Source organism: Pristis pectinata, chromosome 9 (assembly GCF_009764475.1).
Source record: "Pristis pectinata isolate sPriPec2 chromosome 9, sPriPec2.1.pri, whole genome shotgun sequence".
NCBI classification, from domain to species: domain Eukaryota; kingdom Metazoa; phylum Chordata; class Chondrichthyes; order Rhinopristiformes; family Pristidae; genus Pristis; species Pristis pectinata.
The window spans coordinates 80,920,152-81,474,356 of record NC_067413.1 but is presented as its reverse complement, the minus strand read 5'-3'; the positions used below and the strand labels follow the sequence as shown (position 1 = coordinate 81,474,356).

The following is a 554,205-nucleotide window of genomic DNA, read 5'->3' as shown; positions in this document are numbered from 1 at the left end:
ATTAAAACATTTTTGAAGAAGAAATATCCCTTTGTTCCGACTCAAAGTCGCGGGTTGTTTCAGTGAATAATCTACACGAGTGAACCATTAGCGTCAAGGTAAACATAAGAAACAGAAGCCCCCAGCGAGATCGTTGATTGGCTTCCCTTTGCAATGTTTCCCGCTTCCATCAGTACTGATCTTTTGTTTGTTTATTTAAAATTAGATTTATCCTTCGATTTTTAATATCCGAATCAATGCGTTTAGTTTTGACAAAGTGTTTGATAAATCCTATGGAATGTTTCTACATTATGTCAAGGAGCATGGCTTGGAATCCTTTGACCAATTGTTCTGGTTGTGGTGAACAATAAGGCTGTTTCTAACAACATTGAGTGAGCCAGTTTAATTTTTTAAAAATCTAAATAAGAAACAGCCTGGACTGTAACAATTTCAGTCCTATTTGCATAGATAGCTGGAATGAATTATGTTAGTACTGGAGGCATTTCATAACTCCGCTGTAAGTCTAATAGTTTGTTTTGTAAAAACTCAAAACAATTTCAAATTTGCTGTGTTTTTCAGCAACTTTGGCCAATGTGCTGTTAGAATTTGTTAAGACTGCCAAATGCTTGAGGAATCTTTCAAATTTTAATCAGAACAAGGTGAAACTTTTATTACGGTACAAATAAAATGTTTAGGTGATAGGTCTCTGCAGACAAATTTACTGTTGCAGTTGTAAGCCTGTGAGTTCACAATTTATTCATGTAATTGTAATCACAACTTTGTGGGATAATCACATTTTCAGCTGAGATCTAAGCGACTGGAAGGAGCAAGCCGCCACGCTGGATTTCACTGTATGTAGTTAAGGCCTTTATAAGTACCTTTACTTTATCGGAAAAACAGAGAATGCCATCCTTATATTTGCAGGCTTCCCTCCAACCAGGTCACTGCCAGTTTTTCCTCTGAAGGGTACAACAGAATAGGGTCTAGGAACCAACTGGTTGTTTTTATTCTCTCACTGGAAAGGGCAGATTGGTATGTTGATGAAAAAAGTAAATATAGGTTGTTCTAACAAATGCTGGCAGTGTTCTTGAGCCCAAGGGCCTTTGTTGTCTTCCTTATTCAGTGGCAGTTGGGCAGCATGCGGAGAGTATTCTGTTGCACTCTTGTAAGTGGAGAAAAAGCTTTGGAGAACCAGGAGTCAGTCATTGCCACCTGAATTCCCAGTTTCCAACTTGCTTTTGCAGCCTTAGTATTTTTAAGTCTGTTCCAGTTAAAGTTGCGGTCACTGGTGGCCTCAGAAAACTGATAGCGGGGAATTCAATATTAAAAATGCTGTTGAAGGTCAAGGGAAGGTGGCCAGACTCTGTCTTGTGTGGAACAAATGTTATTTGCCACTTACCAGTCCAAGCTGAATGTTCTTCAAAAAATTCAATAAGGTTGTTCAAGCACGACCTTGCCTTTTGAAATCCATGCTGAATATTCCTTACTATCTTTTCAGTTTCTAGAGGTTCTTCTATGACATCTTTGAGTAGATTTCCATTATCTTCCCTGCTACCGACATTAAGTTAATTGGTATTTAGTTCCCTGAATTTTCTATTACCCTTTTTAAATGCAAGAATCACATCAGCCAGCAACTAGACTTCTGGCATTGTTCGTTTTATGTGTGTGTGTGTGTGTGTGTGTGTGTGTGTGTGTGTGTGTGTGTGTGTGTGTGTGTGTGTGTGTGTGTGTGTGTCTCTCTCTCTCTCTCTCTCTCTCTCTCTCTCTCTCTCTCTCTCTCTCTCTCTCTCTCTCTCTCTCTATATATATATATATATATATAGTCTCTGCTCTCTCTTCCATATTTTTTAAGATGCACAAATACAATCCATCAGAGTTCTATGATTGATGAGGGTGTCCATCTGTAGGGTATCGCTAAAGCTTAAACACTTTGATTTCTTCTTCCAGTGTGATGTGCAGCATTTTGCTGTCCTTTGTAAATGCAACTGCAGAGCAATTCATTTAATATTGATGTGATTTCAGTGTTAATTCCTGTGAATTTATTATACTCATTCACGGACACCACCCTCCCTACCATCAAGAACATCGTCAAGAGGCGGTGCCTCAAGAAGGTGGTATCCATCATTAAGGACCCTCACCACCCGGGACATGCCCTCTTCACGTTATTACCATCAGAGAGAGGGTACAGGAGGCTGAGACTTTTCTCAACAATTCAGGAACAGCTTCTTCCCCTCCGCCATCAGATTTTTGAACGGTCCATGAACCCATGAACACCACCTCGTTATTCCTCTTTTTTTGCACTATTTATTTTGTAATCTGTAGCAATTTTATGTCTTTGCACTGTACTGCTGCCGCAAAACAACAAATTTCACATCATATAAGATGGTGATAATAAACCTGATTCTGGTGCTCTATCACTACCCTGAGTTCACTTTTCTTATGACACATTTTTAGGTATCTGTGAACCAACATTTGTAGATTTTTTTCTGACTTGCACTTCTTTGTATCATACTTTTGTATTCCCTTTCTGTGTTTACTCATTTCTACTGTATGTATACAGTGTCTGCCGTTTTCCTTAAGTTTTAGTGTTTCCTTTTTTTTTCATTCATCCTTGGCCCATTGTTCTTGCTCATTAGTGGGAGAAACGTCTCCTAATTAATAAGCTTGCAGACAACGCAAAAATTGGAGGAGTTGTGTATAGTGAGGAAGGTTGGCAAAAGATACAGCAGGATATAGAGCAGTTAGATATTTGGGCATAAAACTGGCAGATGCAATGTAAATGACAGGACCTTGGGAGCATTGACATACAGAGGGATCATGGGGGTGCAAGTCCATAACTCCCTGAAAGTGGCAACGCTATCAGACAGGGTAGTAAAGAAGACATATGGCATGTTTTCCTTCATCAATCCGGACCTTGAGTATAAAAATCGAGAAGTCATGTTGTGACAGTATAAAACTTTGGTTGGGCCACATTTGGAGTATTTTGTGCAGTTCTGGTCGCTGCATTACAGGAAGGATGTGGAAGCTTTGGAAAGGATGCAGGAGAAGTTAACCAGAGTATTGCCTGGATTAGAGAGTATTAGCTATAAGGAGAGGCTGGACACACTTGGATTGTTTTCTCTGGAATGTCAAAGGATGAGGGGTGACCTGATAGATGTATATAAAATTATGAGAGGCATAGCGAGGGTAGATAGTCAGGGTCTTTTTCCTGGGGTGGAAATGTCAAATACCAGAGGACATAGGCTTAAGGTGACAGGGGGACAGTTTAAAGGAGATTTGAGTCAAGTTTTGTCCACAGAGAGTGGTAGATGCCTGGAACGCACTGCCAGTGGAAGTGCCATACAATAGCACCATTGGAGAGGCATTTGGATGGGCACATGAACAGGCAGGGAATTGAGGGACTTGGACCACGTGCAAGCAAATGGGATGAGTTTAATTTGGCATCATGGTCAGCACAGACATCGTGGGCTGAAGGGCCTGTTCCTGTGCTGTTCTATTCTGTGTTCTGTCCAGGATTTTATCGATCAATTAGTTTTATATGTTTTTCATCGTTGTTTTATTTCTTGCTTCTTTACCAGTTTGTATCTGCTTATCCCAGTCTCATTCCTTTAAAAATTCTTTTTACAGTTAGGCTCTTTGGTCTTTGCCTTATATTCTTCTCAGTCTGTATCATAAACCTTATGTTGTGTTCACTATCATTTAGTTGTTCCTCCACATTTATTACTCTTTTTTTAATCTGGTTTACAACCCATGACTAGATCCAACAGTGCTCTCTCTCTTATTGGGATCTTTACTTACGAGGTGACAGATGAGCTTGCCATACGTTGTAAAGTCTCCACTCTTTGTACCTTTTTCACTGCCTCTTAATAGATTATTTCAAGTTAGTTAAAATCCCATGGCCATTATTCAATGTTTTCAACTCACTTCATCATACTTGGTTACATATTTTGTCATCCCCTTCTTTCCAGCACTAGATGGTCTGTCGTTTGCCCCCATTAGTGTGATCGATCCCTTGCTGTCTTTTATGTCAATCAATATGGATTATGTTTCTAACCTTCTATTAGTTCTGTTCCTTTTTCCTTCAACCGTTACATTGTCTTTAATTTGTACAGCTACTCCAAGCATTTCTTCCTTCCTCCAGTCCTGTATTTTATGCAACCATGCTTCAATAATTCCTGCAACGTCTGTTTTTTCCCTGTGATTCCCTGATTTTAATTTGTATGCTATTTTTATTGCTGAACAATCATCATTCCTTTAACACTTTTTAACCATACTTTATAAGGCTCCAGTTTTAAAACTGCAATAGTTCCCCAATAAATAGTTTTATCTTAGTCTGAAGTGTAATCTTATTTCTGCCTTCAAAGTTACGTTATTTTGACTCAATCTCTATGCCCACGACCATCTTCCCAACCTCTCCATATATCCCCACCATCCTATTAGCTTTGAGTTGTCTGATGGCCCTATTTACCCTTTCCTGATGAATACTGGTCCCATTCTGCTTGAGCTGCGGGCAGCCCAGCACTGCAGCTGCACTTAGAGCAGCAATGGTTGGCTCTGTTGTCAAGGCAGTTTCTTTTGCCTGTACATCCAGTTGCATTTGCTTAGTTGCAATATTTTGTTACGAAAGCTTCATCTTTCCACTAATTATGTATCTACCCCACAAATTGTTGTACATCATATAAAATAGCTAATAGTGAACGTGTTAATACTATTTCATGCTGAACAATGAAAGGATTTTTAGATTTATTTTGTGAAGTGTGTGAGGCAAAAAATTTGTAATGGAGAATGAAAAATTGTACTTGGCTCTGAATTACAAATTGAGCTCCACTACGGATCACCAAAATTTCCACAAGAGCAGCCAGTAAAACACTCAAAGTTACATGAATAATATATGTGAAAGTCATCACGTAATGGGACAGGAGGAGAGGAGAGCTTCTCTGGATCCCATGGAAAGTCTGGACGAATGATGTGTTAAGCCTACAACCACTGTCACCACCCCACCCCTACCCCCAGGGGGGTGCTGGGAGCAGCCTTCCTCCCCCACACTGAACCTCCATGCAACTGACTGTCTTCTATTGATGCTGGTGGGTGACCTGTTGCCTGCCTAATATTCAGCTCCTTTGGCTGTCCTCCACCTTCTCATCTTCCCACCAATCAGCTGTCATTTTCCATCTGAAATGAGTGCCCAACTGATGAGCACCATTCAACTGAAATGCAGCAGTGCAATTCCACCAGGCTCTGCAGTAACCCCTCGCAGGGATACCAGCTCCATTTGGCTCCAGGCAGGAGTTAAAGCAGTTCTCTCTGACACTGGATGCAAATACACAGCTCAAAACTGACTCTACCTTTGACAGCCAGGATACGTTTAGACCTCACAACTTAGCAAGCCCTAAAGCAGGAACTGTGTGCCAAGGCTGGTTGAGGAATTGGACTTTCAAGGTGAAGCTGAATGCCCAAATGTGATGAAGTGGAACCTCATTCTGGCTCTAGGCTAGATTGAAGCCTATTTGCATTGTCACATTAAAGCCAATCAATCTTTTGCCAATTTTAGTCGATGTGATGAATGCAGCTGAATGCAGTGGCAGGGGTTGACAGTCTTGGCTTGAGTAATGGAAATGTCACATTGTACACTGATACACCTTTAAAGCTGTTGTACAGGCACAACCTATTACACATTTGAAATTGGTGCACTGTTGTCAGATTTCAAATAGGATCACGAAAAGCTTTTATTAGACCGAGCATCAGAGCAGCCTTAATAAACTACACATTTTCATGGTAGATCTGTGGTATGGTACACTATGGATATTATTTAATGGATGTAAGCAAACACTCAGTTTTGGAGTTGTCTTTTTTGTTTTTATAGAATCTGGTTTTCCTTGAATAAATCTGCTGATAAATAAAACTGCCTGCTGCGTTTCTTTACATTACAACAGATTATACCTTCAAATTGGCTGTGAAGTGCTTTGGGACATCCAGACACACTTTATAAATGCTTGTTTTTTCATTCATTCACACTGCAAAAAGGACCTTGCCAATAAAGTTTAATATCTTGTTTAAATAGCTATTCTCATTATGTAGACATGTTAGAACATTTATTGCTCATCTTTAGTTGGCAAAGAAGCTGCTTGTCTGCCGGTCTGAACCCAACAATCCTTTATGTGGTTTCATATTACTTGCCAGGCACTCTGGAAAGTGGTTACGAGTCAACCACACTGGCATGGGATTGGAAGCACAGATGAACAGTCTGAAGGATATTAGTGAAATAGGTGGCTTTTTTCTACAATTGCAGCTAGATTTTTTAATCAAACTAAATGCAGATTCTCAAACTTGAATTCAAATTCAATGGATTATTAATTCAAGCTTCCAGAGTACTGGTTCAACAATGTGACTACCATACACTACTGCATTTCTTTAGTAAACCATGAAGGTATATTTCTCCTGTCCTGAATGCGGAAGAACTTTCAGAGCCAAGATTGGACTCATAAGCCACTTGAGAGCCCATAAATAGATCAACGGAACGAAGACCATCATCCTCGACCTCAAGGGATAGCCACGATGATGATTTCTGAAATCTCAATTAAAGACGTTGTATAAATGTCCTTCACAATGATTTAATTGCCTAGAAATTGGCAGGTGCAAGTTGAACTATTGATTTGCAGTAAGTCAAGAAATGTTTTATTCAAAGGAGCTAATACTGAGAAACTCACAAGGTCCAGGACGTCGTACACCTTCTGAGCAGGCGTTAGGCCAGGAACAGGCTTGCCTTTGCGTGCTGTACCATGGTGGAGCGCACAAAAGAAGTTAAGCACATTTGCAGGAAGAGCATTCTGTATGGCCTTCACTTGGAGCTGAAACATTGATGAGGTGTTTCTGGAAGCCGTTTACAGGCAATAATCACAATTAGAACTGCAGATGAAAGCATTCTGAAGACAATGTGGTCAGCCCTAGGTATTGCAAGAAATTCAAACAATTGGATGAGTTGCTTGTTCACCTTATGCTGAGTACACAACTTGAGACTTTCATTTAACTTATAGGGCAGCTCTTCATTTTGGTGTCAGGGACTTTTTAGTATCCACAGCAGAATTTATACTTTATTTATCATTCTAATTTTAGTCTATTTATTCTAATTTCACACTGCAGCATTCTAATCACAGCACTGTTGAGAAAATTTAAGTGTGTCAGTTACTGTGTGGAAATGAGAGAGCTTCAGCCATCTCTTTGTCTGCAGGAATTTTAAGGCAGGTCTCTAAATAGGCAAGCAGTGCCTGGTGGAAAGGTGTTCAAATATGTACGGCAGTTTGTAGAACCTCGTTTATAGGTGTCAGCTATAAATAGGCAGTGTGTACAAGCTCACCCCTTTTACAATAGGTGTTGAGACAAGCTGATCAGAGGTATGCAAGATCAGTAGAGAACTGCTTATGCTTCTAGTTTGCCATTCTTGTTAATGGGTATATGGATGCCCTTCTACTCAAACTTCATCCTCTGCAATGCAGTTGAGATCTTAACTCTACTATGCACTAATCATTAGTGTCATGCACTTGTTTTCTATTGTACATTTTTAAATAATAAGAGTTCCACAAATTAATAATAATATTTTCTGTATTACATGTAACTACCTTTTAATTTGTGTTTTCTTGCAGTTTCATCCCAGCCAACAACTTCAGAATCAGATTTATTATCACTGACTTATATGTCATGAAATTTGTTGCTTTGTGGCTGCAGTACAGTGCAAAGACATAAAGATTATTACAAATTACAAAAATAAATAAATGACTAGTGCAGAATAAACAAAAGGAATAATGAGGTAGTGTTCATGGATTCACAGACTGTTCAGAAATCTGATGGCAGAGGGGAAGAACTTTGTTTCTGAATTATTGGGTCCTCAGGCTTCTGTACCTCCTCCCTGATGGTACTAACGAGAAGAGGGCATGTTCTGGATAGTGAGGGTCCTTAGTGATGGATGCCACCTTCTTGAGACACCCCCTCTCGAAGATGTCCTCGATGGTGGGGGAGTTGTGCCTGTGATGGAGCTTGCTGAGACTACAATCCTCTGCAGCCTCTTGTGATCCTGTGCATTGGAGCCTCCATACCAGGCTGTGATGAAACGAGTCAGGATGCTCTCCATAGATTTCTCACTGCTCACTTCATCTACTCAGTATTCATTTACTCAGAATGCTCATTGTAATTATGTCAAGAGATTAACCCATAGAGGTAACAGGAACTGCCCCATCATAATATAAAATTGAAAGGCACAAGGACTACATAAAATCTTTCACACCATGTGGTAAAATACAATACTGTGCTTTGATGCTTTCTGGAAAACAGCAAAATATGTAGTCTGCTGTTTTTCTGAAAGTAACATTCTTTTCTTTAAATAATGTACTGCATTCCATTAATAGGTTAGAAATAATTGCTGTTTTCCAAAGTTTGAGAAAATAAACATTTTTGGGAAAAAATCTGGTCATTAATTTCCTTCTAAGGTAGAAGCTCAGTTAATAAGAGCTGTGAGTTCTGGTGTTTAAGGGAAACAATCAAGAACTTTGGATTCAGTGGTGGCGTTTGTTAACTGCTAAGTGCGCAAAAATTGATTTTACCTTGAGTAGATTGCAGTGGTGATTATTTCCTGCTGAGATTCCACCAATCATAAAATTGGACCCAGCACTTCCTTACGTGATCCATGTCAGTGCACCTGACCTTTTCCCAGTTTCAGATGCGTGGCTAATGCCTTCATTACTTGAGTAATCACCACATCTGCCTGGACCAACATGAAATACAGCTCAAAGCTCCACACTACAACCATCATGGAACAGCCTCAATGGTTCATTGCCTTTGCCATCATTTAAATGGACACTTTGTTAGCATCAGGAAACCTGATTGGACAGCTTCACAATTCACTGCAGGCTGCTCAGACATCTTCCAAAGCCCAAAATGCTTAAAGTGACAGAGATACTTTCTCCATCTAGTTGTTGTAGACTCATACAGCATGGAAACAGGCCCTTCAGCCCAACTCATCCATGCCAAAAAATATGCCCATCTACCCCCATCTGCCCACATTTGGCCCATTTCCCTCTAAATCTTTCCTATCTATGAACCTGTCAATATGTCTTTTAAACATTGCAATTGTACCCTTTTGAGTTACTCTAGTTAATGGATATCTCAGTGGTAACAATGTAACCAGCATTCCATTACTGGACCCTTCAGTATGGCAATAACCAGCCACTCAGGGTGGGTCAGGGACCTCAGCGGAGGAGGCAAAGACATTCCCCCCAATGAAGAGCCTATTCATCTGTGAGTTTTTAGAGACACCACATCATGCTTGGACCCCCAGATGACTAGGCTGAGATTTTCCAAGGCTGTCATCGCCAAAGTATGTGGCATTCTGCAGGAAGTCATTCACCCATGTTCTTTTGACCAGGCCACTCTCTGTCAAGGCTAAGGCCACATTTATGCTGAACTCCCTCACCTAGAGATGTTTCTGAGCAGCCACTGCAGGTCTCTGCCATGTCTTCCAATTTGCTGTTCACCACTGCATCAGAAAGGTTACCCAGAACTTGGTATTCACGAAGAAACAATATCATCGGCTCCAGTGAGATACAGGTGGGATCTCAGGTGCTAGGCTTAACCAACATGGCTGGTTTCCTTTAAATGCAGACAGTCAATGACTGCACTCATTTCCCAGTAGGCATCCTGTTGATAAACTGGATCTTTTCACAGAATCATGGAACATTTACACATAAAAGGAGGCCATTTAGCCCATTGTGAACATACTAGTTAATCGCCTCGAGTCCTTTTATACTTACTTTAAATCTATGCCCACTGGTTTAGGGAAAAAGATTCTTCCTATTTACTCTATTTAGGCCCCTCAAGATCTTATTCCTTTTGCTTCCACTGCTCCAGAGAAAAACAGCACTGTTTTATCCAATCTTTCCTCAAAGGTATAATTTCTCAGGCCTGCTAATGTATTTGTAAATCTCCTCTGCTCCCTCTCCAAAGCAAGCACCTCTTCCTTGTAATGTGTTGATCAAAACTGCATGCAGTACTCAAGCTGTAGCCTAACTAGCTTTGGGTACAGTTCTAGCATAACTTACTTTCTCTTACAGTCCATGCCACAGCGAATGAAAGAAACCATCCCAACCATTATATTTAGTCAGAATCACTGCCAACAACAAGGGGCCAAGTAGAGTCAGGGAGTTCTACAGCACAGAAAGAGGCCCTTCAGCCCATCTAGTCCATGCTGACCTGATCTTCTGCTTGGTCCCATCTACCTGTACCTGGACCATATCCCTCCAAACCCCTCCCATCCATGGACCGATCCAAACTTCTCTTAAATGATACAATGGAACCTGCATCCACTACTTCCACTGGCAGCGCATTCCACACTCATACCACCCTCTGAGTAAAGAAGCTTCCCCTCAGATTCCCCTTAAATATTTCACCCTTCACCCTAAACCTATGTCCTCTAGTTCTAGTCTCACCAAACCTGAGGGGAAAAAGCCTGCGTGCATTCACCCTATCTATACCCCTCATAATTTTGTATACCTCGATAAGAGCTTTCCTCATTCTCCTGCGTTCCAGGGAATAAAGTCCTAACCTATTCAACCTTTCCCTATAACTCAAGTCCCAGCAACATCCTTGTAAATTTTCTCTGCACTCTTTCAAGCTTATTGATATCTTTCCTGTAGGTAGGTGACCAGAACTGCACACAATACTCTAAATTCACCCTCACCAATGTCTTGTACAACTTCAACATAACATCCCAACTCCTGTACTCAATGCCCTGATTTATGGAGGCCAAAGTGCCAAAAGCTCTCTTTCCGACCCTATCTACATGTGATGCTACTTTCAAGGAATTATGGATCTGTATTCCCAGGTCCCTTTGTTCTACCAGACGTCTCAGTGCCCTACCATTCACTGTGTAAGTCTCACCCTGGTTTGTCCTCCCAAAGTGCAACCCCACACACTTGTCTGCATTAAATTCCATCTGCCATTTTTCAGCCCATTTTCCTAGCTGGTCAAGACCACGCTGCAAACTTTGATAGCTTTTCTCGCTATCCACTATGCCCCCAATCTTGATGTCATCTGCAAATTTGCTGATCCAGTTTACCACATTATCATCTAAATCATTAATATAGATGATAAACGACAATGGACCCAGCACCTATCCCTGCGGCACACCACTAGTCACAGGCCTCCAATCAGAGAGACAAACTTCTACTACCACTCTCTGGCTTCTCCTGCTAAGCCAATGTTGAATTCAATTCACTACTTCATCCTGAATGCCAAGCAACTTAACCTTCTGGAGCAGCCTCCCATGCAGGACTTTGTCAAAAGCCTTGCTAAAGTCCATGTAGGCAACATCCACTGCCTTTCCGTCATCAACCTTCTCGTTAATCTCCTCGAAAAACTCTTATAAGATTGGTTAGACATGACCTACCATGCACAAAGCCATGTTGACTATCCCCTATCAGGCCCTGTCTATCCTAATACTTATATATCCTGTCCCTTAGAATACCTTCCAATAATTTACCCACAATTTATGTCAGGCCACCGACCTATAATTTCATGGCTTATTCTTAGAGATTTTCTTGAACAATGGAACAACATTAGCTATCCTCCAGTCCTCTGGCACCTCACCTGTGGCTAAGGTCGTTCTAAATATCTCTGCCAGGGCCCCTACAATTTCTGCACTAGCCTCTCACAAGGTCCAAGGTGACACCTTGTCAGGCTCTGGGGATTTATCCACCTTAATTCGTCTCAAGACAACCAGCACCTCCTCCTCCGTAATCCAGATACAGTCCATGACCTCACTACTCTTTTGCCTCAGTTCTGTAGTCTTTGTGTCTGACTCCGGAGTAAATACAGATGCAAAAGATTCATTTAAGATCTCCCCCATCTCTTCTGGCTCCATGCAAAGATAACCACGTTGATCTTCAAGAGGACCAATTTTGTCCCTTGCTACCCTTTTGCTCTTAATATAGCTGTAGAAACCCTTGGGATTCTCTTTCACCTTCTCTGCCAGAGCAACTTCATATCCTCTTTTTGCCCTCCTGATTTCTTTTCTAAGTGTTCTCTTGCATTTCTTATAATTCTCAAGCACCTCATTTGATCCTAACGGCCTAGACCTGATATGTGCCACCTTCTTTTTCTTTACTCAATACACCTCAATATCCCTCAATAACCAAGGTTCCCAAAACCTGTTAGCCTTGCCTTTTATTCTAGCAGGAACATACAGATTCTGTACTACCAATATTTCACTTTTGAAAGCCTCCCACTTACCAAGCATCTCTTTGCTGGAAAACAACCTATCCCAATCCATGCCTGCCAGATCCCTCCTGATGCCATCAAAATTGACCATACTCCAATTTAGAATCTCAACCCGAGGACCAGTCCTGTGCTCTGTGGAGCCCAATAATAACAGCCTTCCAGTTACATAATCACTTATCAACAAACATCACCTGCTTCCTGCCATGGGGAAAGTTTTGGAGCCAATTTGCCACTCTCCCACAGATCCCATGGACTTTTCTTTTTAACCAGCCTGCCACAAGCAACCATGTCAAAAAACATGGCAAAATTCATGTTGATGACATCAAACATTTTGCCCTCATTGATTTTCCTTGTTACCTGCTCAAAATATTCATTTGTCAGCCTGAACCTTTCCTTTGGTATTGATTCCAATAACAAGTCTGTAATTCCTCACTTTATCCTTTCCTCCCACTTTAATCAATGGTGCAATGTTAGCAGTCCTTCTGTAGTCAAGGAGGGATGTAAAACAACTTTTTTTCCTGTTTGTTTTAATATACTGAGATACATTTCATCTGGTCCTGGTAATTTATCCACTTTCACAGATACATTCTTTCTTACTACATATATCCCAACAATACACATTACCTCATACTACAACATCAAAATCATCATCTTTTTCAGAAGGCAGCTGCAAATTACTCCTTAACATTTGCATGCAGCACATCAACCTTTTTCTTATCAATGTAGCTGCCACCAAAATAGACCACAACCTCTGGCTTTTCACTTTCCCTCTGCAGAATGTTCTTCTGCTGATCTTTGATATCCTTGACCCTGGGACCAGGAAGCCAAATTACAATCCTGGAATCAAATCTACAATGGCAGATAAACCTGTCTGCTCTCCTAACTGAAGACTGCCCTGGAATTTTGATCTCTTGACTTTTGTCGTCCCTCTCTACATGGCTGTGGTGTGGAATGGTTATGGCTCTTACTGCAGTCTCAGGGAAATGGTAACCAAGGCAACCAGTAAGGTTCTGCTAAGGTAAAGGCATGCCATCCTCTCTACTACAGTAACAGTCCCTTCAAAAACTGCCGTAAGTTCTGCAAAAACACTAAGTGTTATTTTACTCCAACCAATGTAAGATATTGCCAATCCCTTTAACTAGAAAAGTTGTCCTGCTGCACACATCCTCCATGTGTATTGAGCACATGGTATTGGTTACACTGTTGAGGTCCAATATTCCAGTACTGGCAACAAATCAACACATCGATTGACATTTGATCTTCCTATTCTAAGTAGTTCTGGCAAGCAAGAGTGTGTCACAGATTAATATTCTTCCACTACACTGACTGATGCAGTTTATGTTCCAAATGTGTGCATGTGCATCAAGCATCATTCTGGAATAAAACTGAAAATTGTAGCAACCAAACAATAGGCTCCATGTGGACAAATTTCATGTCTGATGCCTGTGACACTTTACCTATTAAAAATTATTGATTGCAGAATGCAATAATGGGAGAAACTTTGCCATAAATCTGCAGTAGTCCAAGCAGGCAGCCACAAACAAACTTCTCAAGGGTGGTTATGTTTGGCTTTTAAATTCTGGCCTTGCCAGTGATCCATGTATCCTGTTAATGTATTAAAGTTCAGGTGCAAGTCACGATCATTTCTTTTTGTGTTACTTCGCTGTGCCTTCCATATTGGAGCTACCACACCAGTGGGCAAGCTGGTTAAGGTGATGTAAGGATGGGCTGCACAAAAGTACAGATTCTTTACTCAGTTTATGTCAAAGCAGCTGATCTTAGGAGCTCCACGAATGGTTCAAGGTAGCTGGAGAAGGGGTAGGCTTTTGCTAATCAGCCAGAGCTGCTGCTGTGGTTGCCATCCGGTGAGACTTACTAGAAAGTTATTTATGTGATCAGATTTGCAAATAATAGCTTTAAACAGTTTTCTATATGGTTACAAAGGCAAATTAAAGTTCCATTAGATGTGTGCTTTGCAATTTATGCTGTTGTGGAGTCGTCAATGTTTAGCCAACTCGTGATCGCATCCCTTCTCAGAACTGAAAATCTTATTCTATCAAGGTTTCCTTGGCTAGAAGCTGTGCACTTACAGTCCAGTGTTCTCCACGTTTGGCTGAATTGGTCTGGATTCAGCTTGTTGTCCAGAATCAATGCCCAGCATGCACTTACGCTAGCCAGATGCAAGTAACTGATATCACCGAACCTCCACAACCAGGAGGCATTGGCAATGTGCAGCTAGGCCTCATATGGCACTGTTCTGTGGCCCCACAACCAGAAAGCCCAACCTCAGGGGACAGAGCATTGCTGCCTGTCAAAGCTGGGAGGCTTTTCTTACAGTTTTTAAACACAAGAACTTAAGAAATATTAGCAGGAGTGAGCTTTGTCCTTCATCATGGTCATGGCTAATCTTCTACCTCAGCATCGTTTTGCAGCACTATCATGTTTGGTTCCCTGAATATTCAGAAATCTATGGATCTCTGTCTCAATGACTGAGCCTCCACAGCCCTCTGAAGTAGAAAGTTCCAAAATTTCGCTACTCTCTAAGTGAAGAAATATTACCTCTACTCAGTCCTAAATACCCTACCACTTATTCTCATACTGTGCCCCCTGGTCCTAGACTCCTCAGTCAAGTAATCATCCTCCCTGCAGTTAATCTGCCAAGACAAATGTGTAAGCTTTGTGAGGTCTCTCATTCTTCTAACCTTGAGGGGAAGCAGTCCCAGTTTACTCAATCTCTCCTCACACAGCTAACCCGTCTATGTTTGGAACCAGTCAAGAGAATCTTCACTGCACTTCCTCAATGGCAAGTACATCTTTTCTCAGGTAAGGAGACCAAAACTGTCTACAATGTTCCAGATATGATTGCACCAAAGCCCTTTACAACTGCAACGAGACTTCCTCATTGCAATCAAATCCTCTTGTTATAAAGAATGTCACACTATTTATCCTCCTAATCACCTGCTGCACCTGCATGTTGGCCTTCAGTGGCTTGTATCCGAGCACACCCAGGTCTCTTTGAACATCAGCACCACCCATTCTCATACCACTTAACAAATACTTTTGCCTCTCCGTTATGGTCATCAAATTGGATCTCATGTTTTTCTCTGATTCTACTAAACTTGCTGTAAACAGCTACAATTTTTTAATTCTTTGAAACATTTATAAACAATAAAAATACATTAAAGCAAAAAACTAACTAAAACATTTAAGTAAACTAAAATAAATTTTAAAAAACTTCCCAGTCAGCCCAACCATTCCCATTTAAATAAATGGCAATTCAGATCCAATGCCAGACCTGACTGCCATGGGCTCACAGAGGCCCTGATCTATTGCTGGGGAATCCCAGCAATACAGGTTCCGTAAATGGACTCCAGAGTAGTGAAGCGGATGATAGGTGTGCTGGCTCCATCACCAAGCTCATTTGAAGCCAGGACTTATACATGGGAGTGACTGAACACCAGCAGTTGCTTTTTAAATGGCTGGCTACAAACAACAAAATTCTGCCCACTATAATCACCTTAGCCACATTTTTATCTGATGTGATCATGTGATTCTATATATTCAAGGTACATAACCATCTGCAAATTAACATGATATGTCAGATGACTGATAGAGGAAAGTTAATGCTGCAACAGCAATGCATTAACCTTTCTTCATGTCCCTTCTTTCTCTGTTGAAATAAGTGATGTTTCATATGACTGCAAAATGGACATGTTTGAGTGCTGTCAAGTGAGCTGTAGCCATCTCAAATATCTCAAAAGATTCTGATTTGGTATCATGACTTTACAAAAAGTTTTGCATCTATGCTTTAGATTAACTTTAGAAAATAAAAAAAACAACAAACCTATCTCTCTTTGCTGCAAGATTTTCAGTACATATTACAATAACATTTATTTGGTTTCTAAATTAACTAATTGTTCTTATGGGAACAATTAGAACAATTCACATTAAAGCAGTTCTAATTTACTACACTCTTCCTTATGAGCTTACGGAATGAACAATGAAAGTGATACTGTTGCTTCAGCTATCATTTGATCTGCAATTGTGGTTACATTCAAGCTTGGCTACTTTTTGATAAATGGCGAGTTGATTAATCACACAGCTATGGCACTCTGCATGCTTTGGTTCATCTTTAGTGTGTAGTACTGATGAATCACCACTGGAACACCAACATCTATTAACCACCAGCACTCTTGTCAATAGCACAAGAAGTATAAGCAAAACAAACAGTGTACAAAGTATTAGTAAATTCGGTATCTGTGCAGGGTTTGTTCAAGCTACCAGCAGAATTAGGTAATTGCTATAAGGATGTGTCAAGCTTTTGTGTTGCAGTTGGATTGTGAAGGAGGCTCCTAGTCAAACAAATCGTCCACAAAATTGCATCGCTGCCCAACCTGTCCCAGTAGAATGTTGCTCACATCATACACGCATTGGGGCAAGTACTCATAACGCTGGTAAATGTCTTGCCACTTATTTCTGACCTGGGTCTGGTAGAAAGAGTACCTCAGCAATTATAAAGATTTTAAATGATTGTGAGAGTGGAAACAGCAATTTAATTAGTTATTAAGTGATTGTCAAATTACTTTGCAGAAGTAATATACTTACATATATTGTATATAAATATATATTATATACTTATATACACTAATATTTCAAATGGTTGTGTTGCTGACACTATTTATATAAGGTATCGCTTATCAGCTTGCTTCATTCTATGACTAAAACAGCTCCAAGAAATTCAATGCTTCTTTGACCAGTTGTTTTAAAAGTTTACAAATCATGACAATGGAACAGATCCTCATATCACAGTAATAATGTTACTCAGTTTTCAGTAGATTTATTTCTGTAATATTACCCCTACACATCCTAGTGGTGCTCCTTCTAACTATATTAAATAGAACCTATTTCTCTGATTCCTTTTGTTCTATATTCACATGGAGTTGTTAGAGCATAGACTATTTTTGCCAGAGAGCATCTGAAGCAAAAATTATTGGATCTTTTAAGAAAAAGTTGTACAAACATTTGAAGCAATGAAATATATGAGGCCACTTAAGAGTGTAAAACTGCACAATTTGTTTCTCCGTGCTCTATCAAAGAACCACCCTGACACAATAGGACAAATTAATACTGTATAATAAACCTGTTCTGAGTACAATATGGGGTATTGATGAGTATGAGATTGATTTTACATTGACATTGGCTACTGATTTGCAATTTCCCAGTTAGTGTGATTGCTACTTTCACCTCTGTTAGAGCACCGAACTAGGGGAATAAATTAAAGGGAGTGCTAGATGTTTTTGAGATGATAAGAATTTCCTAAATACATCACTGACCAATGATGGTCGTCATAGTACATCTTCCACACATGCATTGGATCATCTGACTGGTGCGCAGAGCTGGCAAACAAACACAGTAAGAAGTATGTGGAAGTACAGAGAACGGACTATTAAGGAGGTGGAACAAATGCCTGAGGGACAGCAATGCTTATCAGTGAAATATCCAAAGAAACATCCTTCCAGTCTTTCCAAATATTCCAGGTCTTCATAGCTCCTATGACAATTCAATTTTTGATAACTTCCTAACATAAGTAACATTGTTAAACTAAGAAACTTTCAATGACTGAAAGAAAGAATTGGACATATTTTCTTGTTCACAATGCAAAATAACAGTTTATATTGGAGACAATGTGTAAATTAACTAATTTAATTTCACTAGCTAACTATATCATTAGGTTGCCTGGAGGATAAAAAGTAGCACAAGGACAAACAGCTATACACAAAATCTCACGACATGAACTATAAGAGTTAAAAGTATAAAATCGAATAAATGCACACAAGGAGTATAAATGAACCATATATGTTTGCAAATGTACAGATGCATAATGAAAGCATCTGGATGGCAGAAACATTGACACTCTGCTTTTAGATCACAAATTCTTTAAATTGATCCTTTGGACTTAATTCTTCTATTTTTATGTTAAAGTATTTTGAATTCATGATTTTAAAGTTAAACACTAGGTTTATTTTTTTCTCCTTAAGATGAAAGCTTCATAATATAATTTTACTCAAACATGTACATTATATGTAGATTGGGCTTTTTTATTGCAGTGAATGTAGGGACAGTGTGTATCAGTCAGAAAGAAAATGAGCTGACGTTTCTGGCTTGGGAATATTGTAATCACCACTGTGGCTATCGGCCAAATCCTCTCATATGCTGAAAATGCTAAAAGCTTCAGTGAGTGTAAACAAACTCTGTATTCTGAGAAGCAGAGTCTTTAGGGACAGATCTGTTAACCATCAGTGGGTATGTTTCATCTCACCGCTTATTTCATGAGAGTAAAAAGAAGCTTTGTGTACCTGGCTGCAGACTAGCGCTGGGAATTTGTGGTACAGGAAACCATTGCCTCCCCTTTAGGCCTTTAAACAGACAATATACAGTATGCTATTCTTCACACACCTTCCCTTAGGCAATTATTAAACAGCGCACACACACAGAACAGCCAGAAAAGGCCATTTTAAGAAGTTTTTATATATAAAAGTGGACAAAAAAGTCTGGGCCCAGCATCAATCACCTCCATGCATCTACTTGAAGCTCAGCACTTTTTAATGATTGGCCCTGGTATTTATTTTTACTTCCATTATGAAATTCCATTAAAATTATATTAGTCTTACTGAACCCCCAAAACTGCCAATTTGCAAAAAACAAAGTTAATAATGTTGTTCAGTACTGTGGACCTGATCAATGTATTTGTAGTAATCCATACCATTTCTCTTCATATATTTCTAGTCTCTGTTCTTTGATCTTAATGAGTTAATGTATTTCCATTAGGTCTCAAAAGCTATAGTACGATTGCAGCTGCTTTTGTTTAATAACCTGCTACTGGAGGAAAAGTCAAAACTTCAGGTTTGGGTAACATTTTAACCTTTGGAATTTCCTTCATTAACCTGTCCAACCTGCCAGCCTATCTGCAACTCAGTGTTATTTTTGTTTCTCGAGTGCAAAATGTTCATTAGGATGAGATACTGCAAGAGAAGGCTGTAACAGATGGAACATTGTTACCTGTGAAGAGTGCACAACAAAAGCTTGGGGTCAGTGAGTGATGTCAAAAGTTTGTCATACAGCATTGGGCTTTTACTTACCTTCAGCATTTTGGACAGCACAGAGGCGCAGCCAGAGTTGCCACTGCCCAACAGTGCTGGAGACCCAGGTTCGATCCTGACCTCAGTTGTTGACTGTGTGGAGTTTGCATGTTCTCCCTGTGACTGCATGGGTTTCCTCTGGGTGCTCCTGTTTTCTCCCACACCCCAAAGATTTGCAGGTTGGTAGGTTAATTGGCCACCGTAAATTATTGGTATTGGTATTGGTTTATTTTTGTTGCTTGTACCGAGGTACAGTGAAAAACTTGTCTTGCTTACCGTTCATACAGATCAATTCATTACACAGTGCAGATACATTGAGTTAGTACAGTGTGCATTGAGGTAGTGCAGGTAAAAAAAGCAATAACAGAGTACAGAGTAAGGTGTACAGCTACAGGGAAGTACATTGCAGGTAGACAATAAGTTGCAAGGTCACAACAAGGTAGATTGTGAGGTCAAGAGTCCATCTCATCGTATAAGGGAACCATTCAATAGTCTTATCACAGTGGGATAGAAGCTGTCCTTGAGCCTGGTGGTACATGCCCTCAGGCTCCTGTATCTTCTGCCTGATGGAAGAGTAGAGAAGAGAGAATGACGCAGGTGGGTGGGGTCTTTGATTATGTTGGCTGCTTCACCAAGCAAGTGAGAGGTATAGCCAGAGTCCATTGGAGGGGAGGCTGGTTTCCGTGATGCACTGGGCTGTGTCCACGACTCACTGCAGTTTCTTGTGGTCCCGTGCAGAGCAGTTGCCATACCAAACTGTGATGCATCCAGATAGGATGCTTTCTGTGGTGCATCGATAAAAGCTGGTGATAAAAGAAACTGGAGGGAGTTGATTAGAATGTGGAGAGTATTAAAAAAATGGGATTAATGTAGGATTACTGTGAGTGGGTGGTTGATGGTCAACATATCCTTGATGGGCCGAAAGGGCTTGTTTCTGTGCTGTATCTCCCTATGACTCTATGAACGTCAGAATTTTGATTTATTGTTTGTACATAGGATGTGGGTGAGACTGGCAATATTGCCTGAGCTAGCCCGAGGCAGTGACGGAGGACTTCCTCCTGAACTGCTGCAATCCATCTGGGCTAAGGATCCAATGCTAATGTAAGACTTACAGTTCCAGATACTGAGCCAGTGATCATGAAGAGGTAAATATCAAAAAAACTGCAGATGATGGAAATCTGAAACAAAAACAGAATCTGTGGAAGAAGGAACAGAGTTAACATTTCTGGTCAGAGACCTTCATCCCAACTGGGAAAAAGAATACGATGAAGGATTGGGGGGCTTGTCCAATCTAGTACAGCTGACACCTTTAAGGGGATCTTCAGGTGATGTTTTCCCAGGACAATGCAAACTTCTGGCCATAGAATTTGCAGGATTGGGACAAGATATTTGTTTTGGTTTGTGGAGTTGCTGTCATGAACCCTGTACACTGTACATTTTGCAGCCACAATGGCGGAGAGACTGAGCTCAGTGGCAAAAGCAGCAGGCCAAGAACACAATTTGTTCTGGACATGTTCAAAGGTACGTCAATATCCTTTGCCCCAAAAGGTACAGCAAAAGGTACACACATTCATAGAACAGTACAGCAAGGCACAGGCCCTTTGGCCCACAATGTCTGTGCCAAACATGATGCCAAATTAAACAAAATGTCTTCTACTTGGACACGATCCATATCTCACCATTCTCTGCATATTTGCGTGTCTATCTAAAAGCTGTAGGGTACGACCACTCACAACTTGATGTGAAAGGAGAGCAGAGCTTGGATTCATAGAAATTAGCAGCAGTAAAAAGCCATTCATTGCTTCAAGGCTGCTCCATCATTCAATATAATCATAGCCGATCAATCTCAGTACCATATTTTCCAGTCTCACCCCTTACTCCTTGACGCCTTTTACACCAAGAAATTTATCTATCTCCTTCTTAAGTATATTCAACGACTTGACCCCTTTCACTCTCTCTAGTAGTGAATTCCATGGGTTCACCATCCTCTGAGTGAAGAGATTTCTCCTCATCTTAGTTCTACGCCTCTTGCCCTTGTAACCTGAGACTATGACCTGTTGTTTTAGACACTCTAACCAGGGGAAACCTGTTCTTACATTCAATCTGTTGAGCCTTGCCAAAATTTTGTAAGTTTTAATGATCTGAGCTCTAGTGAATATAAACTAAATTCACCTAATCCCTTCTCATACAGCTGTCCAGCCCTTCCAGGGATCAGTCTGGTGATCTGTTGATTGCAGGATCACTTATTCATTGCACACCGTTCTTGCTATTTATCACACATGTAGTCCTGTCTTGATGTTTCATTAGGTTGACATTTGATTTTTAAGTATATCTGGTGTTGTTCCTGATATGCCCTTTTGCACTTTTCACTGAACCAGGATTGATGCTCTGGCTCTATTGTAATGGTTCATTGAGGAATATATCAGACCAGGACTCCCAAGGGTAATTCCTCCCTCCTGTATACCACTGTAGTGTCACCTTGGTTGGGTCTGTCCTGCTGGTGAGGCAGGATGTACCCAAGAATAGTGATGGAGGAGTCAGGCACATTGTAAGCAAGTTAAAATTCTGTGTGTCTGACCACATCAGGCTGCTGTTTGACCAGTGTGTGGGTCAGCTCTCCTGATTTAGACACCAGTCCCCAGGTGTCTCTGTGGAGGACTTTTCAAGGTCACCTGGCATGGGAGCAACCATGAATTCTATGCCTGGGTCAATGCTGGGTGGCAGCCTAGTGTTTATCCTTTGCCCGTTTTTATGTAGCAGCCACGATCGAACTGAATAGCCATTTCAGAAGGCAACTGAGAGTCAACCCCACTGCTGTACGTTTGGAGTCACACATATTCTGGTATAGGTAGGAGTCGCAGAAATTTTACACCCAGAGAGGCCATGAGTGAACCAGAAGGGTTTTTACAATAATCCTAGTGGTTTTTTTATAAATTTCCTATTATTTACTGGATTTAAATGCCACAGCTACTATGGTGGGATGTGAACTCACATATCTGGATTGTTAGTGCAGGCTTCTGAGTTACTGCTTGGGTAACCTAATCACTGTGCCAACAATCGTATTCACCTTGGAGTGAGCAAGGTGGAGTGAATATCTTGGCAGGAGACCATGGAGTGCAAGATGGAGTATATTTCACAGTAAGGGAGAGTGGCTCAGGAATATGGAGAATTTCATCCATCAGGCAATAGCAAGGAGTGCATCTCGCAGCAGGAGATAATGGGATGTGTCAAGTGGGATGTATCCCTCAGCTGGAAATCGTGGGATGTTCAAAGTGGGGTACGGTGGGGTGCTCAGTGTGGGTTATGTTTCCAAGCTAGTGGGGGAATTGGTCCATGCCTATTTACGTGCACATTTTATATGCTGACAAAATTGGCCATTGCACCATCTGAATTTTTTTAAAAATCCATCTTAATCGTTCAGGCAAGTTGATGGAGTCTATTGTCCTTTCAAAGGAGGTCACCACTCAGGTAAATGCTGACCTTGCCGACAAAGGCAGAACCCACAAGGGAATCAATTTTTATTAAAATTTCCCTTTCTCCTGCAGCATTGCCCTTTTCAGTGATCATCTCAGCAATCTGCTTAACCATATTTGATGAATCAAAGACAAAACCACAGCAACATTCCAGACCACGTTGATAGATGCAGTCAAGTCGAAAATGCAGTAACATCAACCAATCGCTCTTGTGGATTCCTTTAGCACCTTTCTTCTGCATGCCTGTCCTACTGCTCCTGGGAGTATAAAAATAGCTGCTTGCAGAGAAACAGGTGGCATCTCAGGCTAACCTCTAACACCTCTCAGTCTTAAAGACCAAGCTTCAAACTGCACCATCACATCAAAAGCACCAACATTTGTAGCTAATGTTGTTCCTTTGTTCAAGAAGGGAAATAGGGATAATCCTGGGAATTATAGACCACTGAGTCTCACATCAATGGTAGGGAAGCTATTGGAGAGGACTTTTAGGGATAGGATTTATGAGCGTTTGGTGTGGCTTAATTAGAGGCAGCCAACATGGCTTTGTGTGGGGCAGATCATGTCTTACTAACTTGATTGAGTTTTTCGAGGAGATGACAAAGGTGATTGATGAAGGTAGACCCTACAATGAGGGACCTTGTCGAATACCTTACTAAAATCCATGGATTTTAGTAAGGCATTCAACAAGGTCCTTCATGGTAGGCTCATCCACAAGATTAAGGTGCGTGGGATCCATTGTGAGTTGGCCTCCGGATTCAAAATTGGCTTGCCCATAAGAGACAGAGGGCAGTGGTCGATGGGTCTTATTCTGGTTGGACATCTGTGACTGGCGGTGTTCGCAGGGACTTCTGCTGTTTGTGATATATATAAATGACTTGGATGAAAACATGGATGGGTGAGTTAGTAAATTTGCAGATTAGACAAAGGCTGGTGGTGTTGTGGATAGTGCAGCAGATTGCCAAGGGAAACAGCAGTTGCAGATATGGGAAGAAAAATGGCAGATGGAGTTTAACTTGGGCAAGTGTGAGGTATTGCACTTTGGGAGATTAAATGTAAAGGGAAAGTACATAGTTAATGGCAGGACCCTTAACAGCATTGATGTACAGAAGGATCTTGGGGTCCACGTCCATAGCTCCCTGAAAGTAGCCGCACAAGTTGATAGGGTGGTAAAGAAGGCATATGGCATATTTGCCTATATTAGTTGAGGCACTGAGTTCAAGAGTCAGGAAGTTATGCTGCAGCTTTATAAAACTCTGGTTAGGCTGCATCTGAAGTATTGCATTCAATTCTGGTTGCCCCATTATAGGAAGGATGTAGAGGATTTGGAGAGGGTGCAGAAGAGACTTACCAGGATGCTGCCTAGATTAGAGGGCATATGCTATAAGTAGAGGTTGGACAAACTAAGGTTGTTTTGTCTAGAGCGACAAAGGCTGAGGGGAGATCTGATAGAAGTTTATAAAATTACGAGAGACATTGATAGAGTAGACAGCCAGTATCTTTGCCTCAGGTCAAAATGTCTAACACTAGAGGGCATGCATTTAAGGTGAGAGGGGTAAGTTCAAAGGAGATGTGCAGGGAATGGTGGCTGCCTGGAATGCATTGCTGGGATAGTTGTGAAGGCAGATACGATAGGGGTGTTTAAGAGGCTCTTAGATAGGCACATGAATATGCAGAGAATGGAGGGATATGGACCATGTGCAGGCAGAAGGAATTAGTGTAATTAGGCATCATTAGCTTAATTAGTTTGGCACAACATCGTGGGCTGAAGGGCCTGTTCCTGTGCTGTACTGTCCGATGTTCTATGTTCTAACAATCTGGAAGGGCTGGCTGTAAGGATGCTGGCAGAGTGGCAGTGGTGGGATCAATGAGCAAGGAGAGAGGAGGGCAGACTGTGCAGAGCTCAGGTTCCAATATAGCACCTTGAACACTTCACTGGAGGGCAAATTACTGAAGTGCCGTGAATCTCCTCCAGCTCCTGCGAACGATGGTACAGTGTCCGCTGCCTGAGGTAACCTGGCAGACATCTGACCTTGCACTGAAGCTGCCAGACAGTGGGTAGGTTCTGCTTGATTTGCAATGGAAGCTGAGACATGGGCCATCAGATACTATGGGACACTGGATGTGCAGATGTTGAAGTGGAGCTGGCCACCACTTCCATGCTCGGACAAGTAGGCCGCAGGCTTCCAAGAGCACTGAGCGCAAGGTTAGAGGGGAGCTCTCCAGGCTACTTGGCATCACAGGCAGGGTCTTGGAGAGGCCTGCCAGTTTCATTGCACAAACACCTCAAGCTTCTTCCACGGTTTCCCCATGGAAATCCTCCCCCAAGTCCTCTGCAGCAGAGCTCATGCAACCTTCCACTCTAGGGAGGAGGCAAATGAGACCTGACCCCTGTTTCAGGCCACTCACTCACGGTGATTCACCATGTTTTGCTCCTTCCTCTAGGCTACTAAGTGTCTTATTATAAGAAAAAACACCTGTATTTGCATTGTGCCTGATCACCTATGAAATGTGTCAAGGCACTTCACACAGACTATTGAACGGTTCCCTTATACGATGAGAAAGACTCCTGACCTCACAATCTACCTTGTTAGGACCTTGCACCTTATTGTCTACCTGCAATGCACTTCCCTGTAGCTGTGACACTTTACTCTGTATTCTGTTATTGTTTTACCCTGTACTACCTCAATGCACCGTGCAATGAATTGATCTGTATGAACGGTATGCAAGACAAATTTTTCTCTGTACCTCGGTACAAGTGACAATAATAAACCAATACCAATACCAAACCAATACCAATACAGCAGATTTGTTGAGTTATTATTGCAGAACAGAGGGACCAAGGATTACAAGCACCTAATTCGCTGAAAGCAGTGTCACAGGTAGACAGGGTGGTGAAGAAGGAGTCTGGCACACTGGCCTTCATCAGTCAAGGCATTGAGGATAGGAGTTGGGATGTTGTGGTTGTACCAGACATTGGTGAGACTACACTTAGAGTATTGTGTATGGTTTTGGTCACCCTGTTACAGGAGAGACATCATTAAACTGAAAGAGTGCAGAAAATATTTACAAGGATGCTGCCAGGACTTGAGGGCCTGAGTTACAGGGAGAGATTGGACATGCTGGGACTTCATTCCTCGGAACATCGGAGATTGAGGGGTGACCTTATAGAGGTGTATAAAATCATGAGGGGCACTGATAGGGTGAATACACACAGTCTTTTTCCCAGGAAAGGGGAACTAAAAACTAGAGGGCATAGGTTGAAGGTGAGAGGTGAAATACTTAAAAGAGACCTGAGGGGTAACTTCTTCACGCAGATGGTGGTGCATACGTATTTGGAATGATATGCCAGAGAAAGTGCTTGAGGCAGGTACAATAACAACATCCAAAAGACATTTGGATAAGTACATGGATAGGAGGGGTTTAGAGGGATATGGGCCAAATGTGGGCAAATGGGACTAGATTGGTGGGAACCATGATCAGCATGGACAAGTTGGGCCGAAAGGCCTGTTTCCATGCTGTAATACTGTACAATTCCATTGACTATTATAATAAAGGTAGAACTGTCAGATATTTTTAGCATTGGCTCGGTTCTGAAAATGGGAATGAGTTAAATGACCAGCTAATCACTGATTTTAAGAAACTAATGCAGCCTCCTGATGTTTGACAGATTGAGTTTAATATATTTTTTGCCAGCTGATGAACTGACTTTTCTCAGATTATTTATGGGAATGAATAGGTATTTATCCACTTGCTCCCAGGGTGTCAGCCTGCCTCACCTGTTTGATTCGCACATCCACTGCCCTTTCTTCTCTTCCTCTCCTGCTGACATCTTACCATCACACGGATTTTACTTTTCCTTTTGTAGCAAGGCTCTCAACTTTCTGATTGATTTCCTCCTCTTACTAGGGGCCTGTCCACACCTCTTTAATGAGTCTAATCCACTTCCCCTCAGCTTCTCCCACAAGCCACTGGCAGGAAGCTGAGGCCTGATGTTGAATACACTGGTTTATAACCCTCTCAGTGGACATCAAACTGTTGTGCTTGTCACTCTTTCACCTCCAGCAGTACCCCCTGACCACGCGGTACGACACAGGAGCTATCATCATTACCCTGATCCATTTATTTTCTTACCTTCAGTCAACACAATTGTGCAAATGAGAGCTATTCCTTGTTTCCAGGGGGTTTCTCTGCCCAAATTGTTTTTTTATTTAATAACTTCCCAAAAGAAATTCCAATGTCACTTTTAAACAAAATGCTGGTGTTTTGAAGTTTATTTCTGATGTCCTTTGTAGCTCTTACAAACTGTTGCATTGGGCCCACTTCCCCCCGTATTTGACTGCAGCCCTGTATCTGCTGACATGGCCTTGAGCTGGCCTGCGACACAGGCTAGCTTGTGCTGGCAGCTCAGCAGGCGACTGCATCAGATTTTCCAACAGAGGTCCTTCCATTAATTTGAATAGACAACTGGAATGTGAAATGTTTCCCCAGAGAGCTTGGTCTGCAGCACAATTAACTGGAGAGTGGAAACTCTCATGAGGCAGCTGCTTTTAAAAGGCCAACCATGAATCCAAAAGTGTGGACGGGCCTTCGAGGAAGGAAGCCTTCAAACTTGAAAGAAAGAAAATATCTGCATTCTCATAGCATCGTCTGAGGCCTCAGAATGTCCTGAAGTGCTCCATATACAATGAGGCACTTTTGTTGAAGACTTGTCTCAGTTTTAATGCCAGGAAATGTGGGAGGCAATCTGTGGACTGAAAGATCCCACACTTTAGAGGAGGGCACTGACTTTTGGGACAATATGTTTGCAGATTTCCCATAGCTATTGCCCATACTGAGTTAAATGTTATGGTCTGTCAGTCGTTGGTGGTGGGGGTGGTGGGGGGGAGGATATTTGAATGTGGAGTGCAACATTTAGAAAGAAAAGTTTATAAGGAGTTTTCCCAGAGACAGCAAAATATTTTGTGGTAGCTTTCTCAAAATCAAAGAAGGGCTGATTCCATGAAATGCTTGCTACCAGTGGGATCTTGTAAACTTATCCTGATGTCAAAATATCCTGGTGGATATTTTGTCTGTTAAAATTGATGGAGAGAAAATCACAGTGAGCACCATTGCAGCTTCCAGATGTGTGAACGGTGAGTGGAGTGTGTGTTTGTAAAATTGGCCGTACAATATTTTTCTTATCCTGCAGCTGCATAACTAAATGTGTTTATATTCGCTGTGTGAGGATTAGTAAATACCGGCAGAGCTGGTTAAATAAATAAAGCAACATACAAACATGAAAGAAAACCATAGATCACAAGCAAACACTCACTCAGATTTTTTTATTTAATGGTTTGGTATATAAAAAGTTTAACAATTAAATCTTGCTATTTGTTCAGCTGCTTGTCATTTATAAACTTTGGCTCCTGGCTAATAGCACACTCCATCTACAGCAATCATAACTGCATAATTAAATCATTTCATAAAGATTAAATTTGGCCAGTGGTACCAATCAGGTGGCATCAAATCAAAAACCTGTCATATATCCTGCATGATTTTCTCTTCACTGAATTCAAAGAAAAGAAAACTCTGGCAGTATATACAACAAGGAGCTGTATTAACAATCCCCATCTTACACCCTGTACTTAGAATGAAAGTTCCAGAGATTGTCTTTGAGTTCTCCATATTAAGAGAAAAAAAACCGTCTTCCTCAGGTTTTTGCTCCTTCTCTGACGGTGTGTTAATGATACAAAAATATGAGCAGTTGGCAGAAATTTTGAAGTGCAAGTTCATCTTCCAATTTATTTTCCAAATATTTGGATTGGAACTGGAAGGGAGAAAGGAAGCGGAGGAGGGAGCAGAGAAAAAATGGGGAAGGCGGTAGGGAGGCAGAAATGATGCCACATATATAGAAGCATACCATTATATGCTCTATAAAAATAGGCCTGAATTTAAAATGCGGGGTTCATACTGGATCTTCTGTTGCCCTTGGCAACTTTAAGGAAGTGTTGATTGTCTGAAATATAAACAGAAAGTGCCGGAAACACTCAACAGCTCAATGATCTGTTGGTTGGATAGTGCAAAAGGCAGTGTTTCTGTTTACCACGGGTCCCACAATGATGCAGCTGATAGAGCTACTGCTTCACAGGTCCGGTGACCAAAGCTCAATTCTGACCTGCAGTGTGTCTGTGTGAAGTTTGTAAATCCTCCCATGCTCAAAATGCACTAGGTTAATTGACCACTGTAAATTGCTCCAGTGCAGGTGGAAGGTGGAACGATGGGCAGATTAGGTTAGGAGGAAAATTAGTGGTGGAATGGGATTTTTTCTTTGAGGCAGCATAGACTTTATGTCTAGGTCATAAGGAAATATGAAATATGAAATGATATCATATTTCTGAACGGTCCATGAGCACTACCTCGTTATTCCTCTTTTGCACTATTTATTTATTTTTGTAATTTATAGTAATTTTTATGGCTTTATGTCTTGCACTGTACTGCTGCCGCAAAACAACAAATTTCACGACAAATGTCAGTGATAATAAACCTGATTCTGATTCTGATTCTGATAAAGGATTCAGCGCGTGATGTAGAGACATTGCCAGATTTCCATAAAGCTATAAGTCAAAGTCCTGAATATCTTTAATGTACATCTCTTTTCCCTTTCTCTTAATCCAAAACTTCTTTCCCTTTCATTTCATATGGTACTCAGTTTTACACAAGTATTCATTTTAATCTCTTATCCCTTTAAATCCGTGAATGAATAGCAAGGTGGTAGGCAATGTGGATGAAGAAATTAACATTTAGCAGTACTGTAGAGATGAGCGATAAGATTTAGGTTAAGTCTCTCAAAACCCATCAGTGAGATGTTTTGCCGATTCCTCTGACAAGATTCATTACTTCCTCCATGGCCTGTTTCTATAGTCTAAAAATAATGCAATAATACGAGCAATGTCAGTAACAACTCCACAGGCATCCAAGGAGCAGTCCCCATGGATATAGATACCGTGCACTATCCCTCAGAAGCACAGACTGCGGGTAATGAAAATCGAGGCTCTCATTTTCAGGAGTCAGTCCCTCTTAGTTTGGAAAGACTGAAAGAAACCTCAGAGGTGCCCAGTGGTTTGTTGCTCCACAGACCCCTGGTTATCTGCATGGGCACCTGGCATCTTGGGCACATTAGAAGGTAGAAATCCAGCTCACCCATCCCCTGAGAGGACGGAAATAACTGCAGTGAGACCTGTGCTGGTTGGTGTTGCAACATCAACCCACACCACAAAGATAAATAACACCATAACAGTCCTGGGACTTCCATTGAGGACCAGCAGGTTACTGATTGATCTAACTCTCTCCCTCAGGTTGCATCTGGAAGGAATTCACATTTGGTCAACAAGCATCACTTCATAAACTCTCCAAAGATAATAACTATGAAAGCAAACAGTAAGGGCACATAAACAAAACAGTAGTAGGGAAATAAGTTGATTCCAACCTCTTTTGACTCCACAGTGAAGTATTATTTTCAATAGGGACGTATTAAGGTATAAACTGATGAGTTGATAAGTATGGACAACAATTAGGTGTTGTTTATTCGAAAGTATATGTTGGTAGTGAAAGCAAGTTGTGTGCCCTTGCTTTAGGGCTTCTTATCAGGAATACATTAACAGTAAAAGTTCCGTCAATAAACCAGTCTTACCCTCTGTTCATCACCACCTCCATCAATCCTCTTAGTTGTATAATTACCTGTCTCTTGATTGCAAAATACAGCTGCTGCAAAGATTTATGAACAATTTGTCAGAGCTCACCTATCTAAACATGAGAATATTTACTTGAGTATGATAATTATATTTTACTCCACAATTTGTAAAATAAAATTCCACAAATATTTAAAAACTGGAATGAGTGGTTTTGACAATTGATGCTATTTATTATATATTCATTCAGTATTCCAAGGTCCTGAAAAATCCTGAAATGGTCATTATATATGCAGCCCACAGAAAATATCAGGGGGTCTGGTAGTATTTGGGGGTCTCTGGTGGTTTATATTTTATTTTGGGGAGGGGTGGCAGGATTAAGCACTGGGATTCAAAAAAAGATGAAGCTTATATTTATGTCGGCCTTCGCAGGATGTTTGGAGCAGTTAACAATTTAAACACAGCCTTTGGATTACACAGTTTTATACACAATTCACCAATTTTCAAAAGAACATTACATTCTATGACAGCTCTCCCTTTTCTCCAACCTGTCTGCAAGAGGATTTATTAGTATTGAGGAGCTCCTATTCATGCACTATGTCTGAAAGTGAAACATTTAGCTCAAACCACCACTCCTCAACTCTACTCTCTTTCAAATACTCATCAAGATGCAGTGATCAGAACCAGCCATCCACTGCTGCTCATTGGGAAAAGGAATTTTCCAGTCAGCAAGAGGAAAATTGTAGAGGACAGGCCTGACTGGGAGGTCCCTGCTGATAGTTATTAGCAGGAGAGGTTAAAAGGAAGTTGAGAAGCAATGCTTCTGTTTAATCAATGCTCACTGAGCTCTGGTGGAATGTGAGGCTGCATGGTTGTTCCTTGAAGAGAGGGATCTCGTGTGACTGTAATAATCCTGTCAGCTGAATAGTCAGAGGACACTCAGACTGAATTTAAGTGTTACCTTACAACAGCATGCTGTGGACCACAAACTGGCCTGGGTCCCATTTCCACCATCTTTATCCAGCAGAGTAATTTCCAATCCCGTTTGCATAAATTTTTGTCAGTGATGTTGGCATTAGATGTGCTTTTTAAAATTTCCACAGGACGCACTGGTTCAGCCCTAATCGAAGTATTTAAGCCTGGGGCTGATTTGTTTCCTGTCTGCAGTTTGCAGCCATGACGAGCTGATTGGGCTTATAACTGGATTTAGAAGTACTGGGCAATAATGAGTGAATCTGACAGCATATGTCTCTATGTGCTATTGTGTCTTCCATTTTTTAGTATTATTGTGAGGCAAGCTACTGAGGTAAAGGTTAATGACAGGACAGTGAGGGGAACTAAATGAATAGGAGAAACAAATGGGTGTCTCCTTAACCAATTAGATTGTAGGAATGTGTCCTGAGCAGCATAAGGACTGAGAAGGAAGTACAAATTAGAATTTGTGGAGTCAACATCAAATTAGGTTGATAAAGTAAAATGAAAGGGAAAGAAGTTTTGGATTAAGTGAAAGAGGAACAAGCAATAGAAAGGAGGAACAAAAGGAGCCAAAGTCGATAACCAGCAAGGTTAATGAAATGGGATGAATCTGCATCCTCTTGTTTGTATCAGCATGTCAACTTGGTATGCCCATAGTGGTTGCATGAAGCCAGTGTTAACCAATCCGCAAGGGGCTGTAGACTTCAGGATGGGGGTTGGGGTGTGAGAAGGCAGTCGACTTCATGAACACACCACTTAAAGGGAGAAGCACTGTGAGTACGTAATATGGTTGAAGTTTTGACATGAGAAAAGATATAAGAAAGGCACAGCATAAGCAAGTGGGAGTTCACCTGTTCTTCCCTGGCAAGAGAAAATGGGATGTACTCACCACTTACTGAATAGAAATCTCAGTGAACTCTGCGATTCCCATCTCTGGAAGGAGCCTGACACATAAATATCCTTTGCTGTAGTGAGGTTGCACCCTCTGGGAATATGGTCCTTGCCCTGGTTGAGGTTGGAATAAGTGGTGTGTTTCAGTGAGGATGTTTGAGCAGCTTTTCTGGTACTACCTTTTTGCTCTACCTTTCCCGAGGAAGAGGGACATCCTTACTCTTGCACCAGTGCCCACTAAGAACAATCAGATGCCATGTTTTTACCAAGCATATTTCCCCTTGGCCATGGAATCAGGACTGGTGTGTGAGAGTGAGAACCTAGCTGATCTTGAGCACAATATTGGGTGATGGGAAGGGTGGTCACAGTAAATCAGAGGAACATGTGCAACAAAGGTGTGTAGTAAGAAGGAGTTTACTGAACCCAAAGAGAATAAGGTAGTTTTGTCAGCTTTCTATCTATCTATCTATCTGCGACGGGGGAATTGCTGTTTCTGTATCCTTGTAGCCTACACCGTATCAATGATCTCACCATGTCTCAGTGCCACATATAAAGGGGAAGGGAATAAAAAACTAGAGGGCATAGATTTAAGGTGAGAGGGGAAAGATTTAAAAGGAACCTGGGGGGGCAACTTCTTCACACAGAGGGTGGTGCAGTTACAGAACGAGCTGCTAGAGCAAGTGGTTGAGGCAGGTACAATAACAACATTTAAAAGTCACTTGGACAGGTACATGGATAGGAAAATTTTAGAGGGATATGGGTCAAGCACGGGCAAATGGGATCATAGACTGGCATCTTAGTTGGCATTGACGAGTTGGGCCAAAAGGCCTGTTTCCATGCTATATTACTCTATGACTTTTATGTCTCTATGACTCTAATTTCCATATTTCAGCTAAGAAATCCCTGCAACTTTTTAAAGCCTACTTAAATAACCACTTGAAGTGCAATAACCTGCCAGGTAATGGACCAACACCTGGCAGATAGAAATAGACTTAAAATCTCTCTTCTTTTGCCCAGCAAAGGCACAACGGGAGGGATAGCCTCCTTCTATACCATGCATTGCCAGGACTTTATTAGGGCAGAATCATATTGTCCTTGCCTAATCCCCTTTGTGAAATTACAGTGAAAAGCTTTCATGAACCACAGCAGTTCTTCTGGTGAAGGTACTCCCACATTAATGTTGGATGAAGAGTTCCAGCATTAATGTACAGTAACAATGAAGAAAATGCTAGTGTATTTCCAAGCCATGGTGGTGTGTGACTATGAGAGCAGCTTGCAGGTAAAGACAGTCCCATATGCCAGCCTTCCAGGTAGTACAAGTTTCTGGTTTAAAAATGCTCTCAATGAAGCCTTAGTGAACTGCTGCAAACAAGCTATCTTCCTTTAAGTGAGATATAAATCCAACTAATGAAGTCTTCTTCCACTGGATTCCCATTCTATTTTGCCCTAGCTTTTGGTCCCACAATCAGTCAAATGTTGCTCACCTCATCTCCAGAATTTTGCTCTTTGGTCCATATGTGTTCCATCCTGGAGCAGAGTGGCTTGTCAAAGCCCAAAGTGGACATCAGGAATTGAATTATATGTGAGTAAGTACCACTGATTCCATTGTCGAGCTCTTATTTTTTACCTTCATCCAGTTTTAGTGTCTCGTCAAGAGTTTAGTGGACTGCTTCTTGTATTTCTCATATTTCCTTGTGATAGAAGAAGTCATCTGGCACATCGAGTCTATGGTGGCTGTTAGACCATTCTCATTAGTCCTATTCTCCTACATTTCCCTGTAGCCTATTCCCTCTCACACACCCATAAACTCCCCCACATTCTCCTGCCATCCACCTACACCAGGGGCTGTTTACCATGGCCAGTTAACCAACCGACATGTCAATTGGATGTGGAAGGGAACCAGAGCAATTAGAGGAAACCCATACAGTCACAGGGAGGTCAGGATTGAACCCGGCTTACTGAAGCTGTGAGGCAGCAGCACTACCTGCTGCATTACTGTGCCGTCCTTGGATAACATTGGCTCTTTCTTGCCAGGAATGCTGCCTCAGTCAACAACAGTGACATTCTGAATTTATATGGATTTTACTACAATGAACTTCCCAGAATGCTTCATAAGAGTATTATCAGGCAAGATCTGGTGCCAAGCCTTATAAGGAGAGAATAAGGAAATAATATGGCAGAAGATTAAAATTCAGGTCAAAGTGGTGGATGCTGAAACGTGTTTTAAAGAAATCAAAACCCTTACAGAATTCCAGGTCTAGGCAGCTGAAGGTTATGCCGCCAATGGATGTGTAAGAGGCCAGAACTTAATAGTGCACAGACCTCAGTAAGTTCTAGGGCTGGAGGAAGGTATACATTGAAGGGAATGGCAGTGAACAGGCAATGGCTAACATTTGAAGAAATAATGCATAAATTTCAGAAAATATCTTCTTTTAATAAACAAAAACCCAACAGGAAATTTGGTCCATCCATGGCTGACAGGATAAATTAAAGATAGTAAGAAATTCAAGGCTCACAATTTGCCAGAAATATCAGTAGTTGCCTGAGGATCTAAGAAGAGGAGGACTAAGAAATTGTAAAAGAAAAGCAAGATAGGGCGAGAGAGGAAACTGGACTTTCAGGTCTCAGTGTAACGCTATTACATTGCCAGCAACCCGGGTTCAATTCCAGCCACTGTCTGTAAGGAGTTTATACATTCTCCCCGTGTCTGCGTGGGTTTCCTCCTGGTGCTCCGGTTTCCTCCCACATTCCAAAGACGTACGAGTTAGGAGCTGTGGGCATGCTATGTTGGCGCTGGGTGTGTGGCGACACTTGCGGGCTGCCCCCAGAACGCTCTATGCGAAGATGCATTTCACTGTGTGTTTCGATGTACATGCGACTAATAAAGAAATCTTATCTTAAATATGTAAAAGGGAAAAGAATAGTGAGGGCAAACATGGGTCTCTCACAGTCAGAGAGGGGAGAATTTATAATGGAAAATCAGGGAATGTCAGAGGAATTAAGCAATTACTTTGCGTCTGAAGAACTTCTGGAAGAAGCCGCAAAAAGCCCGTGAGAGATGCCAGAAAAGCAAGGGTATAGTGAGACCAAGGAACTGATGGAAAAATTAGTGGAAACATGGTACTAGAGAAGTGAATGAGACTAAAAGCCTGTAAATTCCAAGGACAAAATGATCTGCGTCCCTGAGTTTTGAAAGAGGTGTCTGTGGAGAAAGTGTACTCTCTGGTCATCATCTTCCAAAATTCTGTAAATTCCGGAATTGTTCTTATGGATAGGAGGATAATGTAGATGTCACAACAACTTAAGAAAGAAGGAAGAGGGAAAACAGGGGCCTACTAACCTGTTAAGCTAATGTAGGCAGTAAAGCTAATGCAGAAACCTATACTGGAGAATGCTGTACCAGAGCACCAAGAAAAGAATACGATAGTGCAGAGTCAGCATGGATTTAAGAAAGGGGAATCATGTTTTATTAATCTTCTGTAGCTCTTTGAGGTTGTGACAAGTAGAATAGATGAGGGAGAACCAATGGATGTATTTGGATTTGGATTTTCAGAAGGCTTTCACTAAAGTTCCACACAGGCTAGTTAACAAGGTTAGAGCACATGGAGCTGGATGTAACATACTGACATGGATATAATTGGGCAGAAATCAAAGAGTGAACAAACAATCTTACTCAGATTTGTAGGTAATGACCAGTAGTGTCAGAATCAGAATCAGATATATTATCACTGACTTATATGATGTGAAATTTGTCATTTTGCTGCAGCAGTAAAGCAGTGCAAAGACATAAAATTACTATAAATTACAAAACTAAATAAATAGTGAAAAAAAGGAATAACAAGGTAGTGTTCATGGACTGTTCAGAAATCTGATGGCGGAGGGGAAGAAGCTGTTCCTGAATCATTGAGTGTGGGTCTTCAGGCTCCTGTACCTCCTCCCTGCTGGTAGTAATGAAAAGAGGCCATGTCCTGGATGGTGAAGGTCCTTAGTGAAGGATACCACCTTCTTGAGGCACCGCCTCTTGAAGATGTCCTCGGTGGTGGGGAGGGTTGTGCCCGTGATGGAGCTGGCTGAATCCATAACCCCCTGCAGCTTCTTGTGACCCTGTGTATTGGAGCCACCAGACCAGGCAGTGATGCAACCAGTCAGAATGCTCTCCACCATACATCTATAGAAATTTGTAAGAGACTTTGGTGGCATACTGAATCTCCTCAAACTCCTAATGAAGATTAGAAGTCTTGGAGAGATTGGTGCTTGGGCCCCAGCTATTTATGATCTATAGCAACAGTTAGAATGAAAGGACCAAATGTCATATTTTCCAAGTTTGCAGATGATACTAAACTAAGCGGGGTTTCAAGTAGGGAGTCACTGAAAGCTAACAGGCAGGTGCAACATGATTAGGAAGGCCAACAGCATGTTGGCCTTTGTAACAAAACAATGTGAGTACAGGGCCCACAGTCTCAGAAAAAGGGGGAGCCCATTTAAGGACTGAGATGAGGAGAAATTTCTTCATGCATAAGGCAGTGAATCCTTGAAATTCTCTACCTCAGAGGACTTGGAGACTCACTTATTGTGTTAATTAAAAACAGAGATTAATAGATTTCTGAATTTTGAGGGAATCAAATGATATAAGGATAATGCAATAAAATGGTGTTGAGATGGAGGATCAGCCATGATCTCGAATGGTGGGGCAGGCTGGAAGGCCCAACTGAACTATTCCTACTCTGATTTCTTATGTTCTTTTGAAGTTACAGTGATAGGAAGGGGCTTTGAAAGGATTTGAAAATAAGGGTAAGAACTTTAAGATTAAGGTTACATTGGACCTGAAACTAAAGGAGATCAGTGAGCACTGAGCCAATGGGTGAATGGAATTTGGTGCAAGCTGGGATGTAAGTACAGAGTCTTGAATGAAGTCAAGTCTTCCTGTAATGGAAGCTGGGAAGCTGTCAAAGAGATCAGCAGCTACTGACTCCTGCAATTTAATTAATTCTGTTAGGTGAGGGTTAGCAAGTACAGGATATCTCAGTTGATATCAGGGAACTGATATTATTGATTATCTGTTAGAACTCCATTAAAACAGATGAATGATTTTAAGACTCTTCCTGCAAGTAATACTCTCCTGCCATGATATCACCATCAGTCTTTCTTTTCTTATTGGCATCATGACCAGAAGGAATTTGAAAGTCAGATTCATCACGAGCCCTTGTTTGCTTTCAGTAGACTGTTTGGTTCCTTTGAACATTGAAACATTGAAACCATCCTTATAAAATCATGGAACTTCTCAGTAAATCTGATGTGCTTGCTGGATCCGATGGAGCCGTTGGTACCTACACATTATGGAAGGTTTGGCACTGCAGTCTTCACCAAGTGGATTTCCTGGGACTGCAGTGCAGGAATAGAACAAAGTCTTGCTGATTTTTGAGCTTTCCCTATCTGCAGTCACATGTGAAGAATGATGACTTCAGTTAAGTCTCAGGAGTGCCACGTGAGGTCGCACGCACAGGGGTGTGAATTAAGTTTGGATGGGGGCTGGGAGAAAATGGAAAAACATAAATAAAGAAAAAGGGTGCATTTGGAGCTTCAGGGAGAAGCAATGTCCAGAAGAATTCCATCTGAACAAATTTCACATCATATAAGACAGTGATAATAAATCTGATTCTGATTCATCAATCAATCTGCTAAAATGTGGCCCCTTCAGACTCTCAGGCAGTGAAAGCAGCTCTATTACAAACATGCAAATTACTCAAGTACACCAGAGTAATGTAGCAATTGTCAAACTCAAATAAAATTTAAAAAGAGGTAGTCAACATGCATGGAGTCACATACTGTCATCAGTCAAATATCACACTTCTAGAGCAAAGTAAATAATCACTGTATGGCAACCACATTAAATGTTATTAAAAAAGCAATTTCTCCTGGCAAAAGTTTCCTTCTCTTTTGGGCACAATAGAACACAAAGATCAGTAATTGTTCAATCTGCACACTCTTTCCTATTAGTAGACAGACAGTATGTTTCTTATATTTGCAAATGGGATCCTGCCAAAGTGATGTTTTAATTGGACGAGAGCATTGGTTTGGGCTTGGGTTTGAGTAGGTACTTAGCCTTCTAATTCACTGTAGAGTTTAACTACGAACGAAGAATTTCTGGCCCAACCCTTCTCCCACATGAAAATTCTAGACAACTTGTTTTAACAGAAAAAAAATCTCAAATACCATGGAGGATTACACAGAAAGTGAGTGACGTAGTGACTAATATTTTGCAAATACCAACTGAAATGCAAAGAAAAAAGTATCCTAGCTTGCCCATCAAGTTGAACATATCATCAGACATTTATATGCAGGCTTTGTGCTTCCAACTGAAGATAGAAACAGCTGAAGTTGGAAATAGCCAAAAAATTGCCTTAGACAATGACATTTTCAGTTTCATATTATGGCCAGGTTCAACAACTGACCAAAGAGAGAAGGATATTTGTCTGGTGGAGTACTAAGTCCCGGTGTAACCAAGTGCACTTCAGGAATTCAGGCAGGGAAGTATTCCACTTCAGCCTTCTGAAAGGTGCAGAACTTTTCACTGGAATTGGGCAGTGGGTAAATGAACCCCATCAAAAACAGGCTAGCCTATTCAAATTGTACACTCCAAAATGACATGTTCTGTCATTGAAATCCTAATGACTCCAAGTGGTAGGAATGTCAGTGCATTTCTATTATTCAGGAAAACTATGGTAGGTGAAGTTGGATTTAAGATTCAAATTTCTAAAAGAGTTACAGGAAGCCAACAGAAGTATGATTTTTTTAAATTGTTGTGCCCATGAAGTTATTCCTATCTGATTTATCAACTGAGCCTATGTTTGTCTCCCCATAGAAATGGCTCTAAAAGAATCTAATAAGGCTCGCTTGGCAAATCACTGGGGTTGGCAAAGTGTTTTTCCCACCAAAGTTATGCAGATGTCATCTCTGAGAAAAAATAAACAAACATTTGACTTGCAGTTTTATTTCATGTAAAATTGCCAGACTTGGCAATAACTTTTGTTTTCTTGGCATTGACTGGGTTGAATGACAAGCCTACATTTGAGGAAATTCTCCTTAGATTAAGCTTCTCTTCCTTACCAACACAAGTAGCAAGTGGTTTTGCTGTTTCTTTCAGAAGCATTGGCACTTGACTTCGACATGAAAGTTTGGATTATTGTCCCAAACTAATTATTTTCCTATAGGTACTGCATTACTCTAATTCTGGCCTCCTGTTGCACATTCCCAAATTTAATTACCCCACCTGTACTTTCAGCTGCCAAGACTCGAAGCTTTGGAATTCACTCCATAAAACTTTCTACCTTGCTATCTCTGTTTCCTTCTTTATCCTGAAGAATAATGTATTCATTCTCCTCCATCCTAAAAACTACCACTCAGCTAGATTTTGGTCACCTTCCCTAAAATATGGCTTAATATCAATCTCCTGTTTGATGACACCCTCATTAAAATTTCCTTTGATGACTTTGTTAACATTAACAATGTCATATAAATGAAAATTGTTTATATATATATATGTTAGGAGAGATAAAATTTCTCTATATTACATATGACCACAGTTTCATTCGGTAAAGATTGCTCATTCCATTCTCTGCAATGGTGGTTCACAATGTATCTGTTTAAGAGTTGAATTTATCAACAACTTAAAGCTCATCTTCACCTGATTAATACCTATTTTCCCCAGCATTATTTATTTTATTTACATAAAAATGAGCTTTCTCAGATTTCTTGTAATTGTTGCTATTTATTCACTTGCATTTCCTTTTTTAAAAGAATTTAACATAAAGGAGCAGGACTAGATCATGTGGCTTCTCGAGTCATTCAGTAAGATTATGACTGATCAGATCCTTGGTCTCAATTCCATTTTTTTGTCCAATTCTCTTAGCTCTTAATTTCCCCGTAGTCCAAAAATCTATCTCATCCTTGAAGATCCATAATAATTCACCATCCACAGCTTTCTGCAGTAGAGGATTCCAAGGGTCCACAACATCTGAGGAAAGAAATTCCTCTTCAGGCTGAATTGGCCTGCCCTTATTATGTAGCTTCAGTTTGTTATGAACTTATTTTGCTATTGTGATTCAGGCTTTGCTGTGTTTTCCCCTTTTTGCAGAGTGATCCAAGTCTACTTTGGTGGTTGGCACACAATCTTACTTTCCTACATAAATCCTCTGCATTAGGAGCGGCTCTCCAGTTACAAGTAGGGAAATAGTAATCAGTGTCAAGAAATAAAACTCAAAAATGTAATTCCATTTATCATAATTAATGTGTAATTAGAAATTACCTTTGGAAAATAGAGAAAATTCAAACTTTTGTGTACATGTTGCCCAGCTTGAGACTTTAAAACAAAGACAAATTCAGCAGTGCCTTACCAAATTTGTGACTGATAACTAGCTGAAGTTTTTATTTAGTGTTCTGGTAATTAAACTTGCAAATAACCACATTAACAATCATGCCGGTAGAATTAAGTGGCTTCCAATGTGCTATTTCTTAGGTAGAAAGGTTTTATTTTGCTGTGTGAGCTTTGAATAAATTGCATATGATTATTATATCACATTTTTACCATTAACTCTGCCAAGGCGGCTAATCAGCTACGTGTAGACATTCATTTGCTGGAGGCAAGTCCTTGTATCAAAGCAGAGCCCTTTGGGTTGTAATGTATCCAACTGCAAAATCTAGCCAGCTTTTCTTTCCAGGAGACTAGGTTTGCCATCATACAACGCAGTTCATATGTAAAATAAAATCTGAAAATCTTGAACTCATTTAATCTAGTGACAAGAATTTAAGAGACATTTTGCAACAATATTTATCAGGTTTCTCTCAATTTCATGCAATTGAACCAAATTAAGCAATTCTTCATAAATTTTGTAGAAGTAACTGTGTCTGTGGATAAGTTGATAGAACCAATTTGATGAAAAATATCTTCCTACAATTTTTTGATGAACATAATATTCATAACCAAAATTTTTAATCGAGGCAATTGTGATCAATATTATAGTGCAATATTTATATTTATTTCACCAGGGATCACATAGGACATGACGGAGAAACAGGTCATTCAGCCTAATCAGTTTACATTCCATTTGAGGCCTCATCTTTTCTTTCCTCAACCACATCCAACAGCATAACCCTCTACTCCTATATCTGTGTGTCCTGCTTCTGCTTATACTAGATATGCTCTTCCTCATAAGTGGAAACATTCTCTCCGTATCCACTGTATCAATGCCCTTCATGACTTTATAGACATCTATTAAGTTGCCCTTTGGCTTTATTTTCTTAAGAGCAAAAAGGCACAGTCTGTTCATCTCTCCCTAATACACACACCCTAATTTTTCTAGTATCATCCTTGTAAATCCTCACTACACCCTCTCCAGTGCCTCTAAATTATTTTCATAGTATGCCACTGCACAGGTACGAATAAAAGTAAACAGCAAATGTTGGAAAAATAAAATTAAAGCAAGAACTTTGGAATGCATAATGAGCCGATCAGTAATGGAATTAAATTTTTGGTTTCTTTTTCCTTTATAAAGACATTATACGGTGCTCAATAAGATGTATCCCAACCTGGAGTGATGAGAATCCTACGCTGCGCTTAATTTGTAAAAAAAATACAAGAACTAGCATTGCAATTTCTTAGGGCGACTACTAAATCTCCTTCCCATTCAGAAATAAGTGAATCAGCAGCAAGCATTTTAAAAATGACATTGAAATATTGGAAGGATGGGCACTGTTCTTTCAACAATTTATATGAGTGCTTGAAATAGCATAATACTTAATCATAATCAGTAAACTGGAAAATAGAAATTTTTATCTTGTTGAAGGGGGCAATTGAAGCAAATAACAAAGAAGGGAGATGTAAAGCAGACTGCCAATCATTATCTTCTATTCAGCTTCATCAAGAGCTCCTCCTCTCAACTCATCGACTCTGGTCTTATTGGAATTTGAATTGGTATTGGTTTATTATTGTCACATGTACTGAGGTACAGTGAAAAACTTTTCTTGTATACCGTTCATACAGATCAATTCATTACAACAGTGCATTGAGGTAGTACATGGTAAAACAATAACAGAATGGAGAATAAAATGTAACAGCTACAGAGAAAGTGCAGTGCAGAGAGACAATAAGGTTCAAGGTCATAATGAGGTAAATTGTAAGGTCAAGAGTCTACCTTATCATATTAGGGAACTATTCAGCAGTACAGAAGCTGGTGGTACATGTTTTCAGGCTTTTGTATCTTCTGCCTGATGGGAGAGGGGAGAAGAGAGAATGTCCAGGGTAGGTGGGGTCTTTGATTATGTTGGCTGCTTTACTGAGGCAGCGAGAATTGTAGACAGAGTCCATGAAGAGGAGGCTGGTTTCCGTGATGTGCTGAGCTATGTCCACAACTCTCTGCAGTTTCTTGCAGTCACGGGCAGAGCAGTTGCCATACCAAGCCATGATGCATCCAGATATGATGTCTTCTATGGTGCATCGATAAAAGTTGGTGAGTATCAAAGGGGACATGCCAAATTTCTTTAGCCTCCTGAGGAAGTAGGGATGCTGGTGAGCTTCTTGGCCATGGTTTCTGTGTGGTTGGACCAGGACAGGCTATTGGTGATGTTCACTCCTAGGAACTTGAAGCTCTCAACTCTCTCGACCTCAGCACCATTGAGGAGCATGTGCACCTCCCTCCTGAAGTCAATGACCAGCTCTTTTGTTTTGCTGATATTGAGGGAAAGGTTGTTGTCATGACACCATGTTACTAAGCTCGCTATCTCCTTCCTGTACTCCGACTCATCATTATTTGAGATACGATTCACTACAGAGGTATCATCCGCAACCTTGTAGATGGAGCTAGAGCAGAATCTGGCCACGCAGTCGTGAGTGTCTAGGCAGTAGAATAGGGGGCTGAGGACGCAGCCTCATGAAAACTTTACCCACTGCCTTTCAGAATTGGAGGGAAATTACTTGGAAAATCACTGAGCAATAGAAGGAAGTGTAAAGCAGTTTGCCCATCTCTTACCTCCCTTTGAAAATGACCATGGACCTAACCAGAAGAATAGGGGAAAATGCATTGTTAAAGTAACTGAAAACAGGAGTGATGCTTTTAGTTACAACTCATTTTCAAACTCTCTCTCTTCCCATTTTTACCATGTGGTAGGAGGCACTCAGGTAAAGGTTACAATTCAAGGCAGCAATTGCTTGAGGGCACTCCGACAAACCAAGCGTAAGACAATTCCAACTGTTCTTTTAATGATAACATATGTGCCACATGTACATAAATTTTAATATGTCAGCAGAACATCGGCTATATTCTGGATGATTTCTCTTGGTGGATTTGAAACTTCAGTCCTCCCCCATGATTTTCAGAAAAGCCATAATACTGAAAACCAGTAGTTTATAAAAATAAATCATCATAACTGAGCACTACAAACAAAGCCTTACATTACTAATAGTCCAATGTTTCCACATAGTTTTGTTTTACTAACGATATAGGCATCTCTGGCAAGGTTGACATTTAATGCACATTCCTAGTTGTCGTTGATGAGGTGATGATTTGTCTTCTCCTTGAATGTCCACAGATCTTATGATAAGGTACTCTCACAGTGCTGTCGGGTGTTGAATTCCAGGATTTAGACACAACATCAATGAAAGAATGCTGATTAATGTCCAGGTTGAGGTGACAGAATGGTATGTGGCTTTGGAGAGAACTTGAAGGTGATGGTATTACAGTCCATTTTGATGTGTTTTATTTCCAGAAGACAGGTTTCCAGAGGTACTGTTGGAAGAGTTAAAGAAACCTTGATGTGTTGCCGCAGTGCACACAATGTTGTCATGGTATGCCAGGGACAGAATGAGTGCAGGTTTAGGCTAAATCAACACACACAAAATGCTGGAGGAACTTTCTCCAGCATTTATTTTGTGTTTCTCCAGATTTCCAGCATCTGCAGTCTCGCTTGTGTCTCCATTTAGGCTAAATCACTTGGATTGGTAGTTAGGATCAGTGCATCCCCATCATCACAAATATAATGGAATCATACCTGGGCTTCACCAGGCTGGTCCCAAGTGTCCAAGGCTCAGGTTTGGTTTAATGTAGAATGAGTCCCTGTTATCTGAGACTCAGATCTGATTTATTCCATACTTAGCCTTCATGTCCAGGACTCAGACCTAAGCTATTCTGTGCCTTCTGATCAGAGAACAATCCTCAGCTGTGTCAGCATGTTATTATGTGCATGGATTTCAGTAACAAGAAGGTGTTCTGCTCCTTGCACTGTATTATGAACTGGGACAACTAGGATAACATTTGCTATCTTATTTCACTTGGGGCTCTAAGCAGTCTACACTGGAAGACCTTTGTTGAATACAGTGAGCTTCATTATATTTCAAGTTTTCAGCCAGGACATTGTAAGCCAGGACACTGCATGTCCAAATAACTTACACAGACAGACACATACACAGTCACACACAGACACACATACACGCATGTGCAAGTGCACACAAACAGCCACATGCATTGCTTGGACCACCAACATCATTCAATGTACAGATAAACAGCCTCCATATTAAAGCATCATATAATTATACTGGTATTACTTTACTGGTAGCACTCTCTATCTTGATACTGCTTAAAGTGTAACAGTAACATTCCAATCCATTCAAAAAGTAAACATGTTCCTGGACTTCACTTTAAATCAGGTTACCACAACAGTATTGTTTTCTGTCAACTTTCTTTGCAATAGACCTTACTAAAATGTTTCAGAATTCCAAATGTACATTTCTCTAATAGACTGATTTTATTTAATAACAATTTATTTTACCATGTTCGCCTTGACTAAACTAAAGCTGACATACTCCTGGAGAAAGTTTCATTTCTAGCAGTCAGCTAACTTGAGGAAGAGGCTCACCAACTGCCAGCACCACTCAAAGTTGGGTCAACCACTTAAAACTGGAAAGGCTTTACATTGCACAGGGCCTCAATAAGGATCAGCTTCCCTTTGGAAGATTGTGCTCTGGAGCACACTGGAAGAACAGTGCGATCACAATGGGGTGCAACCACGGTACTCACTGGTCATCAGAAGACCAGGCCACACATGGCATTCATTTAATGGGAAAAGCATGTACTCTTTCCTTCCTAACCAGTCCTCACAAAACCCTACCCCTGTCCCTTCCTCCTTTAAAGTATCCAAGAATTGCAATCTGTTGAAGTAATTGTAGAAGAGGAAGAGGAGGCTTCATCACTGGGAGTGGTCCCTTTGTGCTGAAGTCTGACTGAATACCTAAGCCCCTCGCAATGGCCCTATTAAACAACAGAGGAGGAAAAGAGTAATGTGAGTTAATTTTCCTTCCGAAATCTTTATTCATTATTTTATTGTTATGGTCAACTTACTCATTATTAATATTTTCATGACCAAGATATTATTCACATCATATTAACATGACTTACCAAAATAGCACACCTTACTACTGAAACAAAAATGGCAAATTTACCAATGTTTTTAGGAAAGGTGATAGCAATGTTCAATTTGTCACCGTGGCAAAAAATAGTTCAGTGACCCATTTTAGAAATTACCTCATTTGGATTCCTTTAAGAAGGAAATGATAACAAGATAATTAAGTGGCTTCTTAACTGGGTGCTTAGTACAGCAGTGGGGTGAGAGCGACTACCCTTGACATCAAGGCAGCATTTGATTTACTGCATCAAAGTGCCCTGGTAAAACAGGAATCAGTAGGATCTAGAGGAAAGCTGCAATCACTTGCATCATACCTAGTGTAATGGGAAAATGGTTCTAGATGTTGGGGGCTGATCACCTCACAGGCAACATCACTTCAAGAGGATCTCAGGGCCACACCATAGATTCAACCATCTTCAGCTGCTTCATCAATAACTTTCCCTCTGTCATTATGCCATAAGTGGGGTGTTTTTCTGGTTATTGCATGGTTCACCTACACCAACAGCTCCTCAGGTTATGAAGCAGTGCATCCTCACACAAATAAGCACTGATTAACTTCCAGGTTTGGGTTGATAAATGATAGTTAACATCCACAACATGACAAGAGTCATGCAATAAGTCCTAACATGACAGAGTCCACAGGAACTTCTAGGGGTGTTACCCCTGCCCAATTTTCTAACATCAGCATCTTCTGGGTTACCAGTGAATAGAAACTTAGCAGAACAACTCACATTAATGCTGTGGCTACAAGATCAAGTCTGAGGCTGTGCATCCTATGGTGAGTGTTTCACCTCTTGACTCTCCAAAGCCTCTCTACCACTTGCAAACACATTTAGCATTTAGATGGAAAACACTTCATTACCCTGGATGGGTGAGTAACAAGAAATCTCAAGCAGCTTGACACTTTCCACAGCAAAGCATCCTGCTTGATCAACTGATTATCCACCACTTTAAAGGATTCTCTCCAAGAACCACAGTGTACATTTTCATGAAATACACTGCATCAAGCTGCAAAGTCTTCATTAACAGAATGCTCTGCACCGAGAACTTCCATTACCCACTGGGGAAGATTCGAGTCCCCTTGATTTAGGTGGAAAAGAAGAAGGCAAGTTATTTTTATAAATTATTTTGCTTTAGTTTAATGTTTTGATTACTTATAAGTGCTTCAGGTAACTTTATTTTTCTAAATTAAGATTTTTATTGGTCTTTCTATTTACCTCAGTGCTAATATTTTTAATGTCTGATGCCAGGAACTGATGAGTTCTGCCTATTTTTACACTGAATTTGAAAACACCTGGACCTAGAGCAAGATGGGTGCATTCAACTGCATTCTCATTAAATAGTTTCTGACCATGTAATTCTGAACCAGTTCTTTAAAGCACTGCCCTCTTTTTAAACATTACAAACCCTAATGAACAGAGCAAATCTATCACCTTTAACACAGGGATGACTGGAATGATTTGGTCTTTTGTGTTTGTGAAAATTAAATGATCATATTAATTCCCTTCTAAAAAGATATGGCTGCCATTGTTGTGTACCATGTATTATTAATGGTTAAATCAATTCCTGTGTTGAAACTTAATATATGCAAGTACCATGGACCCTCCTGTTGTCTCTAGACAAAGAATGTTAATATTTAATGTCCACAGTGCTTATTCCTCACTCCTTTCAATTAAAACAATGACATTAAAGGGAATTTCATTTGAACTGCTTTATGGCTTGGCTATGTATAATGGAATTAAAGTTGCTGTGTTTTTACTTCCATGTCATTTAACTTTATATAAAATGTACATGCTCATGTACAGATGACATCAAGTAAAGAATAAAGAAAATAATAGTTAGCGAGGGGAATATGATCATTGACAAAGTAATTGGATTATGCTGAAATTTATGTCAGATATGGATTCATAATCACTGTTCAATGTACGTTCAATAGCACATCAAATTTCAGAAACTTCAACATTTCTGGACCATTTATCTTTTAGAGTGGGAGGTCAGATAAATTGTCTTTTCCTTGTGTTTGGGTCTGGTCCATGCAATGGTGATTCAGAGTGCTGCAGGACTAATTACTACCTTAAAATTCAAGATGTTAAAGATGGAAATATTTCATATTATTAGAGCAGGCACAAAGTCTTTGTTGGCAATGGGTCAGTTCACAGATGCATGTCTTACATTGTGCAAGGCTACAGAACTGAAGCAATTTCCTTGTACAGATTTGCTGGGGATCTGATTGCACGATGTGCCTTAAATAATCTGAGCTAACACCAGATGAAATGAGCCATTGATATAACTTCCTTTCAGCACATTGTTTCCATTGATTCATTCCAATTATGAGGCAGATCAGAGGTTAAATATCAAATGATTCCAGTTTGGATCTGCTGTACAGTATAACATAACACAAAAATTTACAAATTGCATTGCACAATTGAAGGAGAATTAATTAATGGAACTAAAATTAGAGAAAGCCAACATCTATTCATTATTGAGTTGATCACATAACTGTGATCTAAATGATAGATGCACACTTGAATTGTGATAGATTCTGCCTTTAACAATGCTGAAGGCTCAAAGTGAATGTAATTTGAAGAATCAGGAACATGTCTCCTGCCATCAAAGGCAGAGAGCTGCAAAACAAGCCTCAAGCTTGTTTTGTTGCTTGTTACCACACAGCCCAGACTGTGTCAGTAGATTCACCCTCAATATCAAAACCAAAAAACTTCAGATGTTGGAAATCCAAAACCAAAAGAGAAAGTGCTGGAAATACTCAGCAGGTCAGGCAGCAACCATGGGAAGAGAAGCCAAGCTGTCAATTCAAGTTTTCAGTTTTTGCTTCACCCAAAAAATTAAATGAACAATAATTCCAGAACAAATGCTATGGAAACAGACACAGTCCCTTGTTCATCAGATCACAAGTGAGTGAAACACAAAAAGACATCTGACCAAAGAGATGGCACTCATGGCAGGAACTTGCCAGGGTAGTGTCTGTAAGGGTATGAGTGCTCTCTGTGAATGCCAGCTTTTTGGGGACCCCTGCACTGAAGACAAATGGTCCTTCTAGGTGTCAATAGAAGGATCACCCCTTTTTCTTAAGAAGCAATTCTTGACTTCTGCAACACAGCAGTGAGTAGCAAGGTGTCTTGTTTGACATCTCTCAGCAGATCCAGCTTGCAAAGATGCTGAGTAAATGCTCCTGAGATTGAGGGTGAGCCCAACTTTGACTTGGAGAGCAGCACAAACATTTTGAGTTTGTTTTTGATTTGAGCTAACAAATTTACACAAATTCCTGCACTGCTCTCAAAACCTCAGGGTTTTTATTGGTTGACCCTGTTGCAGTAAGCTACACAAGGCACTGCTGCTCCCTGCTGCATTGCAGGTCAAGGACCACTTTACCAGCAAAATGGGGAACCTACCATTGCTGATAATGCCACTTTAGCATTCTTACCTAGAGGGGCATTTGGTTGCAAGGCTCCCAGAAGTGTCAGCCATTCAGAGGGCACATGCTCTTACAGTCACTTCTCTAGCAATCTCCTGCCTCATTTTCGCTTTTACAAGGAGGCTGCCTATAGTGTGCACTGCACTCCAGAAGCCTTGCGGTTCCTCTGTCCTTGCAAGGACTGTGTCACACCTCTTGCATCATTGAGGCATTTACTCACTGCTTCCCAACAACCCTCAGTGACTGAGAGACTGTTGGTTGTACTTTGGTTTAACTCTTTAGGAACTAATTTCTGAGATCAAGGAAAGATGTCACTAACAAGGGAAATTCAATCCCTAAATTGTGTTGTTGTTGAAACAGAATAGTATGATACAAGAGCATCAACAAGCACTGTTTTGGAACTGGTGTCAGCAAATGTTGCACTTTTTACAGATTTTTGAAACAATGTTGGAGAGATTTCTGTAACTTTGGAGCCAAATTTCTAGGCCGCACTTATTTTACGGATGGTGCTATGAGTGCAGCCTTATAGTCCTTCTATTTTAGTTACAGTTTTGTGGCATTGAGTGTGAATCTTTACAGAACAAAGAACTATGATATCATTTTCTGACTGTACTACCAGCAGCGAATTTCTTTTTCCTATATCACACACCAGATTAAGGTTTGCATGACACATGATTCTCCAACACTTACATGTTAGTGGTCAAAACAATCATGGATGACACAAGAGATTCTGCATATGCTGGAATCTGGAGCAACACACACAAAAATGCTGGAAGAACTCAGCAGGTCAGGCAGCATTTATGGAGGGAAATAAACAATCAATGTTTCGGGACGAGACCCTTCATCAGGATTGTGGATGACTTCTCCTTTTCAGCATATAGACCCTTTATTGGAGAGAACCAAGGCAAATGATTATCCTCCATTTTGTTATGGGTCTAATAACGATCTCCATTCCTCTCCCTCAGTAGTATTCCACTGTTAAGTGTATATTTTGGCTTCTTCATCTATGAAGGGAAGATTACTTTATTCCACAGTACAGTTGTTCAGAAAGGAGAAAGGAAAAACACCTTTTTTCCAATCAATAAAAGGTCAAACCCCCTGTTGTTCACATCACAAGCAGAGAGAAGGATCCCAACTAAATTGAATGAGTGACTGAAATGTCTCCATAGCTGGGAGCAAATAGAAGCATCGGAGAATGGCTCCAGCACAGATGGAGGGATTATGATCTGTGCCAGCTCTATAAGAGCAATTCATCGAATCCCACTCCCTCACTCTCTTCCCATGGTCCTACAAATTCTTTTCTTTAATATTAGTACCATCTCCAGCAAGTCTCTGAAGGGATTGCCCTTGGTGAATTATGAAATAATAGAAGGGAACATCACCACTACATGGTGACATAGACAACGTTTCTGTTCTTCATTACAGAAAGTGTTGCCTGAAGCAAGACCAAATATCATCCTAACGCTAATGTGAATAAGTTTGCAGAATGTATTTGGACTATTTCTGCACTTCCGCCTCCCACAAACTCTTCCTCACTAGCCAATCTCTAAAATTGATATAAATTCTTTAATTCTTAAACCAAGGATTCACTTTGAACAATTTGGTGTAACCAGTAAAATAAAAAGTCTTGTCATCTCCTCTGTATAAAGGACAGAAAATCCCAAATGAGATTATCTACTTGAAAGGAAATAAAGAGAGGATTAAAGACCATCAAAAGTAACCCCAGAGGGAAGGTAAAAATTGAAAAATATTTGACAGAAAACACCCAAAATAATTTATATCATCTTATTAAAAGAAATTAAACTGCATATAATTTTGAAGTGAACAGAATGATTTAATTTCCCATTCCCAGTACCTGCTAATTAACTTTCCTACACTGTTTCAGTATGTTTATCAGTAAAAGGATACTTGCAGAACTTTTTCTCAGCAAACAAATTAAGATACTCAGAAATTTATTTTGCTAATGACTAATGAATAATACACATATCTGTTTTAAAAATATTTTAATATTTTGCCAATGAGTCTGCATCTCAACAGGACTTGACTTTAAGTTTGTGATTATGTCTGACCAGCAAAGCAAGGTTTGTGTTGAAGCAAAATAAAATGAAACTGGGAATCTGAAATAAAAACAGAAAAGGCTGGTAATGCTCAATGGGTCATACAGCATTTGTAGAAAAAGAAACAAAGCTAAAGTTTCAATAGTCTTTCATCAAAACAAAAACTGTAACAATTTCTAAGCAATATTTAATGAAAATGATTAAATAAGGATGTTTCTTATTCCATTTAACCGATGACTATAATTTCATTACAGTATTGTAGCACTACATAGAATTTACAGCATACAAACTGAAAGTTCAGTCCACTCTGGTTCAGTTCAGAATGCTGGTATGTTCCACTTAAATCTCCTCCCAGCCTTCTTCAGACATTTTTAACCTCTCCCTGCTTCAATGTGAGGTTCCCACCTGCTTTAAGAAGACCACTGTCATCCAGTACCTAAGAAAAACAAAGTAACATGTATTTACAACTACCACCCAGTGGCTCTGACATCCACCATCATGAAGTGTTTCGAGAGACTGGTCATGGCACGCATTAACTCCAGCCTCTCAGGCAACCTGGACTCACTGCAAGCACGCTGAAACTGGTCTATGGCGGATGCCATCTCCCTGGCCCTACACTCATCCCTGGAGCATCTGGACAGTAAAGACACCTACATTAGACTATTGTTTATTGACTACAGCTCCACCTTCAGTACTATAATTCCAAGCAAACTCATCCCAAACTCCTGGACTTGGGACTCAACACCTACCTAAGTAATTGGATCCTTGACTTCCTGACCAACAGACCTCAATCAGTAAGGATAGGCAGCAACACCTCCACCACAATTATTCTTAACACCAGTGCCTTAAAAGGCTGCATCCTCAGCCGCCCACTCTACTCCCTACACACTCATGACTGTATGGCCAGATTCTGCTCTAACTCCACCTACAAGTTTGCAGATGACACCACCATAGTGGGCCAAACCTCAAATAACAATGAATTGAAGTACAGGCAGGAGATAGAGAGCTTAGTGGCATGGTGTCATGTCAACAACCTTTCCCTCAATGTCAGCAGAACAAAAGACAGGTCATTGACTTCAGGAAGGGGGGCGGTGCACATGCTCCTGTCTACATCATGATGCTGAGGTCAAGAGGGTTGAAAGTTTCAAGTTCCCAGGAGTGAACATCACCAATAACTTGTCCTAGTCCAACCGCATAGATGCTACGGCCAAGAAAGTTCATAGGTGCCTCTACTTCCTCAGGAGGCTAAAGAAATTTGGCATATCACCTTTGACCCTCACCAATCTCTATAGATGCCTAATAGAAAGCATCCTATCTGGATGCATCGGGGCTTGGTATGGCAACCGCTCCGCCTGTGACTGCAAGAAACTGTAGAGATTTGTGGACACAGCTCAGCATATCATGGAAACCAGTCTCCCTTCCATGGACTCTGTCTACACTTCTCACTGCCTTAGTAAAGCAGCCAACATAATCAAAGACCACACCCACCCTGGATGTTCTCTCTTCTCCCCCCTCCCATTGGGCAGAAGATACAAAAGCCTGAAGGTACATACCACCAGGCTCAAGGACAGTTTCTACCCCACTGTTATAAGACTATTGAACGGACCACTATTATGATAAGATGGACTCTTGACCTTAGAATCTACTTCATTACGACCTTACACCTTATTGTCTACCTGAACTGCACTTTCTCCGTAACTGTAACACTTTATTCTACATTCTGTTATTGTTTTACCTTGTTCTACCTCAATGCACTGTTGTAATTAATTGATCTGTAGCAACAGTATGCAAGACAAGTTTTTCACTGCACCTCAGTACATGTGACAATAATAAACCAATTTACCAATTTAATTTACCAATTTAATCCCAGTAACATGCCTTTCTATTCCTTTCTCCCTCAGATGTTTATTTAGGTTTGCAACAATAACTTGTGTTACCTGACACCATTCTAACCAATCTCTTGGTGAAGAAGTTTCTCCTAAATTTGCACTAGATTTATTAGCAGCTATCTCATATCTATGGGTCCTAGTTCTGCTTTCTTCTGCAACATGAAATGTCTCAGCTTCTTTCTTCTAAACAATAAACTCCTTCAGAGTGTACCAATGACTCATGGGTCCTGCAGCTGTGCATTACCATTGGCACTTTTGTTGAGATTTGCCTCCTCTTTGACTCCAGAAGTACTGCAGTCTGAAACAGAGAAGAAATCGTTTCAAATACCTTTCAAAGCGTGCAGTTGAAATTGTTATTCATCTTAACCGCATATGTTTCAGAATGGCATTTGTCTGCACAAACACTGCTGTCAAACAAACAATCTACACAGGGTGAATTGTTGACTTATTCATCAGTACAAAAAACTTTGAGTGACCAATACATGAAAGCCTGCCAAGGACTGTGGCAATAATCAACTCACACATACTAACCAGATTCAAATATACAGTTTCTGCAGTCAACAGAAAGAGCTAGCAGTAGCTGGTTTAAGCTGAGTGTTGTGATCAGCCAGAATTGATCCAATAAATGAAATACCTTAATTTTGTTTAGAGGAAGTATTATTACTTGTGAGATATAGTATGTTAATGTTATTGTGATGTTGCTTAAATATTAAATGACCATTACATGGAACTAGGTAAAGCCTACTGTAGCCTTGCATGTAAACAACAGGGAAACTGTTGGGTAGTTATGGCAATTCTACATTTGAATCATTTTGTGTTTAATCTCTGCAGTACAAACTGTTTTATCATTCCTTTGAGAACGTCCTGTCTCAGATGTGTTTTGCAAAATCCTTTGTTTTTCTTTCATGCCATTCCTGTCTGTGCCCAGGAGGGTACGTATTTGTGCCAGCAAAGTAAAAGGAGTCAAAATCTGATTGCCATCTTGTTTATTGCACATATATATGGCTTGCAGACAATATTAATATCTTTGGGGAAAGGACGACTTTTTAGTTTCTTGCCATATTTTGGAATTTTTTGGCATTCTGGCTTTTATTGCTCTTTAGTGGTTTCCTCATAGTTCAATCACTTTGGAAGAAATTTCATAACAAAATATGATATGTCAAGGGGAGCAGGGAACCACCAAAGTCACTGCTCTCTCAAACAGATACATATAACTTGACGCAAACACACACGTGCACACATATACACACATGGCACACTCATGCACATACACATAAACACAAAAAAAAACTGCTGGAGAAACTCAGTGGGTCAAACAGCATCTGTGGAGACAAAGGTTTAGTCTGAAGCTGCCCTGTGATGTTTCACAAGGTCAGCACCATGCCCATTTAGGTCATAAGTAAGAATCTTCTTCTTCTTCTCTCCTTCTGAGGCAGACCATTGTGGTCAAGGATGACTTGCTTCTTTTCAGTTTTGTGAGTTTGAAGTTGGCTGATGAGGCTAATTTGTGACCTGCTGACCACAGGTGGGACAGGTGATACTCAAGGGGCACGTCGTGGGTAGCTTGGGAGGTGGTACAATGCTTCAGCTGTTCATGCTGGGCTTCTTGCTCCTCTTGATGAATGGGCTCGATATTTGTCATGGGTTTCTTCTCCCTTTTGAATGGCCTTGGGCCAGGGATTGTGGGTTGACGGGGATGATGTACTTTTTCAATAAGGCTTTGAGAAAATCCTTGAATCATTTTCTCTCTCCACTTGGTAAACCTTTGCCATGTTGGAGCTTGGAATAAAGTGTCCCAACCTCGGGTGCTGTCTACATGGAGTTTGCACCTTCCCCCAGTAACTGAGTGGGTTTCCTCTGGATGCCCTGGTTTCCTCGCACATTCCAAAGACATGCAGGTTGGTAGGTTAATGGGCCACTATAAATTGCTCCTCGTGTGTACCTGAGTGGTAGAATCTGGGGGGAGTTGACAGCGATGTGAGAAGAATAGATAAATGGAACTAGTGCAGGGTTAGTGAAAATAGGTGTTTAATAGTCGGCACAACTTCAGTGGGCCAAAGGGTCATTTTCTCTGCTGTATGATTTTTACTGACAATATGATTGGAATTCTTAGCTTTTAGTTGCTGATAAATTCAAATCAATTGAAAGCACAAATCAGGCACAATCTCTTCAAAGTTGACTGTATGTGGTGACAGATGCAAACTGAATATTTTTCATGTGTCCACCACTTGTAAAATAGTGCTCTTGATATTCAATCCACATTCTGATGCATCTACTGAGCCTCATTAATCCATCACAACCACAAAGGTGTGCGACTATATGAAAGATAGTTCATTTTAACTGTTCTTTTTAATAGTTCATTTTAACTTAAAAGGATATGTATTAGGGCAGCTGAAGCAAATTGTGCTGCAAGAATATCTGCACACAGCATAATTGAATACTCCAACATTCATTCTGTATAAAATTAATTCTGTGAGAAAAATTTTAAATTCATTTTTACATCATGACTACCATTTTGCAACATTTTCAACATATTGTTTCTGACCTTTAAGATGCTTAATTTATTTCTGATTCTGCTGTTTATGAAGTAATAGCAGCTTGCATCTCAAGAGTGAAGAAATACTTTGAATAGACCTTGAATAAATGGTTATTTATGCCCAACAGTGAGTCAGTGAGATTCAGACCATTCTCACCTCAAACACAGGATACATACCCTTTTTTCAGGGAAGGAATTGTGAAATTAATTGTAATTTATAGAAATCAAAACAATTTTTTGTATCAATGTACTCATTCTGCATCTAACATGTATGTGAGAACAAATCTCTACCCAGTAACCTTAAGGCTGATAGATTCCTGTATCAAATCTTCGGTAAAAAGTTAGTCAAAAAATCTTGCTGGCATGATTATTAAAATTAAGCATACTCCATTTTCCAATTCACAATAGGCTAATTGGTCGTTGTTGGTAAGTTAAGACATCAGTCAGATGTCAACTGAAATAATATATATTTTGAACAATACAGATGATAAAATGTAAGAAAGAGGAACAAACATAATATGTTCATTGTTCTCCAACTCCTATATTGTCCAAACAATATATACTGAAAATATTTTCAGTAACACTAATTTTCCATTACCAATCATGGAAGGTTTAGACTATCTGAATGGATATGAGTTTCAGAATTCCACAGGATATCGAAGATTTCCATCAATGACTTCCAAAGAATAGCTAGTATAAATTGCAGGCAATATTCAATAGCCCATATCACAACTAAAATGTAAGAAATCCACTTAAAAGCTTTTCACTGAATTGAAGTTTACATACATTTCAAATAACTTGGCAAAATATGGCATCAGAGTCTGAAGTGTGAAATAGATTTTTGCACTCAGACACTGGGCTCTGCAGTAAAAGTTGCTTAAGGGGACAATGTATAATCCCTTAATCCAAGAATCGTATTGCATTGTTCTAAAGATCCTTGTGAATTAGAATAGATTTTCCTTTCTGCCATCTATATCTTTCTGTATTAGTAATGTTCTTTCAATCCAAAATGATTGTGCAACTTTCCACAGAAAAGCTGTTTCATTCAGCAATGATGAATCTAGCCATAATACAACTTGAAGTTGATGAAAAAATACAGGCTATTGACTCCTGCAGCACGTCACACAGGGTACTCCCAATAGGGAATTAGCCTTATCATTCCACCCATCCCACTCAAACAATCCAAACTGTGCTAGAAAGATTGCAGACCTTGAGAGATAATGCAGGGAATACAAGACGTTGTGGTATGGGAGGGTGAAAAAGCAATAGTCCTAAAGGAGATTGGCTCAGAAGCACATGGTGTGATGACAAATTTCATGTCACAAAAAGCAAAGGACGTTATATAGAAAAGGGAAGATTACTTTAATCTGAAGCCATCTGAAATAGCTGAGACCCCTAAGAAGCTGAGTTAGACAATTAGTGACTTCATTGCTTTATTAAAGCATTTCTCTTTACATGAGAATTTTGGTTCCTTTTCATTTGGAGTCATAGAGAGTCATAGAGTCATACAGTACGGAATATGCCCTTCAGTCCAACTGGTCCATGCCAACCAAGATGCCCACCCAGGCTAGTCCCATTTGCCAGTGTTTGGCCCATAACCTCCGAAACATTTCCTATCCATGTATCTGTCCAACTGTCTTTGAAAAGTTGTTATTGTACCTGCTTCAACCATATCCTCTGCCAACTCATTCCATAGATATACTCTATCACCCTTTGTGTAAAAAAGTTGCCCCTCAAGTTCTTATTAAATCTTTCCCTTCTCACCTTAAACCTTTGCCTGCTAGTTCTTGATTCCCCAACCCTGGGAAAAAGACTGAGTGCACTCACTCTATCTATGCCCCTCATGATTTTATAAGTTCACTTCTCACTGTCCTATGCTCCAAGGAATAAGGTCTAGCCTGTCCATCCTCTCCATATAGCTCAGTCCCTCAAGTCCTGGTGATATCTTTGTAAATCTTTTCTGCAGTCTTTCCAGTTTAATAACATCTTTCATACAGCAGGGTGAACAAAACTGAACATAATAGTCCAAGTGCAGCTTCACCAGTGTCTTGTACAACCACACCAGGACCTCCCAAGTCTTATACTCAATGCCCTGACTGATGAAGGCCAGCGAGAAGAAGGCTTTTCCACTGCCCTGACTACCTGTGACTCCACTTTCAGGGAACCATGTACTTCAAGGTCCCTCTGTTATACAGCACTCCCCAGGGCCCTACCTTTCACTGTGAAAGTCCTACCTTGATTTGACTTTCCAAAATGTAACACCACACACTTAACTGAATTAAACTTCATTTGCCATTTCTCAGCCCACTTACTCAGCTGATCAAGATCCCCCTATAATTTTTGATAACCTATAGTTATCAGATATAGTTAGTTCATAACTTATGCAATGGATTCGTGTGTGGACTGGTAGAAGAACAAATTCAGTCAAAGCAGTTGAACATGAATGTAAAATTGCTGTTGATGGAAATGGCATCCAAGAACTCAATTGAAACTTATCCACTACAAGTGACTAGTATAGCAGCAGTCTATTATCAGTGAATCACAGCAAAGTTCAGGACAATGAAGCCAAATCTGAAATGTGCCATGGAGATCAGTTCAGCCTATTTCTATCAATGCAATAGCCATCACTCTTTGCATTCCTGTCAACTTAGAACATCCAAGTATTTCATTTACTCAAGGAAAGGTCACATTTGTTCAGTCTGCAGGCAAAGTTAAAATGACAACAGCAAAGACGACTTCAACGATTGGAAGTTATTTCAGATACAACTGGGATCATACAGTATCCATGACACACATGGTGATGGCAGCAAACATACTTTCAAGTGAAGGTAGACCACTTCTATTCACAATGTGGTTTCCTCTATATTGGAGAAACCAAATACTGATAGAGTGACCACTCTGCAGAGCACCTGAGTTCACTCTGCCAGGGCATTCTTGAGCTTCCCATTGCCTGCCACTTTAATTCTCCATCCCACTCTCACTCTGATCTTTCAGTCTGTGGCTTCCTGTACTGTTTCAATGAGGCCTAACACAAGCTTGAGGAACAGCACCTTATCTTCTGTCTGGGTGAGTTGCAGTTTTCTGGACACGACACTGAATTCTACAATTAACACCAGGGGCAATTTACAGTGGCTGATTAACCTACCAATCTGCACATGGGAGGAAACCTTGCTGTAGCAAGTTCAGCCAGATACCATCAAACTGAAAACCTACTCTGGTGAGCACCTAACAAATTCTGCCACAACCTAACCTCTGGCATGAAGGAAATTCCAGTCAATATTTGGAAAATTAAAGTCTTCCATATTTGTTCCTCCATCTCCTGCTGGCTATTGGGAAGCCTATAGTATAAACCCATCATAATAATTGCACCTTTCTTACTTCAGAACTCTGCCCATATTGCCTCACTAGTTGAGCCCTCCAGGATGCAATTCCTTCTAGTTCTTGTGGCAGTACTCAGACCATTGCAGCTCATGTTGAAAAGGGATATGAAGTGGATGTCGAGCAGGGAATGACAAAATGCATATGATGTATGCAAGTTTTGCTTAGAAAATGAAATTCTCCTCCTTCACTGCAATACTCCATGTGGTTTGAAGTTGACATGTGACTCATCGGTTCATGGTGTAGCTGTAAAAAAAGTCACATTGAATGATGGTCGGGAGAAATCCCCCACTTTCACTTCCTGCCTTCATGTAAGGACTGAGCACAATTATACACAAATTGAGAAAGAAACACCTAGAAGAGAAATTCTAACAGATTTTGATAGGCAGATTCTTTACTCTAGTGATAGATGATTTGCTACTGCTGGTGAAAGTGGGTCTCAGATCAGTGATACCAGCTATGGTAACATCAAGAATGCAAAGATGAACAATGCCTGTATCATGGTAAGCCTGTGTAATTGAGTTACTTTTTTAAATAAAAAACTCCCAGGGAGTCACGAATGGCAGTGGTGCTATGGTTTCAAAGAAAAGTTAATACTACTGAATGTATTGGCTATGAATGTAAAAATGTTGCACTATGTTTTTTTTTGTATTTTTTTATTATGAATAAGATTTATTTTTGAAATTAAAAAATTAAGTACGGGAGTGCTAAGCAGAATGCCCTTGCGGAAGCTCTGTCTGTTGCCTCCTGCCTGAGAACTCTAATGTGAACCGTTAATTGCAGTAGATGTGGACCTACCAGTGACTGGGTCTAAAATCGCAGAAAAACCCAGTGATGAAGAGGATCCATGAAAAGACATTAAAAGGATGAACTAAGTTCAACCAGTGTACACATGATGAACCTTAACCATACTACAATCATCACAATGAATTGGCGTGTGTGTGGGATGCATGAAGGGTCATAGAGTGAGAATACATAATACTTTGAGAGGTAAGGTTTTGATTGAACTCCATACTGAACACACAGGAATATTCAGCAAGAAAGCAAATTGCAAGAATTTTTGTTTACCAGCCCAGTTTGGACAGAAACTTTGAATCATTGGTTTGCAAATATATTTGTCAATGTTATAGGAACAAGCCACCAAAAACGCCTTTGAAGTGATGGTCATGGCCTATTAGATCTTTCCAGAGACTACAAAGAGACTATTGACACTGATAAATGGTCACTCAAAGTGGATTGAAGTGAAACTTATTGGTTCATGTATCATTACCAAACGTACAATGGGTGAGTTAAGGTCTATACACGCATGTCGTGGCTGAGCTGGAGAGCTTCCTTCTGCCAATAGCCCCCGGTTCGACCTACTCAATTTGCAAACTCCATGAAATGAATGGTATCAAATATACTCTCATAGCTTCATATTTTTCAATTTAATTTTAGCAGCCAAAAGGTCAGTCAGAATAGTTAAAGAAGCTCTCAAGCAGCACGTGTTACAGGGATATTTAAAACTCGGCATGAAATATCTCTCAGCCAATTTCTTGCTGAAGTGCTGAACATCTCCGTACACTACCTCAGGGTGTACACCTGCAAAGCTCTTCATGAGGAGTGACAGAGAATTCCCTTCAGCCTTGTTCACTAAAGTTTGCTTCTAGACTTGAACAAAAGTAGTTGATTCAAAAGCATCACTTTAATACTATTCAGAAAGAATATAATTTCAAGCAAAACAATGGCATTTGTGTTCTTAGCGTACCAAAGTGAGCTGACACAGGTGGGAAGTAGGAACCACAGCAGAGATTTTAGGAACCAAAAAATATTTGGTTGAAACTGCTGAAAAATTTTGAAGTGTTCATATTGACCAAATGCTTTCTGCCAGAGATGAACCAAATCTGGATGGTATACCACTTGATCATAAAGTTGCATCCTAGTTGAATCCAACGGAGAGTTCAGGCAGTGAAGAATCAATTCCAAGTAAATCTGACAAAGAAACAAAGCCTTCTTTGAATTCAAATCCAGGACCAAACAGTCCAAAAGTTGTTTGAGCTTGAACACTCAGAATATGTATATGTCTTCTGCCTTATAAATAAAGCCCAACATCTTTGGAAGTGTTTCTATATAGTTTGTCTTCACATTTATGTAGATATCACCATTAGTCCACCATTTTCTTTGCCTGACCGCCGTGTAAACAGCAGTCTAAATTTTTTACCACCATAATTCAAATTAAGTCAAAGAGCAATAAAGAGTGATGTCAAGAATGTTAAATAAATGCACAGTTCACTGGTACGTTGGATTAATATTTTCACCAATAATTCCTCCACAAACAATCTGATATCATTCTCAGCTCTTTAAGGTATGGCTGGGCCTCCTTATATACTTCCTGAGAATGGCAGTTAATGCGGCCTCACCTGTCAAACTGTCACATTTCAGCAGAGCTTTACCTGGGGCTCCCAGCCTGTCCAACTGGGAGCCAAAAAGAGATGTCAGTTCACACAGCCTTGTCAACTTCATGCGGGGGCACATAATCTGTACTTTGACTCAGCCCACCTTTCATGTCCTTGAGAAGTGCTCTGGGGTACTAGAATATGAAAACCTTTCTGTTGAATTTGCTTTTGTCACAGTGCCAGTGCCAAAGTGTGCTAAGTTCTGTCACAATACAAAACTTTGATATATATTTTTCCCAGAGCTTCAAAAGAATAAGCAAACAATGGAGGAGTGACTTCAGGATAAGCAGAAGTAGCCAACATGCTATTAGTTAAATCATCCTCTTTATGTAGTTGGCACTGGGTAAAGGCTGCACAGCACGGAAGTGAATGTTTGGGAAGGAACTGCACAGTCTAGTCATTTATCAGGTGGCAGGTTTCATGCCTTAGGAGAATTCTGACCATCACAGACCAACCTCAATGATAGTAAAAATAGAGCACCTTATAAATAAAGCAAATCTCAAAGAATACACATGATCGTGTGCAGAGAAAATGTATCTTAACTTAAAATTAAATATTGCCTAGAAAATGGATTGCAGAGCACCACATTCATGTGAGTAATTTAATTCAAACTCCATGCAAAATAGAAGCTTACCCTCACTGAGACATGCCCTCTTCCCCTTACTACCATCGGGGTGGAGGTACAGGAGCCTGAAGACTCACACTTAATGATTCAGGAACAGCTTCTTCCCCTCTGCCATCAGATTGCTGAACGGTCCATCAATACATGAACACTACCACATTATTCCTTTTTATTTTAATAGCACAGTGGTTAGCGTAACGCTAATACAGTGCCAGCAACCTGGGTTCAATTCCAGCCACTGTCTGTAAGGAGTTTGTATGTTCTCCCCGTGTCTGCATGGGGTTCCTCCAAGTGCTCCGGTTTTCTCCCACATTCCAAAGACGTACAGGTTAGGAAGTTGTGGGCATGCAACGTTGTCGCTGGAAGCGTGGCGACACTTGCGGGCTGCTTCTAGAACACTCTACACAAAAGATGTATTTCACTGTGTGTTTCGATGTACATGTGACTAATAAAGAAATCTTATCTATTTATTTATTTTTGTAGTTTATAGTAATTTTTATGTCTTTGCACTGTACTACTGCCGTGAAACAACACATTTCACATCATATGTCAGTGATAATAAACCTGATTCTGATTCTCACCCCTACTTTTGAAAAACCCACTGATTTTATAGTTGGCCCAAATCCCTGACCTTCCACCCAGCCCTCCCTCCCACCATCCCCTGGGCCTCTGTCTTCTGTGAGCCCCAAGGTCTGGTTCAGACCTGGACTCCTAACCTCTCTTTCAGACTTAGGCTTTTGATCGCCTGCCTTACATGGCTCAGTGTCAAATTTTGTTTGATAATACTGCTGTGCAGTGTAGGAAATCTTGCTGTATTAAAGCTACCACAGTGTATTTCAATAGCATAAGACAGGACTTGGCAGAAGTAGATTGGGAGCAGCTCCTGGAGGGGAAAACAATCCAACAAGTGAGAAAAGGTGAAAAGCAAGAAAGCAAGAGTTCAGAGTTACTGTGTCCTTGTAAAGTAAGAAGCAGAGATGATATGTCTAGGGAACCTTGGTTAACAAAGGTTTGATCAGGGAAAAAAGGAAGTGTATGTCAGGTGTAGGAAATTAGACATTGGTATCAAACAACTTTGAGGTTTATAGAGGATATAGGAGAGAACATTAGAAAGAAATTGAGGCAAAAAAGGGCCATAAAATGTCCTTCACAAACAGGATTAAGGAGAATCCTAAAACCATTTATGTATATTAGAAGCTAGCTAAGGAAAGAATAGGTCCAAAGGGGTAATCTATGTGTGGAGCCAGGGGATATGAGTAAGATCCTAAATGAATACTTCTCATTGGTATTCACCAGGGAGAAGCACGTGGAGACTGAAGGGTTAGGGGAGGGGTACGCCGATATCCTGGACCATGTCTGTATCAGGAAGGAGGAAGTGTTAGAAATATTAATCCACCTCAATGTGTGTCAATTCTCGGGGCCTGATGGGATCTATCCCAGGATACCAAGGGAAGCAAGGAAGTAAATTGCTGGGGCTCCTCAGAGATCTTTGCATCTTTATTAGCCACGGGTAAGGTACCAGAAGACTGAAGGATAGCTCATGTTGTCCCTTGTCCTTCCACCCAAGCTCTCTCTCCCACCATCCCTTGTCTCCCATGACCCCCAAGGTCTGGCTCAGACCTGGACTTCTTTTAACCTCTTTCAGACTTAAGCTTTTGATCACCTGCCTTACACGGCTGGGTGTCAAACTTTGTTTGATAATACTGCTGTGTTGTGTCAGAAATCTTGCTGCATTAAAGCTACCACAGTGTACTTTACTTGTGTAAGACAGGACGTGGTGGAAGTAGATTGGGAACAGCTGCTAGAGGGGAAGACAATGTGACAAGTGAGAAACTTTGGGCAGTAGGGATAAACCTGGTAACTACAGGCCAGTGAGCCTTACATCAGTGGCAGGGAAGTAATTGGAGAAGATTCTGAGGGACAGAATGTATGTTCACTTGGAAAGGCAGGAACATTAGGAGATGGTATGGTTTTCTGCAAGGGAGATCGTGTCCTGCAAACCTGACTGAGCTTTTTGAGGAGGTAACTGAGAAAATGATGAAGGTAGAGTAGTAGACATGGTTTATGTGGACTTAGAATGGTTTTTGTAGGTCCCACATGGTAGGCTGGTCCAGAAGGTTAATGCACAAGGGATCTGAAGCATGTTGGCAAATTGGATCTAAAAGGAAGCAGAAGGTAGGGGTGGTTGGATGTTTTTCTGACTGGAAGTCTATAACAAGTGGTGTACTGCATGGATCAGTGTTGGGACCGACGTTGTTGGATGAGAATGTAGGTGCTGTGATTAGTAGTCTAAAGGAAATGCGAAAATTGGTGGAGTCATAGATAGCAAGAAAGGTTGCCTAAGGATACAGAGGGACAAAGAACAAATGGAAAGTTGGGCAGAGCAGTGGCGGATGGAATTTAATCCATCTGAGGTAATGTACTTTGGGAAGTCAGTTTCTGGTGGGACATAGAGAGGCAGGGACTTACAAAGTGTTGCTCTACTGAGGGACCTTTGGTGCAAGTTTGTAGCTCACAAAGTGGCAACACAGGTGGATAGGATACTGAAGAAGACATTTGGTATGCTTGCCTTCACCGGCTGAAGTATTGAGTACAAGAGTTGGGACATGTTGCTGCTGTACCAAACATTGATTCAACAGTACTTGGAGTATTGTGTACAATTCTGATTTCCACAGGAAGGATAGAGAGTGTGTGCAGAAAAGATTCACCAAGATGTTGCCTGGAATGCAGAGTCATAGTTATAAGGAAAGGTTGGATTTAGTCTTATTGGAATGTAGGAGGCTGAGGGGTGACCTCATAATTATGAGGGGCATAGATAGAATAGACAGAGTCTTTTTCCAAGGGCAGGTGCGTCTAGAACAAGAGGGCACAGGTTTAAAGTGAGAGAGGGAAGAAATTCAAAGGAGATCTGAGGGGTAAGTTTTTCATCAGAGACCAATGAATACCTGGACTGAGTTGCAGATGCAATTACAGCATTTGAAAGGCATTTGGACAAATACTTGGATAGGAAAAGCATAGGGGGATATGGGCCTAATGCAGGCAAATATGATTAGTGTAGAAAGGCGTCACAGTCAGCATGGATGAGGGCCCTTTTCTGTGCTGTACATTTCTATGATGTAACTATCCACTGCTGCTATTCCATGACCTCAGGACATCCCAGAACACTTTAAAGCATAGAAATACTTTGAAGAAAAGTCTCTGCTACAATGCTGAATTTATGCCATTGAATGCAACTTGTGATATCTATTAACTAACTAATTTGGAATCAATAATTATTGTTAATGATTATATATGAATATTAATAGTTCATAAACTTCTGACATGTAGTACTACAGACATGAGGTTTGAAAAATTTGCCATTCAGGAGACTTACTTGGAGGTGTGACAGACTCTGCTACACTGTTGTAGAACATTATAAAAACCTCAACATTTCTTCACGAAAGGATACTGACTTGAACTGCTGAACCTATTCTCCACAAAGTGATTTTGTGCAACAAGTAGTGGGTTTGGAAGTTCCCAATCTATTCTCCATGTTGGAGGTCTTTTCATAACCTGGGAATGTACATCCTACAAACAAAGAACAAGGGGGGGTGAATTATTTGTGCTTGTTCCATGAAAACCTAATGTTTCTGCTTCCCTGTTAAATGGATTTTGGTACTGATTTTTTCCCAAATTACCTAGCTATGTTGCACAGAAATCTTCCTCTCAGAACAAACCTTAGAAGGAAGACAATGTCATAAATTAATCAAAAACTTTGTAAACTGGTCTGCATGATACTTTGTAATTTATTCCTATGCATACTACACTTCGAAAATTAGTGAGATATATAGAAACAGGAACAAAGTACCTATAATCTAGAAAGCTAATTCCCAGGTTTTGTTGCAGGTTGATTCATCAAAGCCCAAGTTATATCTAAGGTCTTGTGGTTACTCAGTGAGAGCCTGCAGTCAGGACCTTAACCATCTCAGTGAGTTAATTGTGTAGTTTGAAAATGAGTCAAACATCATTAGCCTTTCAGTTCAACTTTGCTCTTAGGTATTTTCGTGCATGCCACCAATTAATATTTACCTTTGTCAATTCAATAGCTGAATCAGTATCTGCATTTAGAAAAGAAGAGCTCCAAACTGTTAAAGCAGCCTGTTTAATACATTTGAACTTTGATCTTTAAATTCTGAATTCCTTTCATCTTTCTACAGGACTAGAATTGTCTTCTCTGGTTGAACATATTCCTAGAAATGTTATCCGATGATTGCTTGCCTCCAACCAATCCTTTCCCTTCAGCAAATTTGGTATTTTTGTTTAAAGCAAATAAACAAAAGTTTTCAAGGAAATTTAAAATAAAAATTTTTTTGAGTGCCCTACTGAATTTTTTCTTGAGTTGCTTATAGCATGAAATAAGATTAACCTTTAAGTCTAGGGCACTCCAGGATAATCCTGGAGAGCTGGTTAACCCTAGCCAGTCATAGCTGTTCATCTGCCTTGAAGAAATGGACAGTTGAAAGTATGCGTTATAAAAGGCAATGCATTATTAAGCCAGCCCCATAAAAAGATTTCAAATGTGCTTTGTGCAAAACTGAAACACAAGATGTTTTGTTTTTACACTAGCCGAGACATTAAATATAAAAACAGGGAATTTACATAGAAGTGCATATGTAACAGTAGTTAGGCTGCATCTGGAGTACTGATTTCAGGTCCGGACATTACATTATAAGAACAATGTCATTACATTGGAGTAGGCCAGAGGAGATCTACAAATATATTTCCTGGACTGGAAAATTGCAGCTATCAGGAAAGACAGGATAAACTGGGATTGTTTTCATTGAAACAAAAGAGACTGGAGGGAGACTTAATTGACGTGTGTAATATTATGTTGGGCCTAGATGGAGGAAATCCTTTTGCAGAGGGATCAAAAAGCAAGATTCATAGATTTCAAGTAGTTGGTAGAAAGATTAAAGGAAAAAGGAGGAAACATTTTTTAAACCCAGTGGGAGTTAGAAACCTGGAAATCACTGGCCACAGAAGTACTTGGATGTGCACTTGGTAAGCCGAAGGCTACAGACCTAGTTCTAGACAGTGGGATTAGGCTCTTTCTTAATCAATGCAGACACAGTGGACTGACTGCCTCGTACATTTTCTTTGATTCTATGATTAACTCTAAATATAAGAGTTAAAATTTGAAAATTGGATACAAGCATTGTTTAAACAGTCTTAAAAGAATATATGGGACAACCAAATGTATCCAGAAATTAAATGCATCCAATGTACTGATGAAGAGTCATCAACCTGAAGTGTTAACTCTTTTTCTCTCTCCATTGATGCTGCCTGTCCTGCTGAGTATTTCCAGCATTCTCAGTTTATAGTGCAGCTCTATGATAAGTGCTGATCGATTCATGGCTGTAACCGTCAACAATGGGATATATACAAGTTGATGCAACACACAAAGCGCTGGAGGAACTCAGCAGGTCAGGCAGCATCTACAGGGGGAAATGAACAATCAACATTTTGGGTTGAGACCCTTCATCAGGACTCGTAAGAAAGGGGAGATAGCCAAAATATAAAGGTGGAGGAAAGAGGTGGAGCAAGAGCTGGCAGTTGATAGGTGGGTCCAGGTGAGGGGGGGGGGTGGGTGATAGACAAGTAAGGGAGGGGGGAGAGTGGGAATGATGTGAGAGCTGGGAGGTGATAGGTGGAAGTGACAAAGGGCTGAAGAAAATGGAATCTGATAGAAGAGGACGGTGGACAATGGAATAAAGGGAAGGAGGTGGGGAGGGAACTGGATGGAGGAATGTGTGGGTGACGTGGGTGGGGAGAGGAAAGAGATAGGGTGATGGGGGCCGGCGGGATAAGGGAAAAAAAAGGAAGGGACAGAGGGGAGTGGTTACCAGAATTAGAGAAATCAATGTTGATGTCGTCAGGTTGGAGACTACCAAGGTGGAAAATATGGTGCTGTTCCTCTAATCTGAGTTCCTCTATGCAAATTGATGACAGAATAGATTTAAATTTTAATACATGACCTCTAGGTCTCTATGGTGTGTACTTATACAGGGATACAAGGTTTGGGTAGCTAAGGCGACTTTAACAGTGATTTATGATGTGGAAGTATGAGTAAGTACTGACTATTTATACATACATTGGGGCTCATTTTCTCCCTTGCCCTGAGCAAGCAGATTCTCTCAGATTTTTAAGTGTACATTATTTAGTTTAGGCAGCAGATGTGTTGTATAAAACTACAGATGGAATGTATTAATATTTTCCAAGGTTGCTTTTACCAGAACCACCACAGAATTTTGTAAAAATCCAGTTACTACTAATTTCAATAAAATAGCTGGGTACATATTTTCCTGCATTTGCTAATCTTGGCAAAAAACTAGATGGGGATGTAAAATGGTGTAAAGTGAAGCGTATTTTATCATTAAAATTACAAAGTAGAATCTAACTTAACCAAACACTTAACTAAATTTCAAGCTATCATCGCTTTATAAATGCATCATGACAATTGCAAAGCTGGTTTCATTAAGATGCAGGACTTTATATTTGTGCTCATGTACTAAGAAAGGGCAACCCAGCCTGTTGATATAAAACAATGCATTTTACCAGCGCAATGACATCCACATGTGTGCAATGTATGGGACTTGACGGCCTTGGAAAGCCTATTGCTCTGAAAAAGCCAGAAGCCCACATGTTGAGAAGCTGGAAAGAAAATATATGGGTAACTTGAGTCATAAGTGTTTGGTGCTTCTAGATGTTTCTGGAATCAGCAAAAGGTGGTATATGAAGGGACTGAAGAAATTGGTGCTGTCTCAAGGCTTTGCTTAAACCAGCTGCTCTGAGATATGGTGCATTGTGAGCCACTGCCCTGGGAGTGCAGCATCACAGGAACAATGAGCAGGGAGCATGCAGGCCAAGGCAAGGTCTGAGGAAAGAGAGGTGGTGGAGGAAGTGAGCTAACAGCAGGAGGCCATGGTGTCCAGAGATGCTTCTCCAAGCTAAATTTCTGCAGTAAAAATGTATCAGGCATGCACTCTTTGGTAAGGATGTCCTTAGTGCAACACACCAGCTATGCCAGGTACAAAGCCAATCAGAGAGCCAGGTAAGCTTATCTTTATCAGTGAGATTTAATGTTTGTGTCAGGTTGTTTTCAGGCTGGCGCTGGGGATACCTAAAGCATACACCATTGAGTATCGTTATTGGTATTGGTTTATTACTGTCACTTGTACCAAGGTACAGTGAAAAACTTGTCTTGCATACTGATCATGCAGGTCAATTCATTACACAGTGCAGTTACATTGAGTTAGTACAGTGTGCATTGAGGCAGTACAGGTAAAAACAATAACAGTACAGAGTAAAGTATCACAGCTACAGAGAAAGTGCAGTGCAGGTAGACAATAAGGTGCAAGGTCACAACAAGGTAGAATGTGAGGTCAGAGTCCATCTCATCGTATAAGGGAACTGTTCAATAGTCTTATCACAGTGGGATAGAAGCTATCCTTAAGCCTGGTGGTATGTGCCCTCAGGCTCCTGTAAGGTCCCAGTCACAGATCTCCATTCCAAAAGGCCCAAACACACAACCCTCACCTTTGCCAGAGAGCAGCAGGTGGAGTGGGGCAAACAACAGAGGCTGTGGTGTGGGGCTGTTGGACCCCAGACCTCAAATCGTAGCCAAAGGATAACCCACATACAAAATCCATCTCATGTGTGACCATATTCAGCATAACTTGCAGGTTAATACCCAGCATTCCAGAAGCAGTCATGGTGAATTTTTTCTTCAGGAGTCTTCTGTGCTATTTCTATTTGATCCCGTATAAAAATCATAAGGACCGCTATGGGAGACAAGTAACTATTAACCCATGCCTCAAGGCTGGTGTACACGAGGCCAATGTGCTCACATTGAACACCACAGGTCAATAGCAGATTTAACCACTAAAAATGCTGCCAGGACTGCTCCAAATGCAGCCTGCAGTGGCATCTTGGACAATATGCAGCAGCTTCTGTGACAAGCCATAGGGCAAGCAGCTTTTGGAGCAAGAGAGGAGGAGGGGGAGGAGAAAAAGGACGAGGATGGAGAGAAGGAAGAAGACTGTATCCCTTTCCAGCCAGGCTATCTTTGCCCAACTCATCACACTGGAATACCAATACGAACAACCACAATATTCTAATTGCACATGATTTCTAACATCTTTCTACATGTCAGAAATGTGATGGGTAAACACAGTTGCCTTTGGGCCATTCTTGATGCATTTCCATATTTCCCTGAGTTTGTAGAATCATTATAGCACAGCTCTTCTTGCTCTTTGAAGAGCAATTTAGTCATTCCCATTCCCCCATTCTTTTCCACTACTTAGAAATTCTCTTTATAGAGTCAAATATTTATCCAAGTCCTTTTTGACAACCCCAGTTGAACTTGCACCCACCATACAGATTCAACAATGGCTTTCAAAAAGAAATTGAATTGCACTCTAACATTGTGAAATAATTTACGATTGTAACACCCTGGATCTTTTATCACTTACATTAATGCTATTTCCTTTGGTCCATGACATTTTGGCAACAGATTCCTTCTATTTTCCTTATCTAAATCCATCATGATTTGGTACACCTCTATCAAATCTCCTCTCAGTCTACTCTGCTCCCAGAAGAACAATCCCAAATTATTGAATCTATTCTTACAAATTAAATCCCGCAACCATTCTAGTAAACCTTTTCTGCATCCTATCTAAGGACTTCACACCCTTCCTAAAGTGTTTTGACCAGAAAAGAATGATATTCCAGTAACAGGTCAAGTATTTTATCCTATACCTCTATTTATGAGGTATTGGAATGCATCTCCTTTGCTAATGATACTCTACATATACTGTCACTTTCAAAGATCTCTACACACGTCAAACCATAGTCCTTTTGTTTCTGTAAACCTTTGAGTCAATGTTGCTTCTACTCTTTCTTTCTGCCAACATATATCACTTCACACTTTGCTGCACTAAACTTCATCTGCCATACATCTGCCCATTTCATGACCCTATCTACATCGTCTTCATATTCTACTACACAGCTCACTCTTTATCATACTTCCAAGCTCTGTGTCACGCACACATTTTGAAATTGTACTTTGCAAACCCATGTCTTAGTAATTAATAAATATGTATAAAAAAGTTGCAGTGCTTCCTGCACCAAACCCTGGGAGCAGCAATGTCTACCTTCTTATATAAAACCCTCACACTTTAATATGAAATGGCCAAGATCAAAAAATATCCTTAAATTATTGTGCTGACACTTTGGTTCATGAGGGATATCCATTCTGCTCCCTTGACGACTTTGAATGAATGAAAACATTGAAGTACATTTACAGCATGCAATTAAAAAACTTACAATTTTAATAATGTACAGGAGTAGGTATACACAGCAAAGTAACAAGCATAGCATGTAAAAGAGCAGCAGGGGCTAAAATAAGCAACAAGGAATTAAAATATCTTTCTCAAGATATTATAATACTTGATAAAAACCAGGACGTCTACTTGAAACAATGGTGTCATGTATTTGATTCTATTGAAGATTGGTGGGACTGTGTACACGATGTATCCAGCTGCTGTGATTTTATGAGGAAGCAATCAAAGTAAATCAAAACCCAAATAGAGAACAAAATATGGAAGTTTCATCTCCCATTTCTCTAGGTAAATGCAACTAGTCTTGTAGACCATATCAGATAAGTTCATTTCCTTTTTCTCAGGGAGTCCCTGAACAGACTGGTGATTCACAGGGAGTCGGTTGAAGTTAGAGGACAGCAACACAAGAGAGTTAGCAGTTTTTGAAGTATTATTCTTGCCTTGAGATATGTCTTACATTGACTGAGATCCCAACTGGGGTATCCCATTGAGGAACAGTAGCCAGTTTTCATAATTCCTAGCCAAAATTCTTCCTTTAACTAGAGCCACAAAGAGGCAGGCTGTCATTCACTTGCTATTTGCAGGACATGCTACATTCAAGTTGCCTGCTGTGGTTCCTAAAATGCAAGAATGACTGCACTTTTTAAACAGATCCATTTGTTATAAAGCAATTTAGGATGTCCTGATGTCCTGATGTCCTGAGTCCACACTGGTGCTGTTCTACATCTATTTTATTATCAGCTGAGTGCTAAATTTTGTTAATCCATATTAAATTTTCTTTTCAGCATATTGCCTACCTCAGATATATTTGAAATGAAAACAGAAAATGCAGGAGATGCTCAGCAATTCAGGCAGCATCTGTGGAGAGAGAAATAGAGTTAGCATTTCAGGCCAAAGATCTTCTGCCAGACCCTCAGATATTTTTCTACATTCTCTCCAAACATATAGTAAAAATATTAAAATGAAACAATTTCTCCATCAGAATCTAGTCATACTGCCATTTAGTTAAATAGTTAAAGCCTGTGGCTTCTGACAGTCTTTGTAAACATTAAGTAGATTTTATGGTACACCACGGATCCAGCCATTAGACAGTCTACGAATTACTTAGGGTCAATCTCATTGACTAATCCCAGTGGCTTCAAATAAAACTGCTGGTATTTATCCATTTAAGTGGAAATGTCTGGGACTTCTGCATGTGACACAGACTCACTGATGAACTCAGAGCCTTGTGGATCCTCCATCTAATTGGTGCAGGATCTGAGGTTGCATGGGGACTGTAGGGATGTAGATCAGGAGGTAAAAGGGAAGGTTGATGTTTAATTATTTCACTTCAGTTTAATGTGGTTTTTTAATCTATTGATCACTCCAGGTCTCTTTGGTTAATGTTCTGATATATTTAATAATCTTTAATTTTAAGTTATTTGTTTTAATTGTCTTTGTGTGTCAGAGATACTGAAAAGTTTTCTCGCAGACAGTGGTGATTTTGATATCCTCTGTCCCAGAGGATAGATCACTAGTGGTATTTGAAGAGGAGGTAGATACATTTTTGAAAGATCAGGGAACTGATACAGAAGAGCAATGAGGGAGATCAGCCATGATCGTATTGAATGGCAGGGCAGGCTTGAGAAGCCAAGTCCTTGTGTTTTCCTATTAAATATCATTCCCTACTTTTATAAACTGCAAAAATAGTTTTGGGGCATTTCGGGGCAGGGTTTCTTTATTGTGTCACTAGTGTCCCTGCTACCTTCTAGACCATGCTACTGAGACACTTCAGGCCAGTGAAATTGACCCTTCACATCCGGACCAGCTAAGCAAAGGCATGGACAGTAATTCCAAGCAGTGAGATGGGTCAACAAGATCTGGACCAAAGTTGAAGCTGATGCAGTGACAAGGCAGCAGAAATGCTAATAATGCCAGATGGTTTTTAATTGTTTTCTTTGCACTCACTTGAAACGGAAGCAGACACATACAGTCTTAATATTCAGTTTGGCCAAAAGTATGACACTTTTGTTTTGTTCTGGTGCCTGAATGGCTTTGCAATTGTCGGCCCTTGCCTGCCACAGATGTAGATGTACTCCTACCAACCACCCCCCATCTCCAGGGCCAGGTTTTATGGTGGAAACTGATACAACCTCATGATAGGGTTTCTGTATAAATTATTCACGCATGGCATGTTTTCTACATACAGGGCTCTGAAAGCTTTTCAATCGTGCAGGGGCTTTATATTTTAAAGATGTTTCTTATCTTCTTCACATTATAGAATTTTGACAAATGTTTTAGGTGGGTGGCTATCTATATCAGTGTTATTATTGTAGAAACCTTAGATTTTGGGTGGGGTACACTTAATGACCGATGGGTAACTTGCAATTTTTGCCATATTTCATAGCTAATGTGCAATTAGGTTGCCCAGACACTGTGATGAAACTGATACATCACAGCAACAATAAAACAGATGGACTAAAATCGCATCTGCTACCACTTTCTGCATTGAAATACTGCAGACCATTACATGCATAATGATTTATAGGTTAATTCCTGAAATATCTTAATTTTTGTTGCTGCAGACAGAATGGACCCACACTAATGCCAACAACATCTGTTAGAATGAGCATTTAATTGAAAAGAATTTTAGAGCTGATTCTAAAGAGTCAGAAATGAGTGTCAAATGACCTCATGTTCTCTTGAGACAGTAGTAATGAAAATAAAATATTTCTGTGTAGTGCCGTTAAATATGCAATAAAATTAAACTGGTAACTTTATAATGCACAATGAATGCTTAAAATGTTGCTGTGCAAAAGCAAAGTCTGCTCCCAACTTAGGGAGTAACTGCTACTGGATCCTGAGAAACACAACAAAAAGTTCTGCTTTCTCAAATCATGTCAAACAATATTTTGTATATAATTAGGTTAAAGATTAGCAGAATTGTATGAAATCTCGATAGAACATAGAACAGTACAGCACCGTACGGGCCCTTCAGCCCACAATATTGTGCTGACCTATATAAACACCTACTCCCTGATCCATCTAACCCTTCCCTCCAACACAGCCCATAACTCTCCATTTTACTTACTTCCATGTGCCTATCTAAGAGTCTTTTGCGTCCCTATTGTATGAACCTCTACGACCGCCCCCAGCAGTGCATTCCAGGCACCCACCACACTCTGTGTAAAAAACCTACCTCTAACATCTCCCGTAAAATTTCCTCCTCTGACCTTAAGCTGACGTCCTCTGGTATTGGCCATTGCCACCCTGGGGAGAAGGTGCTGATATATGATATAATAATAAAAGTTTCATACACAAAATCATAAAAATGGATATGTTAACACTTGGGAAGTAGTTGAAGGTGGTGGGAAGGTGCAGGGTTAATTATTTAATCATTCGATTTCTCTGGCTTGGACCTTTTCCTTAGATTGTTCACTCCTTTGCATTATACAGACCTCAAAAAGAGACATACAAGGATACAACTATTATATATATTGTACAATGCATCAACATGCAGTAAACTTTTCAGCTTTCCCACACTTTTAGTCATCCAGGGAACTCTGACTTCGGTTGTTCTCTCTTTCCCCCACCCCCTTGTGGGATTCTATTTAAACTAATTGAATCACCTCCTCTTTGAAGACCTCTGATTGCTCCATTACAGTCCTGCCTGCCAGTTTTTGATTTCAATTTACCCAGGTCAGGTCCTCCCTTACTTCACTGAAATTAGCTCTCCTCCAGTAACCGAGAGTGTCTTTTGTCCTTCCCCATAAATAACCTAAACTGTGCAATATTAGCATGATTTTCAAATACTCTCTGACCATAAGGTTCTTTACCTGATCCACCTCATTCTCAGATCCAGCAACGTTCGTCCCCTGGAGGGCAGAGAATATACCCATCAGGAAGTTCTCCTGATTACACCTCAGAAATTTCTTCTGTTCTCTGCCTTTTTCCCACCTCTTTAACATCGTCCTATACCAGCCTTCTTTCTGCTCATCCCTTGCTAATTCCTTCATCTATGTCTTTATTGCTTCCAGATTTGATTATTCCAATGCATCCCTGGCCAGCGACCCTCCAAAAACTTGAGGTTACCCAAAACTCTGCAGTCCATGTACTGAATCACACTCACCCAATCACCCTTGTGCTTGTTAATCTACGCTGGATCCTTGTTAAGCAATATCCTGATTTTAAAATTCTCATCCTTGCTTTCAGATCTTCCCTCCTCCATATTCTCATCCTGTCCTGTAAACTCCCAAGGTATCTGCATTCCTCCATTTCTGGACTCTTCATTGCTGTCAGCAAGTATCACTTGTTTTGCTCTGCTGATGTAACATCTAGAAATTTACAGCTCCCACTCCATTACATAGACTTAGCATCAGACTGCACGATCTCACCATGAGCATCAGCAGTCTTTACTGTCTGGGTGATGTCACTGGTCAGGGGTGAAGCATGAACACTGTCATCCTGACAGAGGATTTGTGCACCAGGGAACCACTGCCTCTCCCCCAGCTCAGTGCCTTAACCTGATGATCTGCTGGTGAACAGACTGATGGGATGCCACAACATCCTCAAAGTTTTTGTTTGTGCTCTAGAATGCAAAGACCTGACCCCAGGGATTCAAGCTTTTGCTGCAGCATTCAGACACTAAGAACATGAGAAACAGAAAGAGGAGTAAGTCATTCAGCTGCTCAGGCCTGCTTTCCCATTCGATAAGATTATATCTGATTGTTTACTTCAGCACCTCTTTTCTGCACTGCCTTAAATCTGCTGAAACTCTTAATATCTAAAAATCTATCAATCAGTGCCTTAAATATAATCAGTAACCAAACCACAGTACTCTTAGACAGAGAATTTCAAAGATTCACTAACCTCTGGGTGAAGAAATTTCTCCTCACCTCAATCCTGAGCAGCTGACCTTGCATTTTAAGTCTATTATCCCATATGCACAGACCAGCGGAAATACCTTTCAATCACATGAAAACCTAACCATCTTTTTCAATCACATGCAAACCTAACCATCATTTCGGATATCCAACATCCCAGCTTTCCTTCATGTTGGATGCAATAAAAGCTGAGACATTGGATATCCGAAATGATGGTTAGGTTTGCATGTGATTAAAAAAGAGTTTTCAACTGGAAAGGACTGGCATTATACACAAAGATATATCCACTATTGATGCTGGCTATCCCCATGCTCATTGACATTTTATACTTGCTAAGTGGTAGGCTTCCAAATGAACCAAGCATTTTATTGTTCACCCCCATAATAGTTGTTCCAATGAGGAACTTCTTGGCGTTCTGATGAAAGTCCACTAACCCTAAACATTGGTCCAGAATTTGCCTTCAAGGAAGTTCACATTTACCTTGCGAACATCTCCCAGGGTCAACTTGCTGAAAAGTGTCAACTCCATAGCTTTTACCTCTTCATCAGTGAAATTTTCTGCTTGTAAATCCCATCATTTGTGGAATCTGAGGTCAAAAACATCAGATGATGTGTGAGGGTTCGGTTTACAAGTGTTGAAACAGAGTAAGCCACCACTTCCAATTAATGAACACAATATTGCTGAACAAACTTGGACAGCTGGTTAAGCCACACCTCCTGGCTTAACTAGCTGTCAAAAGTATCAAAGCACATTAAGTGTTTCTGAATGTTTCCAACATTTGGAAATCTTCAAAGGAATTCTATAACAAAAAAAATTAATCGAATTATTAATTTTTTGTTAGAAACTAAAGCGATTGAAACTGCTTAAAAACCCCAAATATAATTTAAAAGACTTAAGCAAACTCAATCAATTAAAAAACATCAAAAAATATTAAAATTAATCTCTCACAGCTGTTCTCCTCCACTTAAATCAGTGCAGCGTAGCAGATGGTACCTGATCTAATTTGGTGCAGGTTCTTCAAACAGATTCCTAAAGGTAATTGCTGGGGAACAGCTACAACTCGTGGAACTCCCCACTGAACTCCATGAGAAGCCCACATCAGAAGGCAGCTGAGAAAATGCCAGCAAACAGCTATGAACCAGTTGGTGCTTCCATATTCAGACACACATGCACAGAAAACACAAACATTTTGCCACTTTTGCAGGTAAATTCCCTCCAAATCCAGCCTGGTATGATGCCTGAGCTGAAAAGCATTTCAAGCACTTTCAGGTTTTATTTCCTCCTTGGAGTCTTCTCGAACTGAACTGTTTTTGATCTCCCCCTCTGGGCAGTTCGTAGTTGGGCTACTGTTTCTCCTTGTCCTGGTTGCATGGCCAATGACATATTATATGAGATCCTACCTCCCCCATTGAGAAGTCTTGGTATTTGAACTGGTGGCTGCAGGTGTCAAATAGGATGACAGGATGCTTCCAGTCCCCTTTGACAATCAAATCACCAATTAGTTACTAGGGGCTGCTATGTTTAACAGTATAATGCTTCAGGTCAAGATGCCAGACGAAGGACTCTACTCCTTCAAGGACCTACCACAACATGATATGCTATGTTGAATATCTGTTTGAGTACACCATGTGCCCAGAGGATTCCTGTATAGTCTACCTTTTTGACTCCTCCTATGTGGCCACCCAGTTGCTAAAATGAAATTTAGCTGGCTGTGATGTGGCTTCAAACCTGCATTCCAATAAAACAATCAGCCAACCACCTGTCCTGCAGGGACCTCAGCCACCTGTCAAGCTCAGAAACTCTCAATGAGAATCAAGCAACTGGATCAAAGCTTCCACATGTTGCAGGAAACATAGGCAACAGTTTGTAGTTATACAAGAGATTCTGCAGATGCTGGAATCTGAAGCAACACACACAAAATGCTGGAGGAACTCAGCAGGTCAGGCAGCGTCTATGGAGGGTCCTGATGAAAGGTCTCGACCCCAAACATTGACTGTTTATTTGCCTCCATAGGTGCTGCCTCACCTGCTGTGTTTGTAGTTATACCTCCTTTCTTTTTAGGAAATTAGGTTATACTTTATGATTTCTATAACTGCTGATAACCATTTCTAACCAATATTTTCCTTTCATGCAACATCATTGATATGAAGCATTAACACTGCTTCTTTCTCCACAGATGCTGCTTGACCTGTTAAGTATCTGGAACATTTTTTGTTTTCATTACACTTCTTCTAAGCAAACTACACAAAGACTAAATTACTCAAGATTAACAAGAACCATCAAGTTAGTAACATAAGGAACCCAAATATTAGGTATCTAAATGGTTAACATCGAAACTTTTCCTTCAATACTCAGGTTTTGAAGCTCTACTCCTCTTTCATTTGGTTTCATAAACTACCTTCACCCTCTCTGCCAAGCTTCTACAATCACCAAATTCTCAGCTTTTGCTTCATTTGTGATCCAATCCAATTGTGATTCAGCCAGCTCTGACTTATTGGCTAAGAGCTGTACTTTTAAGCAAGAACTGCTTAAATACTGTGGTATCTTGAGATCATGTATGGTGTGATAATACATGTGCAAATCCTTTCCCTGAACTTACAACATACAATCCTGGAAATAGAACACATCCTGGGATCAATCACCATCAACTTCCTGTATCTGGGAAAGGTCTTCTGTAGATGGGCCTATGCTAATGAAACTGGTTCCTACTCAAAGAAACCAACAGGAAATGACTGGCTTTCTTCCTTGTTGTTTAAAAAAGTGTAGCATGTAAATTTGCATGCACAAAATTGTGAGACAGATAATTTTCAAAACTCCAACTGATGAGTAATTTTGTACACAAACTTTCTGACTATAATGGACGGTTTAAACATTATAATCCTTGCTACCTTCTATATTTCCCTTTTTCTTCTCCTTTTCATGTCCACCAGTTAAAAGCCATTGCAGTAATAGCAAATGCAAAATGGGTTTCTGTAATCAACTTGAGTTGGAACCGTAGATGAAAAGAATGCAGCCATATGGTTCTAATTGAGAAATAGACAAAATAATTTACCACACGGGAAGCTATGGACTAGGTTTCTAGTCAATAATAAAAAAGGAGGACGCTGCCCAATAGATGGACAAAGGGATCAGTATTATTGGTACCTCCGAACCTGTATTTGAATTGTTGGAAATATTACTGCTAAGAAAGCAAGAAAGGGAAAGGTCAACACTGGTAAAAGTTGTAAAATTCTCATGGTCATGAATATATCAAGGACACTTGCTATATTATGTAGCAAGTGTTTGCCTTTGATATAAAGTATATAATTACAAGTACCTTTAAACTTGCATTAAACCACTACAAACAAGCTTGCAAATAAGCTAAAGTAACAGAACATTAAAATTTTCCTTAAACATTGTATCTTGACATTTTTAGCTCTAAACTCTGTTTGTGTAATAAAAAAATAAAAAGGCTACTAAAGGTAACTGAAATGATATGGATATCACTGTTCATTCAAACCTGAACATTATAAACAGGTACACCTCAATGTTATTGCCATCAAATGATATCATGAACGGAGATAATTTATCATAAGTACAAAGACACAATTTATTTGTGTTCTAAACAAACTCTTTGTGGTTTTAAAGTACAAAGTGGGTTAAACAAGGATGAACGAGGAACTTATTATTCGAATATCTTGTTTGCAATGTTTAAGATGATAAGTGAATTTAACAAAACGTGCATTTACATTTAGCAATAATAAATATGGAGTAAAATGTTTTAAACTATGTAATAGGTGGGCTGACATTCAACTATTAGGTAATTTTACTGCTACAGGGCAGGTGATAAATGTAATAGTAGCAAGCTCTTTACCTGTATTTGAATCAAGAAACAGAAGTCCTTTGATTATAAACATATTGGTTATGACATAGCTTCACGTGCAGTTTTTTGCCTTCGGACAGGAAGTTCTCATTTCCTAATTCCAGTCTCAGATCCATTTATTTGACATGACAAGGGTATATGTTGCACTTGGATTCTGTCAAACAATTACCAGAAAAGCTACCGAATTTTCTGATTGATAGTAATATAAACAAAACTAAGGAACGTAACCATTCGATTAAACAAACTACGACAAAGTCTGTGAAAACTTTCTGTACCAGAAGTTCTGTAAGCATCTTTAACTATCAGAGGAATTACACTTTTTTAAAATTTATGTAGTATTTCACGTGAAAGCTCTGACTGAAGTAGGGTTTTCTGCTATTGATGGCTATTTTCCATCATGTTAAACAATTGATCTGACATTTGTTGCATGTATTTTAATTTGGATATTTTGTGTGCTCACCAAAGCAGCATCTGACATACAGGATAGAAATGTGACCAAAATCTACTTGTAATGCTTATGTGTTAGTGTAATAACTATGCAAAAAGTTTCAATCTCACTTGCAACTGACACCATTAAAAATATTGTGTGTTTACCAGTATTACATTATTCTCATTACACACTACAAGAAGCTCCCACTTGAAGCCTAGAATTGGTACCTTGTCCTGCTGGGATTCCTCAACATTACAATCTGGGTTCCCCATCTCCAATCCAGTGCCAGGTCAGACAAAGTGTAAGAATGGAGATCCCATTCCGTTGAATGGGGTTTCTCACCTTGAAGCCTATGAGGAAAAAACATAAATAATTTTTATAACATAAAATATTTATTTTACTTTAATGCTTCTATACATTTCTTGGTACTTTGATGTATTTGCAATTGATACAATTTTTTTATTTTTAAACATTTTAATAATTATTTAATCATTTATATCTTGTGCAATGACTTTTAAATGTCTATGATTGTTAGAAGCATTGGAAAATTGTGACAAGATCCTGACAGCTTTGACAGGAGTAGACCCTCTGCCCCCAGCATTACCTCTTGTGAAAGGCTGCCAGAGAATTACAGGGGCAGGGCCACTGGACCATGTCTCCTGATGCCTCACCACACCTCGCTGGATTCCTCTTGAGTGCTGAGAGTCAGCTTATTTCAATCCTCTGCCAGATAAGTAAGGACGGGCGGTCCAGCAAGATCTGGCCCCTAAGATAATCACACAAAAGGTAAAAATAAATCCTGGCTTCTGCCACAGGGTAGAAATATTGTATTCAATTCCACAGCCATAAGTCTGTTAGGATATCATGCTTAATTATGATTTTGGATACCATGAAACTATCTTCCCACTCGTCTCCTGTGAGTCGCCTTGGGACATACTACTTCATTAAAGGCACAGAGGCCATAATTTGATAGGCCTGACAATGGGCGCAGGAATTAACCTGCATATATTGCTTCCAACATGGGGCGTAGGCCAGCCTGAGGAGCCTGCTTATTTGCATGATTGCAGCCTGCAGCCAGCACTAACCAGACTGTTTAGTGGTTGCTGGCTCAGCGGGAGGCCAATAGTGTGAGCTGCCAACACCAGTTAAAGCCAGCCCCTACAACTTAAAGGCAGCAGGGTGGCTGCAGCAAGTACTCATCCTGCCTTGGAGCATGCAAGAACAGCACAATGTTGGGGGAGAGCAGGCTGTACGATGTTCCAGCGCTGCACTGGAGAGACAGGTGGAGAGAGAGAAAGAGAGAGAGAGAGAGCAAGAGAAAGAGAGAGAGAGAGAGAGTGTGCAAGCCAGAACGCCAGTGGAGCAAATAGTGTGCTCAATGCCAGTAGTTGATGCCAGAAGAAATTTGATGACCTTTCACATTGGTTGAGTCAGTGAGCCCTTTTTCAGATGCCACATCTCCCAATCTGCACCATTGCTCTTGGGCTCTTCCCACTGAATCTCTCCCAGGACTCACCCAAAGTCTCATTGCACCCTCAAAGCTCAGCACTACCGTCTCCCCTACCTTGCAGGTTAAACACATCCGCAGCTATTCAGCCACGAGAGCCACGTTACTCATGTTGTGCAGCACTCACTAAAACAGTTAGTGAGTGTTACAAAATAAGGTGATGCATAAAACTACAGGCAGCAGCAGCCAACCACCAGGGGACAGGTATGGGCATATTGACCTTACACCATGGCGGAGACAGCACTAACCAAAACATTAGGGACATTTAAGAGACTCTTAGATAGACACATGAATGATAGAGAAATGGAAGGCTATATGGGAGGGAAGGGTTAGATAGATCTTAGAGCAGGATAAAATGTCAGCACAACATTGCGGGCCAAAGGGCCTGTACTCTGCTGTAGTGTTCTATGTAAAACTTGGAGATGTTGCTAAGGCCATCGCCAGTGAAGGAGCAGGAACCAATGAAGATGAAGGAGTCCTTATAACATCCTGATTCTCACAGTGCATTTCCCCTCATTCCACTTTCTCTGTGGATTATGCACTGGAGGTGGTCCATGCATTCCTAACCTTCCTCACCTACCTCCCTGTGACTGCACACTTCAGCCCTTCCACTGTCAAATAGCCAAACACCACAAACCTGCTCTACCACTGCAAGCAGAAGTGGGAGAGTACGAGGACAAAGGAGAACATCTAATTCCATGCTGAGACACAGATATTGCCTGCAGTTCAGATTGTTTCATGGAGGAAACTGCTCAGAACTGAGCACACACAGGCTGGACCCAGGCTTGGGGAAAGTCTCGTGTAGGGTTCTGACTCCCTATGCCATGAGCATACGAATGAGTTCTGCTGTAGAAGGCTGAAGTTCAAAGGCACAGCCTGCAGAAGGATTCTGATAAGTAAGCACAGTGAGAGGTGTGTTGCATTGGAAAGGCTCATAAAGGAATCAGAATCAGGTTTATTGTCACTGACACATGAAGGGTCCAGCACCAAACTGCACTGAACTTTGCTCAGAATGTGGACACCATCCTTTCCAGCATGGAAATGACAAGCAACTCCATCAGCCCAATTTCGGACTGATTTTGATAGCTCAGCTTCCACTGCCTTACAATCCCAGGACAGCGTGAAGGTCCCTGGAGCATAAACCTGCTTTCCTCTCTGATCATGCCCTCCAGATACTGCTGCTCCACCAGTGATTTTACTGCAACCTGTCAGCCAGACAGCCCTGAATGATAAGGCCACACCAAAATAACCCAGATCTGTTTGAGATTGTATTCCGAGATCATCAGCAGTCTCCCCTACTGAACATCACCAGCCTTCCTCAGCCATGCTATACCCTAGGGGGAAGAACCAAGTAGAAGCACTGAGACACATAGAATGCAACTACTATGGAAATGTGTGAGGGTGATTGTTCAATGTGCTATGGCATGCTTTAATTTTGAATCTGGTGTAAACTCTTTATTTTTTGTTGGCTACATTTAATAATTGTGATTAAAAAGACAATGTAATAGTAAAAAAGGCAGAGGGTGTGATGAGTAAGGCGTGTGAATGTTGGATTGGGGTTGCATCCACTGGTGCTGCAGTCAGATGGTTTGTTCACAACCAGCCTCCAAGGATCTACCCAGCTTGCCTCCTTTCTTCTTCCTGCTCCCGTTCTTCCTGCTCTTCCCAATCTGCTTCCTGTTCTCAAATGCCCACCATACAGATAGCAGCAGGGGCTGCAAACTCATGACGACAAAGCTGTGTAATGGACCACCTCAGATCTTAACAGCTGCTCTGCTGGACACACTGGGGCTTATCCAGAGCAATCCTGGCAGGGGGATCATTATTTTCTCACACCAGTGGTCTGCTTTATCACAGTTAGTGTTCTCGCAAGCTTTCTGTATCCACATGTTGCCCAATAGAGCCACAAACCATGCCAAAGATAATTGGTACCCAGTCAATACCTTTAGGTCTGTTGTATCAGCTCAAATATGGATGGCACAGCAAACTGCCAGAGAATAACGGCATCATGACTGCATCCAGGGTACTGGACTTTGATCTATTAATGGGAGAACAAAATATAATCGGCTGTCTTTGAATAGAGAGTGTTGGTGACTCCCCTCAAAATGAAAGAAATAAAAAGCAAAAAAGCTGACAACACCTACTGAGTTACTCAGCATCTGTGGAGAGAGAAACAGAGCTAATATTTCAGTTCAACACACATGATGCTGGAGGAACTCAGTGAGTCAGGCAGCACCTATGGACGGAAATAGACAGTCAATGTTTCAGGTTGAGACCCTTCATCTTGATTCCAGATCAAGATGAAGGGTCTCAACCCAAAACGTCGACCGTCGATTTCCATCCATAGGTGCTGCCTGACTTATTGCGTTGCTCCAGTATCTTCAGTGTTGCTCCAGATTCCAGCATCTGGAGTCTCTTGTGTCTCCTGTTAACATTTCAGTTCAATGGTCAGAACTAGCAAAGTTGGAAATGAATTATATTTTAAGATACGGAGAAGGGCAAGGGGTGGAGAGAACAAAAGATAATCTGTGATAAGTTGCTTTGTGAGATGAAAGAGGTGAAACTGGCAGCTCCTCGCAATGCAGTCCTAACCCTGCTCTCATCCTGCTGCCGTGTGTGGCTCTGGTGGCAGACTGATATTGGAACTGGTTTATTATTGTCACTTGTACCGAGGTACAGTGAAAAACTTGTCCTGCATACTGTTCATACAGATCAATTCATTACACAGTGCATTGAGGTAGTACAGACAGCATTGTGGTAGTACAGGGTAAAAAGAATAACAGAATACAGAGTAAAGTGTCACAGCTACAGGGAAGTGCATTGCAGGTAGGCAGTAAGGTGCAAGGTCATAACAAGGTCAATTGTGAGGTCAAGGTTCCATCTCATCGTATAAGGGAACCATTCAATAGTCTTACCACTGTGGGATAGAAGCTGTCCTTGAGCCTGGTGGTATGTGTGTCTCTTAGCCTGGGGCTACTGAATGCATGCATCTCATGCACTGTTCCTCGTCATGGTCCAAGTGGGAGAACTGCTCCACGGATACCATAAAATGATATTGCCTCTCCAGTCCTTTGTAGCAATTTGTCCTGTTCTGAATTCTTTCTGCTCGTTCTTCTAATGCCAAGCTCCAAGGGGAAAGCCTACAAATGCCCTCATGTGTGGGATCAATTAGTTTGACAGAGTCTTGGTCAGGGTTAAAGATTTTAAGCACCTGCCACGACACTTCCTGTGGACTTCAGCAATGTCAGTGCAGAATCATAGCAGCAGTCAATAGAAATCAATCAGCAACCAACATGAAAATGACTTTTAAATGGTGCTCACGGAGTTCCTTTCTATTGCTGAGCACATGTTCGGTTATGCCAGTTGAAGTGGAGTGTTGAGTTCCAATCTGGAAAAGCTGGCTGATTTGCCACCACAATCTGCCTTCTCTACAAATAACCAGGAGGTGTCAGTTGTGCATGTGCTAATGGCCTCACTAATGCAGTCTCCAGCCACACTTGGATGCCATAAGAGTGCGTCCATTCTTCAGCTGGCACTTTGGAACTTAGTCAGTACTCAGCCATATCTTGTACTCACCAGGGCATCAGTGAGCAGGTTAATGGTGAGAAAGTGACATGTGATAATACTGTCAACAACACCTTGTTTATGGTTGAGAGTGGATGGATCAGCAAGTAATTAGCCGGATTGCATTTACATAGAACATCGAACATCGAACAGAACAGCACAGTACAGGCCCTTCGGCCCACGATGTTGTGCTGACCTATAAAAACATTCCCATTCAATCTATCCCCTCTCTTCTTCACCTCCCATAACCCTCTGTTTTTCTTTCATCCACATGCCTATCTAAGATCCTCTTAAATGACCCTATCGTATTAGCCCCTTCCACTCCCACCCCTGGCAGTGCATTCCAGGCACCCACCACTCTCTGTGTAAAACACCTACATCTGACATCTCCCCTGAACTTTCCTCCACGCACCTTAAATGGGTGATCTTTAGTATTGGCCATTACCGCCCTGGGGAAAAGATGCTGGCTGTCCACTCTGTCTATGCCTCTCATAAACTTATATACCTCTATCAAGTCTCCTCTCATCCTCCATCTCTCCAAGGAGAAAAGACCTAACTTACTCAGCCTCTCCTCAAAAGATGTGTTCTCAAATCCAGGCAGTATTCTTGTAAGTCTTTTCTGCACCTTCTCCAAAGCTTCCACATTCTTCCTATAATGTGGCAACCAGAACTGAACACAATATTCTAGATGTGGTCTAACCAGGGTCTTCTAAAGTTGCAACATTACCTCTTTGCTCTTGAACTCAATCCCTCGGCTAATGAAGGCCAGCACATCATATGCCTTTTTAACCACCCTATCAACTTGCATGGCAACTTTGAGGGATCTATGTACTAGAACCCCAAGATCTCTCTGTTCTTCCTGTCATTAACCATGTACTCTGCCTTCAAGTTAGATCTTCCAAAGTGTATCACTTCACACTTCTCCGGGTTGAACTCCATCTACCACTTCTCTGCCCAGGTCTGCATCCTGTCTAAATCCCATTGCAACCTACAACAACCTTCTGCACTATCTACTACACCACCACCCTTCATGTCATCTGCAAACTTACCAACTCAACCTACCACTTCTTCATCCAAGTCATTTGTAAAAATCACAAAGAACAAGAGTCCCAGAACAGATCCCTGTGGAACACTACTAGTCACTGACCTCTAGGTCGAATACTCCCCTTCATCAACCACCCTCTGCCTTCTGTGGGCAAGCCAATTCTGAATCCACTCAGCCAATTTCTATGGATCCCATACCTCATGACCTTCTGGATGAGCCTACCATGGGGAACCTTGTCAAATGCTTTGCTAAAATCCATATATACCACATCCACCGCTCTACCTTCATCAATCTGTCTTGTCACTTCCTTGAAAAACTCTATTAGACCTGCCTTTCACAAATCCATGTTGACTATCTCTTATAAGATTATGCATCTCCAAATGCTCATTAAATCTTGTCCCTAAGTATCCTCCCCAATAGCTTGCACACCACTGACATAAGACTAACTGATCTATAATTCCCAGGATTATCCCTTTTACCTTTCTTGAACAGTGGAATAACATTTGCCATCCTCCAATCCTCCGGTACTGCTTTGTTCTGCTTTCTTTGAACAGGACATACCTGAGCAATTTTCCACATTGTTGGGTCGAAGCCAGTGTTGCATTTGTACTGGAACAGCTTGGCTGGAGGCATTGCTAGCTCTAGAGCATTGGTCTTCAGTAGCACAGCCAGGATATTGTCTGATTCAACATCTGTTACTGTGTCCAATGCTCTCAGCCACTCCTTGATATCACATGATCACCTACTGGAGGCATCCAAGTCTTTGCTGTGTCTGCATCCTCTTTGCTGCTCCATGGAAAAGCTTAACTGCAATGATCTCAAGTGGCTTGTGATGGCTGTGCACATGACACATTTCCCATATGTGTGCTAGTGAAAATTCCTCGTCTCATCTTGTGCATCACACATCTCCATACCCATCAGTCATTGTTCTGCTTGATCACTTGACTGATCCTCCTACAAGATCATTACTCTAACAACCTTTTCTGCAAAGTCTGCCTGGTGCTCTGCTCCTTCTTTTCAAAGAATGGCAACACAGGTTTCGATGTTATTGTCTCCTTGATCTGTATAACTGCCTGCTGATGTGACCAGGCAGTCCTGACCCGAAACGCTGACCGCCTGCTTTTCTCAATGGATGCTGCTTGGCCTGCTGAGTTCCTCCAGCATCATCGTGTTTTTCATCTGGATTCCAGCATCTGCAGTCTTTTGTTTCTCTACCATTCCACATCCTTCCTGATCAACTGTCTGAGCGTCTCACACAACTTACTCCACTGGAGCAGGAGTTGGCTCAGACAGTTGGCAATTGCCAGAAACTCCACAATATCTGTTGGTCTTGGAATCTCCTTTACTGCCTTGTCTTTGGCTAGGTCTGACTTCAAACTGTCTCCAGTGATCAAGTAACCCATAAAGGAGACTGCCTTCATTTTGGGACTTCAATTCTTGTTAGTTCAACTTTAGTTGCTTCCCCTACAACTGCTTATCAGGGCTTTCACCATTCAGTCATGACACAACTCTATTTCTTCCACCATTCCTCTGCTCCAAGAGGCCAATCATCTGCTTTGTCCCAGTGAGACCCTCAAGTGCAGCAACCAATCTAAATTGAAATTCCTTTTTCTGTGTTGTTTCTGAATGGCATTCCTCTCCAAGGATATCCACCAAGCAATATGTTGAAAAGCATTAAATATAAACTTTACTCATCCAGTTCTACATGTTAGAGCCCATTCTTTGCATAAACCACATTGAATAATTTTGCTCTACTCCAGTCTAACAGAATATTTTCTATCATCTTCATCGTTTAGTGGCTCCTCTTCAGTCCATTAAAGCCTTCTGGTTTCAATAGGTTCACAGCTTGCTGCTTAATCTCCCAATTATTAATATCTTAATAAAGCACTGGTTTATTACAACATGGTTCTAATCCAATCAATACATTCAAGAAAATTGGTTGATTACACAACTAATAACAAGAACAAATAATTTACACTATTAAGTAAACACAGTTCTCATATCCCTTCTCCTGTTCCTGGCCACAGCAAATCCAAAAGTATTCAATAGCCCTTGACACCACTCAGCCACAACTACTGTTTAAAAGTAAAGTCTGCTCAATCAATCCAGGAAACAAACAGTTCTCAAGAGAAACAAAACAGTTCTCTTACACCCCTTCTGCTGTTGCAAAGCACTGGCAACAGCAAATGTAGTCATATCTTCTCTGTTATGTTTTTAGCATCACTCACAAAGTTTTGTCCATCAATGGCAAAATCTCCTCTTATACACGATTAAACAACCTCTTGTCATATGACAAGTATTTCTAGTCACATGACACATTGCTATAACAACCAATTTTAATCATGCTGTTTACCACATTCTTGTCACATCAACCATTGCCACACTACTGGTTTTCTAACAAGGTTAGCTGCACATCACAATGTTTTGATAAACAAAGTTGAATGCATAGTATCACTATTCTAAGCCAATTACAAAGTTCTCACTGTCTTCTGCATCATACTATACTCTCATGGACACCAAGCTGGACATGCAGGGGTAGACAATGTCTACCGAGTCTACTAACCCATTATGGACAGTCTCTCAAGTCAGTTTTAAGTTTCGCCTTGACAGCTCCTGGAGCAAACTTCAGTGTGCCCATTGCGAGCTGGTGGTATTTGCCTTCTACTTCCCTGTTCTGTGCTAATCTGTGAGTTGTTTGTCTGTAGTGATTGATGCATTGAAGCTATCCATCTAATTCTAATATGCTGTACCTACACCAGTCACATTTACTGTACTGTACTACTTCCAGGTATACCTATGACAACGTTCTGCTCTATTACAATAACATTTACATGCTGGTTCTCTTAATTCTTTGGGCTCAGCACTTTTAGAGAGCATTACTCAGCAGGTTTCACTGTACTCTTATCATACATTGATAATATACAGTTCTTTGGCTTCAACTGCACGGCTTTGAGATTGATGGCTTGCTACAACATATTGTTCCTCTGCCTTCGAAGCTGCTCCCAAGTCAAGATGAACTGCCATGTCGCCCTTACACCAACATTATACATATAGTAGATACATCGAGCAGGTGTTCCCTCCACAGAACTGACCTCATCTGGCACCAGGTACATATTGTTCAACTGGTACTTTGAATCTGACTTTGTCTCTGTCACCAATGGCTCATCTTGTAGCTTGGACATGCAATAACCTCTTTATCATGGACTGTTTGCTGAAATTATTTTCCAGTCCACATTGTGCACACTTTTCCCCAGTGACAGGATATTTCTTTCCCAGCAGCTCATGTTGCTGTCCACAATATTAACAATATTTAAGCCACCTAGGCTGTAGTTTCCCTGTTCTTTCTTTGGTCTTGAACCTTACTGCAGGCTGTTCCTGCTGTTGCCATCCAACATTTCCAGCTTCATTTTGGATAGTTCCAGAGCTAGGCACATCTGTGGATGGTCCTGGAGCAAGCACACTGCATGCACTGATCTAGCATTAACTCTGCCTCATATTCCTCAGGCTGAATCCCTAGATTCCTTGTAAAAACAATCTCTAATGAGTGAGTCCTTCAAGCCTATAACACTGCAATTATCCACCAACAGTTGTCTTTTCACCTATTTCACTTTTCAGGATCTGGGCATCGCTGAGAGGGCCAGCGTTTATTGCTCATCCCTAATTGTCCCCGAGAAGGTAGTGTTGGTGATTCACATTCTTGAACTGCTGCCATCTTTCCGGTGAAGGTACTCCTGCAGCGCTGCTGGGAAGGGATTGCCAGAATTAGAGCCAGCGACGATGAGGTATTGGATATCTATTTCCAAATCAGAATGACGTGTGATTTGTAAGGGAACCTGCAGGCATGTGTTCCCATACACCTGGTGCTCTTGTTCCTCTTGGTGCTAACGTCTATAGGTTGGGGAGGTACTATTGAGGTAGCATAAGTGAGTAACAACAGGGTAAATTGTCAATGGTGCACACTGCAGCCAGTACACTAAAGGTGGAGGGAATGAATATCAATGAAAGTTTACGAGAGAGAGCTGGGAAGAGTGAGAGTGTTGGGGAAAGGAGAGTAAGACAGTAGGTGAAGAGAATGGTGGGAAAGGACAGAGGGGTAGGGAAGACAGAGGGCAAGGAGGAGGAGCAGAACAAGGGGACTCGGTTCCTTTGATTGCAAGCAGGGGCTCTGTTTGATTCCATACATTCCTCCCTCTAGACCTGCCTCCAGTGCAGTGCTGGAACATTCTGGAACCTGCTCTCCCCCACATTGTGTCATCCTTGCACATCCTTTGCCCATAGACTTGGGCCAGATGTCCAACCCCACATTCTTTCTTTCTCTCCTAATTTTCAATCCTGACTTCCACTCATCCTCTCTCGCAATCTGTTCAGGTCCTCTCCCTTCCGCTCCCTTTTGCAATTAAGTGTTGAATGCAGCCAACATTTCTAATTATTGATAACACTTTTAGTGCAATGAAAGGTCATTGTCATTGTCACAACCAGTTGGGTCACCAGCAACAGGATTGAGAAACCTTGTCATTGTCACATATAAGATAGATCTTCATGTCAATGAGCCGTTGTTTTTGGACCTCAGTACAAGGAAGTCTTGCTTTAGAAAAACTACCTGCCAGGAAATCTGGCAGCTCAGGCTTCTTCATTTGTTCCAATGTGTGCAATCTCAATTGAATCAGACGGATCATTATCTCTTGGTGCACGCCCATGTTTTCTCAGTTGGGAGGGATCGGTTGCACTCAGTATTTATTGTTTCATCAGTCAATGCTTCTGACACCATGTCTCAATATCCCTCTGTCAGATAATGGAAAGTTGTGGGTAGTTTAAACTAACAAATGTGGGTATTTTATCGAACAAAAGAAAAGCTTACGATTTCAGGATAATGTGGATTATTTTTCCAGAGAAAGGATTTCTGGCAAGTTTCATGCTGAACATTATTAGAAAAGAAAGAGAGCAGATAGTGTGATTCTTAAAGTGGTACAGCCTTAAAAAACAATGATAGCTAACAATAAGCATCATATTCAACATGTATATTCTGTGAATTTACCTAATTTCTTTCACATTCTTCACAATGGTATGGCATACAGTTGGGTATAAGTTGGTATAAGGCCTTGTGTGTAGCACATGAGGCCTCATGAAAAGTGAATTTTCCAGTGACAGGCACTTTCAGTGGCCCACCATACTGAGGAGAATTATCTTTTCTTGATTGCCCGTGTTCAGTCCTGTCGTCTCATTACCAATTGGGCCTTGACCATTGGAAAATTCTAACACCCTGGCAAAAATCCCATAATTCCATGTAATAAAAGTGAAATTTGCCTTACTGTTCACTGGTAGCCCTAATTATACAGAGACAGAATAACATAATGCAATTCCCAAAGTACTGGTTAAAAAAGGAATCTTGCATGCTAAAACCAGAAGAGGACTTACTCAATTATCATAAACCAGAGCCTTATCCATGGTGCACACGATTGAAGCCTAGATTTGTGGGGTCCCCGACCAATGTGCTGATGGCGAACTGCTGAAATATATTTTTAAAGATACTCTTTAATCCATTGTCATTATTGGAGCCACTTGTCCCACAACATTTCACTCCTCCTTTGTCTCAGCAAGAAGCATGCTACCTGATTAGCATACAAAAGTGTTTTTGGATATTAATGTGTAGATTTTCAGCAGACACGATACAGAAGAAATCAAAGAATGTTTCATTTGCATTACTTTACTCCATGATTTGCTGCTAAAACAAAACAGGACCCAATTAATTCAGTCAGAGAGCTGGCAATTCCATTATTTCCACTGATTGTTTAGTCCATTTTATAGGTGCAAAATCGGCTCCAGTGGGGCCACTTTTAGTGAATGATGTTTTGCATCCAGTGAAGACCTCAAAGATGTCTGGCCTCATTCTAAGCAATTTGCAGATATCCCTGGCAAACACTTAAAACCTGCTTTTGTCTTCTTGTATATAAAAGCAAGAGGCCTAACATTTATTTAGCACCTCAATTATACAGAATACAGCTAAGCAGAGCATGAAGTGGGCTTGTTCCACTCAGAACTATTGTGATCACTGCAGACTAAGAATTGTAAATGAGGCCTGAGGCCTTAGGACTCCCATCTGGAGCACATGCCATTTGTGTCGCTTTGCAGTTCTCAAATCCAAACCATTGGTAATTTCTTGACCATTATTGGTAGGGCTTCAGCACAGATTGCCAGTATTTTGAGGAAGGTTGGCTGACTGAATGCTGAGACGTCATTTCCCTCCCTGCCCAGAACCAGGGAGCACAGTCTCCTCTGGCCATGTAAAGCAGAGCAAGGGGAAAGGCCTTCACATTTAGACAGTTCTGAGTGTTTGGAATTGTTTTACTACAGAAGACAAGGGGTGCTCTGTACTCAAGTATGTTCAAGGTTGAGTTCCTTAGATTTTGGGGCTCTAAGGAAATCAAGGGGGAAAGGATCAGGTATAAAGAGGTCAATGATCAGCCACAGTCTCAATGAATGGCAAGGTAGGATCAAGGAGCCATATTGCCTATTCCTGCTACTACATTGTATATACATGCAGGAGTAATTCTAAATATCATGTATTTTCCTGAACATAAACATTATTGTAGTTAGGTAAAAATGATTCTGATACTGAAATGTGGTATTGCTACAATTTTGATAACAAGATATGTTAAGGAAGATAGGGAAAAACATTATAAGGAGTTGGACAAAGGATTAGCCACAATCTAATTAAATGACCAAATGCCTACTCTTGCCTCCTCCTGTATTAGCACTGAGGAGGAACTACATGTATATTCCGTATGTAAAGCAATGCACATTGAAACCATTCCAATGAATATTAATCTATGACTTAATGAACTATATATTCTAGTTCAGCAGAACCTCATTAAGACATTTTTTTGGAACCAGTTGTTTTTAATAATGATGTTGTATTTCTATGAATTGGTTAAGTTGCTACATGGAGAGGATGCTTGCATTAGCAGGAGAGTGTAGGATCCAAGGAACCAGACTCAGAATAAAGAGATGTCCCTTTAAATGGAGATGAGGAGGAATTTCTTCAGCTACATGGTGGTGAATCTGTAGAATTTGTTGCCACAGAGGGCTGTGCAGGTCAAGTCATTGGTGTATTTAATACAGAGATTGATAGGTTCATGGGTTGTAAAGGGGTTAAGGGTTATGGGGAGAAGGCAGGAGAATGGGGTTGAAAAAAGTCAGCCATTATTGAATGGCAGAGCAGACTCAATGGGCTGAATGGCCTAATTCTGCTCCTAGATCTTATGGTCTTATGGAGTTCTTGTAGTGTTGATCTTAATCATAGGATATGCTATTTCCCAATAAATGGATATGATGCCTTGTATTACTTTCAAGGTCACTGATTAGTGGTAACTGAAAAATTGAAACTACATTTTTATTGCAATAGTAACTGGAACTTTTTAATTAATGTCCTACAGCTTCACCGAAAATGATGTTCTATTTTTATATGTAAAAAAGTGTGGATGAACTTAATTATCACTATATATGTTCCTACAACTCTGCACTCCAATTATATTATTTACTTTTTATTAAAGTCCGGGATATAAACGTTTGCTACTCTGGATGAATGCAAACTGGCACTTAGCAGCACTAGCAGGAAGAGTTGTGGATTTCAGAGACACTGCACTAAAACCCTGATCTTTGGTAGTCATGGAAATGATCCTGGGTGTTGGAAGAATTGGAGTAGTTCTCCACAATAGGACAGGTCTGTGTTAGGGTAAAAGGCAGGAGAGATTAGATGACTCAAGGGGTGATAATGCAATATTTAATGTACCATTGGAGTTAAATTCTGTAGGGCGTTTGGGAAATACATTCCAGGTGTCACCAAATTCAACCACCAACCTACCCCCCCTCCCCCCATGCCCCCCCCCCCACACACACACCCATCCCAACCTCATTCAGTACATGGCTTCCTTTGTTCTCTCTGCAGTAGCTACCCCAACCTGCAAAATATTTCTGTAGGAAGTGTTTCATGTGAAACATCAAAATGTATCAAAACCCTTTAAAATATATTCCTGATAAATTTTCAATCAGTGAAATGAAGATACTCAGAATAAGAACCTAAGTTGAAGAACCTAAAGGTTCTTCTTTAGCAAAGGTGTCATCAACAAATGGCATGATAAATCTGAGAAGAATATCAAATATGTATCTCAATATTCTGGACTGTTTGAGGTTTCTCCAAGTAGAAGTATTGATGAAATTCTGAAATTCATAAAAAAGCAAAAACTTTATTTCCAATTCAGAACATTTGAGCTTTGGCAAAAGAGAAGTTGTTGACAGGAATTTTTAAAAAATACTTAAGAAGGAAAAAAAGCAGAAACATAATCATTTTGTGCAGGTTTCTCATTATTTGGAGCCAGCAATCTGTAAGCCTCCCAACAATTGGCAGCAGAACAATCCACAGTGATGTACGTGACTTCAGACATTATAAAACAGTGTATCATCTAATTCTAATGAGCACACCACAGGAAATTTGCAAGATCAGGCATTCATTTTCTGGATCAAGAGAAACCTTTTCCCTATAAAGTACAGAATTAGTTTCAAGTTTGAATTCATATTTGGGATTTAAAGGAACCACTGTGCAGCAGTTTCTCAAACATGCCTGTACTAGTCTGTATCGCTTGGCATGTTCTGGTGCCCTACATTGCTCACAGGTGCGATTACATTAATATTTCTGCAGAGTTGTAGTGGTAAATGTGCTTTCTTGCTTAAACAGGACCTTTTTTCTTCAATATATTGAAAATGCAGATGTGTGTATAAAGATTGTTCCTTCATACTGTATGTTGGAATAGCAATATACTCAAGTAGATGCTTTCTGGAGGAGGCCCTGTCCATGAGTCCAAAGTAGCCCACGAGGAAAGAGTGGGGAATTAGCAGGCCCATTCGTAACCACAGGGCATTCTAATGATATAGAAATTTCAACGCTGAAGAGGGCCATTGGGACTAATGCTGATTTGGGAGACATTCAAGAATGACACATAATTGGCGAGAAAGTACTGGAGCCTGAAGGGAAAGTCTGATGGCTGTGCACAATAAAATCCGAGGTGCATAGAGAGGGCAACCAGGCAGTCTGCCTGTATAAGAAGCATTAAACGATCCAACATCAACCTTGTGTGGGGCTTCTGCAGGTTTCCACAAACTGATCATATGGCTGTGGCCAGGGTACTGGGCATTCAACTGCATGACGTGCTGCATTTGGTTAAATACCAGAGGAATATTAAGGGAGTGGACTGCCATTCAGTCACAGTACATCACAGTGCAAACATGTTTGACCTCAATTCAATTCATAGAAATAGATTCACAGAGTTGTACAGCACGGAAACAGGCCCTTTGGCCCAACTCATCTACATTGACCAAGATGTCAATCAAAGCTAATCCTATTTGCCTGTTTTTGGCCCATATCCCTCTAAACCTTTCCTTTCCATGTACCTGTCCAAATGCTTTTTTAAACATTGTAACCTCCTCTGGCAGCACATTCCAATATACCCACCACCCTCTGTGTGGAAAAACTTGCCCCTCAGAACCCCTTTAAATCTTTCCCCTCTCACCTTGAACCCATCCCCTCTTGTTTTAGACTCCCTTATCCTGACTCTGACTATCTATCCTATTTATGCCCCACATAATTTGATAAAACTTTCACCTATTCCTCTGTCACCTCCTTCACTCGTGGGAAAACAGTCTCAGCCTATCCAATCTCTCCTTATAACTCAAGCCTGCAATCCTCCCTAGCTATGCCGCAGTTGATGACAAATCGCTAGATGTTGCAAATGTTTCCAAGGTTCAGCATGGAAAGATCCTGAAATATAAATGCTCAGGGTAACTCTAACTTTGACTACCATTGGCAATGCAGTCCTTGCCCTGCTCCGGGGTTAGAGTTGCTGCTGGAACTGTTGGTAGAATTCAATGTGGACATCCTTACTGAAGTCCAGGCCTCTCACACAATTTTCCTTGTGTGAATCCATATACTGACACTGCCTCCTGATATGTCTCGGTGTCTATGCCCTGCTGGTGGAACCACCTCCATCTCCTCCTGCTCCCTTTAATAGCTTGTCCGGTTCTGCTCGCCATTACCTCTTCTCCAAGTCATTCAGTACCCAAAAGGGAATTTGCCAAATCTGAAAGCAACTGGTTTACCTAGAGCCTTGAAAGTAGGACAAATTCCTTTAGTAATTGGTACACCATTCCCTGTCTCCATCAGCAATTTTAGAGGCCTCTGCAAAGCATCAATCACCTGGATGATGACAGTACTTGCCTGTAAAAATCAATCAGCAACTTACCATCAAGTAGTTAATAAATCTATTAGATAGTGCTGGGACTCCTTCTTGCTGCTGACCACTTGTTCAGTTTTGTGAGGTTAAGAGAGGGCATTGGCTAGGGTGTTCAACATCTCTAGTATTAAGAGTGAACTCTTGACTGATATGAGCTCTGCACTCACTAACACTGTCACCAGTTTGGCAGCTGGCATGAATTGCACACAACAAATGACACGTTGGGATTAATCTGGTATGCTTAGTGCCCAAACAATGGGTCTCAATCCCCTTCTTGTAACGTGGAACCCAAGGCTGCATTGTACCTCAGCTATGGCCTTCCAAGGTCTTTGTACCGATTCACCATTATTGGACCTCCAATTTTGCCATAAAATCAGCTATTCCACTGGGCCAGAAGTTGCTGTAGCTGGTCATCTGACCACATCTTCACCTAATTAGATCTGACCCTACGCTGCTTCAGCTCAAAGAAGTACACCCATAAAATGACTGAAAATGCAAAACAATTTAAGTGCGGCTGAAGAAAAAAGACATCTGGAAACTGGGTGAACCAGAAAACCTGCTGTGTGTCTCCTGCAACAAGTAGATTGAGGATTGGTTAATAAACAGCAGAAAGACTAAGGAGGCTGAATTCAATGTTTAATCAAGCACAAAAAATGAAACAAAGAAAGGAAAAGTGAAGTTGCCTTAAGAAAGAGGGTTAGAAATTTAATAAATAAAAGTTAAGATTTGATATTTTTAAATCCCTTTGAATAGTTCAAAACCAGAAAGTATGAGACTCTGCACTTGAAAAAATGCTGTTCCAGTAACATTGATTGGCAGTAATTAACAATTATCACATCACTACATAGGGTGATTAGTTGTTTAATGACAAGATTATTTGTATAATTTGTTTAATGACAAGATGAAACTTATGGCCCAGTTTAGTTCCCATCTGCTGTGTACATCCAACAAATTCATGACAACCCCATCTTTCCTTACCACATAGGAGGAGGCCATTCTGCCAATCAGGTCTATGCCAGCTCTCACAACAATCCCATCAATCCTACCCCCCCACCTAATTTCCTGTAGCCTATTCTCTCTCACATGTCCATCAATTTCCCCCGATTCTCCTACCACTCATGTAGGTCATCTTTGGGATGTGGAGGAAACCAGAGAACAGGGTATATGTGCAAACTCCACAAAGGATTGAACCTGGACCACTGGAGCTGTAAAATAGCAGTACTACCCACTGCTCCACTCCATGTGAATGGGGAAGCTTTGGACACTGGCATTTAGCCACCCACCTATTCCTCACCTGAAGTTATTTTAGCGTTTACTCCTAAATAACAGTGAATGCCAGTAGCATCATCATTATTCTAGCAGCGCAGGTGAAAAATTGCATTTTTAAGACCTTATCTGTTTGAGCACTCTTGAGGTGCTGCTTTTACTGCAGCGTGAACCTGTTTTTCCACTTAACCTAGCTTTACAAATTACTACCACCACACTCTCACATCCATTGAATTCCTTTCTACCATGTTAATAAAATTCCCTCTCATTGTTTTGTCCTCAGAATGCTTTAAATGCCTTTTATTTTAGCTGCATATTAGTGACCAGATAAGGTGAGCATCATTAGGCAATTCCATTATTAGACATAGTGATCTCATTGCTGAAGTGACTGAGATTGAAGTGAAACAAATAATTCCCATGTACTTATCCTCCATTCCCCAAATTTCTGTTTAGATTGGGAGGTGTCATAGTTCCTCCCTTCAGCTTTTTTTCCTCTTTAAGTAGACAGTTTCCTGAATAAATTGTTAGCAGTACAACCAACTGTGTGTTGTAAGGTAGATGCACACCCAACCTTGCATCCTAGTCAATGGCTGGCATTGTGTCGTCATTGGATACTGTGTCCTGTTTCAACATCTCAGGCAAGTTTGGATATGACACCTTATAGCCCTGCATCTAAAACACCAGTAAACACAATAAATAAAAGTGATCTCAGAACATTACACTTTGACCACTCTCCACACTGAGAATCTTTCTTCTAACTAGTTTTTAAAATCAGATTTGCTTTCTTCCACATAGTTGCACACCACTAAGATTTTCCAGCTATCTTGCCTGATCTGGACCAATAATATTATCCTCGTCCTTGAAGTGGACTCATTAGCCCTGCCCTCAGAAATAGATACCACGGGGATCATGGCAAAATGAAGAAGGAAATGAACACATAAAATTGGAATACAGGTGCAACTGAAATTCCCAATCTATTTTTAAACAGGATTACAGAATCTTGACTGATGCTGTTCCATTTATGCTAAAATCTAAAGATTTAATAACTCTAGCATCCAAAACTCCATAGAAAAATTTATTCCTCACTCTTTCTGGAAGAAATTCTTCCTATTATGAACCTAAATTTGTTTGACTTACATAATGCAGTTTATTCTTGCAATTTAAAGTACCTTCCTAGATTTACCTTTTCTGTACCATTTGCAATATTATGTATCTCTGTAAGGTCAAATTTCTGACATCTCCCTTCATTACAAACAGCCCAGCTCTGCTCCTTTTTCAAGGGAGAAACCTATAAGACCAGAGATCTGATTGATGCATGGACCTGAAGATGGATTCTAATCTGCTCTTCCTTGTAATCTATGTTTTAGTACAATCTGTAGTGCTCTTTTGTGCAATGCAAGTGGTGATTCTCTTTACTTATGAAAATGGAAAGGTAAGAAGTCAGTTCCACTGCTGACAGCAACATTTCTCTTAAGAACTATTTGATATTGTAAAACCGCACACATTTTGGGTTTTAGGTTACCTGGCAAAAGCTGCCGAGAATCACATTAAATTAACTACTGTTATCTAGCAGTTTTTATTTGTTGTAAACTAGAAATGCTCAAATTGGTCTGAATTTTCTATGAGAATTGAAAACAAAACAATGGCCTTTGCTCAGATAGCACTCGTTAATGCTTGATCACAGTAAAACGTTGATGCAAGAGCAAGAATCCATGGTAGAAAGCAATCCTGCAAAGAAAAAAAAGGGAGGAAATAAAAGTTTAAAAGTTTGCGTTCTATACATCTTTGAAAGACAAATAGGATGCCATAAAAAGAAAGAATGCTTTGCTGGAGCAGTTGGCACCAGTATAAATAAATCAGTAGTTTGATTAAAGTCTAATCTGGAATTCTGAATCCAGACATTTTACACATGAAAGATTCAACTAACCACTTCAAGCAACATTGGAAATAAACAAGGGATCAAAACAGGAATAATTCAGCAGAATATCCCACATGTCTCCAGCTTGGAAAACTTTCAAGCAAGCTACTTTATATCTGCACTGATTTTTTAGTTTTTCAGACATGTACATATTAAATGCAGCAATAATGAGTTTTGCAACCATTGTATGATTTTTTTAATCCACATCCATATATGTATATTGTATCAAAGTAGGAATAAACCGTACACTGTGAGAACTCATTTTCTTGATAAATAACAGCAAAGATTATTTGAGTGGATCTGCACATCTGCATTTAAAATATATTTTGTGGCTCACCACTGAGGATAGCATGTTATAATCATTAATCCAATGTTGAATATCATGTACCAAATGACTGAGGTAGGAACTGAGTCCATTGAAATACAACCCAGAACACATTAATGACTTATAAAGCGTAGTGTTCTAAATTAATGGTAGCTGATCCAATCTTTTATTTGGCCACACCTTTTCCAAATGAAAGGACAATGGGAGCAATGCCAACTTTCTAGCATTGGTAAATAATGCGATCTGGCTACTCCAAAAGCATAACAAACTCCTTGAAAGAGAAGGAAACCTAACAAGTCCACAGTATGAACTGGAACAAATGTACACAAAGGATCATGGTGAAAAGAGGCTTCTGCACAATGTTTTATTACCTATTGAGTAGTTTAAAATATACACCATATTTATACAAGGTAGAGTTTTGTGGACACTTCTTATTCATTTAATTCGTGGAAACATCATACAATTCTTTTAAACCTTTGCCACTTGTACATCATGTCCTTCCAAAGGAATTAAATCCCATTATACAGCAAGAAAAATGTTTTAAATATTATATTTTGATTCTTTAACATAATAAGCCATGATAAAAAAAATCAGAGAATCGAAAAGACTTACAGCACAAGTGCCCATTCAGCCCACTGTGTTGGTGCTAGCTCTTTGAAAAAAAGTCATATTTAGAATCTCCTTCATTTTGAAATTACTTACTGAATCAGCTTCCACCATTTACTCAAGCAGACCATTCTTGATCCCGACACTCTCTGAATGAATAAAATTGCCCAAATCTCTCTTCTAAATCTACTGCTGGGGTTTTGATTCAATGATCTCTGAAAGTTGACTCACTCACCTAAGGGATAATTTTCCCTGATCTATTTGATCAAAAGATCATATCAATGCAAAGACCTCTTTTTGGCCATCCCCTATTCTTTTCTGTTTCTGGGAAAACAGTCCCAACTTCCATTCTAGCTCAATAGATTAAAAGCTACAATAATAAGCATATGTAATACATGCATTGAGGATAATTTTAACTCCCTGAAATGCTTGGATTTGATGTGAAATTAAAATTTCAAACCCAAGTACACCTCAAACTCACTCACAACTAATTTCAAAGTTTGAATGTTCGGGATGTAGGTGACCAATCCACTTCCGTTGGGGGGGGGGGGGGGGGTGCGTGGCTGGTTGGGGGAAAGTGGTGGAAGCAGATCGATAGCAATGTTTAAGAGGCATTTAGAGAGACACATGAACAGACAGGGAATAGAGGGATAAAGTCCGTGTGCAGATAGATGGGGTTAGTTACTTTGTTAGTTTGGCATCATGGTCGGCACAGACATGGTGGGCTGAAGGGCCTGTTCCTATGCTGAACTGTTTTATATTCTGTGTTCTGTGAATATCATTATAGAAACATTTCCATTCATTTACCAGTGCTTTAATGGAAGGAGTGGCCTAAATATTTTATCATAGTAGAAACAGTCACATAAATGTTTCAGACAATTTCAGGTATTCCAAGTTGTAATGTTTGGTGGTCAATCATCTCAGCCACAAAACATCTCTGCAGGAATTCCTCAGGGTTGTGGTCCTGGGCCCAATAACCTTTCATTGTTTAATCATGACCTTCCTTCAGTTGTAAGGTCAGAAGTAGTGATGTTCACTTATAATTGCACAATGTTCAGCACCAGCCACAACACCCCAGGTAATGAAGCAGTCTACATCCAAATGCAGCAAGAACTGGACAATATCCAGGCCTGACCTGATAGATGGCAAGTAACCTACACACTACACAAGTGCCAGGCAATGATAATATCCACAAGAGAAAACCCAACTATCACCCCCTCATATTCAATGGCATTACTATCACTCTATCCCCCACTATCAATATACTGGAGGTAACTACTCTCCAGAAACTGAATTGGACTATCTATATACACAATATGGCTACCAGAGCAGGTTAGAGGCTAGGAATCCTGCAGCAAGTAACTCACTTCCTAACTCCCCAAAGCCTGTCCACCATCTACAAGGCTCAAGCCAGAAGTGTGATGGAATATTCTTCATTTGACCGAATGAGTGTAGCTTTAACAACATTCAAGAAGCTTAATACCATACAGGACAAAGCACCCCATCCACTATCATTCACTCACTCCACCATCGACGCACAGTGGCAGAGTTTGTACCATCTACAGGATGTGATTATTTTTTTCAAATACTCATCTACTTGTGCTATTAAACACAGTAGTTATCTGTCATTCTTAATGTGGTAACATGCCTTCTGTATACATTTTGTGCACTGATTTTGATTTTTTAAATATTTAAAAAATCACATCACAAGAAACATTTATAAGTCCTTACAGATCACCTTTGTGACCATCAAAATCAAGCCATGGCAGATATCATAAAACTGTTGTTTATTTAAGTAAGACAAGGATATATATCTAACCAGAAACTATTGGAAATCTTCCCCAAGGGTGTGATCAGATGATATAAATGTGCCTCTATGGTGACTTCTTGGGCCCATTTATCTTCTGAATTTACACAAATTCCCTGAACCTGGTTTCTGCGAGGCCAACATACACCTCAGGGGTAAATTGTACATCATCCATGCCTTCAGTTCCAGCAATAGCCCTCCAGCTTTGGACTTCCTCAGCATCCTTTATCCACAGGCTGCTGGAAATCCTGGGAAATTGATTAGGAATCAGTTTGCAGAAACTGGAGTCCAAATGCCTTTAAAGTCACAATGGTAACACTCAATTGTGCTTAGGAATATTGCCTTGGAGAAAATACCAGTCCCAGGATGGGCCAGCTATTTGATACAGATAAGCAAAAGAATGTTATCCTTCCATAATAACAGCCATACTTTGCAGTCTTCTTTGCACCTCTTCAAATCTACTCACTCAGTCTGCTGACAATCCCGGGAAAACAATTATTTTACCTGCTGATCCTGGGGATGAGATCCTTCAGACTCATATTTCTCTTCTCCTATCTCCTGTAGCTGCTCCTCCTCATGCATTCTATATGACACATACACATACGTTAAAACACCTATGTTAGACTATTGTTTATTGACTACAGCTCTGCCTTCAATACAATAATCCCAAGCAAGCTTGTCACCAAACTCCGAGACCTAGGACTCAACACCTCCCTCTGTAACTGGATCCTTGACTTTCTAACAAACAGAACGCAATAAGTGAGGATAAGCAGCAATACCTCCGGCACGATTATTCTCAACACTGGTGCCCCACAAGGCTGCGTCCTCAGCCCTCTACACTACTCCCTATACACTCACGACTGTGTGGCCGGATTCTGCTCTAACTCCATCTACAAATTTGCAGATGATACCACCGTTGTAGGCCATATCTCAAACAGCGATGAGTCGGAGGAGATAGAGAGCTTAGTGGAATGGTGTCATGACAACAACCTTTCCCTCAATGTCAACAAGAGAGCTGGTCATTGACTTCAGGAAAGGGGGCAGTGTACATGCACCTGTCTACATCAATGGTGCTGAGGTTGAGAGGGTTCAGAGCTTCAAGTTCCTGGGAATGAACATCACCAACAGCCTGTCCTGGTCAAATCGCGTAGATGCCACGGCCAAGAAAGCTCACAAGTGCCTCTACTTCCTCAGGAGGTTAAAGAAATTTGGTTTGTCCCCTTTGACTCTCACCAACTTTTACCGATGCACCATAGAAAGCATCCTATCTGGATGTATCACGGCTTGGTATGGCAACTGCTCTGTCCAGGACCACAAGAAGCTGCAGAGAGTTGTGGATACAGCCCAGCGCATCACGGACACCAGCCTCCCCTCCTTGGACTCTGTCTTTACCTCTCATTGTCTTGGTGTAGCAGCCAGCATAATCAAAGACCCCACCCACCCAGGACATTCTGTCTTCTCTCCTCTTCCATCAGGTAGAAGATACAGGGGCCTGAGGGCATGTATCACCAGACTTAAGGACAGCTTCTACCCCACTGTGATAAGACTATTGAACGGTTCCCTTATACAATGAGATGGACTATGACCTCACGATCTACCTTGTTGTGACCTTGCACCTTATTGCACTGCACTTTCTCTGTAGCTGTGACACTTTACTCTGTACTGTTATTGTTTTTCCCTGTACTACATCAATGCACTTTGTACTAACTCAATGTAATTGCTCTGTGTAATGAATTGCCCTGTACGATCAGTTTGTGAGACAAGCTTTTCACTGTACCTCAGTACAAGTGACAATAATAAACCAATACCAATACCAATGCTTCACTTGAAGACAGCTGCTTTAATTCCATGTTTATATCAAATTGGTAATTGGTTTATTATTGTCACATTTAATTTCCTTAGCCTTCTGAGGAAGTAGAGATGATGGTGTACTTTCTTGGTCATAGTGTTTACATGGTTGGACCAGGACAAATTGTATGGTGATATTTACACCCAGGAACTCAACCATCTCCACTTCAACACCATTGGTACAAATTGATACAACACCATTGATCTGTCCTGCTTCTTGGTGGTACGTGCCCTCAGGCTCCTGTATCTTCTGCCTGATGGGAGAAGAGAGAAAAGAGAATGACCCGGGTGGGTGGGGTCTTTGATTATGTTGGCTGCTTCACCAAGGTAGCGAGAGGTAAAGACAGAGTCCATGGAGGGGAGGCTGGTTTCCGTGATGCGCTGGGCTGTGTCCACAGCTCTCTGCAGTTTCTCACGGTCCTGGGCAAAGCAGCTGCCAAACCAAGCTGTGATGCATCCAGATAGGATACATTCTATGGTACATCAATAAAAGTTGGTGAGTGTCAAAGGGGACATACCGAATTTCTTTAACCTCCTGAGGAAGTAGAGGTGCTGGTGAGCTTTCTTGGCTGTGGCATCTATGTGATTTGACTAGGATACGCTATTGGTGATGGTCAGTCCTAGGAACTTGAAGCTTTCAACCCTCTCAACCTCAGCACCTCAGTGCATGGGAAGTCATGTCTCACAAATTTGATTACATTTTTTGAAGAGGTGATGAAGAGGATTGACAAGGGAAAGACAATGGATGTTACCTACCTGGACTCTGGCAAGGCCTTTGACAAGGTCCCGCATGGTAGGCTAGTCCAGAAGATTAGACCACATCGGATCCAGCATGAGCTAGCCAACTGGATATAAAATCGGCTTGGTGGATGGAGTCAGAGTGAGGGTTGTTTATCAGATGCAGGCCTGTGACCAGAGGTGTGCCACTGGGATTGGTGCTTGTTCCACTGTTGTCTGTCATCTATATTAATGATTTGAATGAGAATGTCGTTGGCATGGTTAGTAAGTTTGCAGATGACACCAAAATTGTTGGTATAGTGGAGAGTAAGGAAGGTTATCTTAGATTACAATGGGATCTAGATCAAATGGGGAAGTGGGCCAAAGAATAGCAGACGATATTTAACTTGGACAAGCGTGAGGTGTTGTACTTTGGTAACTTAAACCAAGGCAGGGCTTACACAGTAAATGATATGGCCCTGGAGAGTGTGGTAAAACGGAGAGACCAAGGGGTGCAGGTACATAGTTCCCTGAAGGTGGAGACACAGGTAGAAAGGATGGTGAAGAAGACATTTGGCATGCTTGCCTTCATCAATCAGGGCATTGAGTACAGGAGTTGTTACGACTGTACCAGTCATTGGTGAGACCACACTTGGAGTATTATGTGCAGTCCTGGTCACCCACCTAGAGGAAGGATGTCATTCAGCTGGAAAGGGTGCAGAAATGATTCACAAGGATGTTACCGGAGCTTGAGTTATAAGGAGAGCTGGATCAGCTGTGTTTTTTTCCCCTGCAGCATAGGAGGCTGAGTAGTGACCTAAAAGAGGTATATAAAATCATGAGGGGCATAGATAAGATGAAGAGTCACAATCTTTTTCCCAGGATAGGGGAGTCTAAAACTAGAGGGCATAGTTTTAAGGTGAGAGGGGAAAGATTTAAAAAGGACCCGGGGGGGGGCAACTTTTTGACACAGAGGGTGCTGGGTCTATGGAACGAGCTGCCAGAGGAAGATATGGAGGCAGATACAATTACAACCTTTAGAAGACATTTAGGCAGGTGCATGGATAGGAAGGGTTTAGAGGGACATGGGCCAAAGGCAGTCAAATGGAACTAGCTTAGGTTGACAACTTGATCAGCATAGACGAGTTGAGTCACAGGGCCTGTTTCTGTGCTGTATAACTCTATGACCTCTATGACGTCTATTTGATACAGCTGCTTCTAAACTTGCAATTCCACTTGCATTGGTCATCAGTTTGCAAAGGTATGGAAATGGCTAGATATTGACGTAAATTCCTGAAACAATTTATTGACAAACAAGTTCTCCAGAAGTGCTGAATAAATAGCCTCACCGATGTTTACTTGGTTCAGTCACAGATGAACTAATATTTTTTCACTCTGAGCTGCAAACAAAACCCACATTTCCAATATTCCAATAATATGTTGTGAAGGGGGTTTAAGTATTTGTTAAATATTCATTTAATCTATGTGAATCCAGCATAAATGTCAACTCAAGTGGGGAAATGCTTGTTGTCAAACTGGAGCATGGAATTAATTTTGCATTTGCAATTAAATTTATGGTGGAGGAAAGTTAGTGCCAAATTAGTTACCTTGTTTTAGTTGAATCCTACCCTGAAGTGGTTGAATTATTAATCCTGGTGCTAAAGTTAGTAGTTGATTACCTCCAGTTTCAGTTGTTTATTGCCTGTAAATTGTACATTATTTGATTTGTAATATTTTCAACATATTTAAGCTAGCAATATCATGTCTGGATCACCTGCTTCCTGCTTAAGCAAGTCTGGATCAATGACCCAGATATTGCTAAATTGGTAAATTAGTTTAATGTTGTCACATGTACTGAGGTACAGTGAAAAACCAGTCTTGTATACTGTCCATACAGATCAACTCATTACAACAGCGCATTGAGGGAATACAAGGTTAAGCAGAGTGCAGACTAAAGCGTTACAGTACAGATAAAGTGCAGTGCAGGTAGACAGTAAGGTGCCAGGTCACAATGAGGTAGATTGTGAGGTCAAGAGTCCATCTTATCTTTCTAGGGGACTATTCAATAGTCTTATAACAGCAGGATAGAAGCTGTCCTTGAGTCTGGTGGTACGTGCTTTCAGGCTTTTGTATCTTCTGCCCAATGGGAGTGGGGAGGAGAGAGAATGTCTGGGGTGGGTGGGATCTTTGATTATACTGGCTGCTTTACCGAGGCAGCGAGAAGTGTAGACATAGTCCATGGAGGGGAGGTTGTGATATTGCACAACCATATTCACTCAGGCATTCCCCATATAAAGCAACAATTAAATATTTTTTAACTGATGCATGCAGTGAACCACCACCGTATTTAAACATCTCCAAACTAAACTATGATGAAATCTATTTAAGTGTGGGCCCTATTTACTTAAATAGAGAACCCTTAAAGACATTTATTGGCCTGGAATTTGGCCAAGCGGTGTCCATTCTTTAAGTGTTAGATAACTTCCTAAGCCTTTACTATGGGGTTGGGGGGGGGGGGGCTAGACACTCACTGTGAATAGTATGTGACCTTTCCACATTTGCAAAGGACAAATGATAAGGACAAACCTTGCATGCAGGAGTTCTTCAACAGTGTAGCCAGCAAAAATCTTGGAGCTTCCTAATATCCGAAGATGGCAAATTTCCTGCTACTTGTCTGGTTAGCAACAACCATTCCTTATGCACAGCCTTAACAGAGTTCTCTGAAGGTGAGTGAGCAAAAAAGAAATCAGGCCTGGGTAACATATCTACAATTCTAGTCCGATTAATAATGCAGGCTGACTGGTCAATCAGTAACAATGCCCTTGAGTACCATGAAACTGACTGGGTAAAGGTTGAAACTGACAGGTTCACTGCCTCGTAAATCTGGCTCAGTTCCAACTGCCCATCAGCAAGCACATCATGGAGCCAACTGATCTAAAGGGGACCTTACTTTCCTCCTTGCCAATGCTAGTTGGATAAGTATTTTATATCCAAATAGACTGCAAATATTGTGCAGTATACTTTTAAATACTTGCAAATATTTTAATTTAAATTATGTTACATAGTTGACATACTTTCTGAAGCAGCCAAATCACAGCAAAAGCAGACCAAAAACAGCTGCTTGATGGTAAGTCAGTGTCAGAGCACAAAGACTATGGATAGATTCCCAGCTATGCCTCAAAGGAAGCATACATCCACTCCTTGAGCTGTGTTAGCATGCAAGTATATATATAGACAGGACATTCACTGAAATAAGGGAAGAATGAGTGATAAAGTTCAAATAATTCCTTTCACTTCTGGAGCATTCAAAACTGTTGTACTGAGGGCCAAGGTCTGCGTTAACGTAAGGCCTGTAAGGAGGAGGACCCTTTCCTTCAGCCAAGGAGCTGCAATGTTTGAAGAATATCACCTCCTCTTTGCTGCTGAAGACATTTATTTTATTAAACTTTAATCCAAAAGAGAAAGGGGTGAAGGATTGTCCTGGTTGATTGATGTGTGTGTGTGTGTGTGTGTGTGTGTGTGTGTGTGTGTGTGTGTGTGTGTGTGTGTGTGTGTGTGTGTGTGTGTGTGTGTGTGTGTGTGTGTGTGTGTGTTCATGTGGGCACAAGTGTTGCCGAGAAGGGGTCATGGAGGAACAGCTGCCATAGTGGAGCAGGTATCTATGTGTGTGTCGGTGGAGGTTCGAGGGGTGCATTTGTGAGCCCATTGAGTTATCGGCAACAGAAGTGAAACACAGTTCTGGTGCTGAAGACTCAAATTCACAAACTGTGTCTGATCATGGAAAATCTTACAGTATTGCTCCCAGCAAAGTCCAAGAGTGAACGTGATTTCAATTTTTCACTGATACAGTTGAATCACTAACATTGCCATTTTAACCCATATGCCCTGATTGTGTTGGCTACTTTCTTACCAATATACCACACGGCCCATACTGGTTTACTTTCACCTCTGGGTGTATCGCTTTGGGGAGTTAGCTCTGCAACTATCTCCTGCCACCACATCTGCTCTGTGGGAAGGAGAAGCCACAGAGTACGTGCCTTCCCTTTCACAGAAAGATGATGTCTATGAAATGGGAAGTATGCTGCCGCCCCCCCCCCCACCCCACCCCCCAGTTCATCTCTTACAGCCATTTATTATCTGGCAGAAACAGCACATGAAGCACATATGCTACCAGTGTGTGTGGCTTTTGTGGAGTCTGCCAAATTAGGAATGGATCCCTGATATCAGTAAGTGCAGAAATGGGCTCTCAGTGGTACTGATAATTATCAGAACCTGCACAGATTACCAGTTCGGGTAGCACTGGGTACTTCAAACATGTAGAGATATTTATACTGGGATTGCGATAGAATCTCACAATTTAAGTTGCACCCATACGATGAGACAGGGGTTAACTACACAACATGGAATTAGCCCCATTTAGGAGCAATCCAATTTCTAGGCAATATTTGTTGTTACTTCAAAATATTTCAGCAAATGTCACAATGAATTACTTTTGGGTGTTGAAGCAGCTACAAAACTGTAGTGCATAAGAAAGTTTAATACATTAAAGGAAATCTAGATGAGTAATGAGGGGGAAAGGAATAGGGACCCTGCATAAGATGAAGACAATTAGGAAAATCCGTATGTTGAGTTTAAAGTCTAAAGTAGTTCTGAATCAATGGTGTATAGCTTATTTCTGTGCTGCATACTCCATGCAATAAGGCTTCAGAAAAGAACTAATTCAACAGTATAAATGCCCGATGACTTCCACTGTTTATTTTTGAAAGAAAGAACCTGGGAGAATGATAAATTGTTTACCTTTGGGGTTAAGTGTGTGCATAAAGTATCTCAGATTTAATTATTGTTGAAGTAAAAAGCCTCCTTAATAATGATGAGAGATAGTGATTGGGAACATAACAATATGAAAAATTATAATGGGTTTGGTTTCAGTATGAAATATTGAGTAATCAAATCAGGTTTATTCAAATTACGATATTGTGCCTGAAAGTGATATTGTACTCTTTCACTTACCTTTATGTTTTAAAATAACACATATAAAAATCATGAGATTGTCAAATTACCTTAAATCAGTGCAGTAATCATTGTCCTTGGGCTCACTCCTTGCAGCTCCACTCTTATTGTGTTCCTGAATCCAACTATTCAGAAATACTTATTCTACATGCCATGATTGATTTCAGTATTGAAATGTATTCAAACCATGGTGAATATTAATAGTTCTCAAAAATGGGTAGCCCAAAATGGGTTACCATACATTGAACAAGAACATACGATATTTTGGAAATAAAAGAGAAGGAAAGAAGTGACTCTCTGTTCTTTGGTTATCTTTTCCCTTTTTTTTGTTCTGCTCCTAGATATTAAAACACATATTTAAAACTACCATTGATTTCAGCAGCAGCATTGTGGGAAATGGATGGCAGTATTCAGAATGTCACACTTAACAGCCAAAAGTAGTAGAAAAGAAAAATGGTTGAATATTTGTAAATCGGATCCAAATGTGACCTTCAATTTCTCAGCCGTTTGTCTCAATACTGACAGCTGAAGAGCACTAATGGCAGTGCTGTGGAGGTTTTCACATTTTTCACATCTCCCACTGATTCTCAATTAAAGGCAATCTTTGTGCCAAATTCTTGGGTAATTTAATTTCTGTGGATTCATATCCATTGTGATTGTGCTGAAACTGCTAGGACTAATTCAATTTGGAATCCTTAATAGCCATTAGGAAAAAAGGAGAGAAGGTCCTCATACATCTGGTTGGACTGGATTTAAAGTCCCAGAAGTGAATTGTATTCTAATTCACTGCACCAGTTAATCACCTCTCATACATCATAATTTGCACAGCCTCTAATACACACAAACACAATCAGTGCCCTAAGTTCAATTTCTCTGCAGACATAACATGCGATGGAAAATGCTGATGGGATCAGTTAAGATTATGCTGTAATTTCACTTCACTCACACTTAATGAAGAAAAGCCGGCTACTTGCATCTGCTTTTGAGCAAAGTATCGTGGCAAGATAGCACTCATGCTTTTTGATGTGATAACTGATTATCAGCCAGAAGTCTTTCCACTTGGAAATTTATAGAAATTCATGCAAATCCAACATTTGATCACATTCTCACAAGTAAGATATTCATTTTATTAACAGGCAAGAGGATAATAGTCCAAAATTTTATTTTTAAAAAACACCATTTTGTATATTGTATCATCAAGCATCATGTTTAGTGATGCATTCAGTCCTAAACTACACTCTGCCAAACGAAATTATTGTGTAACATATTTAATGTTCTAGGAGGGGCAAGAAGATGGATGTCTCCTCAGAACCCTTCCAAGGGTGATATTGCTTCCTTTACAACAAATAATACCTCTGTATCCATCATACTAACATGAAAATGTTCAATATGTTTTAAATCCTGCCTGTTCTCTGTTCAACCGTACTATTCCAGCATCTGTTCATAAAAAGTATTGTAACAATTTTGAATTTTTATTTGAACCTTTAGCTTTAGACCACATCCCCAATGAATCATTTGCCGAACACAGGAATTTTCTGATTTCTCCACATCTTTGAAATATTACATAAGAACATAAGAAATAGGAGCAGGAGTAAGCTGTCTGGCCCGTTGAACCTGTTCCGCCACGCAATAAGATCACGGCTGATATGGCTGTGGACTCAGCTCCACCTACCTGCCTTTTCCCCATAACCCTTAACTCCCCTACTATGCAAAAATCTATCTGACTATGTCTTAAATATATATAATGAGGTAGCCTCTATTGCTTCCCTGGGCAGAGAATTCCATAGATTCATTACTCTCTGAGAAAAGCAGTTCCTCCTTATCTCTGTCCTAAATCTACTTCCCCGAATCTTGAGGCCATGTCCCCTAGTTCTAGTCTCACCTACCAGTGGAAATAACTTACTTATCCCTTTCATAATTTTATGTCTCTATTAGATCCCCTCTCATTCTGCTGAATTCCAGCGAGTATAGTCCCAGGCGACTCAATCTCTCCTCACAGGCTAACCCCCTCATCTCCGGAATCAACCTGGTGAACCTCCTCTGCACCGCCTCCAAAGCCAGTATATCTTCCCTCAAGTAAGGAGACCAGAACTGCACACTGTCCTCCAGGTGTGGCCTCACCAGTACCCTGTACAGTTGCAACATAACCTCCCTCTCTTAAATTTAATCCCTCTAGCAATGAAGGCCAACATTCCATTTGCCTTCTTGATAACCTGTTGCACCTGCAAACCAATCTTTTGCGATTCATGCACAAGCACTCCCAAGTTCCTCTGCACAACAACATACTGTAATCTTTCACCATTTAAATAATAAGCTGATCTTCTATTTTTCCTTCCAAAGTGGACGACTTCACATTTACCAACATTGTACTCCATCTGCCAGATCCTTGCCCACTCACTTGACCTATCTATATCTCTCTGCAGACTCTCTGCATCCTCTGCACAATTTGTTTTTCCACTGAATTTAGTGTCAGCAGCAAACTCAGATATTTTACACTCGGTGTCCTCTTCCAAATCATTAATGCACTGTATATCGTGAACAGTGGCGGGCCCAGCACCAACCCCTGCGGCACCCCACTCACCACTGATTGCCAACCAGAGAAACACCCATTTATCCTAACTCTCTGCCTTCTATTGGTTAACCAATCCTCCATCCATGCTAATATATTACCCCCAACTCCAAGCATCCTTATCTTATGGATAAGTCTTTTACGCGGCACCTTATCAAACGCCTTCTGGAAGTCCAAGTATACAACACCCACCTGTTCCCCTCTATCCACTGTGCTCATTATATCCTCAAAGAACTCCAGTAAGTTTGTCAAACAGGACTTGCCCTTCCTGAATCCATGCTGTGTCTGCCTGATGGAACCACTTCCATCCAGATATCTCACTATTTCTTCCTTGATGATAGCTTCAAGCATTTTGTCAACTGCAGACGTTAAGTTAACCTGCCTTCTGCCAACATCCTTCTTTAAACAGTGATGTGACAGTCGCTGTCCTCCAGTCCACCTGGACCTGCCCAGAGTCCAGAGAATTTTGGTAAATGATCACAAACACCTCTACTATAACTTCTGCCATTTATTTCAGTACCCTGGGATGCATCCCATCAGGACCAGGGGACTTGTCTACCTTTAGGCCCACGAATTTGCTCATCACTACCTCTTTAGTGACAGTGATTGTATTGAGGTCCTCACCTCCCATCACATCCATAGCGTCTCTCTTTGGCATGTTAGACATGTCCTCCACCATGAAGACCAACACAAAATAGTTGTTCAAGGCCTCAGCCATTTCCACATTACCCAATATCAATTCCCCCTTCTCATCTTCCAAGGGACCTACATTCACCTTACCCACCCTTTTTTGCTTAATATAATTATAAAAGCTTTTACTATCTGTTTTTATATTTTGTGCTGATTTACTTTCATGATCTATTTTCCCTTTCCTTATTGCTTGCTTAGTGGTTCTTTGTTGCTTTCTAAAATTTTCCCAATTTCCAGTTTCCCACTAATCTTGGTGACTTTGTATGCATGAGCTCTTAGCTTGATGCCTTCTTTTATTTCCTTCATTATCCAAGGATGGCTCTCCCCACCCTTATTGTCCTTGCTTTTAACTGGAATATACTTTTGTTGAGCACTATGAAAAATCACTTTGAAAGTCTTCCACTGTTCCTCAACTGTCCCACCATATAGCTTTTGTTTCCAGTCTACGCTAGCCAACTCCCCCCTCATCGCATTGTAGTCTCCCTTGTTTAGGCATAATACACTGGTTTTAGATCAAACTATTGCACCCTCCATTTCTATGAGAAATTCAATCATACTATGATCACTCTTTCCAAGAGGATCCCCAACTACAAGATCGTTAACTTTACCTGTCTCATTGCACAAGACCAGATCTAAAATAACATTTTCCCTTGTAGGTTCATTAACATGCTGTTCAAGAAAGCCATCACGGATGCATTCTGTGAAGTCCTCCTCAAGACTGCCTCGAGCAACTTGATTCACCCAATTTACGTGAAAGTTAAAGTCCCCCACGACAACTGCCTTTCCATTCTTACATGCATCAAATATTTCTTGGTTTATTGCCTGTGCCACTGTAATGTTATTATTCAGTGGCCAATAGACAACTCCCACCAGTGATATTTTCCCTTTACTATTTCTAATCTCCACCCAGATGGACTCAACATTCTGCTCCCTAGATCTTGTATCGTCTCTCACTATTGCACTGATCTCATCCTTAATTAAGAGCACTACCCCACCTCCCTTATCTTCCTGCCTATCCTTCTGTATTACCTGATACCCTTGGATATTTAATTCCCACTCATCTCCACCCTGCAACCATGTTTCTGTAATCGCCACTAAATCATACCCCTTTGTACTGATTGGTGCCACAAGCTCACTGACCTTGTTTCAAATACTCCAGGCATTCAGATAAAGTGCACTTACACTCATTGCCCTTTTGGAATCTAGTAACCTTTGTGTACTTTGCATTTGACTTTTCAGTACCTCCACTCTTACTTTCTCTTTCCTAACTTTTGCTCTGGTCTCTGCTTTGCTTCCCTCTGTCTTTCTGCATGGATTCCCATCCCCCTGTCATATTAGTTTAAACCCTCCCCTTCAAAATTCTCACCCCACCTTGCTCCCATGCACACTCACAGATGTTTAAAAACCTGGTTAAAGAAATAAGTTTTAACTAACGTTACAAAGGAGGAGAAAGAGCTGGAGAGATTAAGAAAATTCAGGAGTACATGCCGTTAATGATGGAGTGACTAAAATCAGAGATAGTGAAGTAACCAGCATTAAACTTCGGAGGATTGTAGGAGTGGAGGAGAGTGCTAACACGTGAAGAGACAAAGCCATGGAGGAACCTCAAAACAAGTATTAGAGTTTTAAAATAGAAGAATTGTCAAACTGGAAACTGTCGTGGGTCTGCAAACACAGGGCAATAGCTAAATAGTACCAACTGCAGGTAAGGATATGAGCAACAGAACAGTCATAAGCCTTCAGATATCAACTTCCAAATGGCACAAAATGTTTACTGTTCTTCACTTGGCTTTGACATAGTTAAAGAATTAGTTTTGTCTTTAATTTTTCCCACAAGAGTTAAAATAAGATATCTTTATTAGTCACATATACATCGAAACACACAGTGAAATGCATGTTTTGTGTAGAATGTTCTGGGGGCAGCCCGCAAGTGTCGCCACACTTCCTGTGCCAACATAGCATGCCCACAACTTCCTAATCCGTATGTCTTTGGAATGTGGGAGGAAACTGGAGCACCCGGAGGAAACCCACGCAGACACAAGAAGAACGTACAAACTCCTTACAGACAGCGGCTGGAATTGAACCCAGGTCGCTGGCACTGTAATAACATTACGCTAACCGCTACAATACTGTACCTGCCTATCCTCCTATATCCTATTATTGGAAATAAGATTCCAGGACTTCCTGCACAATGTCCCTGCCTTGTATCATGTATAATTTTCTGTACCTTTCCTTCCTCAATACTCCCATCACTTTCCTGTGCATCCTTATCAATTTGATCCTAGTGCTTTCTGGTATAAACTGCTTGTGAAAGGTAAAAAATATCCTCTTAAAGTATCCCTCCCTGGACCAATTTCTAATCCTAGCCTCTGATCAAAATATAAACCCACTTCTGATGAGCAGTGCGTACTCTGCTCCTTCCCTTTCTTCTCTATCCTCACTGATTTGTTTTAGACTTGTGGATTTGTTCCCCGATTCAGATTAATATTTAGTTGTTAAAGTCTTTGACAAATCTGTAGAGTTTTTTTGAGGCCGTAACTAGCAAAATAGAAAATGCCAGAGCAGTTACTGAGCATTTTGACTTTTAGAAGACCTTCAATGAGATGACACACAAGAGATTATTGAACAAAATAGAACACACGTTATTGGAGGTAGTATAGTGGTATTGCTTGAGGATTAGTTAACAAACCAAAAACAAAGATTATGAATAAACAGGTCACTATGAGGTTGTGAGAGATTGATTAAAGGTGTGCCATGGGGATTTTTGCTGGGGCCCCAGCTGTTAACAGCTGTTAACGTTGTGGATCAAGTGTAAGGTATCGAAGTTTGCTGATAATACTAAGCTATTGTATGGTTATGGAGAAGAAAGGCAAGAAGCAAAGTATACTTTAGTTATTTATGTTTTTCTTTATGTTGCTGATCATTTGAAAGTGGTTTAAGTGTTTCAGCTGATTTTTTAATTTAAAAAAAAATATTCTTGATTTTTTATAAAAAAGATGAATATTTATTTCATTGTTATAGATGTCAAAGACATCCAGAAATATTTGCAAGCACTGACAGCTTTTATAACTGTAATAGCTGATGGTGGGCTTTGCCAGCTACAGAGGCTTTCAGCAGTGTTTCAGAATTGGGCCTCATAAACGCTCTATTTGAGGCCGTCACCCCTCGGACCACATCACCACAGACAAGGAACCTGAGTGTTCATTTTCACCCATCTTCTGACATGATTTTCAGCAACCCTTTAAGACCACTGGAACAATTTCCTGCACTAGTTCTGGCCACAGAGTCCTTCCCCTTTAAGCAGTGTAAGCTAATTTTAATCAGTGCCAAGTAGTTTTAACTGCTTATGGCGACGTACAAAATTGGACCCTGAATTAAATCAATAAACATTGGGTAGTCACTGAGATCAGAATAATGAACAAGCAGCACACATCTTATGTACGTTTTACACCAGATTGAAAGGCAACAGATTAATCAAGCATCAATGTCTTAACCCAAATTTTACAGCACTGTCCAATTTAGACCCCATTTAATTGGATGGGAGAAAAAGAATTTCTATTTCAACCAACCAATTGTTTTATGCCATCTGGTCCACTGTAATTCAGCACGTGCTTATTACAACCCTGGAAGTGTTAAAGATAAATGGTAAATTTAGCATTACACACAAAATGCTGGAGGAACTCAGCGGGTCAAGCAGCATCTATGAAGGGAAATAAACAGTCGTTATTTCGGGTCAAGACCTTTCAACAGGACCGGAAAGGAAGAGGGCAGAAGCCAGAATAAAAAGGTTGTGGGAGGGGGAGGAGCACAGGCTGGCAGGTGATAGGCAAGTCCAGGTGAGAGGATGAAGGTAGGTGGGAGGGGGAGGGAGGATGAAAGGGAATGATGTGAGAAGCTGGGAGGTGATAGGTGGAAGAGGCAGAGGGCTGAAGAAGAAGGAATCTGATAGGAGAGGACAGCAGACCATGGAATGAAAGGAAGGAGGTGGGGAACTAGAGGGAGGTGATGGGCAGGTCGTGAGGGGAAAGAGAAGGGGTGGGGACGCCACAGGAATGAGGGAAAACAAAGGGGGAAGGGAAAACAGAGGGGACAGGTTACCGGAAGTTAGAGAAATCGATGTTGATGCCGTCAGGTTGGAGACCACCAAGACAGAAGATGATGTGTTGCTCCTCCAACCTGCATCAGGCCTCAACGTGGCAGTAGAGGAGGCCGTGGATAGACATGTCAGTGTGGGAATGGGAAGTGGAATTGAAGTGGCTGGCCACTGGGAGATCCTGGCTTTTGTGGCAGATGGAGCGAAGGTGCTCGACGAGGCAGTGACCCAATCTGCATCAGGTCTCACCGAAGTAGAGGAGGCCGCACCGGGAGCACTGGATGCAATAAATGACACCCTCAGATTCACAGGTGAAGTGCTGCCTCACCTGGAAGAACTGTTTATGGCCCTGAATCGTGGTGAGGGAGGGAGGAAGTGTAAGGGCAGGTGTAACACTTAGTGAATTTAGCATTACAAGTTGCTGAGAGATTTTGTATCAATGCAAACTTTACCCCAGTTGGCAAAGATAGGTGAGTTTACAAATTTCTGCTGTCAAGTTGACATTAAAGCATCACTTGTTATAGAGGAAAGTTTGAAAGAATGCCTCCAAGCAGAGAGCAAGCCCACATCATCGATTCAGGACAGGTGTTGACTATTTGCCTCACATGTTACTGATGAAAAATCTTCAGGAACCAAGGAAAGTGCACCTGGGATTATAACACAATATTGGGCAATAAATTATGACTGTTATTGTTTTCAATGTCTTCCAACTTGACCCGGTTGGGTCTAATTTCATCAACTCAGATTTTTAAAAGCTGGATCAATGAACACATTCAGCAGGATCGGAAATTCCATTTGAATAAAGGAACAACATTAAATAATTGATTATGTGTCGGACTAGTTCTTGACCTCAGTCAATGCCCTTTAAAGGTAGTCATAAAATTGTAGAGACTTTTCTTACTGACACCTTTTATCAATATAACTCCTAGCAAGCTGGAACTATAGAACTTAACATGTATAAACATAATGAATGCCCTGACTAGCACTGCAGTGTTTTTAACTGAATATTGAATGTACAATATGGTGAAGAGGAAAAACTTAACATTATTTTTTATGTTCAAAGTTATCTCATTGGATGGCTGTTTAAATATTACACTAAACAGGAAACTAAATTGGTAAGAGAGAAGTCAAATGTGGAGGTGAATTTTTTTAAATGTAAGTGGCATTGCATAAGAATTTGGAGCATATGAAGTAACAAACAGTTGCCGTTATGATTAAATGCAGAGCAACAGTCTGAATTTCTGAATGAAAATATATATCCATCCCCCAAGCTTGTCATTGGAGACATTTATATAACATTTTATTATTGGAAAACTGAATTCCTCACATACGTTAGGTAAAACTTGAAGTTTTTTTTGGAACAGAATGACTTCCTCTCCCTCCATTCTTTGGGAGAATGCCAAAGCACCTAAGAATTTATTTAATACCTTACAGGCACTACTAGAGACAAGGAGGTATCTATATTTCCTTCTTGCTGCATACGTGAAACAGACGATCCAGTTCACAGACATGCATTCTTAATACAGGTCAAGTCCTTTGAAAAGGGACAAAGTGGAGAAAGCTAAATGTCCTTCAGATTCTTTCCCTATAAATGATCCCGGATGTATAGTCTGGACTGTTTGAGTTCTTATCAGAACCTCACCAATCTGAATTTAACTTTACCTATTTCAATATTACAACCTATGTACACAGTCCATACTAGAGAAGATACACTTCTAGTTCCTCACCTCTTCCACCTTCTCAGAAGGTACTCTTGTAAGAATAACACTCCACAATCTTGGATCCCTCCTGGACTTTTTCCCACCTCACTGACAAAGCACTTCTCTCATACTCCCACTGTTCTTGTTACTTGTTCCATGGTAAGCGTGGCTAGCTGGAAAATCTTCATGCACATTTTACAAAAATAATGTTAAGGATACCTTCTACAATCCACAGTTCAACTGATAACTTAGATTGTTTTCTTAATGATGTAAAGATTTACTTCATTTGTTTGCTCAGAATGGAGTAAATATTGCACATGGTTAGAAACATAATTGTTCACAGTGATCAGACTACAATCATTGTTAATAATATGTAGAACCATTTGAATATTATGGGCAGCTATATTAGATGACTCTTCCTTGGACATAAAAAAGACCTTTGACCAGTTGGAGGAGATTTAATAACAAAGCTCAAAGTCATGAGTAATTTCAATGGAGGAAAAAGGAAGGAACTATTTCCACAGCAAGAGGTTCAGCAACCACAGAACACTTACAGTGCAAGGGAAAAGAACAGGGGAATGAGAAAATTGAACAGCTCTTTCAAAGAGCATGTGGCACTGAATGGCCTCCTTGTGTGATTCTGAGTTATTTTGCAGATTCCACAGGACAGGATTTATAAAATGACAGGAAGGATGATTGTGCATAATGAAAGGAGATGGTATTGAGACAAAAGCAGAAGCAAAGGATAGCTCCAGAGAAGGTGTAAATGTTTACAGCCTGTGTGTCATATTAATTGGTAAAAGCAAGGATGTGCTTCCCACACACCAACATTGCTTTATAAGTGGCTTTGTTTGATCCTCATTTATATCAGTAGTGATTGCTTATTTCCATTTTACAGAGCCATCATTTTACAGAGCAATCTTCATTTTCTTTGCATGTATTTCCTTAATTTTTTTCTATTGTGAATTATGTTTCATTCCAAACTTCCTGATCAGTGTTTATTCCAGTTTTGTTCTAGTCTTCTTGCTGCTACCTAAAAATCAATTCTCAGTTCATGCTTTTGTAACTCAGCATCACACTGCTCTATTGATACCTCACGATTATTCTCCATGGGATATCAACACCAGGATTTATCAGGCAAAGGGAAATAAATCTTTACTGTTTTCTAAGCTGTTCCAGCTTGAAAAGCATGTTATGCAAAGGAGTATTTGTATCAGTGTGCACAGCCCAAACTCTCTTTTTTATGACCCATGGTCATCATAATATGACTTGTCATTTAACTCAGCGTTCAGTCAGATTTTAACACCTGTCTTTTAGCCTGAGTTTCTGTCAAGCAACAAGTGTGTTTAGAGTGATCTGGTGAGTACAGTACATCCACAGTTGTCTACATTTGACACTCTGCAGTTGTAAGCATTAAATTCAATCTTTGTTGTCTTTTGAAGAGAGTTTTACCATTGTATTCCCATTGACTTTAACACACATTTATGCTAGCCTAAAATCATTGCTCTGAATTGAACAAGTGTGGAATGATTTGTAAAGCTACTTCTAAGTTGGCTTTATGCAGGATTTACTGGTAAGACCGGGTCACCCTAACCAAGTACACATGTAGACTCACTATTGATCCCTGTCAGAAAGATTGATCAAAAAAGGAATCTTCCAAATTCATCATAATTCTCGCACATACCTCAACCTGATATATTGGTGTTAAGCATGGCTCAGTAAAAGCACTGTCATATTAGTCCTACACCAGAAATTTAAGCATGATACTAGTCAGATACTCCTGTACACTGAAGGGAAACCGCACTTTAGATCACTCCGTCTTTCCAATATGTAGCAACTGGATGCAAAATATTCATATTTGGGATGTGGAATCCATGGCAAAGTCACAATTTCTTGTCCATTTATAATTGATCCACAGCAGACCTTCTGGTGAAGATATTCCCATGGTACAATCAGGTAGGCATTTCCAACATCAATACCCAGAGATGATGAAGGAGCCACAATACATTTCCAAATTAGGAAAATATATAACTGGAGAGGAACCTGCAAAAGGTGATGTTCCCATGTGCTTGCTGTCTTCATCCATTTTGGTAATAGACCCTATGTGTTTAGAGGTGCTGTTAGAATAGCCTAGGCAAATAACTGCAGTATATTTTGTAGCTAGTGCATCAGTGGAGTGGATGAAGGTTTAAGGTGGCAGATGAGGTGCCAGTCAGGTGGGTTGCTTTATCCTGGTAAGTATGGAACTCCTTGAGCTTTTTTGGAGCTACAGTCATCAAAACATATGGAGGTTATTCCATCACACCCTTGCCTTGCATCCTGTGGATGATGAAAGGTTTTGTAGGGTCAGGAAGTGAGTCATTGTCACCGAACTACCAATTTTTACCTTCACGTAGCCACAGTGTTTACGTGGCTGGTGCAGTGAAGTTTCTGCTCATGACATTGAGGGTGGGAGATCCAGAGATGCCGCTGAATGTCAAAGGTTACTCTCTCGTTGGAGGTGCTTGTTATTTATTAATTTGCTACTCAGTCAACCTTTGGCTAAATTTAATACAAATCTCACAGCACTGCTTTGGAAAAGAACAGGGCAGTTCCCTCTGAAGTCCAGGTCAATATTTATCCTGGAAAACAGATTGTCACATCACTGCTTGGTGGACATTGCTGCTCACAAGTTGCCCACTTTACAGCAATGACTGTGTTTCAGAAGTCCTTCACTGACTGTAAAGCCTGGGGTCAATCCAACGTCACAAGAAATAATCCATAGTTCTTTCTAACCTTTCTTTAAAATGACATTAAAAACTAAATCACAACTGCTAGTAAATTAATTTAAACTTTTTCCTATCATTTTCCAATGCCAGCTAATCCACTATGACAGGTCTATTTCTATCTGTTTCTTGCTTGTTTTATTCCACCTTTCCATCTCACATAAACCACCAATTCATCATCACACAAATTGAATTGCTGGACCAAAACTAATTAAATTAATGCAAGCTGGAAAATTAATGTCCGCCAATTGTCTACAGAAACATACCAGATTGCAGCGGTTTTGACTTGTTTGAATAATAGACAAAGAGACTTATTTTGATATTCACTTTTTGGGCAGTAACTCAATGGGTGTTATTATGTGCACATCACAGAACCCAGACAATCTTCATTTCCTTTGGCATTGATGCGAACATTCGGCAGCCGATTCTATTTTATCTTAACTATTCAAGGATCCAAGTTATTTGTCTTACTTTACACCCCAGTTACATGTTGAGAGAGAGAGAGAGAGAGAGAGAGAGAGAGAGAGAGAGAATAAAAAGTACCTTGAATGTGTTATTAATTTCACAACATGCTTCAGCAAAAATTGTGGTAAATGAAATAGTTCCAATACAGGAAAATTTCAAAATGTCAGCAACATGCTTGTATTTCCACTCTACAGACATTTTGTGCTTTTTCCCCTAAATTCATACCTTTCTAGGGCAAAAGTTCTATACTTAATTTCATTTATTCTATATATCTTCCACTTTATCTCCTGACAAAGGTGAAATTACAAGTTAAGTTGACTTTCCCTCATGCAGATTAAAAGTTTACAAATTTTCAGTGTTGGAATGTTGTAACCTTCTTTAGGATACTGTACAATTCAGCTAGAGAAATTTAGGAATTAGGGGTAGGAATCAGCCTCAGGTTGGTAGCACAGATCTATATATAATGTGTGTAGGATCAGTTAGAATGAACCATCTCTTCATTTTGAAGAGGGAATTGTGCGAAAAAACCTCAAAAATACTGTCACCTGACTACAGTGAGTTTGGTGTGTGTACTGTGTGGTTATAATTCGCTGGTCCAGAATTTGTGGTTGTAAAAAGAGTTACAGCCAGCGCTCAACTTCGTTACTCTGTAAAAATGACAGTGACTTCTGGTGAGTTCACATGTGCAGTTGATTGTGGAAATCCAGAAGCTGCTGTCAGTGATATCCTGCTTCCCTACAGCATGTGTTAATGCAGTCTTAGCCGATGTAATCAACACTGAATTAGTGTTTGGAAGTGAACTTCAACCATCTACAAATTCTTCCTACTTAAAAGCTACTGGAAATCTTAAGTATTACTAAATGGGATGCAGCTGTGTTTTAACAGTTTATAATTAGTACTGTACACCCTCTCAAAGCCTAAAAAGCTACTTTTATAAAGTGGTGAACAGGTGGACAATATCCAATCAATCATAATCCAACTGCTAAGTAAATGGTGGAAAGCTTTTGGAATACCAGGAAATAGTCACACACCATTGAATACCTAGCATCTGGCCTGCTCTCAAAGCCAATGTACCTATATGGTTTTTCCATTTAAGTTCCTGGCCATTCTCCCCAAAGATATTTATGGTGATAGGTTCAATAATGGTAATGCCAATGATTGTCAAGGGGAATTAGCCAGACTTCCACTTGTTAGAGATGGTCATTGCTTAGTAATTCTACAGTGTGACTGTTGCCTGCTGCTTAACAACCAAAGCACAAATGCTATGGATATGCTCCCATTTGTGGGTGTCGACTGCTCTATTGCCTGAGAAGTAGTGAAAAAGAATTGAGCATTGGACAACCTCTTACATTTATGCTGAATTGAGGATCAGTGGTGAAGCATTTGATCCTTGGACTCCTGTCTAGGTAGTTCTTGCGGCAATGCCATGAGTCGGACATCTTGGTCTCCAAATCCTACAACCATCTTCCTTTGTGCTAACCATGATTCCAACTAGTAGAGACCAAACCCCAATTCCCATTGAATGTCTGGAATAATCAATAGCAATTTCCATCACTTACAGACTGTATGTCAATTCTCTTGTTAAAAAAAAGTACTGTCATTGAATGTTAATAACCTGAGAAGTGTTCCAGCACCTTTGAAGAAAGAATGATGTCCTATTATTAAAGGGAGGCATTAAGAGCAAGTAATCTAAGATGTTTCTTCAGTACCAAGATAATGAACCTCTTGTCATCTTTGACATACATTCAAGGTAAATGAAAATGTAATGACTGTCTGATATATGCCAACTGGAGGTCATTTTGGTGGTCAGAGCTCATTTGCTTTCATTTGTGAGCTGATATTTTGATATCAGAAATGCAATTGTCTATTTACAGAATACAAGACCACAGCAAGGGAGTGAAGAGAGATGGCAGAATTGTTCAGGGGTTTATTGGAATGTTTTTCCTTGATTAAATGTAAATATAAGTAGATAATATTCATTAGCTGATATTACTTCATATTGCATTATTTGTAATAAGCTTAGCTTATACACCAAAAGTAACAATTAATATGGTATAGGTTGATTCAGTGTATGCATTATTGAACTTTGTAATATTACTTGGCTTAAATATCCAGGTAAGGTGAAGAGCAAGGGACAGGAGGTTGAGGCATTCCTGAGTTGAGGCTTGCAGTGGTGGAAATTGCTCAGAGCCTGCCGACATTGGCCTTCTTCCCATTGTAGTTTCTTCAGGAGGAACAACAAAAGGCAAGACTGGCAGAGTAACATTAACTACCAGAATTCCCACCAGGGTAATGAGTTCGTCTAAAGCAAAACCTGCAAATGGGAAAGTAAATTAATGATGATAGCATTTAGCACTTAACTGATCTTAACAACTACTGTTAGAAGTATCTAGGATCAAGTCAAATCCATAAATTAAAATTATTCTTTTATGCCCAGTGTCTTTAGTCCACCACTAGTACAGCCAAACACAAAATCCAATTTCTCAGGGTGATGTACAACAGGTTAGCCATGGCCCCTCACAATTTTTGCAACATCCTGTGACCAAGGAAATGTTGGGTGCCTCACCCATGATCCATACTCAAAGCTCCCTCAAGAAGATTACCCCTTTCTCTCCATATTGTCCTTCTAAGGAGGCAGATACATTAGGGACATTTAAGAGACTCTTAGATAGACAAATGAATGATAGAAAAATGGAAGGAACTGTGGGAAGGAAGGGTTAGATAGATTTTAGAGCAGGATAAAATGTCGGCACAACATTGTGGGCCGAAGGGCCTGTACTGTGCTGTAATGTTCTATGTTCTATGTAAAGCTCAGTCCTATTGTCTTATTGCTGAGAGTCTCTACAATTTCTGCCATCTGTCATTTCTCAGCATTCTCAATGTTTTTATTTCCCAATGTTTTCATTTGCTGCTGTTACTGGATGTCCCCAAGAATGATTCAATTTGACATTTAGAAATTAGATCATGTGACACCATACCTATGTGTGCTGTGCAATCAAGTTTCTGAGAAAATTTAAATATTAATGAAAATAGAGGACCTAACACACAGATTGCAAAGTCTTTGTTCTCATTTCGCAGATATCAGAATATGGTGACAATCCCAGGAGTGACATCCACTGCTCATATACTGGCTCCTCCATGTGCAATGTTGACTTCGACATAAAAATTGTGTGAAGACGGCTTCTGTGTGACTTACAGAGGACTTCAGTGTGTAGGTCCTTGTCTGATGCTGGAAGCACAGCTTTGGTATGTTTGTTTACTCTCCTCCCCGCCCCCACTCTCCGACAACCACAGTCACAATCACCCACCAAACTCACAATCCCCACTCCCAACTCACCAATCTCCCACTCTGAATCTCTTCCAATACCCAGCTTCACCCCAGACGCCAGTGCCTCTTCCCGCTACTGAACTCTGCTCCGACTGACAAGTGCAGACCCCAATTTGAAATTTCCACCCTGGCCAACAACCAGAGCTACACTTGCACTGACCTCTTTACATGGCAGCCGATGCACATATCCATCCCCACCCCATACCTCTCTCCTTTGCATGACCCTAGCTCCAGATTTATCTAATTTGGCACTGGCAGAAGCAGTGAAGGATAATGCTTTTTCATTGTCATGGGAATTGAGCATTGGCTTAGAGCATAGTGTGTTACTGAATTTTCTAGCAGCAAGCTCATGAACAATGGACTCATTTTCCAAATCACACTTAAAAAACGGCCGATGGTTCTTCCTGTTTGCAGGAGCGTCACAGGTGGTAAAGAAGGAAACAAATAGCTAAAAATAGAGATAATAAATAAAATATTAAAAAATATAAAAACATTAAAAAGCATTAGGACATATTGATAAGCACAGAATCATTGTTCAACATCAGTGGTAGTGACCAGCAGTTAAGCAGTAATGTAAATGCTCCTTGGAATTTGGATCAACTCCATCAATCTACCTGGCAATAACGTTATGTACCATGATCTATAGCTATGTTCTATTGAACACCATGGTACTGGCATCCATCCATTTGTATCAATTCCAGCATTAGTAGAATATTCGCCAATGTATGCCTCTATTTTTCCACCAGGTGCAGTTGCTGGGAATTTGAGACGTGTCATTACTAAGCTCCTGTTCCATTTTTCTTAGCTGTTTTGCAAGTGGAGACATTTTCCTCCAGATACCTGATGCAACATCAAATAATGGCACTGCAACAAAGAGACTAAAACAAATACATCTATCGCACACCTGTGATACCAGTCTATGAAACTCCTTTTAACGTTTTACTACTTTAGTAGGGTAGTATTTAGGATTCTAAACTTCCATTGCAGAGCTCTATTGTTCAAAATCTTGCTCTGAAATTATTTTCAATAATTCTGGAAAATATGTGGGGGATGAGTCTAAAACTTGTAAGATTATCGTAAGAGTTACATGTGGATGGCATTGTCACTTTTTACAGATTGAATTCTCTGATGGCTATCAAGTCCAGTGCACAAGGGGGCAACCATACACATTTTATCAATGTTCTAAATCTACTAACAGTTCTGTTTGCTGGAATGCAAATAGTAAGGTAAGTTTTATTGACCCACATATAATCTTTTTTATCTTGGGCCATTCTAATACAAGGCAAGCAGGCCATCCCTAAATAGCCCTACTTAGTACCAGTTTCAGGACCTTAATGCCTATGTCCTAGTATAATTTTAATACTTCATTCTACCTCTTCCAATAGTAGACGTAGTTGCATTGAAACATCAAGCATTTAGCCACTCTATCTGGGTTACTCTCTGGTAGAAGGTACAACCTCTGCATCACTGAGAAGCCTGGGATTGTACTGGCTTCTGGATTCTAACACTGCAAGAACACAAGAAAATAGGAGCAGGAGGCCACCTCGTCCCTCATGTTTGCCCCCACCATTCACTATGACTGTGGCTGATATGCCCAGGCCCCAACTCTTCTGTCCCACATGCCCTTCAATTCTCAGATCTTTCAAAAATCTAACTACTCCTCGTTTAATACCTCTGATTATCTAATCTACACAACCTCCAGGATAGAGGATTCCGGGCATTCACTACCCTCTGTGGAAAGAAATTCTTACACAATTCAGTTTTGAAGGACCATCCCCTTCCTTGTAACCATGTCTCCTTATTTGAGACACTCCCACTGATGGAAACATCTACCCTGTCATGCAACCTTAGGATCTTACATGTTTCATTAAGATCACCCCTCATTCTTCTAACCTCAAAAGAAGACAGATCCTTTTGTGGCCCATGATAGGAGTAGGACAGCCTCCACTCCTCTACAACCCTGCCTAAACTACAACTGATTCACTAATGCACCACATAGAACTCAAGGTTTTTACCCAGTCCAACGTACATGTGTCATTGGAATTGCACAGAATCTGAAGTCACTTCACAAGCCTGTCTATAATAAACAAACCTTAAATCATACAGTGGTTCAATGAGAAGACACCAGTCCTCAGTGCTATGAACGAAGGGTAGCTAATGTAGTGTTATCACCATAACAAAACAAAATTTCCTGTCAGCAACCAGTTTCTCAATGACACTTACCATTTCACAGAGAATTTTGAAATTAGAATTAAAAATTTAGTGATCTGGGTGCACATATCCAGACATTAAAAATGATTTTGTCATTGCTCATTAATCACTGAGTGACCTTTTCAAGCAATCTGTAAAACAACGGAGATTAAAGGGATAATCCCCAGTTGCTTTTGGATTTAATTATTTCCACTTGAAATCTTATTTTTAACCAAATTTTTGAGTTACATAGGATCTGCAAAAATTCTTCAACCATGAATTCTTATTGTCTTCAGTTATGTTAAAAGCACATGTTTAATAAAGTTTTATTAAGCATCATCATTCAAATTTCTGTACAATATTGCTACAAGAATTAATTTAGATTTCAAAAGCAAGGAACCAGCCAAAGCTGTCTGTGAAATGATCCACAGACATAGAATTCAATACAAGACTGAGAAATCTAACAAAACTTTATTTCTTCCTGATTTACCATAGGAGATATTTATTTATAAAATAAATAATAGTCTTTGTGTGTGAAAAGACTGTAGCTGCAAAATCTCAGATACATAACAATGAATTGAATAAATTATTTCTCTTTTTCATCAGATATATTCTGGAATTTTTAATTTATGGCTTTTCTGCATTTATTTGACTTTGAAATGATCCTGTCATAACAAGTGATCCTTTATATTTTCTCAACCATATGAAATCATTCCAGTGTACAGGTGAGACTACAAAATCCAGCTGTTTTGTTCTCCAACCCAGTTATCAGTTTTCACTGTCACTGTCACTTTACTAAAGACTCTTACGTGCTGCTAATTTTGAATTTATTTACTAGCAGTTTTGACATGCCCATTACCATCTTATTTCAGCCACATGGACAAATGGGAAAAATTTACAGGGTTTTTTAAACTTTGAAAAGAAAACGGCAAAGGATAAAAATGCTGCCATGAAACTAGGTGAATAACTACTCACATTCAATATCTTATGCTAATTAAGGCATGACTAGACCTTTTAGAACTTTGAAGGAAAACCAAAAATAAATATTTTTATTAGTATTTTAAATTTACCCAAATGCCTTAATAAATAGTTATTTATGTGTGTAAATAACATCAGCATAATTGTCCTGAAGGGATAGGAAAAGGAACAATTGACCTTTGAACTGGGTAACATTCAGTAGACTTTGGAGATAATACACAAAGGCTTTATTGTGTCGTATGACTGACATGGCATGTACTTGCTGAAGCCTGACAGCTTCTCAAATTCTTTGAAATTCTCAAAATATGGGTGGCCATTTGCTTTGAGCAGCCAATAATGGTTCTTTCTGTACTAAATGTGATCATTCAGGGTTGCACTTCATTGATTTTAATAGAATTTTGTGGGTTTATTTTGAAGCATTTCTGGCATCTCTGATTAATATCATACAAAGCCACATTTGAGAGCTCCTTCCACAGGGGCATAGGGGTAGATACACAAGAGATAATATTTCTAAAACAAAGTTATAATTCAAAAATGACAAAGAAGAAAAATTATGGCGTGATGATCTTTTTGCTGAACAGTGATAAATTGTCGTCAATCCACAACAAACGCCATGGGGACTAATTCCTTGGCCTTTAAAGAGGATAACAATGGAAATGGAAGTGTAACTGGAGATTTTCAGCCCTTGGTCTCTGGTCCATTCAGAATCCCCACAACTTGTGTGCCATAAATTGTGAGGTAGCCAGTGCACCCCATGGAATCAGAATTTTTTGTCACATTTACACATCAGTGTCAGTCTGAGGGTTTTAGATGAGTTGTCCCATGAGGTGAGATAGTATAAAATGTTAGCAAGTTGTTTGGGTGCTGACATAAATGATTATGTGCACAATAAGCAAGTAATTCAATTCCAAAATAAAAACAGAACAATCATAGAAATAGTCAATGGGTCAGACAGCATCTGTGGAGAGAGAAACAGGATTAAAGTTTCAAGTTGGCAACCTTTCATCAGTTCTAACCGTTTAAGTAATTCCAATATTTTCTGGTTTTTTTCAGATTTCTGGCATCTGCTGTTTTTTTGCTTTTCTAATCTGATTCAGTCAGTCACATGATGGTTTGTCATATTATTTACAATAGGTACATATGAAATAGGAGCAGGAGTAGGCCACAGGGCCCTTTGAACCACTCCACCATTCTATAAGACCTTGGTCTCAGCCCCACTTTCTTGCTTGCTTGCCATAAGCCTTGACTCCCCTGTTTTCCAGAAATTTATCTAACTCAGCCTTGAATACAGGTCCTCCCCAGGTTACAGCAGGGTTCCATTCCTGTGAACTATTCGTAAACCGGACAGTTTGCAAGTCCGAAGAGTGGCCACGAGCTGAGTTCCCACATGGTAGAAGATACCTGCAGCCCTGCAGCAGCCAGCAAATCCATCCCTTGGGACTCTCAAATGGCTATTCATATGTATGAACTGTACATAAGTCAGGTGTTCATAACCTGGGGAGGACCTTATAGTCAATGACATTGTCCACAGCTCTTTGGAGGTAGAGAATCCCAAAGACCCTCTGAGAGAAGAACATTGTCTTCATCTCTGTCAAAAGAGGGTTCCCCTTATTCCACTGTTTGTTTTTGTTCTGGTTGTTGATTATTATCTCACCCATTTCACAAGCTGTGCCTTCTCCAATAACTCACGTAAAACAGTGGTGGGGCAGGGGGAAGTCTGAGGAGAGGGAAAAGGCCATTCTAATCTCTCACCTTGCATGTTTATTCTTCCTTGATGCTGTAGTTGATAACCCAGTCACCTCTACCCGTGCCATCCCTGCCCTTGCCCTCATATTCCTTTCTTTCATGTTGTAAAAGTAGGGCTCTTCTTCTCTTCCTGCAACAGATACTCAGTGGAATCACCAAAATATGGTGTCCCTACAGAACCTATCCTCTTTACTGATGGGCTGATGGATTGTGATCAATTACTATATACTGCTGCCTTGAAATCTTTCTTCTTTGCATTCATTATTTTAACAATTATCTTCTGGTGAGAATTTATATTCGGAACCATGCCAATATGTTTCTCTGCATACACCACTCACCAATGTGCTGACTAACACAAACCATTCACAGATTCACTCAACAGATCCTTCAGTCCCCTAAAACTGCTAAGGACCTTTAAGAGGACAGCAGCAGTTCAATTTACCTCAGTGAACGTGACTCAGACATGTTAAGACTTATTCTGTGTCTTACAATGTATGTTTTCATCTTCCCTAAAAGGAATTACTGAAACAAATGCTATACTCCCCTGCCTTTTGTATTAAAAGAGAGCTACCAGCAATAATGTCAGCTGTCTGATTTTACTTGAGACAGGCATAATATCACAAGGTATAGTTCATTAAATCACTTAATTTAGTTAGAGGATAACCTTAGACAAATGCCTGTGAAAGGCATGTGATCAGCGGCAGTATCTGCAACATCAGAGAGCTCTGCCCTACATGGAAGAGGCCATAGAGATCAAGCAATGGGAACTGGCCGGAGAGTTTGGGAAATGTAGGCCACAAGTTAGCACTTACACATCTGAACTGTCACCATGGGATCCTGAGTGCCAACCTAGAATCCAAAATCACCACTCTTTTCTCTGCCTCCTTAATCCCATCATAATATTCACTTACTGACCCACCTTTCCTACAAAAGGCAATGAAGGACAGAGAAAACTGTTTGCAAACAGAAATCCCCATTGGAGGTTCTGCCCCATGTTCCTCTGTCAAACACCCTTCGACATCACCTCCTATGCTGCTTGCTTTCCTGTTTGCACTTGCCAATTCAGACAATGTCACCAGCAGGGAATAAGAAGGTATAAGTGAGGGGTGAGTCGCCTGGTGGCACACTGACAGAAAGGGAATCAAAGAAATGGGGAATGAGGAATTGTTAACATCCCAGGAAAAACCTGCCCTTGACAAAGAAGGATGCTCGAAGACATTTACACTTACATGCAGGCTTTGAGGCCAGTGTTTGAAAATATGATGCAAGTGACCCTCTAGCATTCGCGGTTCTCACCACAGGCACCAATGTAAAGTACGGCCATTTCACTGCAGTAGATTCCATCTCAGAAACCGGCAGCATCACACTCTGCCTCCATAGATTTGTTAGATCAGATATAAATTAGGAAGCCCCCTGACAGCTTTCTAAAGGCTCGGATCCCACCAACAGTCCTTAACCCAGGTAGGTGCAGAGATCCAGAGGCTTGTAGAATGAAGAAGGTATCAGGCTTGCATGAACCTGTTGCCTTTCAGGAAGGCAGTATGTGCTAGGCATCAGCTCCTCACTCACAGCGCATTGTGAAGGTATCATGTGTGTCACCAGACTAACCAGGCACAATGTTCAGAAATATAGACAAAGATGCCTTCCTTGCTGAAGGGAGCTGGCTCAACAGATCTACCAACACATAACACTGCAATCTTCCTACTGCCTGAGTGATCTGGAAGTCTTTTGTTGCTTCATACACTGCCTCGCTTTCCATCATTTTGTACCGTTTCTCTTGCTCTATTACAGTTGCAAACAAAGAAATGTCCATTGGCAATCCCATAGACATACTTACTGCCAGCCTTGGATTATTATTAGCAACCCCAAATCTAGTTGGATGCAAGGAGTAAACAACTGAATTAAAACATCTTTTGTAACTCCAACGGTCACTACAATGTTGGCTGGGGAGTGGATTCCTAAATGAAGGACTTCAGCGAACTCAGCTGCTGTTGCCTATGGAAGACCTTTTTTAAGCATTAACCTAGTTATAGGATGCAAATCACAGTTGTTTGCTGCCCAGCTTCTCCTCAATAGCTTTTGCTTCAATGACCTCCTAGCAGCTTGGCAAACAGCAGTGTGGAAGCCAGCGTGGAATGAGTCATCGCCATCTCCAAGCTCACACACATCCTGGATGAATTCCGACCTAATGTGTCCATTACAGCAGAGAGATCTCTATTGAGCTTGCTACACATACATTAGTATTTTCATCAAACCATCAATATACAAAGTAGGAGAAACAGTTTACCATGGGATAAAGGCTTAAATGGGAGCAAATGGGAGGTGATAGGAAGCAATGATGGGATGTTTTTCTGATTGGAAGTCTGTAACCAGTGGTGTACTACAGGGATCGGTGCTCAGACCATTTTTGATATATATGAACAAGTTGCGTGTGAACGTAGGAGGAAAGTTTAGTAAGTTTGCGGATGGCATGAAAATTGGTGGTGCTGTGAATAGTGAGGAAGGTTATCTAAGGCTACATGCATGATATAGATCAGATGGAAAATTGGGCAGAACAATGGCAGATAGAACTTAATCCCATAAAGTGTGAGGTGATACACTTTTGGAAGTCAACTAAGAGCAGGATATATACAGCAAAATGGTAGGGCACAAAGAAATGTTGATGAATAGAGGGACCTAATGTTCAAGTTCATGGCTCCCTGAAAGTAGCAACGCAGGTAGATAGGGTGGTGATAAAGGCATATAATCTGCTTGCTTTCATAGGCCAGGATATAAAATATATAAGTTGAGATGTTATGTTGCAACTTTACAAACTACTGGTTAGACCACACTTGGAGTGTTGTGTACAGTTCTGGTCAACACACTATAGGGAGGATGGGGTTGCACTGGAGAGAGTGCAGAGGAAATTCACCAGGATGTTGCTCGGATTGGAGCATTTTAGTAATGGGGAAAGGTTGGGGAGGCTGAGCTTGGTTTCCCTGGAGCAAAAGAGGCTAAAGGGTGGCCTGATAGAGGTATAGAAAATTAAAAGAGGCAGAGGTAGCGTAGATAGTAAGAACCTTTTTCCCCACTGGTAAGGGTATCAAAAACAAGAGGCCATAGGTTTAAGGTGAGAGGACAGAGCTTTAAAGGAGATTTGAGAGGAACGTTTATTTTATTACACAAAACATGGCTGATATCTAGAAAGTCATGCCAGAGGAAGTGGTGGAGTCAGATACAACCAAAACATTTTAAGAGACATTTAGCCAGGTACTTGAATAGACAAGGCATAGAAGGATACAAACCTAATGTGGGCAAATGGGATTAGTTTAGATGGGCAAAAATGTCAACATGGATGTGGTGGGCTGAAGGCCGGTTTTGTGCTGTACAGCTCTATGACTCTAGAAAGTCAGGCCTGTGTGCAAAGCCCATTTTTATAAAATGCCACGTCTATATTTCGGGATCAGATAGGGAGAAGCAAGTTATCATGAACTTCTTTTCCAATTGAAAACTGTCATGTTTTCTACCCTTCCCACTGAAATCAAATCCAAAAGAATGTTGTAAAGCTTAATTTAGGCTCGTGTGTATGAACAGCTATAATAGTGATTCCTTCCATTGGAAGGAATCACTGTTATAGCTGTTCATACAATCACCTTAGTTAGTACATTTTTTTAGTTTAATTTCTTTTAATATGCATTGCAAGAAGTCCAGGAAAGACTTCTTGTAGATTGAGAACAAAATTGATATGATAAGTAAGTGTGTTGCAGCTGGTCCTGGAGCCTTCAGTCCTACTCATTTCCTTGGCAATTGATGCCAAGCCAGTACTTCTCAACAGCTCTCCTTCTTCTGGGCTTAATTTTGTAATTACTTAATATCAGATATAAAGTTCTCACATGAAGTCATTAATCTTTCATTAAAGCATTCAGTCGTTCATTATGCAAGGCGCTCATACTTGCCTCATCACATCTTTCAGGTTAAAAGATTATTAACAGCAAGGATAAGGTTGATCAAGTGATATCAGCGATAATAAAGAAGTTGTATTAATGGTGTGCTAAAGGGGAACAGGGCCATTCCGCTTATGGTGAAGGCCAGATAGAATCCCAGGCAATTATGAAATATTACAGCTGGGAAAGTTTGATTGAACCAGTGGCTTTGTGCTGACAGATTGACTGAAGAAAGGCTCTTGTTTGTAGTTGAGAGCAGGTGTGGCTGGTCTGAATGAGGTAGAAATGTCCAGCTGGAAGGTCCTATCAGCCAGCTGCCCAGTGCAATCCACTAGGTAAATAGCACCTGCTCATTGACAGGAAAAAGCCACTATTTCCTGGCAACCGGCAAACAGGTTTTCTCTTCATTGTATTATCCATTTTCTGCAGTCACTTGCTCTCTCTCTCTCTCTCTCTCTCTCTGCATTACATAAAGGCATGGATTTAGCCCTGACTTGTGTGCTGCTTAATTAACCATAAACAAAAGAACAATGGGGATATATATATTTAAAATTTTTAAACATTATTTTCTTTGACACTTTATATTTAATGCTATAAACAACCTTGGTATTACAGCTCAGATCGTGTTCAGTCTGCCCTACTGTCCACAGTCAGCCCTTTACCTCTTCTCCCTTCCTAAATCCCATCCCCATGCTTTTCCTGCAGCCTGTCTTACCTTTTGCAGGTCCAAAGAATTAACCAATATGAAGGACCAGATGCCACAGCTACCCCTGAAAGCAAAGGGGACTGCCAAATGGAGACGAGGTTTCAGGTGTCAGATCCTTAGGCGACACCCTGATGACCTTTGACAGTTCACCCCTATCAGGACCTACTTAACTGATTTTAAGTGTCTCTGTTAACACAAGCAGTTGAAATAGATTTAAATCATCAAAAGAATTAAAATGATTTTAACAAGTACAATAAAAATTTAATAAATTTACTTTAGAATGCGGTAACTCACTAGAAATTCATTAAAAATATTAATATTAGGAAAATTAAAGAAATAAGACTGACTTGCACTAGCCTCTTTAATCGGGGTCAATGATCCATTCAACTGAATGATGTCACGCAGCTTACACCAGCATTACTGACGTGAAGGTGAGAGCCTGGATCAAAGTCCATCCAGACCCTTGGCTCAATAAATACGTGTTTTGCTCTGGACTTGGTGGTGAACCCAGTGGGAAAGCGGAAATTGATAGTCCTGCATCTGACCTCCAGCTCTTCCCTTGCTTCCATGTTGAAGTGGGAAGGCAAGGAGGAAATAGACATGTCAAGCGCCGGGGATGAAATCGCCTGCGGTTCTCTGCAGAATCACCTGACTGAAACACAACCTTTAGTCAGAACTTCCAGTCCTGTTACAGCAGGCAGAACAGTAACCCTGGGAATATGGGGTGTGGAAAACAGGGTGGGAACTTTCTCTTTCCAGAAGCTATCTCTGCTGGAAGACCTATCTTTTGCATCTGCAGGAAAAAGGTGCCATAAACAGCCATATGCCTTGGTCATAATGCATCACTTTCAAGTGCCAATTAATGCATGAGAGATCAGGTACCATACAAAGACCAGGTGACAACTGGAGAAGAGGATTTTATATTGGCTTCAGGATTCCAGCAGATTTAACATAAGCCACCTTCCACCAGGTTTGTGAGGCAAGTAGTATCTCTAAAGGCACATGCTCCAACCCATAATTTTTAAATTACCAAGCTCATTAGAACATAAAAAATGGCAACAAGGTTAGGCCGTAAAGCCTCCTCAAGTCTACTATGTCATTCAATAAGATTTTCTACCTCATACAATTTGCTGCCTGATCCCTATGTCCCTTGATTCCCTTTTGAATCCTAAATCCCATTGATTTAAACCTGGAGTGTACTCACTGACTGAGCATCAAGCCCTCTAGGAAAGACAATTCAGATGCTCACAATCCTCTGTGTGAAGAAAATTCTCCTCACCCTGACCCTAAATGACCGACCATTTAGACAATGTCCCTTTGTTCTAGACCCCCCAGAGAGAGGGAACAACATCTCAGCATATGCCAAACCCTTTCAGGGTTTCGCATAATTGAATGAGATCATTGTTCATTACGGCCGAGGATTAGTTTCCTTTATCTAGCTTTTACTATGGTCCCAAGAGCCAAAGCATGGGAATGTTGGCAGCTCCAGGTTCTATCTCCAGAAATGTAAATGTTTAATTTTCCTTCAGTCAAGGTCAAAGAGAAAATAATGGTGAGGACTTTGCAGCTCATGTCAAAGTGAGAGTGATCAGCACTGACCTGGAGAACAGGTGTTGACAAACTTTTGGCAGTCTCAGTGATGTGGATTTCCTCTTTCCAATATGGATTTCACTGGCACCAGCTTCAGGGGATCAGTGGTGTCCAGAAACTGTGATATCTTCAAGCAGGCCAAGCAACTAATTCTCACAGATGGTATATTAAGAAATAAAGTGTAATTTTTAATAAACTTCACAACATAATGATAGGTAGGAGCTGAAACATCATAGACAGCTTTAAGAAATAAAGTAAAAGATTTTTTAAAATATTTTTAAAACTGTGAAATTTTGGAATAATTACCTGAAGGAATGGCATTCTACACAAAATTCAAGCCAGTGAGGTTGCACAGCAGTTTAGGCTTAATGTGCCTTAGAAGCTCATTTACATTTCATTCGATAAGGTGTAACATTTTAAAGGCAGAAGAGTTTGCAAATAGTTGAGGTTCTCATCAGTTCATTCAATATATGAAGAAAGTTCAGCAGCACCTGCAGATGAGAAGCAAGTCACAAAAACAGCTTCTCGATTTCCATAATAAACTGCAGAAATGGCTGACAGATTTATTCCATTATAATAGTGAGCTCTGATAACTACAGTGTAACTCCTCAACCCAAATTTCAGGTCGGTATCTTAAAGCTGTTGCATTATAGGAATGGGATGTAAAGCTGGTAAAATCAAAATAATGTCCTTGTATTTTCTGGACTGGTAGCTTGTGGGATGCCTCCACTATTACACTTTTCTCCTCACCTTTCAGCTCAAAAAATGTTCCACTTGAAACTGATGGAAATGTGAGCTGATAACTGTGCTGTCAGGATAAAGCACTGCGATCTTAATGAATTCTGAGAACAATAGTTAGAAATGGAAGCAGGATGCATTAGAGAAAAAATAGAATCTGAGGAATAAAGGGGAAAAGTAAACTGGATTAAGAGTTGAGAAAAGAACAGACACAAAAGTAGTTTATTTTATAATTTAAAATTTAGATTTAAAAAGCTCTATAAACAATTTATGACCTGTGGGAATGAGATTCCACATTTTCAATGTTCTGGCTTTGCAAGAACATACACCACATCATTAAAAGGGTCCTTATTTTATTAAGTAGCAGCCGATCATTCTATTTTAATGGCAGAACTGTAGGAATTTCTTGCAACTCATGAGGAGGTTATCCATGAACTCCCATTTCTGCATGGATGATGCAGGAAAAATGAAAAATTTCAGCTACTTGTGGCAACTTGCAATTTATAATGCCTGTCTTCCTCATCATTAATGCTGGGTTATTTTACAAGTCATATGTGCTAGAAATTCACCATTACTTTTCCAGCAAACTCTGGGTCTATGCAGAAACATATATACCTCCTTATAAAATCTTTATATCAGAGTTCAGCATAAGTTTCCAAAGTTAACTAATAGCAGTGGTTTTACTGAGCCCATCTGTTTGCGAAGGTGAAATCTGTTCAGCACAGGCCAGCATAATCCATTCCAGACATGTGTAATGCAGGGGGAACAGATGCAAACAATTGAGCTAGCTGTCAGTAAGACCCACTGATCTCTTTTGATATCTTCATCATCAGTTGATCCAAATGAAACATTAGCAACATCACTGTCATTCCAGACTCCTTGCTGCACATCTGCAAGCCTTTCAATGCCTCTGATCGTCCTTGATTTCATGAATCTATAACTTCAGTAAGATACTACAGAAAAAAAAGCACAATTGCTTCCATTAGCAGGATAACAGAGTGGATATTCAATGAAGTATGTGACTGTTTATCACTATTTTGCCCCCGAGTCCCCAACTTATCTCCCACTACTCCTCCCTCCTCCCAAACAACACCACCAGCACCTTGTCCAAATGCTCAGTCTGGCTGTGTGAGCCTGGATGAGAGGCCCAGGCTTTCTGCCTTTGACCCTCTATATTTGTAACAGATCTGGAGCAGATGTAGGGCAAAAGCAATTTATGGATGCATCCTACTGCCTCCCTTCTACCTCACATGAAGAACTTTCAAGTCTCTAGCCTCTGAAATAGCTTCATCTAACCAGTGAAGTGTCTCCACATTCACTACTGGGTCTAACCTCCTGGCCCAGCATTGGATATTGGGACATCCTATCATGTTGAACTCTCCTTTGTTGAAAGCTTCAGCTTTGTTGCTGTGGCAGGCAGCCTAAGTGTAACCCCCAGCACCAATTCAATGGAATTCAGTAGGAAATCCCCCCTTTCTTGTCCGTTGTTGTCAACGTCACTTTCCAACGAGCACGGAAGTTGCAGTCCCATGGATTTTCAGAGCTTTTGCCTGTAAAGCAGGAGCCAGGAAATGCCTCAAGTTCAGCCCATTTGGAAATCAATGAACAAATGAATCATGTTCAAGTGTTTGCTCACACATCCAATCAACTATAATTAGATAATGAATCCAACAGTGACGGCAGTTTGCCATTTCTTGCATTGTCGTTTATTTCTAAAACAGCATTCTTCTGAATGAACCTCTGCATGTACTTGTAATCTGATGTTATAATTTCTTACATAGCTGCACTTTCTTCTCACTTCAGATTACAGAGGGAGCATATCACTTTTAAGACTCCTTTTTGAGAGTACTTCAGTGAACTTTACCAACCTTCCACTCTTTAATCTATTTTTTGAGTATTTCATGTGCAGAAGCCTGTGTTGATAACATTATCAGGAAGATTGGCCTGAGGAAGTTCCCGAGCAGGAGTGCAAAGGGTCTGAGGTAAAATCAGCACATAAAGTAATTTGCCTAAGGTGATTTAGCCATTTTTAGCACTTCAACATTACACATTAATCATAATTATTTTAGCTTTGTAAAAAGGGTTACTAATCGAGAGAGTCCTTTTAAGTACACATGAAAGGACATGAAAAGGTCCCTGCCTTCTTTTGTTGCTGCTGTGGTTGAACTATTCATTCTGGTTCACAGGGAAGGTTACTCACATTTTATTGATTGCTCTTAAGGCTTGCAAGCATTTCAAGGAAGCAAACTGAGTGGTGGTGACCTGCAGATCTCTGAATTAAAAGAACACGGCTAATTTGAAAGCTGCTTTTCTTTGGGTCTTACCTATTAAACCTCTGTTTTGTGCACTGCGGTCCTTTATCTGCAAGTTGTCACGTCAGTTGTTTTGCATTCCCCTTTCTCTTTAGCCAGTGTGATGTAGCTGCTGAATGGATCCTCTAATTAGGTAACCTAACAACAACCACTGGGGTGTAAGAGGTCTCTCAGCAAACAGCCCTTTCATCTATCATTTGCTGTGGGGAAATTCCAGTTTCCATTAAAAGCAGATTCTAGCTCACCTCTCTAGCAAATAGGTCTACCTTGTGTGAGAAAGAAACCAAGCCATTATTGGGCTACATTGTGCTTGAGAGGTGAAGCATTTTTTTTCTTATTTAGGAATAGCAATGTAGGCTAGCCAGTCTGTATTTCACACATATCCAGTCATGCTTTAGCTCTCTTCTGTTTTTCTTTCACTTACTGAGTGAGGAAGGATTGTTTTTGGTGGATGGTGTTGGGGTGTGTAAACTGATTTTAGAGTTACAGGGTCATAGTGTTGTACAGCACTGAAACAGGCCCTTTGGCCCACCACGTCCATGCCAACCTTTTTGCCCATCTACACTAATCCCATTTGCCCATATTAGGACCCTATCCTTCTATGCCTTGCTGACCTAAGTATCTGTCTAAGTGCCTCTTAAATGGATTAATTGTGTCGGATTCCACCACCTCCTCTGGCAGCAGTCCCAGATGTCAACTACTCTCCATGTAAAAAATTACCCCTGAGAAGCTCCTTAAATCTCCTACCTCTCACCTTAGAACAATGCCCTCCTTTGATGCACCTATCATGGGAAAAAGATTACCCTTTTATGACTATATGACTTACCCTATATGACTCCCATAATCTTTTAATGTGACCTTTACAATATATTTAGGTATTAGTGATATCTACTGTGAACCGTGTTGAGTAAAGAATCATGGATAGACTTAATTACTTGCTAATACATTCAACAAACATTTACTAAGACTTGCCAATTATATTGACAACAGAGCCCCATAAATTGTGTTTATGCAATGTATAGCCAGTTGACTTATCCTAGAACTTCCAGGTTTTGTTTCTGCAAAGCAGTGCTTTCATGATAGACTTTGCCAGACTGTACCAGCACCATTCGCAAAATCTCTTGACAATGAAACGTCAACACGTTTCCTAACCCTCATGTAAACATACGTTGAGAATTTGGGTTATGTGGAAAACGTGAACATTTTCATCAAGTCTTTTGACACTGGAGAAAAGGTAGATAGTTCTGAACTGGATCTTTAACTGCATCTGCATTAAGTCATGCCTTGTATATTCGCTTGGATACAGCAATGTGTTTGGATATTGAAGGCAGAGAGGACTATTGCACAAATCAACTGTGATGTCGTGCAGGCATAATGCCACCTGGTGTTAATAAAATTAGCAGCAGTTTAGATTCCTTTGCTCACTCTCTCCTCTTCATAAACTCACGTGTACATATATGTATTGTTTCTGAAACCTTTATTATCAAGAGTCCACCTTTTTGTTATGAAGCATAATAGCATATAAGGATAATTTGATTCCTCAGTGTTTGCAGGTTAATATTGACATATTAGTTTTGTCATCCTGTTTGTGATTGCACTGGGTTTATGAGATGAACCAATCTGTTTAGTATTGATATTTGGGTTTTAAACAGATCAAGGAATGAGTAGACCTTGCATTTGGTGCCTTGACTGAGGTCATTTTCTTTGTGTAGGTAAAGAACCTAGCTCAATGTTCTGGATGCTGAAAATTAAAAAAGACACTGTCATTTCATTACCCTAGACTAAGAATTGGCAAAAGCCGTTGTGCAGATTTAAAATGTGAACAATGGATATTAATAAAATCTGTTGAATAATGTAGCATAGAAATGTCAGTGTTAATCGGTGAAGAAATGTTTCCATCATCACTGAGGATACCAAACATTAACCTGAAATTTCTTCCCAAGTATATATGTACGCTGCTGTAACTTCTTCAAATGCATGCGAGAAATGCCAGTAAGAATAGAATTACACATACACTTTCAAATCCACAAAAACATCTTTTAACTACAACAGTGAATATGAGATCTGCAAAGTGCTTTGGTTAAATGCTGCACAGAAATTAGACAAGGAGGAAAACACCATCTGTTTTACCCGGGAAGAGGCCTCCTATTTGAATTGGAAATTGAAGTCTGAACTACTTTTCAGTGCTTGTTTCTTAACAGGAAGGGAGGGTTCACTTTCTTCAAAACTAAAATGAGAACTAATAAAATTGAAATGCTAAATGGAATCATTGATACTATGTGATACATTGTCAGTGATTGCTTCATTTGTCCATGAAGATTCTAAATTTGTTTACAGAATGTTGTCCCCAGATATTCTTCCTCTTTAATACAATCCTGAAGAAAGTGATGGTGCATATACTCACAACTGAAAATGATTGGTGTTTGAATACATCTTACACTGGGCTGTAAAAAAAAAGAAAAAAGCAATTATCAATATGACTGTACTGTAATAAGCCAATCTTCTCAATCACTATGTGATTATTGCTTTGAGATTTGATAGTGCTGTAGTCCGACTATTTTTCTACTTGTCATCTGGTGGTAATAATCAGTAATCAGAACTCAGCTATAATTCAGCTGAACAGGAGTGAAAGGATTTGGGACCACCATTGGAAAAACTGCTTCATTTAGCTAATCACACCCTAGTTATGAATAGCTACCTACAAAGGAACTAAATTCTACCAGCAAGTTGCTCATAACAAAACTGTTAAACGAGTACATTCCTGAATCTTTCAATGGGAACAGCGTCGCAATGTCCAAAAGTATTATTACATTGATCATGCTGAAAATAAAATTGCCCCCATTCGACCTTCCATTGTATGTGCTTTGCCAGAAAGAGCAGTAAAAGTCAGCAGGCAGTTCACTGATGAATAAATGTCTATCTGTCTCAATCTGATAAAGATACAATCGGCTTCAGGCATGATGTCCCCTGAGGTTGTTGTCATTGGGGGGCAGTATCTACTTGTCACTCAGTGGCAACTTTAACCTAACCCACTGGAGTTGAGCATCAGCTGCAAAGCTTATGTTACATCTGGAGATGCAAGAGACTGCAGGTGCTGGAATCTGGAACAAAAAGCAAACTGCTGGAGGAACTCAATGTAGCATCTGTGGGGGCAAAGGCATTGTCACCGTTTCAGGTCGAGACCCTGCATCGGGACTGAGAGTGGAGAGAGAAGACATCCGGTGTAAAGAGGAGAGGGGGAGGGGTGAGACAGGAGCCGGTAGGTGATTGGTGGACTGAGGAGGAATGAGGAGTGATGAGCAATAAGAGCCAGGTGGGGGAGAGGAGGGGTAGAGCTGGGAGGCAGTGGCAGGGGGTGATAGTTGGAAGTAGACAAGGACAAAAAATGGCAAATGGAGTTTGATGAGGGGAGGGGAGGAAGAAGGTGAGCGTGTCTGCGTGGGTTTCCTCCAGGTGCTCCGGTTTCCTCCCACATTCCAAAGACGTGCGAGTTAGGAAGTTGTGGGCGTGCTATGTTGGCGCCGGAAGCGTGGCGACTCTTGCGGGCTGCCGCCAGAACACTACGCAAAGAAATGTATTTCACTGTGTGTTTCGATGTACATGTGACTAATAAAGAAATCTTATCTTATCTATCTTGGGCAGAAGCTGAAGGGTGACAAACGAGGACACAAAGCCTACAAGTGCCAGAATCTGTTAAGCGAGGAAGGTGAATATGGGAGCCACATGAGGGAGAGATGAAGGGCAGATGGAGTCAGACAGGAGAGTGGAACTGCTGAGTGAAGTGTGTGGGTGGTAGGTGGATGGAACCAGAACAGGGATGACAATGGATGATGGGGGGGGGGCTGGAGGGGGAGTATGGGAAAGGGAACAAAGGCAGAAGGACCAGACCCATCATGACGTCGGGCACTTCTCCTGACGCCTCCACCTCCGTGCCTATTTCTTTGGCGAGGAGTCCTCAACCCTACTCCCCGGCCACTTGGACGCCCCTTCAGGCCTGTTACCCTCTCTCAACCATTTCATTTCCAACTGCCGTTGTGACATCAACTGCCTCCACATCCCCACTTCCCCCACCCACTACAGCCTCACCCCGTCTGAACACACAGCACTCCATTCCCTTTGCACCAATCCCAACCTAGTTATCAAGCCCGCAGACAAGGCCAGTGCCATTGCAGTCTGGTGGACCGACCTGAGGCGAGACGGCAGCTCTCGGACACCTCCTCATACCTACCCCTAGACCACGACCCCACCGACAAAATCCAGGCCACTGTCTCCCGCACTGTCACAAACCTCATCACATCAGGAGGTCTCCCCTCCACAGCCTCCAACTTGATAGTGCCCAAATTACCCACTCCTATCTCTTACCCAAGATCCACAAACAGCACTGTCCCTATATGTTCTTGTTCTGCCTGCTCTTGCCCCACTGAACTTATCTCCTCGTACCTTGACTCTATCCTCTCTCCCCTCGTCCAGTCACTTGCCACCTACATCCAGGACACCTTCCACCATTTTGACAAATTCCGATTCCCCAGTCCCCACTGCCTCATCTTCACTATGGACATCCAGTCTTTGTACACCTCCACCTCCATCAGGAAGGTCGTAAAGCCCCCTGCTTCTTTCTGCAAAAAAAGATCCAACCAGTTCCCCTCCACCAACACTTCTATCCAACCGGCAGAATCCATTCTTGCCCTGAATAACTTCTCTTCTGATTGTTCTCACTTTCTACAAATCAAAGGCATAGCTATGGGCACATGCATGAGCCCTAGCTATGTCTGTCTCTTCGTTGGCTATGTGGAACAGTCCTTGTTCCAAACCTTCCCTGGTACCACTCCTCAACTCTTTCTCCATTACAAGAACAACCACATTGGTGCTGCTTCCTGCACCCATGCAGAACTTGTCAATTTTATCACCTTCGCTTCTAATTTCCACCCTGCTCTCAATTTTACCTTGACCACTTCTGACACATCTCTCCCTTTTCTGGATCTCTCTGTCTCCATCTGAGGTGGCAAACTATGCACTGACATTTACTGAAAACCCATTGAGTCCCACAGCTACCTTGACTACACCTCTTCCCACCCTGTCTCCTGTAAGGATGCCAACCCTTTTTTTCTCTGTCTCTGCCACATCTGTGCCTAAGGTGAGGCCTTCCATTCCAGGATATCCAAAATATCCTCCATTTTCTGGAAATGTGGCTTCCCTTCTACTGTCATTGATGGAACCCGATCTTGCATTCCCTCTATTTCCGGGACTTCTGCCCTCACCCCACCCACCCCCCAAACAGAACAGGGATAGGAGTTCCCCTAATCCTCACCTCTATTTCCGTATCTAGCACATCACCCTTTGTCGTTTCCACCAGCTGCCGTAGGATCCCACCACTCACCACATCTTCCTCTCCCCACCTCTTTCCACCTTCTTCAGGGACCACTCTCTCAGTGACTCCCTGGTCTGGTCATCTCTCCTCACTCACCCCTTGCTGACTCCTAGCACATTCCCCTACAAGTGTAGGAAGTGTAATAGTTGTTCCTACAACTCCTCCCTCACCACCATCCAGGGACCTAAACAACCCTTTCAAGTGAGGTAAAGATTCATGAGCACCTCCTCCAACTTCGTCTACTGCATTCGGTGCTCTTGATGTGGCCTTGTCTACATTGGCAAGACCAAGCACAGACTAGGCAATCGGTTCGCAGAGCATCTGCGCTCTGTCCACAGTACTCATCCTAACCTCCTGTTTACATGCCAGTTCAACTCCCCTTCCCATTCCCACACTGACCTGTCCATCCTTGACCTTCTCCACAGCCAGGGTCAGGCCCAATGTAAGCTAGAAGAACAATGCCTCATATTCTGACTGGGTAGTCTACAACCCAGTGGTAGGAATTTTCCTATTTCAGGTAACCTTTATCTCCTGCCCCTCTCTCTCTCCTTCCAATCCACCTCTGGTCCTCCGATTTTTGTTCCCTTTACCATATGCACCCCCATCAAGCCCCCCATCACCGATTTTCATTCCCCTCCCCCACCTTGTTCCATCTGCCCTTCACCTCTCCCTTAATGACTTCCATTATCACCTTCCTTACTTACAGTATCAGATGCCAGCACTGGGAGCCTTTGTGTTTCTGCTGATCACCCTCTGAGCCGTCTCCACCTTCACCGTCCCCTCCCCACACCTGGCTCCACCTGCCCATTCTTCTCCTTGTCTGCTTCCACTTATCACCCACCTTCATCTATCCCCTAACTCCACCCCTCCTCCTCCACCTCTGAGCTCCTTCTACTCGTCATCCCTCACTCAGAATCAGAATCAGGTTTATTATCACTGACTTATATGTCAATGAAATGTGTTGCTTTGCAGCAGCAGTACAGTGTAAAGACATAAAATTAGTATAAATTACAAAATAAATAAATAGTGCAAATAAAAGGAATAATGAAGTAGCGTTCACAAATTCATGGATCATTCAGAAATCTGATGGTGGAGGGGAAGAAGCTGTTCCAAAACCTTGAGTGTGGGTCTCCAGGCTCCTGTACCATCTTCCCGATGGTAGTAACAAGAAGAGGTCATATCCCGGATAGTGATGGTCCTTAATGATGGATGCCACCATCTTGAGGCACTGCCTCTTGAAGATGTCCTCGATGGTGGGGAAGGTTGTGCCCATGATGGAGTTGGCTGAGTCTACAAGCCTCTACAGCCTCTTGTGATGCTGTGCATTGGAGCCTCCATACCAGGCTCCAACCAGTGCAACCAGTCAGAATGCTCTCCACCGTACACCTATAGAAATTTGTAAGAGTCTTTGGTGACATACCAAATCTCCTCAAACTCCTAACGAAGTAGAGCTGCTGGCATGCTTTCTTTATGACTGTATCAATGTGTTGGGCCCAGGCTAGATCCTCTGAGATGTTGACGCCCAGGAGCTTGAAGGTGCTCACCCTTTCCATCATTGACCCCTTAATGAGGAATGGTGTGTGCTCTCCCGACTTCCCCTTCCTGAAGTCCACAATCAGTTCCTTGGTCTTGCTGACATTGAGTGTGAGGCACTCTATGCCATTCCTCCTCTATCACCTATTACCTACCGACTTCAGTCTCACCCTTCCCCTTCTTCCCATTATACTGGCTATCTTCCCTCTCTCAGTCATGATGCAGGATCTTGGCCTAAAAAATTGAAAATTCCTTCCCCCCCCCCCCCCCCCCCCCACAGATGTGGTTTTCTATGCAGGTCAATAAAGTGTAAAGTGGGCAGGCACGGTAGTGTAGTGGTTAGCATAATGCTATTACAGCACCAGCGATCTGGGTTCAATTCCAGCCGCTGTCTGTAAGGAGTTTGTACGTTCTCCCCATGTCTGCGTGGGTTTCCTCCGGGTGCTCCGGTTTCCTCCCACATTCCAAAGACGTACGGGTTAGGAAGTTGTGGGCATGCTATGTTGGTGCCGGAAGCGTGGTGACACTTGCAGGCTACCCCCAGAACACTACGCAAAAGATGCATTGCACTGTGTGTTTCGATGTACATGTGACTCTTAATATTGATCAGATGTAAAATTCACATTGTACCCAGCTCCATGGTTTCTCAACCATGGATTAAGGTAAAATGACTTGACAATTTTCTCTACTTTTATGGTGAGGAGGTAAAGATTGTAGCCAATATGAATATCCTGAACCTTGTCCTCGATCAGACAAAGGACCCCAACAATTGTATAAATTCACAGATGAATTATCATTTATAATATTCTCAAACAATTTGTCCATTATCTAAGCAGAAATTATTAGTTGATCCCCCTCCCCTTGCCCCTGCAGAAGAAACGCTTCAATTATTTGCAATGCACTTAAATTACCCCTAGCTATTGAGAATCAGATCAAATCTTGCTTCTTAGCTTGGTACTTTGGAGAATGTACATCCAAACATTTTTTTTTACTTTTTAGCCATTTTGATTCTTTGTAATAATTTTTGAATGCTGCTGAATGTCAGGGACATTCAAAGGTTTTCCAAAAGCTTGACAGGTTTGGTAGAGAGCAAAGTGGGTGGGGTGGGAGACCTTCTGGCTTGCCACATTTCCTGATTCTGTCTTGTGAAGCCCTGGTGTCCTGTTGGGTTTCACCCATCAAATCAAGGGTGCCATTGGACAGCTAGTTCAGCTTCTGCATCTGGACTTTGAAGTGAAGGGTAGTGGGGATGCCAACTAATGAATGCAGCCAGAAGGCCACACTGAGCAAAATCCAGGCCAACATTTCGCAAGGTGCACAAGGCAAGTATTAATCTGTTTGAATTGTGAAACCCATTAGAACCACCCTTTTTTGTCTTTCCATTCTATCTGGATTAGGGGCCAATCCTATTGTTCTTGATGTAATGAGGTAACGTTTTTGAATCATTTCCCAGACAAGAACATTGTGGTGATTCAAGGTTTATATATAAGCTTCAGGTGTAACTTGAGATTCCTTTTCTGTCTTCGTAATGGTGTTTTTGGCAGCACATATATTTTCAGAGGAACCACAGAGATAGTGTGTTCAACTAATACAAGCTGAAGCATGCAATTCTTTTACAGTTGGAAGAGGTATGGCTGGGAAGGCTTTTTTTAATCAGCTTTACAATTTATGCCTTTCTCATTCTGATTAATGGACAGATTCTTATCAAATCAGAAGTAAATGTCAGTTGTCAGGTCTGCCACATAAGGAAACATTAACACAATAGGTGCACTGTGATTTTAATGAGCTTGGACCAAATGGTATGACTGTATTATCCATGAACCAGCCACAATATAGTTTTACAAAGTGGACTAGCTACTAAGATGACTCTTTTTAAATGTATTCTTAGATATTATGAGACTATTTTTGTCTTTAACAGCTAACAGCCATCTATGGCTAGTGTAGTATGATACTGGCAATTAATGTAATTCAAATACCATCCAACCTAAATGAAAAACTGTCCTTATTCAGTGACCTCGCCTTAAAATATAAACTAACAACTCATCAATGTTTACTTTTAAAAGCCATACCACATTTTTAGACTTTGTTTATTGTAGTCGCCTTTGCTTTTAATAAGCTTGTGTTTTGATATATTGGAGACCGAGAGTAAAATTGCATATCATATTCCATTTTGGAATCAGTACTTTGTTTTGCTGGGTTTGAAATTCCTCCGTATGCTATTTTTCATGCAATTAGTCAGTCATGTGTTTGCTAATTTAACAAAGTCATTACTCTGTTTGAAATAAATAGTCCACAAAGGACTTTAACCCCAGTAAAATAAAGTTTGTCAAATGCATAATGACTGAGTTAAAGTAGTGTATGCGTGAATTTGAGATGAACTCATTTAAAGGCAAGCTAAAAATAGGAAAGGTTAAGATTTGCTTTATGATTTTCATCATTACAGAAAAGCACCAGGGTTAGAGTACAATCAAACTGTGTCTCCAGTTCACTAAGTACATTAGTGCACTAATACATTAGTGTCTATAGATAGTAAGATAAGAATGTAAGATTGCTCAGAATAACAACAGACTTCAGCTATTAATTCCCCTATATGTTCCATGTATTCCCTCTTATAATAAAAACAAAAATTTATTGTAGACTGCAGAAAATATATAACAAGTTTGCAGAAAATTGCAGAAAATATATAACAGGTCAAACAGCAACTGTAGAGAGAGAAAAGAAGCTAATGGTCAAGATTTTCCTGAAGGTGTCGCATGGCTGGAACTCGACACCTGCATTCTCCATTCTCCAGAACATACTCTTCCCAGATCTGGAAGGCTGATCTCCCTAGCACAGAGTGTTCTGGAGCTGCATGGTGAGGCCCTGAGTGGTGGCATGGACTCTAGCGTTGTGTGTGTGAGCCTGCACAAGCCCCATCCACAAAACTCCTCCAGAAGCTTTTGACAAATTTCAAAATCCCGGCGCCACCTTTGCTGTCTGTCAAAACTGTCAAGGTTTTTCAATCCTTCAGAATGACTCTGACATTGCAAAGCGATCAAAAAGTACTAAAAATGAAACAATTAAATAAAAGGAACAAAAATCAACTAACACCAATGCTTTTAAATGATTAAAAACATGAAAGCAACCACAGATAATTATTAAAAGATGTAACCTGCTGTATGTTTACCCATATTCCTCATAGCCCTGCAATCCCTATTCTAGTGTACGGACTCACAGATCTGTGTCAGGTTAAGGTCGGTGCAGGATTGAGAGCAGCTCCCATACTGTAAGTGGTAGGAACCTCAACAAGCCTCTGCACCAAAGCTTGCAGGCACATATCAAAGAGAAAACTCCACAGGCCATTGTGTTCAACAATTTCAGATCATAACTATTGCTCCCATTCTACTAGCATGACTTTTGCCAATGATTCTGGTACTCAAAGCTGCATCTCGTCTGGAACCACCTTTTGCTTTCTTGTTTTCCCATTACCAGACCCTTTTGATCCCCTTTTTCTATCTAATTTCTCCTCTCTTCCACCCCATCACATACATTGCTTTTGGTTCTTTCCTCCCCTCTCTACTTTTTCTTACCTTAATTTAGCTTTAAACACAATACATTGTGAAGGATTTCCAATTCTGATAAAACACCATTGCACTTAAACAGTAATTCTGTTTCTCTCTTTACAAATGCTTCCTCACCTGCTTAAAGGTTCCTCTTTTTTCCCAATTTTTGTCTCAGACTTTTGGTGTCAGCAGTGCTTTTCTCTTCCCACTCTTTCCTACCATGTACTTCATTCAATCATTAATTCTCATGAAATAAAATTTTCTAGAAACACTCTCTTAAGGTAAAGGTGTGTATTTTGTGACTGTAAAGATGGTGAAAATATCAGCTTTTGCTGTTACTATAGTAAGAAACTGACAACAACTTCTAGTAACAACAAAAATGTACTGGAAGCAAGAATCTGGAGTTGCTAGAGTGAGTAACATCTTACTCCTCATGGGAAGCACCATTGAAGTTTTTGCAAATGAAAATCTTTTTCAATTCACTGAAATTCTAGTTGTAAATATCCTTGAAGTTGTTTAGCCTTGTTGAATGAGGTGTAGCTAAAACTTTAATGATGTTCCATCAAAGGTATTGCTGTTCAACCTCATTGACTCCAAAATAAAATTATTTTTATATGTGGAGCCTAATTCCCTCAGGACAATGATTTCACATTTTAATTTTGTTAACATAATTAATATTTTAAATATTCATTATTTATATTTGTTTATTCAGTTTCAATTTTAATCTCAGTGTATAGTCAAACCTTTATTTCACTCTCAGTAAAATAAATTAACAATTGGACTGTTTTTTTCAGGTTTGCTGTTGTGAAATTCCTCCCATATTATTGGCTGCTGGGAATCTTGATGTAAGTTCCTGCATCTGGATACCAGGGATTGCCTTTCCCTGACCCAAAAATGAAATTAATATTGGGAGAAGTGTATTCATGACATAGAGATTCCTAGATTCATAGATCTTTGAGGGCAGCTCTCCTCAAATACTGGCAACAAGATTCATCACAACACTGCTGATAGCAAAATCACTGAAATAAAACATTATTTGTCTGTGTATAATGTTTAGATCTTGACTGATGCCTTACAAACACGAGCCTCTGGCACAGCAGCACTGCTCCCTCTGATTTTGCCTTTCATTCTATTAATAAAATGCTTCTGCTTCAATCAATATGTCCATCAATGGGTCTTCTGGAGATTGGGAATTCAGTGTATGAAGAAAAGATATATGTGTGAATATAAAACAGTAAGATAAACAATATTGCAGTAGTTACACTAACCTACTTTTCAACTAAAACAACACATTTGGAATCCATTTGCTGAGCTGTCACTTACAGGCAACATTTATTTGGACAGCTATTTTTCATAATGTTTTCTAGCTGCTGGGTGCTGTAATCAATTTGACTCTCCAATCCGTTGTATAATGTTGACATCATATTGCTGTCAGTTTTGCAATTTATTCAAGTGCATGAAAGGATGTACATAACAGTAATTAATTGATAGCATACAGAGATCAGATAAGGAATAGCACTGTGCCCTGCATAGGTTTGGTAGGTATTGCATCCCTCTCTGGTATTCACCTGCTCTTGGGTATCTCTTGAGTACTCCCTTAAGCCTTCTATTTTTAAACTGAGAATGGCACCAAACCTTGTGGCCATATTCCAGAAATTGGAACTGTAGAGACATCCAACCAATGCACAATCGGCTCTTTATCTTCAACACCAGCTCTTCCTCTGCTTCTTCTCAGTTGTTATGATTAATGCTGAAAGTCAGAACACTGATGATACCAATAGTTCTAACAATGATAAAATCTAGATTTAAATAGTTTTCCTCAATTCTAAAAGATGAGAAATAAAATGATACTATTGAATGTGCAGGCAATCAATCTTACCAACAAACTGAAATCTGGCAAAGCAATGCTGAAAAATAGTAAAGGGGAACCAAAACTCTCAAAACTAATTCAACTCTTCACAGGTTGAAACATTTCTAAGGTCAACCATACTCAGCTTTACTCCACCAGCCGAAAATCTTTTCAATATCAGTCCATTCAAATGAAACTTGCCAAATGTCCAGCTCATCCAGCTCAAAACTTCTCAACGTCCAGCTCAAATGATCTCGGCTTCACTCCAGCAACTCAAACATACTGAATACAATTCTGCCATCTCAGGCTTTCCCAACACCACTCATTCCGGCTCAACTTACTCAACACTATTCCACCACCTCAGACCTTCTCAGTTTCACTGTACCCTGCTCAAGGTCTTCACAATGCCACTCCACCAGTTCAACTTAACCAATCATCAAACATCTTGTCTCTCCACATCCATTCTCCTTCACCTCCGTGGCAGCCTTTCATGCTGCTGTGTCGTGGCTGCTGTGAAGAGTGTCCTTTAAGAGATGCAAGAGATTCTGCAGATGCTGGAATCTGGAGCAACACGCACAAGATGCTGCAGGAACTCAGCAGGTCAGGCAGCATCTATGGAGGGAAATAAACAGTTGAGGGTTTCGACCTGAAACGTTGACTGTTTATTTCCCTCCATAGATGCTGCCTGACCTGCTGAGTTCCTCCGGCATTTATGTGTCCTCTAATAGATGACTTGCTTCCCAGAGGTGAGAGAGACAACAGTACAGCTGCTGTGAGCTCTGCCAATGGCTGCTGTAGGGAAATGCACAGAAAAGCTTTTTTATATTTTATATGTGAATCAGGATGAAACTGGCCTAATGACTTTTTAAACCACCTTTTTCATCAGTCACTGGTTCTTTTGCTGGTCATCCGATTGATTACCAACACTCGTCACAGCAGTCATTTACTGCACCAAACTAAGGCGAACTCCAAGATCCAGAAACATTCTTTTATTATGTGCACACCATACAACCCCTGGATGTTGACAGCACCCAGCAAGCACTTATATCAAATATATTGATGCATATTTTCCAGTACCAGCAGGATTTTCCATGAACATTGTAAATTTTAAACACTCATGCATTGATCCCACCAGTGATAATCTACTCCATGTTTACCTAAATTTCTCATTAGAATAAACCGTAAATGTCAAAGCATCAAATGATAAGAGGCTAATATAAAGGTGCCAAGCAGCTAATGCATGCACTGTAGTACTTGTGTATAATTGTGGACAAGGATTCTTGCTACAACTCTTATTTTCAAGAAGGGGACTTGTCCTGAATTGGTTCAAAGACTACTGAGGGGTATTAATTAGTTCTCAAAACACATAGGAGTGTTTTAAAACCTGTATATTCTTACTGAGATATTGTTCTTTCATTTATTTGTGAATAAATGAATGAATTTTCTACTTTCCAGGAACTAGTTTTAACTTGTGCCTCTGCTTTTCCCTGTAACTCTGTCAATTCATTCAGATGTTTATCACTTTAATGACAGCAAGGATGTGGATAGGATACAGATAGATGCAGAAAGGCTCAGCATTCAATGCTATTCCAATTCACATTGCAAATCTGAGGCACAAAAGACTGCAAATGCTGGAATCTGGAGCAACAATTTTCCTTCCTAATTGTTTGCTGTAACTACGTGTTAATTTTCTGAATGTCAACATTTATTAGTGATTCTCTCACCTTTTAAAAATATTCTGCTTTCTCACTCTTCTCATCAAAGCAAATAATTCAATATTTCCCTGCCTTATATTCCAGGGGCCACCAGTTTACATCCCTTTGTAGTCTCTTAGTGTCCTCCTATTGCATACTTTCCACCTAACTTTGTATCATCTGAAAGTTTGGACATATTATTCTTGGTGGTTTCATCTACATCATTGATATAAATTGTCAATGACCCAAGCATTAATTCTTGTGGCACTTCGCTAGTTTCTGCTTGCCATCCTGAAAATGACCTGTTTATTCCAGAATTTATTCACAGGTAGGTCTGATACTTATCTGTGAATAAATCCTCAATCCATGCTAACATATCAGCCCTGGTCCTATAAACCCTCATCTTGTGTAACAACCTCTTGTATGGCTTCTTCCTAATGCTTTCTGAAAAATTAAATATGCTATTCCGTTGCTTCTCACTGATCTACCTTGCTGATTGCACTCTCAAAAAAATTCTAATAGATTCAATAAACCAATTCTTTAGCAAATCCATATTGTGATTTTCTAAGAACCCTGTCACCAGATCCTTAATGACATATACCAGCATTTTCTTTACAATTCTTCTTCTTCTTCTTCTTCTTCTTCTTCTTCTTCTTCTTCTTCTTCTTCTTCTTCTTCTTCTTCAGGGGTCACTCAAGATTGAGGACGACTTTTTCCACTGCAGTTCTGTGGCTTCTGAGACTGATGAGTCCCAATGTGGGACCCACATGCTCTGCCTAGGTGAGCCAGTAGGTGATTGATCAGGCAGGTGGGTGGGTAGCTTGGGATGTTGTGTGTTCCTTCCAATTGTTGTGAATAGACTTGGTGTGTCGCTAGTGTAAAAACTCAAGATGCTCTGTTCCTTCCCAGGTGGCTCTTCTCCTACTTTGAGCAGTACTGTTTGGTGGGGATGTTGTATTTTTAAGGAGATTTTGGGAGCCTTCTTAAAGTATTTTCTTATCTTCCTGGAAATCTCTTCCCATGACAGAGCTCAGGCTGGAGTGCTCATTTCAGGAGTCTGGCATCTGACATATGGACTATGTGGCCCATCCACTGGAGCTAGCTGAGTGCAATCAGCACCTCAATGTTGTTGGCTTGGGAGAGGAAGCTGACATTGTTCACCTACCCTGCCAATCAATTTGGAGGATTTTGCCAAGACAGCATTGACGGTACTTCATTGCTTTGAGGTCCTTACTGTAGTTTGTCCATGATCACAAAGTACATTAGAGGGCAAGGATTACTGCTTGATAAGCCATGACTTTTGTGCCAGGTTTGAAGTCATACATCTGGAGGCAGTAGTGGATTTCAGCATTGACATTTGTCTTCTCTGAGACATAGTTCCAAAGATAGGGAAAGTGTTCCATGTTTTCAAGGTTCTTGCCATGGATCTTGATTGTCAGGAGGTGGTGTTGGGATGGTTGAGGACCTTTGTCTACTGGATGTTTATTGTAAGGCCCATCCTCTCCTGTGCTTTAGTGAAGGAGCCAACAAAGACTTGGAGCTCAATATCTGAGTGTGCTAGCAACATCCATATTGCTGTCTTGGCAAAATTTTCAGTGTTCCAGCAAGGAAGACTGAGGAAGGGTTGGAGCAAGTCTTGTTTGACCCTATTGATTAGGATCATGGTTTGCTCGTCAGCAAATAGCTGACATTGAATGGTATTTAATATCTGATGACAGACAAAATTTGAGTAGGATTCTCCATAATCCCTCTCAGTTGATGGAATTATTGTTTTTAGTAAGGTCGAAAAAGGTCGTGTACAGTGGTGAATTTTGCTGTATCCATTTTATTTAGATTTGTTAGTTGGTAAAGATCCTGTACTTTCTCCCTTCTCTTGGACGGAATCCACATTGCAACCTAAGGAGGAGCTCTTCAGCCATTGGGATGAGGCGGTCGAAGGCGACCTTTACAATGATTTTCCCTGACATCAGGCTAACCATTTATAGTTCTCTGTTTTGCCTCCCCCTCCTTTCTTCAACAGTAGTTAGATTTGCTACCTTCCAATCCACAGCAGCCATTCTTGAATCTTGGGAATTCACTTTCCATCTCCTCAAGTATACCCATTTGCATCTGGTTCTGTATATGTAGCTGTTAGGGCAAAAACTGAACTACCAATGATAGTGCAAATTTCAATAACTCCATCCAGGCTGTAACACTGTAGAGACTGCCAATTGGAGAACTGACCAAATATTTAATTCCTTCCAATCAACAGGGCAAAAATCAGGTTGTTTCTACAAATTCTTATTGTATGAAAACTACTGCCAAGTTAAATTCTCCCAATGCCTCAGAAATTAAGGCAATTTTTTATGAAATCAAGGCAAAAAGAAATGCTGGCACAAGAAAGATTGCATGTATTGAAACAAAGTTCAAAATATTTGGCAAGTTTGAGTAATCCACTTGCAGAGGCCATACCAATCAATAATATTGCTACTATTTAATATGCAGCCATATTTAATGTGGCAGGAGAGCAGTCAGTGAGATAAAAAAGGAATCTGGCCTTGGATTAATTTGCATAATTCTCAGACATCGAACGAAGTTCAGTACAGCTTTTCGAAAACTGGTCATGCAATATACAATTATTAAGCCCACACAGTCCACTTCCCAATCAGTGTTCTTCAGACTCCAGTGACAAAGCACAAATTTTAGGCTTATGTCTGATTAAACTGAATTATTGCTGAAGGAATTCCAAAGTAGACATGATTATGATATGCCTCTTAGGAAGCATACTACAGTAATTGATCTGGTAAAACCAACAGATGTATGACTGAAAGGGACTTCTAAGAAAGGTCAACAAATATAAAATATTGTATCATCAATGTGTGGGGTTATGTACAGGTCTCAATACTTCTTGACCTTGCCGTCTTCTTTATCTCCCAAGTGCCAGCGAGGAAAGAATATCCCTTAATTGTGAGATCCTCTACCTTGACCAGCTAAACTATGGAAATCTTTGTGGAAGTATTTTAGTTCCACCAACCATTGATGTAAGAGTCATTGCTCAAATAAAGACAGTCTTGTGATTAATTTAAAGGTGTTTTTATCATCTTCCACAAGAAGACACAAAAGCAAATGACAAATCAAAAAACAGAACACCATTTCTTGTGACTTCATATAACTGTTTTTTTCCCTGGCCTTTGATGGAGTCTTAAAAAAAAGAAAGAAAATTCACCCCGGCTCAAATTTCTCTGCTTTTTCTTGACTGTTTTCTTTCAACTTTTTTATTGCAGCCACCCAGTAAGTAATTATCTTAGTTCTACATCGGTTGCACAAAGGACATGTGTTAGCTGATGTTGAATTTGTAAAGTATGCCTGACATTGTTGACCAAACTTTCTATTATTATGCCCAAGCACGGTTGACCTCGGGGCAACCGTGAGGCTAGAAAACCTTTGTCCATCAGAAGCTACAACAGATCAAATTCCAAAGATGTCAGTAGAATCTACCTTTTTAATTTGGATGGCTATCATTACTCCAAACTAGAGAGAAAGAGATATTCTGCAACTTGTTTTATTTCAGACCAGTGGTAAAAAACATTATTTCTGCTGCCTCACTTCACTTTAACTGTGTCTCCTCAGAGAGTGACATTTAGAGTAAGCAAGAGCAAACTCAGGAGCCCTGACACCTAGCACCCAGTACTGTAAATGAATGGAACTAAAGATAAGAGGTTCCAGTTTGCAAGAGTCTTTATGACCATTAGACAACCCCAAACTTGTATCAATCAGTTGAATACTATTGATGAATAGTAAAACAAAGAAAGCATTTAAGTAACTTGTACATTGTGGGCTGCCAAAGGCAGTAATGACCACTAATCTCTTAGTTTGACTAACTGGTGAATAACTTGGATCAAAGTCATGTCCATCAAACGTTTGCGAATGTATTTGTGGGGTCACACAAAGGGTATTTTATTTTCATGGGACTGGCAGTTATCTGCCAACTACCCATGACATGCTGCAGGAAGTGCTGTGGATACCTCCAGATCTTTAAACTCTGACAATACCAGGACAGGAGATGTCTTTAAAGGTGACTATTATGTCTCATATAAGATCTTGGCACAGCATATTCATGCTCTGGGTTTCTTTCCAAGGGATATTACAATGTTCCAGCTGGAGTTATGACAGGAGTCAAGAAAAATGACCAAAGACATTCAGCTAGTGGAAATTTGGTACCAGTAAAGATCTGTCAGCATCTAATGCCTTTTTAAATGCATTTTTCAGGATCTGGGCATTGCTGAGAAGGTCAGTATTTATTGCCCTTCCATAATTGCCTTCAAGATGTTAGTGATGAGCAGCCTTTTCATCTGCTTCATTCTTCTGGTAGGTATCTGCCCACAGAGCTACTGGGCAGGGTTTCAGTATAAAGACCCAACAATAATATACCTCCTAGTCAAGACAATGAGCCACTTGGAAGGGAAACTGTATCTGCTGTCCTTGTCATTCTTGGTGGGAGAGGCTGTGGGTTTGGGAGGTGCTGTCAAAGAGGCCTAGGCAGGTAACTGAGTGCATTTCCTGGATGAAACACACTACCATGAGAGAGATGTTCACAGGGGTGGATGAGATGATGATCAAATGGAGCTGCTTTGTCCTGGATGGCGTAAAGCTTCTTGTTGTTGGAACTGCACACATCCACACAAGTATAGAATACTCCATCACATTCCTGATTTGTGCCTTGGGCTGTCAAGCAGTTATTCATCCACTGCCGGTTACCCAGGCTCTGACCTGTTCTTGTAGCCATGGCATTATGTGACTGGTCCAGTGACACCAAGGATGTTGATGGTGAGAGACTCGGCAGGTAATCCCAATGTATGTCAAGAGTAGGTGGTTAGAGTCTCTTTTTGGAGTTCTGTGGCACAAATGTTACTTGCTACTTAAGGGCCTTTTCCCTCAGTGTCGTCTAATTCTTGCTGTATGGAGACAAGGACTATTTCATTTGCTGAAGAGTTTGCAAATAGAATTGAGTGTTGTAAACATCCTCACTTTTGACACATGGGAAGGAAGGTCATTGATGAAACAGCTGAAGAGAATTGCGGCTGTGACACTGTCCTGAGGAATTCCAGAAGTAATGTCCTGTGGCTGGGATACTGACCTCCAACGACCACAACCAGCTCCCTCCATGAAAGTTATCTCTCCAAACATTGACTTCAGTTTTTCCAATGCTCCTTGATGCTGCACTCAGTCAAATGGTGCCTTGATGTCAAGGGAAAATGTTCTCACATAATATTTTATATTTTCATACAACGTCAAAAGAGGCCATTCAGCTCATCAAGTCCATGCCAGCTCTCAACACAATCCATTCAAACCCATTCCCCACAAACTGTTCTTTCTCAGATGCCAATTAACTGCCCTCTGACTCTCCCTCCACCCACCAGTTTTGGGATAATTTACCTTGGCCAATTAACCTACCAACCAGTATGTCTTTGAGATGTGGGAGGAAGCCAGAGCCCCTTCAGAAAACCCATGTAGTCATAGGAAGGATGGGCAAACTCTACACAGACAGCATTTGATGTCAAAAGTCATGTGGCTGTAATGGTGAGGCAGCAGTACTACCTGCTGTAGCACTGTGCTGAGCCATTATATCACTCCCACCTCACCTCTGGATTTCAGCTCTTTGGTCCATGTTTTGATCAAGGCTGTGATAGGGTCTGGGGTACTTGCAAAACCCAAACTGTGATTCATTCAGGGGGATTTTGGTGCGAAAATGCTGCCTGATAAAAACTGTTAATGGCTTCTTTCTTCACTTTGCTGATGAGAGCAGACTGATTAATCAGTAATTAGCCTGGGAATACCTGGGCAAGTTATCACATTGTCAGCAAAATGCTAGTATTATTTGTACTTAGCTGGGAACAGTTCTGGAGTGACATGTTGTCTGGTCCCATAGCCTTTGTTGTATCCAGTGATCTGTGATGGGGAGATTCCAGGAGGAAGCCAAGATGGATCACCCAGTTGGCACTTCTGGCTGAACTGGTTGTGAATGCTTCAGCCTACCCTTGGCACTCCAATGCTGGGCCCCAAGAGAAAATAATCATGCTGCCTCAAGAGAGAGGTAGGGAAATAGAAACTAAAGAAAAACATAAGGAGGGGAAAGGGGAAAAGGAGTGCTTAATCCTTATCTTCAGCTAATTCATTTTAAGCATGTATGGTTCTAAAGTTGGATGTTGGACAATATATGTTGGACACACAACTTAGGTGCTGAAAACATATTTTAATACAGCTTATTCTTACAAAGCAGCTGGACAGTAAAATGACATCAAAGGGCCTTTCAAGTTAGCTGAACAAACAGTTCTCACGTCGCAGTACAGTATCAAGTTTAAAACTGTTGCATGGTACATTTTTACAGTAGATTTACTGTACCACAGTTCATAATCAGATTAGCACAGGCTTAATGTATAACAAGTGTAGAAAAAAACTAGACATCAAAGATTACTGCTGTAACTGTCAATGATATTTTTAATTGTCCTACGAGAATAGCATACGCCCACTTCTCACAGTAAGGGAGAAATGTTACATATTACATTACTTTATGTTACATATTACCTTTGATAATGCCACAAATAAAATATATGTCCAGTTTAGCGTTTGTAAGTGGTAACACAAAAATAAAGGAGACATAGATGGCGAACTGCCTTCTCAGTGACACTGTCTATTATCCATTGGTTTATTGTAGTTGCAGAGAAGGGTTGAAAACAAACTTCAATTCATAACCTTTTATTTCAGGGAGATAGCAGTATCAGAATTATTTGGTGTTTGGAGTCGTTATTTGTAACTATCAAGTTCTTATATTGGTCTATTGCATCCATTTTTCTGTTTTCCGTTGTTTTAATATTCTTACCTTTTGTTGCTTCCTGTTGCACTTTATTTTTACCCTTTCAAACACCTCTTCATCTATTAAAGCTTTGCTGTTTCCTTTCCTTTCACTTTTTGCCTAATTGTTCCTTTTTCATTTTAGCTCGAGCTCTGCAATGTATAACCATCAGCACAGTGAAAGGCTGGAAATTAGTTGTCCCCATAATACATTATATTAGCAGGAAATCCCTTAACCTTTTAGCTTTATACTTTTCTTGGTTTTTTTTACATTTTACATGACCTTTGTAAGTGAACAAGGCTAAGAAAGATGCATCTTTGATTTACTTTCATTATGCTTATTTTAATTTACTTCTTATTAAGTGCATGGAGCCCTCCCTCACACTTAAACTCTGAGATGAGTGTTTGTTTCTAATCGCCATTAGTTACACTAATATGGACCAAGATGAAACATATATTTTCATTAGGGTTGTTTTCATTTATTTATTATTGGGTGCATGCAGCTCTCCCTCACACTTAAACTCTGAGATGAGTGTTTGTTTCTAATTGTCATTACTTACATTAACTTGGACCAAGATGAAACATATACCAGCTAAAGATTGCTGATAGCTGATTAGATTTAAGGCTGTGCAAGAATATATTCAAAACTCAATCAGAATGTGTTTGCTTAAAATATAATTCATCTTCCCTTCCACAACTGTCTCGGATCCCTTCCCTTCCTTCCTTCACATTCCCGTGCAGCAAAATGTTCAATCCCCCAGTACCTCAACCAAACACCACCAGGATCTCCATCCACTTTCCCCTGCACTGGTTAAAAACACCTGTGTCTGATCTAATCTAATGAAACCCCCAACACCATCAGTGACCCAATCCCTCCCCCTCATCACCAGCAGTGTCCCTGATCCCTCCCCCTCATCACCAGCAGTGTCCCTGATCCCTCCCTGCATCACCAGCAGTGTCCCTGATCCCTCCCTGCATCACCAGCAGGATCCCTGATCCCTCCCTCAACACCAGCAGTGTCCCTGATCCCTCCCTGCATCACCAGCAGTGTCCCTGATACCTCCCTGCATCACCAGCAGTGTCCCTGATCCCTCTATCACCAGCAGTGCCCCTGATCCCTCCCTGCATCACCAGCAGTGTCCCTGATACCTCCCTGCATCACCAGCAGTGTCCCTGATCCCTCTATCACCAGCAGTGCCCCTGATCCCTCCCTGCATCACCAGCAGTGTCCCTGATCCCTCCCTCAACACCAGCAGTGCCCCTGATCCCTCCCTGCATCACCAGCAGTGTCCCTGATCCCTCCCTCAACACCAGCAGTGTCCCTGATCCCTCCCTGCATCACCAGCAGGGTCCCTGATCCCTCCCTGCATCACCAGCAGGGTCCCTGATCCCTCCCTGCATCACCAGCAGGGTCCCTGATCCTTCCCTGCATCACCAGCAGGGTCCCTGATCCCTCCCTAAACACCAGCAGGGTCCCTGATCCCTCCCTGCATCACCAGCAGTGTCCCTGATCCCTCCCTAAACACCAGCAGGGTCCCTGATCCCTCCCTGCATCACCAGCAGTGTCCCTGATCCCTCCCTAAACACCAGCAGTGTCCCCGATCCCTCCCTAAACACCAGCAGTGTCCCCGATCCCTCCCTCCCTGCATCACCAGCAGTATCCCCAATCCCCCCTCTAACAGCAGCTGTGTCCTTGATGTTTCCCTCCACTCGCAGCACCACCTCCATTTCCCCACTTGCATCATTTATTGTGTAAGGACATTAAATTCTGAGACTACCATATGGTTGGAATTTGATATGCTCTTACTGCCAAGGCTATTTAGTTGAGAGTTACTGCCTTCAGAAATGGTTGTTCTGTGGCTAGCTCCACCTCTGCTATTTGCCTTTCAAAGCAGCAACACCAAAACGGCTGTAGACACTGCAACGGTAACGGAAATCACATCTTTGTGCTTGAAGGATGAACAGGACAATGATCTAGTGCAAAGAATACAGGGAACAAGTCACTGATGATAGCAGGTAGTGGACATGGTCAGTGAGCTCAAGGATAATGAACTGGTTCAGTTATTTGCCCTGATTTAGAAAAACTACAGTGTTCCTTAAAATGAACATACAAACACATGAATTAGGAGCACACAGCCTCCCAAGCCTGCTCTACCACTTAACAAAATTACAGCTGATACTATCATCAACTCAACTCTGCATTCCTGTCTCATTATTGTAAACCTTCACACACACCCTGCTTATCAAGAATCTATCTACCTCCACCTTCATAATACCCAAAGTCTAACCCTCATTCACTATTTGAAGAGTTCCAAAGCTCCTCTACACACTGACAGAAATAATTTCGCCTCACCTGTCCTCAGTGGGTGACCCTCTATTTTTAAACATTCAGCCCTAGTTCTAGACTCCCCCTCAAGAGGAAACATCTTTAACACATCTAACTTGTTGAGACTCCTCAGGAACTTGTTGATGATATCACCAAGCTCATAGAAAAGGACACAGACCAGGCTTTTACATATTCATTTTCAGGATATGAGCATCGTGCCAAAACCAGCATTTATTGCCTGACTCTGCTGATGCTTATGAAGGTGGCAGTGAGTCATATTCATGAGCCACCACAGTCATAGAGCCATAGAGATATAGAACAGAAACAGGCTTTTGGCCCACCAACTCCATCCCAACCATCAATCATCTGTTTCCTCCAAACCTACATCAATCATCTTTTTTTTATTCTCCCACATTCTCAACAACTCTCTCCAGATTTGGGATGTGAGAGGAAACTGAAGCACCTGAAGGAAATCCACATGGTCACAGGGAGAATGTGCAAATTCCACACAGACAGCACTTGAGGTCAGGAACGAATCCTTGTCTCTGATGCTGCAAGGCAATCGATCTCCTAGCTTTGCCACTGTGCCACCCTTCTGTTGTTCTTCCCTGCAGTCCTTCTGGTGAAGGCACTCCTGCAGTGCTGTTGGGGAGGGAGTTCCAGCATTTAGACCTAGCAATGAAGGACCAGTGAGGTACGTCCAAGTCAAGATGGTGCGACTTGGAGGAGAACCTGCCATTGGTGGTGTCCTTGTGTCTCAATGCACCTGCTGCCTTTAGCCATCTTGGTGGTAGGGAGTCACGGATTTGGGTGATGCTGTCTGAGTAACCAACTGCAGTGGATTCTGTATATGGTACACCACGCAGCCAATGTGTGTCAGTGTGGAGCGAATGAATGCTTAGAATGCTAATCAAGCAGGCCTGCTTTGTCCTGGATGGTGGAGAATTTCTTTACGATTGATGGTGCTGCACCCATCCAGGCCCACGGAATGTACTCCGTTATGTTCTTGATTTGTGCCTTGTTGATAGTGAGTCACTCACCTCTAACTTACTTGTAGCCATAGTATTTACAAGATGGATCTAGTTTAGTCTCTGGTCAATGGTAATCCCTAGAAAATTGATGGTGTAGGATGCGATGATGGTAACACCACTGAACATCAAGGGTAAGTGGTTAGGTTCTCTCTTGTAGAGATGGTCACTGATCTGCTTATGCCTGAATGTTGTCTAGGTCTTGCTGCATGCAGGCATGGGCTGTTTCATTTGCTGAGGAGTCTGCAGATGGAATTGAATGTTGTGCAACCATCAGTAAACATCCCATTTCCAACCTTGTGATGGAAGGAAGGTGATTGATTATGCTAATAATGCTAGCACAGTTGCATAGCAGATGGTGTTCCTGCTGCACAGCTCTGAACACCCAGGTTCAATCCTGACAGCTGGAGTTGTCCGTGTGGAGTTTGCACATTCTCCTGTGGCCACATTGGTTTCTTCTGGGTTTTCTGGTTTCCCCCCACATCCCAAAAACATGTTGGTTACTGGGCTGATTGGCCACTGTAAATTACCCCTGGTGAAGGAGGGTGATAGGAGAATTGAGAAGATGATGGGCAGGTAAGAGAAAGTACTGGGAGGTAAATAGGTAATTAATCTCATGCAATCACGCTGGAGGCCAGTATAGGCTCAGTGAGCTGCATGGCTCCTCCTGCGTTGTATTGATACGTATGGAACAACTCTTTGAGTCATAGAGTCACAGGGAGATACAGAAACAGGCTCTTTGGCCCACTGAGTCCATGCCAACCATCAACCACCCATTTACACTAATCCTACATTAATCCCATTTTATTATTCTCCCCACATTCTCATCAACTTTCCCCAGATTCGACCACTCACCTACACACTAGGGGCAACATGGTTCATGTTTGATCAAGCCTGTGATGTGGTGACTGTGGCGACAATCTGCACCATCCACAGAATGCACCGCAGCAACTCACCAGGCATCTTCAACAGTATCTCCTAAAACTGCAAACTCCTCCTCGAGGAGGACTTGGGCAGTAGGTGACCTTTCTATGACCTTTAGGTTCTCTTCCAATTAAAATTGCATTGTTGTTCTTTCACTGTTACTGGATCTAAACATCGGAACTCCCTACCAAGAAGCATGGTGGAAGTACCTTCCCTGGAAGGTCTTCAGTGTTTCAAGATGTTGCCTCACTACATTTCTCATTGGGGGTGGGAAATAGATGTCATGTGATCTCATGTAATCTGTGATGTCATGATTTCATTTACTAAAGGTGCATGGTAAATCCATCCAAATAAGACAGTGCAATGAACAATCTGAATCGGACTGAGGTACTTGTGTTTTTGGTGTATTTTGTTGAAGAAACAGAGAAGAGCTGGGTGAGATATGGAAATGCTGCCAATTTTTGATAAGGTAGCACGAGAACGATAGCTTTAGGTTTATTTCTGGAATTATTTACAATCTGTTGTCAAATATTCTAAGGTTGCCTAACTTAAAATAACTTAAATGAGGGCATTTACTTTGGCAATACTACAGAAGTGATTCGTATATAGCTTAGCTCAACTGGGAGGGTTTGACAAGGCACCACTTGCATCTTAACAAAAGTCCAATTTTGACCATAGCCATAGTAATAATATAATCGTAAATGTGATTGGTAGCACTGCGAAGTAATTGAATCCACTCTAGTAAAATGAGCAGTCTCTTCCGCTTGTTAGTTGGATGATATGTAGCAACAATCCTTTTGTAGTAATTAACTCTGGTGCAGTGACTTAACACTATACAAACATCTGTCAAGAATTGTTGAAAAACAAATTCTAAGAACACGACCATTTTGGAAGAACTCACAATTCTGTAATATTAAAGTCTCTTATATGCTATAATGTTGATTTCATTCAAAAGTATTAAACCTCTGCAAACTGCAATTTCTCTATTTTGCCAGTCTGCAGTTTCCCTCCAGGTGCTTGTTGAAACATTCTCCCAAACCAGCCAACTCAAAATTTCAAAAGCATCTTCCAAAGGCTTATTCTTATAAACCACAATGGAATAAAAATAAGAAGTCCTTCATGCTATTGCCTATTGATATTCAAAACAACACTTCTAGTAAAAACTAGTATTCCGTGCAATGGTGGAATTTTAGGGGTTTTAAACAAAATTATAAAAAATTCCTCTACTGAGTTTCAGACTAACTAATTAGATATTGGATTAACACAAGAAACATCAATTTAATTTGACCTTACCACACCACTACAGTGAGAACTTGAAGCAGGTAGATGAAATGAAGCTAAGAGTATTGTCAACACACAGTACCATTTAAAGGTTTGACACCTCTGATTCTTCCAGTTGTCCAATAATCACTGATCCCTAAGCACCCTATTGAGTCTTTAGAGTTGCCAGTCCAGTGGCTTAAAAAGAAAAATAAAATTTTGCTTTTGTCCATATCTAGTCTGCTACAATGTGTGCAATTCAGACATCCTTAAAAAGTTATGAAGGACATCAGATGTTGAATGTACTTGAATATCCATTGTACTTACCTCTGAGGAAAACCAGTGCTTTTTAAAACTGGCACACTGCTCTGATCATTGGGAAAACAGATTGCATATAATTAACCCTTTTCATTGCATAATCTGTCTTTGACAGGAGCAATTTGTTCATATGGGTTCTGTGATTTAACAACGGAGCATTAAAGACAAATGCTTGATTCAGAATACAACTCCTAATACCACAGAAGCCACATGTGAACCAATTTAGATCATGTTCTTTCCATAAGGCAATCAAATGTCAAAAGAGTCTAAAAGACAGTTAAAAATTCCTTTTATATCAACCACATCTATGGCTGACTCATAATTTCAATAATCAAAGCCACATTTTTGCTTGGAAGCTCATTAGGCTAGAACTTGCATTTAATTATGCCAAATGTTTTATAAATATAGGAGACTTAGTACAGAAATTTGGAATGCTACATCTTTGAAGTTAAGATTTTCGAGGTTTTAACAAAAAATTAAATAATTGTGTTTTTTAAATGTTATCTTTATATCCTAGTCCAAAGGTATTTACCTCCCACTAAAGTAAAGCTGCAGTCTTTAGATAAGTGGCAGTTTACCACTGCTTAATCCCTTGCAACGTGCTGTTTTTATAGAGTGCTTCTGACAGTAGACATATTAGTGGTAACAGTTAAAAGGCTTTCATGTACATCAGAAAACTGAATTTGATCTGAACCAAGAAGCGATTACTGCACTTAATGTTTATTTTCAAGCTGCTTCATATGCCAAAGAAGAGTTTGGTGGTAAGCTGCATGCTTTTCAGGTGAGCTCACTGGTGCCACCATACGCCAGGCTAGATACAAATAATGTAACTTAAACAATTCCTAGGAATTCCATCTGGCTTACATAGTAGTCTCAACCCTGCAACAACAAGATTGATTCATTTAATTATTTTAAAATGAACTCATATTTTTTCATATTTATCTTAAGAATAAAGCTGTTTTTACAGTTAAAATCTTCCACTTGTTCCTAATTTGCAAGTGCAGTTTCTATCAGCGTGACATATTGCTTATGGCAGTGTAAAATACTGCCTGATTCATGTCAGAAAGTTTAGTCCCCAGATAAATTCCTTATGGAGTATGAAGAGGATTACTTTCCTTCTTTTTAATTGCATTTACTAGACTTTTACATTGGCCATAATTATTTCACTATGTTTTTGATTTAAAAAAATTAAATAAGTTCCAGCAGTAGTTACATCTATTGTTGCTTTTTCTATTTTGGGAATGTGGGTTAAGACTATGGGGGGGGAAGTACGGGCAGCTTAAGCTAATACATTCTAACTACTACCAACCATCAGTCATCAGGGAAACGTCAAGAAAGGTATGAAACAATAAAAAGTACCATTTGGGAACCAACTGGGAATAAATAAACGTTGGCCTCGTCTATCATACTCAGTAAATGTAATGAATCCAGTTTTGCCTTATGAGTTCCCTCTTACATTTTCTGAATGCCTTTGTCTGTCTCAACAGGTTCTACCTTGCACCATCTCTTAATCGACCCAGACTTTACCTACTACTTCCACTTTTTTGGATGTCCTTCGGGAAAGAGGATGGCTTATATTCACTCATGTTTTGTGGATTCTGAGGTGGCTGATGATGTCGATTGGGCACTGTGGACTCTTCCACAGATGGACTGGGTGGTGTATGATAGGACAGGCAGGTGAGTAGTTTGTGAGGTAGTCCACTCCTTCCGCCACTTCCACAGACCTGCGTGCTACCGGGAGTCAGTGGATATGCTGCATTTCTTCAAGGAGAAATGATATATCCTTAAATCTTTCCTTTGCCTTCTTGGTAATCTCTTCCTATAAGAGAGCTTGGAAATGAATATCCATTGGGCATGTAAACAATGCTGCCTGCCCACTGGAGCTGATTAAGTGTAACTGAAGATGTTGGACTGGGAGAGAATACTGACATTGGTTTGATTATGTTTCCAGTGATTTTGGCCAATTTTGTTGTGACAGCATTAGTGGTGTTAATCCAGTGCATTGAGATGTTTGCTGTCCAGATCTCAGAAGCATATGGGAGGGCAATGACCACTGCTGCCTGTAGACCAGGTCTGAGGTCCAGATCTTTAAACACCCTTTTCCTTAATTGACCAAAGGCAGTGCTGGTGCATTCCATCGTGGTGGTGGTGAATTCCATCGTCAATCTGTGCCTTTACTAAGATGTCACTCCCCAGGTATGGGAAGTGGTCCACATTTTCCAGAGTCTAGCTGTGAACCATCTTTGTCAGAGGGCACAGTGGTGAAGTGGGAGCAGGTTGATAGAGGACCTTGGTCTTGCGGATGTCGAGGGTATAAGGCCCATCCTGTTATAGGCTCAACGATGGTTTGGAGCTCAGACCTGAGTGTGTACAAATGCAAGCATCATCTGCATAATGCACTCAATACTGAAGTTTGGATAACTTTGGTTCTGTTGGTTCTGGAGTGTACTTACCTCAAGTTGAACAACGAGTGTACTTACCTCAAGTTGAACAATTTCCCATTGGATTACTTCCATTCTGCAGGAGGTGAGATGCAACATTGAGGCAAGAAAGATTGAGAAAGGTGTTGGGCAATGACACAGCCTTGTTTGACACCAGTCTTCTCTGAGAATGGTTCAGTTGTAGACATATTGGTTAATCAGAATCAGTATCAGATTTATTATCACTGACTTATATGTCGTGAAATTTGTTGTTCTGTGGCAGCAGTACAGTGCAAAGACATAAAATTACTATAAATTATAAAATAAATATATAGTGCAAAAAAAAAGGAATAACAGGTAGTGCTCATGGGTTCATGAACCATTCAGATGGAGGAGGAGAAGCCGTTCCTAAATCACATTACTCTATATTTAATATAGTTTTCCAGGAGTTTTGGCCTATTCCCCATATTTTTCACTATTGACCAGCACGAGCAGCAGCATATAGAAGAGTGAATAGACTGAGTGCAGTTAAAATAAAAGTGTGTGGGAATACATCAATGAAAAAGGAAACATTAATTCCATGTGTTACCTTCTTGCTGTTATGTATTTGTACATTTTGTCCTGTGGTTGATAGGAGAAAACAACATTTTTTTTTCATGGATTTCCAGAAGTTGTTAGTGATGCTGGGAACATTCTTCTAAACAGGACTCAAATAAAAGCTTGGCCCATGAATCCATATTTCTCCTATTAGCGACAGCCAATGTTGTCCCTGTGGTGTCAAGAAAATGTAATTGGCTTTGTTAGTTACAGCAAGGGCAGCTGAATTCTGCATTTTTTCATAGTCAGGTCACTGTTTTAAGGTAAATAATTTGAATTCTCTTCACGTTTCTTTCTCTCCCAGAGAAGACGACCTACTGAGTGCTTCCAGCCTTGTCTTGGTTTTGCTTCTCACATATGAAGTTTCTACAGTATTTGGATGCTCTCCTGTTTTATAAACAGGTATTTACTAACATTTGGGATCTAATTCAAATTTTTTTTGAAAACCATAAGTGAGTGATCTGGTTAAGGATCAGAATTTCCAGACAATCTTCCTTTCTACTTTACAATTGCAGTCTATAATAGTGTCTAGCTTTGTGGCTATTTTTACAGAGGCTGTAAGTGATCACTCACCAGTTTCTATGGATCATGTTCCACTCCACATGGCAAGGGAAAATAGACAATGACACAAGATAACTTCAAAATATAAAATAAAAAATTCATCAAATTTTCCTCTCTTAATTTAAGCTGTCTGATGAACTATCTGATGGTTTTGTTTCGACCAAATTTTTTAAGGACGACATTATTGGCTAGAACACTTTGCTCTTTTTTAAGTAATTGAGTACTTTACCAAGTAACATAACTGACCCATATGGTGGTGGATATGCAGCCAATTCAGGGCTCCGAGCAATGTTGTCTTTCACACCAATGAATATTAGCACGAATTTAGAGTCTTGTGCTTAATTATAACTATGATGAGAAGTATGTCATTATGCATGAAATTAATTTTTGAGAGCTATTTCTTCCAAATAGTTCCCTTGACTAGGTGTAGACTTCAGAAGGATTCACAATCCTACTGATTTAACAGGGTTTATACATTTTCTGAAAAAAATAATCCTCCTATGAAATATTTACTTTACATCACAAGAAGATGCTAGTATGGATAGAACATAACGTTCAACAAACCAGTCTGGTTCAGCCCCATTGCTGGTTTGCTTGCATGCTCCAATTCCACATTTAAACCACTCTACATTTATGTAAGTTTGTTTTCCTCATGGTTCTTTTTCTATTCTTCCTGCACTCTTTTCAGTGAACTCAGGATCCCAGACATTTATCAATGTCATTTGGCAAAAGGTTGCAAAGGCAAAACTTATTCATAGAACATAGAACACTACAGCACAGTACAGGCCCTTCAGCCCATGATATTGTGCCGACATCATATCCTGCTCTAACTTCTATCTAACTCTTCCCTCCCACATAGCCCTCCATTTCTCTATCATTCATCAGCTACCTAAGAGTCTCTTAAATGTCCCTAATGTATCTGTTCCCACAACCTCTGCCAGCAGTGCATTCCATGCACCTACCACTCTCTGTATAAAAACTTACCTCTGACATCCCCCTTATATCTTTCTCCAATCACCTTAAAATTATGCCCCCTCATGTTAGCCATTATTACACTGGGAAGATGTCTCTGACTGTCCAATCAATCAATGCCTCATCATCTTGTACACCTCTATCAAGTCACCTCTCATCCTCCTCCTCTCCAAAGAGAAAAGCCCTGATTCACTCAACCTATCCTCATAAGGCATGCTCTCCAATCCAGGCAGCATCCTGGTAAATCTCTTCTGCACCCTCTATAAAGCTTCCACATCTTTCCTATAATGAGGCGACCTCACTTGTTGTTCAATTTACCTATCTCTCTGCAAGTTATTAAGTGCATGTCTCATTTCATGAAAGAGTCTGCATCCTATAACTTTAGTTATGAAACTTAAGTTTAGATAATGTTGGAACATGGATACATCACTCTATTTAGCCACTTTCTAGCCCAGCCCTTCCTTTAGTTAAGATTGAAGGCGATCACAGCAAGATCTAATTTTTAAGAATTTTGTTGTTGTAAAATCACATAATCATGATGTGAATTAGATCTGAGGTAGATATTTTCACCTAAAGCCCAACTATAATACTGACCTTGAGGAATAGCTGCTAATTATAGGAAATGTCCAATTATTATTTCCATTCAATTTAATGAAAAGGAAACTTTGGCAGCTTTTATGGCAAGCAGCTTATCCATAATATCACTTCTTTATGCAGTAGGCAAGTTGAAAATCTACCTCAATGAGGTCAAAATTCCTCAGGAGTCACTCCGTAATGCCAGTAGGGGCTCTCAGCATCTCATAAGGAAAGGGCAGTAACCCTCTTCCACTCTCAGGAGCCTCTGTAGGACACTAAAATGGTGGGCACACATCCAACCTTCATTTAGGTGCCCACACCAGAGGGGCTGAAGCTGGGAGTGCTTCCTCCCAACACTGGGGGATCCTTATCTCAACCTCATATTAAATTGGAGAACAGTAAGTCAAGAGAAAAGAGATCTCCCGGTATAAATGTGCCCTTCACATCAACAGGAGATTCAGGCATGAGTGGGAGTTTGAGGGAGATGCTTTCATTTTCTTTTGATCCTGGCACACCATCCCTGCTGTTGACCATTTTTGTCACACAATGCAGCATCTTCTCCTGGGAAATGCTCCAAATTTGCCTCCAAGTGCTTTAAAGTATTTCCTTTTGTGCTCTGCCTATTGGTCTTGTGAGTTTTTGCCTGGTCAGTGATGACAACCTCAGCGTGCTCTACCTAACACTGAACTGGTTATGTGGGAAGATTGGACAAACTAGGGTTGTACTCTTTGGAACAGAGAAGACTGAGAAGAGATTGAATCTAGGTGTGTAAAATCACGAGGGGCTGCAATAGAGTAAAGAGGAAGGCACCGTTCCTCAGCAGAGGGGTCAAAAATCAGGTAGGGCATGGTTTACATGTCAATTCTCAATCATCAACAAAGTGATGGGAGATACCGTCGACAGGACTATCAACTGGCACTGACTCACTTGCTCACCAAGGCCCAGTTTGGGTGTTACTAGGCTCGCTTGGATCCAGAACTCATCACAGCCTTGGTCCAAACATGGATCAAAGAGATAAATTCCAGAAATGATGTCAGCGTGACTGACCTTGTTTCTAAGGCGGTATTTGTCTGAGCGTGGCACCAGGGAACCCTGGGTAAACTGAAGCCAATGGGCTTCAAGAGGGAAGTACTTCAGTGCTTAGAATCAAATGTTGCACAAAGGATAATGGCTGTGGTTGCTATAGGTCATTCATCTCAGCCCCAGGACAGCACTGCAGCAGTTCTACAGGATAACATCTAAGGCCAAACCATCTTACTGCTTCATCAAAGAACTTATTTCCATCATAAGGTTAGAAGTGGTTAACTGATGACTGCACAATGTTTCATTCCATTTGCAAATCCTCAGCATATGAAGCAATCCATGCCTGCAGCCAGCAAGAGCTAGACATCAGTCTCCAACAGAAGCAAATCTATCTACCCAACCTTGATAGTCAAAGGCTTTTTTTTAATCTCTGGGTCCCCATCATCAACATTCTGGGGAGTCATCATTGATAAGAAGCTGAATTGAATCAGCCACAAGAACACTGTGACTGCAAGAGAGGTCAGAGACCGGGTATCTTGTGGCAAGTGGTTCATCTCCTGCTATCCAAAGATCTTTCCACCAAGGCACCAGTCAAGTGCGTAATTAAGTACTCTCGACTTGCCTAAATCAGTGCAGTAGCAACAGCTCTCAAGAAGCTCAACATTATTCAGGAGAAAGCAGCCCATTTGACTGGCACCTCAACAACCACCCTAAACAATAATTCCCTCATCAGCTGATGTACAGTGACTGCAGTGTGTGCCATTTACAAAACACATTGTAGTTATCTGCCAAGGCTATTCCAACAGCACCTTGCCAAACCCATGACCTCTACCAGCTGGTACATGGGAACATTACTTCTTCAGTCTACTCTCCAAGTTGCATACTATCCTGATTTGGAAATATATTGCCCATCCTTCCATATTTGATATGTCCTTACATAATAGGAACCCATCAAGCCTATGCTGCTCATAAAGCAATCCTATTCCCCCACAACCTTTCCCTGTAATCTATTCTCAACACATTCCCATCAACTCCCCCACGCACTAGGAGCAATTAACCTAACAACCTGGACATAGAACAGTACAGCACAGGAACAGGCCCTTCAGCCCATGTCTGTGCTGAATTAAACTAAATCTCTTCTGCCTGCACATGATCCACATCCCTCCATATTCAGGTGTCTACCTAAAAGCTGCTTAAACGCCACTATTGTATTTGCTTCCACCACTACCCTGGCAGCCTGTTCCAGCACCTACCACTCTGTGTAAAAAAAAACTTGCCCTGCCGGGTGCTCCGGTTTCCTCCCACGTTCCTAAAACATTTGGGTTAGGGAATTGTGGGCATATTATGTTGGCACTGGAATCGTGGTGACACTCGTGGGCTGCCCCCAGAACACCTTCCGCAAAAGATGCATTTCATTGTGTGTTTTGATGTACATGTGACTAATAAAGATATCTTATCCCTTAAACTTCTCTCTCGCCTTAAATGCGTATCCTCTACTGATGAAGAAGGAACCAGAAAACCTAGGGGAAACCAACAGGGACAACATGCAAACACCACACAGACAGTACCAGAGGCCATGATTGAATGTGGCTGCCTGGAACTGAAAGGCAGCAGCCCTGCCAGCTGTGCACCACTGGGTCTACAGCCAGCAACTCCCTTCCCAAGCGAAGGCTGCACCATTTAGGTGGATGGCTAAAGGGCAGTTGGAGTTGGGACAATAAATCCTGGCAAGCAATGTCCATATCCCAAAAAAGTTAGTTAATGGAAGAAATTTATTAATAGAGGGATTTGAGGGGAGATGAGGAAGGATGATAGGAATCTGGAATTCACTGGTAGAAACCCTCATCACATTTGAAAAGTACCTGGATGAGCACTTGAAGGGCCATGGCACGAAGACAACAGGCTTAATGGTAGAAAATGATACTGGGTTAGGTGGCTCTTTTTTGACCTGCACAGTCACAATGGACCAAATGGTCTCTTGTGTCACACAAACTTAGCATGATTCTAATATTCTACAATTCTATTAAACTGAGCAAGGTTCAGGAACACAGGTACACAAATTTAAGACTTTAGTGCTTATGTTTTATTCAGTCAGGTCACTATGTGGAAAAAGAATAGCATACACCAGCTTCATGGAGTAACCAAAACAACACAAAATCCATTGAAACTGTCAGTGCAGTCATTTTCTGCAGTTCTACATTTCACCACAAGATGTCACTTGATGCTTTCTACATGATCAACTCACCAGGTCATTCCACTGATAAGTGCACATCTTTGAAGCCAAGTGTGCCATATACTAATATGCCAGCATGCTAGAAAAAAATTCTACAACTGGATGCTGAATTGCTCTCCACCATCCCCCTCTGAAGAGTCCTTGCAGGCTGTAGTAACAGCAACCATTGAATTCAATCTCCTTCTCCCAGCCATCTGACGATGAAGTGAGAACTGTGCTCAGAATAATAGAAGGGCACCTGGCGTTGGCATTCTTGTGACACAAATACCTAGCTTCCATCAACTAGCTAACCAGGATCTCTCAGCACTCAGAGGTTTGATACCAAGAAGATTGGGATCATTCTGCCCTTCTATACAAAGAAAAGCAGCAGACACTACTGTGGCATCACATTATTCTCCTGCCCCATCAAGTTATTTGCTTTAGCTTTGCTGGTCAGAGTCAAAGCTAAATGCTTAGAAATACAAAAAGCAGAATGAAGTGCAGATAATCAGCCTGTTAGGCAGCATCTATGGAGTGGGAACTAGTTCTAACATTTCAGGTCAATGACCTTTCATTAGAATGATGAAAAAGGTTCAGATAAAAAGACATCAACCTGAAACATTAACTCTTGTTTGTGTCCACAGCTCCTTACCTGCTGAATATTTTTATTTCAGATTTCCAGCATCTGTAGTGCTTGGCCTTTCAATTAAATTTTTAGAAAATCAGTTCAGGGATCAGAGCAATGACACTCATCCACCAAATGGTTCACGACATTGATCAGGGATTTGGGGGATGGCAGTCACAAACAGGGAGGAGAGGCAGTGGGAGGTATGGAGGAGAGCCACCACAATATAAAGAATATTTATTAAAAAATATACTTTATTCATAATATCTGGATTATACAATGCAGTCCATTCATATGTTGCTATTCACAGTGAAAGTCTGATCTTTGCATTTGCTTACAAGATTTACATTACATCAACATAGAATGTATGTGGAAGAAAAATTAATGCTATGAGTGATAACTCAGGTTTTTTTTTTAAACACAGGTTCCAGCACTTCAATGTGCAGTGATGGGAGGGCCTTAAGCTATGGCATTTCCCAAAGCTTGTGTGTTCCCTTAACAGGTTTTCTTGAACCCTGAAATGTGCCAGTCTGCAATGAATGATCGCAGATAGCTACTTGCACTGGACGATTGCAGCAGTCTGAAACAGACCAAAGTTTCTCACCAAGTTGACGATCTTCCAATGGCAGCCAGTATGTGTCTTGGTATGCATCTTTTCAAGCAGTCCATAGAGTGCAGTGCACAAGTTACACAACTGTACCAGATGAACCTTGACAAATACTAATCCATCCCTTTTAAGACCTTAAATTAAAATAGAAAATGCTAGAAATACTCAGGTCAGGCGGTATCAGAGAAAAGGATCTTTGACCTGAAACGTTAACTGTTTCTCATCCCACAGATGCAACATGACCTGCTGAGTATCTGCAACATTTTGTTTTTATTTTAGATTGCCAGCACTGGCAGTTTTTTCTCTTATTTTCCTTTGAAGACATTCTTGGCATGCACACATCCAAAAGGAGAGGGGTGGGCTCAGACTCACTGCAGCCACTGTTAAGTATTTGATGTGAAGGGACCCACCTGAGACTTGATCCCAGTGCAGGACTCTATGGCCTCAAACCTGATCAGGTATGTCCTTTATGTAGTGACAAAGCAGGCCAAGTGTTGGAAGGCCTGCCTCTGCCTGGATGAGCCATGCTATCCACAGGCTGCACACATGACACAAAAATCAAGGTTGTGGCATCCAACCATGCAGTGCACATCACTGGACAACACACTGCAGACCCCATCTCCTGTGTATTAATGTATTAACATACAGGAGGAAGCAATGGAAAACTGCAGACACTAAAGAACACAATGAATCCATATTTCATAAACAATGTTACTTATCCAGAAACCAATTTATTTTAAAAACCTCATCTCTGTTTGAGAGTCTCTGTGGCCTTTTTCTACCTCTAACCTTCCCCAGCCCTACATCCCTCTGAGGTAACTGTATTCCACAAGTCTTGCCGCTTTTTAAGTGTTTCATGCCTTCAACTACCAAAGGCCTAAGATTTGGAATTCCCTTGCTAAAGCCACTTCTTTCCTCCTTGACATACACCTGCAGTCAAAATAATTGGTCATTTATTCAAATTCATCTTTATGGGGCTTGATATGACATTTGCTTTGAAAATCTCTTATGAAGCATCTAGGGGTGTTTTCCAGTGTTAAAGGCTTGCAGTTAATTTAACATAAGATAAAGTCCATCCAGGGCTTAAAATTAATTTCTCATTATGATTTACATGCACTTGTGGTGAGAACTAATCTATAGTTGTATATATCTGTAATTATTGGTGGAATGCCCCGATTGTATTGTTCTATAACTACAACACTATAGGCCAGCTGCTATGTATTTCTTAAGAACATAACCACTGTGCCACTGAGTTAGCTTGTGAACATATGAGCATTGAGTCTGATTCCTGACAAATCCTGCTATGCAAGAGCCTCAGCCCAGAAAACAGGTCAAGTCTGGGATGGATACAGGCAGCTATGCTGTCAAACCCACAACATATCGTCCTCAACATATCTAATAGATTTGTTATGCAATACTGATAATACAACAGCTTTATGAACAGTGAAATGAACTATTCTCTACCATTTATCTTAGCATTGGGAGCATTATCAGTCAACTAGCTAGTGCTATTATTCTGACATAGCATCATCATAAATTTCACATGAACAACTTCTACCAAGTAATTTGCAAAGACAATGTAAAATTTAAATGCTGCTAACTGCACTGATAAGGTTATTAATCTAGAAATATCAGTATAACCATCTGATTTCAGCTGTGACAACTTAAAAATTAATTAATTTTCTCAGTAGCTTATACATGTGCCAATAGAATTCAGCAGTACAAAAGAGAAAGACAGAAGGAGGTGAAGGATCTGCAGTTAAAGTAGCAGGAGAGAAGATTGGGGAGTAGTTGCATTAGGAATTAAGGATGAGGATGAAACGAAGCACTGCTGACAAGAAGAAACAGAGGCAGCATGGACAGGCAAGAAAAGCAAGGAGAAAACAAGAACACAAAGTCAAAAATTATTTTCAAAAGGAATTACAACAGGAATAATTGGCTTAAAATCAAGATTGCACAACCTCAGCAAAATCTAATCATTGGTTAACATGGGAAGCAGATATGTTAGCCTTTAGACTTGGGAGGATCCTATGAGCTGTCCAAAGTCTTAGATGCTGAAGTCCAGATACACAGCACATAGTTTATTGTACACTTAAAGTCCTATAGCTGCACATAGTGAATAACACTACTTCCAGCTGCATATGCACTTGACACACACATATACAAAGAACATGTGCAAGGGTGACATCAATCCTTGTGAAATCTGTGCAAATGCTGCTGCTCATCCTAGCTGCCATGCTTTGACTATCAACCAATCACTCCATTCACATTTTCCTCCTGAATAGTCATTATGATTTGTCATCAACAACCCAGTGTGATTTACACTAACATCCTGATTTTAACTCAAACCTAACTTAAAACAATCGTGTACAACATTCTCTACCCTCCCGTTCAAATACCAAGCACTAATATCATGCTGAGCTCACCGCTCTTAAAATAACTGAACCACCACCACTGCCCTCTCTCAGCCAAAGAAAAATTGCTGCAAATTAATCTATTCCCCTGACAATGTCTTCAAACCTTTTCATGCTGTTGAACTCTTAAGTGTTAATTCTCAGAAACTTCTTACTCTAATTTCTCAAGATAAAGTCAGTTATCTGAAGGAAGTTAACACTGATATAAATGTTTTATTTACATTAATAACAATGAAAATAAGTGCCACAAAGTTTAGAAATCTGGTAATCCCCAGTGTGTCATATTGTAAAATTTCATCAATAATTTGTACAGTTGTCATGGGTTTTCTATCCTTCAGAATCAGATTGTTGTGGACTTGGTGCAGGGGAATTACTGAATAGAAGGACAACATATCTTGGGGTTGATTTGATTACCTGTCAGCTCACTCAGACTTCAGTTGTAGCTCACAGGAATTGTGCTTACTTCTAATTCAGCTCTTTTCATTCATCACAAGGTCAGAATGGGATGATTGCACAACGTTCAATTCCATGCACAACTCCTCAGCAAATGAAGCAGTCCACAGCTGTATGTACCAAGACCTAAACAACATTCAGGCATCAGATGATGAGTGGCAAGTGACATTCATGCCAAACAATGTCCATCTCCAATGAGAGTGCAAGCACCTTCCTTTGACTTTCAATGCTATTATCATTGTCAAATCCCCACCATCAACACACTGATCACTGTTGACCAGCTCCAAAGTAGTGTGGCTATGACAGCACGAGGTTGGGTATCTTGCAGTGAGTGATTTGCCTCCTGACATCCCAAAGCCTCTCTACAAGTCAAAAGTGATGGAATTCTGTCCACTTGCCTAAACAAGTGCAGCTAAAACCTCTCAAAGCTTGACACAATCTAGGGCAAAGCAGCCCATTTGATCAGCACCCTCTTCATTGTCCTAAACATTTAATACTACTTCTACTGGTGCACAACAGCTCTGGTCCATACTCTCTACAAAGTGCACTGGTGTTACTACCCCAACAGTACCTCCCAATCCATGACCTTACCGAGAATGAAAAGGGCAACGAGACCACCATCACCTTCAAGTCACACTATATCCTAATGTGGAAGCGTATCCTGTAGCTGCTTCATCATTTTGTCTAAATCCTGGAACTCTGCCACAACAGCTTAGTGGAAGAACCTTCACCAGAAGGATTCCAGCAGTTCAAGACAGCAGCTTACCACCACCCTCTCAAGAGCAATTAGGGATGAGAAATAAATACTGGCTATGCTGATGACACCCACATCAGCAAAAATGAATAAATTAAAAATGAAATTTAGTTGGCACCTCAGAACAGAGGGACTTGTTTTCTGTTGGTTGAGATGTTAAACCAAGGCACCATCCGATCCTGCAGGTGAATATAAAATACTCCACGAGCCTATTTGAAACCAAGTTCCCTGGGTATCCTGGGTAAATATTAACTCAACTAATCCCAGTCTCAACTCCCAACCCTCACCCCTGCCCCATATCCCCTCCTCACCCATCAACCAATATCATTGAAATCAATTATCTGGTCATTTATCTCAATACTCATTAAAAGACCATTTTGTACAAATTGGCTGCTGTACTTCCTGTCATTAAAATAACAATGCATCAAAACCACCTCTGACTGAGAAGTATTGTGGGACATCCTGAAGCCATGAAAGGTGCCATGTAAATGCAGCCTCACGCTATGCTATTAAGATCTTTATTAGTCACATGTACATCAAAACACACAGTGAAGTGCATCTTTTATGTAGTGTGTTCTGGGGGCAGCCTGCAAGTGTTGTCACACCTCTGGCACCAACATAGCATGCCCACAACTTCCTAACCCGTACATCTTTGGAATGTGATAGGAAACCCAAGCACCCAGAGGAAACCCATGCAGACATGAGGAGAATGTACAAACTCCTTAGATAACAGCCAGAATTGAACCCAGGTCACTGGTGCTGTAATAGCATTATCACAACAAGGATACTTTCTCCTCTTGTTATCTACTAGGGGAGGTAGTTGAAAGGATGTGTTGCTATTTACTGATCATGTCCATTTCATCCTTCTATTTAGTTGTAAACAAATATAGTTTTAGCTTATAAATTCTAAATTGCTTTGGTTACATAATTAAAAGTGATACCAATTTTAATCCTAAAATCCATCTGATTTCTATTAATATTTAATTAAATGATTGGTGAGCAATTAATGCCAACTCAAAATTCCTAACACAGATTGCTTTCCAGCTGAATGGATTAAATGATAGAGAACTCAGAGCTTGCAAAGTACATTTTATTCATTTGCTAAATTTGCCCTCTCTTCATTTAGAATGTTATTTTCCAGTTCATTTTTAAATCTCAACTTTGGACAAAAGCTGTAATATTCAAGTTTTACTTTCTTACTGGAAAAAAAATCATCAGCACCACTGAAATTACATTGTGCAACAATACAAAAGTTATTGTATTGAGATAGTCAGAATTTTTCAAAGGACAGGTCTTCTATACTGATTCAGTAGTAGTTGCTGTGGAAAATTGTATCTTTACCATTTACCAAACACCTGTGCTTCATCTTTCTAAATAGACATTAAAAATATACATAACTTATAAAATCTGATGAATATTTAGGTTCTTCCATTCAAAAATTAAATAGCAATGCACCTGGGAATTTATAATCTGTTAAATAGATTGACACCATCCTTTGAATTACATTTACTTAGCATATTGCCACAACACAAAGCATTTCATTTCCCAGTTACCTTTTGCCATGCTTTGATTATGCAGACAAATGCTACACAAGATTCTTGAGGTGAGGTGAGCGACCAATTTGTTTTTTTTTAAATTGGTTGAGAGAGAAGGTACTTTAGTCCTTGCTGCCTAGAAAACTCCCAGTATTTCCTGAACCGTGCCACAGAATCTTTAACATATGCCTAAACTGACAGATGGAGCTTCATTTTAACATTTGCTAATTTCTAACTGTAGATTGTACTTACAATCTGTAAGGTATATAATCCAATGTGAAAGTGATCTTTTTAAACAGCAAATAATACCCTCCATCTGTAGAAGGAAGTCAAGTTAATTCCAGTAGTATTTTATTCATTTAATTAAAAGCTTAAACAATGTGTTATTCTACCACTTATAATTGCAGGTTTAGTAACTTCTGAATCTATCATAATACCATTTTTATTTATATCTTTCAGTATAACTGTTGGGTTTTCAGATGGGCATCCATCAACTTCATCATAAGAAGTGGGAAATTGTACTGCATTGTCACAATGATTAAAGTCTTTATCATTTGCCCTTTTTGGATGACAAAAACTGTAGTACAACACAAGACAAATTATCCCTAGAATTAGTGACAGCCCAATGGTTATACTGACAGGGAGACTGTAGCTTTTATCAACCATAAAACCTTTCAGAAACCAGCAGAAGACAAGTACTCCACCGGTTTCAATAATTCTAATTGTGTAATAGATAATCATAACTATTCTTGTATTCTTATCTTTTATATTGAAAAAGGTGAAAACTAAGATTATGGCAACCACTGCCTTATAAATAACTTCCTGGATCATGGATGTACAAAACTTGGTCTTCTGCACAAAGACATATATAATCATGATCAGCCATAAAACACACAAGTAGCCAATCATTGCAATGATATTTATCATAGCCAGAAGGGTTATGAGCAAAATTCTTGCATTAAGTGTCAACAACTTGTATAGAAAGTACATCAAATAAGGGAATCCACAGGTTAGCTTTCGTTGGTCAGGTAAAGATTTCTTTAGTGCTGCATAGTAGTCCAAAGTAGCCCATGAAATGCTCATGCATGACAAAATCACAGACACATCTGTAAAAGGAAAGGAAAATTGTGTGTAATATAATTCAGTATCCTTCAGAATTTCAACACTAACATTAATAAACAGCAATCTTGTGCATTCTAGATCTTCTCTATCATTGTATTCGCAAGATCATTCTGAGAAAATACAAAATGTTTCATATCATGTTATCTTCATCCACTGTGCTTTCATTCCAGTCCTCAAAAGAAGGATTTGCATGATCTAGTATTAATTTATTGCTGGGATAGCCCTGGTAAGTCAGTTAGAATCAAGGGGAAAATCATCCACCAGCTGAAGTTGAAAGGCTGTAGTTATTGAAGGTCAATCATCTTAACCTAGTACACAACTGCAGGAGTTCCTCAGGGTGGTTTCCTAGGCCCAATCATCAATGACTTTCCTCCCATAATAGGGTCAGAAGCATGGATGTTCCCTAATGATTACACAATGTACAATCTTATTTGCAACTCCTCAGTAAATGCCTGCATGCAGCGAGTTCTAGACAGCATTCAGGCAGAAGGTGAAAAGTGACCGGTTTAATTCACCAATACTAATGCCAAGCTACAACCATCTTCAACAAGAGTGCAACCACCTACCCTTGATGTTCAATGGTATCAGCATCACTGACACCCCACCTTTAATATTCTGGGGATGGAGTCTGATCAGAAACTCAACTAGACCAGACATACAAGTAATTTGCCACAAAAGCAGGTCAAAGGCTAGGTATCCCATGGGAAGTGTTTCACCTCCTAAGGCCACAAAGCTTTTCCAGCTTCTACAAGGCACAAGTCAGAATTATGATGAAAATGCTCTCCAGTTGCTTGGATGAGTGCAACTTCAACAACATTCAATATGTTTACGAGACAGCTTAACACCAGTTTCTCAAAGGCAACTCAAGATAGTACAATGCTGGCCTTGCCACCTACACCCATGTCCCATAAATGAATTATGGGAAAGTATGTCAATGCTCCATCTACCCAATGAGGACAAGTCACATGCCAAGTCTTGAAGTCTCAAGCACATACTAAAAGATTACTAACTCAATTCCAGGAGCTGGCAATGGAGAGTGAGTTGCCAACTCCAAGCTGCATTCATGTCTTACTAAGTGCCAGCAATAAAAACATAAGCAGAGAAGAACACAAAAACTGTACTTAATTATAAAGGGATAATGCACAATTGGAAACTTTAGACACTGATAAACATACTACAGGCACAAATAAAGACTATTGTTGCAACTCAACAATTATATAAATTATTGGTCCAGATTATTTTTCAATTTTAGATGATAAATGATGGGAGTTTGTAACTTGTTGAATAAAGTTCTGTTGGGAAATCTGTAAATTTCTGGGAAACACCGTCTCAACAACAGAAAAGCATGGCCAATTCTTTTGGTGTATCAAATGAGCACCATGAGACAGGACTGTAGAATATAGCACAGGGGCCAATTATGTTAAACCCAGGAAAATCTACCTTTAATCCATAAACCCAATTTTCAAGTAATGGTGCATAACAGCAATACATTTAATAAAGGCAAACTTACACTGAATATATTCTCTGTCATCAGACATCAGCAGAATGAAGACCTGAAGAACAAGTTGAGGCGCAGCTTCTAAAAATGCCTCAAACAATCGTAACATGCTCAAATCTGTAACCGAGTATATGGCAATCAAGTCAGTTCCTCCTTTCTTGAATGCTGCCTTGTATCCATAGTCTAGTGCCTTTACAAACCTTTAAAAATAAGGAGAAAAATATTTTTTTCTAAATATAACACGGCAAAGTCAAAAAAGTCAAAGTCGAGTTTATTGTCATAGGCAATGTATGCACAGGGGCAATGAAAAGCTTACTTGCAGCAGCATCACATGCACATAACATATAAGTAGCATTCACAAGAAAAACAAATTGTACACAATTTTTTTTTCTACAAGAAAGAACAGTTAGAATAAAGAGTCCAGTTTAGAGCGAAGTAATCAAAGCACTAATTGAAGTTATTAATTATCAATTTTTTGGCCAATGATCTTAAATTCTCCTACTGAGAGCAAATAAAGACTAATCGATATCATATAATGCATTTTATATTTAAGAATTTGAAATAAATAATTTTGAATCAGGGCCAAACAAAACTATGAATTTCTAGATGTTACTAAATAGGAAGGGAACCTGCATTCCGAAATCAAAGGATTAAATATAGGATTTGATAGATTAAAAAAGGGCTGTGCAAGGCAAGTTGATTTTTATAATGTGAATATTGCAGGGAATGGGAATAAACAAATGGAACAGAAGGTAAACAACAAGTTGATTTTTTCCCCCCTCTTGCCACCACAATGGGAGAAGGGCTAGCCCCATCTATGAATATTAACTGTTACATTCCTTTGTTCACAGAGAAAATATGGTAGGCAAGGACGTAATTTATGCTTCACTATTGGCCCATTATCTGCACACATGATCTTTGAAAATCTACTAACTAGCACTTACCCAGTTAACTGAAGAGCAACATGCACCATATTCACCATCTCTATCATCATCTCTTAATTACTCAAGCACCAGCTCAGATACCACCATTCGGGTGGTGCACCAAACCAAAGTCAGCAAAGAAGATCCAACAGTGAGAGAGGCCAGCCATACCTCATCAAGTGGTAGAGAAACCCAGTACTGTGTGGAGTCAGAGCACACCAATCATGGAGCATTGATTTCATGGGCATGACCAAGCCAGAGGATCACAATAATTAAAAATAGACCATACTTAACTTACACACATTTATAATTCCCTTGGAAAAACATTTTCTGTGAGAAAGCATTTCAAAGTCCATGAAGCTGACAATATGTACATTGAAATCTTCCTCAGCCTTTATCAGCCAATTGAACATCTCCAGCATTGGTTACGTGCAACTTTTGCCTTGGTTGAAGAAAATGTGAGTGCTAATGAAACAACTTTTTAACCATCTGCATTTGCATTCTGCAATTATAAGAGATGATGTTGCATTGAATCTAAGTCAACTGTCCTTCGAGACTAACAGAACTACCCATCTAATGCAAGTGATTGGTTGAGAACAAGAATGGTGTAATAGTTTCAAAAATGTCCACTTTGCACAAGTATCAATGCCCAGCTAATGAGACAGAAAGAGCATGAAGGGTCATGCAGTTGTACAGCATAGCCAACCTGTTGCTATACTTAGTCTCTTCACAAAGATGTACAAGGTTCTTGCAGATGTGGAAGTTGCAAGCACTATTTCAGGCTATGTCACTTCTCAGAAATCCTCAACGGGTAATCCTTTTCAATCATATTTCAGCCAAGAAGACAGTGACGGAAGAATCTGTGGACCTGGAGTTTCCTTCTTGTTGCTAAACCATCCCTTCCCAAGAGCACTACTCTATTTGGACAGTACAACTGATGTCTTAAGTTTCATGACAATTTCATTAGCTGCTGTCTTACACCCCTCCCTCCTTCATATACAGGAGTGAGTAAGTAGTACAATGACAAGACCTGTACACTACTAAATCACCATTAGAACTGTGGCTACATTAGGAATATTAGGACCTCGTGAGAAGCCTGGCAACACCATTCAAAGAAAATTTACTCAATATTTAACTTTCACTGGTTGCAGTCTGTGGGAGATACAACAAGATACCAATTTTGAAATTATATTGTTTGAGCTACTATTGAAATATTGTGTGCCAATCTAGGAACTCTATTAGTACAGAATAAAAAAAATTATAAAGTATGGTGAGATTAACTAGAAAAATATAGGAAATAAGATTTAATGAAACTTCTAAGTTATGAGTTTTTTTAAAAAACTCAGTCACCAGGGTTAAAAGGGAATGTAACTGGATTAGTAAACTTTTGAAAAGCTTTTAGTTGGTGAATAGAGAAAGATTTTGTGGTTTACCATACCTATATTAAGGGCACATAGGCACAGAAGACTATTACAAGTAGAACGTAGCAGTAAATAAAGAAGTTTTTTTAAAAAACCAGAAAGGGCTATTTCAGAATAGAATGCTTTATGACAAATAACAAATCAAATCAGAAAGTATGACATAATCTAAAGTGAATAAGATACACATTGAAGAGGAAAATAATAAAAAATGGAAGAGGGGAACTAGAAAATTTAGTTAAAAGCTGAATCTGACATCTCAAAGGCAATCAGACTGGTAGAACAATTGGCCACTGTTACCCCTACTGTGTTGGTGAGCAGTAGAATTTGGTGGGGTGGGGGGGGGGGGAGAAGGAGAGAAAGTTAATGAGAATGTGGTAGGAATATATTAAAAAAAAGAGATTAATGTAGGATTAGTGTAAATGGGTGGCTGATGGTCAGCACAAACATGGTGGGCTGAAGAACCTCTTTCCATGCTGCATCTCTAACTCCATGACACTATTAGAAGATAAAATTTAAATCGATATTTTAAAATACATCACAATGTGGTCTTGATCCAAGTCGCAATTTTATCTAGGAATTCTAGCACTTGCAAGGGTCTATCAAAGGGTTCAGGCACACCTGAGGCTGTAACAGAAACTTGAACTACTTATCCTGGAAAAGGAAAGGCTCCAAAGAAAACTCAATGTTTATTTTCTCAGATGACGACTTGGGTTTCTCAGTCTGCACAGAAGAAATGGTACACACATTCAGTTTGAGAAAGCAAGCCACAAAGATTTAGCAGCCCCTGCTGCAGTGAATTTGAATCTAGTGCTAGCTTTGGCACATAGCAACAGAAGAGAGAATGGGCAGGCTGATAAACTAATTATTTTGAAGAATTTTCAGCTGTTAACAGCAAATTAGAAAGTAAAAAGATTAGAATTCATTATAATCATGGTACAGGAAGTGAAATCAAAGAGTAGGACAAACTTAAGGTTGAAGTAAACTGAAGCAGCAGACAAACATCATAGGAAGCACAATAGCACAGCTCGTACAGTTGCTGTCACACAACACCAACAACCCAGGTTCAATCCTGACCTTGGGTGCTGCCTGCGTGGAATGTGCATGTTATCCCTGTGGGCACGTGGGTTTTGTTCAGATGCTCTGGTTTCCTGACATCCCTGTTAGGGATTCAGGAGTTGTGGAATTAAACGAATATAACAAGAACCAGTCTTCATTTCTTAATGTAAATTGCAAGCAGTAATCAGTTTGAAGTTAAAAGGGCAGCTTTATAAACAAATAGTACTGTCTACAAAGCACAAGGCTACTGGCCCACTGCAGGGCACCGGCTGCTCGAGAGATATTGTTTGCAAAGTGAAGTGACCATGAGATGTTCTCGCATGCATCAACCAACCATAAGACAACGGGGTTATGATAATTGGCCTACATCAAACCTGCAACACTGGCTAAGTTATTTTGCACCATTGTGACTAAGTTTTAGGAAGCTTGTAGACCAGACTGATTTTGTCTCTGAGAACATCAAACATGGTCACATGCACATTTCATCTATCAATAGTTGGGATATTCATATACTTAGAGAGTCAGCTCTCACAACATTAATTTTGGGTGTCTGGAGTTCTGTTCTGTCCTTTAATTCACATAGATGGCCTAAAAGCTTCTTTGTCCCAGCAAAGGTGTTTGAACATTCAGAGGTGTCTCCCATTGTAGGTATGTAACTCAATGGAAGCATTGTCAGATTCAAAATATTGAGGTAAACAGTGACTGTAACTATTGAAATTATATTGATATACACCTGCTCAGAATCAGATTTATTATCACTGACCTATGACATGAAATTTGTGCTGTACCTTTGTTCTTGAGTATAAAAACTTGATGTACTTTAAGTTTGGGAGACTCTACTGAGTGGGTCTCCGGGGGAATGCCTGCTTGTTGTGATGAATAAAGATAGTTTATATGAACCAACTTCAGTGTCTCTCCAGTGATTCAGTTCACAGTCAAAAATCCCAAAGACATGCAGGTTGGTAGGATAGTTGGCCACTGTAAACTGCCCCTAGTGTATAGGTGAGAATTTTGTAGTTGATGAGAATGTGGCAGGAACAAAAAGAAATGAATTGATTAGGATTAGTCTGTCTCTAAGATAAAATTTTAATCAATTTATTTTAAAATCATACAACTTTCAAATGTATTTCTCAGGCAATGACATTCTAAAATGTGTGTTTCAAATCAGTGAGCTTCACCAGAAGATAATCACACAGTATACCTTTAAAAACTCAGTTACATCTATTTATAAAGGCTTAACATTCACATTTCATTCCTCCCCCCCCCCCCCCACCCCAAGAGGGCCAGCTTGTAAAACTTTGGTTTATGTCAACTCCTTGATTTTGTGTTGTGCCTGCAGAGGAGAAAGGTTTCACCAGGAGCAACTTCAAACATACTTCTGTACATACTTACAGAAGGAACACGTTTCAAGCCGAGGAGAGCTGCCAGGTTATATTCAAAGGCAGTGAATGTTAGATTAAGATTGCCTGAGAAATCTGGTGATTCAGATGTCTCCTGCTACTCAAGAGGGAACTGGATAGACATGAATTATGGGAGATAAAACATGGTTCTGAAATTCTTGAATAGACAAGTTTTAGTCCCATATAGTCCTGTTTTAACCAAGTGACAACAGTGCAACTTACTCATTTTGTGTACTTTGAATTAACTTTTGACATGAGTCATGATAAAATCAGTTAATTGGTAATAAAATATAATATTTGCCATATGCAAATGGTACAAGGATATTTAACTAACCTATCTGTAATGAAATGAGATGTCATTCAAGTATTAAAACAATTGAATACTGCCATTCTCAAATGCACAATCACGTCTTATTTAGCAAACTTGTTACTCTTGCTCTAACGCAATCACTAACAATGCAAAGTATCTTTAACAATAGAGATAGTAAATGTTATTTTAAATTGATTTAGACAAGTGTAAAACTGGCTAATAATCAGATAGCAGAAATGTAGAAAAATTCCTACTGGCAGCATACCCATGTGGCAACAGAGTGAGAGACCCATGAGTAAGTATAAAGAGCAAAAGGTCAGAAAGAGCAGATGCAATGGGCCTGGGTGACTACAGATGAGGTTTCAAAACCAGGAATGTTTGAAGGTGTGATATCAAGGTTCAAAAGTGACATTGGCAGAAGGCAGGTACTGATTAATGAGTAACTGATGAGTACTTTCTGCTGTCTAATTTGCGCTTCATGAATTAAGCTGTAAAGGGAAGGAATGGCAGGACAGCTCAGCCCAGTGGAATGTACATCTAATGCCATGTGGAAAGTCATACACTGTGCAGGCAAAGAGGGAATGGGTGATCACTAAGTAGACTAGGAGCAGCAGGCAGTGTATCTGCAAGTCCACCTTGCTTACTAGCAGGTTTTCCCTTTTGGATACTGGCGGAGTTGATGGTACCACATGAGAGTGCAGCCAGAACCAGGAGTGTGGAATCATGTCACTCAGCAGGGAGGGAGGAAAGGTGAAAAAGTAGTGGTGAGGGAGGATTCGTTAGTTAGGGGGACAAGTAGGCATTTTTGTGGCCACAGATGAGACCAACAGCCTAGTGAGAATGAGAAAATGAAAAAAGGTACTAGAAAAGTTAATCCACCTGAGGGCCAATAAATATCCTGATTTACATCCCAGAGTTTTGAAAGGGGTGGCCATACTGAAAGTAGATACATTGGTTAGATGCCTCCTTGCTGTCAGGGCCAAGGATGTCACTGCAAAACATTCTGAAAGGAGAAGATGAATAAGAAATTGTGGTCTACATTGGAATCAATGGCATGGAGGGGGAACAAGTAGGAAAGTATGGGGAAGGGGGGTGGGGGGGGAGAAAAAGAGATGAAGAACTGGTAAGATTCAGAGCTAAGAAAAGAAACAGGAGTTCAAAAGGTAGAAACTCAGTTTCTACCAGTCCCACATTAAAAAAAAGGTACAGAAATAGAAGGATAGAACAAATGAATACAAGGCTGGAGAGATGATGCAAGAAGGGGAATTTAGAAACATTCTCTGGATAAATGGGATTATGCAAAGTGGATGGATTATACGTCAACAGGGCAAGGACTAATATTTTCACAAGGAGGTTGCTGGTGCTGTTGGGAAAGCTCTAAACTAACTTTATAGTGGTATCAGAACCTTAGAGAGAATCCAATAAGAAATAAAGCAACAAGTGAAAGTTACAAAAGTAGGAAAGAAAATAAAATAGGCAGTGGACACACTGGCAAGCAACAAATGAGATCAAAGTACAGAAAATATTAAAAGGATAAAATTAAAAGGTGGACAGGCAACAGCTGGCACTTAATACATGATTTTCAGAAAACAAAGCCTACAAGAAGTGACCTGGCCATAGCTGACAGGGGAAATTAAAGATATCATTAAATCAATGGAAGAAGCCTACGAAGTTTGCTGAAATAGTAGGAGGCCTGAAGATTAGGAGCATTTTAGAACTCAAAGAAGGACCAAGAAATTTATAAAGAAAGACAAGATAGACTAAAAGTTAACAGGCAAGCAATACAAATGCAGTAAGAGCTTTGACAGGTACATAAATATGAAAATACCAGTGAGGATAAATGTGGGAACAAAAATGGTAGAATTTGAGGAATGAGGGAAGCAAATATTTTGCATCTGTATTTAAGGAACAAAACAAAAAGAAACCTGCAAAAAACATGTTGGCAAACCAGGAATCTAGTGAGAATGAGAAACCGGGAAAAAAGCGAAAAAAGTAGAACTAGAGATTAATGCACCTTAAGGCCAATAAATGGCATGATATACATCCCAGAGTTTTGAAAGAAGTGTGTTACTAATAGATACATTTTTTTTAATCTTTCAAAATTTTATGGATTCTGCAATAATGCCTGAAGATTAAAAGGACCACGTCAGTCCAGTAACAGAGGGAGAGAGTAAAATCAGTGAACTATTGACCTATTAGCCTAACATCAGGAGGGCAAAAGCTGGAATCTGTACTGAAGGATATAACAACAGAATAAAACACCTTAAGTATAATGGGATTGAGAGAGTCAGTACTGATTTATGAAAGGGAAATCACATTTTACTAAACTACTAGGGTTCTTTGAGGGGATGACAAGTGTAGCGCTCCCTCAGACCTCTGTGAGCTCCTACACATCTACAAGGCCCAATTAGGATGTAGTGTATATAGATTTTCAGAAGGCTTATAATAAGGTCCCATAAAGGAGGTTGGTTAACAAGTCTGAAGCAGATGGAGTTTGAGGTAATATTGGCATTGATTAAGATTTGGTTAACAAACTGAAAGCATACAGTGAGAATAAGTAGGCCTGTCTCAAGTGTGCAGGGTGTGCAAAGTAGGGTATACAGAGATCAGTGCTTGGACTTAGATATTCACAATATATTCTCACAACACATATTCCCCTCCCCTCTCAACTTTCCAAAGGGACTTCTCCCTTCACAACTCTGGTCCGTACTGCCAAACCCACCAACCACTTCCATGCAACCACAGCAGATGCACTATGTCCTTTCCCTTCTTCCCTGCCCCCCATCCAGGGGGAAACAGCAATTTACTTGCATTTCCTCTAATCTAATGTACTGCATTCAGTGTTCACAATATGGTCTCTCCTACATTGGAGAAACCAAACACAAATCGGGTCATTACTATGTGGAACCCCTCTGTAGAGTCTGCAAGAGTGACACAAGCCATCTGGTTACCTGCCACTTTAATTCACCATCTCAGACCTTTCTGTCTGACCTGCACAGCTACAAGGCCCAGTATAAGCTTGAGGAACACTTCATTATTCATCTGATCATGTTACAACCTTCAGGACTCAATACTGAATTTAGGTAATACAATATTTTTCCCACTGGTACCAGAACTGGCCATTTCTGCCAGTCATCATTTTGGCCCAATTTTTCCTTTATTTCTACAGAGTCCTGATGCAAGGTTTTGACCTGAAATGTTAACAGTTCCTTTCCTCCCACAGATGCTGCTTGACCCACTAAGTTCCTCCAGCAGATTGTTGCTCTAGATTCCAGCATCTGCAGTCTCTTACTGCTATTATGCAATTGTTTCATTTGGCCTGCAGAGCATGTCCTACAATCTTACCACTAGCAACACATTACACAGAAAATGCAATTTAATTTGATCTTAATTCCTACTTGACTGCTATGTTTAATCATCTGATCTTGCCCAAAGATATTCCCTTTGTTCTACCCATCCATCCACCAGCTTCTCTGCTACCCAAACTAAATTTGTTTCTCCCCACCCCCCCCCCCCACCTTTCCCAGTTCTGATGAAGGTTCCTGGACCTGAAATGTTACCCATCTCCTTTTCCACAAACGTTGCCTGACCTGCTGAACATCTCCAGCATTTTCCACTTTTATTCCAGATATCCAGCATCTGCAGTGTCTTGATTTTCATTAAGAGGATAAACATGTCACAGAGAGTACAACAGTGAACCAACCAGGTTCCTCTGATGATGGGTTATTCATGTGAAGAGATGGAGTAGGCCAGAACTGTATTCTCTAGAATTTAAAAGAATGGTGATGTCATGGAAACTTAGTGTTCTACTCGTGTCCCTATCCTCCCAAGTCCCTGTCAAATTTCTGCTCATCCTGGATGTCAGACAAGCAGTATGACAAATTGCAGACAGTGGAGAGAGAAAAGGAGGTAAAGACAGTGGTGAGGTCAAACTGGATGCTGACAAATGTGTGGATGGAATTCATCATTGCATTTCTGGATGATGCACTGAGTGGCAAAGAGCAGCCAGGACAAATCCTTCAGGTACTTCCAACGAACATTATGGTAATGGGCATAAAAGTCACTGCAGGTGTTATAAACTGGACATACAACTCCAAAAGTGAATTATAATACAACTTGATTGGCAAATTGACATCAATACTTATTTGATAAAAACATGATGCTTAATACTGTCTAGTCAAGACAGCATGCTCTACACACAGTCTCTAAAATTCATTACTGAGTCCTACCCAGTCATTGCATTTGTACGTCTCTACACATTCACATCACAGATGCCTGTCTTGGAGTTCATTGACAGGACCCTCCTGTAAGCCGATCTGGCACCACCACCCCCACCAGAACTGACATTTTCTCACTCCTTACACAACTTCCCCAAACCACAGCCACATCACAATGTTAACACCCCCAGTGGCTAATGACAAACATGATATCATCACTCTGCTGATCATGACTTCCCCAATGCCCTGATCTGACCTTGAGGTGAAGGAAAGTCCTTTGTACATACTAATTATCCCAGAATCAGGTTTATTATCACTGACATATGTTCTGAAGTTTGTTGTTTTGCAGCAGCAGTACAGCACAAGACAAAAATTACTCCAAGTTACCAAAAATAAATAAAAGTGCCAAAGAGAAATAGCGAGGTAGGGTTCATGGACCATTCAGAAATCTGATGGCGGAGGGGAAGAAGCTGTTCCTGAAACATTGAGTGTGGGTCTTCAGGCTCCTGTACCTTCTCCCTGATGGTAGTAACGAGAAGAGGGCATGTCCCAGATGGTAAGGATGTGATGCTTTGGGCTTTGTGTACAATTGAATATAACAGCAGAGTGCCATGCATAAAATATGTTGGCCCATCATCCATGAGTGATTTAGCACAACTTTCTTGACACACTACAATTTCTAATCCTCAGCAATTTTGGTGGGCAGGTGCTGAATGGGGACACTAAATCCAAACTTTTGCAAGTACTATCAGGGCCAGACACTCCAAGATCACAGGTAACAGATTAAATGAATGTAAAGAGAAGAACCTTATCACAGATATAATGGTAACATCTACACTACCATCAACTCAGCCTGGCTAGCTGTGGTATCAAACGAGTTTCCACAAGTCAATCAATGGGGTGCTGTAGGGGTTTCTGCAAATTGTGATCAATGATAAAGTCAGCCATACCAAACAAGCCATGACACAAATAACCAATATCATTGTCATGATGTATTGTGAGAATCTCCTGAGCTGGACCCTTTCTCAGTCCTCTCCAAGTTTAAAACTAGGTGGTTTCCTGCTGGTGAGTGATTTCTGCTCTGGAAAAAGTAATGAGGCTTGTTGGACCAGGAAGCCTGAGGGCACATACCACCAGATTTAAGGATAGCTTCTACCCCACTATGATAAGACTATCGAATGGTTCCCTTATAGGATGAGATGGACTCTGTACTTCAATACACTCTGTACTAACAGAATGTAATCACACTGTGGAGTGAATTGACCTGTATGATCGGTATGCAAGACAAGTTTCTCACTGCACCTCGGTACAAGTGACAATAAACCAATACCAAAATTAGTAAATTACTAATAAAACCCGCCCAATTTCACAAGGCGTTCATCGCTGAGGTGAAATGTGCCTCCTTTCCATTTCCCGGCAATTCCAAATTTACCTCTTCTGCACATTCAGATACACGTTAAGATCATTCGCACCAGCTGGAGGAATAAATAACGGGTGGAAGCAAACCGGACAAACCTTTTTCCCTGGAGGTACTCACCGTAGCAGCACGCCCAACTGGAAAACATGCAGCACACAGAACCACGAACCGCCGCTGGCGCAGCCTCGGTTGTGGGGACTGAGACTTGGATTGTTCTCATCATCTTTGTACCAAGACCAGCTGAAACTCTGCAAGATCACAGCAGAAATCACAATCACAGACAGCACCAGAAGACACCACACAAGGTGCCCGTCGATGAGATACACTGCAGCAACCCAGAGGTCGGTCCCAATGTCCGTCAAGTACAACAGAAAACCAGCTAGGGTCAGCAAAAAGCTGCATTTGCCATAGTTTTGCTCGGTTGTCATGATCCACTGTTAATCCTTTTTACAGTCAATCCATACCTTCTCCTGGCGAAGAGGGTATGTTTCTCTTTCAGTTTTCTGTGACCTGGTTCTCAGAAGTGACGCTCCACATTATTTCAACGTTAACGTCAGTTTATTGTAAGGTGGGAACTAGAGTGACCGCCCAATAACGCAGGTTATTGTCAGAGTTTGGGGAGAGGGGAGTAAAGTCCGTATGTAAACTGTTGAGAAAGAGGCAGAGAGTTTCCGCATGAGGCTTCCGTGCGTTCACAGCCGAATACGGTCGGTTCACCCCAGGTTTCTTATCCACGTGCTTAGAAGTCTTCTGACATCCTTATGGTGAAGTTTTGCAACTTCCATTTTTCTTAGTAATGTAGACAAGCTGATGGTCAGTTCCCAAAAGCAGTGCTAACGTGGTCAGACAGCTTCCTACCTTAACAAGCGACCCGAGTGGTTAATTTCAGTTTCGGTGGCGGTAGGGCTGCTTCCTCTGCCTTGGAATCTGTCGAGTTTTTATGAAATGAATTAGTGAAAAATCATAAGAGTTATACAGAAATGGAAGCAGATCCTTCGGATCACCGAGGACGCGCTGACCACCAAACACCTACTATCACTAATTCCATTCTTTCTCGTCATCGCCCCACCCAAATTCTACCACTCATCTTCACACTAGTAGCAGCTTCAAGTGGCCAATTAAAATCTACTGACTAATTAGTAGTCATATTAGGAGTGACATAAATCAGGAAATTAGAGGCGCTTGTAAGAGGGGTAATGAAGTCATTTTGGGAGACTTTATAAGAATGTGAGATACATTAATAGAATGTGGGACACTTCTCAATCAATATGTTGAGCAACCAATCAGGTATTGGGTGGAAACCCACGCGGTCATAAGGAGAAGTGCAAATGTTAGCAGACTACACAGGAGGTCGGGATTGAACCTGCGTAGCGGGAGGTGCAAAACATTGTGCCGTCAAATACATCAGTCCTAGAACTGCCTGCAAAGTAGTCTGCCCTTCCCCCTCTTCCCCCCCCCCCCCAAAAAGGTCCCTGAAATTTAAGCAGAGGCTATCATTAACACTGTATGTAGTGGTATATGATACCACATGTATGAAGAGCTCAGGAACCTGTCTAAATAGATTCTCCAAAAATCATGGAAACATTTAGCCACGACAGGCAATGTCGAGAGCTTAACCCTGAGGAATTGGATGCATTGTCACAAGAAGTTCAGTGACCTCATAAATATCACCTTGAATGCATTTTCAAATGTGATGTGCACCAAATGCACTGTAGGTCTATCACTCACTCAACAATTGCATCTTACAGTCAGGACTCATTGCTGCAATGGTCCATTTTAGTCTCATGCACTTAGCTCTGAGAGAAATAGTTTCATGGGCACCAGCACAAAAAATTGGTTTGTAGATAGGGAGTTCATATGCTGGTCACCAGCCATGACATAAGAAAATACTTCTGTGTTGTGAAGGCCCAAACATTCAAGGTCCCACCCCAATATGACAGCCAGGAATGTGGGTGAACTCAGAGACAAAGAAGCAGTCAAAAAATCTGCAGACACTTAGAAGTTAATGATGCAGTCACCTGCCATTGTTGTCCTTGCCCTGCTCTGATGTTGGGGTGATGTCTGCAGCAGGTTGTAGATTCCAGTCCTTGCTGAAGATCAAACATTTCGTTGCTGTAATTCAGACTGGAAATGTCCTTCCTGAGCAATCTGCCGAGAGGCCTTTACTCCTCCTCCTGCCTCTCCTTCAAGAAGATTCCTCCTCTGCGTGCCCTCTGCTCAGTCTCTGCATCATGTGGATTCCAAGGTGAATGTGTACTAATGCACCCATATCTGGGAGCAATTGTTTTGTGCAAATGCACTAAAATCAAGGTAAAATTTTTCAGCAACCTCACACCCCTCCTGAAGGCTTCAGGAACTTCCCAGAACTGTAAAAAAACACCAAACACTTGTAGAATTGTGACAACAACCAGCAGAACTCAATCTGGAACTAACCTTGGAGATGGAGATGATCTCCCTAAATAAAACAGGTTGGGGTGGCAGTGGAGTTAATCCCATAATAATCATCGCACAGTCAGGAGCCATTAGCCTGATAAATCTGTACCAGCTCTATGTAAGACAATCTGCCTAGCTTCACTCCTCTTATCAATTTCCTTTCAGATACTTATCCAGCTTCCTTTTGAATACTACAGTTAACTTTACATCCACTAATACTCCAATGGTGCATTTCAGATCCCAACTAGTCACTGTGTAGAAAAGATTTTCGTTATGACTTTTTAGAGTGTGCACGTTCTGCACACTGATTAATGTTACAAACTACCCATGCTGCATACTGTGTACATTAGGTACACAAATGCTAATATTGTTTTGACTAAGACAGCTATCATGACTTGTATCATATATGTAGGCACATGCTTTGTTCACTTGCTACAAAATCAAATTTTATGTTCATTCTGCATGATCCACGCCTCTTTTGTAATTTCATTAATGTTCATTCATCCCACTTCACTCCCTCTCCTAAGCTTTGGGACATCCAGGTCTCCATCTTTGTCTGGCAATCATTCTCCCTTTTTCTCAATTCAACCTGCTGCTCTTATTCTCCCTGAACCCTCCTCTTCCAATCTATTTCTTCCTTCCACCACAACTCAAGTTGGCATTCTTTTCAATGTCATCAGTTCAAGCTGACAATCATTTCTTAGACCGTAAGACATAGGAGCAGAATTAGGCCATTCGGCCTGGGAGTCTGCTCCGCCATTCGATCATGACTGATTTATTTTTCCCTCTCAACCCCGTTCTCCTGCTTCTTCCATAGCCTTTGCCATCCTTACTAATCAAGAACCTATAAACCTTGCTTTAAATATACCCAATGACAGCCTCCACAACATCTGTAGAAATGAATTCCACAGATTCACCACCCTCTGGCTGAAGAAATTCCTCCTCATCTCTGTTCTAAAAGGATGTCCTTCCATTCTGAGGCTGTCCCCTCTGGTCCTCGACTCTCCCACCACTGGAAACATCCTCTCCACATCCACTCTATCCAGGCCTTTCAATATTCGGTAGGTTTCAATGAGATCCCCCCTCGTCCTTCTAAACTCCAGGATTACAGGTCCAGAGCCATCAAATGCTCCTCATGCATTAACCCTTTCATTCTTGGGATCATTTTTGTAAATCTCCTCTGAACCATCTCCAATTCCAGCACATCCTTCCTTATATATGGGGCCCAAAACTGCTCACAATACTCCAAATGTGATCTGACCTACGCCTTATAAAGCCTCAGCATTACATCCTTGGTTTTATATTCTAGTCCTCTTGAAATGAATGCTAACATTGCATTTGCCTTCCTTACTACTGACCCAACCTGCAAGTTAACCTTTAGGGAATCCTGCACTGGGACCCCCAAATCCCTTTGCATCTCCGATTTCTGAATTCGCTCCCCATTTAGAAAATAGCCTACGCCTTTATTCCTTCTACCAGGGTGCATGACCGTACACTTCTTACACCGTATTCCATCTGCCACTTCTTTGCCCATGCTCCCAACCTGTCCAATTTCTTCTGCAGAATCCCTGCTTCATCAACGCTGCCTGCCCCTCCACCTATCTTTGTATAATCAACAAATTTGGCCACAAAGCCATCAATTCCATCATCCAGATCATTAACGTATAATGTGAAAAATAGTAGACCCAACACCGACCTCTGCAGAACACCACTAGTCACTGGCAGCCAACCAGAAAAGGCCCCCTTTATTCCCACTTTTTGCCTTCTGCCAGTCAGCCAATCTTCTATCCATGCTAGTACCTTTCCTGTAATACCATGGGCTCCTATCTTGTTTAGCAGCCTCTTGTGTGGCACCATGTCAAAGGCCTTCTGAAAATCCAAATAAACAACATCCACTGACTCTCCCATGCCTATCCTACCTGTTACTTCATCAAAAGATTCCAACAGATTTATCAGGCAAGATTTCCCCTTAAGGAAATCATGCTGACTTCATCCTATTTTATCAGGTATTTCCAACTACCCCGAACCTCTTCCTTAATAATGGACTCTAATATCTTACCAACAACTGAAGTCAGGTTAAGTGACCAATAATTCCCTGTCTTTTGCCTCCCTCCCTTCTTAGTGACATCTGCCTCCACAATCTCTTCAACTACTCCTTTCAGAACCCTGGGGTGTAGTCCATCCAGTCCGGGTGACTTATCTACATTCAGACCTTTCAGCTTCCCAAGCACTTTCCCCTTGGTAATAGTGACTACACTCACTTCTGCTCCTGACTCTCTCGAATTTCTGGCACGTTGCTGCTGTTTTCCACAGTGAAGACTGACGCAAAATACTTAATCAGTTCGTCCTCCATTTCTTTGTTCCTCGTTACTATCTCTCCAGCAGCTTGTGACAATTCCTTCCCAACTACCACTCCATGAATCAAAGCATTCTTTCTTTTTGTGTGATCTGTGCCCAGTGGTAGCAATCTGGCCCTGAATTGGAAGACCCAGGCCGAAACCAGCACTGTACTAAGTGGTGCACTGCTGAATTGCCATCTTTCAGGTGAGGCATTAAAACTGAGGTGTCACTTGCCCTGTTCCAGTGGATGTAAGCGATCCCATGGCTCTTTGTTGAAGAGCAGAGAGAGTTATCTTCAGTATTCTGGCCAATATCTATCCCTCAGCCAACAGCATTTTAAAAAGCAGATTATCAGGCTGATAATAAAAATAAAAACAATCTGCAAATGATGGAAATCTGAAAATAAAAATAGAAAATGCTGGAAACACTCAGCAAGTCAGGGAGCATCTGTAGAAGGAGAAACAGAGTTAATATTTCAGGTCATTTGAATGGAAAAAAGAAAAAAGACCCTTCATTCAACTGGAAAAGAGGAAAAATAATGTAGTTTTCAGTTGCAGAAAAGGTGGGATGTGATGGGTTTTGAAGGGGGGGAATATCTCTGATAAGGTGAGACCAAGTGGGCTCTTGTAGGAGTTAGAAGCACATTATACTTCTTTGTGCAGATGCTACCTGACCTGCTGAGTGTTTCCAGCATTTTCTGATTTTATTATCAGATTGATATACAGTATGTCAGCCCATGGCATAAATTGGGTTTCTCGTTTTCTATCTGCTTTACAATAGGGCCTCTACTTTTAAGAATACTTTGTTTGTTCTGAAGCACCTTGAAATTTCCTGAGGCCATGTTAGGTGGGATATGGATTTTCTTTTCTCTTGATTACACTCAAAGTCTCCCATTCCTCCAACCCAGAGTGTTTCTCCAGCTTCCATTCATATTCCCATCCCTGCAAGCCCCGTTTGCCCCTGTATTGCTTTCTCACTTGCATTCATTACTTTCTCTTCACCTCTCACTTCAATCATTTACTTCATTGTATTTATGTTTCTTTGAGGACACAAAAGGTGCAATAAAAGTGCATGTTATAACTCTCATTACTCTTCAATGAGCTTCGATTACCATCCGTTGGCTTTTCACTTCCCTGTTCTTTTGCCATTTACTTGCCGCCTTGTTAACAATTCTCCATTCCATCTGCTGCCCTTACCCCATCCCAAACAATCCTGCTAGTGGACCGTGTGGGTGTGTGTCATCCCTCCTAAATAATCATAGTCCCAGCCCTGGAATGAACCCTCATCCATAACTTGTGATCACATGTGTGATCCTTCCTACTACATATGGAATGTGGGCTCCTGTTTGTGCGGCAATTCCCATCTAAAGTAATCCGAGGCCGGTAAGAAGATTGAGAGGAATTATGGCAGAGATCCCATGATACCACACAGGATTCCTCAGTTGAGGCTCACTGCTGTGATTTGGCAGCATGATAGCCCCATTCTCACTGACAGATTCCAGCTACCTGGAGCAGCTAGGACATGACATGACCTGATTTTGGTATCTCTGGCCCAGCCTTGTCTTGACTCAACCCATCCCTACACCACTAGGTTTCTAAGAATTGGAAACTAATCCTAAAGAGGTTCATGGAAATTCTTATGAGGCCCACGTAAAGCATTCTGTTATCTATGATACTTCTGGTGAAGTTACAGTAGAAGTGGAATTCTTCAAGTTACTAAAACTAATATATATATATAGAAGAATATATGAAATGTTGAGCCTGTCCCAAATCTATAAACTCTGAAATATAACTGAAAGATTTCCCAGCTAAATGAACTCCAGCATTTATGCTCAGGTATTCTCCCATTCGTGCCGATATTCAATCTGTATGTGTTGTAAGTGGCATAGTGGAGAGTATTTTATATTGCTCTCAGTTACCTCTCAGTGGAAATGAATGGAACATTAGAACATAGAACAGTACAGCACAGAACAGGCCCTTTGGGCCACAATGTTGTGCCGACATAGCTATTTCCTCCTGCCTACAGAATGCCCATATCCCACTATTTTCCCCTCATTCATGTGCCCATCCAAGCCCTTCTTGAAAGCCCTCAATGAGTTCCCCTCCACCACCCTATCAGGCAACACATTCCAGCCATCCACCACTCTCTCAGTAAAAAAACATACCCCTCACGTCTCTTCTGAACCTACCCCCCTCTCACCTTAAATGCATACCCTCTGGTACTGGATCACTCAATAAAGGGAAAAGTTTGAAATAAACATGATTACAATATAAATAATGGAAAGTAAGTACATTTTCAAATTAATTTAATTAGTTGAAAAGCAAAAAAGATATTGGATGTTTTTATATAATTGTGGAGATTCAATGAAAAGGAGATGGTCAGTTAAAATAAATTAACATGAAGTAAAATATAAAAGAGGAATATTAATTTAGGCAATTCTGAGCATGCAGTGTTGTATAAGGAAGTAGAAGTAATGTGATGTTACTGATGGTAACTAAGGAAATGTGTTGTTTGGTAAATGATGTTGAAGTAATTTAAGGCATTGAGGAAGTGAGATATTTTTTCAGTGGTAAACAGTTTTATGTAGGTACAGTACTGTTGTAGTGGAAGGGATTCCAGGAGAATATTTTGGGTAGAGTATGAATAGTTGAATTGAGAAGGGCAATTGTAAGTAAGCCAGTAAAACCATGGAGCCTGTTCACTATTTGATTAAACATTCTTGTAAACTCCATTTATCAGCCTTTCTGAGTTGGTAGTGGGACTGAGGGGATATCTGTGATAAGTTGAAGCTTTTTGCCTTTGTCCTATCCAGCCCTCCCCCATCTTTTCCGCTACTTAAAACTAACAGATCTTTTTTTCTGTTTCACCGATCTAATAAAGGGTCTTCAACCTGAAATACTACCTCTTTTTCTCTCTCCACAAATGCTGCCTGGCCTGCTGAGTGTTTGCAGCATTTTCTGTTTTTGTTTCAGATTTCAAGTATCTGCTGTTTTTTTTTTAATTTTCATTCTTTCAGGAGGGTTGGTAGTACTATTGGGGAGGATTTAATCTAGTGTTGCAGGGGAATGGAACCTCAAAAGGAATTCAGGAAGGAAACAAAGCAGAAAAAGGAAATCAGAAAAATAGGAAACTAAATAAATAGAGAACAAAAACAAGCAAGGGGGGTTAAAGTACAGAAAAATATGAAAATTCTAAAATTAAAGATGTTCTATCTGAATGCTTTTGGCATCCATAACAAGATAAATGAATTTATGGTGTAAGTAAAAGTAAATGGGTCTGATCTCATTGCAATTACGGAAACATGGCTGCAGGATGACGAAAATAGGAAATTAAATATTCCAAGAAATTCAACATTTACGAAGGACGGGCAAAAGGGTAAAGAGGATGGTTTAGCATGATTAGTAAAAGAGATCAGTGCACTGGTGAAAAATAATCCTGGCATGACAGATCAAGGTATACAATTAGAATCAATTTGGGTCACTCTAAGAAATAGCAATTGATCACCAATTAGTAGTTATAATATTAGGATTGACATAAATCAGGAAATTAGAGGCACTTGTAAGAGGTGTAATGAAGTCATTTTGGGAGACTTGACAGAATGTGAGGCACATTCATGGAATGTGGGACACTTTTCTTGACCAATATGTTGAGCAACCAACCAGGAAAAAGGCTATTTACATCTTGCTTTATGCAATAAGTAAAAGCTTAATTGATGATCTTGTTTTTAAGGAGCTTTTGGGGAAAGTGACCATAATATGACAGAATATTAGAGAAAGTTGAAAAATGATGTTGTTTAATGCAAAACTAGGGTCTTGTATGCAAACAAAGGAAACTCTGAAGGTAAGAAAGTTGGCTGTGGTTGATTGGGAAAAACATGCCAGTGAACATGCAATGGTTAATATTTTAAGAAGTATTGCCCCTGGTGCACAAAAACATATAATCCTTTAAGGTACAAAAACCTAAAAATGAAAAGTGATTCATTTGTGGCTGACCAGAGAAATTATTTACCGTATAAACTCAAGAAAAGACTAGTAGATACCGCATGAACCCAGCTATTCACAATCTATTTATGTCATATTTTCAAGTTTGATGATACTTGTGACATAATCCATACACATTATCCTGGCTCCAGTCCCTAATCGGGACTGCTGTGCCCCTATGGGCCATGTTGCCTACTCAGTGTATGTGTTTGCTGACCCTGATTTGTCCATGTAATCGCTCCTTTTCCTGAGTCTGTGATAATGTCTGCATTACAAAATGTATCTATCCCTAGGACAGTGCCCTCATTATTTGGGCATACCCAGAAATCCTCTGGAAGGTGCACTCCCTCCATCTCAAGTACCCGAGGCTCATCTCTCTCTGCTTTCACCTCAGATTCCAGCATCTGCAGTGTCCTGGATCTTACCCCCATGCACTGATAATATAAATCGCCTCTCCAGTCATTGGCAAGGATAGATCAGTTATTGATACTGATGCCCCTGTGTCCACTAACGTGTTGCATTGCTGGCGCCCAATAAAACTGTGTTGTGTACATCTGATGGTGATCAATACTGGCAATGATAGCCACTGCCAGCTGTTTGTCTGACCTGGATGCTGTTCTCACTAGTTCTATAATTCAGTCAGCAGTAAGTGTGGGCAGAGGATTCTACTGTGGTCTCTGCCTGTTTTGCTGGGTGACTATCACACCTTCCTTCTTTGTTAGGACACTGCCTCCAACAATGGCCTGAGTGGCCACAGCTGTAAAATATCATCTCCTTTGTCCTTCTATACCTAGTGTGACAGTCCCTCACTGAGTGTCCTGGTTCCTGGCACACAAAGTAAATTCCCTGTGCCTTTACAGGGATGACATCTACTACAGCCACCTTGCAACCTCTCTTTCCTCTCCTCCTGCCTACCTCCCTCGGTCATTATACTATTGTAGAGTAGGTGGATTCCACAGCTATCCCTAAGTCTAAAACCTCCTTCAGATTTTTAGGAAGACTGGGTCATTCCAACCACGATTGTCTGCCCCCAAGTATTCCTCACAGGCCTGATGTTTACGCTCCACATTATCCATGGCAGGCTCATCAGCTTTCTGAGCCATTGACATTATCATTCCTCAATTAGAGTCATAGAGCAATACAGCATGGATACAAGTCCTTCAGCTCAAGGAGTCCAGGCTGACCATGGTGCCCACCTATCCAGTCCCAATTTCCTGCGTTTGGCCCTTATCCCTCTAAGCCCTGCCCCTGCATGTAGCTATCCAGGTGCTTCTTAAATTATACTATTGTACCTGCCTCAACCACTTCCTCTGGCAGCTCATTCCATGTACTCGCCACCCTCAAGTTGCCCCTCAAGTCCCTTTTAAGTCTTTCTCCTCTCACCCTAAATCTAAATCTATGCCCCCTAGTTTTGGACTTCCCTACCCTGGGGAAAAGACTGCTACCATCCACCTTATCTGTGCCCTCATGACTTTATAAACCACCCCCCATTCTCCTATGCTCCAAGGAATAAAGACCTAGCCTGGCCAACCTTTCCCTGTAACACAGGCCTTCTGGTCCTGACAACATCCTTGTAAATCTTTTCTGCACTCTTTCCAGTTTAACCATGTCTTTCCTATAACAGGGTGACCAAAACTTTACACAGTACTCCAAGTGCAGCATCACCAACAACTTATACAACTGCAACATAATGTCCCAACTCCTATACTCAATGCCCTGACTGATGAAGGCCAGCGTGCTAAGTGCCTTTTTCACCACCCTGTCTACCTGTGATGCCAGTTTCAACAAACTATGCACTTGTACTCCTAGGTCCCTCTGTTCCATTACACTCCCTGGTGCCCTACCATTCATAGTACAAGTCCTTACACTGTTTTGACTTTCCAAAATGCATCACTTCACACTTGTCTGTATTGAAATCGATTTCACTCCTCAGCCCACTTCCCTAACTGGTCAAGATCCCCCTGTAATCTCAATAACCTTCTTCATTATCAGCAACACCTCCTAATTTCATGTCATCTGCAAACTTACTGATCAAGCCTTGCGCATTCGCATCCAAATCAGTTATATCAATGATGATGTTTATTGGTGTTTACTGAGGAGAAAATTATGGTTGCTCAAGAGATAAGGGAAACTAGTGGAGATATTTTGGAGAACATTCATATTATCAGGGAGGAGGTGTTTGCAGCCTTGCAGTGCACTAAGGTGGATAAATCTCCAGGGCCTGACTGAGTGCATCCTAGGACTTTGTGGGAGGCTAGAGGGGAAATTGTGGAGGCCCTTGTGGAGATTTTTGCTTCATCGTTAGCTACTGATGAAGTTCCCAAAGACTGGAAGGTGGCTAATGTTGTTCCGTTGTATAAGAAAGGTAGCAAGGACAAGCCAGGTTACTACAGGCCGGTCAGCCTGACACCAAAGTTACTGAAGGGAATTCCGAGGGATGGGATCTACGAGCATTTGGATAGACAGAATCTGATTAAGATTCAGATTCACCGTGGCTTTGTGTGTGGAAAATTGTGCTTGACGAACCTTTTCGAGCTTTTTTGAAGAGGTAACCAAAAAGGTAGGTGAGGGTAGGGCAGTGGATGTTGTATATTTGGACCTTAGCAAGGCCTTTGACAAGGTCCCACAAGGCTGGTCTGGAAGGTTGGGCCCCATGGAATCCAGGGAGAGCTAGTTCACTGGATTCAAAATTAGCTCGGAGGAAGGAAGCAGAGGGTGTGGTTGAAGGTCGTTTCTCCGAATGGAGGCCGGCGACTAGTGGTGTGCCACAGGGGTCAGTGTTGGGACACTTGTTATTCATTATTTATATAAATGATTTGGGTGCGAAAGCGCAAGGCTTGATCAGTAAGTTTGCGGATGACATGAAATTAGGAGGTGTTGCTAATGATGAAGAAAGTTATTGTAGATTACAGGGGGATTTTGATCAGTTAGGGAAGTGGGCTGAGGTGTGAAATGGATTTCAATGCAGATAAACATACTCATTAAAAATCCCATCCATCCGCTGCAGCTCAAGACAAAGGCAGCCTTGCTGATCTCTGAGGGGACCTACTCTCTCCCTGGCCTCCCTTCTACTCTTAATATAGCTGTAGAACCTCTTGGGATTTTCCTTAACCTTACCTGCCAGATCCATCGCATACCTTCTCTTTGCCCTCCTGATTTCCCTCTTAAGAGTATTCTTAATCTTTTTATAGTCATCAAGGGATTCACTCGTCCCCAACCTCCTAAACACAATGTATGCTTCTTTTTCTTGACCAGAGCCTCAATATCCCCCATTAGCCAAGTTTCCCTAAACTTACCAGGTTTACCCTTCATCCTAAAAGGAACATGCTGCTCCTGGACTCTTGCTATCACTCTTAAAAGTCTCCCACTTGTTATTCATTCCTTCCCCTTCAAACAGGCTCTCCCAATCAACCTCTGCTGGATCCTGCCTAATTTCCCAAAATTAGCTGTGGTCCAGTTTAGGACCCTAACCCATGGACCTGTCCTATCCTTTTCCATCACTATCTTAAAACTAATAGAATTATGGCCACTAGTGCTCCCCAACTGCCACTTCAGTTATCTGCCCTACCTCGTTCCCTAAGAGAAGGTCCAGTATTGCACCCTCCCGAGTAGGGCCCTTTATATATTGACTCAGGAAACTTTCCTGGACACATTTCACAAATTCCACCCCTTCTAGGCCCTTAACACTCTGGGTAGTCCAGTCAATACTGGGGAAATTAAAATCTCCCACTAATACAACCCTATTATTCTTACAATTATGACCAATTTCTCCACACACCTGCTCCTCAAATTCCTGCTGACTATTGGAGGGGGGGGGGGTCTATAATACAGCCCCACTAGAGTGACCCTCCCCTTCTTGTTTCTAAATTCTATCCATATTAGCCTCATTGGATGATCCCTCAAGAATGTCATCTGTAAGTACTGCTGTTATGCCCTCCCTTATCAGAAAGGCAACACCCTCTCCTCACTTACCTGTACCTCTGTCACACCTGTAGCATCTGTATCCTGGAATATAGTGCTGCCAGTCCTGCCCCTCTCTCAGCCATGTTTCTGTTATGGCTACAACATCCCAGTCCTCAGAGCCAATCCACGTTCTGAGTTCATCTGCCTTACCCGTCAAACCTCATGCATTGAAATAAATGCAGTTTGACTGGGTATTCCTTTCCTTGCGTTTAGTGTGCCCCTGGCTATCCTGATTACTAAACTTGCTCTCACTGGCCACTGCTTCATCCCATGACACCCCTGCACAGAGTCCACCCTCCTGCCAATCTAGTTTAAACCCTCCTGTGTAGCACTAGCAAATATCCCTGCAAGGAGGAGGCTGTGGATAGACATGTCAGTATGGGAATGGGAAGTGGAATTGAAGTGGCTGGCCACTGGAAGATCCTGGCTGTTGCAGCGGACGGAGCGAAGGTGCTCAACAAACCGTCACCCAATCTGCGTCGGGTCTCACCGATGTAGAGGAGGCCGCACCAGGAGCACCGGATACAATAAATGACACCCTCAGATTCGCAGGTGAAGCGCTGCCTCACCTGGAAGGACTGTCGAGGGCCCTGAATGGTGATGAGGGAGGAGGTGTAGGGGCAAGTGTAACACATTGCACAGTTGCAGGGATAAGTGCTGGGAGGGTCATCAGTGGGAAAGGATGAGTGGACAAGGGAGCCCGAAGAGAGTGGCCCCTGCGGAAAGCAGAGAGAGGGGTGGAGAGGAAGATGTGCCTGGTGGTGGGATTCTGTTGGAGATGGTCGAAGTTGTGGAGAGTGATGTGTTGGATGAGGAGGCTCATGGGGTGGTAGGTGGTATTGGTATTGGTTTAATATTGTCACTTGTACGGAGGTACAGTGAAAAGCTTGTCTTACAAACCGATCGTACAGGTCAATTCATTACATAGTGCAGTTACATTGAGTTAGTAAAAAGTGCATTGGTGTAGTACAGGTAAAAACAATAGCAGTACAGAGTAAGGTGTCACAGCTACAGAGAAAGTGCAGTGCAATAAGGTGCAAGGTCACAACAAGGTAGATCGTGAGGTCAGAGTCCATCTCATCGTATAAGGGAACCGTTCAATAGTCTTATCACAGTGGGGTAGAAGCTGTCCTTAAGTCTGGTGGCACGTGCCTTCAGGCTCCTGTATCTTCTAGCCGATGGAAGAGGAGAGAAGAGAGAATGTCCTGGGTGGGTGGGGTTTTTGATTATACTGGCTGCTTCACCAAGACAGCGAGAGATAAAGTCCAATGAGGGGAGGCTGGTGTCCGTAATGCGCTGGGCTGTGTCCACAACTCTCTGCAGTTTCTTGCGGTCCTGGGCAGAGCAGTTGCCATACCAAGCCGTGATACATCCAGATAGAATGCTTTATTTGGTGTATCTGTAAAAGTTGGTGAGAGTCAAAGGGGACAAACCAAATTTCTTTAACCTCCTGAGGAAGTAGAGGCGCTGGTGAGCTTTCTTGGCTGTGGCTTCTACGCAATTTGACCAGGACAGGCTGTTGGTGATGTTCACTCCCAGGAACTTGAAGCTCTCAACCCTCTTGACCTCAGCACCATTGATGTAGACAGGTGCATGTACACCGCCCGCTCTCCTGAAGTCAATGACCAGCTCTTTTGTTGACATTGAGGGCAAGGTTGTGTTGTGGTTACCCGCAATAAATAGATGACCAGGAGAAGCAGAAGATTCCTCAAGAAGTTAAACTTTTATTTGCAAAGAAAAGTTGTGACAGCCAGACAGTCAGTTACCAGTCACCCTCTGACTACTGCTCTCTCTGACTGCCCCCGAGCAAAGCTTGCAGGCCTTTTTTTATACCTTTTTTCTTAGCTCAATTACATTGTTACAATCCATCATGTTCTCTCTTATCTTCACAGTTTCATCCTTCACCATTTGCCTCCTTTCACAGTTGTCTCTTGGCTCACAACCACTTGTCTTTCGCCACAGTCATTTCCTGACTCAGTCGCAGGGTGCCCCAATTATTTATGGGCATTGGGAGTACTGGTACTAGGCTACAGAACTATCAGTTATAAAACAATACTAGGCTTATTCGCTACAAGGCTAACAGTTATAAAACATTACAATGTATCTCTATTACTTATGAGTTCTAAGACTCGCTTGCAGCTGGCTTATCAGTTATGAAAACTATCAGCTACAGAACTGCTACAAAATCATTAGTTGCATTAGCCATAACAACCATTAGCTACACAATAGATCAACAGTGTCTTCCTAGGAATGGGATAACCATCTGTTTAATGAGCTACAATAAATCAAAAGTGTCTCCCTAGGAATGGGCTAACTATTTCTTTAATTAGCTATATGTTTCCCGCACTTGAGCTGAAGAAGAAGGAGGCCCAGCGGCCATCTTAAGGAGATCAGCAACCATCTTAAACACAGAGCAGACTATGAATAAAAAAAAAGTATAGCCTCTACTTTCTAAATATTCTATAGTTGTTGCCTATCCCTGTTATGTCAGGTGGGGTGATGGGGTGAGGGCAGACCTGCTGGAAATGGTGGAGATGCGGGTGGGGGCTGCATTGATAGCAGTGGAAGGGAAACCCTGTTTACCGAAAAAAGAGGACACCTCAGATGTCCTGAATGGAAAGTCTCATCATGAGAACAGATACGGCAGAGACGGAGGAACTGAGAGAAGGGAATAGCGTCCTTACAAATGACAGGGTGGGAAGAGTCAATGTAACTGTGGGAGTCAGTGGGTTTGTAAAGAAAACAGTGGGTTTCCCCCCCTTTGTTTCCCCTCATTCCTGTGGCCCCTCACCCCTTCTCTTTCCCCTCCTCTGCCCTCATGACCTTCCCATCACCTCCCTCTGGTTCCCTGCTTCCTTTCCTTTATTCCATGGTCTACTGTCCTCTCCTATTGGATTCCTTCTTCTTCCCACCCTGCCACTTGCACGGATGCTAATTCCTTTCTCTCAGTACCTCCACCTCCGGCTCATGATGAGGCTTTCATTCCAGAACATCTCGGATGTCCTCTTTTTTTCAGTAAGTGAGGTTTCCTTTCCACCACCATCAATGCAGCCCACATCCACATCTCCTCTATTCCCCACATGTCTGCCCTCACACCCCCCAACATAACAGGGACAGGGTTCCCCTTGTCCTCACCTACCACCCCATGAGTTTCCGCATCCAACACATCATTCTCCGCAACTTCCACCACCTCCAACGGGATCCCAACAACAGGTATATCTTCCCCTCCACTACCCCCACCCCACCTGCTTTCCAGAGGGATTGCTCTCTCCCTGACTCCCTTGTCCACTCGTCCCTCCCCACCAATCATCCTCCTGGCACGTACCCCTGCAACTGTGCAAAATTTTACACATGCCCCTACACCTCCTCCCTCACCACCATTCAGGGCAGTCCTTCCAGATGAGGCAGCACTTCACCTGTGTACCTGAGGGTGTCATTTATTGTATCCGGTGCTCCCGGTGCAGCCTCCTCTACATTGGTGAGACCTGGCACAGATTGGGCGACCGCTTCGTCAAGCACCTTCACTCCGTCCACCACAACGGGCAGGATCTCCCGGTAGCCACCCACTTCAATTCCACTTCCCATTCCCATACTGACATCTTTATCTACAGCCTCCTCTACTGCCAATTTGAGGCCAGGTGCAGGTTGGAGGAGTGACACTTCACACTCTGTCCTGGTAGTCTCCAACCTGACAGCATCAAGATTGACTTCTCTAACCTCCGGTAACCACTCCCATTTGTTTTTCCTTTATTACCCCCCCCCCTTGTTTTCCCTCATCCCCCCCCCTTGATTTCCCTCATTCCTGTGGCCCCCTCACCCCTTCTCTTTCCCCTCCTCTAACCTCACAATCTGCCCATCACCTCCCTCTGGTTCCCCACCTCCTTCCCTATATTCCATGGTCTAGTGTCCTCTTGTATCAGATTCCTCCTTATTCAGCCCTTTGCCTCTTCCACCTATCACCTCCAAGCTTCTCGCATCATTCCCTTTCATCCTCCCTCCCCCACTCACCAACCTTGCCCCTCTCGCTTGGACTCACCTATCACCTGCCAGCTTGTGCTCTTCCTCCTCCCGTTTTATTCTGGCTTCTGCCCTCTTCTTTTCTGGTCCTAATGAAGGATCTCAACCCGAAACGTCAAATGTTTATTTCCCTCCATAGATGCTGTCTGACCTGCTGAGTTCCTCCAGCATTTTGTGTGTGTTGCACCTGAAACATAATGTGCAGTTTTGATCTTCTTACTTAAGAAAGGAAGTTCTTGCCATAGAGGGAGTGCCTCAAAAATTTACTAGATTAGTTTCAGGGACAGTAGGCTTGCAGAGGGTATAGTCTGGAACTGTATTCTCTAGAGTTCAGAAAAATAATAGAGGTCATTGAAACATACAAAATTCTTAAAGGGCTTGACAGGTTAGATGTAGGGAGGATATTTCACATGCCTGAAAGTGGCATCACAGATAGTCAGGGTGGTGAAGAAGGGTTTTGGCATGCTGGCCCTCATCAGTCAGGGCATTGAGTCTAGAAGTTGGGAATGTTATGCTGCAGTAGTACAGGACGTTGGTGAGGCCGCATTGCAGGCTTGAAGAGTCAGATGGCTTACTCCTGCTCCTATTTCTTGTGAGTTTCACCCTCATATCACCAAACCACCTCAAGAATAGAGACAGGCAATAATTGTTAGCAAGAGGAACAAAGGACTGCAGATGCTAGAATCCAGATGAAAAACACTAATGCTGCTGGAGGAACTCAGCAGACCAGACAGCATCTGTGGAGAAAAGCAGGCCATAGAGGAAGTGCCTCAAAGATCTACTAGATCAATTCCAGGGACAGTAGGTTTGTTGTGTGCAGAGGGTATAGTCTGGGACTGTAGTCTCTAGAGTGCAGAAAAATAATAGAGGTCATTGAAACATACAAGATTCTTAAAGGGCTTGACAGGCTGGATGTTTCGGGTCAGGACCCTTCTTCAGGACTAATTGTTAGCAATACCAACCATGCTCATATCCCATTAACAACACGTGATAAGGCCCACTAGTCATTGCTACCTGAAGCTGGATGCCCTGGTGGCGCGTTGCCCTGGCCCCCGCCCTTCGTTTGCTCTGGGTCCCCGTCATGAGCGGACGCAGGTTGACCCAGTGCTGCCCGATGCTGCGCTCAGCTCCGGGAGATGTCGCTGGTGTGGGAGGGTGTGCGGAAGGCCTCAGCTCCGCTCGGCGGCTGGATGATGGCGAATCTGCCCAAAGTACAGCGGCTGTCGGCGCGGGTGGTCCGGGTGCTGGGCTGCAACCCGGGTCCGATGACCCTCCAGGGGACCAACACCTACCTGGTGGGCACGGGTCCCCGGTGAGTAAAGGCCGAGGGTGTGGGAGGGTGGTACCCGCGCCCGGCCCGAGGGAGTGGGGTTGGGAGGGACGATTGTACCGCCCGTCCACCTACAACGTACCCAGCCAGAAGATGAGGTGTTGCTATTCCAGCCTGCATTATGTCTTGTAACAGTGCAGGAGCCCACAGACAGAAAAGTCTGAGTAGGATGGTGAATTAAAGTGGCAGGCAACCAGAAGCTCAGGGTCTTAATGAGCCAAGCATTTCGTTCTAGATCATCACCAGTCTCTCCATTAAAACAATCGTAATATCTACTTGTATCTTCTACGCACCACTTTATGTCAGTAATCTTAGTCCTTAAGCATCTGTTAAAGTGAATAGTCTCTCTCTAACCCGTAACTAAACCCATTATGATCTTGCACATTCCTATTAAATCTCCATAAATTTTGCTCCAAGGAGAGCAACATCAGATTCTTCAGACGAACCTTGTAATTGAAGTCTCTAATCACTGAACCATTACAAGAAATCTTCTGCACCTAGAATATTGGCATCCTTTTTAGTGAAAGGAATTGGACGTGATGCCCTATTGTGCTATGACCAGTGTTTTATAAAGGTACTATGTAGTTTTGTTGCTTACGTACTCGTGCCTTAATGAATTTTAGGATCTTGCATGCTACTAAATACTATATGTACATGTCCTGCCACTTCCAAAGAATTTGCACATCTACCAGTTTTCTGCATTCGTACACACCCTTTAGAACCGTGTTGTTTAGATTATTGTTTTCCCTTATTCTTTCTGCCAAAATGTACCACTGTGTATGCTGTTTTAAATTCCATCTGCCACTTAACCACTCGTTCAAGAACTCATTGTCAATTGCTGTCCTTGCTTTACAACACTGCCACATTATCATATGCAAATTTTATCCTTTGCTTTCTAATCTACATCATTAATATATATCAGAAAAAAAACACTGCCCTTGCACTAACCCCTACTACCATTCAACTATGCAAAAACAAAAGTTTTGCATGACTCAACTGTGCCTGCCATCTTTTCCCAGCTACTATTGGGCAAGAGGTACAGAAGCCTGAAGTCCCACACCACCAGGTTCAAGAACAGCTACTGCCCTTCAACCATTCGGTTCTTGAACCAACTGGCAAAACCCTAATCGCTACAGTTTAGCAATACCATGACCACTTTGCAATAAAATGGACTTTGTTTTTGTTTGTTTTAATTGTATTCTCTCTTGCAAAATTTGTGTAATTTATGTTTAATTTGTTTTAATTGTGAATGCAGCTTACATGCTATGTGCCTGTGATGTTGCTGCAAGTAGGTTTTTCATTGCACCTGTGCATGCATGTACTTGTGCATATGACAATAAACTCAACTTTGACCTTTAAGCCAATTTCTTATCCAAGCTGCTACTGACTTTCTTATTCTCCTGGACCTGCATTTTGCTAACCAGTATTTTATGGAAGACTTGGTCAAATGTCTTCTAAACTTCCTTATAGATGGCCTCTACTGGATTCCCTTCATCAGCAAAAAAAAAGTAAACCTGTGCTCATTCTCTGAACTGCATGAACTTGATCTCTGCCACCTAGTTAAGTAAAATATCATAAACAGGATGCCCATGGTGTTATCCAAACTCTTTTAATTCATTTGCAGCACATGGGCACCACTGACAAGATCAGCATATGTTGCCTGTCCCTAAATGATTAGATTGCCCGAGAGGATTGTCCTCAATTGCCTTTTGAGTTACTGCAGCCCTTCTGGTAAAGTACTCTCACTTCTCTTTGGGAGGCAGTTCCAGGATTTAGACCCAATTGACAATGAGAGATTAGTGATATGTGACTTGGAGGGGAATTTGCAGATCGTGGTGTTCCCGTGAACCTGCTGCCCTTGTAATTAATCAAAGAAGTTGTGGGTTTCCCAGTTGCTGTCAGAGTAGTAAGTAACTGCAGTAAATATTATGGATAGTATGTTGCAACTGTGATGCTTTAATGGATAGAGTGATTTTTGTTTTTAAGTAGGGTGTCAGTCAAGTGGACAGTGTCTGATTTCTTGACTGCATTTTTTCACCACAAGTGGAAAGTATTTAGTTATACTCCTGGCTCATGTCTTGTAAATGGAGGAAAAGCCTTGGGGAGTTGCTTACCACGGGAAACCTAACCATTGATCAATAACATCTCCAAGGAATAAAAAAAGTGCCACATTGAAATTAATCCTTCCTTCTGACTTTTCAAATATTATTGCATGTTTATATTTAATAATTTGGTTTAGGAACTGGTACTCCATTTAGTATACTAAAGGTTAAAAATCTACTAGGTAAATTTAAAAGAAAATTTGAAGTTCTTGATGGGTATCATAATACTTTTCCTACAGACGAATCTTAATTGACACAGGCGAGCCAGCGGTACCTGAATACATCAGCTGTTTGAAAGAAACTTTGGTCCAACTGAATATCAGTATTCAAGAAATTCTGGTGACACATTGGCACTTGGATCATGTTGGAGGCATACCAGATATCTTGAAAAATGTTGTTGAAGGTGAGTCTCCCAATATGAAGGATCTTTCTGCCGCAAGTAATTGAAATTGTAGCCAAGTCTTTCTCTCAAATGTATGGCAGTGGCTCATATGAGAATGAAAGATGAAAATCAATGAAACAACAAATACTGGAAATCTGGAATAAAAATAGAAAATGCTGGAAACACTCAGCAGGTCGGGCAGTGTCTGTGGAAAGAGAAACAAACGTAATATTTCAGGACTGGGAAGGAAAAAACAAATTAGTTTTAAATTGGCAGGGAGGTGGAGAATGGATGGATAGGACAAAGGGAATATCTAGGTGTAGGCTGGGGTAATCATGGGGATAAGCTGTAGATGAAGTCATCTGGTTAATAGATTAATGAGAACAGTTAAAATGCAAATAAAAGTTGATAAATTTGCAAAATACAGAGGTGTAAAACATGCACAGCAATCAAGCTGTGCTTATAGAGGAAAAAGAAAAAGTATTGCATAGCGATGAACTGCAGTAAAACCAGCCACTTCTGTTGCAACGGAGAAAACAAATTACCTGAAATTATTACATTTGATTAAAGTCTGGAAGGCTGCAGCACACCTAAATGGAAGATGTGGTGCCATGCTTCAAGCTTGCATTGGTCTTCCGTATAACAGTGGAGGAGGCCACCGACAATTCAGAATGGGAAAAGGTTGGAAAATTAAAATGGCAGGCAAGAGGAAGCTCTAATTCACTGGTCCAGACTGAATGCAGTTGCTCCGCAAAGCAGTCACCAAGTGTGTGTTTATTTTCTCCAGTATAGAGGAGACCATATTCTGATCAAGTGCAATAAACTAGGATAGAAGAACATCCAAGTGAATCATTGCTTCCCCTGGAAGGACTGCTTAGGTTCCTGCTTGGTGGGAACAGGTGTTGTATCTCTTGTTGCTGCACTAGAAAGTGCCCTGAGAAGGGAAGTGGTTGGTGGAGATGGAAGTGTGGTCCAGGGAGATGTGAAAGCAACAGTCCCTTTGGAACGCTGAGAGATGAGAGGAGGATGCATCTCGTGGTGGAATCTTGTCAAAGTTGGTGGAAATTGCGAAGGATGAACCTTCTATTCTCTGCACCTATGCTGTCACCTCCGGTCTTCCTGCACAACAAGGATAAGAATTCCCCCGGTCCTCGCCTTTCACCCCACCAGCCTTCACACTCAACAGATCGTCCTTCACTTATCCTTGTGCTAACTCTAGCCTCAACGTGTCAGAACATATCCCTTGCCCCCATCCATCTCTCGCCCATCCTTTCTGCAACTTAAAGTAGCTCGTTTTCTCTCTTTTTGATGAAGGGTCTTCGACCTAAAACATGAACACTGTTTCTCTTTTCATAGATGCTTCCTGATATGCTGAGTGTCTCCAGCAATTTCTACACGAGATCTAGATCGCTATGTGTTTTTTTTTAATAAGGTTTAATGTGGTGAGATTTTAAAAAAGCAAATCTGTGTAGCCCAAATGGTGATTAGCATCTTTCTGAGAAGATTACTCTTAGCGATATATTGAAGCACCTAAGGATCAGGAATGACTTGGATGCTAAGTAGCTTATAGATGGTTTACCAAAACAGCAGGTGCAAATTAGATGGAGTTTAAAACAGTAAAATTTATGGTAGTTTCGTAATGCAGCTCCATTAAAACAAAATAATGCTAAATACCTTACAAGTAGGAATTTGTGTGTCATTTTATAATTCATAGTCCAGTTATATTTTAATGGATTGGATGTAGCTGTATAAATAGGATGTGTGGGGTCCCAGTGTAGAAGAATATGCATACCTTTGCTTGGTAGCATTAATTTTCATTATGCAATGAAACATTTATTGAGGTATTTTTTGTATAATATAAAAACAGAAGGAAACCACATTCACAACTTTTCTCTACCTTAATTTTCCAAGATTCTGTATTCTCCCTCAAATTCTCTAATGTCAAAGGGTAATATTAAATAGCGAAGCTCCGGAATTTACTGCCTGTAATGGCAGTGGTCAAAAACCTTAGCTTGTTTTTAACCTTGCTCAGGAAGTTGATTTTGAAGTCAGAAGTGCAAATGTAAGTAAATTAAGTTATCAGGTTTTACCAGAATTTCAGCAATGGCTCAGTTGGTAGCACTCTTCCCTCTATGTTAGAAATTCCCACTCTGCAAACTTAAAAATAATAATATAGAATTTTGCCATATTATTCTCCAATATTATTTCCTCAAGTCCAGCTTTCCTGATGTCTTTATTTACATTCAGACTGCACTCAGTCTAGTTTTTCCTGGCTTTGAACCAGGATGCCACACAGATTTCTCTCTTATCTCCTTATGCCCTATCCAACTTCATAATGCTCCTACAGTCTACTTTCCCCTTTGGTATGTCATCCATTTCTTTAACAAACGCCTTTTGGGTGAAGCCTTGACATTTTTCACATTAAAAACACTGGATAAGTGCAGGTTGTACCAAAGTAGAGCTGAGACTAAATGATGGGTTAAATGATGAGCGCTTGTGATTATTATTTATAATTCATAAAAAGAATGGAAATTGTAGAGTTCTGGAATCTTAAAATAAACAAAATATTTTTCTATTTGACCATTCAACATTATTTGTTTAATTACGGGCTGTTATATGTGAATTTAAAATGTTACTTTAATCTGAAATTATGTCATTCATTTGTCTATATTATCTGAAAAGTGTGTGTTGTGTACATTTATTGTATTTTTGAATGTATTCAAAATGAATTTTTGAGGTTATATTGACAACCAGTTCTGCAATATCATGTTGGATTCTAAATAAATTATATTTCTGTTTATTAATGTCTGTTTATATGTTATAAGATGGTGATGTTCAGATTAGCAAACTCCCAAACAAGTCATCTCAAAAAGAAGTGATTGGAAATGGTGAAAGCCACTATACGTATCTAAAGGATGGAGATGTGTTGGAGACTGAGGGAGCCACACTGAGGTATTCTTGGAAAAAATGTTACCTTCTTAATGAGGATATTTTAATTGTTCTTTACATTTGCAATTCTGATTCAATTATTTTTGATTAATAGCAAAGTATTAATTGTTGTAAGATGAAGTAATTGAAATAGTACGAGTAATTAGTCACCTTAGTACAGTATTGGGCCTGGGAGAAACCAGGTAGTATTAAGGTGAAGGTGCGAGGTGAATTGAAATGTACAGGCTTTCATTGTTTTACTTTTCCTCTCTTTTAAACAAAAAATCTTCCAACTCTTAAATTCTCCCATCCATATTCTTCGCTATCCCCTTGAAGTTGTCATTTGATGTGGCTTTATTGGTCCAATTGTGGCAATAACGGAAAAGCAATCTAATAGTTTTGTGTTTTATCCATATTCCCTTTCCAGGCCCCACCCTGTATCCGTTCCTGGAAAAAATACTCCCCAGTCCCTTGCCAATCTGTGTTTATGTTCTCGGCTATGTATCCTCTGACCCACTCATCATTTTCTGCCAAAGGGTAGATTCTAGTGCCCTTAATACGTTTATCCCCATTAAAACAGTTATGTTCTGTCATCTTAGTCATACTCTTCCATTAAATCCAAGCAATATTTGTTTGAACGTCTTCAGTAGAAAACTTCTTCAATCATCCATCTCCTGATTTACTGAACTATATTATTGGGTCTTACTAACCATTACTGAAACCTCATTATTCAAAGTTTATTCAGGAATATGAAAATATCTTCCAATTTTTTTTTATCATAGAGGTTGAGATTCAGCCGCTCCCCTTTTGTCCATCGGCCAAACCTCCCCAAGTACTTCCTGCTGCCCTAGTTCTGAGAGCAGTACTAGCTCTGGATTCCTTCCTACATCGTTTTTTGCTGTCTCTCACTTCTCGGCGGTTGCTCACTCCACATAGTTCTGCTTGGGAATAAAACTAAATCTGAGCATGTAATTTATTAATTGCATAATTTATTTTTGATACCCAACATAATCTAAACCAGTTGCAAAGAGTTTGGTTTGGTCAGTTTTGGGTCAGGTAACCGGCCTTTAGCGAGCATGTGGGAGATTTTGTGGCGATAAACAGATACAGGGGAAAATAACCAAGCTGTAATCAAGATACATGCAATTCAAAAGCTTTCAAGGAGTTATCTGGGGAGGATTTATCATGGTGCCCCCTTCTATATCCCCCTTTATTGCCATAAAGCAAGCTGTTTCTATCTGCCACTTTGTGATCAACCATGCATTAGCTCTGGATCCAGGTGCAATTAAACACAGTCTATATAAATGAGGAAAAAGAGTAGTGAGGTCATGGACCGTATCTGGATAACGGAGGAGGAAGTGCTTGCTGTCTTGAGGTGAATTAGGGTGGATAAATCCCCAGGGCCTGACGAGTTGTCCCCTCGGACCTAGTGCAGAAATTGCAGGGGCCCTGGCAGAGATATTTAGAATGTCCTTAGCCACAGGTGAGGTGCAGGAGGACTGGAGGATAGTTAATGTTGTTCCGTTGTTTAAGAAAGGCTCTAAGAATAAGCCAGAAAATTATAGGCTGGTGAGCCGGATCAGTTGTGGGTAAATTATTGGAAAGTATTCTGAGGGACAGGATATATAAGTATTTGGATAGACAGGGCCTGATTAGGTTTATTATTATTATTATTGGTTTATTATTGTCACTTGTACTGAGGTACAGTGAAAAGCTTGTCTTACAAACCAATCGTACAGGTCAATTCATTCCACAGTGTAGTTACATTGAGTTAGTACAAAGTGCATTGATGTAGTACAGGTAAAAACAATAACAGTACAGAGTAAGGTGTCACAGCTACAGAGAAAGTGCAGTGCAATAAGATGCAAGGTCACAACGAGGTAGATCATGAGGTCAGAGTCCATCTCATTGTATAAGGGAACCGTTCAATAGTCTTATCACAGTGGGGTAGAAGCTGTCCTTAAGTCTGGTGGTACGTGCCCTCAGGCTCCTGTATCTTCTACCCAATGGAAGAGGAGAGAAGAGAGAATGTCCCGGGTGGGTGGGGTCTTTGATTATGCTGGCTGCTGCAACAAGACAACGAGAGGTAAAGACAGAGTCCAAGGAGGGGAGGCTGGTGTCCGTGATGCACTGGGCTGTGTCCACAACTCTCTGCAGCTTCTTGCGGTCCTGGGCAGAGCAGTTGCCGTACCAAGCCATGATACATCCAGATAGGATGCTTTCTATGGTGCATTGGTAAAAGTTGGTGAGAGTCAAAGGGGACAAACCAAATTTCTTTAACCTCCTGTGGAAGTAGAGGCGCTGGTGAGCTTTCTTGGCCGTGGCATCTACGTGATTTGACCAGGACAGGCTGTTGGTGATGTTCACTCCCAGGAACTTGAAGCTCTCAACCCTCTTGACCTCAGCACCATTGATGTAGACAGGTGCATGTACACTGCCCCCTTTCCTGAAGTCAATGACCAGCTCTTTTGTTTTGTTGACATTGAGGGAAAGGTTGTTGTCATGACACCATTCCACTAAGCTCTCTATCTCCTTCCTGTACTCCGACTCATCGCTGTTTGAGATACGACCTACAACGGTGGTATCATCTGCAAACTTGCAGATAGTCAACATGGCTTTGTGCGTGGCAGGTCATGTCTAACCAATCTTATAGAGTTTTTCAAGGAGGTTACCAGGAAGGTTGATCAAGGAAAGGTAGTGGATGTTGTCTACATGGACTTTAGCAAGGCCTTTGACAAAGTCTCGCATGGGAGACGGCTCCAGAAGGTTAAGTCACTTGGCATTCAGGATGAAGTAGTGAAATGGATTGAAATTTGAATTTGTGGGAGAAGCCAGAGAATGGTAGTAAATGGTTGTCTCTCTGATTGGAGGCCTGTGACTAGTGGTGTGCTGCAGGGACTGGTGCTGGGTCCGTTGTTGTTTATCATCTTTATTAATGATATAGGTGATAATGTGTAAACTGGATCAGCAAATCTGCAGAAGACAGCAAGATTGGGGGCATAGTGGACAGGGAGGAAGGCTATCAAAGCTTGCAAAGTGATCTGGACCAGCTGGGAAAATGGTCTGAAAAATGGCCGATGGAATTTAATGCAGACAAGTGTGAGGTGATGCACTTTGGGAGGACAAACCAGGGTTACATAGTGAATGGTAGGGCACTGAGGTGTGTGGTAGAACAAAGGGACCTGGAAATACAGATCCATAATTCCTTGAAAGTGGCATCACATGTAGATAGGGTCGTAAAGAGAGCTTTTGGCACATTGGCCTTCATAAATCAGGGCATTGAGTACAGGAGTTGGGATGTTATGTTGAAGTTGTATAAGACATTGGTGAGGGTGAATTTAGAGTATTTTGTGCAGTTCTGGTCACCTATCTAGAGGAAAGATATCAATAAGCTTGAAGGAGTGCAGAGAATAGGGAATTGAGTTATAGGGAAAGTTTGAATAGGTTAGGACTTTATTCCCTGGAGCACAGGTGAATGAGAGGAGATATTATAGAGGTATACAAAATTATGAGGGGTATAGATAGGGTGAATGCATGCAGGCTTTCTCCCCTCCGGTTGGGTGAGACTAGAGCTAAGGGACATAGGTTTAGGGTGAAAGGTGAAATACTTGAGGGGATTCTGAGGGGGATCTACTTCACTCAGAGGGTGGTGCAAGTGTGGAATGAGCTGCCAGCAGAAGTGGTGGATGCGAGTTCAGTTGTAACATTTAAGAGAAGTTTGGATAGGTGCATGGATGAGAAGGGTATGGAGGGCTATGGTCTGGGTACAGGTAGATGGGACTAAGCGAAAAAACCAGGCTGGCATGGACTAGATGGGCTGAAGGTCCTGATTCTGTGCTGTCATGCTCTATGACTCCATGATTGGAAAACTACCAATGTAACGCCCCTATTCAAGAAAGGAAGGAGTTAGAAAATGACAGGCCAACTAGCCCAACATGTATTGTTGGTAAAATGTTAGAATCAATTATTATGGAAGTAATAGCAGCATATTTGCATAATCTAATGAAAAGTCTGCATGAAGAGGAAATTACGTCTGACAAATGTATTCATTTTTTTGAGGAAATCTCTACCAGAGTGGATAGAAGGGAACTAGTAAATGTATTTGAGCAATCTGAAAGCATTTAACAAAGTGCTTGACAAAAGGTTAAGTCACAAAATAACAACTCAAACTGTTGGAAGTAACATATTGGTTTGGACAGAGAAATGGCAACCTGCAAGAGGCAGTGCATAGGGATCAGAGGCTCATTTTCAGGCTGGCAATCTAACCAATAGGATATCAGGGATCTAGTGATCACAACTATTCACAATATATATTAATGATTTGGAAAATGAAGCAAATATATAGTAGCTGAATTTGTGGATGACACAAAAAGATGTGGGAAGGCAAGTTGCAAGCAGCTTATAAATAGTTTTCAGAGAGATAGGTGAGTGGACAAAAAGTTGGCAGTGGAGTATAATGTGGGAAAATGTGAGGTTGTTCATTGGGAAGAAAGAACAAAAGAATATTTAGATTGGGGAAAAACATTATGAAAAGCTGCAGCAGAAAGGGATTTAGGGTTCATTGTGCATGAAACACAAAGCAAGCACACAAACGCAGGAGGCTAATAGATTGTTGGGTCTTATAATGGAAACTGGAGTATAAAGGTAGGGAAGTCTTACTTCAGTTCTACAAGGCACTAATGAGACCATATCACTAAGGACCCTCACCATCTGGGACATGCCCTCTTCTTGTTACAACCATCAGGGAGGAGATACAGGAGCATGAAGACCCAATGATTCAGAAACAGCTTCTTCCCCTCCGCCATCAGATTTCTGAATGGCCCATGAACACTACTTTGTTATTTCTTCTTTGCACTATTTATTTATTTTGTAATTTATAGTAATTCTTATGTCTTGCACTGCACTGCTGCCGCAAAACAACAGATTCCATGACATATGTCAGTGATGATAAACCCAGTTGTGATTCTGATTCTAGAATACTGTGAACAATTTTGGTCCCCCAGTATAGGGAATGATATTATTTCACTGGGAGCAGTTCTGAGAAGGTTCACTGTGATCAGAAAATAATAGCTTCTACCCAAATATTTTAAAAGTGGTAAATGAATAAACTGCTGATGCTTTAGTAGAGTAAAACCTTGGATACTCCAGCGTTGGTGCCAGACTGGCAGATTTTTGGGATTGTTGTATATCACTCCTATTAATACTCCAAAACACTTAATTCACTCTTTTTAGGTATTGTACAGTTGTATAATAAATATTATACTGTAATATAAAGTTTCCAGTGAACCTGGCATACTCAAAAGCAGCATGGGAAAAGTGTCCCTGGCATGCTCAAGGGAGAGCTGGAAACGTCAGATGTCAAACTATTGGAATTTCCAAGCCATGGGATAGCAGATTATCAGAGTTTTATTGTAATGATAGGCCAATGCTTTCTATTTAGGAAAATCCCATTGAATAGGAAAATTGCCAGTGTAACTCTTACTTAAAAGGAGTAGGAGAGAGAAATCAGCAAATTATAGACGATCATCATCTGTTGTGGGAAGTTGTAATCAGTCACTAGGGACACCGTGAACAAGCACTTGAACAACATCATCCTGGGTTTCTAGACCAACTCTCAAATGTCGCTTGAAAATACTTTGTAACTAGAGAGTAGTGTCCATGCAAAGTCTAGATTAGGGTCAAGACAATTTCTTCGGATGGGAATTATGTTCAGGGAGCTCAGTTTTCAGCATAGACGAAAGAACTGAGCTTCAGTCTTTCCTCCTGTTTATTAATTAGAAATATCTACTCATCCAATATTGGATGTTATTTAAATAGTGTGCAGCTTGGGTGGAATGATGGGGGAACAGATTTAATCAGCGAGAAAACTATCGGCAGTTTAATGACAGAAGGTATGCACTAATGAGAGGTGGCTCAGGGTTTGTAGCATTTGATCCTACCTGAAGGAGAGTTTGGAGAAGGCGTTGTTTTTTTGCTATGGGTGATCTCTGCATTGTTTCCTGGTAAAGAGATTAAAGTATTTTCCTTGAGAGCAGGGTCTGGGAGAAATTGCATAAAGTCAGATTTTCGTAAGTCAGGTCTTCCGTAACCCAGAGACCCCCTATATTTTGATTCTCCTGACATGATTATTTACTGGTGGATTTTTAAACTACGCATTGTATCTGTGACACACCAGTGTTCCACACAGTAGTGTTTATCAAGTTCATTTGTCTAAAAAAGTGAATTGAAATTGTATTTTTGCTACCAGGGCTATTTACACACCTGGGCATACAAGTGATCACATGGCATTATTACTTCAAGAGGAAAATGCTGTATTTTCTGGAGACTGTATTCTGGGAGAAGGGACAACAGTGTTTGAGGACTTGTATGATTATATGGCTTCATTGGAAAAACTGCTAGCTATTAAAGCTGATTTAATATATCCAGGTGAGAGAATTTTTCCCTATTGCTTTGCATTATAAATTTTTGTATTATAATGCCAACAAAATAAACAGATGAATCAATTGGAAACAAGATTATCACTGCAAAACTTAGAACTAAAAAGTACTAATGAACCTAGCTACCTTGTTTGGTACTGAAAACACATGTTCATCTGAAACAGTTTATCTGATCCATTCCAGGGCACCAATCAAGTCAGCAAAGTAGCCTTGGGTTATGATGAGGGGAAAACTCAGTTTCCTGATTTGTATTCAGCAAGATCTAATGGATAATGTGTTTGTGTCCAATAGGCATGATGAGGACTAATTGTGTAATGTTTTCATATTTGAATAGCCTGCAGAGGCTTGTATTCTACCCACTTGGGTCAAGATACCAGTGGACAGTGGAATCAAATCCCAGTAGCTGAGATCTTGAGAGAAGAGAGAAAATTGAGTAAAGAAGGGACTAATTAATGAAATAATTATTTGCATGAAACATTAATGGTTCCCATTTAGGTGAATATAGTAATCACAATGTTTAATTCCCACTATGACTTTGTGAAATGGAGTTCAATAACACTTAATTTGAGAATGAGCAAAGCCATCATAGCTGCTAGATTCATGTTAAATATTAACTTGTTTGCTAATGAATGTTGCATGGTGTCCTAACTGTTCCATGGATGATTATTGTCTTGCATTGTATGGTTGACTCTTAATGTTCTTTGAAGTAGCTTAGCAAATAAATAAATGCAATAGCTAGAAGGCCCAGCATCACTTTTGTACATCACCAAGCCTGTCCAGGTGCCTATGAGCTTTTAAAGAAGATCCATTTCACAGGTTGAACTCTCTGATGTGCAAATTAATGCAGTGCAATAAAAACTGATTCATTTTCCTGTGTTTATTCCAGTGCTTTTTGTTTAAACCAATATAGATGCGTGTAATACAGTTACATGCATTGAGAAAGATTATCATAATAAAGGGTAATAATAACGAAGATCAACGACTTAATCTGTTTGTCCATCTCTATCCAATTTTCTGGGATTTGCCTTCACATCCTGGGATTTGGAAAGTTGGAACTACCAAAAGAGCAGCACTGTTATATATGGTTGAGTGAGAAGTGCCCTGAGAATCCATACAATATTGGCAGAGATGTGGTATCTCACTGAGGCTAAGGAAATGACCAGTATGTCCACTCCCTAAGATCCATGTTGAACATTCTTGGAAGGAACTTGTGAGGAAAGAAAGGTCACAAAATGTACTCTGGGAGAGAGCAGATGAAGTGGGAAGGTGGGGAGTAGAATGTTAGGAGGGGCCAGTGGGAACAGAAGAGTGGACTGGTGTGTCTCATTGGGAAGAGGAAAACATGTTTCATTGGTCTGCAGTGGTTCCAACAGCTGTTATTTTCATATACTTCACAAAACAAGGTTATTCAGTTAGTAGAGATGGGTTTTCTGATAAACGGCAATGTTTGTTTCATTGTATATTCCACTTATTTAGACTTCTGATGTTTACTTATACGTTTCAGGGAGTCTATTTAACAGTATAAGCTACATTGGGGAAAATTATAAGAACTTACAGTGGGAAAACATTTTATACATTGGGTCAGAAATGTCACCACAGGTTGCTGTCTTTGTCACATGTACATTTTAATAGATTTTCGATCTACTTATTCAGAAATGCACAAATGCAGAATGGGCATTTTGCCAAGTCCTGTTCACAAAGTAGGTGGAAGATATATTGATAATGGCTAATATATCCTACCTACTGACATTCAAAAAGATATGGAAAGATTTAAGTATCAAACCATTAAAATTCTAAACACAAGAACAGTTAAAGGTAGTTAATTAAACTGAACACAAAAAAAACTCTTGCTTGTTTCCTCATCACTGTTTCAATGGAGATAGTACTCCTAGTCCAGGTCTAACGTGACATAGATCTTTCAGACAGATTCCCCAGCATCTGTGCCATCAGAGCATGGTTAGGAAAAGGCTGCCAGCAGTTCCATGTGCATTCTTGTGTTCTTGCATGCAAATTGTGAATTTGGCACTTGTGCAGGGTAGTATCAAAAGTTCTGCACAAAGCTGCTGAAATATAACCACCAAATCCAGGCCTGTTATGTGGAAAGAGCTTAGAAATTAAAATGCACTTCAGTTCAAAATTAACAGATTGTGAGTAGTAAGTAGGTATGGTTCCTAGTAACTATTCAGTACTGCAATCTAATCTGATGCCAAATATTTACTTTATGTGCACTTTGAGTCACAGATCATTGTCCGGATTGGGGAAAAACATGAGTTTGGAGCAAATTAGAAACCTATATTTGTGATCTGCAGAGGGAGGCAACCATTTTAAAACAAAACATTAAAACATGTCTGAGATTTTCAGTAATACCAGAAGTGTATTTGAACTCCTGAAATAAACCTTGAATATTATCTTTTTTTAAATCAATTGCGCTTCTCAGATTTTATGTATTCAGATATATACAGTACAGAAATACTATAATCTAGCTAGCTGGATGGGAATAATAAATAGCATTTTACTTATTACAGAACAAAGCCATCTTCGGCTTTGCCTCGGGTATCCTGGCATTCATAAATGTCCTTGTGTTTCCTGAATGAACAATTGAAATATTGCACTCCTGATTTTTCATGCCCTATTTTGTATTCCAGGTCATGGCCCAGTTGTGCACAATGCTTCTGATAAAATTAGAGAGTACATATCTCACAGAAATTTGAGGGAACAGCAGATTTTAAAGGTTTTTCAGGAGCATCCTGGGAAGTATTTCATCCCAATGGAACTTGTTAAAAGTATTTATAAGGTAACTTTTATTTTTACATGCATGCTAATGGACTGTGTTCTTGATCAATGTACAATGAAAGGTTTTAAATTTTAAAATTTGCATAGGAAGTATCTACAGACAAAATAACAAACTGTATCATGGAAATTAGCTGGGTGACCTAATATGATAAAAAATAAACTTCCTTTTTCTTTTTGAATGTATCTCTTGAAGCCATATGATGGTTCATGGTCAAAGTGGTTATCATTTAAGCATGGATTGTGATAGTAAATATCAATATTCATTGGGCAGTTTTGCTACTTTTACCTTTTGTCCACAAACATGAATAAATTGGTTTATTATTATCACGTGTACTGAGGTGCGGTGACATCTAAGGTAAACTGAGGGAATTACTGATAGAAATCACAGCAGTACTAGTCACAGCTTTCAAATTCTTCTTCGAAACCAGCATTGCTAAAGCACTAGGGAATTGGGTATGTTACAACTTTTTCAAAACAAGGCAGAAGCACTGCATTTGAAGGCATGTTTATTTAAAATTTGTAATTGAGGATTGGAGGGAAAGTTTTCCAGTGGAAAACCCCAGCACAAAGGAAGTTGATTATCAGCATCCAAATCGCTCAGCTCCAGACATCACTGTAGGAATCCTTGATGATAGCATAATAGGCCCATTATCTTCAACGGTGTCATCGCTGACCTTCCCACCAGCACGTCAGAGTTAGTCCATTTGCTAATGATTGCATATTGTTCAGATCATTTCCAGATAATTAAGCAGTCCATATGCAGCAAGCCTTAGACAACGTCCAGGCCTAGATTGAAAAATAACAAGTAACATTCATACACGAGAGTAAGGCAATTGCCACCTTCAAAGAAAGACCTAATCACCTTTCCATCTCATGCTAAACCTTACTGTTTTTGAGTCTTCCATCATCTGTCTCCTGATTAAATAGAAGCTTATCTGGATGGGTGATCTAAACACTGCAGTTACTGGAACATGTCAGAAACCACCTATTCTAATGTCTGTGGAGTCACTTCCTGACTTTTTCAAAACATGAGCATAATCTTAAGTGCATATCAGGAGTGTTATAGAGTAAACTCCTCTTAGATGTATGGGCACAGCTGGAGAAATTCTAGGGGGGATATAACAGTCCCCTTGATCAGTGCTTCACTAAATTAACTTCACTGTACTATGTATTATTTATAGGATGCATTGAAGCAACACATCAGACCATCTTTGGCTGCATCACCTAAACCTGTGCTTTCCATTGCACACTTGGGTAAAGGCAGCAGGCACCAGGAACCCCATTTCTCTCATATCATCCTGTCATGGACGTACATTAGCATTCCTTCATCAATGTTGGGTCAAAAAACCTGGAGTTATGAAACACTGACAGAATTGTTGGAGCACCTTTCTCTCACAAAATGGCACAATTGAGAAAGTGACCTGTAGTTACCTTTGCAACTCAGACAGGGCAGTAATGTTGGCCTTACCATTAGCACCCACATCCCAAGAGTATTTTCTTTCAATAGAAGTGGAAAATAAATGCAGCCTGCCAGATATTGTAGGTTAGATAAGTCACATAGAAAATCTTTTCAATGACTCCCAACAATATGTAACGATTACACACCACCTGCAGTTCATGCAAGATGGTTCTTAACCATGGCCTGGTTGTTAATTCTCAATAGTTCTCAACCATGGTATTTATTGTTGTGCTAACATTAACTGCAGGATTTCCTACATTGTGCTATTGATCATGTCAAGAGTATTTAATCAACTATAAAGCATTTTGGCACATTAAGGTTGTGAAAGGTAAATGTAAGCATTTACTTACCTGCTGGTTTCTCAGTTTAAGGTTTTCAAATGAGAATATATTAATCTGTTTATCAGAATGAAGTCATTTTGTATGTTCTGCATAAGCATCATATACAAATACCAAAATTGTATTTGGTGTTTATTTTTACTTTAGAAAATGTCTATTCTTAGAACAATTAATAACATGTGGTTTGTTTTACCAATAGGATACCCCTCCTCACTTGTATCAAGCAGCTGAAAGTAATCTTACACACCACCTGAAAAAGTTGGAGAAGGAAGGAAAACTGAGTGAGTATTCTCAGCAGTGAAGATTAAAAATACTGGAAAAGTGTCGATACTTTTGCTTTTGTTCCTGTGGGGCATTGGGGTGCATTTACGATCCAGCCTGGGAGCAGTGCCTGCCAAATGACATGATAGTTGTGTCTTCCACAAGAAAGAGATTGCTGACTGCTGAGCCTGGGACCAAATCTGTGTAAATGCTGACAGCTTCCACAAGATGACATCATGAGATGTTGTTAGCTGGAGTCAGTTGCAAGTTGGAGCTGCAGCCAATCAGCATCACACTAAAATATCTAGAAGGAAACAAGTGTGGTTGGGTAAAATCAAAAGGTTTTAGAAGAATTATTTTAAATCCTGTTTTGAGAAAGAGAATCATTGAAAAGATGGATTACGATATTTCAGTGAGACTTAAAATGGTTGGAGTTTTATTCGGTTTCCTCCTTTACAGGAGCTGCAAGCCTTTGTGGATTTAATTTATGCACAGAGTATTATAATTTATTACATACAGGATAAACATTGGTTTAACGACTGCAGTATTTCAGTCATAAGCTAATTTAGTAAAAGGCAAAGTAATGTTTTTTTTAATAGTAAGTATTGTAGATTTGGCTGTAAGAAAGAAGATAGTATATGAAAACACTGGAAAAGAATGTTCATGACATAATTGGAATCAATATGGAAATAAAAGGAGGAGTAAATACAGTCGACCCCCACATTATAGCAGTTTAGGTAACAGAAATCCACCCTTAAGGAATTCACAAATCACTACCAAAAATTCACTTTTACAAAAATTATGGGAACAAAAAGTAAATAAATAAAATTTATTCTTTTCAACTTGCATTTCTTGACGTGTGCAGATGACTCAGCTTCGTGTTACGGAAAATCGCGATGTATATCATGTTCTAGGATTGGTAATGTGGAGTTGCCTGTGTATAAAAATTAGTCTTTTGATAAAAAGAATAATTTCAATGCTATAAATAGGAAAGAAAGATCAGCTAAAGGCAGTGGGTAAGAGTTGGGATGCATTCGTTTGTATAATTGGAGCACAGACTACAAATACTTTCACAGTAAGTGAAGGAGCTGCTTCATTAACTAGAGTACCTTGAATGATGAGGGAAATTAAAAGTAGTTTTTAGAAGCTTATAACAGACTAAAGTTAATACAAAATAAAGTTCAGGGAAGTGTTAAAAATTTGAAAGGAAAGCAAAAGGTTAGAAAGCAACACTTTTAGGGCATCTAAAGCTATGGTATTGGAATTCATATGTACATAGAAGTAAAACGACAACAATGAGTTTCTTCCCATACTGATTTAAATAGGGTATGGTGGTGACACTGGTTAGGTTACCACACTAGCCTGGATTAACAATCCGGAGATTCAGGTTCAAATCTCATTATGACATCTGTGGAATTTAAATTCTGTTAATTATCTGGAAATTAAAAGAAAACAAACTTGTCATAAATAATGCTGTCCTGATGCAGGGTTTCGACCAGAAACGTCGACATTCCTTTCCTCCCACAGATGCTGCTCAACCCACTGAGTTCCTACAGCAGATTGTTTGTTGTCATAAATATTATGGCCATGAAACTGCAAGACTGTAGTGACAAACCGATCTGGTTCATTAATGTCTTTCAGGGAAGGAATCTACCATCCTTACTACGTCTGTTTTATATACTGTATGCTGCCAAACCCACCAATATGGTTGATTCTTAACTGACTGTTCAGTTCAGGGGTAGTTTAGGATGGACAGAAAAAGTTGATATTGACAGTGATATCTGTGTCTGTAAGTGGATAAATGAAAACTCTGGTTGGTGTCGGCATATATCTGAAGCCTGATGTTTTGTTTTTAAGATGACCTCACCAGCGGCCAGCATGTTTATGCTAAGTTGGAGATGGCCAAGAATGTCTCCTCCATCATCAATTAGGGTAATGGTACAGGAGCAGTAAAACAGCCACTGCAGGTGAACTATATTGATAAGAATGGAACTTGATAAAAGCAGAGATTAGGAGACCAAAATTCCATCAGTGTAGCCAAATATGCTTCCTGTCCAATCTTAATATTGGATGATCCTAGGAAATAAAAGTTACTCCCAATCATGGATAATGAGCTCTCCATACTTTTCAAGTGCCATTTCTCACTTTCCTGGAGCTCAAGAATTTGAATATTGAACCTATGTTTCATTTGATTAGATTTAATTGCTGTTGCTTGGTTTTATAATTCACCTGCGTCTCAGATGCAATGTTGACAGCTGATCTGCTGAACAACTACCCTTTTTAAAAAAAGCTCTGTATTGAGAACCCTGTGATAAAGCCTTTCAATGGCAGAAGTCAGGCTGCTTAACCAGAAGAGCAGCAACAGGATAACTTGTGTCTTGCTGCAAGAGACATTCTTTCCAATCTAGTACAGGAAACTATCCCTTGACAACCACATCCGTGCATTGCAGTAGTCCAGTTCTCATTGCAAATCACTTCATATTCAGCCTCTTTGTGCAGAAATTCACGACTCCCATTCATTGATTCTCTGGCAAAGCTATTTTCAAATTTTGATGCAAATATGTGGCATAATTATTTAAATGTAATCCGTGCTTTTTATGCCTACCAATTACTCAGCCCTGTGGTTCTCCATGGTACCTGTACGCAAAGTTTGAATTTTCAAATTCAAACGAATATTTCTAAAAGCAGAATTATGACAGGTAGCGTGTTGCTGTACCCTTTGAAGCCTGGGACTTGATCAGCCTCAGTTTTTGGAGGAAATGAACAAAGATGGACCACCAACAGGTGGCATCTTTCCACTGCTGCATTGGCAGCCCAGTGCTGTTTCCCTTCTGTTATAGGCGTCGGCTACAGACATGCATATGGTGGTGTCCTGAGAGCCAGTAACACGATGAGGATATTCCTGCGAAGCCACCAGTAGTGGGTATGGCCTCTGCTCTGCTGGATCACTCAACTAATAGTAGCAGTAACAACAGTGAAATGATGGGAGATACCCGTATCCTTTGGAGGCTGAGAGACAAGGTTGATATCCCAAGTTTTGAACATCAGTGGCGAAGGATTCTCTTCCAGATGGCGCAGGTGATGCAGTTCTACCCAGAACAAGCTGTAATGTGGAGAAATCATAGTGTTATAAATTTGGGTGACATACTGCACCACGTGCTGGACACTGACAGAGACTAGCCACTGTGACCGAACATCCATTTAGTGCTTTTGCAACCATCTTTTTAAAAGCAAGTCCCATTAGATCTTGGTACGTATGTAACATCTGATTACTCTTTTCCTCTTAATTTTGCATCACCAATTGTTTACAATCAGTTATTCTTGGCTTTAATCAGTGACTCTGGGCCGGCAATACATGGCATATGCAGTGCTAGGAAGGAAGCCAAGGTTGGATGTTAAACTTTTGACACAGCTGAAAGACCATAAGAAAATAAAAGGGGTTTTACAGACTAAACATTTCACAGACTTTTATTGGAAATCACCCAAGTGATTCACGCTGTGATGAGCAAACAGATGATGGGGGATATTGCAGTTTGAGAAGCAGAATGCTGTGACGGATCAGCAACTAGCACTTGCAGGTGACATACTCAGCAGTCTCAAGAAACTACCCACTTCCCCTTAATTACAGGCGGGTCCAATGTCTCTTCCAGAATGCTTTTCGTGCTATTAGGTGCAGTTTAGTCTTTGAAAGAGAAAGCAAAAATGTTCAAATTACCTTGGATACTGTGAGGGACTACAGACATGAATAACGCAGCCAGTAATGAGCATGGCGATAAGTAGCCGTGTCCATTAAGCAACTTGATTCTTTACAAAGTTTTATTAGGGTAACTCAGATGTAACACAAAGAAAATTAACAGTTTGAGGTAAAGACAAAGACAACAAAAGCATTGTGAACAAGGGAGTGTGAGCAATTCATTCACTTTAGCAGAGTGTAGGACACAACTGTAACTGTTTAGGATACTTCATACACTTGCAGGGTGTTTTGCTTCCCCTGGCAAGGTCATAGATACATCTGTTGACATATAGTTTCCATATAGGAGATCGTGTATTCTCATTATCTCATATTCCCTTATGATACAGGCCATAAGGATGCCAGTTCTCCGAGCAAGCTAATTATTCCCATTCCCATACTTCCCACTCGCGTATCCATCAACTCCACCCTGATTCTCCTACTACCAGCCTATATTAGCAGGTAAAATACTGCAGCCTTTTAATCCTCCAACATCGTTGGCATGTGGGAGGATTTACATTCCTGTCACAGCACTGTATCCATCCTCTCCTACACCAAAGGTCTGCCACATTAAGTGTAGTAACTCGCCAAGCCTATTTTGACAGCAACTATCAACCTCTGATATAATTAACATATAGAAGGATGAGAACAACAATATTGTGAGAATACTACCACCTCCAAATAACTTAGCATCTGCATTTGGGTGCAAACTACTGCTTCCTTGTAGCTGCTGGATTGTAATCTAGAAGCCCCTCGCTAACACCGTGTGAAAGTATCATTGTCACAAAGGCTGCAGCTATTCAGGCAGACCCACACTGACCCAAAACAAGAAGTTCTGATGTATTCTTGCTACCTGACCTCCTTCCGAACATTATTATTCCTTAGGGTTATGTCTTCCCAGTGTAGTACTGTCTGGCTTCATGGGGAAGCCAAGTCATTGCTTCCGAGCTGAATTAGAGAGGGTGGGTGATACTGCAACTTTACTGGAATTCATTTTGCACAAGAACCTATGCTGTGATAAGCACAATTTCAAATGATTTTAGCCAATAATACTGCCAGGAGCTTGTCAAGATAACAAAGATTAAGCAGTCTTGGAGATCTGGCAGAATTATTCAACTTGGCGTTAACAAGTAGTTTGTTATTGTTTAATTTGAGATTTTATCTGAGTCTAGGCTTTGCAGTTTTGAACATTTCTAAACAATATCCCAAAAAGGGCATTCATGGTCCCAAACAGTACCCTAGTAGGTCAGTTCAATGACTTAATGAAGGATCATTGATATGAAACATTGACTATGTTTCTCTCTCTGCAGATGCTGCTTGATCTGCTAAGTGTCTCTGGTATTTGCTCTGTTAATTTTAGCTTTCCAGTAGCTGCATTTACTTTATTCCAAATATACCAATTTTATTGATTATGACTTTGTTATATTAGCACCAAGAATTTACTTTGTTTATTGCAATTGACACATTAGCAGCGCTTTATAGGCAAAGATTGCATACCTATTCACTGCTAAATTGAATGATCTGCACAAGGATAGTAGTGCTGCACCACAGTTTACCTTTATGTCGTTAGAAGAGAGAAAAAGAATTGTCTATGCCCACTTCTGACCTGCTTGAAGTGTGAGTTGAATAGATGTCATGTGAAAACTCAAATGACCCCCACAACTGAATATTTAAACTGTTATTTAAACTCATTCATGAAAAATGATCATCTAGACAATAGAAAGTGACTGCACCCGTAACACTTAATAGCAAGGAATTGATGATTTATCAAAGGAACCAGGAAAAACTGGAGATAAAAATTATTTTCAATCAGTAGTTTAGAAATGGTGTGATAGCCTGGGTACCAATCTTAAGGAAATGGCTCAGAGAAGCAATTTTTTAATATTATTGAATTAGTGACTGTAATTTAGCATTTTTAATGTCAATCCAGTATTTTTTGTATCATAAATGATGTTGATCAAAATTCTTATTATTATGTCTTACAGGCCAAGAAAATGCAACTCAGAAATGGAAAAGTAACTTGTAATGGCCATCCTTTTTAAATGGACAAAATGGACCCCACTTTTTCAAATATGCTTGTTTTTATTTTAAAGATTTAATTTTTGAAGTACTGGTTTGCTGGGTTTGGTATCAAAAATGTGAAAAATGCCATTAATACACAGGAGTGGAATATCCACAGGGATTCTTCTGATGATCTACAGTAACTCTGGAGAAATTATGTGCACTGTTTCTGATATTACTTAAAAATTTCAGCAGAATTTCTTCAGGAAAGCATCCTGGGAAATTGTACCCTGCCAAATTTCTAATGAAATTAAATGATAATTTTGGTAATGCCTTGCATTGTATTTTTTTTAGATCAGTGATCCATGTTGGTTTACAAATAATTATTCATTGAGCATTGGTTTACAATAAAGATATTGTGTATAATGTACCAAACATTCAATCTGTTGTTGCCACAATAAATTCATCTATAACATAAAATCTGGCATTACATTCCTCTTAATAACTGAAATAAGTAATTAAACAATACTTATTGAAATTTGTACAACTTGCTGAAAGATTGAACTCAAAAAAAAAATACAATTACTTTTGAAACCAGCAATTGCACTGAATGTAATTTTCAAAATGATACTATTGCTGACTTGGCTGAAGATTCAGATATATATATATAAAAAAAGTACATTAACGTTGTATTGTGCATTATGTCAACTGGATGTTTTAGGGAAAAAGAATCCTTTGCTCAATATTTGTTGAAAGATCAAGAAACATTGGGCAAACATTTTTTCTATTACATCGTGCCCTGTATGGGGCATACATCTTTTGCAAGATATCCTGGTTGCTTCTCAGAGAAAACTGTCTTTATGAGCAATATACAAGGAATATATATGCAGGGACATAAGGGCAGACCATGAGTATGATTGTGCTGCATACAGTGGGATATGTGTGAGAAAATATAAACTTAAAAAGAGAGCTGATAAAGGATTACAAGAACAGAGAAAGAAAACATCAAGGAACAGAGAAAGAAAACATCAAAGAACAGAGAAAAGTTGATGGGGAAAAAAAAACTGAAGAAAATTATATGGTACAATCGGAGGAATGAAAACCTAGTCTCCAGTTTCATCTACACATACGACCAGTAGTGAACATAGTGCATCCCTCTTAATATAAAATACTATCTTTTCTAATTCATTTGGAGTATCATCACAGCAGCCACATTATTGTTGCCTCCCACTCGGTTTTAATGTTTATTTGCACATTATGTATAGTTAACTGAATTGAACCTTAAACATATTTCATCTCACTGACAATTTAATTTATGAAATATCATCCAAACATTTTATTCCTCTGCATGAAGAAATGCATGCTAGTGGCAAGACTCATGGTAGCCTGCAACTTGAAGGGAAGAACATGAGACTTTTTCTGTGGGAAAAGTCCAACAAACAGGTGATCTTGGATCCTGAAAACTCAGATTCCAAGTGTTTGCTGCCTGATATGCTTTCATGCAGTGACAACCAGAACACATGGAAGAAGATGCCTTTCTAGCTACAGTCCTCCTGTAGTCATCTGATAGAAGGGGAGGAATTTATGGATCATGAGTGGAGTATGATATGATTTTGAATTAGCCCTGTGTATTTTTGTTGCGGGAAGGGATGTTTCTATTGTGATGCCTTCTATTTTGACCTGGCCTTCGATTATCTGGTCAACTCCAGACTTAAGGTTTTCTGAACCACTCCTGGAGGTAAAAAAGGCACGCAGGGTGAAAAATGCATTATTACAGGATATGATTTGTGGGTGATAAAGCTTCCAAGGAAAGTTATGGAAGAATTACTGCAAATATGTGGCATACTGAAAATCCATACAGGAGACCCTATTCATTTTATGGCTTTCCACTAAGTGAGCAGATCAATAACTTGCAAATTATGTATAAATCAGTACTTTGAAGATTAGAAATGTTCCACATTTTCTCAGGTAATTAATTATCAAATCCTACTGATTGCAAGAGAAATTAAGTAGCTCTGTTGAAGAACTGGATTTGTAAAAGGTCTTAAAGGTAGAGAATTTGGGAGGATCCCAGGATGTAGTTGGAATACAAAGCAGCACGGCAGCTATATAACCTATAGTCCTACATCTTCAAATATAGCAGATCTGGAGGATTAACTCACTCTTTACAACTTTGTCCCCAGACAAAATTGGTAATTGGTTTATTATTGTCACATGTACCAAGATACAGTGAAAAGCTTTGTTTTGCATAGCATCCAAACATAAGTACACAGGTTCAAACATAAGTCCAAACATAGTTCTACCTTTAAAACATTTTTTTTTTATTTCCTACTTAAAAACATTTTGATAACTCAAAACATACCAGGGAATGTATCTGAAAGACATGGGGAGAAAGGAATTGTAGACATTTCTAGTTGAAACCCTGCATCAGGACTGAGAGTGGAGAGGGAAGATAGCCAGTATAAAGAGAAGAGGAGTGGTGAGACGGACCAGTGGTGAGTAGGTGACTGGTGGATGATGGGCAGATGGAGCCAGGTAACGGAGGGTGGACTTGGGAGACAGAGGCAGGTGGATGATAGGTGGAGGCCGACAAAAAAAGATCAGATGGAGCCTGGTGCGGAGAGGGAAGAGTGAAGGTGGAGTCAGCTCCAGCCCGAACACAAAGGCTCCCAGTGCAGGAATCTGATAAGTAAGGAAGGTGATAATGGGAACCATTAGGGGAGAGGTAAAGGGCACATGGAATCCAATGGGGAGATGATGCTGTGGATAAAATGTGTAGGTAGTGGGTGGATGGAACTGGGAGGGGAGGGGGAAGAAAATGGTTTGAGGGATTTGGGGATGGGGACAAAAAAATGTGACAACCAGAGGGGGGAGCACAGGAGGTAAAGGTTTCCTGAAATTGGACAACTCGGTGTTCATACTATATGCGGAATATGAGGTGTTGTTTCTCTGCTTTGAGTTGGGCCTTATCCTGGCAGTGGGGAAGGCCGAGGATGGACAGGTCAGTGAGGGAATGGGAAGGGGAATTGAAATGACATGCAACTGGGAGCTCGGAATGGCCTTACAAACATAGCGCAGGTGCTCTGCAAATCGGTTGCTTCGTCTTTGCTTGGTCTTGCTGATGTAGAGGTGACCACATTGTTTTATCTTTCTTCAAGTGATAGATATTCCTGATCTACTGTTCACTGTGCATGATCTCCGCAAATATATTTCTCGGAAATTTGACACTGTGCTGCCAGATATGCAACACATGTTATTTTGCACCCAGGACAAGAGCTAAAATAATGTAAATAAAAGTTGGGGCTGGAACATTTTCCTGAAGAATTCCTGCAGTAATATCCCAGCTGGATGAACCACAACCACAGCCAACTTCCTTCGTGCAAGGCACGACTGTAGGCATTGCAGTGTTTAGCCCTTTATGCCCATTGATTTTGTTTTACCAGGGTTCCTTACTGCCATAGTCAAATTCTGCCTTGATGCCAAGGCATTCACTCTCACCTCACCTCTGGAAATCAGTTCTTTGATTCACACCTTACAGATCATTTGGTTATGTTCACAGTTAGTGCTGACAAACTCCCATAACTGAGAGTGAGAGAGATAAATGGAAACCACAGTAATTATATTTTATGCTTCTAATGAACATGTTTTTCTCTGTAGGTGAGTATCTACTATCAACCACCTTAAGAGATCGGGAGGGGATTGAGATAGGGGAGATAGAGTGAGCAGCATGGAATCCAGTTCCACAGAGTATGAATTCTACAGGAAACAAAATTCAGGATTTTGGTCAGTGGGGTCAATTGATTGCCAAGTGATTCAGTTAACTTTTTAATTTAGCATTTAACAACCTTGTTTCTTTGACAATGTTGGTCTGTGGTAAAGAAGCTGCCTATCTGTGGCAGTTGAACAGTTAATCAGATAGCCAGCTAGATTTGGCTACCTGGTAATTACCAAAAGAAAAGGCTGCCTTGGGTCATTGGACTTTTAGACAGCAAAAAATAGACTTTTAATAACACATAGAGTTTAGTTCCATAGAGTATAAATTCTAAAAGAGTATGAAATTCAGGATTCTGGTGAATTGGGGGGGTGGGGTGGGGTGGGGGGAGGTGGTGGTGGTGGTGGTGGTGGTGGTGGTGGTGGTGGGATTTAGTGAAGTGGGAGAGAGAGTGGATGAGTTTGTACCTTACAGAAAAAAATCAAAACTAAATTAATAAAAAGCACCTGTGACAGCAAAACAAGAGTTTGTGAAACTGGGGAAAAGAATCAACTTGTGAAATCACAGGCAGACAGGAAAGGGATTGGCTGGTGAGTATTGCAGTTTTTTTTCTCCTCGTTTTAAAGGTGTTCAGAAATTATAGTCCAGTGCAAAAACTGTAACTATAAGTGGTGTATTGAAATTAAATTACTAACTAGACTAAATTATGATTAAAATTAGTAATAAATAGTTTGATAACTTTGTTTAATTAGTACACTTAATCCTCTGCTGATTTGCCACAAGGCCAATTGCTTCAGATCAGAAATGGATATGTTGGCTGATGATTTTACAATGTTAAATTTATAGTTGGCTAACTAACTGTTCAACTGCCACTAATAGGCATCTTATTGAACACTGATCCCCAATACTGTGAAAGAAACTACAAGTTAAGGCTAAAGTAGTTAAATGCTAAATTCAAAATTTAATTAAATCTTAATCTCTACTCAAATTGTTGGAAGTACCTTCACGTGAAGGAATGTAAGTGTTCAAGGAGGTGACTCAACACCATCTTCTCAAGGGCAGTTAGAGATGGGCAATAGATGCTGGTCTCACCAGCAATGTCCACATGCCAAAGGATAAATTAAAAGAAAAGCCACATGTTTTCCTATCTTGTGAGCAATTAAGCATTTCTGGGCTAAAGTCCTCTTCGGTTTAACTCTGACTTGGTCATACCACTTTTGTAACTGAGTCTTAAAGTTGTCATTTCAAGGTTAATTGCAGCAGTTTGAATGCATAATCTGGATATTTCAATGCAGATTTAAGAGAACTGTGCCGCTGGAGACACTTTTTTTTGTGAGATTTACATGACCTTTTTGAAGTAAATATATTATATTATTCAAAAGAAGAGCCAAGTGGAGTTCTCAAGCTCTGTTGGCCAACTGTTATTCTTCTTTACATCAATAAAACAATGAATTGTCATTTATCTCCCCACAATTCCCTCTGGATCCTTGAGTGCATTCTATCATGATCTGGCATCATTTCCTCCTTTGCTTAAGTGTATACTTTTTATTGATTATGATAGCTTGATTGGAACAAATTCAAAACTCATCTCCTCCCCAATATCCTTAAATTTTGTTAACACTGAGAAAAATGTTTATCAAGTATTCCTGTCAATTTCCACATCTTCCTCCTGATATCCTCTCCTTTCAAGATGTCCCAATCACAAAGAACAATCCTGTTATACTTGCAGAATACTTTTAATTTTCTGAGACCCATTCCCAGTACTATTTCCTTGAATTTCGTGTGTACTTCTATAGCTCACTTGTTTGCTGTGTATAATTCCATCAATTTTAATTTGATTCTGGTCACATTAACCTTATTAAAATTTTAGGTAGTTTTATTGGAAGTTGTTGTGGTCTCCTATTCAAAACCATGTTTTATTATCAACCTCTGAACTCCTAATTTAAAAATATCCCATTGTTGGCATACAGTCTGTATCCAATTTTTCTTCAGATTCCACTTTTCATGTTTCTAAAATCAGCCCTATTCCAATTTGACATCATTATTTCAGACAATATTTTTCCCTTTCTGTCAATATTCTTCATACTTAACTCATCTATCTAAATATATTTTGTTACTTCTACCTTCATCAAAAATCCTCTCTTTTATGTAGGTACTTTCACACACTGCTTGAGGAATGAGTTCACGTATCTTACACAGGATTATATTAAACTGAAATTGCAGCACAGAAACAAGCAATTTGGGTCAACTAGTCGATATCCTAAAAATATGCTCCACACAAACACACTCCTGATCTGTGTTGTTCAGGTTTTTTTTTCCTCTGTAGCCCAATGGAATTATAAGAATTTGGCTCCAATGTTTAATTTACTTTTTCTGTGCCCCATCAATGGGTGAGTAATTAAAACTGCCTAGAACAATGTTACCAGCATTGCTGCCAGCAATTTCTGTATAGTGACCTCATCACATGATACATTTGATCATCATTGGGAGAAATAACAACCTCATCATCTAATGTACTTAATCTAATAAACTTCCATTAAAGGGCTGGCTTAGTGGTTACATTCCATCCTCTAATATGTGGGTCTGGGCCTTTCCTCCAGGCAGAATCAACAAGTGGAGACTTAAATATGGTCTCTAAGTACAGGACTGACATCCAGTGGGAGGGAGTGGCATTGCATGCTCTTGACCTCTTCAGCAACAGCAGCTTACCAAATGGCCTCGGTTACATCTCATACCTCGCTGCCTCTGGTGCTTTGATAAAAGATTTTTTTCTTCCTTCTGTCAAGCATTTCAAGAATACTTCAGCAACTCTTGAATGTGAACACTCTCGTGTATCCTCCTTCCAATTCACTTTTATCTGATCCCATCTCTCCTCCCGATCTCACCCTTCCTATGTTTAAACTATCTTTTCTGACCTTCTCCGCTCTTATAAGATAAGATAAGGTATCTCTATTAGTCACATGTACATTGAAACACACAGTGAAATGCATCTTTTGCGTGGAGTGTTCTGGGGGCAGCCCGCAAGTGTCACCACACTTCCGGCGCCAATGTCTTTGGAATGTGGGAGGAAACCGGAGCACCCAGAGAAAATCCACGCAGACACGGGGAGAACGTACAAACTCTTTACAGACAGTGGCCGGAATTGAACCTGGGTCACTGGCGCTGTAATAGCGTTACGCTAACCACTACACTACCATGCCTGCCCTTACCTCAAATGACCAATCCTCACTTTCATCTCTTTGAATCCTTATTTCAATATTGACATGATGTTGAGCTTTTTTGCCCAGGGGTTTTCAGCATGGTCAGTGGAGCTTTGCTCCAATCTTCAGAATTCCCAATGCACTTCTTACCTTTAAACTGTTTCAGTCTTTTCATCACAAACTGCAGGCATAACATCAACCATCTCAATTTTTCTGTTCCACTTATTCGTTCCAACCTGTCCACTCCCAGTTTCTGAATTTGCAGCCTTCTATTCACTAGAGATTGACCTCAACATCATTAAGTGTGCCAACAAGGGCAGGACTGTTGTTGTTTGGCTACCAGCCTCTGCTTTCCAGAAGCGAAAACAGAATGTGGAATAACTCAGCAGGTCAAGCAGCATCTGTGGAGGCAAAAGGTGTAAGTCAATGATTCAAGACCCTGCATCAGACCCTGCAACACCATCTACTTTCCATGTCTTGAATGAAAGCTCACCAGCACTTCTTCAAACCACCTTCTGGAACATAACCCCATCACAGAATATTAGGCCATTATCTCCCAGATAGGCATTGACCTCAGTTCCTCTGGAGATCCTCCCTCCACAGCCTCTAACCTCATGCTTCAAGAGGAGGCAGAAGATCCACAAAGATGAATTTTCCATTACCCATCATTTCAGCCCATACGTGGCACAAAAATCATTTTTTCCTAAATTGAGTTTTTCTCCCCTCATCCCCAACACAATTGTTTCTCTCTGTTACTTTGTTTCCTGGCCCCAACTAGCTCATTTTCACTGTGAGTGTCTAATCCCTCTACACCTCCATCCTTATCCAAGACAGCCTGAGGGCATTTTGCTTCTTCCTTGAACAGAGGCTCAATCTGTTCCTGTCCACCACCCTTCTTTACACGGCTGAACTTGTTCTAATGCTTGTTCATGGCTGAACTTCTTTCAAATAAAAGTTATAGCAACGGGAAACCATATGAGGCCAAGCCTTGCATCCTTGTAGGATATTTATAATGTGCTTTGTTTCAAAGAAGACCTAGGCCCTCTACCTTACCACATTTTCCAATACATCAATGATTCTGCTCATGCAATGTCCTGTTCTTGCATTGAACTAGAAAGTTCATCTTTTCTGATCTCTCCTTCACATTGTCCACAACTCTTCTCTTATTTGACTTGCCTATCTCCATTTCAGGGGATAAGCAAGTGAGCAGTATCCGGTGTAAGCAGCAGACTTTCATAACTACCCTGCTTCCTGTAAGGATTCATCTTCCTGTAAGTTCCATCTTGCACTATAGCTTCTGTATGTCTTCCTTTTTCATCAGTTATGGGTACCTCCCACCACAGCTGACAGGACTCTCAACTGTGTTCATTTCCTACACTTCTGCTCTCACTCTTTCTCAACCCACCCAGAATAGGAGTTTCCCTTGTCCTTGCTTTATACCCTACTGGCCTAAACATTGAACAGATCATTCTCTGTAATTCATAATGTGCTCAAAATGATGCCACTACCAAATCTTCCCTTCCCTCCCCTATCAACATTCTGAAGAGAAGTTCCTGCCATTCCCACCAATATCTACTCCAGATCCTGCAGTACCTTCCAGGACACATACGTACTTTACCTCTGCTATTCTCACCATCCAGGGATCCATTCCCATTTTCAAACATAGATTTGCTTGTCCTGCTTCCAATTTAGTATATTGGGAAAAGTACAAGTATACCTGAGGGAATACAATGAAAGCACACAAACCCATAATTGTTGTCAATGGGGAACCAAATGTATATTTGTAGGTTATCACTGTTCAGTCCACAGCTTGCCCCTTTAACTCTCCCCTTCCACTTCCAGTGTGACCTGTCTGTGTTTGTTCCAACAAACTCGAGGATCAGCAGCTCATCTTCCAACATGGCACATTACAGACATCGGGACTCAACATTTCCAACATTTTTATTTCAGATTTCCAGCATTCACTTTGGTAATTTCAGATATTTATTCCTCTTGAATTACTTTTTGTCCTTATTACCTACCACTTTCATTTTGCACTAACCTGAAGCCTGTTTCTCTCTCCACAGATGCTGGCTAAGCTGTTAAGTGTTTACTGCATTTTTCATTTCATTCCAATTCATTGTTAATGGCACACCCATCAAAGATCCCCACCATCCAGGCCATGCCATCTTTTCACCATCAGGCAAGAGGCACGGAAGCCCGAAGTCCCACACCACCAGGTTCAAGAACAACTACTTCCCATCAACTATTCAGTTCTGGAACCAACTGGCAAAACCCTAATCACTACAGTTTAGCAATACTATGACCACTTTGATCACTTTGCACTAAAATGGACTGTTTTTTTTGTTCTAATTGTGTTCTTTCTTGTAAAAATTGTGTATAATTTATGTTTAATTTCTGTTTTTCTTGTGAATGCTGCTTATATGATGCCATGTGCCTGTGATGCTGCTGCAAATAAGTTTTTCATTGCACCTGTGCAGACATGGACTTGTGCATATGACAATAAGATCGACTTTGACCTTGGTTTCCTGCAATCAGAAGTAAATATTAATATAAAACACGTCAAATCCCATGGCTTATAGATCTGGAGAGTTACAATTATAGTGAGATTCCAGAAAGTTTTATTTTAAGCATCTTTGGTCTGCATAATAAATGTTCAAACCCACACTTGTTTATTGTTTAATTGTCCAACATGACTAGTTGAAGTGGGGTGGGTGGAGTCACTTTGAGCCAAGCTGACTAATCTGCCAAAAAAAGTCACCTTAAGTAGGTTTGGGGATCTGATGGCTGAGCAAGGCAGATCCGGGATGTTGATGATTGTCCATTCAGTTTTACTGGTTACTGTGATCTAAAGAACTAGTCCAGTCTTTGGGGATTAGCCTATCCCGGCCAATGGCCTACCTAGTGATCAGATCTGGATATACAGAAGGAAACTTGCAAATAGTGCTGGTAAATATTCCAGTTAATAGTACACCTGGGTTCCTAAAACAGGCAAATACTGACTGTGCTTAAACTGTCTGGACTTAGCTGTGTATATCTATGGGGAGTATGTGTGCACTTCATATCAAGAGAACTAAAGATCTAACCTTGACGTTTCCTTAATACTTGGATTTATAGAGAGTTAAGCAAGTTGAAGGGTTTCCAAGTGTCAGAAATCCAGCTGACCAAATAAAAAATCTTTGAGGGAAAATACACTGCTTAGCTGGATCTGGAACAGCTCATAGACCCTAGTATAAAACTGTTACTTGTAATGCCTTTTACCTTCCTTTTTTTTAAACTGACTTATTATACCTTTCCTGTGAATGTGGATATTCAGAATTATTAGCATGTGCTGATTGACTAACCCAGTTCTGTCTCATGACATTGAGAGCATATTATAAAATCTTGAAAAACTGAAGTAACAGAATTTTTGGCAGCAGACTTATGGTGCACCTTGATAAGATTTTTGATATATTCAGCTACATTAAAATTAGTTTCTTCCAGTTATACATGTTATACATTAAATTATTTACAAGAATTCTTGTCCAGGATTAATATTTTGATCTCAACCTCCAAGTAACTGATTCATTTTTCTTTGTAAGAAGAAAGGTTTTAGAATGTGTAGTTCTTTGCTACAACTAAAAATTATTGCTATGAACTATAACGTCATGTATTAATGAACTGTCTAAGTGAGTAAGTACATAAAGATATGAAAAGCTATAACTATTTGACTGATTCTGTTGAAGAACTAAACCAGTGCAGATATGGGCCAAATGTCATCTGCCTCTGTTGTATGTTCTAAAAGAGCTGGTTGAAGTAGGTAGGTTTTGATGTGATTAATATTTAGTTATCTGCATATTTTTAACAGAATCTCAACTCCTGCCCAATTCCATCAATTCTGCTTAAGAGCTGAATTATACTCTGAGTTACGTTTTGGTGATAACTTCTTCATGTCACCGGATAAATCATACTGACGCTCTTTACCCAAACAAGTAAAATTGCAGTACTTGTTTCTGTCCAATGCCTGGAATGGAGACTTACTACTACCTTGGCATTTTCAATCCTGTAAGTGGCAATAAATTGCTTCATGGTAAAGTGAACTCCTGATTCCACCCCAGGTGCTGGGGAATATCTTTCTTTAGTGCTTGAATAAATTGTACTAAGTTTTTGTGATGTACCTTGCTCATCACACTTACTTATATGAAGATGGTCATTATTCCTTCATTACCACTTGTGATGGAGCACTACAGTCGAGTATGGACAACCATGTGCTCATATCAGGGAATCTTAGAAACTCACAGAAGGAGACAATTTGACCTGATGTGTCCATTCTGTCTCTTTGGAAGGGCCACTGTCCTTAATCCTATATGCTTTGTCCATAATCAGCAAATTTTACCTATAATCCTGTAAAATTATATAATTGACATCTTCTTACTGGACAAGAGAGTGGTGAAGGTGAAATTTTAACCTGATGTTACAGTGTACACAGATTATTTATTTATTTAATATTTTTTAAAGTATTACTGAAACAGTACAGAAAACTAAACCGAAGACACAAGCTTTTATGTTGATGACCAGTGCCCTTATTTATCTCACAGATTTTGTGTTCTCCTGGGAATAACTTTTTATGGTGGTGTTTTGCAAATCAATCCCTGAGATAAAACAGGATGCAGTAAAGTTTTACTGTCAACCACTAGACTTAAAAGTGGAGTCATCTTTATTTACTAAACTAAACCTTTTAAAAGTACTTTCCTTTGTGTTTACAGATTCTAAAATTTAGTTAAGCAGAATTTAGTTATATTGGATTACTATAATAATATGTATTTATCAGACAATAAATTTGCAATCTCTCTCTTGCACATTGTTTACCTAATAAAGACATATTTATGCACCATTTATATCATGCTTGGATTGAAGGAAAGTTTACAAATACTAGCTTAAAGCAATTTGAACATAAAGCTTTTCAGCAGAAATGTTCAGACTGTATTATGCAAACAATTAGTATTTCCAGCATCTGCATGACTTACAAAACTTGAAGGTGTAATTGTAAAGTATTGGAAAGAAACTATATAGAAACTACTAAGGGGATACATTTGCTCTACCATTTACATTTATATGCATTGTTATGGTCTCCAAGGATATCTCTACACAGAATTTTTGCCTTTCCCTGACTCACATCCAGTATTACAAATTTAAGGAGAAATTTAATACATAAATGGTGAGGGTGAGATGAAAAGGGTGGTGTGGTGTAAAAACAATAAGATAAAGGAGTTGAGCAGATTGACCTGTTTCTGTGCTGTAAATTCTATGTCTTATGCTCGTAGTAGATGTCAGTCTAACAGGAGTATTAACTGGTAGTGTGCGAAGCTGGCGACGTGGTAAACAGGATGTCTGCAATGGTTATTTTTAGAATCATTTGCAATGAGCGGTTCTAAAAACCTGCAACAGTTCAGTTGTTAGTTTGCTTTTTGTTCATCAAATATAAGTGATGTACAACAGCAGCCGACAATCTTTCTGTGCAGTAGCAAAAAAATGATTTGAATATTAGAGTATGAGCAGCCAATGTATTTCCTGCCAGTGGAAGGGTTGAGATCTTTTGAAGCTTTTGAACTTAGATCAATTAACTCCGTGCGGACCAGAAATACTTGATGGATCTATCCTGCTCTGTATCACACTAGGTATTGCATATACCAACCAAGCCATGAGAGAATAATGGCTTGTTATAAAACAGATCACGGTAAATACCCAAGTGTAAATTTTCTGAATCCTTACTCACTTTCAATTTTTGCTAAATACGGTTGTTAGAATATCTAACATTTTATTTGAAAATGATTGCACTGGTGCTTGAATACCAATTAACCTGTGAATATAGTGAACTGTAAATTCTGAACTAGTTTTTCTTCACAAAAGCAACTAAGACATTTTATCTATGAGTGAACTGTTGGGTCTCTAGAGAATAAGGCTGGGGAATTAATATCAGCAGTGGGAATAGAAGGAACATTCATGCTGCTCAATCTGACCTCAGACATAACATTCTTAAAAACATACTTAACTTCAGGGTGGCCTGCAGTGAACACTTTAAAGGTCATTCATTAGGCTATTCAGTGCCTTGTACCAAAAATTTTTATCACATTTACAAAGAACCTGGACGAGGATTTGATAAACCAACACCTACAAGACTACAAACCAAGAGTGGAACAGTGAGATAAGGCTGCAAGGCATTTTTATGCACTGCATGAACTTGATGCCCAAACATGCCTCCTTATGTTTTCCTGTCAAAAAAATTCAAGTGCCTAGACTAACCATGTGGTGCTCCTTAGAAGAAGGTCAGGAATGGAACAATAAATGTATCCCCACAATTCAGTTGACTATTACGTCATTCTAGCTGAGTGGTGGGAGTTAAAATCTAGTCCAATATGTCAAGATTACAATTAAAATCAGTGAAATCTGATAAGTGCATCAGTAACTGAGGTAAAGGAAACTGCTTGGTTTTACCAGTATGTCACTATGAGGTCATATGAGAAGGAGTATATGCGTTTATTTCCAGCATAATTTCTGCACACATTAGAAATCAGTACTGTCCTGTTCTTGATCTTCTTTTGCTTATGCTAGGGATTAAATAAATATATTGGGTAGTGACCATTGCCTAAGGATGTGATTGCACTAGAGAGGGTGCAGGGGAGATAAACCGAGATGTTGCCTGGATTGGAGCATTTCAGTTATAAGGAGAGATTGGATAGGCTGGGTATGTTTTCCCTGGACTGGAGAAGGCTAAGAGGCGACCTGACGGAGCTATACAAAATTATGACGGGGATAGCTGGGTAGATAGTGAGAATCTATTTCCCATGGTGGGAATGTCTAATACAAGAGGGCATAGACTTAAGGTGAAAGAATGTTTGGTGGGAATCTGAGGAAGAATTTTTGAATATGAAGAGTATTTGAAACCTGGAACATGCTGCCCAAGAAGATGGTGGAAGCAGGGGCTCTCACAACATTTAAGAAGCATCTACTTAGCACTTGAATCACTAAGGCATAGCAGGCTACAGATCAAATACGGTTAAATGGGATTAGTATAGGTAGGATGATGATCAGTGTGGACATGGTGGCCCCAATAGCCCTTTCTGTGCTGTATGACTCTGTGACTCTACAGTCACAGTAGACCTGCACTTATCTGGTCTGGATGCAAAGGCTGACCTCAGAGCTCCTCAGGACCCTGGAGTTGGACATTGACTGGCGTGTGGACCTATTGTATAGAGAATGCCTCAGAGGCTTTGATGGAATGCAAAGCTGGGATATTTGATCTTCTAGCTGTGCTGTCAAGGATTTTAACAGCTTTTAAATGATTCTGGTAGACGTGGAAGTTAATAGTTAAAATCAAACTTGTTAAACATTTTTAAAAAGTAAAACAAAGTTAATTAAAAACACTTATTAGCATTAAAGTACAATAATTATTATTTTAAAAACTTGCCTTCTCCTTTGCTTCCTAGTCTCCAAGTCTGGAATCTTCAATTAAATCAAAGGGATCTTCATTCCTTTTCCAGGTCTTGTCTGTCGTAATATCTGAGTATCAATTTCCAAGCATTATCCCAGGGAGCCCCAACAACACTGAGTTCTTTCTGTGAATCCTAGTGACAGTGTATAGATAGATATAGCACCATCTGTCACTTGGTAAGTCTCAGACTTCAGCATATTACAGCAAGACTTACTGAGATTTAAACAACAGAGCACTGAGAGTTCTGATTGAAACGACTGACTCCAGCCAACAAGATTGGCCCAAACACCAACATTTCTGGTTTGGAAAGCAGAGTGCTTTTGGCTTCTAACAGATAGAAGAATTGGGAGGGAGCTGAGGACAAATTATTTTCACCCAGAAGATGAGTGTGGTCTGAAAATCACTGCCTGAAAAGATGAGGTAAAAATCCTTATCACATTCAAGAGGAACCTGGATGAAGACTTGGTGTACCTTCACCTACAAGGCTACAGAACAAAAGCAGGAAGGCCAGTAGCTGAACGGTACTTTCTCCCCCTGCATGGACTTGATGGCCACAAGTACAGGTTGAAAGTCCAGTCCAGCAACTCCCATGGTCCAGCATGTTTTGAATCTGAAGTACAGATCTATACTAATTAAATAATTCTAACTAAAATCTAACTAAGATCTAAAATTAACTGAGATCTGTACTAATCTGTAGCTAATTCACCTACCAGTGCAACTTTTGCAATCTCAGCTGATAGCGTCTCCAACTCACAGAAACTTTGGGTTATGGACAGTTCTTGAAACCCTTAGCAACAAACAATCTGCTGGAGGAACTCAGCAGGTTGAGCAGCATCTGTAGGAGGAAAGAAATTGTCAATATTTAGGGTCAAAACCTTGCATCGGGATTCATTTGTGTCTCTCTTGAAACCCTTATGTGACCCGGGGAGTGTCTATGCTTAAAAAGAACAGTTCTCCTGCTCAGAGGAAGACGATAGAGGGCAAGTTCTGTGGTCCCAAGGGTGCTGGACTGGAAAGTTTCAACCTTACCTCCTTGTGCCATTAATCCGTGGTTATACTGACAGGATAGCTTTCAAAATCTCATTCAATAATTAACCGGCTGAAACTAATTAGTGCACTATCCCCATCTATCCACCCCCACCCTTTCCCACAACAGCACTACCTCTTACTCCTAAAGAAAGAAAATTATGCTGAACAGAAACCTTCATAATACAATTCTGACATAGAGTCATAGAGTTATATGGCACAGAAACAAGCCCATCTTGCCCACGCTGAACAACCTGCCTTCCTAAGCTAATGTAGCGACTCACCGTCCGAGCAAGCAAACCGGCTCGGCGGTCGGGTCGCGCATTGTCGGAGTGGCAAGGCCCAAGATGGCGTTGGGCCTTCGTCTTCCCCGAGCGACGGGGAGAACTCGTGCGCAGGAAACGTTTGATGATGTAGCGCATACATCATTTCCGTTTTTGGTGGGCGGGAACCGTTCCTCTTAAAAGGCCCATGCAAGGCAGGAAAATAAATCAGTTTTTGTTCTGCAGCCCACCGACTAGTGTCTTGCTTTCACATCGCGGTAGCAGCCGCTACATTGGTGACCCTAATGGTCCAAATGGATTTTGGACCCGCACAGTGGACAACAACGCAGCAGCCAATGCAGTGGCACTCAAGCTGCCCACCTTTTGGACGCTTCGGCCCAGCATCTGGTTCGACCAGGGTGAAGCACAATTCCAACTTTGGCATATCACCTCCGACTCCACAAACTACTACCACGTGGTCAGCTCCCTGGACCAGGAGACAGCCGCCCAGGTCAGAGACTTCATCCAGTCTCCTCCGGAGGAGGATAAGTACCCAGCTTTCAAAGACCTTCTTATTCAGACCTTCATGCCCGAGCACGACGACTACCTCCACCTGGCAAGGGCAAGGACATCGCCTGGAATGACGAGGCTGCGGCTGCCTTTGTTAAGGTCAAGGACGCCCTGGCAGACGCCGCGATGCTGGTACACCCTAGGACAGGCGTCCCAACCGCCCTCACGGTGGACGCATCCAACACCGTGGTTGGTGGAGTACTGGAACAACTAATCGAAGGCCGTTGGCAATCCTTGGCATTTATCAGCAGGCACCCTAGACCACCTGAACTGAAATATAGCACTTTTGTTTGGGAACTTCTAGCGCTGTACCTGGCAGTCCGGCATTTCCGGTACTTTTTAGGAGGCAGGCCTTTCACCGCTTTCACTGACCATAAGCCTTTGTCCTTCACCTTCTCCAAGGTCTCCGATCCCTGGTCAGCTCGTCAGCAGCGACATTTGTCCTACATTTCCGAATTCACAATGGATATCCAACATGTCTCCAGAAAGGACAATGTCGTTGCTGACGTGCTTTCCAGACTGACCATCCACAGCCTGTCCCTGGGTGTTGACTACGTGGCCCTGGCTGACGCACAGCAAGCCGACGACGAGCTGCCCAGCTACAGAACCGCAATCTCGGGCCTGCAGCTCCAAGATTTCTTAGTCGGTCCAGGTCAGCAGACCATCCTTTGCAACATCGCAACAGGTCAACCCCGACCTATAGTTCCTGCAGCCTGGCGGAAACGCATTTTCAACTCGGTACACGGGTTGGCGCACCCGCCCATTAGATCAACTGTTCGACTGGTCGCCAGCAAGTTCGTCTGGCATGGCCTACGCAAACAGGTCAGTGAGTGGGCCAGGACTTGTCCGCACTGCCAGACATCAAAAATCCAATGACACACCAAGGTCCCACCACAGCAGTTCGAGCCTACCCGTAGAAGGTTCGACCACATCCACTTCGACCTCGTTGGTCCTCTGTCAGTTTCAAGAGGAGCCTGGTACTTCCTTACCATCGTGGACTGGTTCACGAGGTGGCCAGAGGCAACCCCTCTATCATACATCACGACTGATTCCTGTGCCCGGGCGCTGCTCACAACTTGGATCTGGCATTTTGGTGTTCCAGCCCACATCACTTCAGACTGGGGCACCCAGTTTACCTCCAGCCTCTGGTCTGCATTAGCGAACATGCTAGGGACGCAGCTGCACACCACCACGGCCTACCACCCTCAATCAAACGGGTTGGTGGAACGTTTCCACCGCCATCTGAAATCAGCCTTGATGGCCCGCCTGAAAGGTCCTAACTGGGTCGACGAACTGCCTTGGGTCCTGCTCGGCATACGCACTGCACCCAAGGAAGATCTCCACGCTTCGTCGGCTGAACTTGTGTACGGTGCGCCCCTGGTCGTCCCAGGGGATATCATACCCGCCCTTCGGGGCCAAGAGGAACAACCCACGGCAGTCCTGGAAAGACTGCGTGAGAGGCTCAGCAGCTTGGCACTGATTCCCACTTCGCGGCATGGTCAAGCCCCATCCAGTGAGCCCAAGGAACTACGAGACTGTAAGTTCGTTTTCATTCGCAGGGGCACACCCTGGGCACCGTTGCAATGACCATACGAGGGGCCATTCCAGGTCATCAGGAATAATGGCTCCACCTTTATTTTGGACATTGGGGGCAAAGAAGAGGTCTTCACGACAGACCGCCTCAAACCGGCCCATTTAGATCTACAACAACCGGTCAAGGTCCCAACACTGCAACGCAGAGGCCGACCTCCTAAGCAAAGGCTAGCACAGCCTGCAAACCTTGGGGACCATATCGCCAGTTCTGTGGGGGGGGGGGGGGGGGGGGGGGGGCGGGGGGCAGGGGGGGGGGATTGTGTAGCGACTCACCTTCTGAGCAAGCGAACCGGCTCGGCGGTCGGGTTGCGCGTCGTCGGAGCAGCGAGGCCCAAGATGGCATTGGGCCTTCGTCTTCCCTGAGCGACGGAGAGAAACCGCGCACGGGAAAAGTTTGATGACGCAGCGCGTACATCATTTCCGTTTTCGGTGGGCGGGAACCGTTCCTCTTAAAAGGCCCGCACGAGGCGGGAAAATAAATCAGTTTTCGTTCTGCAGCCCACCAACTAGTGTCTTGCTTTCACATCGCGGTAGCAGCCGCTACGCTAGTCCGATTTGCCTGCATTTGGCCCATATCCCTCTAAATCTTTCCTCTCAAAGTACCTGTCTAAATGTCTTTTAAGCATCTTATTTGTACCCATCTCTACCACTTCTTCTGGCAGTTCATTCCATACACCCACCACTCTGCATGGAAAAACTTGCCTCTCTGGTCCCCTTTAAATCTTTCCCCTCTCACCTTAAGCCTATGCCTTCTAGATCCTGGGAAACCTTGGGAAAAAGTGTGACTATTCATCTTATCTACGTCTCTCATCATTTTATATATATACCTCTATAAGGTCATGCCTTGGCCTCCTACGCTCCAGGGAAAATAGCCACAGCCTATTTTTCTCTCCTTGTAAGTGAAGCACTCCATTCTTGGCAATATGCTTGTGAATATATTCTGCAACCTTTCCAGCTTAACAATATTCCTCCTACAGCTAGGCCACCAGAACGGCACACAATACTCCAAGTCCAATCTCATCAACGTTTTGAACAGCTGTAACATTGATGTACCAATTTTTATACTCAATGCCCTGACCAATAAAGGCAAGAGTACCAAATGCCTTCTTCTTGATCCTATCTACCTGTATCACCACTTTTATGGGACCATGTACTTGTACCCCTAGGTCTCTCTGAAATACCACACCCTCCAGGGCCCGGCCACTTACTGTGCATGTCCTGCCCTGGTTAACCTACCCAAATGCAACACTTCGCACTTGTCTTCCATCTGCCATTCCTTGGCCCCTTTTCCCATATCCAGATCCTGTTGTAATCTTAGATAACCTTCTTCACTGCTGACTATACCACCAATTTTGGTGTCATTCACAAACTTACTGACCATGTCACCTACATTCTGATCCAAATCAATTATATATATGACAAACAACAGGGGACCCAGCACTGATCCCTTTGGCATACCACTGGTCATAGGCCTCCAATCTGAAAAAACTGCCCTCTGCTACCACCTTCCGACTCCACCCACCAAGCCAATTTTTGTATCCAATTGGCTCATGATCTAACCTCTGGTCCAGCCTACCATGAGGGACATTATTAAAGACCTTGTGAAGTCCATGTAGACAATGTCTACTACCTAACCTCATCAATCTTCCTGGTCACCTTTTCAAAAAACTCAATCAAATTCATGAGACACGATTTCCCATGACAAAGCTATGCTGACTATCCCTAATTAATCCATGCCTTTCAAAATGCAGGTAAATCCTGTCTCTCAGAATCCCCTCCAGTAATTTTCCCACCACTGGTGTTACACTCACTGGCCTGAAGTTCCCTGGCTTGTCCTTGCAGCCTTTCTTTAATAAAGGCACAACATTAGCCACCCTCCAGTCTTCTGGTACCTCACCTGTGGCTAATGATGATACAACTATCTCTGCCAGGGCCCCAGCAATTTCTTCTCTGGCTTCCCACAATATTCTAGGACACACTTGGCCAGGCCCCAGGGACGTATCCACCTTAATATGCCTTAAGACTGCCAGTACCTCCTCTTTTGTAACGTAGATATGTTTCAGGACATCGCTATTCATTTCCATGAAACCCTAGCTCCCATGACCTTCTCCACAGGAACTATTCATTTAAGAGGTCGCCTATTTCCTGTGTCTCCACACGTAGACAATTATAACGATCCTTAAGTGGACCTATTATCTCTTGAATTATCCTTTTGCTCTTAATATACTTAGAAGCTCTTGGCATTCTCCTTTTCCTTGTCTGCCAAAGCTATCTCATGTCCTCTTTTTGCCTTAAGATTTCCCTCTTAAGTGTACATAGAAAAAGTTCATTCAGTCCAACCTGTTAACATGGCTGTTTATCCACTGCATGAGCAATAGTTCTTTCACTATGTCATCATCTATTTTCCTCATCAATCACTAAACTACCCTATTGTTTTCAGGACGTGGTCTCGCTTCAAGGACAGTCTTTGGGATTGCAAACCCTCTATATATTAAAAAAAAATTTCACCTGCTCTCTGTTCTCAATCCCCTCCATTTGATCTGGTATATGTTTATTTCACACTACCAGTCCATTTCCACATTGACTCATTCTTTCATCTCTCTCAAATCACCTTAATCTCCATCATTCAGTAATGAAAACAGCCCTGTCTTTGTTTTCCCACTGTCTTGCCAGCATGCTAGTTAATCTCTGCTGTATTGTTTCCATCACCTTAATGTCCTTTGAGAACTATACACAGTATTACAACTTCAAGGATGTTATATAGATTCACCTTTACATCTCTAATTTTATATTCTATCCTTAGTCATAAAAATAATATTAATTGGCTTTCTTTATGACCTATTGCTTTTCATGTCCCGTGAACCTGAACTACTAAGTGAGTCTTTCATTTCACTGTGTCCACAAAATTTTAGCTTTTTTAGCTAAAATGTACAAGCTCATATAGTATCTTGAATCCCATATATACTGAATTGTTCAGTCTTTCATTTTATCTCTATCTTTACAGCTTCCCTTGTTCCTCAGAATTAATCATAAGCCAGCCACTGTGATATTACATAAAAGTTCATTGATGTAGAAAATAGCAAGCGTAGTTCCCTGTTTATAACAAATATCATGGTTACATTTGGGTTCTCATCTCAATTCACATTTACATTGGGAATTCCTGATCCAAGATTTCTCTTCTTCACGCAGACAGATAGCTGAAGGTTGAACATAGAACATAGAACAGTACAGCACAATACAGTTCCTTCGGCCCACAATGTTGTGCTGACCTTTAAACCTCAACATCCATACTGCTTGATATAAACCAACTTGGCATGAATTAGGGTTTGAACAGGTGGGCTCTGAAATAAAATCACAAGATCAATTCATGTGCTTTTTTACTACACACTGTGGTTAATGACTGAGCTATCGGATTAGCTTTTGTATGTGTGACTTAGTGGACTGATACCTTTGTAAAAATGTTCATTGGCTAGATAAATATTTGATCCAACTGAGAACTGGGTAAGATTATCTAAATGTATTTCACTTGGTGCTGTTACATTCAGGAAGGTTTTTTCAGTGCTCTAGTCAGGCTTAATTCTGAATTCTCTGTATTATTCATTCAACTCAGATTTTATTACTTAAACTTTCTTTCCAGTTTTCTCCTCCTCTCTTGCAGATTTGCAATTCCACAGCACATTTGGCACCTGATCCATTATTCAAGTGCCAAAGTATGAGTGTAGGAAATTATTTAACCATGAGTGCAAACCTGTCCCCAGGCTATATTCCAAAACCAGCACTTTCTACTGCAGTCGATCAGATAGCCAGGTCTGACAACCTCTGCTCCCTAACAATAGATAACTTATTCAGTGCAATGCTGGAAGTCAAACATTTTTTTCATTCAGTCTCAAGGGAAGGCGAAATATACTCCCAAACCACCTTCTACATAAGCAATGAACCTTTATTACGGAATGAACACTCAATGAATCCATTTTGTTGGCCATAATAGAAATAAAAGACATACAGAGCTCCCCAGCAGCACTAATGTTCCCTTATAACATGTGAAATAAAATGTAAAGCAAATTCAAGATGAATGAAATAAAGTTAATCTTAGGCCATGAATTTCAGCAATCAATGAGGAGATTAGTGGCACCTCTTCAACAAATTGGTATAAATAGCTGAAAGGTGCCATGTTTGCTGTTTCCTTGGGAATCAGAGGGAGACTTAGGGTCAAAATCTAATGTATTGTCACATATTTATCTAACATTGTTAACAAACTCAAAACGTCCCAAGATGTTTCAAAGGAGTTTTATTAAACAAAGTTTGACAGAGTAAATGGGGACATGTAACCGAAAGCTTAGTCAAAGTCGCTGCTTTTAAAGAGCACCTTAAAGAATCTAACTGAGTTATGATCACTCCTACAGAAGTCCTCTCCCACTGATACTCCTTCCTGTCCATCTTTATTGTGATTGTGAATTTCACAGTCCAGAATCCAGAATTTCACAATCCAGAATTTCATCTCCACAGCACCACCATCACCCCCAACTCCCCACCACGCAACTCAGCAATATAAAACTACCAATCGAGTTGATAGTAGAATGAGATAAATGATACTGAGCTGCATTACATACAGTTTGGAAGATTGATTCACAATAAGCATATATTCAGAACATTTTTTAAATAAGTTAGAAGAATCAGGACTTATAACCTGAAAGAGTGGATTGCCCGCTTATTGTAGAACCCAACCAATCTTTGTCCATCACTATTACCACAGTTTATCTTGCACAAATTTGTTGAGCTTCATTAATGTTGACCATAAACATGCTCATGGAGCTACCTCTTCCTCAGGTATCAACCTCACGTGTTGTCTGTTTGCTTTTAGTGATTAAAATTTGTATAGTTCTATGTTGTAACTTTAATTGTTTATCCTTTTCTAATGCTGGTCTGATACTCCTTCTGGCAAACATTAACCAAATTGTCTCCTTCCTTTGCTGTAACCGAGGAGGAATGTGCTGCACTATGACATCACTGATTGCAATTATAAACAGTTCTGCTGCCAAGGGTTCACTGTAATCCTGCATGGCAAGTTATAGCCTAATGGTTCTGTTCTTCATTCCTAGTTTTTGTTATGATAGTCATTTCACACTGCACAATCAAGGATGTCCTTTTCAAAAGTCGGAACACTACTGGAATTAATAATTAGGAACAAATTTGAAAATAACTTAGCGAGCATGAACATAACTTAGTAAATTAGAGTCAAAATAGTTTAAGAACATGAGATTCTCTGATAAATCAACTTGTACTTTTTTGATGAAGCAGATGGACTCTGGAAAATTTTAAATTGAATGTTTCTTAAATGATGAAAGTCAGAGCATAAACTTCATGGAATAGACATCCTTTGTAAATCTTCATAATATCTAAAGAACTGGCTGCTTGGGCCTAAGAAATACTAGTTAGGGACATCAGGTTATGCAAGCATTGATTGTTGGAATTCCTCTTCTTATTCACCAACCTAAATTCCAAAATTAAAAATTAACTGTAATTGATAAAAATGGGGTAAGACCGAAATATTTGGGAGATCCCAGAAAAAAGGAAAGGACCCATACAAGATATGAAAGAGGCCATATTGATGAAAGATAAAATAATTTATTGTTGAAAGAAGAAAATGCAGTGGACAGTTATTCACTACTCTCGAAATCTGAGTTGAACTATCCAGGGAAAACTTATAAGTGATATTAGAATTAATAAAGCAAAGAGAATAATAAATTATGTCATCAAATCAGCCTGAATATGTCATGCTGATGCTATATTGTGCTGAGATCTGGCCTTACCCGAGCACTACATTCAATTTCTGTTCTAAGACAGAAGAGAAACAAGAAACCATGGTAACAATGCAGACAAGGGCATGACATTCATTCATAATATCATAAGACTGAGTACTGAGAAAAGCTTGTAAGATGAATGAAGATATTTGAAATGTATAAGATGCAAGAGGAACCCTTGTTGAAGTATACATCTTTGCTTACTCACTCCAAAAGTTATGAAGAGACACTTCAATGAACAAGCAAAGGTACTTATTTATAGAAGAAATTACGTGATGCAAAGCAGCATCTCTTACAGCGGTTTTCACCACAGAAACAGAAAGACCAAAAGAATGTACTAACAACATAGCAATTGCTAACGTACTACAATTCTATAACAGGTGCCCACCAATATTATACATATTACACTAAATAACAAACTACAGTAAAACTCCAATAATCTACTACCCAACTATTCAGAAATTACAGTGGTTTGGCATCTGCTCACAGGATGCTGATTCCATGCTCCTTTACCCTCACCAGGCCCCAGTTCCCACACTCCCTTCCATTCACTGGGGCCTCAGTTCCTGTATTCCCCTTCACTCACCAAGGCCCCAGTATATTTTTTTATTTCAAAAATAAACTTTATTCTTAATAAAATATATATATAGAAAGAAAAACAAGAAAACCATTATATTCTTAGGGTCATTTGGTCAATACATTCTGTATTTTTATTAACATAGCACCATTGCCACTCATGTGGTCTCCTGGGGTGATACACCAGGGGCCCAGTTGCTACACTTTCTTTAACTCGTCTGGTTCTGTTCACTGTGCTCCCTTGAAACTTACCTGGTTCTGTTTCCTGCACTCCCTTTAAATGTACTAATTTTGCTGGAAAATGTATTATTGTGCTGTGTAACATCTAAAAAAATGTGAATTAAAAGTGTGTTGGAGGATAAATAATAACATCTAATCTGTTTGTCCAGCACCATCAAAGTCCTGAGTATGCTGGGTTACTGGAGTTTTACTGTAATTGGAATAGCAAAGGATTATTAATCTCTAAAATTAGATATAAGATAAAATAGTAAAAGCACCTAGTTAGTTGCTTGTGGCCTTTATTCTGTAATTTTGAACAAATTTCTTACATATTAACAGAAGAAAAATGAGCAGCAGAAAGCCAATTCACTTCTCAAGACTGCTCCACCATTCAATAAGGTCGTGGCTGATCCAATCTTGGTCTCAATACTATTTTCTTCTCTCTCCCCATACCCCTTGGCTCCATTATAGTTTTAATACCTGTCAATCTCTGCCTTTAAATTTATTCAATACCTCCTCCACGGCTCTCTGGAATAGCGAATTCCAAATATTCAGGATCCTCTGAGAAGAAATTCCTCTTCATGATCATCTTAAATGAGCAACCCCTTATTCTAAAAATATACCCCCTGGTTATAGATACCCCCGGTAGGGGAAAACATCCTTTCAACATCCACCATGTCACTCCCCGTCAGAATCTTATATGTTTCAATAAGAACATCTTTCATTCTTCTTCTTCTATACTTCAATTGGCTCAAACTTTCTTTGCAGTTGATCCCTTCATCCCAGGAATCAACCTAATGAACCTTCTCTCTTCTGTATTATGATTTTCTAAATGTTTTGCTGTTGTCTTCTTAATAATGGATTCAAACGTTTTACCATTAACTGATATTAGAGGCTAACTGCCATAGGTTTCCTGCTTCCCTCCTTTCTTGAATAGTGTTGTTACATTTGTGGTTCTTCAGTCTTCTGGGACCTCTCAAGAATCCAGGGGACTTTGGAAGATTACAACCAAGGCATCCACGATCTCTGCAGCCATTTCCTTTCAGACTCTTGGATACAGACCATCAGGTCCAGGGGACTTAGCAACCTTTCGCTCCATTCGTTTGCTTAGTAATTTTATTTTCTAATGATCAATAATTAACTTTCATCCTCCCAATAATTCCTCGATTACCTATTATTTTCGCGATGTTTAAATGTCTTCTATCACCAAGACTGATCCAGAATAATCATTTCAAACCTCTGCCATTTCTCTATTCCCCTTTATTAATCCCCCAATCTCTAGTTCGTATGGATCAACATTTACTTTAGCTACTTGTAGTGCTCTCTTGCCACATTCAATTTCTTCATTTCCTTGCAGCCTCTTAATCTAATCCCAGTTTTGTTTTTTAATTCCTTAAGAAAACATCTTTACATACACAGCTCAATGCACCTTGCCACTTTTCTTGTGCAAGTTTGTTCAGTGAGTTTTATTTCGCAGCGACAGGAGTTGCAAGACCAACGATGTGATTGACACTTTCGGAGAGGTTCAAGTTAGGAACCGTGAATACCATTCCATTCCCTGTCGTAACTTTATTGCTGCATGTTCACAGCAGGAGCAAGTGTGACCTGACAGAATGAAAGTTGCCCTAAGTAGTGAAGATTCTTCTCAGTGTAGCGCGGTATTCCCTCCCGCCCTGCAGGGGCGCTGCAGTTGGAGGCCTACCTCTGCCCCTTGGGGCCTCGGTGTTGTGGGGGGCGGAGTCAGGCTGACTCTGGCTCCTGCAGACGTGGTGCTGGCCCTGAGCAGTCTTCAGCTGCTGCCGCCTGCACAGCCTTGGAGGCTGCTTCTGTCGCCGCTGCCATGGGTCTGCGCAAGAAAAGCAAGAACCCGCCGGTGTTCAGTCATGAGTTCATCGTGCAGAACCACGCCGACATCGTGTCGTGTGTCGCCATGGTCTTCCTACTCGGACTCATGTTCGAGGTGAGTGAGCGGCGCCCACCTCGACCCGCTCCGCCATCATCTAACGGCCAGGTTTCTCTCCGTCGGCCGTCAGCCTGCGGTTGCCCCCGGGCTTGGTGGCCCCGCCGTTACGTGGCGTTCCGTTCCATTGTGTCGGGCAGACCCTGAACATGTCAGTCCCGCCGGCGGGCCGCCAGTACCCGGGCCCTTTCTCGGGGTTACTCTTTTCCTCACCCGGAGCCTTTCCCAGTACGCCGAGTCGCAGAGCACACTGGGATTTGTAGTGCGGCCGCCACTGTGTTGGGGCGGCGGTGAGTGAGGGAGGACTACGAGGGCCATGGTGCAGCGCGCGAAGCAAGTGGCGGGGCTTGGCTCGGCTTCCCCACGGGAACAGTTTGGGTTGACGTGTCCAATTTTCAGGGCTTTCCGAACCTCCTCCTGCTTTAAGTTTACTGGTGGCTTCCAAAATGTGCTTAAGTGAATTCTTAGCGGTCCTGCACTTGATTACACCTTCGTTTATGTTTAAAACGATTCGGAAATGTAATCCAAATGTGCACTTAAAATTTCTTTTTCTATTTGTCATAGCTACAGGTACCTCTGCTGTGTGTTGTAGTTTAAAGTTTGGCGATATTACTGTCCATCTGTCGTTAAAATCCTTGCTGCGTGTAAAACTACACGAGTCAGTCAGGCTTCCAGTTCACTGCGCTTTTTCTGCGAGTGTCTATCCACGTTTATCTAAACCTGCAGCAATATAATTACACTGGTAAAAGCCCCGCAATGCCATTAGTGAAGGGGGTGTATTTATGACAGACTTGCGTAGACACATTCCTTTATAATGCGGATATAGAAATTCATAATAAAAGTAGCATATTCTTGATTTTTAATTGGGTTAAATATGAATACCCTAATCTAATTATCCTCTACAGGCTAATGCTACTTAACTATACAGCTTTGATTTCCCCATGTGCAAAGTTGTGTAAGTGTAAGAGAAATGAATACATAGTTCAAAAGATACAAGAGAAATTTTACAAGTAGCAAGTTACACTTCATAGAATCATAAACATTTCAAACACAGGAGGCATTTGGCCCATTTTACTTGTGCTGGTTGAATAAGAACTACCAAGCCTTGTCCCACTTTCCATCACCAAGTCTGTAGCTCTGCAGATCATGGCTCTTCAAGTACACATTCAATTTGTTTTAAAAGTGATGAGATGTTCTGACTCTGTGGTGCTTTCTGGCAGTGAATTCCAGAGCCCTACCTCCCTCTGGTGGAAAAGTTTTTGCTCATCATTTTAAACCTATGCCATCTGGATAGGTCCCTCTACCAAGGGAGCTGGGTCATATAGTTATACAGCACGGGAACAGGCCCTTTGGCCCAACTCATCCATGCCAACCAAGGTGACTAAGTTATTGTCCAAACAAAAAGCATTACTTTTGGAATATAAATTGTAATGTTTCTTAAGGAGAATGACAAATTACAGATACTTATGCCTTCTTATTCATTATTTGACCCCTTGTAATTTTTTTTACACCTCAGTCATCTCTCCTTTGTTCCAAAGAAAACAACTCCACTTCTTTGATGTCTCGGATAAAGTTTTCCAATCCTGGCAATATCCTTATAAATATCCTCTGCCCCCCTCCATAAAAATTGTACATAATACTCAAGGTGTAGTCTACATAGTGTTGTATACAGCTGAAGCATAATTTATCTGCTATAAAGTTCTGTGGTTCAGCCTCTTAAGCATCCCATATGCCATCTATACCTCCTTATTGACCTGCCCTGCTACCTCTAAGGATCTGTGGATATAGATTCCAAGGTCTCAGTTCCAGCACATTGTGCAGGATGTTCCCTTTGTTGTGTTACCTTGCCTTGTTGCATTTCCAGCCACCCCTCCCCTCCCAAAACCCCCTCTGACTGGACTCTCTGCTACTTTCCTAGGTTACTTTTCTATTCAACTGACCAGGCTATCTATATCTTCCTGCAGTATAAAGCTTTCCTTCTCACTGTCAACCTGATGCTCAGTTTTTATAATACCTTCAAACTTTATTATGCCCCTGCAGCTAGGTCTAGATCATTAATCTAGTCTATAAAAAGCAATGATTGAGTACTGTTCACATTTAGGTTTGACTTTTCTCTTCACTCCTAATCCCTTTTGGGTTCCTGTGTTTGTTGGTGCTGGTGTGTTTGTTGGTGCTGGTTTCCATTGTCATCCATTGACTGACACTTTGCTAGTTTAATGCCGAAGGAGCTAAGGCCATCATTTCAGGCTTTAGTTTCAGAATGCAGTGGAGTTTTAACATTGCCCCTGTGGCTGTGTGATTTATCCCTGGGTTCTCCAGTTTCCTCCCTAGTGTATGTGGGTGGCAAGTGAATTCTGAGGGAGCTGATGGGCATGTGAGAGAATAGTTTGCAGAGAAGTAGTTAATAATGTTAAAAGAGCCAGTATTGAGGAAGTGAGGTCTGAGCAATAAAGCACATATTCCATGACACAAAAAAGGCAGTCAATCAGCCCATCCTCTAACATGTCCAATCTGTCACCTGTGTGACCACAAATTAATTCTTCCTTGTGCTTAAGCCTTTTGATAACATATTTCATAGCTGAAGTAGTATTTGCTTCTGCTTCCCCCACTTGACATTCCTGCCCACAAGATCCTGAACTTCTGTGATCTTCCAACTAGATTTTTTTCAGCTGTCTTCATCTGCCTTTGTAATTCTGCCATTGGATTGCAATCAAGTTTTCTGTTTTAGTCTGATTTCAAACTTTGGATTTGTAAATAACTGGACAAGTGAAGAATGTTCTATCAAATTTTTGAGGTGCCTGATAGATGGTGAAAGACTATCAGTGTTATATGCTGTGGAAATCCCAGCCCCTGGTCTGTTTGTGTAAATATAGCATTTATGTGGCCAGCCTTTAAGTTTCTGATCGGTATTGATTCTGCAGAATCATGACAGTAGTAGATAGGATGGATGACTCAATGTCAAGGGAAACATGGTTTTGTTGGAGATGTCTTGTCAACTGAGGCTTGTCAACTGAAACCGAAATGTTTTCTTAGCCTTCATGCAGGATTACCTGAGGGATTGAAATTGATCTGAAGACTGGGAAATTATTAGTGAGCATCCTGCTTGGATAATTATGGAGGAAGCTAATTGATGAAAGAGTTGAAGATTGGCCCTCCAGTGCTTTCTTGTGGAACTGGTTTGTACTGAATCAGCTTGGCAGTTGCCCGGCTAAATCCAGTTCATATCCTCAGTACTCCGCAAGGATGTTTTTGGGCCTTTTCTATGTCCACTGCCATTGACTTATAAACTGGAATGAATTGAATTAACTGAAGATCATCATCTGTGATGGTGGGGTGGTCAGAACAAAGTTGAAATATGTCATGTTCTTTGCACTTCAGACTGAAAATAGTTCCAAATACTCCATCCTTGTGTTTTGTTCTTGTGCTGGACTTCGGCATTGTTCATGGTGGAGGTATTTATGGACCAGCTGCATCCTGTTAGTTTAATTACCCATTTTCTTTCCTGACTGGATGTGGCAAGACTAGAGCTTTGATCTGTTAGTTATTGGATAGCCTTTTGTTTGCAGCATGTTTTTGTAAACACTTATGCATGCAAACATGTACTTTGGCTTCACCCAAGTCAGCGTTTTTCTGGTATGCTTGGAGCTACAATCAGCATGTTCTTCTGTTTTCCTCATTGAACCAGGGTTGCCGCCTAACTTGATGGGGATAATAGAATGAAGGATTTGGTGGGGGTACTATATTATTACAGATTATGGTGAAATAAAACTATTGCTGCTAATGCCACACAGCTCCTCCTGAAGTCTCGCGCTTGAGCAGCTAAAGCTGTCCTTTTTAGTGTGGTTTTAATGCCACACAGCAAGTTTGAAGGTGTTCTTGATATGAAGTTAAGAATTTGTCTCCACAAAAGCATAATCCATTATTGTGCACCAGCTTGTATTTGGTAATTGTCTTTTGAAATAGAATAATGCTGTTTTGTAGCCATTGTAGTTAATACTCCATTAATCAATTGGGGCTGCATTATTGATTTGAATATCTGATGGAGAGAGTTCACCACAGCAAAATCCTCTGGTTAATTGTGGACATGTCAGCATCAATGCCTGTTAATGTGTGTGCTTTTTTTTGTTCCTTGACAGTCATTGGAAAGGAGATGACATGCATTATTGCCTGTTAATACTTGAGCTGATTTTCTTTTCTATTTTGCAGATGACAGCTAAGATAGCTGTTTCTTTTGTCACTCTTCAATATAATGTCACAATTGCTGCAACAGGTATGTTTTCTTAACATTTTAAGATTTGTCACAAAAATACTTGGCATTTATTAGCACTCCTATGGAGTGTTATTGAATGTCATGTAAGAGATATTAGAGCCAATGTTCAAGAGTGTCTTTTAAGCTTAAGAGGATTGAGAAGCAGTTGAAAGAGGGAATCCCAGAACTTGGGGTCCAGATAATTGAAGACATGTTGATTGTAGAGGAATTGAAATGATCAATGTGCAAACTAGAGCTAGAGTTGTGCAAGTATCTCAGAGGTTGTTGGGTTTGAGAAGGTTACAAAGTTGGGGAAGGGTAAGGCTATGTGGGGCAGGGGAGGATTTGTGAAGACTGGGACTTTTAATATTGGGGGGACTGCCAAACCAATGTTCAATGCAAGTTGCAAACAAGGTGGTGCGAGGGTGAAAGGGACTTGGTGTAAGTTTGGATACAGATAGCAGGGTTTTGGCTGAACTCATGTTTGTGGGATCTCATTGAAAGGAATGTTGAAATATGAGTCCTGAGGTAACAAAGGCATTGATGGGAGGGGGCAGGGAATTCTGGTATAAGCTGATACATTAGTTGCCTCTAACTTTTGTCTCTAAATGTACCTAAATAATGATAATTCACAGGTGGCTCGTCTAGCTGTTGGGGCTGATGTGATTGCAAACTAAGCTTTGTCCTATCAACCTTCCACGAATAACCATGTGTTTGGTAGCCATCCAATATAGACACTTTCATCCTTTTCTAATAGAAACTTAAATCAATTGTTGCTGTGACAAAAATTGAGTAATTCTTTGGGATACTCTTTAAATGAATTAAATTGAAAAATTCTTTCCAAAGATGCTAAGTTTTGCAAAGAAGTTACTTTTCATTAAAATATATATTTGTACCAGCAGAGATTTGATGAAGACAGAGGGAGTTTGTTAGATGTAGTGTTTTGTAGTAACAAATTAGATGATGTCTGCTATAGATGTAGTACATTTGGACTTTCCAAAGACTTGTGAAGAATTTTCTCCTGCTGCCTGTTCTAAATTCCTTAATTACAAAGGGGGAACAGATCTGGAGGTATACATGTAGTTTTGAAAGTGACGGGAAAAACAGAAGTTCACAATAAAAGCATATCAGATCTTTGGCGAAATAAAGGCAAGATAGTTTTCTAAACTTTATAAATCACTAGTTACATCACTGCTCAATTCTGGACACTACTCTCCAAGAATAATGTTAAAGCTCCAGTGTTGGTGCGAGGTATTAGTAGAATGGTAAGAGGGAACAAGCCCTTCAGTTAAATGGAGAAACTGAGATTGTTCTCCTTGAAACAAATGGCTCCAGCAGGATTCACTCAGAAAAAGATCAGGAAAAGTTTGATATGATAAATAGCAGATTTGTGGTTGTTACTTTCCAGCTTCCAGAGGTTTGGACTATTTATCCAGAATCAGGAGTTTGAATTCCACATTGACAACTGGAGATAATAAAGTCAAACGTAAAATACATTTGGAATAGAAAGCTGTTATCAATAAAAGTGATCATAACATTGCTGGATTATTATAACAACAAGTGAACTCTTGATCACAAATCTGCCACTTGGTTCAAGAGTAATTAATAATAAATGTTAACCTTACCAGTAATGTCCACATCCCATGAATGAGAATAAGAAAAATGAGAAACTATTTCCAGTGGTACAATAGTCATGGCACATAATGCAGATGAAGGTGATGACAAAAATGGAAGTTTTCATTAAGGAATAAAGAGTTATGATCTGGATTGCCTTGCATGATGAGTCGGTAGAGGCAGATTTACTAATTGCCAGAGTGGAAATTTGAAGGGCTCTGGAGAAGGTGTGAAGGTGCAAGGTTCAGTCAGTCACAGGCATTTGAGAAAGTCAGGGAGGGCAGCTTGAAGTGAAGAGTATAATCAGCATGTGGTCTGAGACGACTACAGGAACTGAGGGTAAGATGGGTAGAAATAAATGGGAGGGGAATACCAAAAGAGTAATTGGGCCAAGGATAGCTCTTCAGTGAATAATCGTAGGGAGAAGTATGGGTCTGAGTGAGTGGCAGAAGAGAGAGCATAAGTTCCTTTGAGGAATTTTAGAATGCTCTGTTGGAAAGAACATGCCCCCTGGCACTGGCAGCTCATGCCTCCCTCTGGGTGCCATGTTTCCTAAGATTTGGGAATGCTAGCCAAAAGCCATTGTTCAAATAGTTCAAAACAGCCATTATGCTTAATTATACTTAAAACAGGCATGCAGCCTTGTTTCAAGTATAATTACCAGCCTAATTGCACATGTTACTATCCTTCCCCAAGCACAACCTAGTTAAACTGGAAATATAACAACATATTGCAGACAATATTGCCCCATCCTGTAAGGTTGGGATTAAAATTATCCCTATAGTTTCCAAGGCTTTGGCAATTTTCTCCCTTAATCTCCCTCAATTTCTGAGGTTGTACCCAGAAGGCCCAGTTGCTTTAACTTTCATCAGCTTTATAATGTTCTCTACATTTTCCCTTGGTTCATCATAATATCCTTTTCTCATAACCATCTTGACATCCCCATCCTTTGGGTTCTCTGTAGCCACTGACTCCAACTGCTCCCTTGTCTGGTTGTACAAGTCTCTCTGTAGTCTAGGTAATCTATCTAGCCCTGAGCTGAGCTTCCAGCTAAACATCCTGTCATCTACTTTCGCCATAATATTGACAAAAGTCACTCCCATTTCTGAATTTGACTACTCCAGTGATGTGTTGACCAACCTACTTTCCACCCTCTGTAAATGAAAATTCATCCAGATTTCTACTGCCTGTATCTAGATTTTGCCTTCTATTCTGGTATTACCTCAATTTTAAAGTCTTCACCTATGTCTTCAAATTTCTGTATTGTTTCAATGCTCCCTGATTTGGTAACCACAGTCACCTCCAGCTCTACATCCCGACAAAGCCACCTACTTTTTTCCCCCCATTTCTAGGACATCTATTTATCCTAAATGACTTTCCTCAGTTTTGGTAACCTTGTCTTCAGCTACTTGAGCCCTGAACTCTGACATTCCCTCCTAAGACACTCTCTCTCCACTTCTCCTTTAAAGCATTTCTTAAAACCTATAGCTTGTCCTAGTAACTGCTTGCTGGGGTCACTTTCAGTATTTTTGTCTGATTACATTTCTGTAAAGTATCTTGGGGCATTTTGATATTAAAAGCAGTATATAATCCAAGATGTTATCATTCCCTTCAAACAAAGGTTGATGCCAAGTGCTTATTAAAGTGACATTTTTTTTTCTTTGAACCTCTTCAAATCAAGCATTTCTCACCTCACTAAACAATTATTTGTTATTGGCACACTTAAAAAGGTCAACAGAAATAAGATTTTTTATTAGCTTTCCTCATAGTCTTAATCATCTATTTTCCCATATTCTCTTTCCGATTTTTAATTCTGTTGTAATCGTTTTATGTAATCTTCAATTTTAATTAGTTTCTAACCCCTCCATGGGATCCTGATATCACTGCATGCTTCTGTTTTAATGAAATTTGCTTTCCCTGTGCCGTTTTGATTACTTTTATATATTTCCATTGTTACTCCCACAGTAATGTGCAGTTTCATTGACCTCATCTGGGAAAACTTGAATCTCATCAATATTAAACCCATCTGTTCAAGTACACTGATTTTTACTTTTCTACTAGTTTAAGCTTAACATATTGCAGTCATTACTCCCAGGTTACTGTTTTATTATTACTGTTTAGTTCATCAACCTAATTTGTTTTTGTTTACTTGTTATAAAATTTTGCACAGCTTTCCAACAAGGCCCACTTGTACCTTTGTTTTGCATATGTGACTCTAGTCCAAGTGTCAATAAATCATGATTTTTTTGTTTAATTTCTTAGATGAAAACGATGAATCATTCATTCTTTATCATTATGGCTTTAAAGACTTCGCTACAATTTTCTTTTACACGTTGGTTGCTATTATTCTCCACGCCATAGTGCAAGAATACGTGCTTGATGTGAGTATGGTTACTTATTAGAGTCTATGAAATGATGCATATTTTATACAGCTGTCAAATGACTGTCAAATTTCATTTCAGAAAATCAACAGACGGATGCACTTTTCAAAAACAAAGCACAGCAAATTCAATGAATCTGGACAACTTGGTGCCTTTTACTTGGTTTCTTTTGTCTGGGGAACATGCATTCTAGCCTCTGTACGTATGACATTGTTTTGTATAGTTTTTAATTTTGCCTATCACAATGATTGCCATATAGTCTAAGCAAATCATTTTTTCTTGTCTATAGGAAAATTATGCATCAAATCCTAGGAATTTATGGGAAAACTACCCCCACACCTTGATGCCGTAAGTATTTTCATAATGAATCCTGTGAATGCAGCATAAATTGGTAAATGCAATGTTAAAAGTTTTTTTGAGAGAGACTGATTAGTACTTTTGCCTTTTTTATTATTACTTCTCTTCCTTACAACATTGACTCATGCAGACACCTGTGCACTGTTGGTGCACTTCCAATAGAAAGTCATTTGTGCTGGGATTTGGACTCAGAAAATTGGGGCTAATGGTTGTAAACATTTTTTTGCTTCCTTTGAGCCCAGTACTTGGAATGTAGGAGCATGAAGTCATTCTTGTGGTTCTGTGGGAACCTGATGTCTTCCAGTGACCATTTCCTTGTGTTATCTAAGAAGTGATCATTGGCAATTAAACCTTATTAAATGAGCAATTTTGCTGTCACCTCAATGCAGTGCAATTGCCCAAGTCAAATCCAGGACATTCTGGTTTGAGGCTCAGTTGAGGATTGTCTATACTTTCTACCTCAAGCTTTTTTTTCTGAAATGTTAAGTAGAAACCATGGTTGATTTTTTTTTTGTTAATACTTTTTAGGTTATCCTACTAATGTAGTACTAGATTTCAAGTTCAAAAGAGCCATAATTTGATTTCTGATCTGTACTTCACCTGATGTGACCTAATGGCTGAACCAGAATTTTAGTTGAAATGTTTTTAGCTTATTTAATTTGTACAGCACTTGCAGGTGTTATAATCGCACTCAAGACATTAAAGAAAATTATTGCAATGGATTTGAACTAGTTTATAGTGAACCAGTTGTGACTGATATCCAAGAGCTGAAATGTGATGCTACGTGTTTGATCACTGGTAGCTGTTTAGTCTGACATGAATGCTCATGCTTCACCCATTCCTGATAAGAATATTATCAATTTTACAGTTGTGTCATTGTATCAGAATGAATGTAGGAAAGGGAAATTTGTCATATGAAGTGCTGTTTAGTGCATCAACGTGGCTGCCAGCAAAAGTTTGTTGTCGGTAGTTACTGTAGTGTCCCAAGATTATCTAGAACAACATTTGTTAATTATTACAATGATGCTCCCAAAATACTTTATTTATAAATTAGTTGCGATTTATTATTTGCATGGCTTAATTTAAGTGCATTTTGATTTCAGTCTGTACATTATTGGGTTTTGCACTAAATTGTCGTCACAATTGTTTGTACATTCTTTATTTGTTTTTTAGGTTTCAGGTGAAGTTTTTCTATATTGCGCAGTTGGCTTATTGGTTTCATGCCTTACCGGAGCTTTATTTTCAGAAAACTCGAAAGGTAAGCTTTAGTACTCTTTGCATGGTGTTTTGCATAGCTTTTCAGGTGCAGCACCAACATTGGGAAGAATAAGTTGATTAACAGAAAGTTAAATAAGATTTGCTAATAAACACCATGGCAGAGAAGTTCAGTCTTGACTTTGCATTGAATGTAACTCTGTGGTAGTGCAGTCTAGTTGATTTGTGAGCTTTGTAATGACTATTAGTTTTGAGCTTCCCTGATGAATGAGTGGTCAAAACCACTACCAGGCCAAATGATTCTGGGTTGAGTTGCTAATCTGTTCATGACCAGGATGGTTGGTCTTGGAGCCTGTTGGCTGGGTAAGGAGAGAAAGGCTTCAGTTGCCAATCAAATGATGCATTGAAGTGGATAAGTTAGTTTGTGATTGATCAATGGAGGAAGGTGTGGTTAGTTTCATCTCTTGTGCTCCTCAACTGCAGTTGAATAGTCTGCTGGTGTTTAGTGCTGTCTGTCTTGTATGAAGGACCTGTTGGACAGCTTCATGACTCAGAAATGGTTTATGGCCACTGCATGTGCTGCTCGGTATTCACCAGGTCAGCTGAGCTCCTGGCTGAGTTTAGTAGGCTGGGCATCTGGGGAACTATGCACTGGCATTGATGACATGTATACTGCATGGTCTTCTGAGGGAATTGACAAGGAAGCCCTTGAAGATGTTTATCTGCTCTCCTTTTTTGGGATGGGGCCTTTTACCACCTCCATTGAAGTAAGGACACAGCTGAGAAGTTTTTCTATATCAACTCCATGGAAAAATGGGTATATTTTAGAAATAAAGTACAGTAAAACTTTGATAATCTGCTATCTGATTGTTCGGAAATCTGACTCTCTCTGACAGTGGTGGGGGGGGGGGGGGGGGGGGGGCCAGTTCCTCTTTCAGAGAGAGCAGACTCGCTTCATTGTGATTATTTACTGTTGGGTTTACCAACCATTTTTATAAGTTGTCATTGATAATGAAAATATTTGATGTACGAATGGTGCACCATAGCTAATTAGAAAATCAGGGTTAGAATTTATCGTATATTGATTATTTGAATATCCTGAATATATTGGTGAAGACAGTCAATTCTTATGGTCGTTTTGTACATTCCAGCCAAGGTTGTTTGGATTCAAAATCAAAACGTGAATTTTTGAATTATTCTTTGCTGTTACTGCTTTCCAATCAGTTGAGTGTCTTTTTGCTTTTAGGAAGATATTCCTCGGCAGCTTGTGTATACAAGTTTGTATATTTTCCACATCGCTGGAGCTTATCTGTTAAAGTAAGTATTTTTCAAAATGGTGTGAATAAGGGGAAAACCTCAAAGGTAAAATTTATTTGAATAAGAGAATTGAAATAAACCTAAAAAATTGGATCTCCAGAGGATCCTCTTATTTCACTGAAAGGGCTGTTAGATAATTAGAAGACTACAGAACTTAACTATAATCCATGGATCCTAAAGGGGAATCTCCTTGTTGCTTTCTAAATCTCACTTCTACTTTTTTTTAAATTGAATCAAACTTACCAGGATGTGGTTATAGGTTACCTCAACACAGTGGCATTTCTTGTTTAAAACATGGGTAGTTTCACAGATAGCAATTTCAGTTGCATGGTTTCAAAAAACTTGTGGCATTAACCTTTATGACTTTAACTTTAACTTGCAGCATTTTTTGCTGTAGCATAAAAAGTTAATGCTGCTGGACATTCACCAATATGTTTGCAAGCTGGATGCATAATGCTAATTTGAAGATTGCCTCGCTCTGATCTAGCCCTTCTTATGGAGAAAGACCAATTTACACTGAAATGGGGTGAATTGAGAATCAGACCCGTACTTTAGTCTTTCAGGCTATGATTCTTTAGTGAAGTGTGGTTTTTATAATTGAACTTCTATGTGTTGACTGTATGTATTTATATATGTACTGTTGATCTTGAGCAGAAAGGAATTACATTGGAAAGGTTTGGCAAAGAAATAAACTTGACTCAGAAGATATCTGGAGCATGACGTTACTAAATTATGATGAGAAATGACTTTCACCTGATAACTTTTGATGTGTAGGATTATTCTGGCCACAAACAAGAGATACAGTTGTCAGCTGATTTGTTTGCAAATTAGTAAATTATCTGATTTGATTAGTATTATGGTATTAAATTTATGGTGGACCAATCCTTGGTTTAGGTTGAAGACGGGCAATATCAAAATTTTCAATATGGATAGCGCACTTTTGATGCTACCTGCAGGAGTGCTGTCAGCACTATGTTCACGCTGATCTGAATGGCGATTGCGTAGAAAGTGAAGTTTGAATGGTCATTCAGCCCAAGAAATCCCTGCTGTTTATTATTTCAACATGTCTTCTGCCACCCTATATCATCTAACCCTATCTACATGTCCTTCAAATTTTGTTTCTCAATTTAGCCTAGATTAAGATAATGTTCCAACTTTTTTCTTCACTTGTATAACCGTTTTAATGTTTGTTATACTCTAGTTTAAAGATGCCATCCATGTGTATTGTAATTAAAATAGTTTTGTTATCTAGTTTTCTATTTCCAAAATCTTCCATGTTCCTCATTTGAAATCTGGCAACCATCTTGTGAATGGGTCCATTTTGCTTCCAGAAGTAACACAGCAGTATGGTTTTATCTATCAGTCTCTTTTTGGGGGGGGGGGGGGGGGGGGGTGGCAGGAGAATCCCTCCTTTTAACTTGCTCAGTCTCTGATATTAGGAATTTGTATTCCAAATTGTATCTAAATTTGTCCCTAATTTGGAGAGGTTTTGGGCTGCTTTAACTTATTATTAGCAGTTAAGGACCAAGTTTGTTAGTGCTATTAGTCTTTGATGTTACTGAGAATGGGGATAACTTAAGAAAACTAGAAAATCTGTCCATTTCTTGTTAATAGAACATAAAATTCTGATTTTTCTGGGTTTTTTTTCTCCAGCTTGAACCGTTTTGGCCTGATACTTCTGGTGCTGCATTATTTTGTGGAACTTCTGTTTCATATCTCTCGACTGTTTTACTTCAGTGATGAAAGGAACGAGAGGGGGTAAGCATGTGTATGTCTAACTTGTGCTTGCTACTAAATGCAGACCTAGGTATTGACCACTAACTTAATTATTCAATGTTATTCAAACAACAGTTGAGGGATAAACATTAGCCAAGATACTGCAAGAATTCTGCTTTAGAGCATAACATCCAGTATTGCAGTATTGTTCCTAATTTCTGAAGCTTATTTCCTGAATGAGGAATTAACCACATAGTTAACCATAACTTGTTGAAACTTTATCGTTGCCAGAGTTTGTGAATTTGTTAAATCATTTTAGCCTATACCTTGTTTTGGTGTAAAAACCATATCATCAAGATGATGGGAGATTAACCTAGTGCATCAAGGCGATGGGAGATTAACCTAGTGTGTGATTCACAAAAGGCTAGTATTTGGATACTGCAATAATAAGGAGAGCTAACAATGCTATCATTCATTCCTAGGGGAGTTGAATAGGGAGGTTATACTTCTGTTACGTAGAGCACTGGTGAGACTGCATCGGAAATCTTGGAATTTTTATTTGGGGAAGGATATTGCAGAACCTTGCCAGACTCCAACTTGGAGTAGGTGGGTTGCCTTAGGAAAGCCTGACAGCCCAAGCTTGTGTACACTAGGGATTAGAAGAGTGAAAGGAAACTTGATGGAAACAAAAGATCCTGAAGTCTTGATAGCGTGGCTGTGGAAAAGATGCTTCATCTTGTGAGAGAATCTAGAAATATGGATCATTCCTTAAAAATAAGGACTCCCCCATTTTAAGGCACAGATGAGGCTTTTTTTTTCCCCTTGGAGGATCATGACTTTTTGTAACTCTTGCTCAAGAGGGCAGTGAAAGCAGAGTTGTAAATTGGTTCTTGAGAAGCAAGGTTGACCACAATCTTATTAAATGGTGGAGAAGGCTTGAGCGGCTGAATGGCTCACTCATGCTCCTAATGTGTATGTAATGGACAGCATTGAAACACTTCATTAAGCAGAAGCATGAATGTGATTTGGCTTGCAAAGAACATTCACTGAAACAGAACATGAGGAAAGTAAATCGGATAATAAAATCAACTGTGGAGGATGTATAAGACTTGAGAAATGTTATTAAATTAAAATGGTGAAACTGTATTTAGTCCCTTCATCCTGGAGATTCGGAGGAAGCCACTTGCATAAGTTACTTGTTGATGAGTGACATTTTCTACCACTTATTTGGAAGCATACGTGTTTCTTGGTGATCCACATGTTTAAATCAAATTATTGAGATGGATTGGGGATGACTGGGTGACTTGCAAGTATTGATGTTGTAATTCCACACAGTCTGTAGCTGATTTATCTCTGCTCTCTGGGGGTTTAAAAAAACAATGTAGTGTAATCACAGTATGGGGAATATCAAGGAAGGATATTTAGATTGATCTACATGTGAGTTTTTAAAATTTGCTGATGCACACTCTATACAAGCAGTAATCCAAATGATGGAAAAATAGTAGTTTCATTTCTTCTCTCGACTATTGTATCCTTGGTGATTAGAAGTCATTGTTGTTTATATGATTTATTGAAGACATTTCTCAAATTCACAGTTGGTGTGTGTAATTGCATTGATCTTAAGCTTGCACGTGGATTGGATTCTTGTACCTCTGAGCTTTTATCTGAATTGCTGCTTCAACTTGCTGCCCCTTTCTGGTGATGAGCCACCATATACCAAGAGAGAGAATTCTATTTTAGACAAAGTATTGGGAATATTTCAATACTGCAGTAATCTCTTGCAGTTTGTTCTGATTGTCCATGGTTTAGACTTTTAGAAGGTTGTGGGTTCAAATTCCATCTTTGAGCTTAAGCACGTAACCGAGACATAGTGGAACACTGAGGTATGCCGCACTCTTGATGATGTCATTTGGTGAGACAATAAATCATGTCTATTCTGCCTGGTAGATGTGAGAGATCTATGGCACTATTGAAAGAAAAGCAGGGGAATTCTATGTACCTCGGCAAATATTTATCCCTCGGTCATTATCATTTAAACATTGAGGTCATTAGCTTGCTACACTTTGTGGAAGCTTGATGCATAAGAGATGGTCTTGCTTCCTACATTACTAGATTTTTAAAACTACTGATTGTAAAGTGCTTAAGGATGTACTGAAATTGTGAACTGTGCTGTGTATACCCAAGCTCTTAGTTTTTATCTGAACTGGGCAAAGGAAAACCTGAGATAGCTTTGTTACAGAATCTTTTGAAAGGAAAGTTAAAATTCTGTATTTTAGACTTCTGACATTCCTTTGCCATTTATTTGCAGCTTGTATATTGGATTTGGTATCTTATTAATCTATTTTTAATTCCAGCTTTACACTTTGGGCCTCGTTGTTCGTAGTGGCACGACTGCTTACTCTCTCCCTGTCTGTACTCACAATTGGATTTGGCCTTTCTGGATCTCAAAATCAAAATCTTGACTTAGCCTTTGGAAACTTTAACATATTGGCTGTAAGGTACAAATTTTCAATCTGATGAATAATGATATTGTTTCCTTGAAGGTAATGATTTAACATCATTAATGACATTACTTTTCTGGACCATTTTTCAATTAGACATACCCTGATGCTAATCTTCAAATCATCTTAACAGACTAGTATTCTGATTATAGTGAATATTTGTTTTGGCATTTTGTTGTTTCAGATGTGGGGCAGAGATGGAACAGACTATAATGGTCCATCTCTCCAGCATGAAAATTAAAACTAACATCTTGGTGGCAGAAAGTTATTGTAACAATACTTCATACAAATTTTCTGTGACTGGACCTTTTGTGTCTGAAGTGAAACAGTGTAAATCAGACTAGCTTCAGCAAAGCAGTTGATTGCAGCATAGCAAAGCATAAACCAGTATATACTGTTGCACCACTTTTTAAAGTTAATCTGGGCCTTTTGCATCAAAAATCCTACTCCATACATCCCAGGGGGTTTTGTAGGTAATTGCATTTCCTGTTATAGTGTCAACCCATGTGAATGGTAGTTCCTGAGATCAGTTCCTCATTTGTGCTAAACGAGTTGATCTTGGTCACTGTGCTTGGATTCTACAATTGTTTTCAACATCTTTGGGCTAAGGTGGGTGAGAGATAGATTCCAAAGTCCCTCACCTCTAAATGGAAGAATGGATGTTGGATGGGAGAATCAAGCTGATGTTCCAATGTTCACTGCATAAAAGGTCAGTAAATACACCCTCTTAGGCATTGTTGCGAAGAACCTCCAGTTGTACATAGTGCTATAGGGCTCCCTTGAGCAATATCATAGTTGTCAGTATCTAACAGAGTAGAAGTCCTTCATGTTAACGATTCCACACTGAGCACTAGCAGTGTTGTGCATTAATGTGTACACCTGTATTTACTGACCTGTTTAGGTGCATTCACTTGATACACATGGTATCAAATATTTATGCTGAGTCTTGGCAGCCACATGAAGACAGCTAACATGAACAGCATTTGAGAATGTAATTCTGTATCTGTACCAACAAATCTCTTCAAATTCAATCATAGGTCCATGGATGCCTAAAATAAGTGGGAGCCTTTTTTCAAGGAGCAACATATTCCCATGGAACAATGGAATCAAAGGCAGAAGGAATTACCTTTCACCTTTAAATGCATGCAAACTCTTAAATTAGAATTTCTGGCAAATATTAGACTACCTTCATTGTTTGGAGCAAAGATGCTCCGAGAGCTTCCATAAATTGTTTTACATGGAGTTGAGCCTGCAACATTGAGCATAGCCCCTTCTATGCTGCGGGCTAACTGGGACTTTGTAACCAGCCATTCCTGGCTAAGGTTTTTGCCATTGTCAAAGCGGGGATTTTTGGTGTCATTGAGGTAGGGTGGGGGCAAGCAAGGGCACAGTTAATTATACCATTTCCCTCCTCCCCATTATCTGTCCCAGTTCCTAATTAATGGTCTTGTCATGCCATCTTACCTATTGAGTTGTGTCCTCAAAACTTTCAAGAATATAAACAACCACTGTCTTGATTAAGTTGACTCAGAACAACTTTAAGCTATGTATCTACCTGGCCCATTGCTAAAGACAGTAAATAGCTTTGTTCCGCTGTCTTTGTGCAATCCTTGATCTCTAGTTAGCTAACCACATTTGGGGAGTTACAGCAGGCCTCTAGACTAAGAAATTTTGGCCAGGGCTACTCATTCTTCATAGCTAAGAAGGGCACATGTATATGCCTTTTGATAGCAGGATTCAGCTTAATTCTGATGTCTTCCGCAGGCTTACTATTGAGAATTCAGTATGAAGATTATGTATCTGGGCTTGTGCAGTGAAGTGTTCTTAAAGGCAATGATTTTTTGGACAGGAGAGAAGATAACTGGAAACTTGTTTTAAAAATGTTGTTATTGCATATTGTATAAATTAATTTACTAACCCTCTTCATGACTTGCCCATAACACACGATTGTTTCTGGTAAAGAAAAAATGATAATGCTGAAGCAAATGTAACTATATCTAATTCCATTATTAATTCCAGAATAAGTGCCCTGTCTGCCATTTGCCTGACACAAGCGTATATGATGTGGAAGTTCATTAATTTCCAGCTTAAAAGGTGGAAAGAACATGCACAAATACAGGCTCTAAAAAAGAAAGCCGCTAACACAAGGAACAAACCAACCAAAAAAGGAGAAAATAAAGGTTAGTTTTGTCATTTAAGATGTGATGACATTTGATGCTAAACAGTGGCATTGCAAGTAATTTTTAAACCCCTTGAAATGTATGGTTTTCTTTAAGGTATTACAATGCTCTTTCACTGCAATGAAAACATTGCTGTTAATTTGTAGCTGATTGGCATCTGTAAGAAGTGAATGGATTAGTGTTTTGGGTTGTATTTATTTTACCTGTTAACTCTTAGGTACTGATTGATCTAAAAATGTTCAATATTTGCCTTTTTCATTTCAGATTTGCATAATTTCTGTACTTCTAGCCTTTCTCCTGCCATCCTTGATTCATGTTCCTTTATAGCTATCAGATGTGCATGTGTATCCACCCACTTGAAGTAATAACTATTTTGGTTGCAACAACATCAAATAATTCTGCAATGTATTTCCAGATCAAAATAATTTCTTCCCTTGCATGCTAGATTTTAATCATAATTTTCTATGGGTGGGATTTTGGTTGGGGATTTGGCAGTGATATCTGCTTGCCTGCCTATTTTACAGCCCTCTCATTTTTGGTTTAAGGTTCTTTTCATGCAATTGGTATGAACGTGTTTGGTGTTCTTCCCTGCATAGTTGGCTTGTATTCTGTTATTACATCTGCTTTGTGTATTCCGTATTGTTCAGCCAGCTTGCAGTTCACACCATGATTGATTGAAATTGTAATGAATTTCAGTCCCAGGTCTCCAAAGGAATAAAGCAATAAAGCAAAAAAAAATAAACCTGTCTTTGTTTTTCAGCTAATGGAGTAAATGGTACCGTCACTTCCGAAGATAAAGACTCTCCACGTTTAAGAAAAGCTAAATCATCTTGAAAGATAGACACATCTATATACAATTTGCCAATTGCTTTATTCATTTTTCCATTGACAATTTTCTCTCAAACATTTAATTTGCTGTAGCAGTTAGTCTTGTTTTCAAGGTACTTGTTCAACAGGAAATAATAAAAGTAAGGGAAAAGAGAAGCTGGGGGGTGGTGGTGGTGGGGGGGGGGGGGTTTACACTTAAATGTCCCCATTTTACAGAGAAAATGGAGCAGATGGTTTTGTTTTGAATGTGTCTGTAAAATTCTGCTCTACCAGAGCAACTCAACAGGAAATAGAGAACAGGGCGACCACAAATTAATCCACAAGTGCAAGCCTTGAGAAGTCGCACTGTAGCTAGGGCTAATTTTTCCTAACCTCCAGGATTTCTGCAGTAAGAAAATTGTTACTTGTGCAGAAAAATCTGCTCGGCCTTGCCAAAGTAGACTTGACTTGAAGATTTGGTGATCTGCTTCTCCCAGTGGGGAGTAGCTTATGTTGGGACACCTGGGAAATTGCTGGTGTGCCACCCCTCTCCACCCTTGGGAATGCAGCATCACACAATCATCCTCCTTTCCCCATTAGTAGGCGACAGGTGGCATTTGCCACTAAAATGATAATTTTGCAAATTGGCATAAAATTACCAACTGCTGCAGCAATGCAATTGAGGCAGTGATGCTGTTTGGAAAAAATTAGACATTTTGTTTTCACCTGTGTTGTGTAGTTATGAAGTTTGCATATGTCGGTTTTATTTTTGGAGTTCATTACAACCTGAAGTAAATGTCATCTTTTCTCTTACAGGCTGGATTATTTTATAAAGTTATTTGATCAGTTAGCTAAGCAATTTGTCACCAAAGCAGTTTTAAAACATGTAAATTGAGATTCTGTAAAGTCTCTTCATATTCACAGCAAAATGATACTTATTGTTTTTTATGCTAGAAGATTAATGTAAATGCAAGTTCATGTAAATGATTGGTTCCTAATCTCTCATTTATTTTCTACACCTTAATTCCAATGAAATTGCAATTCTCTCCACTCATCTGGTCATCTACTTGGTCAGCTTTATAGCCAAATTCTCAGGTTAATTTGAACAGGGGCAGAATTTGACGAGATTTCTGCAATAAACATTTTTTTTAAAGAAAGCATGGGGGGGGGGAGGGGAAATTGCAGTAGAACATCAAAGAAGTATACTTATTTTTTTCTAAGAACAATAAAGGCTACCCAATTTTAATAGTAGTTTTATAAAAATTGTGCAAGGCCTTTATTTATTGCTGCAGATGTAATGATCGATATCAGGTAACTATTATAAAGATGACAACTGTACAACATTCTGTAAATAGGGAATTGCTAATTTCAAAGGAACTTTAATTTTGTAAAAATTGGATAGAAATGAGAATTTCATATTAAGATTTTTGTTACCATTAAGGTTAAAAACATTTCTAGACTGCTAACTATAGATGGAGCCTTTAATTTTGTAAATTAAGGAATGCTCCTGGACAAAGCACTTCAATTACTACTTTCTTGAAATCCTGTCCATGTTTCTTGTTTGGAATAAAACCAGTGTGTAGGTGAGGGATTAGAAGTTAATCTGCAAACAACCCCTTTCCTACAATGCATTTTTGATCACAAGGAAGGTGATCATACTTGTATGCAGAAGTTACTAGGACTGAATGACCTGTTTCAAGTTTGTCATCTTGGTTCTAAATTAAGTTTGGATTAATGAGGTAAGTGTTTTTCTGGTTGTGGGTTCCACTATGATGAGGGTGAAGTATATATCGTTTAATGACGGAGCACAAAACTACTACAACTTGGCATTGACAGTCAGTGCATGATCACAGGATTGTTGGGACTGAAGAATGTTATTTTGATGTGAGATCTTCTAAAAGTAGCAAAAGAGTAGAGGCAGCTTAATATTGTGCCTTACCGTGCCTAAACCTCACCTGGCATTGTTAGATGCTGGATGCTCAAACTATTTTTAAGTACTACCTTCACATCAAGGACAAGTCTATTGCCAAAATATGTGCAAACAGTAAGAGGAAGGAAGGCTGTATTTTTGAATTAAATATTCATGGATAATTTCTTTAACTCTGCTTTATATTATTATAGTTTCAAAGTTAATGGACAAAAGTGACCTTTTTCATGACTAGCAACTGAGTATTAAGATGCAATGTGTCTTACAAGAAGTAAGATGATCATGTCTCCAATAATCAGGAACTTGGTTTTATTTTGAATGTGTTGTCTGAATTGTATTTTCAATTATAAGAACAGTCTGAATTATTGTAACTGCAGTTATTGCGGAATAAATGTGAAGTAAATTGTCCTAGTTTGACTATTTAATGCTGCATCACCATGGAAGATCATTAACTGTATTTCTTTTAAATTATTGTTATACAACTACAGAAAATAAATGCTAAAATTGCAAAAAAAAACTCGAGTGGTGCAGCATCTGTGGAGGTGAAGGGATAGTCTGTGTTTCTGGTCAAGGCCCTGCCTCTGGACTGGTGCAGGGTCATAACTGGAAATGTTGACCATCACTTGCCTCCACAGATGCTTCTTAAACCACAGTTCTGCCAGCAGTTTGGGTTTTTTGCTTCAGATTCCAGCATCTTCAGTCTCATATCTCCATGCTAAATCTATTAAGCTTGACCTGACAAATGCTGATTCATGCCTTAATCACTTTACGCAATGCTTTTCACTTTACAATATTGTAGAGAGTCTATTGAAACTCACTGACTAAGGAGTGACACTCAAGTGAGGGAATGGAGACAAGAGTGACTTGAAATAATTTGACACTGGATTTCACCAAATAGGACTTTACAGTGATTAAAGCTGAAGATATCCCAGCATCTTCATTGGATTCCTCATTCCAGGTCTTTTAGCTTTCCATAGGAAATTGGGAATGCAAGATGATCAGGTACTTCATCAATTTCTGCTAATCCAGTAGAATCTGATCTTCCCCATTAGAGTTTCTGCTAACTTACACAATCAATAGGACATCTTGGAACTGTACATTACCTTCACATTACTAAATCCTAGGATTCAATAAAAAAAGCTATAGGAGCTTCTCATTTTAGTTGCTGGACTAGCTTCTTTAGCAACTGGAATGATATTCACCAGTACATTCTGCCAATGTAACAACAGTCATTAGTACAGGAACAACTGGGCCCCTGAACTCAATACATATCTCATAACCTTTGCTCTGATCAAGATAGCAACTACTGTTTTTGAAAGTCAATACTAAATTCAAGTGCATCATATATGCTAAATAAAATATTAATGTAGCTCCCTTGACTATGATGGAGAATGTGGGAATCTAAAGAATTGTTTTGAAATAAATCAACCTTGCCAAAACCAATGATATGACCTTTGTCCTGGTATATGCGGCACCTTATCTCCAGCTTGTTTAGTGATTAGAACATAAGATTGGAGCGGGGAAGGCCACTCAGCCCATCAAGCCTGCCCTGCTGTTCAGTATAATCATGGATTATTCCCTGGATCTCTTCTGTGCCAATTCCCAGTAGCTGTCAACTTTCTGATCTTTCAATAATTTGTCTAAGTACCTGCAATGATCTAGCTGCCACAACCCTCCTTGTAAGATAACTCAGGAAATTTGCCACCCTCTGGGAACTTTTGCATTCACCTCTGGTTTAAATGACAGCCCCCTAATCTTGTTATAATGTCAGAGAATTGTACAGAACAGGTGGGCCCTTCCAGCCCATCTGGTCCATGCTGACCAGGATGCCTAATCCCATTTGCCTGCATTAGGCTGCCTCCCTCTCTGCCTTTCCAATCCAACTACCTGTCCAAGTGTCTTCTTTAAATGTTGTAATTGTTTCTCTACCACCTCTGGTGGCTGCTTGTATAACCACCATTCTCTGGAAAACTTCCCCCTTAGATTTCCTTCAAATTTCTCCCCTCTCATCTTAGAACTTATGCCCTTTAGTTCTAGACTCCCCTGCCCTGGGGGGGGAGAAAAGATTGACTATCGACGTATCATCTATACCCCTCAATTTTATAAACCTCTAAGGTCACCTTTCAGCCTCCTCCATTCCAGTGAGAATAAAACCAGCCTACCCAATGACTCCTTATAACTGTAGTTCTCCATTCCAGGCAACATCTGGGTGAATCTCTTCTGCACTCGATCCTGTACTGTGGCAACCAAAACTATATAGTACTCCAAATGCAGTCTAACCAATGTTTTGTTCAGCTGCAACATGATGTCTCAACTCTTGTACTCAATGCCCTGGCCTATGAAGGCAAGCATACCAAATGCCACCTTCACTACCCCATCCACCTTCAATGAGCTATGGACTTGCACCCCAAGGCCCCTCTATACATCAACACTCCTAAGACCCCTGCCATTTACTCTATGCCTTGCCAGAATTTGACTACCCAAAGTGCATTAGCTCGCACTTGTCTGGATTAAATTCCATCTGCTCCATCCAACTTTCCAGCTGATCTATATCGCACTGTATCCTTACACAACCTTCACTTTATGGCTCCAATTTTCATGTTGTCTGCAAACTCACTAATCAGACTACTTACATTCTTATCCAAGTCATTATACTATATATTACAAACAACACTTATCCCTGCAGTACACCACTTGTTACAGAGTTCCAGTCAGGGAAAAACACCTATTACATCCTCTCATTCAAGACTTCAATTAGTGGAAATGTCTCAGCGTATACCCTGTCGTGCCCCAGTCAAGAGTTTTTGTGTTTCAATAAGATCATCCCTCATTTTCCTAACTCCGAAGAATATAATCTAACTTCTTTAGCTATGGAGTTAGTCAGAATGCTATTAGTAACCTGGAATATCTGGTCAGATGAAAGTGAATAACACTCCCACTTGCCTGCCATGGTCACTTCAACAGGTGCTGCGAAAGGAAGCAGTGCAATGCCCGGCGGTGCCCTCTGCGGTGTATCCCCATCACCTCCTTGTTTATGGTGGGAGCAGGAGTCGTTGGGAAAAGCAGTCTTACTGACAAAAGTTGATGTAACTAAATAGAAATATTTTTAAAAATTATGCAAACAATTAAAAATTAATTTTTAAAATGCACTTTCTTTTTTAACTACTAGCATTTACCAGTTGATTGCAGTGTTTACTTCCACTTAACTCAGTGGAGAACTCAACCTACAAGTGGTGGGAAACCGCTGCAATTTCAGGCTTCTGTGGTGGACGTCTGGAGTCCCAGTGCAGCAATTGGACAGGACAGCGATCAGCAAGTTCAGATCTTTTCACACAAATCCCCAACTTCCTGCCACTCTAGACCCGTTGGAAATGTGGGCAGAGAAATGGCAGATGGTGTTTAATCCAGACAAGTGTGAGGTATTGCACTTTGGAAGGTCAAATTTAAGAGGAAATTATGCAGTAAATGGCAAGACCCTTAGGAACATTGATGTACAGAGGGATCTTGGGGTGAAAGTCCATAGCTCCCTGAAAGTGGCAACACAAGTGGAGAGGGTGGTAAAGAAGGCGTACATCAGACTTGCCTTCATTGGTTGGGGCATTGAGTATGTTGGGAAGTCATGTTGCAGCTGCATAAAACTTTAGTTGGGCCACATTTGGCTTATTGTGTGCAGTCCTGACCATCACAATACAGGAAACATGTGGAGGCTTTGGAAAGGGTGCAGAAGAGGTTCACCAGGACATTGCCTGGATCAGAGAGCATTAGCTATAAGGAGATGTTGGACAAACTTGGATTGTTTTCTCTGAAGCTTGAAGGGCTGAGGGGTAACCTGATAGAAGTATACAATAATATGAGAGGCTTAGACAGGGTAGATAGAGTATTTTTTCCCCAGGGTGGAAATATCAAATACTAGCGGGCATAGCTTTAAGGTGAGAGGGGTAAAGGGGATTTACGTGGCAAGTTTCTTTACACAGAGAGTGGTTGGTGCCTGGAACGCGCTGCCAGGGTAAGTGGTGGAAGCCGATACGATAGCAACATTTAAGAGGCTTTTAGACAGGACAATGAGCATGCAGTATACTTCCTACAAAAGGCCTGTTCCTGTGCTGTATTGTTCTATGTTCTATGTCTGATCTATTACCTCAGCACCACTTTCCTGTGCTAACCCCATATCATTTGATTCCCTTAATAACTAAAAATAGATGTATCTGTCTTTAATATAATGACTGAGTCTCCACAAGCCTCTCAAGTAGAGAATTCCAAATATGCCCTACCCTCAAGGTGAAGATATTTCTTCTCATCTCTATCCCAAATAGCTTTATTTTGAGACTGACCCAGGTACTAGACATCCCAGCCAAGGGAAGCATCAACTACACATCTACCCTGTCAAGCCCCTGAAGAATTTTGAATGTTTTAGTGTGATCACCTCTCAGTCTTCTCAATTCAAAAGGGTACAGGCCCAGAGTGTGTTATCTCTCCTCATGTGACTAGTCCACCATCCCAGGAATTAATCTGATGAACCTTAACTATATTCCCACTATTGCAAGTATATCCTTTCTTAGTTAGCGAGGCCAGACCTGTACACAGTAATCCAGATCTGGTTTAACCAGAGCTCTATATGATCAGAACATCCTCTCTATTCTTGTCCTCAATAACAGTGCTTTACTCTGTACTGTTATTGTTTTTACCTGTACTACATCAATGCACTCTGTACTAACTTAATGTAACTGCACTGTGTAATGAATTGACCTGTAAGATCAGTTTGTAAGACAAGTTTTTCACTGTACCTTGGTACAAGTGACAATAATAAACCAATACCAATACCAATACCAAAACTCTTGCAATAGAAATTAACATTCCATTTGCCTTTCTAAATGTTTACTGTAGCTGCATGTTAACTGTCAGTGATTATGTACAAGAACCCTCAGATCCTTCTGAACATTAACACTTTTGAATCACTCTTCATTTTAAAAATACTCCACCTTTCCACTTTTACCAAAGTGGTTGTCCTGATATTCTTCCATATTATATCCATCTGCCATGTCCTTGCCCGTTCACTAAATCTGTCAGCTTCCCCCAGAAGCGTCTCTGTATCCCCCTCACAGCCTACATTACCATCTATTTTGTATCATCAGCAACCCTGGATACATTGCGCATGATCTCCTTATCCAAGCCAGTGATAAGCTTGCATGCACAAAATTGGTAGAAATTTGACAACTGATGCTAGATCAAGTAAATGTATTAAATCAGAGACAGATTTTTGTTAACCAAAGGTATTAACCAATATGGGTCAAAGGTAAAGATATGGAGTTAGGTCACAGATTACCCGTGATCTCGTTAATTGGCAGCATAGGCTATGAAGGGATAATGAACCTACCTCTGATTTATATTGTAGAACATTATCATTCAGTTAACTGGCTGTGCTATATATTCTTAGAAGCAGAAAACACCAAATACTTCGAAACTGTGTTGAATATGTCACAAAATACCATAGAGAAGTATTGTAGTCTTTTCATTCATCCAAGTTATAAGTCCATCACATAGTCATTCTTTACTGGTCTATTGTTTCCAAGTAATGTTAGGACTGCGATGAGCAAAACCATATGGTGTTTTAGATTAGTTAAAAGAAGCTTAAAATCAATTCCTCACAATATTAATCACTGCATAGTTTCATAATTCTAAGGATGTATCGTCTAGTTACAGTGCTCAATGTGCTTTTCATTTCAAACTGAAGACTGAGCCGAAAGATATTTCCTATAATACCAGAACTTTACTATAAAGCTGAGTGGAAATGTACTGCAGCATCTGAAAATCAAGATGTAGAAACCATAATATTTCTGAACAAGTTGCTACCAAATGAGTCCACTTTAAATCAAGTCATCTTATTCATACTGTTCTGTTAGGGTTCAGATAATTACCATCAAGTGCTTGTGTCTAATCAAAAAGACCCCGACTTAAAATTTGTGAATATATCCACAAGTAAACTGGGGAGCATGTTTTCTGGTTTTGGTGAATATAGAATGAAATAGAAGACTGAGATATGTTTGTTGAGGGATTTCTTATCTGAGTGTAAGAATCAGGAAAAGATTGAAATTGATCCTTACAGCGTTCATGTGCAGTAAGCTGGGCAATTTAATTTGAAAACCTGTGTATCCCATCCAATATAATCTCTAGATACTTTAATCTTCACATAGACAGGCTGACAAGCTGGTCATTTTTCAGTTGAATTTCCCAGAAGGTTTATGAAATAACTGCTATTTGCTTAAGCTAATAATTAGCTCATCTTGTCAGACTTCATGATTCAACCCTGGTGTGAACATTACTCAAATCAGCTCTAGATGGCAGCAACAAACATGTAATAAATTTAATTTGCAATGCAATAGGTTGTTGCACACACAGAATGCTTATAACAAACTAACTAGAAAATTACTTCAAATATTATTTCCAAAAAATTTTTCATAACATATTTAAATCCAAAATTGCATTATTTTTATTGTAATGTCATTTTTCATTAAATATTCAAGATAATTTTTTTTGCCCTACTTTCTTTGAATCATTCTACCAAATACCTAGCAATTTATTTGTATAGATTTAGTGATGTGCCTAGTTTATTACAGTTTCTCACTGGATTACTGGCTGGGATTTTGCAGTAAATATTAGCAGACAGTCACATAACTGCTGACTTTACCCTACTTTAGAATTTCCGCATAAACAGTGAAGTCTCAAAGTTGCTGTCAGTATTTAGGATCGATTTCAAGATTGCCCTCTGACACTGGGCATTGCGTGGAGTCCAGCAGTGAAAAGCAAATTTGCCACAATTCTCCAGTGTGTCAGATTTTATTAAAATGAAGTGACCTGGGAGACAAACAGCATCAAATATCATTGGTCCAGAGAGGGGAGCAGCAAGGGACAGAGGGAGTTTAGCAGATTTATTTTAAATAGCTTTACTTTAAACTGTTTATAAGTCTTTCGTATTGATGTTAAACATAATATATTTTTTAAATGAATCATCTTTTAACAGTTTTATAACATTTTAAATATATCTGACTGTCAGAGCCCGCCGTCTGAGTTTCGTTAGCTGTTTTGGGAATGGAGTTTGTTCTGACCCTCCACCTCACCACGTAATGGTCAACGCTGGGGGATATGCACAAAGTGACTGTGAATTAGTTTTACCTTCAGTGTCAAGCACTGTGCAGCTTGTGGCTCACCGCAGACTCGTGGACAATGTCTTTGCATGTTACTTGACATGATGAACCGTTAAAGCCATGTCATCGTCATCTTCTTGGGCAGTCCCATGGCATCAAGAATGACTTATGTTCACTTCAGTTTTGAGGGATCTGAGGTCAATATTGAGGCCAGTGTGGGAACTACAGGTTTGTCCATAGACGGAGCAAGCGGTGGCTGGTGGGTAGTTAGTGAGGTGGTGCGCGCCTTCCAATCTTACGTAGGCTTCTATGTACCCCCCATGCAAGGCCTTGAGGTTTTCAATACCAACCTGACTGCTCCACTTTAAGCGGTCATGGGCTAAAGATTCTCAGGATTCAGTGGGAATGTTGCATTTTTTTTTACTGTGGACTTGATTATTCCAGCACACTCCTGGCTAGCCAGATTATGACAAGACTGTGCTCCAAGCATTTTGTAAGGAGGACCCCATTGGAGCTAGCCTTTCCAACTCCTTCCTTGCCAATCAGGCCATGCCAGAAGGTTGTTCCTACCATGGTGTTGAAATCACCCTGGAGACCAGTCTGTCTAACCTTGGGACGTGGATCAAGATATTTTCAAGGTCGCATTGGAAGTCCTCTCATCAGAAGCCTCAAGGATTGTGGATGGGGTTTGGGGTAAAATGAGTAAAACAACAACATTACCTTCAATACAGTAAAGCATCCCAAAATCTTGACCAGAACAAAATCTGCCACAGAGCAGTGTGAAGAGATAGTAGAGCAAATTATTAAAAGATTGGTGGGGTTGTAAGGTGGAGAGGTTTAGGGAAGGAGCTTTGGTTGTGAAAGTCACAGCCACCGATGGTGAAGTAATTAAATTTGGGGGTGGCAAACTGGAGGAAAACAGGTGTATCGGAGGGTTGTAGCACTGGAGGGTATCCCACAAATAGGGAGGAATGAGGCCATGACGTGCTTTGGAAACAAGCGTGGGAGTTTTAAAATCAGGGTATTTTTTAAGAAGGGGTCAATGTAGAGGAGTAAGCACAGGGATAACGGGTGAATGGGACAGTGCAAGTTACAACCTGCAGCAGGATACTTGCTTACTTACAGAGAGTAGAACAAAGAGGACCAGCCAGGAGAGCATTGGATTAGTCAAGATAACAGGTAAAAAAAGAGGAAATCTCAGAGGCACCAAAAGTAACAGCATGGAAGCAGAAAGATAGCTCGTTGCAAGTTATCCTCTGGCTACAATTGGGTAAACAAAATAGGAATCAAAAAAGTGTTGTCCCACCCATCTGGCGATATAGATTGGCATTGGAGGAGGACCAAGTGATCAGCAATGTCAAAGGCTGCAGGTGGGTTAAGAAGGACGAGGAAGAAGTGATTATCTTTGTGACAATCGCAAAGGATGAGCCTGCCACTGATGTGTCACAGGTATGGTGATGGGGAGAGGGATGCAGACACGAGCAAGTCATGATTGTGGCATTGACCTGAGATTTGATGGTAATGAGTCTGAACTAAAGGATCTTTCCCTTGCTTCTAAAATAACAAGAAAATGCCACGATTAACTGCCTGGCTTCTGAAAGTGAAATACCTGTGAATTAAAAAGCAAAAATGCAGAGTTACTGAAAATCTCAAATAAAAACAAAAAATACCGGAAGTTCTTAGCTGAAAGGTTACCAATCTGTGCTGCTATTCCTGCTGACTATTTCCAGCATCTTTTATTTACACTTTAAAACATGAATGGGCCTGATGCAGGAAATCCTTGCAAACCCACAAGCTACATCATGTATGTTGAAAAGTATATTTCACTCCATGGACTCACAAAATCTCTGCTTACAGAACAAGATGTCACATAATAGGAACAGATCAAAACTGAAGAAGGTCATGGACACTACCCATCCCTCAGTTTATTTGAGAATATCTTGGACGTGAATAGGCACAAGGAGACGTGAAGCTCAAGGCCACAGCTAAAGTACTGTCAATGATTCTGGTCACATTTCAGATCATGGGGCATAGGCATCAGCATGGGGTGGGGGGGGGGGTGGGGGGGGGTGGGGGGAAGAGAAAGCTGTACTGCAAGGATGGCTTTACTTCAATCAAGCTGAAACCAATGTTCTTGGGAATTGAGTTACAAGGACTGTTGATAAGATTTTAAACTAAACTGTGTGGTGGGGGGAGGGGGAGGATTCAGGGTTGAGGACATTTAGAAAATTAAGGAGAAAGAACAAGATTATAGTGTGCTTTAACACAATGGGGAATCAAAACCAGAGTGTGACAGAAAGGGACAGAGCATACCTGCAAGTAAGGTTAAAGTAGGGAAAAATGATTAAAAAGACAAAATTGAAGGCTCATTATCTGAACTCACATAGCATTCACAACAAGGCAGATGTATTGGAAACTAAAATCTAAAATAAAAATAGTAAATGCTGGAGATTCTCAGCAGGTAAGGCAGCATCAGTAAAAGATCCTCTGGAAAGGAGCAATCAAACATAAAGAGAAACAGAATTAACATTTCAGATCAAAGACTTCAGTAGATTTGGCAAAGAGAGAAAACAAATTAGTTATAACAAGACAGAAGAATTGATGGCATAAGTAGAAATAAAGTAGACTATAGTGATTAAGGCTGGGAGTTAAATATTCTGGGATACTTATCATCTCAGAGCAACAGGCAGAAAGGAAATGGAGAAGGGGTAACCCTGTTAATTAAATACAAGATCAGTAAAGCTGTAATTTCAAATAACATGGTAGAACTTACAAAAATCCCAATTACAAGGGATAAAGTATTGGAGAAACTCAGGGCTGAGGACTCTATTGGGGAACTCGGGGCTGAGAACCTGATGGACTGCCTACAAGGATTTTCAAGGCAGTGGCTGCAGCGATAGTGGACTCATTGGTTGAAATTAACTTGCTAAACTCCAGGAATGGAAAATCTACTCCCATGTTCTAAAAAGGAGAAAGGCAGAAGGCAGGGAACTACAGGCCAGTTAGTTTAACAGCTATTATTCACAAATCAATATGCAAAGAGCAAATAGCTAATCATTTAGGAAAGCTGAATATAATTAAACTTAGTCAACCTTGCTTTGAGGATATAACGGGGAGAGTCGATAGAGGAGAACCTGTAGATATAACGAACTTAGATTTCCAAAAGGCATTTGATGAGATGACACATAAAAGGCTGGTGCACAAATTAAAAGCCCATGGTGTTGGAGGAAGTGTGCTACAATGGATTGAAAACTGGTTGCCTCATAGAAAATGAAGAGTTAGAATAAATAGGTCCTTTTCAGACCAGAAGGAGGTACTAGTGGAGTATCACGGGGATACGTACTTGGCTCACAATTGTTCACTATTTGCATTCATGACCCAGAGGAAGGATCAGTACGTGAGGTTTCCAAATTTGCCGATGATATGAAAATAGATGGAAGGGCAAGTTGTAATAAGGGTACTGTGATTCTACAACAGGATATAGATAGATTGACTGAGTGGGCAAAAGACCAGTAAATAAAGTTTGGGAAGTTGGGGGAGTGTGAGGTCATGCACTTCAGTAAGAGGAACCAAAAGGCAGATTATTATCTAAATGGAGAGAGATTGAAATTGAGTGAAATACAAGAGGGATCTAGGTGTTCAAGTGCATGAATCACAAAAGGCTAGTAGGCAGGTCCAACAACAAGTTAAGAAGGCAAACAGCATTTTGGCCTTCATTGCAAAGGGGTTGAAGTTTAAAAATAGGGAGGTTTTGGTTCAATTGTATAGGGTTCCTGGAGAGGCCTCACCTGGAATATTGTGTAATTTTTTGGTCCCCTTATCTAAAATAGACATAGTTACATTGGAGACAGTCCAGAGGAGGTTCACCAGACTAATTCCTGGGATGAAAAGGTTGTCCTACCAAGAGGGACTAAGAAGTTTGGACCTGTATTCCTTGGACTTTAGAAGAATGAGGGGTTATCTTATTCAAATATACAAGACCCTAAGGGGATTTGACAGGGTAGATGTTGGGGTGTTTAAACTAGTGGGAGGGTCTCAAACAAGAGAACATAACTACAAGATAAGGGGTCAATCATTTAAAACTGAGCTGTATAGAAATTTCTTCTCTCAGAGGGTGGTCAATCTCTGGAATCATAATATAAACAGGCTAAGTTTAAGGAAGGAAAATCATGCTTACCAAATTTATTAGAATTCTTTAAGGATAAAACAAGTAGGGTGGATAAATGGGAACGAAAAGATGCAATGTATTTCATTCTCCATCCTACTCTGACTTTATTATCTTTGGCCTCTAATATTTTTCCAATGTAAGATTGATGAATAGCATCTCATCTTCAGTCTAGGCACTTTGCAGCCTTCAGGTCTCAATACTGAATTTAATAATTTCAGATAGCCAGCCATTCTTATTTCCTCAATTTTTGTCTGTCCACAGATGCTACCCACCAATCTACTGAGTATTTTCAGAAGGACACAAGAAAGCAGAGCAGGAGTAGGCCACCTGGCCCCTTAAGCCTACCCTGCCATTCCATATGATCAAGACTGATCTGCCCAGCCTCTTCTCTGCCAGCTCCCCATAGCCACCAATTCCTAAATCTTTCAAAAAGTTCACAGCATTTTCATTTATTTCATAGTTTTGGTAACTGCTTTGCTCTGCATTTCACGGTTCCAGCATGTTATTTTTTTCTCTCCACTGCTCTTGTTCATTTTACCTGCACTTACACTCCTCCAGACAGATCAGCTGTGATTAACAATAATTAATTCCCCTCTCTTAGACCTTTTAGACAGCACTGAAAACAATTCCTGGACAACCTTGGTCCCCACCTTGTCACTGACATTCCCTTTGTTTTGTCCAACCCTCCTGTTCTCTGCAACTTAAAACATGTTTGTTTTCTCATTTTTTTGGTTCTGATTAAGGGTCATTGACCTGAAATGTTAACTCTATTTCTCTGTCCACAGATGCTGCCTGACCTGTTGACTATCTCCAGCATTTTCTGGTTTTATTTAAGATGACTTCCTTGCATGGAATGGTGCAATTTAGCCCATATGGTTTCTTAACCACTTTCTCAATGTAATTTATTACCAGGTAAGATCTGTTACTTTTATCAAATAATTCAACCAAGTTAGTTACACACAATCTGCTTTTAACAAATCTATAATGGCTGTCCCTCATTTACTGCTGCTTCTCCAGTTCAGGATTAATTTTATCCTCAACAAGGTCTCAATACTTCTTCCACAACTGACGGACTGGTCTAAAACTACATTATCCTTCTCTCTGTTTTTAAGTCATGATGTTGCACTCCATTCTATGCACCACTCCAAAGATATGGAGTGAAAAAAAACATGGCCAGAGCTTCTACCATCTCCATCACACTTGCCTCAGTAACCTTAGATGTACCTCATCTGTGTTGGATGACCCATTAACTTGCAGTTTTATTACCTTCTTTAACACCTCCTTTCCCCCAAAGCCACATTGAGTTAGATCTCAATAACAAATGTCAGTGGATACACCACAGGCCTACAAATGCCTAAAAGGCAGTCAATCAGGGACTTCCACTTGCATGTTGTCAAATGCAAAGTCCCGGACTTACTGAATGACAGAGGGCACACTGCTGCTGGATTCCACTGATTTCAATGGGGATTGTTGTGCTATGGTTATCAGGCAAAGTGAAAGGCAGACAACCGCTGTAAAAATTTATTTTAATTTAGGATGTTGCTGAGAACCTTGAATCCCTGTGTCAGAAGCATGCAGAAGCCCAACATGATGAATGTTTAATTATTTTAAACATTATACAATTTTTAGATCTCTATTTTTAAAAAAAATGCCTTTTAATCTTAATTACCTCGATTTGAATCGGTCTTGAATGTCAGCGGCATTTAAAATCTTAAAAATCTGTCAGAGGTTTGATGATGGACAGCAAAGCTGGGGATGTGGTTTTGTCAGCTGTCAGTGGTTTCAGGGTGTTTCAGAGAAACATGGTTTAAGTTGCAGAGAGCAAGACAGAACAAATATCTGTGATAGGGTGGGGTCCAAGGCAGGCTTCTGGAAGCCCTACAACCGCCCATGCCTTGCCAGACACCTCAGGCAGCAAGCAAGGCTCCCCTTAACTTGAGGAGGTCAGGAAAGGATTAAGGAGGTTATGGGTGCCAGTTCAGAAAGATTGAGCCCACTAACTTCATTCTTTTCTTTTGTGAGGACAGCTGCCCAGTGTGGAGTTCTCGTTATGTTAGCTTGCTTGTTCTGGCAGCTAATACTTAGTGCACCTCACACTGATGAAGTGTGGATTTTGCTCTTGTGTTTAGTTTAAAATAAATCTGAAAGATAAAAGTTTATGATTGTTGTAACCTTGACAATAATTGGCTGAGCCAACACCAGACTATAGGTTATCTCTCACAGATACCAGCAGATGGCACTCCACTACAACTTCCTGGTGAAGTAAAGCCTTTGAAAACAATTTTCCTTGGATATGTCCAAATGTACCTCAATTGACGTTGCACCTTGTGGGTAAAAGCAGGATGAATAAATCTCCCTTGTGCAGTTACTTTAATGTTTGCTTTTCCTTTGCCAAATAAATATTGCTAAAAATTTTGCTACAAAATATCTTTTCCTTTTCTCCTTTTGGGCAATCCTTCATGATGGAGGATGACTTGCTTCCACTCCCGTTCCGTGGATTCTCGGGTGAGCCAGTGTCCTGTCCTGTACTGGTCCTGTGGTCCTGTAAACTCTGTCACAGATAGGGCAGGTCAGTGAATAGTGCATTTCTTCCCCATTATGTTGGGCTTCTGCGTGCTTCTGACTCAGGGATTCAAGGTTCTCAGCAACATCCTGAATGGTCCTCCTCCATTTTGAGCAATCATGGGCTAGGGATGTCCACAAATGGTGTGAATGTTACACTTTTTGAGAACATCCTTCAGTTGGTTCCTCAATCTACCTAGTAATCACTTGTCCTGATGAAACTTGGAATAGAGTGTCTGTTTTGGGAGTACAGTGTCAAATATACAACCTTACTGAGTGTAATTAGTGATTCAATGCTGGGGATGTGGATCTGGAGGAGGATACAGAAATTGGTTGGCATGTCCCGCCTGTGCATTTGGAGGGTTTTGTGGAGACAGCATTGATCATATTTGTTGCTTTAAGTTGTCTGCTGTAAGTACTCCAGGTCCTAGAAGTGTACTGGAGAACAGGGATCACAGCTGCCCAGAAGATCATGAGTTTATGATGGGTCTCAGATCTTGACAATGAATGATTTCATTATTCAATGTCTACCTTCTTAGAGAGCTAGTTCCTGAGATGCTTTCCAGGATCTCCTTGTTAACCTTTATTGTTGAGGGGGTGGGGGAGTAATGTTGTATAGCAGGGGCAATGTTGTACAGTGGGGGTGGTTGGTAGAGGACCTTGGATTTGTGATTGAATCAAGGTCTGTTCTTGTATATACTTTAATAAAAGAGTCATTGATAACTTGGAGCTTGGCTTCCAAACATGCACATGTACAAACATTGTCCCTGCAGGGTGATGACTTGAGTTGGTCCTAAAGTGGAGGTGATATGGGTCAAAAGTTTCCCATTAGTCCCGTAGGTTTTCTATACACCAGCTGGCAGTTTGTTGGATGTAAAATCCAAAAATTGAGTCTAAAAAAAATCAAACTATTGCAAAAATCACAAATCAGGTTGTCAAAAACCCATTGTTAAATCCTACAATCAAAAGTACTCCTGTGCGAATTTCAGCAATGCATCTTATAACAAGTCAATAGCGATCAACACCCATTTTGTGACTAATCCCACTGGCTGAAAAATACATCGGATCATCAAAATAATTCACATCCATGTAAGTTCCTACTATCTGTGAATAATGAGGAAGCTTTTCCCTTATGCTTTCACTTTGTCTGACTTCAGGTACTGCTGGTTGATACTTACCAATCTTCCTATCGTAAATAAAGAAAATAGTTAAATCATTTTCTTCTGCAAGATTTGGCACAAAAATGTGAGCAATGTATTAGGAAACTATAATTAAAAGTTCTTTACAAACTTTTTTTTAATTTGAATATATAATTTCTTCCACAGAGTGTGTTTTATCTCCTACTTCCATTCTCATAAATTAATCCATTTAAGTTAATGTAACAGAAGGTTTCTCAGTATCTGTAACCTAAGGCACATGGTGTTGTTATGAGGTTACAATTTTGTTGCTGGAAACAATAGCCAAATCTACTGCCAGATACTTGCAACTCCATGGCGAAATGCCAGCACTTACCTCCCTAAACGAAAGCAAGTTCAGGACTTCAGTGCATGCACAATCAAACCCAGATCTGCTGAATTTGCTGACCAATTCCATTAAGCAATGGAAATAGAATGGTGTGCTTGGTGTCCAACAACAAAGCAAAAATTTACTGAGATTCTCCAGCAATTACAGCAGGGAATCTGCTCAGATTTCCAGCACCAGATTGGACTTAGCAGACGATCTATAAGACCTGTTATTTCGATAGAGTTTGCAGTTACAAATTAGAGAAGTAAGAATAAATTAAGTTGCAGCATTATTTAGTGTTGCGGCAGTGTCTTGAATTATGTTAATATGTTTTTCAGATTTTTTTCTTTTAGAAGTATTTTAAAGCATTTTGTTGCTTCTTTCATTATTAATCATTTTTAGATACTTATAAATGTCCAGAGCATTTGAACATGACTGCATTAAACAACATTCAAATCAGCCACCAGCAAATTGCACACATTTCAACATAAGCTGGGGCACTGGGCCATTATAAAAATTGTTACCAATTGGACTAGAAAATCCATATGTTTCAAAACGTTTATATATAAATAGTCAATAAGTACTGATTGGATCCAGGGTACTCTTAGCCAGCAAAATTGGCCATCTGTATCCAAACCAGGTAAGTGATGGTCGATGAAGAACCTGACCAGTGAACATGCGTGACGGGCCATACTTAGTAAATTCAGCACAGAGGATCTGGAATTAATGGCACTTAAACCACTAACAACCAGCCCTGGAATGATTTTATCTGCACCACTGGATGGGTATTTCAGGACATTTGAAGTGTCCCACTGCTTTGCTCCCTGGATTCTTCACTGTCACCAAATCCGCTGGTTAACATTTAAAGAACTGGCTTGATGTTCGAAGGTCTGAATCATATGTCTACTTGGAAATTTTGACTATTTATATATAACCTTTTGGAAATGTGGATTTTCTAGTCCTATTGGTAACAGTTTTTATAATGGCCCAGTGCCTCAGATCATTTTGAATTTTGTGCAGTTTTCTGGAGTCTGGGGCCTGACTTCAGTATTGCTCAATCCAGTTATATATCCAGGTTCATCTTATTTTCATGATGTGGGTCAGTGCCAGATATGATTCATGCTTCCGATTTGGCTCCATTAGAGGCACAAATTTGTCTTCTGTTACAAATGTTAGGATTTGTAGCAAAGTAGGGGAATTTGTCTTACTGGATCTTGTTCTGGAAGTTCAGAAAAAGACCAAGGAGCAGTTGTGTCAACAACAGGGTCTCACAATCTGGAAAAATCCACAGAGATCTTGCTGCAGTAAGTGTGACAGAACAGGAATGCTCTTTTCCACCACCCCACCCCTCCCCCATTCTGTTTCATCAGCCAAAGCATAGACCCAGAGGACATTAGCAGATCACAGCACTGCAGATGACACAAAGGTTAGAGGTGTTGTGGATAGTGTAGAAGGTTGTCGTAGGTTACAACAGGAAAGGGGATGCAGAGTTGGGCAGAGAAACGGCAGATGGCGTTCAATCTGGAAAAGTGTGAAGTAATATACTTTGGAAGATCGAACATGAAGGTGGAGTACAAGGTTAATGACAAGATTCTTTGCAGTGTGGACAAACAGAAGTATCTTGGGGTCCAAGTCCATAGATCCCTCAAAGTTGCCGTGCAAGTTGATAGGGTGGTTAAGAAGGTGTGTGGTGTGCTGGCCTTCATTAGTTGGGGGATTGAGTTCAAGAGCTGTGAGATAATGTTGCAGCTTTATAAAACTCTGGTTAGGTCACACTTAAGAGTATTGTATTCAGTTCTGGTTGCCTAATTACAGGAAGGATGTGGAAGCTTCAGAGAGGGTGCAGAGGAGATTTACCAGGATGTTACCTGGATTAGAGAACATATCTTATGAGGAAAGGTTGAGCGAGCTAGGGCTTTTCTCTTTAGAGCGACGGAGGATGAGAGGTGACTTGATAGAGGTGTATGAGATTATGAGAGGCATAGATAGAATGGAGAGCCAGCACCTTTTTCCCCGGGTAGCAATGGCCAATACCAGAGGACATCCATTTAAGGTGAGTGGAGGAAAGTTTAGGGGAGATGTTAGAGGCAGTTTTTTTATGCAGAGAGTGGTGGGTGCTTTGCAATGTACTGCCGAGGGTGGTGGTAGAGGCTGATACAACAGGGACAGTTAAAAAATTCTTAGATAGGCACATGGATGTAAGAAAAATGGAGGGTTATGGGCTGTGTAGGAGGGAAGGGTTAGATTGATTGTGGAGCAGGTTTATATAGGTTGGCACAATATTGTGGGCTGAAGGGCCCGTACTGTGCTGTACTGTTCTATGTTTTGTTTTTAACACTGCTGTCCAGAGCGACTGGTGTAACACTGGAAAACGATCACTGGGCAAAGCATTGTAGGCAACCACATTTTGACCTCTTGATTAATTCAGCACCACAGTTGCAAATGACACAAACTATGTAGGCTGACTACATCTTTCTGTACTTGGTTAGCTTCCATGGTTGCTTATTCGTACTACTGTACAGTTCCCAACACCTCTCTTTTTCAGCATCAGATCTCTCGCAGTAACTCCAACTGTACAATCTCTTGCTAATTCCTTTCATGTACAGTGCTTGCTTAACACATTTTTTACCTTTCCAACAGTTGGCTATGATGTTACCAATGTCAATTGCACAATGCATGCCACCAAATTTCCAGAGAGTGCATTCAATGAGATGGAAGAGTGGGAACAGGGAGAAGACTACCAAACCTGCAGCTTCTCTCAACTTTTGAACAGCTGTACCTCCAAACAAGGCAGGGAACTCTGAAGGAGCAATAGGCTATTGGAAAGTTCATAGTATAATATCATTCATTTGGTCTATATATTACTTCGGCAAATATGCTGATCCAAAATGTGCATTGATTAGCTGGTTCCATACAGTGTCATATGTGAAAGCTGCATGTTATTAAGTGGTATAGAAGATAGATTTATTGCTTTTGCCCTTGGTCCATAAAAATGGCAGACAAGAAGGGAGTTCTAGCGACAAGCCCAAGCATGCAACCTATTTTGTTGATCTCACCCCAGCAAGTAACCACAAAGGTGCACCCCAAATACAGTATTTTTTAAGCAAATATGTATCTGTTTAAGAGCATATCGGAGCACAGAATGTGAATGAGATGGAGCAAATGGATATAGGACAATAGAACCTGGAAGCATAAAGATTGTGAAATTGCATGGAGGATGAGGTCAAGAACACTGATCTCCCAGTCTCAATATTAAAAGGGATATTTTCTGAGTATGGAAATTTTCTGGATCTTTGGAAAACCTTTAAAGAGATCCTAGAACCAGTCTGGGCCTCTCCCATGAACCAGCATGACTGCTTCAGTCAAATAGCCCAATTCTTTGCAGTGTATAACATATAAATGCTCGGAAAGATACCATTCAGGCCTTAAATAATCCTTTCATTTTCTCCTTGGATAAGTTTGATGAGAGCGGTTGACTGCTAGGTATTTCAATGGTGTTTTTATTATCATGTGATCCTCTGGCTTATGTCTAGTTAAGCATGGTGACCCAAGGCTAGGAGTTACAGCATTACAAAGCCAATGTTGCTAACTCCCACATGGCAAGACATGCTCACCATCTTGGTATCTTTCCCTCAGATGATTTCATATATGCCGAAAAGTTGGAGCAAGCTACATCCACAATTGTACAACTGCTGTGCCCCACATCCCAGGCCCACTTGCAGAATTCAAGGGGCAGTTCGGTCTCTGAAACACCAAAGCTAAATCACAGTCAAATGCCTAGGCTCCAGCCATGGAGCTAGTACCAGGGAGACAACATTATGTAGAACACCCTAACATATGCACACTGTTGTTAAAGCAAAATCACAACAATAACAAGTATTAAAATCAAAGGCAAATCACCTTCTAGGTAACAAAATACAGTGGCACTTGAGTTGCAGCATGTGTAGAGATTAATTTATTGTAGGAAATACATGTGCAGCTGAAAAAAGTGACAAGGTTGGCAGTTAAGTAGGTTGCAATTCAAGTCATTTTTTTTGCAGAGCACCGTAAAGATGATAGAGAATGCTTGTACGAAGATAAAAGAGGTAATTATGAGGTTATCATATATCAGAAACTACCAAACCGCTCTCGCTGGCAAAAGTGCTGACCCAGTTTTATTCTCCAATTCTAGTGTTATTTCCTCAGTGATCTTCGGAGTCCTCCTCTTCCAGTTAGAAAGTAAGAACAAGACGTTCTTCAGCCCCTCATGCAGATTCCACCATTCAGTTAGATAATTAATCCTCTCGTAATTCCATTTACTCATTTCTGTTTCATAACTCTTAATATCCTCACCCACCAAAATCTACCAAACTCAGTTTTGAAATTTTCAGCTGACCAAGCTTCAATGGGTATTTTGGGAGATACAAAATTCCAGGACAGCCACTACTGCTTATGTCAATTAAAATATATATACTACTTGGTCCATATTAATTCACAATTGAAGATCAAAGAAATATAGTGCATGGCATTATAAAATAACATGAATTGCAACACTTTGGCTGAATTATAATTCCAAGATATGAGGAATTGTGTTCTGGATTTTTATCTGCAGGACAGTGTAGGTTTGTGTGAGGATGAGGGGTTAAAACCAGTGAAACTGATGGGATGTTGGGAAGGCAACCTAATCACTTTCACAATTTACTTGAGAACTAAGACTGTATCAGCATAACTCCTATGGGGTAGATGGGTTGTCAGTTATCAATTGGAACTCACTCAATTAGTGCAATACTTCAACGGTTCATGTTGGTCCATCCTAAGCTGGGCATTCTGAAACTCACTATGAAAGCAAGGCAGGAATACTGGCAATTGAGGAAGGAGAATAAATCTCATGGAAAAAATTCACAGTAGTCACAGGTTTAATTTAACCTAATAGGAAAGAATTTCTTCATGTACTTTTCCTGAAAGGATATACAGTATTCTATACTTTGAAGGTTGCTTTCTGCAAGTTTGAGGTTTGCCGTATCACATGAGCACTGTGCTGCTTATGTTGCCTTAGATTGAATCCCATTTCTGGCCACAGACCTGCAGCAGTACTAGAAAGAGGAAAGTGGCAGAGAAGGGAGAAATAGGGAAGTGGAAAGGTGCAGTTTAAGGTAAGTACCCAGACTTAGTTTCTTTGACATCTCTGAACATCAGTGGCTCGGGGCTCAAGATAATATGCCAGATAGTGGCGGACATCTGTATCAAAAGAGATTTACCATCTCCTGGTTTTGTTGGTCACACAGTACTAGCCTCTATCAAGGCTAGTACTCAATATTGTACTCAATCTTCTTGCCACAATATTCTCCCAGGGCTCTGTTGGAATTAGCTATCAGTAACCTGGCTTGAAACCCTTTCACCTGGAAATCCAAAGGCCACTTAACATTTACTATCCCAAAGATCCATGGACAAAAAGCAATGTAGAATTCTTACAACACTGAAGGAGGTGATTCAATTCCTTCTGAAAGCTCAGATTAATTCTGTTTTCACCACCCCTACAGGCAGTGACTTTCAGATCATAACTACTCTCTGCATAGTTGCTGCATCCTGATCTATCTGTTAATGGGAGCAGCTGCTCTCTACTTACCCTATATAAACTTGACATTAATTCATGCCTTCACATCCTTCCGCAAATAAATTAAGAGTATATGTCATTTAGGATGAATGCAATTAAAAAATTGTGAAAAATCTTTATGCTAGTTAAATAAACAACAAACTGTAATCAATATAACATTTTCTGAAACGTAAGTGCACAACCTTTTGCAGACTCAAACATTTATTTGTGCCTCTCTTGTGTGGTGTCACCCACTTTGCTTCAGCAAAGGTAGCAGGCTGTTCAGAACCCTCCTCTGAGTTGCTCTTGGGCAATGTTCTCTGGGTTCATGTCTCCACGACTGCTCACCAAGAAGCTGCTTCACTGATCTGATGTGCAGAATCTGTCATGGGGTTATGAAGCAGCTTGTTGGCCAATCGTGAGGCAGAGGAGTCCCCAGATCCATGACCACTTTTGGCATCATCCTTCCATTCTACACCCACACTTCACTGTTGCTATTGTGCCAGTGAACACATTGATGCTTAAGAACAAGGATGATAAATGGGTGAACAATAGGGGTGTGAGGAAATGCACAGAAAAAGCAGGGGATGTGTGTATCCACAAGGTGGGTGGTGCATGATGCAATGGAGTGGCCTTGACATCTCTAAGATGGTATTTAATGCAAAGGAAAATGGTTGTTTTTATTGGAGGTTAAACATCTTTGCAAGAGGTCCTGGGGATGGGCCCCTTGGACTATCTGTCTTCAGCTATTTTGTTACTTACTATTCTTCCATCACAAGATTCAAAGTGGAGATATTCACCGATGATTGCATATTGTTCAATTCTTTTCACAAATGAGATCATCCGTGCCTGATATTCAGGGATAATTGGATAAAACACACATGCCACACAACATTTGCACAACAAAGGGCAGGCACTGGCCATTTCCAATAAGAGGGGACTGAATCTCCTCCTCTGGAAAATCATTGATGATGGTGTCTTAAATAATGTGTTGTATGCAGCAGAGACGGAAAATTTCAGCTTCTCTTTCTTCTTTCTGGTGCACTTTTCTTTCTGCTAGCCTCTCATAGGAACACCGGAAAGAATGGTAATAACTTCAGAATATATTCAGTGAATTCCAAAACTAATCATGCTCAATTGCTTACTCCTCAACTTTCTGTCAATGGTGAACCCCCATCATCAACATCCTGGGGATCACCACTGATTGAAAAATTAACTAGACCAGCAAAATACAATGGCGACAAAAGCAGATCTGAAGCTGTCTATTCTAAGGCAATGATCCATCTCCTGACTTTCCATTGCCTTTCAACCATCTACATGACAGAAGTCAGGAGTGTAATGGAATACTCTTTTCCGGGAGGAACTCAGTTCTAACAACAGTCCAGAGGTTTGACCATTTAGAACAAAGTACCATCCACCATTCAAAATATTTGATCCTTCCAGCATTTAAATACTGTGGTAGTGTGTAGCTCCTACAAAATGTACTAATGTGCCAAGGCATCTTCAGGCCTGTCAAACTCACTATCTTTGTCATCTTGAAGAACAAGACTTGCAGGAGAATATGTGTATCAACATCTGCAGGTTCGCCTGCAAGGCACACACCATGTTGACTTAGAAATATAATGCTGTACCTTCTGTGTCATGGTTCAGAATCTTGGATAAGTCCTAGAACCCCTACCCTGGATTACGATCCAGCAGCGATGAAGGAACAGTGTTGTGTTTCCAAGTAACTCCCACCATTTCCAGTGATCAAAACGCAATTAGTCAATATTGTTGTCTATGCCTTCATCATATAAAATGAATAATAAAGTTTGTACTAGTTTTCTCAAATCTAACTCTTGTAGAGTGAACATGTAGGGTCGTACAGTCTGTGATAAAATTGAGGCATTTTGACTCGCAGAAGTAGAGAAAGCTAGTATTGACTTGCATGATTCTGTGCAGTTCTTCACAGAACACACATTGATAGAAATGTGTACTGAGAAATTATATCGCAAAACACTGTCTTTTTTCAGTGTTATATGATACAATGATTACTTTTACCTGGAATAAATTATATTAGCAAATTTGCTGCATCCAAAACACCTTTATGGTGATGCAACCATACACACAGCAATGAAGACGTTAACAGTTGATCAGTACAAAGGGGATGTATCTTATCACAATACTCTTCTTCCTCTTAGGCAGTCCCTTGGGGTTGAAGCAATGGTACTTTATTAAATAGCATGGAATGGATGGGTTGTCTGATGAGGAAGGGTTGGACAAAATGGATTGTATCTGCTGGAATAAAAGCAGAAAATGCTGGAAACACTCAGCAGGTCAAGCAGCATCTGTGGAAAGAGAAAAGAGTTAATATTTTAGGTCCAAGACCCTTTGTCAGACCTTCAGATGCTGCCTCACCTGCTGAGTGTTTCCTGCATTTTGTGTTTTTTCCAGATTTCCAGCATTTGCAGTGTTTTTTTTATTTTCTTGTTTTCACCAAAGTTTAGAAAAGTAAGAGAGCACTTGACTGAAACAGACAAGATCATGAGGGGTCTTAACAGGCTGGATTTGGAGATGTTTCTTCTTATAAAACAACCAAGAACTAGGGCTTGCATTTTAAAATACAGATTCACCCATTTAAGACAGAGATGATGTGATTTTTTTCTCTCTCAGAGGGTTGTGAGTCTTTGGAAGTCTCTAAAGGACAGTGCCTTTGAAAATTGGTAAGGTCAATGTAGATAGATACCTCGTGAGCAAGGAAGTAAAAGATTAACAGGGGTAGGAAGCCTCTTCTGTTCCTCAATGTTTCAGTTTAAATTGAGGAGGTGGAAGACATTGAGTAATTTTTTCAGTATCCTCCCTTTAGGCGTCTGATCTCAGGAAGGGGGGTGGTTGGAGAGGGTAGAATGTCAATGGTGGGATGAGGATAGAGTATGTTTGAGATGTGGGATGATTAATGGTTTGTTTAAGTCTCTCTCCAGAGATTAGTATCCATATGAGAGAGCACTATTTTTAGTGGTCTGCAGCTCACTTTGGCATACGCTGCAACATTACCTGCAGGGATTCTCACTTCTGGAAGATACCACATGTTATATTTCTGGATATAATGCACATTAACATCAATAGTGATATTTTTGGAAGGAATCTGATTTTGTACCAGCATTATATACAATAATGCTCTATTGCCTGAAAAAAGGGCAACAGTACTTTCATTTCACCAGTTTCATTTTGCAGATGAGTACATAGAGATCCACATGCATAAATAGTAACACACTGTACTTTAGGGATCCTTTCAAACCTGCATCTTGTGCCACCTTAAAGGGCAAGGGCAGTGTGTGCAAGGGACCTAATAATACCTCAAGTTAGGCATTATTCTGATGACAATTTTTACCATTCTTTCTTTACTGTTGAGTCCTGGATCTCTCTATGTAACAGAAGCTCAAGAAGGTGACTCACCACCACATTCGCAAGAATAATTAATGTTGTGCAATAAATATTGGCTTTGCCACTAATGCCAAGTATCCAAAATGATTAAAAAGTTTAATTATGACACTGTTATGTTACTCTAACATCGTTAGGCTTTTGCTTTTGTCAAAGTGGAAGCTTCCTACATTTTTCCAACCATCTCCATCCCTACAAATCTCACAGGAAATATGCCAATCGTGATGGGTTGCAATACTTTTAACCAGGCAAATTTAGGGGGAATTGCATAGATCAAACACAACCAATACAATAACTGTGCCCCGTTAATTCTGTTCAGGGACACAACACAACAGAGAGCAGAAAGCCTTAATTATGTTCAGAGAGAGGATTAATTTATTTCATTCAGCAATCTCGGTGGGTCTCTACATTACATGATCGATAGACATATCTCTGCAACTTTCTCCCTGGGCCTCAGTTACTGCTGACATTCACCTTTTCCCTCCCTGGTAATGATATTCTTTTTTTTAATGTTAAATAATGCATGTATATACAGCAGCGACAGAAAATCTCATCTTTTTCTACTTCATAATGCGCTTCCCTTTCTTTCCATTATTCTTTCATAAAGAATATAGCAAAATACAGGAACTTCGGAATCCACCAGTGGAGTTCCAAAATTAATCATGCACAATTGTTTTCACCTTCATTATTTACCAATTTCTACCTCCATATGTTCACCATCTTCTGTAGAAATGTATTAAATGCAATGCGTCTGTCTACTTTTTGTAATTTCTAGAGTTCATTCAAGAGTTTGTGATGGCTTTAAAAATATTCTTAGAGTTCAATATATATATTCGTCTTGAATACCTCTTAAGCACTTTCTCTTTATTGGAAACAAGCCAGGACAATTCCATCTGTCCTTTTAGCTGACAATCCAATTTAGCTGCCTTTTTCTACATTGCTTCCAATGACTGGATATCTTGGCTGGAGTACGATGACCAGAACTGCAATACTTTATGTGTGGCTCTTTCCAATTTCTATAACTCACCCCAATATCTGTCTTCTTGAAATTGAACTTTTTAAATATTTTCTTTTTGCCACCTTAAACTCTGATAATATACTGTAATATTTAGTCCAAGATCATTTTTTTAATTATTTAAGTCTTTCTATAAATTGCCCAATACAGTTCAAATACCTGCATCTTTTTCTTGACAGCAAACTTCTTTTCTCCTCTTGGCTCAGAGAGCTACAGAACCTATAACTGCCAACCCGTATGTTTAATTATTTCCACAGTGCATCCACTTTATCCAATAACTAGAGTGGATTAATATTAACTGAAGAAGAATCATTGACTTGAAATATTAACTCTCTTTTTCCACAGATGCTGCCTGACCTGCAGAATATCTCGAGCATTTCCTCTTTCACTTCAGATTTCCAGCACCTTAGGTTTTTTTGATTTTAGATTAGTAATTGTCATCTTCCACATAAAAGAAATTTGTATCCAAAATACTCCAAGTGTTGTCCGGTCTAGCTCAGTTTCGTTAGGTCATTGGTTTCTGGATACTTTTTGATATCAACATAAAATAATCTGCCTAACATAAATAAATCATTCTTTGTCATGTCAATGGTATCTTCACCTCCTCAGTAGCAAGGATTTTCATGTCTTTTATTCTATTATCTGCATTGCTACCATTCATAGATAGAATTTTTAGGAATCCACTTCCCTAACAGTTCCGAATAATATATTTGTTTGTCATTATTCAGTGTTGCTTTCATTCTTTGTCAGTCCCCGTTCACTTTCTTTTTCTGTTATCATTTTCAAGATGACTGTTAATCTCCCCCTTTCTTTTTCTTAGTCTTACTGCTTTTGATCTCTAGAGTCTTCTCACTTTTTGATTCAGTGATCATTGACTTCTACATTTTCCTTTCATAATACTCAACAAGTTATCTCTCTATTTACAACTCATCAGTTCATTCTGTGGGCCCCTGAACAGATGGTCAGTGCACATACAGCAAATGAACAAGATTAAAAAACATAAATCAGAACTGTATAAGACATATGTGGCTCAACACTGGGGCCCCTCAATTTGTGAACTCTCTAGAACCACAGCATCTGCAAATGTCTTGAGACAGCCATGGCAACTGTAGGACTTCCCACATGACTTGAATTCTGAATTCTATCTTATATCATGGGTATCATCAATATTCTTCTCTTAAGAAATGAGTGCAATAACTGGAGAAATTGGGGCGGCCATCCAACTGCTCTGATTGATTTATAATCGTATTCTGATTCTATTTTAACCTACCCCCTGCTGATTCTTAACACATCTCTTCCTAACCACCAATGGTTGTCACATCAGCTCACGTCAGAACCCATGATATGCAAACCTGTAGAATTAACATTAATCAAATTAATCTGCTGGCTATGCAGGAAAACACTGGAGGAGAATGCCTCTGTAATAAAAACAGAAACAGAGTTAATGTTTCAGGTTAAGGACTCTTCATCAAAACTGGGTAAGGAAGAAAACAAGTTAGTTCAGGAACCGGGGCCTGAAACATTAATTGTTTCATTTTCTACATCCGCTGTTTGACCTGCTGATTGTTTCCAGAATTTTCTGCTTTAATGGTGACACGAGACAATGGAAAGGGAATCTGTTTTTATTTCAGATTTCCTTCATCTGCACTTTATTTTCACATCTGCCTCTGTAATCGTTACTTACATTGTTGAGAAACCCCTTTTCCTGAATGCTATTATCATTTACTTATTCCAATGTTCTATGAATGTAAACTATTAACATTTAGCTGTGTTTTGGGTCGAGACCTTCATTCCTGATGAAGGGTCTCGACCCGAGACGTCGACTGTTTGTTTCCCTCCAATAGATGCTGCCTGACCTGCTGAGGTCCTCCAGCATTTTGTGTGTGTTGTTTCAGATTCCAGCAACTGCAGAATCTCTTGTATCAACGTTAAGCTGTATTCTTGCTCACCAGTCACCCTGTTCTCGCTGATCCACATCTTCTCCAGGTACCCCAATTCCTTCAACTAAACGCATTCCTGGACACATCTCTTCGTATTTCTGCAACCATTCAATATTGCTCCCACCCACTATTTCCAGAATTTTCACATTCCTGCAACTCTGGACTCTTGTACAACACCCTGCTCTTTGTCCCTGAATTGCCAATCACGCACACAGCCATCTCAAACAGTGCGCTGGAAATTCAAATCTTAACTCCCGATCTCACCTCTTCCTTCAAGTTCCTCTTGAAAGCCAAACTGTTATGTCACTGAATGATCTTATTCTACTGGCTTTTAGATCATAAATCTTTTAATGTGTTAATATTTGCAAACCTGGAAGTCCGGAGTACTGTTGTACATTGCTCCTAAAAAGACACGAACAGACTTAAAATGTAAATGTGTTATAAACAAGGATTCCATTCTGCTTAAATCTCTTCACGGCCTTAACCCCTCCATATCGCCGTAACCTTCTTCAAACTACAGCACCCGCCTCTGCGCTCCGCTCCTTGAGCTTCCACTTTCATTTCCTCCCACAACTGGCAGCTCCCCAGCCTCTGAACTCTCCAGTGCCCTCCCCAAACTTCACCATCACCCCCTTTAAAAATCCAACTGCTTGGATGGGCTCTGTCACCCCTTCTGATGCCTGCTCGACAATCTGCCGAAAAGGCAAGATGCTCTTTTTGACATGTTCAAGCGCTGCCGAAGGTTATAACCATAAATTAACACCGGCAAGCCACTCATTTCCCGATCCCACTGAGAAATCCCAAGCTGCGGCGATGAAGTCCACGTCCCAAACCCGCCCGTGTTGTGTCACGAAGCTCTGAAATAGTTTGGAGACTTTTAGTGTTGGACGCTTGACTTCAAGAAGAGGTACAGGTCTGTTTTAACCATTGTGCTGGGGGAGGAAGAAGAAATTAAAATAACAAAATGACAGATTTATACCTCGGCTACAGGCTGCGCGGACTGCGAGCTGATGGGCATCTCGTCCGGTTCCCGGGGCTCGCAGCACCGGCCCTCGCCCCAGGTGAACGGCGCCGAGATGGTTACTGGTGTTGGGGCCGCGGCAGCAGCTGAGCAGCAGCGTATGTCGCTCTTGGGCTGAGGCTGAGGCTGAGGCTGGGCTGGGCTGGGCCGGGCCCACCTCCCCACACACACAGTCTCTCTCTCCCCATCCGTCCCTCCCCCTCCGTTCGCCTCCCTCGATTGTGGGCGGTTGCCATTTAAATACACAAGGAGCAACATGGCGGACAGCTCGGAGAGGCCGTCTTCAGAAGCGAAGGTCAGGCTAGTGAATCGTTACCCGTGGTGACCCCCCCACCCCCCCTTTCCTCCAGTCCCGCCGAGCCGGTGAGTAGGCCGTCCCCACACCCCCCAGCTCTCCCCCCACACACACCGTCTGCCCGCCCTTTTTTTTGTGGCCGCTCAACCTGGAGCCGAGGCGGCGGCGTGGGTCTGTTGGGACGGGTCGGGGGGCTGCTTCCCCCACCCCGTGTGTGTGTGTGCCCGGTCCCCGCCGCTCGTTCGCGTGCGAGCGAGGGCTGAGGGAACTGGCAGCCCCCGCTGCGCTGCGCCGGGCGTCCGCTCCCCCGAGTCGGCTGCCCGCAACTTCGCCGAGCGCCCACCAAGTGCGTGTGTGTGTGTTTTTCCATGGAAATGCCGGAGGCTGCAGTGTTACTCGGAGGGTATTTTGTGGGCGACTGGGCGGCCCTGTCCGCGCTGGTTTGGCGCTGCTGAAAGGCGCCGCTTTCTTTAATTACGTTTTACTATTTCTCCAAAATGCGAGCTTTGCCTTTGCGACGCTCAACCGAACTTGAACGGAAGCACCGTGGATGGACGGGGCGATTGACCTATGGGAAAGCTCCAAGGGCCTCGGCCAGTCGTGAAGGCCAGCCGTTGGAGCCAATGGGCGGCGGCTGCGCTCGGGAGAGGGCGGGGTTACGCTTCCCTCGGCTGAGGTTCGGTTGCGCCGCAATTCGCGGAGCGCCTCACCAACTGTAATGATAAACATCAAGTGTGGCGCAGTGCGCAGGCGCCGGTGGGTCCCGCGGGGTCTCCCGGGAGTTGTAGTGTTTTTTTCTGGCTCCTTCCGGCGGACGCCGTGGGCTGGAAGCGAGGGGATGGACTACAGCTCCCGTCGATGCTGAGTGGACGGGCAGCCGGGCCCCCTCCCCCCACTGTGGCAGTGGCTTCCCCCGAGAGAGGACGCTGACAGTGGCAACTACTTGGCCCTTCCACGGCTTGGCTGCTCCTTTTGAGGTGCTACCAGCAACACTCGGTTGGCTCCGCACAAAGCGGAGTACCCCCCCCCCCCCCCAATGCACATCAGGCACCACTTTTATTTTCTGATCGGGTTATTTTCGGGATTTCTTTTGCATTCGGGTGAATTTCTCACCAAAACGTTCAGAAACAAGAAGTTGAGCAGTGATCTACCTACCAGGACTTTCCATGCTCCGTGATTGGAAACCATTGCCTTTTTCTCTTTCATTGTGTTTCGCATTCTGGAGAATTTGATCTTTTCAGCTGTTGTAAAAGAACAAACTTTATCAAAAGTTCTGACTTGCTGTTTCGTTAGTGTCTACAATTGCATGCAGCATTGATTATTCGTTCCATGAATGATTAATTATTACCATTTTTGACAAGTACACTGTTTTCCTGAACACAAAGATAGTTTGGGTTTTGGGGACACGAGACTGTAAATGGTGGAATATGGAGCAACAAATAATCTGCTGGAGCAATTCAGCAGGTCGAGTAGTATCTGTGGCGGAAGGGAAATGTCAATACAGGGTCTCGACCCAAAACATTGGGACTGAGAGTGGACAGGGAAGATAGCGGTTATAAAGATGAGAGGGGGAGAGGTGAGACAGGTGATTGGTGGACTGAGGAGGGGTGAAGGATGATGGGCAGATGGAGCTAAGTACAGAAGGAGAGGGTGAAGTTGGAGGGTGATAAAATTCGTCCCTGGGTATTGAGCGTTTTATGTTTTTACAGATGTCCATAACTCGAATTTCGCCGTGAGTAGGAAAATACATAAACATCACTCGATATGTTAACCATACCTCCACAGTACTGTAATGAATGGCATCAAAGCACATAAGACTGATAAAAAAGAACAATTACTAAACGTGGAGAGAGAGGGGAAGCTAGTTCTGGTGTTTGTAAGACTTTTAATAATATTAAGGGAGCTCATTCGTATGTAGGGGGTACCTATAAGTCGGACGTTTGTAACCCACAGACAGCCTGTAAGCAGGAACACAAAAGCTATCAGTGCTGGAATCTGATGAGTAAGAAAGGTGATAATGGGAACCATTAGGGGAGTGGTGAAAGGCAGATGGAACCGGAGGGGGCAGGGGATTCGGTGGGTGGATAGACCAAGAGGGTGAAGGGGTCGAAAATGGATGACGGGGACTGGAGAGAGGGGGTATGAGAAAGGGAACAAAAATAGGAGGACTGGAGGTGGATTGGAAGGAGAGAGAAAGAGAAAAGGGGAAGGCACAGGAGGTTAGGTTTCCTTGAAATTGGAAAATTCAATGTTCATTCTATTGGGTTGTAGACTACCCAGGCAGGATATGAGGTGTTGTTATTCTGGTTTACATTGGGGAAGGCTGAGAATGGACAGGCGGTGTGGGAATGGGAAGGGAAATTGAAATGGCAATTAGGAGCTCGGGATGGCCACTGCATACAGAGCGTAGGTGCTCTGCAAATTGGTCGCCTAGCATGTGCTTTGTCTCGCTGATGAAGAGGAGGGCACATCAGGAACACTGAACTCAGTACACGAAGTTGAAAGAGGTGTAAGTAAATGTGTGCCTCATCTGGAATGACTGCTTAGGTCTCTGGATGTTGTTGAGGGAGGAGGTATAAGAACAGGCGTTACATTTCCTGTGGTTGCAGGGGAAAGTGCCGGGGTCAGGGACCAGTGGGAAGGGAGGGATGAGCGGACCAGGGAGTGGTCTTTGGGGAAAGTGGAAAGGAATGGGGAGGAGAAGATGTGGCTAGTGGTGGGATCTTGTTGCAGCTAGCGGAAATGATGAAGGATGATGTGCTGGCTGCAGATGCTAGTAGGGTTAAAGGTGAGGACTAGGGGAACTCTTTGGGAGGTGGTGGGGTGAGAGCAGAAATTTGAGAAACATATATAAGAGAGGGCTTCATAAGCTACAGTACAAGCCCCTGTCATCTATGTTCCCTGAAAGAGGAGGACATTTCAGATGTCCTGGAATGGAAGGCCTCATCTTGAGAGCAGATGCGTCGGAAACAGAGAAACTGGGAGAAAGGGATGGCATCCTTACAGGAGACAAGGTGACAAGAGGTGTAGTCTAGGTAGCTGTGAGAGTCAGTGGGTTTATAGTAAATGTCGTAGATTGTTTGTCTCCTGAGATGGAGACAGAGATCCTGAAAAGGGAGAGTAGTGTCAGAAATGGTCCAAGTGAAATTGAGAGCAGGGTGGAAGTTAGTGGCGAAGGTGATAAGATTGACGAGTTCTGCATGAGTGCAGGAAGCAGCACCAAAGCTGTTGTCAATATAGTGGAGAAAGAATTTGGGAGGGGTGTCAGAGAAGGTTTCGAAGAAGGACTGTTCCACATGGCCAATGAAAAGATAAGCATAGCTAGGGCTTGTGTGGGTGCCCAAGGCTGCACTCTAGGAAGTGAGAGGAGTCAAAAGAGAAGTTGTTCAGGGTAAGAACAAGTTCAGCCAGGCTGATAAGAGTTTTGGTGGAGGAGAACTAGTTGGATCTTTGTTGCAGCACAAAGAAGAGGGCTTTAAGACCTTCCTGTTAGGGGATGGAGATGTATAAAGATTGGATACCCATAGTGAAGATGAGGCGGTGGGGGCCAGGGAATCAGAAGTTGTCAAAGTGGTGGAGGGCATGCAAGGTGTCCTGGATGTAGGTGGGAAGTGACTGGACAAGGGGAGACAGGATAGAGTCAAGGTATGAGGAGATAAGTTCAGTGGGGCAAGAGCAGGCAAAAACAGTGGGCCTACCAGGACAGTGCTGTGGATCTTGGGTAAGAGATAGAAGTTGGCAGTGCGTGGTTGGGGTACTATCAGATTGGAGGCTGTGGAGGTGAGATCTGTAACAGTGCGGGAGACAGTGGCCTTGTGTTTGTTGGTCTGGGAGAGGTACGAGGAGGTATTCAAGAGCTGCTGTCTGGCCACTGCAAGGTTTGCAGTTGGTACAATCCCAAACAGACATCAGACATCACTTGTTTATCAGTCTAAGCAACTTTGATATTATTTGATAGTGATGGGCTTCATAGCCAAACCTGATTTTGTATGCTTTATTTTAAACACATAATATGGAGCAAGAGTCCAGTTTTATTTCATTGCTCCTTTTCCTATTCCATAGAGATCATATGGTGAGCTATAATATCCTACTGGTCCTCAGTTGTGAAAACTCAATGGAAATTGGGGATTTAATTGGGAGCATTGCTTTGTTTAGTTCTGTTGGTGTTTTTATTGTATTTCTGCGTTTTTATCAAGATATGCCTGTTGTTGGGAAGGTCAGCAGTTATTCTCCATCCCTAATTGCCCTGGAAACCACCACCGCTGGTGAAGATACTTCCATTGTGCTCTTGATGAAGGACTGACAGTATACTTCCAAGGCAGGATGGAAAACCTGCAAGTGGTGGTGCTCCCATTGCCCCTGTCCTCCATAGTGGTAGAGGTCAAAGGTTTGAGAAGTGCTGTTGGAGTAGTCCAGCTCAATGACTGCAGTGTGTTTTGTAGATGGTACACATTGCAGTCCCTGGTGGTGTAAGGAATGATTGCTTAGAGTGGTGAAAGGGGTACAAATTGAGCAAGCTGCTTTGTCCTGGATTGTGTTAAGTTCCTGAGAATTGTTGCATTTGCACTCATCCAGACAAGTGCAGAATACTCCATGTTCCAGGACACGTCTGGGAGTGAGTCACTTGCTGAAGGATATGCAGCCTCCAAACTGGTCTTATAGTCACTGTTGCTGATCCGCTTGAGCTTTTTCTCAAGTAGTGAATCCCAGGATGATGATGATGATATAGGGGACTTGCTGACACTAATGCCATTGAATATCAAGACTAGGTGGTAACATTTTCTCTTGTTGGTGGTAGTCATTTGCTTGCACTTCTGTGGCATGAATGTTACTTGCCACTCATCAGCTGTATAAAGATCTCTGGACTGTTTCATTTGCTGAGGAGTTTCAAATGGAATTGAATGCTTTGCAATCAGCAAACATGCATACTTCTGATGAAAGGAAGGTCGATGATGAAGCAACTGAAGATGGCTAGTTGATTAATACACTGAGGGATTCCTGCAGAAATATCCTAGATTAGGGATGATTGATCTTCAACAACCACTACCTCTGTGCAATATTTCACATGAGGCATTGGAGTATTTTCCCTTTGAAATCTTCATTGCCTTCCATTTTTGCCAGAACTCCTTGATGCCAAATACAGTCAAATATTGCCTTAATGTCAAGTGCAATCACTCTTGAATTCACCTCTTTGGTCCCTATTTGTTCCTGGACTGTGGGATCTGAACCTAATGGTCCTGGTTAAACCCAACTGAGCATCAGTGTATTAATCAGCTGAACTGAGAGTATACTTCCCTCTGTAAAATCTATCAAAGTGGTTGCACAACAGTGTTTAGATAAGGGAAGGACCACTGGTTTAGATAGCTACTGTCGATTCATCTATGATTGTTTTTGCCATAACCTACACTGAGGGATAGCTTACCAATCAGTTAGTCAGTTAACCAACGAGCACGTCTTTGGGATGTGGGAGCAAGCCAGAGCACCTGCAGGAAACCCACCTGGTGTTGGGAAGAATGTGTACACTCTGTGCAGTCAGGATCAAACCTGGGTCTTGAGAGTTGAGGCAGGAACACTAACTGCTCCACCTCCTTCCTGCCCTAACCATGTAGATACTTAAGACGTAGGATCGTCAAAGCAGAAAATGTGGCAGTGACAACTTTGCTAACTAATTTTAATTATACACTTCTGCACTTTATTTGCTTTCTTTACCATCTTTAACCTTGAGCTTTAGGGCTCCATCTATCAACTCCCCTTTTAAGCACACTGCCACTTTATATTAAGTTGGTTCAATTATAATTTTTTCATTTGTAATCTGTATTTTTACAGCTGTCTGATCTTGGAGCACGTTATCCAGATTGAATTTATATTGGCTATCTCTCGGGCTATTAACCAAGCCTGTCTAGATCTCTTTGGTTATTTGGAAATTGGTTGGTACACAATTCTGCAACAAACTTAGGCAATTTCCCCCATGATCACAAGGTTGACGTCTGTAACTTGAGTGTTCATTTCTTTCTTCTATGTGTGAGGCTCCATCATTTCAATGCAGTGGAATATTACCCAAATCCACCCGAAATGAGTTGTATCTCCCCAGGCCATTCCAAACACTTCAATAGTTTATTTTGTCATAACCTAAAACTGTTTAACTTTAGAAACATTCATGGTGTGTTTTCAAAAGGTTCTCCTGTTGTTTTCATCCATCATTCTTTGCTCTCAATTCTGACATCTTTTTCCACCATTTTATAATAATGTTACTTGTTTTCAGACACTGCCTCTCCATTATCCCTGGAAGGTGGTTTAATGCCACTTTGTGCCCTTCTGTACAGTTTTTTAATTACCTCTTGTATCTGTTACTGCATTTATTGTTTAGAAAATTGGCCCTGATGGTGTTCAGTTAAGTTACTGCCTGATAGAATGATGGGCTGAACTCAAGGGCTGAATGGCCTACTTCTCTATCTGTGTTGCGTTTTACAAAAAAACATTTAGTTCTCAGGAAGTGGTTGTTGCTGGCAACACATTTATTGCCCAAGTATAGTTGCCTTGAGAATCTGCTTGAAATAAATAATTTGCTTAGCCACTTCAGAAGGTAGTTTGCAGTCAATGGTGTTGATAAAGACTTGATCATGTAAAAATAATAGATTCCTTTCCTGAGAAACACCACTGAACTGGATGGATTCTATACAGAAATACATCAGTTTTTGGTTAGTTTTACTCATACCATCATTTTATGTATAGATTTTTTTTAAAAAAGTATTGATTTGAAAATCCTATACTGCTGGGACATTGAATACATTTTCTGGATTGAGAGTCCAGGAGTCTGAATGACTAATCTGATTACATAACTAATGCACTACTATAGGCCCTATTTCAAAACAGTTTCTATATTTTACTCTTGGATCTTTTGCATGTCATCAGTTTCTGGGTGTTCCTGAGTTTAAATTTTCCGCTCTATTTTCTATACATGTCAAAACAGTAATGCTTTCAGTTTTTAGTTCATGCCATTTTGACACTCCTGGAATAAGTAGTTTTTGTGAAATGTCTTAAATTTTTCTTTTTAAATAATTCTTCATATTTTCTTTCCGTTTGATGTTTGAGTGTCCTCTTCTGAAATTTGTTTTATGCTCTTATTATAATTTCAGTAGTGATTCAATTGGATTGCTGTGCCATTAATTGAAGGAATTAATTTTAAAAGTTGTGCTACTTAGATCCATTTGAATTGCTGGAAATGAGATTTTCTTCTAATTTCCACTTGGAATGCTGTACAAACTGTACAATGGATCTGTTCTGAGGGTTCTAGCAGTGTTGCTTTGTGCATATGGCCCTGTAAGCTTTTCTTCTGCTTTCTCTGCCTTTGCCTCATGAGTGAAATACCCATTTCTTTGGCTAATCCTTTCCAAAGCTCCTTTCCTCTTCCCCCATCCCTCCTATCTTTTAGGATGGGAAATAAATGCTGGGTTTGCCAGTGGACTTGGGTTCCATATCTAACTAAAACAAATGTAGCACTAGTGGGACTTTTATGTCTGAAACTGACTTATTGGGAAAAGATATATTATGCGATGATGATACAGTATGAATTACGAGTTGCATTTGTGCTTGAACTCAAAGAATACAGGGCCTTTCTGTATGTAGATATTCGAGGTTTCATCTGTGGTTAATTGTTGCTTTTTAATAGCATGTTCCTTGGTCTTTCAGATCTGATTTTTATGCCATTTTTTCTCTACAAGTTGGCCAGAATTATGCCCTCTGTCTTGCCTGCCATTTTACCATATTTATTTGAGGTTTTTGCAGCCAGGTGCAAAAGCTGAAAGAATTCCCACTAACACACTAGACACAGTTGTACCAATGTAAGTCCAGTTTGTTAAACTAATTTTAGATATGTTTATTTTGATTTGGATGCATTTACAGAAGAAAATACAGTTAGCTAATATTTACTCTGCTATAGGGCATTTATCCAAAGGGCTTGTGTATTTCTTGTATCTATTTGGCACAATTCTTCACATGAGCCTCATTATTTTCACTTTTGAATTGTATAATATGACTTCATTTTAGTTTATTTTATCAAGTTTATTCTGGGATTTCCCGATTTCCCCCAGTACTGTTGGATAAACCCTTGCTTTAACTATGCTCAAAACATTGGTTTGCTGGGAGTGGAATGTGGTTTTATCAAGCCTGCAAACTCTGTTGAAAAACATATTAAAGTGGTGCAGAACTAACTCGGAGATAGTTCTCTTAAGACTCCATAAAATAATGTAGAATCCAGCAATGGACCTGGAACTTCTCTCCTAAAAAACAATACAAGAAGCACAATGGCCAACTTGAACTTTCAAGGTCCAGAAACTGCAGAGGTTAGCAACCAGCTCATTTGTTTTAGTCATTTTGTTTTAAGGTTAAATATTGGTTGTGACATGGAGAGGATTCTCCTGCCCTTTAAGAGCAGTGACATGGGATCTTTTACTTTCTTTGGGAAGCCAGTCAGGACCTCAGTTTAAAGTCTGAAAATGGCACATAGAGCAGCACAGCTTCCCTCTGACACTGGGCTGGCTTCTCAAGTCTAGGTTTTGTGCTCTGGTCTTGAAAGGCATTTGAACCCATAACTTAGTGACGTAGCAGTGAGAGTTCTATTATTGAACGACAACTGACGCTTGGGGAATGTGTAGTGTAGGAGAACTGAAAATGTGAGGAAAAGTTTCTTGCATCCTAAAACTGAATCTTGAATTTAAAATATTCCTCAATTTAAGTTGACAAGTCTGTGCTCACCCTTCAATATGAAGTCAATTGCAATGTTTTTCATTGCTGAAATCTAATTCCCTACCTGATTAAATGTGGTGTACTGTGCTGTCTTATGATTATTTGCTGTAGAATTTTCAACATTTAGAAATCAAGCTGAAAATTCCAGACCTGACTTGTAAGTCATTCCGTACTAACTTAAATGTCTGAAAGACTTACCTTGCTGCATCTGTTTATTGCTGATGCAAGTTCTTACTTTCCTTGTCTGAGCTAGATTTGCATGTTCAGAAATAAATGACACGATTTCCTTTATTGATTTATTTGAAAAATGGAAAAAGCAAGGTATAGGTTTTTAGTTTTGCTGTGTGGATATTTCACATGTAGATTGCATTTGAAAGTGCAGATAAATGGAGTAATCAACTGTATCCAACTCATCAGATCACTGGCATACTTTTTTAAGATAGTGTTAGTATTACCACTGTATTTTATACTGTAGTTTTTCTTAGAACTTGCATTGAAATATTATGCCTGGTGATGCATATTTTTACTAAAGTTGTTTGTATAATGGTTGCTTACAAAATAAGCGCTGTAAATCATAAAAATGACAACTTTGTCCAGATGGCAGCCCAAGTCAGAGTTGCGGGTTCAAGACTCCCACCACGATTTGAATACTTCCTTTTAGGCTGACATTTCAACCTAGTACTGAATTATTGGAGGTGCAGTCCTTTGCATGAAATATAAAACTATGAGGTGGATGTAAAGTATGCCATGATAAAGTAGTGTGGTTTTCCTGATGTCTAAATAGCATTTATCTGTCAACCATTGCAAACACGTACAGCAAAATTCTACATGGAGAAAAAGGTGAATAACCACTTAATTTGTCTTTGAAGTTAAGTGGGCATTCATCTCACTCTGTTAGTAGAATTTTGCTCAGTATGTATGTGTGCAAGAATGATGTCTCAGAAGTAATTCATTGAGTTAAACTGCATTGGTGTAGTCTGAAATCAGGAACGTTGCTGTTTATGTAAGTTGTTTATTCTATAAAATATATCTGAATGGGATGACTTTATGGTTAGTTGGTAGCCAAACACTGACCTGTTAAGGCATAGATGGTCTTTTTTTGGACTAAGTTGGTATGGTGGTAGGAATTTTGTAAATAGGCGTCGTTACTTGGGCTGTGAAGGGGGAGGGGGAAATAATCATTAATCCTACTCCTGATTGCCATCTGTCAATATCTGTCCATATCTGTAGTTGATGATTGGATCAGGTACGATGCTTTTGTATTGCTGCACGGTTTAAAAAAAAGCCTTTGCTGTCAAGACATGTGAGGAGTGAATGGCTGTTGAGTTCCGAAGTTCTGTTTCAGAAATGAGGAGAGAAAATAGTAGTGGAGGTGAGGGAGGGAGAGTGGAAGTTGCTTTAGCATAACGACCCCTTGTTTTTAAAAAATTTATGGTTGTTGTGCACTTCTGTGAAGGATTTTTTTCTTACCACCTCTTTTCTTTGATATTGTTGTCATGGTAAATTGAATCATAGAATCTTCAAGCATTGAAGGAGGTTGCTTGGCCCATTATGCTATATAATTGGCCCCAGTCTCCTCACTTGTATAAACCTGGCTGTTGCAGAAAGCTGCACATGAACGATTGTGAATAAAATTCATTTCTGTTAATTAGAAATTGAAGGCAGGACAAAAACAAATAAAGTTTGCCTGCATTCTTGCTTTTGAGTCATGGGTGTTAAACAGTTTCAGTGGGATTGTAATCTATTATTATGTGATTTATTACATAGATTACTCACAACTGAAATTGCAATGCCCAATCCATATGAATCTTATTGTGTAATTGTGATTACAGGTAACTGTTGACTGCCAACTTGCTGGAATGTTGCTGTTTCTTAATGTAGTAAAGATTATGGATTCTGCTTGGAATAATGATATTGGGATAGATACAGTTTTAACAATAAAGGGAGATGTTTGACAAATGTTCTCTGTTCACTTAAAACTTAAATTCACAAATATATGGTACCTTAATTAAATGGCTCCTCTTTTTGGGAAGTTGATATTAGCAGATCATTTAATTACAAAGGGCCTCTTAGAAAGTCATTAAACAGGAACCCTGGCTAATATTCATTTCTCCACAATTCCTCCTCATGCCCCCTTCCTCAGGTTAAGGTGTCGAAGCCTGTCGTACAGTCCTCTGTAATTGCAGAGACATGCAGACTCCGCATGTATCGTGGACTTCAAATCAAATTGCAGACCCTGTAGCTCGCTGTGTTGTTTAATGTTTTAATATGTCATGTCAGCTGAGCAGTTTTTTTTCTATGGTAACTGTGGAGCTTTTATTATTTATGAATTTATTGAATTATGATTATTACCTAATGTTAGTGTTTGGTAAGAGGAAGAAAATATGGAAGTAATTCAGCCATCTAGCATTTCTGCTCTTACAGGTATGGCTTTCCACATAGGTCGTAAAATTACCTTGTATTTCCTAATTTATATCATTGAAATATTTTTTTAAAAAGCATAATTGGCTTTAAAGTACTTGGAGAAACCAAAGGTCGATAGACGAAATATTTTTGTTTATGTTTTTGCTCAGAAAATGAGCCACAGTATAACAGTAACTCACCATTCATTACTTTGTTCATTCTTGGGCTTTTGGGAACATTGAAAACTTTAGATTTTTCATTGCAACAGTCCCTGCAATTCATCTTAACAATTCATGCAATTTGTATCTCATGTTCCAGTTTAGTTGGCTGTCATTCAGAGAGATTCAAAATTTTCAAAAACTACTAAAAGTAGTGTTAAATAAAAAGGAACACTTTTAAACAATTATAAAAATTTCACTAAGTGCAATGAATGAAAATGAAAGTTAATTAACCTTCTCTCTCGCATGTGTTCCTCTACATTCATGTGAATGGAGAAGCTTCTGCTGCACCAGATTAAACTGGACACAAGTTCTTTCAGTCAAGTTCCCCACACTGGTTGCTGGAAAATTACTTAAAATTCATGCTCTGTCCAGAATAATGTAAATAGAAGCAGAAGAAGGACATTCAGTACCTCATATCTGTTATGCCATTCAGTTAGATTATACCATACATTTTGCCTCTATACCATTTCTGCCCTAACCCCAAATCCCTTGGTTCCCTTAACATTGAAAAGTTGTTCAATATACTCGGTGACTGAGGCTCACAGCCCCCCTGTTTTAGGGAGAGAATTTCAAGGATTCAGTACCCTATATTAAAGAAATTCCTTCTCATCTGTGTCCAAATGGCTGACCCCCTATTTTGACACTGTTGACCTCTTGTTACATTTTGTCTGTCGTAAGATAGCCTTGTGTAAGGAGATCAGATTTGTAAACAATGTTGTAGGCACAATCTCACCAGGATTCTATATAATTGCAGTAAGGTATCTTTACTCTTATACTGAAATCCTTGCAATAAAGACCAACATATCATTTGCCTCCCTGAATACCTCTGTGTGACATTCTTAAGTCAAAATATATAATGTCCATGGGTTCTCCATTATCTTTTCTGCTAGTTGTACTCTTTGAAAAATATATATTTTAACAGATTGGTTAAACATGATTTCCCTTTCATAAATTCACATTGACTCTGTCCAATAGGTTGCCAAAGAACATCCAGCAAGGTCAGGAACTTTGTGGGGGAATCCTGTACTTTGTGGCACTTGTGTGGGGAAAATGCCAGCAATTCCACATGGACCTGCGAGTATTTTCCTATGAAATTGGCCTATTGTTTACTAATGCCATGTATTGCCCAGTAGTGTGAGCATAAAATGTTTGGAACGTCTTGCTCTGATTGGCCAAGATTCAATTTACCAGAGCTCTAAATGTAAATTTTGTTCATTGCTTAGAGAATGATACAAGGATACAGGAGGCATCTTCATGCCCATTGCCAATTGGAGGAATAAATCCTGTAGCAGTAATAGAGCTATGTTGCTAACTGTGCTAACTTCTTGAAGGGCAAGTTGACGTTTTGGTGTTTTAGGTATTTCCCAGTTTAACCATTTGGATAGAAGTGCACAATAAACTGGAATTTGCTAACAATCCATCTCGACACCTCAATTGAGACATGGTTAAAATTCAAAATGCTTCTTGGCGACCCAGTTTCTTTTCTGCCCTGCCCCCCTGCACACGACCTAATTCATACCAGCATATTACTGTTCTCAAGTGGTTCTTCATTTGGGAATATAGAACATTGTGAAGTGGTATGTAGAATGACACCAAGTCCCAAAAAACCACAATTAGTAATAAAAGCAGAAAATACTAGAAATATTCAGCAGGCCTGCAGCAATATGGAAACGAGAAACCGAGATGCTTCAGGTACAAGAACTTTTATCAGAACACTATTGGTCATCTGTCAATCTAAGCATTCGCTCCCTCATGGCTGTAGTGTATAACATTTACAAAAGGCACTGCAGTTACTCTCCAGGGCTACTCCAGCTGCACCTTTCCACCAAGCACAAAGGCAGCAAGCATATTGGAGCACCATTTGCAAGTTCCCCTCAAAGTTGCATACTTGAAAGTATATTGCTGGGTCTAAATCCTCTCTATTCTTCAATGTTGGATGTACCTACGCCAGTCCAAGAAGGTGACCCATCACCACCTTCTTGTGGACAATTAGAGATGGCATAAACACTAATCTTGCCACAATGCCTACATGCTGTATTTCAATAATAAAATGTTGGACAATGAAACCAATTATAAAGTTTCTGATTACCGCCAGGTTGGATAACTTAGTACAGAACATTGAACCATACTCTTGTAACTTTATACTATTTGTTATTGTAAATTTTCTGAATATATGGCCCAAATATGGAGCAATTTCTGTTATATGAAAGAAAAATTTATAGGAATTTTGACTTCACTAAAGCTTGTGGCACAGGATTGCTATCGACGTGACATACGGAAATATTTGGTCTGGATCCACGTAAGCACATCTGTTGAATGTTAGTACTTCACCAGGACCTTTAAACTGACTTGCTGGTCTCCCTGAAAGATGGTCATGCTTCATTTAAATATTGTATTGGATTAATTTTCCATTCACTATTGACTTGGTTGATAGTGAATGGAAAATTAATCCAATACAATATTTAAATTGTATTGGGCTACAGAATTTATAAGTAATTCAAGATTTCACAGGATTTTAATTTTTACATTATTTTCCAAACATTTCCTCTGTTAATTTGTGTCAATATCCAATTATTTTCATTTTGAAAATCAATTTTTATGTTGTTGATTCTCATTTGTTGATCCAAAATCTAAAACAGTTGAATATTTACAAAAATGTGAGCTATAATAGAACTAAAAGTGGAAGACCTGAAGAAGAGGCATGAAAAAGTCATTGTTCCCCTATTGAAGTTACAATAGGCACATCGAAATAAGGAGTAGCTGTTGTTTGGGAATTTGAGTATTTGAATATATTTTGTCATCTGTGTCAGTGGAACAGGTAGAAAGAGTAAAATCCTGGTAAGAAATCAATGAATTTGATGCACCACAAAATCTGTATTTCATGGTTAGAATAGGACCAGATGAAAGAAGGTACGCCAAGTTGCATGGCAGGTGCAAATGCAGAATGTCTCTTCCTCTTGTATGGCACCAATACTTTCTGCTGAAACACACCTACAAATGCAAAATGCACTTAGGGAATTGGAACTCTAGGTGGGCACAGAGATGCCTGCATGCAATTGGTACCAGCAGGTGGTGAAAGACAATACTCCATCAGTGTTTTGAAAGTGTATCCGTGAGATTAACTGTTCTGGTAGATTTATCAATTTGGTTGTAATACAGTTGTAAATATGACACTAAATTAGTAGCATAGCAGAATGTACACTAATAGCAGAAATAATAGGACGAAAGAAACAACGTCTTGATGTACAAAATGTTTGCTCTTTGCTGATTAAAAATGAATATATACCTGCAAAGTTTTTAATTAAAATCCCTGTACTTTTTTTCTTTAAATGCTACATTAGGAAAATAGTCTTAATGTACTTTCCGTACCATCTGTCACTTCACCAAGGCCTCAATCAAAGTCAGTAACAGCTAATTCAATTCTTACAGCTCACAGCTGTGGAATCTAACGGGTACTGTGTACTGATTAGCACAGTTAACACTTCATTGCATCTAACACTTCATTGCGTTGCGCACAATAAAGTGGCTGCATTGTAGCAATCAAATTATTAACCTGTTAAAATTCATGTCTGCATTTTCCTATCCATGCATTAAACCTGTGAGTCCAGATACTCTTCACGATAGAGAGTGCTTGTGAAAAGGAGGTCATTCCTTTAGCATACTGACTGATGATACCTGCAGGACTGATGTCTTCTTCCTCTGTGTGTGTGTGTGTGTGTGTGTGTGTGTGTGTGTGTGTGTGTGTGTGTGTGTGTGTGTGTGTCTTCCTGGCTTAGTCCTCACCACAGCATTGGATGCTATTTTCATTAATTTAAGGAGACTTTTCGTTCGTTGCTGCTGTGGGATTTAATTGGTATACTGATGTGCTGCAGTTTGTGATTGGATCTCTGTTTCCTCCCCAGGGCAAGTTTATGAGCTTGTCTGGGCAGCAAGGAGGCACCAAATGGAGGTTGTGCACTTTCTCGTAGGGAAAGAATTTTTGAGAAGCTGTTCACTTTGCTTTATTGAAATGTTTTTTGGTTTGGCATTGTCTAAGGGATTGTATGAATGCTCTCATTATATGAAATTGCTTTAACAGTTTAATATTTGCAAACTGATAAATCTCACAATTATATGGAATGAAACTGGCAATTGTATAGTTAAAATTTGATGAAGCATGTTCCTAGATAAAATAATCAGCATGGTGACGTTCTTTCCAGTTAGTGGTGGAAATGGTAGGTTTCAGACTGTGTCACTGGTGATCATGTTATGTGAGATTGTGATAGATTGCTGCCCAAAACATTAGCTGAAAGTTGGCTAACCAGTTTTACATTTTATGGAGATCCATTTAGGCTTGGCCAGTTAATTTTTTTTGATAGCTGAGTCATATGAAATATTCAGATTTAAGTTGTTACCCTATATGTAGTGGTGTATGCAACTTCTAGCTAATGGGTGCATTGCTTTCAGTAAGCTTTGTGTTGAAATATTGAGGAAAAAATAATTAATTTGTAAAATGAATTTGAAATATTTAGAATATCAATCTATATTTTTGTTAAAATGCTTTTAAAGATTCAGGATAAAACACACTGACCTACTGAAGCAGGGTGAAGGGGGTTGGTTAAACGAGATTAAAAGCATTGTTGAGGAGATAGGCTAATAACTGATATGGAGATGTACAGTTGAGGTTGGAAATTCCAAAACCTAGGACCTAGAAAATGATAACTTTTTGTCAGGAAAGCTGTATTTGGGAAAGATATATAGGTCGATTGATGTCATGGAGATTAGTAAGGGAAGTGGTGTGCAGGTATGACAGCAGAGGACAAGATGTGAATCAGATAAGTTGCAGTTCATAGAAGGCAAAGGATGGGAGCCAGCAAGGAGAGATCTGAAGTAGCTGAATTTCAGGTTCAGAGACACAACATGTGACAAAGGTGGAGCTATTCAAACTTCAGTGGGAATTTGAAATATCAACTTGTGTACTGATCTGAATGATGAAAAGGAAACAGTTAAGATAATTTACAAAACTTGTTTCATGTGACATTATCAATAGTGGTGTAATGGTATTTCTGGTCTCTTCCATTGCAGCAAAAGCCTGTTAACTACCATTCTAAGAGGACGTTGGGCTTTGTTATCCTGCCTGTTGACTTCATTGTGTTAGTAGATTGTCCCCTGGATCTGTCAGGCATTAAAAAAAATAGACTGGACATCTGAATTAGTTTCCCTTTCAAAAGGAAATGTATCCCTCGCTAGAAAAAGTCAAATGGTGAACTGGTATTAACCCAGAATGAGTGTTGCACTCAGTGATTTGACTCTTTAATGATACTGATGTTATTGTATGTACTGCTAAAACTATCAGAAATCTAGAAAGTAAAGTTTCCTAAAGGTTTACATTTAGTTTATTAAGAGACAGTCTGAAGTATGTACTTAACTGCTTAATCCAGTATAATTGAGATTTAAATCAGTTCTGGAGTGAAATTTGTTGGCAAGTCTATCATTCCTTCAGTTTATGGCTGTCTTACATTGTTGGACTTTGTGGATAGTGCAGCCTGTTTACTTTGTCAATCTAGGCTATTGGTTTCTGTTTGCTCCAAATTATTCATGTTTTTCACTACAATGTTCAAGTTTGATTTCCTTGGAAAATTAAATGTCCAATTGAATTCAATTCAGCTTCTGATGTCTGAACGTAATTTTTTTTTGTCCAAACCACTTCAGATTTAAATTGCAACCCACAGTTGTTTTACTTAAAATTTGCAAGGGTTCTGAAATTTAATGCTTTTGTGAATTTTCCAAGAATTTTGAAGGTGATTAAATCTATGCTGAAATGTTTTCTTTTTGTATCTTTGCAGATTTCTTGTAAATTTCTTGTGAACCTGAGTGCATTTGCGTGAATGTGAGAAGAGATTAAATCATGCCATAATGTGTTTATTCCAATCTACCCATAACATAAAAATTTAGTGAAGTATAGTTTGTTCTTGTGTCAACGCTGGTGTTTGTGGCTTAGCTGAAGGACTGAGTTTTATTTAGTAGTTTGTTTTGTCCTTGCATGTGGAATGCCCCACCCAGCAATTCAAATGGTAAACTCTTAGCTCAGCAGTATTTGGAGACAATGTCTTAAGGAAAAACTGGTTGTTTTTTTAAAAAATGGTAAAGGTGGTGTATCTTCTGTGTGACAGAGTATAGGTTACTGGCTAAATATGTAACTTAAAATCAATCGAACCATTAGGGTTGAAAACCTAGTTTTAATACAGTTTACGTACAAAAAAGGGGCAACGAATTTAAGTACAATATTAAATTGAAAGAAAGGATTGATTAAACTGAAGAAGGTATATTAAAGAGCATGGGAAGTCAATACTTAAATTTAGATTGATGAGTCTCTATAAACAATGTTAGCTATAGCCTGTAAACAGTGAATCGAATCCCTGGTATGAGGGTCAAGAGCAGGTTACCCACAACTGAGATCTTGCAGCTGCAATGCAATATGATACATTTACAGATGCAGCTTTTTTAAATGTGAAATTTATTAGACTAAATTTAATTTCAGTTTTTGAAAGGTTGACGTGAATTTTGCTTGCTTGCTTTGTATAATAATGGAACAATCTTGCTGTTCATTTAAGTATCAGTGGTTGAGGCGCTGATCCTTTGTCCTTCTGCAACATTCATCATCACAGTAAGGTGGCCTGTCTTTTTCACCATTGTGTACTCTGTGAAAATGCCTCTGCATGGACCATATAACTCCTCCCCTGAATGCATTATCTCGTCCTGATCACATTCGCCAGTCCAAATGTTCACTTCCAGTATGTTTGCTTTTCCAGCAGTCTTTCTCATGGTCTGATCCCTGCAATGTGGCTTGTTCTTGAAGTAATTTGCATTAAAATCTGTATGCGACCCCGGTTCTGCACTTTTTTTCTGCATTGTCTTGTAAAGTCTTCATGTATTCTCTATAAAGGGGCATTGCTGTTTAGATTTTGACGAGTTTAGTACAGATTTTTGATTATGGATTCTTTTTTGTTTACTTTTGATTTTTTTCTAATTAAACTAACTGAATTTACATGTCCAAATTTATCGACTGTTAACAACCAAACCCATTTGGAAGTTATGCATGCCTTTGTAGGGCAATAGTTTTACATTGTCCATTTCTTTAAAACGTTACTCAGAATAGAGCTGGCGAATGGAAAATAGAATTGCAAAATCAAAGGAAAGACTTTGGGCACACTCTTATAGAGGATCACATCAGGATTTTGAAGGTGCACAGGATGCACCAAGCAAGAACTTCTAAAGGAGAAAAGTGGCATGAGAAACTAAATTTGTGGTGAGTGAATCAGGTGTTTAAAAAGGCACCTGAAGATGTGAAGGAGACAGTGATTTAGGGACTAAATTCCAAAAGGCAGGTGTAAAATGTCTAAAGTGTGAGGAAAGAAGAGCTAGATCTAATGTGGCGATGAGAACATAGAATACGGAACAGTACAGTGCAGCACAGGAACAGGCCCTTCAACCCACCATGATGCCAATCGAAACTAATCCCATGTGTCTGCACGTGGTCCTTTTGCCTTTATTCCCTGCCTGTTCATGGGTCCATCTAAATGCCTCGTAAGCATTGCAGTTGTACTTCTACTATCTCTTCTGGCAACGCATTCCAGGCACCTAGCGCACTTTGTGCAAAAATAAAAACTTGCCTTGCAAATCTCCTTTAAACTTGCACCCCCCCCCCCCCCCCCCCCAAACCAATGCCATCTAGTATTTGACATTTCCGCCTTGGAAAAGGTCTCTATCTACCCTATCTACGCCTCTCATAATTTTACATACTTCCATCATGTTGCCCCACAGCCTGCAATGCTCCAGTGAAAACATTCAAGTTTACCCAACCTCTCCTTATAGGTAATGCACTCCAATTCAGGCAACATCGTAGTGAACCTCTTCTGCACCCTCTCCAAAGCCACAACATCTTTCCTATGGTGTGGCAACCAGAACTGCACACAATACTCCAAATGTGGCCTAACCAAAGTTAAATTGTATTGAAAACATTTGTTTGACAACAGGGCTGTTGTAGTTCTGTTCACAATTTTGAGAGAGGGTTACGTGTAGCATTCTTAAACTGAGGAGGCAGAACAGTTGCTTCAATGTCAATGTTGCTATTTCTGTGGTGTGGGGTAAATATTGAGGTGGAAAAGAATGGGTGAGAAGGCTGAAGTTCCTACAGCAAAATGCTTTATGCCACTTGGCTAGGATCTGGAATCTTCTCTGAGAGATGATGGATCTTGAGTGGGAGTTGAAGTTTATCCTTTGCCAATAAGGAATCAAGTGGCCAACTTGCAGTTGGCAGTTTTGTTCCTTACCCCAAGTGAAAGGTTTTTTTTGATCTATGTTCTAGCTTGCACTGTAAAATGTTGCAAGGGCAGTTGTACTCGGTTTTAATAGTTCTTTGTGAGAAATTTGTGGGTTTACATTTATAACTTGAGACACTGTTTGTAATGAGTGTGATTGTTCATATTCTAGACTGCATGTTCTGACAGTTCAAGTAGACTGCTTTGGAGGGGTTAGTGGAAAGTGGCGATCTCTGGATTAAAATTCCTCTTTCAAATAATTCTTCAAAAAATTTAACCTTAGGATGTCGACATTTTTAGCAAGACTATCATTACCCTTTTAACAAGACTATCTTATCCTTTTGCCAGAAGATAATATTAGGCTTATAATCCTGCTGAACTACTGCAAATGATTTGATATAACTACATGGCTTGCTAGTACTTTGCAGTGCGGAAAGAGATCACTTGGACCACCAGCTCTGTGCTTGTGTGATGAATGCTTTATCCTGCTTTGTTGCATCACAGCCTTTCTTTTACATAATAAACATATCCGACTCCTTTTTTCCCTCGGGTGATTACCTAGCCTACCATTAATAACTGCTGCACTAATTATCTCAATCATTTCACATGTTTGTATTTTCCTCAGTTTCATCACTCTGAGTAAAGAAGTTTCTTACGAATTGGATTTGTATAGCTTGCATTTATGATCCCTAGTTTTTGGGCTCCTTGGTTATATGAAGGCATCTTCTTTCTGTTTATCCTTCAAACACATTCACAAATTTTAAGTACTCTTGACGAAGTGATTTTAAAGGCCTTAAGACTTTAAACATTTTGAGATTTGTTCTTCAGTTTTTCTTGATAATTGCATTAACTCTGTTCTGGGAAAAATAAATACCTTTTGCACTTTTATTAATTCTTTGGCCTTTGTCATCTGGAGACCAGAAATAGACCACCATTAAGTGTGACCTGACAAGGTTCTATACAAGGATAATATACCTTATTTGCTGCTGTATTATATTTCATAAGAAGCAAATCCAAGTTAGTTATTTGCAGCTTTTATGCTTGTTAATCTACATTGTTCCTTATAATGACTTTAGGACATTTCTGGTGTGTGATGCAATCACATGTCAGCTAGACTGGAATGGGACAAAAGATTTACTTCTTTAAAAGACATTGCCAAATCAATTGAGTTTTTAAGGGCATTCCAATGCTACATTCTAGATGTTTTTAAAATTGGACTCTAAAATCTCAAGCTGTCTACAGTGGAATTTGAAGTCATTTTTAAAAAATTCTTATTCTATGCTGTAATATTCTGTAAAACATTGATTAATTGAGCATTCATTCAGTTGTTTTTTCTAAGATCTTGGGTGTGTAATGGCTGCTACAGTTTACCTGCAAGATGGTTTCTGCAGTGAAAGAAAGTGAATAATGTGTTATCAGCACTTGGTATGTACTTCTTAATAGAACAATTGTGATTAGGCTACATGCATTGGGATATTAATACTGTAAAGTAGAAATTTTGTCTTTAGAACTCTGATATAGTCAGCTAAGTTCTTATATAATTTGTGGTTATATTTTATTAACAGCTATTTGGCAATTACTGTAATGACTAAAAAGAAAAAAAAACTTACTTTGCCTTCTAAACTTCATATGAGGAAGGAGTGTTTGGTCTTGTCAATTACCGGCATTGATTTAATCACCAAAGGTTGCCATTGTAGAGCTGCAAACAACTCTAAATTCACTTAATATGGGTGAACTTTTAAAGCAGTCTGTTACTTGTGCTTCCTGGTCACTGCATTTTATTTGTGGTTGATCAGGACTGTAAATGTACCATCAAGTCATAATATAGTAGGATACCCTATTTCCTTGCCTTCCATCCCACAAAACAAAAAAAAATGGATAGTCTAGCATTGTGACAAGAGTTTATTGTGGAGAATGTAATGATGAAACTAGAATTAAAGCCATATTTTCCCAATTTCCTTCCTTTTATTATGGGAAGTATCACATCATTGCTAGAGTGTGGTTCCATGGGCTTTAGTCAAACCATGGTACTGTTGGTAAGTGCTGGTATGTTATCCTGCAATTTTTCTTTATATCTAGGCATCAACTGCCCTTACCTGGCGTACATGTGTACTTGCTAGCAAGGCTTTTATAAATAGGGTATTTAGTCAATCTTGTTTCATAGCCCAATGTATTGAGGCTCTAGTACTGCCCTAGCTATGAATGGCTATCCAGCTGCACACAGATTTGATAGAAGGATTGAGAAATGTAGTCAATCATGAATAATTTTTGTACCAAGGAATTTGGACTTTGTACTGATGGAGTCTTCGGTCAAATTGGCAAAAGAGTCTCAGTTGTTCTAGTAGGAGAAGAGGCCTCACCCATTTTATACTGCAGTATAATGTCCCCAGCTCTTTCATACTGAGCATGAAACAAATGGTGGAAGAATTATGAGGAGTAAATGTAACTGAAGAGAGAGACTTTGAACAGGCTTCTGAAAGGAGAAGGAAAAGAAGAGAATTCCCAGTCTTGTTGAGGAAAAAACTGATAGTGTGGAACAGAATACACAGGGTTTTTGGACAAGTGAAATTTATTTTAGAAGAGCTCGGGATGTAGCAATGAGGGAGATAGGTCATTTATGGATATAGAATTATGAATGATGGTTTCTGTGGTGAATGAGGTGAGTTGGCAAAATAAAGCACCATAGCAAATGGGGAGAAATTATGTAATAGTGATGGTTACTGACATTGAGCACCATCTGGATCAAGATGAATGTAGTTGAGAGAAATGATATAGATTCTTTGTCTCAATGTCAAGTGCTAGGACTTTATCGGAAAGGTGGTCTTACATACTGTACCAGAACTTGGTTTATGATAAATATGTAGTAGTCCTATTAGTTAATAAAAATAAGTCTTTCAGAAGTCTTAAATCTTGGTTTAAATCCATTGTAGTGCAATAAATAACTTGTGATTTTCCCCCCTTTGATTGCACTTTGAAACTCTGTGTCTTTCATTTTTATGATTGTCCTTGTACTTGCTGGAATAGAACTGACAAGGCTTGCTTTTGGGTCAGTGGAGTGTTTGACCTGCATAGAAGCCCTTCCTTAACGTGAAGTGCATATCATTCCTTTTATAGGAAGAACATTCATTTACTCACCTTAGCCTGCAAAAGAGCTACATTTTGGGGACCTTTTAATGGGGTTTACTGTTGAAATTTAATTGGTTAAATTTCATTATGTGACCACATAAGCCATATTGGATTCCAAGGAAGTGTGGGACAATGTAGGTGTAATTCCTCTCCAGTTACTATCAATGAACTGCACTGGCTGAGAAATTAACAATAACCCTGGAATGTCATGAACATCATTTAACCATAGATGTCTTCTTAATATACACCTGGAACTGATTAAATCCTCTCTTTTCCTGGGGTAGATTCAGACAAGCCCCCAAAAATGAGTGCAGGTGTCGCAATGAGTAATTCACCAACAAGTGTTCAATTTGATACAAGCCGCATATTACAGTGAATAGGCAGCACAAAGTTGATGATTTCAGCATCTGGCCAGCACTAACCTGACTACTGAGTGTCCTGAAGGGGGTCCAGTTTAAAGAGTAACCAGCACCAGATAAAATTTATCTACTCTGTTTAAACTCAGTCTGCTTTTCTTGAAGAGTAGGTATATCTGCAGGAGGTAGTGGAAGTCATTGCAAAGGTAATTGTGACTTGGCAGAAGCCTCCTGGTACAGCAGTGGGCCCATTTTTTCTGCTGCTGCGCTGGATGCCTTGATACAAGAGGTTTGGAACACCTTGCTGAGTTGCTGCAGTGCATTGTGTCGATTGTGTACAGTGGCTACCAAGAGGGCCGGATGGTGGAAGGAGTGAATTCCTAAGGCGGCTTATGAAGTGCCATCCAAGCAAGCTGCCTCGCTTTGGATGATGTTGAGCTTCTTAAAGTGTTGTTGAAGTTGCACTCCCAGAAAAGTAAGGATTGTTCCTTCACACCCCTGACTTGTGTCTTGTAGATGGTGGAAAGACTGTGAAACTAGGGGAGGAGGCACCAGCCACAGAACTGCAACTTTGATGTGGTTTTCCAGCCACAATAAGGTCCAGCACCAAGATTTTGATGGTGCGGGACTCGGCAATGGTAGCACTGTTAAATGTCATGGGGAGGTGATTAGACTATTCTTGGTGATGGCACTTATGAGGTGTGAATGTTACTTGCTACTTATCAGTCCAGGCCTGAACTTTATCCAGGTTTTGCTGCAAGGTTGGCTTGCTGCCACACAAGCTCAGCTCGCTGCCAGCGTGCCTGTCATTAATAGTGTTCAAAGGGGTTTGCAGTATGCCAAGTGGTCCAGCAAGCTGGCCTGCAGCAGGCAACGTCTTGGGGAAGATTCTGAAGCTCTGTGGAGGAAGAATCTGCTCTGTGCTCTCTCAGGATTCCACCATTGCTGTTCTACCAACGCCCTTACTGTTGCCTGCTGGCCCAGCTATGAACCAGGAAGGTGTAGTTCATAGCTGGGCCTTTTGAGCCCAGAGCTGCTGGAGAAGCAATGCTCAGGGGCACAAGGACAAGCAAAGGCATGCAGGGGACATACTTAGGGATCCACAGTGGTGGATAGTTGATACATAAAAGGTATTTATCAATTTATAAGTTTAGGAATCCTACTTTTGTGATACATTTCTTTTGCTATTGTTACTAAGTGGACATCGAGGTCAGCAACGGAGAGTAGGTCAGCTGAGGACTGTTGATGAATAGACAGGTGGGCAGTGTTTTTCAGAACCATACAGATGAGTTGTCAATTGACATTCCAGCCAAAGGAATTTAGCATTGTGCAATAAAAACAGGAAATGCTGGAAATGTTCAGCAAGTCTCGCAGCATTCGCCAGAGGCAGAAACCGAGTTCACATTTTGTAATTGATCTCTCAAAGAGCTGAATATTCATCTTTATGATGTAGGGGTAAACCTGCAATATCAACTCCCGTTTTGATCTCTCTCTCTATAGACGTTGCCTGATCTGATTATTCTAGCCTGTTCTGTTTTAATTTCAATTTTTAAATTTGCTTTATTTTGCTTTGGTATTCCAGCATTATGTAATAGGCTTACCTGCTAATGATATATTAATTGCTTAATTTGCACAATCACCATCCAGCTAATTCATTGGTTTTACAAAGAATGCTTTCTTAGACCTTGAACTAGATATGGAATGGACAACAGGTGTGTCATTTTTCCTCTTTCCCCTAGTTCTATCTAATGCTAGAAGCCACAAGAATAAGGCAGCTGGGCCTTCTGAGACTTGCCCAGATTTAACAGTATGAACAAAAGTTTGAGCACCTGCAGGCAGCTATGAACTCGCACATTGTGTTAGAAAATCTGGGTCAGTTTATGCATAATTGGTATTGTACATTTTAAAAAATACTGATTTCAGAATTATCTGCATACAAGGTCCACTGCTAATACTGGCAAATTGACAAAACCCATTTACAAAAAAGTCAGTCACCCAAAGGAAAGATCTCCTGTTGTTGCAGGAAATATTTATTTGTATGCAACAGAAATATCAACAAACTCGCCAAATATTGTATGGCCCTCTGCACCCATGCTGAGAACCTTTATAGAAAGATGACAATACAATGTAATTTGTTATGTTATCTGTTTCTGGTAATTTTTAATGATTTTTACAATGTTTACAATCAATAATAAAGGGACAAAAGCAAAAATAGATGCTGAAAATCTGAACTAAAAACAGAAATGCTCGAAATATTTAACAGGTCAGGCAGTAGCTGTGGAGAGATGAGTTAATATGTCCATGAGAACCCAATAATAGAAGTACAGCAATGGTCATTGTAACAGAAATAAGTTTATTCTCCTTGTATTTTTCGGTGATGTTACATAATGTTTGGATACAATTGGGTACACAGGCAGGAGATGTTTCTTCCTTTCCTGAATTTGCTGGTTTGTGCTTGTGGTAAGTTGCTCATTGCTCAGTTCTCTGTAGGTAACCTCCATAGACTGAATTAGCAGCCTGCTGTCTGCCAGGTCATTCCTTCCAGGACCAATGCTGTTTTTACCAGGTCAGCTTCACTTATACTTCCCAGTGAAGAGCTTTCATGGTATTGAAGAGCATTCAGATTACAAGCTGCTTTCCACCCTCTCAATTTGCTTCAATCTCCCAAACTCCAGAATCTGTTTTAGAACTCCCACTGATTCATTGGCAGTGATCAGGCATGGCTCACTCGATATGAAACTGGGTCTGGTATAGGGTCAGATAATTCATGATGCAGGGGACAGCCATTTGACCCATCTTGTTGTGCCATTTGAAAACAAGTTCTGTCTTCCAGCGTTAAGTCTGTAGCCTGCAGGTGATGGCTCTTCAAGTACACATCCAGCTACTGTATTAATTAGATATTTTAATCTGTTACCCCAGGTGGGTTTTGGTGCACCAAAAGAACAAGCTCATCATGTATAACTATACCTCTAATGTACAGCTGGGACGGGATAGTCTTGGAGGTTCTCGTCATTGATTCTGGACCCCATGAAATCTCTCAGTTTCAGGTCAAACATGGGTAAGGAAACCTCTTGCCGATAACCATCCACTGATCTCTCTCAGCTGAGGTTGGGTCTGCAATGCGAGGGTGTTAATTTTCTAATTCTCTCCTCATCAATTTATATACTGCAGGTGCCTCTGTCTATTTGCAAGAGTGACCACAATATGGTCTTTGTGAGGCAATGCCCATCCCCACACTGAGGACTCCTTTCACTGAGTCTCACGTCAGTGGTAGGGAAGTTACTGGAGAGGATTGTTAGGGATAGGATTTATGAGCATTTAGAAAACCATAGCCTAATTAGGGACAGTCAGCATGGCTTTGTGCAGGGCAAGTCATGCCTTACTAACTTGATTGAGTTTTTTTGATGAAGGTAGAGCTGTGGATGTTGTCTACATGGATTTTAGTAAGGTGTTTGACAAGATCCTTCATGGGAGGCTCACCCAGAAGATTAAGATGCATAGGATCCATGGTGAATTGGCTGTTTGGATTCAGAACTGGCTTGCCCATAGAAGTCAGAGGATAGTGGTCGATGGGACTAATTCTAGCTGGAGGCCTGTGACTAGTGGTTTTCCTCAAGGATCCATACTGGGATGTCTGCTGTTTGTGATGCATATAAATGATCTGGATGAAAATGTACATGGCTGGGTTAGTAAGTTTGCAGATGATATGAAGATTGATGGTGGTGTGGATAGTGTAGAAGATTGGCAAAGGATACAGTGAGATGTAGATCAGTTGCAGATATGGGGGGAGAACTGGCATTTGGAGTTCAACTCGGCCAAATGTGAAGTGTTGCACCTTGGGAGATCAAATATAAAGAGACAGTACACTGTTGATGGCAAGATCCTTAAGTGTTGATGAGCAGAGGGATCTTGCGGTTCAAGTTCATAGCTCCCTGAAAGTGGCTACACAGGTTGATAGGACAGTAAAGAGAGCATATGGCATGCTTGCCTTCATTAGTTGAGGCACTGAGTTCAAGAGTTGGGAAGTTATGCTGCATCTTTATAAAACTTTAGTTAGGCTACATCTGGAATATTGCATTCAGTTCTGGTCGCCCCATTATAGGAAGGATGTCGAGGCTTTGCAGAAGATGCTGAAGAGGTTTACCAAGATGCTGCCTGGATTAGAGGGCATGTGCTATGAGGATAGGTTGGACAAACTTGGGTTGTTCTTTCTGGAGCGGCAAAGGCTGATAGAGGTTTATAAGATTGAGAGGCATCGATAGAGTAGACAGCTGATATCTTTTCCCCAGGGTTGAAATGTCTAATACCAGAGGGCATGAATTTAAGGTGATAGGGGGTAAGTTCAAAGGAGATGTGCAGGGCAAGTTTTTTTTTACACAGAGTGGTGGGTGTCTGGAATGTGCTGCCTGGGGTGGTGGTGGAGGCAAATAGGGATGGGGGTGTTCAAGAAGCTCTTAGGTACATGAATGTGAGGGAAATGGTAGGATATGGACATTGTGTAGGCAAAAGAGATTAGTTTGGTTGGACATTTTATTACTAATGTTATTGGTTCAGCACAACATTTTGGGCTGAAGGGCCTGTTCCTGTACTATGTTGTGAAAGGACCATGATGTTAAATGATTAGAACAAATAAAGATACTCAAAATTGGACATCATTGAGGTACAGTGGATAAATGTATTCTACCACAATCTGTAGCCTCCTGGCCTGACAAATCCCTCCTTTTCCCATTACCAACAAGCCCTGAGACCAACTTTAGTTCAATAAGGACTAGGTGAGCATGCAGAAACAGATCTGCCTCAAAACTGAATTGCCAACTTGGTGAAGCCACAAGACAGAAGTACATGCACTTGCTACCATTTTAGCTAGTGTGCCGAATGGATGATTCATCTCAATCGCTACCTGAAGTCTCCTCCTTATTGAAGATATCTTTGGCCAATCTGATTTGATTGATTTTGTATCAAGAACTAAGTATTGATTGATGATACTGCATTGGCTAATGAGTTAAAGGTGGGGTGCAGTGTATAACTCACAGCAAACAAGGTGGATTTATGCAAAACAGAGTTTGTTTAAAGACCAGAGTTATCAAGCTACAGCAACTTTTCCCCAATAAATGCAGGGTTATTTCTCCAGGAAAATGTACTGAGTGGAGAGTAGCTACCTATAAAAGATGTGCATAAAATCAATCACTTAAAGCAGTGATCATCAAGCCTGATTGACAGGAGAAATAGCAGTCCTGTGGCTTTAGCATTGTCATTTTATGTATCCAGTCAGCAAATGGGTGAGAGAACAACATACAGCAGAGACTGTGGTTCCAGGCAACATCCCAGCTGCAGTGTACACCAGGACTAGCTATGCCCATAGTCAAGCCATTCCAGCATAATTACAATAATGATGTCTGCCCCAAGATTTGGAAAAATGCTTAGATATGTTGTAGCCTCAAAAGATGGGGCAAGCCCAACCTGACTTATTACAGTCCTTTTAGTCTGCTCTCGGTCATCTGCAAGGTAATGGAAATGCTGGCAACAGTTTCGAGTAGCATATATTACCAGTGAACAGGTTGCTGGTGAATATAAGTTTGGATTTTGTCAGGACTATTTTGCCTTGACCTCATTCCAGCCTCTGTCCAGATATGGCCGAAAGCTGAATTCTATAGACGTAAATGATTGCCTTAGAAATTAAGATGGCATTTGTGGTCTCAAAAAAACTTTGTAAAATTGAAGTCTGTGGGTACCTAAGACAAAAGTGCACAAAGAAGGTGACTGTGGTTATTGCAGACCAAACCTCTTGGTGACAGGATCTAGCAGCAGGAGTTCCTCAGGGCAATTTCCAGTGCCCAGCCATCTTCAGCTGCTTTGTCAATAATCTTCCCTCCTCCTAAGGTCCAAAGTGTTGGTTTGGTTCCATCCCCTCAGATAATGAAACAGTCTTTGCTACCTCCAGCAAAGCTGTGTATCCTGCTGCGAGTGACGTTCCTTTTTATTCCACAAAGCTTTTGAACCATTTACAAGGCACATGTCAGGATTGCGATGGTATACTCTCCACATGCCTGGATAGATAGGAGCTCCAATAGCACACAAAAAAGCAAGACTGTTAAGAGATGGGTTACTTAATGGGAATGCTGTTTTCAGTAGTACTCTCAGATCTGCAACTTCTGTCCACTAGAATAATGGCTGTGTGTACGTGAGAATGTCAACATCTCCAAACTCAACCCAAGTTAATGTGGAAATGTATATTGTTGCCCCTTCATTGTTGTTGGATCAAAATGTTGGAACTCCCTACTTGTGCTGGTACTTATTACTATGTAGACTACAATGGTTCAGCAAATTACTTTATTGATACCCTTATCAAGGAGAATAAATGCTGTTCTTTTCAGCAATGTCCCATCTTGTATTTTAGTTTAAAAAAAATTGCAGCTGAGAAGTGTAACAGAATTCTATAAATACATTTGAAGTTTTCATGCAGTGGAAATGAACAGAAAACTGATATTTAGTGAAAATAATTTTTAGGGAGTGTTGCTGATATGTGTTTAAAATGTACCTAGCATGATGAAGGCAAAATGGTGTGTTTATATATATATATATATATAGAACATATGATACATTCTCAAGTTGACAAACAAGTATTGCAAGTTCTGAATCTTGCACAACATGCTGGTACTTAATAGCTGCTTTAAAAACAACAAGATTTTAATGCAAATATCTGAACCTGGTTGTGCATTTATGTGGCTTGGTTTGAAAGCATATATGCTGTGCCCCCCCCCTTCCTGCCCCCCCCCTGTTGTTTCCAGCTAAGACTGTGCACCATTTGTAAATGGTAAGACAGTGGCCCTGATTCCAAGCTGTCACCATTGGTTCTCACCCAACTGTTCTCTTGGATCTGCTGGGAGCGTGAGGAGATTTGCATTGGAGTTACGTAAGGTTAGTTTAGCATGTAGTTACTGATGATTTGAGGAAATATGTATTTGTATATTGCAGTTTATTTTCCCTTTTATAAAATCAACATTATTTTTCACTGTGTTCCGCAGTTAAATAAGTAATCTGTCATATAAAGTCCAAGCATGAAAGGATGAATTGTATAATCTTAATTGTTTCTAAGGATTCTTTGCATGGTATAAGTGACCAAAATGTGAAACTATTACATGGCCAAATTACAATTGGCCAAAATCCAGTGGCAATGCTTCTGTGTGTGTGTGTGTGTGTGTGTGTGTTTGTTTTTTTTCACAGTATGAGAGGAGAGGCTTTTATAAGTGCAATGTAAACTTAAATAGACTTCTGAATTTAAAGACCAGCATATGTTTATTTGGAATGTATTAATGTCATTTTGATTTGGTATGCTTGCCTTTGAGTCAGGAGATCACGAGTTCAATCCACACTTAGCAGTTCAGTGCAGAGTTATCAGAGGTGCTGTTGTGTGGAGCAAGTGTTAACGCTGAGTTTGCGTTTGCTTATTCAAATTGCCATAATAGATCCATTCGCACCATTTAGGGAAAAAAAAAGCAGTGCAACTTTAGGGTCCTTGCATTTATCCCTTGAGTAACACAACCAAAATACTTTAATTGTTCATTTATCCAAATCCATTTTGTGGGATTATTTTATTTCCAAATTGGCTGCAGATATTTTGATATTGCTAGCTAGGTGAGCATTTATTGCCTGTTCATAAATGCCCCTTGGTTGTGTGGCTTAGTTATTTGAGGGCAATTAAGAGTAAATGACATTGCCACTGGTATGACGCTAGGCAATAAAAGGGATAGTGTGGACAACAGATTTTCTTCTCTGAAGGACATTACTGAACCAAAGAAGATTTTTATGACAACATGTGGTTGCTATTATTAGCTTCTTTCTTCAGATTCTCTTAATTAAATTAATTTAAATTCCTTTGCTGCCATTGTGATATTTGCATTTTGTATCTCTGGATTACCAGCACAACAAATAACCATTTTACCAACCACATCCCAAGTTTAGCTGTACAGAAATAGTAAATACATTTAAAAAATCTGCTGGGATGACCTGAGCATGTAACAAATGTCATTTAATTTGGGTTATTTGTGTTATGCACTATTTCAGAATATGTGGATCTAAATCCTTATACCGCTCTTGAACTTTTGGCATCAAACTGTCGGTATGACAGCACATAATTGCAACATCAATGTTAAGAGGTTTCACTTCACCAATTTTCTACGCTGGACATAGTATTACTATCGGTCTGAAAACAGCCAGGACCCGACCACCTGCTTCTTGGAAATGGTCTCATTTCGCTCTGCTTTAGTTTGTTTGAGCTTTGACATCAGAGGCAGGAGAATTTCGTGCTGACACTGGAGACGTGACCATGTTTCATACCAAGTTTCATATGGCTTGGGAAAAGTTTAATGTTTGGTGGAATTTCTGAAGCGCCACGTCTATGGCAACTTTAGAAAATGTAGCTATATATGTTTCATTCATGTTTGTTTTTGTGGGGGTTTAGAGAACAAGTTGTATTTATTATTGGATAGATTTCATTAGACCATAGTTTCTTTTATATATTAATGTTAGTAATAACGTGGAATTGAATGCACGGCTTTTCTTAAAAGTGCACTTTCTGTGCAGTTTATTGTATGCGAAAGATATTTTTGCTGATGCCTGTGTGGTTCATACTGATTTGTGCTGAAAAGACGTAAAACCCTTGCGCTTTTGTTAAAAGCTGGTTTTCTTTTCGGAGTACTAACTGATGGCATATTTGTTTCAGTTCACCCAACTATATCCTACACAGGTTGCAATATTGGCTGGTAACACATGCGGGGGGGGGGGGGGCGGGGAAGAGCTGGAGACACCTTTATAGGAGGACTTGCTCCCCTTAACTTTGTGCATTTTGTGGTTATACTTTTAACCGCGCAACAATAGTTTTCGGTTTTGCTCTGAATTATGCAAACTGAAACAAACTTTCTCTCTCTCTCTCTCGGTTGCCGCGCAACTGATATTAACTGGTTGATGGTTGAAGTAGTTTCCAATGGTACAGTATGCGCTGGTAGAACCACAGACCAGCGACCACCCCACGTCCTGCCGGAGACTCTCAGGGTGATGGATCTCCTATTTCCCAGCCTCTCCGCAAAGCAGGGTCAGAAGGTTAGAGGTTGACTCGTGTGTAATTGAGGCAAATGACGATTTAGGGTTAATTGTACATGTCTGAATTTGCAGGTGGAATATTGGCAGAGCTGCGAGCTGACTGCGCCGTGAGTTCCCATCGCCTCAGTACCCCTGTGCTGCAGCCAAATCCTCACCAAATGTTTATTAGTCACATGACTGTGATGTGATTATTATGTTGTGCTGAGCAACTGATCATATGCTTGTAGAAAGCTACACCGCCAGGGGTAGAAATCATTCAGCTGCGTAGCAGGAAATAAATGCTTGCCCTCATTTAAATTCCAGCTATTCCATCTGCGACTCAAATAATACCAAATGCGCAACCCGGTTGTTAATTCATAGCAGTCTAAATCGTCGCCCAGAAATGGTATAATTATGTTGATGCTGTTCTTTATGATCTCTCAAATTAAAGGCAGCGGAGACGCTCTTTTGGCCCAGAAAGTGTTACAAACATAATGGTAATGAAGCCTTCTTCATCACCACCTTTTCTTCCCCCTAAAAGAAAATTTATTAATTTGTTTTGCAGGCTTTCATGCCCAGCTGAAAAATATTCTGTTGGTAGAACGTTTGGTGTTTAAAACCTTAATATTAACGTGTGTAAAGCAAAACAGTACCATGGAATGGTTTCATAATGAGAGTATATTTGAAAATAAAACTTGAAATTGCAGGTAAATCGTCCAAGATCATCAGTTCTGAACATCTATTCAATGGTGGAATCATTTACACTGCAGGAAAAAGAAATAAGCACTTACACCGATTTTAAAACAAAATCCTTTTCAAAACATGTTGCAGATTAAATTTGGAAACATACATTTTTTAATATGTTGCATGCTACAATGCTACTTTAAAACAGAAAAGTATGTAGTGATTAAAAATTCAAGCTACAGTTTTTAAGAAGAGTAAATATTTTGAAAAAATCAAAAGTCTCTGAATAGAATATTCCCTAAAATGAATATAAAGCTATTGACAAAGTTTAAGAATGAATGGTTTCATCATTTGTGATAATCTCTTGTGCAATGCCATATTGTTCAAAGACCTTTTGTTTCTTTTTTCCTGCTTTGTATGTACATACACACACATACATTCACAGGTGTGTGTGTGTGTGTGTGTGTGTATGTATGTACACACACACACACACACACACACACACACACACACACACACACACACACACACACACACATACACACTATACCAACAGCTTATGTTTAGTAGTGTCTCTAACAGAATAAAATATCCCAAGGGGCTTCACAGGAGAATTTTCAAATAAAATTGATACCAAATCACATGGGTTATGAAGGCCAATGACCAAAAAATCAAAGGGATTCTTCTTTGAGCATGTTACACAAAGATAGGGAGATGGGCAGGCAGAGAGGATGGTTATGAGGATGGGAAATGGGAATCTATGGAGTGATTGGGAAATCAAGGATGGGAATTTTAAATTGAGGTGGAGCTGTGTTGGGAACCAGTCTCAGGCTGGGAACACTTCGTCAAATCACTTTGCATGATTGGAAATTTTATTAGTCTGTATGCATGCTGGATACCTTTTGTCGATTTTTTTTTCCCTTGCTTTCCTAGTTTTCATGTTTTTATTGGAACATACTTCAAGAATCACTTCACAAAGAAGTGGATACGATAGGGTCTTTCAAGAGGCTGTTAGATAGGTACATGGAGCTGAGCAAAATAGAGGGCTATGGGTAAGACTAGTAATTTCTAGGGTAGGGACATGTTCGGCACAGCTTTGTGTGCCGAAGGGCCTGAATTATGCTGTAGTTTTTCTATGTTTCTAACCTCATGATGTTCCAAAGCACCATATAGCACAAAGTGTTCTCCATGGTAATGTTGGAAATATGACTGCCTATATTCACACAGCAAGATCCTTGTGTACTTTCTTTAATGCTACATGTAATGATACTATAGTTAGCCAGCATGGAGGTAACTGTAATTCCCATGTCAATTAACCCTGGTTACCATATTGCCTTATGTGTCTGAACTGGTTTTTTAGAGACATAATTTATATGCAACTATCCTTCACTCACGACATTTTTCTGGAGAAATTAGTCGAGTTTTACTGGGAAATTTTTCTGTACTGTTTCCTCTACTTTTGGATTTTTTGAGCAAATAGATTATTTGTCTAGTGGGCACCCCACGACTTTGCCAATTCACTGATTTAAAAACAAAATCAGTTTCTTTAAAGTGATGAGGGTGGTTTCTTTAAAGTAAGAGGGTGGTTAATTTGTGGAATTCCTTGCCAGGTACAGCAGTGGAGGCCAGATCATTGGAGGTGTTTAAGGAAGAGATAGATAGATATCTAAATAGTCAGGGTATCAAGGGATATGGGGATAAGGCCGGAAATTGGGATTAGAATAGTTTTTTTTTTCTCCTTCTCCACCCCCCCCCCCCCCCCCCCCATTTCTCATTTCTTTTTCTTTTTTCCCTTTTCCTTGGAGCAGACTTGATGGGCCAAATAGCCTACTTCTGCTCTCTTGTCTTGTGATCTTGTGATGTTGGATGACAGATAAATATTGACCACAGTACTCCAGCTCTTTGAAAGGTGCCACAGGATCCTTTACAACCACCTGTGAGGGTAAAGAGCTATAAAAGTTACTTCCACAAGATGATTCTACCAACAATGCAGCACTTCTTTGGTACTGCATTGAAGTAATAATCTGGATTATGAGCTCCTGTTTGTAAACTGTGTTTACAATCCATTGCCTTCGGGTCTGAAGGTGAGATTCACTGGTACAAGAAACTGAGGCTGGACCATGCCAAAAGGAACATTTTCCAGCTTTGCCTGTCACTGTTTACCAGTGTTTTATTATCTCATTTCATTTGAATTTGACGCAGTCTAAACAATAATGATATTTTCATGTGAGTTTTTTTTAATATATATAAATAGATATTTTTGCCAAATTTTCATCAACCATTTCACCACTCTCCTCCCTTCTTGAAAATTTTGATATAATACTGTGTCTATGCTAGCTCAGAAATGGAGCAATTTTAAGTTACTCCCAGCTCTCAGTTTGTAGTCTTGTAGATTAGTTTTTCAATGTTCATTCAGGTACCTTTTTTAAATGTGACAAGGTTTGTACCTTCGCTGTCGTTTCAGGCAGTGATTTCCAGACATCTACCATCCTTTGACTGAAGAGATCTTTTTTCACAACTTTCTCTTTGCCTTCATCCAACTAACTTAAATCTAGGTACAATAATTATCATCCCCTCCTGAGGGGCAGAGTCCTTTTTCCCCTATCTAGATGTCCCATAATAAGATAAGATATCTTTATTAGTCACATGTACATTGAAACACACAGTGAAATGCATCTTTTGCTTCGAGTGTTCTGGGGACAGCCTGCAAATGTTGCCACGCTTCCAGCGCCAACATAGCGTGTCCACAACTTTCTAACCTGCACTCCTTGGAACGTGGGAGGAAACTGGAGCACCTGGAGGAAACCCACGCAGACACAGGGAGAACGTACAAACTCCTTACAGACTGGCTGGAATTAAACCCAAGTCACTGGTGTTGTAATAGAGTTACGCTAACCACTACACTTTTGTACACTTTAATTAAATCTCTACTCAGTCTTTGTTGCAAAAAAACACATCAGTGTAGTCAGTCCCAACTTATAGCCATAATTCCACAGTAACCCGGCAACATCCTTTACAAGTCTCCTCTGCGTGGTCTGGTGTTCTCATGTTCTTCCTATGGTGTGGTGATCAAAATTGTAATCAATGCTCTAGCTGTGATCTAAGTAGTGCTTTATACAGTTCTAGCAAGATCTCCCTACTGTTATCCACTCTGGCTCAGCTGATAAAACCAAATATAATTTAGGCCTTTCAAACCACTTTATCTAAAAGTACCTGACCTGCTCCCTTCAGGCTTCACTGGACATGCAGTCCAAGATGGTTCTGTTCCTGTGCAGTTAACATCCTATCATTTATCAGGAATTCCCTTGTGTTCTTTGGCCTCTCCAGATGCAAAATCTCACAGTTCTCCAGATTAAACTATGTACCATCACTCTCAAGTTCCTCAAAAAAATGTATTAGGCAAGTCTTGACTAATTGAGACATTCTTTCCTTGCCTGATGAATGCAGTCTGACTTTTTTCCTGGGAAGACATGCTAATTATAAAGAAAGAGGAGCTTGTGCTTTTATAAGGCCTTCGACGTCCTTTAGGATTACTTTTGAAGTATAGTCACAGTATTTCATAGGCAAATGTGTAGCCAATTGTTTCATAACACTAAGATGCATGATGTTAATTTGTTTTGATGGTTTTGTCCCTTGTTCTTCCAGAGGGAGAAAAAATTGCTTTCAGATTTTTTACGTTTTTTCCTCTGAATAAGCAGATGAGAGTTCAGTTTAATGGAAACTGGAAAAGTTGATTATCTGATATTGTTGAATTCAGTGTTAAGCCTTGAGGGTTGTGGCCTGCCTAGGTGGAAGATGAGATGCTGTTCCTCAAGCTTGCTTTGGGTGTTGTTGGAACAGTGTAAGGGACCAAAGGCAGAGAGGTCGGAGTGGGAGCAGGATGGAGAATTAAAGTGGCAATTGAAAGTTCAGGGTCACCTTTGTAGATTAAATGGAGATATTCTGCAAAGCAGTCACTCAATCTGCATTTGGTTTCTTCAATGTGGTTGAGACCAGATCATGAACATTGAATGCAATACATTAAAATGGAAGAAGTGCAAGTGAATTGCTTCATATCTACATCAACTGACCCTGCAAAGTCCTCCTCATGAACTTCTGAGGTCTAGTTCCTAGATTAGGGGAGTTGTCCCCTAGACTTGTCAAGCATATTCACCATATTGTACCTTTTGGTCATCGTGCTATATTTCTCCTTCACTATCCCACTAGCAGAACCGATCCACCAGGGTTGATAGCAGAATGGTATACATTTGGGAGGGAAGAATAATATTAAAAAAAAATTGGAACAGATGGCCTGAGGAACTTGCTCAACTGTAAAGCTGTAGAATTCACTTCCAGGTTAGAAGTTGTGGCAGAATCTATATTAACATTCAAACCTGGATTGGATTGGTGGATTTTGAGGGAACAGAATGAAACAAGGTGAGCAAATGCAAGGTTACCATTGGTCATGTGGAGGGAACATTTTGGAAAGGTTTGGGTCCAATCGCATGTTGTGGCATCTATGCTTTTTAGTGATACACAAATATAGGAGGAGAACATTCAATGATTTGCAATAGTAAATGTAAAATTGCTCATTTCAAATATTTCAATAAAAACAAACATTTTAATATGTCAGGAAGAAAACACACCAGAAATCTAAATTGTAATCCATTTTGTCATTTTCAAAACCTGGTTTGTGCCTCCATTACAACTAGCTAGTGTTATATTTCAGCCTATGGAAGAAAGCCTTTAGTTCCATGGGAAGGCACCAAATAATAAACACTTGAAGATGTATGAAATGGGTCATCTTATGTTTGGATTGCTTTGGATAGTTCATGATGTATTTGCAGAAAATAAAGACAGACTTTAATTTAAATTGGAGCTTTATAATATCCTGAACAGTTCCACATTCAAAAACTTATTTTTTATTTTGCATGCACTGAATTTGGAGGTCTGATGTTGAAACCTTTTGAAGTTTTATTTTCATAAGCTAGTATCTGGACGTGGAAAGGAGTTGCTTGCAATAAGTTACTGGAGAGCCTGAAATGAGGCTTGAATGCCAAAACTTCTCACCAAATGGAAAATATTTTTTTTCTACCTAGAAGAAGAATAAGAGAACCAGTTTGATTTTGTAGGACAAGTGGCCAGAAAAATGTTTATTTTAAATTGTATTGATAATTAGTGTAATTCACTTGAAGAAAGAATTGCAATGTCTAAATGTCTAAACATTTCATAGATGCAGAGACTATTGTGAAGTGTGGTAAGGGAACACAACAGTCTGTTGTGAGCAAGTCCCAAAAGCAGCAACTGACTTTTTAAACTCTCGGTGATGTTGGTTGAGAAAGAGCTACTGTGCATTTTTTTCAGATAAAGCAATGGGACCTTTTCTGCCATGTGAGAGGACTGAAGATCCCCAATTTGATCCAAAAGATGGCACTTCAAATTTAGTACTTCTATAATGCACTGAAGTGTAAGCCTGGATCATGTGCTGTAGTAGTTGGAGTAGGTTCAAACAGCCTTCTGACTCAAGAGACAAGAACTTTGCCACTGTGCCAAGGCTGATGCCCTAATTCGGACTGAAATTCAGTTGTGCTGTCAACTATTTTGCCTTTCTGATGGCCATCTCATCTAAGACTACTGTTGTTTTTAGTACCTTACTTATTTTGGGGGTCCCTCATCTGTCCGCAGTGAGTACAGCAGAGGGCCATGCCTCTCATTTGGGTGGTTGTGCAGCTTCTTTCATAAAATTAACTGATTTCTTTGCATGATGCAGCTGCAGCTTATGGACACTTTGGTCCCAGATGGAAACCACAGTATGCTGGCAGGGTAGTCAATCACTTATTTACTTTTTCTTTGTTCCTTCCTTTTGCTGCCTTTCCATTTACTCTTCACTGCATTTTCCCATTCTCCCCTCATTTTATACTTGCACACATATTGCTTTTTTCTCATTCAATCCCAATTCTTTCTCCCCCTTCTTGCTCCCTCTCTCCTCTCTCTCCTCTCTCTCTCTCTCTCTCTTCCCCCCTCTTTTTTTTTCTTGCCCTTTCCCCATCTTTTCCCGCTCCCCCCTCTTTATCTCCTCCATCCTCCCTCCCTCATTCTCTCTCTCTCTCTCTCCCTCGTTCTCCCCCTCTCTCTGTCTCCTCATTCTATCACATATCAGTTACCACAGCCCATTCCAGCAGCTGAAAATTATAGATACTTCTGTTCTCCTCCCTCCTTTATTTTTCTTCTAACATTAGCTTAGGAATGGAAATTGTCTTGCAGGTTCTACAATGCAACCCTTTATTCCATGGTCTACTGACCTCTCCCATCAGATTCCTCCTCCTTCAGATCTTTGCCTCTTTCAGCTATCACCTCTCGGCTTCTTACATCTCTCCCTTTCATACCCCGTCCCCCACCACCTACCTTCCCTCTCTCACCTGGACTCACCTATCACCTGCCAGCATGTGTTCCTCCCCCTCCCCCTATTTATTCTGGCTTCTGCCCTCTTCCTTCTCAATCCTGATGAAGGGTCTTGACCTGAAATGTCGACTGTTTATTTCCCTCCGTGGATGCTGCCTGACCTGCTGAGTTCCTCCAGCATGTTGTGTGCATTGAAAGAGTTGTCTAAAGAAGAAATTTACCTTTAAGGTTCAATTATGGCAAGCATATATTTTCATTGTTGTAAAATTTAAATGTTTAGTAGTTGAGGATCCCACTGAAACTGACTGGAAGAGAGGTCTTCTTTTGATGGTTAAAACTCTTGTTCCCTAAGCAGATGATGATAGCCCATCTTCCTGAATCGCCAAATCCTTTATGCAGATCATTTTCTGAGGGTGTTAGAAACCTGAGGATTAAGCCAGTGATGACAATGGAGCAGTGGTGCTTGGTTGGTGGGGATGTTGTGTGACCAAGATGGGGTTTGTAGAGAGGATGATTCTGATGCTTTTGCCTGTTCCTTTCCTCTTCCACGTGACTGGTCACGTGGTTGAGAAATGGATTTGCAGAAAACTTTAGTTGGTGTACATATTGCAGACACAGTTCCATGCTGGTGATGGGTAGATAGCAAGCCTGTGATTCTACCAGGCGATCAGAACCTTGCTTTGTCTTCAGCACTGTTGTAGGTGCACTGATTTAGGCATGTTGTAAATGTTTCATAACTTAAGCATTGGAGGTGGAGGGAGGCTTTGATAGTGAGGAAGTGAGTTGCTCAATGTATCTAGACTCTGTCTTCCTCATAGCTGTCGTGTGAAATAGCAGGTATAGTTGGATTTCTGGTATCCTCCAAGTGGCATTGAATGTGTTGAAGCTTAACACAGTGGGGCTTGGGGGTGAATATTGGTATTGGTTTATTATTGTCACTTGTACCGGTGTACAATGAAAAGCTTGTCTTACAAACCAATCGTACAGGTCAATTCATTACACAGTGCAGTTACATTGAGTTAGTACAGAGTGCATTGATGTAGTACAGGTAAAAACAATAACTGTACAGAGTAAAGTGTCACAGCTACAGATAAAGTGCAGTGCAATAAGGTGCGAGGTCACAACAAGGTAAATCGTGAGGTCATAGTCCACCTCATTGTATAAGGGAACCATTCAATAGTCTGACTTGTTGGAGATGATCATTGTATTCCTGTCACTTGTTGGGCAAAGTTCACATGTTGTTTAGGAACTGCTTCCTGCTAGTGTGGCCTCTTTTTACTGGAATTATATAAATGGACTTGAGCTGTTGAATTGTACATTGGCTATAGGAAAGTCATTAGTGAAGCAGCTAAAATTGATTGTTGTTCTGACCAGCTTGGATAATTACAGATATACTGGAGCTCTTAACCTCCAATAGTCAAGACCATCTTCATTCCCAAGTTTCTCCAGCTAATGCAGAGCATTCCCCTAGCTCTGTTTAGCTGGGCCTCTTTGTGTCACTTGGAAAACCGAGCTTATTCAGGGAGTTGTAATGGGCAAGGAAAGTTTTGCATCACATGAACAAAATACCATATTTGAATAGCTTAGACGTCACAATCACTGCACCAGATGAGTAACTGGATTGGCTAAAGTAAACAAATGTGTAAAATACAATGATGTCTTACTATACTAACATTGATGCTTATGTAGCTGAATTGTACAGATTAATTATTTTGAACCATTAATGTGCAGATTTAAGTAGTCTATGTTATTATAGAAGATTATAAACTAAGTAGATTTTTGAGAATGGTCAAATGAGATTTACTGTGAAGCTTCATAATATGCATTTTTAATAAGCCTTAGTAACATTCATAATCTTGGAATTTGAGAAAATTCCTATATATATAAATTACTATTTGCAAGACTAGGCCTTGGCCTACCGAATTATCATTGTATCATATTGCAAAAATATTTTTAAATATACATAGAATATCTTTGAAAACCTTCTATGAAATTTTGAAATAGTGGTGTGCATCATTATTTCAGACTTGTACCTTTTTCAAAAATAAATGTATACTTGATTTCCAGTGTACTCCTAACAACTGTTTGTATTGACGTTGAAATCTTTTTATAGTAGATTTAGACTGGTCCATTTTATAAAAGCTTGGGTTCAGAAAGTAAAGTAAATTGGTGATGTGCTTAAGCTGATGAATTCTTCATAACTGATGTGATATTACTGCAAGGGCCAAGAGAGTTGGACCATTTTGCCCAGATAGCAAAATGGAACTCTTAGGAGAGTTCCTGGATCCCGCGGGCTGCTTTTTCATATAGCTTCATGAATAGATTGTCAGTAGTACTTACATTGTGGAAGGAACTTGTTTACACATTTTGTTTTTATCTTTGCTTACTTTTTTAATTGGTAAGCAAATTGTGAATATTTTTTAAAGGAAAGATATTGACAGCTCCCTTTTCTCCACTACACATTTGCATTCATACGTTCTCACACTTTTTCACACATGCTCTGTCTTTCTTTTCCTTTCCCAAGTTATTCACTCAGTTTCCCTGTTTTACCCTCTGAGAGTATTGAATGTTGTCTGGAGCAAGGCTGTGAATGGCACATATGCATTTCAGGTCTGCCATAATGCATGAGTGGGATACATGCTGCTGCCCACCTCCAATATTAACATGTTGTGAGTGTTTACAGTAATATGCTATTTGAAGTCGTGTGACAGCAAGGGCCAATTCCTTTGGGAGCCCTGCACTACAGCCAATTGCTCCTCTCAGGTGCGAATACAAAAACTCAAGTCGAGTTCCCACTTTGGTAAAGTTTTTCTTGATTTCTGAAATCCCTAAGGTATGTAATGTGCCTAACAAAGCCAGAATCTTGCCTGGGGCAAATGTCAAGTAAAGTATTGGGTGATTATTGTCCTGGCACGTCCTGGTGGTGCTTATATAAATCCTTGTTAATTGGACCAGAGGGTCACTAGACGTGGCCATAATTGAAATCATGACTTTTTTTTCATAATAGCAAAGGAGGGCTTTTGACGAGATTAGTAGTGAAGTCTGGCTTAGAAACTTGTCTGCACAACTCCCAATGAAGTTGCACTAACAAATGCTGCTCACATTTCAGAGTGAGTTAATGCCTGTTGTTCATGACGACTTACTTTTGGCTTGAGAAATTCACATAATTTAGCATTATTTTTCTGGTGTTCAGCTCACCCAGGTGATAACAATGGTAGTGTAATGCCTAATATTGATCCCAAGCACGTTAAGTTAGTGCTGTTGCCTCACAGAAGGAAAAGTTTTATGCTGATGACTCAAACTGTGTTATTTGAATGTTCAGATACATCTGCAGTCATGGGCAGAGTGCTACACACCTCTCTGCAAAACAAACCTCGACAAGATTGACCTGTGCTGGGATCCCAGTTACCAGTTGCTTGCGGCAGGTTAACATCAAAATTAAATGGTCAGAATTGCCAGAAGAAATTCTGCAAATAGAAAAATGATTCAGTGTTCATCTGATTGGAAATGAATAAAAAAAGACTGGAGGAAGACTTATGACGTATCGAAGTGGCATTTATGGCAGGAAGTTGTCAGGGAGGTGAAGATGGGTGCCCTCCACGAATGTCTGCACATTTGGAAGCCCAATGCTGGAGCCAATTGCTCCTCCCTGGTGCGAATGCAGAACTTGCACTTGTCAAAAACAGAGAGTTCCCACTTTGCTGGGAGAGCTTCTCTTCTGCAACATCGCAGTGAGCAGCAAAGTGTCATTTGCAGCTTTTCTTAGCAAGAATTCTGTGGCGGGGTTTCTGCGAACAAGGGTGACCCTGACTCTGACTTGGACTTTGTGTTTGTTCGCTTTTGTCAAGCAAACAAAAGTGTCAGGGTCAGCCTCGGTCTAAGAAACCTTGTTCTGTTGGGCATCTGCTAATTCAGGAAAAGTCCTGTGGTGTAATTTTGAAGAAGTCCAGGTGAGTTATTCCTCATGGTGTGGCCAATATTGGTCCCTTGACATTTCTATATCTGATTTATTTGGCCATTATCACATTGCTGTTGTGGAAACTTGCTGTGTGTACAAATTGGCTCCTGTTTCCAATATTGCAACAGTGGCAACTCCAAAACGACTTCATTGGCTGCCTACTGCTTTGGGATGTTCTGAAAGGGTTGCGAAAATTGTATAAATGCAAGTGTGATTTCTCTAGTTATTCATTGGGTTATTCATTCTAGTTATCCATTTTAAAAAATAAAGTGAGTGGAGGTGGCAAAAGGATAAAAAAGCTCTGCTTTATAAACTCAAACTCAGCCAAGTCGAAACCTTTAAACAAAAGGATTGAAATGGGATTCATTCAAACAATTATCTGCTGCTGAAGCCCTCATCCATGTCTTTAGTAGTTCCAGTCTTTAACTAAAATGGAGTCCTAGAGAGAAACAGCGTGGAAACAGGCCCTTCGGCTAACCGAGTTTGTGCCGATCAACAACCACCCATTAAATTAATCCAACATTAATCCCATTTTCTTTTTATTCTCCCCACATTCTCATCAATGCCTCCCTCCCCCGCCCCCTACCTCCTCTCCAAATTCACACTACACACCTCACCTACACACTGGGGTTATTTTTCAGTGGCCAATTAATGCATCAACCTGCACAGCTTTGGGCTGTGGCAGGAAACCAGAGCATCCAAAGAAACACGGGAAGCCCAAATCCTAGCACAATCCTAACTGGCCTCCCTTGCTTTATCTCTCAATAAATGAGGTCTTGGCTGTTCCAAGTCCTATTCAAGTATTGCTCCAGTCCTTGCTTACTTTACCTTGTGGTCAAATAATACTTCAATTTAAAAATTCCTGTCTTTGTCTTTAAGTCCCTCCATATCTTCAACAAACCGTGCCCCCCCCCCCAACACACACACACACCCACACACACACACACACACCCACACACACACACACACCCACACACACACCTCAAGTCCTTCCAGCCTTTAAATTATCTGTGCTCACAAAATTCTAATCACTTGGTTGCAATTAATTACTTCACTAGTGGCAGTCATGCTACCAGTTGCCAAGGCCCCTTTGGCTTACAAATTTGCTTCCTAAACTTTTTCTCCACCTGTGTTTTTGTTCCCAAGACACATATTTAAAAATTGGGTTATCTGCCCCAATATTATCTTATGTAGTCTGGTTTCAGTTTTTATTTGATGGTTGTCCTGCAAAATATCTTGCAACCTTTTTACTATTTAATCTGCAATATAAATGGAAGTCATGTTGATAAATTCGGAACTTTAATAAAGCTGCCTACATTTGTGTTTTGGCTGCTGTGTGAGTATCAGTGGCACTGTAATCTATTGTTAAGTGATTTATTACTTGTGAATTAAAACAGCAATGTCTAATCTAACTGGGTGATGATGGATTTGGGTGAACATCAGCTGCTTGCATAACATGGTAGGATAAGGTAGTGATCGTATATTGGACTTGAAGCAAAAGTGATTATATTTGATATAGAAACAAAATACTGAAAATGCTCAGCAGGTAATGCAGCATCTGTCTGGGGAGGAATAGTTAACATTTTAGGTTGATGACTTTTCAGGACTGGAAAAGTTAGAGACAAACTAAGTTATTACATGCAGGAGTAGAGGAGGAGGGAACTAAAGGGAAGGTCTCTGATAAGATGGAATGCAGTGGAAATTAAGTGGCAATGGGAGTGACAGTAGGGAAGGTAACAGAACTCTAAAAGAGATGCAACTTTGGAATAATCATCTAAAAATACCAAAGGAATACTAGAATAGGTTTGCTGAACTGTCCAAATGGTTGCAATGTACCTCATCAGAAAATATTGTTGTTCCTGGAACTGGTTTAGAACTGTATGGGATGTCAAGGATAAAGTGGTCAGAATTGGAGTGAGAAGGAGAACTAATGTGATGCATAACTGGAATCTCAGAGTAAACATGCAGGCAGAACCGAGGTGATTCACAAAGTGAACGGTCTGCATTTGGTCATTGCAATGTAAGTGAGAGCACAATAACAAATGAACAACATGTCTTTAGAAAACTGAAGCAAGAAATGTTCATGACAACAGAAGTCTTTTGTGTCATTCTTCAGGGTCATAATTTCTCTGTATGGTACCTCCAACTACGTGCCCTGGTTCCATATCCTTTTATACCGAAAATCTATCACTCAGATTTAAAGTGATTGTGACCAGGCATTGATATGCTGCTTGTGGAAGAGAATTCCACATTCCCTCCCAGGTTTGCAGGAGCATTGTTTCCTAAATTCTCTATGAATGGCTTAGTTCTAATTTAAATGATATACCCCTTGTCCTAGATTTCCCTAGCAGCAGAAAGTGTTTCTATCTATATATGTTCTCAATTCCTTTTAAATCCTAAAACCTCAATCGGATCATCCCTTAACTGCCAATAATACGGGGAATACTAGTCTAGTTTAAGTACTAGCTAATAATTTAACCTATGAAATCCATGATGAATTTTTGTTGTGTTCCTCCAAGGTACAGTGCTCAGAAGAGAGGTCTTTTTCTTGGGCAGTCCCTGGGGTTCAAGGATGACTTCCCACTCCAGATCTGTTGGTGACCGAAGAAGCCAATGTGGAAACTATGCTTGATATGGTGGGTAGGTAGTTTGTGAGGTGGTGCTCTCCCTCCGACAATCATCATGGGTCTCTGTGTTCGAAAGCATGGACTTCAGGTTCTCAATACTACCTGGAATGCTGCTGCTCCACTTTGAGTGGTCATGGGCCAGATCTGTACCAGTGACAGAACTTCTAATAGTGTGTCTAGTGTCACATTTGCAAATGATGTGACCTGCCCAAAGGAGCTGACTGTAGTTTGGGCCTCAACGTTGGGGATGTAGGCTGAGGAGAGGAAAATGATGTTAGTTCACATCCAATGGTTTTGGAGACCGTATTGGTGATATCTTTCCAGTGCTTTGAGATGTTGTTTGTGTCAGTTTGAAGCCTTGATCCTCAAACACCCTTTTCCTCAGACTGCCTGAGGCGGTGCTGGTGCACTAAAGGCAAATGGTGAATTTCATCGTCTGTCTTTCCTTTTCATTGAGAGGTGGCTCATGAGATGTGGGAAATGGGCCACGTTTTCCGAGGCTTTGTTGTGAACTTTTATTGTCAGAGGAGGCACTGTACAGAGGGGGTGGGTTGGAAGAGCCCTGAATACAAGGTTCATCCTCTGGAATGCTTCAGTGACCTAATTGATGATGACTTGGAGCTTAGTCTCTGAATATGCACACATGGAAGTGGCGGCTACATACTGCAGCCCAACTATTAAGGTTGAGGTGTCATTGGTTCTGAAGTGTAGGTAAAATAAGTTGAACAGTTTCTCATCAGTCTTGTGGATTAGTTCCACTCTAACAGGACGCTTGGTGGAGACTGCATTGCAATGAGAAAGATTTAAAAAAACCTCAGAACGGTACTCCAGATGTGGCCTAACCATGGAGCTGTGTACTTCAGGATTCAGACCTTTTATCATAAAGGCAAACAATCCATTAGCATTTTTGATTGTTTCTCGATGCCATTTAATTTTAGCAATCCGTGCACATGTAGCCCAAATCTATTTGGAACTGCTTTGTCCCTAGCTCTTTGTAATTTAAATAATATTGGGCTCAGTCCTTTTTAGATCACCTCATATTTACCTGTACTAAGATCCATTTGTCACCCTTTCACCTATTCCATCAATTATCGCCTCTGATTTTATGCTCTGAGGTACACTACTTATAGTGTCACCAATCTTTGTGCCATTGATAAACTTGGATATAGGATTTTCTATTATGTTAGTCAAGCTAATACCAAATATAGTGAATAATTGAACCTCCACAAATTTTTGTTGGACATCACAGGTTACTTCCTGCCAATTCAAGTGCATTGTCATTATCCTTATTTTGCCTCTTAACTAAATCAATAATGTGCTTCAATTCTCTGAGCTTTAATTTTAGCTGTCTCTTGCATGGAGCCTTCTCAAATGCCTTCTGGAACCACATTCATATATATCCCCTCTTCTTCTACGTTACTTATTTCCCCTTAAAAAAAATTATTTAGGTTCGTTAGACATGACCTACCCTTTATAAATCCTTGTTGGCTCTCTGTCTAATCAGCTCAAATTACAGCTAAGTGCTCATTCAGTCTGTCCTTAATTATAGATTTCGATAACTTCCTACAACAGATGTTAGTCTAACGGGTCTATAATTTCCTGGTTCTTCGCTCTTGCTCTCTTCCCCTCTCCTCCCTTCAAGATGATTCTTGTGTGTCAGTTTGGTTAGTGGCTCTGGATTGTGATGAATTTAATATCAAAATTTCACCCTGTCGTTGAAAATTTCTGAAGTTCCATTTGCCAGGGAGTGTATTAACAGGTTGCTCTATTTGAGTCAGTTGTAAGTTGCCAGGTTATTTCATTGTTCATCAGTGGTTGCTGTCTGCAAATGTGACATCTACATCCATGTTCTCCTTTATTTATTCAACTGATTGGTCGGGACTTTCAGTCATTAATCCAGGTGATCTGGCAAGTAGTTGATATTTCCCAGAGTTTGTTCCATAGCTTGTTACAGAGTCACAAAGTTTCAAGTGAATTTGATTATATTTTTGGGGAAGGAGTTATCGATGAGGCAAAACAGTTTTCTTATCTTTGTATTAATAACACATCTATGTCTCTCCTAACAAAGGGAACATTAATCATAGATCTATGGAGAATTCAGATGTCAGTTGCCAGCTTTGTGATTCTGATGCACTGCTGTTCATGATGACCCTTTAATTAAATCTGCTCAGATTGTTATCTTAACAATAGTTTCTTTTGTCAATCTAATTGTAACAGGCTAACTCCAAGTGAATTCAGGGGAACATCGAGCTATAGACTATTCTTTCCACTCTTCCCCAGTTGTGAAGTGAGCAATGCAAATCAGGTGGTGAAGCAAAAAATATAGAACATCAGCTGTTTGAAAATATGAACAATAATATTTTCGGTGCTTGGCTCTGTATTTAGACAGATGATGTCACAGTCGGAGAGTATTTTGTCCTTTTGAGTGCATCAGACCTAGAGTGTGTGTATCCAGTTAAGGGAATGGCTCTCTTGGCTTGGGTATTAGACAACACAACCCTACACAAATGGCTGAAAGATCCTTAAACATAATTCCTGGGGTCTAGGTATGAACTTGGCTGGAAATGAGCATATTGCACCACCAGTTTACTATAAATTCCTTTGGCTTGTTTCAGGACAAGGGCAAATCTGGTTGGAAGTTGCTTTTCCTTTCCCAGAAGGATTCTTTATTTTTGTTTATCATTGCTGATCCCTTTTTGAGAGATCTGTTGCTGCAGATAGGTTGACCATATTTTGCTTGCAGTAAAAGATGAGCTGAATGATTACAAAATGTTGAAATGTGTTCTCCTCCTGGTGGCTTACAGCCAGTGTTGGGATGCAGCATTTCAAGTGCACACCCCTAGTCTAATTTTTGTTTGGATACTGATGTAATTAGACACTATACTGCCATTGTTAGTTTCTATGGAAACCTTTTCCATATTCCTATATTTCTTTAGTTCTATTTAGCACTGTTTAATTTTTTAACTTGAGTAAAAATGAAAGTTGAATTTTTGTCTGTTGTAGTGAAATAGTTCCGTTGTAAAATAATCACACCATTGATTTCATACTAAAGAGAAATAATAACAATTGGAATTTCTTATAATGGCTTTCATTAGCTGAAACCATGCCAAAGCTTTACAGGGCCAATGAGGTACTTTAGAGGTGCAGTCTCTGTTATGGGCGCCACATATCCTTCACTTGTATATGTCAGAAGAACCTAGTTAACAAATTATGATTAATAACTGGTGTACAAGGGAGAGCGGAATTCAGCTGCAATTTTGCTTTTGATTTACTGCTCTGTGATATTCTTGGAAAATACTCAGTATATTGATACGATATTGCTCCTTCCAGTTTTGGATTTTTACTGCCTGTTTGAAAAATCACTTTGTCCAAAGGAGTGAAAGCAATGCTGAGGTTTATGTGTGTGTGTGGTGGGGGGGGGGGGGGGGGTGGGGAGGAATCATAGGTTTCCTCAACTCTAAATGTTTGCAATTTTCTTTAGAAATTATTATGAATGATTTGCAGCAAAAGTTTTTTTTGTCTTTGTCGTGATGGCAAGAATGTTGTGTCTTTGGTTTGGTGAGTAGATAAAATACAATAACAAGTTAGAACACTTTTAAAAAGCAATGTTTTTGTTTATGTTTATCTGTGTACTCTCAATTTCTTAAATTTATAAATGCATTATTCAGAGAAGATATTCTAAAATAGTTTACTCCTTGTTTAAACAAGTGGAAAGTTATAGTTTAACAATGCAGCAAAATAAAAATGGACATAGTTGACTGAAGGCGTAAGGCTGGCACTGCCAGTCATTCATAATGAAAGCAGGTAGTGTACTTTAAAGTCAGCTTCCTCTTGCTTTATGAGGAAGGGCTGTGAGATGACAAATGATTGGCAGTTAGCCTGGTGTGTATTGGCAAGTAGAACTGGCTGAATACCAGCAGAATTCAGCAATAGTGGTGGGGGGTGGAAATAAGTTTAACAGATGCGTAGTGCATAAGCACAGCTTCTTGTAGGTTTAGGTTATAGGCAGGGCAAAGCTAATAGAGTGGAGGGGCCGATGTGAGGGTGGGGCAGTGGAAATTGCTAAGTAGAACGATGCAATTCTTTATTCAGTTTCATGGTGTTTGCATACTTTTTTGAAGAAGAAGAAACCCACTGGGGTAAAACTGGCATTTCAATGTGTATGAAACCGTTTATTCTTGACACTTCATCGATTCTTATCTACTGTATGACGAATACTGAGTTTTTTAAGAAGTTCTTTTATACAATGCAAAATTTACGTTTCAGTTCTGGCATGAATGATTACTATTTTCACTGGCTAGGTAGCCAATTATTCACTCAAGCAACACTTCAAAATGATTGAATCTGATTGCCTTTTTGGCAAACTGTATGCAGTATTGCGGAAGGAATTTGTACATCGGACCAGTGGTCTTTCAGGGTTTGTGTCCCTACTGGAGAGTAGGACTAATTGGAACACTCTTTCGAAGAGCTAACACAATAAAGTAGGCCAAAAGGGGACCTCACTGTTAAGATTTTCTAATGCTGTAACAAAGCTCAATGGATGTGTTTTTAAAGAAGATCGGTATAATATGTAGAGCCCAATCTGTTATTGGATGTTGCTGAAGAGCAGCATTTAGGTAGCAGAGGATGTATTTATTCAGAACTCTGCATTGTACTTTAATGAAACTCAGAAGGAAATTATTGTGGTGTATTTGTATAATGCATTTTGTAAAAGAGGACCATCAATACTGTATCACACCTATTAGTATCTCAAACATGGCTCCTAATATTATGGGTTGCTGCTTCTGAGGTTGCAAAGGATATCATGAGGGAGTGAAATATATGTGGTTTCAATAAGAAGCTGCCTGTCAGGTGTCAGCTCACCTTTCCAGGGAGTGAAGCCAATCGTGAGTGGGGCAGCAAGCCTTTGGCCCCAACATCAGAATTACAGAGAATTTGGCCTGTGGCACTCGTGACGAATAGTATGGCCCAACTGTCAGGGTTAATAGTTTTAAGAATTATTCTGTGTTTCACCTTATAATAAGTGCTTAAATGTTTGTTGAGGGTAATCACGTGAAAGGCGCACTACTGCTTTCCTCTTCATGCTGGGAAATAAGAAAATGTGTTTCAAAGTTAATGGAGAATATGGATGTCAAATAAAGGGTATACAACTTGGTACTTTACTGATCAGTTGACTTAAAGGTGGAAGAGTCAATGAAAGGTAAACATATATCCATTATAATTCTGTAAAATTGTAATTGCCATTTCTGTATCAGCTGTTGGAACAAACTGCAGTTGTTTTTGTTTGTAGGTGAGTCATCGAGAGAAATATGGCGATTTCATTAGATCCTGAGCAGTGACAAAAGACTTTGGTTCTGGAATGAGCCTGAGCCATTTTTGACATGAGCAGTAAAAGAAAGATTTAAAGAAGAACTTTTACAATGGAGAATGATAACTAACTAATGATGTTGGTGGTGTTTTGCTGATGCCTTTCTGCTGCGATGCAGGAAGGTACAGGGGTGGAGTGGTGTGGAGGTTCCAGGAGAAAATGTTTTAGTTTAAACTTGCCTTTATTTTTACTGTTACCAGCATTTACAATACAATTTTGCACATTAACTTCGTTAATCTGAAATAATTAGGCCATGTTGGAGAAATAACCAATGACAATAAAAATGCAGATGTTTTGATGGAAATTTTGAGGAGGCATGCTTTTGAAACTTACACATTTTTTACTTAACCTAATGCGTCTCAGTCCAAAATGTCGACTTGCACCTTTTTTTGCCTTCACAACTGCTGCCTGACCCGCTGAGTTCTTCCAGTGTTCTATTTTTGTTCCAGATTCCAGCATCTGTCTTCATTTTTGTTAATTAGTCGGAGTTGATGAACAAATTAATTAGATACCAATCAATAAAACAAAATCTCTTTAATTGATTGCTGCTTTATTCTGAGAGTTATTGGAGTGCTTCTGAATCAGGTTTATAATCACTGATTTATACGACGTGAAATTTGTTGTTTTGCAGCAGCAATACAGTGCATAGACATAAAAATTACTATAAATTACAAAATAGTGCAAAAAAAAGAATAATGAGGTAGCGTTCATGGACCGTTCAGAAATCTGATAGCGGAGGGGAAGACACTGTTCCCAAATCGTTGAGTGTGGGTCTTCAGGCTCCGTACCTCCTCCCCAGTGGTAGTAATGAAAAGTGGGCCAAGTACTGGTAGTAATGTTTTCACATGCCATAGGATTGGTGTGAGAATAACAACAACCTTGCTGAAAGAACACAAGTAATCATGTGATATCAAGCTTCTTGTCTGATTAGGGTAGAATTTACTGGTTGTGTGATTTCAAATTGACTGGTCTGAATTTTCATTTAGAAATGGATTTTATGTATTCAGATCTTCTGAGGTTTATAGCAGGATTTCCTGTCTAAAAATGTTTATATTATAAAATGCTGAATTTATTTTGGAGATGGTGCTATTATAATTCCTTCATACCACATATTTGGAGAGTTTTCAGTTGCACTACAAATGAGCCATTCATGTTACCACTGCAATGTAAATCTGTACAATAAATTAGATTCTAATTTTTATATTACACTTTTGATAAAATTTATCTTTCAAAGAACTCAGCCAAGAAATTTCTTTGTTTAATTTGTGATTGTGCATTTTACAAAAACAGTCATCAAGTGTTTTCTTTGAGTGATCAGCTGATTTTTTTTGACAGGAACCTACTGGCCTGTATTGATACTTGGTTGTTACAGGCAAAGTGGTCTTTGTGAAAAGTATACCTGGTTATTTTTAGGAAACCATCTTCCTATCTATTAGTGTTCTTTAATCTTGAACAGGATGAGTAATGCCAGGCAACTGTTCTGTGGCATTGGCAGTTCTCTCTGTTACCTCCCATAAATGGCAGACAAGTGCCTGAACGAGAGTGTTGAGCTATTTGATGGAGGACAACTGATCCAAACCTGGTTGAGAAGATGCTACTGCACCACTTTCCATCAGGGGATGTTGCTAATTAGTATAAAGGATGAGGGTTGTTGGACTGCCCTGACCATCTGAACTGTTGAGAGCTGAATCTGGGACTTACTGAACTGTAACAACTCAAATACACTACCCTAAAGCTCCTAGGATCTCCTAAAGCTTGACAGATAGATTCATGGATATAAATCTTTTTAGTATGTCTGTCATGAGTTGCTTAAAAGTTTCATCCTGAAAAATAAACTTGGATTTCAGTCTCAACATTTTCAGATTTTATCTCTCAGTACCTTTGCTAGTTTCAGATGTCCTTGATGATTAGCATATTTCTGATTGAAATTACTGCTTTATATTTCGGTGTCTTGGATTTTCTGACTCAAAAGAATTTTTCATTTGACATTAAAATTACAAGTTATAACAATATCAATGTTATGATCATTATCTTAAATCTAATTATTTAAAATTTCTGCGCTTTGAGTAAGTTATCCCTTTAAGGGAGGGTAGGGTTGCCCAAGGAAATTTGCTTTCATTGGATAAGTGTTTGGTTTATCAAGTCACTGAAATTGGAAAGGGGAAGAATATTTCAATACTGATTCGCTTTCTTACTTCACTTTCCCCACATTTTGAAAATTCTTCAGTATTCTTCAGCTGTGTGGTCTAGACTTCAGTATGTCTATGGGTTAACTACTGTTAGGTGTAAGTGAATGTAATCAAAATACTGTATAAATTTCATATGGAAGACATCTGAGATCAGTTATCCACATTTGATCTGTTACAACAAAAGGTGGAAAACACTTTTTACAAATTTTGGCTCATTTTATATTTTCTGGTGGCAAAATAAATAGTATATTCAGCGTTTAATGTTTCATGCATTGTATGTAGAGCGATGTGCATTTTGTGTCTTGCATGTTTATACAGCTGTTCTCCCTATGTTATCTATTATCTAAGAGCCAGGGATTCTCTGCGGGGAAGTTCAGGTATGTGAAGAAAAGAAGTGGTGGTTCTCCAGCTTTACTTGTGATCTTTGCAGCAATTGTTCTGTTTGGTAGGTTCTTTGTCATGTTTGTTGTGAGACTGCTGGATTGTGCCAATGCTCAGTTCTGTTTTTTTAATTCCGGAGCCCAAGCCTCAATCAGCCAGATTTGCTTCCCTATAAGGAGACATTATTTGTTGTTTGCAAAATTTTGCATAAGGTTAATGGATCTCTGTAGTCTTCAACCTGAAATATTAACTGTTTCTCTTTCCATAAATGCTGCCTGACCTGCTGAGTTTTTCCAGCATTTTCTGTTTTATTTATTATTGAGCTGGTCCATGGAATACACCAAATTTCTGTGGGTAAATTGTGACCTGGACAACTTATTGGTTGGAAAAAGTGACAACTTGCATATGGGTTAATAATGGGAAATATTTACCAATAGCATCATCAGAATTCTTGGCAGTCTTGAACAATTTTAATTGATATCTTCCTGATGTTGCAGTCATTGGTCTACTCTAAACTTTCCAATTGAGCCAATCTAGAGAGGTATCCGAGGAGTTTCTAGCACACCTAGGAAATTTTAAAGTGGGGTAAGGAAGAATTTCAATACAGCAAAGAGGCAGAATTTCCACTAAGACTGTAACAGTTGTTATGTTTTTAAGGGTTTTTCCCTTGTTGTTTTTTCCATCACACAGCTTCGGTTTTTGGTAGTGGGAGTAGTTTTTTTTAATAATAAAATACTTCAATTTTTTTTCCTTTATTAACTAACTATTATATGTGATTATTAATTGAGAGTATTGTGATCTTAAGTGTGATTTAACACAATGTATTCAGTAGTATTTTTACTCTTTTTTGATGCATATATTCTGTATTTTTTTCATGGATTTAATAAAAATATTGTAAAAGAAAGACTGTAATAGTTTATACAATCTAATTAATCCAATTGAGTGTTAGCAGACTTGGCCAAGTAATGGCGGCACTTTCTCACAATATAAATCTACATGAGGAAAACATTGTTTGGAGTTGATTAAATTATTGAATGCTGTTCTGGATGGAATATGGAGTAATTTTTTTCTCCCCAGGATTGAGAAATAAAAGTAGGCTGAAGGGTCTTTGTTACTTGCATTGATCTTCACAGCATTCTGAATGCAGAAAGTGGCCTTTAAGATATCTGAGCTGAGAATCCATACAAAAATAGACAAGTTTAAACTGCCTGAATTTTATTTGTCCTGATATCTTTTTTTTCCCCTAACCCAATTACTATGAAGCTGAACGGGACCACAACTCACTCCATTTCCCATTCAACACTGGGCATCAGCTGTTCACATGAGATGACATGCTCTTTTGTTGCAAAATATTTAATTGCCCTCTGTTATAAGTGCAGCTTATAGTCACCTTTGTCTTTTGGTAATTCAACAAAAATATAGCATATGCCATTGATTTCAAGACACTGTCATTTTCTTCTGATAAATCAGTCAGACCTTACTTTCAGACCGTAATTAAATTTTGGTCTTGAAAGTGACTGCCAGCCATCTTTCATTTATTTTATTAGAAGCTGAGTTGCTTTTAATGTCAGTGACTGCCCACATGATCACCACAGAAGTACGAATGTGTTTTTAAAAAAAAATTGACAAATGCCCATAAACCGATTTGGTCTACTTGACCTTTCTCATTTAATTATAATGTCCTGTTCATATTAAAGTTTTATACTTGGAAACTGTTTAAAATAAAACTGCAAATTTGCCTGCACAATTCATGAATAAAAATAAATAAAATGGAAACCAACTTTTTTTTCCGATTCTGATAGATAATGGTTGAAAAATGTTCATTATCACATTAGTATTTGAATTCCTAGAATGGTGGGGGACAGGACAAACACTGCAATATCTAGTACCATATTGAGAACTAGCTGCAGTGATGGGGAAATTGACAGAATGGACAGTGTTAAATCATGGTCTTTGCACGCTGATCCCTTTTCCCTCTGATAAATGCAATTATCAGATTATTATCAACTCTTATTTATGTCACTTTTTTATCTTTTCTATCAATTCTGTAACACTTATTTCAATTTTGAGGCTTTGTAGTTGTAGCTAGTATTTCTGTGAATTTTTGAAGCAGTTCAGATATTCCTGCTTCATAATGGTATCAATACCAAAGGGCAGGTGGTTGACTTTCTGCCCCCCAAAGTATCCAGTTCTCTGAACAGTCTTGTGTGACATGTTTGAGGAAAAGATTGAAAATGCATGGTGAGAACAGGCAAGCATGACATACTCCTCATGGAGCTACAAACCATTTAACAATTTTGTTGTTGATCTGCACTGTTGTAATTTAATGTGTTATGAAGGATTTGCTAGTTTTTTTTCCATGAGCTAAAGTGCTTTGTGCCACACCTGATCAAAGCTGTGGTGAGTTGTTTTATGCTTATGGTACTTTTCACATATTAGCTGTTGAAGATTTGCTCTGTGGCATCTCTCTCTGTCTCTCTCTCTCTCTGTCTGTCTCTCTCTCTCTCTCTCTCTCTGTCTCAGTACTTCTTCCCAAGGAAATCATTTGTGGATTTCAGTCCATTCAGTTTTATTCCTAAAAATATAATACTTGAGTGGTTGATCAAACTGAGGGGTGTGGCATATTGTCCATAATTAGAGATTCTCCTTATAGGAACGGGTAAGTTGGCTCAATTCATCCACTGAGTTGCCTGAGTTTTCTCCTTCCACATCTTGGCGGAAATTTTGTATAGCAAGTGGTTTCCAAAGACTCTGCAGGTATGTTCCCCGTGCAGGTGCTCTCCCATTTCCTTTGGCTGCCTCTCTGAGATGCATTGGTTATCATCAGTGCTTCTGATCCTCTTACTCCAGTTGGTTGAGTAGTTTGGGACCTGGTTGTAGAATTTCTTGGTGGGCACACGTGCATTATGATGGTTCCAGAAGGTATTTTCCATTTTTGCCTTCTGTTGCCATCATTCTTGTTTTTTGGTTACCTTAAAAGCTTTCAAGAGAAGAACAATCAGATTTTACTAACTGCTTTCCTCTGAAATTAGTACCTACATATTTGTTTACAGTATTGTTGGTAGGAGTGATGACTGCTTAATCCTTGCAAAGACAAAGTGCCACATGCATAAGGAAGATGCCCTTCATTGCGTTCTTTGGTGCCACCACATCTGTTGAGAAAGAATAAGAGTTGATAATTCATGTTGGTGATTTTTCACCAGAACTGGATAAATAACAGGGTTGTTATAATGGGAGACTTCAACTTCCCAAATATAGACTGGAACCTGCTTAGTGCCAAAGGTTTAGATGGGACGGAATTTGTTAAATGTGTCCAGGAAGGATTCCTGACGCAGTATGTTGACAGGCTGACTAGAGGGAATGCCATGTTAGATCTAGTTTTAGGAAATGAACCGGGACAGGTGAAGGATCTATTGGTGGGTGAGCATTTGAGGGACAGTGACCATTGCTCCATAACCTTTAAAATTGTCATGGACAGGGACAGGTGCAGAGAGGACAAGAGGTTTTTCAATTGGGGAAGGGCGAACTACGAGGCTATAAGGAGAGAACTTGCAGTGTAAACTGGGATGTCCTTTTTGAAGGAAAATGTACCATGGAGATGTGGTCGATGTTCAGGGATCTTATGCAGGATAAATATGTCCCGGTGAGGCAGAGAAGGAATGGCAGGGTGAAGGAACCGTGGGTGACGAGAGAGGTGGAACGACTTGTTAGGGAGAAGAAGGTAGCGTACGTGAGGTATAAGCAGCAAGGTTCAGACAGGGCCCGTGAGGAATATAGGGTAGCAAGGAAGGAACTTAAGAAAGGGCTGAGGAGAGCTAGAAGAGGACATGAAAAGGCTTTGGCTAGTAGGGTTAAGGAAAATCCCAAGGCCTTTTTCAAGTACGTGAAGGGTAGGAGGATGGCTAGGGTAAAGGTAGGTCCGATTAAGGACAAAGGTGGGAGAATTTGCCTGGAGGCGGCGGAAGTGGGAGAAGTTCTCAATGAGTACTTCTCTTCGGTATTCACCAGGGAGAGGGGTCTTGATGACGCGGAAGGGAGTGCTGGTAGGGGTAATGTTCTCGAGGTTGTAGATATCAAGAGAGAGGATGTGTTGAAGTTGTTAAATAATATTAAGACAGATAAATCTCCGGGGCCTGACGGGATTTTCCCCAGGCTGCTTTGAGAGGCTAGGGAGGAGCTTGTTGAACCGCTGGTAAGGATCTTTGAGTCCTCGTTGTCCACGGGGATGGTGCCGGAGGATTGGAGGGTTGCGAATGTTGTCCCCTTGTTCAAAAAAGGTAATAGGGATAGGCCAGGGAATTATAGACCGGTGAGTCTCACGTCTGTGGTGGGTAAGCTGTTAGAAAGGATTCTAAGGGATAGGATTTATGAACACCTTGAGAATCATGGACTGATTAGGGACAGCCAGCATGGCTTTGTGAAGGGAAGATCTTGCCTCACAAGCCTGATAGAGTTCTTTGAGGAGGTGACCAGGAAGGTTGATGAGGGCAGTGCGGTGGATGTGGTTTACATGGATTTTAGTAAGGCATTTGATAAGGTTCCTCATGGTAGGCTTCTTCAGAAGGTCAGAGGCCAAGGGATCCAAGGAAGCTTGGTTGTGTGGATTAGGAATTGGCTTGCATGTAGAAAGCAGAGGGTTGTGGTGGAAGGAGTGCCCTTGGATTGGAAGGCAGTGACTAGTGGTGTCCCGCAGGGATCGGTTCTGGGACCTCTACTTTTTGTGATATTTATAGATGACTTAGATGAGGGGGTGGAGGGCTGGGTTAGTAAGTTTGCGGACGACACTAAGATAGGCGGTGTTGTGGATAGTGTGGAGGGCTGTTGGAGCTTACAGAGGGATATTGATAGGATGCAGAGCTGGGCTGACAAGTGGCAGATGGAGTTCAATCCGGAGAAGTGTGAGGTGGTACACTTTGGAAGGACAAACTCCAGGGCAGAGTACTGGGTGAATGGCAAGGTACTTGGCAGTGTGGAGGAGCAGAGGGATCTGGGGGTTCATATTCACAGTTCATTGAAAGTTGCCTCACAGGTGGAAAGAGCAGTTAAGAAGGCCAATGGGATGTTGGCTTTCATAAGTCACGGGATTGAGTTTAAGAGCCACAAGGTGATGATGCAGCTTTACAAAACTCTAGTTAGGCCACACTTAAGAGTACTGTGTTCAGTTCTGGTCGCCTCATTATAGGAAGGATGTGGAGGCGTTGGAGAGGGTGCAGAGGAGATTTACCAGGATGCTGCCTGGATTGGAGAGTATTGAATATGAGGAGAGGCTTAAGGTGCTAGGGCTTTATTCACTGGAAAGGAGGACGATGAGAGGAGACATGATAGAGGTATATAAAATACTGAGAGGAATAGATAGAGTAGACAGTCAGTGCCTCCTTCCCAGGGCACCAGTGCTCAAGACGAGAGGTCATGGCTTTAAGGTTATGGGTGGGAGGTTCAGGGGAGATGTCAGGGGGAGGTTTTTCACCCAGAGAGTGGTTGGTGCATGGAATGCACTGCCTGGGGTGGTGGTGGAGGCAGATACATTGAACAGGTTCAAGAGCTTGTTGGATAGGCATATGGAGGAGTGTGGGATGGGGGGATATTCGGGAGGAAGGGGTTAGGTAGTGTGAGGGTGGTTTGATGGATGGCACAACATGGTGGGCCGAAGGGCCTGTTTTGTGCTGTATGGTTCTATGGTTAGAGATGTAACAAGTTTTAAAGTGTCAAGGAGTGACTGGTGGAAAGAACAAAAGGGAAGCCTGTGATAGAGAGGAAGGTAGGAGAGATTGAGGTCATGGTGCAGGGCAAAGGGGATGTTAATGGGAGAAGTAAAGAATCAAAAGATGCACTCAGACATAAAACCTACATCTAATCAATTTGACTCTCTGCATGTGAAATGAAGTGAAGGAAATATTTATCCATCTTTTTGAGTGCTCAGTGTCCAGTAACTATCCTACACCAGCTGAATTTGTGGAAAATAACTGATAAAATATTAGCCAATTATGGTTAACTAACCATCCTTATTTTTAAAAAACAAACTCTTAAGTACCAGCACGGGACAATATATTGGTTAAAATACGTAGTTATCTAGTTTTTACAGATCAGTGAAGTAAAATGGAAATAACTGCAGATGCTGGAGCAGGTCTGTTAGAATCTGTACAGAGAGAAGAGATGCCACATTTTTGAAGGGCCTTTCATGACTGCAAAGTACTCCGTAGTTGGTGAAATACTGTGATTTAAGGAAGCTCAGCAGCTAATGTCATGGACGAATATTTTATATGTATTCAATTTTTAATTGTGGTGCTGTAGCGATGGGCTACGCACTGAGCTAGGAATAACAACACATAGTTGGTGGGTTGAACTCGAGACTGGTTTATTCCAACCTTGCTGCGCCGGCTTTTAAGCAGTTAAGTTCCCGCGCTCGATGCGCAGCGATGATGTCAGAGGTGCGCCAACTGAACCTCTTCCCGTGCGCGGGCTTTCTCCCCTCACTGTTGAAGAAGAAGGCCCAGCACCGTTTTGTGGCTGGCCTGTCTGCCGACACGCGTGCCAACCTTGGAGCCGGTTCGCTTGCGTTGAAGGTGGGTCGCCACAGTGCCTCATTATCCAATTGCTGTTAGATGAAACATTCAATTAACTTTGTGGTTGTTTTAAGAATGACAGGCCACAACCCAACTATGACGAGTTTCAGAGAATAGAAACTTAGTTTGAGCAACAGTGCACTAAAGCTGACATGGTGTAGCTCACCATTTGGGAAATGTCAAAACGTGACAAATTGTCATCATTTTGGTCAGTATTTGACTATATCGCTCTGGTACTTGAGAACTACAGTATCCCTTTTGCAAGCTGACTTCATTATAAACCAGTTTGACATGTTCACGGGTAGGTTCATTTCTTTACCATCTTAAGAAATTCACTTAACTGATTTGAGAGTTTTGTGAAATTGAAGGAATGTTTTCGTTTAAAAAATGCCTTTGCAGCTGGCTTTACTTGCTCAAATACTGTGTGTGTTAAAGTCTTTGGCATGTTCCTAATTGAAACAGTGTAAATATTTGAATGCTAACATGTTATAGAAGGAATTTTAAAAGATTATTGACTCTGCTAAAATATAGATAATTTGCAGCTGGTTTAAAATAACTGAAAGATTGACTATCTGGCACTTTACTAACCAGCATGGTTTAGTTCCCTATAATCCAGGGGGAGTGCCTGGGTCAACTTCATGGCAGTGCTGAGGGCATGTATATTGAGGGGACAGCCATGCTGATATTGGGGACTTCTGGGCTGATATTGGTTGAGCACCAATGGATACCGACGTGCACCTCAAATCAGAGCATTGCCTGCGCTGACACTGGGAGAGTGCCTGGGCCGATATTGGTTTAACCAACACCATTTGTTTAACCAACACATTTGTTTAACCAGCCTTTGTCAATTGCCGGATAACTGAGCTTTTACAGGCACAGTAGTGTAGCGGTTGGCATAACACTTTACAGCGCCAGTGACCCAGGTTCAATTCCGGCCGCTGTCTGTAAGGAGTTTGTATGTTCTTCCTGTGTCTGTGTGGGTTTCCTCTGGAGGCTCCGGTTTCCTCCCACATTCCAAAAGACGTAAGGGTTAGGAATTTTTGGGCATGCTACGTTGTCGCTGGAAGCGTGGCGACACTTGTGGGCTGCCCCCAGAACACTCTATGCAAAAGATGCATTTCACTGTGTGTTTCGATGTACATGTGACTAATAAAGATACCTTACCTTCAGGTCAAGTTCACTAGGGTCTAAATTGTTTTTGTGCTTTCTTGAATACTGTTTTGAAGTTAATGCCAAATTATTTGCTGCAATATAATGCGTGAGTTTGTATGTTGATGTGGAATGCTGCTTAATTCTTATAAGTTAGGGAAAACTGTCAGTTCAGAAGCAAATTAAGAAAAAGTAAAATATGTTGCAAAGCGATATTAGCAGGATACCATTATGGTATAACATGCATTTGATAAACCATGCATCCTGTGAATTTGAGGAATGTTAAAGCAAAATGGATGAACAGATGGGCAATTTGAACAGAATTTGGAGGTGACTGACCCTTTAATCACAGTAGATTTAATCTATGCTTGGGTGGACTTTTAAGGCTTAAAGATGTTTATGGGTCTTAAGAGTCTGAACTAATAAATTTTGATTCTTTTAATGAACTTGCTTCCTTCAACTTCAGCATTCAAGTGATCCCATCCTGGCTGATGTGAGTTACACTTGTTTTTTGACGGTTTTATGATCTACAGCTTCTAAATCTTGTCCTCATGAACTTTAAACTGCAAACCTAATTAGAAATTGATTATTGTGGTTTAAAGGTGAACTTCTTAGTAAGGATCTTAAGAAAATTACTTCTTCGAATGTTCCAATTCAGGTGGAAGTTACTAAAATGTTCATGGCCAAGGCCATTTTCAAGAACATGCAGTCTGTTTGACCTTACTCAGACATCTCTCCTTCACTCCCGGGTTTCTGCCTTTTGGAGAGAAACAGTCTGATGACAGGGAAAATGCAAAATTCAGGATCGGAATCCTGTTTGCTGCATTTGGTCTTTATAGTGAAAATTTGAATTATGTTTGTCATCCTTTGAGAGGCCTTATAAACAAGAATAAAGAAACTTGCAGTGGTAGTGGGGAATGAAAAGGTTTTTGCATTTTTTTTAGAATCGGCAGCATGCCTGTACAAGTAGATTTAAATTTACTTCTTTTGCATATTTTTCAAGTGCAAGTGCTCATGGATGTGACTGTGCATTTAGAGATTATGTTCAAAGTGTGATTTAAAGAAATTATTCAAGAAAGCTTTGCATTTAAAACTACAATTGGTGCTTTTCAGTGTTATATTTCAAAAGTAATTCATCAAAGTTCTTGATTTTCTAAACTTCAGGAAATAGTTTATTTGACAAATGCTTGAAGCAAAGTATTTGCATAAGTTAACTTTTTATGATTTATTTTTCTGTAGAAATGTTCAGTTTAACTGGCATGCAATTGTCACCTCTAAGCTTACAAATATATTCTTGATTTTCATTGTAATATAGTTTTGCTATCCTAATTAAAGGATAGTTATTTAATTAAGTGTTTACAAGGTGTATCTGGGAGGGCACTGTGTACTTGAATGCCATAATAGTTGTAAAATTAACATGGCTATTGTAGCTGTAATGCTAAACAGTGTTTATGAGTAAGTTGTATTGAATGGTGTTGAATTTCCAGCTCAATGCGTAAATCAGAAATATTTATCATATTGGTTCATGGCCTTGAACAAATCATGTAAGCCTCTCTGTAACCATTTTGGGCATATAAATTGATAGTGTGTAAATGTAAACAGAAGCATTTTGTCAGTGTTTGTAAATCTTGATTTTATTTTTGTGTGGGGGTGTAGGGAGAAGTTGAAGTATTTCAGTATTTGGAGTAATGTATGAAGTTAGCTGAAATCCAGTCACCTTGTCCAAACAGTAGTGTACTCTTGGGGCCAGTTGATGGAAAGTCAGGCAGAAGCTGAAAAATTAGCATGCCATATGCATGCACAATTTTGATGGCAGATACTAAATTACTGCTAATGGAAGATATTGTGGTTAACACAGCCAATGTTTTACAGAGACCTTTTTGACTTTATTTTCCAAATTATTGAGTGCATCCACACTGTCCAGCAGCTCATTATTAAAAATGAATCATTCCATTGCTATTGGAAACCTTTCCCTGCTAGATTAGTAATCTCTGTCAATGTTGGGAAATTTGACTTGTAAGCAGAATTTTACTTGTTTCTTTTAAAATGTATTGTGTTTGGTGCATCCACTCCCTATTTGATTCAAGTATTATTATTTTAAATATGTTTCCTTTATTTTTCTAAATCTAACCCACAAAATAAAATTAGGAACTACACAGGGTTTAGCACATTAACACAATGACAAGTTGTTAATTTAATTTTAAAAAAACTTGCAGATGCTGGAAATCTGAAATTATAAGAGTGCTGGAAATACTAAGCAAGTGAGGCAGCATCTGAAGAGATAAATGTTTCTGGTCAATCACCTTTCATCAGGTAGCTCAGTTTTTCTCACCACAATTGCTGCCTGAACAGCTGCCTGATGAAAGTGTCTATAAGGCAGTCCCCAGATTGTTTGAGGCAGGATCCACTGGTGTTTTGTGGTAGCTGGTTGAAAAAAATTGCAGTGAGTGAGGAAGCATCTCTTTCCTCATGAAATGAAGTTTATTGCACTGCGTTGACCTTTGTAACCTTGGTGGATCATTGTTTTCACCTATTGAGGGGGTTTTAACTATAACACATTGGAGTAAAAAAAGTCTTTTGCAATTAGTTAGTAGAATTAAAATGCAGTATTTTAGTTTCTGGCTATGTCGAGGATATGCGTATGAAAGAGACTTCAGCATAGTTGCTGGCCTTGTGTGTTGCTTTTTACCCCACCTTTAAATTAAATGCATGGATATAGCAAAACTATTCAACCCACACTCGTTCGACATTGAACACTTAGGAGTGAAGAAAACTGCTTTCCTACACTGTCTGTGGCACGTGCCCTGTCTGTCTCTCCTGGTTTAATTTCGATCATGTTACATCATGCTTGGGAAGGCGTTCTAACAACTGCAGTGAGTGCAGCTCAGAGGGATTTGAAAGTCCATGTCCCTGAACACGAGCCTGTGGAAATTGTGCATACTAAATTTGTTGTTCTTTTAAATCTGTTAATTTATGGTAAGACCAGCAAATAAATCTTTCGGGTTGTCATTTTGCTTGATTTACAATAACATTTGTGCTGGCAGCGAATGAGATTGAAGTTTCTGAAGGCATTTCGCTGGCTTGAATCTACCAGTTAACAGGAATCCAGTTCAGTGAATGCCAGAATTTTGCTGCAGGCACGAAACTACTGGATTTTGATTAGGCTTGCTCTATTTGTGAGGGGAAACCTTGAAACTGTTGACTAGTCTTTACCTTGTGTTTTGCCGTGCATGTGCTGAGTGAGTAGGCAGATTTTCTATAACCATATTTGCTTGTTTGTGACCCTGCTGCTATTTTCCCTAGTGTTCTGTAATCTGACACCACTGCCAGATGTTAAGAGGTGGAGCTTAAGCTATCTGGGCTATTTAGACCAATAAATATGTGAAGATCCTTGTGTATATAGCTATGATCTAAAGTACCAGAAAAATACAAGTGCCTTTACTTGCCTTAAATAAAAACCATTATCAATAATAAGTGCAGAATACTGGAAATACATAAGAAGAAATTTTTTGCAATCATTAAATGTAAACAGAAAATTAGGATTGAATTATTTTTGTGATGCAATATAGTTTCTGAAAATGAGTAAATTCATTGGGCGTAATTGGAGTTCCTTTTGTAGGACTGCATCTATATTCCATCATATATAATCATTCATGCAGTTCATATTTCATAAACTGCAATTAAGTCCTTCCTGCTCAAAAAATACAGGCAGTCATGCAGTTCAGCATTAGACTTTCAACTGATTTGTTCTCAGTTTTGACTTTGGCATTTGTCTGCCACAGGTACTTGAGCAGGTTCTGAAGTTTCACCTTGTTCTTCCTGCTCCATGTGTCCATCAAAATGGCTACAGTGCAGGTCTATCATGTGGATGACTTTAAACCTTGGAGCCATGTGCAAACAGTCTTACATAGGAAGGTGCTTTATGATATGCCATCACAGGGCAAATGGATAACAACTAGCACTAATGTAGACTTTCTAATGTCAAAACCTATCACTTCAGAAGACCAATTAGAAATAAGTGGATGCTAAAACAAAACTAGGCAATGTGACTGGAGGCTTGGTAAGAAAAATAGGTTTCACCAGTTGCCAAAGAAGGGGATGAAAACCTTCAGAAATCGAGAAATTGAATTTTGTTTTTCTTTTGGTGTACTACACCATAACTGTGGTTAGTGCTAAAGGTTGTGTGGATCCCTCATAGAAATACAAGATCGAACAGTAAAAGGTTGAAACAGCACTGAGTGGCTTGTACACAGAAAGTTGCACTAAAGTACAACTTGTACAGTTCCCAATGGATCTACTTTCAATTTAATGCAACTTCAGATACCTTGCTGTGCACCAGTCTGAGAAGTACAGCAATCCTTAAAGGCATCTTCATCCAGTTATACAATGGCTGCAAGGGAGGTGAGTCCAATATTAACTCAGAGTCATGGAGATCCTGGTCAATGAGATCACATCAAGAAGGAGCTCCTGTGAGCCTAGGACACTGAGCTCCGCATAAGAACCACCTGGCAGCAGGTAGATCCTGCCATCTATTCCAGGTGCGAGACTTTCCACTCTAGTGTTATTTCCTTTCAATTGAAGGTCAGATTGGCTGTAGAACATTTGTTGCAACATTTTAAGTAATTGGGTCAAGGATTCATTTATCAATGTCTTACAATCAGTCCAGGTGGTCCTGAAAAGTAGCTTGCGTCAATGGGCTTCCCCCATCTGGTTATTGGCATACTGCATTGTGGTCATGATTGATCGGAGCATGGAGCAGGTCTTCCTGCAGCATTTCCACTCATCTCAACAATGAAATCTTGAGCCTTCAAACATAATGTTCATCAAAGAAATCTTAATAGGATCTAGTGTCTTGAGAGACCAAAAGCTCTACTGAGGCATCCATTGCAAGAGTATCTCAGCAGCTAAATGCTGGAGGAAATATTCCTTATTGATTTAAGCACATGTTGTGAATTGAACAGCCTACAAAGAGTTCTGGATCTGCCTGGTCTGATCTCCCAATGTCAGCAAGATAGTCCTTTAAATAGTGTAAGTAGCCACAAAGTACAATATGCCCTAAGTTCTGCTGAGACTGTTCCATGAAAGTCGTATGTTCACTTTTGGTCTCCAATTTATGTTGGGAAGGGAGGAAGTAGGCATTGCACAAGTAGTGGCATTATCAAGGATGAGCCTGATGTTGGAAACACATTTACCAACAGCACACAGAAGATCTGGGTGCAATCTTTCAATGCATGTGTTTTCACCTGGAAACGATTGCCAACACAATCATTTCTAGGTTCACATTGATTTATGGCCTTGTGTGCATTTGAAGTGGGTACAATCCAAACTTGGTTTATAGTTTTTCAATGATGGTCCAAGGAGGATGAAGATACAGCTGCCAAGTGGAGCATTGGGAGTGGGCAGTAAACCCAAGAAAATAGGAGTAGGAGTAGGCGATCTGATCCCTCAAGCATGCTCTGCAGGCAATCTGATCATGGCTGATCTACCCCAGGCCTCAATTCCTCTTCTGTGCCAGTTCCACATGGTCCTCAGTTCCACATGGTCCTCAATTCCACAATCTTTCAAAAAATTATTTATCTCTTTAAATGTGTTCAACCTTCTTGCCACCACAACCCTGCAGGGTTGAGAATTCCAGAGATTCACCATGCTCTGAGAAGTTATGACACACTTCAGTCTTAAATAACTGCCTACTTAACTATGATCCCTTGTTTGAGACTCTCCCACTCAAAATAAACCTGCACAAAAGAGGTGAATGAAAATTGAGGAAGTGGGAGGAAGGACGGTGTGGAGGTACCGTCAGATTTGAGAAGTTTTACAATTTTAAGTAAAAAGTTGGGGATCTGGAATTAATATGGACCAATGAAGATAAATTGTTAGTAAAACAGAAGTACAAACATCAAATTCTGGAGGAGCTGTGGTTCTCAGAGGATGAAAGGACAGCCATGTGATCACTGGAATAGTTGCCTCCCAAGTCATCAAGGCACAGTTGAGTGTTCAACATTAGGTGGGCTGAGACAGGAAGAAAAATGAGATGTTACATTGAATGCATATTGATAGTTCTAATAAAGAAGGAAAAGACTCAAAGTTTAGGATGATCTGTATGCCAACTCTTTATATTTGAAAGGCAGGTTGATCTGCGGACATCAAGGTCAAAAAATTAGGACATCCCTGAAATGCCAAGGAGATTAAAACACATTTGTGCAATAAAAGTAATGGCAGTTGTCTGGGTATTCTTTTAAAGGGGAATTATTGTGAAATCTGCTTAATTGCAACAACAAAGGAGAACCCTGCAAATTGCAATAAAGCAGGAATTTATCTAAACCAGGAAGCCAAGATCAAGACAAGGTTGATGCATGTTAATTTCCTAACCAGGAAGGGACAATACAGTATTATAGAATTGTAAAAATGTGAACACGAGTAAAATCTCAAAGAACTATACTTTGATTGGAGCAAGTAATTGTTACAGCATGACTGCCAATTAGATTGAGGGGTGGCTTCCTGGAATTCAAGGTTCACAATCATGTAAACAAACTTTTCACAGTTGTAAGTATAGGGAGAAAAGACTGTATGAAAGTTTGCATTAAAATGGTAATTACCGTTAAGGAACATGCCAATAAAAAGGGTGCAACTGCAGATGGTTGCTTGGAAAGAGAAATGCCAAGAGTAAGGAGGAGATTAGCATTAGAATGGAAGGCTCGTTGAGAAAAACAATATGAAAATTTAATGGTCCAAATAGCATGTTTCTAATCTGTAACGTGCTTTAATCAGACCATAAAATTCCAATCACCCACGTTACTTTTTTCAGCAGTTCTCCTTTCCCCAACTTGGGCCAATAAATTCAGACATGTAAGGCTGTATTTTTTCTTTCAGCATTATGTATATGAGAATCATTTTTCTTTTCCTCCTTAGTGGATTGTGATAACACTTATTTCCAGATTAAATTGAACATTGCCCTGCCCTCATCGACCTTCTTGGTTACTACTTCAAAAAACTCAATCAAATTCACTCAAATCAAATTGGTTTTTCTTCTGAATGTCGTGCCTGTAATGCTGCTGCAAGTAGGTTTTTCATTGCACCTGTGCATACATGTACTTGTGCACATGACAATAAACTTGACTTGACTTGAACCACTTTTAAAAATTCAAACCAGCACTTCCAGTGGCAAATATTATTTGTGCTGATGATTTATGTGATACATATCTAGTAATATCACTCTTCTTGCAATGTTTCTTTAAAACATTGCTGGAGAAATTAGTTCACGTGATTTCCAGTTGTGTCTGATGTTCAGTATTTACTTATCTGCACTTGAGTCCACTATTCCTCCACTTAAGGGTGGCACAGTGGTGTAACTAGTAGAGATGCAAACTTACAGCTCCAGGAACCTAGGTTCAATCCTGACCTGTAGTGCTCTGTGCCAAATTGGCATGTTCTCCCTAGGTCTGCCTGGGTTTCCTTTGGGTATGATATGCAGGCTGGTAAGATTAGTTGAATATTGTAAATTGCCCTTGTGTGTAGGTGAATAGTAGTATCTGGGGGAGGAAGGGAAGAGAAGTTGATGGGAATGTATACAGAGCAAAATAGGATTAGTTTATGCTCAGTGTAAATGGGTGTTTTATGGTCGGCAGTTACAAATTCACACCCTCAATGGACAGTGATGAATTTTCAGACCATGAATTTCTTTTGATTCATTCTTGGAAATTAGTATGTAGTATTGAGAATGGCTGCATCTTCAGCAAAATGTAGAAGTTAGAGAAGATGGAAAATCTAGAAACTAATTTGCAGGCATGAAAATGTAAAAATTGATAAATCAAGAGACATTGGAAATATCAGCAGTGTTGTAACTTTGAGCTGTGTTGCAGGTGTTTGTAGGGGGTGGTGTATCTAAAGCCCTAGAAAATCATACTGATCATCATGCTATTGTGCAGAGGGGACAGCGAAGGGATCCTATGAAATGCAATGATCAAAATCGTAAGTTCTTTCACAATGATAATTTCAAGTGTTAATGATGGTATGAGAAGGTATTTCTTTTCAATGATGAGGACCTTCTCAAAATCTGCTTGACGACACTGATGAATAATGAATGTGGCCTTCAGTACAGAAATAAATACCTCCATTTACGATCATAAAATCATTGTTTTAATTTAAGGGTATCTAAGTAATTTTTCTGAATTATTTACATTCACAGCATAAAATCTATTGGAACCATAAAATTTAACTCCATATTCCCAGGAATTTACACACTTAGACTGCTGATGCCACAGAAATTGTTATTCAGATTTAAGGTTTATTCATCACTGACACAACAATGACTTAAAATATTTTCCAAATCTCAGAAAACCAGCCAAATCCAAAAGGGATCTAGAAGTATGAGATTAACACCTCAGAAGATCTTTCTGACTGGATCTTGGGGACTGTTTTGCCAAGGATGTCTGTGTCCCAAAGGGAACACATTGGACACTGTTGTAGTTAGAAGTTTCCAATACTGTTTCTGGAAGTACTTTTAAATTAAAACAATATATTCAGTAGACACAAAGCCTCTGTCTTTACTTCATTTCCAAGCCCTACTTGCAGTTCTGGAAAGCTAAGGGGAACCTTAAATATTGTATTATAACACTGCGTTTGGCAAGGGGGTGTTATAATACAATATTTTACAATGACAAAAGCCCGTCAACTTGCTGGTAGGTAGTAAAGGGCCATACTGAACATTAATCCAGAGGGTAGGTAAATTGTATCTGGTCGAATGGACATCAAGCCAGATAAAGCCAGCAGAGGTTCAAAGGTCCTGTACTGTGGCATGGTGAAATACAGCACAGCTGGGATAAAACCAGCTTGCATTAGAAGGGTTAGTGGATTTACATGGTGCATTTGAGCTATGGAACCCAGCTTTGAAATTTGCCTCTCTAAGCATTCTATATTTTTACTGAGAAAATTAAGTTAAAGGACAATAACCAGGTTGAAAACAGCAGAACCAATGAGGCAAACCAACTCGGAGTGATGTGATGTCAATATTGAATTTGAAATCCTGAAGCTTGTGGAAGAAACTGTTTTGGGTTCAGATAAAGACTTATCACAAAGCTATCTACAAATGGATGCTAGTTTAGTAATCACGTTTGGGCTGCTGGTATTAAAAATGACAAGTTCACATGATTCGTTAGTGTTTGGAGTTGAGACACATGGGTAGAGCAGTGGGAACCGCACTTCTACTTTCAAATCCTCCATTGACCCCCTCAATTATTTTAACATGATCAGTACACTCAACAAAAAGCTGACGTCAGTCACTGCATTATTCCAATCAATAATGTATACATGGAGCAATTTTGTGGAAAGAACCACTTTCATCTGATCCATTTATTATTTTTATATTTTGGAATCTTGAAACTAAGATTTATAGAGTCATAAAGCTATACAGCTCAGAATCAGGTCCTTCAGCCCAACTCGTCCATGCCGACAAAGTTGCCCAACTGAGTTAGTCCCATTTGCCTGCTTTTGGCCCATATCCCTCCAAACCTTTCCTACCAATGTAACTGCCTTTTAAATGTCATAATTGTACCACCTCTACCATTGTCTCTGGCAGCTCACCCCACATACTCACTAACCTCTATGTGGAGAAGGTCGTCCCTCAGATCCCTCTTTAAATCTATCCCCCCTCATTGTAAAGCTATGCCCTCTGGTTTTGGACTCCCCTACCCGCGGGGGGGGGGGGGGGAGGAGACTTTGGCTATTCACTTTATTTATGCCACTTATGATTTTATAAACATCTATAAGGTCCCCCTTCAGTTTCCTATGCTCCAGGGAAAAAAGTCCTAACCTATCCAGCCTCTCCTTATAACCCAAGCTCTTTAGTCCCGGTAACATCCTCATAAATCTGTTTTGCACCCTCTCCAGTTTAATGATATCCTTCCTATAGCAGGGTGACCAGAACTTCACACAGTACTCCAAACATGGCCTTACCAACATCTTGTACAACTGTACGTGTAGCTTGGTTTTTGTGGCATATTTGTAAATGCCTTTAGAATTGTGCATAATTGGTCATTTTAATTGTGGAATCTTCAACAGATGGAAGCCATTAGGTGTGTTGCTTCAGTGTGGCAGGACCAGAGCCGTCTGCATGAATTCTGTTCTTCTCTCAATCTATTTCATTTAATAATTTTCTTGAATAATATGAAGGGCTGCTAAGTAGCCATTCTTCTTAACTCTCCATGGGAAAAAAAATCTTCTAAGCATTCTCCTTGTATCACTGGAATTTAATGCTAAATTTAAAACATTTTGTTTACCAATAGAAACTGGTATTTTGGGTTTCTGTTATTTTCAAACATCTTAAGTTTTCATGTGTTAATTACATTTCCTCTATAACCTTTTCTATTCCATTAGATTCATCAGAGTTTTTAAAGAGTAAACTGTACTTTGCAAATTTTTGGTTGTTTCATCTTTATGCTGGGATGTTAATAATGTCTTCAGTGGCCTAACCATCGAATTGTGCCAATTCATCATGACCTTTTTGTTGTCAATACCATCTTTGCAAATTACAACTTTCTATTGTGTCCCTTTTATAAGCCCTTTTCCACTTGTGATCTTCAATTTGTATTGCTTGCTCACTCATTTCTTGCATCACAACCCCGAATGCAATTTTACATGCATCAGTGACAATATCAGGTTTGCCACATATCTATTTGCCATCTTACCCACCTATCTGTTTGAGGTCTCCTATGCACTTCATTTCCATTACTTCCTAATGTTGTCAGCAGAGTTCTTTCATAGCTTCATCAAAATTATTTGCATGAAGTGATGTTCCAGTTTGCTGGGTCATGCAAGAATCCTAACCAATCCAAGAAACATACCATTAATTTTCTTTCCTTTATAACCTTCTTTTGCTGTTCTATTTATCCTGTTTCTTTTTATCAACATGAGTCACAATTTTTTCATAAACTTGTTGTGCAGAACGTTTTGAATGTTTGGATGTATTATTTCACTGCGTTCAAATTTTTACATACTTGGAAACCTTGGTTTTTGATTAAAGTGTAAACGTAGGCTCTGTACTTCGGTCCTGGACCTTGTGGCCTTCCAACTCATTATTCAAGTGCAATGACAGCACGGATATTGCAATGGGATTTCCTTTATAATATTTAGATTTCTGTTGAACAAGATTTAAGTTGAACCTTAAGTTGAACAAGTTGAACCTAGTTTAAAGTTACAAATGAAAATTCTGTACATAAACATTTTTCTCGCAAGTGATTTTTCTAATAAAATTCTGAAGATTATTTCTGCATTATTTTGTTGTTTGTATAAGAATGTTCGGGTGGAAAAATGAGTGTATCAGGTATTCCAGTGAGCCAGCTTCATCATAAGTTCATAACTGAATCTCTGTAACATTTTCCAATGTAATAACCAAGTCCCCCTGATTCGCTTTCTTCCCAAAAAATCTATTAAATTCAGCTTTGAATATATCCATTGAGTAGTCATAGACCTCTGAAATAGGAACTTCAAGTATTCTCAGCACTGAAGAATTTTTTCTTCATCCCTTTGTTGATTAGGAAACTCATGTCCTAAGTCATTGCTGCCCATCTTTCCATCTAGTAGAATCCAATCTCTTTCTCCACCCTCCCACCCCCCCACCCCCTTGTCCCTACCCTCCCACCCTCCCACCCACTTGTCCCTCTCTCTTTATCCTCTGACACTTGATCTTTTAGCATTGACACATTCTCACTTGTGCATGGTCTCTGTTTTGCAAACTTTTTCTACCTTTCTCATTCCCTCATTAACTTTAATAGCTGGATGTTGGCAGAGGAGCGATGCCTACACTTTTGCTTCGTGAGGCAATGTGGCAGGTAGGAGTTCCTAGGCATGGAGGATCAGCAGTATCAGGGAGAAAGGGAGGTTGGGCTTCTGAGGCAAGGGTCCTATTACTACTCATGTGCCCACCTGTGGTCGAGGGAAGTTCATAGAGTCATAGATTGAACATGACAGGAGCAGGCCCTTCGCCCACCATGTCTGTGCTGACCATGATGCCAATCCAAACTAATCTCATCAGCTTGCACATGGATCAAATCCCTCCATTCCCTGCCTGTTCACTTACCTGTCTGACTGCCCCTTAAGCATTGCTATTGTATCTGTTTCCATCACTTCCCCAGCAGCCCGTTCCAGGCACCTACCACTCCCTGAGTATATAAAAAAAACACTTACCTCAAATCTCCTTTAAACTTTCCCCCTCTTACCTTTAAAGCTATGCCGTATTTGACATATCTGCCCTGGAAAAAAGACTGACTATCTACTCAATCTATGCCTCTTATAATTTCATAAACTTCTATCAGCATGCCCTCACCTCAAACTACACCCCCCCCCACCTGACCTCCAGTACTCCAGAAAAAATCCAAGTTTGTCCTCTCTATAACTAATACTCTCTAATGCAGGCAACATCCTAGTGGACCTCTTCTGCATCCTTTCCAAAGCCTCCACATCCTTCCTGTAATGCGGCGACCAGAACTGCACACAGTACTCCATCAGTCGGGGCATTGAGTATGAGTCAGAAGTCATGTTGCATCTGTATAAAACTTTGGTTAGGCCAGATTTGAAGGCAAGCATGCCGTACACCTCTTTTATCACCCTATCTACTTGTGTTGCCACTACCAGGAAGCTACGGACCTGGACCCCAAGATCCCACTGTATATCAATGCTCCTTGGGACCCTCTATCCATTTACTGCATACTTTCCTCTCACATTTGACTTCCCAAAGAGCAACACCTCCCACTTGTCCGGATTAAACTCCATCTGCTATTTCTCCACCCATATGTCACTGATCTACATCCTGCTAAATTCTTTGACAACCTACCTCACCATCCACAACTCCACCAGTTTTTGTGTCTACCTACCTACACTTTCATCCAAATCATTTAGACAAATCACAAACAATACTTGCCTGCATGAATTCCATATCCCTCTGTGCCTTGCTCATTCAAGTCCCTGTCCAGAAGCCTTTTAAATGTTGTTACTCTCCCTACCTCCACCACTTCCTCTGGCAGCACACTCTAGATATCAACTACTGTGTGGGAAAAATACACCCCTCAGATCCTCTTTAAACCTCCTCCATCTCATCTTAAACTAGTGCCCTATTGTTTTGGACACCTCATAGAATCATGGAGGAATACAACACAGAAACAGGCCCTTTGGCACAACCTGTCCACGCCGATCAAGATGCCTATCCAAGCTGGTCCCATCCGCCTGTGCCTGGCCCATATCCCTCCAAACCTTTCCCATGCATGCACCTGTCTGTGACCTTCAAATGTTGTTACTGTACCTGTCTCAGCCACCCCCTCTGACGGCTCACTCCACACACGCATCACCCCGTGTGAAGAACCTGTCCCTCGTCCACTCCAAACCGCTCCCCTCCCACCCCAAACCCCTCCCCTCCAGTTCCCAATTACAAAGCATTGTCCAACAGGGAAAAAGGGCAGCATGGTGGCGAAATGAATGCAGCTGACTCACAACTCTGGGACCCAGGTTCAATCCAGACCTCTGGAGCCGTACATCTTTTCTGTAACTGCGTGGGTTTTCCCCAGGTGCTCCAGTTCCCTTTTCCATCCTAAAGATTAGTTGGCTGCTTGAAATTACCTCTTTATATAGGTTAACATCAAGAAGAATCAAAGGGGAGCAGCTGAGCATGTGAGAGAGAGAGAGAATTAGTTGCAGGTGTTCAGGGAAATATTGAGAGGTGCATTGGGACGAATGAGATTGCTTCCTTGGGAGCCAGCATGGATTTAATGGACTGAGTAGCCTCCTGTGTCATTATAAGATATGTTTAGCAAATCTTTTCAGCCTTTATCCTGTTAGCACACAGGATTACACAGAAAAACATAAGAAAATGAATGCATTATTTTGCAATCGCATTAATCGTGTAAATGATGAATAATTGACATCCCTAGTAGAGAATATAAATCCTTACAGCTTGCCATTAGTTACAATCTGCTAACAGAAAAATGAACCATTTAATCCAACTCAGTACTTTCCGTCCATTAACCAGTCTTTATTCCTAATATATAATAGCATTCTTGTTGGGATGTTTTGTGTAGCAATCTCTTGTATGCATTTTATTAAATGTCTTCTGAAAATATAAATTTACTATATCACACTATCCGCTCTGCAAGTTAGACCATTAAAATACTCGTTCATCAAACCTGGTTTCCCTTTCATAAAACTATTGATTTGCCCAATATATAGTAAACATAACATTGATTAAAGAATCAGGAAATTAATGTACCAAGTGAGGTTTTTGTTTTGAAAAATGTTGCTTTCATTGTATTTTACTGCTTGCCTTCCCTGATTTAAAAATTTAGCTGTATTTACTAAGTAGCATTGATAGTTACAAGCTAGCAACAGGTTAGTACATAAGAAATGTGTCTTTTTTTTGTGTAAAATATTTGAAGCATTAAGTGGAACTCTAAATTCATACTTCACCAATGGAATTAAAGCCTGAAATGTTAGAAATGTACGTGGCAGTCATTCAGCAGGATGTGACTGTGAATGAAGAGCTCAAGTTATTTTTTTGTTGTTCTGCTTCTGTTTGCCAATTGAACTTGCAACTGACTTGTAAAACTGAATTCTCCTTCAAACGAGTCAAATAAGTCAAACGAGTCCTGAGTGCTTTTGGAAGAGGGTTTATGGTTAAATTAGGATTCATCCATTAGCTTTTGTTCACTTTTCTATGCAGAAGGCCATTGTTAGCAGAATTATGCGAGTGATTGTTTCTTCCAGCGCATTGCCCGAGGTTAAAAGAGATGCAAAGCACGCGCTGGACGAGCTGCGATTCAGAATCCATCCCCTTGAAATATTGGGGAACAAATGCGCGTGCTATCACTTGTGGTACAACTTCTGGTGTTATGTTAATGGTGTCTAATCCGCAGGTAACTTTATATGTAACAATGTGTTGAAGATATTCAGGTTGTAGTTCAGCTTCTTAAAGCAGTCACATACAACTGAACAGATGGGAATACCCCAAAGTATTCAACAAATTTACAAAAACAACCAATCAAAAGTGGAATTGCTACTGATGAGCATTGATTTTAAGATAAATGGAGGGTAAAGGAAAAGGTAAACAATGTTTAGACTCTTCAGCTGCCATCTTGTATATTAAAGTTTTTTCTTAATGTGAATTTCAAAACATAATTGCGATAAATAACCTTGTAATACAGTAAAACTGATCATCCAGCATGTTCAGAATCCAGATCAACTGGTTCATTCACTGGTGTCGAATGCGAGCTGGGGTCCAGAGTACAAGCAGGGTGTATGGGCGGAGCTGGGGGCCCTTGAGTGGGGCTGGGTTGGGGATCCAGAAGGCCAGTGTCAGGAACGTGAATAAGTTTGCAGCTAGAACAGGAGTCCAGTGTGCTTATGTATTTCCCATTTCCTTCAAAATCACTGGGTTTCACTAGAAAATTTACTAAACTATTATGTAACAAAGAGTGAAGTAAAAGTGCTTGGGTACTAAAAGGATTCGATAATCCAGAAAATCTACTAGTCTGCACTACCAAAGTCCCAAAGGTGCCAAATTATCAGTTTCATTTGTTCTGTACAAGATCTGCTTTTAACATCGTTTATCATTAAAGGCATGACCTAATTGTGATCTTTGTGGTCATGTAGATTCACAGGCATGACCACCTCCCTAAACTAGAAGCAAGTTAGGAAGGTAACAGATCATTTCTCTTTTATCCACGTCTATAAATGCTGGAAGTGTTTGATTGACAAGATGACTGAATATTTACAGAATATGGCATTGTCAGTACTGTCTTCTCCTGCTCTCTAACAAAAAAAATATTTACAGCAAATAATTCTCCATGCCCAAAAGATTCCGTTTTTGACCATGCCAGATTAATTTAGAAATGGTGCTTTTTGTGTATAGCAACAAAAATAAGTTTAAAAAAATATGAATTGCAGCTTTTTTTAAGAAAGCTTTGATAGCAATACTTGTTATAGTCTAACCTGTTTGTTACAAAACTAGTTGGGAATTGCAAGAAGAGAGCCCAATTGATAAGACTGAGGTTCAAAGCAGGAAGTAGGGATTGAGTATTCTTATATTTGTAATGTATTCTAAGTGATCACAGCAGCACATTATGTATCTTAAATAGTTACAGTATAAAATTATTTGTGTTTACACTGAGAATTCAGTAACATTGTTTGCATTCTCAGTAGCAAGTTGTTGAATTATTCAGGTTTTGCAGGAAGTGCTGACTGAATAAAGGCCTAAATTATGTGAGTGGGATGTTTTCTTAACTGATGGTTGGTGGTAAACTAAATTGCATTTTTGTTTAATCTTGGGTAGGTTTGGTGAATGCTAAAAATCACATTCTAACAGACATGAAACAATCACCACATCATGTATAGAAAATCATTTAATGTTTACCTACCTGTGACAGGAGCCAGTTAGGGAAACAAAAATACACCATCTCTGGGAAGATCTTGTTTGAACCTATTATGTTCTTTGTGGAGATACATTTCCCTTGTGTATATTTACTTGCCTTACTTAAGCAATACTAAGAGATCTACTAGTGCTCGTATGGAGGCTTCATTCTGTATATGAAGTAGATTAACCCGTAATATTCCTTTAGTTCAATTAACATTGCCCACTTGAATATGATCAAAAGACTGTTACTGCTTTTGATTTTAATGTTGCATTCAAAATAAGTCAGTGAAAATTCAATAATGATGTTTCAATGATGTGTATGATTCATTCTACTGTGAATTTGTACACAGCTTCTGAGTCTAGCGATTTGTGAAGATACCATTCAAACTCCCTATAAGCAGAAGATTAGACTTTGAAGTTAGTCTTTAATCTAAGATTCTGTTTCATCACTAAAAGCATCTGAGTTTACAGTAGACAATGGAATTGTTTCAAGTTATTTTTTTAATATTAAATAAAACAACTGCAGTTTACAAAAATATAAAGCACTAACCAATGTGAGCAGTAATGCTGTGATCCTATTTGCCAGGATTTGTTTGTTGCTTGAAAAGGCATGATAAACATGTGACAGGTCAGCTGATGTTTTCTGTGAGAATGGGCCACTGCAAGTTCTAATGGACACGTTGTTTACAATAACTCAGACCTTAAATGATTTACATGTAAAAGGCCTTTCTTCTGCATACTCCATGGTAGATCATGGGAACAGATGGGAGAAGGGTGGGCAGGGGAGGAAGGGGGCAGGGAATATGGGTGGCGAGTGTCTGGAAAGAGTTGTGGTGCCGGAACATTAGTCATGGAATTTGGAATGTTGAGGGTTGGGGTTGGGCATTTTGTGTTTGGGTAGAGGGTGGGTGCAGGTGTGGGAGGGGTTTGGTTTGCTGGTGGGTGAGTGGGAAGGATTGAGTCTGGGATATGATGATAGGAGGAGTTATAATCTGAGAGTGGGTCCCTAGTGAGAACCATAGGTAGTTTTCAACTTGAAGGGAACCTTGTACCAGATATCACAGAGTGGGGGGGCTTCCTGAGCAAGGTCCCCTCTGAGTCTCAAAGCTGCCGAAGCATCGTCACAGATGCAGGAAGCACTGTTTCCAGTTTGTACATTATCAGGTTTCTCAAATGGGAATATGCTGTTGACAAGATAATAGATTTTAGTGAAGTTGATTGAGGGATAAATATAGACAGCACACCTAGGAGAACATCAGTGTTCTTCAAAGTTGAACCAACCCTATTTTTTTTACATCCCCTCCAAAGGAGTGGATGGGTTATCACTTCAACATCTTGCACAAAAGAATGCACCTTTTGACAGTCTGCTGTTCCTCAGCATGCAACCAAGACACTTTGTTTGCATCTCTGAACTCTGGCTTATTCCCGCAGCCTTGTAGTACAAGCAAGGATGCCACCACTGAGCAACAGCTGACATGGTCTATTGTTCAAATTGTAGAGCTGTCTCTTCCATTGCAATGTTTATCCAACCTTAAGAAGTGGTAGCAATTTCCATTTGTATAGCACCTTTATCACAGCAGAATCTTGGGTGCATTTCAGGGGCTCCTTCAAACAAAATCTGACAAGCAGAACACCAAAAGTATGGTCAATGGGCAAGTTTTAAAGGAGATAGAGGTGTGGAGAAGTCTGGGGGAGGAATCTTGGAGCTTTGGATCTTCACAGTTAATAAGAACGTAAGAAATAGGAGCAGGAGTCGGCCATCTGGCCTGTCAAGCTGCTCCGCCATACAATAATATCATGGCCGATCTAGCCATGGACTCAGCTCCATCTATATGCCTTTTTCCCATAACCCTTAATTCCCCTACAATGCAAAAATCTATCTAACTGTGTCTTAAATATATATAATAGGATAGCCTCTACTGCTTCCCTGGACAGAGAATTCCATAGATTTGCTACTCTTTGGGAAAAACAGTTCTTCTTCATCTCCATCCTAAATCTACTCCCCCAAATCTTGTGGCTATGTCCCCTAGTTCTAGTCTCACCTACCAGTGGAAACAACTTTCCTGCCTCTATCTTATCTATCCCTTTCATAATTTTATGTCTCTATTAGATCCCCTCTCATTCTTCTGAATTCCAGCGAGTATAGTCCCAGGCGACTCAAATCTCTCCTCATAGGCTAACCCCCTCATCTCTAGAATCAACTTGGTGAACCTCCTCTGCACCGCCTCCAAAGCCAGTATATGTTTTCTCAAGCAAGGAGACCAGAATTGCACACAGTACTCCAGGTGCGGCCCCAACAGTACCCTGTACAGTTGCAGCATAACCTCCCCGCTCTTAAATTCAATCCTTCTAGCAATGAAGGCCAACATTCCATTTGCCTTCTTGATAACCTGTTGCACCTGCAAACCAACTTTTTGCGATTCATGTACAAGCACTCCCAAGTACCTCTGCACATCAGCATGTAGCAATATTTCACTAGTTAAATAATAATCTGATCTTCTATTTTTCCTTCCAAAGTGGTTGACCTCACATTTACCAACATTGTACTCCATCTGCCAGACCCTTGCCCACTCACTTAACCTATCTATATCTCTCTACAGCCTCTGCACAATTTGCTTATCCACTGAATTTAGTGTCATCGGCAAACTTAGATACATTACACTCTGTCTCCTCTTCAAAATTGTTAGCGTATATCACGAACAGTTGCTGGCCCAGCACCGACCCCTGCGGCACCTCGCTCACCACTGATTGCCAACCAGAGAAGCACCCATTTATCCCAACCCTCTGCTTTCTATTGGTTAACCAATCCTCCATCCATGCTTATACATTACCCCCAACTCCAAGCATCCTTATTGACAAGTCCTTTACGCAGCACCTTCTCAAATACCTTCTGGAAATCCAAGTATACAACATCCACCTGTTCCCCTCTATCCACTGCACTCGTTATATCCTGAAAGAACTCCAGTAAGTTTGTCAAACAGGATCTGCCCTTCCTGAATCCATGCTGTGTCTGTCTGATGGAACCATTTCCATCCAGATGTCTCGCTATTTCTTCCTTGATGATTGCTTCAAGCATTTTCCCCAACTACAGACGTTAAGCTAACTGGCCTATAGTTACCTGCCTTTTGCCTACATCGTTTCTTTAAACAGTGATGTGACAGTTGCTGTCTTCCAATCCACCGGGACCTGCCCAGAGTCCAGAGAATTTTGGTAAATGATCACAAATATCTCTACTGTAATTTCTGCCATTTCTTTCAGTACCCTGGGATGCATCCCATCAGGACCAGGGGACGTGTCTACCTTTAGGCCCACTAATTTGCTCATCAGTACCTCTTTAGTGACAACGATTGTATTGAGATCCTCACCGCACGCCCCCCCCCACCCCCAATCGCATCCATAACATTTCTCTTTGACACGTTAGACGTGTCCTCCACCTTGAAGACTGGCTGACACACAAAATAGTCATTCAAAGCCTTTGCCATTTCCACATTACCCAATATTAATTTCCCCCATCTCATCTTCCAAGGGAACTACATTCACTTTAGCCACCCTTTTCTGCTTTTTATAATTATAAAAACTTTTACTATCCATTTTATATTTTGTGCTAGTTTACTTATTGCTTGCTTAGTGGTGCTTTGTTGCTTTCTGAATTTTTCCCAATCTTCCAGTTTCCCACTACTCTTGGTGACCTTGTATGCATGAGCTTTTAGCTTGATGCCGCCTTTTATTTCCTAAGTTATCCAAGGATGGCTCTCCCCACCCTTGCTGTCCTTGCTTTTAACTGGAATGTACTTCTGTTGAGCACCATGAAAAATCTCTTTGAAGGTCTTCCATTGTTCCTCAACCCTGTCCCACCATATAGCCTGTGTTTCCAGTCTACGCTAGCCAATCCCGTTGTTGTCTCTGTTGTTCAGGTATAAATACACTGGTTTTAGATTGAACTATTGCACCCTTCATTTGTATGAGAAACTTACTCACACTATGATCACTTTTTCCAAGAGGATCCCCAACTACAAGATCAAAGATAGCATTTTCCCTCGTAGGTTCAAATAACACTGTTCAAGAAAGCTATCACGGATGCATTTTGTGAAGTCCTCCTCAAGACTGCCTCGACCAACTTGATTCACCCAAATTTATGTGGAAGTTGAAGTCCCCCATGACAACTGCTGTTCCATTCTTACATGCATCAAATATTTCTTGGTTTATTGCCTGTGCCACTGTAATGTCATTATTCAGTGGCCTATAGACAGCTCCCACCAGTGATTTTTTTTTTCCCCCTTTACTATTCCTAATCTCTACCCAAATTGACTCAACATTCTGCTCCCTAGGTCTTGTATCATTTCTCACTAGCGCCCTGATCTCATCCTTAATTAAGTGCGCTACCCCACCTCCCTTATCTTCCTGCCTATCCTTCCGTATTACCCAATACCCTTGGATATTTAATTCCCACTCATCTCCACCCTGCAACCACGTTTCTGTAATGGCCACTAAATCATATCCCTTTGTACTGATTTGTGCCTCAAGTTCACTGACCTTGTTTTGAATACTACGGGCATTCAGATAAAGCACCCTTACATTCATTGTCCTTTTAGAATCTAGTAAGCTTTTGTGTTTGACTTTTCTGCCTTCTACTCCTTTCTGTTTTCTGACTTTTGCTCTGGTTGCTGCTTTGCTTCCCTCTGTTTTTCTGCATGGATTCCCATCCCCCTGCCATATTAGTTTAAACCCTCCCCAACAGCACTAGCAAACAATCCCTCTGGGACATTGATCCCAGTCCTGTCCAGGTGTAGCCGTCCTGTTTGTACTGGACTCCTGCAGGGTGAAACTCCCAAGCACAAGCACAGAGACTCATTTCCTTTCAAATCTCCTGCTCCAAATCTCGCTCCAACTCCTGACTCCTGCAAGGTGAAACTCCCAAGCACAGGGTCAGTTAAGTATAAGTGGAGTGATTTGAATTCCGGGTTCATCGAGAGGAGTATGCTCATCTTAGAGGGTTATAGGTCTGGAAGAGATTAGAGAGTTAAAGCCACAAAGAAATTTAAAAACAGTTGAGGTTTTTAAAATTAAAACATTGCTTAACTGGAATCCAACGTAGATCAGCAAGCATGGGGATTGAATGGGACTTTGTGAGAGTTCAGACAAGAGTAGCAGAGACTCGCAGGACCTCCATTTTTATAGAGAGTAGAATGAGGGAGGCCAGCTGAAAGTGTGTTTGACTAATCAAGAGCTGAAGATAAGCATTTTGTCAGCAGCTGATCTGAGGCTGAGGTAAAGTCAGCCACCATTCAAACAATGGAAATAGTCTTCATTCTTTTGTGGGTAGTTATCTCTAACCTTATCCGCAGACTGGTTTCAGACACATACCAGGGAGAAAGATGGATTCCAGCAAAAAGCATTTGTGATGGGGAATGAAGGCAGTCACTTTGATATTATAAATATTGAAGGAAATTTCTGCTCATTTTTAATTGACATCAGATAAGCATATGACAATTTGGAGTCAGAGGAAGGGTCAAGAGAGGTGATACTGTGACAGAGTTGTGAGTTAGTACCACGTATGTTGAAACTGATGTCTTATTTTCAAGTTATGGGCAGTATGTGGATGAGAATTAGGAAGAGACCGAGGTTTGAGATGATGGTGACGGAGGAGGATGGGAAGAGATTAGAAGTAATGGTATGAGTGCAGGAAGAGAAGCCATTGCTGGTGATTCTCCCTCTTTACAAGAATGAGAATTAACCAGGTGAAAGTGGTGCCACACATCTGGATGAAATTGAAGAAGGATCAGAGGTGGAATGTGCAGTCAACTATGTTGAAAGCTGCAGACAACTATGTTGAAAGCTGCAGACAGGTTGAAGGATGAAAGGGATGGGGTTACTTTGTCACAGCCAGAGAGGATGTCATTGCTGACTTTGATATAAGTTGCTTTGGTCCAATGGCACAGGGAGAAACCTGACTGGAGGATTCAGACAAAGAATAACAGGAAAGACGTGCTCAAATTTAGAAGACTACAATGCGTTCTAATGTTGGAGAAGAAAGGAAAGTTGGAAATGGGGCAGAAGTTTTGTAAGATTGGAGGGATGTGTGGCAATGGCATACTGAAGGAGAAAGTTGGAGCAGCCAGGGAAAGAGAACTGTTTACAATATAAGCTGCTGTTATAGTGGCCAGGAAGGGAAGTGTGATGGTCAACAAATTTGTACAAATGGAATCTAAAAGAGCTTGGGTCTTGTGGATAAAGTGAGCTAGGAGAGGACATAAAGAGGGCTAGGAAAGAAAGATACGTGCTCAGGGCTAGGGTTGTGGGGATCCTCAGTGGTCTGATTTAAGGGGAGATCTTTGGGAAGGAACTAGCCAAGGCAACTTAATCTTATTCGTAAAGAACCTGTGAGGGTGGGGGAAACAAAATGGATGATCTACTGCTCAAGAATACAAGATTGAATGCATAAGAATTAATTGCATTATGATGTGAAATGGTACTTTGTTTTAATTGGTGAAACTGACCAGTTTTTATTTATTAAAACTGGATGAAGTGGCTTATCCTGTGCATCAGCAGTTCTTGGCAATATCTCTGGAATGTTAGCTTTTCATTGTTGGATGGGAAACTGTTCTATAGCTGTAAGATAAAAATACAATGGGGTAAAATAATCCTTGCTAGGGTGTTTCATAAATATCCTGTAACTGTTCACAGGAATGTTATTGGTCAAAGTTTGGTCCTAATCTAACAGGTATCAGTGATCAAAAGCTTGGACAGAGTTAGATTTTAAGAAATGGCTTAGGAAAAAAGAGGTAGAGAGTTTAAAGTGGAAATTTGAATTTAAGCCAAGGCAGGTGAAAGCATGACCAATAATGGTCATGAAAATCATTGATAGATAAGAGAATATAATTGGAGAAATGCAAAGATGTGAGGGTTGTTGAGCTGGAGAAGGAGGGAAATGAGAAGGAGCCAAACTCTCAAGGATTTAACTGAAAAGATAGTTTTCTTGTGTCACGAACCAGCAACAAAAGAAACACACTGAGCATGATTCAGAGTTAAAAAACTATTTTATTAATCACTACTTATGATAATACGTAAAATAAAAGTAAAAATGTTAGTATGTTAGAATTCAAAAATGTTAAACCTTGAACGCTAACCCCTAAAACTAAACTCTTCGTGTGTGTGTGTGTGTGTGGCAAAGTCCAAAACTCCCAGTTCCGGAATGGTTCTTAAAGTTCAGTTCCGCAAGTCATAAGGTGAAACATGAGCAAGGGCTTCTTCAACAACCACCGTTGTCTGAAGATAAGACGTAGATGTAGAGAAACATAGGGAGAGTAAATACGAAATCCAAATGTTCCACGATGGAACCCAAGCGACACTTCAGTGTTTACTCGGTAGTGACTTCCTCACCCCGAAAAGCATCCGAAACGTGGTCGTCCACACACAAATACCTGTTTCCTTCTACAGGTCAGCAACAAAGTGAACTCCACCGGATTACTTCCAACTTCCATACATGGATTTCAGTGGCAGACACAGTTATAGTTTCTCATCCATCGATAGAGAAAACTAGCAGGCTGGTGTCTCTCTCCCTTCTCTCCCTCTCTCTCCTTCTTCTAACTTCTTCAACAACGTCATTACGTCCTTTATCTTCTATTGACGTAAGCACGCCCCACACACACAAACACACACACTCTCTATCTTAAAGGGACTTTCACTGAGTCCGTAACACCTCCCACTTAAAAAAAAATTTTTCCCAAGAAAAATTTAACCGCGCATACAGTTAGTATTGCCAGATCTAGAGCCAGTGTAGGTCAGCCAGCTTACAAGATGCTGGGTGGATGGCATTTGTGTGAATTCGGATATGGTTACAGAGCTTCATGTGAAATGTGGGAGGATAGTTAAGAGAGCATTGGAATAGTCAAGTAAATTGGTTTATTATTGTCACAGGTGCCGAGGTACAATGAACAACTTTGTTTTGCATGCCATCCATACAGTTCATTGAGGTAGTACAAGTGGAAAAAAATAACAGAATCCAAAATAAAGTATTGCAGTTGCATAGAAAGTGTAATGCAGGCAGACAATAAGGTGCAAGGCTATAACGAGGTAGATTGTGATATCAAGAGCCCATCTTTTGTACTAGGGGACTACTCAATAGTTTTATAATAGTAGGATAGAAGCCGTTCTTGAGCCTGATAGTACGTGCTTTCAGGCTTTTGTATCTTCTGCCTGATGGAGGGGGGGAGAAGAGAGAATGTCCAGGGTGGGTGGGGTCTTTGATTATGTTGGCTGCTTTACTGAGGCAGCAAGAAGTGTAGACAGAGTCCATGGAAGGGAGGCTGGTTTCCGTGATATGTTGAGCTGTGTCCACAACTCTCTGGAGTTTCTTTGGATCTTGGGCAGAGCGGTTGCCATACCAAGCCGTGATGCATCCAGATAGGATGCTTTCTATGGTGCATCGATTAAAGTTGGTGAGGATCAAAGGGGACATGCCAAATTTCTTTAGCCTCCTGAGGAAGTAGAGGCGCTGGTGAGTTTTCTTGGTCTTGGCATCTACATGGTTGGACTAGGACAGGCTATTGGTGATGTTTGCTCCAAGGAACTTGAAGCTCTCAACCCCAGCGCCATTGAGGTAAACAGGAGCATGTGCACCGCCCCACTTCCTGAAGTCAATGATCAGCTCTTTTGTTTTGCTGACATTGAGGGAAAGCTTGTTGTCATGACATCTTGTCACTAGGCTCGCTATCTCCTTCCTGTACCCCGACTCATCATAATTTGAGATTCGGCCTGCTGCAGTGGTGTCATCTGCAGACTTGTAGATGGGTTAGAACAGAATCTGGCCACGCAGTCGTGAGTGTATTGGGAGTAAAGTAGGGGGCTGAGGACGCAGCCTTGTGGGGCACCAGTAGTTGAGGTTAATTGTGGTGGAGGTATTGCTGCCTATCCTTGACTTGCAGTCTGTTGGTTAGGAAGTCAAGGATCTAGTTGCAAAGGGAGGTATTGAGTCCCAGGTCTAAGAGTTTGGAGATGAGTTTGCTTGGAATTATAGTATTAAAGGCAGAGCTGTAGTCAATAAACAGTAGTCTAAAGTAGGTGTCTTTACTGTGCGCCTGCTCCAGAGGTGAGTGTAGGGCTAGGGAGATGGCATCCAACAAGGACCTGTTTTGGCGGTCGGTGAATTTCAGTGGGTCGATGTTGTCTGGGAGGCTGGACTTAATGTGTGCTGGGTAGCTAGAGTTGATGTGTCTCGAGTTTTTAAAGATATACTGGACAATAGTATAGTAGCTGTCAAAAAGAACAATTCAAAGCAATGTTCTAGATGTCTTTGTGGTCTGACAGAAAATAGAACCTATATTGGGGGAACTATTGGGCTGAAATATCAAGGTTAGGATTTGGCAAAGAGGTTAAGTAGATTCTTTTAATAAATCCTTGCATACTTTGGAAAAATTTGTATTGGCATGTAACTTTAGAAAGCAAGTATTCATCAGTAAAGTGTGTGCTTTGAAGAAACTGAATATCTGTACTTAACCATGCCAGAAGAGAGAACATGTCAAAGAAGGGAGTAAGGCTCTGGTTAATAGGCTGGGTTTGCTGGAATGGGCCCACTACGTACTACTGCTGCTTATCATCCCAGTTTTTTCACACTTAACCTAGGCTGGATGCAGAGCGCCTGTCTTGCACACAGTAGCTGCCTGTGGAGCTCGCAGCTACTGCATCATTGTCACCTTTTGAAGGACAATCTCCATAGCAGCCACAGTACAGCAGCATACAAGTCTATTGTGAAGGTGAAGGGAAAACAGATGGGATTGGTTGAAGGTTAGGCTCCCGTGTGCAGTTGGACACCCCTTACGCAATGATCTGGGCCAGTGGCCCCCAAGCCACGGTGAGTTATGAGATTATTCAGGGACTAGTGGTCATAGCATTTTGTACAGAGGTGCACAATGGATACATGCTGTGAACTTTGTCTGTGATGCTATGGACACGTGGAGTACAGAAAAATGAGTCTGGCAGAGGCTATGGGCAAAACGTCATTGTCCCCTTTAATTGGCATTTTTTTGCTGATTGCTGTATGGTTTGCTCCTTGTTTTACTCTGAATGGAAAACTCAGGTTGTAGGTCACACCTATGGCCAATTTATGTTGGTAAATGCAGACACAGCAGTTGCACATTGGATAACATCTCCAACTACGCAACTTACTCTGGGCAAACATCAGCCATGCATTGTGGAATCAGGCCCAGAAGTGTTTATGCTAATTTCCAAAAGGTCATCGATTGACCAAAAAATGATTGCTGGCATGATTTTTACAGAATAATGACTTTTACACAAATCATGCATTAAAAAAACACTCAGTTTCTTGGCAATACTTTATTAATGTACTTCAATTACTTAACATTTTAACTTGGATAGATTATGCAGTAAATGTAACTTGGATTTTTGGCATGTACTTTAAGAGAAAGCTTGGAGATTTATGAAGACCATAAATGCCTCGTGGAATCGCTCACCATTGGGACTTCTTTGGGGGTATTTTCTGGATCCTTCGCAGTTAACACTTCATAAATGACTTGATAATGTATCTCAGATTTACTCATGTAATCTTCTTGGCCTAATGTCAAAAACTTGAGGTCATTGGAAGTTAAATAAGTTAGGACTCAACACTAACCTGACAGAGAATGGCTGTAACTTTTAGTGCAGGGGTTAAAATTTGTGTGGTACATATTCTGCTATCAGACCATGATATTTCAGTTCAATGCCATGTTTGAAAGGAGAAACATGAAACAGGAATTAAGGTTCTAGATTTAGTTAAGGTGAGGCAGATCTGCTAATGGGGGGTGAGAGCTGTTTTCAGAAAAAAATAATTTGTGTTACCGAATCAGCTTTCACTCCGAAGAGCTGGTGAGTATGGGCCAATGCAAACCTAAAAGAGGAAAAAAAGCATATAAAAATGCAAAAACTAGCGCAGATGCTGGTAACTAAAAGAAAGACAAAACTTTACATGACGCAAACTGCAAAGGGAAATAGAGAAACTTGCAGTTGATATCAAACTCAATGCTTACAATTACATCAGGAGAAAGAACGTGGTTAGAGTTACCTAGGTAGACTGAAAACTAGAAATGGATAATATAGTAAATGAAAATAGAGAAGTAGCAGACAATAATTCTTTTGCATCAGTATTTCTAATAGAGAAAGAGGATGCATGCAGGACATCCCAAGTCCTGAGTATGGAAGCATCGAGTATGGAATGAGCACTTGCAAAAATTAGCCTAAGTAGAAAAACAGTATTGAAGAACATAGTCAAGAGTAACAGATTCCCAGACCAGATGGTTTCCATTCCAGGGTTTTAAACAAAAGAACAGTTAAAAGTGAGAACATGTTGAAAGTGCCCCTATTTCAGGAACTATTCCATTACTTTGGGAAGCTATGGATTTTGTGTTCCTCCTTAAGAAAGGAGAGAGGGGAAAACCTGGGAATGAAGACCAGTCAGCCCAACGTGTCAGAAATTGCCTGTTTATACGTGAGCATAGAACGGCTGAGCATAATTTTTCAGCTATAAATCCTAGGTCTAACTGGACAACATCATGGCTTGCAACTCCAAACATATTTGAAGTGACTAAAGTAGGATACAAGGTGTCAAAGATATGCTGCTGCAATGGGAAGTTCCGGTTAGATCACAGCAATTTTAGGGGCCACATCTTAGGAAAGATGTGTTGGCCTAGGAAGAAATGCACTATAGATTCACCAATGTACACATGCAATTATACTCCAGAGACTTAAAATTGGGGATATCACTTCGTAACTATATCTAGGCCTCATCCAAATTTGGAATCCATGGCCTGAAAAAGTAAGTGGGGCAAAAACACCTCCTCTATTGCTAATGCAACATCATAATGGAGCTGTATTTCAGACATAGAGTTAAATGCACAGCTGTTACAATTTGGTATTTGCCATAGTATGCTGATCCAACCAGTTCTTCCTCAAATTCATTCTAATGCTTTGATTTAATAAATCCTAAAATAGTTTAATTTTATGCAATTTATTTAGAGCTTAGACCAAAGCTATAAGTACAATAAATAAACTGCTCTAATTTGGTTGACCAATTTGCAATTTATGTGAAGGATTGGGTTATCAGTGTATAATTCTGATGAATATTGTTGCATGTTCTTTATTGGCAGATTGAAGAGAATAATGTCTGAAGATTGTCAATCGTACTGCGACCGAAATGCCCTAGGGGTGTTTTTGGAGTAAAGCCAAGGTATGTTAAAGTGTGACAGTTTAATCCTAACTAGTTCATAAAGACTGTTGTATGATAGAGGTAAAGGTATTACATTAATTATAGAACTTTTCAGATCCTTGGAGCAACCCAAAGTGGACAGTCTTTGATGTATTTTAATATGGGCAAATATATGGCAGAATTTCAGATAGGAAGGTTGAGTGATGTGGATGTACTTTAGAGTTATGAAATAAATGTTGACTTCGATCCTGCTCTTCAAAGAATGCAGTGGAATGTTTTATATCCACCTGAGAGAGCAAACAGGGATTTGGTTTAACACTCCATTTTAAAAATGGCATCTATATTTGTGGAGCAATTCCTTGGTGCTGCACTGAATAGAAGTTCTTTTGTATGTGAGCAAATCTGATACAAATTTTGATCAAATTTCTATTTGATAGCTTTTTAAAACTTACTGCATTTGGTCATTTTTGTTTAAGCTTGCTCTCTGAAACTGGTTGCTGCATAGTTTTTCAATCTTAAGATTATAAGTTAGCTATTTTCACTAAAGGGAATATTTTTCAGCATTTGGAAAAGAAACCATTGGAATTTTCAGTTGCTCAGCTGTTATTGATTGCTAAAGGATCAGTCTGATTAGATGCTCTAAAGGATTTGTGTGGCTATCTTTCCAGCTACTGTATTGGAAAGATGACAGAGGGGATAAGCTGCTACTTGACTTCCTCAGTATGTGGTTTGGTTTACTTTATTTAGGCAGTGGCTGCTTGTATGAAATACTCATAACAATGGAGCTTAATTTTTCCATTACCTCAGTGTTTCAAATGACAGTGATGAAGTTAATTTCTTTTTTTCAAACTAAAATCACGATTTTTAAATTCTGATCAGGATAAGTCTGAATGAACATTCTTGGTAAAGTCCGACCTTGAGCATGTACTTTTATGCAGTCATCATTTTCTTCAGCACAAGCCAATCCATGTGACTTGAATTCCTAGGTGAAGAGTCTTCATTACAAAGCTTAAAACCCTTTATGAATTGATCACCATAATTACCAGCCTAAATCATTACATTGAGTGTGCACTCTGGTAACTTTACTATGAATTGTGATATATTATGATAATTATGATAAAAAAATATTATAAAAATTTGACTTGTTGGATATTCTTTCTTGACACCATCCATAAACAGCTGCACTCAGTGGATGAGTTTTATTCATTCTTGGCTGAGCGATTACTTCACCTGGGGCAAAGTGGAGCTGGCAAGGACAGCAATCCCATGCTGCAAAGTGTGCTCCTTTTGGCTTGTATTAAGTTTTTTTTAAAAGCAGTTGTGGAGAGATCCAGGTGGTTTTACCATCTGGGCTAAAATGAGACCAGATGGAGAAGTGAAAGAAAGGGAATAAAAATCTAAGTAAGATTAGAAAAGCAGAAATTAATTAACTTAAAGACATTTTAAAATACATATGCAAGAGATAGGATGGTGCTTTTGTGTGTGTGCACACACTGCTAATGCTGGTAGACATACAAATAGTGGTAGAAGGAAAGCCATTAGATCCAATTTCAAGATTTTGTTTTTTTTTTCCTGTACTAGGAAATTATCAGCTCTAAAGTGCAAAAGGACTTGCACCTGTTAATGAAACTTTTTTTGGTTTAGTGACTGTCAGAAAATGATTGATTAATTGGTACATTTTCAGCTTTTATCTGTTTGGTTTCTTGAAGCTGCAAGTTTTAAGATTGTGGAAGTTAAAATGTTACACAGTCCATTGAAACTGTTGTGTGTGTGTGTGTGTGTGTGTGTGTGTGTGTGTGTTTTAATAGTGCAATAGCTGAAAATGATCAAATTATAATACCTTTCCATTTTCAAGGTGTGCACTGTAGTATTGAGAGATACCTTATCATGTCCTGACAAAGGGTCTCGACTCGAAACATCGACTGTTTATTTCCTTCCATAGATGCTGCCTGACCTGCTGAATTCCTCCTGCACTTTGTGTGTGTTGCTCCAGATTCCAGCATTTGCAGAATCTCTTGTATCTCCATTTTATGCATTGAGTTTGTCTTTGATACCAAACAATGTAATAAGAATATGGTAATGCTGTGTAGAAGAGGTACTTCTTAAATTTAAAAGGCAAGAGCATTTTGATTATTGGTTCTGATATATAGTGTGGTACTGAACCATTTTTCCCAACCAAAATCTCCAGTAAAGCAGCAAATCTGTGTGGAAAATATCCCAGTGGTTGGCATCACATCTAATATACATGAAAATTGCAAGATTTGTTGAAAATAGATTTATTGAAATTCTGCAGTGTGGTTCTCAATGATGTACTTTTCAGCAACAGGACAGGAGTGTGGATAATTGCTGATGTTTGTACAATGTATACCTCCATCCACAATCTCTCCAATAATACAATGCCCATGGCAGCCTTTCAGAGGAGTTGAAGAACATTGAGTGCAATAACAACAGACAGTGTTTATTCCACAAGTGTTGCACCACATGAGCACTATACCCTAGCCATCTAAAATTTAGAAATGCTCATCCTTGACTTGCTGATCTTTATTGGGCTCCTGTTAACTAATCCTTTGTCATCTACATCCTAGCAATACGTTTAACTGAATCTTAATTTGGCCAATGATCCATTCTGAGCCTAAAAACCTATCTATATCGGTTTTGAACGTACTTTTTGATTGATTAACCGTACCCTTTCTGGAGAAATAACTCCTTTTCTCAGATCTCAATTACTGAACCCTCATCCTGAGCTTCTTCAAGCAAGGGAAACAATCACTCATATCTTCCTGTTCAGACCTCCAAGAATCTTTGTTTCAGGGAGACTAGCATTCATTTTTCTGATCCCTAACGTCATTCTACTTGACTTTTCCTGCAGGACAGACCTCTTGTATCAGGGAATCAATCTAATGAACGTTCATCACACTTAATCTCCTTTGTTCTTAGGTGAAAGGACTGTGCAGAGTTCTTCAAATATAGCCTCACCATAGACCTGTATAAATGCAGAAAGAGATCTTTTGTATGGCAATAAGAGCTAACATGTCATTTGCCTTCCTAATTGTTTGCTATATCTGCATGTCTGCTTTCTTTGATCTGCTTATAAGGAAACATCAAATCTTTCTGAATAGCTGAAGATCTTGCTGATTCCTCAACTACTTTCTCTTAAATATGCTTTTCCAATCTTCTCCTAAAGTGGATAATTAAACGTAACAATTCATTTGCTCAATCACTTAACTCATCCATATCCCTTTGCAGCTAATTTGTGTTCTCCTCACAGTTTACTTTCCCACCTAACTGCTTATCGTTAGCCAACATGGATATATTACGCCATGTCTCATTGCTCAAGCCTGTGATATAAATTGCAAATAGTTGAGGCCTAAGCACTGTTCCCTTCCCTCCATTAGTTGGAACCTGCCAGCCTGAATACAGGCCACTAATTCCTAATTTATATTTTCTGATCAATAACTAATCCTCAATCCATTCTAATATATCGTCCCCAAACCATTTGATCCTAATGTTGCACACCAACCTCCTGAGAGGCATTAAAAAAAAGTACAAACATATTTAAATAGTTAAAATAATTATAAATAATTATAATAATTATAAATAATTAAATAATTGTTTAGGCATTTTTATTTTACAAAAATCACATGTTTATGAAGAAAACCATAAAATGCTAATAACATAATTAACAACCAGCAAATAAAGTAAAATAATTCAAACCCTTCCCTGCACTTGCATTTGTCCTTGTATTTGACAACCCCATTCAAATGACTGGAGTTGCTATCTGTGTGCCAGCCAGTCCCAGGGTAATGCTGAGGGGTCAGATGCAAAGCGCATCCAACTCATCTCCAGCACCAGCGAGGCCAATGGCGAAGAGGGAGATCAAAATTGCTGGCATCTGACTCAAGTTGTTTCGAATCCCACATTAGGCAGAGCATGCATGGAGGTCCTAAATAAACTAAACCACGAGCACTTGGAACTGCTGGTTGTTAAACAACTAGATTTGAACCTATAAAATTGAAATGCATTAAACCCTTGGTTATTTGTGAGGAACGGGGCATGGACTTCCTGTGCATAACAAAAAAATGCAGATACCACTAAGGCTGGTGGCAGTGACTACTAAGTTGTTATATCCACTGAACCTTTGTGGTCAATGCTGCATGAGTATAACAACTTCTCTGTAAATTTCAGTTTGTATGTTTCACTCTGGACTCTGACTTCTGCTGTAAATCTCTCAATTTTCCTGATCCCTGATGTTCCTGATCCTGCCTCTGGTCATACCTCCAGCCCACAATCCAAACACTATTTCTGGCTGCACACCTGCTATTGATATTTCATTACTTGCCAGCATAAGACATCAAAGTGTAATCCATCTCATTGCAAACAGGATTCACTTGGACACCACATGAGGCAGCTCTGTAGGAACACAATATACTTATCAACTCTCCCATTGAAACACAGTCGATTTAATGTGTATGCACATCTACGAATAGTAAGTCAATGGATAACAAGGATTTGATGAACTGAGTCTGATGAATAATTGTAACCATTGTGTTAGGCACCTTGCCTCACTGAAGTAGTGTTGGTGTAAGCAGGTTACTGTGCAAGTTTGTAAACAACAGATATTTAAGTGGGAACCATTCACTAGATGTGACTCTGAATGAAGATGCTCATAAATTATTCTAATTGTGAAACTGCACTTTGAAGTTGGATATATTAGCAGTCCACATGCATGTTCCACATCTTGAATGCTTTTGGATGAGATTTAGTGGTAAAATTTGGTTTCATCTGTAGTTTCTGTTCATTTTTTTTTATTAAGTTTGACAGACTATTGGTAGCAGAACTAGTCCAGTGATTGTTTCCTTAGCGAATTGCCTGAGTTACAGTAGATGCAAACCACACAGAGAAACAATTAAGATTCAGAATCCATCCACGAAATATTGGGACACCAATGCATGTGCTATCACTTGTACTGCGGCTTAGGATGCTATATTAATGGATACAACCACTGCCATGTAAGTGGCAGATATGTGTGAATGTGTTGCACACATTCAACTCTTGTTTCAGCTTCCTGAAGCATCCACGTGTCTCAGTTGGACATAGAAATGTCCCAATCAAAATGGTCAATGAATTACCAAAGCAATAAATTAAGAATGGACTACCAGTAACTGGTGTTGATTAAAAGTGGAGTGTGTAAAGAAAAAAGGCAAGTTAATTAATAATGACATTCAATGGCATTACCATCATCAACATCCTGCGAAATCACTTCATGTGGCTACAAGAGTAGGTCAGGAACTGTGTATCCTCCAGCTAGTGATTTGCCTTGTAGAAAAGCCAGGTGATGAGTGCAGTTCCAACAAGCCTCCAAGCTCACCACCATCCAGGACATAAGCAACTGCTTTCATTAGCATTCCTTGTACCATTCCGCTGCCCAGCACAGTGTGGCTACAGTGCATGCAATCCATAAAATGCTCTGTGGCTAGTTGCTCAGATTACTCGGAGACTAATCTGACAGATAAAATGGATGAGAGCTTCAGGTGCCTGGGAACATTAGCAATTTCAGGTTCCCCTCAAAGTTGTGCACCATCCTGACTTGGAAATATGACACCCTTGCTTCATTGCAGGGTCTAAATTGTGGAACTCCGTCCGCAACAGCCTTGTGGAAGGACATTCACCTGATGGACTGCAGAGGTTCAAAAGGCCGGCTCATGCTACCCTCCACAAGGGCAATTAGGGATGGGCAATAAATGTCTACTCAAAAAAAAGTTGTCCTTTCAGCTGCTATCACAACTTCAAAATTATGCCATAAAAACCTTACATTTACTCTGAGACTTGCTTTCAACAGCCTTTTTTCCGTTGGAGTTCGGATTCTGATTAGAATCTTTCACCTTGTAGTTATGTAGCTTCCCAGACACTGCTCAGTCTATACTGGGAGGTGCCACATCTGTTCACAATTTACATTGTCTTTGCACCCAAGTCATTAATGTATCTAAATTTGCTCATGACTCAGAGGTGTGGAGGACTCAGATGTTAAGCAAGAGGGCAAAATGGTAGTAAATGGTGTACAATGTGGGAAAATGTAAGTTTATGTACTTTGATAAAAAGTTTATAGAAGCAGAATTTTTTTAAAATGAGAAAATCATTGTGTACGGAGGGATGTGTGCATGCTGGTTAAGGAGAAGCAGAAAGTAAATTTACATGTATAATAAGTAATTATGAAGGCATATTTTATATTTGCATTTATGGCAAAGGGATTGGAGTTCAGAAGTAGGGTTGTCTTACTAAGGATGTACGTGGTTTTGGTCAAGGAGCTGAGTACGTAGTTTTGGACTGACTGGGGAAATTTATATTGCTCTTGGAAGCATTGCAGTGTAGATTTTCTGGGATTTGGGGGTTGTCCTGTGATGAGCAATTAACTGAGATTGATCTCTACTCCCTGGAGCTAGTAAGAATGAAAGGTAATCTCATTGAGTCATCCAAGGTTCTGCAAGGGAGTGACACGATAAATGTGGAAAGTTCAGAATTAGTGGATATAGTCTCGGGATAAGAGGTCGGCCAAGTGGGACTGTAATAATAATTTATTTATGCAGAGGATTGTAATTTGGAATTCTTAATCTTTAAATAACCATGAGTGATCAGTCACTGAGGATTTTCAAGGCTGATAGATTTTTTGAATACTGTGATTCAGAGGATGTGGTGGGAAAGTGGACTTTAGGATCAGCCATGATCAGATTGAATGGCTGAGTAGGCTTGAAGGGCTTGTAGGAAACCAATCCTAGTTTCATTTATTTGTTCTGTCACCCGAAGAGCAAGAGCAGAGACTGTTCTCAGATCTATGGTTGTGATCACTAGAAAAGGACAACTGACCATTTGCAAAACAGAGTGCTTGCTCGTTCTAAATCTTGCCTCCTCCTATTTTCTGTCATGAAATATTTGTGGCAAATAATTCCTCATCCCCAGGGTTAGAAACACTTTCAAAACATGAACTGCAGCTGTTTCTGAGGAAACTTGGAAATCAAACTATGATATATTCAAGCCCATTCTTACCGGAAACAGATGGAAGGTATAATAAGGGAGACCAACATGAATAAAACTGAGGTAGATGCCAACAAGACTGAGAATTCTGTTATAATATGTAATGTACTCTGTGGTTATGGTTAAGAGATAAATTTAGCTATATTTACATCAAAAATTTAATAACATTATTTGCATTCCCATGAGCTAGTTGCAGAATTATTAGATTTAGAGGAATGTACTGAAGGATCACATATGCCTCGAAGGTTCTATAAACATTAAGGGCAGTTGCACACTGATTTGGTAAAGTGCTCAGTACTTAATCTTATTTTTGGTGATTGCTGCAGCAACTATATCCTAGTAGGCACTGAAGGCCTGGTGTGTTGCATGCAAGGAAGCTTACCTATGATGGAATTTTTAAAAAGCTATTTGTTTGCGCTAGAGGAATCATTCAAAAATTCATCATTTCTGAGGAGCTCACTAGAATTTTAGAGGGAAGATGTATCCCTCCCATCTCACCATTTTATCCCCATATCTCTGAATTACTTTAGTGGCCAAAATTCTAACAATTTGTGTTGAAAATGCTCATGGACAGAGGACCTATAGGTCTTTCATATAGAGAATGCCAAAGATTAATAGATCTCTGCAGAAATGCTCTCCATCTCAGAACTAAATGATCAGTCCCTATCCTGAGACCAAGTCGTCTCTCTGCATCTGTGCTGCCAAGTCCTGTTTTCATAAATCTGCTGCATTATTCACCAGGGATACATAGGTACAGACACTGAAACACACGAGAAGTTCAACAGCATTCAGGTCAAAGGAGACCCCCCCCCATCAGGGGAGCAGGGTTGCCCACTTACACTGATGGGTATTTTAATCATCTCCTAACATCTACCATATGGACTGCAGCGTTTCAAGAAGACAGGTCACGTCCACCATCTTGAGACAATTAGAGAAGGCTAATTAGTGGGTAAACCAAATGTCTTCAGTTTGCAATGTCTTGGTTTAATGTCTTTCTAAAAAAAAGTACACTCAGCAATGAGGGACCCCTTTACCACTTCATTGAAGTTCCAGCCCATGGAGACAATTGAAGGAGAAGGAATCCTTATGGATAGAAAGCAACTGTGCTCTTATTAATGCTACCAATATCCTGAGGTCAAAGATTTGAAATGTATCACAGCAAGGATGCAGGGTTTGATTTCTGACATGCTACATTAATTGTTTTTAGTTTGGGTGCCGGTTGAAAAGCTAATTTGGCCATAGGACCTAATGGATGGGGGAAGGGGTGCAATGAATAGTGTCTAGTCTTAAATGTTTTTGGGGGAGCAATGGCACTCAATGGCAATGATTGCTGTTGCTATCATGTGTTCAATGGCACTCATGAACCACTAGTGGTTTTGAGGAACTCTGTAGTGGTTCATGTGTGCTATTGTATCTAGGCAGAACTCCTTATGTGATAACGTCAGTGGGAAGAAAGCTGCTGCTCTAATTATTTAAGCTTATGGATGGAAAATAGCCATCTGAATGAGAGAGAGTTGGTGGAACTGTGCTCTTGCAAACAGTTGCTTCCTTCTGGAAAGGAACAGAAGAGTGGATGAGGAAAATATTTTCAGTTAGCTTTTTCACTTTGGGGAATGGCCTTGCCTTCTGCAGAGTATGCTTGACCAGGTGCATGTGGACAAGTCTAACAAGTTGTCCCAAACTGATTGTCTATTATGGATTATGTATGCAAGTGCGTCAGAAAATATTTTTAGGTCAGGAACAACACCCAAGTATCTTATCCACTTAACTGGGGCTGATTGCTTAAACTCAGCATTGATGTTAATTAAAATGCAATCTACTAGTCCAATTTGATGGACAGGTGCTTCCAAATCTTTCTTTTCATGACTCACCTAAGCAATATACAAAAAAAATAGAAGTAACTCTGAAATATCTCTGACTGAAATCTTCATACATAATTCTGCCTGACATCTTAACTGATGATGTGTCCTAAAGACACTTGAGCCAAAAAAACTTTGCAGCATTATTTCTGCTTAAAGACTAGGAAATCAACCCTCTTGAACATGGCCAGTTTTCTCTTTTTATTGCCCTTGTAGTCTTATATTCGTACAGCACCTCATTGTATCTCTGAAATATGACATGGAGTGTAAAGAAATTTTAAAGAAGGATTCTGTCTAGATTCCGGGCTGTTTAAGTGGTGCTCCAAGGCATTTTATTTATCCATCTTATTTTGCAGGACCACAGTTTAATACCTCAATTGAAAAAAATATTTTCAACAATGTAGAATTTTTTCAGTGCTGTAGTAAAGTGCCAGCCTAGTTTATGTGCTTAAAACCGAGGACTGGAGACTTAACTGGAACACATGAAAGCATTCAAATAAATTATCTTCCAGTATCTCATCCCAGAGGTTATTCATGAGCATTGGTAGACTATTAGGTGTCCAAGTGCGGCAGGCATGCCTGATGGTATAAACAGAGGTAAATGTCCAGCATTGTTGGGAATTCTAGACAACTTTCTCCCTTTACATTATAAGAGATGAAAGCTATTAATGGGCACCTACAAAAGCTAAAGGTGCAGATGCTGGAATTTGGGGCGTTTGGGGGGAGGGGGGCGCGGGATGGTGTGAAAGGGGAAGAAGTTTCTGTTTTCTCGGTACATTTATGATTGCATTTGTGTTGCTTCCTCCACGTACAAAACTCAAGACTTGCATTATCTTTGCTGCCAGCCCTTCTCTCCTTCTCCAATTCTCATGTGGTCCAACTCTGACTCTTTTTCCTTTCTTAACTTCTCTATCTCTATCTTAGGGAATGTGACAAAAAGAAACAAAAATCAGAAGCCAAACTTCTCAAACTTCTGCAGAGTAGAGGGAAGGGTGAAGAGGACAAAGGAAATGTCTTTGACAAGTTGGAAATCAAGAATACCTCACTGGCACATGGGGGGGAGGGGGGTGGGGTGGTGCCAGCTGAGAGTAGGCCTTTTAATGAAAGATGACCAGTCTGGAAGAGATGTAAATAGAAGGAACTCATTGAAAACAAAGAAAGAGAGAGGGAATTGTGAGCTGTGAAATCCAGTAATTCTGGATATCTGAAATAAAAAATGTAGAATTCTGGAAATACTGAGACCAAGTGGTATCTCTGGAGGAAGATATGGAGTTTTGGGTAGATGACCGTTGATCAGAGTTGGCTGGTTCTGAAGTTAGAAAAGAGGATGGTCTGAAATTGTGGAATTCAGTGTTACATCCTGAGGCCTGTAATATGCCAGTCTGCAAGATGAGGCAGTGTTTCTTGAGCTTGTGTTGGATGCCATTGGAAAAGTGCATGAGGCCAAAGGCACCGAGGTCAGAGAGAGAGTGAAAGTGGTGGGTGGCTGATAGATCAGGGTCACCCTTGCTGAATGAATGGAGAAGTTCTCTGAGACAGTCACCTAGTCTGCTATTATTGATTTCTCCAATGCAAAGGAAACCACATCTTAGTGGAATACATTGAACACCCCTTGTATCAGTCCTAAACGGGGCTGTTCCCTCATCTTTTCTGGTACATTAATGATATCATTTATTCTGCTTCCTGCATGCATTTCACTGTTTCGATGTACACGTGACTAATAAAGATATCTTACCTTTGTTGCCAACCCTTCGCTCATTTTCAGTGATCCATCTTGGACTTTTTCTCCCCCCACCCCACCCCTTTAGTTTTTAACAGGGGATGGGTTAATGGCCAATATCCACAGCTACCTTCACAATAACCTCCTCCCACCCTGCTTCTCATAAGGACTCCATTCCAAATTCCCAGCTTTTCTGGTATTCTGATGACAACACCTTCCATACCAACACCCCTTGATATGTCTTCCTTTTTCCTTAACTGTGGTTTTACCACACACACCCCTCCCCAGTGTCAACCGCATTAGTCCATTCCTGCTCTTGTGCTCTCGCCTCATCTTCTCCCATCCAGAGCAGTTACTGGGGCCAGTCATGTCAGTTGCAAAAACAAAACACTCAGCAGGTTAGACAGCATCTGTGGAGAAAGGCACAGTTAGTGTTTCAGTTTGATGATCTTTTTATCAGGATCTAGTTTTACTAGTCTCTCAGAATTAATGTTCCTCATTCCTGATTTTCCCTTTTTCTCAATTACTCTATGTCTCGAGGTTTCACAAAACGATCACCCAGTCTGTGCTTGGTTTCACCAACTGAGACCATATAATGAAGAGTGAATGCAGTACACTTGAGTAGCAGAAGTGCAAGTGAATGGCTACCTCACCTGGAAGGATTCTTTCAGTCCCTGGATGGCAGGAAGGGAAGAGGTGAAAGCACAGGTGCTGCATCTCTTGCGGTGACAATAGATTTCTAACTATTCCTTAACACTCAGTAAATTGATTCAATTTAGTTAAATTTCATCCTTCAATGAATCCCTCTTACTACTGCCCCACAGGACACTGATTTGTTCTGGTGTTCTTGGTGCCCTAGCCAAACACTCTCAGCTATGTATTGCCCTGTACTTTTAAAAGGACATCTGTCCAAGCTGTTCACTGCTGTGCTAGGTATCTGGCCTGAATCCCTGCCCTCCACTGGTTCTCCCCCACCAATGAGTCACCCACTGCTAGAGTGGAGAGGCTGCCTGTGAGGGTTGTTGTTGGGTAGGCCAGGGCCAGTGATGCACCTGCTCAGTGCTGAGATGTGTGGCACAGGGAGTGTGGGCTTTTTTTTGGGGGTGGGGGGAGTGGTCAGAGCACCTGCTCTGTGTGTTGACAGACTACCCTGTTCTTACTACGTCTCTCATCACCTCCTGTTGAAGGTAATGGAAACTGATGCCTTCCTCTCTCTTTGGTGTCTGTATAGCTCCCTTCAGCCCAGACATTGTTCTATGGCAACAACCTGAGGGGTCGATCGTATCGACCAGCATGTACCCATGTGTTCACAATATAGTCTGTGTTGGTGAAACCAAGCACAGACTGGGTGATCGTTTAGTGAAGCCACTTTGTTCAGTCCGCATGGGCGACCCTGAGCTTTGAGATGTCTGCACTATAATTCTCCATCCCAATCCCACTCTGACTTCCTGTGGTCTCCTGCACTGTTACAACAAGGCCTAATGGAAGCTTGAAAACCAGCACCTCATCTTCTGTTTGGACGCATCCCAGCTTTCCCAATTCAGTATTGAATTCTATGATTTCAGATGCTTTCTCTGTCTGTATCAGAACTCTATTGTAAGTTGCCAATATGTGATATTGGTTCAGGATTTCCTTTTCTATAAGCTCTGACTGGCTGCACCGTTCATCCCAGCTGGCCCAACACCAGCCACACTGAGCTGGGGGAGCATCAGTGGAGGGGAAGGGGATTCATGCCAGGTTCCCAGCACATCCGCACTATCAGTAATGCACCTCTCTGTATATGGTGCTGCAATGACCACTTAGCTCTGATTTCATTAGCATTCTCAGTCCTGGGAATGCATCCTGAGCACTAAGTGTGGTACCAGTGCATAAGTTGGAACCAACCCTGTTAAAGTAAATTCCCTCCATCTTATTCAGATCTTGTGTACATCTGCACAAGATGTGGTCACCCCCACACTTGGAAGACCAAATGCAGGCCTGGTTTAGTTGCCATACCCCTCTGCCCTATCCACGTGCCAAGTCACTGTCATTTTTAATTTCCCACCTACTCTCACCGGCCTCTCATAGAGTCATAGAGAGATAAAGCATAGAAACAGGTCTTTCAGCACAACAAATCTGTGCTAACCATCAAATACCCATTTTAACATTAATTCCACTGTAACCAATTTATTCTCACGCACTGCATCATCTCTTCCCCACCACCCCCTATATTCTACCACCCATCCACTCATTAGGGGCAATTCAGGTGGCCATTTAAGCTACCAACCCGCATGTATTTGGGACGTGGGAGGAAACTAGAGTACCCGGAGGAAACCCATGCAGTCAGAGGGAGAATGTGCAAACTCCACACAGTCAGCACCAGAGGTCAGGTCACTGGAGCTGCAGCTCTACTTGCACCACTGTGCCTCCAGTATTGTTTTAATGGAAACTTGAGAAACAGAATCTCATCTTTTGATTGAATGCTTTACAGCCTTCCAGGCTCTACTTTTTCATCAATAATTTTGGATCATAACCAAAACTTGCTTTTTTTTTACAGATAGTTGGTAACAGTCTTGCCATTGCTATTTACACCACCACAGAGTAACACTTCTTCTGTCTCTTGTCCCATTGCCACCCCTTATTGACATGCACTCTTTTGTCATTTTATTTCTCCAGCCTTATTTCCTTTCTCAAACCTTCCCTTTTGCCCTTTCCTCCTTCCCCTTTTCTCTGCCTTTGTGATAACCTGTGAATTCTCGTTTCGATGAATGCCATCGACCACAATTGTTAACTTTGTTTCTCTCTTCACAGATGCTGCCTGACCTTCTGAATGTTTCCAGCAATTTGTTTTTTTTAAGTATACTGCTGGCTTTGGCATGCTTATGGTCCAGTTCTCAGAAGACAAAATTATAACAAAACTCCCACATTAAATGTTAAAGTCTACAATGTGGCTGGTTTATTACATCCATGGCCATGTTCATTTTTTGAGCATTTCTTTTATTATAACCATTGGCTGCCTTAGGTACTGTATGCTGCTAAGAGAGATATTCTTGAATGTCCTGGCTAAAATTAGTGCTTTACAGGAAAGAAATTGTGAAACGTTGCTAAAGATTGGATACAATAATGTCAGAATATATCATTGGAAGTATGTGATTTCCTGGTTGTTTAAAAACTATAGAACTGAATAAACCTGTGCTTTTTTTCACATGATTGAGTACTATGACTATTACTACTTGTGCATTTTTAATCAGAAAGTTGGGAGGTATTTGCCATTACTAGTTTTCCAAACACTTCATTCAAGCTGAGAATGTTCCCTAACTTCTGTTTACAAGGATTTGTTAATGATCTCTCCAAACTAGTTAATAGCTTTTTCAGCTATGTAGAAAACATCCATTGAGACCTGTTTATGTTATGTGGATGAAATAATAAAATATTGCTTCTGGGAAGAATGTGTTTTGGTTTTAAATATAATGAAAATGTGAGCCTGGTAGTTCATAATTACTCAACTTGCTTCACTCAATGGGCAGAAACCCATTTTATATTCCTACCATTTGTTTTATTTTATGAGGCGGCCACAATGCATAATCACCTCAATGATTTATGAAATCCTCATGAGTTGGCCAGTAACTTTGCATTAAAAGAAGTAAATGGTATTTTCGCGTAGAGATTGTAGCTACTGCATGGGGGATGGGGACAGGAAGTGAAAATTTATTAAAACAGAAATGGGAAGAAAAATGCTTGGGCAAAAGGGCTAATTTGTTTCAGATTTCTTAATAAATGACTGACAATTTGTGTGATTTTTGTGATCAGTGCTAGTACCCCATCCTGCCTCCGCCAAGTTGTAGAAAAGGATTATTTTTGTCTTGGACAGTGTATTTCAAGGGAATTTTATGCACATACTCCAAAAAAAAGGTCCTCCCAATTGAAGTCACATATAATCCAATCACAAAACTTAAGGAATGATTGAGCACTACCATTTTGTAAAATGTGATGAGCCTCGTATGTGAATTTTTAGGGTCAGCATACAATAACTTTGGTTAAAAATGAGAAGCTGGAAAGACTTAAATAAAAATAGAAATTGTTGGAATTCTGCAGGAAGGCCACAATTTCTCCCATTCCCACTGCCATTTTGTTTGATTTTTTTTTTGGGAACAAAATTACATACTCTTAAAATTGGAACTGGAGCATTTAGGAGTGAAATCAGGAAGCACTTTTTCCACGTGACTAATTGATATCTGGAACATTCTTCTCCCAAATGTCCATGAATGTCATATCAATTGAAAGTTTCAAGCTGAAATCAATTTTTTAAAATCGGGTATGGATGTGGAACAATGGCAGGTAAATGGAGTTCAGCTGCTGCTCGACCACAGTCTGAATGGTAAAAGTGGCTTGAGGAGCTGAATGGTCTACTCATGTAAATGCAAGTTCATTGCATCATATGTGGTCAACTAAAAAACATAGTTTATGGAAGACTGTGTGCTTTTAATGTTCTACATATTTAAGAAAAAACATATGCTATAAATTCACTAGTGCTGCCAGCAGTACCAGAATGCTGGAATTTGCCTCTTATATAATGGAGCCAATTTTTTGAGTGGTTATTACAGAACAGGTTCCCATAAAATTGCTCCTAAAACCCATGTCTCTTAGTAAGTATTTATACATTTGGTGATAATTTTGCAGCTATGGTGGAATAATTTTTAAGTTGTTGCTTTTGATAAGGAATAGTATGATGTGGTAAATTGCTGAATGAATTTGCCTCACACTTGGTAGGGATCCTGTATGAGTGGGTTTCATCTGAGTGCTCCAGGGAGGGATGGCAATCCACTGAGGTGGTTTCTTCCACGTCCACCAGTGGTAAACTTTAGCCTCTCCTACTGTCAATGTGATTTTTGTTGTGGCTGCAGTTTTTACTTTGCTGCTTTGCCCAAATAGTAGTTATGCAACTAAAATGTATTCTTCCTTTTATTTGTTTATTTATTGGATGTGGATGTCACGATCACAGATGGCTCATCTTTACTTCCCTTGGAAAAGATGGTGGGAAGTATAGCAGCCCGTGTGATGAAGTTACTCCACACAGTGGTATTAGGAAGAGAGTTGCTATATGTTGACCTTGTGGCAATAAAGGAAAAACAATGTATTTTCAAGTCAAGATGGTGTATGAGTTGGAGATGGTGGTGTACTCATGCACCTGCTGCCACTGATCTCAGGTCATGGGTTTGTGGTTTGCTGCTGAAGAAACCTTGTTGAGTAACTACAATGGTGCACAATGGCATGATTGAAAACAACTTTGATATCAGAGCACTGGCAGCTTTATTTCAATCTGGAGTAGAAATTTGCCATTTTTTCATTACAGCTGATGGGAAGTGGAAGGAATTGAAGGGTCAACAAGAATTCCAATATGTGGCAAAGAGAATGAAGCCTGCTTCCACTGCCATGCACAATTTGTTAAGATAATGGACTGGCCTCCATTGCTGCTGATCCCTTCTTTATGTTTCCATGCCACGTTGGTCTCAGTGAAGTCCATTGCCTGTGTGTAAAGATGCAGATCTGATTCTGCTTTATATTCTTGCAATGTGCACAGCAGATGTAGTTCCCACTGAAAAATCAAAGGATCCACTTCAAACTCTTTATTAATCTGAGGTTTGCACCCAAGAGGGAATGTGTTCTTTTGCAATTTATTTAAATTTAAAATGAGAAGCATTAAAAATGTCAAACACTGCAATATGTACATCTTGGTTTTCCACTCCGTTGACCCCAAATTATTATTTACTTTGGGTGCAAATGAATTATATGACTTAAAACATTGCAGACCTCCAAATAATTTTGTTGCCCATGAATCTTCAATATGTTCAAGCCTTTTCAAAAGCCTCTCATCAAGTCTTCTTATCAAATTTTGAGTGTAATTGAATCACTCACCTTCTCTCCACCCCCGCCACCCCCCCCCCCCCCAAACCCACCCAAATTTACCCTTGGAAAGCTAATATTGCTTGTTAGGTGTTGCTAGAGTAAGTGAGCTGGGGAAGGAGTTGGTGTCTCTCCACATTGAGCACATATTTTAAGATGCGGCAGAATATGGTATTTAGGTATTTTAATTTGTACCTTTGTTGCATTAGAAATTTATTATGTTCATGTGAGCCTCACTGGTATTTACTGATTACTTAGTGCATTTGGCAAGGTATAAGTCACAATAGATTGCAGGAAAGATTGACATGCTGATGACTGAATAAATGGTCATTTTTAATATTGGGGCTGAAAGAAGTAACATTGGAGTAAGGATTCCAGTTCCTTGTAACTCAGATTGGGTATGCTTATTTTTCATCCTTTCTAAGTTTGGATATTTTCATGTTGTAGTGGCAGGAGTGTGGGTGTGCTGGGGAAGGAGTTGGTATCTCTCCATTTAGGAGTATATTTGGTTGTAACTTTACAAGGCTAATTCCTGGGATGAGAATGTTGTTCTGTCACAAGTGGCTGAAGAAGTTGGATCTATATTCTTTGGAGTTTAGGAAAATGAGGGGTGATTTTAATGAAATGTGTAAAATCTTAAGGGGGCAGGACAGGATAGATGTTGAGATGCTTCTACCAGTGGGAGAGTCTCAACTGAGGAGCTGTTGTTACAAGATAATGAGGCAGTCATTTAAAATTGAGGTGCCCAGGAATTTCTTTTCGCAGCAGGTGGTGAATCCCCAGAATTCTTCACCACATGGTCTGGATCACTAGAGGTTTTTAAGGTAGATACATTTTTGAAAGGAATTGGGGAATTCAGAGCTACAGGTAACTGGCACAGAAGAGGAGCTGAAGCCTGGGGCAGATCAGTGGTGATCACATTGAATGGAGGGGCAGGGTAGATGACTCCTGCTCCTATTTTCGCGTGTTCTTGACATGTCGACATGGATTCAATATCAAATGTCTAGGTTGTACCCTAGAAGGGTATTTCAGGTCCAAATGTTTACTATCCTGACATGGATAATTTTAATCCTTTTGATAGATGTACAAATCTACATATCACTATTTTTCCCTGATGGCTGTATTACATTTGCAAATATAGATAAGGCCAGGAAAAAGTAATAAATGGGGCAATTGGCTGTACTCATCCTGGGTGCAAATGCTTGGTATATAATGGGTATTCTTTTAAAAGTTTTTGAAATAGGCTTCAGAATGCATTACTTAACAAAAAGAAATAATTTGCATTTATATGGTGCCTTTTGAAGACATCCAGATGTTCCCAAGCGCTTCGTAGCTAATGAAGTATTGGTATTGGTTTATTATTGTCACTCGTACCGAGGTACAGTAAAATCTTATCTTGCATGCCGATCGTAAAGGTCATTTCATTACACAGTGCAGTTACATTGAGTTAGTACAAAGTGCATTGATGTAGTACAGGTAAAAACAATAACAGTACAGAGTAATGTGTCACAGCTACAGAGAAAGTGCAGTGCAATAAGGTGCAAGGTCACAACAAGGTAGATCGTGAGGTCAGAGTCCACTTCATCGTATTAGGGTATCAGGGAAATGCCAAGCCTGTTTACACACACACGCACAGGAGCTGGAGGAACTCAGCAGGTCAGGCAGCATTAATGGAGGGAAATGAACAATTGACATTTCGGGTTGAGACCCTTTATCAGGACTGGAAAGAAAGTGGGAAGATAGCTAGTAATAAAAAGGTGGGGGGAAGGGGTGGAGCAAGAGCTGGTGGGCGATAGGTGGATCCATGTTGTGGGGGGGGTGGGGTCGATGGGTGATAGGGAGTGGTTATCAGAAGTTAGAGAAACCACCCCCCTCTGTCCCCCTTTTTTTCCCTGATCCCACTGGCCCCCATCACCCTATCTCTTTCCCCTTCCCCATCCTCTCTATCCACTCATCACCCACCAGCTCTTGCTCCACCCCTTCCCCCCCCCCCCCGCCCAACCTTTTTATACTGGCAATCTCCCCTCTTTCCAGTCCTGATAAAGGGTCCCGCCCAGAAACGTTGACTGTTCATTTCACTCTGTAGATGCTGCCTGACCTGCTGAGTTCCTTCAGTTCCTTTATGTGTTGCATCTGCAGTCTCTTGTGTCTCCAGGTAACATATAGCAAGATAATCACCAGACGGTCTCTTTTAGTGACATTAGTAGAAGATAAATATGAGCAGGGCATTGGAGAGAGCTCTATAGAATCTTTTACATTCACCGGAGAAGGTAGTCTCATCTTTGACAGTGCTGTAGTTCTCCAGTTTTGCACTGAAATGTCAATCTAGATTTGAACCCACAGCCTTCTGACTGAGAGGTGATTGTAGTATCGATCAATGGAGCTGACATCTGCTATTGGGTTTCACTCAGGAAATGTACTGAAGAACAGAGAGGAACTTTCCATTCTGTATTACTGGCAAGATGATGTCTGGTCATTTATCTAGTAAGACTACATTTTAGAACATAGAACAGTACAGCACAGGAACAGGCCCTTTGGCCCATGATGTCTATGCTGACCATAATGCCAATTTAAACTGCATCTGCTTGCACATGCCTCATTATCTTGTAACCATGACTTCTCAGTTGATACTTTCCCACTGTTAGAAACATCTCAACATTTTCCCAGTTGTGCCCTCTGAAGGTCTTATAGGTTTCATTTTCTGTTCAACTTGTTGAAAATTTCTTGTGGTTTTTCAAAATGATTGCTAAAAATATTTCAACCATCTCCAAAGGCTCACAAGCAGAAGCCTGGTAGAGGACAAGCTTTACTCCACACTGGAGTAAATGGCTGGTGAGAAGTGCCTGGGACCTGAGGAGCAGCAGACCACAGAAGCAGTCAGTGGATTGCAGTTGAAAGGAAACTGCAGATAGTGGTGAAGAACACTGGAAGATGGAGGCATTGTGTCTCACTTTTCACCAAACATGCCTTCCCTCCAATTACAAAGGGGGTTCCCTCCCCGCCCCCCCACAATATGCTGATCCACTCCTTAATCATCCCCAACATCTCCTCCCCCCTCCCTCCCCATCCTATCTCGCCTATTCCCTTGCAAAAAACCACAGAAGTTCTTAATTCCACTGATCCTTAGCAAAAGTAGTTAGTATGAAGATTATAACGCAAGGGCATGGACAACAGAAAGGGAGGAGGTAAAAGATAGACTGTTGAATCTCCTGCATGGAGAGATATTGAGGAAAATAGAAGGTGTGATAGGTGATGATGGAGTGCAGGAAGGTGAAAAGGAGAAAGTGGTCCATTCAGAGTGCTAAAAGAAGGTAAGGGGGAAAATAAAATTGGAGCTGTTAAAAACCGGGAAGGGTGACTTGTTGAATGTGGGAAACTTATTGTTGGCCAGTGACAGAGGGGAAGTGTTGGCAGTTTACACTGCAAAATGGTGAACTGTGCTGCTTCCCAGGTCACTTCCTCCTCCACTACCGAGGAGTAGGAAGAACAAAATGGAGGTGGACACCAATAGAAGTGAATCTTCATTCCTTTTTTTTTGATGCTGGATTGGCAAGGATGGAATGGTGACTTCCCTGAAGACTATAAGTCAACCAGTTTGGATTTTGACAATCTGACCATTTCACATACTCCTACTGAACTCCTTCTCTGGATAATTTATCAATAGGATCTCAATTACTGGTTCATTAATTTAACCAGTCTCCCACTACATCTTGCAAATGTAATGATGCATTTGGAAGATGTCACCTCTGGCAACGTGACATTTCTTCTGTAGAGCACTGGACTGTTAGCCTTAGTTTGGTTTCAAATGAAGTTTGAACCCATACCCTTCTGATTCAGAAGCAAGACTAATATTAATAAGCCAAAATAAAAACAGTTGTGTTGTGCAGTGTGTGATTGCCAGCATCTAACAAGACTCAAGAGAACAGGAAAAGTTTGACATGTTATGTTAGGAGGTTTAACAAAATACTTTAATGAAAATTATGTACCGTCATGGCCTGGAATATCCTGCACTCTACCATTACCACCAGGCCAGGGGACCAACACACTGACTCACCTAAGACTAGCAGGGCATGCAGGGAGAAGCACCTGGATTAAGTGGCAAAAGCATGCAGTAGGCAGAAGTTTGCGTCCAACAATCGACAAATCAGATCAAAATTCTGCAGTATGTTAATCTAGCTGTGAATCGCGGTGGACAGTTAAACCACTTGAGAGGAAGGGCTCTTTAAGAGCATCCCATTCCTCAATGTTGATGGAACCCAATAAATGCCAAAGACTAGGCTGAAGCACTTGCAATTATCTTCAGCCAAATGGGCTAAGTGGATAATCCATCATCACAGAGTTAGTCTTAAGCGAGTTTAATTCATTCAATGTAATATCAAGAAATGGTTGAGGCTATGGTGCCAAACAGCATTCTGGTTAGAGTACTGAAAACATGATGTGCTATTGAGGGATTCTTTCTCCCCAATAACTTGCACATTAGTATTCAGTTTGGATTTTGCTTGAACCAGTCTGATAAGAAAAGGAGTTAATCATTACTGAGCCTTCACACACACACATTCACGCAAGGAGGCCATTTGTCTCTGCAAGTTCATGCAAGAGCAAGTCAGTCACTCCTGCTCCTCTGCCCCTCTCCCTACAGCCCTGCAGTTTTCTTTCAATTAATGATCCAATTCCCTTCTGAACATTGTTTTAATCTGCCTGTCAGGCAATGCATTTCCAGATGCAAACAGCTTGATGTATATAAAACCAAATCATGCCTCATGTTTCTTTGTTGGTGACCTTAAATCTGTGTCTCTTCCACCAAAGAGAGCATCTGCCTTGACTGCTCATCATTTTGAATACCTCTATCACATCATCTCTCAACTTTCTATCTTCCAAGGAGAACAATCCCAGCTGCTTTGCTTTTCTCTATAATACCTTGTCATAGATTTGCACAGCACAAAAATGTGCCCTTCAGCCCATTACATCTATGCTGACCCTTTAGTTCATCTACACTAATCCTCTTTGCCCGCATTAGGTCCACATCCTTCTATGCCCTGCCAATTCAAATGCCTATCTTAATGTCCCTTAAACGTCACGATTGTTATCTGATTCCACCACCGCCTGTGGCAGCAAGTTCCGGATATCAACCACTCTCTGTGTCATAACAAAAAATTTTCTTCTCAAATCCTCTTTAAAACTCCTTCCTCTCACCTTAAATCTATCCCTCTTGTTTTTGATACCCCTATCATTTTGGGGGGGTGGGGGTGGGTGAGGGGTGGAATTCTGACTGTCTACACCATCTATGTCTCATAATCTTATACACCTCTATCAAAACACCCCTCAACCTCTTTCCTCCTTTGCTGCAGGGAAAACAAACACAGCCTATCCAATCTCTCCCCATAACTAAAATCCTCCAATCCTGGCAACATCTTGGTGAATTTCCTCTGTACTCTCTCCAGTGCAACTGCATTCTTCCTGCTGTGTGGAGACCAGAATTGCACACAAGTGCAGTCTAACCAGTGTTTTGTAAGGTTGAAGCATAATGTCTCGGCTTTTGTATTTATGCCCCGACCGGTGAAGGCAGGTATGCCATAATATCTCTTCTTCACTACACTATCCATCTGTGTTGTTACTTTCAGGGAACTGTGGACTTGAACCCCCAGGTTCCTCTGCTCATCAACATTCTTTAGCGCACTGCTCTTTACTATATATGTCCTACCCCTATTTGACTTCCCAAAATGCATCACCTTGCACTTGTTGGGATTAGATTCCATCTGCCAATGCTCTAGCCAACTTTCTCTCTGAACAACACTTAGAGAACCTTCCTTGGAACCATTCTAACAAATTTTCTCTGCATCCTCTCCAAGGCCTACACACCCTGCTCAGAATACAGTGACCAGAATTGTTACAGTCCTCCAGCTGTGGCTGAGGCAATGTTTTATAAATGATCCATGATAACGTTCTTGTTTTTGTTCTCTTTCCTATTATTTATAAAACTCAGCATCCAATTTCCCTTTTATTCACTATCTCAACATGCCCTTCCACACACAAAAAATTTATCCATTTGCACTCGGGTCTTTCAGTTCCTACACCCCCATTACAATTGTACTCTTTATTTTACATGCCTCTCCTTGATCCTCCTACCAAAACAGATCATTCCACTCTTTTCCACAGTAAATTTTGCCTGCCTATTCCACAGGACATCAAAGTACACTTGCAGTCACTCATCATCGTCCTCTCTGTTTGGTGTCCTTCCGGATATTAGTATCATCGTGGATTTTGGGATTGCCTCCTAAACACCCAAATCCAAGTTAGTTTTAGTCTGGAATTCCCTCAAAGCGACTTACTGCTCACCTTCTTTGTCAACCTGCTGTCACTCTGGGAGGAGCCCTGGCAAAATTTTCCTTGGGAAGCCAGCTCCAAACTATTGCTGACATTCACAAACATTTGAAACTATTAAAACTGGAGGAACAAGGAGAGGCATGTAAAATAAAGAGCATGATTGCAAAGGGTGTGCAGGAACAGAAAGACCTGAGTGTATATGAATAATTTTTATTAATAATGTTCTGAACATAGAACACTACAGCACAGTACAGGACCTTCGGCCCACAATGTTGTGCCAACATTTTTTCCTGCTATAAGATCTATCTAACCCTTTCCTCCCACATAGCCCCCTATTTTTCTATCATTCATGTGGCTATCTAAGAGTCCCTTAAATGTCCCTAATGTATCTGCCCCCACAACCTCTGTCAGCAGTGCGTTCCATGCACCCACCACTCTGTCTAAAAAAAACTTACCTCTGACATCCCCCTTATACCTTCCTCCAGTCACCTTAAAATTATGGCCCCTCGTGTTAGCCATTGTCGCACTGGGAAAAAGTCTCTGACTGTCCACTTGATCTATGCCTCTTATCATCTGAATTTGTAAAACATTTGGAGTGAAATTTTCTTTTTATGCTGCCCCTTTGGGTTAAGGTGACTTTCTGCCACTCCATTTCTGAGGTGACTAATGAGTCCTGTGTGGGATCTGCAGATTCTGCTGCAGGTGGGAGTTAATCAATTAAAAGATATGTATGCTTTATATAAAACAACTTCCCTTGACAATATGATCTGGCACTGGTCAGGTGGAATTCCATTGTGGTACCTCGGGAGTAATCAGGAGTTGGAGTGCAGTGGACCTGACTGTGGCCCTTAACTGTGTGATTGCTTGGTACTTGTGCTTGAGCCTTCTTGCATGGGTTCACCAAACCTCCTTGGTTATGGAGGAGAAAATGACCTGCTGGCAAGCAGTACAGTTACCATTCTGCAGTGTAAAAAAACAATCCTTCACCTCAGCTCTGCTTTATCCCACAGCTCCTAATTTTGTATCCTTCCTACTGGTGCAACTTTGATTTAAAAACAAATTAAATGTTATCTATTGCTGTAAAAATGCAACAGCATGGTAATTGTATCTTCACTGATATTAGAAATATGTTTATGTCTGATACTCCTATCGTTTATTTTCTGGAGGCATTTGTTTTTTTTGGGTACTGTTCATGGATTGCTAATTACTTTCCCCTACTGTGCTCAAATAATCACTTATAAAGCTTAACAGTCAAGACTGCTGTAGTGTTTGGCTGGGGGGGACATCGCAGCTGAACCCTATCCTCCCAATCTGAATGGTTACATTTTTATCAGCATATGATTCAATTGCTCTTTAATCTTTTTTCCTGTGGCAAAAAAACCTCTGATGTAATAATTACAGTTGTTATTAAATGGGCCTTTAAGGTTTCTTTTATTTTAGGAAGGAAGAAGCCAGTGCCCTGTAACCAAGAATGCCAACGTTACTGTTGAAATTGCATATCTCTGATCCGGAAATCTTTCTGCACTCATTTGACAAACTTGCTGAATCATTGGAATGGATATAAATTTATTACATACTTCTATGTCCATATATATTTCTTACCAGCTGAGTAACCTAACTTGTTGCATTTGATAGTGCTGGGAACGAAGGTAGACTTTTACAGTAGGTAGCAATAAGTGAACACTTCAACTTGTGCCTTTTGTTTTCTATATTCTGTAGTAGTGTGTACATTAATATTTGGTTGTATATCTTCTGCTTGCAGCTCTCCTTTTAGTAGAAAAGATTGTAATTGCACTTTAAGTTAAAGATGTTTAAATCACATGATCTAATACAGCCAATGAAGATGAAACTGTGGCTCCACAGGTTATTGTGGCTGCCTGATGTCTGGTCTGGTTTAGTTGTTACTGGCTATATTAAAACCGTTCTTCACTAAACCATCTCATTTTGAGCATCTTCTGTTTTCACTTAGTGGAGAAATTATTGCAGCTTTCTTATTGTCAGATGCTTAGAGGTGAAATTACGAGATGCTGTTTACTGCATGATGAAGTGGGTGAGTCTTAATCTTAATAACAGCCTTACTAGCTGTCAAAAAAGATCTGTTAAAACACAGTTTATAAAGACATGGTACTACATAGACAAAAATGAGCATCAAATGTCTCTACTTTTATCCAGTGCTGCAATTTACACAATTGTGAAAAATCACAATGAAAAATTGAATTGTGTAATTGAACTTACTATTAAATCTCCCAAAGTGCATGTATTAATGTTTTATGATGTTATGCTTTGTATGCTAAGACCTGATTAAAGCACCAAGCTGAGTTGCAATTTATCTATTGTTCTAGTTAAAAAAAAGCTAGAGTTTTTATTTATCAATGTTATTAAATCTGCCGCAGCAAGTGATTTACTTGAGATTCATCTTTTTTTTAAGATTTGTGAGGGAGGTGCTTTTTTTTAACAGCTCATACTTGATTGTGAATCTTTCATAAAGATTTTGTTATGCAGTCTAAGCTACTAATAATTAAAATCTTACTGACAATTGTGATAGGCAAATATTCTTGAATTTAGCAATGATATTTCAAAGCAAAAATTTAGCATGTAAATATTAATATATTGCCTTTTCTAAAAAATCTCAGTCTAATTAAATAGATAGTAATTGTTTTCATTGTGCAAAGTACAGATGGTCAATAAGATTAGAGAAAAGCTTAGAATTTTTTAAGATGCATTTGTTATACTGTTGCACCATTATTAAACTTGATGACTCATTTGAAATCACTGATATTTGCTCTACCTCTTCCTGTTGCTGTGCCAGTACATTGATAACATACATGCATAATATAAGTATGATTTAACTCTTTCACCTCTATTATGGTAGCCAAGATTTTCCTTCATTAGTTGAGGATGAAAGGCTGATTCTAGCAAAGACTGACCTGTTGTGTTCTGAATGACCACATCCCACTACGTAATTATATAACAGTTGTACAAATACAGTTGTGACCATCTTCTCTGCATTAGTGGGCAAACTAATTTTCTAAATATGCTTAAATAAATATTTTATCTTTGAAATTTTCCTCCTTTGCTTAGTTATTTCTCTCTATCCCCACAAGGCAGTGACCCTTATTGGGATTTCATTTGAGACTGGACATCTTTTTGCTACCAATTTGGGTATCATTTATAAAGAAATCTAATCAGCGAGTGCTCCTGGGGTACTACTATTCTTGCTGAAATCAGAGACTGAACCTGATAATTTCCTGGTTGCATGATGAACTAGTGGTTGTCCATTGTGCAATTTGGGGAGTTATAAGCACACCGTAAGGAAAAGGTTAAAAGGAGTTGTAAAAACTGGAGTCACAACTAAAGTTAAATGATGTGTTTGTTATGCCTGGTGATAGTTCCACTATTAATTCACAAAAATATCGTGACAGGAGAGATAATGCTAAGGGGAAAATGGGAACGATTGTGAACTTTTACCTCATTCTTTGCCTAGTAACAAAAATAATTCTGTTTGATAGCAACTGCTTTTCACTTCCTACCAAGTTATACTTTAAACAATAACTAGATGATTTTTTTTGACTTTTTGAAGTTAAAGTATGTAATTCTCATATACAATCAAAAAGCAATGTAACATTTTATATTGCACGTTAAAGAGTATTTTAATATCCCTGCAGTATCTTAATTGTTTTCATGGTTACCCAAATCAATTAATGATATCCAGGTACATGAAGCATTCACTGTTGAAAAGGACCTTTTTTCAAATCCAATTTCTCACCTTATTGACTTAAGATCATGTAAGTAGCATTCCTTGTGCAATAATTAACTGAAGCACATATATAATTGAAGAATACAGTTGTACTCAGATTATAGATCAGAGAAATTTCAAGATACCACTGCTTTAGGACTGGTTTTCAATGCATAAAAATTATAGTGATAATTCAGACCAAATGATGGCTGGTAGTCTTTTTGAATACTGTATTTGTGTATAGAATCAGAATCCAACTTGGATTGGTAATGGCACCAGATAATTTTAGATTGCATGCAAGCAGATTATTGAGCAACTAGATCTATTTAGCCTTCGGGGATAAGCTACGTATTGAAGGAAAGCTATCCTGTAATGTTTTGGTGAAGCACTGTTCTTACAATACAGTGCCTGTGTGTTGCAGTATTTCCTACAGCTGGCTTTGTGCTTTTGTAGTTTGACAAATATTAACTGGAAATTCCTTCTAATAGGGTTATTGGAAAAAATTAAGGCAGCAGTTTGAAGATTGCTCCGTGAAGACTGCCTGTTGTCTGAAATTTAATATTGTAGACAATAATTAGGATGTTTCTGCGTGTGTTACAAAGCCATTGCTATCCATTTGCAGGCTAATGTGTTATCCCACCGTCTATCCCAATGGCATCCTGAAGTGTCTCTTAAGCATAAAAAATTCATGTGGACGATCAGCTTTCAACCTGTAAGTGGAATTTGGCTTTGTGCTGCTGACTTAATGCATCCATTTTTGAACCATTAAAGCAAAGTATATGTTAGAAGAGTAACTCAGTTAAAACATGGGAGTTAAAGTATTTGTTTGCTTTGGAGTATTTGCAGAAGGACTGGATCCTAATCACTTTGTGAATTTAGGTAATTAGCATTTGTAAAATAACATCAACAAACAGCAGTTCAGTTGCATCTCTGTAGCCTTGGTGGCATTATCTTTAAATCCACCTATCAAAGTTTAAGTACACAATAGAGGGAAAAGGATTAATGACACTCAAACTGCTGCACAAGTGAACATTCGATAGTTTGTGGTATTTGTGTGCACCAATTTTTTTTAAGGAGTACCAGTAATTCTCAATTTTAATAATATTTGAGCTCCTGTAATTTTCAGTGAGATGTTGAACTAGGTAGACCAAGAAAGATGCAGTTTTCATCCCTGATCTGCACTAATTTACCTGATTCAATTGGGCAGACAGCAGGACAGCTGTCATTGTTTTGTAGCCTCTTGGTTTAAAGGAGAAAATCAACCAGTAGTTTCCACTTGCACAGCAGTGCAACTTGTAGAGCCACTGCCTCACAGCTCCAGTGAGCCAGGTTCAATCTTGATCTCTGGTGTTGTCTGTGTGGAGTTTGCACATTCTCCCTGTGACTGCATGAGTTTCCTCCCACATACCAAAGAACATGCAGATTGCTGGTCAGCTGGCCACAGTAAATGTCCCCAGTGCCTTAGTGAGTGGCAGAATCTAAGGGAGAACATTGCGGGATTAGTGTAGGATTAGTAGGAATGGCTGCTTGATGGTTGTTGCAAATTCGGTGGGCCGAAACACCTGCTTCGATGATGTATTACTCTAATTTCTGCCAATCATTCCTACTGGAAGTCCACGTTCAATAATGCTGGACTTTTTAGAGGGTCCACTGAGTGGCGTCTCTTTCTTCCTGTCCTTCCCGTGGCCACCTCTTTCAGCCAGGACTTGTGTAAATAATGACCAAGATTTTGCGCAAAAAATTATGAATACTCACTGTTTATTAGGGAGTAAATCAGATAGTGACTTCATTGTAAATGTGGAGATCAGGAATTTGGCTGCTTCTCTGGAAGCAGTGCTGAAACTTACCAAAAGACATGGCATTGAAGTACATGAAGGGCGTGAGCTTGATAGACTTGCACTTTAAGTATCCACTAAGCAAGGCAGAAAATGTTAGAGATTGCCCATTGAAGTGCAATTGAATTTTTAATACTAAAGCAAAAAGCCTTTCTGGCACCAAAAGTTTACTTTTACAAACATAGGGCCTTATTCTTTCACATTTTAGTTATTATTGGAGATTTTTATAAAATATTACTTTTGACTGTTTAGCTAAACTTCTCATCTCTTATTCCCATTTTTCTTTCAGTTTGTTTTACTCTCTGTAAATAATCTTACATTGAATGAATTAACCTAATTTTCACTTCCTAGATGACATATCTCAGTGATAATACCTTAATCTGATTGAAGAGCTGTGTGGTTTCTTCTTGTCTTGTCCACACGTGCCCTTCGTCTCCAGTAAAAAAGCTGTGTTGAAATGGCTCTCTGATCTCTAAGTTAGTGCACAAAAGCTCATTAAAAGTCTTTGGGCAGCTGAAAATGTAATAAACAGTTCATTCTCCTCTGAATACAAAATCCAGCCAATTGACTCCTGGATTGAGGTACCAGAAGGTGCCTGGCATACTGATGATGTTTTAACAAGAATTCAATGCCTTCAGGAAAGGAGTGGAGAAAATAGGCAGGCAAGAACCCATCCATTTTCTGTTTCCGCCCCACCACTTTGCACACAAATAATTGTATAGTCTTAAGAAGCTGAACACTTTTAGCATCGTAGAACCAAGAATACTGGCTGTGCTATGAGCAAAGAAGTGACTCTGGAACATATGGCATCCAGCTTTTTCAAAACCTACAGTGAAATCAAAGAGCTTTTTTGTGCCAGAACTGAATAAAAGTTCCCTTTTGGTCATGTGTTTATAGATTACAAAAGGTGAGGTGTTTTAATGACTACTTCTCATCTGCATTTACAACGAAGGAAACTGAAGTTGGAGAATTCAGAGGGGGAGACGGCGGAATTCTAGAACAAATTACCATTGGAAAGGAGGAGGTATGAAATGGGTTTAAAGATGGTTAAAGCCCTGGGGGGTGATGAGATTTATCCCAGGCTGCAATGGGAGGCAAGTGAGGAGATTACTGGGGCTCTGACAGAAATCTTCAAATCTTCTGAGGCCACAGGAGAGGTGCCAGTTGACTGCAGAACAGTACCTCATTCAAGAAAGACAGCAGGGAAAGGCCAGTGAGTGTAACATCAGCGGTAGAAAAATTATTCAAAAAAATTCTGAAGAACAATATTAAAATCTGCATTTGGAGAAACTGGGATTAATCAAAGATCGTTAACTTGGTTTTGTTAGGGGAACATCCTGTCTGGCTAATTTGGTTGAATTGGTGGGGGAGGAGGTTTGATTAAGTATTATTGATGATGGCAGTGCAGTTGGTGTGGCCTACACTGATTTCATTGAGGCCTTAGACAAGGGTCCACATGGCAGACTGGTTCAAAAGATAGCAGCCCATGGAATCCAGGGCAATTTGGCAAATTTGATTGGAAATTGATTTAGTAATAGGAAGGGTGATCAAGAGCAAATGGAAGCCTGACCAATGATGTTCTATAAGAATTGGTGCTGGGACCCTTGTTTGTTATGTTAACATCTGGATGCGCACTTAAGAAGCATGAATAGTATGTTTGCAGATGACATGAAAATTGATGGTAATATTGATCATGAGGAGGGTAGTGTTCAGCTGCAGAACTACATTAATGACTTGGTAATGGCAGATAGAACTTAATCCTGACAAGTATGAATTAGTGCAATTTAGGAGGACTAATAAGTCTAGGATATACACAATGAATGGTAAGACTACAGGAAGTACTGAGGAACATGTCCAAAGATCCCTGCAGATAGCAGCACAGATAGTTAAGGTGCTTAAGAAGGCATAGGGGATACTTGCCTTTGTGAATGGCTTTCAAGACCGGTGATCCAGAACCCTACAAGAAGACCAGGTACGAACTACGGAAGGCCATCGTGAGACCAAAAAGGGCAATTCCAATTGAAGCTAGAGACACAATCGGATGCACGACAGCTATGGCAGGGTTTGCATGCCATTACTTCCTATAAGGTGAAAGCTAACAGCATAAATGGCAGTGATGCTTCACTCCCTAATGAGCTCAACGCCTTTTATGCATGCTTTGAAAGGGAGAATAACACTACACCTGTGCAAATCCCCACTGCACCCAGCGACCCTGTGATCTCTGTCTCAGAGGGTGATGTCAGAGCACCCTTCAAGAGGGTGAACCCTTGCATCAGGCCCCAATGGTGTACTTGGGCGGATTCTGAAAACCTGTGCCGACCATCTGGCTGGAGTGTTCAAGGACATCTTCAGTCTCTCACTGCTGTGGTCGAAGGTTCCCACCTGCTTCAACAGGGTAGCAATCATACTGGTACCCAAGAAGAGCAGGGTGAGCTGCCTCAATGACTATCGCCCGGTAGCACTCACGTCTACTGTGATGCTGCTGCAAGACAACAAATTTCACTGGTTTATTCAGTGATAATAAACCTGATTCTGATCAGCCAGTGCTCAGAGTATAAGAGTAAGGAGGTTATGGTAAAACCATATAAAGCATTATTTAGAGCACAGCTGGAGAACTCTACAGTTCTGATCACCACACTGTAGGAAGATGTAGTTGCACTGGAGAGAGTGCAGAGGAGATTCACCAGGATGTAGTCACTCAGCAATGAGGAGAAACAGGACAGGCTGGGGTGTTGTGAAGGGGGGCGGGGGGCGTGGAAGAGGGGAGAGAACCTGCTTCAGGTGTACAAAATCATGAAATGTATAAATAGGGTAGATAGTGAGAATTTTTCCCCATGGCAAAGGTGTTTATGCCTCGAGGTCATAAGTTTAAGGTAAGGGTCAGGAGATTCAGAGGGTTCCTGAGGAAGAGTATTTTCTGGAAAGCACTGCCTGAGGAGGTGGTGGAGGCAGGTACTCTCACAAGATTTAACAAGTACTCAGAAGCTCTTGAAATGTCAAAGCACTGAAAGTTGTGGGCCAAGTGCTGGAAAGTGGTGTTAGTATAGATATGTACTTGATGGTCAGCCCTGATACAGTGGGCTGAAGGCCCGGCTTCTGTGCTGTATGGCTGGTTTCAGCAAATTTTGGGTGTTGGAACTTCTAAATGTGTCACTGCTATTTTGCATTCTTTCTAAATAATCAGAATCATTTCAACCCTGGGCTCTCCTCGTATTGAACTTACAGTGGCACACCGTGGAAGTGAATTCTTGATTAACGTGTATTGGCCCAGAAGTTCCCATCAGTGGCAAGTTGCCAGAGCTCTTTGCTGACCCACGTGGCATATTCAAACTTGCCTGGATCTGCTGGTGTCAACTTCTTGGAAAGTGCAAGCCAGGTTCTCCTTGGTGAGGCACTCTTTGCATAAGTGTCATTATACTGGGAGGAGGGAGGGGCAGAACTGACATAGGCCTCAAAACGGCTGAACCAAATTGACAGCTGGCCAAACCATGGCCGCTGGCCTAACCGGTTTCAAAATTAGAAATGTTTCTGAACATTCAGAAAATATTATTTTGTAAGAGATCAAATAATTAAAATTATTAATTAGGGGAAAAAACTAAAGCACCTAAAGATTACAAACATTTAAATGTGTAACTCAAAAACTAGTAAATTACCTTTGCAGCTGTTCCATTTCTATTCAATCTGCCCAAAAACCTGGTGTAGGTTTTTGGACAGACTCCCAGGCATCAGTGCATCGGAGCAAAACTGAGAAAAGGCCAGCAAAGAGCACCCAGCAAGCTCAGAGCTTGTGTTCTTGCAAGCATAGATGAGAATCAAAAATTTGATGGATTTCATGCAGGGAAATGCTGGCTGTTCCATGTAGTGATGCCTGTATTTCCAAACAAAATCCAGGTTTTGGGAATTATGCAGTTACTGAAATATTGTTCTATGATATCTTCATCCATATATCAACATGGTGTGAGTTGTATTTACTGTTCTTCCTTCACAATCTCTCCCCAACATACCAAGAACTGTTGCTAATTGACTCACTTATTTTTCTTACCAGGCATATGTTGAAAAGTGATGCATTAACCTGGCATTTAAAGGATCCTCTGTGACTTTGTCGCCCTCTGTTTCATCTGCTGGTTCTATTTTTGAACCTTTTCCATCCTGTTTGCATAGAGCTTTACACTGGAGCTGCTGCTCTGTTCAGGATGAAGAGTGCAATACATTTCATTCTGAATTCATCCCCTAATTTAGTTAATGGATTTCTGTGAGTTGCTGATGAAGAACTGAAAGCTTTGACATACATAGAACAGTATAACACAGGAACTGGCCCTTCAACCAACGTTGTCTGTGCCGACCGTGATGTCAATTTAAACTGCATGTCTGCCTGCACATGGTCTATATCCCTCCATTCCCTGCCTGTTCATGTGTCTGTCTAAATGCCTCTTAAGTGTTGCTGTCATATCTGCTTCCACCACTTGCCCTGGCAGTGCATTCCAGATACCTACCGCTCTCTCTGTGTAAAACAAAAAACTGCATCATAAATCTTCTTTAAACTTTCCCACTCAGCATGAAGCTATGCCCTCTAGTATTTAACATTTACACCCTGGGAACAAGACCAACTGTACACCCTGTCTATGCTCTCACAATTTTATATACTTCAGTCAGGTTGCCCTCAGCCTCCTGTGCTCCAGAGAAAACAATCCAAGTTTGTCCAACCTTTTAGTTAATACTCTCTAATCCAGGCAATGTCCTGATGACCCTCTCCACATCCTTCCTGTAATGCAGTGACCAGAACTGCACACAATACTCCAAATGTGGCCTAACTAAAGTTTCATACAGCTGCAACATGACTCCCGACTTTTACACTCAAAACCCTGACTGATGAAGACAAGCATGCCGTACACCTTCTTTACCACCCTATTCATTTGTGTTGCCACTTTCAAGGAGCTGTGGGACTTGCACCTCAAGATCCCTCTGCACATCATTGCTCCTAAGGGTCCTGTAATTTACTTGTATACTTTCCTCTTGTGTTTGACCTCCCAAAGTGCCACACCTCACACTTATCTGGATTAAACTACAGTTGCCATTTCTCTGCCCATATTTCCAATTGATTTATATCCTGCTGAATCCTTTGATGACATTTCTCACTATCCATAACTCCACCAATTTTTGTGTTGTCTGCAAACTTACTAATCTGCCCACAGCACTGATCTTTGCAAAACAGCACTGGTCACAGACCTCCAGTCAGAATAACACCCCTCTACCGCTACTATCTGTCTCCTATGGCCAAGCTAATCTTGATCTTCTGGATCTGCCTACCATGAGGGACCTGGTCAAAAGCTTTACTAAAGTCCATGTATACAACATTCACTGCCCTACCCTCTTCAATCATTTTCACCTCCCCTGCACAAAGCCATACTGACTGTCCCTAAAAAGTTTATACTTTTCCAGATGTGAGTAGATCCTATCCCTAGGAATCTTCTCCAATAATTTCCCTACCACTGATGTAAGGCTCACTCGTCTATAATTTCCAGGTTTGTCTCTATTGCCCTTTTTAAGTAGAGGAACAACGTTGGCTTTTCCCCAATCCTCTGGTACCAAAGGAGGTACAAAAATCCCCTTTAGTCACTGGCAAGGTCCCAGCAATCTTTCTCTTGCCTCCCTCAACCTGGGATAGATCCCATTAGGCCCTGGGGACTTACCCATGTTTAATGTTCTTCAAGAGATCCAACACCACCTCCTTCTTGATGAAACATGTCTGAGAATATAAGCATACCCCTCCCTAATCTCACTATCCTCCATGTCCTTTTCCTCGGTGAATACTGATGCGAAGTACTCGTTTAGTACCTCGCCCACTTCCTCTGGCTAAGGGCATAGATTCTCTCCTTTGTCCTTGAGTGGTCCCACCCTCTCCCCAGTTACCCTCTTGTTTTTAATGATGTGGCTGAAAGGTTTTGTTAAATGACGAATGTTAAGTGTTTAAAATGTTGTGCTATATGGATGAGGAGTGGGCAATTAACTCTCCAGTGTTTTAAAACAACTGAAAGGGAACCTGCAGTTGCATAGTGCCTTTCCCAGTCATTCTGTGCAGATGTAACTGGACAAAAGTGAACATGGCCCTAAGGCAGATATATCAAAACAAATGGTTAAAAGCTTGACTTAAAAAAGGGAGTAGGAAGTGAATTTCACACTGCCTAAATAGTTGAAGGTGTTGATTTTAGCTCTGAAGTGGAGGGGACAGAAAAGGATGGAAATGTAGAAATAGCAGGTTCTGAGAGAGGTTGTGACAGGGAATCAACTTTAAATGTCCAGATGAGCATTTTAAATTGGAGCATGGGCGACCAATGTAAATTTGGAAATCCACGGATCTGGGGTGAGCAGGACTGCTTGAGATAGAACAGTACAGCTCAAGAATAGGCCCTTCAGCCCACGATGTGCTGACCACGATGCAAATTTAAACTAATCCCATCTGCCAGCATGTGGTCTATATCCCTCCATTCCCTGCCTGTTCATGTGCCTGTCTAAATACCTCTTAATAGGATGTGGTTTGCAGGGAATTGAATGATCCAAAGTTTAGAATGGAGGATATGGCCTTGGTTAAGAATGTTTTGAAATAGTTGGTTCTGGAGGTGATAGACAGAAATTACTTTAACCTTTAAAAATGATATCTGTTGGGTTTTTAAACATTATATTCAGCTAGTTATTTTTCCAGTGTGGAGGTCATTGCAGTTGAATGAATGGGGGTACAAAGCCATTGAGATGAAATGTACTTGTCTTTTGTGGAGCAAGCTGCCATTGTGGGGCAGTGCATTCCTGTGCATTGCGGAGAGGGAGCCAGGAATCCGATCTCTTGCTGCAGTCCTGGACCCAGCACAGAATCTAGGAATGGCGCTCAGTTGCATGCAAAGTGAGTCCTGGCCCCAGCTTCAATAGTGCAGCTAAGTATCTTGTTTATATTTTACCTAATATTAATGTTTTTAATTAACTTGTATGACTTAAATGTGTTTTTAAATAATTAATTTCTAATTATTTTACCTGTTTTAAATGTCCCTGATCATCAGAAGTATTTAATGACTGTTTGGTGGCCTTTGAGGGCAGTGAGGTCACATGGCCATCACAGTGTCCCGGGGTGAGAACTCGGGATCCACACCTGAGACCTAATGTCACACGCAGACTGCTTTGGGTTGTGAGACAGTTACAGTAGTAAAGCCTGAAGTTTTTTGGACTCATGGGGCTACAGAAGTTAAATGTGGCTGCGTGGATAGCACAGAAGGCAAGCACAATACACAGATGGGATTGGGCATGATCCTGCCTGCTCACTTTCTCAGTCCTGATCGGTCCAGTGCAATACTTGCCAGCAGCCCTGCTTGCAAGGCCTGACACATGACACCCTATTCCTGGGGCCAGAGGCATGGCTCCCAGCTTGCTGTCAGTCGCACTCCCAATGCCTGAGACCTTCTCCTGTCAGTCACAGATGTGCTGTAAAGGGGTACAATAGTGGTGAAATGGACTGACGGACCCACTTACAGAACTGCTACAGGTTACAAATATATTGATTTTGTCTCTTGCAAGTTAAACATTGTAAGGCAGTTGTTACACAGAATTGTTTGTAAGTGCCATCTCTAGTTGAGTGTGGTTAGAGCGGACAAGTGAGCAGCAGCAAGTGACCTGGTGGGTGATGTTGTGGAATCGGCAGCTGATCCTCTGTGATAGAGGATATATAGGAGTTGCAGCTCAGCTGTACATTGAGCGGCAGAAGAAAGGCTGGGCCTTGTCCGTGTTGATGTGGAACCTCAAATCATATCTTCTGAAAATATCACCAAGATGCAAAGGTTAAGATATTAGGAAAACAAAGCTGACCAGAAGATGGTGGAGGAGGATGTCATGGTTGACTATGTTAAAAGCTCCAGGGTTGAAGCAGATGAGGTGGGCACTGTTGATTATAATGGGACACCATTAGTTGCTTTGATTAAGGCTGTTTCAATACCGTGGCAAGAGCTGGGATTTGGGAGGTGGCATTGGTTGAAAAACTTGGAGGAAGGGTCACTTGAAGAGGGTTTGTTTCCAAGGGCAGAGTAACTTTTTGAGGAGAAAGGCCGATGATGGTTTTGAAAGGGAGGGAGATGGCATCTGAGGAGAAGAAACCATATCTGTCCAGCACTGGACTTGAACAGTGAGTTTAATGAGGATGAAATTAAGGAAGGTCCTTGTATTTGGACGGCACAGTGGTGTAGCAAGTGGTGCTTGGTGCCTCACAGCTCCAACAAGCCAGGTTCAAACTTGACCATTGGTGCTGTCTGTGTGGAGTTTGTGCAATCTCCCTATGACCTTTTGGGTTTCCTCCAGGTGCTCTGGTCCCAGCCCATATCCCGAAGACGTGTAGGTTGGTGGTTAATTGGTTACTGTAAATTACTCCTAGGTAGGTGGTGGGAGAATCAGAGTGGAATTGATGGGCACATGAGATGGAATTTGTTACAAATAAATACGCACAGGAATAGCATTAATGGGATTACTCTGGGAGCTGGCACAGACTTGAGGAGCTGAATGACCTCCTTCTATGTAGTAAGAAAATATGAGACCTCAAGGAGCCGGTGAGAGGAGATAGAAACCAGAGAAGGATTTAGTGTCTGGCATTGCTGTATAAACTACTTTTTAAAAAATAAATCTCAAGTAGTTTTTTTTTAAATCATGCTTGCAAAGCATATTTCCAAATGGAAGCTTTTTTTTCTTAGTTTCCTTATCCTGTGGCTGCCATTTAAACTATTTCCAAACTGACCTCTGCTGTATGTCAGAGTTCATTTTTTTTATATTCAAGTCTTCAATCCAAAGAGAGTCCCTGGTTGCTCTGTTTCTCCATTCTGTGGTGAATGCTCATTTGTTTCACTACATTGAGAGAGTGGCGTTTGTCATAATTTCCATGGAGGAAATATAAATACATTTTTGAAACAATGATTGCTTTACATTTCAGTGAAGAAATGATGCCTTTGGTAGTCTTGATTCCAGTTTCAATGTCAGTCCATCCCTGAGACAAAATTAGTTTTTTGGTGTTCTAAGCATTTGGTAAGAACTAAAATGTGAAAATTAACTAATGAGAACAAATTCATTTTTTTCCAGTAAGCTTGGGGATTATCTTGGAAAAACAAAACTGCTCATAAATCATTTTTTTTCAGCAGGAAGCCTGTGCACCCCGTGAATTGTGTCTGATACCTGCAATATTAGAGCATCATCTACCCCGCCTCCACCCACCACCCCACCCCCCGGCAGGAATTCATTGCTATGGGAAAATATGTATTAAAGTCAGATCAGGCTGTTGAGAGATACTGAGGCCTTCAGATTAAAGTGTTAACTGTTGAAAAGGTTATTTTACTGGTTAGCTTAACTGTGTTACTGAGAAATTGCATGGTTTTTATACTAGGTTAGAAATCTTTTTAGAATTGCCACATAGAAAAGGAAAAGATGAGCAAAGTATATTTTTTTAAGCAAGGGTTTGGTTCATCCTCCCTGATTATTCAGGAATGGTTGTTTTCTTAGGAATTCCTTAGGAATTTCTCATAAACCCATTTTTTGTTCTTAATTTACATATTTAGTACCTCATCTGTTACGATTTTCTCTGAAGCAAAGTGTTCAATAGAGTTGTGTGAAAGTGCAATGAATTTATTATGTTAGATGCATTGTCACAAATACATGCAGTGGTGTGCTAGCTACAAAGAGGAGAATTAGGCTGAGTACAATTGTTTATGTTAAGCCAGTTTTATTCTTTTGTCCAGTTTCCTAGTCGTGGAACAGTAAGTTAGTGGGTATTTGGGAACAAGAAGCTAAAGGAAATGAGTACAAAACTGACTCTTAAATTCCTGCTTCGCTGAGAGACTGATAATGGTGTTAGCCACTAAACATAATGCCCACGCTGTTAGGCTGAGGGAGTACGTGGGCTCCTAGGTTACAGAAAACATGACTGACTGAAATCCAACTTTATACAAATCCTATACATTTTAAAGAATTTTTCAAAATAGTAATAATAATAAAATGTGGTATTCATTAACAACTGGACACAATATATATTCCATTAGTTTAATTATGGGTAGTGTTAGGGTGAATATTCGATGAAATGAAAAAATTATATATAGCAAGTATATGTAGAGTGATAGAAAATCAGACCTTTCTGACTTGGGGAAAAATCGGCTTACAGACCATTCTCAGGAATGGATCCCTTGCGTAACCCAGAGACCGCAAGTTCTTATATCTGAAAATAACAGCCATAGGAAAGCATGTACAGTGAAGAAATTGATTATTTTTACTTCTCCCACCATTTTCTCTTTCTCTAGTTGATTTTGTTTCAGCTTTTCTTCTGGCCCACTTCTGGTGGTGTGATTAATTTTATGGTCCCCAGCTAAGGTTTTGAGTGCTTATGCACCAATGAGGAATCCTTTTGGAAATCCCTGGGTATATAATCATAGCATCTACTCAATCCAGCTTTTGCCTGTCAGACAGAAAACCATCTTCTATATGAAACATTATTTTTTTCAAGTCATTGAGCTAGGTCCTTAATGGCCTTTTACTCCAATATCATTCCAGAACAAAGAACAAGCATGCGTTGATATAGTATTTCCATATGTCTTAAAGGACTTGCTGTCTACAAATTATTTTTTGAAGTCCAGTGAGTATTCTGGGAGGATCACAGCTTTCCTTTCACACACCACTCCACAATTCCATTCCCCTGCCAGTCCCCTCATCACCACTGACAATCTGCAATTGGTTTTAGTTTAAATTAGTCATTTACTATCAGAAAAGGCCCTGGATTTTTACTTTCTGGAAATTACTTTTATATAATTTTAATAATTTCCAATGACAGCAGATAATATTCAACAGATTGAAGTTGAGTGATCTGTTAATGCTGTTTGAGAATTACATTCTTTAGCCCAGTTTCCTAGGTTAAAAGCTAAAAATAAAAGACTGACTTGAAGCATAATATTGATTACCAAAAACAAGACCACAACTCATTTTCTTAAACCACCATCAGAATGTTGGAAGTATGATGATATAAATTCTTCAGTTTTACCTTTAAATATGAAAGGGTTTGTTGGCAATCCCTAAAAGATGATAACAGTGCAAGTGATTATCAGTTCAAATCATCATCACTTTTTCAGTATTTAAAATAAATCATTAATTTGGCATAGTTACTTTAAGGTATGTTTTTATTTCCATTCTTTTTTCCCTCCCCTTTCCCACCATCACACTAATTTTATACTCACTCAAAGCCAAACTGATGGACTTTCCTCGAGTTAGAAGGATGAGAGGGTGGTGCACCTCAACGTAGGTCGGTTGTTATTTTAAAGTTGCAAATTTTTTTCCTGATATTTATTTATGTAAAGCAAAATTTGCTGTGAGTTGAGAAGGAAAATATTACTTTGGTATTTCTATTTTTAGGATTTGGGTAGTGCAAAGCTTCTGATATTTCTTTATTTGTAGTGGAAAGTAAAACTCACAGCAATTTGAGAAGGAAAGTATTATTTGGGACATCAGTATTTTCTATTTTTAGGATTTGGGTTGTGTAAAACTGAAGCGTTATGGTGTAAGGAGGATGGAGCTGCACCATATGAAGTTTATTCAAATAGCTTCCATTCATTAGCATGGATGCATCTGTTTAAGATGGATGAAATTGACAAGGAGTTCATGTACGTTATAAGATTTTGTGCATTAACAATTGGCCAATGGCGTTGCACTTGGTGAGTTGGGAACAAGTATTATCTTGAAACAAGTGGTGTGATTTGCATGGCAGAATTAGAAACACAACAATAGATTATTATACTGCTGGAAGTTAGGAAAAGGGAGTTGGGGATGCTAAAGTAGGTTTATGTGTTGGGAAGGGAGAAAGTGAATCTTTGGTTGAGGATGAAGGACAGTAAAGACCAAGATACAAAAGCCAGAAGTACTGGATGAGAGAAAAAAGGACACAGACAGGCTCATGGTGTTGCACTGTTCACAATTCATTGGTGTCAACTTTGACAACATTATTTGAGCTAGAAGCCTGGCCAAAATGCAGGATGGGCAAGATTTTTGTGATAGAGGACACTTATCTAGCGGGGATCTCTGGTATCATAATAGAACGTGGAGAGAGGTCTTCAACTCTTGCTATCATTGGGTATAAAATTATATCTTATCCCTGAACCATTCCCAAAATGTTGAAAATTAATCAGCTCGAACCAAATGTTTTAACGCGATAACACAAATGCTAATAAGGTTAACTTGAGTAAACTTCTTGTGCAATCTGAATAACATCGGGCATTAGATAGTACGTGGAAACTTTTTGAGCTTAATTGGAAGTCATCCAGTGACACTGAAATAAATTTTCCAGATAGAACATTGAGAATCTCATTCATCAGTTAGAGTGTTGCAATTCTTTGTAAAAAAAAGTTTAAATGTCAAATTATGTCACTTTAATAAAAAAATGTACAACTGTTGAATTGAATGTATATAAAGAGAGACTTCTTTTGCTACTTCCACATGCATAACTTCTAGACAGCCACTATTGCCTATTCCTTATAGTAATCACTGGAAATGCAATATTCGCCTTCTGACTTTGTACGGAAAGTATATTGTTTGAAAATTTTTGGAAATGGTTTAGCTAGATGAGAAAAGGTCTCCCGGCTTCTGGTATTTTTTTGCTCTTTGGATGAACTCTGAAATAGTTATGAAGAAATTCAGAATGTTCAAGGAACTGAGACCTGAACCTTGTATTTGAATAAGTCATAGATTATGAATCAGTTTTTTGACTGTGATTCCTCTTCTGCTACACCCCAACAACCAGTCGGTAAATAATTGCTGTTGATGAGTTTTGGGTTTTTAAGTTTTTATTTTGTTGACATTTTGTGAAACATTACTGTAATTTTGGGTAGAATAAATGGGTTTCTGGAATATTTGGGTTCTCCTGCCTTTCTTGAACAAAAGAAGCCATTTCCAGCAGTCACATTTTTTTCTTGTGAAGCCTATGGTGCCCTGTCCGATACAGACAAAGTATATGAATGCACATCCAGGTGTAATGGTTTGTCCAGTCAAGACAGGAATTTGGCTGTAGTAGTAGTTTTGTTTGCTTTTCCAAAGCTGATGCCTTTTTTTTAAAAAAACTGAATTTACAGTCTGAACATGGTGCTTTTTAATGTAAATTAGCAGCTGGTACAAAGGGAGGGATACTGCAGCCATTGTGTGGAAAATGATCATATTGCATTGTGTGTTTATGAAACAGCTGCTGGTAAATGTCTCCACTGATGTTGTCTTGAGGCTTTTAGACTGGTAAAGCATTTACAACTATCTAAAAGTCCTGCTTGCATCCTCTGCTTTTTGTCTTGCCGTTTTGCCAATAAACATACAAAAACATCAAAGTGGGAAAAAAAAATCTGTCCACATTCCTTATGAAACTGCACGTAACCCCACAATTTTTTTTAGAGTCATAAACAATGTGAGATTTATGCGCATGTGATTCATTATCTCCTTGTATAATTCCTTGATTTCCATTAGTAAGGAAAAGCATGCACTAAAGGCTTTTTTCCCCCAAGAAAACTGCATAATATTGATCAACACTTTGATACGGTCTTATGGGAATTCACAGGATCCACCTACATTGACCTTTTACTATATTTATTTATGAAAAGAAACTAGACAATTTCATGTGCAAATTTAAAGTCATTTATCAAGAGGTTAGTACTAAAATATTTTGTCCAAAACGCAGCACACTGTTCTTGAAGAGTATCATACTTCTATCGGCATGCATTCACCTTCCCATTGAGTCATTCAGATAGGACAAATATATTTCTTAGTAGATTTTTAACTAAGTTGTTAATGCATGAGGAGGGAGTAGATGGTCTTTTTATTTTAAGAGAGTGAACAAATCTATATTTAAAATTTTACATTGTTTTACATAACGAGACTCCCATTTATATAATATAATTCATAACATCAATAGCACTCTACAGCCAATTAAGTATTTCTGAAAACCAGTTCTAAAAGAATTAAGATTGAATATTTTTCAAATTACGGTACTTTGGGGAAAACTGGAAGACTTGAGTAACAACCTGAGATTGTAAAGTTTAAGTAAGACATCAATATTGTTGATTAATCAAAACTCTGTACACAATGCACAAATTGAAGTTAATTTTGTTTGGAACATCATCAACAAAGTATGTGAAGGTTTTGATAGGATACCTTTTTTTAATGCTTGTCCAGTACCTTTGAATAAATTCCCTGCTTAATGTATTTTGAGCATTATACATAATAGACTAATGGGTTCCACAGGTGTGACAGATTTTAACAATTGTATGTATAATAGACTAATAGGTTCCACAGGTGTGACAGATTTTTAACAATTGTATACCTTGATCTTTGTCAGTTCTTGGTTTTCTGTCAACTATATGGCAGTTTTAGGGGGGGAACTAGACATTCATTCCAAAGTTCAAGCAGGTTGGAGTTGATTTTGTAACTTGCTGCGCTCATCAGGTTTTTGATATATGGAGGTATTTGCAACCTACACAGTGAAACTTGATAAAGTCCAAACCTTGTTACATTCAGGCACCATTAGAACATACTCAATACCCTGCCTGGATTAAATAAGTGCTGTCAGACAGCATACTGATTGGGAGGGGACAGTACACCTGTTGGCCCATCCATGGAGTTAACTTGGAAACTGACTCTTTACTCTGTAATCTTATTGTTTCTTTTTACCTGTACCACCTCTGTACTAACTCAATGTATCTGCATTGTATAATGAATTGATCTGTACAAATGGTATGCAATACAAGTTTTTCACTGTACCTTGGTACAAGTGACAAATAATAAACCAGTACCAATAACAATAAAGGAAGGCCCAGAGCAGCTGGGGGGAAGTTGAGGCAACAGAAGGTTAAGTGAGTGGGAAGATTTTTGTGGTGGCTTTAGAAAAGCTTTCATTCATGCTGCATATGACCTCATGAATCCTTAAAAGCATGCACCACTGTTTTCCCCTCAAGCCCCTTTGCAGGGATGTTGGCTTGACTGCTTTGCACAGTGTGCAAGTAGCACTTACATTGCAGGTTTTCATTGGTAAAGTTGTACATAAGATCCTGATTTACACACATTAACAAAGTCCTTGCTTCTTCTTGTCCACCTCGTTTCCTAATGCACTCCAAGGTAACAGTGGGTGAGAGCAATCCTTGAGTTTTGCTTTGCTATTGTCACATACCCAATGAAAAACAGTTGAAATCAGAAGCAGCCCTGTTCTAGAGGAACTTGCCTCAGATACTTGTATGGTTTTGTTAGATTGGATTATAAAATAATTACATTGATGCACAGAGGTCATTTGTAGTTGGGTACGCTGTGGAAGCCATGTGCTTTGCGACCAGGGCAATTCGGTTGCATCCTTTGATTCAGTTGAGTCATAGGTATGCATGTAGATCTCATAAGGTTTGATTTTTGTTGCATTGACACACTGAAGAGAACACATGATCCCCTATGGCTGACTAGGTTTCCAGAAAAGAGCTTGTGAATTGCTGATATGGTCCTCCAGGTGGAGTTGGTACAGTATTTGTTTCAAATATCATGATAAACATGAGGAAATCTTTATCTTCTGAGGAAATTTATCATTCATCTCATAGTGGCAACTGAATCAAGTTACCAGGACATTGTGTATTTTGGTGTTTAGCTCCATTACACGCAAACCTGTTTGTTCAATAATTGGGGATTTTGGTATGCTCTCTATAATGTCAGAGCAGTTGAATGTGTGGGCATGATCAGAATTTGTGACGTAACCTTTCTGACAGCTCATACTCATCACTTTTGCACAGTTTCCAGCTCCGAGAAGATATTTAATTTGGATTTAGCAAACAACTAGGCATCAATTTATGGAGAACTTCAGTTCATTAATTGTGACCCTTTTATGTTTTTGTACATGATATAGATTCACTTTTACACAGTGTGTTGTGATCATCAAGATGTATAGTTGCATTTTGAATCATCTGCTCTGCAACTGTACTGCTTTCAATGTGTATTCGCAGAGCAGGTCTAGGCAAGTGGACTACATGATGTCCCATTAACATTGTGGAAATGTGCATGGCATTGAAGAATATGGCATTTAAGGCCCTCCTGGTCTGTGATAATGCTCCAAGGCGACCTGAAAGCCTCCAGGGTGTGTGGAGGAGTTTTTTCTGCCAGCAAACACCATATCACTCTTCTAGCCTCTTGACATTGTTGTTGCTGAAATGTTTAAAGTTTATTACACTTGCCGGATTTTAGATGTTATAAATAGTGATCGAAGTTTATCAGTGACTTGGTGCTGGAAGGATTACACCATCGTAGAGCATATTTAAAAAAAATGGAAGAGTTTCTAAATGAAATAAAGCCTTCCACCTTCAAAGCGTGTTGGAAAAAATTGTGAGAAAGGGCAGTGAATGATTTTTATGGCCATCATGAAGTGAACCCTGAGGTGAAAGAGATCGCGTCAGTGCATTGTTGTGGAGTTGTGGGGTTGCGGTTTGATGATCTTCAGGCAATGGAGATAGAGGAGCTGCTCACATCCCACACCACGCAGCTCAGTGAGCAGGAGCTGATTTAGTCAAGCACAAGTGAGGAGGAGAAGGTGGTAAACCAAAGCCACAGCTGGCAATGAAGAGCCTTGATAAAGGTTTTCCATTAGCCAAAGAACTTTGAGAATTTTTTTTTGGCTGAGGAGTGATTCAAGGCACGTAACTTGAAATTAAAGAGAGAAGTTGAAGACGCACTAGCTCCTTGTCAGGAAAGGCATCCAAAATAAGGCAAGCAACTGATCATCTTTTTCCCCAAATGCTGACTAGCACCAACAACACTAACACCACGCAACAATGTCCAGGCACTCAGATGAACCTTCGGAGTTCTGATTTCAGCACCAGCTTTATCATCACATCATATCCTGAGCTTCAGTAAAGTTTAGCAGCAAGTTTAAATTTCATGAATTTTTTTTTAATTAAGTATCTCCTTTGGCTAAAAGAGGGAGTTCAATTTCTGTGCCTGGAACCCGAATCCTATTTCTTTATAGACCATTCCATTTTTCATCATCTGCTTTCTGTTCGCAAGGTGTTTTTCAAGAACATGACTGCTGTGTAAATGGATACCAGACTGTATTCTGAGGTGGAATTTATCTGCTGGTTAATGGGAGGAGGTAATCTGGATCCAGTCATTGGTTGAGATGCAGGGGGGAAGAGGACTGTTGAAGGGGAGTGCACTTCAGTTCCCTGCAGGGATTGACTAGCTGGCTATCGTATCTAGAATGCTCAAAGTTTCAGATAGCAGGAACAACATAGGTAGGTCTAGAAATTTTTTCCCCAACAGTAAAGTTGCCCTGGCAAACTCCTGATGATGTCTCAAAAAGTGATTTTTTTTTCCCCAAAGAAAAGTGTAATTTGTTGACTGAAATGCCAAAACAGTGTTAGTTCTTCTGTTTCAGAACAACACGCTTTGAGGGTGAGTTTTCCATGTTAGTAGTCGTTTTCTTAAAGCTCTGACCTTGAACATTTTTAAAAGTCATGCACACTACAACTACCTACCAAGGAATGTTGCAAAGGAATGAGTGCATGGCACAATGATGGGAGGAAAGTGTTCGAGTCCTCCCAATGTTCAGTCATGGCTGTGCAGACTTCTGAAAAACAGTATCCGGTGTTGACAGCCTCCTTAGGCAAAAGGAACACATGGCAGGAAATTACCAGGGAGGCGTAAGTGAGAATATGAGTGCCATTTATAAATGCCTGCAGTTTCGGGAGCTCTGCCCTGCAACCCTATGCTCCTTGGTGTGTATGCAAAAGGGGTATTTATCACAAATGGAAGGTTCCCCACTTGGTTGATAGAACTTTTCTTGACAGAGTTTCAGTAACAAATAAACAATATCTGCAGTGTTTTCTCAGTGGAAGTCAGGCTCTCCTCCATTCTCAGAAACCTTGCCCTTGGGATCCTTGCAGGCGATCTCTCCTGAGATGTGCTACATTAGACACTTTGATGTTCACTGCTGTGTTATAGGTTAAGAAACACCTTTAAAGACATCTCCCTGGTGACTGCTACCACAAGTGCCATCTTTCTCCAGCTTTCTTACTCACTTTTGATTTGATGAACATAGAACCTTTTTCTGCAGGATTTTTTTCTGGCTTTTCCAGCCACCTAAGTTTGAGGGGAAACCTGCTAAATCAACGAGACAGTGGGGAAAGATTTTGGGCCTTAAAGCTTTTTTGTTCTGTGCATAAACAAAAAAGCTTTAAGGCCCAAAATCGTGTTTCAGGTCAACATGCTTTACAGTCTAGCCAGATCCAAATTTCAGATGTTGCCTTCAAATCGAGACAACTTGTGTGCTCTGGGTGAAAGGGTAGTAGGCTGGGGTCTTGCGTAGAACTGTGTACAAAATTGGATAATGCCGCATTAACTCAATCTTCATTTGTGCAATGCCTTTTTTTTTGGACCTAGCACTGAAGAACTTCTAGGCCATGGGGTATAGGGTACATTCTCTTTGCCAAGGAAAGATTTGTTGGAAGATTTGGACAGAGGTCTGCAAGTAGACCTGCAGGTTAAGGCACGGGTGTTTCCTCCAAGGTTCTGCCCAAATTCTGTTGGTGTTTGGCACCATTTATTCTTAAGGTATTTTTTGACATTATTTTCCACTCCCTCCACATCACCCCACCTCCCCCCAAATATTACTCACGATTTGTTTTTGCAAGCACTAGGAGACATCCGATAAATTTTGTTCAGCTGTCCACCTCATACCTTCAGCTTATACACTGAAGGCATCAAGCCTGAGGCTGGCTATTTGTGTGTGATTGTTGGGTGAAAGCATTTCACAATAGAAATTATGGAATAGCAGATTGCAACTCCTGCTTTTACTTAGCCATGGCAGCGAGGCTAACATTTGTTGAGAATCTTTTCAAGCTGTGTGGAGTAAACAACATTCGTTACTTGATCTAGAGTGTAGTTCCTTGTATTTTTAAGTTTAATATGGCTTCATTTTGGCTGCTGGTTCATTTTCAAAGAACCAGTTTCTGAAGGCAGGGGAGTACAATGGAGCTGCTGCCTTTGAGCTGTTAAGTGGGTGTGTCCTTGTCTCATTCAGCTGAGCTGTTGGCCTCAAGCTTAACATATTCCCCTGGTTAGCTACTAAGGGAAGGAGTAACCATTTTCAATTAAGGAGAAGCAATAGCAGAAAATATTTTTTTCATAATATTGTCCTTGCCACCTGAATAGTTGGCTGGACTTCGAATTCTACAATACTAACTCCCTTTAATCATTGCCTTTCCAATTCTAAGTATGCTATACCCTTGAATCATCCCAATATTTAATTCTCTAACCTATAATGGAGTTTTTCTGTACATTTTCCAATTAGACTGGACCCTTTCTACAGTGTGAGTCCCAGAGAGATCTGCCATCAGAGGTAATCCAAGAAGAGATCTGCAAGGTCAATGTGGCTTGACATAATTCCTTCTGATTTTCCCAATGGGAGCTACTACCACTTGTGTTCAGACATCTGCTTTGGTTGTTTTAAAGAATGTAGGGTTAAAGAATTAGATATGGGAAATCCTGCATCTATATGTAATTCTTTGCAGCCCATTCAATGTCACATGTATCCATTCAGTGGGTACAAAATTTGCTCAAGATAAACCTTTGAGAGAATATGGCTGTAATGTGTACAGACTTTTATAAGATAATCAATAAGAGCCCTCAGAGAAGACCAGTATAAAAAAAAATTGCCAGATCATTGAATGGAAGAAACCTCCTCTCACTGCCCACCCACCCCATACAGATCTGTGCAGTTATTATCTGTGAATTGCATTTCCTGGCTTTTTTGAGCTCCTTTAATTATTTTTACCAGCCATTGTGTCTTTTACATCTACACCCTCTTTTTGAACATAATTTAAGTTTGTCGGTTTTCTCAGACATTGGTGAAATTCTCTAATCATCATCTGCTCCTTGTATTAGAGGTTCAGAAGAACTTAGCAAGACAAGTTCTTAATAGTTTGTGCAGCAGTAGCAGTGACTGTTAGCAGAGCAAAACATGCAAACAAATTGATTACTTGAGTAAAATTCAAAAGCAGAGCAATATTAGAACTATGGTTGAACCACATTTTGCACATTAGCCAGAGCCTAGAGAGTGCAACTATCAGACTAGGGTGAACAGATAGAGTTTTTTTTTCTTCAAAGTAACCTGATAGAAGCCTTTAAAATTATGAAAAGGTTTGGTGGGATGGAGGTGGAGGTGATGTTTCCAGTTGCCAGTTGGTGCAAAACTAGTGCCTATGGATATCAGATGGTCATTGGTAAACTGAATGAGAAATTCTGATGAAACTTCTTGACTCGCTGTCATAAAGACTGTGGAAATGCTGTGGAAAACAGCATAGATGAATTTCAGAGGAACCACAATGAGTGCACGAGTGGAAAAAGATGTAGATGGATGTATTGATAAAGTATGAGAAAGTTTGTATGCTTTAACGGGCCAAGGAGCCTGTTTTGTGCTCTCAAATTCTATGTATATTTGTGTGATGCTGGGATTTGTTAAACTGGTTCATTCTGTTCCAAACCCCTGCCCTCCCAACCAACTATACTCCACAAAGAGAAAATGTTCGAGATTTATCTTGAGAATGCTGCTTCATTCATCATGCAAAGCTCCCTCACTCACAGCTACCCTTTCTTTTGGGATGTTTTGTTTTCAGATATCAATGAGTAGGTAATGCTACGTGTTGATGTGTTGATGCTCCAAAGCTGTTGCCACGAGAAATTTGTGAAAACGTCTAAATTTTTTTTGAAAAGTAGCCTTTAAATGAATAGTTGAATGAGTCACTTATGGCATGATTCATATCGGTAAGTGCTCATGTTATCTCCTTGGCCATCCTTCCTGAACTGCTTGTAGGACTGATCACCTAATTAATGTAGTTGACACACTCAGTAAATTCACTTCTGTACTGTCCTCTTTTCATCTCATCCTCGCACTTAAGTTTGTTGTAGGAGCACTGCAAACTGAATCCTTTCTTATAAATGTTGGGATAATATCAAGGTACATAGGTGATGCTCACAGAGTTTGAATATTGACCCAGTGACTTCTTGCACCTTGACCATCGTATCTTTTTGAAAAGGTGGTCATGACCTTCGATCAACGTTCAACAGTGAGGCAAGTGTTTCACTTTTGACTGGAATATCAGCAGAAGTCTCTGGAAGGTAGTTTGAATGCATAACCTTCTGGCTTGGGCAAACACCGCTGTTGAACTGAACCAAATTGACACTTGAATGAAGGTGAGTGGATGATTGGGTAATGAAACCCATGCTTGTAAGTACTCTGCCAACAGTTGCTGTCTAGGCTTGCACATGGAGAAAGCAGTGGACCACATTACTATAGTCAATTATTGAAAGCTGCGTTTAATTTGTTCTGTATCATCACTAGTATTTTTGGCCATTTCTCATATACCGGTTGCTTTTTATCTGATCTGGGATAATTTCCATTGAAATATAGTCAAGACTGATAGGACATGAATAGAAAATTCTACTTTTGCGTCTTATGGTGTGGTAAGTCTATTTTCTTTCTTCCCAATAGTAGCATGTGCAAATCAAAGTGCACATTTCTGCATAATATGATTTTATTCTGTGCTTTAACAGTTGTGTTAATAATACCTTAAAGAACAATTAACAATATTAGGTTAGTTGTACTGGTGAACCTTATTATAGTTGACTGCTAATTCTAACTTTGATGTTCAATGTTTCTCTATGAAACCTCAAATGTTGAAATTTGGATAATACAGAATTCCTTTTTGCCCAGTGTGCCAGACAATGGATTTCTCAAACCTGGCACAAAGGAATTTAAATTATTTTAAAAGTGGAGTTTTTTGCATCATTGCCATTTTAACATCTAAATTTGTTCTTGAGAAGTAAGAAAGGAATGAAATGAAAGACACCCAGTCTGTAAGCAGTAACATCTCACTGGCAGAGGACCTTAATAAGTTCTTTGCCCGCTCTGACAGGGAGAACTACAGCAAGGAAATGGTTAGACTGCCTCAAGATCCTTATGGACTGGTACTTGATACTAATGAGGTTAGTAGGATACTACACAATGTCAACGCAAGGAAAGCAGCCAGACCTGATGGTGTACCAGGGCGTGTGCTTCAGGCATGCGCTAACCAATTAGCTGGGGTTTTCACTAACATCTTCAACCTCTCCCTGACATATGCTGTTGTCCCTACCTGTTTTAAATCAACAATCATTGTGCCCATTCCTAAGCAAAAAAATGTGTGCTGCCTGAGTGATTATCGCCCGATTGCACTTACACTGGTCATAGCCAAATGCTTTGAGAGACTGATTTTGAAGCACATTAAACGTGCTATCCCTACCACCATGGACCAGCACCAGTTTGCCTACCAGGCAAGTAGATCAACGGAGGATGCAGTTAGTCTCGCCTTCCATACTGCTCTGGCGCACCCGGAAAGACCGGACACGTATGTCAGGATGCTTTTTTTGGACTTCAGTTCAGCCTTTAACACAGTTATTCCCAGCAGACTAGTGTCCAAACTCCACAGCCTGGGCCTGAATACTACAATCTGTAACTGGATTATGGACTTTCTGACCAATCGTCCGCAGACTGTCGGGTTAGGAGGGCACATATCTTCCACCCTCACCCTGAATACTGGTGTTCCCCAGGGGTGTGTGCTGAGTCCCTTCCTGTATGCTCTTTTTACTCATGACTGTTCATCTGTCCAGGAAACAAACACCATCATAAAGTTTGCAGACAACACGACAGTCATTGGCCTGATCATGAACAATAATGAATTGGCATACAGGGATGAGGTACAAAACCTGACAGCCTGGTGTTCCGCCAACAACCTCATTCTCAACACCCAAAAGACTAAAGAGATTGTGGTGGATTTCAGGAAGTCAAGGAAGATAGATCTTGGTCCAGTGTTCATTGGTGGCGAGGCTGTGGAGAAAGTCTCCAGTTTTAAATTCCTGGGGACATACATCACCGAGGACTTTTCCTGGGCAATACACGCCTCAGCTGTCATTAGGAAGGCACAGCAACGCCTCTATTTTTTGAGGAAATTGAGGAGAGCCAGACTGTCTCAGAACATTCTGCTGAACTTCTACCAGTGTGCGGTGGAGAGCACCCTGACATACAGCATTACTGCTTGGTATGTCAGCTGCACTAGGAAGGAGCAGAAGGCTCTGCAGAGGGTCATCAAGACGGCCCAAAACATCATTGGGACTCAGTTACCAGCGATGGAGGACATCTATCAGGCTCGATGTCGGAGCAGGGCTTTAAACATCATTCGAGAACCAGCTCACCCTGCTCACTACCTTTTTAAATTACTCCCCTCTGGCAGGCGATACAGGACAATACATGCACACACTACAAGACTGAAACACAGCTTTTTTCCCATCGTAATCTCATTGTGTTGTTGTTGAAACAGTACAATGACAAATAAAGAATTCTTGAATCTTCTTGAATCTTGAAACTGTTTCAATCTAGTATTTATACTGAAAGTTGGGTATTGATGGAGATTTGGTGATTCCAGAAGATGTTGCCAACCTGCTTGGAGTAGTTGAATGACACTGTTTGTCGCCCATCGTTATTCATATATGGTGTTCTTTTCTGTTGGACTTTCTGTATTGACAGGCTGTTTCAGACAATGATCTATACTTCCTTTAGTAACTGATCCCAGGATGATTATTCCTTTTGGTCACTTTTGTTGACTATACATACATAATCTTTAATAGATCAGAGTTCCTTCTTCTGATTTCTATTCATTGAGCATTGTTTGCATGTGTGGATTTTGATGCGGAAAGGATTGTGCTTGACTGCAGTGTTTCCATAGTTGATGAACTTGTTAACACTAAAAGTATAATTTTCTGTACCTTTACTTCTGGAGTATTGGGAAGTTACCGGTGCATCCTCCACCATTTTAAATTGGAAAATCTTGGTTTGGGCATCCCTTATGATTTGTTGTAGTTACCAGAGTAAATCAGAGAATTAGTTTGACCTCCTGTTTGTTACTTGTTTGAAGTGTCATCAGTTCTGTGCTTTTAACAATTAAATGACAGTGTATTCTTGCCACAGAAGGAGAGCGCAAAGGTTTGCTGGACTGATTCCTGGGATGACAGAACAGACCTATGGGAGAGATTGGTCGATTTGCCCATGTTCACTGGAGTTTAGAAGAATGAAAGGGGATCCTCAGAGAAACCCATAACATTTTGAAATGACCAGACAGTCTAGATGCAGGGAGGATGCTCCTGTTAGAAAGTCCAGAACTAAGGATCACAGTCTCGAGAAATGGGGTATGCCTTTTAGAACCACGAACAGAAGAAATTCCTTCACCTTAAGGGGTGGTGAACCTGTGGAAGTTATTAACACAGAAGGCACTGGACACCAAGTCATTAAATTTATTTAAGAAAGAGGTAGATTTATTTTGTTAATGCCAAAGGGATTAGGGAATGCAGGGAAAACTAGGAACAAGGTACTGAAATGGATTATTAGCCACGATCATATTGAATGTGTGGATCAGGCATGAAGTGCAGATCAGGCCTTCTGTTGCCGTTCACTTTCTATGTTTCTATGAAATTGAATAGGCTGGTGTGGCATTGAAATTGACTAAAAGACATGTGCAAATGCTTGTGTGTGTGTGTGTGTGCGCGTGCATATACACGCATGCCGTGAATGTAAATATGTCTATCATATATATTCCAGTGGGTGACGCTGCCTATATTAGAAGCATATTTCTATTTCTTTCTGAATACTGAGGAAGTAATTATGAAAACTTGCATGGATGCCAGCAAAGCACAGGCAGAGAAAGTTAAGCATTTTTTTTGTAAAGCTGTAACTGAAGCTTCTTTTGTTTTCATCAGCTGCTTATATGCCCACAAGATGAGTGGAATGGGTGAAAATTCCTCTGACCTTGCCAGATTAGACTCCAGAAAACGCAAGGAATCACCATGTGACCATCCACGACCGAGGTAAGATGTAAAGTAAGGGAAATTATTGAAACGTTCAGTGACTATCATATGAATGTAAATCACATTAATTATCTAAATCATCGTTTACAACTTTTCTTGATTAAAATTTGAGAAAATGCATTGTTTTTTCTATATTTTTAGCACTAAAGTATTTTATTCTTTTTTATACTTAAATCCTACAATGTTTATTTATATGTAAGAAAAAACAGCTTCTTCCCCTCTGCCATCAGATTTCTGAGCAGTCCAAGAACACTAACTTGTTATTCCTTTTTTTGCACTATTTATGTACTTATTGTAACTTACAGTAATTTTTTATCTTTCCATTGTACTGCTGCTGCAAACCAACAAACCACATCAAATAAATCAGTGTGAAAATAAATCTGATTCTGATTCTGATTCTTTGAGAATAGGGTCTGGAATAGGATATTGGATGCATGACAGCACCATTGTTGACTTTTTTTTGCTTCATACCCTGCAGTCTAAGTCAGTCTTTCTCAAATACTTCTCTTTCTACCGGATATCTAGATTCTAATCAGACAAAAGTATTGCAATTGAATTTTTTTTCATTCCTTCAAGAGCTAAATCCAAGTGCACAATCTGAAAATGGTAACCTGTGACACTCTTGTTACGTCTGGCTCAGTTACTTATTTAGCTGTGCAATTGGAATGTCCTTTTTCTAACTATTAAAAACCCTTCAAACTGGTACTTTACCAAGGAAAAGAGAAAAGCAAATAATAAAATAACAAGAAATAAAAGAGAAGTAATGAATAATAAAAGTACATTAATTGCTTCTGTACTGATACAAAGAACATTATCTGCAAGTGTGATATCTGAAAAAGTGTGAGAAATATAATGTCAGGGCATAGAGTCCAGATTGGAATAGTTGCTGGATAAGTTACATTATTGAATTCATGTAGCACAATAAATAAGTTAAAAGCATGAATTCCTCCTAAAGGAAATGATGTAGTAGCCAATTAGGGAGATGCCAATAAATGGTGTGTGATTGAGAATCAGATATTCTAGACTATAGATTCTTTGGAATGTAAAGATAAATTGGAAGACAAGAAGGAGTAGCAACGTTAATAAAAGATGATGGAAGTAAAAAGATGGAAAGAAATGACATCAGTAAGGGTGAGTAATCAGTGGAAGATAAAAGTCCAGGAAGAGCAGTTTATCATCCTCCAAATCATGATGACTTCATGTGTGTATCTACATATAACAAGGAAGCATGTAATGGAAGCCATGTGGTTATAATGGGAGATTTTGAATTTCATATGTTCTATGTGCACTGGAAAATGTAGAATAGTTCCAGCAGGAAAGTCAGTTAATCCTTCCTTTGGCCCTTTTATAGTGGGCCTACAAGACATGAGATGTGTAGATTTAATAAGTAACAAACCAAAATTAATTAGCAATCTGATAGTAATGGAATAAATTGTAATCAATGACAATAATACAAATTTAATCTGACAATAGATTTGAAAGGGAGAAGCAAGAACTGTAAACTTTGAATGGATGAGAAATAAATTAACCGCTTCTAATTGTCCTGAGCTGTTAATCTGTGAAGAAGTAGTTGAAGCATTTCAAAGAAATGTGTTTAACTCTGAACAAAACTAGTATATAACTTCAAAAGATAAAACTAGAATGTGTGCAATTAAACACCTATTGGCACAAAATGGGCAGGAGTACGTATGTGTTTAGCTAAAAGAAAGGCCCACACAATAGTTTGGAATTGTAATTTGAAATCAAGTAGTAAAGATACTATTTAAAAAAGTGATGTCAATGCCTTGAGGTGTATTAAGGATGCACAAAATCATACTGCAGAAGATAATGAAAGTAACAATAAGAGTTGTTCTTAAACAGATTAAGAACAGGATTGTGGCAATGAGGAATGTTGAGCCTTGTTGAAATTGAAATTGTATTTGAGACTGTAATGAATAATAAGACAACATACTTGTAAACAAATACACCATCAGGTTTCACAGCGGCGGACAAAATTTTGCAGGTTCAAGGGAAAATAAAACAATGGTAGATATGCGGATTTTTAAGCAAGTAGAGAAAATAATGGAACTTGCAGCAGAAAAATACATGAAGGTCATTAAAAGAAAGGGTTAAGAAAATTGCAAGTGCAGTAACAAAAAATGTTTCAATGTTTTTTTAGATTCAAAAGCTAATAAATTATGGTAAGCATGAATGGCATCTTGGTCGGAGTACTTTGCAGGGTTTTCCTTACAAAAAGGATATAATACATTGCTCAAGGCAAAAAAGTCTTGTGAGAATGACACAAAAAAGTACATCTTTAAGGAAAGACTATGGAGGCTAAGGTTCTTTTCTCTTAGAACACTTGATGACTTCATAGAGGTCACAAAATAATTGAGAAGTTTGATAGGATTAGCATAAAGAAGATGCCTCTTCCTGTGGGGCAATGCATAAATAAAAGATAGTTACTAATAAATCCAATAAAGATTTCATGTGAAGATTCTTTGGGAAGTAAGTGGTAAGTAGTGCAGATATACTTCAGGGAAAACTAGATGAGGTGGAATAGCAACATGCATTAAAAGGGTGAGTTGGAGTGAATTGAGAGGAGCTTCACATGAGGGTAATTCTAGGCTTGGTTTCTAAAATTGAAAATTTCATAGTTATTTGAGAAGGGAGGAGAATCAAAGCTGAGAACTCTTGATCTTTAAGTTTGAAGTCTTAATGTTGGGTAGCATTACTGAAATCTATCACAAGGTAAAGTAACTGACCCTTTAAACAAGTAGGAGCTGATCAAGAAAATTTGGCTTGGATTTGTAAATGATTGATCCAGCCACAGTTTTTGTTTTTAAAAAGATGGGCATATACCGTACATGTTATCTATAGAGAACTATATGTTGAAGATCCTGCATTCTCGTTTGGTGAGGGCATTGAGGGATATAGATCCATAAAGAATAAATCAATTTGACCAATCTGATTATGGAAATTGTTTACTATCATTTGTTCTTCTCAACCAGTCTGCAATTTGTTTACAATGTTGACTATTCCATTGGCCTCTAGTGCATCTCTGCCAACATCCATCTGGTTTCATTCTTATACATCATTTGTGGTCAGAAGCCAGTTCAGATGATTTTCTATTTGCACCACCATGCCATTATCCCAGATGTCACATAAGCAACAATCCTTGGCTGTCTCCTTTTCCTTATTTGCACATTGTCTTTTGACAACGTCACCAAAGAACACAGTGCATGTTTACACATGTAGGTTAACAATAAGCAAGTTGATCTTGCTTGATATCCTCATTCTCCTTGGCGATTTTTTGTTGAAGCTGAACTGAGTCTTGGCACCCTTGGTGCTATGTTTGGCACCAAGATAAACTTCTGACATCACACTCATAACCACCAGCAGAATTGCCCATTTCCAGCTCTACTACTCTCCCAACTCCATCCTGCCTCATCTCATCTGCTGCAGAAACCCTCCATTTGTGTATTTTGTTTTAAACCTCTGGCCTGGCTGTGTAATATTCCACTGGATGGCTTCCCAGTTGCTACCATCCACCAGACTGAGGTCAACCAAACCCCTATTACCCAGATTCTAATTACCCAGATTCTAATTTGCAGCAAGTTCTATTCATCCATCATCCTTTTGCTTGATTGTCTCTGTCAGGTCCCGTTTAAACAATGTCTTGATATAAAATTCTCATACCTCTGTTTTAATCCATCCATAGTCTCGCTGCTACCTGTTTTTTAATCTCTACAAGCTAAAAAAATTTTGCTTTTGTGCAGTTCGGAGTATCCTTGATTTTAATTACCTCTCTTTCCCTTTAAGTAACCCCTTTAATATTTAAGTCCTTGAGCAAGTTTTTCTCTTTTTTATCTCCTTGTATGGTTTGGTATCAGATTTTGTTTGAAAAGGTTCCTCTTAGATATTTCTAAGTTTTACTGTGTTAAAAGGGTAGTTGTAGTTGAGGTACCTAGTTAACTATGTAACCATTTTCTAAATGAGGAGTGGAATTGGTTACAGAAGCTCTATGGTCCTCTCTATTGGTGACCAAAAATAATTTTTAGTTATTTAGGCCGCTGATTATTTTCTTTTCCTTGGCCAGTACTGAATTTCTCACACCACAGAGAAGGAAAATCTTGAGACTGTGTACTGTTTCAGATTTTTAGAAAACAGTTTCTCTTCTACGGTTCTGATTAATAGAGGAAAGCAGAATATATTCATTTTGTTGCTATTTCATTGTTACCTTAGGTGCATTATTAGTTTCCTCACAGAATATGTGATTAGTATTTTTGATTAAATCTTGTACATTTGGATGGAGTTGCACTAAGACTATCAATTTTAACTGCTTGCATTTAACAAGGCCAACAGAGTGAAGGAGTCCTCGGTGTATTTGGAACCTAATATTGCTGCTTTATTTTTATTTTAACAGCCCTAAACGTAGCACTGAGAAACGTCATCGTGAGCAAGAGAATAAGTATATTGAAGAACTTGCTGAGCTAATATTTGCTAATTTTAGTGACATTGACAACTTCAACGTAAAACCAGACAAATGTGCAATCTTAAAAGAAACTGTGAAACGAATCCGCCATATAAAAGAGCAGGGTAAGTTAATTGATGACACAGAATTAACTTGGTTTTAATGTAAGATGTTGGGGTCATAGTTCCCCTGTAAGATGTGATGCGGTGGTAGCAGTTCTAATTTCAGATAGCTTGTTTCCAATGCACATCCTCCTTGATCTTGTCAGCTTATCTGTACATGTGAATTCTGGGGCAGGTTATTATGACTTTGAAATAATTGGAGATATAGAGAATACATGCAAGAGTGAGCTGGGCAGAACAATCTCAGCAATATAGATGAACTACTGAAAATTCACTTTAAAGACTGCAGTTCATTTAATTGTCTCTTAGATGAGGGAAAATGTAGTGTTGATAATTTCCTTGAGGGCTTGGGATAATTATAATATTTTTAAGAATACATCTCTTGTTTGTTGTAGTATTCCTTTAAGAAATTTGACAATTTTAACTCGTTCTCCTTGCTTGGTGTAACTAGGAATCCCATGCTGGTGACCTCTCATGAGTCATTAACTTTAAATGAAACTTAATCAAACTGTGTAATTTGCTTCCAGCTGTGGCAGTGGAAGTTCTTCTTCCACTATGTTAGGTCAGATTTCACTTTTCATAAGAGCTGAATTCATATTGACTTAAAGGAAATTATACTGGATATGGAAAACGTGTATTTTGTTTAATTTCAAGGATATTACAACTTATTCCATTTGCATGGCTTAGGAATCATGTTATACTTCTGGTGAGTTTGAAATTAGTTTCCATGATGCACTGGAGTATGTCATCCACTTTGTGTTTTTCTTTTACAACTTGAGAAATCAAGACTTAGGGCCAAGGTGCAGATTGCAGCTTATTAAAAGTGAAAGAGAAGATTAGCTGGATTGGCAGTAGTTAACACCAAACTTTTGAAAGGTAGAGGTCGTAACAGTGTTGCAAAGTTGACATGGCATAATAAAAAATGCTAGAAAAACTCAACAGGTCAGATTCTGTGGAATGAGAAATGCGTCAGTCCTGATGAAGGGTTTCAGACCTGTAACATTAATTCTTTCACCTTCCACTGATGCTGCCTGACCCACCGAATTTTTCCAGCATTTTTTGGCTTTGCTTTCAGATTTCTGGTATCTGCAGTTTTTTTTTTGATTTTTCTCTGCTGTGAAATTATTGGATTAGCAGACAAAGTTCTGAACCAATCATCCACTGCAAATGGGATTTTAAATTAAAGTATTTTATATTAAATTTAAAAAATGAAATGCTAGTCTCAGTGATATTAACCATAGATTGGGATAAAAATCCATCTGTTTCATTAGCATATTTCAGGTAAGGAAATCTGTCATCCTCCCCTGACAGATGACTGTGTTTGACACCTATATGTGACTTCAGACCCACCAATGTGTTTGGCTCTGAAGTGCCTCCTTGGTTCCAGGACAATGAGAGATGTACAGTAAATATTGCTTTTCCAGATATGCCCATGTCCTGTAAGCAAATAAATAAAACCAAACATTGCAGGGAGAGAAAATAGACTGAGAGAGATGAGGTGTTCTACAGTTTTGAAATAAGAGGTGTCCTAGATGTAAGTGGGAGGGGATTGGACAAGGGGAGACAAGATGGAGTCCGGTTGGAAAGAAATGAGTTCTGTGGGGCAAGAGCAGGCAGAAACAGTGGGTCTACCAGGGCAGTCCTGCTTATGGATCCTGGTTGAGAGATTGTGCCCCAACCCTACACTGCCCACTTCTATGAGGTTGGAGGCTATGGACAGGAGATCTCCTGTTGTGATGAGATCTGTAAGGGTCCCGTAGATGGTGGCCTGGTATTTGTTAGTGGGCTCATGGTCCAGAGGGGGGTACAAGGTAGTGTCAGAAAGATGGTATCGGGCCTCTGCAAGGTAGAGGCCCATGCACCAGACTACAACCCCCACATCCCTCTCCACTCCCCCCCACAACTGTGGGTTTGATGACAAGATCGGGATTGGTTGGAAGTGAGTGGAATGCTGATCATTCAGAGAGGTAAAACCGTGTAGACTAGATGACATACTGTGGAGCACCTGCACTTTGTCTGCGGTGGCCATATCGAGCTTCCTGTTGCATGTCACTTTAACTCCTTCCCGCTCCCACACTGACCTGTCTGTCCTTAGCCTTCTCCATTGCTATGAAGCCAAACACAAATTGGAAGAATAACGGCACATTTTACAACCCAATGGTATGAACATTGCATTTTCTAACTGAATAACCCCCCACCATTGGTGCTCTCCTCCCACACACAGTTGCCTATCCACTTAGTTTTCTTTTCATCCTTCCCATCGCCTCCTCCTACCTGATTCCATCTACCCATCATCCCCTCCCCATCTGGTTCCATCTATCACCTACCAGACTTTATCCCACCCCCCTGCGTATTGCTACATACTGACAATTTTCCTGTTCCCTCTCAGTCCTGATGCAGGGTCTCAACCTGAAACATCAACCTGCGCCTTTTACCTCCACAGATGTTACTTTGCCTGCTAAGTTCTTCCACCGTCCTGTTTTTGTTCTAGTTTCCAGCATCTGTAGTCTCTTTTGTCTCTCCAGGATGAGATGGATTATGGGAAAAGATTCAAATACTTGCACCCTAAAATCAAAAAAGATTGAAAGATGGCTTCATTAAGTTATATGAAGTATTGAATAACAGATGGATATTGCTTTGTGATTAGTCAGTAGAACCAGAAGGCATGTTAAGGAACAATTATTTTTTTGCTCAGTTGTAATAATATCCACCACATTAATAAGTATCTGGATTGATGTAGCATTTACAATGGTGAAATTAAAGGGCTCAAAAGAGGTCTGAAACAGTATGCCAGACTGAAGGATTTGAAACTTTACAAGGGCAAGTTTAATAGAACATTTTCCTCCTCTGGTATGCTTTATTTTCCTGTGAGAGGAGGAGCAACTTGGAGAAGACTTGGAGCTCTGTGAACCCCCTTGGGATGTTCGCAGCAGCTGATTCGTTAAACAGGCAAAGAGTTGAACTTGAGGTTCTTAACTTTGATTGCATTAATAGATGCATCAAAAATCACAGTGCCATACACAGTATGGGGGGGGGGGTATCATGTATTTAGCATGAAACTACAATGTACTTTACGGGCAAGGAAAGTTGGACTTGGAGTGAAATGTCAAGCTATAGGCACTTGCCTTGAGTGGTAGAAAAGCAGGGAAATATCATCAAAATTCAAGATGGTCTTGGAGTCCAGAAAATTAACGATTAGGCATAACAAAACATGACCTGACATGTCCCTAAATATATCCAGGAATGTGTACAAGATTGAAGACATTTTGGTGTTTTTTAATGATGGTGAAAATGTAGTTTGACAAGATTTGGAGAAGATACCATTGAGCTAGCCAACAGTCACTAATCATGGAATTCCGGGGGACCAGTGTCATTTGACTGTGGTGTGACGAGTTGTGATTGGAGGAGGTTGCAAAAGTAGGCTTGGAGAGAGTTTGAAGTCGGTGTTTTGGGATTCAGAGAGCCAAAGGAAAGCAGTGAAAACTGAACTGATGGGGAAACACAGCTGCATAAGTAGGTGGGCAGAGTTCTGTAAAAGAAAAAATAAAATTTTTATAGGAAGAAGTTTGGGAGGCCTGCAAGAAGAGTATTTGAGGAGGCAAGTTTTGAGTTAACAAAGCCATGGCTAAGGTTTTAACAGTAATGTGTGGAGCTGGCAGTGTTTTAGAGATAAATGTAAGTTAAGATATGACATTCAATGTTCAGTTTTTTTTTGGACAGATGACCACCATCTGCCTTATATCGCTGGGAAGCGAGGAGAAGCATGCTCTGTTTCTTAGAAAATAAAATTGTTTTGATTTCCTCAAAAGTAAGTTGATGCAAGTTCCAGCTCATCAATGACTTTGTCAGTCTGGATAAATAAATGGTTGTCGAATCTAATAAGGTGGCAAATAGATAGAACTGGATAATGCTATGGATGTAGATCTTGTGTTTGTAAGTTATGTGAGGAGTGGAATATGTGAATCTAAATGAGGAAAAGGAGGTTGGAGGCAGGAGATGGAACTGTATAAACTGCTGGAAACAGGAAAAGGAAGCCATTGCAGTAGATGTGAGACTAGAACTCATGAGGACAGTTCTCCTAAACAGATCTCACAAGACAATGAAGTCGTTGACTGCTTCACAGTTAGATTGGGGAAAAATAAGGAAGGATACTCTGTGGTAATTGCAAGAAAATTATTGGGTATAATGAATTGGGCAATCCAACGACATGTGCAGAGCAGAAAGAATTTGAAAAGGCAGTTTTGTGGGACCTGAGCAGGAAGTCGAGTGTTGTTGCAGATTGGATCGCTTGGAGGGAAAGGGGGAAATTTGATATGTTATGGTAGTTGTAAAGGACAGTGATCTCCAGAGTAGAATGTCTGGGTATTGGGGGGATATTGTAGAAGACTATGAGGGAGACTGCTGGATTAAATTGTTACTGATTTTATATTTCATTGACATGAGGCTCAATTAGTAAGAAATGTAAGGAGACCCTTTGTCTTTGAGCAGAGAAGTATAAAAAGCCCTTCTTTTTTTTGCAAAGAAGATCCTGGTCAGTTTTGGTGATGGAATCCAAGGCAAGTTGTGCGCATGATCTGTCACCTTTAAATGTTTGGTTTCTGAGCCGAGGTACATCCAGGAAGATGAGCCCAGGGTGACTTGGGGAAGATGAAGATGAAATGGGATGGCACTGTGGTGCAGCTGGTAGAGCTTCTGCCATAGAACTCCAGCAGTTCGTGCCATCTGTGTGGGCTTTGAACAATCTTCCTGTGACAGCATGGGTGTCCTCCAAGCACTGCAGTTTTTCTTGTGTACCAAGGACATCCAGTGGTAGGTTAATTGGTCATTGTAGAGTCAAGAATCAAAGAGTTGTACAGCATGGGAACAGGCCCTTTGGCCCAACTCATCCATGCTGACCAAGTTGCCGACCTGAGCTAGTCCCATTTTCCTGCATTTGGCCCATATTCTTCTAAACTCTTCCAAATGCCTTTAAAACGTAATTGTACCTGCCTCTACCACTTCCTCTGCAGCTTGGTCCATGTACCCACCACTCTCTGTGTGGAAAAAGTTACCCCTCAGGTCCCCTTTAAGTATCTTCCCCCTCACCTTAGCTTTATGCCCTCTAGGTTTAGATTCCCCTAACCTGGGAAAAAAGACTGTCATCATTCACCTTATCTATACCCCTCATGATTTTATATCCCTCTACAAGTTCACCCCTCAGCCTCCTACTCTCTTGGGGAAAAGAACCTCCTCCTGTCCAATCCTTATAACTCATGCCCTCCAGAGCTGGTAACATTCTTGTAGGGGTAGGAGAATTGGGGGAAGCTGATGGGAACACAGGGGGGGCGGCGGAGAATCAAATGGGTGCTTGATAGTTGGCGCAGACTGAGGGCCTGCTTCTGTGCTTAGTGATGCTATGCAATGAGAGTATTGGTGAAGCTGTTTTTAATTAATAGAATTGTGGAGAGCTGGAGGAGGAATAATTGGAAAATGTGTTCCTTGGAAAGATGGGAAAGGAAGGAGGTTATTGAAGGGGATGCAGGTGAGGCAAATGTAGGTTAGGGGCAGGCATAGGAATTTAAGTTTGCTGGTTCTCGTGGGGAGAACAAAAATGTTTTTAACCTCATGTTAACATTTTCTTTAATGATTGCTAGGTATAGATTTGTGGGCTGTGCCCTGCTTGCCCCATGTTTTTTGGGGGAAAATGTTAGTGATTATGGACAACAGAGTCACAACCTAGGTGGGTGGGTGGAGTATTTGCTTTATTGAGGTTAGACTGCAAAGAGGTGTGAAGAGAGGACAAGAACAGTTTAAATTAATAATGCAATCACATGAAGAGATCTTGAAGGAAAAAAAATCACTATGACTTGAGGAGTCAAGTTCATTCACCTGTATGTAGGAAAGATGGTAATGTACTTGCTTGGAAAGTGTTGGTGCAAACAGCCTTTGATGTACATGTTAAGGTCATATACAGACTTCACTTAGTTAGAAACTGTTAATGTGTGTACCCTGAGCTTTAGTTAGGCCCATGTAGATGGCATGGTCTCTTCCCTTTGTTAGTGGCTGAGTGAAAATTATGACAATGAAAGAGACCAGCTGGAAAATTCTTCTGAAACACAAGAATGGGAATGAGAAGTAAATTAGGAAGGTAAGTCTCTGAATAAACTGCTTAAGATCATTGGGAGAGGAATACTTGGGAGAAGCAGGAACAGGTGGGTTTCACTTGGGGAGGCTTCACAGTGATATTAAGGAAGCCATGGACATATTTAGGGGGAGCTTGAGTGGTGGTGGGCAGAGTGGTTTCAAGTGGAGTGGGGTACAGGGAGCTTGAGCAGAAAGTAAAGTTTAATTGCCAGAGGCTGATTGGGATGAAGATTGGGAACAGTAATTTGGAGAAAATGGCCAGGGAGACACACAAATGGATATTTCAGAGGTTTTCTGAAAAACCTCCTGGGGAGCAAATTGCCCTTTATGATACAACATTTAGTCATCTGAGTGTGATTCGAAGGCTGGAATATTTTTAAGCTATTTGGTGGCAAAGCCCTGATTTCTTGTCTGATGCGCAAATTCTGGAAGTGGTCAGTGGTTATCTGAAGCTGTTCATAAAGTGATGAAGCAGAAAGCTGGGGTCGTGATAGAAAGTTAATTCAGAGCAATTGCCAGGCAATGTTTTAATAGGTGTTAGATCAATGACAAAATGCACTGTTCAATTCAAATGTTTTTGTCCTTTAATGTGGTATTTAAAGATTAAAGTCAGATATGCTTAAATGTCAATAACGTAGCCTAACTAATTTGGCTCTTAGATACCATTAATATGTACTGGCTTTAAAATTATATCCTTGTTTACCTTAAATGCCAGATGAATGTTTTCTGCCCTTGTTTGCCTTCTTGTTTCGTTCATAGGTTTCAAAGGGGCTGTAACAGTTGGATTGTTCAAGCAGAAGTTAGATAATGGTTGATCTTTGAGTAGGTACTTTTGTATACGTTTCTGGTATTCTATACTGTAGGAATTTGGTAGCTTCCCGAATTATCACCTTGGAGACTGCTTCTCGGAAACTTAACCACTACCTGTGTGACACTGAGAACTTGACAGCCTTTCTCAGTCAGGAAAGATGCACGATTGATTTCCTGTCTTAACTGTCTGAATACAGAATCCTCCACCAAGGAAGGAGAAGAAGAAGGCCACTAATTCCATCGTCCTCATTGATATCAGTGGTTGAACCACACTCTTCTTAAACATAGTGACCCAACTGACCAAGACAGAGCTCAAGATCTGTTCTTCCCCACAATGACCATCTGCATCCACCTCTATATCATTGCCTGTTTCTTCCTCATCATCTGCCACCCTCATGCTGAAATTAACATCCCTACCTTCTTCACCTCTGAACAAGCATTCACATATTTTTGTGCTTGGCTTCCCATCCACTACTGTTTACAAATTTAAGCACATCCAATACTGTTTTCTGGCCCATATCCAGAACTGCTTCCTCATCACTCCTTTGATGCTGACCGGCACTGGGTCCCAGTGCTCATTTAAAATTCATATTCTGTATTTCAGTCCTTTCATGGTCCAACTCTTTAATCTCCTCTAGCCTTGCTACCCTCTGAAAACTCTTTGTTCTTCCAACTCTCTCCGACAGTGCAAAAATCAAATTCATCTTATTAATTCGCAAAATAAACTTTAGAAACACATTTTCAGGTAAGTTAAGCAGATCAATGAACAACAGCAACAAGCTTGAAATTATATAGCAATTTTAACACAGAAAACAATCCCAGGGATCTGGATAGAAGCTTGATTGGACAAAAATTGAGGCCAAGTTGAAGAATAAGATATTTGGAGGAGTGACTAAAAGCTACCACCACTATAACTTGAATTTGTATTAGCACCCTTAATGTTGTGAAACATCCCAAGGGGTATCATCAAACAAAATTTGACACCTAATCCTACAGGGAGAAGTTAGAACACGTGATTAAAATTCCAGTCAGAATGTTGAGTTCTGAAGAGAAGAAAGGTTGATGGAAAAAATTTAAATTTGGGGCCTAGTTTGAGTTTATAGAATACATGAGGGGGAATTAGTGGATATGGTGTATTTGGATCTTCAAAAGACATTTGAAAAGATTCCACATAAGAAGTGATTAAACAAAATTAGGGCACGTGGTATTTGTGGTAATATACTGGTATAGATTGAAGATTGGTTAATGGACACAAAGCACAGTAGGAATAAATTGAGTCATTTTTGAGTTGTGAGGCTGTGACTGTGGTGGTACCAGCTGTTCACAATCTACGTCGATGAATTGGATGAGGGGACCAAGTATAACATATCCAGATTTGGTGTTGATGCAAAACTGGGTGCCAGGTTTAAAATCAAAATAACTGCAAATGATAGAAATCCAAAGTGAAAACTGAAAATACTGAAAATTCTCAGCAGGTCAGGCTGTATCTGTGGGAAGATAAACAGCTAACAATTCATGTCGAAGAACCTTTCTCACTACTTTGTGGGTTAGGGTTAGGGTCTTCGACCTAAAACTTTAACTCTGTTTCTCTTCCCATAGATACAGCCTGATCTGTGGGGCTTTTCCACCATTTGGTTTATATTTTGGGTGCCAGTGTGAATTCTGAAGAGGATGCCAAGAGGCTTCAGGGGTATATAAAATGAAAATCAAAAAAACTGCAGATGCTGGAAATCTGAAATAAAGACAAAAAATGCTTCATCAGGTCTCAGACCTGAAACATATACCCTGTTTCTCTTTCCACAGACATTGCCTGACCTGCTGAGTGTTTCCAGCATTTTCATGTGCATATATATTCAGGCTAAATGAATAGGTGAGGACATGGCATTTGGAATGAGAAAAATGTGAAGTCATGGTATAAAAAACACAAAAGCAGAATATTTTAAATAATGAGAGATTTGAAAGATGTTGGTGCAGAGTGATTGGATTGACCTTGAACACGCATCACTGAATGTTAACATGCAGATACAGCAAATAGTTAGGAAGGTAGACGGTGTGTAGTCTTCACTGCAAGAGGATTTGAATACAAGGGTAATAACATCTTACTACAATTGTGTAGGGCCCTGGTAAAACCATTAATGCAATATTATGTACAGATCTAAGGACATAGCTGCAATAAAATGAATACAGTGAGGGTACACCAGATTGATTCCTGGGATGGGGGAGGTCAGGGATTGTTGCCTTGAGGAGAAATTAAGAAGACTGGGCCTGCACTTTCTAGAGTTTAGAAGAAAGAGATGATCACAGTGAAAAATAAAAAAATCTTAAGATCTTAACAGGGTAGATGGAGAGAGAATGTTTCCCTTGGCTGGGGTGTCCAGAACTAAGGGTCGCAGTATCAAAAGCAGGGGTTAGCCATTCAGGACTGAGATGAGAAGCAAGGTCTTCTATATAAAGGGAATTCTCTACATATAAGACTTGGTGAAATGCATTTTCTGAATACATTCAAGTGGTGCTATGGTAAAAGCTCAACCCTGATATTGAATGACAGAGCAGATGTCAAGAGCAGCAAACACGTAGTCCTGATACTTTTAATGTTCTTAACTGAAGACTTGGCCTCTAGTGGTAGAGAGATTAAAACTGAGGTTGTGCAAGAGGTCAGAATTGAAGGAGCACAGGGATCTTGGAGGATTGAATGGCTACAGGAGTTAGAGAGGTGGAGAAAAATGAGGATGTGAAGAGATCAGAAAACAGGAAAGAGAATTTTAAAGTTGCCTGACCCAGAGCTTGCAGAGGCCATTGAGCATAGGGGAAGAGTGCAGCGAACTTGGTGTGAGCAATGGGAAGCCAGATTTTGAATGAGCTGAAGTTTATGTAAAGTGGAAGATGAGGAACCAACCATGTCACAGTTAAATGCTTGAGCCTGGAGGTGGCAAAAGCACAGTTGGCAATCTCAGCAGCAGATAAGTTGAGGCAGCATTGGAATTGACCAATGTTTTGAGGTCAATATGGTGATGGAGCAAAAATATCCTAGGGACCTCGTCTCAGAGTTAAATAAAGGGTCAAGTCTATGAACAATTTGGCTCCACTGGGGAGCGGAATAAAATTTTACGGCAGGGAAATGAATTTGTGACAGCGCCTAAAGATGGTACCTTTTGGTCTTTCTAGTTTTTAGTTGGAGAATATTTTTGCTCATCAGTACTGGATATTGGTCAAGCAATGTGACAAACCAGTGACAGGATGAAGAGAAGTCGTGGTGAGGTAGAGCTGGAAGTCATCAAGGTAAACGTGGTATGCAGCATTGTGTTTTCCAATAATGTTACTGAGGTCTGGATATAGATGAGAAAGAGGAAGGACCCCAGGTTTATTGGAAACTGTAGAGGTAACAATGCAGGAGCAAAGGATGAGGCAATTCGGGTGATTCTCTAGACTAATGTTGCCATGGAGATCCAGCTTAGCGTATGCAGGCTGGAAGTCATGTCATTGATGAAGGTGCTCTGACTGTGATTCGGTAAGTTAAGAGTGGAAACCACTGGAAAACGTTCAGTAAATGCCACAAAGAAGGAAGGATGTTGGAAGAGCATGGTGCTGTTGACTTTGCCAAAGGCTACAAAGAGAGAAGGACACAGGGCAATATTGCAGCAGAGTCAAAACCTGTCAATACTGTCTTTGAATAATCTTATTTTGGCAGGGTGGAAACCCGACTGGAAATTTTCAGGCATGTGCTTGTGGAAGAGTTGAGCTTGGAGTTGTGAAATGGATAGAAATTTTGATCGAATGGAATGTTGAAATTAGGATGGCAAGTTGCAAGAGCCAAGAGTTGAAAATGTGTTTTCTGATAAGAGTGATGAAGAGAACTGACCATTTACAATTTCATTCAAGAAAGGATCCTGAGATTAGATAGTGGGTTCAATGAAGAAGATATTGAAGTTTATCCTCATTTATACTTTTGTCCTTTAGTCGTCGTCAACGAGACTGAATGCAATCGGGCAGTTTGGTTGAATGCGATTAATAGCTAACTCAGAACTGTAATGTTTTGAAAGTTTCTGTATGTCAAGGATTAATATATAATGGTTGAAATCACAGTGCAAGTTCATTTTTTAAAAGAAAAGTCACAGCTTTATAATGAAGTTTTTGCATACATAGATCATTAGCGTAGTTGAAAATGCAGTTCCGGTTGTTGTCAGCTTTTACTTTAATATCTGTTTTGTCGTCCAATTAAGCTTAATGCCTGCAGACTTTGCTGTTCTTTTACAAGTGCTTTTAATGTCAACAAATCTTTTACTGTTTTGACTCTTGCTATAATCTGACTCTTAAATAGTTCCCTTCTGATCTACTATATTTAGTTACGAGTGCTAATCAAACTATCTACCATTCTACTGACTATTCTTAAATTTCATATGAATTTATGCTAATTAACTTTGACATTTAAACAACAGCATAACTAAGTGACCACGTACCTTTTTGAAATTTTGTTAGCTTTACAGAAAAATAGAAGGATATTTTCAGAGGATGGTTACTTTTACCATATTTCAAATAACTCAAATCATTATACTTTAAATTGGAATTGACTTTAAAGGGGATGTTTGTAACTCCAGTTTTTAAAACAGGGCAAAACTGTATAAATTCAGCCAGGTTAAGTTTAGCTCCTTTTGTATATTTAGATGAAAATTCTGTGTTCCCAACCCACTGTACCAGCTGTACTTTCTTGAGAGTGCTTTTACACTATATTAGTGCATCAACTGAATGAAGGCATTGTCTTCTGTGGTCCATAGTGTAAACAAGCATGATTGACTTATCCGTTCACCATCATAGACACACTGAAATTTTGGGGTCAGAATAAATGGTTACTTGTTACATTATAATTATGGGAAGCTCGCCTACAGAAACTAGTCTCCTCCACCATAAGCTAAAGTAGGGAAAAAATAAAATCACATAAAATAAACATATATACCACATGATGAAAAGGTTAAGTTTGAAAACTTTAAGAGAATCTGTGTTTCCAAGACTTAGATTTGAAATGTAGAGATTTTCTTGGAATAAGTGAATGTTTCCAACTATTGCTAACAACTGATAATAAACTTAAAAATGTAATTGCCCTGCTAACTTTATGGTGCAATGTGTTCTGTGATGATGATTTGAAATGTAGAGATTTTCTTGGAATAAGTGAATGTTTCCAACTATTGCTAACAACTGATAATAAACTTAAAAATGTAATTGCCCTGCTAACTTTATGGTGCAATGTGTTCTGTGATGCACAAGGTAACGATAAAACTTTTGTTTATAAAGTATCTTCCATGGTCTCCTGATGTCCTAAAGTGCTTTACGGTGAAAGAAATGTGTTTTGAAGTGTGGTTATTGTTGTATTGTAGGGAAGTGTATAGTATACAGCAAGGCCTCAAAAGAAACAATGAGAAACATGATGTGGAAGTATTTTTGATTAAGTATTCAAAATGGTTGAATGATAACTGTTGAATAGTGCCATCAGTCTGAAGGGTGATTTAATTTCCTATCTGAAAAAGATAACATTTACACAGTATTACACTCTAATCAGTTGACATGAATTTATGGTGTATATTGTCTGGCTCTGAGGCAAGTGAAGCAGCAGGAAGTTGGGGATGAACTCTACAAGATGTTAAATTCACCACACTTTATGTTGCCTCTCATATCTATGCCTTTGGGAGGCAGCTGAACAGAAGACAGACACGGGTGCTGCACCTTTACACAAGGAGCAATATTGGGCCAGATCGCAGTGATCAGCATAGCCCCTGCCTGAGGTCCTGCTGGTATCACCACCTTGGCTGTTCCCTGAGAAGCATCAGGCCACACGCAGCGACCATACCACAACCCATGCCTAAGGACCACCCTGATGGCCTTCTGACAGCTCATGCTATCAAAAGCCTTTTCACTGCTTCCAAAATTTTCTAGATCAGAGACTTTTAAAAATAGTTGAACAAAAATTTAATTTGTTCTGCTTTTTTTTAATGTAATAAAAGAATGATGAATTTTATTTAAAACACACACAAAACTGCTGTTAATTAAAAACATAAATTTACATTGCTATGAAGAAAATACTTGCCTCTTAAATGAAGGGAGGTGGTCCTATTCAAATTAATAGGCCCACAGTAGATGAAGGAGCTCTGACTGACATAAGCTGGGAGGCCATATATGAAATGTATCTGTGCCCTCAGCTCAGCAACCTATAGAAAACCCCTGGACTTGATGGTGAGTCCAGGGGCAGAGTGAGAGATCAAATATATGCCATCTAATCTGCAGCATGTTTCCAACTTCTGCACTGCAGTGGAAGAGTGCAGAAGCCTAGAATGTATATTGTCATTAACCAGATCATTGGTGAGTCGTCATTGCATTTGTACCCAATGTCTGCTACTTGGAACATAGATTGCTTCCCCATCACCTTGGGTGGAAGTTTGGTGAGTTGTCGGAAAATACAGACGTTTTATTTCCAGATCTCTCAATAACAGCTAGTGGTATAAGACTAATACATTTAATGTTTTGTGTATTGAAGCATTGCATACTGACATGCGGGTTATTTGTAATGCTGCTTCAATTGTCAACGTTGAGAAGTTTCATTAGGAGAAAACTTCCCTTTAAAACTTCTCTTTAGAACTTCAAAATAGCAGATAGTTTCAATGCTCAGGTAAGCAAGACAGAACATCAACAACATAGTTCTTCTAATATAAAGATGACAGAAATACCAAAATAGCTTCCAATGGCAACAGTTGAATGAAATATTGTTTCACAAGTGATTGGTGGAGTGGTATGGTATTACAGGCCACCTCGGGGTTATAGTAGAACAGGGATGCATTTGGTTATGCCAGTGTTAAAACAATATCTAAAACTGGAAAACTAGAGATAATAAAATAGAACTAAGAAGAAATAAACAGCAACATTTTTATAATAAAAAGAGGAATGGTACAGGATAGATAGTGGAAATACTTAAACATATAGTTTGACCACATGTAGATGGCTGGGAGCTGTAGTCCCAAATGTGGGTATGACACAGTCAGCAGGAGAAGAGGGCATAATACCTTAGAGAACCGTACAAAGGTTACTGGTGTGTCTGGAGCATTTTTACATTAAAATAGTTACATATGAGGGTTCAAACTACAGAAGATAATTTGATAGAATTATTAGACTACTTGTGGTAGTGGAGTATTGTGATGAGAAGGGGATACCAGAAACATGAGCACAACAGTTGATGGAAATTAACTTAACATTTAGGGAAATTAGTGTCTAAAAGAATGTAATAGAAAAATAAATTCTATCTATCTTGGGCAGAACAAGTATAGTAGAAGTAATTTATGGGAAGTGCAGGGCAGAAGTATCTAAAATGAATTTTTCCTGTGATGGAGGTATCAGAAAAAAGAGGGCATAGTTTTAATGTGAGAGGTAGGAGATTTAAAGGGAATCTTGGGTGTAAGTTTTTTTTCCACAGAGTGGCTGATATCTGGAATGCACTCTCAGAGGAAGTGATAGAACCAGATACAATTACTACATTTAAGAGGCATTTAGACACACTTAACTAGGCAGGCATAGAAGGATATGGTACTAATGCAGGCAAATGGGATTAGTGTAGATAGGCAGAAAGGTTGTCATGGACCTGGTGGATAAAGGTTCTGTTTTTGTGCTGTATGACTCTATGGTTAAATTTAAGCTAACACCGGTAACGTTTTGCAAAAGATCAAGGCAATGCTAGACGGAAGGCAATATGCTCTGGAGCAAGATAAGAGTATGTGAGAACAGGAAAGATATTTCAATCAGAGGCTTTAGCAGCCAAATATAAACTGGAAAAACCCAAGTGATTTAATCAAATTAATGGTTCATGACTGCTGCATGACCCAGTGTGTCCAGGAAACTCTAGACGGCAATGCTCATTTTAACCAGTTATCTGACTATGGCCCTGGCAATGTACAGGAAATGAAAATCTTAGCACCCTGGGGAACAACAATCTCAAAATGAGCAAGTTGAGAGATTTGGATGAAGCTATTCCAAAAATCAGGAGCTAGACTTAACATTTTCAATTTCAAGAAATAAGGTTGTTCTGAGAAGTGGATTGAGAGAGGGTTTTCAGTAGGAGACAAATGAAGTGGAATTTCAACACTTTCTCTTCTTAAATTAAGTATTTCATTATGAACTTTCAAGAGAAATGCATCCCTAAGGTTGGACTAAATATGTGTAATCTTAAATGGAAGCAATTTGTAAATGAAATAAAGAATTGGTATTTATGTAGCTCCTTTCTCTATCTTGAGATGTTTGGGAATGCCAGACCTTGTTAGTTAGTTTTGAAGCTTGACTGTATTGATCATAAGGTAATATGGCAGTCAGTTTATGCACAACAAGGCCTCTCAAACAGAAATGAGTTAAGGACCCGATAATCTGGAAATAACTGCCCTGTTGCTCTTTGAATAGTTCCATGAAACTTTTAGGTTCAGTTAAAGAGACAAGTGCTCCATCAAAAAATGCATCTCCAACCAGTAATACACCCTGAGTGGTGTACTGAAGAATCAGAGGCCATTGTTTCTGAACTGTATAATGGTGTTGGAAAACTATGATCTGAGTACTGGTTACGAACATATTGGAGAGACAAATGTTGTGGACAGTGAAAAGAAGTGCCATGAGACCCATTCTTGAGACTCTGAGTTCTGAAGAGAAGTTGTGGAGATCTCCATTTCCCAATTGAGCAAGAAGTGACAAATGAGACAGCATAACTTGATCAGGGATAGGCCTAAGGAACACAATTCCGAACTCTCAAAAGCTAGTAATAGCGCTAATGTTGGTGTGCTTGGCAGGAGAGTGAAAGTAAAGACCCTGGAATTATTAGAAATGATGGAATCATCTAGGTCATTGAGTTAATCTAGGCAGATAAATTAAGATGGCGTTCCTCAATGATAAGTAACATAATAGCTGAAAGAATGATGGGGAGGGATGTGGTGAAGAATAGAAAAGCTTGATTAATATCATAGCAGCTGTACCTGGCACAGTACAGAGCTTTGTTCTTTCCTCGCTCTCACTAAGTGTAAACACTGAGAATAAGTGCAGCTGTTGTATTTAACATTCACTGCAGGAAATTTCAGCAGCATAGTGAAATATAGTCCATTAATGTTGAAAAGATAAACACATTTGGAGAGCACAGGAAGGGTCTTGTGTTTTTCTGGGAGTAAAATGCTTCCTAATGAATATGAATGCTCCTGGTTTCATGGAGCCATATGGTAGGTTTTCTAATTTTAGTGTGATGCGGTGCACAACTAACTCATTGGTGTTTTCCTTTCCCCTGTGTCCCATGTAGATTGACAGCCCTCACCTCGCCATTTCTCCTTTAAAAAGCATTGTACATAGAATAGTGTTTCTTTTTTGCCTTGTTGCAGAAAGTGAGTTGCAATGCATCATCAGTCATTTTGCATCATCTTTAGTCATGGATGAGGTACTGGAAGACTAAAGGGTAGCTAATTTTGTTCCTATATTCAAGAAGGGTGGTAGGGATAAACCAGGAAACAACAGGCCAATGAACCTTGTGTAGTAATAGGGAAACTATTGGAAAGAAACTCTTAGGGTTGGGATTTATGATCAATTGGAAAGGCAAGGACTGGTTAGGGGAAGTCAGCATGGCTTTGTGCAGGAGAAATGCTGCCTTACAAATCTAATTTAGTTTTTTGAGGGAGTTACCAAGGAAATTAATGAAGGCAAGACAGTAGCTGTGTTATACATGGACTTTAGCAGGGTTTTTGACAAGGTAGACTGGCCCAGAAAGTTAGGGAAAATGGGATCCAAGGTGTTTTGGCAAACTGGATCCAAGAGTGGCTTGGTGACAGGAGGCAGAGGGTAGTGGTGGAGGATTGTTTTTTCTGGCTGGAAGTCTGTAACTAGTGGTGCACCTCGGGAATTGGTAAGTGACTTGGATGAGAAAGCCTGTGGTCTGATGAGCAAATTTGCTGAGCATATGAAGATTGGTGGAGATGTAGATAGTGAGGCTGGTTACTTAAGGATACAGAGAGATATAGATCAGCTAGTAAGTTGGGCAGAGCAGTGGCAGATGGAATTTAATCCATACAAGTATGAGATAATACATTATGGGCCGTCTAATACCGGCAGGACATATATACAGTAAACAGCAGGGACCTTAGGAGTGTTGATGTACAGAGGAACCTTAGGGTGCAAGTTTGTAGCTCCCTGAAAATGGTGCCACAGTTGGAGAAGGTAATGAAGAAGGCGTTTAGCTTGTGTGCCTTCATAGACTGGGTTATTGATTATTGTAGTTGGGACATCATGTTACAGCTGTACAAGACAGTGGTTAGGCCACACTTGGAATATTGTGTGCAGTTTTGGTCACCACACTAGAGAAAAGATGTGGTGGCACTAGAAAGGGTGCAGAAGAGGTTCACTAGGATGTTACAAGGTGAGATTGGATAGGCTGGGATTGTTCTCACTGGAACACAGAAGGCTGAGGGATTGAGGGGCATAGATAGGGCAGATAGTCATAGTCTTTTTCCAAAGGTATGGGAGTCTAAAACTAGAGGGCATAGGTTTAAGGTGAGTGGGGAAATATTTAAAGGAGACCTGAGGGATAAGTTTTTCCATACAGAGGGTGGTGGTACATAGAACAAGCTGCCAGAGGTAACAGTAGAGGCAGGTACAGTCACAGCATTTAAAGAGCATTTGAAAGGTATGTGGATAGGAAAGGAATAGAGGAATATGGGCCAAATGCAGGAAAATGGAATTACCATAGATAGACATCCCGGACAACATGAAATGTCAGCCTGAAGGGACTGTTTCCGTGCTGTATAACTCTATGACTCTATTGCACATTTATTTTAGAGCAGTTATAATTTTGTGGCAGTATCAGCATGATTCATGCAAAGCATTGCATAGTTGGTTACATTATACCACAAGTAGGCTCATTCCAAAGTTTTGTAGCCAAGCATAGACTGTTTCAGAGAGATGTTGGAGGTGGGCGCCTCCAGACATCCCTCGGCCAGTGAAGCTGAGCTCCATGTGGTGTCCCTCAACTGGTGAATTGAGGTCTACCAGACGTCCACTTGGCTGTGAGCTGCACCAGTTGTCCCCTTGGCCACAGGAGGTGAACTCCACTGAATAACCCTCGGCCACTGGAGCTGAGCTCCATCAAATGACCCACCAACCTTCAAGAAAAATTGTGATTGTGAATAGTGCATTTTTATTTTAAAAATGTTCGCCTTGTGGCTGATGTTAATTGGTTGGAGGAAGATGATGCGAGTTGACTTGTTGAAGGAGGTGTGCATGACTACTTAAACACCATTAAATGTGTAATTAGCTTGTCATTCAGAAACCTTCCAACCAAGATGTTATAACCTTAATGTTACACTATTGCAGTATATGCTGAAGGTCAAAGGTGTGCAGTTGTCAGAATTTCTCAAAATTTGCTTTTGTGATGCATTATGTCAGTGGGAGGGGTAAATTGCTGAATGCATTTTTTTCAGCTGTATGACTCCAATGTTTAACTTAATTGAATGTGGAACAGGACTGATAAATTGCTCCATGGTCTGCCACATTGGTAAACTATCTGTATTTTGAGCATTTGGTTTTTGAGATTTTAACTTCCGTCTTTAACAAAATAAGATACCCGTTTGCAGTAGTGTTGACTTTATCAGCTGCATGTTTTATGTTAATAGATGTTTAATGTAAAATCTAAATTTATGTTGAAGCAGTAAATTAAAATACTCATTTACTGTACAGATTTTCCCATTCTGTCTTTTGAATTGACATTGTTTATCCAAAACTGGGGATAACCCTCAACTCTTCTGCCAATAACACACAGTAACATTTATTAGCAATTTACATTATTTCCGCTGTTATAGTGCCAACTAATCCCACTGGTTATTAAAAAGGAGTGTAGCTTTTCTTAGAGAATAATCGATCACATTGTTCAATTGAATTCTATCCAACATGGTCATCTTGTAGGCAAAGCTGCTGTTGCTACAGTTAGTGTAATTATAAACAAAGTCTCTGAAGACACTGCCATAATCCCAGTGGAAAGGCGTACTCAGCAGGAAAGAGTGATCCTCCCTTCTGGCAGGCTGATGGAAATGAGCACATTGCATCTGCTTAGAGCCAGATTGCACCATGCACTCTGAATGTATCTTGTTTTCACTTCATGCTGCTTCTTAAGAAATTAAAATGCAGAATGGTACACACAGCAGCTGTTCAGAATGAAGTTGGGATGTGAAGTAAAGGGAGATATGAAGAACCAGACTGTCAACCCATTTTTCGCCATTAACATTGAGAAAGCAGAAACAGATGCGGTTTTAGAGCATCAGACATTGGGTGCTTTAAAATTATGCTCAGACCAGCATGTATTTTGTAATTACCACATTTCCTTGGCTTGTATTGATCTTTTCAGTTAATTTTATCAATGAAAACAAGGATAGAATTGTTGTTCATCTTTGCAGCTAACTAAAATTAGGTCTTGCTGTCTCACTAAGGCTCTAACTAAAATTCCAGACACAAGTGATCAATATTATTATTCCTTGGACTAAAATGGCTGTCTGCACCTCAGGGTTTTGATCAAATATTAAAATTGGAGCATACAAATAAAGTACATGTTGTTATTCAAGCACCAGATTAGTAGTTCTCAACCTATCATAAGACCAAGACATGGCTGTGAAATAAAAGATCTGAAATAGTAAACTTTGCAGAGAAAATCCAGAAGGCATTGGACTAAAAATGTGGAAAGTAAATCCTGTTTTTTTTTCCAAGATTGAAGTCGAAATATCAACAGAATTTATGATGTACAATACCAAGTACATTCAGATGAAAACAAAACAGTTGGCATTCTGGAAAATGCCAGCACTTCCATACCAACATTTTCCCCTCCTATGAATGTGAGGAAGCTCAGGGCTCCAGTACAAAAACAGAAGCCCTAAATTTACTGGCTGAGTTCTGCCAACGATTTTCTCAGTTGCACTCTGACTTTGAACCACCAATGGAGTTCAGTGACAAAGTAAAAAGTTACAATAATTCTGCAGTAGTTAACCTGAGGAATCTGTTCACTGAAACTATGAACCGAACTATGAACAGGGGCAGGCACGGTAGTGTAGCAGTTAGTGTAATGCTATTACAGCACCAGTGACCCGGGTTCAATTCTGGCTGCTGTCTGGAAGGACTTTGTATGTTCTCCCCATGTCTGCGTGGGTTTCCTCCGGGTGCTCAGGTTTCCTCCCACATTCCAAAGATGTACGGGTTAGGAAGTTGTGGGCATGCTATGTTGGCGCCGGAAGCGTGGCAACACTTGTGGGCTGCCCCCAGAACACTCAACGCAAAAGATGCATTTCACTGTGTGTTTCGATGTACATGTGACTAATAAAGATATCTTATTTTAACATTTAAATGCAGGGATGGCTGCGAGGGTGAAGGGTAATTATAAAATTAGTTACATTTCTTTTGAACTTATTGAGTTTAGTTTAACTGTTTCATTTACAAGTGTTTTAGAGTGATTTATTTTGAAACTTTGTCAGAACTTGTAATTTTTTGACTTGTTAAAATTTTGTAATAGTTTTTGAATATTTCTGAACATCAAGGAGATTCTGAAGAATTCAGTCTCTTGACAGCCAGCAAAGCCAGGAGAAAGACATGACTTTATTGATGGTCAGAGTTTTTTTTTGTTTGTGGACATGACACCATTAAATCAGGGTCCTGCCATTTTAGATTAGGTAGATATGGATAACACTTGCAAGCAAGTTGACATCAGGGTATCTGTACAAGCTATATCTGCAGTGTGTCCAAATGCTGGGAGCGAGGACATGGGACTTACCGCAGGCAGCACATTCCAGCCCACTTAATCCAACAGTAAAGTAGTTCAAATAATATTCCTGGAAGTCAATAGTCAAGAAATAATAGACATAGAAGAGTGTAAACTTGGCTAACAGGTGAGAAAAAAACTCTTCATGTGCTACATCTCATCATGCCACAAAATCCAGCTGTAGAATTAATCTACTGTGAATTGCAATGGCTATTCCACTGACGGTAGAATGACAATCAGTTGGCACAGATTCTGCAGTTAGCACAACAGAACAACATCGCTACTGAACGCAAATAAATCCTCAACAAAGATTTTAGCAATCTTTGTAGCATGAGCATCACCTTTTCAGACAATGGTGTGGTTGGCCATTCCTGGTATTGAGCAACCTTGATGTCATCAAGTTAGCTGAGTTGTCAGCAACATTGATAAGTTCTCACAGACAGTAAACCAGGATTAAGCTAATTTTTTTTTCAAATAATTGAATAATTTAGAGAGTGTGAAATAAAGACTGTAACGTAATGTAAGTGGTGAAAGCTAAAATACCACAAGAGTTTGCTAAGCAGTAATTACAGTTCAGAGAACCATTTTAAAAACTCACTTGCATCTTGGGTATCAAGGCATAACAATTTTCAGGGTATTTTACAGCAAAACTAATTTGTAAATAGCTGGGTTTTTTGTCAGTCCATTGCTTTCCCTCAATTATTGTGGAGAAGTCTTGCAAACACCATACCTGTTGAGGAGCACTGAATTGATAACAGCAACTTGAGAATTTCCAGATTAAGCTATGCATGTCTGAACCATTTTCAGCCCTTAACAGAGGCAAACTCTGATATCACTATCGTTATAGCCACCACATATGGGTCTTTGTCTTTTCTGATCCCCAATTGCTGTGTATTTTTTTTAGAAGTGCTAATTTTTTTCTCTTTTAATTGTACCTTCTGTAATTGTCATTTAGTTAAATGATTTTGTTCATGAAATTGTTAGTAAAGAATCTCAGATCTTGGAACATCTTCTAGTAACCGATTGTGCATCCAGCTAGCATAAGTAATATCTGCACAAATGCACTATTGTTTAAGGTAATGAGCATCTTAGCCTAACTATATTTAATATTCAGGTTTTCTTTTAGTTTTACTCTTTCCACTTCCAGTAGTTTGATGTGGGAGTCAGTTATTGGCAGCCCATTATTTTTCCTTGCTCACATTGCCTAATATTGTTCCCCATCCTTCTGGGAAATGCACATCAGTGTCATTTATTTTAAATATGGAATGATTTGATGTTGATATTGCAGTGACTTTACATATGAATTTGTATGCATTACTTTCTATATTGCCTTTTCAGTAACTTTCAGTACATTCTAAAATGTTTAGAAGAAGTAAAAATTGCCAATGACAATTGATTTTAATCTTGGAATGTTATAATTCAGAACAGATGAAGCCAGTGAGTTCAGCAATACTTCGAGAATTAGGTACCAATATCATTAGATTGTGTACAGCCTGGTAGTTATAGTAGCAGCTGCTGTGCTTTGCAATGGGGACTCAGTCACAAACGTCGACCTACCCTTTCATTCTTCAGGGACTCTCTCTACCACCAATTCAGAGCGTTCAGTAGACTACCAGTCACAGGGCTTTCTGGATTAAAAAAACAGAGGAAATGTGTACAAAGCTTAGCATGGTAATATAGAAATTTGAAATTAGTTCTAAGAATCTGGAAATTAAATACTGGTAATCATTAAAAGTGTCCAGCAAGCAGTCAGATAATGATTAAAAACCCTACTGGTTCGCTGATGGCTTTTTAAAGAAGGAAATCTCCTGAAATAATCCCTTTTCTCCACTTATTTCCACTTATCCCACATGACTATCATCTCCAACCCACCTGTACTGGAGGTAATTTAGCCTACCAACCTACCAACCAGCACCTCTTTTAGATCTAGGAGGAAACCCACAGTAAAAGAGAAAATGTGCAAGCTCTGCACAGACAGGGACAGAGGTCGGGTCCTAAACTGAGCTGCGAGATAGTAGCACTACCTGCTGCGCCATTGTGGTGTTCCTTTGTGCTGAACTTTTGACTACCCTCTGAAGCAAAGCACAAAGCACACATCAGTTGTATCTACAGTCAAAAATGACCTTGCACCACAATCTCAAGGTAGCTCAATTCCCCACATTGCTTCACAGGTTTGCGACCAGACAAGACTTGACACAAAGTTTCATGAAGTATTAGCTCAGGTGAAAATAGTTGAGCATTAAAGTAATATCCTGGAGGGGGCAGCAGAATTTTGGATGATCTCAAGTTGATAGGGAGTAATAATCAAGTCTGGACATCAAACTCATGTAAGGGGTTTCTGCAGATATCTGATGCAGGGGTGGAGTTGGGGTTTAATGATTTTAAGGTTAATGTGGAAATGTGGGCAGAAGCTCACCTTGGAGGACAAATTTGACATCAAGATTGCAAGCAGCCTAGTTTTGTGTCAGGTAATAACCAGGAAGAAGAGCTGGGGTCAAAAATTAAAATTAATTAAATTAACTTGGCTTATAATTGTCACATGTACCAAGGTACAGTGAAAACTTTGTTTTGCATGCTAGCCATACAGATCATTTTGTTACATCAGTACATTGAGGTAGTACAAAGGAAAAGCAATAACAGAATGCAGAATAAAGTGTTACAGTTACAGAGAAAGTGCAGAGCAGGCAGACAATAAGGTCCAAGGCCATAATGAGGTAGATTGGCCTGGGGGTGGAATTTATGGTGGCAATCCAGTGCAATGGCTTTAGTCTTCCTATTACTCATTGAGATGAAGTTTCTGCCAGTCCACAAGTGTATGTTAGGGGGGCAGTTTGGAGTGTGGCAGTAGTGGAGGTGTTGAAAATGATGAAGAGTTGGAACTGGCTGTGGACAGTGTACATTTGATACAAAACACTGTATGTTCCAATGACCTGACCAAGGACTGTGTGGATCAAGACCACAACTTGAGAAATAAAAGCAGGAAGAGAAGTTTTGGAGGGGATTCTCAGGGTGTGACTAGAAATATAAGAATGTGGTCCCACCCAGCAAGTGGGTGGAGGAGGGTGTGATCCCACCTGGTGGGTAGGGGAATGAGGATGTGGTCCCACCCAGTGGGTGAGCAGAGGAGGATGTGGTCCCTTGTGGAGGGTGGAGGATGTGGTCTCACCCATAGAGGCATGGAGTTCATGGGAAAATGCCACAGTTGAAAGTTACTCAAGGATTTTCAATGGAGAAAGGAAATTGTGTGATGGAAGTTGTTATTTTTCTGCTGAGAGTGCTATAGTGATTGTAGATTTAGAAGCGGGTATGATATTCCATGAGGGCAGAGAGTCATTAACAATATTGGCTAAAGTAGAGCCCAGGAAGGGAAGTTCGGTGGTCAGTAGTTTCGTGGGCATGGGGTCAAAGGAACAAGTGGTGCGATAAACAACAAATGTTATTTTGCCTTTTTCATGGGGTATTTATGTCTGATTATTTCTCAATCCTTGCACATCAGCCCAATGTCAAGTGTTCATCCAAAAGCAAGAACCTGAAGTTTCCCTGTGATTTAATAGCTGAAATTGCTACATACTCCCATTGGTCCCATCAGCAGGATACAGGGAGGATCAGATAAAATTGCTAACTAGAATTGTCTTTTAAGCTTGAAGCCATTTTGGTTTAACAACTTATTTTCTAGAACATAAGACTACTTGATCACAATATATTGCCACCCGATTCTTAACTGGCCTCTTGAAACAAATTAATATAGCCATTAAAAATTAGCACAATGTTGTTTCAGGATTAAACTATCTGTGAAAATTTTGCAAGAATCCATGTTGCAATAATTTCCTCTTGTTTTGCAGAAAAGGTTGCTGCAAATGAAGATGCTGTGCAAAAGGCTGATGTATCCTCCACGGGTCAAGGTGTCATCGACAAAGATGCACTTGGACCAATGATGCTTGAGGTCAGTTTAGAACCAAGAGCTATGGAAACTCAGTTTCACTGTCATTTCTTAAGTGACTTGCCTGTTGAAATTTAAGGACCAGACTTCACTCAAATAGCATTTTGGTTCTGCTCAAACTAATGGAGAGACATCTTCCTGATCTCTGGTGGTTAAACTAATCTTGCCTGGGAGAACATCTGTTATACTTGATCTCTATGTCACTAGGTTTAAATGTAACCAAACTACGGACAGTTCAAATCCAGCCAATTATCACCCTTCAATTCTACTAATATGATCAGTTAAGTGATGAAAGGGTTCACTGACAGCACTGTCTGACCTCCTCACCAAAATATGCTCACAGTTTCTCAGTCCTGACAGGACCACCAAGCTCCGGACCTTATTCCAGTATTACTTGGAATTTGGATAAAAGAGCCAAGTTCGGAGGTGAAATGAAAGTTACTTGTTCACCTTGGCTGCACCGTACATCATCTATAAGATACAGTGGAGTAACTTGACAGCTCAACAAGCTCCATCACAAGGAAGGACTGAGATATCACTATTTTCCTAAATTTTCCTCGAAGTTAGTTGCCCTTCTGCTTAGGCACATATTAGTAAATTGGTTTGTTGTTATCCCGTGTACAGAGGTACAGTGAAAAACTTTGTTTTGCATGCCGTCCACACAGATCATTGCATTACAACAATGCATTGAGGTAGTACAAGGGAAAACAATAACAGAATGCAGAATAAAGTGTTACAGTTACAGAGGAAGTGCAGTGCAGGCAGACAGGTGCAAGGCCACAACAAGGTAGGTTGTGAGGTCAAGAGTCCATCTTATCGTATTGGGGGACCGCTCAATAGTCTTGTAACAGCAGGATAGATGTTCCTCTGCATTCTTGGAATGGTAGTGTAGGAGAAACTTCACCCAGAATCCAGAGGTTTAAGAAGGTGATTCACTGCCAACTTCTCGAAGTTAGGAATAGATAGTACTCATGTCCCATATTATTTTAGCCTTTGGCATAGAACAAGGATGGATCAATGTTCGACATTCATACGGCATGGAAACAGATCTTTCAGCCCACCGAGTCTGCTTCGACCATCAAGCACCCATTTGCAATGAACCTACATTATTCTTTTTTGTTCTCACCACTTTACTATCTCCTCCCCCTTCAGATACCACCACTCACCCACACACCAGGGGCAATTTACAATACAAATTACCCGACCAATCCATGTCTTTGGGAGCACCTGCAGGAAATCCATGTGGTCACAGGGAGAAATGCAAACTCCACACAGGATTGAAGGAGGTCAGGATTGAACCCAGGTCGCTGGAGCTGTGAGGCAGCAGCTCCACTAGCTGCGCCACTGTGCTGCCCTTTAAGACATAGGCTGCCTTTTGTTCCTAGTCTCAGCATTGCACTGCAAGGAGTACATAATGAATGTTGCTGCAGCATCTGTCAGTAGGAAGATGTGGGGAGAGGGCAGTTGAAGAGGGTGTCAAATGATAAAGTTGTATGGATGCACAGGGGACTGCTTGCTCACAGGCTGCATTCAGCGTGGTGTTAGTTTGGCAGTCTGCATATATCCAAGCAGCTTCCAGGGTGTTGAGCGGTAGATGAAAAATGATTTCAAGAACTTTTACATTTGAAAATGAAAAGTGCCATTGATATTTGTCCACAATCTCAAGTTTTCTAACATTTTAGCAGAATAATGTATCAGATGGGAGGGTGTCTTTAAAAATTGCATTTACTTTGTAGCATCTATTCTTTATAGGCCTTGGATGGATTCCTTTTTGTGGTCAATCTTGAAGGGCACATAGTGTTTGTATCTGAGAACGTGACCCAGTACCTGAAGTACAACCAAGAAGAGCTTATAAACTCCAGTGTATGCAGCATTCTACATGCTGGTGACCAGGCAGAGTTTGTGAGAAACCTTTTGCCTAAATCTCTTGGTAAGAATCTGTTTAAATACTGTTGCCTATTCATTTAATACTTGTTAGTTGTTCTTGCAGCTGTTGATGGCTCAAAATTGGCAGTGGATCACTGGATGCTGCTTTTATACTGATTATTTGGCAGCTACCATTTTGTAAGGGATTTTTTGATTGGCGCCTTTTTTGATGTTTGGCCCTTTTAATGGGTAAATTGAGGTTGTGTGATATCCCTGTGCTCCAAGGCTCTGCAGCAACACCTGCTGTCATGTATTCCCGCCTTGATCCTCGTGCTTTTCTGCCTGCTGGCAACCAACTTATTACTTCACTGACCAAGTGGAGTATTCCTTGGAACTCTGTAGATTGCCAAGGTCTTGCTGCTGAAGCCTAAGCCTTAAAAATAGGCTGTTAGCTTTATTTTCAGTCATCTGATCAAGGTTCCAAAGCTACCTTGATGACAGTTGGGTCACCAAGAGACAATGAAGTAAATCACAACTTGAGTCATGTTACAATTTTAGAGGTTGTGCCTCAGAATAAAATAACCAAGTTAATATATTAAATCCAATCTGGTTAAATTTATTTCAAAGTAGTTGGCTTCCAGATTATCGATTGTTTGTGTAGACATTGAAAAAAAAATCCTGGATATTCTTTGCCTATTATTTTCTGCATGTTAATGTACTGGGAAGTTGCTTTTAAGTTGAACATGGCAACAGTGGCACATGCATCATATAATGAATATTTTAACATTAAATACAAAATGTATAGGAAACAAAGATTTTACAGTAGACAAATTATTTTTCCCAATTTCATACTGAAGTGTATGAATCATTACATTTCCCAGTTAATGTGGTGCCTTGGTCCAGTGAAGCCCCGAGACGAAACAGCCACACTTTTAACTGTCGTATGTTGGTTAAACCGCCTGGTGAGACTGAGGAGGAAGGCCATGATAACCAGGAAGCACCTCAGAAATATGAAACTATGCAGTGTTTTGCTGTATCTCAACCAAAGTCAATAAAAGAAGAGGGGGAAGGTAAGATTTCATGCAATCACACTGGCATAATGATAACCCACAATGACAGAATCACTTGTAATGTGTTTAAAAATGTGTAAACGTTCCAAGACAGCTCTAGATTGCAAGTATTGAGGCCTGTGTTAATGTGGAGTTGTGGGTCACAGATTTGCAAACTTCATTCTCATATGGCATGTACGTGCTGGCAAGTGGAAGCACTTTGTGGAAATTGGGTGTTTTTCCCCACAGTAAGCAAAAGAAAGTCAGGCATGCATGCCGCCTAATGGCTGCATTGCAGCTCCTGTTTGTGGTAACCTTTGGTCAGTCTTCCTGCTTGTCCTTTGGACTTTGGCTGGTGCATAACAAGGGCTGCCTTTGAGAAGGAAAAAAAAACTGGTAAATATTACAACATTAACATAATTTTTGCAAGCTTTGAAGCTAAAGTGCTTTAAGTGTGCTTCGTTATTATTTTAGAAGCAGAATGTTCCTTTTATTGTGTGTAATTGCAAAAGAGATAATTTATAGAAACTTCATATTGTTTTGCTCTCTGCAATGGGAGTTACATAAACTTGTATCTGATCAGTAATAAACAACACAAACATCAATGACAGAAGCAGTGAAACTACGTTATCTCAAATCCTTTTCTTATTTGTACATAATTAAGATAGGAGCTGCTTTGGTGTTTTGATCTAATTTACCTTAACTAAGGAGCAACACAATTATAATAGTTAATCGTCACAAAGAAATCTCATTTACTTTAATTACATTTGGTCCAACTAGGATTTATTGTACACCCTCTTTCCAAAATCGCAAGCCATAAAGTGATGTGTTTCCTTCAAGTTAAACAAAATCTGTAAAATAACAGTAAACCACATAGTAGGAACATTTAAAGTATTTAATGTAAAGGGATGGAACTTTAATTTAAAAAAATGAATCATGTTATTTTCTATTTCATTTGTTTGGCTTGACCAGAATTCTTCCTGTTTGGCAATTGCGGAATACTTGACACAATTAAATCAGTGTTCCAACAGGATACTAGCACATTGCCTTTAATCATAGAAGAACTTGTGCCTTCAACTGCAACATGTATATGCAGAATTTTAGTTATAGGAAACAAACGTAGTTACCAGACTTTGCTCTTATAAAGTAGCTTGACTTAATTTAGTAATTGTATTTAAATTATAGTAAATATTTCAAATGTTTTTCAGTGACTTTCCATATTTTTGTTTACATGGATTGTGAGCAGAAATATAACATAAATGTTAATCCTCCTCAATTTTTAATCGACAGTTTTCAATTAATATTGAAATACCAGATTCCACTATTTTTATAATTTGTGGATATTTATTAACATACGTAGCAAAAACAATTTATTTCACTTGAGAGTATTATAAGAAAGTACTGCACCTCGGCTACTGCAAAAATTGTTTTGTAGTGAAAGCATAGTATTTACAAACATAGTCCATATTTAACTTCTTTTGCTATAATAGCTTAAAATATATAGCAAGTATACCTTTGCATATAAAGGAATTTGAGCAGATTGGAAATGTATTTTCAATTTTTATTTTCAAATTACTTTGATTGCGGTGATGAAGAGAAACCTCTGTTAGCAATTCAATCATATAATGCCATTATTTTCAGTGCTGCGTGATTGAAAGTACATTTTGTTTGGCAGCAAAACACTGTGACGACCATTTCCGAGTTGATTCATGACACTCCAGAAATTCAGTGGGGCACTTTGGGTGTGAGTTGCCTTTATGCCCTGGTGGCACAGTTTCACAGCTTGTTGTGCTGCTATCTCACAGCTCAGGGCAGCAATGCAGTTTCAGTCCTGACCTCTGCTGCAGTATTGTGTGGAATTTATACTTTCTCCCTGTAACCACATCTGTTTTCTTCGGGTTCTCTGGTTTCAATCCCACATCCCAAAGACATCGGTTGGTATTAATAGTCCACCTAGGGTTTAGGTGACTGGTAGGCTCTGGGGTGGAAATGAGGAGAATAAAAACTGGTATTAATGTGAGTGAGTGTTTGATGGTTGGCACAGACTCAGTGGGCTGGAGGACCTGTTTCCGTACCGTATCACTCTGTGATGATTTCCATGTCATTTGTGCATAGGCTGATGTGATTCCCCATGCAACGTGCCTTTTGGAGCACTGGGGAATACTTGTAGCATGTTATCTTGGAAACAACTATTTTTGGTCACTGAGGATAACTAGGTCACCACATTGCTTTGCAGGATTAGGTCCCATATACTTCAAGTACCTATTTACCTTTCATTCCCCTGTCCAGCAACTCCATCAGTCTTCATCCAAATGCCCACTATTGACCAAGGTCCCATTTGGAGGTGATGATCACCAAACCTTACTCCTTCCACACTCGTCAACTTCCTCTTTACCTCCTTACTGTCCCTGACCCTCTGCATGAGCTCAGATGGCTCCCCACTTCCCACTGGCTGGGCTTATAGTGGCCAGCCACCTCGTCAACCAAACTGGTTCACAGACGAGCCTGCTCTTTATCTTCCCAAAGATGTGCAAAGTTCTTTTAGTGGTGGCCACTGCCTTTGGCATTGAGCAGACCTGAAATTTGCAGCAAGGGGCCAGTGACTGAAACATCTGATGCTCCACGGCAACGCCCAACTAGTGCACCGGAATTTCCAGGCCTTATTGTTTCATCAAACAGCAACTCAAATATGTGGAAACAACTTCATGCATTATGTACTTCAGTGTCATCCCCAGCTTGTGAGATTCCATAATTTTGATTTTGTCCATTGACTGATACAAAGCTATGAATAGTGCAAGTCAGGTAAAACTAGTCCATCCAGCACGTTGCAAAATCTTGTGTGTCTTAGTAATAAATCAGCTACTCACCCATAAAATGTGGTTGCAATGTCAGCTGCAATGCTTATTGTTTCACTTGCAAGATCTTAGACAAGATAACATACAAAATAAATGTGAAGTAGCAAATACCTACTTAAAAACTACAGTTATGTTGGCCTCTTGATACCAAATAATTATGGATTAAGTTTTAAGTGGATACAAGAAACAAAAAATCAATTTTGTGTTTGACACTGTTGGATGATAGCAAATCTCGGCTTGTCATATCAACAGCTATGATAAAGCTAGGTGTAATTTGTATGTATAATCCCTTGATGCAACCAAGTGGTGATTTCCACCTCCATCCCTGCACCCCCTCCTCCCCCCACCCCCAGGGAAGGGTTAGAACAAGAAGCGGAACAGACAGAGGAAGTGGAAGGAGTGGCAGCTCTACAGAAACTTGTTTTGTTGATGTAAGGGAGTCCAAGTTGCTCCTATTTTGAACCAGAGATGAAGAAAGTGGGTCATATGCTGGATCAGTGATCAAGTAGATGGTTTCTGGTGGAGGATAGGGAAATCATTCTATAATCTTAGAGTCAAAAAATAGTTGCATCTAAAAAAGAAATAAATGATGCAGCAGGAAGTGGTCCAGTCCGATCAGATAATAGACTGCCAGGTTAGCGGAATGTTATTCAAGTTTACCACCTTTTGACTTGGGCTGTGGATGTGGGTGTTAAATTATAGAAGAGATGGGCTAAGGGGCCATCCAGTTGGGGGAGGATAACTGCATCAAATAGCAAGGCTTTAGAGAAGATCAGCGGAGTTGTCAGTGTTACCATGCATGTTGTATAATCATTTCAGAGTCCCTCTGATAGATGTGATAAATTGCTACATAATTGGATTTGGCATTGATCTTTCACTTGCAGGCACTGAGTTCAAATCCAGCCTGGACCACTGAGTTTAAGGAAGTCCTGTCTGGGGCGGATTTGACAGATTCTCTCCATACTACTGAATTTCCCACAATCTGAAACTAACTGACAATAAGTGCTGCTATGGTGCTCTTCTATCTGTGGCTGAACTATGTTCAAGTGGAGAGAGTTTTAACTTGTATCTGGTTATGCTTATACCCAATCTGGGGGTCCCTGATATGAGAATTTTCAAATGTTGGTGCTTTACCTCCCTTGCATTGAGCCAAGAATTTCTTAAATAAATGCAAGTCTGTGTAATAAATTTGTAGACTTGTCAGAGCTGGAACTCATATGGTATATGAAGTGCTCAGTTTTCTTTCCAATTTCTTTATTCCCAAATGGCCCCAGAAATAGGAGGCCAGTTATTTTAAATGCATTTCTCCAAAATGCATGTTTGTCAGTTCACCAATAACTTCTCCCCAATTTTTGTTAAAAAGTAAACTAGCAAAGATGGCAAAATTATGATCGCCACTACTGATAGCTGAGAACTTTGAGGGACATTTATGATCATCATGGATGTTGCTTCCAGATGTATCCCAATGCCAGAATATCTGTTCTTTGCATCATGTGCAGCATCTGCTTTGAAGAATGGGACTTTGCCCAGGGGATCAAGTTGAATAATATTTGTAAGACGCCACATTGCACAATGACAACTTGAGCTTTTATGACTGAATTTGAGTAATGTCTGCAGCTCAAACTTGTAATTGGTGTAGAGTGATTGTTGCATTTACAATAAAGTTTGTGCATTATATTTAGTTGCAAACCTCTAACATTACACTACCAAGGTTTTAATTTTAAATGAATGTTGTTTCTTCCCTCTCTCAGATTTGCAGTCCTGTTTAATCTGTGTTGCAAGGAGGGTTCCTGTAAAGGAGAGATCACAATTTGCTAATACTGAAAGTTTTACCACAAAACATGATTTATCAGGTAAAACAATATGACTTTGTTTTAAATTTACGAATTGCTCATCTTGGAAATTTGACATTTGAGATCTGTTTCTTTTTCCCTTTTTTTTCTTATATAAAAAGGCAAACTAAAATCTCTGGATATAAATGCATTACGTGCATCAATGAAACCAGGCTGGGAAGACTTAGTGCGAAGGTGTATTCAAAGGTTTCACTTACAAAATGACAAAGAGATTGCATTTGCTAAGAGACATCATCATGAAGGTGAGGATTTCTGGAATGCACTATAAAATAATTTAAGCAATTTATCTGGATACTGTATAAATAAAAATAAAATTCAAACTTCAAATCTAACATAAATGCTAAAAATGTGCAACAAATCTGTCAATATATGAAAGCAATAAGACAGATTACCTGTGCACTTGAGTATTTTGCAATTCTGATAAGTCATCTACATTTGAAGTTTTAATCTAATTTCAGGTATTTTCATTTTTACTTATTAAAGGACTTGCTGTGTGCTTCTGATTTTGTTTTCTCTTTCTGTAAAATGGAATGTGCATGCCTTCTTTTACCAGATTTATGCTGCTTTCCTGCCATCATTAATATTTTGCTGTGTGAGTCTTGACTATGAATGCTGTGTTAAGGAGTCTTACAGCTCAAACTGCTGGCAATACTCAGCCAGTCAGGCTGCATCTGTGGGAAGAGGAATGTTTCTGGTATTGGTATTGGTTTATTATTGTCACTTGTACCGAGGTACAGTGAAAAGCTTGTCTCACAAACCGATCGTACAAGTCAATTCATTACACAGTGCAGTTACATTGAGTCAGTACAGAGTGCATTGATGTAGTATAGGTAAAAACAATAACAGTACAGAGTAAAATGTCACAGCTACAGAGAAAGTGCAGTGCAATAAGGTGCAAGGTCACAACAAGGTAGATCGTGAGGTCATAGTCCATCTCATTGTATAAGGGAATTGTTCAATAGTCTTATCACAGTGGGGTAGAAACTATCCTTAAGTCTGGTGGTACGTGCCTTCGGGGTCCTGTATCGTCTACCCAACGGAAGAGGAGAGACGAGAGAATGTCCCAGGTGGGTGGGGTCTTTGATTATGCTGGCTGCTTCACCAAGACAACGAGAGGTAAAGACAGAGTGTAAAGAGGGCAGGCTGGTGTCTGTAATGCGCTGGGCTGTGTCCACAACTCTCTGCAGTTTCTTGCGGTCCTAGGCAGAGCAGTTGCTGTACCAAGCCGTGATGCATCCAGATAGGATGCTTTCTATGGTGCATCAGTAAAAGAGAGTCAAAGGGGACAAACCGAATTTCTTTAGCCTCCTGAGGAAGTAGAGGCGCTGGTGAGCTTTCTTGGCCGTGGCATCTACGTGATTTGACCAGGACAGGCTGTTGGTGATGTTCACTCCCAGGAACTTGAAGCTCTCAACCCTCTCGACCTCAGCACCATTGATGTAGACAGGTGCATGTACACCACCCCCTTTCCTGAAGTCAATGACCAGCTCTCTTGTTTTGTTGACATTGAGGGAAAGGTTGTTGTCATGACACCATTCCACTAAGCTCTCTATCTCCTTCCTGTACTCCAACTCATCGCTGTTTGAGATACAGCCTACAACGGTGGTATCATCTGCAAACTTGTAGATGGAGTTAGAGCAGAATCTGGCCACACAGTCATGAGTGTATAGGGAGTAGAGTAGAGGGCTGAGGACGCAGCCTTGTGGGGCACCAGTGTTGAGAATAATTGTGCTGGAGGTATTGCTGCCTATCCTCACTGATTGCAGTCTGTTTGTTAAAAAGTCAAGGATCCGGTTACAGAGAGAGGTGTTGAGTCCTAGGTCTCGAAGTTTGGTGACAAGCTTGCTTGGGATTATAGTATTGAAGGCAGAGCTGTAGTCAATAAAAAATAGTCTAACGTAGGTGTCTTTACTGTCCAGATGCTCCAGAGCTGAGTGTAGGGCCAAGGAGATGGCATCTGCTGTAGACCTGTTTCGGCAATAGGCGAATTGCAATGGGTCCAGGTTGTCTGGTAGGCTAGAGTTGATGCGTGCCATGACCAACCTCTCAAAGCACTTCATGATGGTGGATTTCAGAGCCACTGGTCGGTAGTCATTGAGGCACGTTACCTTGCTTTTCTTCGGTACCGGCATGATAGTGGTCTCCTTAAAACAGGTGGGAACCTGAGATCGAAGCAGGGAGAGGTTAAATTTGTCCACAACTACTTCTGCCAGCTGATCAGCACAAGATCTGAGCACACGGCCCAGGATACCATCTGGGCCAGGTGCTTTCCTCGTGTTCACTCTCCAGAAGACTGATCTTGCGTCCTCCACTGTGATCACAGATTCGGCTGTCAGGGTGGATGGTGACAATCTACTTCCCTTCTGTTCAAGATCCTTCATCAGAACTGAGAAGGAGACAAAAGAAGCTTGTTAAGCCGCAGGGAAGATAGGGCGGGAGATGTTCTCCGATAGGGTAAAACCAGGGTGACCACAGGGATAAGCTGTAAAAAGGTTATCTGGTCAATGCGTGAATGGGAGGCGTTAGAGAGTGAGAACATAGACAAAAGAACATAAACACAAGAATGCAGAGCAAGAAGACGTGTCTAGCAGGTCAGGCTGATCATGTCCTCCATGCCCAGAGGGGGACAAAAAGAGACAAAAAAAGACAAATATGCGAGTCAATATCACTGATGGATAACTGATGTAGAGTTCCACATTGAGTCCAGAAGGCTGCAGACTGCCCAGACAGAAAATGAGGTGCTTTTTCTCAAGCTTGCATTAGGCCTCATTGTAACAGCGCAGGAGGCCACAGTCCGATAGGTCAGTGTGAAAGTGGGACGGAGAGTTAAAATGGCAAGCAACAAGAAGCTCAGGATCATCCCTACGGACTGGACGCGGGGGCGCCGTGTTGCGATCACCCAATTTGCATTTGATTTCTCTAATGTAGAGACTACATTGTGAATACCAAATGTAGAACATCAGAATGCAGTCGTCCATGCCGAACCTTCCCTGGAGCTCAACAAGCTTCTGTTGTCTCTTTCCCAGGTTTGATGAAGGATCTTTAACCTGAAACATTCATTCTCTTTCTCTGTCACAGATGTGGCCTGACCTGCTGAGTATTTCCGCCATTTTCTGTTTTTATTTTAGATTTCCAGTCTTTTTTTGATTTTTACCCATGTTGCGGCAGAGCCTGATGCTGCTTACTGTCCATCCTTTGACTATGAACCAAATTATTGCTATTCTGGCTAAGGTTTCTTAAATTATTAGAATTGCAAATGTTTCTCTTCTTAGTTATATTGCTGTTTACTCACTAAGCCAATGGAGGAACCAATAAATATTTTGGAAAAAGTGTAAAAAGGGGATTTTGGCTTTGTGATTTGTACAAAGTCAAATCTTAACATTTGCATCTTAACATTTCAATCTGGTTGCTGCAGAGGAAGTTAAGACTATAGAGTGACCATTTATTAGAGACTTTATGCTAGAAAGGACCCAGGTTCGTTTTCTATTTAGTGAGGAATTAGCTGGCCTAAGCCAAGACAAGGTTAAGAAGGGCACTGCTTGCAATCATGTTCCCTTGACTAGACAAGAAATTTCCTTTTGTTGTCCATTGGCGTCTGTTGGGAAGTATGTGTGTGAGGTTGAGTTTAGTAGTTGACCATCACAAGCAATCGTTACCTGAAAAAGATACCAATGAGCTACCACCTTTGATGAAATGGTATCCCCGTGTAAGTTAGCATGTCCGTGCGAGAATTCTTATTTTTAAATATAGTATCTGATGCTCAGAGCTTTCAGGAAACATTGCGTGCCATTCATAATTTTTCCTCAACTTCTCTGAATTGCAGTGTTGAGGCAAGGTCAGGCTTTGAGTCCTGTGTATCGGTTTTCTTTATCTGATGGCACCATGGTTGCTGCACAAACAAGGAGCAGGCTTATGCGCACTCCAAATACCAGCGAGCCTCAATTTATCATGTCACTGCATGTTGTTCAAAGGTAAGCATCAAACCTCCTTCCTGTGGTTTTTAACTAACCATTTAGTGTTTTGACTCAAAAATCAAATGTGCTGAAGCTTCAAATTAGAATGTGACATCAGCGCTAGAAAGATTCTGTACAATGTCTTTGACTCTATAATGAACTGCAGGATGTCTGGATCATATTTGTTGGACTTTGCACTAGGGTTCACTGTCAACGGTGTAGATCTTGTACTTTCTATGTTCTGGAGTGCATCTTCTACAACTTGGCCTCTAGTTATAGATGGTAATTTAGATGCTTTGCTCCATGTGACACCCACTATTTATAAGTATTCCCACGAGCATTCTCTCTTGATGCAAGGCAGACTCAGAAATGCCCCACTGAGATAAAGCACAGATGAAAATCAGCAGCTTAATACAAGTTGTATGAAATATCCAGTTGAACCGAAGACGGTTATAAATGAGATCGGACAGATTCCTGTCATCCTCTCTTCATGAAGCATTATAAAGCTGCAAACATGCTGATAGCCACAGCAAAGACTCTGCTCCAAAGTTGGGTGTTTTCATCTTTCTGTTGTCGTCTTCTTGTGCTCACACTCTGCAGAGGGAAAAGAGGCCGTTTATTAAAGTTGTAAAGATGAGTTTGTTTCACTAAATTGTTGGTCCTCAAGGACTAAATTAGACACACACACACACACACACACACACACACACACACACACACACACACACACACACACACACACACACACACACACACACACACACACACACACACACACACACACACACACACACACACACACACACACACACACACACACACACGCAAGAAAAGTAACATATGATTGTTCAGTTAATCCGGAAAGTCTATCTGGATACAGAAATCTAGATATTAAATGAAAATTATCTTAACTGACTTTCCAGGATGGCAGACACTGACTGCAGCTTTGAGCCCTCAATTAACAATGCAACCTTGTCAATGAGTCTTAGACTTCTGTTATATAACACACCATTAACATATACAACACCACCGAACTTAATTGGATTGCACTGCACTCTATATATTTTGAAATCTGCAACATTGATTCCATATCCTCTGTACAAGTGACACACCACGTGCAGAGTGACACACCATGTGCAGAGATGCTTCGACGTGCCATGGGGCGACCCATGCAAATTTTACATGTGCCCACATGGCCCAGGGGTGGCGTAGGGCCCTCACATAGACGTAGGACTTCACAATGAGTGCAAGGCCTGCTTCAGCAAACCTCAAAGGGAAGCTGTCTAAGCAACATTGTCCAATGCTGGGGACTTGCTACTGCTCGATGCCCTTTAAGTTTAAAATAAGCTTGCTGCTTATGACTGTTCTCCCACGTGTACCCCGAACATCACCACCCCCCCCCCCACCCCCAATGCCCACAGTCGCAAGGTTTCCTTCATCCCTCCCCTCCAACAATGCTGACTAAATATACATGTTTGGTATTTTAATTGCCGTGGTGTGATTTGTATGTTTTGTTTAAAACTGCAGAGAGCAAAATGTTTGTGGGATGAATCAGGAATCAACTGGACAAGGAATGGGAAAGCCATTGAATCCAAATTCCAGTAGTCCAGCTATGGCAGGTGTTTCAGCTGCAACAACAGGTCAAGAGATGGCAATGAACAGCAATTCAAGTTTTGCCATGAATGGCTTGAAGGAACAAACAGGTATGGGACAAATGCCAGGAAACAGGTTTGTTACAGGTGGAATAAACCATGGATCAAACATGCAAGCAGCCACTCCTCAGGGTAGTAACTATGCACTCAAAATGAGCAGCCCATCAAGAAGTAGTCCAGGTGTGACTGCTGGGCAACAGAACTCCATGCTTTCTCCCAGACATCGTGGAAGTCCTGGGATGGTCGGAAGCCCTCGCATCTCAGCTAATCAGTTTTCTCCCGTAGGAAGCTTGCATTCTCCAGTCGGGGTTTGTAGCAGCACAGGGAATAGCCATAGCTACTCCAGCAGCTCCCTTAACGCACTTCAAGCCCTCAGTGAAGGACATGGGGTATCTCATGGGGCGTCGCCTGAACTGAAAATGGTGACTTCGCAAAATTCTCCTGGAAGCATCAGTTCTTCGCTCACTAAAAAAGGGAGCATGGACTCCAAAGATTCTTTCGGGTTGTTTGGTGAGCCAGTGCCGACTGAAGTTTCAGCTGGGCAGTCAGAAAGTGGACTTTCTGGGGAACAGAAAGATAGCAGTGAAAGTAACTTAAATCCGTTTGGTGGTGGAGAGAGGACTGAAGGCCAAGGCAGAGGGCATGACAGTAAAGGACATACCAAACTCTTACAGTTACTGATCACCAAATCAGATCAAATGGAAGCTTCCCCTTTGCCAAGTACTCTTGGGGATTCTATTAAAGACTCTCCAGGCAATTCATTAGGACTACTGTCTACTTCAGCAGTGACATCATCCACAACCAACACCTCTACATCACATGGGCCCTCGCTGAAAGAAAAACACAAAATTTTGCACAGACTCCTGCAGGACAGCACTTCTCCTGTAGACTTAGCAAAGCTGACAGCAGAGGCCACAGGTAAGGAACACAACCAGGACGTGGGCAGTTCAGTTCCTGGTGGAGAAATAACTAATAAGCAGGAGCAAATGAGCCCCAAGAGAAAAGAAAATGCACTACTTCGATACTTATTGGATAAGGACGACACAAGTATGCATAATATTAAACCTAAACTCGAGCGGATGGATAGCAAGTTGGATCCCTGCATGAGCACTAAAACAGCAATCAAGTCTGAGAAGGAGATGAACTTTGAGCCATCAGAACAGGTGAGTGCATTCAGTTTATATGCTTTTATATTAAAACGTGAATTTCTTTGGTAATCATTGTTTTATTTTCTAAACTATATGCTCCTATTGAACTCTTTCTGGCTAGAAGAATCTAAATGGGTCAAGTGGCATTTATTGTCCATTTATTTTCTTGTGATTCTCATTAGTTGCCAACTTGAGGTGAGGTAACTCGGTGCATCTTGAGAATTAACTCTTGGCTGTCTCAGGCAGTACTGCAACATATTGGGCCATCCAAGAAAACTTCACATGTAAATAAAAAAGGACAAAATAATTTGCTTCATGACATGTTGTATTAGTTTAAGAGCAGATCCCATTTATTTTGCATTTTCTCCAACTTAAGTAGCTTTTGCAAAAAAATTTGTTTGCATTTTCTGTGCACGTTGTTTTAACCAATCGAAGAAGTTTATCAGTAGGCGTGAGGAATGGGTGTTGCTGTACTGCCCACATTATGGGTGGAATAATAGGCTCAATCAACTCGGCTTCTCTGACTCCCGCACATGCTCAGACAAATGCAGAAGTCCGAAGTGATCTGATGAGCCCGACAGTAGACCACCAACATGCTGGTGTATCCAGGCCCTCACCTACACTTCAATTCCCACTGGCTTAGACAGCAGTCCCCTTCAATTAAATGGGTCTGGTGTCCTGTGGAAAAATTTGAGTGCAGGAATCATTTGACTTTGTTTTATATTAATGTCATTTGTTAGTACTTTAAGGTATTTTTTTATTTTTTAATCTATCATTTTTTATAAACTATTTACGTGTATTTGAATAGATTCTAAATGTCACTGACTTTTACATACATAAAAACATTTCAAAGGCCTTTTACACAACTTGAGCAATAATCTGGAGTCATCGAGTTGTACAGCCCAGCCCACCATGGCCATGCTGACCTTTTCACCCATCTACACAAATCCTGTTTGCCTTTTTTAGGACCATATCCTTCTATGCCTTGCCAATTTAAGTGTCTGTCTAAAACACTTGCCTCTTAAATGCAGTAATTCCTGGCAGTGCATTCCAGATATCAACCACTCTCTGTTTTTAAAAAAAGACTTTGGGGGAATAGATTTAGGACAGAGATGAGGAGAAACTGCTTTTCTCAGAGAATAGTGACTCTGTGGAATTCTCTGCCCAAGGAAGCAGTAGAGGCTACCTCATTTAATATATTTAAGACACAGTTAGATTTTTTGCATAGTAGGGGAATTAAGTGTCATGGGGACAAGGCAGGTAGGTGGAGCTGAGTCCACAACCAGATCAGCCATGATCTTATTGAATGGCAGAGCAAGCTCGACGGGCCAGATGGCCTACTCCTGCTCCTGTTTCTTATGTTCTTAGCTTACCCCACAGATCCCCCTTAAAAATCTTTCTTCGCAACTTAAATTTAAACTCTCTTGTTTCTGATATCTATCATTGGAAAAAGATTTTGACTTTACATTATCTATGCCTTTCAACATTTTATATACCTCTATCAAGTCAACCCTCGGCCTCCTTCACTCCAGTGAAAACAAGCCCAGATTATCCAATCTCTCCCTATAATTAAAGTGCTCCAAACTAGGCAACATCCTAGTGAGTTTACTCTGCACTCTTTCCAACACAATCACATCCTTCCTATAGTCTAGTGACCAGAACTGCACACAATGCTCCAAGTGTGGCCTAACCAGGGATTTGTAAAGTTGCAACGTAACATTCCAATTCTTATATTCTATACCCTCACCTATGAAGGCAAGCATGTCATATGCCACCTTCATCACCCTATCAACCTTTGTAGCCACTTTCAGGGAACAGTGGACTTAGACCCTTGGGTCTCTCTGTTCATCAGCATTCTTTAGTGCCCTAGCATTTACTGCATATATCCTCCCCCTATTTAACTTCTCAAAATGCACTAGCGTTAAGGGATTAGATGGGGCAGAATTTATTAAGTGTGTCCAGGAAAGTTTCCTGAAGCAATATATAGATGGTCCTACTAGAGAAGAGGCTGCACTCAACCCCCTCTTAGGAAATGAGGCTGGGCAAGTGGCTGATGTGTCAGTAGGGGAACGCTTGGGAACCAGTAACCATAATTCTATTAGCTTCAAGATAGTTATGGAAAAAGGTAGAGTTGATCCACAAGTTAAAGTCCTAAATTGGGGCAAGGGTAATTTTGATGGCATTAGGAACTTGCAAAAATTGATTGGGAGAGGCTGTTAGTAGGTAAAGGGACATTTGGCAAGTGGGAGGCTTTTAAAAGTGAGACAGGAAGATTGCAGGGCTGGTGTGTTCCTGTTGGAGTGAAGGGCAAGGCTGGAAGAATTAGGGAATTTTAGTGAGGAATATTGAGGCTCTGGTCAGGAAAAAGGAGGAGTCATATGTCAGGTCTAGGCAGCTGGGATCAAGCGAATCCCCTGAGGGAGTATAAGGGATATAGGAGTATGCTTAAGGAAATTAGAAGGTAAAAAGGGGACGGAGATTTTTGTATCTTCGTTAGACATGGGTGAGATACCAGAAGGTAAGGTAAAGGAAAATCCTAAAAGGTTATCAAGAACAAAAGGGTAACCAGGGAGAGAGTAGGTCCCCTTAAGAATCGGTATGGTAATCTATGAGTGGAGCCACAGGAGATCAGATACAGATGAATACTTCTCATCTGTATTTACCGAGGCAAAGGACATAGAAACTGGTGAGTTCAGGGAAGAGAACAGTAATATCCTGCAGCATAGCGACATTATGGAGGAGGAGGTGTTGGTGGTCTTGAAGAGCATAAAGGTGGATAAATCACCAGGACCTGATCAGCTATATCCTCGGAAGTAGTGAGAAGCAAGGGAGGAATTTTTATGTCTTCGTTAGCCATGGGTGAGGTCCAGGAAGACTGGAGGAAGGCTACGGTTGTGCCTTTATTTAGGAGGGGCTGCAAGGATGAGCCAGGAAACTACAACCTGGTGTGCCTTGCATCAGTAGTGGGAAACTTACTGGAGGGGAATCGAGGGAACCTTTGGAAAGGAAAGGAAAGGACTAATTAAGGCTAGTCAGCATGTCTTTGTTTGTGGGAGATCACATTTCACAAATTTGCTTTAAGTTTTTTTGAGGAGCTGATAGCCAATTGGATACAAAATTGGTTTGGTAATAGGAGGAAGAGGGTGGAAGTGGAGGATTGCTTTCACATTGGAAACCTGTGACCAGCGGTGCGCTGCGTCCTTTACCGTTCGTCATATATACCAATGATTTGGAAGAGAAAGTAGGTGGCATGATTAGTAAGTTGATGACACCAAAATTGGCTGATGGAATTTAACTTGGACAAGTACAAAGTCGTGCAATTTTGGGAAGTTAGACCAGGTCAGGACATGCACAGTGAGTGACGGGACCCTGGGGAGTGTTATTGAACAATGGGACCTTGAGGTACAAGTATATAGTTCCCTAAAAGTGGCAGCACAGGTAAGCAGTGATGGCCAAGGTATATGGTATGCTTGCCTTCATTGGCCAAGGCATTGAGTATAGGAGTTAGGAACAACCATGTTACAGTTGAACAAATGGTTGGTTAGGCCACACTTGGAGTATTGTGTGAAGTTCTGGTCACCACGCTATAGGAAGGATCTGATTAAGCTGGAGAAGGTGCAGAAAAGATTCACAGGAATGGTGCCTGGACTGGAGGGCTTGAGTTACAAGGAGAGACTGGATAACCTGGGACGAAATTGGCTGAGGGTTGACCTTGTAGGAAATTGGTTGAGGGGTGACCTTATGGAGGTTTATAAAATTATGAAGGCCATAGATGGGGTAAGGGAGTCTGAAGCTAGAGGGCATAGGTTTAAGGTGAAAGGGGAAAGATATCAAGGGGATTCGAGAAGCAAGCTTTTGCACACAGGGTGGTGGGTATATGGAATGAACTGTCAGTGAAGGTAGTAGGCACAGGTATAACATTTTAAAAAAATATTTGGACAAGTTAATGGATAGGAAAGGTTTAGAGGAATACGAGTCAAACACAGGCAAATGGAATTAGCGTAGATAGGCATCATGGTCAGCATAGAAGATTTGGGCTGAAGGGCCACTTTCTGTGCCGTATAATTCTATGAATCACCTCGCATGTGTCAGGATTAAATTCTATCTGCCAACGCTCCATCCAACTTTCCATTTGACCTATATCCATATCCTGCTGTGGCCTTAGACAGCCTTCATCACTATCCACAACGCCACCAACCTCTCAAACCCTACTCCACCTCCCTGGAAAATTCATGGTTATCGATGGTCAGGTCGTTGAGCCCTCCAATTTGGAACAGCCAAGTGCAGGCAAGTGGGCAGGAGGGCCAGCATGATCTTGCCCAATATGTTCCCGTTGATCAGTGGGTACAAACTGTCAGTTTCTTGCTTGAGGGTTTTAGCCAGGCATTATATAATGTGTATATTACAAGAAACATTCTTTCTCTATAATGTTGCGTCCAATTACAGCAACATTAAATTTACATTTACTGTTCATATTTAGTTATAGAGGAGTCAGAAAGTAAAATTAATTCTCTAAAGTCAGAATCCTGTTGGGGCTTGACACCACAAGAGTCCCCTAATCCTCATTCAAGGTAGCTATTGGCACTCCGATTGAGTATGTAGGAACTGGGTGCCAAGGAGATCTTAGCTCAGCCCAGTCATGTATTTTTCCAGGTTACTCTCTTTCCTGTGACTCTCCTTCCAGTGCCTCGTCTTCTTGCTGTTTCTACCATTCCAACATTTCCAATCCTATGTTCCCACATTGCAACATGCCAGAACTCTCCATTATCGAGGGTCTCTTAATGTTTAGCCTGATATGTTTAGTGGCTATAGCACTTTTTACATAGGTCCTAAATTTGGAAACTCTTTCCCTAAGAGTCTCTGCCTCACTGTTCTTTTAACAGTTACTCAAAAAACTGCCACTAAGTCCAAGCCTTGTACTCTCATATCCTGATTTCTGTTTTGCCTAATTACACCTGTGAAGCTCTTTGGGATGTTTTCCCACATTGAATGAAAGCCCATTAGTATACTTCATTGCTCTCGTATATCAGCATTTTATTAGCTTTTGTTTTACTTCTTTCCCATGTTATTACTCCTGGATCCCTTTCAGAGCCTCTCTGTGCTCATTACATTCTATTCTCTTTGGTCATTTATCTGCAGTAATTCTACAAACTATAATAAAAACAAGGCCACACTACAGTATTAAGTCTTTTGGCTGAGCTGAAATGAAAAGCACCTGTTCAGCCTTTTCTTTTTCCTACCAAGTCCTTTTCTTAATAAAACACATTCAATAATATTTCTCTGAAGCCAAATATTAGCACTTCTCATTTTGTGGTTTTTGTTATCATATAATTATTACATGAACGTTCAATATGATATAAGTAATGGTCACAAAATCAGATTTGGATCTTGCTTCACCCTTTCCCCCATCACTTTTTATGGTGCATGATCTTTGTGCTAATAGCCTTCTGCATGACAAGTCAAAGATCCAGCACAGCCCATATAATGAGCAGTCTATTACTGATGGTGATGATGGCCTACGTACAGGGGGCTGAAAGCAACTATTAGTTTCATGATATGCTTTGAAATTTAATTTCAAGTATGTCAGGACATGTGCTTTGTCTGGCACTCATTCAACCTGGTTGCATTTGTTAAAAGAAAGCTGCTGTGGTATACAGTAAAGTTCACAAGAGTAGGTGTTAGTAGTGTTGGTGCAGAACTCTTGGGAAGAGGATTTCAGGGTCCAAAGCTCCATAAAGTCCAAACTCAATATATCAGATATTGTGCTAAATTTTGCAATAAAGCAGCAAATAGGTCAACAATACTACTGTGTTGTTATTGAATAGCATCTCTTGCCACTCTTGCACAGGAGTTATCCTGCAGCTTTTTTCACAAAATATGTTTTAGTTTGTGCAATATTTTAACACAACTGAACACTGTTGAAGACTTGTCTGTTATTTTTCTGTAACTGCTAGCTGTTACCCACTAAGATGCTTATAAGTAATGTGGCTTGTAGAGTTTCTTTTCCTCATGTGGTTCCTCCAGCTCTACCCTGACAATATAGCTGAGTTCATCCTGCCTGTACAAATTACAGGTCATAGAAGCTCTATCATCACAATGCCTGAGACCAGCTAATGACATAATCATGACAGATTTGCCATGATTCTTTTATATAGTGGCTTTATCAACAAAGTTATATGGGATCTGGGCTTTTCTGTGAAGGAGAAGTAAATATAGGTGTCTTGTAGATCACATTGATTTGAATAAGATTAAACATTGCAATTTGCTGTAAGGTATACGTCTAATGCACAGTATGATGTGGTACCAAATGCCTCATTAAAATTACAAATGATTAGAAGTGGTTATTCTGCAAGAGAAAATGATCCAATTTAGTTCTGTCATTGGAAATTTTCTGTCATGCTGTTTGTCAATCACATGCGCCAATACATTTATTCTTCACCATAACATGAATTATATTGATGTTCATGGCTAAAATGGCCAACTTGGGAATAATTAATAATGTAAAAATAGGTTAACTTGCAATCTCTGGAAGCAGATGCCATATTGTCACCTTTACTCCACTGCACTCTTGGGAATGACGACCACACTTTCTCAGTTTGTCGTTTCTCAGAAGGTCTCTCCCCAGTAGCAACATGCATGCACATATTGAGCAAAACACTAATCAACTTCCAAAGAAAGGGATCTTGATTAATGCCGTCAATGATTAACCACATTAACAGCTGCATAAAAGAATAAAATTTATACAGATAAATGTGGCTTGAAGGGGACCAGATAGCATGTAGGTAATATATAAAGACCACTGAATTTTCCCCTTTTTGGTTGAAACTTCTGAAGCATATTTGATAACAGGCCAACTACAAATTCTTATCATTAAAATTTAGTGACACTTCAGAGTCCTTGCTGCTATATCACAGTTTAGTCTTGAAAGTTCTTCACATTGTTAAGCATATGAGAGTGTTCAGGAAACAACTTCTGGTGAAATAAAACAGAACAAATAACATGTTACTGACTGTTAACAAAGTACCCTGGTACTTTTTCCCCAACAGTAGTAGAGAAGTATAAATACCTAATGCAGATAAATAAAACCACATTGAGCTGAGCTGAGCTGAGTTTAAACTATATTTCTTCATGCATTCAGATGCAGATCAGAAAAAATTGAGATCAATTTGGGAAGCTTTAATGTGGTGGTAACAAAGATACTTCAAGTACCGAGTTTGAAAAAAAATCAAAATTAAATCATTGTTCCCTGATACTCCTGCAGCTTCCTGTACCTGTATATATGATCACTGCATGTACTTCCTCAGAAGTTTAGCACATCTGCATTCCAGTTTTTTGAATTCAATGTGCAATATCTCATTAGGTCCTAAGCGTCTTAAAACAGAAAAACAACATCATGAATCTGAAGTGTAATTGTAATTAAATGTTGCTGTACGCTGATACAAGACACTAAGGATTCTTGACAGAGTGGAAGTGGAAATAGAACTAGGGACCAGAATATAGAACTGGGGACCAATTTTTTAAAAAAAGCTGTTGTGACAGATGAGGCAAATTTTTTTCTCTGAAGGTCAAGGGTCTTTGGAACTCTCTTCCTCAAAGAGTGGTGGAAGCAGAATCTTTGAATAAGTCTATGGTAGAGGTGGATAGATTCTTGATACGCAGTTGGGTGAAATGTTACCCTGGGTAAGCAGGGATGCAGAGTTGAAGTTACAATCAGATCAGCCAAGGCCTCTTAAATACAAGCAGCAGCCTCCTGCTCTTAGTTTGTATATTCTCAAACTGGCTTGGACACGTGATTATGAATTGAATGGAGCTAATCCCATCTGGATAAACATTGTATTTTAAACCATTTATGATGGCTGAACTTTCAGTGGATTACTGCTAAGTAATTCGTTTAAGGGATATCTTTTTTTTAATTGATTTCCTAAATTTAAATTAATATCAATATTAAGTGGATGGTCCTGAAATGAGTAAAACTTTAATAGTACATAACAAAGTGAGTTTTGCATTGTCATTACACCCATGACCTAATGAACTGTTTTAATAGGAAATTTCCCATTAACCCATTTCAAAGTTCATATTCAAGAGCTTTGTGCCCTTGTGTTAGGATAGTTTGCATCTTGGTTGGATGGGAGTTCACTGACCAAGATTTTATAGCTCATCTGGTGACTTAGTGGGTAAATGCACCACGCCCAGTGGATTTCATTTCCCTTCCTGTCAGCCCAAAGTTGATTTCAACTGGGCTTCAACGTGGTGCTTGAGCTTCCGTGGGGCATGGAGTGGGATGCAAATAAAAAGGGTTCTCATTTCCTATCTGGTCATCCATGTCAGAGTAACATGCATGAGCATTGACGGCTGATGGGGATCAAGCTTCTCTGAAGTGCCTCTTCAGGTCACATTTAATGGTGGTGGATGGGGGAAGAGGTTTCTGTGGCCATGTCGTCCTACCCCAACAAAAATTCATTCCTCCTTGGGGAAAAAAGGAGAGAATTGGGGGCCGGGTGGTACAAGATCATTTTAAAATGATTAAATAGGCCATGATACTTAGTTAGTATCCGCTGATTGGGCTAGAACACAAAATTGATGGGCGGTAATTGGCCTTGTTGTTGACAGCAGATCAGCAGTGACTTGGATAACTTAGAAGAAATTCTTGATGACCTGCAGAACAGTCAGTTACAGCAGCTTTTCCCAGACATGAAAGCGGTTCCTGCCAGCGGACCAGTCGACAAACAGACCATCTTCCAAGACCTCCTGCAAATTGGGAATGGAAATGTCTCTGCATCGCCACTTGGAACACAGAGCCCGTTATCTGGGATGTTACAAAATGGTAAGAGTTTCATACATAATTTGCATTGCTTTGATGTATGTCATTTTGGACTTCAAAGTGTGCAGTCTCTAAATCTACAATTAGTATAATCCTGTAAAATGGAAAACCTAGACCTGCAGTGCTGGAGCTGAGTGACCCTTGTTGACTCATTTTATGCACTTGGAGCTATGTTCACTGTTAATAATGCACCCAGTTTTGATCAACAACCAAAGTGAGGGTTGGGATTACATTGATCTGTCCACTGATGTACGTACATGCATCTCTGATGCTGTGCTCCCTGCCTATTTGTTAAAAAAGAGAAGGCAAAGTGCAGGTGTTAGTGAGATTGCGTATTGGCATTCCTGACTTCCTCACTTACTGCTGCTACTGTCACCTGCATTCTCTTTCGCCAACTGCTACTTCTCTCCAAAAGTAACTTCCAACATTTAAAGCAAAAATCAGAAACTACAAGAAATACTCAGCAAGGCGTGCAGTGTGTTTGGAGAAAGAACCAGCATTAATGTTTTGTGTCAATTTAAAACATTGTTGATATAAAGTGTTAACTGTTTCTCATTCTACAGATGCAGTATTTCTATCGTTTCCCGTTTATTTTAGACTTCCAGCATTCATAGTGCACAGTTTTTAATGTTCATGTGGGATTGTGTTGGGTTTGTCAAATTTCCAAACTAACAAAGGTGTTCGGCATCATAAGGAATATACGGCAATCCAGACTCAACTTTGCAGTCCTTCTGATCACCTGAATTTATTTTGGCTTGTGGGCCAGGCAATTCATGGTCTGGATTGTGTTAAACCTTCAGTGCTGCAATCCTCCCAACAGGAGGGTTCAACTCACTGTCATTTATTTGTACAAAGGTTTCAGTCTCAGTATGCAAGTTCATTAATGCAAGAAGTGTTGAGAATGTATATTAATTTTGTCATGGTGCTGCAAGGAGAGTTGTGGGAAATGAACAGCTTTGTGCTGCTTTACATTGAATCACTGCTGGCTGTAGCTCCACTGCACTTGTAGGTCTGAGAGCAGAATTGTGGGAAATGGAGGTCAAGTCCCTGCGCTGAGCTGTCATTAACTACTGGAGCCCCATAGCTGATGGATCATCCAGCCTGAGGCAGCAGTAGTCCCAGACCGAGGGAAAGGACTAAGATAAGGAGACATTTTCGTACTCAGAAGATGGTGAATCTTTGGAATTCTCTCTCTTGCGGCAAAGGTGTAGAAGCTCAATCATTGGTTACACTCAGCCCAAACATTGATAGGTTTCTGAACATTAGAGGTATCAAGGGATAGGAAGATAAGGTAGGAAACTGGTGTTGAGGTAGAAGATCAGCTCTGATCTGATTGAATGGCAGAGCAGGCATGGGGGGGAGGGAGCGGTGGGTGGTGGTGCAAATGGTGAACTCCTGTTCCAGTTTCTTATGTTTTTATGGCATCAGTGTTATCTGCCTGACTACTGGAACTGCCTTTCCAATGTACAAGTAATGCAGAATTTATGAAGTTCAATCATGACTTACTGCGTCAACCTTGTAATGGTTTAGTTTTAATATATAATCCCGTACTCCATCGCTCTGAACCCCTCTCAGAAATAATCCCCCCCCCCCCGCTTCTTTCTTTCAACAGTAATCCTCTGCTCCCTTCCTCCATCTGCCCCCTTGCATAGCTCCACTGTGATGAATTTGGATTTTACATCTGGTCTCGCTGGTTGAACTTGTTGTACAGTGCTATACAAAAATATAGTTCGATGTCGCTGTCTGTTGGGGAAATACTGAAAGCTGTCGATTTACAGTGTGTTTCGTTTTAAATAGTTGGAAGATGGGTGACTTTACAGAGTGTTTGCAGCTGGAGCTCAGAAGTTGTCTTTTTTGTCCTTGTTGTTTATCAGAACAGTGTGCTCGCCATCTGCTGTTCATGGCAAGAACTGCAACTATTTTGAGTTGTTTTGCAACTCCATTTATCACTTTCTTTTTCCCTTCCTGTCTTCACGTTTTAGTCAGCTCTGACTAATATAGCATGACTGTGCTACCTCAAGAATTGCATCACTGGGAGGTATGTAGGCAATGCAATAGGTCATCTGATTATATTTTCCTCACAGTTGAAGGTTAGGTCGAGTCAGTCTTTGGTTTCACCTCCACATTGACCTTGCTGTCATAAATCTACATATATTGGTGATTGTAATCACGTATGGTATCAGGATTTAATGTTTAATCATAAATTTTAATTCAATCTACAGTCTAAGATCAGGAGAGTTAAGTTACATCATATATATGTGTTAAGGTGTATGTGAATGCTGATTTGCTGGATTTTTAATTTTCAAGTTCTATCACACCTCATTGATTCCTTTTATCACCTTATATTGTTAATGGTTACACTTGTTTCATTTTAAACTGATAAGATAACTTTTGAAAGCCTCATATAAATTTTCAAGATTAGTAAGTGGTACTTTGTTTTCCATTGTGCTTCCTTTCTTTCATACATGTTGCAAATATACTTCATCCACATTTTTGCCATCACTTTCTAACATATTTACTTTAATAAAATTTTAAGATACTTGAGAGGAAAAATACGACACCATCCAAATTTTTGTGCAGTAGCAATTTAATTTAGCATTCATTCATCAATGTAATACAGTTATTATAAATTTGCATAAGAATTAGGAGTAGGAGTGGACCATCCAGCCCTTCATGCCTGCTCCACTGTCCATCAAGAACATGGCTGATCATCTATCTCAGGGTTATTCTCCTGCACCATATCCATACGCCTTGACCCAGAAATCTATCAGTCTCTGAATGAACTTGATGACAGCTGTCCAGGCTAGAGAATTCCAAAGGTCCATTGCCTGGAATTGGATGAAGAGCGAACAAATCACTCCTCATCTTGGTCCTAAATGGCCTCCTCCTTTTTCTGAGACTGTTATTCCTGGCTCTGCACTCCTCAGCCAGGGGAAATATCTTCCCTGCATCCACCCTGCTGAGCCCCTGCAAGAATTTTCTAATTTTGCAAATAATTGGAGTCTGCTTTCACTCAGTGATGACATTTTTGCCTCTGTGTTGGAAGTTGTAGGTTCAAGCTCTACCATTATCTAATTTGGACATACTTCAGGGCAATACCAAGGCACACATCTAGACTGATGTCTCTTTGGCTTCTCTTATCGATATGAAAAATTGAATGACAGATTAATTTTTTCCTGTTCATGTAATTAGTCAAGATGCATAAATGCATTTCCAAGTTCACACTAAGGGACGTTGTACCATTTAAACAAAGATAAATAATTAGTTTGATGAGAAGTTCACAACTCCAACTTCTGTAATCCAAAGGAGGCTTCTCTATAAGGAAACCAGGAAACTGAATCACTGATCAAAGAGCTTTTCCTCAGCTGATGAATCAGTATGTGCCTAGGTTGAGTACCAGTTAGGATAGTAACATAGAATGTTCTCTGAGTAGAGGACACCAAAATTAGTCAGCTAAAGTGGATCAGGAACGTCACTGCTGACTGAACTGCCATAACCCTGAAATTTGTCACTACCAGAGTATGAATAGGCTGCTTGACGTCAAGTTTACCAATCTCCTTTGCAAATGTGCATCCGCCGTGGCCATTTTGATAGTAATTACTACCACATTATGGATGCCAAGTAAACTTTGCTCCGCTCTGCATTATGACAAAGCGCAATAGATCAATGCAGATGTGGTAGCTCAAAACTGGTCATCCACGAGGCACCATGGGTTATCAGTAGCATTAGAATTGTATGTTATTGTGTCATTGTTGTCAGTCAACTCATAGCCTAGGTTAAACCTCACTGCCATTGCTACCTCATTCAATCCTGGTTTAATTAAGAGTGAATAAAATGCCAACATTGTAAAAATGCCAACCTTATGAACTGGGAGCACTCTATTACATGCTTAAAGTGTGAAAAACAACTTTAGGTCAAGTAATCCTTCCATCAATCAACTGACTAGGTCAAAGCTCCACAACTCTCTTACATCCTGTAGTTAAATTGCCTATCACCATTCAATATTAATGGTGAAAAGAGGAAGTTCCGTGAACGACTTTATTCTCAGTGGTGGAGCCCAGAATGCAAGTGCAGAAGAAAAGGTTGAAGAGTTTGCAACTATTTTCAGTTAGGTCTTCTGTGACTGTTCCTGCTCTGCCTTCTGAAGACCTAATAATCACCATAACGGATCATAAACCATTTTGATTCGTACTGCGTGACATGAAGAAACAGCAACTGAGTCCACTGTAAAGACCATGCACCCTGACAACACACAACCTGTGCTGCGGCAGAAGGTGCTCCAGAAACTAATCACAGCCATTGAGAAGCTGTTTCACTGCAATCAACGTGCAGGAGTTTTCTTGGTAATGTACAAAATTGCCTGAAGGTATTTTGTCCACAAAAAGCAGGTTGACCAGTTACCACCTAAAAGCCTGATCCCAAACATGGGCAGCTTGTGTTGCTCATATAACATTGTTGTCAAGTGGCTGTTCTGCAGGAGAAAGCAGCTCCGTTTCAATATCATCAGGCCTCTGTTCTAACCTCATTGCAGGCATAGACACAAGCTGAATCGTGTTGATGGTAGTCTTGATGTTGAGGTAGCATTTGAGAGGTTGTACCATGAAAGAACCTTGGTAGTTTTAGTCAGTCGTGTTCAAGGAGAAAGTTTTCCATTGACTTCAGTCACAGCCACACATAAGAAATGGGTTGTAGCTATGGAGACCAGTCATTATACCCCAGGCACATCATTGCAAGAATAAATCTGTATACTAGGCCCACCATCTTCAGCTGTGTTAATGGCCTGACCTCAGCTGGTGTCATCACTTGCTTTTGGCTGGTTTTTCAGATAATGCATGCAGCAAGACTCTGGTAATGTTCAATGTTCACTTGGACTGAAAAATGGCAAATAAAATAAAGGCCAGACAAATATGAAGCAACAGCTGCCTTCACATAAAGGAAGGCCTCTCTGCTCCTCCATGATGTTCTTGACTTGTGTTGACTTTGTTTGCGTTTGAAACTATGCCCTAACGCACTTGGAGCTATGTATCCCATCTACCGCACAGAGCTGGGCTGTCCAACCTGTCGCCCCCATGTTTTGGAAGAACATCAAACACCCCGATCCCAGGGCCTCTGACCTCCATCTCAACAGCTTCCAAAATTAATGGAAAGTAAAAACTATTTTTCAGTTTCTACTGTAACTCAGCCACAATTGTTTTGAAATTCGTTCCTCAGTTTAAGTCGGGCCTTGCCTTTTCTAGAGTAACTGCAAAGTAAATGAAATGCATCCTCACAGAGCGCAGCAACATGCATCAAGACACTGGGAAACAAAGAAACCAGCAGCCAGGTTGTAAGCATTGATGGCTGAAGTCAGTAGAACTGAAGTCAGCGGGAGATTTAGTAGTAGCCTGACACTTCAAAAAAGAATTGCACTCCCACATGATGTAGATATCCCAAGGCCTTTTACAAAGATTTACTTTCAAGATGTGCTCACCGTTTTGATGTAGAAATGTTGCCATTTTCCGGCAGAGCAAAGTGAACGATGATGCACCAACTAAAGATGCCAACCAATTTCTTTCACAGAAAAGTGCACTTAGACTCAAAACAGCCCTTGCCAACTAAAGATACTGATGTTTATGGGTTAATAGACAAAAAAAACATACAAAATGGGGGGCGGGTAGAAAGGCATTTTATGAAATAGTGCACTTTTGCTTTACTTTGAATGTACTGCAAAACACAACAACCTTGTGTTGGTCTCTGGAGTCCAGTGGTGAACCAGGAGCTAATGCCAGAGAACCTGCACTTCAGGGGGCAGTTTATGGGTCTCCGTATTTGCTGTGAATCTGCCCTCATCTGAAATTGCTGCAGCATTTGCATCTAACTATATACTTGCTATTATTTTGTCAGCAAATAATGGATCATTTATATTCATCATAGCTTAAAGCTTTTGGCAGGTAAATGTTTAATAACACAGTTCTTCACAATGCACTCTTTTTTCTTATAAATCAAACTGTAGCTTTCAATAATCCTCGAGCTGTGCAACCAGGCAGACCGCAACAAGGTCGAAGCACGGGATTGGACATCCACATGCAGGGTCAGACAAGTGCAGGACCATTCCCACCAATACGAAACAGCAGTCCATTTGCCGTAATGTCACAGCAAGTGATGGGTAATCAAGCAATGATGGGGAATCAAGGAGGCTTGGGAGCCAGTGCAGGTATGTTCATCAGTGTTGGAATTGTTTCAGCTTTGATGTTTCTTTTCCTTTGATCTTTATACTTCTAGTTAGGAAATATGACCAAGTGCGATAAAGATACTTTACTTAAAAGCACGGACATTCTTACAAGCTGCATTTGATTTTTGTTTTGCTCTTTCTCCACTTCAGGAACTTAACCTGCTGAACTTTGGTTAATCCAAGTGGCCATTTGTTGTATCTGAATCTAAAGAGTGATTATCAGCAGGGCGTTTGACAACAGAGGGCTTCTCAGCTGTGTCTGAATTACTCTTTCTTTTTCCTTTTCCTATTTATCTCTCCTAGTTTTCTTTCTCTGTCTCTCTCTCTCTTTCCCCTCCCCCTCCCCCTCTCCTTCCCCTCCGTCCCTCCCCCCTCTCCCATCCCTCCCCCCTCCCCCTCCCTCCCCCTCTCTCTCCCCTGCCCTCTCTCCCAAATCCCTGCCTTAACCTTTTACCTCTCCTTGATGACTTTATTCTCCTGTAACTGTCCCAAGCTGGACCAATCCATCAATAAACCAGTACCTTCCTCCAATGCCAGTCTCTTCTTCTCAGAAGCACCAACCCTAATGGCTTCATCCTCTCTCATCTCCCTCCACATCCAATGCGAGCTAATTTTGGCTCATTTCTTTCTGTCCTTCTCACTCCTCTCAATACTGGCCCAAAGGAGTGATCTGTGTGCATCTCCCTCTGTGCAAGATCCTTCCTATGACCTTATCATTGATCATTGCATCATCATAGTTGCATCAACATAGTTGCCTCAACCAAAATATCACCAGCTACTGATGACTTTCTTCCTTAATGAAAGCATCCTGTCTGACATTCCTATTCATCATAGCACTGGCTGGCCCTTCTACTCACCTTCATCATCAAGTCATGATTAGGCCTTCACGATGTGATGTTCCTAGTTTTCCCTCCTTGGGCACTACTGCTCGCACTCCCCCATCCCCTCTCCCCAGTGCACTTTTCTTCAAATCTGCTGTCATCACTCCACTGCACAAAATAACCACCCTTGACCCCTATTCCCTTACAAACTACACGCTCATGTCAACCTCCAGAATTTCCCAAAGGTCCTTTAATATGTCACTGTCTAAATCCAAGCCTATCATTCACACAACTCCATTTGACCCTCTTGAAGCAGATTCCTGTCCCTAATTTTGCCACAACTGGAGTTACAAGGGGGAAATGCACAATCCTACCTCATCTTCTCAATCTGTCTGGAACCTTTAACACACTCGACCATGGTATCTAACTCCAAGTCCTCTCAGTCATCCAGTTGGATGGTCCTGTCCTTGCTTTTTTTTCTTAACTGTCTATTTGCATATCATCTGTAAATGCCATGTCAGGTTTCATGTGTCCTGATGTGACCCAGCTTCAGCTCCCTTCCACCTGACAAATCTTCCACTGCCCTTGATTTGTTACTTTATTTATCTGACAGACATTACTGAAACCAGTAAAATGTTTTATACATTTAATTGGTAGGAAGATTGGACCTTGTTCCATGTCCCGATCTCTCTCTCGCTCGTGGCCAGGACCCCAAACCTCTCCCAGGCCACTGTTGCTGAACCAGACCATTTGTCACCTTGGCATTGAATTTGAATTTAAGATCAGCTTCCATTCAGAGATGTGCTAATCACCAAGAGTGCTGCTTTCTGCTTGGGTAACATCATCCATCTCTGCCTGTGCCTCAGTTGAATTGCCTTTTGATACCTTCATTCATGATGGACTTAACCATTCCAATTCCCTCAGAGTCACCTTTCCGTCTTTCACCCTGAATCAAATTGAACTTGTATAAAACATTACCTTTCATATCCTAACCTACATAAAATCCTGTTCCACCATCACCACTGTGCTCACTCACTCGTAGACAATTCCTTTCATTGGCAGTAATGAGGCAACTTTAAACTTTCATCTCTTGTTTTCAACTCCCTCCACTACTTTGTTCCTCTGTCTCTGACTTCCTCAAACCCTACAAACCTAAGATCATTGAGCTTTTCCAAATCAGACCATTTACACATTTCCAACATTAATTGTTTCACCTTAGATAGTCTTACCTTCAGCTGGCCAGAGACTAAGGTTTGGACTTTCCTCCCTAAATTTCCTTTTCTCTCCCTCTCTCCTCACCTTCTTAACATTTTCTTAAGTCACTCAATCACATTTTTTTTGTTAACTTGAAGAATCTTGGGACATATTTAAACAGGTTAAAAGTAATCTCTAAGTGCAGGTTGTTGCTGTTGTTTTCATCTGGGGATGAAAAGGAAGTTTATCCATTGCAGAGTTCATTTTATGCTGTACAACTGCTAATTTCTGATGGTATCAATTGGATCTGGAGGCAGAGAATATAAAGGTGTTACTGCAGTTTTGTGCCATGGCCCTTTACTCCCATGAATAAGGATTTTAATGAGACATCAGATATGGAGACCAATTGCCTACTGTATTGATACTCATTTACAATATGTTGTGTTGAACACGAGCTAATTGTGTAATCTTTGGCGGACCTTTATTTCCACAATCCAGAGGATTGATTCCCTTCTCTAGTATCAATTGGTTCAGTACATCCTAAGGAATGAACTTGTGGGTCTCTTGTTGAAGCCCAGCTTCCAGATGGTACACACCTTGCAGTGTCATGTACAGGGAGAATCTGGAAGATGGGCCGCAACACTTCACCAAAGATTTCTGGCGGAACCACCCAAACTTGCAACCATTCGGCACACCACCTGTGACCTCCCTTCCAGGCTATACGTTATCCTGACTTGGAATCATTTCACCATTCCTTCTTCTCCAGGTCAAAAACTGGAACTCCCAACCCAGCAGCATTGTGGGAGTTACCTTCACTACAGGAACTGCAACAGTTGGTGAAAATGGCTCACAGCCTCCTCCTTAAGAACTGTCAGGGATGGGCTATAAATACTGACAGTGCCGGCAATGCTCACATCCAATGAATGAATGAAAAAAAGGACTAGGTGCTTCTTAGATCGATTAGTTATTCTGAAACTTGAAATAGCAACAACAAAATGAATGTGTTATATATTGTTCATTTGGCTAGGCTTGGAGGTGTAACTGAAGCTCTCCATTCCTCACTTTTCAAAAAAATTCTTGAGGACTGAGTCATCTTGCTTTAGAAGAACTCTGAGAGCTTTTCAGATATAAAGCCAGAATGCTGTTGAATGTTCAGCCAAAACAATGTCTTTCTGAAATCGTTGTTTGTCATCACATCATATGCTTGTGAGTGGAGAACAAAGAAATTGTACAGTATTTGGTGTACTTTGAACAGCAGTAGGTGGTACTCTCTTCACTCTGCAAAGTAAGTTCAGTAGATTGCATTGGTTGTCTTTTTAGTTATGTGAGTGCTGGGAAGTTAACAGCTAACTGAAATGAGTTCAGAAGGAAAATGATGATTAATGTGCACTACATATCTCTTCCCCAGTATTTAACTCCCACTAACCAAAATCAGCTTCTGAAATAGTTGCCATACCTGCTCCAAACTTTTGAAGTGCCATTTGAGGCACGTATTATTCCAAAAACCCTTAAAGCTGAAATGCTGCTTGTCCTGTAAGCTTGTTGATTTTAATACTTTTATTTGATAAATGTTAAGTACATACTATAATCTGGTAAGCCACCTTTCAACTAATCAAGACTAGACTCTATCATTACAGTTTCATTTATACCACTTGAAGGTGACATAAAAGCCAATAATAGTGCTTCCTTTACTGACTGCTTTAAAACCATTCATAAAAGTTTTTATTATAAATCACTGGAAGTGGTCTGCCTTAAGTAGCTGGAGCATAATTTACGTGATTCTTTGATCATAATGGAAGGAGGAGGATTTCCCCAGACAGGGTATACCCATTATGAATTGCAGTTTGAGACAAACATCGGAAAAATCTTTGTGTAACTTTCCTGTGTTGTGTAATATTTGATATTTGACCGAAAGATGTTACTGACCCTTCTGCTAAATAATTAGTTTTTGGCCTTGTACAGCAGCGCATTTAAAAATACATAAAATTTCTCAGTCGCAACAAATTGTTTTGTATATAAAAAGAACTTGCTGTTAGGTTTTGGTAACTTATCTTCAGTTCATTTGGAAAGTAAAGCATTGACGTATTCAGTAGCAAAAGTGATTCACTTCCTCAGGAAGGAAGCTAGGGTTATCCACACTTCTCAGCACCTGTCACTCGTACATAAAGCGACACTTCCTATCAGCACGGTTTTACAGTATTGGTAGTCCACAGAAGAGATATTGTGCATGTTCAGTGATCTTCAAGTACGTTATTTATTGTGACTAAACGACTTGAATTTATCAAGATTAATGTTTTATGGTGCTACATAGAGCAGGAAAATGTGTTTACCATGAAGAACTCTGCAGTATAGCAGCAATTGCAGATTTGAAAATAAATGGACGAAAAGAAATTGTAGAAGGTGCAATAATTTTTTGGGTTTATGCATAACAGCGTGTACTACTTGAGGAAGGAAAATGAATTCCAGAAACAGGATTACTCTCCAGCCTTCCTTGTTCCTGTCTAGGGATGGTCAGTAGCATGGGAAGTGGAGCCCCTCGACCCAGCATGGCTTCTGTAGACTGGGGTCAGTCAAGCTCTGCTGCAAACACCACAGGCAGCACAGGATCCAATACAATGAGCAGGACAACACTGCAAGGCAGCATGATCGGCAGTCCTACACCTGGAATTCCTATGAGACCAAACAGTCAGCCTGGTCAGAGATCGATGCTCCAAACACAAATCATGGGTACGTTGCAGCATTTTTATTTCTTGTGCTATTGAATTACTTTGTTAGAGAAATCCTTTTAAGCTTTTAAAATACCTTTTTGTTCTCTGAAAGACAGCAATGTTATCAAATGCCATTTTAAAAAGAAATCATCTTTTCTCCTACTTTTCATGTTGATTAGGGTCATCAGAAATTGAGGTGGGTATGGGAGGTCCATCATATGGTCAACAACAAGCGCCTCCAAACCAAACGGCACCTTGGCCTGACAGTATAATGCCTATTGATCAGGGGCCTTTTGCCAATCAAAATCGGTAAGTTGCAATATTATTTAAAACTAAATCAATTTTACCTTTTTAAAGAATTTGAATTGCAATGAGGTAAGAATAGTAGTTGTTATTCCAACATTATCTCACCATTTCACAGACAGGAGCATTTGAGTAGTAAATAGTTCAGAAAAGATCTTAACTGAGAGCTTAAAACTTAAAATTGAGAAGGAGAAAAGTTTGAGACTAGAGTTCTCCATATCAAAGGGAAAGTGAGTTTTGGGTACATAGGTTATGGGGATCAAAAATTGAAAGCTTACATAATACTGGATGAGCTAACTTAAATTAATGTCTTGAAATTCAGTTGCCTAAAACTTCACAGCATTATGCAATTGAATATTGTTTTATTATGGAGTGAAACATGGTAGCATCATCTCCAGGTCACTTCACATGGTGACACAACAGTTAGTGCTGTTGCCTCACAGCTCCAGAGAACTGGGTTCTATCCTGACCTTGGTTGCTGTATGTGGGGAATTTGCAAGTTCTTGCAATGTGGGCCACCTTTTAGATGCTCTAGTTTCCACATAGCTGCCAAAGATGTGCTGTTAGGTTAATTGATCACTGTAGATTACAGCTTAGTGTAGGTTAGTGGCAAAAAGAGTCAAAGGAGAGTTGATGGGCAAATACATTTCAGGGATATAGGGAAGTTAGGAGGAGGGAATGGGACTAATGGGATAGCTCCCTTGGGAGCCTGCACAAAATATATATTTAAAAATTGTGATAGTCACTAAAGTAGAAAATCATGGCACAGAAGGATAAGGTATGATCAAAACAGCAGTAATAACTAGAGACATAACACCTGAACAAAACAAAGGAGTGGCCCGGAGATGACCCATTTTCAAAGGAACAAGGAACTGGTAACAGAACCGGGATTATGTTAACATCAAAAGCAAGTTGTGTTTCTATGGAGAGATTTTAACATTGAAAGCACCATGACCTGTTTTTCAAAATTTTACAGAAGAAATTGGGAATGATTAATTAAAGATTGAGGTGATCAATGGCTTGGTTTTAAAAAAAGATGGACTTTAGCAACTGTCAGAAAGAAGGAGACAAGAATATAAAGTTGTTTAGAGAGGAAATTCCAGAATGAGGAACTTGACAACTCAAGACGCTGTGACAAGTACTTAAGCAAACAGAGGGACTGACAAGGAGCCAGTGTTCGTGGAATGGAGAATTATGGATCAAGTTATGAAGTCAAATGGGGTGTGTCAATAGATGGATTTAAACACAAAGGATTTAAGGTGTTGTAGGTTGAGAGTACTGGATTTGGAAGTAATAAGCTGTAGAGTTTTAGCTTGGGCAAGCTTGCTTGGACAACATTGAAATTACCAAACTCGGACGCAACAAAGTCTTGTGTTTTCTGTGCAGATTTTTTCTGCTGTAGTTATATGGTGTGAAAGATCAGTTAATGTTCTACCAGTCACACATAGAGGCAAAACAAATACAGACAACAGACTTCTACCTTTAAAGGATGTTAGAGAAACAGTTGGGTTTCAATGACAATTTAACAGCTTCACCTTTACTTTTACTAATACAGCTTTTTATTCAAGGTTTTCTGTTCTTTCAGACAACTTTGGTGGAAATTGAATTTGCATTCCCTGGATTATTAGTCTGGGCTATTGTCCTAATAACTAATCTTATTCTCTTAATTTATTTCTTATAAGTCCATTCATGTCCAATTCAATTTTCAAATTTCTTAGGGTGGTAATTTGCACAAAGGAAATATCTTTGATATAATGTGGTTTGTTTTGGTCCTCACATGTACCAGGTCAACTGATTTAAAAGTTTGAAGTTTTATTTAATTTTGACCATTTCCCCCATTTTCACATTGCTGTCAGCTTATTATATGAATAATACTGGATGGGCTAACTTAAATTAATGTTGCCTAGAAATTCGGTTGCCTAAAACTTCACAGCATTATGCAATTGAATATTGTTTTATTATGGAGTGAAACATGGTAACATCATCTCCAGGTTACTTCACACCAAAATTTAACTGGGCACGTCTAGGCATGAGTTACACTCATGTCACTATTTCCAAATCAGCAGCTCATGTGGTGATGTCATTCCCCATGTAACATTCCTCATGGATCATCTGGGGAAGAGTTTGAATCGTGTCCCAGAAGTGCCCATTGTTGAGCATTCCTGGGACTACGTGGTCTTCCCAGTGCAGTGCTAGACTGGGCCATCTGCCTGATATGTCAGTTTCCTGCCTTCATCCTGCACTGAATTATCATTCTCTCCACCCACTGGACCTGCTTTTACCCAAACCCTAAGGGTTGATTTGTTGTTCCTCTCCCAACCCTGACCAATGATGCCTTCAATTGAAGTCTTCAATTGTTTTTAATGTCTTCTTCCTCACTCCACTGCTTCCCCATTGTCACAAATGCTAATCCTGATCCCAATATCCTCCGTAGCCCCAGCACCACCCCGAATAACAAAACAGATAGCAGATCCCGAACCTTTTGCCACATCGCAAATTCCTGTCCCCAATCTACCACTGGCCTCCCAAAACCACCCTTTTCAAAATGTTGCTCTCCAATTTCACAAGATCACAAGACAAGGGAGCAGAAGCAGGCCATTCGGCCCATCGAGTCTGCTCCAAGGAAAAGGGAAAAAGAAATGGGGTGGGAAAAAAAGAAAAGAGAAAGAAAAGAAAAAAAAAACTATTCTAATCCCATTTTCCAGCCTTATCCCCATATCCCTTGATACCCTGACTATTTAGATATCTGTCTATCTCCTCCTTGAACACCCCCACTGATCTGGCCTCCACTGCTGTGCGTGGCAAGGAGTTCCACAACTTCACCACCCTCTGGGTAAAGAAATTTCTCCTCATCTCTGTCTTGAAACTGTACCCTCTAATTCTAAGATTGTGCCCTCTGGTCCTGGACTCGCCCACCAAGGGAAACAGCCTAGCCACATCTACTCTATCCTTACCTGTCAACATTTTAAATGTCGCTACGAGGTCCCCTCTCATCCTTCTGTACTCCAGTGAGTACAGTCCAAGAGCCGACAAACGCTCCTCATACTTAAGCCCTTTCATTCCCGGAATCATTCTCGTAAATCTCCTCTGAACCCTCTCCAACGTCAGCACATCCTTCCTAAGATGTGGGGCCCAAAACTGCGCACAGTATTCCAAATGAGGCCTCACTAGTGCCCCGTAGAGCCTCATCAACACTTCCTTACTTTTATACACTATACCTCTCGAGATGAATGCCAACATAGCATTCGCTTTCTTAACCACCGATCCAACCTGGTGGTTAACTTTTAAGGTATCTTGTACGAGTACCCCCAAGTCCCTTTGTACTACCGTACTATCAATCTTCTCTCCTTCTAGATAATAATCTACCCGCTTATTTCTGCTTCCAAAGTGTACAACTGCACATTTCTCAACGTTGAATCTCATCTGCCATTTCCTTGCCCATTCTCCTAAACTGTCTAGGTCCCTCTGCATCCTTTCTATTTCCTCTATGCTCCCTATTCCTCCACTTATCTTGGTGTCATCCGCAAACTTAGCCACACAACCATTTATTCCATCATCCAAATCATTGATGTACAAGGTAAAAAGGAGCGGCCCCAACACCGACCCCTGCGGCACACCACTAGTAACCGGTAACCAACCAGAACGAGATCCTTTTATTTCCACCCTTTGCTTCCTGCCAACCAGCCAATGCTCCACCCATTTTGCTACCCTACCCATAATTCCATGACCTCTCATCTTATTAATCAGTCTCTTGTGAGGCACCTTATCGAAGGCCTTTTGAAAGTCTAAATACACAACGTCTACTGCCTCTCCCTTATCCACCCTACCTGTGATTTCTTCAAAAAACTCCAATAGGTTGGTCAGACAGGACCTCCCCTTCACAAAACCATGTTGACTAGGTCCAATCTTGCCTTGCGCCTCTAGGTATTCGGTAACCTCCTCCTTGAGGATAGATTCCAATAATTTTCCCACCACTGACGTCAGACTAATAGGTCTGTAATTGCCTTTGTGCTGCCTCCCACCTTTCTTATACAACGGAACTACATTCGCTACCCTCCAGTCCTCCGGAACCATGCCAGAATCTATCGATTCCTGAAAAATAATCGCCAATGCCTCCGCTATCTCTACAGCCACCTCCTTCAGAACCCGGGGATGCACCTCATCCGGTCCGGGAGACTTATCAGTCTTATCAGTCTTATCCGGTCCGGGAGACTTATCAGTCTTAAGCCCCTTTAGTTTTCCTAGCACCTTCTCCCTATTAATCTGAACTGAACTCAGTTCCAATTCGTGAGACTCCTGACTAACGGGCACATTGCTTATGTCCTCCACGGTGAAGACCAATGCAAAATATTCATTCAATTCCCTTGCCATCTCACTATCATCCATTATAATACCTCCTGCACCGTTATCAATTGGTCCTATGTCAACCCGTGTCTCTCTTTTATTCCTTATGTATTTAAAAAAACTCTTAGAATCCTTCCGAATGTTGTCCGCCAGCTTCCTTTCGTAACTCATCTTTGCTTTCCTAATGACCTTCTTAGTTTCTCTCTGCAGATTTTTAAAAACTTTCCAATCTTCTGTTTTCCCACTAATTTTTGCTACTTTGTACGCCGCCCCTTTTGCTTTTATTTTATCCTTCACCTCCCTCCACATGCCGTCCCCTCTCTGTCCCCGGCACGTTGCATTGGCCACAAGAAAGAGCCAACAACCGAAACAGTGGTTAACTTCCTACTGCTGCACTTATTCAGCATACCTTTTAGGATAAACTGGATTTTGAGGCATAAGCTTGAATAAACTATGTAAAAGTGGAACTTGTAACTCATCATTCATGTCTTTTTGTCAGTGATATGCAAAAATCCAAAAATGGTTGATCTCTTTTTCTTTATTTTAAAAGTAAAGCTCTTTCACAAACCTTTTCAATTCATACTCTGAAAAACATCATTTTGTCCATATGTATGCTGTAATTTTAGTTTGTGGTTTTTATATATAGAAATGTAAAAACTTGTTTGGATGTCTTTAGGACTACTTTTTTTTATATTAGTAGGCAATCATACAGCAGTTCTCAAGATGACCTACTTTGTACATCTATACCAACGGAAGCTCCAAATGATGAAGGCACAATTCTAGACCAGTTACGTTCAGCACTAAAGAATATTGATGAACTAGGACTGGAAGAAATTGACCGGGCACTAGGAATACCTGAACTCGTTAATCAGGTAAACACTCACACTTACACAAAAGATTGAGTGCAAGAAGGTGCCACTGTAAATTTTGGTTCACAGAAAGGCTGATCACACGAATAGCAGAGAAACCCTCCAATGTGAACATGCTGAGAAGTAGATGCAAGAATTGACCAGGAGGACCATTGAGCCTGATCTGCCATTAAATAAGATCATGGAAATCAATTCCACTTTCTCACCCTAAACCCATTTCCCTTAGCTACCTTTGTGCCAAAATACATCTGTTTCAGTCCAGAATGTAGGAGCAGGTTGGTGTGACTGTAGAAGAGGCAGGTCGAGGCATCTTGGAGGCGAGTTCAGGTACAACAGGTCCAAGGTTCTTACTCCCTGTATGTTCAAGAGCGGGGACTGCAGTGAGGACATGCAAACTCTCCAAAACTCTGTGGCACAGGGAGCCATTCAGGTGGAGAAAAGGGAAATGTAGTAGTGATACGATAGCATAGTTAAGGGAACAGACACTGTTCTCTGCAGCAGTGGTGAGTCTTGAAGGCTGTGTGGCCTGTCCAGTGCTAAGGTTAAGACGTCTCTTCTGTGCTGGAGAAGATATTGAGGGGGAGGACTCAGTTGTCGCGGTCCACGTAGGCTCTAATGACATAGGTAAGTCGAGGAAGGAAGTTGAACTGAAGCATTATGAGGAGCTTGGGGCAAGATTGAAAAGCAGAACCACAAGGGTGATAATCCCCTTATTATTATCTGAGCCATGTGCAAATTGGCAAAGAGTAAATAAGATTTAAGGACAAGTGTGAGAAAAGACCATTCTCCACAAATTTAAGTTTTGCCTTTGTTTTTCAGAGCCAAAGTGTGGATCACCAGCCAGAGTCCTTTCCTAGCCAGAAGTCCACAATGATGGTAGAGAAACCTCAAGTCTATAATCAGCCATATGGTCCACAGACCACAGTAGTACAAGGAAACTATTCTACCATGCAGGAACCTAATTTTCATCCTCTGGCAACTCAAATGGGGCAGCGACCAGGGTACCCGATGTTACGTATGCAACCAAGGCCTGCGCTGAGGTCATCTGGGATGGTGCCTAACCAGCCCAATCAACTTCGGCTTCAGCTTCAACAGAGGCTTCAAGGACAGCAAATGGTAATGAACCTACCTTCTGAGCTAAACTCTCAGGAAAAAAAATACATAAAATCTAAGTTATTTTAAAGAAAACTAGCTGAGCATGTTCCCCTTAGAGGGCAAAAAATTCTAACTCGCCCAAGTCAGGAAGGTGTACCAGTTCCCTCAGCATCGGCTTTGTCTGAGTATCCCTCCGTTCACACACAAATGCCTGTCTCTACTGAGGGGAAAATTTGGGAGGCAGCAGCAAGGATGGTAACTCAAGTAAGTTAACAGCCCCTTCTGCTTCTACCAGCTGTTCAAATGAACTCCTGGAATTTGTAGCTAGTGCCAGCCAGATACTGTGTCCATCTGTACTGCAGCCCAATGTTATGCAGTGACAGATCTGTGCAAATCTGTCCTGTACCCCAGGGTTATACAGTGACAGACCTGTCCCCACCAATAATGTACACCAATTTTATGCAGTGACAGACCTGTGCCAACCAGTACTGTATACCAGAGTTATACCGTGACAGACGTGCTAACCAGTACTGTACCCCAGTGTTATGCAGTGTCAGACCTGTGCCCACCAGTACTGTACCCCAGTGTTATGCAGTAACAGACATGTACCCACCTGTACCATACCCCAGTGTTATGCAGTGACAGACCTGTGCCCACCAGTACTATACCCCAGTGTTATGTAGTGATAGACATGTGCCCACCAGTACTGTACCCCAGTGTTATGCAGAGATTAACCAGTGCCCATCTGTACACCAGTATTACACTGTGACAGATCTGTACCCATCACTACTGTATCCCAGTGTTAGACAGTAACATACCTGTGCCCTCCAATACTGTGCCCCACTGTTATGCGGTAATAGACCTGTGCCTGGCAGTAGTACCCCAGTATAATACAGGGACAAACCTGTGGACACCAGTCCTGTTCCCTGTATCTACATCTAGATATGGACCTGAACTGTTGCCCAGATGTGTTAGTCCTGGGACCTGACATGACATTGAACCCATTCCAGGGTGAAAACAGTGCCTAACCTGTGAAGACTGAGCCCAACTTCGGGGGCTGCACAGTCCATAGGAGGAGCTGGATTCTTCCCTTGAGTCTTCAGCTGCAACCTGCACTGTCTCCTCCCAATCACCACAGCACTTGAGACTTCAGTGTAAGCGGTGGTGGCATCACCAGCTGCTCCTCTTGGGTCCTAATATCTATCCAGAGTAATTCCTTATCCTGCCCCAATATCCTCTGTTTGTTTTGCAGGATAGCCTATGTTCTTTTCAGATACAGGAAGCTCTACGTAAAACTTACACTGTGTAAGTTTTACCCCATATTTGCTACTTAAGATGAGTGCACACAGGGCAGAGGTGATATTATCCCCACATTGAAGTTGTGCAGTTAAGTCCAGAGTTTCTAACACCTAACTGGACTGGAAATCCAGCAGGTTGCTGAGGGAATGCAGCCCTGTCAGAGGTGCTCTCTTTTAGATAAAATGTGTCCCCGTCTCCTCTCAAGATGGTTGCGAAAGTCCAATGACATTTTAAGGGGCAGGGGAGTTCTCTCTAGTATTCTGGCCGATCTGGCCCTTTTCACAATTTAGCTTCTTCGATTTCTGCATGAAGCAATAACCATACTAAAAATGTATTTCCCAGAATTTGAAGCATTTCTGGATGACAAGGTTATGAAAAGTGCTGCGCAAATGTGAAGCTTCCTTGAAGAAAGTGTTCTTGTTATGTTAATTTACATACTTTCTTTTTGGGGTAAAAAAAGAAGCAAAAAGCACAGTATTCCTTTTAAAAAGGTATCGTGCAAGGAAGCTTTAACAATTCCTGTTGATTGTGGAATTTAAATTTAGAAATATTATGGTACCACATTAACATTACAAACATTTATTCCGCGGACAAAAGCATTAAGCAATAAAACTTTAGCTGTCCTATATGATAAGAAACCTTTTTGACTTAAAGTCTGTTCATTAAAGCATTGCTCAGTTGTTGAAGTTGGCTTCTGCAAGCCTTGGTTGTCTCCTGTACCTCATGCACAGTCCTGTTAGTCATTAATTAATATTGATAGTGATCAACTGTGGCAGGAGGGAGATGGTGACAACGGCACTGCTAAACCCAATCCTGTTCTCAATCTCCTGTACTCATGTTCAGTGCATTTGTCAAGTACTATGGCTGTGGGTTGATTGTGGATCCTTCTGCAATGCCCATGCCTCTCCAGCTCTTGTTCTTAAACTCTCAGCATCTTCATACAAATAACCTATTTCATAATTTGTATTTGTTTTGCTAGAATCGACAGCCACTGATGAACCCACTCACCACTGTCTCCAATATGAATCTACCTCTAAGGGCTAGTGTGCCACCACAGATGAGTGGTCAGGTAGGCATTAGAAAATACTGTAAGATGTTTCTCACTTGTTCTGTTAATCCTTCATTTGAAATAATGGTTTTCCCATAACTTAATGAATAAGTTTATTTTGTTGTCCAATATAGGTCAAAGTTCTACATTTGCTCCCTGATCTTGGCTTGGTTGTTTTACCTCTAAGAATGGGTATTAAGGTTGTGAACTATACATCTTGCAGTAAGGAGCTGGGAAATTAATCCTCTTTCTGGTGTCTCCAGAGACCAACCAAGCTGAGTCTGCATCCTGAGCTCACCAGAACTTCTTTATTATATTTAAATAAAAAATTCCTCTTCAGGAAAAGGACTTGGGAAATTATAGTTGAATCTGCACTTTTGAGTGAGCAAGCAAAAGAATTTGGGGAGAAGACTTGTAAGGCCTACAAGTAATTTAAAGTAGATTCAAAGTCATGCTTGTTAAATGCACATTTCCGGTCTATTTTTCAGTTGTTGCATATCAGAAAGGACTGTAAAATTGTCTTTACAATGTTCAAATAATTTATCTGTTTTAAATAAAAACAATTGCATTAAAATAATGTCAGCTTCAATGGTAATCTTTATTGCTTTAAAAATTGAAATATTAATGGATGATGAACTAGTGCCGTAAAACTGAACAATATTTCATAACCTTTTTTCTCTAAAACCTGTCAGGAATTAAATGAATATAGCACAATAGGGTAAAATCATTTTGTGGTATGCAGGGATAATAAGAAACCACAAAATAATTCAGGCTGTCAGCTTGGTCAAAAGCAAACATTATTTATTTGGAAAAGCTCATCAACTTGTTGTGAATGTTAATAGAATAAATTCCCAGATTTTTTTTAGAAAAAGATTGAAAAGGAGTTGTTCTATGATTCTTTTCTGGAATTGATATGGACAATTATTTCAGGCACTCTTGTTTTTGGGGTCATTGTAATGAACCTTGATTTTAGTTTTCATTCCCAATCCGTCCTACAGTAGGTTAGGAAAATGAAAAGGTGCATCATGTCTGCTAGTGAGAAAACACAGCTCTTTACGAACTGATTTAGAGAAAGGCTACTGAGTATTTGACTGTTATTGATGATATAGACATGCTTTGTATTTATTTTTCAGGGACCTATAAATGCACAGATGCTGGCCCAGAGACAGCGTGAGCTTCTGAATCAGTACCTGCGTCAAAAGCAGTTGATGCAACAACAGCAGCAGCAGCAGCAGGTGCAGCAGAGAACCATGATGATGCGGCAGCAGGGTTTGAACATCCCACCAAATATGGCAGCCTCTGGCAGCATGGCAGCTGCCATGAGCACTCCTCGGATTCCTCAGGCATCACCACAACAGTTCCCATACCCTCCAAACTATGGTACTGGGCTTACTTCCCCACCACCTTCCACCAGTCCTTTCTCCCCAGTGTCCCCAAATCCTGGGTCACAGCTCCTCTCTCACAGCTCCTTGCATGGCTCCCAGATGAATCTGGCTAACCAGGGAATGATAGGAAATGTGGGAGGACAGTTTGGGCCTGTAATGAGTCCCCAAATGCAGCACAATGCCTTCCAGTTTCCCAGCTCAGGTACTGCCTTTCCTCTGAGTGCTGTTAACTATTAGAATGGCAAAACTATTTATTGTAAAGATTGCATTATTCTTTGTGTGTTGGGAATGATGGAGCAAATTGATTTTGGCTTTCATTGGGTGTGGAGCTGTTGCTTGTAATGTCTTTACCTTATATAACCTGACCCGCCTTCCCTTTAGTTTTAAGTGAATGTCAAAGTTCAGTACTAACTTGCATGCATTGGTTGTCTAATACAATTCTGGCTAAAGGCAATGCATTTCTGTGAGAGCACAGATCTTATCTTTGGAAAATCCCACATCAGCAGATACATTAAAATTAGTTGGTTTTGATCTTTAGTTTTCAAAAATTATGTCCAAGAATTGTTAGTCTTTAGTCAAGGTACTGATTCCCAGTATCAGAGGAATCAATTCATGCTTATATATAGAAAGGTTTTTATAACATGAATGCCCTATTGCAAGTCCTGCTTGGACATTGACATAATTTATTAGTGAGCTGGATGACTGGAAAAGGAAGCACTGAAAAATATAGAGAAAGGTCAACTAAATGAGTTTGAAGTAGACAGTTCCAGGTGAGACTCAGTCCTTATATAAGCATGATAGGTAAATGGCATGTGCTATAACCTCTAAAATCCTTGAATATAGAATATTACATCTAATTTTGAGATTTAATATTTAAATTTTCGTGTCTCAGTAGAATATTAAGATTCATTCCTTCAGTAAAACCTTTTGCTTGGTAATTGGGCAACTACTAATTACCATATATTATCATTTCTGAGTAAAGTTGTGAATGTCCTCTCTTACCCAAAGAAATAATGTTGCAGAATTTGTTTATGTGCACTGATTGGTGGAGATTTTTTCTTTGGTGTTTAGCACAATAAAATCCCTTCTGCAAAATTAATACATAACACATAGCCAATAAATCCCATTAACAGTATGCAAAATCCTGATGTCTTTATAGTTTTGTTGGGGAAAGCCATTCTGAGTTCAAATAAGCTTCGTACCTCTGATGCAATTCATATTTAAAGAAAAGTTGCATTATCAATTGTTAATTACGCAAATATCCAGTATTGACTTAATTAGTTGTACAAAAAAATGCTGTAGAAGTACAGTACTAAATGTTTTTAAATGATATTACAGTGCATGCAATTTTTAATAAGTTTTAAATTACACTTAAACGTCACAGAACTAAACTGAACACAGAATTTTTTATGTTGGCAGCCGTGGTCATTATTTGTCTTAGAAGTCTCGTCATTAGTATAAAGGATCCAAAGTAGTTGAATTGGGTATTCTTTCAAGAGAGACTTTTATGATGTTTTACCCACTGACAATACATTGATACAAGATGCAGTAGAATTTTTACAGTGGTCTACTAGATTTATATTGGATTACTGTGAAACTTTTCATGGCGTCATGCTTTATACACCTGTAAAGGCTTTGGTTACATATTTGTAATGTAGTAATTAAATCCACATTAATACACCATTCATCCTATTTGTTTGGATGTGAAAAAGACGTTTATAAATCCCAGTTTAAAGAATTAAACATTAGAACAAATTTAAGCTTCTTATGTGCCAGAGATATTCGGAACATAAAGTGGTTATCAATTTAATGTCTTTTGAACGATTCCTTATTTAAGTGTTTTCCCACTTTGCAATAATATTCTCTGGGTTTTGTTATCAGGAATAATCTAGTTTGTGAGTATTCAAAGGGTAATATGAATGCACTTATTCTCCATGTGAAGAAAACTCTCGTAAGAATTCTAACAGTTGTTGCTCCCTAGGTATTTTGTTGTCATAGATTTTTTTTAGGGATAGCAAAAAAAAATTCTTTATTTCACGTTAGTGCTTTCTCATATTTTCTGATATATTTGTTCACCAAATTGAGCTTTAAAGTTAGTTAAATTGGATGTCACAGGCCCAGGAGTAACTAATTCAGTGTTATTATAAACCTTTCTTTTGCTTGATCGGTAGGGAAAATGTTCTGTTATCTTGTCTGCATATTGTGACTGGTGTTATAATTGTGACATGTTTATGTAGACCTTTCCCATTATGAATGTTGGCATAGAATCTTGTGATGGGGAAAATTATGTCAATTAAATGTTACAGAAAAATAAGGAATGAGGATTGATTTAGTTCACTAATCCAATATTCTAGTTTCCTATTCCAGTACACTGTTGATTTGATCTCCATTGGCACATAAGATCCACTGGAGTAAATTCTGCATGATATTATAAAATTTTGCTAATTAGATCCAATTTCAAAACGTGTTCCATTTGCATGAGACAGTGCCACTTAGGTTTCATTCACATGTATACTTTTTGCTCAGTAATGGCTGTCTTTACAAAACTTGAATGGACTAGTAAATTCCAAAATTTACCTTACTTTAGGAAATAATGCACCAGTAACCAAAAGTCTCTACTGACTCATGAGGTAAATGAATCACATAGCATGGCCCAGTCTTATAGATTAAGAAAGCCGGAGATCTGATTCATATCCTCTCCTATATTTGCTAGTCTGATCACAGTTGACTTCCCAAGGCTCCTATTTGGGGGTAGCTGGGCGTAGCTCTGGGGAATTTCAGCATAAGCCATGATTGCAATGTCTTCAAAATTGACAGGTCAGTTGAAAGCGGAGAATAGGTAAGATACATAAAAGGAAAAGATAAAGTAAATAGTAATGTAATTCAACTTTTTAAAAATCTCTTAAGTAACGCGCATAGTTGTTTAAAGGAGACACTTCATCAAAACCTAACAATTTTCTATGCAAGTGATCCATCTTCTATGCCAGTGGAGATTATTTATGACCATGAGTATTTGATCTTGAGCTACACTTTATGATGCATGAAAAAGAGGCATGGATGGCAAAGCTAGGTTTAGGTTTGGTGCAGTTTTTAAATGGCACTGTTTAAAAAAAAATTAAAATTAAATTGCAGGAGCTGAATGCTAACAAATTGAGAAATGAATACAATTATTTAGATGTATAGGCACAATGCATTAGTTTTCATCATTTCCTGGGGAATTCACCTCCAAATGCTAACGTGTATTATTAATTCCTGCTCATGTCCAATTGTCTAAACAAGTTGCTACTTTAGACTATAACAACAAATTCTTATGGAAATGTGTAAATGTGATTGCATATGAGACATTTTTAATGGAACCAAATGGAAAATCAAAATATGCCTGTGCCAATACTGAAGAGACAAATCAGTCTAAGATATCAAAATTTATTTTCAAATATCCTGGGCACAGGTTAACCAATTGAGGATTTAGAAGGTTGATTGTGTTTTGCTGTTTAGCTTTTTCAGTTCACAAATTTTGTACCGAGGTATCTGATGTTCTCAGAGGAATATTACGCTGTGGGTAATGGAGACAAAATTTAAATGTAGTGATGGGTGCATTTTTAAAATTAATAATTCACTTCCATTCTTCAGAGTAAATTCATTGTCTGTATGGAGTTTCAAGTGGAAGAAAAATCTGTCAACCATGTTGACATTTATTTGGATTTTCCTTGTCAATTTTACTAATTGTCACCAAAGGAGAAAGTTTAAAATGTATCATTTTAAGACATAGAGTATGTATTTTAAGATTGTCCTTGAAACTATACATTGTTCAAAATTGCTTTATGGGGTTTGTTCATTCACAGGAATGAATCAGCAGTCTGATGCAGGATTTGGTGGGGCTACAACCCCTCAAAGCCCACTAATGTCTCCAAGGATGAGTCATACACAGAGTCCAATGATACAGCAGTCTCAGCCTACACCTACCTACCAGTCACCTTCTGAGATTAATGGCTGGCCACAGGGAAGCATTAACGGAAACAGGTACTTTCCCATCACCTGCATGCTTCCACTGCAGAGGGAGGCGGGTGAGAAAACAGGCAGATACATTCACCACCACTTTCCAGACACCTGGGGTGGTGGGCAATAAGTAGAGCCTTTCCATTGTTTCTCATTTCCTAAGAACAAAAAAAAAGCCGTATTGTGATTGTCATTTGGCAGACAGGACGTGTGCTTATGTAGAAAGGAGTGATTGAATCATGGAGGAAGGTAAACAGTGTTGATCTAACAGGCCCTGGACTTGTGTATGTTAGGTATTCAATCTAGCAGCATGCTTTTTTTGCTAATTTTAATTAAGGGCTGTATTTCTTTCTCTGGTGGAGAGGGGTAGGGGGGAGGTTGTGTGATTCTTAAAATCACTTGGTAGAGAAGCAGCTGCAAAACTATGTAGTACAGTCTCTAGAAATCTTCGTTATTTACAACTTTTCTAACGCGCGTCTTACCATTCAAAATGAACCAAGGTTTATATAGACAATTGAGGTAAGGAGTGGTATAGTTCAATGAGGCTGAGAGCGATTGGCTTGTGAAATTTTGAGTGGGATGGGCTATCTGCATTTTGAGCAAGTAGTGTTTATGCATTGAAAATAGAGCGTCCATAGGAGGGTGATGGAGAAATTCAGTCTGGACCTGATAACAGCACCAGTGAGGACTTGAGAATGAACGTGTAATTCATTGTGACCGAAGAGTTTGGCAGGCAGTGCCCTTGTTATCTACTGTTTAAGAATTATGCCCACTCTTTGTAAGATTCACTGACGGATATGATCCAAGAAGTAAAAGTTTAGAGGAAATACACTTAATCTAATATATGATTTTTGTTTTCCTCTCTTCTAATTTAGCATGTTTTCACAGCCGTCCCCACCACAGTTTGGACAACAGGCAAACACCAGCATGTACAGCAACAACATGAATATCAGTGTTTCTATGGCAACCAATACCACTGGTATGAACAACATGAATCAGATGTCAGGGCAGATTAGCATGACCTCAATGACCTCTGTGCCTACATCAGGATTGTCCTCTATGGGTGCTGAACAGGTAAGAGATGGGCAGTGTTTTCTGAATATCAGGAAGATTGAACACTGGTGCATTAACAGCTAAGTTTTGAACCAATAACTGAGGTGCTAAGATTTCAACAAATACATCTTACCAGAGGCTAGAAAAGGCATTTTGAGATAATCCAAGTACTTAACTGTAAATTTCTTTGTATTGGAAAGCATTTCAAGTGCAAAAGTGACCAATGGTACTAAAAGTAGAATGCTGCCAGTTGCAATCAGCCTTCGCTGAAAGGCTCAAGCATTAACTACACGCAGGCAAACACCGACAAAGACGATTACAATTCAGTGCCACAACAACACGAATATTAGTGATTCTATGGCAAACAGTACTGCTGTTCTGAGCTGGCATGATGTCCTGGCTGATCTTTTATGGTTTGCTTATGAAAGCTGCCAGCACGTTGGCCTGAACTGTGGTGATCACTGGCATTTGAAAAGCAGAAGTCCAAGCAGTGGTAGAAGTCGAATGCAGGCACACCTTCATGAACTCGCCACTGCATCCAGTGGCAGCAGTGAATCGCTGAAGAAGGGGTCCAGATGTGTGCTTACAACTAGAAGGGCTGGGATGTAGGCAGTGGTCTGGTTCATTATAGTGATGTTATGAATCCTTAGTAAGTGCTTGGCTTATTATAACATATTGTGATGATTTCAGTTATTTGTTAGTGTTCAGATACACTTCAATTAATTTTATTTTTAAAATCAATTTTGGTTTTTAAATTTGATTGTTAAAAAGCCTTTGACTGCCAACGAGCAAAGTGAAAGTGCTATCACAGAAGGAAGGTGATGCTTTTGATGTTGACTCCTATACAGTGACCAATAACTTTGAATTGTGACCAGAAATGTCAGGCAAAGTTTTTCTTATATTATTGCCTTATGTTGCAGTTAAAATGAATCACACAGCACAAGAAGCACTGAATTGTAATTGTCTTTGTTATTCTACATAAAGATTAGTTAGGACCAATTTATGAAGATTTTCTGTTATGAGCCCAAAGAATTTGAGGTGGAGGGAGAAGTTTCTTTCCTCTTTTTTTATTATGGTTATTGGAGGCATGTTTCTGTCTATTGAAGTTCAGCTGGTGGCTCAGTGAGTTTCTCAAGATGGGTAGCTGATCTGAATGGTCTTTGAAGCAACACACAAAGCCCTGGATGGTCTTGACCTGAAACGTCAACTGTCCATTTCCCTCTATAGGTGCTGCCTGACCTGCTGAGTTCCTCCAGCATTTTGTGTGTATTGCTCCAGATATCAGCATCTGCAGTCTCTTGTGTCTCTGAATAGTCTTTGGTTTGGTCTCTAGTTCAAGCTTTGGGCAAAGACAATCATTGATCTTGGTTCTCCAGTTAGGGCAGAGAAGATCAGCTCAGGCATATATAATCAATATGTAATAATGACCTCTGCTGAACTTATGCAGATGAGCACTGAAGTGTGCTTTTATTGTTTTTCCTCTCTCCTTCACTCACCTACACTCTACAATGAAAAAAAATTGTCCTCCGGTGTGATGCCTCACACAGGATAAGCAACCACTTGAAAAACCACTTCACTTCAAAAGTAAAGTAAAAATTAGCAAGATAAAAATAAATACCTTATTGAAAACAACACCTTAATTTTTCTTATTGACCCACCTTAAAAGTAAATAATGTCCTCATCTCTAATGTTGTTGACTGAGTAACCATTGGCGATAGTACAGAGGAAATGAGTATAAGCAATCCTACTATAGAGAGCGGGAGATCTGTAAGGAGATAGAAAGCATAAGAAGACCTGAAAGATATGATGTGGTTTGGCCATGCAGAATTTTTTTTTAAATCTCAGATATTAAAATGAACACATGGAGCACAGGTCTAATGTGGCTGATGTCCTGATTTAACTATCGTAGAGTTGTAAGTGCTTGTAAAGCTGCATTAAGCTGCAGAGAGCAATGGATCCCCACAACTATATTGTTCAAGAGCCTGACACCACAAAATTCCATCACAGGAAGCATTTTCACCTTGCAGTCAGGAAGTTTTGGTCCCAGCCCCACTGTGGACTTGAGCATCATTGTAAGAGCCTGAAGGAAAATGGGTGAGTCATGAGTCCCATTCATAGTGGAGGAGTGGTGGTCATGGGAAGGACTGGCCTTGAGAGAGGGGTAGAAATGGAGTATCAGCTGTTTGGGGGGGTGGGGGGGAACAGCTGAGATTTTGAAGGTCCCAGGGGCCCTGATCGGCTGCTAGTGGATTAGGAGGAAGATCATAGAGTAGGGTGGAAGTCCAATACAAAATCACCATAAAGGTGTTGGAGGAGAGTTTGGCGAGGCAGGAACTGGGGATGGGACAGGAGAGAGGTGGTAGTGGGTGGGTGGGGGAAGTTGGATCAGACAGGAAATTTGCTGAGGGTGGGATAGATGGGAGATTGGTGGCAGTGGAGGGTCAAGATAGGAGAATGTGGGAAGTGAGAGGGTTGTTGGGTGTGGGATAGGGTAAGGTGGAGGTGTGGAGGAAGTCCTGAGTGAGAACTGAAGTAATGGGCAACTATTTTCCAGAATACATACCTGAGGTGGGTTCTTAGTGTTGGCCTTCAGGGTTAAAGTAATCCTCACAAACATTGCGCAGTCACATGTAGATAACGCACCAGATATGTAGAGGGCCCAGAAGGGAATTGTGGAATTTGTGGCATTCTTGACTTTCCTCTGTAATTATTTTTTATATATCGAAATTGAATTGCATTGGGCACACAAATGTGTTGCTGTACAACCTGACTTCTAGGCCGATGTGTTTTGTTACCAAAACAAAACCAGAAAATGCTGGAAAGACTTGGCAAGTCGGGCAGTATCTGTGGAAAGATGCTTCTTGCTTTTTCTGTTTTTATTTCAGATTTGCAGCAGCTGCAGTTCTTTTGATCTTTATTTATTGTTTTGGTAACCAGATGTGGCAGAAAGCCTGAACTTTGGTTGACCAGAATCCCGAGTCCCATATTTTCTTCAGTTTATGTCAGCTGCTGAAGTGGTTAATGAGAAATTGGTTATAAGATATTGTGCTTTTCTTGGCAGAAGCACTTTCAGCCAAAAGCATCAAATCTTTTGTACTTTTTTCAAGACACCTATCACAAGCTAGCATGGGTTGAGAATAGCCTGATGCCAACATGAATTGTCACAGATTTGTACGATTTCTATCCCATTTCCCCTCGAGTCAGGAGACAAAAAACTTGATGTTTATTAGATCAGTTACTTGCATAGTGATTTTACATAAACATGTGAAACTAGAAAAATTTTTTTTAATGGAAAAGATAGTAAAAGTTATTTGGATAAGTACATGGATAGGAAAGGTTTAGAGGATTATGAGCCAAACGTGGGCAAATGGGACTAGCTTAGGTAGGCATCTTGGTCAGCATGGATGAGTTGGGCTGAAGGGCCTGTTTCCATGCTGCATGACTCTATGAATCTTGGTTATCAAATGTGCAAATGGAGTTAAGCCTGAAAATACCATTAACATTCAATTTTTCATAAGAAAAACTTATAAACTTAATCACAGTTGATCAGTAGCCCTTTTGATGTACACGGTATAAATAATGTATCCTTCAACTCAGCAGTGCCATAGATGTACTGTTTTGCTAGGTTGTTTTTGTGGAGTTTGTAGAAACATGAGTATCATAAAAGTGATCCATTTCCACTGAACATTCTGATTTGCTTTTAGCTGCAAATATATCTTTACATTAAGTACCATGACTGCCCAATTGCAATTAAAGTCCTATTATGCGTACCTTGAGTTTATTATGAAGTAGATGAATTATTTAAGTGCATATTCAGTTAAGAGATGTGGCTGGACCACGCAGGTAATTACTTTTACAACTGCATAATTAATTATTGGAACTAATGTACATCATCTAATGCCCAGTTTATAGCCCTGTAGAATCCTTTGCTGCTTCAAAATAAATTTGTAAAACTCTATGCAAAATTGAGCAGATGCTGATAAGTTGTTATGTATAATCTTATGAATTACCTAAAAATTATTCCTTAAAATTTGTTCCTGAAGATTTAAATCTAAGTGCACTTCCTGCTATTTATTAGACAAATGATTGCCCCCAGATAAATCCTATATATAGGTTTTGTTTCTGGTCACATCCTTGGTTATTTCTTAAACCTTATCATCCACAGCTCTGCTTTATGAAGTTCAAAGTTATTTGAATTCTCTGTTAAAATCTGGAACAACGTTTTTCTGAAGCTTTGAGTTAACTTGGATTTCTTTCTACAATGGTTGTGATGCTTTTGTTTGGACAGTGCCCTACAACTTCTGAAGTTTAGCGGGATGTTTTCCTGCGTTACTCAACAGAACTTATCCTAAGCTAATTGCCAAACACCTTGCTACTTGGTGCACTGGTATTGCACTTCTAGCACTGTCAGGCAAACCCTGAAGTAAACACTAACCAGTGGGTTCAGCCTGTTATTCACAGCAGACCCAGCCTTGCCTGGACCACTGGCAGTCACGGATTACCCACTTGTCTTCCAGAATAGTTCTTCCCCACTGCAGTCTGCTCACCCTGCACAGTCCTCTTCCCTCTCCTCCCCAGGATTCACAAGCAGGTCTGTCTGGGTAGACCTATTGTTCCAGCCTGCTCTCATACCATAAAATTTCTTTCATCCCATTTTGACTGTTCTTTGTCCAGTCCCTGCCCACTTTGTCCTCTGCTGCTTTCCAGTTTCCTGGTCCCAAGCAGCTTGTCTTTACAACGGACGTAAGTGGTGTAGTTAGTAGAGCCACTTCCTCGCAGCTCCAGAAACCCTGGGTTCGATCCTGACCTTGGGTGCTGTCCATGTGGAGTTCGTCTGTTCTCCCAGTGACCGCATGGGTTTCCTCCAGGTGTTCCTGCTTCTTCCCATGTTGCAAAGATGAGTTGGTTGATAGATTAATTGGCCACTTTGTGCTTGGTGATTGGTAGAACTTGGGGGGAGTTGATGGGAATGTGAGGAGAATAAAATGGGATTAGTGTAGGATTAGTGTCAAACGGATGCTTAATAATTGGCCCAGACTTGGCGGATCAAAGGATCTGTTTCTGTGCTGTGTGACTCGATGACATACAATCCCTCTACCTCTGCACCCCACTCAATGATGGTCTGATGGCCCTCTGTTCCCCGAACAGATGCCCAACCAGATCCCTCCCACCACCACACACATCCAACTCATTCTCACATTGAGCCAATTCTCCTTCAACTCCACCCACTTCAGCTGTGGGAACTCACATGGGCCCAAACTCCACTGCCTCTCTGTGGGGTACACGGAACAATCTTAGTTTGAATCCCATCCCTCAAATCTTTTTCCAGCACATTTAAAACTATTGGTGCAGCTTCCTGCACTCATATGGAACTTGAAAATTTCATTACTTTTGCTCTCACATGACCCTACTGACTCTTCCCTTTGCTTTCTGGATCTCACTGTCCCCATTTTGGGGATAGATTACCCTTGAATATCCATTGCAAGCACACAAATTCTCACAGCTTTCTAAACCACACCACCTCCCACCCTGTTTCCATTAAAGAATTGTGCCATTACAAGCTTGCCATTCAGATCAGAACTCAGCTTTGTTTCCTGCAGTAGCATCCACTTAGAAGGTGCGTTTTCTGAACACAAGAGGTGAGTATGGGATATTGTGTTCTTGTTTCTCCATTGAGGTGTTAGTAGAACTATCCTTGGGGAAAAGACCTGGGGTCCCAGCCAATAAATGGCCTTCTTTCCAACAAAGTGAGATGGTGGAGTTAGGAGGGGGAGGGTGTAATCTGCTGACATTGGACTCTCTCACCTCTCAGTGACCATATTATTTTGGAAGATGTGTATCTTCTAGAAATGAGGAAGATTAAAATTTGAGAGTTAGAAAAAAGTCATTCTTTTTATCACGTTTCAGTTATAATATCACAAGGGAAGGATGGGGGTTCAACACCAGTCATTTTTAACTATTAGCATTGAAATTAAACATGAATGAGCTCCAAGCGACTCCAGTCCAACTCAATATATTTTGCATAAAATTGTCTGTTTTTTAATAAAATGATCATAATGGTGTCCTCCACAGTTGAATGATCAACCAACATGATATCTGAGCTCAGACATGGTCATTTATATAGTGAAGCCTGTGGAACTCTGCTTCATAGTGGCAGCAGCACCAGGATAAATGGCCAGAATAAGAGGAGGCATCAGACCTCAATGTGACAAGTGACTTTCTTTCACTGCAGCTCCAAAGTGAGATTTTATAATTTCCCACAACTTACCATCCTTGTGCCCATCTGAAATTTTTCATAAGTCCCATGAATTCATTCAAGTAAATTCAAGTTATGTTGCGTTCTCATTTGGATTAAAACATCAAGAATTGGGTAATGTTATCCCATCAATGTAGGTTGAAGTGAAGCCAAGTCCCAGCAATATATGGTGGGATATTATTGTGTTACCAACTTTTATTGTTAAATTGCTAATCTTAAACAGCAGATAACATTAAATATTTAGCACACAAGCTGCCTTTTGGATAATAGTTGTTGCTGATGTGAACTTGAAAGTTTTTTCCTACTTTAGGATGAAAGATTTATTGCAAGAGTGCTACAATAACCAATTGCAATAAATAATTAATTGCATTTCCATTAGTACAACAGAGATTTATTAACTAGTGAATAGTAAAAGCAAAAAGTCTCAACACATTCCTGTTTTTTCGAAAAAAAATCTATGCTGTCTCATTAAAAGGCAATACTTTAAAACATTTAAACTGTGTAACATTGTGTTTCCAGGCCTGACTTGTTAACTCCTTGGCTGCTACTGCACACTCTTGCCCTTAACTGTGACAAGAAGCAAGAACTGTAAACTAAAAATATCAAGGGTGCACTACAGATAATGAATGTACTGTGAAGGATTTAATATCATTGAGGTTTTTAAAATGTATGATTGTGCTCAAATCAAACAGTTGGAAAGATTATTCTATAGCATGCAAGCTATTTTTAAGAAGTGCTTAAAACAAGTGTGCTGTTTGAGATAAAGACCAGAAAGAATGGCCAAGGTGTTGCTCATATTCCACAATCACTTACTGTTCTGAAGCCACTGAATTTTACTATTTATAATGTTATGTTGTGTTTTTGTTCCTGTTAATTAAATATGTATTTCATGCTTTTCAATCTTGCAGAAATATTGCTGACCCTCTGGATTGCTATTCCTCCTGTCTTCAACTAGGTCCAGAAGGTCCACGTGCTTGCTGATGTACAGTGCAGGGTCAACATTTAGGTGGTAACAATTATACCAACAAACAAGCTCCACCAGATCAAGCCAAGAAAAGTGCAGCAGCCAATTGAACTCTCAGCCAGTCTCAGAGAAATTCTTGTTTCAAGTGTTGCTAACAGAGTGACAGGCTCCTTAGTAGCAACGTACTTGCCTACCGAAGCTGCTTTGTCCATTAATTGCATTCACCATAAGTGTGACTTAAGTCTGTCCTCACAACAGATTGACGTCGGCTTCGAACCTTGTCCGATGAATGTATTTCTATCATCGTTTTGCAGAATGATCAGCTCTTTGCGCTTTTTTTTGATCCTCGGTGGTTGCTGACTTTTCTGCTATTTAATCCAGTGTGCAGGCTTTCAGCCATGTTTCCCTTAACAGTATTTAGAAATGAAGCCTTTCTTTAAAAGGTTCTGCTGTGAATATAAATAAACTTACCAATAAGCTGAATACTGTAAGAATAAAGAATTTGGTTTGGAAGGTATCTAAATGGAATATGAAATTGTTTTTATGTTTTTCATAAAGCCAAATGGGGAATAGACATCAGGTGGTTTGTTAGTTGTGTCAGCAAGAGTTGGTGCATTATCTTTTCATGCTATGCTTGTGTTCTGCAGTCATGGCTCAATATCCAGGGTGCATGAAATTTTTGTCCCAGTTTTTCATTACATTGATGGATTATTATAATATTTTGGCTCTGCAGACTGAGGCTACCTATTAAACATTATCAGCTCTGTAGAGCCCACCTCTCACACCGGATTAATTTATTTGATAATAACTGTTAATGTTGACAGAAAAATACAAAACCACCAACACCATCTCATAATGGTTTCATAGCAGTTAATAAGACCAATTTGATCCTTGCTGTGGTTACAGATCCAGTCAGGTGACCAAATCTGTGGCTCATTTCTCTCTCTCTCTCTCTCTCTCTCTCTCACACTCACACACACACACACACACACACACACACAAATTGTTCATCCAGACTAGCTCCCACAGCCTGTCAGAGATAGGGACTCATGTCTATACCACACACCCAAAATTCAGAACAGTTTTCTCTCAGTCATTTGGACTGTCTCAGTGAAGCCCTCAATGCCGTCCTGCCTCCAATCCCACCAGCAGCTGCATCACCCAACAAAAGGTCAGGAATTTGTAACCATTTCCCTCACTGTAGTACAGCAGAAGTATATGTCGTGCACTCAGACCTTATTCCTATTCTTCCTAATGCCTGGTCTTCCTGCAAACAATTCCCATCCTACAAACGTACTTAGTTCCCTTGGAGCTAAAGGCCAGCTGCATTCTCTCCTTCACCATCTTCTCTTCAAGAGCATGACTGTTTGTTCCTCTCAGGCTGTGCTCCTTCCACCAGTAGCAGCAGTGTTGACCCTTTCAGGCTGATAGGCTGGCCTGTTGCAGTCCGGCTCCCTTGCTGGCCTTATCTCTGTCCACCAGAGGTGAGCAGTGTGATCCAGTCTCTCCTACAGACAGGCTAAGGTGCAGGGTGGAGTTCAGGTGTATTACTGAAAGCTGCTAGGTTTTTCTCCACCTCAATACTTTCAAGTAATTCTGCAATGGCAAAATAACAAAAGCAGAGAAAATTTATTCTCTCCTTTTCTTGGTGTACATTTCTTGCCCATTTTGTACAATTTTTCTGCAGATAATATGTTGCTCAGTTTCACTGGTGGAAGCAAACTGAAGTCACAGATTCACAAGCAGCCAGCTAAGTACTAATGCAGAACTGGGAAAATTCAAGAGATGATAATTTTTTAGCTGGATTTCTAGAATGAGATGAAACCCTGTATCGAGCTTCACTGCTGATTCACAATGATTTAATGTTGCAACTCATTAATCTTATAGAGTATTACTAATGTTAATTTTTTTAACTCTCTTTAATCGTCCCTGAACAATCAATTGGTTTGGGACTGAACAAAGAACAGGGGCTTAAATTCTGAGTCATGTACGTAAAACTTAATCAGCATTTGACGAGAAACTCACAAAATTGTGCACACTGTCTTTATGTATAGAACCAATATTGCATTATGGGGTTTATTGCATTTCTGGTATGAAGTCACATGGTTTTTACACTAATGCAGAATTCTGAGCAAATTCATCTTGAGTTACCCATTTTAGTGGCCACTGAATAGATTTGGAATTTATTAATGGTTTGTTGGGTTTCCTTTGATATATGTGTGTGTGTGTGGGGGGGGGGGGGGGGTGTGGGGTGGAGTTTAGTATGGGTCTTTTCCATTCTGCATTTATTATGTAGCCAACCTAAGCTTTTGGCTTTGAAAAATTAAGCAGATATAATTGTGAAGTTTACTCACACAATATACCAAATACTACAATATCAGCAGTTCCATTAAGGCAGAGTATTCAATGCAGTTTAGTTCCAACACCATGCTATCCTATTATGTATATTAGATCAGATCATTACAACTATTAAATTCACCTTTACACATGACTTTGCTTCTGGTGTGTTTAGTTGAGTTTACTCGCATAAGCGTGCATGGGATAGTAACGCTTGCATTGTGAGCTATAAAACTTAAGGTATTACGGACTGTTCAAGCTTATTGTTCTAAACTAATTGTTCATTGCAGTTTTATTGTGCTGAGAGGACGGACTTTTTTGTAAGCTACAGAAACCCAGTGCTTCATTACAATTTCCTAAAGTCAGCGGCAGTTTCCAAAAGCAAAATTGATCAGATGTCACCACAAGTAAGAGAACACAAACAGCCATAACATTTTCATATGGTACAGTATTTTGTAAAATAAGATGCGATGACTTTTGGAAAGCAGTTAGCGATATAAGAGTCTGATGTATGTAACCAAGCAATAACTTTTACTTGAGAGCATTATGTTTTACATACTTGTAGAATTTTGATGAAGTAAAATTCTTAAGCTGCTGATTTAAAGTGAGGTACTACAGTATTATATTAGATACCTTGGCAGCAGTGTCTCTCGTTTATTTTGTAAATAAAGAATCATGATGCCTTGATAGGTAGCTAACAAGTCTGTTTCAGTAGCGTTTATAAGGCCAGTGACTTAAATGGCTCTTCTAATAGATATTCTGCAACCATTTTTAGATTTCCAAAATGTACAAAAATCATGCCAAAACCCCAGACTGCTACTCTGGTCCATGTAGCTTCTCTCAGTCTAATATTATGATTAAATTGGAAAAATTGTTGAATGGGTTGGAAGCAGGTGTTTTATTACATAGTTTCTCTCTCAAGCTGTAACATTCTGAGTCCTGATACCTTTGTGTTTGTGTGTCAGGCTGTATGGAACATGCTGTCATTTAAGGCCCAAAATCCACACTGATCATATTGATCACTGTACAGAGACTGAATACAGACCTGTTTTTGCCTCAACAGTTGCTTTTAGAAAGGAGAGCTGCCACATCTCAGCTACAAATTGTTCATTTGATAAAGAAATGTATTCTTTCTGTGTGTTCAAATAACATCATTGTGTTTCAGATTGCTTTGGTATGATATAGCTTTATGTAAATACTGCTGTGAATTAGAAAAGTTTTCTGAAATGCAGGCATTTAATTTTGCAGGCATTTGGAGCCTAGACCTTTGCATTTATGTCTATGGGAACATCATGTAATAATCCAACAAGCTTTCTGTATTTACCCTATTTTGTATCGTTGCTTTAATTTGAAATATATGGTTTATGACTGGGTGTATTACTGTTGGAATTGTGCAAATAACCACTGTGTAGTTACCTACAGAGCCAAAAGATTAAAACACAAAAATCTGAATGGAAGGGGAGGGGTAAGTGTGTTTCACACGATCATTTAAATTCTGTGCACTATAACCCAAATTTATATCTTCTCTAGATTTGAATGCATAAAGGTCTACTCTCTTGGAAAGTGGATCATGGGAGCTACTTTCATTAGGAAGCAACATCTCTCTGATTGCATTATGTTCAATCTTAAACATTTTCCTCTAACAGACTTAAAGTAAGGAATCAAAGCTAACATTAAGAACTATGTATTGTAGTGGTGTACATTGCAGACAAGCAGGGCTTTGTGGCTCCGTTTGCAAAATCCAAAGATTTCACTGAGTTAATTTTAAAATACAGCTAAGCCATGGTGTGTTGGTGTGGTTCAACATCATTTTATAGTATTTCTACACAGTTGATTGTTGACTGGATGCAGACACATACTCTGCACAAACAATTCTATGGATTTTCAATTTGATAGGCAAACCCCGTCTACTTTTTCATTTAGAGCTTGAATTTGTTTTGTAAGATCTGTCAATTTCTTAGTACAGTGCAGGAACCTCAAATGCTATAAATTAGCATAATGCCTTAGATATGTTTTTATGTCCTGTATATTCCTAGCAGCTGTTTGTTGTATTATATTGTTTGTATAGTGAATTGTGTAAAATTTTTGGATGTGTCATCAGTTATTAATTTTTTTTGTCAGATAAATAGAAATAATGGTTGCCTACTGCAATATGGACCCATGATTATTGCTTAGTTTTTTTTATGTTACTTTGTTCCTTTTGTGGTCAGTAGTGGGGCACTATTTGTAAAATGTTTTTTTTCCCCAAATCTCTGAGTGGTGTATATTGGCGAATTGCAAATTCTAAGCAATATGTAAAGTAAGGTTCTTCAGCAGAAGGCTTACAGTGTTGCAAGTTCAGAGATGTATTTTTTTAGTTCACACTAAACACCTTTTTTCTTCGGGCATCCATGTTTGTTTCCTTATTGTGAGCATTTTATGCCAATTTAGGTATATTCAAAAAAATTAAATACATTTATGCAAGTTGTTAACTAATATTGCTTTTGCTGATGTCATTTGCTTATTTGATGTTAAATAATGCTGTTGTAAATAAAGAATCCTGTTATTGCGATGTTTAATAAAATTTAATTCCTTTGAATTTTGCATTTTTTAATGGAGTTGTAACCAAACTCTGGCAAGTTGCACTAAAGTGAACCTTAGGTTATAATGGGAAATACAAACTTAGCATGGAACTACATAAGCCGTTTACATTATTTGCACGTAGCAACACGATACTGCCCTTAAGGTTTCTGTAGTGATGGTGTTGCTGACTCTAGTAGCAACCTGTCCAATCACATGGTTGCATATCTTCAATGGACAGCTGGCCTTTACAGGTTTTTCATATCTGAAGGTAGGCAAATACATATTGCCTAACTTTCAATCGGTGGGAGTCAGTCCTGTGACTCGAAGCTCCCCCATGCAGCTCAGCATCACAATGTAGCCGTCCAGCTCCTGTGCAGTGGATGGTGCCCCCTGCAGGCACCCCTAGACTGCTGGAACTGTGCAGCAAGCAACACTGTGAGATTTGCTCATGACTTCACACAAAGCAAGAAGTTTCTAAGGATCCGGTTAGCAGACTGCCTGTGTCTTGAAGCTGAGTCCTGAGTTGAGCTTGGGTTGTGCTTGTGAAATTCCAGCTGTTGTCTTTTTGTCACATTCAAAGCGTATGTGGAATGTGGCACCCCGAGCATTTCTGTGTGTTCTCTCTTCCAGTGAGCCCAACACTGTTTCTAACCAAAATGCAGAATGCCTAGCAGCAAGCACTTTATTAAAATCCCTTGCACAGTAAATATTAACTTAAATAAACAACAAAAGCTGCCAGCTGGGTCTGGTCTGCCTGAGTGAAACATTAAATGTTGATGCTGCTGCTTCGACAGCTGGTGAACCTGGGGAAGTTTGCAGGCGAGGCCTCGGCCACTGTCAAGGCCCTGCACTGTGCCCGGCCTTCCTTCAGCAGAATGTACCCAGATACATGCTGGTAGAAGCAAGATGTTCCCAGTTCTCGGTGGCTGGCAAGTTCAGGCAGCTTTCTGATATTCTGCAGATTGGGTCACTAAACTTTACTTAAATTTGCTGTATCTTTACATAAGACTGAAATTGCTGAATCTGCATTATTCAGAAACCAAGACTGTGGCTAATGTTTGTGGAATGTCAAAAGCTGCTTAGGTGCTGCAGATATGCAAAGTGTGCATTTGGCAAAGTGTAGAGTTGTAGTGAAAGCATACAATGGAATGAAGCGGAACACCAGTTGGAGTTGTATCTTGCACAAAGAATGTTTGTGGTTATTAGAGGTTAGTCACCCCATCCAGAACATCACTGTAGGAGTTCCTTAGAATGGTTTCCTGGGCCCAACCACCTTCACCAACATCCTTCATCTTGTCATTAGGTCAGAAGTGGGGATGTTCACTAATTGCACAATATTTCAATTCTGTTTGCACCTCTACAGAAAATAATGCATCCGTGCCTGCATGCAGTAAAATCTAGATAACACTGGGGAAACAATTGATTAAATATCGCGACGTTCAAACCACAAGTGTCAGGCAATGACTGTCTCCAGCAAACGAGAACCTAAGTCTCTGTCCCTGGCATTCAATGACATCACCATTTAGCCCAGCTTCCTGCATACACCCCCAATCAACATCCTGGAGTTCACTACTGATCAGAAAATCTGATGGGCCAGTAATGTTGTGGCTATAATGGCAGGTCAGAGTTTGGGTATCCACACCACCTGACTGCCCAAAGCCTTGCCACCAACAAGTACAAGTCAGGAGTGCGATGGTATGCTCCCCACTTGTCTGGATGAATGCCACTCCAGCAACACTTAAGAAGCTCAACACGATGCAGGTCAAAGCAACCTGCTTGATTTGCATTCTATCCACACCCTAAAAATTAATTCCATCCACCACTGGTGCACAGTGGCTGCAGTTCGTATCATCTTCTAGGTGCACTGCAGTTGTGCACCTGGTCTATTCCAACAAACTCCAAAACCCATGACCTTCATCACAAAGAAGGATTAGTGTATGAATGCACAGCCACTTAAAGGGGAACTTGTTTCCCTTAAAGTCGCACGCTTCTCTGCCTTGAAAATATTTTGTTATTCTTTGAAACTTAAATTCTGGAAGTCTGTTCCCAACAATGTTGGGAGTATGTTCCCACAAGGATTGCAGTGGTTCAAAAGCGTGAATGCAAAGAATCTGCAGGAAGTCAGTGACATGCCAGTAGACTCCTTGACAAGTCTCATAGGGGAACATAGTCAGAATATGGTGGCAAGGAGCGCTCAGGAATTTTAGAACTCATGGTTTCATGTGGGTTTTGGCCAGAAGTGATTCAGCGTTTCAATCTGGCTTTCTCTGTAAAGCAGGTTGTGACCCATTGATGTAGCTGTTGGTGGAGGAGCTGAGAAACAAACAGAATGACAGAATATAAAGCATGAGGAAAGGTTAAGGTGACCTTGAAGTTCTCAAATTGGAATTGGTTTACTATTGTCACCAAGGTACAGTGGAAAAACCTGTCTTGCATACAGTTCATACAGATCAATTAATTACAGCATTGAGCTGGTACAAGGTAAAACAATACAGAGTAAAGTGTCACAACTACAGAGAAAGTGCAGTGCAAGTAGACAGTAAGATGCAAGGTCATAGCAAGGTAGATTGTGAGGTCAAGAGTCCATCTTATCGTACTAGGGAACTGTTCAATAGTCTTTTAACAGCGGCATAGAAGCTGTCCTTGAGCCTGGTGGTATGTGCTTTCAGGTTTTTGTATCTTCTGCCCGATGGGAGAGGGAAGAAGAAAGAATTCCAGGGTGGGTGGGGTCTTTGATGATGTTGGCTGCTTTACTGAGGCAGCGAGAAGTATAGACAGAGTCCATGGAGGGGAGGCTGATTTCCATGATGTGCTGGGCTGTGTCCACAACTCTCTGCAGCTTCTTGCGGTCCCAGGCAGAGCAGTTGCCGTACCAAGCCGTGATGCATCCAGGTAGTGCTTTCTATGGCGCATTGGTAAAAGTTGGTGAGGGTCAAAGGGGACATGCCAAATTTCTTTAGCTTCCTGAGGAAGTAGAGGCACTGGTGAGCTTTTTTGGCCATGGCATCCACATGGTTGGACCAAGATAGGCTATTGGTGATGTTCACTCCTAGGAACTTGAAGCTCTCAACCTCAGTACCGTTGATGTAGACAGGGGCATATGCATTGCACACCCCCCCCCCACTTCCTGGTCAACGACCAGCTCTTTTGTTTTGCTGACATTGAGGGAAAGGTTGTTGTCATGACACCATGTCACTAAGCTCTCTATCTCCTTCCTGTGCTCTGACTCATCATTATTTGAGATCCGGTCCACTATGGTGGTATCAGCTGCAAACTTGTAGATGGAGTTAGAGCAGAATCTGGCCACACAGTCATGATTGTATAGGGAATAGAGGGCTGAGGACACATCCTTGTGAACACCAGTGTCGAGTATAATTGTGCCAGAGGTGTTGCTGCCCATCCTTACTGATTGCGGTCTGTTGGTCAGGAAGTCAAGGATCCAGTTGCAAAGGCAGGTGTTGGGTCCCAGGTCTAGGAGTTTGGAGATGAGTTTGCTTGGAATTATAGTATTGAAGGTGGAGCTGTAGTCAATAAACAATAGTCTAACATCGATGTCTTCACTGTCCAGATGCTCCAGAGATGAGTGTAGGGCCAGGGAGATGACACCCACTGCAGACCTGTTTTGGCAGTAGGCAAATTGCAATGGGTTGAGGTTGTCTGGGAGGCTGGAACTGATGTGTGCCATGACCAGCCTCTCGAAGCACTTCATGATGGTGGATGTCAGAGCCACTGGCCAGTAGTTATTAAGGCACATTACCTTGTTTTCACCAGAAGAATCATCAATTATGCCTTTTCTTTCCAAAACAAGTCAGTTACTTTGTCCCTATAAAGTGTGTAAAAGGAAGGCTTTAAAGCTGAATAAGCTCAAGAACTTTTGTGAGCTTGCTTTGGTCCAAATACAATGAGAACCATTGACACGTGTTCCAATGGAGTAACCCAAGTTGCAAATTCACTATTTCCTAGTGTACCATTTACATATAAAAGATTCGAATATCTTTCCACCATAAACCACATCCCAGATGTCGCTGGAAAATAAAGCCCCTTGCTCAGTACAAAGGGTACAGACAGACCAGTTCCTGCAATTCCAAGCATGAACTCTGAGCTGAATCCACTTTTCCTGTTCTCAGTGGCTCAGGTGAGGAAATAGCCCAACACATGAATGGTTATGAGGGTACACTCTTCACCCTTTGGCCAAGCTGCCTTCTGCAGGCAGTCTGTAATAAACTTGAGTTTCTCCTGTGGAATGTGGTTGAAGATATAGGGCTAAAGTACAGCTCCCCATTTTCCGATTGGCAATCCAATTCACTTGTGTTTCAGTGTCAGGGCAACACTTCTTTTGGTTGTTGCATAATGAAATGTGCATGGTAGTGGATACACTGTATAAGTTGATCCTATCCCAATCCTGACTCACATCCTTCTTCTCATAAGTGCTAATTTCTTTTTACTGGCCTAAGTCACACTCTAGTATTTTGCCTCAATGACCACTTCTTATTACCTTTATCTTGACTCAGAAGAGCTAATTTCCATTCCGGCACCTGCAACGAATTATATACCACCTCGTTTTCCTTTCTATGACTTCACTGAAAGGGAAAGTCAGATTGGGTGTTTAACAGCAAGAGCTCATCTTTACTAGCTTTCCATCTGCACAAAGTGTAACATATTCCAGAATGCCTGATGTAGCAGAACTAGATCCAGTCCTATTGACACCGAACAAAAGGAAAAATTTGCAGAGCTGCAGGCAAAGAGGAGAGTGAGGGTCATTGGAGAGCTCTTTCAAACAGCTAGCACACACACAAAACATAGTCAAACAGCCTCCTTCAATGTGCACACACACATTCATTAGAGATAAAGGATGGAACCTGGTCCTTCCAGGATGATGTCGAACAGTTACTCAGCACAATAACCAACAAAGTCAGATAACCCCAATTATAATATCCAATATGATGCTCTCCCTGTATTTAAAAGAATGGTTTTACTCATGGGGAAAATAAGATGTTAATCAACTATATTTTCCCCTCTAATTTTCATCCCCACATATGTTAGCTCCTCCCTTGAATGTTTCATGATACTCCCTGTAGGAACTACATGAATGACCCCATTCATATGGTTATTCATAAGGTGGTTGATGACCTGTGATAAACTATTTGACTGCAATAGCTACTCTGTCCAGATGGGCACATTAGGGCAGGAATCATTAGTTAACAAGCAATTACTTGAACCCAACCTGACTTCCTTCATCACAGAGCCTGAAGGGGCTAAAAACTCATGCAATGCGCTAACTGTGAGATCTGTTAAGTTGCTATGAGCTGGGAACTGAATCTGAGACCTCCTGATCTTGATGTGAATGTTTTACACCAGAGGCCTGAAATTCCTCCACACAAATTAGGATTGTATTTTTCATCAGTAAAATAATAGAAATGTGTTGTTTTGAAACATTTCACTTTACTAACTTTTAGAGGTGAGAACTATTTTTGAGGACTATCGCCAGAATTGTTTCTATAGACCAGACTTTGAGCTCAAGTTAATATCCTGGAAAAGTAGAAATTGCTATGATGAGATATTTGCCTGGCTCATAATCACATCTTAAATATTTCTCTATGTTTGCTTTTCTTCCAGCTGGCTTGGTCCATAACTACATATAAAAATTAAGTGTTATCTTTCAGTTGTTCATTATCACCTAAACTAACTGCATCTCTACTGCAGCTTTGGCTCAGAGCAACTAACAGCAAGATGAGTGATTGAGCACAATGTGGCTAAAGTGGATTCTTTTGTTACCCACAGTCCTTTGGAAAGCCATGTTTTGTGTTTATGATGTTTGATCTGCTGCCACATAAGAGGGCAGAATTACTAATCTCAGTTGCCTGCAACAGTGGAACAGACTTTCAAGTGGCACATCCACTGGTATATTTGTGTATGTTGTACAAGTGACTAATTTTTGCTGTAAGATGCGTGTTGGACAGGAGGGAAGGAGGAATGTAGAGATGTTCAGGACAGTGGGATACTGGTATAGGGATATGTGAAATTTGGGTGATGTTGTGGAACTCTGAAGATTCTCGTGCCTGTTTTCAACTTCCTCCAAGCTCTTTCCCATTCCTATCTTGCTAATCTCTTCTATAACCCTCAGGGATAACAGCGCTACCCCAGTCCAGAACCTTGCACATCACTGAGTTTAATCACTCCACTATTGGCAGCCACATATTCAGCTGCTGATGCACTCAGCCCTGGAACTTCCTCCCAAATCCATTGGCTTTCTCCATCCCTTTCTTCCTTTTAAGGTGCTCCTTAAAGCTTGCTTCTTCAACTAACAGCTTCGGATCTTTGTCCTAATAACTGCTAACGTGGCTCATGATTTTTTTTGTGTTTGATAACACCATGGAACATTTTTGCTATGTTAAAGGTGCTATATAAATGGAAGTTGTTTTCAAAAGATTCTATTGTTGGAGCACTGCAGTTCCTGAGGAAATGCTTTGAGAAAAAGTACAGGAAAATCCACTGTATCTGATTTTTTTTTCTGAGGGCAAAAATCAAGAGATTTCTGAGAAAAGGTGTTTAAAGATGAGAATACAGATAGAAAAGATGAAGAAAGGCAATGCTGTTTTTTTATGGCACTGATTCTAAAAATAAGAAGCTAATAAGAATGTAAAAATCAAACATTTTAAGAAATTGTCTTGCGAGGAAAGTCTGGACACACTAGGTGTTTATCCACTGGAGTTCAGAAGAGTGAGAGGAGACTTGACTGAAACATATATGATCCTAAGGGATCGTGATGGGATGGCTGTGGAGAGAGTGTCTTCTCTTGAAGGAGAATCCAAAACTAGGGGTCACTCTTTAAAGGTAAGGGGTTTGCTCATTTAAGACAAAAAAGGCAAACATTTTTCTCTCAGCAGGTTCTGAGTCTTCACAACTCTCTTCCTCAAAGGGTAGTGGAAGCAGAGTCTTTGAATATTTTTAATACAGAGGTAGATAGATACTTGAGTAAGGGAGTGAAAGGTTATTTTGAGTAGACAGAAATGTGGAGTTGAGGATGCAATCAGATCAACCATGATCTTACTAAATGGCAGAACAGAGTCAAGGAGCTGAGTGACCTACTCCTAATTCATATTCCTGTGAAGTAAGGAAGCTGAAGGAAAATAGCAGTTTGGGGGTGGAAGTGGGGAGGCCATTCAGCACATCCAGTCTGTGCCAGCAACCTGTACAGAATACAATCCCACTTCCATGCTCCTTCTCCACAGCTGTATGAACTAATTTTCCTTAAGTGTCTCCGCACTTCCCTTTAGAAAGCCCTAATTTACTGTTTCCAGGAGCCCTTAAGCCGGTGAGTTCCTAAACATAGCCATTAACTGTGTAAGACAGCACGGTAGTGCAGTGGTTAGCGTAACACTTTACAGCACCAGCGACCTGGGTTCAATTCCGGCCACTGCCTGTAAGGAGTTTGTACATTCTCCCTGTGTCTGCGTGGGTTTCCTCTGGGTGATCCGGTTTCCTCCCACATTCCAAAGACGTACGGGTTAGGAAGTTGTGGGCATGCGATGTTGGCGCTGGAAACGTGGCAACACTTGTGGGCTGCCCCCAGAACACTCTATGCAAAGATGCATTAGACTGTGTGTTTCGATGTACATGTGACTAATAAAGATATATATAAAAAAAAACAAGATTTTTTCCTGAGGAAATACCCAATCTGCATCTTTTCACCTTCACTTTATATCTGTGTCCCCTGGTCCGTGAAATGTCTGCTGATGGGAACAGCTTCATATTATTTAGTCCATCTCAGCCCTTCATGCTTTTCAACACCATTATCAACTCTCCTCTCAATCTTCTTTGCTCCAAGCAATACAGCCACACCTTCTCTAGTCTAATCTCTCATCCCTGGAAACATCCAATAAATCTTTTCTGCATTCTCATTAGGATGGTTACATCCTTCTTAAAACATGTAGAATTGGAGCAAAATTCCAGATGTGGTCTTTTATAAAGATTCAACATCACCTCCCTTCTTCTGTCCCTTTGCCTCTTTTCATAAAGCCCAGGGTTCCATTTTCTTTAATAACCAGTCTCAACATGTCCTAAGTGCGGATGCAGCCAGCTCCTTCTGTTTCTGCATTGTGTCATTACGTCAATATTATCCCTCCTTTTCTGTCAAAATATTTCACTTCACCCATCACTGTATTAAATTTCATCTGCCCTTATCTCCCCTTTCTCCCAGCCTATCGAAATACGTTATAGTCTATTAAGGGAGTACGGGAGATGAACATAGAGCATGGATCAATACATGGAACTATGATGTTGTGGCCATTACAGAGACCTGATTGAGAGAGGGACAGGACTGGCTGCGTAATGTTCCAGGGTTTTGATGTTTTAGAAGAGATAGAGAGGGAGGTAAAAGAGGGGGAGGAGTTTCACTTCTAATCAGGGACAATATCACAGCTGCACTCAGTGGGGACATAATGGAGGGCTCATTCGCTGAATCTACATGGGTTGCATAGTGGGTGACTTCAACTTCCCTGATGTAGACTGGGACCTTCTTAGTTCAAGAGGATTAGACAGGGTAGAATTTATGAGGTGCATCCAAGAGAGTTTCTTAAAACAGTATGTGGATAGTCCAACTTGAGGAGGGGTCATATTGGACCTTGTTCTGGGAAATGAGCCTGGGCAGGTGACTGACCGCTCAGTGGGGGATTGTTTAGGAAACAGTGAACTTTAAGATAGCTATGAATAAGGATAAGTATTTACATTGTGGAAGAGTATTAAATTACAAGAGTATTAGACAGGAGCTAGGGAGAGTTAATTGGGAACAGTTGTTTTGGGCCAAGTCCACATCTGATATGTGGAGGTTCTTTAAAGACTAGCTGCACAGAGTACGGGACAGGTATGTTCCAGTAAGAAGGAACAACAAGGAT

At 40.2% G+C, this 554,205-nt stretch overlaps 4 protein-coding genes and 2 long non-coding RNA genes across 20 annotated transcripts; 3 read left to right on the top strand and 3 right to left on the bottom strand.

The window, feature by feature from the left end:
* Positions 1-74,745: 74,745 nt before the first annotated feature.
* Positions 74,746-84,235, bottom strand: LOC127574570 (uncharacterized). Its single transcript, XR_007956926.1, has 5 exons — positions 84,172-84,235; positions 81,326-81,487; positions 80,949-81,071; positions 76,910-77,015; positions 74,746-74,816 (listed from the first exon to the last, which is right to left on the bottom strand). It is a non-coding gene; the product is annotated as an uncharacterized LOC127574570 (long non-coding RNA).
* Positions 84,236-181,369: 97,134 nt separating this feature from the next.
* On the bottom strand, positions 181,370-196,340 carry xkr9 (XK, Kell blood group complex subunit-related family, member 9). 2 transcript variants are annotated; one of them, XM_052023394.1, is made up of 4 exons: positions 196,230-196,340; positions 195,317-196,123; positions 184,465-184,652; positions 181,407-182,938 (listed from the first exon to the last, which is right to left on the bottom strand). In XM_052023394.1, exons 2-4 carry the CDS (start codon positions 195,622-195,624, stop codon positions 182,196-182,198), a joined length of 1,239 nt encoding a protein of 412 aa, XP_051879354.1. In that variant the 5' UTR covers positions 195,625-196,123; positions 196,230-196,340; the 3' UTR covers positions 181,407-182,195. The 2 variants fall into 2 exon arrangements, with proteins under 2 accessions (XP_051879355.1, XP_051879354.1); XM_052023395.1 differs by having other exon boundaries at positions 181,370-182,938; positions 195,317-196,309.
* A 16,620-nt stretch (positions 196,341-212,960) lies between these two features.
* lactb2 (lactamase, beta 2) lies at positions 212,961-236,190 on the top strand. Of its 2 annotated transcripts, XM_052023130.1 has the most exons (8): positions 212,985-213,241; positions 215,601-215,764; positions 218,569-218,695; positions 224,919-225,097; positions 227,754-227,902; positions 229,898-229,979; positions 231,817-231,926; positions 235,675-236,190. In XM_052023130.1, the coding sequence occupies exons 1-7, from the start codon at positions 213,066-213,068 to the stop codon at positions 231,888-231,890; spliced, it is 951 nt and encodes a 316-aa protein (XP_051879090.1). In that variant the 5' UTR covers positions 212,985-213,065; the 3' UTR covers positions 231,891-231,926; positions 235,675-236,190. The 2 variants fall into 2 exon arrangements, with proteins under 2 accessions (XP_051879091.1, XP_051879090.1); XM_052023131.1 differs by lacking the exon at positions 231,817-231,926 and having other exon boundaries at positions 212,961-213,241; positions 235,675-236,188.
* Positions 232,115-243,956, bottom strand: LOC127574269 (uncharacterized). Its single transcript, XR_007956892.1, has 3 exons — positions 243,656-243,956; positions 242,753-243,003; positions 232,115-233,062 (listed from the first exon to the last, which is right to left on the bottom strand). It is a non-coding gene; the product is annotated as an uncharacterized LOC127574269 (long non-coding RNA).
* A 17,809-nt stretch (positions 243,957-261,765) lies between these two features.
* Positions 261,766-282,753, top strand: tram1 (translocation associated membrane protein 1). Its single transcript, XM_052023220.1, has 11 exons — positions 261,766-262,081; positions 266,288-266,351; positions 270,207-270,325; positions 270,407-270,523; positions 270,615-270,673; positions 271,856-271,940; positions 273,144-273,214; positions 274,868-274,972; positions 277,285-277,428; positions 279,451-279,611; positions 280,372-282,753. Exons 1-11 carry the CDS (start codon positions 261,962-261,964, stop codon positions 280,443-280,445), a joined length of 1,119 nt encoding a protein of 372 aa, XP_051879180.1. The 5' UTR covers positions 261,766-261,961; the 3' UTR covers positions 280,446-282,753.
* A 27,687-nt stretch (positions 282,754-310,440) lies between these two features.
* Positions 310,441-545,294, top strand: ncoa2 (nuclear receptor coactivator 2). 13 transcript variants are annotated; one of them, XM_052022842.1, is made up of 23 exons: positions 310,885-310,983; positions 401,040-401,119; positions 450,574-450,730; positions 454,325-454,432; positions 458,838-459,010; positions 483,572-483,672; positions 485,422-485,599; positions 486,417-486,605; positions 491,191-491,292; positions 491,394-491,534; positions 495,116-495,263; positions 496,773-498,060; positions 506,656-506,869; positions 512,859-513,059; positions 517,598-517,819; positions 517,980-518,109; positions 523,145-523,319; positions 524,136-524,432; positions 526,690-526,779; positions 527,892-528,345; positions 531,986-532,163; positions 533,015-533,213; positions 540,404-545,294. In XM_052022842.1, the coding sequence occupies exons 4-23, from the start codon at positions 454,344-454,346 to the stop codon at positions 540,452-540,454; spliced, it is 4,620 nt and encodes a 1,539-aa protein (XP_051878802.1). In that variant the 5' UTR covers positions 310,885-310,983; positions 401,040-401,119; positions 450,574-450,730; positions 454,325-454,343; the 3' UTR covers positions 540,455-545,294. The 13 variants fall into 13 exon arrangements, with proteins under 13 accessions (XP_051878799.1, XP_051878805.1, XP_051878802.1 ...); XM_052022839.1 differs by lacking the exons at positions 310,885-310,983; positions 450,574-450,730 and adding an exon at positions 310,441-310,574; XM_052022845.1 differs by lacking the exon at positions 450,574-450,730 and having other exon boundaries at positions 310,883-310,983; positions 523,148-523,319.
* Positions 545,295-554,205: the final 8,911 nt, after the last annotated feature.

Coding starts and splice junctions, on each gene's coding strand:
- lactb2 (XM_052023130.1), top strand. CDS start 213,066: ATGTCGCTGGTGTGGGAGGGTGTGCGGAAGGCCTCAGCTCCGCTCGGC. Junction 213,242..215,600: donor CTGGTGGGCACGGGTCCCCG/GTGAGTAAAGGC, acceptor CTTTTCCTACAG/ACGAATCTTAATTGACACAG. Junction 218,696..224,918: donor ACTGAGGGAGCCACACTGAG/GTATTCTTGGAA, acceptor TTTTGCTACCAG/GGCTATTTACACACCTGGGC.
- tram1 (XM_052023220.1), top strand. CDS start 261,962: ATGGGTCTGCGCAAGAAAAGCAAGAACCCGCCGGTGTTCAGTCATGAG. Junction 270,524..270,614: donor GAACATGCATTCTAGCCTCT/GTACGTATGACA, acceptor TCTTGTCTATAG/GAAAATTATGCATCAAATCC. Junction 279,612..280,371: donor CAAAAAAGGAGAAAATAAAG/GTTAGTTTTGTC, acceptor TTTGTTTTTCAG/CTAATGGAGTAAATGGTACC.
- ncoa2 (XM_052022839.1), top strand. CDS start 454,344: ATGAGTGGAATGGGTGAAAATTCCTCTGACCTTGCCAGATTAGACTCC. Junction 506,870..512,858: donor ATCTGGGATGTTACAAAATG/GTAAGAGTTTCA, acceptor ATCAAACTGTAG/CTTTCAATAATCCTCGAGCT. Junction 518,110..523,144: donor CCTTTTGCCAATCAAAATCG/GTAAGTTGCAAT, acceptor TTTTTATATTAG/TAGGCAATCATACAGCAGTT.
- xkr9 (XM_052023394.1), bottom strand. CDS start 195,624: ATGACAACCGAGCAAAACTATGGCAAATGCAGCTTTTTGCTGACCCTA. Junction 184,653..195,316: donor CAGTTGGGCGTGCTGCTACG/GTGAGTACCTCC, acceptor TTATTTTTAAAG/GTTTGTAAAGGCACTAGACT. Junction 182,939..184,464: donor TGACAGAGAATATATTCAGT/GTAAGTTTGCCT, acceptor TTCCTTTTACAG/ATGTGTCTGTGATTTTGTCA.